The sequence below is a fragment of the Monocercomonoides exilis genome, assembly GCF_001643675.1.
Source record: "Monocercomonoides exilis strain PA203 chromosome Unknown scaffold6-2077815, whole genome shotgun sequence".
NCBI lineage: Eukaryota > Preaxostyla > Oxymonadida > Polymastigidae > Monocercomonoides > Monocercomonoides exilis.
In genome coordinates, this window is record NW_027150551.1 from 834,087 (window position 1) to 1,247,590 (window position 413,504).

Below are 413,504 nucleotides of genomic sequence, written 5' to 3' on the forward strand. Positions count from 1 at the left end.
GAATGAAAATTTATTAGGGTGTTTTTTTTATCCGGACATTTTTATTTATTGGCGTTTCTCAATAAATAAAACCAAAAATTAGAAAAGGCATATTGCATAAGGCTTGATAACGTATTTAATGTTCATAAACAATTTTTTTCTTGTCAATTTTTGTTTTTGATGAAGATCTTGGGAATTTTAAATTTATTTTTGATCATTTGTTTTGCTCGTTTTTAACCGACTCTCTTTTTTTGTCAATTTTTATCTACTGGACCATGAATCATTCATAATTATCTTTTATAATTTCAAATATTTTATATTTTTTCTTATTATTTCACGAGTTTTTCGCACTTCATTGTTTTTATCAAAATATTTGAAAAACCAAAGTTTTCTGAATTTTTATATGACATTAAGATTTAAGTTATAAATCAATCTGAAAATCAGATAAAACCACATTGCAGTTTTAGTTTATTAGTCATATTAAATTGAATCAAAATAGAAATGAACAAATAAGGAATAATCAAAAACTGATTGATACTACTATTGCAACAATACTTCACAAAGTTATAACCAAATAAAGACTTCCTAAAAGTATTTTCCTTTTCATGCACATCATTAAAAATATCTTACAAATGTCGTATTATTCAAAATTTTCAGTTTTATAAAATTTTCTTCAAAAACAATGAAATTCGAAAAACTCGTGAAATAATAAGAAAAAATATAAAATATTTGAAATTATAAAAGATAATTATGAATGATTCATGGTCCAGTAGATAAAAATTGACAAAAAAAGAGAGTCGGTTAAAAACGAGCAAAACAAATGATCAAAAATAAATTTAAAATTCCCAAGATCTTCATCAAAAACAAAAATTGACAAGAAAAAAATTGTTTATGAACATTAAATACGTTATCAAGCCTTATGCAATATGCCTTTTCTAATTTTTGGTTTTATTTATTGAGAAACGCCAATAAATAAAAATGTCCGGATAAAAAAAAATGTACGGATAAAAAAATCACCATATATAGAATGTAGAAATTATTAATTCGCTTGCAAAATTATTAATTCGATTTCAAAATTTCTCACTTTGAATAATTTTTGGTGTCACATTTTTCAAGTATTCATTAATTTTTATTTTAAAAATTTTGTTCAGCAAATTAAATTTTAAATTTAAACTTTTTGTTTTAACGCTTGAATAATTGTCAATTTAAGTCTAAAAATTTTTCGATAAAAATGAAATTAAAAATTGAATAAAAAATGTTCTTTTTTAAAAAATCATGGGTGAGCATTATTTCATGCATTTTCAACTGTTTCATCAGGCCGTTGAGAACTTTCAGTTGTTGTTTGTTCGTTTTCAGGTTCAGTTTTCAGTTGTTTCTTCAGCTTTTTCTTCAGCTTCTTCTTCAGTTTTCTCTTCTTTCTCACTTTCTTGTGTATTTTCTTCTTCTTTACTCTCTCCTTCTTTCTCTTCTTTCTCTTCTTTCTCTTCTTTCTCTTCTTTCTCTTCTTTCTCTTCTTCTTTTTCTTCCTCTTTCTCTTCTTCTTTTGCCTCAGATGATTCGGTTTCTGTTTGTTCTTTTTCTTCTTCTTTTTCTTCCTCCTTTTCTTCCTCCTTTTCTTCTTTGTCTTCTTCTTTTTCTTCTTCTTTTTCCTCGTTATCTTCTTCCTTTTCTTCTTCCTTTTCTTCTTCTTTTTCTTCTTCTTTTTCTTCTTCATTATTCTGTTCATTGCTTTCTTTTTCATTTTCTGTCTCTTCTTCCGTCTTCTCTTCACTTTCTGATTTTTCTTTTTCTTTTTCTTCTTCTTTTTCTTTTTCTTCTTCTTCTTTTGTATCATCGTCATTATCAGCAGCTTCTGTTGATTCTGCTGATTCTGTTGATTCTCCAGTTTCCTTCTTTTCTTCTTCTTCCTCCTCCTTCTCATTCTCCTCCTCCTTCTCCTTTGTCTCTTCATTGCCATCAGCAGCATCAGAATCAGAATCAGAATCAGAAGAAGAAGAAGAAGATGATGATGATGCTTCATCTAAACTCCTCTGTTTTTTCTCCTGTTCCGTCGGCAGAATAACTGAATGACCTCTTTTCGCTATCTCTTCATCTTCCTTCATCAGCTTCCTCATCAACTTCTCATCTTCCTCCATTGCTCGGCATTCTTCTTGCTCTTCTTTCTCTTCCCGCTCTGCTTTCGCTTTTTGATCAGCTGAATCTTCGTCCTCTTTCTCTGATGTTTCGTCTTCTTCTGTTGTTTCTTTTTCCTCTTCTCCTTCTCCTTCTTCTTCTTTCTTCTCTTCAGCTTCTTCCTCTGTTTTTTCGTCTTTATCTTCATCTTCTCTTTCCTTCTTCTCTTCTTCTCCTTCTTCTTTTTGTTCTTCTTCTTCTTCTTCTGGTTCGGGTTCTTTCTTCTCCACTTTCTCCACAACACCAATTGAGTGTGAAACCTGAATGCGGACTTCATCCAAACAGACATCAAAGAACATCTCCAGAGGGAATGGAGCATTTGGTGAGATGGAATCAGCTGCATTTGTGGATACAGAAGATTGAGAAGATTGGGAAGATGAGGAGAAAGAGGAGGAAGTGGAAGAAGAAGAAGCAGAAGCAGATTCTGAAACCTGTTCCGATTCAGATGATTGTAACGGCTCTGGTTCTGTTTCTTTCTCTTTCTCTTTCTCTGTTTCCCCCTCTCTCTCTGTCAAAGCTGGTGTAGCTGTTGCTGATGCTGTCGTAGAAGCAGCATTGGCCATCTGTAGATCATCAGTGAGTGTCTGATCAGTCAGCTGGCACGGCGGAATCGCCTCATTCCCATTGGCTGCAGCAGACCTGTTGAATGGATGCAATCCTTTTGACACCACAACAATCGGAATAATTTCGCAGAATATCTCCAATTCTGAGTCTTCTTCTCTGACGGTGTATTCAAATGTGTTCTCGGCAAGGAGGACTCGTTCTTCGGTTATCTCTTTTTCTTCTTCTTCTTCTTCTTTTTCTGATGCTTTTTCAGATTTATCATCTTCTTTCTCTTCTTTCTCTTCTCCTTCTTCAGCTTTTTCCTTATTCTCTTCTTCATTTGCAGCTTCACATTTTTCATTCTCTTTTTCTCCTTCTTCTTCTTCTTCCTTTGTCGGCTCTTCATTTATTGCCTCCATTTGAGAAGAATACATCTGCTGCTGCTGCTGCTGCTCTGAAATCTTCGGCTCTTCCGTTCTTCTAATTCCAATCCAGCGGATGTTGTATGGATAAAACTCGTCTTCTCCACAACTTTTTTCTTTCTCCTGTGTTTTCTCTTTGACTTCGCTGCTTGTTGATTCTTGATCGTCTTTCTTTTCGGATTTGATTTCTTCTTCTTTCTCCTCTTTGTTTTGTTGGCCTGTTTTTTCTTCTTCAGAAATTGCACTTGTTGAGCTGTTCACTTCTGCTGCTGATGATGTTTCATTTGTTTCGCATGTGTTTATTGACTCTTGTGCTTTTCCTTCTTCTTCTCCTTCTCCTTCTTTTTCATTCACATTATCAGAAGAAGAAGCTGAAGCTGATTCAGCAGGCGAAACAACACGAACAACTGGAAATGCCAATGAAGACTTGGAAATAAGCTCTTTCAGTTGAGGATTCTCGTTGATGATTGAAGAGGTGTGATCAACACACACACGCAAGTGCTGTCCAACTTTGAGCAACTTAACAGAATTTGATTTGCATTCTGATTTTGTTTCCTCTTTTGATTCTTGTTCTTGTTCTTCTTTCTCTTCTTCTTTTTGTTCTTCTTCTTCCTTTGCTTCACAAACCTCATTCTCTGTTTTCTCTTCTCCTTCTCCTTCTCTTTCATCTTTGCATTCTTCTTCTTTACCTTCTTTTCCTTCTCCTTCTTCTTTTTCTCCTTCTCCTTCTCCTCCTTCCACCTCCACCTCCACACTCGTAATATCCACTCCTTCATAGCTCACTCTCTCATCTGCATCCACAATCTGTGGCATTCCTTTCTTCTGGTCTTTTCTCACTGGAACGATAACACACCGCAGCAAACACCCAACATCCTCTGGTTTAACTGTGTATGTTCGCTTAGAGCCCACAAGCTCGCCGCGGCTGGGATCATCTGAAAGAGCACTTTTGCCGAGTGAGGAAGAAGAAGATGATGATGACAGCGTTGAAGTAGATGAAGAAGCCGAAATTGATGTTGCATTACTAGTTGCAGTATTAGTTGTTGTTCCATTTGGTGCAGTCAGTGTAAGTGCTGATTGATAAGAACATGAAGGAACATCTCTAATACGCCTCCACTTGACTGAAGAGACACCTTCAAAGCCGCCAAAGTATTTGTAATCGACAGACAAAACAGTGCCAACCACAACTTTTGGATGGAAGAGAGAGAACTGGTCGTGCTCAGCAAAGGAAGAGGCGGCTTCTGAAGCAACATTGACAGAAGAAGATGAAGAGGAGGAATCAGAAGAAGAAGCTGAAGATGAAGCAGATGTTGAAGATGATGAAGCAGAAGCAGATGGAGCAGACGAGGCAAACGAAGACAGCGGTGCAGGGGAAGAAGAACGGGGAGTGGTTGAAGGTGTCTGGGCAGCAGAATGAATGGGGGATGTGGTGGCAGAGGCAGCTGGCGTGCGTGAGGGTGTCCAGCCAAAGGAAGGATCATATGAAGAAGCACTGGATGAATAAGGAGATGATGAAGATGATGAAGCTGATGCTGATGATGAGGAGGAAGATGAAGAAGATGATGACGATGAACCATCTGTATTTGACTGCTGAAGAGATGAGTAAGTAAAGTCTGTTGGCTTGTCACCTGTGATAAACGCAGGGAGCGTGAATTTCTGTGATTTTGTGGCTGTCAACAGCGACAGATGTTCAAAGAAACTTTGCTTTTCGTTCTCTTTCTCTTGCTCCTTCTTTCTCTCTCTTCCTGCTTCTCTCTTCTTCTCTGTTGTCAGCTCTATTTGCTTCTCCTTGTTCGACGAAGGACTGGATGGCGCTTCCTTCTCAGATGAAGAAGACGATGCTGATGCTGATGCTGATGCTGATGAACTTGTTGCTTTTCCCTTTTCTTTCTCGTTCTCTTTCTCCTTTTCTTTTTCTGGTACTTTCGCCTTCTCCTCAATTGTGATGCTCAGCTGATACGCTGCTGGCTCTGCTGGCTCAATCTCCTTCTCCACAATGAACTGCTTCGGTTTCCCTTCCAATCCATCCGCACGCACCGGAATGGCAATCACTTTCACTCTCCTTCCAACACATATCTGTGTCGGTGCATACAACTCACTGTTGGTGAAGTCAATAGGAACCCATTCAGTCTTTGGCTGTTCAGATGATGAAGCAGACGCAGACGAAGAAGAATTCCCCATGTTCTGATCAGGAGACGAAGGCCTCGAATTCGGAGGGGTGTTTGCAGGTGACATTAAAGCAGGCGAAGAAATACACGACGATGAATGAGAAGGTGACAAGCCGTAGCCAGTCTGAGGTGACACAGAGCGTCGTGGGTGTGGCGCGGATGTTGGCACACTTCCAGATGGACGAGGGCCTTCCAACAGACTGTCCTGAAGAGAAAGAGGCGGGTTCTGGTATTGCTGTGAGGCGCCTGGTTGGCTGTGGACGGGGGATACGTGTCTTTTCTGAGGATATAAAGAAGAAGAAGAGGCTGAAGCAGAAGCAGATAATGAAGCTGAGCTTCCAGATGTATGCATCGTAGGTGATGATGATCCGCTGTGTGGTTCTGCTTTCTGCTTCTGGCAGGGCGCTTCCACAAACCATGAATAGCGATGCTTTCCTGGTTCTCCACCCAAATACACTGCCTGTGCAAGTAAATCTTCTCCTTCTTTGCTGGAGCCAGTCACTTTCAAAGAAACAAACTTTGGAGGCGCTGGACGCACAATCTCCTTCGAGTAGTACATCACCATCGGCCCTTTCACTCCGTCGTTTCTGCGCGGCGTTACACGAATAGCAAGCACAAAGCCAATATCGTCTCTGACTGGCGTATACTCCTTTGTTCCTCTGGCCACGACTGTATACTCAATATCCTCCAGTTTCTTTCCCTCGGGTATCTTCTTCTCACGCAGAGAAGACCCAATTTTCATTGAAGACACCACAGACGCTGTTGGCTTTGTTCCTCTGAACAGCGATGGTGCCATGTTCGACTTGATGGACGTCACTTTGCTCGATCTGGAGAACGTCACCACAGATCTTCCTGTTGAGATCCGCTTCGCTGCATCCTGTGCTTGTGACATCTTCTCCGTCCCTGCTTTGCTCGCCGGGTGTCTGGCAGACGATATGCTCCCCTTTGGCCCGTACATCGAGCTGCGTGAGCGCACACTGGTTGAAATTCTCGAAGCACCTCCGATGCTGGTGCGTGACACATCTCTTGTCAGCCCAGAACCAGTGCCAGTTTTGCTTCCATCGCGACAAGGTGAAAGAGAATGGTTCATTCCACCTGGTCCCTTCGGGGTTGGTGACATTGCAGGAGATGGACCACCTCTGCTATCCAAACCATCAAAATTGCCATCTTTTTTGAAGTCTCCTTCGTCTCCAACACCGCCAGACATAGCGCCTGGTTGTGGTGATTGTGCTTGCTTCGGCTTCGCACAGACAATCGCTGGGTCTTCGTGCAGACGCACCCACTCAATTTCTGTAGCACCTTCGCTGCCTCCGATGTACTGCCATGTGGCTTCCAACACTTCTCCTTCTTCGATCTCTCCTTCGATTGTCACATTCTGTGCAGAAGGAGGGCCAGGCGCAATGGGAACAGAGGTGTAGTCATAGACAGTTTCTCCGTCAATTCCGAAGATGGAGACTGGAGTGTAGCCAAAGCGTACATAACGTCCGCAGTGATAAGGAGCAGGAACAAACACAGCGCCTGTGGTGGGCATCATAATCATCTCAGATGCTGATGGAAGAGACATGTCAGTTGATGCTGACGCTGAAGCAGATGCTGGGGATGGGACAGGTGATGGAATAGGAGAAGAAGAGGCTGAGGCTGAGAGTGAACCAGAAGCAGAAGTTGAAGCTGATGCTGAGGCTGATGCTGAGCTCTCTTCTGCAGCTGCCTGCTGTGCAAGATACGTCTCCACATCCACTCCTTCTTTGTCTGCTGCTCTTTTGATTCTTTCCTTCTCTTTCCTTTCTTTCTCTTCTTTCTCCTTCTGCTCCAATTCTTCCTTCATTTTGATTGCTTCCTCATTCACATCAATCCATTCCTCTGTCCCAGGAATCCTTGTCGCCCAGCTATACACGCTTTTGCCTTCTTCTCCGCCATGATAGTTTCCTTCTCCATTCAACGGATTTCCTTCTAATGGGATACCTTCAATCGTCACACCATCAACTTCTGGCTTTGTCGGCAGTACAAGCGACGACATTGTCACAAACGGCTCGCCACATGTGCCTTCCACATTCTGTGGTATGTAGATGACTCTGATGAAGCTCCCAACATCCACTGTCTTCAAAGTCAGCTGCGGAGAATTCGACTCCTGGATGAGCTCAGGAATTGCTCCTTCCATCACAACAGGTGGAATCACCTCAATGTTCGCAAGAATGCGCTCAAAACGGTAAATCCCTGCACCACCTTCAACTCCATAGCACTGTGGGACAACTGTAAGAACTTTCTCTTCCACGCACTGACCCATCAATGCCAGCTCCACGCAACGTGGATGAGCAGCGATAACATTTGCAGTCAGTGTGAATAAGCTGCTCAGCGGCATCCCGTTGTTGTTCGGTGGGAATGGTGTGATCTCAAAACGCAGGTTGGCACCAATATCTTCCTTTGTAACTGTATATCGCTTCTTGTTCGCTCCTTCAATCAGAATCGGGTCGCCGTTTCTGAACTGTCTGTACCACTGCAATGCAAAATAGCCTCTCGGTCCGTTTGATTCTGCAACACCACTCAGCGCACTGGCTGCAGTTGTCGCTGATCCGCGCAGGAACTTTCCTCTTCCTGACGATCGCATGGAAGATGATGACGCAGACAGTCTGGCTTCTGTTCCTTCGCCTTCGCCTTCTAATTCTCCATTCACAGAGCCTGCTCTTTCCCTTTCGTCATCAAATCCGTCTTCTTCCTCTTCGGCAGCATATCTCGCTTCGTCGACTTTTCTGGCGCGTCTGCTTCTGCCTTCTCCGCCTTTCTGCTTCAGATGGTGATCGCTTGCCACAATCGGTGGTGAAACACTTCGTTCAGGTGCAACTGTCTCCTTCACTTGTCTCGCATGTTCATTTTCCTCTCTGTCTTCTCCTTTGCTGTCTGCACCTTCGTCAGCACCTTCTTCAACGTCGCTGCCCAACTCCATCTCATCATCTTCTTCTCGAAGCTTCTCGCTTCCTCTTCTCTTCTCGCTCATGGACTTCTTCAGCTCGTCATTGGTTTCTTGGCTTTCTCCAAAATCAATGCTATGCCTTTCAACTCCTTCAACTCCATTAACTTCTTCTCCCTCTCTTTCTTTCAGCTCTTCGCTCTGCTTTTGCTTGTTTTCCATCTCCAGCTGCAGCGCAATCTGCTCTTCTTCTGCTTCTTCGTCAATCATGTCGAAGTCGCATTCAAACAAATAGCTGGCTTCTAACTCATCGCCTTCAATAGGCTCTCCTTTAATTTCAAGCTCCAGAAGACGACACGATGTTTTTGTTGAAGCAGCTTTTTGATATCTCATCAAAAAGTCGTCGCAAATTTCATTGAAATCTTCGGGGTCTGTTGAAACTGCCTCAACTGGCTCCACTTGCATCCCATAGCGAAGACATGTGGCCATCTTGAGTGGATACCTCTGGGCGTGCTCTTTTTCTTCTTGTGTCACCATTTGTCCATCGATCTTTTTGAAAGAAGGATGAGCAATTAACATCATTGTTCGGAAGAATTCATTTTCTGCTGAAATCGGATTTTCTTCCATTCTAATTGATTCAAACTGACTAAATTGTGATGACGGAGGAAAATCTTTCAAAAGCCCAACAGAGTTATGCGAAATGATCAATGTACGAAGATTGGGGAAGCAGTTCAATCCTGCCAGTGATTCTATGTTGTTGTAACTTAGAGAGCAATACTTAAAATAATAACAATAATTTTCATAATTTTCATAATTTTCAAAAATATTTTCCTTCCAATAAATGCAGAATGTCAAACCTCCAAAGATGGACAAAATGGAATTGAAGTGAAGTCGGTTATCATGTTTCTGTTTGCGAATAGTTGCTAAATTTTATATAAAAATTAAGTATATGTTTGAAATTTTTAAAATTTCTTTGAAATGAAGCTTGCCTCAAAAAATGTCAAATACCTTAATTTGTGGGCAATTCGAAAGAAATGATAATGATGCAAGTTGATTGTTTGAAACATCCAAAATTCGAAGATGCTCAAGTAACAGAGTTGGTGGAATAAAATCAAGGAAATTTGTTCGTAAATATAAAAATTCAATTCGTTGATGGGTTTGCAGTCCATCAACAGTTTTCAGAGAACATCCATTTAAATCAATTCGGTTATTAATTGCCTTGTCAAAGGAAATAAAAATAAAACAAATGTAAACTTCATTAATTTTAAAAACAAAATACTTTTACAGTTGCAAGCTTTGATGCTTGTCCTGCAATGGTAAGTTCTGCAAGTTGATTTCGCAAAGTATCTTCAGTTTGCGAACGAGAAGCAGAAACTTTTGCCATATTCAACAAAATTTTGATCAAACAAGATCAAGATCAATAAACATATTTTTTATAAGTTCAAAAATGATTTGTGAAATAACATAGTAAAAATTTAATTAAATAAATATAGAAGTGTTAAAAATGTTCACTGATATGATAAAGCAGTTTTCATAGATGGGGAAGGAATTGATGATAGCTGAGAAGGCTGGTTAGATGAACTTTTCATAACAAGTGGAGGCAAAGCAAAGGAAGAAGATGACGATGTAACCGTTGTAGAAGTTGAAGGTGCAGTAGAAGAGGAAGAAGAAGATGATGATGATTCATTTCCTACAACAGGTGTTGAAAAAGACGCAGCAGACGCAGCTTGAGTCGCAGAGGCAGAGGCAGCAGCAGCTGCAGAAGAAGAAGACATGGCAGGAGACATAGCCGGAAGAGAATGCTCCTTCATTGTCAAATCCCACGTCATCTGCTTGACTGTGTTCCACATCCCGCCGTGTATGTCCACCTTCTTCCTTCCGCGCCGGATCAGCGACAGCGGCACAAGCGTGAAGCTGTCGTTCCAATAGCCCACAATACACCCTGTCTTCCCACTCAGCGCTGAATCCACTGCTTTGTTCCCAAGCTCCTCACAGAACGCAGCATCAGCAGCAGTCGGCTTTGTCGACCGGATTGTGTACGACGGATCGATGTATTTGATTGTCACCTCCATTTTGATCGAGTCAAAATAGGATGTGATCTCTTTCTTCAGAAACAGCCCTATGTCTCCGTAGCTCACATTCCCGCTTTTATCCCGTTTCTCTGCATTGTGCTGACGGAGAATATCAACACCGGCTCCCTCAGCTACAACAATCACGCAATGGTCGCGCTTCAAAAGGCGAAGGCGGATAGACTCCATCAGAGAGCTTAATGTGAATGGTTCTTCTGGGATCAAACTGAAAAAGACATTTAAAAATGAGAAGTTTTCAAAATTTGTATATTATTTACAAAAAAATTATTTTTTCAAATAACAATAATGAATAAAAACCAATTAAAATGGGAGGAAAAAAATAGCAAAGCAAATGGTTCGTTTTGGAAGCACTCAAACAAAACATCATAGAAATAATACCCTCCCAAAAAAAGTTGCTCTAAATGAGATTAAAAAGAAATCCATACCAAATATTCACATCTCCAGATGCTAATGTTGCTTGTGCAGCAATAAAGCCACTATCTCTTCCCATTAACTTCACAAGACCGATGCCGTGTCGAGCTGATTGTGCTTCTGCATTTGCGCAAGAAATTGCATTTCTTGCTTGTTCAACTGAAGTGTCAAAGCCAAAAGTTCGTGATATATACATAATATCATTATCAATTGTCTTTGGTATTCCAACAACAGCAATTGGCAAGTGACGCCTCTTCAATTCCTTGTGAATTTCTTCTGATCCACGCTGTGTCCCATCTCCGCCAATTGTGAAAAGAATATTTACATTTTGTTCAATAAGCGTTTCCACAATTTCAGGAATGGGAATTGGACCACGAGATGAACCTAAAAATGATCCTCCATACATATGAATGTCATTGACTGTGCGTGAATCCAGAGGAATGCAAGATAATCCGTCTTGTGACAATCCTTGATATCCATATTTAAAGCCAAGAACCTTTTTCACCTTATAACTTAACGATGCATATGTTAATGCTCTTATGACCTGTGAAAATCATGTTTTATACAAAAAAATTCAATTGATAACAAAATATGGCTTTATAAATAAAGCAAACATCATTTAAACCGGGGCATAATCCACCGCATGTAACAATTCCAACTATCGTATCTTCTGGCTTAAAAAACATTTTTTCACGCTGTCCAGCAACTTCAAAACCTAATGAAAAATCTATTTCACGAGGGTCGGAAAAGGTCTGTTGAAGTAAAATGCGCTCGTCATCTCGCACGAACTCAAACTTTGGGCGAGTCGTTTCGTATCTACACTCTCCAAGGGTCGCTACAGCAAAATCAGCTGCAGTCAACTTGCCTTTTTCGTCAAACATGCCCAAAGACAAAAATACTTTTTTATGAACATAGGATATATTGGATCATATCCAAAAAATTAAAAAGTAATGGTTGAGGATCAGAATATGTCAACTCCCAATGATGGAGATGAGTCTGCACCAAATATTATTCCAACGGGAAAGTTTCAACTTTATGTGAATGGAAGTCTTGAATCAGCAACTGTTTGTTGACTTTTGCAATACATAAATTGAATTTTTTTTTTTGTGTTTGTTTTTTATTTATTAAAGTTAAGTGGTTATGATGGAGTTCATGCAACATATAGCATTCGCAAGGGAGATGGTTGGGAATTTATAAGTGTATGTATGCAAATCTGAAAGTGCTTACATGCAATATGTTTTATTAAATAATTTATTTATCAAATTAAACTGAAGGGCGTTGACACTGGCGGAACTCAAATAACTGCAAAGGCTCCTTCAGGACCTAATAGGACAACATTTGTTTGGAATTTTCCAATTGAAGTTTGATGCATTTAATAAAAAAATAATAATAATCTTTATAAAAAAATTAATAATTTATTGAATTATAACACACTTAAAAAGTTGCTTTTATCTTCAAATACACCAAGTGGATGGCCTCAATTTGTTGTTAATGTATATGGACTTGATTTATTTGGAAGAGATACGCTGATTGGAACAGGAAGTACTCACTTACCAATTGGACCTGGTAGTTTTGAGAGAATAATACCACTTTTCAAGCCGAAAAGTTCATCGTTTTTCCAAAAAATGTACTCATTTTTCACAGGGGCTTATCCAGAATTTACTGATCCATTTTTTTCCGCCATGTCACTTCCTCGTCACGGTTTGTATTTTATTTATGTTAAAAATCAATAAGTTTTCTTTTCAGTTGCTAGAACCACTTCATCAGGAGTTGTTAGAGTTGTTTTTAATATAGTTGTTAGAAATATGTCATCTTGTGGATATTCTATTTCTGGTGAAGAGTATTCTATTTAAGTTTCACTTCACAGAACATCTCATTTTGCATTTCACAATCGTTCACAATTACAGTTTTGTTAGCTTTAAGTTTTTGAATTTGTATTATGAAGTAATGAAAGGTATTGGTTGATGGTGCTTTGTTTTATAAGCTATGAAAAGAGAAATCTTTTTGAGAAAAGAATCAAGATTTATAATGCATCTTTGAAAATTGACAACCTTATTTGAATGAATATTTTTTTTTTAAAAATAAAAAATTACGTCATGACGCTTATTGAATTTTTTCAAAAAGAAATTAATCATCACCATTGATTTCATTTCAAATTGTATCATTTTTGCTTTTTGAAATTTTTTTTAAATTAAAATAAAATTTACATTATTCGTTATTTCCTCCACATTTTTGCTTTTTTTTTTTTTTTTTTTTTTTTTTTTTTTTTTTTGGTTTGTTTGGTTGTTCAGTTGTTTGTTTAGTTGTTTGTCAGTTTGCTTGCTTGTTTGTTTGATAGATAGAAAGATTCTCTTTTGTTGTCTTGTTTTTGATCGCAGTCCAAATTGTATAGTTATTCACAAAATAAAGAGAAGCTGGTTATTTGTTGATGTTTAAAATTTTTCTAATTGAAACAACATAAAGGATGTGGCTAATTTCAATAATTCGAATATTGGAAATTATTCTTTAATGAAAAATCATTTTTGAAATATTTAAAAAGAAAATTTTGATTTTTCATTTTTATCTAATTCCTGTTCTCATTTATGAAACTTTTCATAAATGGAAATAAAAACATTGTCAAAATATTGTTTTCGTGATGTAAAAATTTGTTGAGTGGGTACAAAAATTTGATTGAAATTTGAATTTTTTTTCTTTTGAAAATAATCCAATAAAGCATTTTAAAAATCTTTCGACAAAAGGAATTGAAAACGTGGCAAAAAGAATTTTTTTTTTTATTAACAATAAATATTTCCAAAAAAAATATATAATAAATAATTTGAAAGTACAATTTTTGAACGGTTGAATGAAAAATGTGATTTTGATATATCTTAAATTTTTCATCTCTATGAAATTTTTAAGTTTTGCACGATCGTGAACAATTTAAATAATAATATCATTTAAAGAATTGTATCGAGAATTTTCATTTACGTTCTGAAGAAAGAGGAAAGTATAGCGAAAATTTTTGTAACATTTAAAGGATATATATGGATGATTATTTTTGAAATCATATTATCTCAGAAAAAATTTTCGGTTTGGATTTTGTTTATGAATATTCATAGATGAACCCTGAAAAGTGATAGAGCTGTTATGTGATGCCTCTTCTATTTTTTCAAATCAAACTTTGGCTTTTGAAACGATATGAAAACATTCAAAATTTGTTTGAAATTAATAAGCAAATGACAATGAAATTTTATTAAAATAAACACCCCGAAAAAAGTTATGATTTCAAATACAATCACCCATATCAATAAATCCAATGAAGCATTATCAGTACAAACTTCACTTTCATCCATTGAATATTTCATAATTATTTACTATGCATGTTCTAATTATTGAAATAAGTGTGGCAAATGAACTTTCTATCTTTTTTCGAGCAAATATATTTTTTCATAAAAATCACTCAAAACTTTATAAATTTTTTCGGATTTCGATCAAAAAAAGATTTTCATATCAGCAGACTAACATTATAAATATAACAAAATAATGTTTTGCGACTTTTCACGCATTTAAAGAAATAAACTTAATTTATTATTTAACTTTTTGATCGCAAAAAGTTCAACCACCGTGCACAATTTTTTAATTAAAATGCTTTAAGTGTTATATTCTGTTTCATTTTCAAAAATCCAAACACATGCCAGTTGAATTTCTGTTGTTTGTTGATCAGACAATGCAGTTTATTTCGATCATTGAATAATATTTTATTCTTTGACTTTTATTTGATTGTGCGAATGTGCAAAATTCAAATATTCGAAAATTTGAAGCAAAATTTTTTTGTGCTCAGGAGAAAAATACTGTATTCAGCTAAAAAATTTCAAAAAAATGAAAGAAAATACTCTTTTCATCGTTATTTACTGTAATAAACTCATTAAATTAAATATGGAAAAATTGAAGAAAATATTTATTAATATTTAAAAACAATTCACTTTTTCGTTTTTAATTTTCTATATGGGGGAAAATATGGCACTTCAAGCGTTTTCAGTGAAAAAATTTGCAACCAAATAAAAAATTACTTTAAAGCTTGAGAAATGAGTTTTAGATCTTATATTTTAGAAAATTTTGACTTTGAAATAGAAAAATATTTATTATTGAAGTTTCTTTATGTTCATTTTGAGAAATATATGGAAAAATTGTTTTTACCGAGATAATGTGAAAACTTCACCAATAAATTAAACAAACATCACTTAAATATTACATGCTGCAAAGAAAACTGTCTGGAAAATTGTTTGCCAAATTATTATGATGTAGATATTGTTTTGTAAGTGTTATAAAGGGTTATGGAAAAATTAAATATTTCAATCCAGAGCACCTTCAAAATTTCAATGAATTCTTCGAATCAATTAAGATCCTCGAAGAATAAAGATATGATCGTGAAATAGAAGATTTGTTTAGAAACAGACACATGCAATTTCAAAATCAGCAATGATAATCAGTTCCGGATGGTTAATTCATCAGCAAGAAGAAGTTGAAAATCGTGTTTCATGCTTCAATGTGTTTGCTATTTCTTTTTTTCACGTGAATTAATTTGTAAACCTCTTGTTTTTTGAAAAGAGAAATGAGAATATAGTAATTTTAATGATTTTATTTTTGTATGCGAATATATGTTTGCTCATGATTAATATTTTTCAGGTTTTAATAACGATAGTTCGAAGCATCTCATTTTGGAATTAATGAAGGAAAGTTGTCAAAAAGGATATTCTTTTGTTTTTTTTTGTCAGTATTTCAAAAGAGAACTGGATGCCGAGATACAATCAGCAGATGGAAGTTGCATATTTTTTGTATTCAATTGGAACATGAGATAAAAACAAATTCGATATCAAAGCATTTGGATGAAAGCGAAAAGGAATGACAACAATTGGACAGTCATTGGAAAAAATAAAATTCGGAGATATTTTTTCTGAAAAAAAAAATTGATGGCAACATTGAAAGCAGGATGCTTATGTGGCAAAAAGGATGACGGAGAAAGGAGCACTGGGATACAATGGAAAAAAAGATTGACAGCATCAATGATTGAACAATCTTCTGCATTTTCGTTAGGACAGGCATGCGTGTTCTTTTGAGGAATTTATATTATCAATGCAAAACCAATAATTTTTATTTTATATCTTTTTATTTCCATTCCAATGAACAACTTTTTTTCATGTTGTGTATCATTTTCAGGAACAATCCATTTCAAGCGGAATTTTTACAAATCATGTGGTTTCTTCTCCTTTTCCTTCTCCTTCGATCTCTTCATTAACGATATATTTTTTATTTGGCTGATGAAAAGAACGCCTTCGTATTTGAAAATTGTTGAACAATAAGGCAAGAAATAATAATTAAAAATTCTCATGTTTCAGAGCGAAATAAGTTTGCCGTCAAAATAGCAAAGTTTGATTTTAATGCAAATTCCACTTTGCCGTTTTTTCTTCAATTAGATAAATCAGCTTATTTATTCAATCATAGAGATGTTCATCTTATTTTCAATCACACACCAATGCAACTCTGCCATCCTTGATTCGCCTTCAGGAAAGAAAGCCAACTTTTTTATGTTCAACTTTTTCAGTTTTTTGTTAACTATTTTTTCAACTTTCAAAGCATCCAACTTTTCGATCTATGGAAATGATGAATATTTAACTTCTTCCTCGTCTTTGGCTTCTTCTTCATCATCTTCTTCTCATCCTCCTCTTCAACTCCATCTGAAGTGCCTTCTGCTGCTTCATCAACAACCACTTTTGAGCCTTGATCTGCGCATGTTGTTCCTTATCTAGGTGGTTTGAGAGGCTTATGCGTTGGAGAGTGAATTGAAAAAATCGTGAAGGTGGGGAACTTAGATGAGAAAACGTTAAGGCTGTTTATATTTTCAAACGACTGCTTAAAAATGCTTGCTTTAATTTGCTTGCAGCTTTTGTTTCATAGAATATCAACGTAGTTTTCAGTATTTAATTGCAATATAATAATTTTTTCTTGTTTTTTTTCCCTACACATATTTATCTGCTTTCATTCATTTTTATTGTCATTTTATTTCAACAAATTTCATTTCACAGATTGCTCCGATAGGTGCCTTGCTCAAGTGAGGTACAACTGAACTGTTAACCAACCAGCATTTGGAAGCTGCAACAGCTGTGCGCATATTGTTTTCAACAGCAGCGCATCTAAATTTGGTGTGCTGAGATGTAATGATATTGCTTATTGTGTCAAAGCAGCCGACATTTCATTCATCGTAGAATCAGTGAATCCGCTGTTCAGGAAATCTATGAAAGACCAATTCAGGGAACTGAAGATGAAGCGGGAAAAACCAGCAACTCGACGTATTTCGGAGCAGATGAAAGAAGGCGATGGAAGCGGAGGGAAACTTGGGGAAAGGACGTTGAAGGAATCGATGCTGCTGAAGATGATTGCAACGAACGAGGACAATCTCTTAGCAGATCCGAGAGAACAGTTGTTGAAGCAGGCGAAGATTGCTGAATATTTGTTATTCATATGAAATTGTTTGTAAATTTCAAATATTTTTCTTTTTAACCCCCTTTATTCTTTAACAAATGTATTTGAACGCAAATCATATATTATTTTCACATTTGCTGATTGCTTTATAAATGAAATAGCTCACAAGCTGATTAACATCTTCATAGAAACGGAGAAGCTCTTGAGGACAAGCTATAATAATGAAGACAAAAAGGAAGAGTGAGCAAATTTTTTTATTTTTTGATATGTAACATACACTTCGAAAGAATCATCCACTTCACTTAAACAGTATCTTTTCATATTTTTTTGATGGAATTATTTGTTTTGTGCGTTATAATTTGTGAATTTTCAATACTTTCTTTTAAATGTGAGAAATCCAATTGCTGACTGGACTTTTCTCAGGATAATGATAGTTGAAAGGACATCTTTATGTTGAACAAAAAATATCAACATATTCAAAAAAAATGGATTATTCAAAATTCCATGTGCATGAATTGGTTTGTGGATAACAAAAAACATCGTTCAAACAATAAAAATGATAACAATTCATGAATACAAAAAAAGTTATTTGAGAACAAAATCTCCAACATAACGACGGTTTATTAATAAAAACAATAAAAGTTGGAATGAAAACAGCAAATTTGAAGCCTGCCAAACGGAATCTTTCAGAGGAACTGCATCGCCAATGCGCGACCGGTGATTAAGACCAGCTTTTGCCAAGTCTCCTTTTTCTTTTTCTCTCTTCAGCTTTTCTCAATTCCATTTCCAACAAAGTTCAACCTCCCCAACACTGTCCCTCTTGCCATAGCCCCATTCTCTCCATACACCCGCTTTTCGATCCTTTTCTTGTCTTCCCAGCTTAGTGCAGAAACAAACGCACAGTGCAGCATCTGCACTGCCACCGTCTCCAGCGCTCGCGCTGCTGTCCGCGCTGCAAGTTCCACCGACCGCTCGCACGCAACAAACTCCACAACCCCCGCAATGAGATGCCCGGCTAGCTGGAACAGAACACCGCACTTCTCCTCAAAGTCAAACGTGACGTTGTGCTCCCGGAAGTTCGAAAAGAACTGCCCGTGCGGCACACGCGACAGCTCCGGCTGGTAGAACGGCTGCACAATCACAAAGCTGCGTGTTGCCGCCGGAGAGAGACAGGCACACGCCTGTGCAGAGGCGCTGGCTGTGCCACACGCCGCCTGAGGAGACACTCTCTCCACACCTGCTACCTGGTGCTGCGAGGCCGACCTGTGTGCTCCGCTCGAACAGCCCTGAGGCCGAGCACAGGCAGAATGCGCAGAATCAGAAGATAGAATGTGTCAATGGGAGAAAACGGTACCAGTGATGCATTGAATGAGATTGTTTATTGAGACAATCTCTGAGCAGTGATGAAGAAGATGCGACATTCACTTTTTAACTGACGTTGCCTCCGCGGAGCTATCGAGAAATCCACTGCGCCCATTAAACATTAACCTTTCATCTATATTATCAACTTATTCGCCTGAGAAAACAACCAGATAATCTATTTATCGAAGAGCATTTACACAATCGCATGTATTTTTTCCTTCAATTCCATTGGTATAACATATTCAGCGGAATAATCTCCACAACCGCTTCAAATTTGACTATCGTCTCTGTTCACCTCCACGTTCCAAAATGTTTCAATATTCCATCTGAAGATAATTATCAATTTCAATTCCCTTTTATTCGTGCTGACATTTCATCCCATTTTCTTATCTCTTTTCTCTTTTCTCTATTTCTGCACGCCATCATCCTACACATTGCTTTTCTCTCTCCGCTCCTCCCTATCCCCACAAACTCTTAACTCTCTTCCACTTCATCCATTTTTCCCTCTTCTCAAATAAACTCTCCCCAGCGATCATGATGCTTATCATTCAATCAAACAACATATCATTCGCGGTCTGATTCCCACGTCTCTTCTCTTGATCATCCCACAGTTCCACCAGCTTTCCCTTCAAGCTTGTCCTCACCAAAATTTTCTGGAAACTATCAAGATATCTAATCAACCAGAGTCAAACTTTCAGTATTCTGTGACCACTCATTCAGAATCTTCCCTTCTTCTTCCTTTTCTTTTCTTCTTCTTCTTCTTCTGCTTCCCCTTCTCCAATTCCTTTCTCCACCTTCTTCTCTATGCTTCATAAAAAATATTCTTGCATTATCTCTTCCTCATCCAAGTTCACAATCACATCCGTCAAAGATATTGATTGCAGCACCACTCACACTGCCACAAAAAGCAATATCGTTGGATCAACATTTTTTGTTCTGTTGAATCATATCCACAATTGTCTGAGAAAAGAACCTCTTGGAAGTATCATCTGCACTCGAAGAAGCTTCTATCGACAGAAGCGGAGAAAGTTCAACAATAGAGAGCATTGTTTGTGAGGTTCACATTAGATAACAATGTTTCAATCTTTTGTGAAGAACAATGAAGCATAACAACACAAATTTTGATTGATCTGTTAAAAGAGGCTCCAAAAATGATTGAAGTACCTTCGACGCAAACTGCACAATTATCCTCATGAAACTCCTATTGAAGTCCTTATTCACTGACAAAGCATTCTAATGGTCCATTCCAGTTCCCAATAAATATAAAGTCGACTTTGAAGATTTTTAATAATCTTCACTTCTTTTCAGTCTGGATACCGAATTGTTGCATACAACAGCTTTTGAAAAGGCAGATTTTGAAGTCTCAAAAAAAGGAAAATAAGATGCAATGGAGTTATTTTGAAAATAGATAAGTGGAAATGAGAAAAAGGACTGTTGAAGAAGAAAAAGATGATGATAATTGAAACATAAATGATGATAGCATTGTTTTTTGTTTGAGCCAATACGAGATGTATTAAAAGACAGCAAAACGAAAAGATCGATCACCGAAACAGAGAATGCTGTGATTGTCGCTTTCTATTCATTATGGTGATACTGGAACAATAAACTTTCATATTATCTCATTTCACATTTCTTCACTTCCTTATTAAAGCACAGGCAATTGTGCATAATATTTTGATAGATCATATCCCACTAATTATTCATTTAATCACTTTTATTTTCTTCTTCCAAACTTTCTATATTATTTGTGATAAATAAAAGTGTAAATAACATTTCAAGAGTAATTTTTTTATTTACTATAGAATTTAGTTAAAATCAGATTTCTGATCTTTTGTGGGAAATGATCAAAATTTATAAATGTTTAATAACATATGAACTAAGAATAAAGAATCCGGCAAAATGTCATTTTCTTGTTTTAATTTACATACTCCATTTTGATAAGCAATAAAAAAATTTTTTTTGTGTCGTGCATAAAAAGCTTGAAAGTCCATATTTTCCACCATATGAGAAAAAAAACAAGTGAAATTATTAAAAATCATTGAGAACAGCAGTTTATGATAAAAGAAAATTTTTTCTTGGTTATACTCAAATAATAACACACATCGGTTACAAAATAATTTCCTTCATTTTTACAAGAATAAAAATTTGGAATAAATAAACTTCCTTTTCGACTTCGAATAAAACTTTTTTGATTTTGAATAATTAATTTTGATCTTTAATGAAACTTTTTCGATGATGGATAATTTTTTGCGTATTCAATTTTATAATTTTTGATAGAATATGAGAATGTTGATAATAACAATATGCAAAAAAGTATGTTTATTGATTTTTTGTTTTGAACCTTTGCGGATCTCTTGAAAGCACCTTCAAATGTTTCAAAAAGAAAGAAATAAAAATAAAATTAGAAAAAAAAAAATAAAAAAAATAAAAAATAAAAAATAAAAAAGGAATATGAAATTTGCACCATATTTTCGATGAAAACAAAAAATTAAAAGTCTATTAAAGCGTTGCGAAGTAAAAGCTCTTAGAGAAGAAAATAATTCATTTTAAGTACCTTGTTAAGACAGAAGATATGGGCAGCCACTTTCCAAATCATAAATTGCGTCATTTTCGTTTCTTTCCATTGAATTATTCGAATTTGAAAATGACTTTTCTTGTGCGATTTTTTGTTTGATCTGAATATCTTCTTTTGCACTCTCGATTAAGTTTTGACTCTTTGAAAAAGGAAGAGTTTCTCGACTATCATACGAAATCTCTTTCATTCTTTGAAATTCTTCAAGTCTTCGTTTTTGTTCTTTGATACGATTTCTTTTTAATCTTCGCTCTTTCAATGCATTTGCTTTCTTCAATTCTTTGCGTATTTTCTCTTCTTCAGTCAACTGTGTCGTGTAACGACGTTGCTCCATTTTCCTCAAAGTTTTCTTCTCTTCCAACAACTCATCATTCTCCAAGTAAATTGCATCAGTTTTTGCATCAATACGCATTGGCCGCACATCAAATCTTTTTTCATCCTGATAATTAAAAAGATCTTGTGTATTTGCGTGAGGCGAAGAAAACAATTGTTTGCATTGTTTCTCGTCATCCATCATTAATACTTTCTTTTCAAGATCTTCAAATTTCTCATTACGTTTACAGAAGTCCAATTCCGCAATCTCGATAAGTCTATCTGCATCAATCATCATTTGATTTTTATTTTCATTTGACTTGCAATACAAATGCGCATTGTATGCAATTTGATAGAGATCATTCAATATTGACTGTCTTTCGCGATATACCATTTGCTGACATTTCTTTTCAATAACTGTTAAAGTGATAGGATGCTTCACAATAGAATAAAAGCCAGTGGAATCTTTTGTTGAAATTGGTTTTAAAAACGAAGAACTATATACAGAACCTTTCAGATGACGAATCACATCTTCAAACATTGAATTTAAGTTTTGAAGAGGATCTTTCTTTGTTTTTGAGGTTGATACATCAATTATATCCACTTCTTCAATGGAAGAAGTTGATGATAAATCTTCTGATAACTGAGAATTGTTTTTTTCTCCTGCTTGAAAGTCATCATCTGCAGAAGTGTCAGGGTTTCGAAGAGAAGAAGGAGAAATCTGATGCGTAGAAGACAAAAGCAGATGAAGAGGAGAATCTTCATCAAGATGAAGGAGAAGATGTTCAATTTGAAGCTCAGTAGCATTAACCGTTGACTGATCGCAAGAGTCCTGTGTTAAAGAAATCTCTGTCTTTTTCTCTTCCTCTTTGTTAACTTCCAAAAGAACTGATTTGCTAATCCCAACATCTTTTGTGGTTTCTTCTTCCTGTCCATGCTGTTGTTGCAGCTGCCATTTCAATCTCCATGCCGTTGCAGCTTTCGCGTATTCTTCGTAAGAAAGTTGCACTGAATTAACTTTATGGCTAGAACTTCTTCTTTTATTTTCATTTTGAATTACATCTTTTTCTAAGTTGCCAAGTCTTTTCAATTCCATCTTATCCGATGATTTTAGTTGAGATTCAGAATTTTGCTCACTCACACTGAAAATTGAAATCATTTCTTGAGTTGGAGATTTTTCTGTTTCGTCAAAGCTATCCTTGTTTTGTTGATTATTTGAACATAATTGCAATATTTTTTTGAATCTTTTAGATTTTTTTGCAGATCTCTTTTTCATTCCCTTTGAATTTGATTTACGTCCTTTCAATCTTGCTATTTTGGTCTTTACTCGAATGGAAGAAGAGCTTGAATTTCGTGTTGCCCGAAAGCTTTTCATTTTTTTCTTTCCTTCTTTTGTTTTCCTCATCGAAAAAAGTTTAAGCAATCTTTCTTCTTCTTTTTCCTTCATTTCTTTATCTTCATCAATCCACTGATTCTGTGTAATAATTTTTTCGCTTTCAACGAAGGATTTACAGTTGTCTTCAGAACCCGTTATCTTTTCAATTTCTTTGTTTTTAAATTCAGCATTGCTCTCTTCTTTAGCCTTTGCAATTCGTCGTCTGAGTAACTTATCTCTTGCGCTCTGTCTTGTTAATACTTTTTTTTCGTTGCGAGAAGATTTGATCGTTTTGCTTGTATAATGATATGGAATTTCATTTTTTATTTCATCAGAAGTGGAAAAATAATCTTCATAGAATAAGCTGCTTTCACTTGAACTGCCTTTTCCAGATTCTTCTTCAGAACTTTCAACGTTCACGATTCGTGACTGTTCGCTTTCAGAATTAGATATTGTTTCACATTTGCGCTGGCTTTTTTTTCTTATTGCAGATATTTTTGGAAATACTCTCTGCTCTCCGCGAATGCGCTGTTTTCTCATTGCAGCAACAATAGACTTTCTTGCCTTTCGTTTTTCAATTAAAAGAATATCTTCAACTTCTGCTTCAGTAAGCTCTCCATTTGATACCTTCTTCTGAAGTTCTATTCCAAGATTTTCAATGTACATAGGGCAAGTTCTATGAAACGCCTTATGACCTTTTTGCTCACAGGCAGAACACACTTTGTTTCCTTTTGAGTCGTATTTAAAGCCTGAATCATTTTGAACTTGAGCTCTCCTCCTTGTTTTTTTAACTGCTCTCATATGATGGTGATGGTGATGGTGATGGTAAGCAAGATCTTCGTCAAATTCATTCGCTCCAGTAATTTGTGCTTCTCTATCAGAAATTGAATCCTTTTCCAACAGCAACCCATCAACCCCATAAAGGCGAGATAAACTTTTCCCCAATGAATTAAGCAAGAAAAGTGTTTTTTCACCATCTGCTATCAATGCTGTAATCAATGCTGAATGAATTTTCAATGATTCGTCAATTTTCTGAAGAGACCATGAGAGTAAAAGATATTCTTCATCAGTTATTTTCAAAACATTGAATCGATCCGAAAAGGAATATGAGCAGCCTTTTTCAATCAAAGGCTTTTGTATATCAAATGATGAAAAATTAGTAAACATAAACTGAATTTCTTTGGCCATTGCCAAATCTTCCGATGAAATTGTTCCATCTTCTTCAATTTTTTCTCTAACTGCTTCATCCACCAATTCCCTCATTCTCTTTTCAAGCAGTTGCACAATAACAGCTCTTTTCTCCTCCCATTTTTTGAGTGATGTTCGAATTTGTTTTATATTTTGTCCAATTCTTCTGGTGGATTCAATTTCTTTCGAAAGAGCTATTCCACGAACCCAACCTTTTTCATCTTTCAATTGCGTCAGTTTTTTAATCTGTTCAATTGTTTTGCGCTCCCTTATAAATAATACACTCACAATTGTATCTCCATTCTGTAATATTTCCGTATGTGTAACTTTTACAATCTTCTTTTTCTTCAAACGAGGTGAAGACTTATATTGCAATTTCTTCAATTTGGATATTACTTCATCTCCAAGCAAAGCATAATAACTCTTTGAAAAAGACGTGTCATCAGATTTCGAGCGTTCATTATCATTCTCCATATTATTTGATGTGCTAATAGATCTTGAAACGCATTCTTCTGAGAAAGATTGGGAAAAATTCTGAAAGCGATAAATTTTATCAGAATTATCTAAAATGAATCTATTTCCTTCATCTATTGATTGATTTTTTGCTTCAGAAGAAGAAATATTCAAGTAGTCATCAATGGCTTTTGACTTATCTTTTTCAGTCTCGTCTTGGTCTTTTCCGATTGGAACAAAAGATTCTCTTTCTTTTCCTTTATCTTTTTTCTCTCTTTGTTTTCCTTGAGAATCAACTGCATTATCACTCAAAAACCCAAGCCTATTTTTCTCTATAATATCTGTTGTGCTTTGTTGCTTCTTTGTTGAAATAAATGAATCATCCATTTGCTTCAATTTGATATTCTTTTCTGAAGATTTCGATGAATTTCTTTCTGAGGATAATTGTCCAGAATTCTCTAAAGGAGAAGATGCGGATGAGTTAGAAATTCCATCTTGTTTCTTTGAAGCACAACATTGTTGAGAAGATGCATTTTCTTTTGCAGAATCACTTTTTTCTCGATAAGATTTCAAAAATTCTGCAACCGTTTTGTCCCTCTGGCGATATATGTGATCAAATGGCATTTCAGGAAGTTCTATTGGTAAAAGAAATTGCTTCAGCTCCTCCCTAAAACAAAATCTTGCGATGTCTTCTGATTGAACAGAATTAATGTCATCTGCAAATTGAGCATCAGAAGCTGATGAGGAAATGAAAAGATTTTCCTTCTGCTCAGATAAATCGCTTTCCAAAGAAGATTTTGATTCAAATGATTGCTTTGAACTGTCGCTTGCCTCTTCAGTGGCTTGAGAATCTACAGTTGGAAATGCAAAAGCAGAATTTTTCAAAACAAAACTTGGTGTGGCATCCTTTTCGACTTGACTTTCACTGATAGCTGCAATAGAATTTGTCTTTTTCACATTTTGTGCATAATCATCATCGTCGTCATCATACATGGAAGACATCGCAGGCATTGCCATTTCCTTGTTTAGCTTTAGTCCGAATGTGTTGTTAACTGCATATAAATTGCTTTTCTTGTTTAATGTCGGAGCAACATCTGCATTCAATGATTTTTGCGGTTGATAAGACGGAATTAGTGAGGGAATGTTTTTCAGTGATGAATAGCTGGAAGAAGTCGACTGTAATTGCGAGGCGTCATCCATTGACAGCAAAAATTGAGGCGGCATAATTTTCAACGAACTCTGTGCTGATTCATTCTTTGAAGAAGAATCCTCAACAGTATCTGGAATGTCCATTTGCTGTTCGGGAGTCACATTGAGATTACTAGAAGTCGAAACTGTTCCAGGATTAATCTCAGATACTGCAACATGTTTTTCATCCATTGATGATTCATTGCCAGAAGACATATAAGGATTAGAAATGCTCTTTGGATGCGTGTTGCATTTTTCATCAAAGTTAGCTTCAATTTTTTTAATTGGCTTAACAATGGCAGCTTGATTTATTTGTGATATTAGCTGAGTCGCAACTGACTGAGGATGAGAGACTGCCACCAGAGAACCCAGTGGCTTGACAGAAATGAAAGAAAATTGAACATCCTCAGAGTTGTTAGTGTCATTTTGATTGGAGCTGAGTTTGTCTTTATGCTCCAGATTGTTGTTTGCCTCGTTATAAGATGTATTTGTGCGACTGTTGAAGCTTTTTTCATTTGCTTGTTTTGTGGTTATTCCATTGGCATGAGTGACGATCATTGTCTTCGCAAACTGAGAAAGTTCATCCAAGCTCTGCTCGTTCTTCTGCCCTTTTGAATCCAGTTGATCAATCCATTTCAGCGCCTCAGTCAATTCTTTTTCCTCTTTTTCTTCAGCTGTCATTGGACCGTTTTCTCCTTCATCGAAAATATCATCCAGAAAATCATCTCCAAAGGCAGAAAGAAGTTGACTGTTCTCCTTTTCAGTGGAAGATTCAGAGTCGCTTTCTCCAAAAGTATGCAACTGCTTCTTTTCCTCATGGGCACTAGAATTTTCATTAACCGTTTCAGAATCAGGCTGCATCTGAAGTGATTCTGCAGAAGCGGCATCCAAAGTTCGAGAAGATTCTTCTGCTGTCAAAACTGGAGAACACTCTGGAGATAATTCAATAATAGAATGCGGAGAATCATATGTGTCAAAGTCCTTTTGCTCCTTTTTGTCTTTTATCATTTGGAAATTGTTAGAATTAGACAAATGATCTGGGATGAGATACGGAGAAATCGGAGGTGAATGCACATTTGATATCTTTGGGCTTTGAGAATGCGCAACTGGCGAAGTCGATGCATCGAAGGGTTGCTGATATTGATTCGAATTTCGTATTGTCGATGCAGAAGTTGATGAAGATGATAAAAGAGGAGATGAAATTTTTCTTTTTGGAAAATTATTTTGTGTTTCCATGAAATCTATTTTTGTGTCCATCAAATAAGGCGAATGCAGAATGGAAACAGGCGAAGAATGAATGCTTTTCAAATCATTGATGTCGGAAGATTCTTTGTGTTTGGAATTCGCATATGATGGCTGATCAATGCTTTCAGAGTGAGCAACCGAAGATGACTCTTTGATATAAGGAGAAGCAATCATCAGATCGGCTGTATCAACATAAGCGCATTTTGTTGCTTTTGGAGTGAAAAAATGCTCTCCTTCTGAAGTTAAGTTTTCACAAGGAAATTGCGCGCTAGAAGGAACTGTTGTTGATGCTTGCTTTGATAGAAGGTTAACAGGTGGCGGAGGAGGAGGAGGAGGTAATCCAGGCAATGACTTTGAAAAGGAAGGGGGAGGAGGAGGTGGTGGTAAAAAAGGTTTTTTCTCTTTCTTGAGAGATTGGTCAGAATTGCTTGATAAAAGTGATTTTTGTGTATTTTGCATTCTGAATGGATTAAATGAATTATGAATCTCTTCTTGTTTCTTAGCCACTCTTTCGAAATAATCCATTGCAGATGAATCAACTTCTGCACATTTGACAGGGGAAGATAAGTCAATCGTCACTTTTTCTGCCTGATGATGATGATTATGGTGGATTTTCTCTGCCTTTTTGATATCGCTGTCATATGGACTTCGATAATACGGAAACGAATCGAAATCATATTTCACATCATGTGTGCTTTCTGGTGGAAACGCAGTTTTGAAATTTGCTTTTTTGTATTTTGCAGTTGATATTTCAATAATATCATCGTCATTGTTATCGGTCACTTCATTATTTTGTATTTTCACAAGAGTTTTGTTCGATTTTTGGTCAATTAATCTTCCTTTTTGTGTTTTCCCCTTCATCGCTCCATCTTCCAGCAAAATCGGTAAATTTGCGTTTCCCTTTGAAGCAGATGGAATTTCATTTGTATTCGTTTTTTTCTTCTGCAAAATGTTGCTTGCCTGCAATGCGCGTTCTTCTGCTTCTTTCTTCTTCTTCAGCATCACTTCCTCCAACGCCTGTATCGTCTGCTGCTTTCGAAGCTGCTGCTCTTTTTTCTTTTTCATCTCCTTTTCTTTCCTTTTCTGCTCTTTTCTCATCCGATTCAGCCATTTTTCTTCTTCTCTCATCTGCTTTTCTTTTTCTCTTTTCAGCACATTCTTCGCTTTCTCCGTCTTCGCCTCCTTCATCTGAGTCAGCGCCTGCTTGTATTTCTTGTCTGACTCACCTGACAAAAACAGCATGTGATCCCGAAAGATCTGCTGGATCTGCGCCACGTAGCTTTTCGAGTGAGCGAATTTATAGTTCTGCGTTCCCCTCACATACTGCTCCAGCTCCGTTCTTCCGCTCGCACCAGAAAGCAGACTGACCTGTCTGATCTTTTCTCCTCGGCTCATCAGGCGCCTGTCGTCCACAGAAACGCCAAGCTCCATCAGAATCCGGTCCAGCTCAACATTCTTCATCTGGCTCATCTTCTTCCTGCCAGACAAGCCGCTGCCTCGTTCTCCGGCTTTGCTGGAAGCTGCCCCGGCTCCTTGGTCTTTTGCTTCATCAACTGCAAACTCACCTTTGCTCAATGCGCTCATTCTAAAATTCTCATTTTCTTGCTTCAATAGCCCATTCTTCATCTTCCGAATGGTGTTAGCTTCCTTCACAAACTCCTTCATCGTCTGCCTCACAAACGAGAATCCGTGCCCTGTTCCGGTCGGATCGCCAGCTCCAGTCAGCTTCAGAAGAGATATTCCATTCATTGCATCGAGAAACGATTGAGTAAGCTCAAAAGGTGAAAGCGCATACTCAGTTGACATGAAATCGCAGATGGCATTTACAACATTGGGAAGATAGTTGAACACGTTAACAGCAGATGTAGGTGAAATAAGAGGATGAAGGTTTGATTGATTGTCAACTGATTCATTTGAATTTGACAGTGCAAATTTCCGAGATAACGCTGAGGAAGAAGCTGCCTCTTTTTTTTTCCTTTCTTGTGTCATTCGCCACTTCTTCATTTCATTTTCCATCTGTTTTTCTCTTTTTCCCTCTTCTTTCTCCATCGCACTTGTCAAAATCTCGTTCAAATCTGCATCACTCATCGCTACTTCCCACCTCAACATCGACTGAAACGCACACACATCCTCCGGCCGCACAAGCTTCTGCATTTCTTCTTCGCTCGGCAGCGCATCTTCGCTCTTCAGAACCCACAGACCTTTCACACTTTTGTGTGTTTCTGCCACACGATGCAGAATTCGATCTATTTTTTGCCTTCTGATTGATGGAAACGCCTCTCTTATTTCGTAGTATGAAACAATCGCCCTTTCCAATGCACTGCCTTTTTTCGGATTGCTAGTCATGCTTCCATCTTCATTAGTAATCGAGCCATCGTCCTTCGCATGTGATGACTCTTCTTTCTTTTGTTCTGCCATTGGACCCTTCGCCGTTCGTGCTTCTTCCGCTTTCAAAAACTCCTTCGCCTGGTTCAGTCGAATGTGCAAAATCATGCAAATAAACAAATAAAGTCTGTCTGACAGAAATTTATCTGTGGCTTGTGAGTTCGGCAGCGGCACAGACATCTTCGGGTGCTCCTGCCCAACTGAATAAATTTCTGATATTTCTCTCACAAGAAGCTCAACATTGTTTGGATCATCGCTTTTCTTCGGCTTTTCACTGACATCATCTTCAGTATTTTCTTTCTTCCTCATCACAACCAAAAAATCAGTCTCTGGTACAAGATGCTTGAAAACAGGTGCTTTGAACATGTTATTCTCAATCATGCTTATGCTCTTTCCTGGTTCAATATCCCCAAGCAACGGCGTCGGATCCTCCGGGTTCAGCACAACCACCTCTCCATCGATGAACTGCAAGTTGCTCATCTTCTGCTTCTCGTCCTCGCTGCTCTCCGCGCGGTAGTAATGCAGCAGGCGTGTGCCCATTCCTGGTATTGAGACCAGCAGCGGGTACTGCTCCACATATTCAAACAGAACTGCATCTCCTTCGGCGCCTGTCAAGTCGCCCACCGTCTTCAGCAGCCGCATCGGCTGTTCGAGCAGCTCTGAGTCATCTTCCGCAAACAGAAGCTCCACCTCGCCGTCTTCGGCATATAACTGTGAATGCCCTGTATTCCCTGTTGATGTTGATAAAGACTCTGACTGCTGTGAAAGCGACACCAGCGCCTCAGATATCTTCCTGCGCTGGTTTCTGATCCTTTCGCGCTGGCGGATGATGCGGGGGCTCTGAAAGGGCATCAGCGGCTGCACCTCGAGCCAGCGCCCTGGCATCCGCAGCGACTGAGAGAGAAGCGGCCGGTGGAAGGAAAGCGCCTCGTCATGTTTGAGCTCGTTCTGTGCGGTCTCCAAGATGACTGCCGGCAGCGCATGCAGCACGACGCTCCAGCCGATGTGCTCCCTGTGGCGATTGGGGTTGAAGTTCGAGACGATCTGGCAGTGGCGCAGGGACGCCTCAGCAGCAGCTTGCTGGATGGACGAGGTGAATGATGTGAATGAAGAAGGGGATGAAGTGGCAGATGAAGTGGAAGATGAAGTGGAAGTGGAAGTGAATGGTGTAATGGCTGTTGGTGATGTGGGGAAGAGAGAGGAAGGTGAAGCGAGTGGCGAAGACGCTGTTGAAAATGAAGAGGAGGAAGAAGAGGAAGAGGAAGAGGAAGAAGGAGAAGAAGAAGGTGATATGGAAAGAGGGTGTTGTGAAATGGTTTGAGCAGAAAAAGAGCCAGCAATAGGCGATGACTTGGAAGAAGAGGAGGATGAAGAATTTGAATTCGTGATTGGTGACAGAGGGGCGAACAGCGAAGGAGACAAAAGATTATACGGAGACTGCGAATTTGGAGAAGGAAGGAATGACAATCCGTTCAGTTTCAGACTCGATGAGTTTGAAACTCCCAGTTTTCCCTTTGAAATTTGAGCGTTGGCTTCATTTGAATACCTTCTCGATCGAAACCAGCCCAACAGTTTATTCACTTTCTCCATTCGTGATTGTGCGCTCAGCTGAATCGCAGATGTGTTTCCTTCACTTTCTCCTCCTCCTCTTCCATATCCTCCATCTCCTTCCATCCGCCCATGCATATTCCCCTTCGAGCACCGCATCTCAGACAGAGCAAGCATCGTGTGCATCAGAGAAACCTCGTTCTGCAGCGTCGACAGCGACAGAATGGCATCGTTAACTGGCTGGATTTCCGGCGGCTTTACGCCATTCTCCCACCTCACAGACTCAGCCCCTTTGCGCTCCAAGTCTCTCCTCTGCCCTTTCACCCGGAACAGAACTCTTTCTTCGGCTCTTTCGCTTCCTGCACCACTGCCTGCCTCTGCTTCCTTCTCTCCGTTTGAATCACCACTGCCATCATTTCCATTGTTGCTGCTATTACTGTTGTTACTTGCATTGGGAGTCAACATCTCCCCACCGCTGTGTGATACCAGCCCCACAACAATCGTCTCTTGCAGCCGCGCGATGTCTGATGCTCCGCTTGCATTGGCCAGCGACAGAAGAGGCAGAGAAGTGTATAGTGCTCCTCTGCGGTGAATGGAGGATTTGTTGTTTGCGTCTTCATCTGAGCGGAAATCGGGTGGCAGGCGTTGGCCGAGCTGCTGATCTGAATCTGGCCTATTCGAGCTGTGCTTACTGCTCTTGTCTAATGCATGTTTCCTCTTTCGCTCTTTGGCTTCCTCATTTTCGATGACATATATTGTTTTCCTTCGGTACCTGAGTCGGTGTTGTCTTTTGTATTCGATTGATTTGCTTTGCTTGTTCGTCAGTTGGCTTGATTGCTGTTTTTTCATATTAGAATCGTCTTTGTTATTATCTGAATCAGGCTGAATGCAAATGACTGAAGAAGAGGAAGAGGAGGATGATGAAGTTGACGATGAAGAAGAAGATGCATCTGACTCATCAAATTGCGATGTGTCAGCGTCACTGCTTGAAAAGTTATCAGAAATAGCTACTTTATCTGCATTCCTCTGTTCAGCTGATAAGCTTAGAGAAAGTGAAGAATTTGCTTGTTTTGCTATGTTCCTTGAAGCTCCTGTTAAAAAATGGCTATTTCGAGAAACATGAAAAAACGGGTCTGAATTTAAAGATATGCTTGAAGAAGAAGATGAAGATGATGATGACGCTGACAATGAAGATGAACTTGATAAGCGAGGAGGTTCTGGAACAGAAGAAGAAGATTGGATTGAGAATATCATGTTGACATCGTTCATGTCAAATTCAAGCAGTGAAGTCTTTGGCTGTTTTTGTTGATGAAGAGGCTGTTGTGTGCGTGCACTTTCGTTAAAAGCGTTCTTGCAATCTGATATTTTGTAGCTTTTTAGTCCATCTGACTTATACTCCAGAAATGAAAAGTGACTGTGTGTTAAACGATTGATTTCACTTTTAACATCTAAACAGAAATTGTCGGTTTTTCTGTCATTTCGACAAATTGTTGCATCTGCATCGGAATTTGTGAGTGCATCAAAAAATGGAATGGCTTCTTCCCAGCCTGCAGAAGTCCAAGATTCCTTCCATTCCAACTCAGATGAAAACTTATTAATTGATTCAGGATTGAAAAATGGAGTTTTTTCATAAATCTTTTCCAAGCTAAGCGGCTTTTGATCCCTTTTAATGATGACATGATCATTCCATTGATTTAAGTTCATATCATCGATGTATTTTGAATTTAAATGAGTCAAAAACAGATCAACTGCTTCTGGAGCGCTTGAACGATGATCAGGATCCCAAATATATGGATTTTCCCAAGGAAATTCATCGCAAATGCAATTGCTTGGTTCGACTGGTTGTTTAGGACTGGATTGTTTTTGAAATATTTTTGATACCTTTTTTGTGAGAAGAATTTTTTTCTTTGATAATTGATGACATTTTGATAATTTCATCGTATCGTTATAAGCACGTTTTGCAAAAGGCCTTGTAAAAATGCAAAACTCTTCTGATGGATTTTCCAAAAGGTATAAAGAAGTTGATGTTCTATTGAGATGTGGCTTACTAAAAATCGCTTTCATATGAGAAACTGGAGAAAATAATGCAATAAATCTGGGTATTTCATTCATATGAACAAATTCAATAATTCTTTTTTCATCTTCTATTTCTAACTTTACGTTACGTTCTGATACATTTAAAAAAATTTGAAAATATCCATTGAAAAATGGAAATATTGTTTTAAAAAAATGGTAGTGAAATATAGCACAAACGGTAGGGTCGATTACTTTTTAATTCATCTGATGAAACCCCTAAACTATCCCATGAAAAAAAATGAGAGAGAAAACCAATTGATAACTGAAAAACGTTAAAAGCAAAGCATTAAAAGCGTAATTTTTTGTATAAAAATTATCATAATGAATATAAATACGTTATCTAAAGTTCCATTAGTTCCAAATAGCAACTGGAACAATTGCTGGCTCATAAATCAATGTTATTTTAATTCCTCCAGATTTTCAGATAATTAATAATGGCTTACTTCTTTTTTTCTCTCAACATAATCAAGGGATTAGAGATCAAACCGTTCTTGAATTTGTTTTTTTTAAGTCAATATCTGGTGTTATATGTTACAATCAACATCTAAAACAGGCATGTTGCGTTCAACAACAAAACGTGCAGCATCATCTAGAGCTGCGGTAACTTCAGGCCCAGGGACATCGACGTTTGCATATAATTGTTTATTTGCTTGCTTTTCATTGAATTCAAATCAAAATTGTATAAACCTTTTCATTCCTTGATAAGATCTCCAATAAAGCCTGGAACTCAGCTTTTGAGTGCGCCCGGTGAGACAAAAAGCGGAAAACCGTTCTTTAGTTCTGCAACTTCTGAAACTGTCAAAGCTGTGAAAACAACCGCAGAGCAGCGACTCCAACAAATAATGACAATGACCCCCGGAGAAAGTGCAAAAGATAAAGGAACGTTGTTTTTAGAACTTCGAGAACTTGCTTCTTTTTTCCATGAAGAATATGCTCAAAGTCAAACTCTCATCAAGAACCTTGAATTACGTCTTTCAGAAAGCCAGCAAGATAGAAATCGTTTAGAAGGATTAATTGATGAATATCAAGGTACTTTGAAATCTTTTGAGCAATTTACTTACGCACCACTTAGCCAAACACCACAGCAGTTAGAGACGAGCATAAAGGAACTTGAATCTGATATAAAGCGATTTGCATTCGCAGATGATATTGCTCAAAAAGCAATCGAACAAGCAAAAGGAACTGGAGAAGGAGTTTTGATTCGTGGAAGTGGAGTGGCAATAGGAAGTTCTGGAGGGATTGGATCAAGTGGAAGAATTATTGAAAGTGTTGATTCTGCTCTTTCTTCTGCAGGGACTCAGTCAGCGCTTACCCCTACAGGTGCAACCAATAGTGGTGCTGCTTTGCAATTGTCACCTCAATTGCATGCTCAGCGCCTTGTAGAAATAAAATTCAAACTTCTTGAAGATTTAATTTTTGTATTGAAACGAAGACTCAACGTATTTGAGCAAAATGTTGGTTTGAGTGAAGCTGTTACGCAATTTGGGTCTGTTTCAGAAATGATGGATGCGAACAGGCGCTTGGAAGAGGAAGTGAAAGAGCTGAAAAAGAGAGAGGCCAGATACGACTCATCAGCACTTCTTTGCACCACAGGGATCGAAGACATGTCGAAAGAAGAGATGACTGGCTTGCTGAGGGCGTTGCAGGTCGAACTGGCACACGCCAACGAAGTGATTGCTGCATACAACTTGGAAAAGAATGGAGAAGAGCTGGTTGCGGCTGCAGCTCCGACACGAGTGATGCTGTTTCCGTTTCCGTCAGAAGAGAAAAGCGGATCGACAAGCAGCGCATCTCTGGCTTCGCAACCAACTGGAGCGGGCTTAGCAGACAAAGAGCGACAGCCACGCAGGAGAGTGCCAACTACGCAAGAAGTTGAGGGGTCTTGGGACAAATTGGAGGTTGAGAGCATGTCACATCCATCAAAACTGCAGTCCTCTTCAGCTTCTGCCAGCCTGCCGGATGATGGAGCCAAAAGCGAGGTGACTCCATCTTCATCTCAAAGTTCGGATGGAACACCTTCGTCGAAACTGCTTCTTTCTGACTCGCAGATGTCGACACTTGTTTCCAAAGTTGCAGTTTTGGAGCAGCAAAATGCGCAACTTCAGAGTCAGGTGAAGAAGCTGAAAAAGACTGTGGAATTATTTGGCGAAGTTGAGAAAACAGAGGATTCGTTGGCTGATTTGTTGACTGGGAAGGCCAAGCCTGTTGGAGGAAAGACAGCACAACTTGAGGAAATGAGAACTTTGAACAGAGAATTGGTGGAAGAAATAAGAAGTGTGATTTTTTCTTTTTTTTTTGTTTGATTTATCTTTGTTGTTCTCTTTTCGATGATTGTGTATTCAATTTTTTTCTATTTAATCTTTACGTTTTTTATTTTTTAAATCAGAATATCAAGCCGAGTACCGTTCTAAGGACTCACTTATAACCCTTCTGACTTCCGTTGTCGATGAACTCTCGAAAAGCAAAGCAGCAACTGAAGCAGAGTGTGCCTCACTGACCCGAGGAATGATTGTCGGTGTTCGGGCGAACAGAGGAATGAAGGAAGCGCTACGAAAGAGTGAGAGGAGGTTCCGGCGCACAGCACTGCTGGGGATAGCATTTGGCGAGCGGTGCTTGGATCTGATGGGGAGAGGAGTCAACGGAAATGAGGTTAGCAAGCTGATGGAGACGTTTGTACAGAAGATGCAAGGGCAGCAACTGGCACAGCAGCTGCACTCCCACTCGTTGATGAGAGGAGATGAAGGTTTGGTTATTTTAATGGATCTGGGTGTTGAAGCAAAATAGGATCTGAAGTTGGAGTATTTTGTTTTTCAATCTGTGAAAAAAAAGTTTTGAAATGATTCGTTTTTTAGATAGTAAGTGATATTTCGATTTTTTATTTGATTAATGAATTTTTTTAAATTTTATATTTTTATTCATTTATCTAATTATTTATAAAAAAAATATTGAACTCTTTGCAAATAATCTCCCCACAATGCAAATTCAGACGGAGAAAGAGAGCGTACAAACCGTGTTTCTGTGTCACCACAAAGTCCGCAATCTGTCCGAAGCGACTCAGACATGTTTGTGGCGAAGAAAAAGAAGAAACGACCTGAAGGCGAAAGTCCAGAGGATCTTCTGAATACTGTGAAGGTTTGCTAATTATTGGTTTTTATTTATTTTTTATTTCTTTATTTCTTTTTCTTCATTATTAACAACTCAATATTTTTTTTTTATTAACATGGATTTTACTTGTTTAAATTGCTTCTATATAATTTTTTCCCCCCTCATTTATGCAACAAATATGAATCATCTGCCTTTTTTAGCGTTTATTTGCTGTCGACGAGCCTGCGCTTCCACAGAGTCTTCCAGATGGCATTGTGCCTGCCTCGTCCTCCACATCCAGCTCCATGTCACATCAAGTGGACGGGGTTGCCGATTATCTGATGCCACTGACTGAACTTCTATCGTCCATCGACAGCGCCACCGACGGGCTGAGGCAATTTCCTGTTCTTTTGAGAGCCACCCGCACGTTCTTGGTCGGAGTGGTGAGACAGTCTGTGGAGAGGGAGCTGGCGTCAATGAACGAGCTGCTTACACACCACATCACATTGATAAACCAGGCTATGAATCGAATTCTGCTCTGTGGGCAGGAAAGCAGGCAGACGCAAACGGAGAAACGGCAGGTTCAGAATTGCGGGGTCGTGACTGAGATTTCTGGAGAAGAATCGCTCGCTGCCTTGATGGTAGAGAAGGATGAGAAAAAAACAGAAAAGGGTTCGACAAAGCCTGGCTCAGGACCCGGGAAGAAGATGAGATAAACACTAATCTATGTTACTTTTTGTTTTTCACTTCCACGCACTTCAACATAACTACTCTGTTTATTTTATTCTATCCAATTGACTTGTGTGAAAATCTTTTGAACAAACTTTTTTCTGAAAAACAAAAGAAGGCAAAAGATAATTTTATGTAGTTGCACAGAATAAACGAATTATTTGGTTTGTGAATGATTTGAATAAAAGTTGCTTTTGATAATTCACATTCAGATATTGAAGAAATTTTTCCATGAAGCAATAACTCCTAAAGGGATCAGCAACAAGTGATTTGTTTATGAATAGAATATAAAAGTTTGAATTTGCAATTCACTGCTAAAAGTTCTTATCAGTGACTTTTTAAATAGATAAATGGTTTATGTTCATAAATAAAATCAATTTTCTTTCCTTGGTGTTAAACTGGACAATTTGTATTCCAATATTTATCTTTCTGTCAAGAACTTCAAACATTGTCAATGTGATTCAATTAGAGGGGATCAAAAGTTCAGTCATTATTATTACATAAAATACTAAAAATGGTGTCTAAATTGAGCTTAATGAACTCATCAATAAAAGTCTTTAATTCAAACCTTGTCAAAAGAGAAATTCTCTGTTTGCATAAGCAATCGTATTGAAATGAATTATATAATTAATTTATCTCACAATGATGTGGGGTCATCTTTTTATTGGAACTTTTTTCTTTATTGGCACCAAAATTTTTTGACATGAAAAAAAGTTAAAAACACATCAAAAAAATACAAAACTCAAATCAATTACTCTTCTGACTTTTCTTTTTCCATTTTCACGTTCAAAGGGGTCATATTCATCACTTGTTTCATCGTCTTCATTCTTTATTTTTCTGAATTTCCATTTCACTTTTTTCTCCAAAGGCAATTCTTCTTCTTCAATTTCCTTTTCTTTTTCAACATTTTCTTCAATTTTCATCTTGTGTTTTTCATAATATTCATAACATTCGTCAAGAAGCTTTTCTTTCGTTATTTCTTTTCCGAAGAAGTCGAAATAATGTGAATGAGAAGGAATGGAGTTCTGAAAAAACTGAGGAAGCTTCATTTGAATCGATCCAGATGCATTGCTGAGAATGTCGCTGCATGTTAAGGCTTTTTTGATGACTAAAGGCGTGAATGCGGTGTGAAGGACTTGTGGCAACACATCAACGATTGATATTCTTTTTGAAAATGAGCAGGTAAATGATGGTGAGCTGTAATTGTTTTAAAGCTCCGACTTCAACACTGCAAACACACCTCTGTCCAGAAGCTGTAATATGTGTGCCACATGTGGAACGATGGTGACGAAGTCTTTTTCGTCCACCTTGAACTGTCTCAATATGGTTGGATCTGCGCGCGATGAGTGTGAATCCAAAAGAAGAATGCAACGATGAGATTCTTTTAGAATTCGCTTTCTTCTGTCAATGATAGCTGGAAGCAGGACTGTTAAGGCGTTTTTTTGAATGACGTTTTGTCCATCCAACCGTTTGTGTTTGGCTAAATGTCAAGCGACGGAGTTAACAGTGTTGTCAGTTCTTTCGGAAGAGTTTCACTCATCTCAGCACAACAGACCGAAGCGAGAAGCCATCAGCAGCTATTCCAGCAACGAGAGTGGCATTCAGCATTTTTTCGGCAGTCTTTTTGAATCCAGCTTGCTCATCTGCGAGATGAACAACAACTCCACGTGTAGAAGTTGAAATTCTCTGCGAATATTCATCGGTATTGAAGATTAATTCCTTAGGATATTTGTCTGCATCGTGTAATGCTTGTAATTGAGCTTGCCTCGGCTTTAGGATTTTCCGACAAGATGCTGCAAGTCTGTTGAAATCAACTTGCTTTGGAAGCGATGACTTCAATTCCGGATGGCGCTTTATGAATGAGTGAACCGTCTTCAGAGTGACTGTCTTTTTCTTCTTTTCTTCTTTTTCTCCTTCTTCTTCACAATCGTTCATTATATTTTCCATCGAAATACAAATTAATTATAAATTTTATATCAATTGCAAACCAGATCACGCGCTTTTCGTGATGTGAGGCTTGTCCCAGAACGGGATTCAATTGTAACTTCTTTAAAGAATTGCTTTTCTTTTTCGCTGCTAATAATTTGTGTGCATTGAACTTTTGCAATCAACCTGTCGCTTTTTATAGCTTGAACAGTGTGTTTCAAAGATTTTTTGCTGATTCCACCTTATTTAACCCCGTTGACCAGCCTGACAACATTGTCATTCACAATGTGTGCAATCCTTTCCAATCTTGTCTCATATTTCCTGTAATGTAATGTGGACATTGCTTCCTTCATTTGCTTCTGCACCGCTTCAGCTTTCTTCTTCACTAGTAATTTCATATATATATATATTATGGGTAATGATCATAAATATATTTTTTTATTTATTAATTCTCATTAAAGAATTTTTAATTAATATTTAAATTTTTGAATGAATTAGAAATATTTACAAACCTTTGTGCAGTCCAATTTCTCAAGAAAGCTCAATGGAATGACTTGAATCCCCCCATTTCCTCTCCATGAGAAATTGGATTTCTTTAAAAATACAAATATTAGTATACTTGACATTTGTATATATACCAAATATATATTTTAAAATATCATTTGTGGGTCAGATTAATTTTTATTTAAAAAAATGTGCCAGTAAAGAAAAAAATGCCAATAAAAAGATGACCCTATTCAAGTTTTTCTGCCAGGCTTTTGCAGACGTTTTTGCATATTTTCAGAGAAAAATATACGATTGAGGGTTAACCCTCAAAGTACTATCATTTAAATTTCGTTTATTTAGATATGAGGGCTTGAATATGATAGAAAATTTTTTGATGATTTAAAATTTCCAAAAAAAAATATATCTTCATTTGCAAAACATTAATAGTTTGAAAATCTTTTTCTTTGTTTCATTTATGATGGATTTTTTCGAAACGAAAAAAGAAACAGTTATCAAGGAAATTATTCCAGTCTTATCATTCCCTTCAACAAACATTTTGATGGGATCCAATAGGTAGCAAAGCTGAAGAGACAAGAGAAAACGAGGAGTTATCAGCCGGATTGAATGAGCAAAGGAGAAGAAGAGCTGCTGAAGATAATGACCGAGATGCTGAGCGCAGAATGCAGAAGGAATCGTTTTGTTTGAAATCAATGGAATCTCCACGATGAGGAAGAGATTGACACATAAGAAAAGATAATTGAACTGTTGTTCGGTTGTTTTCTTGCAACGTTCTTCCGTTTCGAAGAAGTGAAAAAAACAGTCAAAATAAAAGCATTCAAATAACTGTTGAATTGTGAAATGGTGAAAAAAGAAAAATAAAATTTTCAAGTTTCAAAATGCGAAACATTTCCTCAAATGTTCACAAAATAGTCCGAAATATTCAACGTATATCTAAGATTATCGTCTTCATCAAAAAATTTAATTGTATTAAAAAAGCTTGTGAAGGCATCTTCGTAACCTTCTTCCTCCATCTTTTCAAATATCTTCTTTTTAGCTATCCTTCTTTTCTTTTTAGTTACTACATAATCCACGCTTCCTTTCAATTTCTTTGAAACATTCATAAAAAAATTTAAGATTTCATATTTCATTTCGTCATTTAGTGTTGGTTGCTGAATTTCCTCCAAAATGACATCAAATGCTTTGCCTTCCAATAAATCTTCAACATACACGCATTCACTTTCTGCTGCTTCTCGAAATAAATGAAAACACAATTTGCTGATTTCACTGTGATAACCTTTTGCTGCTTGAAATACTTGAACAACGCTGCAGACAATCCCGACAAATTCTTTATTCTCCAATTTACATGTGAACAAGTAAATTATCAATGTTTCGACCCATCTCATCAAAAGAAGCTCTTCTTTCGTTTCTTTTCTTTTTTCCTCTTCTTTTTTCTTCCAATCAATGTTTTTTGTAATCTCTTCCAGTTCTCTTCTTGCTTCTCTCACAAAATGCAACTCATTCACAACAGTATCTTTCGATGATCCATTGTCGCAAAATCGTCTTATTAAAAACTACCAAGCAGATTGATAAGCGAGTCGTGTGAGTTTGTGATGCTTCTGATGATATTCGATGATCTCTTTGATTTCATTCAAATAAAGTCTTTGTTCTATTATCTAGAGAGGGAGAGATAGAGAGAGAGAAATCAATAATATTAAAAAAGAAATACGATGTTCATACACAAATGACATCGATGCAACTCAAAGCCAGCAAAGCCATTTCCACTTCTTTTTGAACTTTCTCTCTTTCCTCTTTCTTCAAGGCAAATTTCAGGAGGCAAGGCACACACAGAGAAAGCATTTTCGAAGAAAATACTCCGCTGTAAAACAAAAGGTAGCATTCGCAAAGATCAACCAGAAGCTTTTCGTTTTTCCCTTCTTTTTTCTCATTTTCATCAATAATCATCTTTTCAAATCTTTTGTGCAAATCAGAACGAAAAAAAGAATTAATTAATACGGATTTCGTTATTTGATTAAATCCCATTCGCTTCAACAATACAATGACATTTTCCATTCCCAATTTCTTTTCTTCAATCATTTTGTCCAATCTATTGAAGATAGAAAGCGTGAAAATTGAATACATTTCTTTTGTGCCCATTTCATCTAATAATCCGTTGAATTCTGTTATTTTCTGCTTTTGTTCATCTTCGCTGCAATATTCCAGTTCATGGAGCAATTCTGAAAAATGCACAAAAAAGCATGATGATTTTTATGAACAGATAAAATGAATAAACTTGTAAAATGTTTAGTCAATGAGATTTCTTTAATTCCTTCATTAGCGCGTAAATTCATTCTGTGCGTTGAAGGACGCAATAATTTTGCGCAAAAGTTATGCAATTAACGAAAAATCGTTTGAAACAAAAATCGTTAACAATCTTGTACAGCTAAGCAGTTACAATACCAATACTGATTGCTTTGAATTATAAAAAGCAGTTTTAGAAAAGAATAGAGCTAAATGAATCTATCTATCTATATATATTTGAACGAAGCAAGAAACACAAATATTTTGATTTGTTTGTTGGATCAAAAAGAAATAATTTATAACGAAATCAAAATATATGAAAAAGATCAGACATTCATCATCGTTGTAAAATTTGAATTAACCACAATTTATTTCATCATTGAATGTTCATTAAAAAGAAAAAGAATTTAATTTTTTTTGAAATAAAAGTTCAAAAATATTTTCCTTTCAAAAAATGGAACAAAAAATATTTGTACCAAAATTTCAATTCTTTAGTGAGCAATCACAAAACAATTGAACTATCAATATCTATTATTTCCAATAAAATCACTAACAAAAAATAAAAATAAAATAAAAATAAAATGCAATAGGATGGAAACAAATCCTTCTTAGCAAACAAAATTTTCAATATTACAAGCAAAATTGAGGGCTTTACTGTTCAAAAAAATGTGACTGTCTTTTTTTCTGCTCTTGCATTTTCATCTCAATCAAATAGCTCGTTCTTTCATTGTGCAATTAATAAAACGCACGAAGAATTTCTGAATTGTATGAAAATTGGTTTATCATCTCTTCCGATTTCCAAATGCTTATTCGAATAAAGTGAATGCATAAATCTTTTTTCTTTTCTTTTCTTTTCTTAGTTGTTGTTGTTGTTGAGGGGAAAAAACGGTACATCCGTTGTATTATTCAACACAAGCATTTATACCCTCCATTTTGCAACATAACTCAGGAATAAAAACAATTGCCCATTCGCAAAAATTCTTTTTTGTTTGTTTGTTTGTTTGTTTGTTTGTTTGTTTAGTCATCAAGCAGCTTGTGCTTTCCCAGCCCGTCTTTCTTTCCTCTCTTCCAGACAACCCACCGCACACACGCAACAAACACGCCTGCTCCAATCACCACCGTCCCCAGCACACTCCCCACAATAATCCACACTATCTGTTTCTTACTCAGTTTTTTGTCCCCCTTTTCCATCGGAACATGCGGAATGCTCACACACCGCCCCACCCCGTTCCGGTAATACCCTTCCTCACACCGCGCAAACACACAGCGCGTCTCGTCAAACACCCCTTCTCCGGCTCGGCACGGGTGGCCATACACCGAATGCGCCTCTCCTTCCTCCCCGCTGCACTCTCCCCCGCCAACTTTCACCTCCCACGGGAAACACACGTTAAACAGCCAGCTCACCTCGCGCGCTGCTGCCACACGCCCATCGTCGCTCTCCAGTCCGCTCCATTCAGGGTAGATCGGTAGCACTGTATCTGGCGGAACCACCCGGAAGCCCAGCGACTGGTTGTGCGTTTCCCAGTCAAATGAGTGCAGTGCTGTTAGAGACAGCGAAAATCGGGTTGTTGCGCGCGGGAACGGCAAAGGCAGAACGTCGGTATCATTAAGAGAGATAGAATTGTAACGCTGCGATTGATACGAAGAAATCGCAGCTTCTTTATACGGTTTTGTTTTCTCTTCGTTCTTTTCTTTTACCTCTTCTTGCACATCACTTCCTCCAATTTGAACCACCGTCTCGTTATCCTTCGCACTTTCTTTTGTTTCATATGTTTCTGCTTCTGCTCCTATTGCTGCTTCATCTTCCTCCCACTCCCTCTTCAGCCTCCGCAGCTCCGACTCACTCACGCCCATGCTCTCCATCTCTTCCCACCCTTCGCTGCTGACCACACGATAACCTCCGCCCATCCCGCCCACATCAAACGCGCTCTCAGGAAACAGCAGGCTTCCCCCAAAGCCAACCACTTTTGCCACTTTCGCTTCGCGTATGTGCTTCACAAACTGACTGCATTCGCTCTCGCACCGCCCGTCTGTGATGACCACCACGTCTGTCGCCTCGAACAAAGTCTTCCCTTTCCACGGCGCCTTTTCCAGCTCTGCCTCAAAAAACGGCATTCGTTCTGTGTTCACCGCAAACGGGACAGACCACTTCCGCTCTCTGCTTGTCTCTTCGCTGCCTTCCTCCTTTGTGATGTTGAGAGAGAACACGTCGTCGAGAATGGCAAGCGTTTCGTATTCGGTCAGAAGCACCTGAGTGGATGAGGAAGGAGAAGAAGCAGAGGAAGAGGAAGAGGAAGAGGCAATTGAAAGAGAAGAAGAATGATAAGAAGAAGAAGAAGCATGTTTTGGATGACGAAGTGGCAGGCATGTTTCATTCGAAGATAAGTCTGAATGAATATCAAGAGAGTTTTGTGAAGTGTGTTGCGAAGTGGGTTTATTATCATTTACAGTTAAACGAGACGGAAAAATCTCACATTTTTCAATGTCAGCTTTGCCGTGTCGGTTTGAAGAAAAAATGTGAAATGTCAAGAAATGAAGTGAATTTTGAAGAAAAGAAAGAAAGCTATTGAGCATCCGTTTCATGAAACTCGTCGTTCCAGATGAAATTTCTGCTGTTTTCGCATTCATTTCGTTTCGCATCTCTGTCGACTCTGCCAAATTCCTTTTATAATTCTTCCCTTTCGACTTCGGGTTCTGATAAGTCATCAATCGATAGCTCTCAATGAAATTCCTCGCCAGCGCCGTGTTAACAACTTCCTCCTTCGCATAGACCGGAAACACACGAGGAAACAGCAGGTGGAACAGCGCATTCGCAAGCTCAATCATCCCGCCCCTGTTTCTCCGCACGTCAACCACCAGCCGCTGCGTCTTCGCCGTCGCAAAGGTGTCCAGAGAAAGAAAAGCATCTTCGACAAACTGAGAAAGATCGCCCATTGAAGACGGAAGGAACGAGGCGACGCTCAAAAGCCCGATGCTCTCGTTGGGCAAGTGGTAGCCGTGGATCATCGAGCCCTGCGTCAGCTTCAGGTACCCTTCGGACGATGGGGAGTTTGAAGAAGGAGGAGGAGAAGGAGAATGAGAAGAAGAAGATAGGTGAAAACCAGATGGATAAGATAATTTTGAGGGAGGTGATGAAGGTGATGGAGGTGTTAAGAAAGTTGGTGGCGGTGAGGTAGAAGAAGAAGAGGAAGAGGAAGAAGAAGAAGAAGAAGAATGCATTTCTATTGATTGAATCTCAATTGGATCAGTTGGAATAGTTGCTGATTTGTCAAATGAAAGACTCACGTTCACCAAAGAAGAAAAATCGATCAAAGTAGAAGGATGCGATGCTTCGTTCATTCTCTTAATCTTTCTATTCAGTTGATAAAAGCCATCGTCTTTTTCTCCAATTTTTGAATTCTTTTGTGTTTTTTTGGTGCTCTTAAAGTTCTTTTCATTTCTTGTTGAAACAAAATTGTTATACAAAGGGCATAAATCGGTTAGCACATCGACATCCTTTGTTGTAAAGCCATAAAATGGCACACGAATAACATAAACTGATTTGTCACGAGATAAGCAACGAAATTTCAATGTTGTTGCATTGGGAGGAGGAAAAATTGATGCAGGCCGAAAAACAAAATAGTTGTCTATTGCATCGTTCAATCGAGCTGCAGGGCTTCGAGATAATAAAACAAATTTTTCTGCCCAAAGAGATATTGTTTTCCATGCAGGCTCAGTTTCGTTAAATGGATCATTATCTACAGCAATATGAGTTATTTCCATTCCTGTAATATTGTAGCCGCCTTGATCTAAAAACACATCTGTCACACCACGCATCGGATGCCTTGTAGCATATACTGAAGCTTCATCGGTCTTATTATTTTTGTTTGAAACAAACTTGATTCCAAAAGGCAAAAGATAATAAAAGAATTGTGAACATGGAGCAGTGTAAACTGTGTGAGGATCGTGAAGTTTTGCAAACGCATGAGTTATAGCAATGTGAAATTCATATCCATTACTGTAATTTGTTTTTCGAATTGTATTAAGCTCGTCAAGAATATCAACAGCATCAGAATGATATGGCGTTGGTGGACTCAGAAGAAGGTCACGATACGGATATGAATTCATGTAGTCTCGAAGAATTCTCAAAGTAGCAAGCATTTCAGTTGAATTTTGATCATACTAACACAATTTTACACAAATAAAACACAGAAATTAAAAATTCTGTAAAATGAAAAAATGCAAACAGGAAGATTTGTAAGACATTCAGAAATGACGGCCGCATCGTAAATGCGCATTTTCGCAAGGTTGCATTCTTTCCCCCAAATGATTAATGGAAGAAAAAACAAAGCCTGGAAAATCATATAGGCATATAATGTAATGGGTTTATAACCTTTTTTGTTAGATTCATTTTGATCGAAATAAACATATTAAAAATTTTATATGAACAGAATAAATGATGCACTGAAAATTTCTCAACAACAGATTGCTGATGCCTACATGTTTCGACAAAAATCGAATAAGCTTCATAAAGTTATATTTATGTGGAGATTGATAGTTACTGCTTACATGCTTGTTTTCGCGATTACATGCCTTTTAGGTTTTTTTATATTATTGATTTTTTTATTCTTTCAATAGCAAAATTACTTGTGCATCCAGGCGATATGTTAGAATTAAAATATTACACCAAGCAGAGTTTTATCATAACTTTATTTTATTTCGTTGTATGCCGATTGAATCATTTTTTCTTTTTTAATATTTTAAAAACACATAAAACAGTTTGCTCTTTCTTATGGAGATGGATCGAATACACAAAGCATGAATGATTCAAATTTTCGCGAAGAAAGTTCCACGACTTCAGCTCGTTCTAAAGTTATTTATATTCTTGCTTGTCTTGCAATAAATGGAAGTTTTATTGCGACTTTTGGATTTTGGGTTTTCTTAGCTCCACATGCAAAAGACGTCAACACGTCTATTTTTGCATTTTTGTGGTTTGGAGTTAACCCTCATGGAATTAGCTTTGCGCTTATATCAATTGATATTTTCTTGTTTACGAAAGTGTCGTTTAAGTTGACTCATTTCTACATTGCACTGATGTACACATTGGGATATATGTTGTTTTCTTTTGCATATTATGCTTTGGGAAACGGGTTTGCAAATAATTAAGGATTTATTTGTGATGATTTGAAAATTTATTATTATTAATGCATGTAGATGGATTTATCCTTTTCTTGAATGGGGAACGAAAATGGCATTTGTTTCTTATCCATTATTTATTGTTCTTGTTGTATTAACTCATCTATTTATGTCTGCTGTTACATGCTCGTGCAAATGTTCAATGGGAAAAGGAAAAGAGGTTTCTGTTGAGAAATCTCCAGCTACAACTCCAGTTCTTACAGAGTCTTCTTCATTTTCAGCTTTAACATCGACATTTACAATGCCAATTTATTGTTCAACACTGAAACCTTCTTTTTCTTCGGAGGCATCTGCAATTTGAATGTATTTGTTGATTTGTTTTTAAAAAAATAATAATTAAAGATTGGATTGTTGTCAACACTTGTAAAAATGCTAAATGGTACATCTGAAGTAAAATTGCATTAATTATCATCAGATAGATAGGATGTAAGCGGAGTGAATAATGATTTCGATATGCTCAAAGGAGATATTCGCACTTTTTTAATTATCATTTTATTGCTTGATGCAATTTTTGTGTTTTGAACACTTAATTACAAATAATTTGATTTGTACTATTCGGATTTTTAATCTTGAAGAAAAATGTTTGATAAGAAATACAGTTTTTTGTTTTGTTTTTTATTAAAAGTGTGAGGTTGACTTTTTTATTTGTTTTGATGGTGTTGTAGCATTGTCGCGTAACCTAATTTCTGAAGTTTTGCAAATCTTTTGTTTTGATATATGTTTTTCAGGTAAAGATGTTTTTCCAGCCTTTATTTCTGTGTACACAACATTTAATAATAAATTAATTTTTTTTATTAATAAATAAGTTTTTCTTTGCAAACTTGTTTCAATTTTTCAAGAAAATGAAAAATCTGAAATATCTATCTCTGTTTCATTTATCAATAAAATCCGTTATAAAAAATAGGTTTTTTTTTTTTTTTTGTCAATCTTTTTTGTAAATGTCTGATTCAAAAACAAAAAGGGAACTTCTCATTGAATAAAGTTTTGGTGAATTTGTAGATAAAATACGAAAGCTTTATAAGTGTATGCCAACAAAAAAGCAACATTCAAAAAATTACAAACAAAAATATGTTAAAGAAAAATAGAAGAAAAACTGGTTATTCAAAGAAAATAAGTTTCTAAAAATGAAAGAAACAAAAAATGAAAAATTACTCTGTACAAAAATCCGAAAAGCTGTGGGGAATAAAATTGTTTTACTCTTTATTTCAGAAAATCTGAGCAGAAACCTAAATAAATTGATTCATCAATCATTAATTAAGTTCGGATCAAATTCTTGATAGTATTTCAATAATAAATGAAATAATCTTCCAAGTTGTGAATCAACATCACCTCACCAAACATTCCTTTTGCAATGAAATGGCATAGCCCAATGATGCAGTCTTCATATCCTTTTTCCTCCATTTTTTCAAGCACTTTTCTTTTCATCACTTTTCGTTTTGATTCGCCACTCACTTTTTCCATCTCACTATCCAAATATGCGCAAAGTGCTTTGAAAAAATCTAAGCAGCATGAAATTGATGAGCTATTGCCACTTGATTGAACAATATCCTCCAAAATTTCATCAGCAGTTTCGTTGTTTAGCAATTCATCAGGACTGAAAATGCCTTTTTGCAGCATTGCTCGAAAAACATTCACACATAAATCACTTATTTCTTTGAAATTAATCTTTGCCACTCTGTATAACTTTGCAATGCAACTCGCAAGTCCAACATATTCTTTATTCCTCAATTGGCTTAACATAATATGCTCATTTAACATTTTGGCATGATCCGAAGATATCGTCATCTTCAAAATTCACAAATTTGTAATTATTTTGTCTTTTTAACACATTATAACAATAAATATAATAGTTTTATGGGTCGGAAATGTGTTTCCAAAAAAAATAATCCCACAATATTCTAATTTTTTATTTATTTTATGGGTTTTGATCAATGTTGATCTCATGGCACGTGATGTCAGACTCATCAGAAAAGAAGAAATATCCGAGCTCAATCGTTTGTTTTATAATGATGATAAGGCATGGGATTGGTTTATTAATGAAATCGTCAGTGATCGCATCCCGATGTGCAGCAAGCATAGAGTCTTCAAACATATACACAAAAATGGAAAATATAGATATTTTGCCTGTCCTACGTGCAAGACAAAGACAAGCGTCCTTTCCGATACGAAATTCAGCAAAACAAAAATTGGATTGGGTATCACTCTGTTTGTTTGCCTATATTACTGGATGAAAATTCCTAATAAAACAATCGCAACGTTACTATTAATCGATGAAGACACAGTTGGCTATTGGGGAAGTGTTATCAGAAAAACATGCGCTGAGATATGGAATGAGAGGCAGGTATCTATTGGAGGAGAAGGCAAAATTGTAGAGATTGATGAAGCAATATGGAGGAAAAGAAAATTTCATCGTGGAAGAAAGAAGAAACAAATTTGGATTTTTGGAGGTGTGGAGAGGAAAGAGGATGGAGGAGCTGGAGGAAGATTCATGGTTGTGGTTCCAAACAGAAAAAGAGAGACACTCATTCCACTGATACAGAAGTACATAAAGGAAGGGACAACAATCATGTCTGACGAATGGAGAGCGTACGACATTTTGGAGACTCTCGGTTACAAGCATTTGAAAGTTTGCCACAAAAGGCAATTCTTCAATAAGGACACAGAAGCATGCACAAATACAATTGAGGGGTTGTGGCATCATTTACGATGCACTTTTCCGTATTTTGGAACTCGCATTCGATTGATGCATGATTATCTATCTCTTTATCTTGTCAAATCCTCATTTAACATCACTTTTACTGAACTCGTTAAGTACCTTTGCTTGGAAAATGATGATGATGATGAAAAAGAAATAGAGGAAAACGAAATTGAAGAAGAAGAATCTGAAGAAATTGCTGATATAGATGATATTTTTGGTGAAAAAGTTGAAGGAGAAAAAACTGAGTCAGAAAGTGACAATGGAGCGGGAGATGGTGAAAGTGCATCTGAATATGAACCCTAAAAATTAATATTGATGATTATTTCACATCATTTTTATCAAATACAACTTTTTTCATATGAATTTGATGGAAATAAATCACTTTTTAAAATATAATTTTTCATTATTTTTTTGATCACAAAAATTAAAAAAAATTTTTTTTCTCCAAAACCATGAATTTCCGACATGCGACAATAGCATAATAACAATGTGCAATGCATTGTTGAATTACCAACAAATTTTCAATAAGATCTGAGGATGACGATATCTTCGGATTATACCAAAAGAAGAGATTTCCCATCAGAAGCAATTATATTCATAACCAAACATCCCATCTGTTAAGGCAGCTCAATGAAGTCAAAGCCATTTCCACTTCTTTTTGCATTTCCTCGTTTTTCTCCCTCTTCAATCCAACTTTCAGAAGACAAGGTACACAAATTGGAAGTAATTTCAGTGGAATGTTTTCATAATGCAGCAAGAGGTAGCATTCACACAGATCAGCCAAAAGCTTTTTATCTTTTTCATCTTTTTTCTTTTCTTCTTCGTAAATCATCTTTTCAATTCTTTTGCCTGACAAAGAATCATTGAAGCAAACGATCCACAATTTGTTCAGCACATTACAAAACCCCATGTGCTTCAATACCAACATAGCATTTTCCAACGACAATTTCTTGTCTTTAATCATTTTGTTAATTTTTTTGTATGTTTCAATTGTAATCATCGATTCAACTTCAGCTCTATCCATCTGCTCGAAAATTCTGTTCATTTCTTCAATTTTCTTTTTCTGACTATGCTCGTCACAATGCTCCAGCTCATGAAACAACTCTTCATAAAGTTAGAAAAAAATCAAATTCATCGGAAATCCAAGTTTTATTGTTGCAAACAAGTGAATTTATCAGTAGAAATCTTCTTCTGCATTTTTACAAACCCATTCCATTAAACTAACATCTTAAATTATTCCATTCAACGAAAAAAAAAGAAAAAAGAGAAAATTTGAAAAAAGAAAAGAAAAGAAAAGAAAGCTCAAAAAAGAGAAACAAATAGCAACTCTCATGCCATCCTTTTTAAAATATGAGGTTTTTGAATAATATGGGTGATTCTTTTTGAAAAGTCGCAAACGTTTAATTATTAAATAAATTAAATTTTGTATATTTTGCTCAAATATCTGTTTCCACTCACGAATCTTCTTTAGAATGCATTTAATAGCATTATCCAGAAATAGGCTCCATATTAGTAAAGTTTGGTGCATGCAAACAAAAATATTAGCAAAATTTGAAATTATTGATTTATTTGAAAATTAATCATTTGCGACTTTTCAAAAAGAATTACCCATATCGGGGAAAGATTGCGATTTATTTTTTGGATAAGGCTTCAATAGATGTTCTGATCGTCCAAATTTGAGATTATATAACAATTCTTTTTCAGAATTAATAATTGTTAAACGATAATTAACAAAAGAATAAGTCGATTTATTTCCTGAGACAACATGATGACATAAATTCATTCATTATAATGGGGAAAAAAGTGAAAGATTTTGTTTTCAAAAATTTCTCCAAGACATAATCTTTCAAATACCTCACAATTCTCTGCATAGGTGCAAATTGTACCACTTTCAGTTTGCATTTTTTCAAAATTTGAATATTATATCGTTAATCTACTCAATTTAACTAAGCGATTCAAGGAGGGAAATTTCGAAATTCGATTAAAAATTTTCTCTCTGAAATTCAAAAATTTCGACACCCATAATATTTTTATTTTGATCATATTTTATTGAGATTTCTTTTTCTTGCTTAACATAGTTCGAATGAATTAATCAATTCAATCGAACAAGATAAAATATAGTTTTTATTGATTGTCTCGATGAATATTTACCTGTATTACTTTTTACGTTGCTTATTTTTTATTGATTTGATTATTTAGTTATTCACAAGTATTAGCGTTATATAAGTTTTCGCTTTTGATTAATGGTAGATGAAAACTTAATTGAAAGGAATTTGCATATTTGATTAATGATAATTAATGTTAATTATGAGATTTTTATTTGTATTTCATTATTATTGATTTATATACTATTATTTGTAATGTATTCGTTGGAACTGGGATGAATTTCTGTTTATGAAAGGATGAAGGAAAAGCGGGATTGGGGCAGATGTGTTTGTTGAGTGAGGTAAAGGAGCAGTTGGCATTTGGAAAGGTGAGAAAAGAAGAGGGAGATGGAGAACATTGGGATGGTGTTGGGCTTATTGAAACAAGAGAAGGAAGATGAAGGAAGGGGAGCATTTAAATGATATAATGCAAAGAAAAGATCGAAAATGTCTTCGAAAATTCACAAAAAATTATTTTGTCAATTTTTGAGAGAGTTTTCAAATGCAGTATTTTATTTTTTTTTTATAATCCACATTGTTATTTTCTTTAACATTCCATCTTCTTTTTCTTTCATTGCTGTTTGTGGTTTGTTATTGTTTAAACAATTTTTCATCACTGTTTTTAACAAAGTATTCTCAACAAGCTCAATTATAACAATGCACACATGTTTTATTTTTTCTTTGGAAAGCTGCTGACGTTAGCCGACACAATTATAAAAGATGAAAGAGCGAATTAGTGAAAACTTGCACAAATAAAAAACAATCAATTCAATTATTCTTAATTTTTAATGAATTTATAAAAATAAGATAAAAAAATAGCAATGAATAAATTGGAATTTCAAATAATTTGGAAAAAAATTGCAAAACTGGTTCTTAAAATTGCTTCTGCCTGGATCAGGAATTATGTACCACTCTATCTACGGTGTGTTATTTGATATTTGTGGTGCAGAGCTCAAATCTATTTTTTTTTCCTTTTATAGCTATTATTAGTAACTGTGGTGGAGTGGGTACAAATGGCATATCCTAGATTGAATCCTCTCCTTAAGACCTGAAATCAACCGTTATTTTAGCCAATATAATTATTTTGACTCCAACAGACATCACAAACACATTCTGTGATGAATTTCTTGCGGCATAGTTAAAGATTTAGAAAGCGAACTTGTTCCAATCATACTCAATTCCTTCCCTCTTCCTGTTATTATCATCTATTTTTCACCAATGCTGATCTTCGCCCCTTCGCTCACTTGCCTCCCCCTCAGCAACGTTATTGTTGAGCTCAGCTGCGCCAGACTCGCTCCCACCGCATGCCCCACTGTCTTGCACGGCGCAGACTCACTCATCCCACACAGATTGCTCGAGTCATTCCCACTCACCCCAACATACCGATCCTTCATCCCTTCCTTCAACCATCCCTTCTTTTCTGTATGTTGAGGCACCCAACTGCTTCCATTATAATATTGGCGGCACACTCTCGTATCATTTGTATTCGTTGTGTACGATTCATAGAATGGGTTATTCGAAGAGAAGAGATTGTTTCCATCATAAAAATACACATCATGACCATATGGAGTGGAAGCGTTGCAACTGCAATCGTGGAAGAAGAAGAAATAAAAATAATGATTGTTGCTTGTGGGTGTTGATTGATCAGGATTAAAGCGCAATCCTCCACCAACTGACACTGCCGAGCACGAAATGAACTGCATGCATTTTGAATACAGCAGGAACATTGTAGCAGCACATTCCTCCGCTACTTGAACCTGTTAGTGAGCACGAAGTGAACAAGCACTCAAACGCACAAGCACTCTCCCGTCCTCCAGATTCTTCCCCAATGCATACAACTGCTGAAACCTGAAAATTTTCAAGATGAAGCACTCCTCCCCAGCCATGAGAAGAACATTTTTGAAATTCGCAACCGCTGATCCAAACACACGACGAAATTAAATTAATGAACATCCCTCCTCCGTAATGACTTTGCGCAGTACAAGAATCAAACGTATTATTCTCTATTTTAACTTCTTTTATGCTTGTGCACATTATTCCCCCGCCTCGGCTGTATGCAACACATCCATTGAACACACAATGAGAAACAGACACAGAAGCGTTTGATTGACTGTACATGAATATTGCGCCACCGTTCGAAGTGCCATCGGCATATGTTTCACCTTTTCCTGTTGCCTTCGATTCACTCCACTCGCACAAAGTGAATGAATTAGCTCCATTGAACGTTTCATTCTGTCTCCCTGGAGTTAGCTTTTTATCTGAAGTTCCATTGCATTCAACATTCCTTGTCCGACAACACCCAACGAATGATGTATTTGAAACAGTCAAAGAGGCATAGGGGTTGTTGAGGGAATGAACAATCCCACCATCATATGCATCACAGACCGATAAGAATGAGCAACTGTTCATAAAACATGATGTTTGGGAAAATGTAGTTGTTGAAGGCGAGCATTCCGATGTTGCTGTTGAAATATTGAAAAATGATAATTTGAAGAGGGATTTAAGGGGTATAGAGGATGATGAAAGAAATGCTGTTGAAGATGAGAAACGCGATTCATTCACAGAAATTCTTTTTTTTCCTTCTCTTCCCCACGCTTCTTAGCGCTATGTCGTAAAATATCCCATTGAACTTGAGTTCCTCTTTTCTGCCTCTTCTGCTGCTGCTTCCAAAAAGATTTTTGTAAAAATAAATTCCACAAAAATTCCTTTTCCCATTCACTCCATTTTTTTCCGTCTCACTCATTCTGCCAAACACTCTTCGGTTGCTGTTTTCTCCCAGTTTTTCCCAGGAATGTCCCAGAAAAAAGTACTGTTTCCACATCCCGTATTTCATGCTCCCCCAGCGCTTCTGACAACACCTGATCGCATCACACATCAATGAAATTAAAAATTAAAAATTAAAAAAATGAAAATGAAAAATGGAACATGAAGAAAATGAACAAACAAGAATAAAATACCTCCACAAATCTTCATTTCCCTTCACTCCCCTCATCCCCTGTTTGCCTCTCTCCAAATACCTCTCACCCCAACATCATCCACTCCAAGCACCACACACGCCACGCCTTCGCCTTTCAAATCCTATTCCAAATTAAGAAAAAATAATATGTTGTTTTCGCCCGCTCTTCTATTGCCTATTCAATTTCACTCTCACCATTCTTCTCTTCTCATCTTCCTCCATCCAGTCCTCAATCCAAATAAATGCAGTTGACACACGATCTTCATTTTGTCACAAACCTTTCAAATGCAGTTCAAACAAAATAAGAGATAAAAGAGCATGAAAAAAAGTCAATAAGCAATTAAAATTTATTTGCATTCTTGCACACGTTTATTTCCGTTATTGCTTCGAAGGTGTGATAGTAATATTATACATTATTTTATTAAAACGGTAGCATCCTGAATTTATTGTATTTTTATAAACAAGCAACGTAAAAAGTAATACAGGTAAATATTCATCGAGACAATCAATAAAAACTATATTTTATCTTGTTCGATTGAATTGATTAATTCATTCGAACTATGTTAAGCAAGAAAAAGAAATCTCAATAAAATATGATCAAAATAAAAATATTATGGGTGTCGAAATTTTTGAATTTCAGAGAGAAAATTTTTAATCGAATTTCGAAATTTCCCTCCTTGAATCGCTTAGTTAAATTGAGTAGATTAACGATATAATATTCAAATTTTGAAAAAATGCAAACTGAAAGTGGTACAATTTACACCTATGCCCAATTTTCTTTTATGATTTCAAAAGTTGCTTGTTATGATCACTTAGAAAAATATTTCAGTTTTGTGCAATTTCAAATTCCGGAAGCCTCCTTATCTGTTTTTATCGACAATCTTTCCATTTTTAACAAAAATCAGTTTGATGCAACAATTCATGCAACAAAAGAAAATATTTAAGAAGAAATAAACAAAATATATGTGTGATTATTTTTGATGTCACATTTTTTTTATCAAAATTTTCGGTTCGAAAATTTCACTTCAATATTAACAAAAGAACAGTGAAAATTGAAAATGTCAAAAAAATACATATTCATTTTTAATTTAACAAAAACATTCGTTTTTGAAACAGTTGCTAGAGTTTTTGCATTTGAATACAAAATCTCTTCCCAATGACAAACAACATTTGAATAATCTATATCCCGAAAAAAGTGATGATTTCAATAATAATCATTCAAATATATGATTCATTAAATCTTTTATATGAAATATTTTTAACGGATTTCTTGCGGAAACGTGAAGATTTTTAATTTCAAAAAAAGATCAAAATAACATTTGCCTATAGAAACAAATAGAAATTTGGTTTTCCAGAATTTATAATGAAGCGAATGATGTGAATAAATAATGATGAGAAAAAGAAATTGTTTTTCGTTTATTCTTGCTCATATTCAGAATATTTAGCCTTGTCTCTTTCTTCCAAAGAATCATCAGAAGTTGCTTCATCTTCAGTTTGAATTACAGGAACGTCTTCTTCTTCATTTCCCTTCTCCAAGACACCTCTCTCACACCCCTCTCCTCAATATTTGTTCCTCTTCAAGCACTCGCCTTCAGCGCAGCTGACACAAAAATCATTAGAAACTACATGGGTCATTCTTTTTGAAAAGTCGCTACGGATCAAAAATTAATCCCATGAAAGTTAATAAAAATCACTCCGTTACCATAATACAAACAAAAACACTAAACTTTCACAGTGATGTTTGTTGGTTCATAACAAACTTCTTTGTGAAAAGATATAAACTTTCACAAAAAATTATGTATCAAATTTTTTGATCAAAATTTAAATAAGTTTTTCAATGAAATAGAGTTTCACTTGATTGAAACACTTTGCAATTGTTTATTAATGAAATGAACAAGGTGTGTTTCGATTTTATTTCAACAAAAAATTGAGACTCGTTAATAAATAAAATTCTTATTTGATTGAAATTTTTCATTTCACAGAATGTGCGTGGATTTTTAATAAATGCGTGGATTACTCCCACAAGTTTGATAAAGATGAAAAGCATACATATCAAAAGGTTTTCATTTAGCTTTTATTTGAATGTTTTCCTTAATAATTCTGATAATATTATTCATTTTTTTAGCTTGGCAAATTTGCAGTACTAACAGAGAGCCTGACATGAAAGAAATGGCGATCTGGGGAGTCACAACGGAATTGTTTGTTGGGGAAGAAGAACTTCTGCTGAGGGTTGTGAAATACCAGAGCGAGACGATATTTGTTTCTTCAGCAACAGGCAACCACGGAGACAGCAAGCAATGTGGGGAATCCAGGATGCCTTGTGATTCGTTGAATGTGGGAGTTCAGCATATCATTTCATCATCTTATTCTCAGCTGTTGGTTTCAGAGGAAACTATCATCAATGGGGAATGTGATGTGCATGGTGTGATCATCCGCTCACTTGAATCTCCCTCAACTGCTTTGTTGCATCTGAACTCAACAATAACCAACAAAGGGAGTATTATCACTTCAACAGAGACTGTTCGGATTGAGAGATTGAAAATCCACTTTGGTCAATTATTTTCTTATTCAGGAAATTCTATTATCCATGAAGCAACTGGACAGCTATCTCTTTCATTTGTTAACATCTCTTCTGTCAGCCAATCAGAAAACATTGAATCTATAGTTTTGAATTCAACATTGTTGAACATCGAAAATGGAATTCTTCATGTTGATAACTGTTCGATATCACTGCTATCATTCATTAAGCCTCCTTATTTGTTAAATGGAGATGAGGTCTCAATCACAAATGTGAAACAGGAACAAATTGAATCAACAACAAATGCATTTGAGATTTGACAATGTGGAAGTGTTGTGCTGAATGGAATTGATGCTAATGCGGGTGAAATTGTCTGATTACTGTATCATTTCCATGAACGAAAAAACTTCAGGAGCAACCTCTTTTGTTGATTCATCATTCAACAACTGTTCGAGGAATTCGTAAGGAGCTTCTGTTCTTTAATTGTCTCTTCCTTCTCTTCCTTCTCTTCCTCTTCTTCTTCCTCTTCTTACTCTTCTTCATCTTCCACTTTCTTTTTCTTCATCTTCATCTTCCTCTTCCTCTTCCTCTTCCTCTTCCTCTTCCTCTTCCTCTTCCTCTTCCTCTTCCTCTTCCTCTTCCTCTTCCTCTTCCTCTTCCTCTTCCTCTTCCTCTTCCTCTTCCTCTTCCTCTTCCTCTTCCTCTTCCTCTTCCTCTTTTTCTTTTTCTTTTTCTTCCTCCTCCTCTTCCTCCTCCTCATCTGCTTTTTCTTCATCATCATCATCATCTTCCTCCTCCTCCTCCTCTTCTTCTTCTTCTTCTTCACCTTCTTCATCCTCATCTTCTCCTTCAAATTCAAAATCAAAAAGCATTTCATCATCATCATCTTCTTCTTCTCTTTCTTCTCTCTCTCCATTCACACAAACAGCCATACAAAACGAAGCAACGAATTCTGCAAAGCGAAGGAGAGGAAACGACCACATTTCGATCATTAGGAAAGAGACAGAGAAAGAGACAAGATTGAGCAGACGGGCAAAGCGGCGAGGAAGACGAACAAGAGAAGAATGAGAAGAAAGAGGAGAGGAGGAGGAAGAGGAAAAAGAGGGGTTAGAGGAAGAAGAAGAATAGAAAAAGAAGAATACGATAAGGATAATGTTAATACTAATGAAGAATATGGTAAGGCTTCGCTATTAACTCCCTCAGCGACACCATCGTCTGCAGAAACTGCACCACTCATTGCCCATCCTCTGGAGAAAGACCAAAGTTCGTCGCTTTTTTTGAGTTGTTCCTTCACAGCTTCAGCCCCAACAGCATTCCCGGCAGCCGCACAATGTGGAACAACGTCAACCACCCTTCTTTCTTCTCTTTCACCAACTGAACAATCTTCACATGTAGCTTCAGCACCATTTACACGTCACCTTCGATACTGTGTAAAACTCCTTCTCCAAGTTGACCAACGCCATCTTGTGGCCTTCGCAATCACATAATTCAAAGACTGCTATAAAGGCTGTAACATGTCAGCTTCATTACAAATATCAGGAAGCTGCTTCTTCCCTAAAGTTATTCAGAAGAAACGCAATGAACATAAAGGTATCTGCATACGTCTTCTCCGACTGAATCCCCTCAAACAGCCAAAAGACATTTTAATCTCTTCTCCCACACCCATTCTAACACCATTCAATTATCAGGAAAACTCCAATTCACCTCAAATTTACTCTTTCCACACAAATTCCTCAAACAGTTTCATCTTAACAAAGTCCTTCCGGAACAGTTCTTCCCCATTCATTCTTGCCCACAGTATCGCATCGCTCTTCTTCTGCGCCGCTTGCTTCTCCCCCAGCCACATGTCCACAAAATCCACAAACCCCTGCCTCTGCACTCCCACCCCCATTCAAAGATCTGCTGAAATAAAGTCTCCGCATTACCCCCGGATCCTCGACAGCTTCCATATTAGCTAAGACTGCAGACCTATCTTCAGCAACTACAACAAACGCTTCATCTGCACGGATGACCTCCGCGTGTGTGGCACCCGAAGCACACGTGCTGATTAAAACGTTTCTTGTTCCAGCGACCCAGACACTGCACTCATCAGTCACTCCCTCGCCATCGACACCGCCTGCAAAGGCACCCCACCTGCCCCAGACACTCCTGACCTCAATCCACCAAGAGAAGTCACAGAGCACTCCGATTCTTCCCTGTCTCTGCTTTCTGTCGTCTGTTCAAGAAGCATGAACGGCCACTACACAACATTCGCACTCCCTTAACCTTTCTTTACCACTGTTGGAACCACAGTTTTCATGCAATCATCCCGCTCCCTCTCTTCGGATTGTTGTGCTGAAACAGCGGAATCCTGTTCACCGGGCTTGCATCTCTTTCTTCTGCCTTTTCAACCTCCTCTGCCTCCTCGTATTCTCCCCCTCCGTTTCTGCTTCTCCTCCTCCTCCTCCTCCCCGCCCCATCCCTCCCTCTCCCCCCTTTCTCCTCTGCCCCGCCTTCCCTGCCCCCGCCAATCTCCCCCCGCAACACCTGCTCCTCCAGCTCCCGAACCTGAACAACCAGCCGATCCACCTTCTCTTCATACGACGCCTTTATTTTCTTCTGCTCCTGCTTCTTTTGCGCAAGCGCCGTCTGCTCCTTTTCTATCACCTCATTGAACGGCGCCTTCTGCATGCTTATCATCCACTTCTGCAATTTCGACAATGCAATCAGCATCTTCGTTTCCTTTTCCATCTTGTTCATCTTCTACTGCACTTTTGCATCCACTCCTCCTTCACAACCAATACTAACACCACCACCACCATTTGTCCCAACGCCTTTCTTCTCTGATCTCTTGCTGAACCCAGATCTCGTTCCCTCACTTCCACCACCTCTTCCACTATCGTTGTTTGTTTTTCTCACAACACTCACTCCGCTCCTCGCTTTAACAACAACAGCCTTCCAAGAGGAATCCAGCTCAAGCATAAAAGCGCTGCCACCACAATGCTCGCTGCAAACTTCTCTTTGTGCTTTTTACACAGCCCAACAGCGGAATCAACGAAGCCCTAGACAGAATTTTACGTTCACATACAGACATTAACAAAGAAGACGTTGCAAGGGAAACTTCAATTTCCTGCATCGAACCCTTGCTGTACCAACTCACCACCATGCCCTGCTGTGCGCATCGATTCTTCACTTCTCAATCCTCATATTAATCAGTTCCGCCTTCTTCTTCATCGTCACCAGCTGCTCCTTCACCTCCTTCACCTGCATCACCTCTGCGTTGTGCTTCTCGCTCAGCTGCAGAATCTTCCTCTGATTCATCCAGATGAACTTGTCCTTCTCCTGCAGCTGCTCTTCCAGCACGCTCGTCCGCTTCTCCTCCTTTTCCTTTTCCAACTTCTTCTTCTTCTTTTCTTTCTTCCAGCAAATGCAGCACAACTGCTGCCGGCGACAAAACAACATCTTCCAACATCAGCCCCTCTGCCCCACCGCCTCCAGCGCCTTCTCCGCAAACTCTTCCACTTCATTCACTGCAACCATTCGCTTCCTCATTTTGTTGACTAGCTTCATCACTTCGCATACCTCGTCTTCTTCTATCTGTTCGCCAGCCTTTCAATGGCCAACGGAGCCAGCGATAGATCAGGCGTATTGCAGATTAACAGGAACGCATTTACATCAACTACTGTTAATATCGGCTTCTTCAACGACTTCTTTCTCAGCAAGTTCTCAAGAAATGGGAGCAAAGCAACAAGAAGAATGAAAAGTATTATTCATTGAATTGACACAGCACGTTCTGTTCAGCAGAGCACATCAAGTCAACATTGAAACCTCGCAGTATGTGCAACATCCGCAGCGACAGGAGCAGTGACAGCTTCATAACCATCCAGCTTTTGCAGCTCAGCTGCTTTCTTCACAACTATCCTCAGCCGCCAAACGATTTCATTCAACCATGCCACTTCAAGCGTTTATGAATCCTCCATCTTCGAGGCATCCGAAGTGTAAAATGCACGTACAGACGAAGATGCTAATATCCGTACATCCCCTGTCACCTTCTTCTCTTCTTTTATTGGACTCCGGAATGTAAAGAAGATCTGCGTGCTACTCCACTTGAAGAAGACGAAGTAAAAAGGAGCTGATCGAAGAGACAACTAAATTGTTTCCACTCCCGCTAGAAGCTTTTTGATACAACTCATCACACAAAATTGCAGCTGCTTTCGAGTCACAAACACAAAGTCCATGTTCAAATTATAAACACCAATCATCACCGAAATCTCATCTTTTTTGATTTGATGAAAAAGAAGGAACAGAATTTCTTTTGGAATGGAATTGAAATGAGAAGAAAAAGATAAGCAAAAAAGAAAATGAAAAGTTGAAAGCTATTTAAGATATGATTCATGATTTGATTCAAAACATGAGATATCATTTCTTTTTTGAATTTTTATAAACGGACATTTGACATCAGAAATTATATGTTGTTTTTTTAATTATTTATTATAAAATTAATAACTGTTCAATATTAACAATTTTTTTAATTTCTGTTAATTGCAACGAGGACAGTTGAGATGAAATTTTCCTGGTTAATAATTTCTTTTAAAAATACTCAAATAAAAGCAAGTCAAAATCTATTTGTCTTTCAAATAGGGAAAATAATTAAAGTGGAGTCTCAATTCAAAAAATTAAAACGTTTATATGAACAGTTGAAACAAAAACAAAGAAATATGAACAAATTATTTAGTTGCAACAAAAAACAAGAAAAAACTATATTTGATAACATCGATATGATTTTACAGTGTAAATAATATATGAAATCTGTTTTATTGAAACGCAAAACTTGGGGATAGGGTGACAAAACTGAAAAGAATAATTCTCAGCAATATATGATGGTAACGGAATGATCAACATTTTTTGATCATTTTTGATCATATTTTCAGATCAGTTAAACGTTTGCGACTTTTCAAAAAGAATGACCCACATAGTTAGTGTTAATAATGGTGGACACTTTCAATAACTGTGGACAGTCGCATTATCTCAACAACCGTTGACAGTTACTTTTTGACAATTAGCCAAATTATTCCTTCAATGAATACAAACTTATATGAATTGTTTCAATCACCAATCCAACACAATACAATTTTTTAAAAAATATATTTAGTTTTCGGAGAAATTCGGAGAATCTTATATCTCCGAGTTTCTCCGAGAATAGAATCTGTAAAGTTTTTGATTCTTGGGAGCAAGTTGTTTCATTTCTGTGTGTTATTTATAAGTTTGTACAAAATGAGAGAATAATTGGGTTTATTATCAAAAAGTAACTGTCAACGGTTGTTGAGATTTCTCAACTGTCCACAGTTATTGAATGTGTCCACCATTACTAACACTAACTATATCCTTTTTCTTACGTTCTTTCCTTTCCTTCATTTGTTTATTTTGAATATTTTCCATGTAATAGAAAACTCTTTGAGATTTCATCGTCTTTTCAACTGAAGAACGTAGCACCACTTATTTTTCAAAATCCTTAACGTCCTCGAAATTAATATTATTTCTTCCTTTCTTCAAATTTCTTTTTTCATCAAATGAAAATAAAACTCTCTGCTTAAAGGAATGTATTCAATTATTCTTTTCTTCAAATGGCATTTCTTCAATCATATCAACAATCTTTTCAAAACTTTCAATTTCTATTGCTGTTTTCACTTCACCTTTTTTGTCCGCTGCAGAAGCTCTCATTTCATAGAATTATCCTTCAATTATTGATTTTCCATAAACAACCGCTTTCTCTCTTTGTTTCATCTTCTACGACCAGTCGAATGCAAACAGCATAATGCAATCTCTCGAAGATCATCCATATTGTAATATGTTCCAAATAACATCTTCTTCCCCAATCCTGTTGTTTTCTGTGAATTCTTTCATCTTCCAAATGTAAAAAAGTCGGATTCGATCATCTTGGATTGTGCACATGATGATCGGCTATTCTTGATTTAACATTGAATCAATAGATGACAAAGGCGACGAAGAAGACGAAGTGGTGAAGAAGGAGAAAAAGAAGAAAGAGAAGAAGAAGAATACATAGGAGAGGGGTGTTATGTGCAGAATATGTCTGTCGGAGAAATAGAGCATTCATATTGCATTTCTCCGAATGAGAATGTTCTCATAAGCTTATTTTGGAATTCATGAGAAGATGTGATGGGTTGAAGGAATTTATTTGCAAGGGAAAGTTAAAAAAAAAAAAAAGAAGAAGAAGAAGAAAAGGATAAAATGAAAAGAATGATTTTATACAGATGGCATTTCATTTCCAATGTTGCGAATGACAGTTGAGAAGAAGAGGAACAACTGAAATGATTTTCTTTTCAATTTGCTGTGCTGCCGATTGATAAGCATTAACACATTGGAAGGTCTACTCTCTGATCCAATGTCAAATGAGAGGAATTATAAAAAGAGGAGGAGGAAGAAGCTGAGAAGAAGACGATGGCGAAGAAGAAGGCGAAGATGAAGGCGAAGAAGAAGGCGAAGAAGAAGGCGAAGATGAAGCTAGTGCTGAATGATCAGAATGCAACACAATAACAGCATTTGCAAACAAAATTCTCGCAGCAGCAGATATGAAGAAAGAACGAAAGAACGAAAGAAGAAAAAAAGGCCGAAAGAGAAATAGAATGAAACGAGTTGGATTGTGCTCTTCTGGAGGAAGTTAAACGACAAATGTGAACAAGACTCATTTGAAGAAAATGAAGAAATATTGAATGGATTCGAATTTCACTGCAGCCAACAGCAATAAGAGAAGGAAGATTTATTTTGTGTCGCAACATGAGAATTTGTTGGCTACTCAAACAACAAATTCTCAAATACGAAGAAGGTCTTCTTTTCATAAGCCAAATAAAAAAAATCTCGTCAATGAAGAAACCGAAGGAGAGGGAAAGAAATCACATAAGCTCCAAAAATGCTGCTTGAAATGGATTAACCCTGGGAATGACGTTCGTCGAAATAAAAACTGTTGTCTGGGAGAAAAAATGTTCAAAAAATAGATAAATAATAAGTTTTGCATTGATTAGAAAATTCTTCAATGGAACATGCATGCCCTCTTTTATCGCAAATGCAGAAAATTGTTCAATTACTGATGCTGCCATTCTCCTTTTCCATTGTTTCCCTGTGCTCCTTTCTCCATCATCCTTTTTTCTCATTAAATATCCTTCTTTCTATGTTTTCATCCATTTTTTTTCCTGAAAAAAATATCTCCGAATTCTATTCTTTCCAATAACTGTCCAATTGTTGTCATTCCATTTCGCTCTCATCAAAATGCTTTTCAATCGAATTTGTTTTCTTCCCCTCTCCCAACTGAATACAAAAAATTTGCAATTCACATCTGCTGATTGTCTCTCGGCTTAGCTCTCTTCCTATGATCTTCTCAGAAAAGCAAAAAAATGCACATTTATGTTATTTATCAGATTCTTAAGCTCTGAAAAGATGATTTACAAAAGAATCTTCTAAACAAACAGGAACGATAAAAAAATGCATACATGCGAATATTTTGATTTTTAAAAAATTGTTGAATTTCCTTCAATGATGCTTTTCATAAAAATCCTCTTGCACAATTTAATCATCAATTCCCCTCCGTCGCTGTCCCGTGCAACCTCTCAAAATAATATCTCCCATTCCGCAGAAAATATTTGTTCGCAGTCTCTCATTTTAGCAAGGAATATTTTGTTCTTTCAAATCTGATGATCTGTATATCCATTACTGCAAACAAGAAAAAAGATAAAACGTTTTTTCTTTCTTTCTTTGTGACGACTTGCCAAACATCACTAACAACGCAGAATGGTATAACAACTTATGCTTTCATGATTATGTTGAGCTTTTGTTTTGCGCCGATTTCTTTTATCCGATGATATCTGAATTCAAATCAAATGACGAATTTTCGTTGTTTTCTGGCTGCAACGCATTTTCAAAAATGCAGAGGATATCAGCCAGAGCAAAGTTCAATAGTTTGCGCTCATTATTGCATTTGAATTCTTGTTGAATGGATTTCTTAATTTTTTATTTCAGAATTGTTTTGTGAACTTGAGCATTGCATTGAAGAAGATCAAAAACAGAAAGTTCTTGAAATAAATGGATTAATGGAAGGGATAGATAGAGAAGAATTCAAATTTATTTTCACAACAAGAATGTTCGAAGAAATGGACAAAATGATTGAAAAAAAGAAACTTTCGATGGAAAATACAATCTTGTTGTTGAAGAAGGCCGGATATTGCAAAGTGTTGAAACATACGTTTGTCCTTGGATTTGAAGATTCTTTTCTGGGCAATAGGTTTACGACGACGATGATTGATGAAAATGAGAAGAAGAAAGGAAAGGATGAAAAGCAGCTGACTGATTGTTGTGAATGCTATCTTTTGCTTAGCAACGATTATATCTCAAGTTTGCTTCCAATATGTGTGCTCAGCCTTCTGAATGCTGCATTGAAGAAAGAGGAAAACGAGGAAGTTCAAAAAGAAGTGGAAATTGCTTTACTTGCATTGAGCAACATAAAATTTACAGCATGAGTATTCTATTTTATGTTTGAGATTTTTTTTAAAAAAATTTTTTTCTATATTTTATTAGTTCCTGCAACAAGAGCTTTTCCTCGATGATATCAAAGAGATCATCCTTTATCATCAAGAGTGTGGCAATCTGACACGACTTGCGTATCAATCAGCTTGGCAGTTTTTGCAGTTCAGGCTTTATTCTGATAGGAGCGTGGAAGACGTGATTGTGGATGAGCTGCATTTCTCAAGCGAAATTAAAAGGGAGCTGGAAGAGCTGTCGAAATGTGTGGGTTTGAAAAGAAAAAAAGAGGAAAGAGGAAAAGAAACAAAAGAAGAGCTTACTTTAACAAGATGGCTCTATCTAATTGATGATGACTTTTCCTCAAGCACATTGCATACTGAAGAATATGTTGGGCTTGTCAGCAACATCGTTCAGGTATATGGAACAACAAAGAATTATCACAGTGAAATCAGCAAATTGTGTTTTCATTTATTTCGAGAAGCAGCAGAAAGTGAATGCGTGTATGTTGAAGATTTATTGGAAGGCAAAGCATTTGATGTCATTTTGGAGGAAATTCAGCAACCAACACTAAATGACGAAATGAAATATGAATGCTCGATATTTTTTTTTAATATTTCAAAGAAATTGAAAGGAAGCGTGGATTATGTAGTAACTAAAAAGAAAAGAAGGATAGCTAAAAAGAAGATATTTGAAAAGATGGAGGAAGAAGGTTACGAAGATGCCTTCACAAGCTTTTTTAATACAATTAAATTTTTTGATGAAGACGATTATCTTAGATATACGTTGAATATTTCGGACTATTTTGTGAACATTTGAGGAAATGTTTCGCATTTTGAAACTTGAAAATTTTATTTTTCTTTTTTCACCATTTCACAATTCAACAGTTATTTGAATGCTTTTATTTTGACTGTTTTTTTCACTTCTTCGAAATGGAAGAACGTTGCAAGAAAACAACCGAACAACAGTTCAATTATCTTTTCATATGTGTCAATCTCTTCCTCATCGTGGAGATTCCATTGAGTGCAAGCAAAACGATTCCTTCTGCATTCTGCGCTCAGCATCTCGGTCATTATCTTCAGCAGCTCTTCTTCTCCTTTGCTCATTCAATCTGGCTGATAACTCCTCGCTTTCTCTTGTCTCTTCAGCTTTGCTTCCTATTGGATCCCATCAAAATGAATAATTCCCTTTGTTTTCTATTGTTTCCCTTCAACTTCTATTGCAAAATTGTGAAAATTTGTGAATTGATTCATATCAACTTTATTGAATTATATTTTGATATCAGAAATATTTTTTGAAAAAAAAAAATAAGATTCATTTTGTGTTCCATGTTTTTCTTCTTCTTCATTTTTTCAATATTCCATTGAAACTTGGCCAGTTCGATAGAACATAACCCGCACCTCTCATTCAAAGAAAATCTATCGTTATTTTTTCCCTTCTTATCTTTTCTTTTTCTTTAACAAATATATTGATTTCTTCTTGTTTGCATCAATAATGTGAATATGTTATGTTGAAAAGAAATGAAAAAGTAACATATGTGTGTTCAACGTTCAGATATCGCAAAAAATAAAATGTAATGAAATAAAATAAAATTCTGCGTGAAAATTCTCTCTCTCTCTTTCTCTTTCTCTTTCTTTCTTTCTTTCTTTCTTTCTCACTCTCTTACTCACTCGTTTTTCACGATGATAAACAATAGATATTAAAATGTTGAACATTTCCAAAAACGATTAAAAACTTTTGATTAGTCAAAACTTTATTGAATTTTTGAAAAATGAATATATAAAAATATATATATATATATATATTTGATAAAAAAACTTAAATGAAAAACTTTTTCTATAATTTGTATACGAATACCATAAGAAATAAATAAAATTTGTTTTTTTTTATTTTTATTGGTAAAAAGGCGTGGTTAATAAGAAAATGGAAATTTATGACGTTTGAGTTTCGCTTTTTATATTCTTAAGATAACTTTTAACTTGTATTAACATCTGTTGCTTTCTTGTGACGTTACGAAATATTGTTATCTTATTTATTTAATGAACAAAAGAAAACAGAAAAAGATGATCAGCAATTTCGAAAGTTTATTGATTTGTTTTAAGAATTCTCTTTTCAAAGTTGATATTATTTGATGAAACTTATGGATATTTGTTCTGATAGTTTTATTCATTCGGGAAATCAGTCTCTAATTTTAAATCCATTCAATGCACCTATAGTTGCATATGGTGTGTAGAGTTATTTTTTTATTTTTGTTATTTTCTCTCAAATTTTTGCTTTTGTAGTTGCTTCTCCCGAGCATTTCACATCAAACTCTTCTCATCGAAAACATTCTCATTGCTCCTGTTGCTGCCATTGTTGCCATCATCATAAACATTGCCACCACCGTCGCAAACGTTACAAAAGTCATTGTTCGACTTCGTCATCACGCTCATCATCACCAACATCAGCAAGCACATCTTCAACCAATTTAAGTTCATCACATAATTCTCATTGTCATTCTACATCAACTGCTTCTGTTTTCACTAATTCTCATTCTCATCATCATAAACATAAGAGGAATTCACATCGTCATAGACATTCTTCGGTATCAAAATCGCATTCTCATCATAAATCCAGAGGGATTTCTCAATCTCAGGAGAAAATGAATCAAAAATCGCTACAAAAACTGAAAGAATCGAAAAGGCTGGAACTCTTACACGAAAAGGCGAAAGAAGCAATATACGATGATCTTTTGACCTTAAGCAAAGGCAACATTAATAAGGTTTTTTCATTCTTATAAATTCTTTGTTTTTATTCAAACAATATTACAATATTGCATTTTTCAAATACCCCCCGCTCCCTCGTCTGCGTCTTGTGTCCGAAAATGGTTATCTTCATTCACTCTATCAACGCTTCATTAAGCCAACAATAGAACTATTTCTCACGTCTTATTTGAAGAACTTGACAATATCCTCGCCTGCATCGTCAACATTGCCATCTGTCAATTCATTTTCATCTTTTTCTCTTCGTTCGCCTGAAATTTTCGTGGCTGACTTGACACCTGAGCATCGGTCTGAGGTTGTGGAAGAAGTGATTGCTGAATTGGGATGGAGCGAATCTTCTCTTCATAGCAGACACGAACGAATTGATGGAGAAATAGAGGGAGCAAGCAATATCACTGAAAGGGATAAGAAATCAAAAGAAAATGACGAAGCAACAGGAGCTAAAAAGAAAACAAATGGAGATGCAGAAAATGAAAAAGAAGAGAAAGAAGAAAAAGCGGAGAGAAAAAGAAGTGAAAAGAAGAATAAAAAGATTGGAAAGGAAGAGGAAGAAGAGTCTGAGGAAGAGAAAGAAGAGGAGAAGAAAGAGGAGGAAGAGGAAGAGGAAGAAGCTTCAGAAAATGTTGTTGAAGAGAGCGCAGAAAGCGAACGAAACGATGATGAAGAAGCAGAAGGAGAAGAAAAAAGTTCAGAAGTTGAAGAAGAGAAAGGAACAGAAACTGAAAAAGAAAACGACTTCATTGAACAAAGTTTGGAAGGCGAAGCTGATGGAACATTGGAAAAAGCGAACAAGATAGTTGGAGAAGAAGAAGAAGAAGAAGAAGGTGGATGTGGGGATGAAGGAGAAGGAGAAGGAGAAGGAGGGGATCAATTTGGCTACACTTCAGAAGACTTCGAAGAAAAAGAAGCAGACGAAGAAGAAGAGCAAGAAAATACCAACGAGGGGAAAAGGGAAAGAGAAGAGGACGATAACGCTGAATTTGAAGGGAAATTGGCAGAGAATGAGACTGTTGAAGATTTTTGCGCAAAAGAGGAAGGCGGAGAAGAAGGAGAAGAAGGAGAAGAAGGAGAAGTGGAAGAGGAAGAAGAAACCTTTGGAGCTGATGTTGCTGGGCCATTAGATGAAATTGATGAGCAAGGAACAGAAAACGCTGATCAAAATGATTATTATGAATACGATTACGAAGATTCGTCTCCATTTTGAGAAATCGCATGCATTAACACATCAAAAAAATTTTTTTGAAAGTATTAATTGTTGTGAGGTGTTTTTGCTATTCAAAGGGCATAAAAAAAAAAAAAAAAAAAAAAAAAAAAAAAAAAAAAAAAAAAAAAAAAAAAAAAAAAAAAAAATTGTTTTTACAAATTCACAGAATTTTAATGAAAATTGTTCCAAGTTTGCATGTGATTATTGCATTATTAATGAATTTAGGGATAAATTAATAGCAAAACATTTAACAGAAATAATAATAATAATAATAATAAACTAATATATGTTGTTTCTTCATGATAAAAGATAAATAAAAAAATAAATTAATCCTTAAAATATGTAAAGCAAAAACAAAATTGTTAAGCATTGCAATAAAACCCGTTTGGATATAAAAGTTTTCATTAATAGAAATAATTGCAATTGAAATCATAAGCAATGAAAAGATAAAATGAAAATAAAGTTTGATTTTTCTTTCAATTAAAGAAAATTTAAGTTGAGCAACAATTTAGAGCAAAATACAAAGAGTGCTCGAACAAGCGCACAGTAGCATTCAAATCACAGAGAGGGAAAAAAAAAGCAGGCAACGAAAGGGTTTCCATTCAGCCATTGCTATAGTTCATCTCATGTGACCGCATCAACGCATCGCTCTCTGCATGAGAAAGTAATCGAGCCTCGCGCATTGCTTGCTTTCTTTGCTTCCTCAGAATTATGCACACGACAACTGTGGCCACTATAAGAACAGAGCCGAAGCAAGAAAATGAAATTATGAATGCGCGCTGAAGCAAAGTAAGAGGCAAGTCTGGTTTTTCGTGGTACTTCTTTTCTGGCAATTTCACTTCGATTTCATTCGAAAGCAAAGTCCCACTGCCATTTCCAGAAGGAAACTCCACCCGAACGATGACTGAAGAAGCATCGTTGAGGCTACGCAAACTGCAACTAGTGTAGTATATCCTGCTCGATAAGGAATGCTCTAATGATTTGTTAATGAATTTTTCATCTGATATATTTTGTGTATCATAAATAATATGCAAAAATGAGCCACATGGCGAAAGTCCGTCTCCATTTATTATAAAGTCTAAGTAATTATCTGAAAAATCGTTTTGAACTGTCACACTTGTTAAGTTTGAATGGTAATAAATATATTTTCCTGCATTATCATTTTGCAAAATATCGCATTCACGAATATCCATCCACATATCATCTGATTCTTCTCCGCTGCTCATAACGTTAATCTTTGATAAATATACTTGCCCTTTCTCTTCGCAAAATATAGTTCTTCTCGCATTTGAATTCCTAATAAAAATTTCCGTGTTAAACGTCGAATTATTTACTGACAAAGAACCTTGACTTTGATAAATGAATCCAAATGCCCCGTTTTGAAATATTGTTTCATTAAATTCAGAAACACAATTGTGGAGTTCAATATTTACTGGATGCCAATTGCAAATTTCTGATTGATAATAAGATGAAATCCTTTGAAAGGCTCTATTATCGTAAAAAGTTGAATTTTTTACATTGAATTGAGAATTGTATAATTGTATGAATGGAACCAGTTTTTCCAATTCAATGCTGTTACTATTTATGGTATATTTTCCGCTAATAAACGAAATTTTTGAATTATACGCTTCTATTATCAAACTACTTGCAAACTCATTTGCTTTAACAATAATGTTAACATGTTCTAATGTTAAATTAGTATCTCTTGTTAACAACAATGAGTTAGAAGAAATCTCTTTGGAAGATAACGTTGCACAATCTGTATCCCTTGATAACAAAGAAACAGTTCGTTCATTGAATTTTATTTGATTTTGAGTGAAATTTTCTGATGATAGAAGAATGGCTAATTTTGTACTTTCTGGATGTGAGTTTATTGCATAAAGAATTGAGCCACAAGGCTTATCCATAGATCCGCAGTCATTCTCATCTCTTCCATCAGATTTAATATATAATTCAACTGTATCCTCTGCAAATATAAAGAAATGACTCAAACTCAAAATGAAAAATAAAATCATTTCATTAAGGAAATTAAATATATAATCAATGATCATCATTTTATAAAAAAGCAAATGAGAGTTAAATAAAAAGAAAGGACAAATATAAATATGCCTGAAGCACACGAAGATTTGTTTTGAATTCTTTTTGGTTATTTGAGGACAATTTTTCTTTGAACAAATTAATAGTAACTCCTAAAAGTGAAAGTTCATTTTCAAATTTCATACAGCAATTTGAAGGTCAACATTTTCAGTCTCAATAATTATAGAAAATATGAAGAAAAAGAAAACATGTATTCTTTAACTTCAGACTTCAGGTGTCTCTTTTAAAGAGATTTCACATTTTTTTTCTCGATCGATATCATTCCGTTGCAATTTTTCCATTAAAAAATTTTGAAATTATTAATTCGATTGCAAAAATTCTCATTTTGAATTATTTTTGGTGTATATTTTCAGATGCAAACTTTTTGGTTTAAAAAAAACATGCTTTAAACTTCGAAAATGCAGTTACACATTTAGAAAGAAAAAAATTTAATAACAATTCTAATTTGAAACAAAATCACGTTTAAAGTTAAAAAAAAAAACAATGTAATCACATTCAGATTTTAAGAGGAATCTGCCTTGCAACATCAGACTCGGTCACTTCTGCTTCATCTCTGCAACAAGATTCATTTCTCAGTTCATTTGTGTTATCCTCAATTTTATCTGAAACCAACTGCTGCTTATCTTTTAATTCTTCCTTCACCACACCTTCAGAATCCGACTCTTTGTGCACATTCCAATTCATTTCGTTCTCTGCGTTGCCTTCATCACTTCCAATGGAACATTCAGAATCCCTTTCACACAGAATCACAGAACTAACATCTTTCTCTTCACTTTTGCAGTTGTCTGTTTTTATATTCTCCTTTCGTCTTCCTCCTCTGATCGGCCTCACCACTTTCCCTGTTCCAACAACGCTGCTTGTCCACCCTCCACCAACACTCACAAGAGAAGGGACGCGCGAATGAGAAGAAGAAGAAGAGGAAGAAGAAGAAGAAGATGATGATGAAGCACATGGCGTAAACATCCTATCAACTGCTTTCTTCTCAAATCCACACGTTGCAATTTTCCCATATGTGGAAAAAGATGAATCAGAAGCAGCACGAAAAGCTGGCGAATTCACCAAATTATTACCTGAAGAAGAAGAAGAAGAAGAAGCAGAAGCAGAAGCAGAATTCGAAGCAAAATCTCCTTTCAAACTTCCCTTCGCTCCTGTCATCTGCATCATCGTCTTCAGCGCATTCATTTCTTGCATCATTCTACACCGCTCCATCCGGTGGCTCTGCAACACATCGTTCTTCATCTTCACCAGCTCCCTTTGCTCATTTTCCAGCACACGAATTCGATCTTTCGCCCTCAAATTCTTTTTTTCCTCGTCTTCTTTCTCCTTCACGAGCACTTTGTTCGCAGAAAGCAGAGAAAGATGAGTTGTTGTAAGCTGCTGCAGCGCCTCTTCCAGCTGCTGGACGCGTCTTTTCAGTGCCTGCGTCATTGCGTGTGAGTGCAAAGACGAAGGAACAGAAGATGAAGATGAAGACGAAGACGAAGAGGAGGAGGAAGATGAGTGGTTTTCTCCATTAATATCACTGTTACTGTCTCTATCGCTTTCATTTTGTCTGTCATTTGAATAAAAATCAGTTGTTTCCTGTGTTTTCTCTTCACTTTCATCGATGATTCTCTTCCACTCACGCAGATTGGCAAGCTCCAGCTCCATTTCAGCCATCTTCTTCTTCGCGTCTTCTGCTTCTTTTCTCAGCTGCTCCTCCCTTTCAGCCCATTCCCTTTCTCCTTCCTCTTCCTTCTCCTCTTCTTTCCTCTCCATCTCCTTCACTCGCATCAGCGCCTTCTTCAGCTCTGCTTCTGCTTCCTTCGACCGCTTCCGCTCTGCCCCAACACGCAAACACCATTCTTGTTCTCTTTTGATCATCATCTCAATCCGATCTTTTGCCTTTTTATGAATTGCCTTCGTTTCCTCTTCTGCTTTCTCTTTCTCTTCTGCAATCTGCTTCAAAGACACATTCAGCAGCTTAACCTCGCCACTCATCCTTTTCTTCTCTTCTTCTCTTTCTTCGTCCCTCCTCAACATCAGCTCCTTCTCCCGCTCCATCTCCTCTTTCTCCATTTCCAGTTTCTCCCTCTTCCTCTCCTCGTCAAACAATTGTGCCACTAGCCCTGTCTTCTCTGCCATCAAGCGCGAATGCTCCTTTGCTGTCTGCCTCAGCTTCGCCTTCACAACATTCAGCTCACACTCCATTTTGATTTCTTTCTCCCTCCTCATCTGCTCTTCTTGCGACTTCGCTTCTTCTCCTTCCTGCTGAAATTGCCGAAACTGCTTCAATTGCTCTTCTTCTTTGGCTTTTGCTTCTTTCATCACCTCGTTCATCTTCGCTTCTGACTCACGTGTGGCTGACTCCAGCGCCTCTTCTATCTTCATTCGCCATTTCTTCTCATTCTCTTCTCTTTCTTCTCTGTCTGTTTTTTCTTTCTCCTTTGCAATTTTGTCTTGTTCTTCTTTCTCTTTTTTTCGCTCTTCTTTCATTTGAACGATATATTTCTCTGAATTTTGGTATTTTGTGCTTATTTCCTCAATAAGCATATGCAATCTTTCAGCTTCTTCTGCTTTCTTTTGCTCTTCTTTCTTCCGGTTCTTTTCATTGGAAAGAGAAGAAGAAGAAGAAGAGGAGGAGGAGGAGGAAGAAGAAGAAGATGATGATGATGAAAGAGAAGGAAACAAAGCAGAAAACAAAGAAGCAGTTGCATTTCGTGTCAGATCGAATGAAGAAGTCAAGTTAAATGTGTTGTCTTCTTCTGATTCATCTCCTTCTTCTCTGTTTTTCAATGAAGAAGAAGAAGAAGAAGAAGCAGATTCAGAAAATTCATTCTCTTTTTCTTCTTCTTCTTCCTCCTCCTCTTCAAATACAGACAGCCACATAGCAATTGCCCTTATCAGTTCGTCAGATGCTTCACTAAGAACGATTTTTGTGTGTTTGGACAGAAAAGCAGAGGATGAGGAAGAAGAAGAAGAAGAAGAAGAATTCAAATTCGAATGCGAATGCGAATGGAAAGATGAAAAACATTCATCGCAAAATGGAACTTTGCAGATATTGCAGAAGACGGTTGCAGGAACAGAAGAAGAAGATGTTGAAGAAGAAGAAGAAGTTGATGATGATGATGATAAAAGACTGTTGAGATAATGATTGGCACATAGAAAAGAAAAATGACGGGAAGAAGAAGGAGAAGAAGGAGAAGAGGAGGAAGTTGATGATGACATCGATGAATTCGATTCAAGTGAATCTGAAAGAGAAGGAGAAGAAGACGCAGAAGAAGAAGACGATGATGATGAATAAACAACAAGCGAAGCAAGAGAGAAATTCGAAACAGAAGAAGAAGAAGTATGAGAGGGAGAAGAAGAAGAAGAAAAAGAAGAAGAAGAAGAAGAAGAAGAAGAAGAAAGAGAAGAAAGATGAAGATGACGTGAGTTGTTAGCCATCCAAATGAAAGGCGAGCCAAACAACCTGATCATCTCTTTCATTGTGTTCTCCTTCATTCGCATTAAATTCTGCCTGTTTCGCTTTCTTTCTTCATTATTTCTCTCTTTTTCTTCTTCTTCTCCTTCCTCCATCTTTTCTTCTTCTTTCTCTCTTTCTTCTTCTTCTTCTTCTGCGATCTCACACATTCTCCCCACGATTCTCCTGATATTAGCCAGCCCTCTGTCAAACATCGGATTCATCATCACTTCTGACTCATCCGTTTGCGTCTCTGCTTCTTCTTTCTCTTTCTCCTTCTCCTTCTCTTTTTCCTTTTCCCCGCTTTTCACCACAATTTCTTGCAATTCCTTCAATTTCTTCATCATCTCACTCACTTCCTCTTCTTTCTCTCTCAGCTGATACTCCAACCTCTCTCTTTCTCTTTCCTCGTCCCTCAGCTCATTCATTTTCTCTTCTTTCTCCCTCTCCACCTGCTCTAACATCATCTGCATTTCTTTCATTTTAACCTCTTTTTCTTCGAAATTTTCCTTCAAAATTGTGTTTTGCTCCTCTGCATTTTGACAGCTGATTCGCAAATTCTCCATTTCAGATGTCAAATCAGTGAAATGGATGCGCTCTTCTTCAAGCTGCCGGCAGTGCTGGCGGAGCTGCTCAAGGCTTTTGAGAAGAGAAGAAGAAGAAGAGGAGGAGGAGGAGGAAGAGGAAGAATTATCAGAACAAAGAATTTCTGATGTGATAGAAGGAAGATTATTTCCATTGGATTCAGAATTAGCAGATGTCAATGTGGTATCAGAAGAGCATAGAGTTGTTGGGGCATTCATAGAAACATCAGAAGAAGATATGGAAGAAGAAGAAGAAGAAGATGATGATGATGAAGATGTTGTTGAAGAAGACAAGTTTAATCTCCCTTCCCCTCTTCCTTCTTTGAACTCCAAAATCTTCATCTGTATTTCCCTTATTCTTTCCGCATCTCCTTCGTTTCCTCCTTCCCCGTTCGCCTTCATCATCAGATCCACTTCCTCTTCCAGCAGCACAATCTGCTCGTTCAACAGCCGTATCTCCATCTCTGCTTTCGTCAGCAGCTTCTTCAGCTCGCTCGCACTCCTCTCCTGATTGACTCTCACGTTGTTTTTCACATTCTTCGCCCTTTTTCCGAACTGCAGTGTCGAATGCGTTTCAAAGGCATTGGTGGATGAGGAAGAAGAGCAGATGATGAGAACAGTGCGGCTGTTGCCTCCAAAGGTCTCTTGGAGAATTCGAGTGAGCTTCGAGTCGCGGTAGGGGATGTGGGTGCTTTTGCCATCCGTCAGCGCATTGATCACGTTGCCAAGGGCTTTGGGAAATGAAGGAAGGGAAGGGAAGGGGAGAGGAAGGGAGGAAGGGAGGGAAAAGAGGAAAGAGAGAGGAAGAGAGAGGAAGAGAGAGGAAGAGAGAGGAAGAGAAGGAGAGGAAGAGAAGAGAGGGAAGAGAAGGAGGGAGGAGGATGGAATAAGAGAAGTGAAGGAAAGTCAATAAAATAAAATAAAAATGTGAAAAAAAAAAAAAGAATTTTTTGAGGAAAAAGGAACAGAAAACAAACATAAAGGAAGCAAATATTCAAAAGAATATATTGGAAAAAATATAAAATTGTTCAATAAACAAAATGAAAAATACAGCCCATATCTCTTCACAGAAGTGTATATATTTCACACCTGAAAGCGACAAATTGATCTTTTTGGCTTCTTCCAGCTGCTGCCCTTGTGCTCCCGTATGAGCTATCTTTTCCGACCCAGCCAGATCCACCAGATACAGCCGGCCGTGTTTCGTGCTTCCTGTTTGGGAATCTCTCTGCGCAATCGTAACCATAAACACGGTGTGAGAGCGTGAAGATCTTTCGTTCATTCCGGTTGAGCTCACTTGCCTGTTCAAATCACCAAGTTTAAGCATTTTGAGGAAGTCTGCACCTTCACAGCAGCACTGCTCAGTCACGTCTCCAACGTAAATCCCCTTTTCTTTGCTTTCCCGGATTTCCAGATTGGTTTTTCGAGCTGATTCATTCATTTTAGTCATTGTTTTAATTTGTTGTTAAAAGTTTTCAAAGAAGTTCAATTCAAATAAAAAAATATAAAAACAAAATGCTTGCAAACGATCGAGGAGATCTCGTATCTTTTCCTGATAAATTTCAATATAACTTGCTTTTACAGTAAACTCCAGATCAGAGCTTGAAGATTCAATTGCTGAAAATAGGTGTGTAACCATTCTTGGAACAATTCCACATGTTTCTTCAGTATAGTCGTCAGGTCCCTGAAATAACATGAGATGAATTTTAAAAAATCGACAAATCGTTAAAAATAGTTATTGCTCGTTATTTTTTCAAAAAATTATGACAAGCCATCATTGTATATGTCTTTCCTGAAGATGTCTGTCCATATGCCATGATTGTTCCATTCACTCCATTGAGAACTCCTTCAATTATTGGTTTTGCTCCGATATCATAAACTTCAGCTTGAGTTGCACCAAAAGGAAACACATGATCAAACACAAAATCTTTTGGTCCATCATTCGTCTTTCAGATTACAAATTGCAAACAATTTAAAAGTATTTTTAAAATATCTTCAAAAATTAAAAAATATGCATACATGAAGAACCAGTGATTTTTTATCATCTTTCAATTCAACGCAAACATGTCCTTGCTTTGATAATTCAAGTTTATTTAATGGACGAAACTTTGCAAGAACGGCAACATTTCCAGAGGACATTCCAACGGAAACACTTACGCTCTAATAAAAAAATGACGGTTCGCACGGATAGTTGCGAGATGCTTCATTAGTATCCATGAAAGCAGGAAACTAGTAATAGATATGATCAAATTGACCGTTATATAATAAATTAAAAATCAAAATTTTTATCATCATTCGACACATGTGATTATTTCACTTTTGATTAATTGCAATAGTATAAAAAAGCAAATTTTAAAATAAAAACTATTTTATTTATCGTTAAAATTTCTCACACTTTAATTTGTCTTTTTTTTCTCATCGTCACATTCTAATTCATAAACACCCCAATATAAGATTTAATTTTCATTTGGTATCTTTATCACAGAAAAATAATGTTTTCACACATTATGATTCGAAATATGATATTTCAAAAAATTAATCAGCTTGAATTAGTTGAAACCAACAATGTTCAATCATTTAGTCTTTTCACCTCACAAAATCTATATATCAGAGAAAAAATGAGCTATTACTGGTAACAAAAATAAAAGGACATAACTGTTATCGAAATCATCAACTAAAAACTACCTTTTTGCGTTCAATCAAGTTTCTCCGAGTATTTTTTAAAACTTGAAGAAAAAACAAAAAATGAATTGAAATAATAAAATGATAAATCCACAATGTATTTCAAAAATAACCATTTGAATGTTTTTTTCTTTGAACTATGTTCAATTTCACCTTGTTTAACAAAAGGGATTTTCGAATCTTTTCAAAATTAGTTGCATTTTTTCATTTAAAAGTCAAAATAAATTAACATTAACAATAAAACATTTTCCATTCAACATAGAAGCATATTATTATTTTTATAATCAATATAATTAGCTTTTCTCATGTTGAATATACAAATTATATTTTATGTGCATTTATCATATATATTGTGGGTGTATTAACATTGTTTTGATGTCATCAGAGAAAGTAGAACCAGGATCTAGATTAGCCCAATTGCAGGATAAATTTGTTTCATTTAGAAGCTCAGTTACTCTCGTTGTTGTTTGTTTTTGGAATTGTTTTATTGCATTTATGCATTATTTATTTATTTACGTGCTTTCTTTAACGTCCAACATCAGGCGAATGTCGGCCCTGAGCACAATCAACCATGGCAATATTACGAGCAAGGAGACCATTCAAAAACTCCATTAATTTTGGTTCCTGCATGTGGATGCCCCGCTTCATCATTTTTTCGCCTTTTTGATTATCTTGTTCCGAAAGGCGTTAGAGTTATTGCTGTTTGGACTTATTCGAAGACCTTTTATATAGACTTTTGTTTTTTACTTTTTTTAATGATGTTTCTCAAAAATGCAGATTCAATCAGCTCCAGTTGCAACTCATGAGGAATGGGTTGAAGGATTAAATAGCTTTTTACTTTATAAAAACATTCAAAAAGTATGCACGAATTATTCATTAAATGTTGAAATAATTCTTTATATCGTTAACAATTGTTCAGTGTCATCTTCTTGGAGTTGGACTGGGTGGATTTCTGTGCATTTTATTCTCGACAGTCTATCGTCCAAAAGTGATGTCAATGTTTCTTATCAACTCTTACTGCTCAACATTGCCGTTTGAGTCTAATATGATCAAATTTAAAGTTTCTCCGGCAATTGTGTTGAGAAAATACATTTCATACAGATGGGAGGAAAGGCCAAAGATAAAAAGCGATAAAGAAAAAGAAAAAGAGAGAGAGAAAGAACGTCAAAAAGGGAAAAAGCAAGAAGACAAACTTGCTCCAGTTGACGAGGCAAAAGAGAAGGAGAAAGAGAGAGAAAGAGAGAAGGAATGGCAAAAGCAAGACGAAAGAGACCGAGCGCTTTGGAACAAAAAAGACAAAAACTGTGTGGGTGTGGATTTTGTGAAGGAGGAAATGAAGCGAATGGACAGAGCAGAGCTGTACTCGCAAATCTGCCTGCTTTGCACGCCTCGTACGATTGATCCAACACTGCTGCCGAAGTCCAGAAAGGCAACAACATACACACACAACGAAGATGAAGACGAGGATGAAGATATTGACTATGAAGCAGAAGAGGAAGAAAGACGGAGGAAAAGAGAACAAGAGGAAGCAGAAGCTGCTTCATCGTCTGCGCCTGCTGATGACAACGACGAAGGAAGCGATAAGACTCCATCGCCTTCCTCTTCACCTTCATCTTCTTCTTCGAAAGGCAAAGGCAAAGCCAGCTCTCCCAAGAAGCTGAAGCAACGATCGAACGAAGGGCCGACCTCGTCTGTGCTGTGGATGCGGGGGGCGCCTATCCAAGGGAGCTATGTCACACTTCTGTTTTCCCGCGATTTCTGCTCCGTTCCTCCTGCGCTGCTGCAGACGCTTCCGAACTATCTTGACGGCCCGCGTGTAGTGGAGCTGCGGATGGGGGGAGATTTCCCGTTTATTGTGAATGACGAGGAGACAGGGCTGCATGTGCTGGTGCATTTGAGGAGATACGACCCAGAGCTGTCGGGTGCGACGATGGCGGCGGCTGCAGCTGCGTCTGGTGAGAGTGAGGAAGGAAGAGATAAGAGAGAGATGGAGAGAAAAGCGTGGGAGGAGCAGAAGAAGAGAGAGAAGGAGAAGAAGGAGAAGGAAGAAGAGAAGAGTGAAAAGGAAAGCGATTCTGAGGATGAGGAGAAAGAGAAGAAGCTGAGAAAACCTGTAAAGTTGGGATCAAGGCAAGATTCAGACGATGAAGAAGATTCAGATGAAGAAGAGAAACCAGCAAAAAAAGCGAGCAAGAAAAGCAGCAAAAAGGATGATGATGAAGATGAAAGTGACGAAGATAAGGAAGAAGACAGCGAGGAAGAGAGAGAAAGGAAAAAGAAGCAGCAGCAGAAACAAGCTAAAGCGAAGGCTGTGAAGAAGGAAGAAGAGTTTTTCCAGGATGATATGTTTTAAATAGTGCAAAAATTGAAGAGGAGGCAAGCTTATTCCGAGAGAGAGAAGAGAAGAAAGGAGAGGAAAGAAAGGTGAAATAAAACAATGGCAACTAAATTATAAGAAAATAAATAAAAATGCGTTATTTTTCTAAAAATTTAGGATGAATAAAAGATGTTGAATGTTAATAATTAATTTGAAGTAATTTGAAAAAAATATATTAAATTAAATTAAAATAGACGACTTTAAATGAAAGCTCTTAATGAATCTTTGTGAATGGAGAACGCTTTCTTCAGTTAGTAATGTTATTTGTCTATAAATCCGGAGAGCATGAGCAATTTTTTTTTCTAATTCTTTTTTTCTGTTTCTTTTTTTTGTATGTTAATACTGTCTGTAATCTTTAAAGCAGATAAATGCAGCTTTCTTTCTGAATCTCCACACACACTTTGCTTTCTTTATTTCTCTTTCTCTTTCTCTTTCTCTTTCTCTTTCTCTTTCTCTTTCTCTTTCTCTTTCTATGTGATTTCTTTCTTTCTTTTTATTTTTATCTTTTCTTTTCTTTTTCTTTTTCTTTTTTTTCTTCCTCTTTCCTTTTTATTAGTACTTTTCTTTTTCTGTAGAGTGTTTGATTTTGAGAATTGCCTGTAGCGATTTCCATTTGGACGATAATTTGCAATTTTTATTTTCATTTTTTTTTTTTTTTGAATAAATAAATAAACAAACGTATTTTCTTCGAGCGCACCTTAACTTGTCTTAATTTTTGTGTTTTCCTTTCTTTTTTCTTTTCTTTTCTGTTTTTAAAGTTCTTTTTCTTTCTTTTCTTTTTTTAGATACATCTTTTTATCACTCTCCTTTTGCCTCTCGTTCTTTCTCATTCCCCCCCCCCCCCCCCCCCACCCACCCCTTCTCTGAGGTTAGTATTTTATTTGCACAAAGCATCTCTCCCTCTCTTCTCCTCTTTTTTTTTTTATTATCTATTAGAGTAAATATATGGTTTTGTTTTAAACACATCGTTGTTTCTAGCCATTCTTTATATTTCAAACCACACTTTCTTGTTTTATCACTTTATTTTTATTTTATTTTATTTTTTTCTTTTTATTTTTAGCTGACCTTAAACTAACTCCCTATCTTCTAATATCTTATTGAGCTCAATCTAATCCTGTTTATATTGTTTTCTTTCTTTTTTTTTCTTTTCATTCTTTTCATTCTTTGTTTATTTATTCATTTATTGGTATTGGTTTTCTTTTGCAAGAGGTAACACTTCTGTGAAGTAATTTCATTGCATTTTAGTTGGTGGCAACATTTGTTTTTGCTTCAAACAATTTTGCTTCTTTTCACTTATACTGTCATATAATACTTTTATTTATTAGTCGTATTTCTTTCATTAATATTTTTATCTACGCAATTATCCCGAATTTTTTTTTTTTTAATTTTTGACAACAATTGAATACATTTAATTCTGTTTTTGGTGCGCATTACATGATATGAATATTTATAAATGTTTTGAGAATCAAAAGCGTTTTGTTGGTGCTTGAGAATTTTTTGAAAAATTCCCATGTACTTGTCAAATATGAATATTAAAGAGAGAATTTCCTGGTATAGCATTGTAATGGCAACTTTAATCAGTTTTGATAAATTAAGCTTTGATCGGAAAATATTCAAAACATCTCTATACAGAAATATAACATCAAAATGAAATAGTTTATCAATTTGTATTTTAAATTTTCTTTTCGTAGGGGATATTGATGTATTATTTAATGTAACAGTTTAACAACCCATATTACCAATCTTCGAAAGCAAAAAATTTTGTCTTTTTGTTAAGACGTGATATGGAAGTTCAGAGCGAATATGTTACTCGTTCAGAAATTAGTGAAGAGATGATTGAAATTACCCAGAAGGGGCTTTCGGAATATCAGGGACAGCTTGACCAATTTTTCAAACAAATGACAGTTCAACTTGAGGCGACATCGCCAAACTTAGAAATGGTTTTCACTACATTTTGTTGCTGTTTATTCTTTCATTATTTCATTCTTTCATTTGCAATTTTTGGTTTTCTGTTTGTTTTTCACTTTTTTTTATGTTACAGTTTCGAGAAACTAAAGATGAATGCAGTTCTGTGCTTACAAGTTTTGCGGAATACATTATAGGCTTTTTTATTTCAAAATTTGGAGATAAAATTATTGATGAGGTTGTTGCTTCTTTGTTCTTAATTGTTTGAAACGATTTTCTATTGTAAAGGGTGACGATGGAGAAGATGATTTGATGCAAACAAAGCTAAAATTGGAAGAATCAAATGAAACAAAAAGAAAGACAAGTCGTCAGATGGATATCTTGAAAGGTCAGCTTGAACGAAGAGAAAAAATGCTGGAGGAACAGAGAGCTCTGTTTTATAAACAACTTTTAAGACTCAAAGAGCAGGTTTCGTGGAGTTGGTTTCATTATTTTTATAATAACTATTATTTTTTAATTTATTTAAAAATAATTTACCACTCCTGTTTTTTAGCTTTATCAAAAGGGAAGAATTGGAGCTGCATATAAAGCAGATAAAACAGACATGTTTTCGCCTGATGCATGGGTCGACTCGATTAGTGAAGGAGAACAACGGAATGTAGATGAAGAAGAAGAAAAGAAGAAAACTCAAGCAATTATGGACAAACTCAGCGTGAAGTTTGCTGAAGACAGAAAAAAGCTGGAAAATCAAATGAAGGTTTGAACTTTTGTCGAAAATGTTTAAATAGTTCATTTTTTATGACACTTTTTTTTTCATTTTTTAAATACAGCTTTTAGAGAGAGACCGAACAGCGAAAATCGCAGAAGTTGAAGCGCAATGTGCGTCTAAAGTATCATCTCTGGAAGCTCAGATCAAGAAAATGACAGACGACAAGCAGCAGGAGCTTGAGTCGCTGACTGCACTTCACAGGGAAGAAATCGAGAAGATTCAAAAGGATCGAGAAAGCCAGCTTCAGCTGCTGCGTTCGCAGAGAGAGGAGGAAAAGGCGAAGGCTGCAGAAGAATGGGAAGAGCGGCTGAAGAACGAGACAACCGCGCTGCGTTCAGACATCGCAGAGAACATGGCGAAGATTAGAGAGCTGGAAAAGGAATGCGCTGAGATCCGGCTGAAGATGAAGCTGATGGAAGACGAAAAAGAAGAGCTCACAAGTGACCTCAAGCACACAAGGGAAGATCTGAAGACGACTTCGAATGAACGAGATGCATTGCGCGAGGAGCTCAACCAGATCAAAGCATCATCGTCGCTGAAGGCGAATGAGCTGTCCACGATCGAGCAGCGGATGAGCGAGATGGAGGCGAAGCTGAGCCAAGCAGAGACTGAACTGCAGGAGGCGAGGAAGAACGTGACATCAGACAAGAAAAAGGAGGCGGAGCTGAAGCAGCTGAAGGAGAGGCTGAAGAAAGTGGAGGAGGAAAACAAAGCGAAGGAGGAGTCGCTGAAGGAGAAAGAAGACGAGATTAAGAAGCTGAGTGAAACGTCTTCATCGTCTTCTGTGCAGCTGATGAAGCGGATTCGCGAGCTGGAGTCGAAAGAGGCGCGCTTCGATCAGATTGAGAAGGAGCATGCGCAGCTGAAGGCGATGCAGCTGGCAGGCACACTCGGGCTGAGCAATGGAGGAGACAGAAGAACATCACTGACGCAGAAGCGGAGGGGAGGCAATGGAGAAGATGACAGTGACTTGAGTGACATTGATGATGAGTACTCATCAGAAGTGCGGACAAGAGGAGCGACGCTGCAGATGGGGCTGTCAGAGATTGCAGCTGGTGCAGAGAAGGAAAAGCAGCTGAAGATACAGCGTGCGACAAACAACTGGCACTTGTTGTATTCGAAAGTACGTCACAAGCAGATGCTGGATGACTTGCCAGAGCTGAAGATGCAGGCGGAGGAAGAAGGATACGACGGCTGGCTGCCAGATGGTGAGGAGTTTGGGGCAGGACAAGCAGGAATGTCGCAGACACTGAACCAGAACAGCAAGCGGAAGAAGAAGCGGCTATCGCGCTTTCTGTCTCAGATGGAGGCGCGTCAGGCAAAAGCGGAGGAGCAGCTGCGGATGATGAAGGAGCTGATTGAGGCAGAAAGGAAGAAGAATCTCGAGCGCGTTTTGGCTGCTGCTTGTCTGCTTGTTGCGCCAAAGCCAGAGGCTTCTGCTTCTTCATCATCAATCTCCTCATCTTCATCTTCCTCTGCAAGCTATGCTGATCTTGGCAGCACAACCACACGGCAAGCCATTTTTGGTGGGCCGTCCTCTTCTTTCAATCCATTTGCATCGTCTCCACAGTTCGGCTCAAGCTCGACAGCTTCTGGCTACTCAGCCTCTGGCTCCATGGGCACATTCAGCGCGTCGCCTTCGATTGTGTCGCTGGGGACAGTGCAGCAGATGCCGATCCTGTCGACACACCGCTCTTCCTCTCCGTCGCAGTACGAGCTGCCGTCCACTGCGAGAGAGACAGAGAGAGAAAGGGCGATCGACCGAGAGCGCGGCAGGCTGATGCGCGAAAGAGAGAAAGAGAGGTCGTTCACGCTGCCTTCGTTGACGGCGACCGAAACGCTGTCTCAGACCAACCGGTCAGGGTACCCTTACTCGTCACTCACCGATCGGTCGAGCAGCAAGGCGTCTTCAAACTCACAGTCTCCTCCAACCTTGTTCACCCGCACACATCATTCTCTCTCTGATTTTTCCTCTCCTTCTTTCGCTACCCAGCGCACTCAAACAAGCAGCCAGAATTCTCCGCTGAATGCAACGCCAGGCGTCAGTGTTGGGACCAGCATTCGCAGCCCCACGCCTTATCAATCTCCTTCAGTCACTCTGACATCGATGAATCTGTCTATGACATCTGCCTTGTCATCACCATTGTCATCGCCTTCTCCATCAGGCGCAGTGATCGTTCGCTCTGGGCGCACAGAAGGGGAGAAAGAGCGGTCATTCCAGTCTTCTTCGTCTCTCTCGGGAAAGCTGATGAGCGAAAACAGAGAATCGCCTGGAGCAGCACACGGAGGACAAGGGGCAGCAGAGCAGAGAGTGGCTGCATACACCTCACCTGCCACCACACGCTCTGGCTCATCCATTTATTCTCCAATGCAGTCATCGCCGTATTTTTCTTTTGCTTCATCTTCGTCTTCCTCGTCCTCGTCCTCATCATCATCTTCCTCGTCCATTTCACCGCCTCGTGCCCCGGCTGTCGTAACAACAACGTTTCGGCCATCGACAATTTCCACACCACTTTCAGTGCGGTCGATGATCACACCCATCACACCAACATCTTCTTCTTCCTCCTCTTCCTCTTCGTACTCATCCTCACCAGCCACCACCAACACCTCATCTTCTGGAGTCACTTCATTGAGAGGCATTGCAGAATCAGAGCATAAAGGATCTGATAAAGCAGGATCACCTACTTCGTTGTTTTCTTCACCATTCTTTCCATCGCTTACGCCTTCATCATCGTCTTCTTCTACTACTAATTCTTCTTCATTGGCTCGCCATCCGGTTCATTCACCACGCTCTCCTCACTCAAGACAAGACGGCACTTCACTTCGAGGAGAAGAAGCGAGAGGAGGGGGCCAGATTCACTTTGAGGCTGAGATTGACGGACAGCCTGTTACTTACAGTGTGTCAGCTTCTGCAGCAGCAAGAGGAAAGAAAGAAGGGAAGAAGAGAAAAGCGGATGGGGCGGGGAAAGTGCGGGGCATGGGAAGTGGATGGCAGAGTGGGGCAGGTGCGAAGGAGGAAGGAGTTGCAATCTTGATGGATGGGGAGAGAGGGCAAGGGAGTACAGTACCTTCGCTGAGAGCAGTAGGGATTGGTGATTCAGAAAGAGAGGAGCAGTTCGGAGAGGAAAAGAAGGGGAAACGGGTGGGTTCGCCGCAGATGCCGATTTCGCGATATTACAATACAAACCTGATTCACAGGCCTGTAACACCTTCGTGATTTTAGATGTCTAGTGCGCTTTGTATGACTTGTCAAGTATTTTGCCACATTTCCGATGAAAGCTTGATTTCTTCCGGCCTTGAATTCAATTTGTGATCAATAAAATCTGAACTTAAGAATCAATGTTTTGTTTTATAAAGTCTGTTAAACAAGAGTTCACTCTCTCGTTAGTTTGTGTTTATATTGCAAGTTTCATATTTTTAATTTTTGACGAAATAAGGAAATGATTGTCAACCTTTTTTTCTTTTGAATTTTTCTTTTATTTTTGTGTTTTCATCGACGGAAAAGTTATGTTTTTGAGTCGATGGGATTGGTCGAAAAAAGAATTTTATATGAGATTTGTTGGTTGTTGCTGTAAAATTATTTATCCTTTTTCAAAAGCAAATAAACAGAAAATGAGCAACAATGATTAAAAACCAATTTTCAATCTGCACTTTTCACAGCTTGTAAATATAATTTTGATAGGGTGGTTTTTTTATCCTGACTGTTTTTTTATCCGGACAAAAATTTAAAATTAAAATATCTCAACAAATATTCAATATTAATTTCCAGCAATTTGCGCAGTTATATGTTAGCATATATGACATCGATTTATATGCAAATTTTTAATAGAAATGTTGTATATTTTTTGTAATAAATAATTTTTATTTTTGAAAATCCGACTTTTGATGAATTTTTCAATTTAAATAAAATGATTTGGTTCATCTTTTATGCACACAACTTATTTTTTCCATGATGTAAACAATTCTGGTTATTTTTTATTTTCGGCAATTTGCTCCTTCTGATGAAAAAAAAACTATCATTTTCAAAAAATCATTGTCAATGGGACAACTTAAAAAATATTTTTTTCCAAACTCATAAGCATACATGTGAATTTAACACATGCATCAATAAATATGATAGTTATATGAAATTTCTTTATTGATGAAATAAAAAATGATTCAGTAGGTACTTTTTTTAATGTAATTAGTTTTCATAATTGATGATTTATAATGATCATTTTCATAGATTTTATTACCAAATTGTATTTTGTGAAATACCTACTGAATCATTTTTAATTTCATCAATAAAGAAATTTCATATAACTATCATATTTATTGGTGAATACGTTAAATCCACTTGGATGTTTTTGTGTTTTGCAAAAAATATTTTTTAGTTATCCCATTGATAATGATTTTTCAAAAATGATTGATTTTCATTCCGTCTTAACGAGCAAATTGTCGAAAATGAAAAATAACCAGAATTGTTTACATCATGGAAAAAATAAGTTGTGTGCATAAAAGATGAACCAAATCATTTTATTTAAATTGAAAAATTCATCAAAAGTCGGATTTTCAAAAATAAAAATTATTTATTACAAAAAATATACAACATTTCTATTAAAAATTTGCATATAAATCGATGTCATATATGCTAACATATAACTGCGCAAATTGCTGGAAATTAATATTGAATATTTGTTGAGATATTTTAATTTTAAATTTTTGTCCGGATAAAAAAACCACTTTATGTACAAAAATATCGAAAAATTCTAACTTCAACAAACATAATTTGTTTTCACAACTTCATTGAATTGAGCTTTTGAACTACAATTTTGTATGATTGTTTTAAAAAAATAGCTCTCAATTTGTGTGAAAATTTTAATTATTCCAGATTTTGAAGAATCTCAAATTAAACATATTTCCTTCATTCATAAGATTTCTTATTTCTCTCTCTCTCCATCTATCTATCTATCTTTTTTTCTTTTCTTTTTTCTTTTTTCTTTTTTCTTATTTTGAGGCTCTTTCGATGATCATTTTGCAAAATAACTTTGTGTTCGTTTGCTCTTCTCTTTTCTTTTGAATTCAATTTCTTCTATCTCCTTTCTTTTCTTGACTCCGATTGTGATGACTTGAACTGAATTTCAGAATCCATAAACATTTATTTCAAATTCATATCTCAACAACTCTTAATAATAAACATAGCAATATAGAAAAACAATTTTAATTCAAAAGTCGATGAAAAAACTTCTTTATTTCGAAAAATCAGGAATGTTCAAAGCTTTCTTCGAATTTTATGGGCATTCTTTTCTTTTATGATGAATAATTCTTCCTCTTATCATTTTTTGTTTATCAACTGTTGCAATGACATTATCTTTGTATGATTCTGTTATAAATATGATAATCCATTTCCAAGTGTAAATTTCATCATATTCTTTTAAAGAATGTACTATGTAATCATACTGAGTGGAAGCTTTATCAAACGATGAAAGACATTCGCAAGAAATCTTATGAAGAAAAATAAAACATATTTAAACTGACTCGATATCTAAAAAAATTTTTTGAATTGTTGTAGCTAATTAATCTAAAAATTTGAGTATACATCTCAATGCTTTTAATTTTCAGAAATCCAAAAGCTAAGCAAAATGGTGAAAAGGCTGCAAAAAGATATTTGTTTACCAAAATCGATCACACCCATAACCTAATATTTTTTCTGAGTATTTCCAGAAAAGAATACAATAAGAAATTTTTTAAATCTATATAATTTTCAAATGTATATTTTCATTGAGACCTCAAACTTGATGTTATATAATTTATATTATATGGATAATTTCTTCAACTAAAATTTTTGATATTCAACAATTATGACTTCTGCATTTGAGGAATGTTTGATTGATGTTTTATTTGTTGCTGGCACGAGGTGCACATGAATGAATATTTCTTTTTGTAAAATGTTTTTTCTGATGAATAAGATACCGTTGAAAAAGTACTTGGAGCCGGGGCATTCGGAGAGGTTTCACTTGTACGACACAAGCCAACCGGAGGGCAATATGTTTGGAAGAAAATGCCAGTTGAAGGAGGTAGGCTAACAGCGGAACAAGAAGCCGAGTTGTTTGTTGCGAAAACATTAGACTGCGATTACGTAGTCAAAATTAAGGAATCTATTTTTCATCCCACCTCTGACAACAAATTGGAACTTTATTTGGTAATGGAATACTGCGGAGGTGGAGATTTGCGTGGAGTTATAACAAAAAAGAAGGCTGAAGGAGGCAAGCTATCTGAAGAAGTTTGAATAAAATATAACATTTTTATTTATCATTTATTTCTTTGTGATGTTATAAATGTTGATGGTTTTGAATTGATGTTCGTATTTCATCATGCATCATCTGTACACGCACACACAAAAAAAAAGGAGATAAAAGATTATTTTTGCCAATCACTTTTAGGACTTCATTATTTACATAGCAGAAATATGCTTCATAGAGATATCAAACCGGACAATATTCTCCTAACCTCGGATCATAAGCTGAAATTGGGAGATTTGGGCTTGCTAAAAGAAATGAAAGTTGACGAAAAGATCACAACTCAGGCCGGAACCCCGTTTGTGCTTTTGTTTTGATGTTTTGTTAGTTATTTATTCGTTTCCATGTAATTTCAAAATGAAATTTGAATCGATTGAAAATTATTTATATGTGCAAAGTGCCTATATGTCTCCTGAAATTAGAGGAAGACAATCGTATGCCGAACAAGCGTAATCTTTTTAAGAATTTATTTATTTATTTATTTATTTTTATTTTCATTTTTTGATTATTAATGCTTTTATTCTCCTGTTTCAGTTATGGCTCGAAAGCAGATATTTTTGCTCTGGGTGTTGTGTTGTATGAGCTTTGCTGTCTGGAGCGTCCATTTGATACAACTAACATGATGGAGCTGCTTTTTGGAGTAAAAGTTGATGTGAAGGCGAAGGAGCCGGTTGGATATTCGGAGGAGCTGATCCAACTAATCATGCAAATGCTCCATAATGTATGTATCTTCTCTGCAAATGAGAAGGAAAAAATTTTTTATGTTTTTGTTGATGCAATTGTTTCAATGTTTTTTTTTTATTTTCCTTGAGCTTAAATCATTTTATTTATTAATTTTCATTAATTTTGCTGTTTGTTTAATTGAAGGATTCTGAAATGCGTCCATCAACTGACATGCTCATTGAAAAGCCACTGATCAAAGAACACATCGCTAAGCGTGGTTATGTCATTCCGAAGACTTCCTCAGGAAACGTCACTGCGTATGATGTTTTTTATAATATTTGTCAATTATTGAAATATTCATATTTCTTTTTTTTCCGACAAACGAAATAATAATGATATTATTTTTATTATTTATTCATTCATTCATTCATTCATTTATTTATTTCTTAATAAATTTATTTCCTTTTCATTTCCCTGTATTGTCACCTTCTTGATATTGCAATTATCTCTCAGGCTCGACCCTACAAAAATGCAAGCGCTGATGGAGGAAAATGCCAAGCTGCAGCAGAAAGTGCAAGAAATGGAGAAGAAAACTGACAGCAGCAAAGCGAAAGGTGCGCTGCCTGCAGAGTTACTTGCTGCTCTTCTGGGTGGCTTTGGGAGAGCGGACGATGAAGATGAGGAGAAAGAAAAGGGAGACAAAGAAAAAAAGAAGAAACTGAAGGACATTAAAGCTCGGAAGGACAAAGAAGACGGCTCGGACAGCGAGGAAGATGACGAAGTGCTTGATTTTACGAGCTCTTTCTCAACGAGCGACGAGTCTGAGCCGATGGACTATGTGGATACGCCCACTACGACAGAAGATTCGTCTTCTTCTTCTTCTTCTTCAGACGACAGTAGCAGTTCTTCAGAAAAAGAAGACGAAAATTCTAATGACGAGCAACTGGACGATGACACCAAAAAGAAGAAGCGGAAGGAGAAGAAAGCAGCGAAAGAGCGAGAGCAAGGCGTGGCTATCCTGGCTGAGGTGTCGCCGTCGACAAGACTGAAAAAATGGATCGAAGACGATAAAGGAGTGGTTATAGTGGAATCGAACAAGGCGTTCTGCAAATGGGGAAAAAGCACAGGAGAGACGATGATGGTGCGCAAGAAAATCGCCACGGGAGTCTGGCGAATAGAGTTGAAGTTCCATTCGATGTACCAAGTGACATCACCCACGATGAAGATGGTTCCGTTTCTGAAGCCGATTTTGAGAGACAACGAGAAGTTTCACGAGGCGCACAAGAGCGGCATGGTTGAGGACGAGTTTGTTTGGATTCCGCAGGTGGGGCTGTGTGGTGTACCGAGGCATGTGTCGCGGAAGTATCCGTTTGGGATCGACAAGATGAGCCGCTGCTTCACCAGCGAAGGAGATGTGTTTGCAGAGCGGAAGGCAACTGAAGGGAATGCGAAGTGGAAAGAAGGAGATGTGATCGGGATGGAGGTGGACATGAGCAAAAGATGCTGCTACTTCTTTGTGAATGGAGAGCGACAAAAGGTGTTCATCAAGAAGATTCCTGGTTGTGTGCGATTTGGTGTGGGAATGTCGAAGGAAGGCTCTCGTGTGGAGATTGTGAAGCTCGATCGAGTTGCTGAAAGCAGCTTCGTACCGCGGGACGACGATGTGGCACTACCATGGCGGGGTTCGATAGAAGAAGAGCAGAAAGAGGAGAAGAGAGAGAAGGAGGTGGAGGTGATGGTGCAGAAGATGAAAGAGAAGAGGAAAGGAGGAGGAGGCGAAGGCGGAGGGAAAACAGAAGAAACTGCATTTTTGCCACTTCCAATAGATGGAATTGTAGTGAAGAACAAAACGGTCCTGTGGAAAGCGCGCATCCCAACGATGATATATGCGCGTGGGTGTGTGACTGAAGGCATCTACCGCATCGATTTTCGAGTGAAGCATGGGAAAGACGGTGTGTGGTGCCCTGTGATTGGGGCAGCGTGTGTGCCAAGACTGAACCCACCAACGACTTGTTTTGGACACGACAGCGCGTCTGTCTCGTACTACTCACAGGGAGCATGCTGGGTGAACAACAAGGCGATTGCTGGGAACGACACGTGGAAGGACGGAGATGTTGTGGGGATGGAGGTAAACATGAAGGCGAGGCGTTTATGCTTCTTTGTGAATGGGAAGAGGCAGAAGCTGTTCATCAAGGGCATTCCGAACCCTATCCAGTTCGGTGTCGGACTTGGTCAAGACGGTGCAGAGGCCGACTTGATCAAATTTGAGAAGCTGAAGAAGGGGAAATTCAAGCCGAGCAGCGACGATCAACCTGTTCGGTGGGTGCTTGATGGCAGCAGTGGAAGTGGAGGAGACGACAGTGACGATGATACTGACTCTTCAGACGCAGATGCAGCCGACATCTCAGACGATGACAGCGATGATGATCTATATGCAGCCTTTGATGATCCCGATGACGATGAGGATGTGCTTGTGCTGAAGGACGTAGCGCTGTGGCTGTCGCCGATGCCGCAGATGCTGCTGTCTCGGTGCTTCGTGATGCCCAATGCACAAGTCGTACGTGTGGTGGTGCAGATGAAGATGGGCGAGCGGATGGGGATGTGGTGCCCTGTGGTCGGTGTGTGCGAGTATCCGCGCCTCAAATCGAGCAGAACGTGCTTCGGCAACGACGACGAGTCTGTTGCGTGGTATTCGAACGGAAGAGTCGTGAAGAGCGGAATCAAGAAAGACGGGTGCGAGCCATGGGGAGATAACGACAGGCTGATGATTGAGGTGGATATGAGGAACAGGAGGATCTACTTCTTCAGGAACATGCGGAGACAGCCTGTGTACATGACAAACATCCCGAACTTGCTGCAGATTGGAGTGTGTTTCCGTATATACATATGTATACTTCAAAATTTCCTTTTTCGAATGTTATATTTATTTATTTATTTCACATTTCAAAAAAAATTTTTTTTGTATTAATCCATCTTCTTCCTCTCAATCCTTCCATTCGTTCAGATTGGAATGTCCTCTGAAGGAGCCGTCGCGCAGATTGTGTCTGTCGTCGAAACAACAACTTCTCTATTTACTCCTCGTGCGAACGACAGGCCATTTTCGTGGAATCCGATGCTTCCACTTCTTGCAGACCTGGAGATGGCTGGAAGAGCACTCGCTGCTGTCGTCGCTGGAGCTGGCAGCGGTGGCTCTGGTGCTGCTAAGGGATCGACTCCACTTTTGAGGCAGCCTCCTCCGTATGCTGCTTCCGGTTCATCTTCGTTGGCAAAGCCCTGTTCTGGCAAGCCTGATGTCATCCAAGCCTCATTTGTGCAGACCGTGGACTATGTGCGAGTGGCTGGGAAGACAGTCACGTGGCATAACAGCAAATTTGCGATGGTGTTTGTGAAGCAGGTGATCACGTCTGGCATCTGGAAGGCAACGTTCCAGTTCAAAGACACATACAGCAGCAGGTGGAATGCGATGGTTGCCATCTTCCGCTCGCCGTGGACGAGGAGTGTGACGAATCCGATGGGGCTCAACGACGACTCAATGGTGTATATGACAAACGGGCAGGTTGTGCACGACGAAGAACTGTGTTTCCGTGGTTTTTCTTGGGGAGATAAGGATCGTATGACGATTGAGGTGAATATGGACACAAGGAAGGCTTTCTTCTTCGGCAACGACGAAAAGAGACCTTTCTTCTTATCGAACTTGCCGGATTGTATACAACTTGCTGTTTGTTAAAAAAATTTTTTTTCTTTTTTTTCTTTTTTTTCTTTTTTTTCTTTTTTTTTCTTTTTGTTTTTAATTGTGTTGATAATTTGAAATGAATTTATATTTTTGAAATTTCCTTCAACATATATTCTATGGCATTCAATTTTCATTCATTTATTTATCCATTTTTTTTTTCTCAAACTATTTTGTTGTTATTATTGTTATTGTTATAATTATGGCAATTCCAGGTTGGATGCGCCAACGCCGGTGCAGTTGTTAGTCTGCTTTCGTTGGAGCGTCTCCCAAGGTCGATTACAATTCCACACATATCCGACGTAATTGTTGTGTGGCAAGGTCAAACCAAGTCAGACGGTGAAATGCTCTTCCGCATGTTGGGTGTGCTTCCAGACGATTCGTCTTCTTCCTCTTCTGGTTCAGACTCGGACAAAAAGAACAGCGCAGGCGATGGAGGGATGCTTGGATCCGTGCTCGAGAAAGGGACCAGCTTTATGGCATGCAGCCACCCGAAGTTTGAGGTGTATCCACACAAAGTTAAAGCGAAGACGCAGGAAGGGCGGACGGTTGTGAACGAAAAAGTGCTAACAGAAGGCATATGGCGTGTGGACTTCAAGTTCCAAGGCGCATGTGGACAGGGAAAAACAGCCATTTCCTACAACCAGGGCTTCTGGGAGCCGACTGTGGGTGTGTGCCGCGCGGGGTGGCTGGAGGAGGAAGGGGACAGGAGCTCATTGGGGAACGACCCAGACTCGTTTGATTATCACTCGTACTTTGGGACGTGCTTCTGCAATGGGCTGGAGATCAATGGGAACACACCATGGACGGATAATGATTTTATCACACTGGAGATTGACATGAACTTGCATACCGTTTGCATAGCAGTGAATGACAAGAGGCAACCTGTCTGCTTTGTGGACATCCCAAGAGCAGTACAAGTGGCGGTATGAAGATTAATGCTCTTTGTTTCTTTTTCTTTTTTTTTATAAAGAAATTTTAAGAAATTAAGAAAAAGATGTGGTGGTTTATTGAATGAGAAATGAACTTATTGAAATCTCATGAATTAACTTGTTTGATAATTGTTTTTCGGATTTTTTTCTTCTTTCTATCTTTCTTCATCTTCAAAATATGTTTATTCCCTTTTACATTGTAAAAATTATAATTCCAATTCTTCTTTCTTTATCAATCAGATTGGACTTGGAAAAGACTACGGCACATGCACAATCGAAGCGTTTGGACAGCTGTCCGAACCGTTTTTGAACCCGCCGACCGAAAAAGACACGCTGTGCAACATGCGCCTGAACTCTCTTGTGGAATACGGGAAGGACTACGAGGCGCAGGTGAAGCTCTACCCGCGCTTTGTGAGCGATCCCAACTGCACTGTGTATGCCGTTGACCCTTCAGGCTATGTGGGGAGGTGGTTCCAGGACGTTGGCCGGATGCTGTTCCTTGACCGTGTCTTCAACTATGGTGATGGCGCGTTCCGGGCTGATTTTATGTTCCACAACACAGAAGGTGGACGAATGAATGCCAACATCGGCATCACTGCTGTTCCGAAAGGCCCCGAAAGCGACTTCCGCTTTGGCGATGATCCAGACAGTGTGGCGTATTATCAGTCGGGCAACATATTCCATGCGGCAGAGAAGAAAGAAGGGTGCGCTGTGTGGAAAGACGGGGATGTGATTAGCCTGCTTGTCGACATGAAGCAGCGGAGACTATTTTTCCTGAAGAACAACCAGCGACAGAACACGTTTGTGATGTCGCTTCCGTTGAGTGTGCAGATCGGTGTTGGCTTAGGCAAAGCAGGAGGTGCAGTGGAGCTGGTGCGGTTTGTGCAGCTGTATAATCCCGAGCAAGAGGAGGTTGTGCTGCAGGAGAAGTCGAGCGAGATGCGTGGTGTGTTCTGGGCAGGGAGACACGAGGAGATGACGTGGGGCATGTCGCCTTTCCGCGAAGTGAGTGTGGAAGGGAAGATTGTGCGGTGGGTGGAGCAGAAGCCGTGTGTGATGCTCGGGCGGTGGATCATCAACGAAGGAATCTGGCGGTTTGATGTGAAGATCACCAACGCTTGTATTGGTGGAGAGTGGACACCTGTCATTGGGCTGTCCAGATGCCCGTGGACGCAGACGCCGCTGAACTGCTTCGGACAGGACAGAGACAGCTGTGCATTCTACATGTCTGGGCAGTGCTTCCAGGGCGGTGTGTCCACAAGCGGGAACGACAGATGGGGCAACAAGGATGTCGTGGGGATGGAGGTGGACATGGACAAGAGGAGGGTGCTGTTCTTTGTGAAGAACCAGAGGCAGCGGGTGATCTACACACACATCCCAGAGTGCGTGCAAGTGGGCGTAGCTATGGACAAAGCAGGTGCAACTGCAGAGATTTTGAGATATGAACGAGTGAAAGAATCATCTTTTGTTCCTTTTTGGAGGGACAAAACTGTCATGTGGGTGTAACTCCTTGCTTTTATCTTCTGTTATTTTTCTTTTGATTTTTTTTTTTCAAGTTCTTTATTTTTAAAATGTTATTTATGAAAGGCTGGTATTATTCAGCTTGTGTGCACTCGTTCATAACAGAGTTCGAGATTCTTTTATTTTTTGAGATGTTGCATTTTTTCGTTGAGCATAGTTATTCAACGAAGAAAAAGAATGCAGCATTTAAATTTTATAGCTCTTCTATTCATTGCGTTTTATATTGCATGTTTTATCAGGTGTTGTATTTTTTATCCATTTTCACATCTTTTGAGATCGTATTTTTTTATTTTTTGAGTAATTTTTCTCTTCTCTCCCAAGCCATCACTAAAGAGTATATTTTTAGAAGATTTTGATAAAAACAAAGAAAATTGAGAAAATGATTTTGTAACATTTCTTGCATCATTTAACTCAAAAAACATCTCTCCAAAGAGCAACAATCAACTTTTGACATTTTCCTAAAGCATTATCTTTTCATTCAATTTAATGCTTATCACTTCTTTTTGATTCAAAAAACGCTTTTCTCGGTTCAACCTTTCGATAAATCGCTTGTTTTAGTTCATTTTTTTTTTAATTTTTCAAATGTCAATTGTGATCTCGAGTCAAAGTTCACAAATAACAAAAAAAATCAATCCAATTAATTTTTAATTCATATTCAATGAAAACAGGCTTTAAAAAAACAACCTCTCCTTCCCATGTGATTGGGAAAGTCAATAAAAAAGAAAAAAATCAATAAGTCAAAAAATGACTAATGAATCATTTACTCAACCGATCTAGCATTTAACAGGTCCTGCGTAGAATCCTTGTTCGCATCCGCACTCATTCTTTCCTCTGATGATCTTAAAGTGACCTTTCTCTCCCCATGCTGGTCCCCATGAGTTCTGAAGAAGCCAGTATGGAACACCATCTTCAACGCCCCATCCGATCAAAAGGACAGCATGTCCTCCTTCTTGGTATCCTGATTTGTGTTGATAAACTCCACTCTTGTAGTTCATGAAATCAGAATAAACTGTGAAACGGAAGTAAACTGGTCCGTTTTTCATCAATTCTTCTTGAATGTTCTGTACTGTGTATGTCTCAGCTTTCTCATACTTGTAACGAATAATCTGTGATCCATTGGAGCACTTTGCAGCGCAAGCTGGAACACGTCCATTTCCCGAAACGTATGGGAGGCATTCTTCAGTTGTGACACCATTTGAAACGAGCCATTTTGATGACAATGGGCCAGATCCTCCATTGCAGCCGGAATCACCTTTGTCGCATGAAACGAGATCTTGGACTGAAAGCATTCCCTTTCCGCATCCTTTGATTGAGAATCTGTTTCCAATAGCTTCTGATGCCGCATGTGCCCAGCATGATCCGCAAGAAGCTTGATCGCGCACTGGATAAATCTTTCCTGGCCATTGTTCACGTGCATCGAAGTTCTCTGGGACATTGTTTGGTTCAACATATTCAACATCTTCGAGAGGAAGAACTTCTTCACCAAGCATGGCTCTCATCTTTGCTAAAGTGATAACTTCTCTTGGATATTCAATTGCAACCCATGTGGAGCTTGGATCGTTGTTAACTGTTTCAACAATTGATTCTGCAATAACTGAAGCAAATAAGAAAAACAACATTTGATCGATTTTTCTATATGTTACTAAATAAGCTATGTGAAACTCTCAATCTTTCGAACTACCATAAGATAAATATCGATAAAAAATTTCTCAAATTTGTGAAAATCATTTTCTTTATCTATTTTGTTCCAAATAATTTTAGCAAACATTTATTTTTTTCAAAGATTGCTCATATTTTCTGTTCTTTTTTATGAAAGAGAATGAAAGACCAATTTTGAAAAGTAATTGGATTACATTAAGTTTAAATCGTTGATTTTTTCATAAATACAAAAAAACATCAAAAAATAATTCAAAGTCGAAAAACATTCAAATGAAGTCGAAATTTATGTTCAAAAAACATGAATGAAGAATTAAGCGTATGTTAGTGAAGAGAAATATTTTTCTTGAATTTTTGTAAACATTTTTCGAAATGTCTGTGCAGTTGTTTTCTACAATTTTTGAAAAGAAAGAATTAAAATAAACCAAAATGCAAACTCAAAATAAATAAAAAAGAATTGAGTTCATCAATAAGAAAAGCAGTTTTCATTATTTGAACATTTCAAAGAAAAGAATTTAAATGGGTTATTCTTTTTGATTTCATATTTTATTCTGTCTGTATTATCGAACCAAGAATTTTCAGAAAAACTTGAATATCAATCAAAAAATTTTTGATAATCATATGAACCTATTCACTAACATTCTATTATTTGAGAGGATTGATATGAAAACGATTTCAATGATTAAAAATTTTTTTAAATTCTGTAATCGGTTGTTCAAAACGAAATTGTGATGTTTGTACCGAAAAAAGTTATGTTTTCAAAAATAATCACCCATATTGTATTTGGCTCGTAATTATTTGATTTATGAATTTTGTCACACACAGTTTTTTCGTAATTTTTCTCGTCTTTTTTCAAATTTACGCATTTAATAATGAACGATAATTGCACAATTATAATTATAAACTTGAAGGAAACTTTTGGAATTGATCTTTAAAATTTTCATCAATGCATGAATATTATCCCATTTGTCAAAATTTCTTTTGAAAAGTTCCTTTTGTTTAATTTTCAAATTAAATAAAAATTTCATATTTCAATCATATTTCTGTTCTCTCTCATAAAACTTCACATAAAATGAAATTATACCATTGTCAAGATTTTGTTTTCATGACAGAAAAATCTGGTGAGTTGAAACAGAAATTTGATCGAAATATAAAAACTACATTTAATATGAAAATAAAACTATACCTCTGTGACCTGACAAATAACCTGAAGCCTCGTCTGCCACAAAAAAAAAAAAAAAAAAAAAAAAAAAAAAAAAAAAAAAAATAATAATAATAATAATAATTTTTTAAAAATTTATATACAATAAACTATTGCTAAAACTTCCAAAGACTTTTCAAAGCACTACGGAAAAGATTTGTTGACAGCATCTGTAATATCTTGTCGATTTTTCTCTTTTGTCAGTGACCGTCAGTGACTGTCAATGACAAATTGTGACAAAAATATTCCTCAACTGACATTTCGTGTCAAAAAAAATAAATATTGGAAACCTGATCATTATATTTTAATTTTTAATTTTTCAAAATTATAAGAATTATTTCTGGAAGATTTTCAAATAAATTATTGTTGTAATTAAGAATAATGAAATCGTTATAAATAACCCTTTTTGACAAGTCCTAAATATCTTGTCAGTCATTTTGTCATTTTTTCAATTTTCTCTTGTCATGTCACAGAGGTATAAATAAAACAAAGGAAGTTTCCAAAAAAAAAATTAAAAAAAAAAAAATAAAAATAAAAATAAAAATAAAAATAAAAATAAAAATAAAAATAAAAATAAAAAAAATAGCCATATTTATATCAAATAACAATTCCCACTTTCAATTATTCACCAGAATAAAAACAATGACATAGTCAAGTATTTGTTGAACTCCTTCAATAAAATGAGAAAGTTGGAGTTGAATTTAATTCTTTTCGTGGAATTATTATTCGAAAATGACAATTGAATAAAAGAGACACTTCAATAATAATTTGTTATTTCTTTAAAAGATCATGTTTTGTTTCAATAATAATAAATTTTTTATTCCAAAAATTATGTCCAGATACATTTGAAACAATAAAACGAGAAATGTGAAATTTGACAATGAATTTTGAGAATTTCAAAAATAAATTATTTTTGATCATAATATAAAAAGTCATCTTGATAAAGTCATACAAAAATTTCATTGAAACGAATGTTTGCAATAGTCGAATTCTCATGAACTGCTTAAGGCATATGGAGAAGATCTTGGTTCCTCATGATCAACGCCTTTTATTATTAAAATTTTGTAATATTCTCCTATTTTGCTTATTAGGTTTTAGGGTTTTGACGAATTAAACATGTTCATTTTGTGCATTGTGATGGTTTAGGGTTTTACGGAGCAAAATTAGGGTAAGGGCTAACCCTAGAAGAGACTTTCAAAAAGAAAATGATATGAATAGTGGGTAGGATCACCTTGGTACCAGGATCTACTCCACTTGCCCTGCTTTATTGTTTTTGGAATGAAATTATTATCTGAATTTTTTACTATGAAATTATGTTTCAAATGATAATAAACAAAAAAACCATAAATGGTAATGCAACTGATAATGCAATTTTATTATGAGATCATCTCAAATAATAGCTTATAATCAACAACATTGAGGAATTGTCAATAAAGCAAAATACTTCTTGCCAAAGATAATATTTTCACTTGAAAAACAACACACCGAAATAACATTTGTTTTCAATAATAATCTCCCATCTTTTCAAACAGCTTGATCATTTATTGAGTTCATTTTATTTGTTTAATTGGGGAAAAATATTTCACTCAAAGCATTTTCATAGAAAAATTATGGACTTTTCATTAACTTTTTTTAATCAAAAAACACAACAAAAATGGGTCGATTTTTTGAAATTCGTGAAATGACACAATGATTTATGTTTCGATTTCAATGTGCCTGTTTTCGAACATGAAAATCAAATTTATTTTGAAATCTGAGAAAGCGAAATAAAGATATGAACGAAGTTATTTTTATATGCCCTGTGCAAAAAAAGCTTGAAAGTCCGTATTTTCCCCCAATTCAACAAAATTTCAAAACGAATTTTATCACAGAAAAAATATGATTTCAAAAAGAATCACCCGTATCTCATATTGTTTCTAGTAATTTTTAATACCGAATTTACAGATAAAGAAAATAAATATCATCAAACAAATAGCCAAAAAGAAAAAAATACTTATGTTTATTATTTCCTAAACAAAAAATCTATAAATTGAACGTAAAAAAATTTCATTTGAATTTTTTTATGAAAGAATTTTTTGAAAGAAAAAATTATAACCTAATATATTCATTCACTAAAAAAAACATATATCTGCTAGATATTATCGATAAATTATTTATTCATTTCCATTTATTTGAACATCTTGATTACGATGAACATACTCCGAACCCTCTATTTCTTCTGTGGAATCATCATCTTCATCATCTTCTGGCTCATCTGCCATTCCATCTCTTTGATGAATTCTTTGAACAAGTCTCATTTCGATCTCTTCTACCCTCCTGAAATTCGGATTCAGTGCGTCATCAACCAAATCTTCCTCAGCATCAGCATCAACAGTCTCATCGTCTGTCTCGTCATCTATTTCATTCTCAGCCAACGCATTCACCCTCTCCTCGCTCTCTGATTCAGACTCCACAGTATTCTCTTCCGCGTTCTCTCTTCCATTCACCCTGAATCTCGGGTCACGCAGCATCCGCAGCATGTACTGCGCATTCCCTGCAGCAAATCCCAGCCCATGTGCAATCCGCTCCACAACCCCAACATCCACAGCACTCAGAACAGCCTGTCGTGTCTCTCTTGTGCCGAAGCGAATAAGATCATTCACGATATACAGCGCATGCTTCACCACACTCTGATCTGTGTGCCGAAAGAGATCAATAGAAAACGTGTGGATGTTGTGCCGCAGCAGAAGCGGGTGATTGTCTGTGATTTCACTTAGATAAGACAGAATATACAGCAGCCACGTCAGATAATCACCGCCCGCAGCAACACCAGCAGCATCCAGCAGAGGCGGATCAAACGAAGTAATCGAAGTGGAAGAAGGAACAGAAGCAGAAGAAGCAGCAGGATTATTCGCTCTATCGCCTTCAACATTAGCAGTGCTTGCAGGAGCAGCAGAAGAGGCAGCAGCAGCAGTGAGAGGATGATTGTGAAGCAGAAGCTGCCCGTCTCCGCTGCCCATCAGTTCCAGTGCCTCGTTCTTCAGAAATGGCACCAGTGGATGCAGAATGCTCGGTAGTGGCTGTGCTCTGTACAGTGCAATGATCAAATGCGCAACTGCTCTTTTGATTTCGTTGTGTGTCGTCGTGTTGAATATGCTCAGCAGCTTGTTCAGCCCTCCATGCTCCATCATCCCTGAATAAAGTGGGTGCAGACCAGTAGATGTAGACGAAGGTGCAAACACTTGACACATTGTAGTCATCACCGCTATCGCCTTCTTCGCTACACTCACATCAGGATGCTGCACAAGCTCGAAGAAGTTCGGACTCAGCGACGAGCTAAACAGATTGTCCAGAAGCTGCCTCTCTTCTGCTCTTGAGCCGTAGAGCTGATCAACCGTCTGCTGCAAGTCAGAGAGCGACTGCACAACAGACGTGACCAAGTTGTTCTTTTCTTTCAGTTCTTTCTCCAGTTTGTGGATAGCTGCTCGGCTTTGAGCACAATTGAGGCAATGTGCGGGTGATGTTGCAGTGGCACTAATTGTGGAAGGAATAGGAGAAGAGGAAGAGGAAGAAGAGGAAGAAGACGATGATGATGAAGAAGAAGCAGAAGATGCAGAAGCAGAGGATGCAGTTAGATCAGTTGGAGAATGCAAGATTGAAGAAGGAGGAGAAGCAGAAGTTGACAATGACTCAAATCGTTCAGTCAATCCAATGCATGGTGGAGTTGAGACAATCGACAGAGAAGGAGGTTGAGCGGATGAAAGAGGAGAAGACACAATAGAGTAAACCAATGAAGGGGCAGGGGGGTTTGATGGGAGACGAATGATAGAAGAAGATAGCGGAGAAGAAGAAGAGGAGGAGGAAGAAGAAGGACGAGGAGAAGAATGGAAGAGCAGAGGAGAAGATGGAGGGGGAGGAGGAGGAGGAAGAGGGCGAGGAAGGAGACGAGGCAACGAGGCAGGGCTTGTTGTTGTAGCAGCTTCTTCGGGGGAGATAACTGGAACATTTGTGGGAGCAGCGGGAGTATATCTTGTGGGTGTGCGAAGTTGTGGCCTTGTTTGGAAGGAGTATGTTGGAGAAGAACTAGATGCATCTGCAGATGAACTGACAGAATTTGATGAAATTGATGGAAGTGAAGAAGAAGAAGAAGGAGAAGGAGAGGAAGAAGATAACGATGATAAAAGTTGATTCTGATTTTGAGATGTAGATGTTACTATTTTTGTTGGAGCAGGTGGAAGAGTTGAATCAGATAAGGATTGTTCCTTTTGTTGAGAATATTCAGTTTCTCTGTCTAATTCTCTCAGAGATTCATTCAGTCTTTCTTTGACATGAGCATTTTCTAGTATCATTTTTGCAGTTGGACGCTTTGAAGGAATCTTAACATTGAGAAGATAATAATAAAATCAACAAAGGATAAGAAAAGTGGAAAAGAGAAAAAGAACAAAAAAATTTTATATAATTAAAGAAATCATAATGCACACATCATCAATCATTGATAGAAGAAGATCTTTCAGTTCTGTTGAGAAAAAATGAGGCAGCTGGAATTTTTCTGCTGAAGGTGAGTGCATCTTCTCAGAAGAAAGATCACTTTCGATTTCTTCATTGACTTTATCTTCCTTTTGATCTTTTGAATCTTCAATAATAACATTCTGTTTGAATGACATATGGAGTGATGGTGCCTGAGAATCTAATGCAGAAGGAGAAATGCCTGTGCACAGCTCAATCAAGCACATTCCAATAGAAAATATGTCACTAGCGAACGTTGGCCTAACATTTGCAGTGAAAATGCGAAAAAGTAATGCAGAAGACAATGTCATCATAAATTTCATTGAGAAAATTTACACAAACAAAGCAAGATAAAACGAAACAAGAATAATGAATAAAAATACGCAAACGAGGAGCCGTCTTTCACTTCAGGCGAGAAATATAACCTTGAAATATTATCCACATCCATTTGGTTCAGAAAATGTTCCGAATGAAGAGAAAAATTGATATCATCTGAAACAAAAAATAATTTTGTTAAAAACATCAAAAGAAATCGGAAATATAACAAAATCATAAATCAGCAAATGCCAACACACTTATTTGCGCATGCTTTCGATTAAATATATATATACTTTCGGGCTTTAAACATTTGTGCGTGAATCCAATTGAATGAAGACAATCTATTCCGCAAATCATTTCTGCTAACAATCTCCATATTTTCTGTTGTTATAAAAATTATTGATTATATTAATTTTCAATTTTCAAGGAGGAATTTAAACAAATTGATAAAATTTATTGTTTAAAGACTAATTAAGTTTTCTAAGAAGCGAAAGCATACTCTCTCTGAAGGAGCACGGGCCTCGTAATTTCTAATATTTATGAGTTGGCGAAGAGTTCCATTTTCGCAAAATTCCATGATAGAATATCTATCAGTATTGTCTTCAAAAATTTCAACATAGCGTGTTATAAAAGGAGAACGAATTTTCTTTAAGGCGCATATAGATGATAACAATATTGATGTGCTTTTTAAGGCCTGTGGGTGCACACAGCCAGATACAGCTTTTGCATGTTCAAATGGAAGCTCTTCTTCTTGATTTATCATTTCAACTCTCATAAAATACTTTTTTAAGCTAGAGATTTCTTCTACAAGATAAAGTTGCCCGAATGAATTTCTTTTTAATCCTTTGATTTTCCTGTCTGTTTAAAACGACTCATAGAACTTAAAAAGGTTCACAAGCACAAAATTCACACATCTTGTCATATCTCCCCTTTGAATCTCTGAAGGAAACATAAATAATCTGGTATGTTACAAAATGAATCTTCGCAAAGCAATTGGCTCCAAAATAACTTTTAAATCTTGATTCTTTTCTGTATCCAACTAATTAATTAAAAACGGTAATATTGATCGAACAGTCAACTCAAAACAGACAGCTGAAAAGGATTGTTCGTTGCTATTCTTTCAAAAAAAAAAAAAAAAAAAAAAAAAAAAAAAAAAAAAAAAAAAAAAAGAAAAAAAAAAAAAAAAAAACCTAGAACATAAATCAAACGGTTACTCTCAATAATCCAATTTTTAGAAATATACTAAAAATGCCATTGTTTGTTTTTATTTGGAAAAATGATAAAACTTCATATCATTCCATCATTATTTATTTAGATAAAAGAAGCGAAAGAATAATCAAAAATATAAAAAAGAGCGTCAAATGATTTGTCTTTTACATTAAAAAATAATAAAAGTACTATTAAAAACATCAAAATGAAGTGAAAAGAAATTCTAATTCATTAATTTTCTTTTGAAATGAAAAGAAACAAGAAGAATTACAACAAATTGATATGAAGAAAGCTATAAAATATTTGCTTAAACAAACAAACATACAATTTCAATTCAAAAACTTAAAACTTTCGTTTCAATGATAAGCCACTTATTTTATATGAATCTTGCTTTTTCTCTTTCTCCCTTTTCCCTCTTTCCTTTTCTCTTCTGCCTTCATTTCTATCATAGCCATCATCTTCGTATCCTCTTCTTTCTCTGTATTTCCCTTCATATTCCATTTCTCTACTCCTTCTACTTTTTTCTTCCACTTTTCCCCTCTCATTTCTATATGAATCACCTCTCCGTTTAGAATCCAATGAAGAAGAAGAAGAAAGAGGAGGAGAAGGAGAGCTGGAATAAGAACGAGAAAGAGGTCTTGAATGTGAACGTGAACGTGAATGTGGATGAGAATGAGAACGGGAATAAGAAGGAGAGCGAGAAACGCGAGACAAAGAGCGAGAACGATAGCGCTGGGGGTGTCTGCTGCGTGGAAGAGGAGAGAGAGAAGAAGAAGAAGAAGAAGAAGAAGAAGTTCGACTGCGTCTTATATTATGATTGATACTTCGTTTGCGTGAATAAGAGCGAGGAGAAGGAGAATGAGAGCGAGAAGGAGAACGTGATTGTGAATGAGAGAAAGAACGAGAATAAGAACGAGAACGAGAACGAGATCGAAAAACTGGTTTTGAAGAGGAATAAGAGGAAGAGGAAGAAGAGGAAGAGGAAGGTGGTGGAAGAGGAGGAAGGGAATATAAAGCTGAAGAAGAAGAAGAAGACAGAAATGTTTGAAGCGCATTTTGTGGTTGAGAAGAAGAAGAAGAAGAAGAAGAAGATGATGATGATAATGATGATGAAGGAATATTACAGTTTCCACTAAGAGATGAAGATGGAGAAGAGAAAGCAAAAGGAAGAGAAGAAGAAGAAGAAGAGGAGGAGGATGATGAAGAAGTCATAGACACTTGAGTGTTTCCAGAATTCTGTAGATTTGCTTTCTGCATTGCAACAATGTCAAGAAGCTTTCGTACAGAAGACATAAGCGAAGAGGAGGTGGACGAAGACGAATCATCTGGTTGATTTTGATGATATTCATTCTCTGAAAAAAGAGAAGTTATGTCTCTTGCATCAGAATTCTGAGAGGTTGAAGAAGAGGAAGAGGAAGAGGAAGAGGAAGAGGAAGGGGAAGAGGATGATGATGCATAAACATCTTTCCCTCTTTTTTCTTCTATTTTTTCTTCATTTTGCCCCAAAATCGAGCTAACAACGTTGAAATTCTGTGATTTCTTCATCAAGTTCTCTTTCTCTTTCTTCTTCTTCTTTTCTTTTTTCTCAATTTCACTCGACAAATTTAACACAATCGCCTTTGGCTTTTTAAACTTCATCTTCATCAGCTTTGTGCTCCCATGCATTTTTATCTCATCTTCTCTTCTTTCTCTTCTTCCTCTTTCCCTTCCTCTTCTTCTTCCTTCTTCGTCCTCCTCTTCATCATTATCATAATCATTATCTTCTTCATCATCACTGTATTTACTTGTTCTTCTTGCCACTTTCTCACTCCCAACAACTCCAAAGCGAAATGTACCTTCCATTTCTTCTTCCTCTTTTTTGCTTTCTTTTCCATTTTCTGCTGTTTCTTCATCCATCTTGTTCTTTTCTTCATCTTCTAGCCGTTTCTTTCTCTCTTCTTCTTCTTCCTCTTCCTCTTCCTTTCTCTTCCCTTTCTCCTTCTCCTTCTCCTTCCCTTCACAATCCCTCAAAAAGTAGCTAATCTTCTCCGATTCGCTTCTGAAAGGCACAAACGCACTCAAAATCCTCCTTTTTGACTCCTTTTCTGCTTCACTTAGAGAAAGTTCTGTTATTTTCATTGATTGCTCTGTTGGAAATCCATACGAACGTAACAGATCCAACAACTGCTTTTGCTCAATTGTTTGTTTGGGATAAATTCTTTTATCTTCTTCATCTTTTTCATTTCTTCCTTCTTCTCTTCCTTCTTCTCTTCCTTCTCCTTCTTCTTTCTCTCTCCTCTCCTCACCCCTCACTCCCCATCCATTCTCCCACACTCCTTTCACCTCCCACTCCACTTGCATCTCCACCAGCTGCTTAAACGCCTCTTCTTGTTTCGCCTTCTCCTTCTCTGCCTCTTTTTGCTCTTCTTCTTCCTCTTTGCACTTGTTGTAGAACAAAAGACGAGAAATAAGATGTCTTCGTGATCCAAATATAGACATTCCATAAAGTCTGCATTTGGATCGCAGCTCAGAAACAGAGAGATTTTGATACGGTTTTGGCTTCTCTTCTTTTGATTGGCCTTCAGAACTGGAATCTCTTCTGAAGGATTCAATGGTTTTATTGATTTCTTCTTTTCCCTCTTCCTCTTTCTCTTCCTTTTTCTCTTCCTCTTCCTCTTCTTCCTCTTCTTCTTCCTCTTTCTCTTCCTCTTCTCCTCTCTTCATAAATGTCCATTCCAATCCCTTCAGATACATCGGTGGATACAAATGCCACTCGCTCCACATCCTCAGCACACGCAAGCAACACGAAAGAAAAGTCAAAAAGGGAGAATTCGAAAGAGAAGAAGAAGAAGAAGAAGAAGAAGAAGATAAATTATCAAAAATTGTATTTCTTTTCCCATTTTTTTCCTTTTCCAGGTTCTTTTCGTATCTGATGGCAAGTTCTCTTAGTGTTTTGTTGAGTTGGATGAAGACGAGAGGAAGAAGAGTCTCAAAAATGAGAGTGAAAACACACAAGGTTTCTGGATGAGGAATACGAGAAAGAGCAGAAAGAGGATTGGAAGAGGAAGAAGAGGAAGAGGAAGAAGAAGATGTTGATGGAAATGAAGGAGAAGAAGAAGCATTTGAGAAAGAAGGAGAAAGAGAAGAGGAAGATGAAGAAGAAGAAGCACCTGCTGTGAAGAGATTGATTGAGCAGTTGTACAACACATCTGATATCAGATAGAGCAATGCTATTTGTCTGGGTGCTGATGGTCGCTTATTTAAGCTCTGCAAAACAACCAAAGAAGAAGAAGAAGAAGAAGAAGAAGAAAGAGGAGGAGGAGGAGAAGAAGAAGAAAGAGGAGAAGAAGAAATACCATATTTCCTACCCTTTTGATCTAATTCATCTTTCTCTTTCTCTTTTTCCTTCTCCTTCTCCTTCTCATCTTTTTCTTTCAATTCCCTCTCTTTCCTTCTCCTCTCCCCCTTCTCCTTCTCCACGTTTATCCCCATCTCCTCCACCACTCCCCTGCCCATCTCCACCACAGCCTCTCTTCTCTCTATCATCCACAGCATCATCCCTTTTATCTGCTGCCTGTGAAGAGTGAGGGAATGCAATGTGTTCTGATAGAATGCGGATTCAGAGGGAGAAAGCAGACGAGGGCGAAAAGAGGAAGGAGGGAGATGGGAGAAGAGGGAGAAGAGGGAAAAAGGGGTGGAAGAAGAGGAAGAGGAAGAGGAAGAGGAAGAGGAAGAGGAAGATGATGATGAAATGATTGGTTTTTGAGTCGATGGATTGGCAGATGCTGCCGAAGGAAAATCAAAAGTTGGATACAAAAATGATTGATTAGCTTCCCTCTCTCTTTCTTTCTCTTTCTCCTTCTCCTTTTCTTTCTCCTTTTCAGAAGCATATCCTTCCTTTTTAGCCATCTTTGTGTCTTCTCCTTCTCCTGCTTCTTTTCTATGAGAATTCTTATGCCTCTTCCTTTTTTCTGAGGGTGATAAAAACATTGAAGAAGACGAGGTTAAAGAAGAAGATGAAGAAGAAGAAGATCGAGAACGATGTCTGTGATGATTTCTGTGATTTCTATGCTTATGATGATGGCGATTGTGACGATGATGGCGAGAAAGAGAAGAAGAGGAAGGAGAAGAAGAGGAGGAGGACGAAGAGGAATAAGAAGAAGAATCAGAATCAGAATCAGAATCAGAAGAATGTTTATCTTGCAGAGGCAGAATGGGAGGGGGTATCCACATCATCCCACTGCCAAGCATCCAAAAGGGATGAGTGCTCCATTTGTGCATACGCTCACCGTTGCTGAGGGAATACACCTGATGGGAATTATGTTAATATTTCATTATTTATTCATTTATTTATTTGTTATTGTGATTGTAAGATGAATAAATAAATATCATAACATGGATATAACGTTAAAGTTGAATACAATTAAAGATAAGAGGGAAAAAGAGATTGAGAAAAAAAAAAAAAAAAGAAAAAAGGAAAGGAAAGAAAAATTTATCAAAATTTTCAAAATCAAAAAACCAAAATGAATTCGAAATATATAATTTCATAAGCGAAAATAGTTCAAAAAAAAAAAGAATTTGAAATTTCATTTCTTTTTAAAAAATCATTTCAAAATACAAAATTCATTTATAAACCCCCCTAACCATACTTTCCATCTGTAATAATAAAACTCTGAACAAGAAGAGTCAAACATAAAGTAAAATCTTCCATATTTGTCTGCATCTTCATTTTTAACTTCTTCTTTTAGCTCTGTCTTCTCTTTGTCCTTCATCTTCTGCATAACTCTTGTCATAATCAGCATTTCTCCTTTCATCCCATTCTCAGCCACAATTCGTGCTGTATCATTTATCAATTCCCGACTTGCCTTCATTTTTCTATTGAAAATTTCTTCTGCTTTATCTTCTGCACCGCCTTCACTTTTAATTTTACCCCACTTCTCTTCTCTTTTCTTCTTTCTCTTTTCCTTTTCCTCTTTTTTTATCTCTTTTTCTGTCGCTGGTAACCTCACCAATATAAACTTTGGTATGCTCAAGACACATTGCTCTTTATTAATTGGATGCAACATATCATTCACCCCACTTTCTCTTCTTTGCACCCCTTCTCTTTCATCCAATTCTTTTATTAGCATCCCATCTTTCCTCATTTTAACTCTGCGGCACACCTCAAACTCGTTTCCTAATGTCGGATCGATCCGATCATCGTATTCACGCTCCATTTCTCTTTCTGTTTCATTTTTGCCCCATTGACTTGATAAATCTCTTCTCACATCTTGCGACAATTGCTGGCCAGTCGATGAAAACCTTAAAGATATCTGCGGATAACTTATCGGATACACAATCCTCGAATTCTCAGAGCCAAAATTCATAACCACACTTTTCGGTGGTCTTATCTTGTTTTCACTTAACTGGGTGCTCCAGTGCAAATGAAGCTCATTTCCCATAAAAACAGAACCATCCATAACTTTCTTAATCTTTTCGGCGTGCGATCTATTCACATAGCTCACAAATCCTGTTAGCCTTTGCTGTCTTTTCGATCCTCTATCATACATGTCTGCCATTTCATCCTTTCGTGGCCACATAATTTTAACTGATGACAATGGCAAAACGAGATCCTTTGATCCAATATGCGCAGGATCAGAAAAAAATGAAGCCAATATTTCTTCGGTACACAGAGGGGACACACCGCTGACAAATAAATTTGTTGTGGTGTCTGCTTCAGGGGATCTTTCACGAGATGAACTTGATGATGATGAAGATGTAGATATTTTAAAATTTTCTGAACTAGAAGAAGAAGAAGACGATGACGAAGATGAAGAAGATTTCCCAGACGTCAAGCTTGCAAAAAGTTCTCTTGATGCATTTATTGATTGCTCGCTTCGCTGGATATTTCGGCCTGTAGGTCTTGTTAATGGAAAACTGGTCTCTTCTTCTTTTTTTAAGGTTTTTGGACTTTTCGTTTGTTCGGCTTCAACTTCGTCGTCATCATCTTCATAAAATGATTTCAATAAATCAGACTTGTTTTTTTGTGATCGTGAAGTATTTGAAAAATTATCAAATTTATGTGGCATAGCTGATCGCTGCGTAATCTTCTATTGCGATATAATCTTCCTGTAAGAGCTTTAAAACGTGAGATAAAAGTCTTTGTGAGATCTCAAATCCAGAGTTCATTGACAGACGTCCTTTTACTGCTCTGAAAGAAACTTTTGCTTCGAATAAAATTCAACTGCAGATAACCAGGCTTTCGCCTTGTTTTTGCTGCCTTTAAAAACAAATAAATAATGATCAATCTCCATTATAATACATTTTGTCATGAGCTCCAACTTAAAATTGTATTTTGTAACTGGGTTTGACTTTAGAAATATTGATTTTATTATATTTAGTAAAATTTATTCCATGACATTTTGATACAAACAAAGAAATGAAAATAAATTGCGAGAAGTGAGAGAAATGACAAAAGATTTACCAATATCGATTGAGCCCTTTGATGCTGATCGTTTGACTTTTGCAATGCCAATAATTAATGCTATTGTTTTATTTCGCAGTACCTGAACTTCAGGGTGATCCTGAAGATGTTTGCAGGGAAAAATGCAAAATAGCTTATTCTAAAGTTAAAGCCCCGTGCATTGTTGAAGATACATGTCTTTGTTTCAATGCTTTAGGAGGGCTGCCAGGAGTATATATGTATGCAAATTTTAATTTTATAGATTTTTTAAAAATAACTTTTTCAAACAGCAAATGGTTCCTTATTAAATGTGGACATGAAGGTCTTAATAAAATGTTAGATGGCTTTGATGATCGTTCTGCTTATGCCATGTGCACATTTGGATTAGCCCTTAATGATGGAGAGCCTATTCTTTTCCCAGGAAAAACAAATGTTTGCATTATCCTTTTTTTAACTTTTTTAACATAAATCTTGCATTTGTGGAAAATACTTAAAAAATACAAGGGTCATATTGTACGCCCTCGTGGGACACATAACTTTGGATGGGATCCTGTGTTTGAAGAAGATGCTTCGAAAAAAACGTTTGATTTTATAATATTGCTATTTCAAAAAATTCTTCAATATACTTGCTTTCGTATTTATCAAACAGCTTTGCGGAAATGACAGCTGAAGAGAAAAATTCATGTTCACATCGTTCAAAGGCGCTTCATTCCTTTTTGAATTACTTAAAGGAACATCAAAATGACATTTCTCATGCAATTGAAAATTCAGAATCTGCAAAAGAGGAGAAAAAGAAAGAATAAACTGTAAAAACATCGTATTTATTTGAAAAGATGGAAATGTTTTGGACCACCTTTGCTAATCACTTCTATTTCGCTTCTTCACGTCATTTTATGTTTGTTATCTCACTGTTTTTAATTCATGAAATTTGTATGGCTTGCCAAGGATCCAAATTTTGTTTGGATTGAAAAATAACAGTTGTAATTAACATGATTTTATTTTTCCGAACCAAAACCGAAAATTGAAGTCATACAACTGAGAAAGTATTTCAAACAATAATTGGCTTTGACTTATAAATTTTTTTTTTCCTTTGACAAATGAAATTCATCTGACGGTATTATTTTTCCTTTTGAGAAAAATGTTTGATTTTATTGCTTTCCAAATGGTCAAAAATGAAAAATTTCGTAAACTTCACACTATTTTTCCTGTTATTTGTAATTAAGTGTGAAAGATAAATCGATAATTTGAGAATAGACTTAATAAAATGCATTTTTTTTAATTTTTTGCTGTGAACAAATTTACGACAAATACATTGACCGAATGAAAAACGATAAGAATTTTGAAAAGTTACTATGAACAGAGAAATGAAAGAACAGAGAAAAATTCACTAATCAAATAAAAAAGGTAATGATATCAAAAATATTTCAAAAATCCACTTATAAGAAAGAAGGATGAAAATGCTGATATTGAGGTGCACTCATAAGTATTTATGAAACAAAATAATTATTTTCTCTTTATTCTAATTTTAATTTAACTTCTTTCACATAATGTTTTAAAAAATGAGCTATAACAAAAACAATATAATCATAAAATTAACGAAATGACCTTCATCATCAAAGAAGTGTGAGAAAACTTCATAAAATAAATAACAGGAACCAAAATGTTTGCAAATGCTTACTTTATCATGTCCATAATAAACTGAACAATAGAATAGATCAATGCAAATGCGCCATAGAGCATAGCAATCAACACAAATATATTGTGAGACCACCAGCCAGAATATGGAGTTTTCCACTCACTTCCACATTTTCTTTTCCCATAAAACTGGAAGAATGCAGGAATGAAGATGATAAGAAAGACAGCAGAAAGTCCACAAAACTTAATGATGATTCCCAAAGAAGGTAAGAATGCTGCTAAGATAAATGGAAGCAGAGTGACACAGAAACGGAACAGAACAGGGCCTAATGATCCCAAAGCTAACTTAGCTTTTGCAGGAAGTGATGAATAAAAGTTGAACGATATCGATCCACAGACAAGAGGAAATGAAGAGATCATATTCAGCATTGGAAACAGCATCACTACGAATTTGATTATCAATGAAAACCAGTTTGTTTCAACAACTCTTGTATCGCTCATTCTCTGAAATCCTTTTTTCCCGTAACGAGCAAAATTCAAAATCACAAACTGCAACGTATCTTCACCAAGAGTCAGCGAAAGGATAATTGACAACCCAATGTATATCACCATCGCAGTAAGCAATGCGGTCATTGCAACTTTCAAAGCGTTTTTCTTTCCTCTTTTCATTGGAGTAAGGATATTTGGGAGATTATATCCGCAATTCAAAGCAAACGATGTCGCTGAAAATAGACCAGGGAATCCTGCAGGATCAACGCGAAATATGTTTGAAGAAATTGATGGATCAGATGGTTTTAACCAAAATGCTCCATTGTTAACAAGAGATATAACGCATGCAACCAAAATTGCTGAGAAAGCCACAAATCGATAAATAGTGAAAAATCCCTGGAAAATAGCCAGCTTGTCCATTGCCATTGTCTCAAGCAACATCACGCATATAGCAAAAAATACCACACACATCAAGTATGTAAACTGACATTTCAATGAAGGTGAAGATTCAATAATACAATCCTCAGGATCTCCAATTGCATACAACATGAGCAAATTTGCTGATGTTGAAGCAAACATTGAAACATATGCCCATAAAGAACCCAAAGCATACATGCCAAAAATAACGAATGCAAAAATCCTCCCTTTGTTCCCTGCAAATATGTAAGCGATTTCCGAAAGTTCAATTTGGCGGAATGTGAAGATATTCATTTGCGAATTGTGTTGAATGTTGTTTTTCCTTGCATGGTCATAACCTCGTGCTCTGCTAACCCCTTCAAGAACCCAAGCAGCTCCAAGCATTGAAAAAAGTCCACAAAACACAGTCATAACTATTGAAAGAGCCATCCCAGATTGGTAATATGTTTGTGGAACAGCTGTAATAAACACATTGAAAGAAGGAATTACAAATAGAATAAAAAACAACAGCAATAAAACAAACAAAAGAATCCTGTTCCAATGATTGCATTGATCACAACCCCAAATGATGATATTGCAGAAAGTTCTATTGAATTAATAAAAAAATTGAAACAATACTTAATAAGAAAAAAGAAACCTCTAATTCCTTTTGGATCTTCATCATCGCTAATTGGTGCTTTTCCTAAAAGAGAGCCTGGAGTAACACTATCTTCAGAAGAAGCAGCAGCAGGAGCTTGTTCTGGATCGTGCAAGGAAATTGCTGATTCTGAATCATTCATTTCATATTCCTCAACATATGTGTCTTCTGGACTTGAAAGATCTGTTGTCGATAGTTCAAATGATCTTCTATTCATCTGATGCGACAAATTGTTTATTAATGGTTTTGAAAATGAATAAAATCACAGGGAAAATATATTTGAATAAAGCACATAGAAAATCGTTAAATATATTCTGAAATAAAAATATTATTTTCGTTTCATGCAACCAGACCTTTTGCAGACAAAAAAATCAGCAAATTATTGAAAGATCTTCAATTAATTTATTAGTGGGCATAAGATCCAACAAGATCAAAAAAGAATGGATTGTACTCATGATATCATTTATTATGGAATGTGCGCAACATGTGGAAAAATAATACAAGAAGATGAAGATTCAAATAACCAGGAGTTATTTCGAGTTACTTCTGCAACAGATAACGTTCTTGTTTCAGCTAAAGTTTGATATTTCCAATTATAAACAAATTACCATTAACTACTATTATTTCTATTAACCCACCAAAGCTTGCTCAAAAAGAAAATCAAGAAATGATTAATTCTATGCTCAAAAAGAAAAAACTAAGTTTAATTTTAGATCTTGATCATACTCTTGTCCATGCAACTGTGGATAGATTTTGTGCAACGCAAGTTTTGAACTACTTCAATGGGAAAATAGACGAATTTTTCGTTTTTCAATTGAAACTTTTCCCAACTCCATATTATGTGAAGTTAAGGTTTAACAATTTTTCTTTTTTGAAAAGCTTTTAAATCAAATTTAGACCAGGGCTAAGGCAATTCCTTTCAAATTTAAACGAAAATTTTGATTTGTATGTATTCACTGCTGGTATGATGGAATATGCAAAAAAAGTTTGTATCTCTTTTTTTATACAAAATTATTTTTAAATAATTTTTAAGATTGTTTCATTAATTGATCCAGATGGATCTATGTTTCATGGAAGGATTTATTCATTTGAAGATAGCGTAGGTTGTTTTTGCTTTATTTTCATTAAATTATGAAATTATGAAATATTTCAATATTGAATTTATTTTAATAGATGCAAAAGAGAAAGCCCTTCGTATGTATAATAAAAAGAATCAAAGTGGATCCAAATCAACAGCAAAAACACGTCATTCCACCTCTTCATCGTCCGAACAAACCGCTTCCCAACAGTCATCTGAAGCATTACCACCAATCTCAAACCTCATAGGATCTGTTTACACAACAAAGACTCTTTCTGCCATTTTCCCTGTTAGCGACAGCCTTGCTATGGTTGTTGATGACAAAGAGATTGCATGGGAAACTGGAACCCCACTTGTTGTGATCGAACCTTTTATCTATTTTGATACTTCATTCGAAGTGCAGAAGCAACAGCCATTCAATCCGTACATATACAAACTGCCAAAGGAGATGGCATTTATTTCTAAACTGAATTTAAACGAAGAAGAAGAAGAAAATTGCAAAGAAGAAGGGGAGAAGAGTGAGAAGTTGAATGAATGCAAAGAGAAAGAAGATGGAAAAGAAGAAAGAAAGAACGATGAGAAAGAGAAAGAGAAAGAGAAAGAAATAGAAATAGAGAAAGAGAAAGAATTACAAAGCAAAGCATTCAAGCAATTTGCATCTGCAACTGCTGCATTTGAAGTGAGGCAGGTCATCGAACTGCACATCTTGTCAGACATTCAGCGTATTTTGAAGACAGCCCATCATCTTTTCTACAAACAGGCAGACACTGAACAATTGCTGAACCAGTTCAACTCAGAAAAAGAAAGTGGACTCACAACAAACAATCAATCTTCCTCTTTTAATATCCAAACGAACAATGAAAAAGCAGCTTCTTCTTCTTCTTCTTCTTCTATTTCAAATGCACCATCCTTTGCATGCCAACCGACTCTCCCCTCTCTTCGCAACATCCTCTCCACGCTGCATTCATCTGTCTTGAAAGGCGCCGTGATCTGCTTCAGCGGAGTGATCGACAAGTGCTCGAAGCCATCGTCGTTTCCTTTGTGGGGTGCAGCTGTTGAGTGTGGCGCTGTGTGCACAAATGAGCTGACAGCAGAGGTGACTCACCTGGTTACAGTGCAGGGAGGAACAGACAAGTTCAAACAAGCACAGGCAAATGGAACGAGAAGAGTGGTGAGGCCACAAAAGACAAGAGTGCCATTGAGAATGGAGCTGATTAAGAAATGGAGAGGGGAAAGGAAAATGAGGAAGAGATTTGCGAAGTTGAATAAAGAAAAATGGTTGAAGGAAGCAAAGGAGAAAGAAAAAGCAGAGAAAGAAAAATTAGATAAAGAGAAAGTGGAAAAAGAAAAAGAAAAAGAAATAGGAGGAGAAGAAGAACAGGAGAAAGAAAAAGAAAAAGAAACAGAGAAAGACAATTCTCAATCATCTTCATCTGAAGCGGATGAAACACTTCAAAAAGGAACTGAAAAAAAAGAAGATCAACCAGAAAATGAAGTTGAAAATGCAAAAGACGGAAAGATGGAAGAAGACAAGAAAGAAGACAAGAAAGAAGACAAGAAAGAAGACAAGAAAGAAGACAAGAAAGAAGAAGAAGAAGAAGAAGAAGCGGTAGAAGTAGATGATGACGATATCGATGATGAAAGCGATTTGAGTGAAGACTTATTTGTATCCGACGAAAGTTTTGACAGCGATCTGATATTAACACCAGACGATGCCAAAGTGGAAGCTGAGTCGTGTGTCTTGTGTGTGCATCTGTTGTGGCTGCTGCGCTGTGTCCAGACGTGGACTTGGGTGGACGAGCGGCCGTTTTTAATTCCTCGCTCAGAATTCTCAGTTGTTAATGTGTCTTCGCCTGTCTCCTCTATTTCCTCTGAAGGTGTGTCGCCTGCTCCTCAACAATCTCTGCTCAATTCTGAATCGAACACACAATCGATGAATGGATCTGGAGCTTTAACAGATAAAAAAGCAGATCAAATTTTTAGTAATTCCTTTGGGATATCTGAGAATTCATCATCATCTCCATCATTATCATCATCAAGTTTATCAACAGCTGTTTTGCAATCAGCCAACTCTGTTTATCCACCCGGCACAAGCAATTCTGTTCTGAATGATATTAATGCTGATGCTGATGAGATGTTTATGAAGGAAATCGATTCTTTGCTTGCTGATCTTGAAACAGAGGGGCCAAAAAGCAAAAAACAAAAAAAGAGAAAGCGAATTCTAAATAACAAGAAAGCAGATGAAGAGAGTTATGGAGAAGAAGAAGAGGAAGAAGATAATGATGATGAATGTGAAGAAGAAGAGAAGAAGAAGATGAAGAAAATGAAATTGCAAAAGGAACAGAAAGAAAGAGAGAAAGCAAACAGGAGAAAACCAACACTTTTCGAAAAGCTGATGAAAGGAAGCTCCAATGTTAGAAAAAAAAGAGACGAAGAAGACGAAGAGAGCGATGAAGAAGAAGATAACTTCTATGGGGGCTATGAAAAAGAGGACGAAAGAAACTCCTTTTCAGAGGACGATGAATGGAAGCAATTTGACGACGATGAAGAAGAAAATGCGAATGACGAAGAATACGAAAACGAAGATGTCGATGATGAGATTGAATGCACCAAAAGCAATAAAGAAGGAGAAAATGCTAAATTGAGAGAAAAGATGGCTCGCCTTCAAAACTTTGACCATTTATCTTTCAAGTCATCAAGCAAACATAGATCAAGGCTGTGGAATGCGAAGCACTCGCAACCACGAGTAAGCGATCAAAAGAAAAAAGAAGAGCAGAAGGTAACAGGAAAACCAAACATTTCATCGAATGAGCATGCTGCACAAGCAATACTTCCTGGAACTGCAACAGAGTCGAATTCTTCAGCTGATTCAAAGACGAACAGTTTGTCTGAAAGTTCTGCTGTCTCTAATTCAATAGATGATAATAAACAGCAGGCACAAGCAAAACTTCCTTTACGCAGCGTTAAACGAGCAATGCCTCACCGCCCTTCAATTCGAGATGCGTCTGCAACTTGAATAGTTTATAAGAAGTATCATTGCTGTTTTTTTCGGAAGATATTGGTGCATCTTAATACAAAAGTACGAACGTTACAAACAGAAGAGAATGCGAAGAATTCATAATTCACACATATTGTGAATTGTCTCATGTATTTATAAAGAAATTCTTTTTTCTGTTTTTTTGGATTAAAAGAAATGAAATATGCAAAAGAGACAAAAGAAGCATTACAATTAAACAGTTTATGGATTTATGTATTTATCTCCGATTGTTTCATGTCTCTTGGTTGTTTCATATTCTAATGGCTTTTAGTTGACTTGCTTTTATTTCTACATTGTCAAATTGAACAACTCAAAACTCATAAAACAATGAAAAAAAGCGAACAATAACACCAAAATTAATGATTATGACTTTTAGTTTGCTTGATTTTTCATTTGAAATAAACAAAAAATGTGAAAGAAGACTGTAAATTCGGTTTTGTGTTGTTAAAACCTTTCGCATGAAAAACGTGCGTCATTTCCGGATATCCTTGTACTCTTTCATTTCATTTCGCAAAGTTGGATCAGTTTCTCCAAGATTTCCCTTCTGAAGCAACCATTGCTTTGAATGAAGATCTGGCTGTGCTGTTTAGCGAATGACGAGGTGTTGACATTTTTGAAGAGTTTGAAAAAGAAGAAGACGAAGAAAGCGAAGAAAGAGTTGAGGAGCTTCTTGTGGAAGAGTTTGAATCATAAGAAGAATAAGATGAAGACAAATCAGACGAAGACTGAGAAAGCGATGGCTGTTCTTGAAAAGCCGACGAACTTGAAAGATTCGAAGAGGAAGAGGAATATGAACTGAATGAAGGGTCTAATGAAGATGATGTTGCGGAGTCGTCTGTTCCAATTGAATGCGAAAGCGAAGGAAGTTTTGAAGATGCGGCCGAGCTGCGGATGTTTGAAGGGTCCTGAGAAGAGAATGAGCTTGATGCTGAATATGAAGAAGACGACTGAGAAGATGAGACAGATGGTGCAAATGCTGACAATGAAGAAGAATAGGACGAATAGAAAGATGATGATGCATCTGCAGAATGAGATGGAACACTTGACAAAGAAGAAGAAGCTACAGATGAAGTGTAATCAATAGAAGAACTTTGATCAGAATGAGAAGAATCTCGAGATGCTGCAACCGAAGATGAAGTGGATGGAAGTGATGAAGTGACAAACTTCGAAGCGGAATTAGTATTTTGCACTTTGCTTGAGGGATTCAACAGGTTAATACGATTTTCTTGAGGAGAAAAATATTCAGAATAAGAAGACGAATAAGAAGAAGACGAAGAAGACAATTCCTCAGGCTGCTGAGAAGAGAAGATGGAAGATGAAAATGAAGTTGATGAAAACGGTCCATTGGAATTTGCATAAAACTGAGAAGATCCAAGTGGCTGAGAAAGAAACTGCTGATTATTCGATGAACTTTTTTCTGCTCGATCAACAGTTTTTTCGTTAAAAGTTCCGCCTTTCTGCGAGTTCTGCTGTTGCTCAGTGGAAGTGCTTAATTGCTTCTGTCGATGTTGAGGGTGGCGATGCTTATCTCTGCTGTGTGTTGCCTTGTGTGAAATCATTGGAGATTCGTCAGAGGTTGGAGGAGATAAACTATCTGCATCTTTCACTGCTTCAGTGCCTTCATTTGGAGGAAGTTGGCTGTTATTTGAAGAAGATCCTGATGTTTGTTCAGGTGAATTTTCTATTTGATTTGGAGTTAGCAGAGACAAGAGCTGTTGATGAAGTAATCTTGTCTCTTCCTCAAGGTCAGAAGTTTTCTGGGAATTTTGAAGAGGCTTCTGTTGAATTGACTGTAAATCTAGAAGATCTTCGCCTTCAGATGAATTCTGATGCGCTTGAAGAGTAAATGAAGGTGGTGATTGCACAACAACAGCTTTTTCACTCAAATTTCGGCTCAAATTCATTTCCCCTCTCAGATTTTGTTGAAGATCATCTATTTGTGGAATATCATTATTAGTTGTCTTTTCCTCTGCTGAAACAGAATCTTTTGCATATTTTTGTGCAACGCCAAAGCGAATTTCTTTGACTGCACTTTTCTTTGGAGATCTTTTTTGAGGCAAGTTCAAAGGACTTTGTTGAACTTTTGGCATCTCTGCGGTCGTTTTCTCATCGATGAAAAGAGGCTGTGAAATGGAGTGAACAGAAACAGGCTCTGGTATTTCCACAGATATGTTGGATTCGCAGTCGACCGAAGAAAATGTTGTGCGTGTTGAAGAAAGAGGAGACAAGGAATGAATAGAAGTTGATCTCGAAGTCGTTGAAATGGATGGAGTTGCTTCAACATTGAACGGAGTCCGATGAAACGGTAAAGCAGATGAATTACCAGATTGGTTTGAATCTTTCCTTTCAATTCCATTTGGTTTCTTTGAAGAAAGATTTTGTTTTTTTGGAGTATTCAGTTGCATTTGTTGGCCAACGTTATCATTTGCTTCAGTTTTCTTTTTGTTCCATTTTGGAGATTGCGAAGTGAAGTCTTGTGATGGAACATCAAAAGAGTTTTGTTGTGCTACTTGCTGGTGATGTGGAGATGGCGTGCATGTTCGATGCCGAGGTGGTGAAATGAACAGAAGAGGAGTGAGATGATTGTTTGATAATGAAGCTGGCTGAGAGTCTTGAATGTTTTCTTTCTTCGAAGTTGAAATAGAAGAAGAAGATGGAGTCACAGAAAGAGCAGAATCAGTTGGATGCTCATTTAACTTAGGCTGCTGAAATGTTGGCTCTGGTGCTTGAGGAGGAGATTCAACAGGAGGAAGAGGTTCAGGTTCAATCAAGGACAAGAATTGTGAAGTGTTCTCCCCCAGACGAGATGAATGAGATGGAGTCAGATGAAGAGGTGGAGACATTCGAGAAAGGTCATCTTTCCCTTCTTCGTTTTTCTGCACATCTTTTTCTTCATTTTCATCGTTCTCATCTCCAAAATTTCTTTCCTCAGTTTCTGCAAGCTCGTCGAGCATCTTCTCAAATTCGGCTTCTGCTTCTTTCTCTCTCTGTAACTGCCTTCCTCCATGAAACAGATCATTCATGCTTTCCAGATATTTGATGTCTGCCTTCAACATTTCGTCTGTCAACATTTCTTTCTCGCTTTCTTCGTCTTCATCATTTTCCTCAGAACTTTCTGGCTTCCACTCTTCCTGTCCTTTCATTTTCGTTATTTGTTGATGTCGAATTTTCATGCCTCCTTGTTCTTTATGCTTGCGCTTGCCCACTTCTCTTCCTCTTTCTTCTCCAATCCAGATTGCTCGTTTCTTTTCTTCCACCGCTTTTTTCTGTTCCACTTGATTCAATATGATCTCTGCCTCTTTCATCCGCTCCATATCTCTCAGCCTTCGCTCAGCCTCCAGTCCTCGTGCCCATCTCAATGCTTCTGCCTCTTCCTCCGAAGCCAGCTCATTCAAATGCTTTTCTGCAAGCTCAGCAGAGTACTCAGCTGCGCTCTCGTGCTGCTGTGGAACATATTTGATGTCTCGCCTTCGCTGCTGTTCCTGTTCTGTCCAATGCCTGCCTGCCATCCCAATCCTCTCTCTCCTTTCCCATTCCTCGTCATTTTCAGTGCCTTTCCACTTTCCCGTATCACTTCCTTCATTCTCTCCAGCACCAACAGTACTCAGAGAGTGGAAGTGCGTCCTTGTGAAATCAATTGGCACCCTTCCAACTCCACGGGGAGGGAATGCTGTGTCAGTTACACCAACGTCTTTTGGCTTGACAGCTTCCAGAAATGCGTCGTGAATGCCCGGAACCGAAACACTCTTTTGATACTTTCTCACAACTTTTTTGGAGCGTATCCTGTACATCGCAGAAAAGCAGGAAAAAATAATGGAAAAGAACGAAGATCGATCACACGTTTCTTTTTCCTTCACTTGCTTCCTTCGGAGTTCTTTGTTTTTTTTTTTGATTTCTTCTTCGACAAGCTCGAGATGTTTCTGAAGTTCGTCAGTCAACAGAAAAGATTTCACTCCAAAAATAAGCAATACACACCATTTGCAAAGCCTTTTGAAATCGTTCTTGCTCTAATTCATTATTCATCTGAAATTTATTATTTTATTTTATTTTATTTTTTTTTTTTTGAAAAAATTATTATTAACCTTTCCATTAAATATTCAAATGGCTCACACCTCCGCCTTCTGATTTGAAATAACCTCTACATAATTTCTGGCATATTCTGCTGCTGATACTTCTTCTTCAAGACGTTTCCTGACCAATTCTTCCTTTTTCCTTCGTTTTTCTAATTCTTCAAATTTTTGAGCTTCCTGAAAATTTTCGCTAAGTCATTTGAAATGAAAATGTTGAATACCATTTCTTCTTGTTGTTTTCTTTCATAAGCAATCTGCTGTTCCCTCTGCTTCCTGAGTGTTTCTTCTCTTATGTATTTGTTTATTCTTTCTCGAGCCTAGAAAATGAATTTTACGCAAAGTTAATAATAATAGAAGCAATATTTATAAAACTATTTTCATTCTATATCCCTTTTGCCTCACTTTGGGATCAATAAACGAGCCAGAAAAAAACATTTTTATAAATTGAAATGAAACAAAATAATTATGGTTCAAAAACTCAGAAATGAAGCACATTTTTTTTTTGACATTTATGAAAAAGGCAACCATTTATTCAAAACTTTTTCTCCATTGTATCATATATAGTCTTGCATTCCCATGAAAAAAAGAAGAAAAATATAACAATTGAGAAAAATATTTAAAGATTGTGTGTTGAATAAGGTTCATAATGCGAAAAATTTTGTTCTTAATAAGAAGAAATTCTTTTTATTTGAAAAAATACAATGATAAATATTTTCTCTTTTTGATTAAATATCATTATTTGTGAAACGTTCCATGCCAAAACAAAACAATAAATATTATTCAGGCATAATGAAACACACGACGCAAATGAATATAAGGGACAAAATTTTAAACTTTATGAATTTTGTTCCATTCTTCACTTTCATATATTTTTCTCGATTTTTGAATTTTTCTGTGATTATTTTCATTGTTACGTTTGATTCATTTAGAAATGATTGTTGAAAAAGTCTGGAACAAATCTCAGTCTTTTCCTAATTAAAAAGAATTTGCTCCAAATGTGATTAAATATGGGTGCAAGGAATATTGGAATTGCGAAGGGTGGCATGACGATATAATTTTTACTATTGCTTTTGGATGAATCAATGCTGGAATGTCGAAATAAAGATAAAGATAGAGACGAAATAACCAGCATGATGAGCTTGATGATAAGTCACTCCAAGTGAACATAAGAAAAGAGATGCTTCTTTGCTGTCAGCAAGCGGAAACAGAAAGTGAAAAATCATTTTCAAACGAGGCGGCAGGAAATCTACAGACAAAAAGAAGCCAGGTGAAGTGGCATGTGTCTTTTCTGAATTCATCTGTTTCGATGAAGAATTTTGGTATTTTCAACATGAAAGGGAGAATTTTTGATATTCTGGAAAGTTATTCGATGGAGTTGCAGTATTGTTCAATAGAAGCCTAAACGGGAAATGTTTGCGATGTGTGGTGTAGCAGGAGTAATGTCTGCATGAAAAACATCACGATCGAGAATTCAAAACAGAGCTGCACTTCGAGAACAGCTGCGCTAATTAGCACAGACGATATACCATCATTCTTTTTTGAGGAATGCAATATTGCAGATAAGATGGTTGAAGCTGGTTCATCATTACTCTGCGATGGACGAGTTGGGCTTGCTTCTGTTTCTCGATGTTCATTCCGAAACATTTCTAGCAAAGGAACTTTTGGCGTTCAAAGCACAAGCAAAGAATGGCAGAGATGCTCATTTTCAGATTCAGCAGTCGAACGAGTCGATTGCCCACATTACGGAACGCTCGTTAGTCAAGCAAGAACTAGTTTGAAGATGATCAACACATCTATCAGCAGTTGCTCAAATACAATCATTGATCCATCAAAAGGAAATGAATTTTCCACTGGATTGATTGAAATTTCTGATACTTCTTTTGTTTCTGTAAAATCAACAGATGCAAGTGGAGGTTGCCTTAGCTTTTCTGGAACATCAAGCTCTTCAATTGCACGAAGCACGTTTTGCGAATGCTCAGTTATTCGAGAAACCTCTGAGCCTTCTGGTGGTGCCACAAGTATTTCCGGAAATGGAATTCATGATGTAGCATTTTGTCGATTCATGAACTGTTCATCATATCGGATGGCTGGGAGTTTGTTTTATAATGGATATGAAAAAATCACAATTAGAGATTCATTATTTGAAAGATGCTCATCAATGTATTATGGTGCGTTGGATTTTTATATGCAAATGAGAATTGATGGAACATTTCTTTCAAATTTGCAATTCTTATTTTGCTTCTCTTCTTCTCGTGGATCTGCACTTTCATTTGATAATAGCAGCAGCGCGCCTGCTGTATCTGACTGTCTCTTTAATTCTTGTCATAGCAAAGGAATGGGAGGGGCAGTGTTATTTTATTATGGAGCAATAACAGCTGAAAATGTTTCCATCTCATTTTGTTATTATATAAATAACACAGCAACCTTTGGAGTTGATATCATTGTTTGGCAAAATTGGAGCACGTTTGTAATGAAAGAGAAGATAATTATGTGTTTCTCAGTTTCAGAGGGATATCGCGTTAGTGTTAATGATGTCCGATGCAACGATTGGCTTCCAAATCCACCTTCTAGCATGGATCCTATTTGTATATCATTCAGAGGAACAGATGTTGAGGGATGTGGGCATCATGCGCACGAATGCCAAACAATATCATTTGGTTTGAGAAGGCGAACATCAACTGAGGTTTTGCTTGTGCAAAGAGGCAATTACACAGAATCAGAAATAGCATTTGAAACCAATCTGGAATTGAAGGGTGCTGAAATGACAGAAACGCGCTTGAGCTGGAAAGGAAAAAACGAAAATGGAGCTCTGTTTTTTGTTGCAGAACAAACGCTGAAGGTCAGCGATATAACACTTATTCATGGCTTATCTGACAGCGGAGAGAGCTCTATTTTGCTGTGGATTGATGGGGGATCTGCAGAATTTGAGAGTTTGTTGGTCACTTGTGATGAAAATCAGAATTCTCGACTTGAAAACAGTTTGATTTCTTTGCAAAGTGGGACTGCAAGATTTGCAAAAGTGACATTCAGTTCAATCGAGCAGTTGAATTGCCCGCTGTTGGATTTTAGAGATCCATCAGAGTTTCAGATGGAAAACTGTTCATTTGAATCAATAATTAGAAATGTTGGTGATGGCGCAGTTATTTCAAAGGTGGTGGAAAACGGAGAAAAACTTGAATTGAACGGAATACGATTTGAAAGATTCAAATGTGCGAGAGGAAATGGAGGAGCCATGCACGTGACTTTGAAAGAAGGTGGACAGGTGAGAATTGGGAACGAGTCAGTTGTCCATGCAACCATGTGTGAAGTTCCTTCAGAGCAACAGTGGAGAGGATGCGGTGGGTGGATGTATCTTCTTTTGAATGAAAGAGCGAGTGATTTTATTATTCAGGATATTGTGTTTTCAGAATGTGGAGGGTGGGCAGGAAAGAATTTATTTATGGATGCAGAGGATTTGAGTGCAGTAGCAAACATGGAACACATGAAATTTGAGATATTGATTGAAGAGGAGAGAGACAGAGAGGTGATGGGGTATGAAGGGAGAAAACGAGATTATGAAATTCCGCTGAGGGTGTATTTCACCGTTCCATTTCCAGAAGAAGGGTATGTTGGTGGAGAGAAGAGTTTTGATTTCAGTGGATGTGGATTTTCATCGCATCCCTGCTCAACATTGGGGAAGATAGTTGAATTGAGATTTAGAAACAGCAAACGGAAGATTATCGTGAATGATGGATTTGAGTTGACAGAAGTTATTTCGATGGCAGGATCATCTGAATGGGAGGTGTTTTGCAGTTTTAATAAGACGAAGGTGAATGTGAAAGCACCAAGCAGCATGACATCTTTGTATTTGATAAATGTGGAGAGTGTTAGTTCCATTGTGAACATTGCGTTCCAAATTCCACATCAACTTTCTGGTGCAACATCACTCATTGGTTTGACCAGCTCATCACTCACACTCGCAGACTGTTCAGTTGCTCATTTGTCAGAGAGCACATCGAGTGTGGCCTTTGGATATTGCATTGTGAATGCACAGAGTGGGAGTCTGAAAATGGAACGATTTGTGATTGAAGAAGGGCTGATATTCAATGATCATTCAGCGATTGAATTTTGTGAAGGAATGACGAGTGTGATTTATTCAGGATGCAATATCAGTGGAGTCAAAAGGAATGAGGGAGATGGAGGATGGATGAAAGGAACAATTGGGAATAATGGGATTGTGAGTGTTGATGGATGCAATGTGAATGGGTGCAGTTGTGTTGGAGGAAAGGAAGGAGGAATATATATTGGATTGAAGGGAAATGGAAAAGTGTTTGTGAATGGAACGAGTGTGATTGATAGGAATAAGGCAGAGAATAATGGAGGAAATGGAGGGAATGGAGGGAGAGGAGGGAGAGGAGGAGGGATGTTTGTGTTGATGGAGAGCGAGGGATGTGGATTGACAATTGGGCAGAATGTGAAGTTTTCGAAAATGAATGGGAATGTGGCAACATATGGGAAGGATGTGTTTGTTGATTGTGGGAGTGGAGTGTTTTTGGAGTCAAAAGTGAATACAGATACATTTGCATTTTTCACTCCACTGACAATTCCATCAGATGTGTTGAAATTGAGTGGGAGTGAAAATGGGGATGAAAGTGGAGTGATTCCACTTTTTGTGTATTTGTGATCAATGGGGACAAAAGTGATTGTTGATGGGAGTGGAGGAAATGGGATGGATCACAATCATTGTGGATTTGAAGGATTTGGGTGTTTGACAGTCGATTATTGTGCAAACTAAAGATTGAATGAAAATGTGAATGAAATAGAGGTTGTCTCATCTTCATCAACAAGGGATGAAATTGATTTTTCTTTATTTGATGTGAGTATTTCAGGCAGAACAGTGTCATCCGATGGAGAGAGGATGGGAGTGAATGTGAGTGATGGAGGATCAGCCACACAAGACTGGCTTGTTGGATGTTCGAGTTCACTGACAATGAGCAGACTTTCATTTATTGTGAAAAGTCAGCTGAATTCAAGGAGAAGTGCATTCATTCACTCAACATCAACACTCAGTGTGATGAACTGTTCAGTCTCATTTGAGAGCGGGGCATTGACTGATGGAAAGATAGGATATAATGTGATAAACATTGAGTGGGGAGAACTGATTGTTGATGGATTTGTGATGGAAGGGAATGTGATAATGAATGGAAAAACACCAATAACGATGGTAAATGGAGTGAAATTGGAGATTTTGAATTGCAGAGTGATTGGAGTGGAAGTGATAGGAGAAGATGGGGGATGTTTGAATGTTGGGATGAAGGAAGGTGGATGCGTGAATATTGAAGAAAGCAATTTGTCATCAATGTGTTCAGGTGGAAGTGGAATGAAAGGAGGAGGGATGATGATATCAGTTGGAAGTGAAGGAAGTTTGGAAATGAAAAATGTGAATTTGTCTGAATGTGAAGTTCCAACAGATGAGAGTGAAGAGAGTGGAAGAGGAATGTGAGGAGGGATATTCGCTGAACTGCCTGCTCAAATAGGAACATTTGTGATGGAAGGAATGACATTTGAGGGATGCAATGCCTGGAAAGGGAAGAATGTGTTTGCGTTAGGATGGGATCTGAGAGAGATTGTGAACAAAGATCATTTGAAATGGGAGATGAGTTCAAACGAGTTGGGATCGTTGGATGAGTTGTGTGGATGGGAGAGGAAGACAACAGGAGAGGAGGGATATGTGATTCCACTTGTTGTGTATTTGTGGAGTAATTGGAGTGGGAATGGGTTTGTTTCGAAAGATGGAGGAGGAGACTTCAGTGGGTGTGGATATTCGGAAGCACCATGTTCATCGATTGACCACTTGATATTACTGAGATATGAACCACTTGATGAAGGTGAACCTCACATCAATGTTGTGGATTCTGGATTGTCGAGCCATTCCATTTCTTTTTCTTCCTCATCGCCTCCAGCTTTACATGATTCAGAGGCACAAAAAGTGGTGATTGAAGGAACATCGAAAGGCACAGCAGTGATAACAAGCAATGATGATGATGAGAATGATATGGTTGGTGGTTCATTAATATCATCTGGTGTGAGTCTGACACTGGTAAATTTGTCATTCTCAAATACCAATCCAAACAGTCATCAGGAGATATTGATTGAATCATCAGGAGCAAACATCTGTTTGTCTGTTGTGGATTGCTCATTTGGCTCATTGAATGGAATGGCGGATGCAGGGTTTTGTGTGATGAAAGTGAATGGAGGCAGAGCCGTTGTTCAAGGATGTTCGTTGGATGCAGGGGGTCAGCTGAGAGGGTTCATCGCTTTCAGTGCAGCGGCAGCAAGGGAGATGATTGTGGAGGATGTGAACATCTCGAATGTTGGGGTGAAAGAGAGAAGTCTGACATCGATGTTTGAGGATGAACAGACGAATGGGATGAAAGCCAAAAGAGGGATGAATGGAGGGGAAAACAGGCATTCAAACAACGAAAAAGTGGTGATAAAAGTGAATGGGTCTTCGTTCACAAACATCACAAATGGAGAAAACGGAGCAGGGATGTTGAGTGTGGATTCATTTGAGAGTGCGATGGAGTGTGTGTTGGAGGGGTGTTCGGTTTCGAGTTGCAGGAGTGAAATGAGCGAGGAAGGAGGAGGGATGAAAGTGTGTCTGAAGAGAGGGGAATCAGAAGTGAGAGTTGTTGGATGTTCACTGGCGATGTGCTCGTGCTCGGGGGTGAAGGGAAGAGGAGGAGGAGTGATGGTTGATGCACTTGACCCGAATGGGGGTGGAGCCAGTGCATTTGGGCCTGTTGGGATAAGGATGGAGAATGTGAGGTTTTGGGGCAACGAGGCATTTGTGGGGAAGGATGTGTTCATCAGATGCGAGTCGATTGCCGAACAGATCAATGAGACATTGTTTGTGCTGGATCTCAGCCAGGATGCCCTGAAATCCTCCAACTCCATCTGTGGGTCTGACAAGGAAAGGGATGATGCTGATCTGATCCCTCTGATCACATTCTATTATGGCAAGCAGTTGTTTGTCTCTTTGAGTGGAAGAGATGACAGACAATGTGGGGCACAGAACAATCCTTGCCTGAGCATTGGCAGTGCTGTGAAGCACATTCAAAGTGGCTTTGCAAATATGCTTCTGATTGATGGGGAAGGGGCGATTGGGGGAAAGTGTGTGATTGGGGATGTGAATGTGAAGAGTCTGAAGAAGACTCAATCGACAATCCATCTTGATGGAAAGATGGAGGCTGTGGGGGATGAAGGGGGTGTAATTGTGTTTGTGAATGAGAGTGCTGTGGAGAAATGTGAATTCTTGTTTGGGTTGAGTTTTGAATCAGAGCATTCAAGCATTGTGAAAGTGAAGAATGGAACATTGGGGGTGAGTGAGTGTTGGTGGAAGAGTGTTGGAATGATGACACTTTTGAACAGAACAATTGTGGAAGTGGAGAGTGGAGAGATGGAGATGGAGAAATGTGTTGTCAGCTGTGTTTCCACTTCACAAGAGATATTGTCATTCTGTGAAGGGAGCAAGGCTGCGATATATCAGCTGAGGATGAGCGATATTGAGAGCGAGGATGGAGGGATTGTTGATGCGAAGAAAGCAAGGGTGGAGGCGAAGGAGATGTCGATGAGCAACATCACCAGACAGAACAGAGGGAGCATTGTGAAGATGATGGAATGCACAGAAAGAGTGGATTTGATGAATTGCTCGATGAGAATGTGTTTGGGAAAAGAAGGGAGAGGATGGATGGTGAGTGTGTGCAAGTGTGAAAGTGTGAATGTTGACTGTTGTGAGTTTGATGGAGAAGAGGAAGAGAATGAAGAGAGAACCAGAAATGAGCAGGACGAAGGAGAAAGAAGAGAGGAGATATGCAAGTGGAATGGCTCAATGGTTGAATTTGAGATGAGTGAAGTGGAAATGAAGGATGCATCGATGAGAAACAGCAAAAAAGGGGGATTGTCAGTGAGCGCAGGAAATGTGGTGATTGAGAAAGGAGAGTTTGTGAACAACAACCCATCGATTGGAAAATATCCCTCAGCTCGGAGAAACATATTGTGCTCGGATTCTGCTCAGCTGAATATCATGAGCTTGAAGGGAGGAGACGGAGTGAAAGATGATTCATCGATGTGGATTCTGAATGAAGGATGCACTTTGAAGGGGATTGTTGAGGAGCGAGCATCGCCATTATTCATACCCACACTGCGGCGGGTGGAGACAGAGGAGAAGGAAGTGGTGCTGGATGTTGTGTTCAGGGGCACACTTCTTCTGCCATGCAACCTGTCGTTTCGGGTTGTTTCGTCAGTGGGGGATGTGGAGCAGGTGGAGACACACGAGATAAGTGAGTCTGGGTTTGTGAGTGAAGAGGAAGTGCATGGCACAGCTGGGTTGGAGATGGTCAGAGGAGCAGAGGCGAGTGCGGAAGTGAAGGTGAGCATCTTGTTTGGAGACGGCCATTCTCCCTCGGCAACTGAGTCATTCATTCTGAAGAACAGGAGTGAGGTTGAATCGAAGGGAGATGAAAGGATTGTTGAAGGAAGAAAAGAAGGGAAATCATCATGGGCATTGATTGTAATTGTTTTATTGGTTGTTATATTATTCATTGTTCTGATCGTATCTGTTGTTTTGGCCGTTCGATGGCGAAAACAAAAGAGAAGAACGGAAGAGTTGGAGATAATTGTGGAAGACACAGTGAAGAAGGATCCGAAGGCGTTTGAGATGGTGACGATGGAGATATCGCCTGAGGAGCAGTGGAGGAGAGCTGAGAGGGAAGCTGAAAAGAAAAATGTGGAAAGGATGAAAAAAAGAATATATGATACGAATATGCAGCATTCTGAATCATCAGAGCATCTTCTATCTGAGAGCGGCTCCACTGAATACATTCTGGGAAGGGATTCAGACAAGATTCCAGAATGGATGCTGGAAAAGGTTGACGAAAAGGAAGAGAAAAGAAAGAGATCTCCTTCACCATCCATTTCATCCACTTCAACAACTGATTCAGATTCAACATTTGTTCGAGGAGAGGATCTGTGCCCAACCACTTCATCCATGTCGAATCTGGTGGATGCAATGGCCTGTTCATCTCCTCATGAGAAATTGATTGCGGATCTGAGGGATTCGCTGTTCATGTTGCTTCATGGAAGGAACGAGAAGAAGGAGATGGCAATAGGAACTCTGCAAGAGAGGGAGCTGACAGCTGCTCAGATCCTGTTCTGGGTGGCTAATCTTTCGCTCCATTCATTTGATGAAATGGAAAATCCACTCCAATCATTGGCCAATCTGAGTCCCCACATTGTTTTGTTTTCTGAGCACATGGTGATCTGTGTTGCGATGCATTCGGATTGCTCTTCTTCAGACTCAGACACTTCATCCATCTCTTCATCAACTGTTATCACATCAACATCTGATTGCTCAACTATGAGCGATGATGAAAGAGATTCTCTGCCCTTGTCTGCGTTTGAGGATGATGAAGACAATCGATATGAGTGCATGAGGTGGAAGGCGCCGGAGCTGCTGATCAACAAGAAGATGGGAGCGACAAAGGAATCGGTTTCATTCTCGATCGGGATGATGCTGTGGGAGTGTTTGACATTGAATATTCCCTTTGGTGATTATGAGGCAGAGGTGGCAGGGCAGAAGATTGTGAATGGAGAAAGACTGGAACTGAGGAGCATTGAAACTTCTCAGTTTGTGCGAGTTGTGAAGTGCTGTGTGGCATGGAAAGCAGAAGACAGACCATCGCTGATTGAGCTTCGGAAGGAGTTTATCTGTTTTTTTCCGTCAGGTGCAACAATGCTGACGATCACAGATGCAATCAGAATTGAGGAATCAAGCAGTGAGAGCGAAGGATACACAAAGAGCAAATGAACTGGTCAATCAAATGACTGAAGAGGTTGAGGGAAAGGGAAGGAATAGTTAAATTGACTGGGAAATGTTTTGTTGTTTTACAGAATATTAGTTAATGAATAGAGAAAGGGTTGTTCTGATAAAATGATAACAAGCAGTTTGTTCATCTGAGCAAACATTAGGATTTTAATTGTATGTGAAAGGATAAGTATTATATGTAGATTTTTGTATGTCTTTCTGGTTTTTGTATTATTATTAAGTTTTGTTTCGGCTTTTGATAATTGTCGCTTTGACTTTCGTTAGGTGCGATGAGGCGTCAATTTCCCATTATCCAAAAACCAAGACTTCAAGAAAAATAATCGTTCTTCCTTTTCTTTAAAACAATTTGGTGCATTTTTTTTTTCTTTTTTGAAAAAATACAACGATTTGTACCAACTATTTCTGCTATTTTGCAATTTTAATTGATAATTTAAATAAAGAAATAAAAAATTTATATTTACGATATCAATTCAAACTTCAAGTGATTTTTTGTTTATCAATAAATGAAGAACAATTTGACTGATTTTTTTTTTTTTTGAAAACTTCCATTTGTTTCATTTTCAAATTAAAAAATTAGCCATTTGACACTTTTGTCGATCGACTTGCTGTGATACTTCGTTTGAAGTCGGTCTGTCGCAAAGTCCTAATCGAATTATTTTTGGGCAATCGTTTTTCTGGAACTTTTATAATTAAATAAAAATTTTTCGTAACAAAAAGAAAGAAAGAAAGAAAGAAAGAAAAGAAAAGAAAAAAGAAAGAAAGAAAAATACCCATTATGAATATATTTAACACGAACCAAGAACTATTTTCACTTTTCTTATTCCGTTTTCATTTTTAAAAATCAGTTTTAAAACATCAAAACTAATATCATCATATTTTATTTAATTTTTTATCCCCATAAAATGTGCTTATTCTCAATGGAAATACTCTTTTTTTTAATTCCTTAAAAAAAGAATATGTGACTTTTACTGTTTTCTCTTTTGTTTTGAGATATCATCACTTTCAAACGAGTCACCCATCAGATCTGAAATGAATATTCAAAATTCATCAAACGGTGATGCAATGATGAAATGAAAAAGGGAGTGAGTAACATAGTGCAAATTACAAACGCGCCTGAAGAGAAGGGAAAATGAAAGGAAAATTTAATATCATTCTTCATGGGGTGAGCATGACACGAGGAGGAAAAAAGAGAAGGAAGTGAGAGTCACATTCTCTTTTTTAATTAAAGCACATGAACTTTGATTTAAAAGAAAACATTCTTTCACTTCCTTCTCTTCTGTTTTGAGAGAAATACTTAATTGGGAGAACATGAAGCATCAAAGGAATTGATCAGACTAATTGATGATCTTTGTTTTTCAACATTTTTCCCAATAACTCTTTATTGGCTTGTGATCTGGTTCTTATTATATATTAAACGGATTTTTCTTGGATGACTTCTTGTGCGATCTTTCTTTCACTCAGGTTTTTTTCATTAGGTTCTTCGATTTTGTTGTTATATGGTTCCTCAATTCGACTTGGATTTTGACAATCTGATGTTGAATTCCAAACAGCTTTTCTCGGATTACTGTGAAATCTGGTGTTTTTCCTTTTTGTGTTCACTATTCGTGCACGCTTTGTCATTTGTGAAGATCCAGAATCTCAACTTCTGTCCACTTCCTCCTGTTCGTTGTCAACTGTGGTTGAATCAACATCGTCGTTTCTGCTTGCATAATTTTTTTCTGAGGTTCTAGTTTTTAATAAATGTGGATCCGCAGAGCCCTTTTGCATTCCACTTTGAACATTGCTTTTGGAAGATTGAACTGCTATAGCTCTTGTGCAAGAGGAAGAAACATCTGATTAAAAATAGCAGTTCGTTATCGTATCGCTTCGCGGAGACAGCCTTGTGAACTTGGCAACTTGTGCTATGTGCATTTTAGACATCGTTAAGGCTGATATTGAAGCGTGCAAAAGTGATTAAGGTCCGAAACATTCTGGAATCCTGATTTATGAATGATTTCAGATTCAAGTTTTCTCAGGGATCTTGAAAACAGAGGCTTTTTTGTAATTTCGTTAAGAAACAAGTGGTCAGAATTTGTTCGTATTTTTTTCCGCTCTTGACCACAATTCCTTCACAGCTGATGCAGGGCAAATCAATGGTGTTTCTTGGAGGAATGGGATGATGATATCCTTTCTTTCCGCTCCGGTCTTCAATGAGGTGTCAATGGCAACTGAGTCTTCTTTTATTGTGGAATGTGTAAGGCTTATTCTTTCGAGTTTGATAAAGCGGCACGCAGAAAATAAGATGAATAGGCAGATTGTTTTTTTCATGAGTGTGTCATTATCCAGGTCTTTGTTCTTACCTAAGGTTGCTGTATTATCCAAAAGAACTCTTGGATTCCAGATCGGAGGCTTGTTTTTCTTTTTTCTTCTTTCAAGTCTTTGGAAAGATCGGAATAGAATCTTCATTAGTGGATAATCTGCAAACTGCTTTTTGAATGACAGTTGAGGCAATAGGGAAATTGCGGAATATGTTTTGCATAACGAAGACCATTTTTGTCCCTTGTCGTGAAGTCTTTGAAAGATATCTGCACATATTATAACCCAGTCAAACAAATCACTTGGAGGCGGACCTTTGCTGCAAACAGCCCACTCTTCTCCAAAACGTGCGAAACTCGGTAAACATCCTTTTCATGTTGATGGCGAGAAGCTGGATTCGCACAGATTAACCATATCAATGGGATATCCTTTCGTCTGAAGGATGGCTTTGAACAAAACTTCTCCGTTTGATGCTAAGGATTTATCAAGATTGCACGCAGTTTCCCTGGTGGAAGACAAGCATCCATCTTCTTCATCAGTGGTCCTGGTATTAGAAGATCGCTCAGGTTCTTCGATGTCCATTCGACATGATTCGTTTCTCTCAACAGCGGTTCCCATATTTGGCCCTTCCAATCGGGAAGAAGGAGAAGAACTCGAGCTTGTTCGAGAATCGTTTTCCTGATTGTCGGGAGAATGAGTGGAATGGGTGGGTGAGCGAGAACGGTTTCTCCATACCAAGGCTGTTGAATACCTTCCTATTTTATAAGGCTTGTGGGACAGCACAATCGATAAGTTTACCTGTTCCACGCTGTGGCAAACGCATCCAGTGTTATTTTCACTTTCATTTTCATTATAAGTCCTCGAAAGGTTTCTTGTCTTATTTTGATAATCTCCTCCCCTTTTTAATCTTAAAAGGGAACTGTCACTAACGTTTTGCCTGCCCTGAATGTTTTGAGTCTTCACTTGAATTTTCATCACTTTTGGAAGTCTCCACATCTTCGAAAACAGCCTTCGAAGGTTTGTCACCGCGTGCCATTTATTTTTATTGGAAACCGATATTGAGATGTCCGATCTTAACAGAAGTGTGTAGATGTGGTTGGATGAAAGTATTGGAGTGAAATAGATTAACGATTGAAGAATCTCCCGCATTTCTCGATAATTGGAGCTTTTGTTTCGTTGCGAACGTGAGAGCGCACAATGGAAATCGAATTCTTTGTTTCTTGTTCTTAAATAAGCTCCAGCTGTTTTTCTGGATGTGTTTGTTGTGAGGATTGCTTCTAGAATGAACAGAGGATAAAGCTATCGGGTAGTGTAGGCCTTCAATTTAGATATCCATTTTGTTAGACTTGGAAGGATAGAATGGTTGATCTTAATCCTCCCATTCCATCCTGTTCTCGAGACCAAATTGTTCAGAGTTCGATACAGAGTTGAAAGTAAAAGAGAAGCTTCCTGAAACACTAACCTTGTGGCGTTCAATTTTCCAATGAAGGCTGCCAGGTCTCACACTTTGACTTCTTGCGATTTGAGAGAAGTCCTCCTCCATCTGATTCATTCCTTTGTCAGTTCTTTCGATCTTCTCACTTTCAGAGCAATATTGAAATGGTGCGTGTCTCAATCGAAACCCGAATAGGTGAAGCTTTGCGGGCATAAGTGAAACAAAATACCTTCTTCAATTTTACGATTTTTTTCATTTCAACAAAATGATAATAATTAACATTAAATAATAACACTTTTGAGTGGAGCAGCCTTTTGATTCTTTTACAAAAATATCATCGAAAATTTTTTGTGATCAATCCCATAAAAAATTTTCAAATTTATTAATTAAGTTTTCAACGCGAATGCTTATGAATTGAAGATCTATCAATACATCTTGCAAAATGGTTTATAAAGGTAAATAAATTGAGAGTGGGTTTTGACATTTTTTATCTCTTTTTGAATATTTTCTTTTTTATTAATATTTGTTGAATAAACACCTCTTCTTCTTGCTTATGAATAGATTATTAATTTATATTAATTTCAAACATTTGTTTTGAAGGAAAATTTGGGGAATATTTTGGATGTTCAGGTTTTTTGATGAAATACACAGTTGATGTTTCATTACACTGTATTCAAAGTGCGGAAGAATTTCAGTCAAAAAATGTAATAAATATTTAGATTTTTGAATAAGCATTGGTTCAGACAACGTTTGAATTAATGTATGTAACTTTTGACACGTGTTATATTGTTTGATTATTTATTAAAATTTTTAAAGGTGTTTGTGAGCAAAATATGAGCAATCAAAGAATGAATTTTTAAACTTATTTATTTCATTTTGATGAAAACAACTTTTTATAATTTTTCAACAGAAAGTTTGCCTAATCTTATCATTGCCTTATAAATCAATGGGATGTATTTTTTTTTTGATTTTTGATTAGAAATGGATGTATTTTTCATATTCGTTCTTTCTCAAACCCAAATGTTCAATATCAATGATGTATTATTCATTGGCAGCTTATGAAGTTTTATCAAAACCGTGGTTGCATCTGAAACAGATATCACAATCAATTTCAATTTTGTTCACATGGAATTCTAAGTTGAAATAAAAAAGTGAAAAAATGTATTTCGTATTAAATACTTGTTTTAAAAAAACATTATAAAATAAAATTTTATAAAGAAACCTTTTTCGCTACAGCAAAATTTGAAATTAAGAATTATCCTTAAAAGAAGTGTTCGTTTTCTTTCTCTGTTGTTTGTTGATAATATTTTTTAACTCAAATCTTTGTTTAATTGGAAATTCTATTTCAAACAAAAAATTTTCAATTAACATTTGTCATGTTGCAAATGAAGTGCAAAATTCTCTGACGAACTATGCAAATCAGGAATAACGCCTATCCTCTTCTTTTTCAGTTCACAAAGAAGGAAAGTGGAAGATGATAAAGATGAAGAAGTGAAAGTCGGAGGGAAAAATGCAGCTGTTGAAGTGATAGGATTGAGAATAATGATGAACCTTCACTTGTCTTCGTGTCCTGATTTTCAAGAAGTGATTCTTAGAAATAGCTGTTTTTGATCTCCTTTTTGAAAATAAAATGAAAGTGGATAAACGAATAAACAATTGACAACAGGAAAAGAAAAGGATTTAATGGATATGCGGGGTTGGCAATGAGGATCCTGAGTTGCTCCTTTGTTTTTGGTGAATTGGTTAAAGTTGACACATAAGTTTCAGCAAGGCTGGCTAAGAGCAGAGAACAAGGGAATGAAGATCCAGCAAAAAACGTTACTGAAAATGCAACAATAGATGTGGGAGATGCTATCATTACACGATCAGCATCGCACATCGAACCTACAACTTTTTCTTGCAAAAAATGGGTATTTCGCTGATTTCTCTGATCTCACAAGGATTGATTCTTGTGGATGTGAAATGTTTCTTTCACAAATGGGGAGAGAAACGAAAAGACTGCGTTTAATCAACATTCACTGAATGTGGACACTTTTATATTAACGTGATGATAGTTTGCCATGATGATGAGCAGGAGAGAGTTTATTCTTTGAGATATCTTCAAATTATATTCTTTCGAAGTTTGTTGTCATCTTCATCTTTTTGTTGAGCAGTGCAGAAATAATTGGAGAAGATTTGTAGCGTGTTCGCAAGGCTGAGGGTAAAAGATGAGCAGAATGTGAGTGAAAAGAGAATGTGTGAAAGTTGAGTGAAATTCTCGATTCGAGGATCATTCCTATTGAAAACTCTGTGAAAGAAAGCTTGACTGAGGTTGTAGATATTGAAAAGAAGAGTTTATAAGCGATGCAACAGCATTTGAAGATATAATTGTAGCTGATCTTTGCAAATAATACTTTCATTGAAGAAGATAAAAAAGAGATAAAGGAAAAAAATAATGAAATTTCGTTTAAAGAAATTTGAAAAAGAGATGGAAAAGAGCACACAAATTTCTGCTTTATTGAATGAAGTTCTTGAAATTATATCTTTGTTTGCTTCCGTTGTTGAAGTGCAACTCTCGAATGGAAACTGGGCGATGGCATTTCCACTGAAGAACAATTCGTTTCTTCGCAATTATATGTGGAATTTCCATCAAAGGAACAGAATGTGATAAAAATTTACCCACTCATCCAAGAATAGGTTGAAAGATAATAAATGGCAGCACCTCCAAATGAAGAAGAAGCAGTCAGTTTGTTATTTATAAACTGGTAATCTTTTTCCAAAAACTGATTCGTCTTCACTTGAGGAGTCCAACTGAATGTTAGAGCACCAGCAGAATCGTTTCCTGAATTTGAAAAGCACTTGCCTTTGGCGAATAAGAATTGACCGTTTGATGGAAAATCGCCAATCCAGAAATACCAACGGTTCCATACCAATCTGTTATTGAACAATTTTCGACTTTGTTCTCTGAGAATGAATAAACAGAATTTGTTTGCCAATGCCCAACATAAGAAGCTCCTCCATGCTTTGCTTGACAAGTTGTGAAATAAGATTTTGTGATGTCTATGTTAAGCTGGTAATCGCAACATATAGCTCCACCATGATCATTGGTGAACAATTGTTGAATGAATAAGAAGTCTCTACCAAAATCACATTTTTTAAACCAGAAAAATAGCGTTTAAATACAAAAATAAAGAGAAAATTTCAAACCTCAAGTGTGAAGCATTTAAGTGCTGCATTATCAAATCCAAAGATAAACTTTCAACACACGGGCATTAAATTTTAAGCAAAAATATTGAAATATATAATTTTATTATGGGATTGATCACAATAATTTTTTAATGAAACATAAGTTGATATCACAAAAAACTGCTCCACCCAAAAGTGTTATTTTTTTATGTTATTTATTACCTCTTATTATCATGAATGAAATCGTGAAATTGAAGGAGGCGTTTTTTTACACTTATGCCGCTTTGCGATTGTATCATACGACTTTTTTCTTCGTTCACAAGCAAACCAAGGCTTTTGAGGAGAGAGACGACTTTCACAGTTATCCATTTGAGTTTTCTTTGATCTTGGTGAAGAAGGATAACATCGTCCAGATAAGCGATTGCTCTAACGTCCCATTTCTGACGAATGAATGTTATCACTTTTCTCATGATTTTTGTGAAGATTCTTGTAGAATCTTTGTATCCAAATGGCATTCCGTTGAAACAGTAGTAATTTTGTTGAATATGAAAGACAGAAAAGAGTTGAAATTGTCGTCCACTTTTCCAAGTGGTTGTCCTGACTTTGATTGATGGTTTTCGCATAATCTCCTCTTGCCTTAATTCGTTCTTTAAATAAGAAATCCTCCAGTTTGAAATAAAGAGACTTTGTTGCATCGTTTAGCTTTCTGCAATCGATAATTTGCCTCCATCCACCTTGTTTTTTCCTTATGACAAACACTGAGTTTAAGCGTTTCACTTTTCTTTTTGGTATCTTTTGTATAACATTCGTCTCGAGCTGATTCTGGATCAGCTTTTCCATCGCAATCGTTGCTTCCTGTGACTGTTGTGGACAATGAGCTTCATTCTTTGCCTTGATTAGTCTATCCCTGGTTTTTAGCTTTTCAAGATTGGAATAGCACCTCTTTTTTTCAGCCTTTCCCCTCCTATCCTTCTCCATACATTTCCAAAAAATGCCGTTCTTCCTCCAACTACTGAATGCAAACGACTTTATTGGTCCTCGCTCCGCTGGATCGCTGATGCGAAAAGCTTCTGTTGAACCTGCTTGCTGATCTTCTCCATGCATACGATCGGGGACCTGAACGAAAAAATTGTAAATGCTGATCTCTCTGACTGGTTCTGTCATTCACACAATATCTTTTTCCAAAGGCTTATGAATTAAAAGATATTTGTGCCCATCTTTTGGTTGTTGTCTCCATTTTTTTTCTGTATTCTTTAAGTAGATATTTTTGTCTTTTGGTTGGAAGTGTTGATGCTAAATTTTCTTTAATTTTCGTTGATTCGGAAAAACCGAATATCGCTTGATTTCGAGTGTTTCTGGCCTCCTTCATGGCTTGGGCAAGAAGAAAAGGTGCTTGAGCTATTGGTTCATGAGCTGCATCATCCTTTTGAGTCTTTGAATGGGCAAATAATAGTAATTTCATTACTGGATTTTAAAAACGTTACGCATCTTTCGCCTGCCTGATCTAATGCATCTTTGAAAGTACTTGCAGTCCTCACAAAAGGCGGAGGTGCGCTAGAAAGAAAGGGTGATAAATCCTCTGTCTTAAAGGAGGAAATGAAATCGTTAATCACAATATCCGGAAAATGCAGATCATATAAAGATAATTCAGGTAGTATTCCAATTTTTTACGAAAAATGAATCTTCCATTGGTGAATAATCTTCTCGTTTTTCTTCGTCCGAATTTGAAGAAGATGAAGGTTGCAAGGGAGGGAAAGAAGAAGGTTGGGAAGAGGAAAAGGGAACTGAAAACGAAGGAATCCAGTTTGTTGCACCACCAGGAAACTTTGCTACTCTCGGTTCGGTCGCAAGTCCATCTCCCAGAGGATTATTCGAAATCATCTTTTTCCAAGATCAGTGATTATGACTTGCCCATAATTAACGATCTCTCAAAATAGAAGAGAAGGAAGTGAGAGAATGTTTTCTTTAAAATCAAAGAACATGTTAATTGATTTGCTTTTATAACAATTTTCTCAATTTTCATCTTTTGTTTTTCATAATATTCATCACATTCGTAAAGAAGCTTTTCTTTCGTAATTTCTCTTCCGAAGAAGTCGAAACAATGAGAATGAGAAGGAATGAAGTATTGAGAAGACTGAGGAAGTTTCATTAGAACCGATCCAGATCCATTGCTGAGGACTCCGCTGTTAATGAAGGCTTTTTTGATCACCGATGTGGTGAATGCTGTGTGAAGGGCTTGTTGCAACGCAACTGCAACGGCTGTTCTTTTTAAAGATGAAAAGGTGGATGATAGAGAGCTGTAATTGTTTGATAGCTCTGACTTCAACACTGCAAACGCACCTCTGTCCAGAAGCTGTAATATGTGTACCACATGTGGAACGATGGTGACGACATCTATTTCAGCTTCCTTGAACTTTCTCCATATTGTTGGATCAGCCAGCGATGAGTGTGAATCCAGGAGAAGAAGGCAACGATGAGTTTCTTTTAGAATTCGCTTTCATCTGTCAATGATAGCTGGCAGCAGGACTGTTAAGACGTATTTTTTGAATGCTGTTTTGTCCATCCAGCCGTTAGTGTTTGGTTAAATGTCAAGCGACGGTGTTAACAGCGTTGTTAGTTCTTTCGGAAGAGTTGCGCTCGGCTGCAGCACGATAGACGGAAGTGAGAGACCATCAGCAGCGATTCCAGCAACGAGAGTAGCATTCGGCATCCTTTTGGCAGTCTTTTTGAACCCAGCTTGTTCATCTGCTGGATGAACAACAACACCACGTGAAGAAGTTGGAATTCGAAGCGAAGATTCATCGACGTTGAAGATTAATTTCGCGGGATATTTGTTTGCATCGTGTAATGCTTGTAATTGAGCTTGCCACGGCTTAAGGATTTTCTGACAAGATGCTGCAAGTCTGTTGATATCAACTTGCTTTGGCAGCGATGACTTCAATTCCGGATGGCGCTTTATGAAGGCGTAAACTGTCTTTGGAGTTTCTGTATTTTTCTTCTTTTTTTCATTTTCTTCTTTTTTTCATTTTCTTCTTCTTCACAATCGTTCATTATATTTTCCATCTAAATACAAATTAATATACAATTCAAACATCAATTGCAAACCAGATCACGTGCTTTTCGTAATGTGAGGCTTGTCCCAGATCGGGATTCAATTGTAACTTCTTCCAAGAATTGCTTTTCTTTTTCTCCGCTAATAATTGGTGGGTGTTCAACTTTTGCAATCAACCTGTCGTTTTATATTGCTTTTTCAGCGTGCTCCAAAAATTTTTTGCTGATTCCACCGTATTTAACCCCGTTGACCAGCCTGACGACATTGTCATTCACAATGTGTGCAATCCTTTCCAATCTTGTCTCATATTTCCTGTAACGTAATGCAGACATTGCTTCCTTCAGCCGCTTCAACTCCGCTTCAGCTTTCTTCTTCACTTGTAATTTCATATATATATTATGGGTAATGATCATAAATATATTTTTTTATTTATTTATTCTCAAAAAAATATTTTTAATTAATATATAAATCTTTGAATGAATTAGAAATATTTACAAACCTTTGTGCAGTCCAATTTCTCATGAAAGCTCAATGGAAGGACTTCACCTCATCCTCCACATTCACGAAATTTTCTATTTCTTTAAAAACACATGTTAATGAATACAGTCTCAATCGTATTTCATCACATCATGTTTTGCATAGATTTTTAAGTGACAAATCCGATTATAAATATGTTTGATATTGCTTTACACATTGAAAATAAAATAAAAATTACTTTATTGTTAACAAAGGTGAAAATTTTTGTAATCTTATTTTTTCGAACGATAATTTCAGTTTGATGATTTTGTACAAAAAATTTGTTTATGAACATAGAAAATTAATTGTTCCGATCAAATACATCAATATCTTTCATTTTCATTAAACATTAACTTCTGAAAAAAAAAAACAAATCTTAAATTTAAATTTAAAAATATTTTTTGTGATAATTTAATAAGAAAAATATTTTTTATAACAATATTTATAACATTTTAACCGTTAATTGTTTCATTTCCATAATTTTCTCAACAATTTTCATTATAAAAGCTTTTTTATTTAAATTCTTTTCATCACTTATCCATGAATTCAAAATTATTCATAAATAAACATCTGTTTTTTAAAAATCTTTCAAATATAATTTTCATAAAATTTCCACATTAATACTTTTATTTTTCTCATTATACCAAAAAAAAGATTATCTCTTTCTTCAGATCGAATAATCTCTTAAAAAATAACAATTATTAAATCTTTTAAAATTTTTCAAACAACACTATAATATATTAATTCAATAATTTTGAAATATATTCCATTTTCTTTAGAAAATAACACAAAAAACAAAATAAAAACCCCATTATTTACCATCAGAATTGTGAAAATTTTAATTTCAAAAAGAAACCATTTTCCTACGAATTATATCAATATAACTTCACAAATCCTTTTATATTTCTGAAAAACATTTACTTTCAATTAAATTCTAGACATAATGATAACATAATTCAATTATTTGTTTGAAAATTTATATGTTAATGGTAATTTGTTATGAATTATTTAATAATCGTTCATATTAAATGATTCAATTATCTTTGAATTCAACGTGAAAAATAACTATAAGGAATGTTTTTTATGAAAGATGAAATTTTCAAAATAAAGTTCGTTTGGCTAATAAATTCATTTGACAAATTATTATTTGAAATTTGATATGATATTATGTATTAATTTTTGTTTTGGTTTTCAATAAAAAATTTGTTTTTAATTTGCAATTAATATTTATCAATTTTTATTTATAATCTCTATTTATAATTTTTTTTGATAATATTCATCTATTTTTTCATTAAATGTTATTTCCATTTGCTATTTTTTCCATTATTAGTTAAAGAATTAACTTTTGTTTAATTTCCAAATTAATTCAAAAATTTCATATTTTTATTTAATTCTTTTTCGCACTCACAAAAATTTGCTTCATTGTATTCAACAGTATTGTTTGGTTTTTCCTTCCATTTTTGTGAAGTTTTGTGAGCTTTTGCAGTTATATAAAACAAGAAATTTGAAATTTCATAAAATTTTTGAAATTGAACTAAAGGTACTTTTCAAAAAAAAAAAATTGAATACAAAAATCGTCAACTTTATCTTAAAGGTGTGATCATGTTTTGCCTTGATATTTTTATGTGATGAACGTGAACAAAAGTTTCATGGAATTGTCAATGTTTCTTAAATTGATTTCAAATGAGCGGTAAATAAAAGTGCATTTGCACCTTTATTTTTATCAAAAATATTCATTCAATTCCTTCTCTTTCATTTGAGATCACGATCAATGGGTCATCTCCACGATCGGATCAATGTTGCAATCATCGTTGTTCTCGACATTTCCTGGACTTACTTGGTCTTCCGAAGCAGCCGGACTGCCAGGTGGGGAGCAAAGCCAGATGAAGGTCCAATGGCAGCCGCAGTTCCTTTCTCCTCCGTTTATCAATCATTCTGCAGGGTCTTCAACTCAGCCGTCAGATAGAGAAAAGAGCAAACGAGAAGAAGAAGAAAACATGTACGAAGCTGCAGCATCTGTTTTTGAAGAAGTATTAGGACAGGTTCCAGTAAAATCTTTGCTCGACATTCAGTTTCCTATTTTTTCAGTGGAAACAATTCAGCAGGAATAATCCTTACACGATTTAAGCCCATTATTGACTCCAATGCCTCCACAAGCAATCAAATCCAAGAACTGGTTCAACGATGCCCTTGATAGTGCAGGATATAAGCAGGAGATGTGCCTATGTCAAGCTTTCAAAGCTGTTATGTTTTGCTTAGCCGAAATGGATTCCAACAAGGAGAGTGCACGACAAAGAGCTTCAGATGCGCTTGTCCTCACGGCAAAAGCGTTCCAGGAGGCCAGAAATACCAGAATTCAAGGACGGTTCGGGTTTTAAGCAGCTGAGAATAAAAAAGCAGAAGAGGTAGCCGCAATGTCAACGTAGAGTCGGGAACAGATCCTCAAAAAATCTAGCTTTGAACTGATGTGGCAAGTGCGCGAAGGAGACACATGAGTTTAGAAGCAATGCTTGAGGTGAAAAAGAAAAAAAAGAGAGTTTCGTTCATCTAGCTCGGTTCATGCTCCGTCAAAAGGAGGAGCAAGTCAGAAGTTTTTTCGTTTCAGATTCCGCTCTTTCTCAGGAAGGAGAAGCTGTGGAAGCAGAACAAGAGCTGCAGGATGTGCCAGACGGAGTCTGTGTCTTCATATGAATTAATAAAAACAACATAGACAATGTTGCTAACATTTCAAGACATTGTAAGAAGGACGGTGCTGTTCTTAAAGGCATGGGAAGAGATTGGAGGAGGAGATTTGGTCCGAAATGGGATCCAAGCGATGTGGAAGAGCAGAAGAGAAAGAGAGAAACTTTCAAAGATGTTGTACAGAGATGGAGTTGAGCGAACAAGCGAGGAGCACTGAAAAGTTTTCATAGATTTGTTGGAGGAACAGACGAGGATCGGAATAGTGGAGGAGATATATCAGGAAGATGTCAAACACAGGAACAATGTGTTCCTGGTCAAGAAAAAGATGGAACATGGAGGCAGATCTTAGACCGTTGTCGTTTGAATGCAGCGGTCCTCACAACGCATTTCAAATGCGACAACGAGAGAACAATGGAGAGAATATTGCTGAAAGAAGATTGGGCATCGACGATAGACCTTCATCAGGCGTATTATCTTTACCCAGTTTCAAAGAATCTCAAATTATATCTCGCCTTAAGATTTTTCTGTAAAGATTTCTAATTTAAAGGAATGCCATTCGGATTCGTAGATGAACGCAGAATATTTTCACTTGTAATGAGGAAAGAGACTAAGGAAATGAGAAGAAGATAGCATATGCTGTTGGTTGTGTATTTGGATGATCTGCTAATATTGCATCAAGATCAAATGCCTTTAAGAAGAATTATTGAAGAAATTGTGCAGTTCAAAGAGTAGCTTGGGCTGCTAGAGAGTAAGGAAAAACTCAATTTATCTCCCAGAAGAGAGTTTGTTATCCTCGGATACAGATGGAACACGGAAATGATGGAGATTCAGATGACAAAAGACAGAAGAGTTGCATTGATGAAGGAAGGAGACAAATGGAAAGAAAAAGCAGCGAAAGCCAAGAAGGTAATAATAAAAGATATTGCCTCGTTCGTTGGAAAACTCAGTGCTATCCGTTTTATTCAGCAAGACGCTTCCACATGGCTGCATTTCATGTATCGCCTCTTACAAAAAGGCTTGGAGTTGCAAGGATGGAACTGACAGATGAAAATCAACTCATTCATCCCACAGCAGATTCTGCAATGGAGGAAGATATTGAAATCATTCCCTCAACGCAAGCTGATTCAAGTGTTTGTCCAGCAGGCAGTAATAACAACAAATGCATCATATTTAAAATGGAGGTGGGGGGGGGGGGGGGGGGGGGGGCGTGAACGCAATCTGTCAACAATCAACTGTTCGATGTACACATTCGGTTTCAACAGCAACAAGCAAAGCGATCATCGAATTCCAGGGAGCTAATGGGGGTGTGGTTATCTCTCAATCATGGTGGTCTACCGTTCCAAAGGAACGAAATCAGTTAACTGTATCTGAGATAGGACAACACATCAATGGTATTCAATAAATACAAATATCAAAATAAAGCGAAGAGGGTGAAAGAACAAGTGATCTTACTGCTGCCGAGATGGAGAGTCCAGAATTGGGACATTCTTTAAAGGTCGATATAACACCAAAGTTGTGATAGGAAGCATCAAAAGGATGTTTTTCAGAAAGGTCATTCTATGCAATGGACGAATGCTAGTCTTCCTCTTGGAAGATCGAGGATCATGTTGTTAATTCAATACAACTCGACGGAGAAGAATGGTGGATACGAACTTTGGAGCAGAAATCTTTCTCAACAGATCTTACAGATGAGGACTTTAATGGAATTGCTGAGACAACTGGAATGGAATACCTTTTCAGCTTTGATGATTTTGCGAAGCAATAGAATAAATGTTGCCACAAAGAAATACCAGACAATATTTTCGATTGGGCATCGAATTGCGCTAACGAATTTTTATTCCTAAGAAATAGTGGAATGTCACTCACGTGCCTGCAAATAACAAATGTTACTGTTTCATTTTATTCAAGTCTCATTTTCAATGCATGCTAGGGTGATATCACACTCATAAAGATATTGTTCAGGACGTTTAGGAGAAAAAGCATATCAATGAAAAAAGAAAACAGAGAAATCTGGAACCCACAGACGTTGCAGAAATATTTTGCAGATCAGGGGCCGAATGAGACACTAAGCTTTAAACAATTGACAATAAAAGTGATTGTTTTTTCAATATTATTTTCTGCTCGCAAATTTACGGAGTTGGGGATAACTGATATGAGAATCTCAAGGTTTTGAGTAGAAAAAAACATATCTCGATACGAGATCGAAGATTTCGGAGAACGCACAGAGATTGCTGTTCCATATTAATCGGAGTTGCCATTTATTTGTCCTCCTTTTTCGATAAAGACTTTGTGGGAGAGAGTTGAAGAAGCCAACCCAAACACAAACAGTTTGCTCCTTAAAACAAATTCCTTTTAACCGTTGACATCAGGAGGGATTCGCAAACTTGCCAAGGAAGCACTGATCAACGCCGGGATACCAGACACATTTACTCCACACTCAATCAAGGCAGCTTCGATTTCAGCTTTGACAATGGAAAGGATTCCTCCAGAAGCGATTGAAAAGTTTGTTCTTCTTTTGCCACTTACAAATACATTGGTTGAACATTTCTTTTGGGCAGATTTGGCATCATCAATGGGCAGGGTGATTGTTTCATCAGCAGAAGGATTAATAAAGCAGGCACAGCATACTGAAGAAGACAAATAGAGATGAATGTTCGAAAACCAGAACAACGACGAAAACAAGGTTGCTCTTGTGAAAAAGCTGTTTAACATTCGAAAAATAAATAACAGAATCCAATTAATACAGGATTCCCAAGTGATCACACCTTCAAAGATTGAAGAACCAAAGGAAGATGAAAAAGAGGATTCAGGATATGATAGAAGGTTCATAATCAGAACAAGAGCCAAATCACAGAAAGATGATATTCAGAAGAAATAGAAAGAATCAAATGATACAGTTTAGATGGAATCATAAATGCACAATAAACCTCTGATCTCAAATCAAAGAGAAGAATTTGTATGAATGCTCTTCAATTTGATGATAATAACTGATTTCAAATGAAATTACTCAAACAAAAAATTATTGTTTTTTGAAAAAATTCAAGTGAAAAACAGTTTTTTAAAGAACAAGATGAAAAAAAAAAAGAAATAATATTGTTTCAAAACAAAATTTCAAATTGTGAGAATAAAAATACAATTGATAAATAACGTCAAACATAGCATTTTGAATTATATCTTTGAACGAATCAATTATTGTTTGATCAAACATGTTATTGTGTATTTTGATAATCCATTCAAAACCTGAGTGAAGTATTGTGAATTATATAATTTATTCCATTTTCCAATTTTACTCATTTTTTTTTGTTTCACTTCATAAAAGAAGTTGGTGATTATTTTTGAAATCATAACTTTTTTCGGGGTGTCGATTTTTCAAACGTTGTTTGTCTTTTGGAAGAGATAATAACTTCAATTTGTGTATTTGTCACAACTGTTTCATATACAATGTTTGAGTTCAAATAAAGATGTAGATGTTTTTTAATATGCCTTTTCACTTTTCAGTATTCTTTTGTTGATGTTCAAGAGAATATTATCAACCGAAATTTTTGACAGAAAAAATATGATCATTAAAAAAAAAACCCAATTTGAAATATCTGTCTTTTTTTCATCCGTCAGTGACCGACAACGACGGTCAATAACAATTTGTGACAAAAAAAATTCCTCTACTGACATTTCCTGTTAAAAAAATATGTATGTTTAGAACTAGATAATATTTATTAAAAATACTGTTTTTTCAAAATAATAAGAGCTCTTGTTTATCGATTTACAAATTAATTATTTATGTAATAAAGAATTGTGAAATCGTTAAAAATTACCATTTTTGACAAATCAAAAATATCATGTCAGTCATTTTGTAGTTGTTTCAATTTTCTTTTGTCATATCACAAAGGTATATTATCAACAAATGTGAAATTGATTTTCGGTGTTCATTAATTTGTATTCAATTCAATTTTTCTTTCCGAAATTTTTGATGGAAATAAAATGGTAAAAAAAATAATCACCCAAGTGTAAACTTATTTTGCATTTCTTCACCTTATGTTTGTTTCATTGTATTATTTTTTTCGTTCAGAATGTTATTAGTATCGTCTTAAAAAGACTTTAGTAACATGATTTGAATCACAAATGAGCTATAATTCCAAATTTGACTCTTGCTTCGGAGAAAAAATTTTGTAACGAAAAAGAATCATCTTGAAATTTCTTTCTTTAAAAGCCATCGAATTCCTATTTTATTTCTGATAAAGGAAAAAAAAATTTTTTTTTATTGATAATTATTTCCACCTAAAAAATTTATTCGTCAATTTCTTTTTTTTTGGCTTCAATTTTTGTTACGCTAATCATTAACCTGAATTTTCAGTTCAAAAATTTGTATGTCACTCAGATTTAATTCATGCAATTAATGAGATATTCTTTCAGAATACATGCTTGCAATTTCAACAGACGATGTTGTTTTTCTGATAACAAATTATGGGAGTGATGATTTATTGATCACTAAATATATATTATTTTCTAGATTGCATATTTATTGTTTGGCTTTTTTGTATCGTTAAGAATTTTCACTACAAATTATACAATTTTTGTTAAATTATTGATATAAAGTTTATACTCCATAAATGAATGGTCGTTCATTTCCTCCTTCACCATGTTTGCCTTCGACACAATCATTTGATTCATCTTTTTTTTCCTTTGAATTCGTCTTTTTATTATTCGTTTAAAACTTTATGTGAATTAGCATATTCTTCAACTGTTGTTTCTTTTCAACCTTCATCGTCTGTTTCTACTTTTCTATACGCAAATGACAAAAATAATTCAAAGATTGGAAACAGCAAGCTTGATTTTCCTGATGATTGTGAAGTTTCATCAAATTCAAAGCATCTACAAATCTTGAGGAACGATGAAATTATGAATTCAACATTGAGTTTGCTTCATGATTCATCTTCACAATATTCATCTTCTCATCCTTCAAAGCGAAGCAATCGAAGAATGTTTGAAGAATGCGAAGATGTTGAAGACGATACCGAAATAAATGATGATTTGGAGAAGTTTGTTTCAAGAAAAGAAGAAGAAGAACTTTGCCAATTAGAAAATTTTGATGCTCATTCGTCTTTACAAATTGTAGAAAATTCATTCGATTCGGAGCTCATTCCTTCATCATATGATTCGTTGCAAAAATCTTTCTTATCTTCAAATTATTCATCATCACCTCCATTTTCGCAAGTACTTTCATTTCCCACATCTTCTTTACCTTTAAGCCCTTCTTGTGCTGCTCCGTTGGATGGATCTCACTTTATGTGGAATTGCATCAGTGAGCATGAAGTCAACACTCAATTACCACCATTAGGCACTTCTCCCAATCCGCATATCATTCATCTCCCAACTGATGATACTTCCATATCTTCGCCAATGATTCCATCTTCAATTGAATCAACTTCCTCAGAATTGAATTCTTCTTTTGCAGCCAGCAACTTACAAAGCTTGTCCCTTGATGGGTTAAAAAATTCATCAAATAATTCGCTTTCGTTGTCCTCTTCTCTTTTGCATCCACCGCCATATCCTCCACAACAGCCACCTCCTCCTCCACCTCCACCACCTCCTCCTCCTCCTCCTCTACCTCCACCTCTACCACCATCAACTTCTGTACAATCTGGCTATGGATCTTTATCATTTTGCTTTACACCTTCTTTGGGCAAGACTCCTGTTGCAAATGATTTGGACAAGCATCATATTGAAGATTCCTTTTCAAAAGCTCAACGAAATAACAAACATGAAATCATTACGACGGTTCCAAAAACTGCCGAATCACTATCAAATGTGATTCTTACAGAAACTGCTGAGATCAAGTCATCATCACTCATGCCCAAAATGATATTCACACCAATGATTGATCTTCCCATGTATTCTCCTCCAGCAGCTGACCTTCCGCCAGCTCAGCCTTATGATACAAGCGCAATTAAAGTGGTCAGTTCAAACAATGCACTAAATGTACCAGCTGCCAAATCTGATGTTTCACTGCACGAACCAAAAAGTTTACAAGTTACTCACGAATCCGTTTATCCTACTACTCAGAGTGGCAGCAATAGTTTTGTTGAGCCTTTGACTCATTTTGGAGCATCTGCTTCATTTCAACCTGTGCGGCATTCTTCTTTTTCTCCAGATAACACTACTGGTACTCCCTTTTTTGTTCCTGCTCCTCCTCATCCTTCTATGCCTTCTCATGTCATTTTGAATGCTCCCACCAAAAGCTGCAATGTTGTTGAACCCTCTTTTCTATTCAGTCGTGCACTTCCTTTAACAGAAGCAACAGTTTCAATGCCAAACGCATCCTTTTCATCTGCACAGCATTTTCCTCAACACAATTTTCCTTCACCATTACATCAAAACCAATTATCAATCACCAACTCAACACTTGCTTCAAAATCAACTTCTGTTTCTTCATCTTTGCCGCCATTGAATTCTTCTGCTTCATTGGCGCTTCCGCCTTCATCCAAAATTTCAATAAAGCCATCTCCAACTGATCTGCCACAAGATATGCTTACTCTACCTGCTTATCCTTCACAAAAGATTCTTCCAGAATTCAAAAAGGTCCATCCAACACAAATTAAGAGTAATAGCCTGGTTTCTTCGACAAAAAATACAAAGTCATATGTGCCTCAGATATCGCAAGTGTCGAGAATACTCAGCGAACGCGTTGAAATTGGCAGAAAGTGCAGCATCACAGAAAATGGAATGGAAAGTGGAATTGGGCGAGAAATAAAACAGAATGCTGGTATTTTTGGAGAAACAAGAGTTCGTCAGGCGCCTTCAGTTGGAGCATTGCCAATGATCTCCTCTCCGTTTGCGCTGACTTCAGCTGTTGTTGGGCTTTCTGATCAGACTCTTCCGAGCAGTCGGAAGACGAGCAAAAAACATTTCAAGCCGCTGAGAACTGAGCGCGATGTGAACGAACAGGCGCCTTTTGCCTCGTTTCTGGAAGTTGTTGGCAAAATCATGCTTCTTCTGGCCACGCAAGACGGAAACCGCTTTTTGCAGAAAGTTCTCGATGTTCTTGCATCGCAGCCGCAGCCTCCGACAAAGGAGGATGAAATTGCATTGGCGCAGTGTTGTATGGGTGATGTCGTCAAGATTTGTGAGGATTATCGAAAGGAACGGATTCGCTTGGCTGAAAAAGAGAAGGAAGAAAGAGAAAGTCGAAGGCATTATATTCTTATGACACATTCGATAAACTCTGCAAGTAGCAAAGCATCAACAGCATCTTCGTCTTTGTCGGGGCCTTCTTCAGCTTCAACGCAATCTTCATTTTCTGTTCCTTTTTTCCTGTTCTATCCATACACTCTGCCATCTCCTGATCCTTCTCCTCTTGTTGTGATGGTTGTTGATCTTGTTCTTCAGGAAATTGAAGGTTCTGTGAAAGTGCTGTGCCTCAATCAGTTTGGCAATTTTACTGTTCAGCACTTGATGATGCGGGGCTGTTCTCGGCAGAGAGAAATACTCTGCACGCTGTTGGGACCTGATCTTTACCAGCTTTCGTGCCATCCGTTTGCCTCGCGTGTTGTTCAGAGGATGATCGATGTGACAGACGGATTGACTCAAGTGAAGCTTGTCAAACAGTTTTTTAAAGGAAAATTGGCGCAAATTGCTCTGAATGCAAGTGGAGCACATGTTGTAATGAAGATTATATCCAGCTGGGTAGATGATCAAGACGATGATGAGAGATATGGAGAATGTGAAGTGTGTGCTGAAACAAAAGAATACGAAGACGAAGGCGAAGAAGAAGTTGAAGGAGAAGGAAATGAAAGGAATGAGGCGGATGCAAAACAAAAGGCGAAGGAAATAATTTCATATGATATTATCAATAAACAGAAAGAAGAAGTGGCTAATCATGGTTCTTTGGAATGTTCTTATGAAACACTGAAAGTTCTATCGAATTCATCAAATGATCATCGAAATACAATTCAGTCTGAGAAATTTAAACCAAAAAGCAAAAATCTGATTATTTCGCTTCCTCCTTCGATGTTTCCGAGAGATTCAACATTTGTGGTGATGGAGCTCATGAGCAAAGAATCTCTGCCAGAACTTCTGCCAACAAAAAATGGATGTTCTTTACTGCAGAAAATACTACAAGCAGTTGATGTTATAATGAAAGCGAAGATATTTCGAAAAGAAAGAAGATTGTGGGAAATGACTATGCAAAGAGAAATGCAACTTTATTTGGAAGAGGAAGGTTCAAAGAAAATGAAAGAAATTCAACAAAGCCATCAGATTGCTGCAAATCAAGAAAGCAGCAAGAAGATTAGCATGGACCAAAAAGCAGAGGAGGAAAAGGGGTTTAGTCGGAAGCAGCACAACTCTGCAATTTCATGGCATCCATTACGTCCTGCCGCATCTGTGGTTAGGCCTCCTTCGACACTTGTTGCTTTCTATCTGAGTCTTTCTGCGTCTGCAGATGAAGTCGCAAAAATGGCTGTGCGGGATTTGCATGCAAGTGCATTCTTATGTGGAGCAATGCTTGTTAATTGGCATGCTATTGATGCTTGGACAGACGCCAAAATGTATCAGCGTCTTGTGGAAATGAAAGCTCAATTAAAAGATTCTGCAAACGTTACAAAGAAGAGTTTTATAAATGATGAAAAGTGTGAAGTTAGAAAAGATAACGATCAATATGGATTGGTGAATACACAAAGTGAAATTTCAGCTGAAAGGAAAATTAATGAATATATTTACATTTCTTCGAAAATGATAGTACCTTCACCTCAGAAGATGTCAGCAACTTCGTCTTTTTCAACATATTCATCTGCCAATTCATCTGCATCCGAATTGAACGTTACTGATTTGCTGAATAAGAATTCGTTGTCTCGATCTCCTTCTCTTAACAATCTATTTCAATGTGCTCTTAGCCAGTCTCAACTTCAAGAATTATCAAGTATTTCATCATCGTTTGCATTTGGATCTTCTTCTGTTCCAATGCCATTGCCTTCATTGCGCCGCTTGTATTTTTCGTCTTTCCGACCGCATATAATCTACTTGATATACTCTCCAATGTCTCATTTGCTTGTGGATAGATTTATGTTTCTTTGCGATTGGAAAACAAAAAAGGAACTTGTCAAACAGCTTCTTCAGCCTCCTACCGCAGCAGAAATGGAAACAATAAACAATCTTAGAAATATTTCAAGAGGAAACTTAACAGCAACAACTTATCGTTTGCTTTATAACAGCTTGAAAATGCTGAACAATAACAGCCAATGGGAAGACAAAGAATCAGTCTCGTTTTCTTCGTCTTCATCAAGCATGCTGATGTCCATTCTGACAGACTCTTCATCTCCATCTCCTTTCTCAACTGAAACACCTCAAATTCCTGATGAACTACCTCAGCTGATTCATTTGTGTGCTGATCCGAAAGGTGCCTATGCTGTTTCAAGATTGCTTCTATCAATCTGTTTCCCTGATGTGTTGCTATTTTTCAATGAGAATATCACAGCTGCTGAAGAAGAAGTGCAAAACAAGAAAGAAAAGAGGAAGAGAAGAAAAAAGAATGTGAAGGAGAATGAAGCACAGAGGAAGCTAATTCACTCTTTGCATCAGAATGAACTGTCTGAGAACGTTCTTGAGAATAAGGAAGATTACGAGTGTTTTGGTGATAATTATAGTTCTTTCTGCAAAGACATTTTACTTGATGAAGAATCATTTATGGATTCTGTTACTTCGGATGAAAGAGTCGTTTTGGATATTGTTCAAAAAATTAATACTCAGATATCATCCACTCAGTTTGCGTCCCTGCCTTCATCTGAAGGCACACCTTCTTCTCTGACCACCTCAAGTCATGTTACGCTGGCAAGCGAGCAATCTTCTGTTGCATCTACTTTGTCTGCCTCATTACCTGCTTCGTCTTCATCATCATCATCATCATCTTGTGGAGATGTGGCTGCATCTGTGTTTTCTTCCTCATCCCCATCATTTCTGTTTCATTCTTCACAAACTTACACAGGAAAAACGCCTATTCCTCTTGAGTTTTGGTTGATGAGAAAAGAAGAAGAAGTTGTTGAATTCGTTGAAAGAGATGATGATATTTCGAATATCCATTTAGAAGCAAAAGAGAGAAAAGAGCTTTCGTGCAAAAGAATTGAGAGAGGGCTGGAACGAGTCTGTTTGATAAGAGCAGCAGTCAAATCATTGAAAGACAACAAAAAGGTGTTGGAGCAGATGCCTTGGGGATTGCTAATGAGCAAGTTTGGTGAGAGTGTGCTGACTGTTACTGAACAGAGAGAGCAAAGATTTCTCTCTTAAATTCAGATATTCTGAAGGAGATTGAGAAAAATTGAATAATAATTCATTGAATGTGAATTTTAAGTTTGTTCACATGAATTGTAAGAGTTATAAAGTTGAATTATGCAACAAATGAAATCATTACATAAATACAATTTCTTTTCTTTTTATTTCATTTTGAGAAATCCTTTTTTATTTATGTCTTCTTTATGTACTTTGAGAGAGTTCGTATATGTTGTCTGTTTACACTTCGGTGCACAGTCAAGTTTGTTTATGAGTGATGTTAGACTATCTTTATAAGAAATGATGCATCAACGATGTTTCATGATTTGCTTGTTTATGTAAGTGACCTGTTGGACAAATGATATTTCAAAATAGTAATAAATAAATATTACCTTTGGATGTTGTTTATTTGAGGATAAAGTTTGTTTGGTTAATTTCTTTTTTCTTGATCATTGCTGAACATTCGGATTCAAGTTCTTTTGTTACTCTGTTTATAAGAAGCTATGTTTTTGTGCGTTAACAAAAGATAATATTTATAATCGCTAAAAATCGATACATTAGCAATTTTTTTTTAAATAGTTTCTTTTCTTTTTTAAGACCATTTCTATTTAGATGTATTTCCTTTCATTTGCTCATGTAAAATTTGAAAATAATTCTTTCATGTATTTGTTTTATTGAATTTATTCTAACCATTCTTAATTGATAGATTTCAATATTCCATTTGAATGCCTTTCTTTCTTTCTTTTTATTTGCTTTCTATTTAAAAAAAAGTTTTTTCGAGTATTTTAATAAATGGAGGTTTTCAAATATTTGCTTTGAATTAGTAAACATTTCTTGATTCTTATAAGTGCTGTGTTTATAAAACTGCACTTTCATTTTTCTTTCTTTCTTTCAATTTTTTATAAATTTGATTTGATCATATGTAACGCTCGATTCTTCATGTATCTAATCTTCACAGAGCTTCTCTCTTTTGAAGTTAGCATGTCATTTTCCATTAATAATATGTTATAGTTTTATTTTTTAGAAGATTTTCATCAAAAATGTTTTATTTTTGTATGAAATACCAACTCTTAAAAGTCTTACAAAAGTCACTTAAATATATTAAATGTCAATTTCTTTTTTTCTTTTTTCTTTTTATAAACTTATTATTAAATGAGAAATTATGAAAGAACGCTCATTAGAACATAACTCTATCTTTTTTTCCCGCAAAAAGAACTTTTAGATAATTTGAATGCATATTCGAAGCGATTTTATGAAATGCAAAATGAAAGAATAAAAAAACAGAAATAACACAAAATTTGAATTCTAAACACAAAATAAAAAATAAATAATCTCAAGTAATTAATGATGAAACAAAAGAAATTGTTTTAAGATAGTGAAATAAAAAGAGATAAAAGAATGAACACATTCACAACATATTTTCCACATTGATTTTTTTGCTTTCCTTCTTTCCACAAAAAAATTCGGTTTAAAAAAAACTGTTATGATTCAATTAAACAACTTTAATTTTTGATGTTTCATCAAAAATTTGGCTTTGAAATAGAATCCTCCTTTGCAAATATCTGCTGACGTTGAAGGGAAGTGTGATTATGATGATGCTGATGCGTGTGTTGATGTCGATGTCTGCTTTGCTGTTCCGATTGATGTACAATCTGTTCTTTACTCTCTTTCTGTTCGATTTCATTTTGTTGTTTGCTTGTCTGTGGCATTTGCTTCTTTGCACTTAAACTTGCATTTTCTGGAACAAGATTGTGTGCTTGAGACTTCAGAATCTCTGAAGCTGTTGCCGATGGAGCTGACACAATAACATCAGCAGATGGCTGAATCATCGCTTTTGAAGAAGATGCCGACGAAACAGTAACGAAAGATGAAGTGGGAGGATGTGAAAAGGAAACTGGAGAAGAAGAAAGAAGAGAATGAGAAGTGGAAGGATCATAAGAAGGATGAAAAGAAGACGAGGTTTGGTTGAAAGATAGAGATTGATTTACAGGAGAAGATTTGCCAGTCGCAGGTGCAGAAGAAGGGAATTCTGAATGTGCAGCTGGCTTTGCATCAATTGAATCCTGTTGGGAATTTGGCGGATTTGTTGAGAAAGTGGCCATTGAAGATTGTGTGGCGTGATGATGATGATGAGAAAAGGAATGAGAGCGGTGGATGCGGCGGAGTGGGCGTGTGTGGTGCAAATGTTTGGTGTGTGTGCTGTCGTTGTGCTTGTGTGAATGATGATGAGAGATGTGATCGTGGCTGTGGCTGCGAATTCTGCGCTGAGGTTGTTGTTGTTGTTCTGGTTGATGATGTTGATGATGATGCTGGCGATGTTGTTGATCAGGTTGACGAGAAGTGTGAGTGTGATGATGGAGATGGCTGCTAATTTGTGGAGAACTCGAGTCTGATGACTGTCTGACTGTCTGTCTGGAGTGATGTTTGACAACAGAATGTTCGTGGCTGAGAATGGACGAGTGTGAAATGATGGATTCCTCGCTCTCTTCGTGAGAAATGCTTGAAAGTGGATCTGAAAAGCTGGAGTGAGAAAGAGAATGAGAAAGTGAGTGCGATACAGAATGAGACAAAGAATGGTTGTAAATGTGTTTGTGGTGTGTGTGGTGTAATGAATAATCGCCATGTGACTTATATTTATGGAGAAGTGAATGGTGTTTGTAAAAATTAAGATGATGCGAAAGATGAAGATGCGGAGAAGAAAGACTTTTGTGAATGCGATGGTGATGATGATGGTGGCGATGATGATGATGATGGACTGGAAGAATAACCTTGTTATCATCATTTCCCTGCTCATCGTCAAATGATTGATCACCAAGTTGTCTGTGATGTTTGTGATGATGCTTGTGCATATGTTTATGATGATACTCATCCAATTTCTCGTTTTCTCTCAAATTCTCATTCGCATTCTGTCTTTCATTTTTCCTGCTTCTTTTCGCTTTCTCCTCCTTCTTTCTCTTCTTTCTCTTCTTCGAGATGTGTCTCGGAGGCTGCGCTGTCTGGTTCATCAGCTCAAACGACCGGTGAAATGTCTCCATCGCAGCCAGCGACAGAAACGCTGTGCAATCAGCCTCGCTGACATTCATCAGAAAATACCTCTCATTTGGAATAGACACTCGGTACTTACAGAGATCTCTGACACTGTCTTCACACTCTCTTCCCTTACCTCCTCCTTCTTCTCTTCTTCTTCCTTTTCCTCTTCTTCCTTCTAAATGCTTACTGCTTCGGATTGGTTTGTGCATTTCGATAAATTTCCCTTTTTCTTTTTCTTTTTCTTTTATTTTTTGTGAATTCATTTTTGATTTCACATCTTCTTCAACAAATTCTTTCTTTTTCTCTTCTCCCATCTTTTCTTCACCATTGCTTTTCACTCCAAAATCTTCATTTTCCTTCAGCTCGCAACCTTTTGGTGCGCAAAAATCTTGCGAATCAAATAGAGAAGAAGACAAAGTGGCTGAAGATTTAACCAAAATTGTGTTTGGAGTTAAATTTTGTGTGTTTTCAGCTGAAACTGACTGATTGCTATTTAAAAGAGAGGTACTCGGAAAGACACACGTGGAAGGAGGGGGCAGAATCAATGGAGAAGACGAAAATGGCAAAGAGGTCGAAGTTGTTGGAGGTAATGAAAACAATGGAAATGAAGAAGAAGACGATGCTGAAGAAGAAGAAGAATTTGAAGATGCAGAAGATGAAGTTGATGAAAATGTTGCAGTGAAAGAAGCATCTGCTGAAGAAGACAAGGCTGCTGATGCAGACAAAGTTGTCGAAGGAAAATAAGGCAAAGGCGGAGGCAGAACAAGAGGGCTCTTAAAAGGAATCGCTCCCTTTTCATCAGATGGAAACATCGAAGTCAATTTTGCTGCTGCTTTTTCCTCAACTGCGTTGCTTTCATCTGATTTTTCCCATTCGGCCTTTTCATTTGAATCAAATTTGCTTTGAAATTCTCCGCTTTCTGAACTCTGGAAAACCCCTCTTCTTCTCATCCTTCCTCTTTTCTTCTCGTTCGTCTTCTTGTTCATTCTGTTCTTTCTTTGTCGTTTCAGCCACAACTGATAGTTCATCTTTGGTGAGTCATCTTCATTGAACACAGAATCAGATGCTGTGTATTTGAACAGCGGAGGCTCTGACGAAGGCGATGGAAGTGCAAGCGACGGAGCAAAAGCAGGAAAAGTTAATGTGAGTGTAAGTTTTGAGGCAAAAAAGGGATGATATGGATTGAATGGAGAAGATTCAGATGGGAAAAACTGGTGAGATGCCTTCAAAATCAAAGGGATTTCTGACAGAGAAAACGGTTTTGTAGAAAGAAGCTCGAGAAAATGAGAGGTGAGCTTTGTGCAAATTGGCGATGGCTCGTCAGTCGCAGTGGAAGAAGAAGGATAAATTGAAGCAGGAGAAAGCAGAAGCTTCCTCTTTGAGCGAGCGATAGCCTCTTTCAAAGCAACTTTTGTGATTTCAATGGGCGACGGCAGATCGACTGAAATTGGCGGGGGAAGAGAAATGGGAAGAGAGCATTTGTAATAAGGAGGGTGTGTGTGTGGCGAGTCATATGGATGGAAAAGAGGATGATAATCAGAAGAAGCCGAGGATAGCTTGCTGTCTGAAGATGAGAATCGAGACAGAAAAGGAGGTGGAAGAACAGGAGGAGGAGAGTCACTTCGATCAGATGGAGAGAGCAGCTGTTTGTGTTGCTGGTCTGACTGAAAGACAGCAGGGAGTGTATTGTGATGAGCATGCTTGGAAGGATATTGAGGGCGATGCTGCGAATGGAGAGGTGAATAAAGAGAAGAATGACGAAGATGCATCGAAAGCGATGAGTTCAAAGGATGTGAAGAGGTTGATGGAAGTTCCTGTGTTTGCAGGCTTGAAGTTTGCGTCTGTTGTGATTTCTGAGATTGTTGTGACTGAAGTGATCCTTTTGACAGCTGTGACAGTTGTGATAAACTATTTTGGCTTGACTGACTGATTTGGCTGATCTGACTCGACTGATCAGATCTGACAGACATCTGAGACTGTGGCTGAGACAGAGGCTGTGTCTGACTCAGCTGCTGAGGTGGATGCGGAGGAAGAGAAGAATGAACAGGAGATGAAAGAGCTGTTTGAATAGCCTTCGGTTGAGAAGCGGGAAATGGGCTTTGGATAATTTTGCGTGGGATGAACGGCGGTGAGTAAGGCGAAAGGGCAGACGGAGAAGATAAATTGCGAGAAAAAGGCGAAGCCAAAGAAGCAGAAGAGCGTGATTGTGTTGATGCTGTTGCGAATGTCCTTGAGCCTGCTGCTGTTGAAGGAGCTGCTGCTATTGGAGAAACGTCCTTCACAAAAAATGATGAAGAGCTTGGCAAAGACACTTTTATCCCACATGCCCTTTTAGCAGCAGCTTCAGCCTCAGCTTCTGCAATCGCCTCAATCTGCCTTTCTCTGTCCCTCACCTTCTCTCTCTCCATCTGCAAGATGGCTTCTCTCACTGTGTGTGGCAGAAGCTGTGTCTGTGAATGCAGCTTGTCTGTCACTCGAGCAAAAAGTGGATCGTAGATGTGTGTGGAGTGATTCGTGCTGACAGGTAGATGGTACTCTCTCCGACTGCACATTCCCCGCTTCCTTGCATACAGCTGCCGTTCCTCCTCTTTCTTCACTGCCCAGTCAATTGCTGCCTTCATCGTGATCCCTTGTTTCCTCAGTACTTCTTCCAGAATGTCTGGGCGCCTTGCCAGCAGCGTCTGAAACGGGTTGGCTGGCGGATGGAGGTATTTCAGCCGGTCAGACATTTCCATCTGCCACTGCGCCATCTCAAAGGGAAACTGATACATCGACATCACTTCATACAGCGCAAACATGATCCAATGCAGCTTGCCAATGTCTTCGTCCTCTTCTGCCCGCTGTATTGAGAACCCATTCAGCCTTCGGTGGTTCAGCCACTTCTGATACTTGCGCGTGTTCTGCCCGATCAGCTTCTTGTTCAGTTCATCCAACATTCTTTCTCCTTCGTCTCTGATCACGGCAGGTGGCGGTGGCTGTGCCAGCGGTGCCAGTTGGATCTTCGAGCCGTACTTCTCCCGCACTCTCCTGTCTCGTTCTCTGTCTGCATGCAGATCCACCCGCTCGAAGGGATCATCATCACCCACATCTTCCACACCTCTCCGTTGGATCTGCCGCAGATGGCTCTGCCCAATTTCTCGCTGCCTGTCTTCGACTCGCTTCAGCTTCTTGAGAGTCACCAATATGTCGTCCTCTGCAAGCCTCACGCTCTCCGTGAAAAACTTCACTTTATCCTTCAGCCATCTTATTTCTTTCTCTCTTTGCAATCTCTCCGATTCTACAATGTTTTTACCGCGCTGCAATATCATTCCCTCCTCCTCTTCCTTCAAGCACTCCAATGCTAGCTTCTTTTCTGCATACGCCTCGTCAGCTACCTTCTCCTTGTTGTGTAACTCTTTCCCTAGCTTCTGTTTTTCCATCTGCAACAACGTTTGATGGACCTCCAAGAAATATTCTCGTTTTAGCCGACCGAATTGACAGCACCGACAATCAAATTCACCGCAAAACAAGCAAAATTGCATTGATCTCTTTCCATATAAAGAGAATTCGTAATCACATAATTGTCTTTTAAATGTTGGATTCATTGCCAATCTTAGGATTTGTTTGAATGAAAATTTTCGAAATATTTCAAAAAATTGATAAAAGTGATAATTATCTGTAAAATGCAAACCCATTTCGAGCGCGTTCAACGTGTCTGTATGCAACAGATAAAGATACATGGTAAGTCTTCATAAGAAATGCAATCACTACTGCTGGGCTTCTGGATTTTCCAGCATGACAATGGACTAAGCATCTTCCATTTCTTTCAACAGTTGCTTTCAAAGCTGTAAATGCAGGTTCCAGTACAGCAATAATATTTGAAACAGAAAGATCTTCGACTTGGCAAAACACAACAGTTTTTACGCAATCAGGCATGCTCAAAGATGGTTGGGTTCTTAATCTTACAATTGTATCAATTCCATTCATTTTAAGAATATTTTTGTCATTTGCAGCAATCTTTTCATGAAGAAATATATCATTAATAGAGTATGTTTTCGTGGAATTCAGTTTGTAAGTAATTTAAATAAGAAATAATAACTTCAAATAATAAAAACCTGATTTCCAACAAATATATGCGCAGTTATTCTGCTTATATCGGCTATCTTATCATGGTGTTCTTTTTCAAAAGGAAGTTTTCCTGATGAAAATAACGCCATAATGAAAAATTAAAATAAACTCGATGATCATAAACAATAATAAAAATCAATGACATGAAAATTAGTAAACAGAAAAAAAGTTTTTTGTTTTTTGTATTTTCTTTTAAAAAAAAAGTGTTTTTGCACAAAACATATTTGAATGTCAGTGAACATTTTAGGCTGCAAAAAAAGAAAAAAAGTCATTTTTAAAAGTTACAGATCATTTAATGATATTTAAGAAATAATTCCTTATAAAAGAAAGAAGATATATAAAATATCAAATTATACTCTTTTCATAGTATTCTTTAAGATATTATCCAGTTATTGAAAACGGGTAATTTTTGCAATAGCGAATTTATGAATATTTGATTATTTTTGAAAATATTGAATATCATTACTTTCAGAATTAAAAAAATTGTTTGAACATGAAGAAGAAAAAGTATTTTCATATAGTTTCAATTTTCAGAAAAATGTATTTTTCATAAAAATAAATCAGTGAGCAATATAGGTTAAAGAAAGGTCATTCATTTTTTCCAAAATCTCGATAAAAATGTTATATATAGATCAAAACATTAATCAATTTTTATTGTCGCTGTTCTTTTACAATTTTCCAAATTAAAATTCATAAATTTACACATTAATGAATAGGAAAATTTTAAGAACGTTGGATATTAACATCGACAACATGAAAGATGACCAAATAGATAATATTGTAGCTGCTCTGAAGCTTCATGCACCAGTTCTTGCAATGTTCACAAAGGGGACATCAAGAGACAAATTTGAAATTGCTTTTTCAAAAAATTTACAAATAAGTCGTCAGAATTCTCGAAAAGTTGCAAACACTTTATCAAACCGTTTGTTCTTTGATAATTTATAAATTGTTTGAAATTTTAAACGAATTTGCATTTTTCAGCAATTGCTACAGAAATGGATCTAAAAAGAATGAGCGATGATGTTAATAGATTTTTATCTGAAGTTTGAATTTTAATTTTGATCATTAATTCATCGTTCTCTTTTTCTGCAAACTAATTCAGTCGCAGACACAGATAAGAAAAGAAGTTGATCCAATAATTCAATGTTTAAATCAAAAACGAGAACCCTCCAAGGAAGAAGCTTAAAGAATTCTTTTTCTTTTTTTCCAAGCTATTTGTTGTTAATCAATTTCACTGTTTTATTGAAGCGTAAATTGATTTGAGGAAAGTTCATTTTTAGCATATTTTAAAACTGTATACATTATGCGAACACATTTTTATCAACCCATATTCACGTTCGCAACTTCATTAGTAGCTTGTTTCATGAAGAAAGCAGACGCAGAAGATCCGTTTGATTTTAGTATTTGTGTTGAAAATGAAGTAAAATACAATTTTTTCCTATAAATATGCTTTTATTTCGATTGCATCGCGTTAACTTAATATCATGCAAAAAATTCATTTTACAACGTTTAATGAATTAAAATATTCTTGTACATGTAATATATAATTTACGAATCGTTATTGCAACTGTGTAGGTTGGATTCATACGTTCTTATAACTCAAGAAGAGCAAAAAGACTCTCCTTTCGAGCCGTTACCCTCGGACCCTCTGACATTTTCCTGCTTTGACACCATCACTATAAACAATGAAACGTTTTGTTGCCATTGCTTTGCTGTGATTTGATTTTATTATATTTTCATTTTCAGTCATAATTGCCTGATTGTTGGTTATCTACGTGGATTACTTGTATATGATCTAAATACTCTCCCTGAACTTGATTGCTTGCTTTCTTTGAAAAACATTCCTACAAAGCTTGCACATGTTTGTTTTTATTTTGTATTTAACACTTTTTTATTAATTATTGAAAAAATATGAACATTCAGGTTATTCATCAACAATTAAACTATTTTCCAAGAGCATCAGCAAATGTATTTACAAAAAAGCAAAAGATGATGATTTCAGCGGCTCCTCTTATTGGTGTTGTGCTTCTTAACGACACAAATGTGTGACAGACTATTTTTCTGGATTTATTCTCCTTGTTAATTTTTAATTTAATCATTAATAAACATCATACAGGATTATTCTGTGAATGACTTGCTCATCATTTCATTAGAAAAGCATAAAATTGTTGGAATTCTTTCTTTTCCTTCAGAGATTGTTAGTCTGCATTGCAGTAGCGATTGGATGGCTGTGGTTTGATAATTAAGCAGTTTTTGTTTGATTGCATGTGTTAATTTGTAAAAAGATTTTTGCATAAATTGTGTTATTTTCAAGTTTTTCTTGTATAAAAAAATGTTGAATAATTTTCTTATCCATTTTTAATATTTACATATTTATTTATTTAATTATAATTTATTTATTAAAAATTTATTTATTTGCATATTCATTTTTTTTTTCTTAATTTGATTTATTATCATTTATCAGATTCTTTCTGATGAAATACACATAATCGACACACTTTCGTTCACAACAACCTGCATCCTTCAAACAACGCTGCTGACTCCACCCTCTTCACCAAGAAGCTCATCATCCACAACCTCCTCTTCCTCTTCCTCCTCTTCCTCATCCTCATCCTCATTCGCTGGCATTTCATCTGCTTGTAAGTCTTCACCAGAGCCAGCTGTGTCTGTGACGGGGCGTTGGCTGCTGTTTGCGACAGATCGTCCTCCTCTCTCTGTGAAAGTGACGAAGAGGTCTCAGTGTGTGTGTACGTGGGATGGAATGGATGGCAGCAGGGGAAGCTGGAAAAGCGAAAGAAATCAGATAAAGAGAGAAAGAAAGGAAAAGGAATCGCAAGAGACAAATGATGCAAAGGAAATAAAGGAATCGAATGAGAAAGGAGGTAAAACAGAAGATGTGAAGCACATAGAAGCAGAAGAGCCATCCAAATCTGCTGTGAGCGATGATTTATCTCAGTCAAATAAGACTTCAGCATGTTCTCGTGCCTCTCGTGGAACATCAAGAAAGACAGATTCAAATGAAAGCAGCTCAGAAAGAGAGGACAATAAAAAGACAACCAACTCCAAAAGACTTGAATCTTCATCAAAACAAAGTTCGGCTTCTTCGTCTCCACCATCTGCCTCGCTCACTGCGCTGGACTTGGCTCCTTCTCCTTCTCCTTCTCCCTCACCTTCTCCTTCTCCCCCGCCAAAGCGAGTGTTTGTGACTGTTCCCATAACAGTTGATGATTATTCATCATCGTCTTCTTCCTCTTCCTCTTCCTCTTCTTCTGCCTCTTCTGCTCTTCTTCGCATGGGCAGGGATTCTTTGGCTGCTGTTGGCGACTTCTCCCTTTCCTTACTCAATTCAACAGCCAGATGGATGAAGCGTCTGTCTCCCACACGCGACTATGCTTCTCCTACACGCGAAGTGGCTCATCTTCCATCTTCTTCTTCTTCTTCTTCTTCTTCTTCTCATTCTTCTTCTGGTTCTTTCTCCAAAACAACTTCTCCACCGTCGAATTATCCCTCTTTGCCTCCTCTGCCTCACAGACATCACAAACAAGACAATACAAATGAAGAAGGCAAAACATCAGCTCATTCAAACCACTCAAATCAATCCAAAGGAGAAATAGAAAGCTCTTCTTCTTCTTCTTCTTCTTCTTCTTCTTCCTTCTCTTCTCAACTCACTCCATTCTCCTTCTCCTCACTCACATCCACCCTCACCCAGCAGACGAAAGGGCTGGCAGAGGGACTCACTTCTGCCTGGAGGACTATAAGCGCATATCTTTCCAATCTCTCCGTCTCCTTCGCTGCCACTCCTCTTTCTTCTCTTCTGCCTTCTCCTTCTCCCTCTCGCTTTGTTCCTGCCATGCCTTCTTATTCAAAGACACTTTCTTTGCAGAATTCATCCCCTTTTCTTCATTCTATCTGTCTTTTCGATGTTGCTTCGTTGCGAATTCTTGCCTTTGATGCTGTTTCGCCTTCTCCCATCACTGCATTAGCTGTCAGCTCTCCATCTTGTTTATCTTCTGATTACAATTACCATTCTTCTTCTTCCTCTTCCTCTTTCTTTTCTTCTTCTTCTTCTTCTTCTTACTCTCCCTCTCATCTCTTTGAGCCATTCTCCTCTTCTCTCTTCCAGCAGACTCTGTCAGCTGCAGAATATCCTCTTCTCATCGCTGTCGCCCCGTCCGACGGCAAAAACGCATTCATCTTCACTCTGCACCCATCTCCCACTCAACTCTCTCCCTTTGCTGATGCCTCTGCTAACACTGATGCGAAATTCCATTCTTCATTCGCTTCTCATTCTATGTCTCCTTCTTTGACATCTTCTGAAAAGAAATCTGCCACATCACGTTCATCTGCTTCATCATCTTCTTACTCCTCCTCTTCTTCTTCCTCTTCTCCTTCTCCTTCTCCTTCTCCTGTCATTCAATCAGCTCGTCGTCGTGTCCCATCCTCAGCAGCACTTGCCCATTCCTTGTATCATCGCCCATTCGCCTTCAGACTCGTCCACATTCTCATCAGAGGCACCACACCTGCCCCAATCTCTTCATTTGCTTTCTCCACAACTCCTCTTCTGAATCTCCCTTCTTCTTCTTCTTCATTTATTTCTTCTTCATCAACTTTGTTGCCTTCTTCTTCATCTTCTTGTTCTTCTTCTTTGAATCCTTTTACCACTCCTTTACTATCTGCTACAAATAAAACACAATTTGACTCAATTTCAAATACATCTTCGATTGCTCCTTCATCTTATGGAACATCGTCCAATAGATTTCTTTCTTCTTCTCCTCCTTCTTCCTCTCCTTCTTATTCATCCATTTCTTCGGCTTTGTTCTCTTCGACCTCTCCAATAATTGCCCTGTGTTCTGATCATGGTACAATTCATCTGTTTTCTGCAGCTATTTCAGCAGCTGATGCACTTTACACAACAACTTCAGCATCATCTTCCTCTTCATCATCATCTTCCTCTTCCTCTTCCTCTTCCTCTTCCTCTTCCTCCTCAGCTGAAGCCCCTGTCAACCACCTCTCCTCCTCCTATCCTGCATCTTCCTCTTCTCCTTCCTTCATCTTTGCCTCTCCCCACATCATCCACGCCAAAGACACCCCTCTTCATCCACCCACTCCAATTGCTGCTGTCACTCGTTTGAAAGACAACACAAAGAAAGACAGCATCACGCCAATCTACGTGGCTATTGACACAACATCTTCTTCTTCTTCTTCGCTATCTTCGTTGTCATCATCTTCTTCTTCTTTAAATAAATCAACCAACAACGCAACAGAAATCGCCTCTCATCCAACCAGAAAGCGCTCGGCTTCAGCTTCTGCCTCTTCTTCTTCCTCTTCTTCTTCTTCGCCTTTTCTGACGCTTTCATCCATCACAACACACAATTCTCCTTCTGTTCTTCTTCTTCGTAGCAGAATCCACCCAACTGCCTTGTTTGTCTTCTCCATCACAAGATGGTCTCACACACTCAAACTGACCACACTCACTCACAAATCTTCGTTGAATCAGGGGAATTCGGGTGCTTCCACCTCTTCTTCTTCTTCTTCTTCTGTTGCATCATCATCATCTTCTTCTTCTTCTTCTTCTGATTTTGCTCATCATGTTAATTCAACTCCTCCACACTCAACGTCATTATCTCCTTCTTCTTTTTCTGCTTCTGCTTCTGCTTCTTCTATATATCCTCAATCAACTCCACTTTCTCCGTTTTCTCCAACTGCCTCTTCTTCTCCTGCTATTTCATTTGCATCTTTCTCTCCTTCGCCTTCTCCTTCTCTCTCTCCTTCTGCTAATTCTACTGCTTCATTCAATTCTTTTGGTTCATCTTCTCAAATCTCTAACACGCATCCAACTTCTTCCTCTTCTTCTTCATCCTCTTCTTCTTCCTTTTCTTCTTCCTCTTCTTCCTCTTCTTCTTCTTCCTCTTCCTCTTCAGTTATGGCGCCCTTTCAGAAGATGGCTGCATTGTTCAGAGGCTTTTCGTCTTCTCTTGTGGAAGAGACACTTGGCGTGTGGGATGTGTCAGCACTTCAGAAGAAGAGGAGAACAAAGCTGAAGATGGAGAGAATAACAGACGAAGAGGAAGAGGAAGAGGAAATGGAGCAGGAAAGCGAGGAAGAGCTGAAGGAAGAGGAGAAAAGGAATAAAAAGAGAGTGTTGAAGAAGAAAGAAGGAGATTTCAGAAAGGATAAAGAGGAAAGAGGAAGAAAGGAAAGAGAAGAAGAAGAAAGAGAAGAAAGTCGAAGAAGTTTGTTGGAAGAGAAATGGGTCAGAGAAGTAGATGCAATGACACACAGAGACATCGGATTTCCTATTTGGAGAGAGCCAAAATTCCATTTGTGGAAGTGGAAGAAAGAGGAGGAAGAGGAAGAACGAGAAAGAGAAGAAAAAGAAGAAAAAGAAAAAGAAGAAAGTGAAGAAAATAAGAAAGAGAAGAAGAAAGAAAAAAGTGGAGATGCTCAAACAGACTCGAGTGATATTAACAAATACATTGATTCAATTGATCAGAGCTGGGCAGGGCAGCACGCAGAGGAGATTGTTATGAAGGAGACGACGACAATTCATTTGGATAGGTTTGATTGGTTGTATTTGTGAATTAATCTCATTTTTTCATTTTATTATTTCTTTCTTTCTTTCTTTCTTTCTTTCTTTCTTTCTCTTTCAATTGCTTCTTCCACACAGCGGCGTCTCCTTCTTTGGAGACGGGCAGCTGGATGCGATTGTGATGGACTACACGCCTTTCTCTGCTCCTTCTCAGTCACTCCACTCTTATCCTGTTCTGATGCCTCAGACATTCTCCTATTCTTCCGCAATGGCACATCCTCCTTCTTTCTCCCACCAGTCTGATCCTTTCTCTCCTTCTGTAGAATCATTCGGGATTTTGGATTCGAAGCAAACAAGCCAATCTCCAATGACTGCAAACAAAACTAACCTGAACAACAACCAAGACACACCCCGTTCTCCTCTCTCGCCTTCCAGTTTCTACGCGCCTTTGCCAACAATCGCCTCTCCAAGTGAAAGTACTGCTGTGTCAGTGAATGAGTCTGGAAGTGTGCTTCAGACAGCAGCGCTGACAAACAAGCTCACAAATGAGATGGGAAGCGATGTTAAGCAGATGCTTCTGTCTCAAAATGAGCAAAAGGAGAAGGAGACTTTGCCACAGCGTCAGATGACTGAGGAAGAAATTGCAGCAGAAGAAAGCCAAAGAGCATTGAAATTCGCACTTCAGATGGCAATGCTGACGAATCTGAGTGGATTCGACGAGAAAGAGGAAGAAGAGGATGATGAATTGGAGAAAGAGGAAGATGATGATCTGGTGAAAGATGAGGATGATGAACTTCCAAAAGAAGAGGAAGAAGTCGACAAAGATAATAATAACGATAAACTTGATGAATCGGCTGAACATATGGACGAAGAATGTGTGAATTTATCGGAGGACAACCAAAAAGAAAGCGGGGAAGATGAAGCAAAAGAGGAGCCTTTATTATTGGAGAGTTCTTGCAGCACAAATATTTCTATTGAAAAATCAGAGTCGAATGAAGATGAACAAATTGACAGTCATACATCATTTTCTGAAAAAGTCGAAGAGAGCGACAAAATGGCTGATGCAAATGATTTGAATGTTGCAGAAACAAAATGTGATGTAAAAGAGCAAAATGCAAACATGAAAAAAGAAGTTACATTGTCTAAGCATCTTTCTCCTTCACCTTTATCTTCTCCAACCATACTTAATAGAGCCGATGCTATTCCTTTTGTCAATCAGCAGCAAACTTCAGAAGTGGTGCATATGAATGAAGCAACAATTGATGCTTCCGGAGTCAAAAATGAAAGTGTAAACTTTATGCAGCAAGAACCAAAAGTCTTTTCAGCGCAAATGCCATCAGATTTATCTGCTCAGTCAAAAGAGCAAAAGATAACTGAGCATACTGCAAATACACCCGTTTTTGCGGATGCTTCGTCTGACTCCCCTCAAATTGACACTGAAGATGAAGAAGTGACTGAAACAACTGAAGCAACAGAGACAACAGAGGCAACAGAAACTGATGAATATTCTTCTGCGAGCCCTTTGCTTTTTTCATCCGCTTCGTCAGCTTCTTCTGTTTCTACAGCTTCAACAACTATGTCTTCATCATCAAGTTCATCTCCATCTCCTTCCCTTTATTGCTATTCAACGCCTCCAAGCGTTGCACTAACCTCAAAAAAGAAGAGATCAAAAAGGAAACCGAAAAAATAATGATGAAATGCTATGTTTCTGATTGATGTTTTCATTTTCTATTTTGGGTCAAAGTTGTTTTTTTATTAGATTATAATTTTATAGTTGTTTAATTTTTTTTTTGACAGTTTATGTTCTTTTAACTCATTCATTTTTGGAAAAAAATAATTTTTTTTTTGAACTTTTTGAATTTTTACAATCATCTTTTGGTTTTCGTTATTTGTATTGTGTCTGTTTTGTTGTTTTAAACACGCTGAAGGATTTTTTTACTGTTTTATTTAAAAAAACAATAATTTGTTTTGAAGATTCTTTTATCATCATACGAATTATGTGAATGGATTTTTCAATAAGAAAAAGTGTTTTTCAGAAATATAGTTTTGTGATAAATGTTCTGTGGATGAGAATAATGACAATCATTTCAGTAAAAAAAATAAAAAAAGAAAAAGAAAAAAGGAATGAAAGAAGAAAGGAAGGAAGGAAGGTTAAAAGAAATTAGATAAAAGAAAAGAAAAGAAGAAAGAATACGACTGTCCTCACAGAAAATATTGACTGAAAAATCAAAGAAAATATTCAAAACTTGTATGTTGAGGTTTGCTAAGTTTGAAAATTCTTCAAATAAAGGAAAAGCAGAAACAAACCGCTTGATTTCTCTTGATTGCTGTCAATTATTCAAAATTTATTAATCAAAGCACCCATAACAGAAAACACAGAATAAAGAATTATTTTTCTTCGTTATTCTTTGCCAAAAATGTCAATACAACACAAAGTGGTATGAACATTAATATTTTGATGGCTGTTTTGAGTTTTTGTTGCGCTTAATTTTTCCGCCAAACATGCACATATTCAAATTGAATGCCAAAATGATTTGCTTTCTTGTCACAATGCTTTTTAAAGGTACAGGATACAGATAGCACTAAAAAGTTCAATAGTGCGTGCATTGTTGCATTGAAATTCATGATGAATCTTTTTCATTTATTCTTTATTTTTTATTATAGAATTGCTCAACGAATTGGGCAATGATTCAGCAGATGAGCAAAAACGGAAAATCGAAGAGATGAATTATGTGATGGAGGAGATTGGCAAAGAAAATTTTGAATCACTTTTAACAGGAGAAATGTTCAACAAAATAGATAAAATGATTGAAGAAGAGAAATTATCGATGGAAAATGCAATTTTATTGATGAAACACTTTGGATATTGGATAGAGAATAAAAATATATGGATTGATATCTTTGAAGAATCTTTATTGAATAAAAGATTTGAGAAGATGATTATTGAAGAAAATATGAAAAACGAAGAAAAAAACGAAAAGTTTCTTGTTGATCTTTGTGAATGTTATGTTTTTCATAGACATCATTTCTCATCTGAATTTCTTTCGATTTGCACTCGCTGTCTTGTAAAATATGCTTTGAGAAAAGAGGAAAAAGAGGAAAAAAGAAAAGAAGTTGAAATGGCTTTATTAGCTATAAATTCAATTCACTTATATCTTGTGTGAGAATTTCTGTTTTATTTTTTTGATATCAAAAATTATTCTTCCTTGTTTTTATGTTAGCTAATAGAGCAAGAAGTTTATATTAAGGAAATTACAGTATTCATCTGGCATCTTCAAGAGCTTTGCAGTATGGCACTGCTTGCCAATCAATCCACTTAGATATTTTTGAAAAACAGAATATACCATGAAAGAAGCTTGGAAGATGTTGCGGTGAATGAGTTGCATTTCGCAAAAGAGGTGGAAAAAGAATTGGAAGATCTGATAAGAAGTGTGGATTGTAAGAGAGAGAAAGAAGAGAAAGATGTGCATATTATCAGGAGATTGCTCAATGAGGTTTATGATTTCTTCGATTCAAGCATGTTGTGGAACGAAGAATTTGCTAAGCTCATCGGAAGCATAGTTCAAATATTTCGAGCATCAAGGGACAATTACGGAGAAATTTACCAGAAATGCATTTTTATATAAAAAACAGCCACATAAAGCAGATGCGTGAAAGTTGATGGCTTGCTGAAAGACAGAGCTGTTGATGCTGTTTTTGAGGAGATATATCGACCAAGGTTGAATGATATGATATTTAACAGCTTGATATTCTTTCGAAATGTTTCAATGCAATTGAAAGAAGAGTCGGATAAAGAAATAAAAGAGGTGAAAAGAATAGAGCTGAAAAGGAAAGAATTTGAAAAGATAAAGAAGAAAAATATGAAGACATTGTAATAAATTTTCGTATATTTTTTGATTTGATAAATAGAAAACGTTTATTTGCATCAAGAACGATTATTGAAGATTATTTTGTGAATGAATAAAAAAATGAAATCAATTTGGTTTTGAAACACACGTTTTTTATCTTCCTATTTTTCATTACAGTCAGTGCCAAAGCCGATCCTTGGTGCGAAACCCGAACCAAAAGAGAGAGAGAATGCGATCATTTTTCGAAGTTGTTTAATATTTCTTCAACAAAAAACAAAATATATTCAACTATTCGTTGAAAACCAGGTATTTGGCAACATATTTAGTAATTAACTAATGAAATAATAAACAAAGAATATGTATTTTGTGTTTGAATTATTATTGAAAAAATAAAATATAATTGATATGAAGCAATTCTTTAAAAGAAAATTTGAAATTAATTCGTCAAAATGGTCTGAAGACTGAAGTTAAATTCTGCAGTTGTATTTAGAGTAGTATGTTTCTCTAATGTGTTTCTCTTTCAAATTAAATAAAGGAGAAATTTCTCTGGGAGGGTGATCGAAATCTCTGTTTTCATTTTTTGAAGTTGATTTCACTTCTTTTTCATTGACTTTGACCATTTCAATCATTCTCTTTGCTTTTTTTCTCGAAAACTTTTTTTCCTTTGCTGGTTCTTTATTCAACATTTCATTAAGTTCTTGTCGACTATGTTTATTCTCACGTTTCTTTTCAGAAGATGAAGTTGGTTTTCCAATTTTCGCAAGCTGCTTTTGAAGAAAATGGAAATGCTCTTTTGTTGATTCAATTTGTTTCATTAGCTCTGATTCATCCATCTCATTTGCTCCTTCTGTTGGCTTTTCGTCAGTTGTATTTTCGTCGGTTGAATATTTTCTGTGATTAACGATCAACTTTGTAGGTTCTTTTGATATTTCAGAATCTTTTAGAGATGAATATTTTGAAGGTGTGAAGAAGGTAATTGTTTGTCGCTTTGAGGAGAATAATTCCAAAACAACTCTTCTCTTCAATCTCGCGATGAAACAGAAGTTTCAGAATTGCTTTTAAGATTCTGTATTGGTGATCCAGATATGCGATCCAAAACTGGGGCGGCAGCAACAGACCAAACTCCGCTTTTAATGAAAGCTGATTTGATTGTGGAAGGCATTGTTGCTGCAGCTACTGCTTCAGGGAGAATATCCGCAAGTGATGCTCTGTTTGAATGAATTGAAAACGGAGAAGGAATTTGAAACTTGTTATAAAGCGTTGTTTTCAAACGAGAGAAGATGCATGAATCACATGGTTGTTAAAGATGAGTCATGTTGTGAGGAAAGAATTTAATAATTATGTTGTGTTCCTCAGCAGATCTTGAAACAGAATCATCCGTATGAGTAATATGATTATCCATCAAAAACAGGGCTTTATGTGTAGTGGATGGTTTAACTTTGGACACGATCCATGAAATCCTGCTATTGATCATGACACTTCTAAAAATCTCTTCAGTCATCCATCCCGATGAGGAAGGAAGAACATCAATATCGAAAGATGAAAGTGAAGAAAAATCTTCGGGTAAACATTTTGTTGGCCAAAGAAGAAATTTTCTTGGAGAGGATTTATCCGCACATACACATAAGCACAACGTTGAATTTGGCACTTTCGGAGGAGCTGGAGAAGATGGAGGAATTTGATTTTTCAGGCAAGCAATCAGTTTACTTGGACTTTTATTCAAATTCAATGAGGTTTCATCAAAATTAAATATTTTTGAAGAATCAATGTGATTTTCGTTAATCACATTTGACAATTCTTCAAACCATTGTCTGACATTCTCTGGCGATTGAGCCGCAATTTTTGAAATGTCAGTTGGCCTTGAAATTGCAGCATGAATAATTTCACTTCTTTTTAATAACTTGAATGCATATTTTTCGTTTATTTTTCTTGGCTCGTTTTCATCTGTTGAATCCTTTTCGAGAATATCCACGCACTCATAAAAATGTGTATTTAAAAAAATGAAAAGTCAAAAACAAATAAAACCATGTTTTGAACGTCATGCACTCGAACAGTTTCCTGTTCTGACAACTTCACAAGAACTTGATTTTCTATTATTTCGAGCTGTGGCGAATTAATTGTTAAAGGATGCCCATCAACTCCAATATCCCTTCCTTCCTTTTGCGCTTTGATTCCCCTGAGCCAAGCTCCTTTGGATTTAAGTTTTTCATTTACGGCAGTTTGCCATTTCAGTGAATAATCATTTCGAATTGCAAATATTTTTTTCGTTGTTGAAGGAATGGAACGATATTTGCTGGATGCAAGTTCGCGATGAAGTTGAAGAGGAGAGAGATATGTTTTGTTGCTCATGTTATATGGGTCATGATCAAATTGAAAATCCCGATAACTGTTTTTCGTTACAACTTTTTGCATTACTTGATATATATCATCGTTTTTTGTGTCAATTTCTTTCAATAACTCAAATATGATCTCATTTTTTCCTTATATGAGAATTTAAAATGAAAATATTCGTTCTTTTCTATTTCATCAATCATTTCATTGACTTGTGATTTCATAATTGCCAAACATAGATTGATGATGATTATTGTGTTAATTTATCATGTTTTTATTTTTTGAAATGCATTGATGAGAATTTATTTTCAAAATTTTCGATATCAGCATATTTTAAAGGATCGGGTTTCGCACCAAGGATAGGCTTTGGCACTGACTGTATTTCATAAAATTGAAACAGGTTATTTTAAGATTTTTTTTCTTAATTAACGTTTTGCTAATGTCACCACGAGCTTTTGAAATCGAATATTTTCCTTATTCAAATTGCTTTTAATCTTTCCTTTTTTATATTTTTGGTTATTAAAGACTTAAGGAACTCTTTTTATTCAACAATTTTACAAATCTCACCTTTTGATATTCCACTGAAATAGTGTTATGTTAAGTAATAATTTCATATGATGCAAATTTGAAGCTTTTTTGGAAAAAAAAAACCACGATTTATTCCGAACTTTTTCTTCTTTCATTCCATGATAAGTCTTGGATTTGGATACAAAAAATATTTGCAAAAAAAACATTTATATGTTGATATATTTGAAGAAAAAGAGCAAAATAGATTATTAGTGCAAAATTTTGAAAGCTTCATATTTCGAACAAAATATTTTTTTGTGAATAAAATTACACTTCTTTTTTAAAAGACTTTTTAAATATCAAAAAATCTGTTAATTTGAATCAAACGACATTACTCACATTTTATCACCAAATTTGTATGAATGGTTGAAATGTGTAAAGAATACAATTAAAACTCAAAAGAAATACCGCGTGGAAATTCATTCCTCCCAACATATGTAATCCATTGACGATTGATCCAAATTATAGGAGTTGCAGAGTAAAAGCAAAAAGTTAAAATATAAATTCACCGTACAAGTTATATTATAAAAGAACATAAAAAAGAAAGTAAAGTTCAACTCGGAAATAATTTTATGTAATCAAAATCTTTAAAATAACACTGAAAGCGTGATAAAACTTTACAAAATGAATATTTATCACAAAAATCGAAAAGTGTTAAGGGCCAAAACTAAAAGTGGCTCAAAACAACAACTATAAAATAACAAATAACATTATGTACATTTTGCTTTACAAGAGAATTCAACGTTATACAAAAACACTGTTTAAAAAAAAAAAAGTTATTTGTACAGTTAACGAAAAGAAATTTGTAATTCACGAATCAGAGAGTAAAAATACATAAAACTCATTTACTTTTAATCACAAATAACAAAGCCGCATTTCTCTTGAAAAAGTTGAATCATTTTCCTTTTTGTATTTGATAAAGTTCATATTGGCACTCGAAATGCTTCGTCCGTTATTTCCTTGTCAAATTGCGGCCTGTAGCTCATTGTCCTGTGCTTAAGAAGCCCCACATCAAGTTCATCTCCTTCGTCAATGCCAACACCTCCCATGCTTTTCGTTCTCGTTAAAGTGCCCCTTCTTGAAACAGATAGTTGCCTGTGGGGCTTTAGCGCAGTTCGCACAAAGCACGTTTTACACGGAAGGTCAAACGACAATATCACCTCCAGCCACATCACAACCCCTCCAAAAATGCCCATAAGCCCCATCATCGTTGACATGATGTTCGCCAAAAACGCTCCCAACGATGCTCTGTCCTTGAACATCGTCAAAATCACGCTCGTCTCTTGCATCAGCTCCACATTCACATACAGCCCAAACACCGTGTTGATCTCGTCTTCAGATGCAGTTGTCCCTTCCTTGTATGTCGCCTTGATTGCTTGATATCCCATCATGCGCTTTCCTGTGTTATCTTCAAACACAGACGCTGATAGCTTGTACTCAAACACAGTCGCCTCGCCTCCTTTAAAAGGCCTCCCGTCCTTCGTCCGAGCCAGCAGCTCGATGGATGAGTCCGACTCGTTGAATGAATGCTCCTTCCCGTGCTGGATCCCACTGTCGATGTCCAAATCCGCCGTGATAGAGTTGGCGTAGCTGTCCAGGTTGTATGTCGCCAGTCTCACAGATGGGTGCTTTCCGTTGGACAGAAACACAAGTCGCACATTCTCGCCTTTCACTAACACCTCACAGTGCGACACCGGACGGATCATGGAATTGTCAGAAGGTGTCTGCCTGCAGCTGATAGACAATGGATCATCAGAGCCTGTGCAATCAAAAGAAAAAATACACAATAATAAGGAATAATGTAAAAAAATATTAAAATAAACATATTGTGAGATATGAAATGTAACACATTAAAATAAACACAACAATACCTACACGCTTCAAATTATTCACTTCGATGTGAAGCGATTTGTCGCACGGCTGCCAGTCTGTCTGCGTGTTGTGGTCTGCCAAGTTCGCAATGCAAAGACCTGCATAATCCTCCAGCTTTATCCGAACAGTTATATTGCGCGTGGTGATGTTGCTCATATCGATCGTTTGGTCCAGTACAGATGACACAATCGACTTCGTCTCCACTTTCCCATTCACAAAGTACTCCAAAATGACACTCCCTCCTGCCCCCGCTGCAAAGAACACAAAAATGATTGAGACAAACCCGCCTATACTTGTCTTCCGCACCGTCAGTGGTGCAGAAAGTGTCATTGGGTCCACCACCACTCGGTGCTTTGCAGAAAACAGATCCACTTTTGCAAGTAACACACGCGATGGGCAGCACACGCAAATAACTGCTGCCCCAACCCCTACAAATAGTGACACAACATACGCAACGGCTGTTGCTGTTCCTGCAAAACTGTCCTCTCCATAAAACCGCTCAGGCTGTTTGTCTGCATCTACTTCCCTTTGTACCATTGTTGAGTTCTGCGTCTTCGCCCCAATTGGACAGTACCTCCCTTCTTCGCACCGAATGCACGATGCCTGCCCTTCCAACGCCGAGTAAGTGCCAGCCGGGCAAGCAATGCAGTGGTATCCAGATGAACCTCCTTCATATGCATTGTATGATCCTCCAAAGCACTTGATACATTCCCCGCGAAGATTCCATTCTCGAAAGAACGAGCCTTTTGCACAAGGAATACATTCATCATCTTCGTCATCATCTTCTTCTTCATTTTGTGCTTCACCAACACTTTTAGCAGGTAGAAAAGCTCTTCTTTCGTTCTTCTTGTACTGGTGCTCCTGCTCTGAAATATCGCGCGTTCCTATCGAACAGCTGAATAATTTATGGTCCAAATGAAATATGTGCATTTCGTTATGAAACTGATTGTCAATAGGAGTTGAGTGTGAAAGCCTGTTTCCTCCAAAAAAATAGATCTTCCGCTTGAAATACTGTCCAGAAGCACCAAACACATACGGCATCTCCATCGACGGCTTGCCTCCTGTCATCGATCCCTCCGCTTTGTGCCTTGTAACACTTCCGTGCTGCAGATCTCGAACATTAACCATCTCAATTGAGTTTCTCACATAATCCTCTTCTGCTCCTCCTATCGCAATAAACTGCTTATCTCCTGGCACAATAGTTGCTCCTTTCTTTAGGGAAGCCCACACTTCACCTTCTTCGTTCTCAACAGGAATCGGCTTTGTGTAATATGCGCGGATAAGCTCATCGTCGTGCTTCACTCCGTACTCTGCAAAGTCCACATCAACAGCCAGCGGAATCAGCACCGCATCAATTTCCTTCACAACCTCTCCTTTCCCGTCGTACCCTCCTGCAATCGCCAACAACTCAGAGTCATTAGCTCCTATCTGGTGCACCGTGCGTTTCGTAATCACCGCTCTCTCTCGTCTTTTCAGCTCCCAAGGTGCAGACGGGCCTCCGAGCTGTGTCCCTGCAGCGCTTGCATTGAACTCCAGTTTGTCATATCCTTCTCCAGAAACCACAATCTTCGGCGAGTACCACAAGTTCATTTTCTTCCATTCATTCGTCAGTAGAGAATACCGCCACAACTCGTTTGTCACCGAAGAGTCGCTCAGCTTCCCTCCAAAATAGTACAAGCACCTTCCAACCATCACCCCTGTCGTCCCACATCGCCCAGAAGGCCGAAGATCAGTCGACGGATCTACCTTCTTCCACTCCTCATGAACAATCGAGTACTCCCACAAATCGTTTCCAATAGTTTTGCTCGTTCCTGCTGCATCGCCTTTTTCCCCTCCAAATATAAACAGCCTGCTCGCATGCTCAACAATACCAAAATTAGCAATCCCTGGTGGTTCAATTTCACCCTTGCTCTTGTGCTCCTTCCATTCCTGCTTCAAGTAATCAAATGAATAAAGATCATTCACTATAATCGGATAATTCCCCTTCCCTTCCCCCTCCTTCTTTCCTCCAAACACAAACATCCTCCCAAGCACACTCACAGAACCGTGACCTGTTCTCCCTGCTGGTACCTCTCGCACTCCTGATGACTCCACTTCGAACAATGCCCCCTTGTTCTCTGTATTCTTCCCCCAATTATGACGCTCTCCTCGCTCTATCCCTTCATTCAATGGTTTCTCCTGTTCGCTTTCGTTAACTTCCATGCGACCTTCCTCTGTTCCATTCACTGAAAATCCTCCTGCTATATTTTTATTCATCGTTTTTGCTTGTGTTTCTCCCTCTTTGAGAAGAACAGAAATTAGATTGTCAGACAAATGATCCTTCCCCATTCCTCCATAAACAAACAGCTTCACTCTCTCCTTCACTTCCCCTTTTTCAGTCACATTCACGCGTACAGCTATCATCCCTGCCTGCCTCCGCTCCCACCCAGCAAACTCCTCATTGCCATCTTCTTCTTCATGTTGCTTCACTTTCAGCTTTGAATACACGGCAGAGGCAGAATCATGCTGTTTTGTGGTTTGAGGAAATTGATAGCATGTGATAGAGGGAGAAGACGATCTAAAGTCAATTGCTAGCAAGTTTTCATGAAATGTGCGTGTATGCCCGCTGCTCTTTAACCCGCCATACAGATAAAGCACCCCATCCAGAGCACAGTAGCTGCATTCAATCCTTCCACCACAATATTCCTCGTACACTCTCGGTGCCGTCCAAGTCATTGAATTCGTGTCAAATTCGTATATCGTCAGATTTTCATCGCATTCCCTGTTTGCGCTTTCTCCCCCAACCACAAACAGCGATCCTCGCCAAAAAATCATTGCTCCATTCATCCGTCCAAAAGGAACATTCTGCAAATTTGTGCTTGTATCTTCAAACAATTGACGCCATTCCCGCTTCCTTACATCAAACTGCCAAACATCGTTAAGTGTTTTCTTCTCATTTTCTCCCCCAAAAATGTAAAACATCCCGTCTCCATCTGCTTCTCCATTGTAGCACCCAACACCTCCATATCTCCACGGGGGCACTTTTCCAACAATCTCCTCTCTCCAAGTATGCCGCGTGTAAGAAAATGAATGCATTGTTCCCATCAATCCGTCTTTTCCTTTCCCGCTCCATGCAAAAAACTGTGTGCTTGTTGAAAAATGCAAATACCCTACCAATCCCGGACAATAGTATTGCCCATTTTCACCTTCCAATTTCCAAAAAGAATTATTTTCCTCATAATTGTAACTGTATATGTCTGTTTCAACGCTTCTTTGTGTGTCTCTTCCATGAAATAAATAGAACTTGGCATCTGCACAATTATACGGTCTTGTCATAACCGGGAGAATTCTCGATGAAGGCGGTGAACCAAATTTTGGAAATGGTCGTGCAGATAAAACGAGATTGGCCTCGTGAACTTTCTTAGAAGCATCATCTGCTTCGACCATAACCAAATACACAATCAAAGTTAAAAATTGAAAGCACCTCATATATTCAACAAAAAGGTTTGCAAAAATATAGCTTCAGTGATCTTTCAATCCTTGTTCGTCTGCTTTCTTTTAAATTAATTGTTCAAAAAAAGACTCTTGCAATTATGGTTCATAACATCAAAAATAATTTTATTATTCATCGATTGCACTGTTAATTGTTTCGATAAAATACATAATTTTAACAAACAGAATTTATATAAATCTTTCATTTAAGCGCGTGTTTTAAGCAATCCGTGAAGCGAATTTTTGAAGTGAAAAAATATAGAAATGAAAAGATCTTTGAAATCGATTTAACGCAACAAAAATAATAAATTACTCTGTTTTCACCTTCTTATGTTTAACATTCGCAGCTTTCTTCCTGTCATCGCTTCCATTGGCTTCTTCAATGGTATTATCTTCATTTTTCATTGACTTTGCCTTCATGGCTTCTTCTTCCTTTTTAACTCTTTTCAACTTCCTCCTCATTCGATTTTCCATTTGTTTTTTCTGCTTTTTTTCGATCTTTTTCTGAAGGCTTTTCTTCACTCGCTTTCTGTTTATCGACCAGTACGAATATTCACCTTCTCCTTCGTCGCTTTCATCGTCTTCCAACATTCTCTTGATCTCTTTCTCTTTCTCTGCTTTCTTCTGAGCCTTCAATTTCTTCCTCTCTTCTTTCTCCTTCTTCAGTCTCCTTTCCTCGTCTGTCAGCTTCTCTTCTCTCTTTCTTTTTTCAGCCACCTCATTCTCATCCACACGAGGCGGGTGCTCAATCCCAAAGGAATGCGCAAGCGACACAAGAGAAGACAAAGACAAGGCAGGGAACAAAGCGAATAGAGATGTTGGAGCAATCGAATGCACTGGACGATACAATGGCGTGTCGGCTGTGTAAAGCAAAGGCTCGTCTGACTCTTCTGATGAGGTCTGAGAAGGACTTGTTGAAGAAGAAGAGGAGGAGGAGGAAGAAGAAGAACTAATAGAATCTATTTCTTGTTTTAAAACATCGTCTTCCTCTTTTTTCTCTTTCCTCTTTCTTTTTTTCTCATCAACCAGCTCTAATGAAGCAAGTAATTCTGCGTCTCCGCCATCGTCTTTCTTGACAATGTCTTTTTCTTTCTCTTCCTTCATTCTTTGCTCAGGTGGCACTTCTCTGCTGTTCCAATCCCGAATAAACGCACGATAAGCATGCTGACTAAGCACATACATTGGATACGAAGTGTTACACAGATTCAAAATTGCTCTTTGGTGTGGAAGAGCTTTAGGAAGCGTCGGATAGCGCACGGTAGAAGATACAACGTACTGGGAAGTACAAAGTCAGAGATAATAAACAAATGCACAGGAAATTCAACGAAAATAAATAAGGACAATTATGAATTATTGGTAAATAAATAAATATCATAAATTGGTTCATTAATTAAATTACAAAAGCAAACAGCTTTTTTTTGCTCTTCTTTATCTTCTGCTAAGGCAGGCATGTATATATCTTCTTCTTCAGCGATTACAAACATCAATGCATTCAATGACAATTTCTTACCACCAAGTTTTGAAAGCGCTGTGAGATGAATTGGTAAATTCTATCAGTTAAGCGAATATGAGAGAAAATATTGTAATAACAAATACAAAATTCGAAGCTTTTTTAAAAATAATTTAGAAATAATAGTTACAAACATTTGGTATCGAAGGAGTATCGTAAAATACAACCCAATTCACAATGTCCTTTCTCAGATTCGATAATCTGTTGCTAAGATCTGCAATTGCTGTTTCATCACAAATCAAAACATTTATTTGTGTTTTTGAAACTGATTTTGAAATCACTGAAGAAACTCCCTGTGCAGTATTGCTGAATGTGTATATGGCTTCATCTTTTTTTCTTTGAGATAAATGAGCGAAATATTGCGATATTGTTGGAGTGGAAGAAAGACTGAAATCGTCCGAATAAAATTTCAATATCTGTGCATAAAATGAAGCAGGAACGGAAGAACGAAAGATAAGAAGGCAAGATAAAGGTGTTTTTTCAGATGATCTCTTCATTTTGGCTTCTTGGGCAGCTAAAAATGTGACAAATGCTGAAAATCTATTTTCTAAACTCACAATAGTTACATTGAGATCAGGAAGCAACGATGATGTTACTTCTGCGTTTTCTCTTTTCTGAAATAAAAAAGCATTTATAATATATTTCGAAATACCAGCCAATAAAAATTCATAATTTAAAGAAGCAAGATCAATTCACAAAAGACAAATTTTTTTCGTGATTTAAAACATAATCTTAAAAAGATCGAAAAAGACAAGTTTACAAACAGGCTTTTTGAGATTGGATGCCTTCATTGTGAAATATTTTGGTATTTATGATCAATTCTGGATAAATTGATAAAATGTGTTCTTATGTTTGCCATGTGGCATGACAAAGAAGGAAAAGGAGTCTCCAATGACATCTCAAAAGATGAGTAATAACAATTTTGAAATGTCAAAAATTAAAAAAGTTCACATTAAATTTTTTTGTTGAAAAAAAAGAAGGTTTATGAAAAAAATTATTTCTCCATCAATGAAATCAAATAACAAAAAAGATGTATATATTAAAATCCTTTAATTATTTCTATCTTTTCTATTCCCTAATAACGAAAAAAACAAAAAAATTCGAATTTTTAACACCAAAAAAGCTCTTATAATAAAGCCTTTCGAAGGAAAAAAAGACTCAAAATAAATATTTCAAATGGGCATGATTAAAAGAAATGCCTATTGAATCGATGTTAACCAAAATTTTAACACACAAAACAAAATAATAAATGAAAAATAAACATCTCACAATTTTTTATTTCTTGAATCCAGTCCAATAGATTTTGTTGGATTCATATAAAGTTGTGAAGTTATGTATTTATGTCGTATACGTGTGGTAACAGAAAGAGTTATCATTTCATCCTCATCATCATCATCTTTTGGCCTGATAAATCTAAAATATAAACATTTCACAAAAAAAGGAATTCCAATAAATATTGAAATGCAAATATTTTTCAAACAGATGTTGTACTGAGGCAATTGTTGGCATGGGTAACAAAAAGGGTTCTGTGCCTTTTGGGATGAAAGCATTTAAATGCGATTGAGTCAATTCTGCTGGAAGAATCGTTGGACGATCGCGATGAGATAATGCATAATAATCTTGAATGACATCAGTATCTTTTTTTCAAGCAAACAAATAATGAAAAAATAAAATTAATATTTATATTAAACTGGATGCATACAAGGAATATCGGGGCTACGAGAGCGAGGAGGTGGTAGACTAACACGAATGACATTAAATTTATTGCCTAAGTCATCTTGACCAATTGCTAATTTCGGATTTAACATCCATTTCCCTTCAACAATAAATCGAAATCCATGTGTTCCAGGACTAAGATTATACACAAGTCGCCACCGAATTGCTATTTTCTCTCCTGTTTCTGTTTTTTCAATAACGCGAACTGGATGCATAGGGATGCGCTCTGACCATTGATTGAATGTTCCACTTATATAAACTGCTTCGTTTCCAGTAGGCTCGCTCCATCTGAAAAAGAAGCAAACAAATAAACAAAGAAAATGTATTGACTGCAAATTTCCATACTCAAAGAGTGTAGGAACTTCCTCGATTTCCGGAACTTGCATTACATAAATTCTGTCAGATATGCTTCCTTCTTTTGGTGTTTCAAGTTCACTTTTTTCTGCTATTTCCCCAAATATAACAATGTTTTGATTATCATCCTTTTCAGATGATGACATAACTTAATTAATGAAAGCTCGTTAATTTATTTCTGATAAAATATATAATACGGGCTAATGATCAACGTTGGGAATTTATAGCAAATATATTTCTCTGAAGTTGCACAAATAGCATGAGTGAATCATCGGACACTGAAAAAAAACCTGTATATCCTGCAATAGTATTGATTCCGGGATGTGGAGGTTTCTGTATTTAGTGTTTGTTCAAATATTAACTTTTTAACAGGAAGCATCCTGAAGGTCCGAAATAAAAAAACATGGGAAACACACACAATATGGCCACGCATTACAATTGCAGATCAAACAATGGAAAGATTCATGGTTGGAAAGGTTAATACGAAATCTCTTGTTTACGAATGTCTAGATCCGGTTTGCTTCAATTTGCCACTTTGGATCCAATATTATCAACATGAAATTTTATAATCTTATCAATGCAAAAGGATTATATTGTGTATGTACCAGATGACAATTTTGGTCTTTATGCTTGCGATGAAGTATTCCCAGGTTCAGTACTTCCTCATGAGTTTGCAACGCATTCACCATTTAACTTAAAGTTTTGATTCATGTTTTTAATGTTTTATAAAGCTATCGAACATATTTCCACGACATCATCATGTTGCTGCAAAATAATGGTTATAAACCAGGAATTAATTTATTTGGATTCCCTTTTGATTGGAGGCAAGACTTATCACTTCATTCAACGCAGCAAAACTTGTTGAATAGAATTGAGCAAGCGTATCAAGCGTGCGGACAACAACAAGTTACAGTCTTGACTCATTCGTTGGGAGGGCAACTTTTTCGATTGTTTCTTCAGCTTCATCCAGAATTCTCATCACAAAGAATTAATCGCTGGATCGCACTTGCCTGTCCCTTTTTAGGGGCAGCTCGACATCTAAAGGAGTTTTTAAGCGGATATGCACTTGGGATGCCAGAGTTTATAATGAAAGAAAGATCGATGTGGAACGTTGCGACAACTGCTTTTGGAATGTACTGGTTTGTTCAGCCAGAAAACGTCCCGTTCTCACCAAAACTTGGAATTCGTGTAGAAATAGACGACGATTCGTCAGACACACGTGAAGAAGAGGATAAGAAAGACAAAGAAGTCAAAGGTGAGGGCTTTAAAGGAGCTGGAAAGAAATCACTGAATGAGGAGAGCCAAACAGAGGCATTTGATAAGGATAAATTCCTAGCTGAATGCAAAGAGGGAGAAGCCAACATTTCTGATTTAGCAGCTTCTGCTTCTGCTGCCACTCCATCTGCAGATGGAAATGATAACACGAACATTTCACAATCGCCTTCTTCAAATCAACTTCCAACTACTTCTTCGCCTATTTCTTTGTCTTCTGATTCAGCCGTTCACAATACAGATGCAAAAGAAGACCCAAAGCAATCATCAGACAACAAAAAGAGCACAGAGCAAGATAACAAAGCAGCAGCATCATCGGCAGCGGTGGTGGCAGCGGAGGAAGCAACAGCATCAAAAAAGGGAAAGAGGAAGCGCCACAAAAAGACGAAGTTCACAGACTACCTCTGGTTTTCGTATCACGTCGACAAGAACGGCTTCTGCTGGGATCTCGATGCACAGGAAGACAACTCTGCAGGAATAGACCCAAATGAAGTGTTCCAGTTCATCCCTGAACCGCCACACCACTCGCCTCTCCTCGATGCAGACGAAGATGTGCTCAGAGAAAGAGACAATTGCAGTGAAGATGCTGCTGCTGCAAATGCTGCGTTTTTGGATGCTTATGAGAACGAAGCGAATAAAATATCACTTTCTCCTTCCAACTACGATGCAAACTCTTCGCCTTCTTCAGCATTTCCAGTTTCTGCTTCTGGTCTTCCATCTCTTCCTCCTTCGTCATCCTCCACCTCAACTTCTTTGCTCTCCACACTCATCAACCCTTCAATCAGCAAGCCTACTGCCTCCTTCACCTCCAACGACCAATCATCCTCCTTCAACGAGACTGCTCACCACACCCCACACCATTCAGAGCTTCCTTCTTCGCAGCCTTCTTGTTCCCCTCGCCATCATGCTGGAATCATGTCTACTTTGTCTTCTGCCACGCCACAGTGCAATCAGTCGCCTTTCTCTTCTTCCTCCTCTCCTTCTGACCATTCTCAGCTGAGCACGGCCGTCTCTCTCTCAAACGTGTCGCCTCAGCTCGCACAGGCGCTTCAGCACCACAACAGCAATCATCAGAAGAATGCATCTCAATCACAATCAAATACACAATCCCAGTCTCAACCACAATCACAGCAAAACAAGCAGCAACAAGGTGATGTCATGCAGCTTGCCCAGCTGCCAGACTCAGCTAAAGTGCTGGCAGACAGCCGCTTGGCACTCGAATACGGGCCCATCTCAGCACTTCGTTTCCAGCCACGCTCTCCAATTGTGGCTGTAGAGAACTCAGTTGACTTGCATCAGTATCCTCAGCACATCCGATCATCTCCATTAGTTCTGTCTCCACAGCCGACTCTTCCACTGAATGAACTCTTCAGTGATCATGGCACAACACCTACACATACTTCTTCATCGTCATCTTCATCTCCTTCTTCTTCAACTTCTTCTTATTCACCTTCATCATCTTCTCCTTCAACTCAGTCAACATCTTCCTCTTCTTCTTCCTCTTCACCTTCGACTTCATCTGACGCAGTTCTAACTCCAATGTCCCATCTTTCATATGTCTCCTCGCCTGCCTTTGCTGTTTCTCCTCTCCACACCACATTTCTTCCAGGCTTCCCACTTCCGGAGCCTTCTTCCTTCCACACTGTTCTCCACAGCTCTTCAAAGCAGCACAAATTGTCTGAAAAGAAGCGAGAAAAGAGAGCAAAGCCACTCTGGTCGAACGAGTCGCAGAACATCGATGGGTCAAACACGATTCCTTCTTCTTCTGCATCGTCGCTTGCTACGGCACAAGAACAACAACAGCAGTCGCAACAACAACAAGTGCAAGGAAATCAACAAGGGCAAGAACAGCAGCAGAATCAGCAGCAATATCAGTCTCAACAACAACTACAGCAGCAACAACAACTGCCTTATCCTCAGTCAGAGAGCAACTCAGTTCCCCAGATCCTGACAGACTCCTCAAATGATGTCGTCTTTCCAGCAAGTGGCGTCAAACTCCATTCAGATCTCGTACGATCAGCTTCATCATCTGCATATTCAACGCCTTCTTCTATTCATTCGATTGGGTATACACCGGAACATTCAGTCTCACCGTGCTCAAATGCATCATTTGCATCGTATTTCAATGCGAAGTCGTCGCCGCTGCTTTTCATGCGGCCGTATCAACATGCACAGAAGAAGACGATTGGCATGAATCATTCAGTAAATGGGGGAAATGGACAAAACAATGAAAGTACATTGCAAACAAGCACAGATGTTTCATTGAAGGAGAAAAGTGTGCAAACATCGTTTGGACAGTCGCTGCTGTCGCTGAATGCTCTTTCAGACAAGGATCTGATGGAATATGCAGAAGAGAAAGCAGAAGATGAGGGAGACGATGCAGAAGATGAGTCTGAGTCTGAGTCTGAGTCTGAGTCAGAGGATGAGGACGAAGAGGACGAAGAAGAGGAAAGCAGGGACTCCAACCGATGTCAGACGAGCCTGACACAATCTTCCAATGAATCGAGCAATTCTCTGCTTCGCTCCTTATCTCCGCGGTATGACTCACTCCATGTTTCCACCCCGACTGCCATTTCGCCTTTCTCTCGCAGCAACTCCTCGTCTTCGCCTTCGTTCACGTCATCGCCAACCATCTTCAGGTCAACAGCAGAAGAGTCGTCGTCCACATTTTCGGCTGCTTCGACAGAAGTTTCATCACATTATGTAAATCCGCAGACGATGGCATCTCAATCAGCTGCTTCTTCATCTGCTTCTGCTTCTGTTTCACCAGGCTCTTTGTTTCCTGCTGTGAGTTATGCTCCGATTTCGACTTCAACTGTTACATCTACATCTACAAGCACTTCTAATTTGACTTCTGCTTCTTCTTCTGCTTCTTATTCAATTGCAAGTTCTGGTTCTGGTGCTGCTGCTGCTGCTGCTGCTGCTATATCTCCTTCGCATCAGCATCAACCGTCTGCAGCTGAAGAAGACAGAACAAAATCGTTTGTGATTCGAAGTGTGGAGAGAGTCGATAGCTTTGCAGGTGTTACGAATTCTGCGCATACTGTTTGCTTGGATCAGGAGAACAGAGATAAAAACGAGAAGAAAGACAAGAAAAAAAAGGCAAAAGATTCAGAAAATGACAGCAAAAAAATGAAAAAATCTGAGAAAGAAAAAGAGAAAGAGAAAGAGCAGCTTGCCAAAGCAGCGAAGAATGCAATGTCTTTGTTCTTCTGTGCACCTTCGAATGTCGTCGACTCATCGCTTTGGCGTCCAACGCAGTATGAGCAGAATCTGATGGAGCTCTTTCTGTTTCTGCACCGTCCAATCAACAGAGAGATCTGGACTCCACCAATCACGTTCCAGGCGATCCAGCAGCACATTCGGTATTTCTCGAGTCTTCCGCTGAATTTGGACTCGATGGGGATTAAGCTGTTCAACATATTCGCTTCGGGGAATGGGACGGCGTGGCATTGCCTGGTGGATGTGAGGAAGAAGGACATAAGGAAAGAGAAGAGGAGGCAGGAAAAGGAGAGGAGAAAAGCAGAAAAGATGAAAGTAAAAGAGGAGAAGAAAGCGAAAGCGGGGAGTGAGAAAGAAGGAGATAGCGAAGTTGCAGTGAATGCGAATGCAAATACAAATGCAGAAGACAACAAGCTATTCGACAAAGACGGGAGATTGGAAGGCGAAGAGTACAAGTCCTTCTCTTCATTCACTTCGCACCCAGCTTTTGCACAGCTGACGCCCCGAGTCATCAGAAATGCTAAACAGTATTGGACAGAGATCGATGGAGACACGACAGTTCCTTGCTTCTCAGGTGCGAATGACAGGTTGGGTGCTGTTGCGCGCTTTGAGATCAAAGGCTCGAATCACACACGCATCTTGTGGGATAAGAGGACGATGAATCTTTTGTGTGCGATTTTGGACTTGCCGATGCCGTATCCGAATTACAGATAAGATTATTATGATTGTTGCTTTTGCTTTTGTTGATAAAGAAAGAAGGATGAAAGAAAGCTTTTTGGCACATTTTTTTCAAAATTTCGGTTGGGAACAAATAATGTATTTTTTCAACATTATTTGTATTCAGCTATCAATCGAGATGAAGTTGCGTTATTTATTAGGAAAATTCGGTGCAGTCTTTTTCACTATTTTATTTTAAGAATTTTCACTCTGTTTTATTAGAATATTTCATTTGTATGTAAACATTTTCAGCAAGTTGATTTCAGCTATTCATTTTATAATTTTTTTTGATATTGCCTTTTATGGTGTCAAGACGTTAAGTATTGCAATTGCTTTAATTTCTTTTATCACCTAAGTTACACCTCAGTTGGGATGTTCAATTTTTGAATATTTTTACAGATTATAAAATGATTTTGTATGTGATCACTCCATTTTTTATTTGTGTTTAGCTTTGGATTTTTAAATTGAAGTATGATTTTTGCAGTATTTTTTTTTTCCTTTTATTTTGAATTTGCTATGCTTACCAAAGCATTTCGGCATTTCTCATGGAGCGGTAAATAAAAAAAGGATTAAAAAAAGAAAGAAAGAGATAAATATTTTCTTTAAAGAAAGATTTTTATTTACAGTTTTTTTTTTTCCATCAGCTTTCTATAAAATACCTCAATTTTTCTTTCTGTTAAAGAATGAAAAATCACAAGATTGCATAGAACAAACGAAAAAAATTAAAAAAGCAATTCGCATAATTGCTTTTTGAGTAATATTTGTAATCCACAAATAAAAATCCTAAAAAATAAAATGCAAAATTTTAGAAATACTTTAAAAATAACAATAAAATTCTTCAATACTGTTTAAACATCGTTAAATAAGGAGATCATCAAAATAACACAAACCTCCATTATTAAGCTGAAATAACAATAAAAAAGAAAGAAAGTTACAACACAGAATGAATCAAGAGAATTGCAAATGATCCAAAAATAATATCACATTCAAGCTTGCTTTCAGCGGATTGATAATGAATGGCACAAAAGATTCAACACGCAACAAACATAAACATCAATTTCAATTTAAAAAAAAGAAAAAAGAAAACAAGCAAAAAGAATTGTCTATGCCATTGGCACACTTTAAAAAATAAAATATAAAAAAAAATAAAAAAATAAAATACATTGAAAGACATATCAAATCAACCAAAAAAGAATTATAGGCATGTCACATATATTAAAGCACACACAAAAAAACATCAATAAACAACATAAACACATATTTATAAAAAGAAAAAAAGATAAATGATTTATTTTATTTATAAGAAATTATAAACGAAAGCAAACATAAAAAAAAAAAAATAATCGATTTACAATATTACAGAAAATACTTCACGCACTCAATTTTTGTTCAGTTGCTCACAAAATTGGACAAAAACTTCACAAGTAACACACACAAAGAGCAGCATTTATTTGTAACGGTAATGCCATTGGAGATCACAAGCACATCCTTAACACAACCAGACCCAACTGAATTAGATTGAAAAGCAAGCAATAAAGAACAAAACGCTGAATGAAAACAAATCAATTGATGGATGAGAACAAATATTTGGTTCAATCAGTGAAATAAATAGAATTATCAAAAAAATAAAAATTTGAACGTTGTTGAATAAAATGAGCGAAATTGCGAACAGCTTGTCAAAAAAACAGAACATGGGAAAATAACAGCATAACTGTTGGCAGTTAAAAAAAAGGTGGGAAAAATGGAGGAGGGACTGGAAAATTGCGTGTGCGTTTGCATTGCTTGAAAAAATGCTCCGAAAGAAGACTTTCTGTAACAAAAAAATAACTTGTGTGATCATTGCAAGTGAGTATGATGATGTTCTGAGCAAAAAGAAATTAAAAATGATGTCAATTTAACAGCATTTAAACAAAAAGGAAGAAGTTCAATTGTAACAACAGGAAAATGAAGGATGTTTGGTCGTATGAAGCATAACATGAATGAGGTGCGATGAAAAGGACTGCAGAGCTAACACTGCTATCCAATCTAATTATGATTGTAACTTTTTCATTTACAATTCTTTTTTTTTTCCATAAAAATTTTCAGTGAAAATTGTAAAATTGTGTTGCTAACAACAACAACAATGGGGGAAAAGGGCTGTGACGTTGTGAATTCTGTGCTGCTCAAACAAAAACCTGATCTTTATCAACATACTGTTATTCTTTTCTTTTTCACAAATGCATCAGGAACAAGATAGTTTGTAATACACGTTTCAATAGATATTCCAAATGACATTAATTTTAATTGGGGAATTGGTAGAATGTTCATCATATACATACAGACAGGCATACATACACAGACAGACAGATGGAAATAGACAGAAATAGATTGAAACGTGTGGTGTTGACAAATGCAAATGTCCACTTTGCGCCTTCTCAAATAAAACTGATTTAGAAATAAAAAAAAGATTAGCTATTCTTTCTTCTTTGTAAAACAACCAGGGTTTTCTGGGCTTGAAGGCAGTGAATGAGGCATATGTTTGGTTTTCGTGAGCGGCGCATCTGGAAAATACGAAGCATTTGAAGGCGGAGTGCAAGAAATAAACATTGGAGGAGAGGAAAAATAGGAAGAGTTTTGTGCTTCGGTGGAAAAATAGACTTTTCTGTCGGAACAACCGGAGGAATTGTATTGTTTGTAAGGAAGAAAGGACAGAACAGGAGAAGATGCAGGCGAAGGAGAAGGAGAAGTGATGGAAGAAGGGTTGGGATAAGAAGATAGATTAGAAGAGGAGGAGAAAGAAGCAGAATTACAAGAAGCAGAAGAGGAAGAAGAGGAAGAGGATGAAATACATGAAGAAGAAGATGATGATGATGAAGACGAAGATGAATTCATCGACCTGTAGTCATTACTCGAATTCAAAGATGGAGACGAAAGTGCATTTGGCGAGCGATGCTGGTGTTGTATCTGATTCGGGTGTGAAGGCGCTTGCAACTGCGGATTTTTGAACAGCACACCAGAAGATGGAGGCAAAGCAAAGGAAGACGTAAACACAGGAGAACTGGAAAGAAAATAAGAAGAAGAAGTTGAAGAAGAAGATGATGTGGAAGGCTGCGATGTCAAAGAAGGTGATCCGCAATAAGGAAGTATAGTTGAGCCCAATGGTGAAGACATACCAAAATACGTTTGACTTGGTGAATTAGAAAACTCCATCTGTTTCAAAGAAGACTTTTGCGCAGCCAAACCCGCCAGCGAAAACGACGAGGACTGTAAAAGCGGAGGTTTTGAGGATAGTTTCGCTACCAATGGCGAAGATGAACTAGAAGCAGCAGCTGCTGCTGCTGTGGAAGAAAGCGAAAGCGACGGGAGCGAATGCGAGCCGACGCTTGACAAGGCAGCGATTGTGGGTGTGATGCGTGTCTCGACAATCGGGTTGAATGGAAGCGCCTGGAAGTCGATGTTAGCACGGGAGGTGGCAGTGGAGCGAGAGGTCGGCGGGGTTGGTGGGCGAGGCGCGAGTGAAGAGCACTCACAGAAATAAGGAGAGTGAGGCACCGCCTGCCATCGCGGGCTGCCGTCTGACTGGTTGTCTGATGCGTCGTCTGCTCTGTCGTCGAATCTGCTTTCTGATCTGTTTTCTGATCTGTTTTCTGTTCTGTCATCAGATTTGGACAGAGAAGAGACCGAATGCGACGGGTTGTGCAGCTGCGGCAGGAAGATGCGTGAGTGCGAAGACATGTTGGCTGAAGTGTCGCTCTGCATCGGATGCTTCGACGCCAATTTGGAATGGAACAAGTTCAGCTTCGGAATCGCAATTGGTGCAGGTTTTGTGTGTGAAGACAGATGGTCGAAGTGAGGAGGAGACGAAACAGCACTGAAAAAGGGGGAAGAAGCTGGTGAGAATGTGGGGGAAAGCGAAAAGGAAGGGGAAGGTGATGGCGTTGGTGAAGGAGAAGGCGAAGAGGAAGGGGAAGGAGAGGGAGGAGAAGGGGAAGGGGAATGGAAAGGAGAAGGAGAAGGTGTTGGGAACGGGGAAGAAGAAGGAAATGAAGAAGTCGATGGAAACGACGACGACGGTGGAAGCGTGGAAGGAGAAGGTGTTTCAGAGCCCGGGGTAAGCGAAGGCGACGGGAACTGGGGGATTGTAGAAGTGATGCTCACTGCATTGGAATTTGACAGGCAGAAAGCAGAGGGACGAGGCGGAGTCGAAAGAACAGGCGCATTTTGAACGGCCGTCTGTGAAAGCGAACGAAGAGGTGCTTTGTTTGACTTGGAGCCACTTAAAGAAGGAAGATAAGCATCAGGGTTGTTTGAGAAGGACATTGACTTTGTGTGTTCTTTGGGTGAAGTTGAGGTTATATTATAAGGAGAAGATGTGGAAGAAGAAGAAGAAGAAGTTGTCTGTTCAGCAGCCGATGAGTCCTCAATCGCCTTTGAAAGCAGAGAAATCACAGAGCATGTTGAAAGCTGGTTGATTGGAGCATTGCTGCCTCCATAGCCATAACCACAGCAAACACCTCCGAAGTTCGCAGGAGCAAGTGGAGACATTGGTGGAGATGTGATGACAGAAGAAGAGGAAGATGAAGATGATGATGATGATGATGAAGAAAGCAAATCAGAGGAAGCTGCTGTGGCAGCTGTGGAAAGGGATGCAGTAGACAAGTTGTTCAGATGTTTTGCGCGGAATCCGTCGTATGGCTGGATGGTGTCTGCGCCGTGGGAGATGGATGAGGCAGGCAGCACGATAAATGAAGGGGATTTGACTGTGTCTTCGCTCAGCGCATTCTCTCCACAGGCATTGCTGTTGCTAACACTGACACTGATGCTGTTGTTGATGCTATCCCCGCCTTCTTCTGAACTCGACCCCAGAAACGAAAGCGAAGGGCTTCCGAACGACGTGTCTACAGCAGTCACATACGTCGACAGCGGCTTCAAAGTGTATTTGGACTTGTCTGCTTTGTTTTTCTCCTTCCTTCTTTGAAGCTCTTGTTCAAGCTCCCGCTTAATTCTTAATCTCCTTTCTGCTTTGCATTTGTCTCGAATGAGCAAGTCCACTCTTTCATCGCTGTTATAATTACTTCCATCTCCTTCACTTTTTGCCCAATCTTCGCGACATTTCGCCTCATTTGCCTTTTTCACAGAAGAAGTTGTGTTTCTTTCGTCTTCTGTTTCGCAGTGGTGATAATGATGGTGAAAGTGTCTGTGCTGTCCTTGTTGCCCTTGCTGCAGATGATTAGACAATCCATTCGATTCCTCTCTCTTGTTGTCTGGCAATGAAGACACAGGAGCCACACCTGCTGCATTCGATGCTGAGATAACCGTGGGGAAATGCGAAGACAAAGACGACGGCTGAATCACCGTCGAACTTCTGACTCGTTTGGAGCTGTCATACGGCACAACCTCAGTCACAAGCGGAATCTGTGGTGAGTTAAGCAACTTAGCTGCTGTGTGCTTCGGCTTCAAATCAATTGAATCAGAAAACCTTCGTTGTGTGTTGTTCTTGATCCTTGAGTGCATGCTCTTCTCTTCTTTATCTTCCATTCGATCTCCTCCTTCTCTTCTTTCTCGCTCATTCATTTCCACTTTCTCTTCAAATTCTTTCTTTGCCGATCGCTCAGAACTTAGCGACAGCAAAGATCCATTCAGCACGTCAACAGAATTCTGCCTTTTCCTCTCCAATTTTGGCTGCTCTGGTGATTTTTGCCCAGCCAACAAGGCTTTGCTTGAATGTTCGCTTCCTCTGTGCTCTCCAACGCAGATTCTGTGCTTTCGGTGGTACTGTGACACTTTGTGCAGCGTTATCAGCCAGTCTGAGTGGGCGCGGCTCATGCACTGCAGCAGAACTGACTGTGGTGGGTACTTCAAAAGAGGAGGCGCAGAAGGACGAGAAAGATGGACGCCAGCACTTTTTGGCAGGCTGTTCACACAAGGTGATGTTTGCTGGTTCTTTCGCGCCGGCGGGCTTTGAGGCAAGCGTAGGGGCGGAAGAGGCGCCAAGTGTGGATTGGCTGATAAGTCCTTGCAATGCCACGGCTGAACACTTTCGTCTGATTCGTCTTCAGTCAATCTCTGCCTCGAAGGGAAAAGCGACGATGGCTCGTCAAACACAGGCGAGCTAAATGGCGAAACCAACGTCAAGCGTGGCATTTGCATAAAACGAGTTTTGCTCGAAAATCCGCTTTTAAAGTGCGTTTGCCCTTTCTCGGATAGTTGCATATCAGTCTGTTGAGATAATTGCTGTTTTGTGGGCCTTCCGTTTGTTGTTTCAAGTGAAAATGCATCACTTCCCGACTTATCTTTTTCATACGTCAAAGAGATCTGCGAAAATGTCTCTTCAAGTGTAAGTGCTGTCTGCTGTTCGGAATCTGTAGAATCGAGAACATTCACATGCTTATTAAATGATAGACGGGTCTTTGAACGAAGATGCGGGGCACTACAAAGCACAGAGCAGCACGCATTGAAATATGTATTCTCCAGCACATACGCTTCTTCATACAATTGTGGTGTTAATGCAACAGTTGGAAGATTCTTCTCAAATTCTTTTAATTGCTTTTCAAAAGAAGGACGCATTCTTGTTCGGCGTAGAACAGAAATAACACTAATAGCTTTTTCAGCCAGCCATCCATAACGTCTCATTAAACAAGCAGCTGCAACAAACAGAGAGCGCGATTGACCATTGTAGGAATGAATTAAAACAGCATCAAAATTAGCAAGTGCCTCTCCAACAAATTCATGAAGAGTTGTAATGTTATAATCATCCTTATCAAAAAAATACGATTGATCATTGTCTTCCAAGAAAAATGTGAGGTATTCTCTTCCGAATGACAAAAATTGGTTTGAAACTTGCGTCCCTGCGCAATTGACAATATGTGTGATATGGTTTGATGTTATAAACTGATACATAAAATATCCAAATATCAAAAAATAACATAAATCAATTATAAAATTCACAAAGAATTTCAAAATACTTCTTGACATGTCGCAGCTTCCATTCCTCCCAAATAAAAACTCAAGCAGATCCGAGAAACAGGAGGAAGAGGCTTCACTATTCCAGGCTCTTCCTTTCCACCATTTTGATTTTTCATATTAAAATTAAGAAATTCGTTTCACAAAAGTTTTTCGAAAATCAAACGCAAAATCTTGTAAAGAAAAAGATCAATAATGATATAACAAAAAAATTAATGCTATAAAAATCGCATCAAAAGAAAAATTTTTTTTAGTGAAAATCACCGCAAACAGTTATTGAATTCATTGACATTTGAATACGAGTAATTGTTTTTGATTTCTTCAAATACTTTTATAACACATTTTGCATAGATATTTATATTTTTTGTATCATTTTGTTAACAAAAAGAAAAAATTCTTTAATTGAAGAAATGAGCGAAAATACATAAATTTGCAACGGTCAAAAAAAATTCTTATAAATTAATCTTTGCTAGAATTAACTGAGGAATTTTTTATTTGTTGTCGATTATTGAAACGATAAACCCATACACAAATTTTTGAAATGAGATCCACAAGACAAAACAACAAAATATCACCTCCTTTATTTAAGGTACAGATTTTTTATTTTTTTATAAACAAGTGATGTAATTGCTCAAATTTTTAAATGATTTTTGTTAATTAACATCCTTAAAATTTAAATTTTATTTTATGCGTTCAAAAAATTGAAACGACATTTAATAAAATGGTAATTCGTTTGAAAACATAAAGGAATCAATAATAGAAGTCGTTGATAATGAAAGTGTGGTTTCACTTTTGTAAGTTCAATTTTTTAGCGATTCAAATTTTAAATTATAACAGCGACAAAAGCACTAAGTGAGTTATTGACACAATTGCAGTGTGATTTTATCAGCTTAATGAAAAACGCTTTAATGAGGTTTCTAGCATACTAAAAGGTAAAACTGATGAGTTGATTGTGATCTCAAAAGAAATCGACTCTTTATTAAATCAGTTTGTTGGAAAGATGGAAGTTGTTCCTCCTTATATACTAAATAATATTTTAAAAGAAGGGAAAACTGTGTTTAAAGAATCAACGAACGATGAAGTTATCACATCATACGCTTCTGTAATGGCACAAATAACTGATGTATTATCTTATTCTGCACGGCACAGAAAATTAAGGAAGGTTGAGATGCAGCCATCAGCAAAAGAAAAAAGAACAAAGCGCGTTAGTTCTATTAAAAAAAGTGTTGAAGCAAAAACTCAGTATACATCAGATTTTCTAAATTCACCACTTTTGCAAAGTGTGATCTTTGATGGTGGAATTATTTCAAATCTTGTGGAACGAATACTTGTCTCAGAAGAAGACGGTGTCCTACGAGCTCTGTCGCGGCTGGTTCTCAACTTTGTAAAGATGGCAGATGCAGACGGCATTTGGGCGATGTGGAAAAATAATCTGCTTGATGGGATTGATTCGCTTCTTGTGCGATGTCAAAGCTGTGAAGGATTAACCGATGCTATAACTTCATTACAGCTGGCACAAAACATGGGGAAAAATATTCAAAAAAAGAAATATTTGGATTGGGAGAAGGATTTTAAAAAGTACAATTTTGAGTCTGTTTTGGGAGAAATTGCAGTGGGAAATAAAATCAGAGGAATTGTTCGAGAAGAAATGAAAACTCATTCACGACCTTTCATGGACCGTCCCAGTATTCAGTGTGAGATCGAGGAAGAAGAAGAGATGTGCTTGTCTTCACCATTGAACGAGGTTGCAGATGAAAAGATTCAAAGAGAAGATCGAATAATTGATGAAAATTGTGAAAATGATAATAATAGAAAAATGAATGATAAAGAGAAAGAAAAAGAAAAAGAGAAGACAAAAATCATTGTTGCAAGCGCTGAGCAACATCCTTGCGATGAAAAAAGAAAACAAAAAGTTGAATTAGCTCCTGAAACTACGTTTGAAGCTTGCTCTTGCAAAATGAAATCCTCGACTTCAAAGCCAGGGGTAGGAACAGAATTGTATTTATCACAAGCATCTGCATTTCAAAAAGTGAAGACGAAGTCGTTTCTGCCATATTCTGTTCGTTTAAAAGCAATTCGTGCTCTTTCAAGCGAATGGGAATACTTGTTTTCTTTCAAATCTTCAAGCAACTATGTACGTGTTATTGCCGATGGGTTGATGCTTCCAGAAGGAGCGGAAGAGGAATATTTGAAAAGAAAGAAAAGGAATTCACAAGAAGATGTTTCTAAAGGAGAGAAAGAAAATGATTCATTTGATAAAATCGATGAATATGATGATATTATTGAATTATCGAATGGAAATATTAATATTCTTCAGATACAAGATTGTATTTATTGCCTCAAATATTTTATAAAAGTGCAAAGTTTGTATCTTTTATATGCATCTTTCAATTTCTTTAAATGGTCTATCATTTGAAAATAAATTTTTAAAATAATTATTGTTATTATTTGCATTGTAATATTGTTTCACGTTAACGACTGCCCAGCATATTCACCAAATTATATCCCCCTTTCTGATGGTCTGTTCATAACAGTAATGAACTTGTTAATTAGATTGAACAAGTATGTAAATTACTTATATTGAAAGAAATTTGTTATTTATTCGAATTATTGTGGACTGCACATTTTCTTAATATATTTTTTTTGCACTTGAATTCATTTCAACAGGTTTCCAGATCAACTGTTTTTCTGTTTGTCAAGTAGTTGCATTGAAGCACTTTGTTACTATAACCGAATTAAGTCGAAGAAGTTTTTTTTACCGTTGTTTATGAAGCAGCTGATGGAAGATTTGGACAAAGTGGAAGAGGAAATGAAAAAAGTTACTGCGAAAGATGAAGAAAGCAAAAAGGAAAGGGAAGAGGAAGAATATATGATCGTCTGTACAAGCAATACATCAAACCTTCAAAATGAGGAACAAAATTTTGACAAAGAATATTTGCCTTTCAATCGAGTGAAAATGCCTTTGTTTACGAAATATGAAACGGCAACAGAATATGAATTCGATTATAACTTGAAAAAGAGATTGCATTTTCACGAAACGGACAAATTCTTGTATCATTTGCTGAACATGCTTCATCATTATGATCCGAGTAATAATTTTGATTATGAACCTATTGAGGGAAAAGACAAAATAACTGTTCCATTGTATCATTATTCTTTTGCAGCACTATCTTTTAATCACACACTAAAGTGTATTTCTGCTATTTATCCACCTGAAGATCTTGATTGTGAAGAAATTGTCGTTTGTCCATATTTTCAAAGGTTGGTCAACAGAATGAAGCATCCTTTTCCTTTGCAATCACCTGTTGGTATTCTGAATTTGAAGTGCGATGCTTTTCAGATTCAAACACTTGAATCTGTTCAGCAAGTGATTGATGTGTTTGTGCTGCATATGTTGACAAATGTGGGGAAAGAACTATCGTTTATATTTGAAATGGGATATGTGAATGTTCTTTTTGAGTGGCTGGTCAATGGCAGAGACACTGATCCGCAATTACTATTTTATGCGGTCCAGGAGATACGTGAAAAATGCATAATCTTCATAGATGCTGCAAGAAAAATGCGAATTAAAGAAGGAACTGAATACAATGAAATGTTGATTTCTGTGAATGAAAGTGCAGAAGACAAAAACGCAGGACATTGGCAACTAGCTCGGTCAATCGATTTCCAGCTGACTTCAATGGTAGAAACAGATGTGTGTTTTGATCACGAGCCTCGTCTATTAAAATATGAATATCAAGTACCAAAAAAATGCCAACTGCAATTGATAAACCTTGACGAGGATAAAGAAGAATTATTGAAAGGAGAAAATGTAGGAGCTCATCTTCTTCGAATGGTTGATGACATTATCGAAGAAAAAGGAATCCGTGATCTTGTTGAAGCAACACCTCAAACAAGGGAAATTCAACTTTTTTGGTTTTGTTCTGGAACTTTGCCAAAGACGTTTAGGGTTTATTTAGGTTTATTTAAAGACTGTGACAAAATCAGTTTTCTCTGTAAGCTTCCATCTGTTAGTTTTGAGTTACCACCAGTTGATCTGTTTTCATCTTCCAGTCGTCATTCTGAAGATCGTTATTATTATTATGAGACGTTAGATATATCTAATTAACAATTATGGTTCAAAATAAATATGAATATGTTTTATTGATTTCATTTTTGTTTTGATTATTTATAAAAAGAAGATAAAAAACTTTTTTTTTTCCTTATGCTTTTATAAACATTTTCATTCTAGAGAATCCTTTGTTCGTATTTGTTCCAACAAATTTTATAATATTTTTCAATTTTTAAAAAACGAATTTTTAATGGTGAACTGTTTTTTGAAGGTTTTTGTCTTTGGTGTATAGAGAAAGTTTCTTTAACATCACGAGAAAATATGATTGCAGTTAATATAGCTGTATGATTTTTGCTTTTATTTTTCAGCCATACATCTTGAGATTTTTGTTTCTATTATATATATTTGTCTGTTCAAACTTCGTAACTTTTCATCCCTGAATCTTTTCTTCTTCTTCTTTTCTTTTCTTTTCTTTTCTTTTCTTTTTTTTTTTTTTTAATTGATTATATTCAAATTTTAATGTTAAAAGAGTCTTATCATAAAAGTTTCATCTCTTTATTTTTCAGTTTTTCAATTTGGTTTGTTAAATAGATAGATTTTTAAAAATTCAAAATTTTTGATAATCATCTTATCATAGAAAATCCATTTCTTTTTTAATAAATATTGATAATTGACTTTTTAATATTTATAAACATAAAATACATCATTCAAAAAATCATAATTGGCGAAAACTTTTTCTGAAATAGGATAACAAACTTTTATAAATACTCTTTAACTTTTTGGAGATTGAATAACAAAGTTTTGTATTTCAAAAGCAAACCTTTTCTCGATACTCACAAAAAATATTTGCTCAAAAAACCTTTTTTGAGTTTTTCGTCTGGGTGATGTTTTTTGTAGTCATTTCTATTTACAGAGTGTTTATCCTTCAAAGGTTTTCTTTTTTTGGAGATGAATTATTCTTTAATATGAAATTTTCAAAATAATAATTAAATATGACAAAGCTTTTGATGATATTCAGGAATAAATTATCTTTGAAAGGAGTAATTTATTTTCGGAATATATTTATTATTATCTTAAATGAATTCACCAACCGAAATTTTTCACAGAAAAAATATGGATTCAATTATAATCTCTTATTTATTCCTACTTTGAGTAACTTTTTTGAAATTCACAAATCATGAATGTTCATATCAAAATTATTATTTGATAATTTAATAAGTTTCTGCTTTGCATAATTCAAATTCAGCAAGAGCGGAACTCACTTTTCTGATTAAATGTTCAAGTATTTTGGCTTGTGGAATGGCAAATTTTGACAAAAGAATGGCATGGATTGATAAATAAATTTTTTGATTGATTGAACCTGAAGATTATGTTTCTGTGACAAGACAAGGTGAAAAATAATTCGTCTGTCACATATAAATTAATAAATGGGGGAAATTTTGAACTTTCAAGCTTTTTTTGCACAAAGAACTAAAAAATGTTTTACTCATAACATGGCTGATCTTTTTTGAAATTAAACTTTTGTTCGAGTTTTGATCATAATTTTGTTTTCAATGGGATTTTTGTCGAAATTAGTTTTTGCAATAGCAATATCATAAACAATAAGTGTTCCCTATTTCAACTCATTTTTTTCAAAATCCCATTGAGATTAAATTTTTGATCAAAACTCGAACGAAAATATGATTTCAAAAAGGATCAGCCAAATCATAAGTTTTTCGAAACTTGTTTTATCCAATAAAAGAAGAACAAATTGAATTCGTTTCTTCCGTTGATTTCAAATGATTTTTCATTTACATAGCTTTAAGACATATTTGGAAAAAGAAAATAATTGAAATTTAGAGAAAATGAATAAACTCCTTTGAAAATCGATAATAATACATCCAATGTTCCAACAAAAAATTTTTTAATATGAATACAAATAAACTCAGTTTTTGTTGTGATTTTTTTAGGTTGTTTCTTTTGAGTCAATAAATACAAAAAAATGCGGATATATTTCCATGTTCGATGATATAATACATTCTCGATTGAATTAAAAAATTAGAATCATTTATCAAAAATTGATATTTGAAAGAAAAGATATTGAACTTTGTTTTGAACTTCATTTCTTCAATAAAAATCTAAACCGATTAAGGCTTATGATCATTTTTATTTATTATTATTTGCATTTATAACTGAATGGGAAATGAACTTTCAGTTTCTGATCGAGAGGTAAATACATTGGTATCGCAAACAACTTGTGTGGTGGAAATTTTTTATTTTTTTGAATTTATTAGCGTTTCAATATCATTTTTTGTATCTATTAAGTTACTGAAGAAGAAATACGAAGGTCATCTTTCATATTCTTTATATCAAAAATACACGCTAAAAATTTTTTAAATTGTGTACACCTTCCGAATCAACATTCACTTTCAGAATGTACAGACGTTTTCGAAAACTTGACACTGATAGAAGCGGAACAATTACTCTTGAAGAATTTCAAGCAATACCTGGAATTGCAGATAATCCACTTCTCTCCCGATTGGTTGCAATATTTGATGTTAATCATGGTATTTCATTTTATTATTAAAATGGTAATGATTATTGTAAAAAATGATGTAGACAAAGAAGTTGAATTCAGAGAGTTCATAACTGGAATCTCCACATTTTCTTCGGATGCTACTGTTGAAGAAAAATTAAAATGTATCGTTAATTTAGCTACAAAAAAGTTTTTTTGATGTTTTATTTCTAATATTATTACATCAAGTATTTTTCAATATATATGATGTAGATCATGATGGGTACATATCAAATGGAGAATTGTTTTATGTGTGCTTTTCTTTTCATAATTCCTCAAATATTTTGTTGAAAATACAACAGGTAATAAAAGCAATGACAGGAACAAATATTTGTGATCGAGCACTTCAACAACTTGTAGACAGAACAATTCTCGATGCAGACACATCTGGCATGGGCAAAATTTCATTTGATGATTTTATTTTAGTTTGTTATTTTTTTGAATTGGGAAAAATTTGATCATCTGACAACTTTCTATTATTTTCACAAATGTGTTTTTATATATTATATTTCTATCTTTAAAACAAAAATTTTCTTTCTTCAATTCGCCTTTTCAAAGGTCTTAACTAGCAGAGAAATGCTCTTCACGAATTTAATGGAAAGAATGAATCTCGTAGATCAATTTACCGAGTCACAAGACACTGAACCTAATGCTCTATGTGATAGAGAAAACGGAACGCTTATTGAGTGTGGAGAATTAGAGAAAATGACAGATGAAGAAATTTCGAGGGGTCAAGAAGAAATGATCCATTCAATAAAGCTTCAAGAAGAAAGAGAAGCTGAAGGTTACAAGTGGAAGACTCAAAAAGAGCACAATAAAAATGAGATTGATATACCGGAAATTGATGAAAAAAGTGGGGGCAATCTTTTTTCACGACAAACCATCCCCCGCAAGAACCCGCCCGATCACTGAAAATCTCCGCATTTGTGAAATTTCTGTTTTTTTATTCATTCAGATGCCCTCAAATAATGCAGTTGTTATCATCGCAAAGCAATCCCACTCATTTATGAATCATAAATATTTATTTATGAAACGGAGCAGCGCTAGACTTTGATTGCAGAGATATTTTCTTTGTCATTTTCGTTTTTCAATAGACTTATTATAAAATATTCGAATGTTTCAATGCTTTTTTAAACAATTCACATTTATAATGTATAGATGTTTTTTCTTTCGTTATTCTTTTTTTGAAAGTATTTCACGCAATTCGTTGAAGATTCATTTATGTTTATCATTGTTGCAAAAGGTTGCATTTTTTTCTTCAATTGCATGAATGTTAACATTGCTGATATCCCTGCAGAATTTCCAAAAAATTTTTATGACCATTATTTTTTATGTTGATGATTACAGTTTTTTTTGAACTTTTTTCTTCGTAATGTAGAAAAAAAACTGTTAACCAACGAATATATTGTTGTTCGCATAATATATGCGATTGATTTAGCAAATGCTATTATATTCATATTTGCCTTTGCTTTTGGAAATTTTCTTTTTTACAAAAACAGAAAATTTTGAAATTCCTTTGATTTATTCTACCTCGCAGCATCTTTTCCAACTATCAAATACAACATGCATATGCGATAATATGGAGTTTTTGTCCCGTTCAAAATCTAAAGTTGCTGTTATTGAAGAGAGTTCTCAACTTCGTCTTTATTTCTGTTCTGTTCTCAATGAAGGGGCTTCCCCATCTTTTATATCATGTGGAAACTTAGAGCTTACTAATTTTTCTCTTGAGGTCCATAAAAATCATGATTTTTACGCACATTCAATTGTTCTTTGCTCAAATGCAAATCATTTAACTTTAAGTCAAAGCTCTTTTTCATCACTGCGAACCATCTCTCATTCCCCTTTGCTATTTTCTGGGCAATGCACTTTTGTCACTCTTATTGGAAACATTTTCAAGAATTGCTCTTCTGTCCTTTCCTGTAAGACAACTCTTGAAAACCAACAAAGTTTTTTCCACCGAACAATTTGTGGAACAAAGTTTATATCTACTGATTTCCCATTACACATCATCACGCAAACTTCATCTGATAATTCACGAAGCACCGATATAATTTGCAATTCAACTTTTCTGAAATGTTCAACAATTTACAACCAGCGTCAGACTCCAACAGGAGAGGCAGTTTTTTCAAATGCAACATTTTCCAAATGCAAAGGAAAAGATTGTGCAGGAGGAGGTCTCATGATGTCTGGCAATGGAAATGGCTCACTTACACTGACATCTTGCACGTTTGATCGATGTAGTTCCGATCGAAATGGTGGAGGCTTATATGCAGTCGGGCTGGAACATGTATCTATCAAGTTTACGAGCTTTAATGAATGCGTTACTGGATCTACATCAACAGGAGCACTTGGAGGAGGATGCTACATTTCACAAATATCTAATGAAGTTGAACTTAAAGCATGCAAATTCAGCGGGTGCACTGCAGATTCGAAAGCAGGAGGAATGTTCCTATCCAGTATTCCAAATGAGCTTATGCCTGTAGAAGAATGCGAATATCGTAATTGTATTGCAGTTGAAATGACTGGAGGAGGCATCTCCATGATGGAGTTTAACCCTGAAATGTCCATGTCAAATTGCCTCTTTGATAGCTGTAGCTCAAAATTTGGAGGAGGAGGCTTGGACATAACATTCAAAGTATCAACAACGATTAATAAAGAAGAAAGAGTTAAAAGAAAAAGCTTCAACATTCTACACAATTATAATAATATGACTTACTTCATTTTCTTTTCTTTCGCAAACGATACAACATCCAACAATGGAAAAGATGTTATAATTTTTGATAGGCAGAACTCGCTTTCGCAAACTCCATTTGACTCCAGCTTTTCAACATCAGGGGTTGATCGTCTATGCTACGTAAATTCCAAATCAACGACAATAATTGACTCTTGGCTTCCAGAAGGCATGCTTGAACGAGTCGTATCACCAAAAACCGGACAGAATACGGACGATTGTGGATCTCAACATGAACCTTGTCTTACAATTGAATGGGCAATCCAGCGAATGAATAGCATTGGCACTCAACGTATTCGAGTGGAAGATGGAACGTGCAATGAGAAATGTATAAACATCAGGGAGAAGAGTGCCATCATTGTTTCGTCTTCTTCAGAAACAGTTTTATGCGATTCTTTGATTTCCACAGGTAGCCTATTTATTGTGACAACTGGTGATTTAAAGATTCGATTTTTCAATATTGTTCATGGAAAGCAGATTAATGATATTGATCATAATGGCTTACTGCATTTAAACACACCAGACATTGTTGAATTTGATGTGACTCTCTTTGAAATGACCGGATCAGGTTCAATCTCACTTGGATCCTGTAACATTTCTCCGTATTCTGCGAGCTATAATGCTATTTTTACGCGTCCTTTATTTATTCTCAACGGAGGATTGCTGGAATTTGACGATGTTTCTATCATTTCCTTTCAAATAACTTGCTCAATGATTGTCTTTTCTGCGGGATCTTTCACACCTTCTTCACTTTTGCTTACAAAGGCTTCTTTTACAAATATCACACTTTCAGAAAATCATGCATCTGTTCTTGAGTCGTCTTTGCCTTCAACTACATCTTTCATCATTGATAATTGTACATTCAGTTCTTGCACATCGAAAAATTGTGAAAGAGGTGGGGGAATTTTTATTTCATTATCAAACATGCAATCCTTGTATATTTCTGATTCAGGATTTACAATGTGTGAATCGGCAAGCGGAAATACTCAATCTTGCTGTGTTTTTCATTCTGAACAGAATAACGAAGAGGTCACTGGAAGAGGAGGAGGACTTTTTATTTCTGTTAGCGATATTACCAAACCAGAAATAAAGAATAGCAATTTTGACCCTCTCAACTTTCAACTAACAAATTTAGTATTCAAAGAAAATTATGCTTCAATTGGACGTGATTTGTTTCTACAGTGTCCACGACTTATCGAGCTTGTGACTCCAGAGAACTTTGCATTTTCTCTGGATCCTCCTCTTTTTAACAGAGAAAATGCGATTTTCGGAAGTGAAACAACGTTGTCTTCATTTATGGCTTCATCTTTGTCACATCCGCTGACAGATTTTAATTTACTCAATTTTCTTATTAACTTCAAAGATGTGCAGATTTCAATTTCATCTTCGACTGGAATGGATTTTCTTTCTTGTGGAACAGAATCACTTCCCTGTAAAACAGTGGAAGTCGGACGTGAACACCTTTTAAAAGACGAAGAAGGAATGCAGCATCTTCAGATTATTGATCTTGGAGCTATTTTGAAAGTAGACGATTTTACAGATATGTCGATAACCGGCTTGAAGAAAAGTGAAAATGATGTGGATAACCTAAGTTCTTCTTTATCATTTGATATCTTATCTGCAGACAATCAATCATGTGTAATGCAAAATCTGGGAAGACTATCTTTTTCTTCAATCATTTTGAATCTTCAAAGTAACCTTCCACCCCAAATAACACATTTAATTTATTCAGAAGGCTGCTTGGAATTTAATGTTGTTTCATTTTCATGTTCTAGCTCTTTGTCAGTTAAATGCAATACATTGTCAATTGGCTCAGGTTCATTAATATGCTCTTCAGCAACTCTTAATCCAGTTATTTTTGAAAAGCCTTTTGCTATTGCCACAACATTTACAGACATATCGATAACACACTTCAAAGCTCTTCGACCATCTCTAATAGGATGCTCGTTAATAATGATTTCCCCTTCGATAAGCATAACATCCTCAAAGTACCGCAATTCAAATCGATTCATCCAAATAAATGACTCTTCTTTTGAAAATGTTCAACATTCTCTAAATGGATCGTGTATTTTATCATTTAGCTCTCATTCAAATGAAGGGTACTTGGCTAATAAAAATGAAGATTCCTTCCCCACTGTTTATATATCCAATTCTAAGTTTTCAAATTGCCTATCTCGAGCTAGTTCACAAGGAGGTGCGCTTTTTGTTCAGTTGGATCCTCATCAAGATTCACAGAAATTGCAATTTTCTCCTCAGCTGCACATCAAGGACTCCATCTTTTCTTCTTGTGAAGCATCTACTGCATCAGATCCAGAAGTTGTTGATATTGGCAGAGGAGGTGCGCTGTATCTCATGCTGAAGGAAGGTTCCACAAAGCTTCAAGCAAATACTGGGAATGAAAACATGAATTGTGCTGACTTCTTTTTTGAGAATATTGTTTTCACAAAGAATAATGCAACAATTGGACGAGATTTGTTTATCAACACGGTTGATCTCTTGAGAGACATCTACCCAGATCGTTTTATTTTGGACTACTCTGTTTCATCATTCAATCAAAAAAATGCCTTTGCTGGATCAGACGATGAGATTGCAGATTTAGATCTTCTTCGCCTGTTGATTACTTTTTCGAATAGCACTATTTGTGTCTCTTCCACATCTGGTTTGGATGTACTTCGATGTGGAAGCCAAGCTGAACCATGCAAATCAATTCCTTTTGCTGCAACGCACATTAGCGAAACTATAGTTGACAAAACACTTTCATTTCTCGGAGAGACAATTGTTGAAACTTCATTTGATTGCACGAATTTCAGTTTTATTGGATCCGGAGACACGTTTCCAGTGACCCTCCGATTTAGTCGGAACATTCTAAATGAAAATTCACTTTCAGTTCTCCGAAACACAGAGAAATTCTCTTCTTCACAAATTATGTTCTCTTTTCCATCATCCTTATCATCATCATTTGCTTCTCTGATTGCTTCTGAATATTCAGCGAAGCTTATGTTAACAAGCTGTGCGTTTTCATCATTTACTGAAAAAGTCGAAACTGAGGCAGAAGGATATTCCTTTGATATCATTCAAGTAAAAGGAGGTTCGTTAGAAATGCAATCTTGCTCTATGCAATCGATAACTTTTATGAATTCTTTTATTCATGCGCAAAATTTTGCAAGCATTACAATAAATCGAATGATTGCAATTGACGTTGCCTTTATAGATGGTTCACTTATTAATGTTGATGCAATCGCTAATTCTAATTATGAGTCGGAAGTGAGCAGAAGAAGCATCCAAATAGAAGAATCCAATTTTTCTGATATTTCTCATCGTCCATCGACAAGCGCGATCATTTCTTTGCCTTCATTCGATAATGCCTATCCGGTTGATATTTCAGTTGAGAATTCAAGTATTTCAGAATGCATTTGCACGGAATGCATTGCTGGCGGTTGCATAGCAATGATTGTCGACAGCACTTCTTCCTTTACCACAACAAATTGCAGCTTTACGGAATCTTTAGCGTTAAAGGCAAAAGGAGGAATTGCATATCTGAATTGCATTAATGCTACCAATGATTTTGCATTCAACAAAGTTATCTTCGAAAGAAACGATGCAGCAGAAGGACGAAACATTTTCATTGAGAGCGATAATCTTCACTTATCCATAAAATCATTTCGATTCAATTTTGACTATCTTTCTGATTCAGTCAATCGTGAGAATTCGATGATGGGGATAGATCCTTCTCTTAAAAGTAGCATAAACCTCCTCAGATATTTGATAGACTACTTGGAAAAGACTGTATATGTTAGTGAAACAGAAGGAATTGACGTTAACAGATGTGGATCTGAGCAAGAGCCATGCGCAACTATGGGACAAGGGCTCGTCAATTTGATTAGAGATTCAGGCAAAGCTAAAGACCAATCATTGGTTCTTGTTACAAACGTTACAATGATTTCTGGGCTGTATATGAGCAATGTGCATCTAACATCTCAAACAGAGCCATCAATGCCGCGAAGCACGATCACTCTTTCTAAAGACTTATTTGCTTCATCAAAAATCCTTGTTAACAGGGAAGATTTCATATTAAGCAAAGTCAATTTTGATTTTAGCCATGTTGTTATCGCTGAACAAGCTGTTTTTATTTATTCAACTCCCCTGAAAGCAACAACCAGTTGCTCTTTAACGCTTTCCCATTGTCAATTCAGCTCGCACAATACATTAAATGAAAATTCATTTCTGCCATTATCTTTAATCGAAGTAAGCTTATCAACAATCGAAATCAATGATGTGACATTTTCATCGATTCAAATTGAATTTCCGATTTTTAAGTTGAATCATATGATAACAATAAATGTTAATAATTCTGCTTTCTCCAAAATTGAATTGAATCAATCTGCAATTGCAGAGTGCATTCAATACTCTGCTTCGAATAGTTCTTCTCTTCAATTAACAACAGTATCATTCAGTCAGATCAATCGACATACAAATGGGCCTTCAGTTGTTATGTACGCGACTGAATTTCCTTTAGAAATCGTCACAGAAACAGATTCAGAGATTCGCTTTGAAGCCTGTTCTTTTGACAATTGCAGATCTTCTTCCTCAGAAGCTGGAGGCGCTCTTTATATTGACACAAGGAATGGAGGTGCTTGTGTCCTCGAAAGCATAACGTCCGAATCCTGCGAAGCTTTGCAAAATGAATTAAATCCAGTTGAGCCACAGAAAGGAAGAGGAGGATTTTTATATCTGCTTACAAGTACGATTCCTGAACTTACTTCATATAATTATTTATTCAGAGAAATGAAATTTACAAATAACTTAGCAAATGTTGGACGAGATTTTTTCATTAAAAGTGTTGATCTTTTCAACACCATAAATCCTCTCCTTTTCCTGTTTGATTATCAAAGTGAGTTGTTCAATAAAACAAATGCACTTTATGGTTCAGATGATAAAGGCAACGTAGATGTAGACCTTTTGCAATTTCTAATAATTTATACGAACGAAACAATACATATTTCACAATCTCAAGGAACGGATTATCCCAGCTGTGGAACAATTGAAAAGCTATGCAAAACAATTGAAATTGGAATGGAACACCTTTCGTCAAAGGAAGAAACTCAACAACGTACCCTTTCATTTGCACCAGATTGTTTAATGATAAACTCCGTTGATTGGAGCGACTTGCGTATTACACATACAGATAGTTTTCCATCTGAATCTGGACGAGCTGAGTTGTCTTTCTTATCATCAATTACAGTAGAACAAGGAAATTCCATCATCAAAAACAATGGAAATCTAATTTTTGAACAGGTTAATTTCATCCTTGAGAAATCATTTGATACATCTGTTCACTTCCTCATTTCATCTGAATATAACTTTGAAAAGCGAATGCGCAATGGTCAAACACATCCATTGCTCAAAATTGTCGAATGCAATTTTATCTTTACTCAAGAGCCAGAAAAATTGAATGAGCAATCACTTAGCTATTCTCTTGTGTCTATTCTTGGCGGTAGCATTACTCTTGACAAATGTGAAATCGCTCATTTGTCATTTGCATCTTCACCACTTTGCTTTAATGATCATGCAAATGCCCAACTAAATTGGATAAACGGGACAAATCTTTCAGTTGAACATGGCCCATTGTTTTCGGTTTACGCTTCTGAAGACGATGAATCCGTTGACCAAGGAGCCATTCATATTTCATCATCTTTTATTGATTCAGCAAAGATTCTCGACACCTCATCTGCTCTTTTAAATATAAATCATTCAACATCTTTAAATGAACACGCTTCCTATACGATTTGTCTAGAGACCACAACATTTAGTTTTATATCATCTTCGAAGTCTGTTTTCGGTGGAGTTATTGCACAGAATCTTCTCGATGTCGAAGATAAGTTAAATGTTACTGATTGCATTTTCCAAGAATGTGTCTGTGGCTGCGATGTTTTGAATGAAAGTGTTACAAGAGGAGGTGCAATATTCTTTTCATGTGAAAGCTTTTGTGATAAATTTATCTTTTCTGAAATAGATTTCATTTCTGATAATGCAACCATTGGAAGGGACATTTTTATGGTGTGCGATAGTCTCAGGACATATGCGACTAAGGAGCATTTTCAACTTGATTTTGCAAAGCCGATTACTGAATTCAACCCCGAAAACGCTCTCTATGGAACGGACAGAATAGAGTTTACAGATTATGATCTTCTTAGTTTCCTTATTATCTACACTTCCCCGAACATCTATGTCTCGAGCACTGGAAGCGCAAATTATTCACGATGTGGATCAATTAAAGAGCCGTGCACTTCCATGACAATTGGAGTAGCACATTTAATAGACAGAGAAGACGAAGCAAAACCTTATGAACTTAAAACGTTAACTTTGATGGATTATGATACTATCAATAAATCTGTTATAATTACAAATACAACAATTATTTCAGCAATAGAAATGAGTGAGCTTTGCTCAATTAATGTTGGGTATCCTTTTTCAATGACAAGTGATGCACATTCGGTATTTACTAGTTCTCATTCATGTTTGCTCCAAGATGTAAGAATCGGTCTTCCGTCCATTGCTATTGACGAGTGCACTTCTTTATTTATGAGTGTTCCAACAAGTGAAGAAGGGGAATGCCGCTTTGAAGGTGTTAACATTGAGGGAAATGAATTTGAAGCTATGCAATTTTCATTTCTTTCTGTAAATGGTGGATCTGTTTTAATTTCAAACTGTTCTCTGGTAAATGCAATCATCAGGCCAACTATGATAACTTGTACAACTGACCAATCTATCAATGTTACAGCTTTTGATATTGATGAAATGAAGTTAGTTGAAGGATCACTTTTTTCATTTTCAAACAAAGCAAGACTTGTTTCATTTGCAGAATGTACATTTCAAAAAATTACAGCATTATCAGAGAATTCCAGATTGATCTCAGTGACACCAGAAGATAACATAAATACAAATTATGATGAACATATATTTGAGATAAAACATTGCGAAACGTTTGGCTGCAGTTCGGTTTTGAAAAATGGAAATCTAATCACAGCAAATGGAGTCTCTGCTGTTATGGAATATTGCCTTTTTGATGGATACATTGAAGATGAGAAGAATAGAGGACGAAGATACAACAACAAAGAGTCCCTGAATGGTATTTGTTCATGGGATGAATCAAGTATTTCGTTTATTTCGTCGAACGTTCTGATAAGCAATGCTTCTTTTACAAATTTACTAAACGGGGCATTGTCCTTTGAACATTCTGTTGTGACCCTGAAAGACATATCTCTTGAAAACAACACAGGATCAGTGATAGACGAATCGTATCCTTCCATTAGACGCAACGTCATCTGCTCAAATGATGGATTTATTGATTTTGAAAGCATCAAAGAAGGAGATGGAATCCAAGGGACATCACTTTGGATTTCAAATAATAACTGTAGCATTGGAGGAAAGGCTCTTACAGATGTTTCTTCTTATCATTTCGTGCCAATTCTCAGCAAAGTTGAAAAAGGGACTTCAAGCGACAAAAAAACACCCATCACATTTGAGGGGAGCTTGCTTCTTCCCTGCAATCTTTCATTTGAAGTGTTGATAGTTAAAAAATCTATAGAGGAGCACTTTTCATTTGGAGAGATTGACGAATTTGTTAATGAGAACCAAATGGAAGCGTCAATTCCAACGGAATATCTTGACAAGCATGCTCTTGAAATGCGCATAAGATTAGTATTCGGAGGCACAGAGGCAGAGACTTCACACACAACGCAATCTGTTATGCTAAAACCAAAAACTGCTCTTTCAAAGCAAGCCACAACTATTTTAACAATTTCCTTTATAATTTCATGGTTTTTGTTCATTTTCATCATTGTAATAGTCGCAATGATAAAGGAGAAGGTTTGCGACAATTGCAAATGTAAACGCAAACACAAATTTATTCGAATCGACAATGAAGACTCTTTGTACTTCCGTGATACTCGATTGACGGAAATGACAGAAGAGCCGTCAAAGATAGAAAATGCGGTTAATAAAGAAGAAAGTACAAAAGAGGAATCGATTAGCAGTCAACCGCTCATTCCACTTGTTGTTGAATCCGGAAAATGTTAGAATAACATTGGTATGAAATTATTCGCTGTATCATTCCTATATCCATATTTTTAAAACTGTTATTTTTTTGATTTTTCATTTTCACCCAAGATTTTTTTATTTGATAATTTCAACTATTATTTTGTCAGTGGTTTCTTCTTCATTTTCGTTTTAAAGATACGAAGCAAAAATTATTTTGTTCCTTGCACTTTCTGAATTATTTCCATAAGACTTTAAGTCTTCATAGACCAAATTAAACCTTTTGAATTTTTAATTAAAGGCTTTCATTTTCTGTTTTTGCATTTCACATATTACGCTCTTTTTTTTCCACTGTGGAAACGCTTCATTTACAAATCAAATTCAGTTTTATTCAAACAAAGCAATTGTGAAATTGTCAGCCATTCTAATTGTTGAAAATACTTTCAAAAAGATTCTTAAATGCTTTTTGAATTAAAACTTCAAAAAAACTTATTTCTTAAAAGAAAAATAAAAAGCCAAATGATAAAATTACAAAATTTCAATTTCTTTCACATAAATTTCGATGATAAATTACGGAAGCGGAGGTGGAACTGGAATGGTGCCTGTATCAAAAAATGAATCTGAAGAAGCCTTTATTGCTCTTTCCATCTGATCATCAAACTCTTCTTTTTCATCTTCCTGAACCATATCACGCTTTTGGAATGCTTTGCTCAATGCAGCCATTCGTTCTTTAAAAGTTTTTGGTTCAGTTGTTTCATCATCGTCATCGTGCTTCTGATTTTTTGAATTTTCTGTTGTTTGATAAGAAGACTTCGCAGAGTTCAAAAGAGCAAGAGATGTTGCAAAATCAATTGAATCTTCAATCACTTCAGATTCTGTTTGAGTTTGTATGGATGATGAGCTTGACGACTTTGATGACTTTGATGACTTGCTCGACTCCGAAGACGATCCAAATGCATTCGGCTCAACAAGTTTCGACAAGTCTCTAATTTGCCATAACAATTCCCTCTCAAGTGCAATTTTGGATAAAGGCTTTCTTTCTTTTTCCTTTGGTGGCTCATCCTTTTCCTTGCAACTGTCATCGTTTTCCTTTTCCTTTACCGATTCTTTTTCTTTTTCTTTTTCTTTATTGTCAATCTCCTTTGCTTCTTCCTTCTTTTCCTCTTCATCACTTTCATCTGGCTCATCTTTCCACCTTTCAATTCCGGTGTTGATTGCCTCTTCAATGGAATTCGCTGACCAATCAAAGGCTCCACGCCTCGCGTAAAACAACAAATATGCAGCAGGAGTCTGACTTTGCGAAGAAGGAGGAATTTGAGATGAGGCAGAAGAAGATGCTACTGTTGATGACGAAGAGGAAGCATCTGAATTATCTGATTGCTTTAAATCTTTCTTCTTTTCATTATCAACTGATACCGACGAATCAGCAGCATTTTGTTCTGCTTTCTCTGCTTCTTTCACTTCCTTTTCTTTGACATCCGCAGTCTTGCTCTTATGAGCAGTGACTCGCGTGTCGTTGTGCAAGTGCCAAGTGTTCGTAGTAACGTTGAATGTATGAGCAGTGTAATGCCCTCCAAATAATGAGCCTGAATGGCAGCACACAGCAAACAGATCGTAAATGGGCGCTTGTGATGTCAGAGACGGGTGGGTGAATGTGGCTTGTGCTGGAAGCGAAGATAATTCTTGTGCTATCGTTGTTTGCACATTGTTTGTGGTTAATAAGGTATAAAAAATATTAAATGAAAAGTTCATAAAGAATAAAAAACAAGAAAATTTCCAAAAATGAAATAAGAATAACCAAAAGAAAAAAATTGCAAACGTTTTTTCCAAAACTGCGGATCTTCGACAGCTACGCTCAGAGTCCTCATAACTTCTTTCTGTGTTTCGTTGTCCATCTGCTTCAGTTCATTGAGTAACTTTGTGCTGACTTCAAATTCTGTCAAATCCATCCCATTCAGCGGATACGTAACATTCACATCCATCTTCTCTTTTCTGAAGGCTGTGAAAACGAACTTCTTCAGCTGGACAATGAGCACAGGCGGAAACACCACAACTTCCATCTTTTTGAAGGCTGGGATGTGGTCCTTACATCTCCTGCAGTAATACAAGTTATACTCGTTCAGCTGCTCTCTCGCTGTGAAGGACTCAAAACAATCAAGAAGAGTCACAGAAGGAGTGGAGGTTGTTGAATTGGCCTTTGAAGACATCGAAGATGATGAGGAAGAAGACGAAGACGATGAAGAATTTGAAGATGACATGCCTTCAATTGTCTTATCTGCTTTATCTGAAGCTTCACTTTTTTCTTCATTTCTCTTAGAATCTTCTTTTTCTGCTTCTTTCTCTTTCTCCTTTTCCTTTTTGTTCTGTTTGTTAGGTTGAGTTGCAAATTTTAGAGGAGCGCAGCATGAAAGATCGAGACATCCGTATTCTTGGATCATCACAGGCACATCAATAAATGGATCATTTAGCAAATCATCGTCATCCTCCTCTCCATCTTCTTCTGCTTTTGCTTCTTCTATGGCTTTTGTTTCTTTAGCATTATCGGCAATTTCGCTCTCTTTTTCAGCTCCTTCCTGATTATTTGACTTTGCTGCATTGTCTGCCTTTGATTCATCTGCACTTTCTTTTATATGAGCAGTAACTTCTGTTGCTTTGTCGTCAGTCATATTTGAAGATGCCTCAATAGTTGCTTCATTGTTTCTATCCTGATTAACATCTTCTGCACTCATCATTTCCATCTCACTTGCTCCGTTCTTCTTTCCTTCTTCGTCTTGCTTTGGCTTTTCTTTTTCTTCCTCTTTCTCTTCTCTCATTGCTTTCTTTATCAACCTCTTCCTCTCCTTCTTCTTCCTCTCAGCCAACCACCGATGACAATCTCCTCCATCAAGCCAGCAAACAGACAGGCTTTTCAGCTGAGTCAAAAACTTCATCGGGATCTTTTGGGATGTTTGAGGAATTTCCAGAAATCCTCCTTTTCTCCTTCCCGCTCGTGAATTGTCAGGGATGAGAAGACGATAAGGAAGCAAAGCACGAGGAGGAAGGTCGGTGCTGAAAGACGCATAGGAATAAGCCTGTGATTCATTAGGCGTTGCATGATATGCGCTTGATTGAGATTCACTTTCACTTCCTTTTTCCAGTTTGGCATTTGAGGCTTCACAATTTGCTGCATTCGATTTTGCTTCAGTATCTTTACATGAATTAGCTTCATTTCTCTTCTTCTTCAGTTCTTTTTGCAATTCTTCTGCCTCTTCGATTCTTTCTTTCTTCTCCCAGAGCATCTCCATCGGCCTCAAAAAGTAATCATCTTCTCCAAAAAGTGGCTCAACATAAAACTTCTGCTCTTCTTTCTCCTTCTCTTTTTCTTTTTCTTTTAATTCATCTTTAACTGTTTCTTCGTCTTTCTTTTCTTCACTTTGGATTTCAGCTGAAACTTCTTTGTTTGCAACGTCTTGTCCAGTTGATGCTTCTTGTTGTTTTTCTTTCTCCTTAGTAGCTTCTTCCTTCTCTGCATCTGCTTTCTTGTTGTCATTATTCTCTTTTGTATCTTCCTCTTCTTTCTTTTCCTGTTTCTTTTTCATTTCTTGTTCTTTCTTCTTTTCCTGCTGCTCTTTTTCCCAAGCTTCCTTCAGCTTCTTTCCTTCTTCTTCCTTTTGCAGCACATTCATTCTCTTCTTTATCCATTTCTCAAACACATCTTGGTGAAGAGTAGGATAAATCGCCTTCCACACAGCCAGATGCAATGAACGATAAGAAATTGGAGATAATTCGATTTCATCTTTCTTTTCTTCAACAGCAGTAGATTTTTCAGATCCTTGTTTGGTATTTGATGCGGAATCATTATCTTTATTTGTTTTTTGTATTGTATTTTCGTCTTTAATCATCCCTCTTTCATCTTCTGCCCCGTCTTTCTTTCCTTGGTAATTATCTTCTTCTTTACCATCTTCCGAAATTGAAGGAGCAACAGAAACCAAAAACGGTCTGGCAATAAGAGAGACATGATAAGAAAGAGAACACGACAAATAAGCAGAGGCGGTCATAGTGCACACATTCACTGGAATCAGCAGTGGGAACAAAGACTTCTGCTGCTGCTTGTGAGAGGGCTGAGCAAGAGCTCCTGATTGAAGAGGAGGTGATGGAGGAATAGACGACTGAAGAGGCGGAGGAGGAGGGATAGTTGACGAGCCTTCAGTCTGCTGTGAGAGAGATGCAGACGAAGATGTTAATGATTGTTCATTTCCTTCTGTTGTTGAATTTGTTGCTTCTTCCTTTTCTTTCTTCTTTTCGCTTTGCTTACTTTGTGTTTGTTCCGCTTTGCTGCAACCATCATCAGTAACAACAAAGATGATTGGATTTGGATGGATGTTGGCAATGTCTTCGCTGTCATTCATTCTCTTTGTTATGACTCCATATGCACAATCACATAGAACAAACAAAGGATTATGAGTTGGCGATGATCCATCAACTGCCTCGCTTTTGTGTTTGGATTTATTAATTTCGTCTGCTATCTTCATCAGCCGCTCATCGCTTGCTACAACAGCCATTGCATTCTTCACAACACCAGCACGATTGCAGACAAAAGACAGTGTAAATGGTGCGAAATCAACAGCACTTGACTCATTAACAACTTCTGCTCCTTGTTCTCCTTTCAGCTCGCTCATCTCACCCTTCTCGCCCATTTCATTCCTCTTGTGCCATTGCATCGGGACAACCAGTGCTGTCACTGTCATCCTCTCATTTCCTGGAATGGGCAGCGGAAGCACTGTGAACGGATCGTATCTGATGCTGCGTGTTCCACAGCGCGGGCAATCCACCGTCGATCTCAGCTGCCCTTCAAACAAATCACAGATGATTGACTCGTTCCTCAAACGGCGCCGCTGCAGAGAACGAGCAGACGAAGAAAGCAGAGAAAAGCGCTGGAATGGATGCTGTTGTTGCAAAGAGGAGGAGGAAGAAGTGGAAGGCTGTTCAGCTGCTTGCCCTTCATTTGCTTTTGCATCGTGTTGCTGCTCATTAGAATCACTGCCTTGTTCCGATGCAATCTGTCTAACTTCAGTCTCTTCTTCGTCTTCGACATATGGTTTCTCGATAACGTGATTGAGATCTTCGTGAATCCCATCCAAAACAAACGAAAGCAGCTCCTGTGCGTCTTGCTGCCCAAACCCAGAAAACTGCTGTCCATACGCCCCAACAACCTTTTTGAAGCCCCGAGGCGAAAATGTCTTCATACACAGTCGAATCTCTTTCTTTCCTGGATCATTGTTGTTGCCCTGCTGCTTTGCTAACACTTGAGCTTCCTTTTCTGCGGCTTTCTTTTCCTGTTCTTCTCTCTCCTTTTTCCGCTCTTCTTCTGCTTCTTCTTCGGTTATTTCTCCATTGAGCACTTTTTCTTCTCTCTGCTTCTCTCTCTTTTCTCTCTCTGCTCTTAGCCTCTCCATTTTTTCTTCTTCAGTTTCTTCAAAATCTTCACGATTTGTAGAATTATCATTCGAACTCAATTTTGAATCAGACCCATTACGAATCTCTTCGTAATCTCCAAATGCATTTTTGCCGGCATATTTATTTGTCTTCATTTCGCATTTCAGCACAATTTCTCGTGCATGTTTCCCGGAAGTCATCAGCAATTCGCTGCTGCCCCATATCCGATCGACAAGATACGAATACGCTCCTGCCATTTTCCCTTCACACCCAATGGGATTCAGCAAATTCACATCATCGATAAACCGTCGAGAAAGAAAATGAGCAGTTAGAGGCACAATTTGTAGCAAACATTGAAGGGACGAGTTCATAAAACAAGTATTTCCTATGTTGCATAAGCCCACAACTCCTCTGCTTTCAGGAACAGAAAGTGAAATCTCCTTAATTTGGAAGTCTGGCTTTTTGGCATATGCACCTTGATTGCTCCCACAAGCACATCCGTATTTTTGCTTTGAATCATCTTTGATTTTCTTTTCATTGTCACATCCTCTTCTCGAAGGAGAAACAGAACGTGGTTGCTTTTGTTCCCTTTCAGACAAAATTGGATCAACAAATATGTAATCGTCATTTTCAAGTGCTTCGATTGGATTACTTTTTCCTTTGAATTCGACTTGTTCGCTTTCACTTTTCCATAGTCTAAGGCCAACACGCAAGTTCAAGCCAAAAGCCCTTCGAATTAAGTTTTGAATACGAATTGAAGGATCAAATCTTGAAACAGAGACAATTTTCAAGTCGGCTTTCTCAGGTTTATCTTCTCCAAAAGGCTTTAAAGAAAATTTTATATTTTTTGGATATAAATCAAGAATAAGACTTTTCTTATTCTTACGAAATTCTCTGGCAATTGGTGGTCCCCCTTTGTACCAAAGAAATAAAAATTGCCAAAGCTCCGTTGGCACAGCAAATACATCTTTATCCTCAATTAAACCTTTTGAGAAAAAAGAGTGGTAAAATCAAACTTATCATTAACTCTATTTTTAACCAATAAGAAAAGCCGAACCTTCAATTAATTCATTTGTCCCAGGTTTTAGAAAAGGTGAATTGTCAATCGGTGGAATTTCATTTGTCTCAAAAAACAATGATTTCCATGACATTGGAATCAGATTCCATTTATCAAATTCATTCTTCTCTGTTCCAATGAGATCTCGAAACAAACTTCTCCTGTCCTCCAACACAGATGAAGAATTCATTGATTTTGTTTAAAATAAAATATGTTGGAAAGAATGATCACTTTCTTCTCTTTATTCAATGATATTTTCTATCTTATTATAATTTCACAAAATAAAAAATTTCAAAGAAGTCAAAGAATTTCAGATATGGAGATTAATATGGTGAAATGTTTTGTTATTTTCATCCAAGGAGTCTCTTCTCTTCTCTTTCTTTTCTATCCAGAGCGTTGATAATTGCATTTTGGCAAAGCTTTTCGAATTCACTTTTGATCTATAAAAAAAATGTTTATTTAGTAAAAAAGTTTTATTTATCTTTTTAAGTATAAAGCAGCAAACAAGGTCTGGAGTTTGTTCAATTGAAGTATGAAAAGATGGAATGCGTTGAAAAGCTTTTCCTGGCGTTGGTGGTCCCATTGGGGGATCGAAAGGATGAAGATGTTGAGCAAACACAAGACAGTTTGAATCCTTCATTGAAAGTGGCATTGCAAATGACCGATACCACCATTCCATTTCTCTTTCTTGACTACGATCTTCTGCGTTATATACAAAAATTATAGCATCTGTGTCCTGTTGTATTGCTTTCCAGCCACCTTCAAATCTAATTTGAAAATATGAAAAATGTTGCAATTTGAAAATAAATTCAATAATATTTATATGAAAAAAAATATCATACGCTCTATCACCAGATACGTCCCAAACTTCGACATAAACTTTGTTTCCAAGACCTGGAGCCGAAACGGTTGTTTGAGTAATAACTTCTTGAATCCGAACTCCAACGGTTTTTTCGTAAGATTCTGATGGATGCTCGGAAGTTCCAGCAATAAGATTTGCAATATTTGTCTTACCCGTTCTACATGGCCCGATTATAATGATTTTTGGATGAATCTTCAACGACATTGTTCGTTTAATGGTTATTCATTGGAAATGTTTTGAATGTTTTTTTTTTGTTCGTTATTTATTCAGAAAAGCCAAATTATTTTGAATTCGATGATTTGACGGATTAGAAATAAATGCACCATAATAAACAATTTATTTTTTTGAATTGTTTTAATTGTTAATTTTTTTATTTAATAAATACATATCATAGATATCGATAGAATATTTTTAATTGCCATAAAGATAAAAATATTAAACAGCGTAAATGAACACTGAAGAGTGGATTAGAGCAAAATTATTTGATGAATCACAAATAATTTCTTATAAAGATATTCAAAAAGAATTCAACTGCGCACCTGTAAAGGCAAAAGAGTATGTACTTTGGAAATTAATTTTCTCTACTTTAAAAATTATTTTTTTAAAAGGATATTATCTTCGTTTTTCAATAATCATTCAAAAGAACTTACCTGCATTTACTATGTTACACTTGTTAAAAATGAAACAATTAGTGTCAATCTAATGGCTCATGGTATTTCGTTGATATTTGCATTTTTCCATTTTTTGAGACTATATATTTTCGATATGTATGAATAGATGAATACTTAAAATTAGAATCATCACTAATTCATAACTCTTTCATATACAGCATTACAAAAGCAGAGAGTCATAAAGATAAAGATGAGAAAATGGAAATTGATGATGAAAAAGGCAAAGAACAACGAACTATTGATGAAGTTACTGATTCAATCAGAAAAATGTGGACAGATCTCCGTAAGCCACCAACAAATTGGATACGAAAGTAATATTATTATTTTATAATTTTATTGAATCATTATTGTTTTTATTGTATGTACAATTGTATTGTTAGTGAGCCATATGTCCATTCAAAATGGATTAATCACGATGGGAGTGTGTTTCTTCCTCCGATAAATAATTCCCCAGTTCCTCCTGTTTCGCCTCCACTTATTCCTTCCGATAAGTTCTTGAAATCTCCTCGATCTCCTTTGGTCATTCAAAATGATAGTTCTACTGACTCGAAAAAAAAGCCTGCTTCATCTTTTGCTTCTCCTCCTCATTCACCAGGATCGCCAGCTTCTTCTTTCATTTCTCCTCCATCATCTCCTGCTTTGTCCTCAAAGACATCTGAAAGCTCTGCAACAAGTCCTCAATCTGTACATGCAGCAGCTCATCAACCAGCAACAAAAGCTAATCAGGCCAAAAAGCCAACCTCCACTTCAAAGCAAAAAACTTCTCAAGCAAAAGAGCAAAAGCAATCACAGCCGAAACTTGCATTTAAAGCAATGGCAACATCCCCAACAAAAAGGAAGCGAGGGCTTGTTTTGTCTGATGAGGAGGACGAAGACAGCAGCGAAATAGATGAAGAAGACGAGATGAATGAAGGAGTCGGAGAAATTGAAGGTTCAGAGTTTGTTGGAGAACTGGAAGAATTAGATGATGACCAAAAAGAAAGCTCTTCTCTGTCAAGAAAAAGAATGAGGCTTGACGATTCAGAATCAGTACACCAGCAGGAGCTGTCTTCATTCTCCAATTCACAGTCTCTTTCAAATTCTGTGCCAGAGTCTTTAAGTCCAATGCTCTCTGATTCTCAATCAAACAGTCAGTCGTCATCAAATTCTGGTTCTAAACTTTCGAGTTTGTTGAAGAAAGATACAATTTCAACTGGCAATTCACAGCACGACTCTCCTGCTCTTGCAAAGCCAGCACAGTCACAAACGAAAGCGAGAGCTTTGCCAAGCACATCCTCAAAATCAACCAGTAGTTCGGCTACAAAAGGCAAAAAAGGAACTCAAGGGCATTCGTCTATATCATCTTTCTTTAAGCCAAAATAAATAACTTTTCGAATGAATAACTAATGCTTTCACAGATTATTATTTTTTTTTCCCCAATAATTTAGAAAGACATTTATCATAACATAACAGTGTGTTTATGGTATTAGAATTCTGTTATCTTCACTTTCGCAAAACTTTTATATATAAACGGAAAAATCTTTTCATAATAATTTAAAATGAAAAGCGAAAGCTAGATGCATTAACGTTATTTGCGTGTATATTTCAAAATATAAAATCATAAAATCCAAATAAATTAGAAGGAAAATAAAAAATATTTTTACCAAAAAACTTTCCCATAAGAAATTTTAAAGATTATTGCATGAGTATTTTTTAATGTTTACGATAACAAAACAAAATATTCTTCATCGTTCAATTCGAACACCAGATATTTTTGATTTTTCATTCCCCACAGGCGTACCACCAGCTCCTCAACCAAGAGAAAACAAGTTAATTCTTCAAGAAAAATCAATAAAAAAGCATGTTGATTTATTTAAGGAGTGCTTTCCTGGAATTGATATTGAGTACATCGAAAATGAAATTGCAAAACATGTGAAAGAACCAAATTTTCAGACGAAATTGATGGATTCATTGTTGGATATGGATGGGAAATACCCAAAAACTGATTTATCAAAACAATCAAACAGTTCTGTGCGCACAAGGGATTTTACAAATACTTCCATTGCTGTTAGTGATAGCTATCAAAGACTTGCGCAAACTTTTATTTTAAATGAATATAGATACTTACCTGAAATATTTTTGAAAAGCCAACTTCAACTTTTCAATTTTCATATCCTTCCGTGCTTCGAATATCTTTCAAAAAACTTACAGATTTTTACAAATTATGCAATTTTGGATGGAGAAAAAATTGATATTTTGGATTACCCGAGAGAACTATTATCATTTTTGCCATGTAGCGATGGAATATTTTATGAGGAATATAAGACTCTTTTAAATGAAAAAGTGGAAGCCGAAAAGGAGTATCAAAAGGAGCTGCAAAAAGAGGTACAGTTGAGTGTTGCACTGGTTACTGGGCGTCAAATTGTGGAATGCCCGATTTGCTACAATTCATGCTTTGAAAGTGAATTGCATCAATGTACCAGAGGCCACACTTGCTGCATTCGGTGCGTGTGTAGTAACATCGTTTCTGGCTTGGGAATTCAGCGCACTAACAAGCAGTGCATCGCAGAAACCGACTGCGATGGCATATATCCAACGTACCAATTGAAGAAAATATTACCTGAGCGAGTTTTGAAAAGATTTTTGGAAGTGGAGGAGCACGAATCTCTATTGACAGCTCATATTAAAGGGTTTGAGAGATGTCCATTTTGTGATTGGGGGATGGTGATAGAAGATAAAAACGAGCCAGAGTTCCACTGCAAAAGGCCAACATGCGGGAGAATAACATGCCGCAAATGCAAAAAAGATTCGCATCTTCCGTTTTTGTGTGCTGCTGAAGTGGAAGAAAGCGAAGAAGCGCTGTGGAAGTATGTGGAGGAGAAAGCCGACGAGGCACGCATCAGGCATTGCCCGCATTGCGGTGTTCCGGTGGTGAAGGTGAAAGGGTGCAACCACATTGCATGTGTATGTGGGAATCACTTCTGCTATTTGTGCAGCAAAATCTTGCCTGCAAGTAACATCTATGGACACTTCAACAGAGGGGATGGGACGGGATGTGCAATGTATACAGACTCGTTGGCAGATGATAGCAAACGAGTGAAAGAAGCGGCATATAAGGCGAAGGAGGAGTGGATGATGATGCATCCGCGCTGCACACATATAAAGCTCTTGATTGAGGATGTATTGAAAATTGAGGAGAAAGAAGGAAATGATTAAAAAGATCTATTTCCTTATAAATTGCTTTTTTTGTTGTTGTTTGAAATAGTGTTATATTTTTTCTTTTTGTTTATTAAAAAAGAAATTTTTTTTCAAATTTGAATACGTTCAATGGAAAGTTTTTGAAGATTTTGCTTTTTAATTAAAATTTAGAACAAATGACAGATTATTTATTTTCGCTTTCAAGTTGATTTGACTCATGAAAGCTTTTTAAAAAGAAATATTAATTTTGTTTTAATTTCAATTGAAAACTGAAAATGATAGCAAATGCAGTCTTCTACGTATCATGAAAATGGAAACATATTATCGAGTCGATGTTATTCACGGAATTCTTTTTCCCGCATTGAATCTAATTTGCATTAAAGAATCTTCAAAATAAGCTTTATTTTAAATCAAAAATTCCTTATCTTATCATTAAATTTGTACTTAAAATTTCAATCAAGGAATAGTCCGATGAATGAATGAAATAATCAGACTGAGAGAATGAATAGTCTGATGAGTTTCATTCATTCACATTCTATTTCCAGTGAATCATTTAGTGATTGAAAAGCTCTTCCCTTTCGCAAACATTGATTCTATTTAAATTTTCATCATTTTACGATTGTCACAAATGCAATTGAAGTTCTTTCTTTTTGTATTTCTGAAGATTATTTTTAATAAAAAATAAATAAAATAAAATAAAATAAAGAAGCAAATTTTTATAATTTACAATTCAACATAAAAAAAAAAGTGGCATATGCTAATTATTCGCTGTCCATACTGATCTCTTTATTTTCCTCGCCTTCTTTTTCTGTTGAATCCTTCATGTTACCTTCTTCGCACTCTTCGTGTTCTTCACGCTTTTCGTCTCCTTCATCACATTTTTTGTTATCATTGGTATCCTTCTCTTCCTTCTCTTCTTCCTCTTTGTGTTCTTCCTCTTTCTTATCTTCTTTGTTTTCTTCCACTTCCTTCTCATCATCATCAGTGCCATCATCAGTGCCATCATCATCATCATCACTATCATTACTGCTATCACTGCTATCACTATCTTCGCTATCATCGCTGTCATCACTATCATCAGTATCGTCATTGTCATCTTCGTCTTCGTCTTCGCTTTCATCTTCGCGTTCATCATCTTCTTTCTTCTCTTCAATTTCTTCTTTCTCCTCCTCTTCCTCCTCTTCTCCTTCTCCATCTCCGTCTCCATCTTTCCATTTCTCCTTCCAAACCTGCGACCAAACATAGTCCCAAGAATATTGCTCCCAATCCTCCCTCTCCTTTGTCCAGGAACCAGGAAGCATCGGACCAAAATATGCTGTTAACATCTTTGGAACATAAGTTCTTGAAGGCTGAGAAACAGAAGAAGAAGAAGCAGAAGAGGAGGAAGAAGAAGAAGAAGAATTATCTAAGTTGATTGAAGAATATGACTCTGAAGATTCCATGTTTGTCTCACATTGCTGATTGTTGGTTTCATTTGTTGCATCTTCAATACTTTTTTCATTCGAAGAAGAAGAAGAAGAAGAAGAAGAAGAAGAAGATGATGATGATGATGATGATGTTGATGTTGATGATAACTGTGAATTTGATCTTCTAAATATTTCATTGTCGTTGTACTTCGACACAAAAAGCGGAACGGGCGACTCAGCAGAATAAAAAGACGAAACTGAAGATCCATCAGCAAAGTTCTCTTCAATCTCCAAATGAATCAGATTTCGAGGTTGTGCTTCATCTTCTTTGTGATTAATGCAATTTTCACTAACACTTTCAGAAAGTTCCGAATCTTTTTGATTTTGCAATGTATTTTGATTCTCCTCATTGTTATTCTGCATCTCCAATTCATTTTTATTTTCTGAGACAAAGACATTTTCATCTTTTGTCTCCATTTTTTCCTTCTCAGCGAACTTCTGGGCTTCTTTGTCCATCGCCCAGATGTCTTCGAAGCGGCAGTTGCGGGGCAGGCAGAAGGCGATGTTTGATGTGATGCGAGCGGCAAGCGAAAAGAGAAGATAAGCAGAAGCTGGCTTCATCTGCCTTGTGAGGGAATAGTAGTTTGTTTGAAGTTTTGGCTGAGTGGGTGAAGAAGTAGTTGGAGAAGTAATTGAAGTAGAAGTAGAAGAAGCATTGGAAGAAGAAGAAGAAGTTGATAATGATGATGATGAATTCTCGGTTGAAAGTTCGTCTGAAGAAGCTGTTGAAGAAGTCAAAGCTCTTGCAGACTGATTGGAAACTGATTCCCCATCTTTATCTGTTTCTGTTTCTTTGTCCATTTCAATGTTAATTTCTTTCTCTTTCTCTTTTTCTTTTTCTTCAGCATTCTCATTAACATTCAGTTGATTATTCGTTTCAACTGTTTTTTTATCAAAAACATCAGAGTTAGCCAATTCTTCTGTCAGCGTACATTCTTTTTCTTGCTCAACTTGTTTTTGCTCTTTAATTTCAATCTCAGTTTCTTTGGTATCCTCATCAATAGTTTCTTCTTTGGCATTCGTTTTGATTTCTGCTAATTTTATTGATTCGTCTTCCTCTTTCTCTTCATCTTCATCATCATCATCTTCTTCTTCATCGTCTCTGTCTTCGTCATCATCTTCATCGTCATCATCATCATCATCATCATCATCATCATTTTCTTCCTCTTCCTCTTCATTTTCATTTTCATTACCCTCTTTTTTGCAATTTTCTGTGTCAAATCCATCTTCTCCACTAACACTTCTGCTTTCTCCACTTTCCTTTATCTGAATCATTTCATCCTTTTTCTCCTCCACGGCTTTTCTCAGCTTCTCCTTTCGAAGCTGTGCCAGTTCTCTTCTCTTCCTCCTTCTCCATTCTTTTGTCTGCGCTTTCTTCTTCTCTTTCTCTCTCTGTTTTTTCGCCTTCTGTACATCTGTGTCTCCCTGATACCCAATCCCGCCCCACGGTGCAGCCATGAATATCACATCAATGTGCCGCCCTTCAAAAGTGCCTGCCCGCGCAAGATCCATGAAATCTCCCTGGAATAATAAAGGAGAAGAAAGAAAGAAAGAAAGAAAGAAAGAAAGAAAGAAAGAAAGAAATAGGAAACAAAATAATGCAGATGATGAAAGAAAAGCGAAGCAATGGATATTAGGAATAAATATAGATTATAAATTTAATAATAAGATAATAAAATTGCATTAATAAATTGAAAAAGCAAACAAATTGTGCTTCAAAAAAAGAAAAAAAAACTTTTTAAAATAAAAATGAAAATTTAAATTTCATTTTCAAATATTTATTTTTGCAAAGTGCATACAACAAAAAATTCTATTCTATCATCAACTCCATATATTTTAGCATTATGTTTTGCCATTTCTACTTTAACTGGATCAATATCTCCAGCTATCACAAGTTCGCAAGTCATGGCAAATTGAATGGCGTTCCCTCCACATCCGCAAAACGGATCAAGAATAACACCGCAGCGAAGACGTTGTGCTTGGTGAATAGCAACTGCTTCTGGTGTTGCAGAATACCATGACTCATTGTCAAGTTGTATTCCTTCATCAAATCGTGAAAATAAATAGTGCCGTTGACGGTAATAATGAATAAGTTCTGGAGGAAGATTTATTTCCTTTTTTTTAATGTTTTTGGCTTTTAATTTTTCTGAAGAATGACGTTTCGTTAAAAATTTTTTATCTGCCCTTGAAACAAAATTTGACGGAAATCCTGCTTGAGCAATTTCGTTGTTGGATTTACAGTTTTCACTCGATAAACTTTCACATTCTTTTCCAGATTCTTCATTCATTGAGTCCAACAGATTTTCTTTGCTAGAAGTTGCTTTTTCATCATCATCATCTTCTTCTTCTTCAAAAACAAGATGCTCATTCTCTTGATGAACTTCAATAGTTGAAGGTTCATTGGAAAACATTCCATCTTGAACAAATCCTCCTCCTTCAACACGTAGCGAGTCTGAATCATCATCACCTTTCATAATGCATTCCAATTCATACAATACGCTGTTCCTTTCAACTGATGGAGGTTCTTGCAACGAAGATGTGAGAAGATTTAAAAATGATTCATACGTTGCATAATTCCCTCTTAAAGAAGGATGAATCACCATTTTAGGACGCTCAGAATTTTGAAATTCTTTCAGTCGCTCATCTATAGAATCTTCTGAGGATGAGCTGTCGCTGTCAGAATCAGAATTTGATGAATTATCTGATTCCATTGATCATAACCAATTTTACAAATAAAGAATATTCATCAAAAATTGCATCCAATAATATATTCAAATAGTTCTCATTATTCAACAATGAATGCAATTGACTTCAATAAGTAATAATTTTTTTAGGAGAAAAATGCCTTTTATTAAAAGTTTTTAGCTTATTAAAATTAGATTTTTAGAAAATGTATATTTTTTTGATTTTATTTTCATGTTTAGCAAACACAAAAAAAGAAGAAGAAACATAGAAATAAAAAAGGCCCCAACTTTGCCTTCAAAATAAATTCATTGATTGAATAAATATTCAACCATGAAGCTTTCGGCATTACATCCATGTGCGTTCAATATCAGTTGATTTCTTCTTGTACGAACTTTTCTTCAGCTTCTTGGATTCCACAATTGTAACAGTACCGCCAGAGTTTCCGGCGCCGACTCCGAATTTAATTTCCTTCGGGATGCCAACATATGTCACAGGCTGCCTCTTTCCGTTCTTGAAAAAGATGACCCTCTCTTTTCCTTTCTTTTTCGGCTTGAGATCAACTTCAACAGTGATGCGGTCTCCGTCTGTATAAGTTTCGTTTCCAGAAACCGACGAGCTGTTCTGATAGATTATTCCCGTGGTGTAGTACGCTATGGACACACTATCATATCCAAAGCACGAAGTCATTGAACGACTGTTGGGGAACGCGCACAGTCCAATCACTGGAGTCCATGAACCACCTATTTGATTCTTTAATACCACCTCAAATTTCCAGACTGCTTTCTTCACTGGCTTTGCTGTCACAATCATGGTAGATGTGCGATAATTCCATGTGGCCACATTCTTTTTGATAGTCACAGTCGACCCTGCGAACTTGTCCCAAAGTAATTGAAGTTCTAAATTTCGCAGATGTTGTGAAAATTAGAAGCAATATTTTTGCAATAGAAATAGTTAAGTGAACAAATAAATAAAATAAAATAAAATAAAATAAAAATTGCATTAGCACGTAAAAGCTTTAATAAAAAAATGTTCAAACTTCCAATTTTAAGCTTGTCCTTCTTTTTCTTCTTTTTCTTATCGTCTGAATCTGAATCTGAACTTGAACTGTCGCTGTCATCGTCATCACTGTCATCACTGTCATCACTATCGCTATCGCTACTGCTATCATCGTCATCGTCACTGTCAGAATCATCATCGTCGTCATCGTCATCATCGCTACTTGAGTCTTTCTTTCCTTTCTTTTCCTTTTTAGATTTCTTATCCTTCTTTTCCTTCTTGTCTTTTTTTTCCTTTTTTTCCTTTTTTTCATCATCTTCTGATGATTCTTTTTCTTTTTTTGTGTCTTCTTTTTTTGACTCTTTTTCTAAAAATAGACTCCGTGCTCTTTTGCATATTTGTTTCAATGATTCGGTTTCCTTTAAGAAAAAAATTAATCAGAAAATGAAGCATAAACATTGAATATAAATATCAAACATTGTCTATGTATTCTTTAAATTTCGATTCAAATGCTTCAAGGTCTTCAAGAGTTATATCAAGCTTTTCATCTTCCAGAGATTCTATTATATTTTTAACAAAAAATGACAACGTCAAAATTTTAAAAGACTGCACGCCCAAACCTTCTTTTTCTTTTTCCTCTTCAAATTTTCCTTCAATTGCATTTTTTATAATTATTTCTGCCTCTTCCTCCTTATCAGATTCTATTTTTGTTTGAAGGAATTGTGCGGTCTTCTTTAGAACGTCAATGAGTTTTATCTTATGCCACTCAACATCTGGCATCTTTTTGACTCCCAATGCAACAAGGAGCTCATCATTTGAAAGCTTTTTGGTCTCTTCTCCAGATTCCATTTGAGTTGATCTTCCCTTTAGAAATTCCACAAAGCAGAGAAAAATTAGGTTTTGTTTCGCAAAAAGGAAAGTTTTGCTTTGAGACATTTAATTAATTAAAATAGTTGTGCTATAATCTGTGAGTATGTATTTTTGAAGTTATTATGCATTATTTATGCTTTATTTTTGTGTTTGAAGGATTTAAGAAAACTTGATTCCTATTTATTCGTTGGATTTAACTGTAGAATTGCAAAAGAAGCATCAAGACGAACACCACAAAACATGTGATGGAAGCAAACTGTTTGAAGGTTTTTTCCACCTCAACTTTGTCTGACAGCGAAATCCATCCTTCGTCACCGGAAACGTTAACTGGGAGTAGAGGAGCACATAGATTGAATAATTTTGGAAAAGCAGAACAACAAATTTATTGCTCAAGTTACTGTCCGTCTGTGCAGCAGTCGAAGCTGTCTTCTCTTCCTTTTGAGCTTAAAGAGACTTCTTTAAGTGTAGCACATGGTGCTGCAGATAGGTTTGCACAATCATGGAATAAGAATACGTTGTACACAGATGATGGCACGTTCCTTGAGAAAGACCAAATATTGAACTTTTCTATGAAGTTGAAACAACTGGAGCCAAACAAGAAAGAAGACATACGAGAAAGTGATGATTCAAAAGTCTCTGGAAACTGGGGAATTCAAAACTCAAAGCTAATTATGCACTTTAGCTCTCCAAAGATATCAAATATTTGCGGAATTGGAACCAAAAACGAAGAACGGTTTATTACTCAGGAAAAGGAAGGTTCGACGGATTGGCAAAATTTGTTGAAAAGGAATGTATTTGGACCTGAGCGTTCAGTTGCACCGTTCGGGTTTGTATCGGATTTAAGCAAACGATTATTGGTACGTGAAGAACAGCAAGGGAAAACAATTTGGAAATCAAGAAATGAGCAGGGAGGAATGAGTGAAGAAAGAAAGTCCGATGAAGCTAGTTTATCTTTGCATTCGTTGAGCACATCTTCAATTAGTTCGTCGTGCGAATCTCCAGAAGCACTTGCAGGAGATGTCATAAAGTGGAGGCCTAGCTTGACTTTGCAGAGCGAAGTGAGCGGAGATGTTGTTGTCGAAGTTGGAGGAGAAAAATGCACGGACTTATTAAATCTTCGGATGGACGAGCTGAAAGAGAAATGGCAACATGAAGACTCAATAGCAGTCGGAGCACAATACGCTGACAGAAATTGCAGCCTTGCTGAGAGCTTTGGTGCTTCTGGCACAAACGATGATGATAATCTTTTTCTTGAAGAACAAATGTCACGAAGGAGAATAGTAAAGGCGCAAATTAAAGAGGCAATTCAGTTTCGAAAGATATTTGGAGTCTGGGTTGAAAAAGAATGGAACAACAACGAGGAAGAGAGGCAGATGTGGGAAGCAGCCAAGCGAAGAAGCGAGAAAAGTGTTGGTGAGAAAGAAGAGCAGGAACAGTTTTCAGATCAAACGATAGAAGAACTGAGGACACTTCTGCGAGAGAAAGAAGAGGAAACAGAAGCAAATGGCAAAGACACAGTTCAAAAGGAACGGAATGAGATAGAAGAGGGAGGATGCAAAGAGACAAACATCAAGGAAAGGAAAGAGTTTGACTCAGTGGGGATTCAGGAGCTGAAGCAGCTGATTGAAAAGAAGGAAGAAAAGATGAAGAAAGAAGAGATAGAAAAGAGTCTTACGGCTGCGGGCAGGTTTTTTATGAGCGTTAAAAGAGAATACGAGAAGCTGCAAAAGAAGGGGCAATGCTGCAGTGGGTTAGAGTTTGACCCGAAAAAGATGAAAGTGGTGCAAAACACTGAAAAGAAAGCAAGATACACTCTGATCAAGGCCAATTCAGATGATTTCAAGGAAATATCCGTCTTTCAGGATCATCATCTCCAGCTGGATGCGCCCATCGATGTTTCTCCGTATTCTTTTCCTGATACAAAGTGTGAAGAAGCAACAGCAGAGCGATTGGGCAGCTCATTGACAGCTTGTTGTGTTGAAGGTGTTTCTCCTCTGTTGCAGTCGAAGAATCTCATTTGTTCTGAACAGTATCCCACTCGACAAGTAGTCAGAGGAAACATGATTCGTCTGACGCATCCTTCAGGTTTGTTTTCGTCAAGAAACATTTTTGGCAATTCTGGGTTGATAAAAACAACGAAATTTTATTCAAAGAACGAGGAAACAAAGATGGGGAAGGAACTTCAAGCTAACGAAAGAAAGGAATGCTCCAACTTCAATGAGAATATCTGTAGTTTTCTATCTCATCCTTTCAAAGATCGACTTTATCTGGAAATGTTTACAGAACCCGAATACTGCTGCTCCAAATCAAAGCCACTTTTCAACGAGCCATCGAAGCAAATTACTTTTGATGATTTTGAATGTGTGCCTTGCATTTTGAGTCTGTGTTATTACTACAAGATCTTCAAGAGCGACTCTTCATTTGATTTGGCTGGAGATGACAAGTATTTGTTGTATGAAAGGACAACAAGGAACATGATAAATGAGCTTCGCTTTCAATATTTGAAGACAAGGGAACTGATGGAAGAGAGGAAGTATAAAAAGACCCCACCACAACGAAAGTTCACTTGGAGCTTTGATGTGTGGATTCCAGCACTAAAAAGACAAAGAAGAGGGAAAAAAGGAAAGAGTAAAACAAAGTTGGAAGCTCTGGAAGATTCATAAAAGCTATCAAATCAATATGAGGAAATTGAATAAAAAAATAGTGACTCAGGAAAAAAATTTTTTTGAATGTGTATTATGGACAGCTAAGAGCAGCTTGTGTTTACTATAATTGCTTTAGTACTTTTTTGTATCATACTCTCAATTTAATAAATGTTTATTTTTTTAACTGAAACTGCGAATTTGCTTGAATTTACTTGCAGACGTTTGAAAAAGTGAAATGTTGAAATTGTTTGAATGCTCCTTTCTACATTTATTGAACATTCATGTTTTTGCATAATCATGCAGAGTATGTTTTCGCACTTTGGAAGTTTTAGTCATTGTTAAATGGAATAAAAAGCAATCAAACAATAAAAAAGAATACAGAAAAAATTTTTGCACAAAAAATTGTTGTTAATAATCCTTCTTGTTTTGCACGACTATAATGTTTTATTTTATTATCTTACGAAAAGTATTGCCTATGCAAAAGTGATTCCATAAAAAATTTTCTTTTTCCCTTCATTAGGATTTAAGATTCAAAAGAGGATGGTTTCACACACTTATTTGAATTGCTTAAAAGGAAACTCTTTCATTTTTGTTTCTCTTTTCTTTTTGTTTAATTGTTTTTAAAGGAAAAAATTGATTCTCTGCTTGAATCATTGAAAATTTGGCCTCAAGTTCCTAGACTGTGGAAAGATAGTTTGATGGCATATATATTTTCTTTATTAACTAACTTCAAACAATATAAATTATTTTTATAAATTTTAAATAGCAAAAGATACATGGAAAAACGATGATGATCTTGGAATGATAAAAGTTCTTGTTCCTCACGAGCATCTTCATGGTATTGATTGCATTCATTTTTCTCCATTAATCTTTTAATTTTAATTTATTTTTTTAACTTGCATCATTCAATTACAATTTATTTAACCAATCTTATTCGTAAAACATTTAGATATCCCATCTCGAGAAGAAATTGAGTTATATGAGTATCACTACGATAAATTACTTCTTGCCAAACTTTCAGAAAAGCAAGATTCATGTCAAGCAGAGCCTCCATTTACGCTGCCTTGCCGTTCCTCTTCTGAAACAATTGGTGATGAGCCAGCACTTCCAGAAATGACACTTTCACAGATTGAAACTTTATTGAGGTTAAGCCCAGATGAACGAGAACAACAGCTTCGTTCGCTAAAAGCAGAAAAGATGAACATGTTCGAGAATGACGAACTTGATACTGAAGCCGAATACGAAAATGATGCTTCATTGGTTGATGAGATTGAGAGATGGAAACGTGGAAAGGAAATTCTGCATTTTTCGGAAGGAATCAGCGAAATGGCGCGTACCAAAATAGAAGCCAAAGAGGAATATTTTAAAGGCAGACTGCAAGAAAGCAGAGACGGGGCATTGGATCAAGAATCGGATAATAATCTGTCATCCACAATTGATTTGATGGCAAAGGAAGCAGATGCACCTGATTTCCAGACGAGCAAAGTTAAAATCGAAGACGACACGGTTGTGATGGAAGACGGAGACGATGCGAACATCCCGCGGCCACTTCAGGAACAATACTCGAATGTCTCTGACAAATCAATGCGCTCATCTTCTTCAACCACACCTCATGAAGCATCTTCTTCTCCTTCTTCTGCCTCTTCTTCACCAGATGCTCAGCTTTCTTCAGAGCCAACAGATCCCTCTGGGATTTCTCATCCGCAACCATCTGATTCATCTTCATCTTCTCATCAACTGCCTTCTGCTGATACATCACTCACAAAAAACGCATCACATTCTGATTCGATTTCATCATCATCTTCTTCTTCTTCAGCTTCTTCTTCGTCGTCATCATCTTCTCTTGATACTGCAGCGTCCAAAGAAGGAAGTAACAAGAACAACGAAAAAGAAGAGAAGAGAGAAAAAGAAAAAGAAGAAGAAGAAGAAGAAGAAGAAGAAGAAGAAGAAGAAGAAGAAATGAATGAATGTGCCGAGAAAGAGAAGAAAGGCGATGACTGCAAAGATGAAAAAGCGAACGAGTCGTCTCATTCGAATGAGCAAATGCAAAAGAATTGTGTTAACAAAGCGAAGGAATCAACTGAAGATTCTTCAATTGAAAAGGGAGAAAAGGAAAATCAAACTGAAGCAGTGAAAGAAGAGAGAAGCAATGATCAAAAACACAGTGAATCAAAAGAAGACAAAAAATGTGCTGATAAAATGCTTGAAGAAGGCAATGATGATCGAATTGAGGAAAATTCAAAGGGAGAAAAGGCAATTCAACACGAAAAAGATGAACGGGAATTGAAGAAGAATCATTTTCAGATGTATGATGATGACAGCGAAGAAGATGAAGATGGTAATGAAGAAGAAGAAGGTACAACTCCACAAAAGAAGAGAAGAGACGAAAGGCGATCAACAGCATCATCAGCAGCATCAATAACCGCAACAGCAACAAAAGGAGAAGGAGAAGGAGAAGGAGAAGGAGAAGGAGAAGGAGAAGGAGAAGGAGAAAGAATAGAGAAATTATCCAGTGATGTTAATAATACCAATAATACCAATAATAATAATAATCCTCTTCTTCCCCCCGAGTCCGATTCCGACTCCTCCTCCTTGTTTCCTTCATCTCTTTCCTCCGAGCAGCTCGCTGAATTCCTCTCAGACCCCTTTTCTCTTCAGAGTTTTCTTGCCTCTCGCTCAATTTCCGCGCCAATTATTTTTCCTCTTCCGCACAACGACGCACAGTTTGATGTTGATTCAGAGTTTGTCTATAAAAAATTTGAGCTGCCGAAGCATCCGGCGGTGTGGCTGAGGGGAAGGAAAGGGAGGTGCCTTGTGGATGGGGAGATATGGGACGAGGAGAAGGAGAAGGAGAAGGAGAAGGAGAAGGAGAAGGAGAAAATGAGGGAGAAGGAGAAAGAGAGAGAGAGAGAGAAGGAGAAGGAGAAAGGAAAGGAACAGGAAAGGAAAGGAAATGATTCAAAAAATAATGAAGCGAAAGAGGGTAAGAAAGAGGGAAACTTGCAAAAGAATAGCAATTCCAATCAAAACAGCAAAGAAGCCAAAAAAGCAGAAAAAGAAGAAAATTCTTCAAAAGAAGGCAAAAAAATGAGTGAGCAGAAAAAAGATCAGAAAAAGAAAGACAAACAACAAGAAAATGAGAATGCGAAGAAAGGCAAAGGAAAAGAGAAAGAGAAAGAGAAAGAGAAAGGTAAAACGAAAGGAAAAGAAGAGGGGAAAAAGGAAGGAAACAAGCAAAATGATAAGAAAACGAAGAAGGAAGAGAAGAAATTGCAGAAAGAGAAAGAGAAACAAAATGCAAAAAAAGAGAAAGAGAAAGGTAAAAATAAGGGAAATGCTAATGATAAGAAGAAAGACGAGAAAAAACAAGAAAAATCGGAAAAAACAAAAGAAGACTCAAAAAAAGGAGGAGAAAAAGCAAAAGAGAAAGAGAAAGAGAAAGAAAAAGAAAAATTAAATCAAAAAGAAGACAAAAATGAAGATGCAACCGAAGAAACTGATGAAGACGATGAAGACATAATTGTTCCTGAGAACTTGAAAGGGAAAAAGAACAAAGCGAAAAGAAAGAAATGGATCAAAGAAGAGAAAATCAGAAGAAAAGAGGCAAAGGCAAAGGCAAATGCTAATTCGAATGTTAATGCAAATATTTCAATAGAACCAGCTGCCAATGAAAAAACAGATAATTCTTCTTCTTCTTCTTCTCTCTCTACTTCTTCATCTGCTGCAAAACATACAACAAACAATGCTCACTTAACCACTTCGGTTTTTGACTCGGCTTCTGCTTCTGCTTCTTCCTCCTCTTCCTCATCATCTTCTTCTTCTTCAATTCAACCAACTTCTTCTTCTTCCTCTTCCTCCTCTTCCTCTTCTTCTTCCACCCAGACCTGCCCCTTCTGCTCCTCAGACTCTCTGATGGTGATGAACCTGAAGATCATCTCCTGCCCGTTCTCCACAGGCTCCATCGACCCTTTCTCCTCCGACTCCTCCTCGTCTTCCCCTTTCAACGACGAGCCAGTACCCGATGAAGAATCGCAGATATGCACACCAGGAATGGTGATAGGGGGAAGATACGAAGTGGTGCGGTATCTGAACACAGCTGCGTTTTCTGTGGCGTTTGAGTGTTTTGACAGAGAAAGGCAGGAGCGGCTGTGCATGAAAGTGACGAAGGAGATGAAGTACTTTGACCAGTCGGTGGATGAGATCAAGCTGCTTTCGTACATCAACGGCCACGATAGAGAAGACAAGTGCCACATGGTGCAGATGCGGGACTACTTCTACTACAAAGAGCATCTTTTCATTGTGTGTGAGCTGCTGGGAAACAATCTGTATGACTATCAGCAGAAAGTGGAGCATAACATCGAGAAGGGTTTGAAGGAGATGATGATTGCAGAGGACGAGGAGCGGAAGGAGAGGATTCAGCAGAAGCTGGAGCTGATACAGAAGACGGAGGAGGCGAAAGGGAAGATGAAGCGTGCAAGAGCTGCGATTGGTGCAGAAGGAGAAGGAGAAGGGGGAAGAGAAGGAGAAGGAGAGAGAGAAGGAGCGGTTGATAACTTGTATGGAGCTATTAATGGAGAAGAAGATGCTGACGAAGACGAGGAAGACTTTCTGGAGGAAGACGAGCTGGTTGACGAGCTGCTTGAGGAAGGGTTTGAGGACGAGGCAGCGTATGTGGAGCGGCGGGAAGCTGAATACATTGTGCGTCTGAGAGAGCTGAAAGCGCGGTTCAACTACTTCAACATACCCCGGCTGCAGCTGATTGCGCGGCAGATTCTGGAAGGGCTTGCATTTCTGCATTCCATTGGGCTTATGCACTGTGATCTGAAGCCTGAAAACATCCTGATTGCGTCGATCGACCCGTGTGTGGTGAAGATCATCGACTTCGGCTCTTCCTGTTTTGTGTGTGATGCGCTCACGTTTTACACCCAGTCGCGTTCATATCGTGCTCCAGAGGTGATTCTGGGCAGACCGTATGGAAGAAAGATTGACATATGGAGTGTTGGGTGTATCATTGCAGAGATGCTGACAGGGAGAGTGCTGTTTCTGAATGAGTCGCTGCAGACGCTGCTGGGAAGGGTCATTGCGATCACAGGAGACATACCACAGTCGTTCTTGAGGGAGTGCAAGTACAGGAAACGCTACTTCACACATTCAGGAAATCTGTATGAGATGATTACAGAGGAAGATTTAGAGGAAGCAGGGGAAGACGAGGAAGAGGACGAGGAAGAGGAGGAGGAGTTTGAAGAGGATGGAGAGGAAGAGGAAGAGGAAGAGGAGGAGGATGGTGATGAAGATGAGGAAGAGAATGATGAAGAAGAAGCAGACAAGGAAGACGAGCTTGCAGATGCCGTGAACAAAGACTACGACGACGAAAGAGACGAATTCGGGATCAAAATCGACTCGAAACCAGGGCATTCACATCATAATCAACATAGTCATAATCACCAGCATCGCAAGCGCCACAAGCGCCGGGTGAGAAGGGTATTGAAAAGCCGAAGACAGAAAGTGGGGCTGCACTATGTCCTGCCGAAGGAAACGAACCTGATGCACCGGCTGGGCACCGACGACATGCTGTTTGTGGACTTCGTGGCGCGGCTGCTGACTGTCGACCCGTCGCTCCGGCCGAGCGCGGAGGAGGCGCTGAGGCACCCGTGGTTCCAGGTGAAGTATCCACAGAACGAGAAATGAATTGGGGAAATGTTTGAGGGGAGAAAAAAATAAAAAATAATAAATAAAATAAAAAACATTTTTTCAGTTTTCTTTGAAACAACTCATGTCATATTTGATTATACATATTGATTTTGTATGATTCTTTTGTTGATACTATTTCTGACTTTCTTCATAAATCTATTTTGAGTACTTGAATTCACTTCAATTGATAAACTGTAGTTTTTATTTCTCTCTTAATTTAAACTTTTTAATATTTATTGCATCACCAAAAAATGAAATTTTTTTATAATTAATTTATGGTTAATCAAATCAGAAATTGGTGAAAAAGTTAACTCTGGTCAACATTTTTTTCTTGAAAAGTAAATACAATCATCACTTGTTCGTTATTTAACATTTATTGATTTTTAAAACTTGATTGCTCCAACAGGCGCATTACTATTAAAATGCTAAATAAAAAGCAGATTTCTTATTGCAAATAGCATTATTTCCACATTTTCGTTCTGCGCACTTGTTCTTTTGATATTTATATAAAAAAAATTGTAACTTATTCGTCGAAGTGATAAACATGCTTTAATCAGTAAATGCAAAAATTACTTTACAGAAATTTTTAAATTCAAGTTCAAGCTTGAGTTTTTGAAAATGACAGAAAAATGACAAATTTATCAACAGATTCGATTAATAATGTAGATTCCATAAATTTATATCATTTGTAATTATGTCGTACGCGTCGTATAATCATTCGATTGTAAATCTGATATAAAGCATAAATTCGATATTTTATTTGTTAAAATTCTAAATAAAATTCAAAACAGCAAATACAACACAAGAATAAAAGTATTTCGATTTTTGACATCAAAATATGTTTTTTATTACTGATAATTATTCAACAAAAATCATTAGAAATTTTGCAAAAATTCCGTAAAGCTCACATTGGTTCAAAGCTTGAATAACTATATAAATAATTATAAATTATGTTTATAACCATTATTATATAATTAAATCAAAAGTTTATGTTGCTGTCTTGTGCGTTAAAGTATATTTTTTTAATAAACACCCTTGTATTTTGTCAACTTAAAACGAGCTATAAATTAGCCGATGGGTGCACTGTAAATATTAGAGACAAGCAATTGTTTTTACAGCGGAATTCTTCCTTATCCTTTCATTCATGTATTCTGGTTGCACAAAATTACAACGCGTTATTTTACGTGACACAGAAAAGTATAGCTGAATTAAGTTGCGTTACTCTTCGTTATGAAGAAAATACTTCTCCATTCTTTCAGACTGATGAAGGAAAACTCAAAATATCGAACTTAACTTTAGAAAATTTGAATCTTCAGAAAACATATTCATGCTTAATTTACACTAACAATATAATGGACACTGTTGCAATCGCGGACTCAAAATTTACGTCAATGGAACTTCAGATGAAATCATCATTTTTATATGATTCTGAAATTTCTAGATCATTAATAGATAAGGTGATTTTTATTAACATCACATCAAAAAGTGAGTTGAAAAAATTACCTGAAAAACGCTCGGAACGATGTGAAATGCGCTTTTTAACTGTTACTAATTGTATGTTTGATAGATGCCCAAATTCTCATGAAGGAGCTCTTTTCTCGATGCATGGAGAAAATATTCAGGCATCTTTTCAAAATGGATCGATTAGCAATGCGTGTAATTCGGTTTATGTTAATTCTCGCCAAACCATCACAGGAACAGTGAACTATACCGACTACATCTTCAGTTCGTTGTATACTTCTTACTCCAGTGGTGGAGCTATACATGCAAATCCACTATGCAACTTGACTCTTAATTTGTGCGAATTTTCAGATTGTTTGGCGACCAACGGAGATGGTGGATCGATATACACTTATAATGCAACTTTAATACAAATAAACAACACAAATTTTAAAAACAGTTCTGCTTACTATTCTGGGGGAACTATACGAGAGTCTTATTCAAAACGATTTATTTTGCAAAATGTGAAAATACAATCATCTTTATCTAAGAGTCGGGAAGGAAATTTGTATGGAGGAGGAGGAGTATACATTAGTGAAGGGGTTGCTGTTGTTTTAAATAATGTCACTTGCAAGGACTGTAAAAGCAACCACAGTGGAGGAGGAATGTTATTAACTCATTTTTCTTCATCCATGTCGATTGTCGAAAATACGTTTGACAATTGCTCCTGTTATAGTGGTTATTCAGATTTTGGAGGGGGCATTTGCTTCACTCCGAAGCAATCGTCTTATTCTATAACATATTATAAGCCGAATATCACCTTTTGTGAGTTCTTGAACAATTATGCAGGATCAACTTACGGAGATGATTTGGCGGTGGATCTAACCAATTATTATCCTTCAAATTCGTACTATGAGAATATGTCCTTATGGCTGGATCGGTCGTGTGTTTCTATGTGCCGTTCTAATTCTCTGTCCGACAATAGAGTTATCGTTAATTACACTGACTGTAGTTTTTGGATTCATTCAATTGTTTATGTTAATCCATCGAACCCCCACTCATCCTTGGTAAATTGCGGATCAAAAGATACTCCTTGTTATTCTCTGTACAGTGCAATTGAGAGTATTACACAAAAACAAAACGTGACTCCATCCATAAATGACTATGTGTACGTTCCAGTTCATTCCAATGATAATTATTTTGAAAATTCGATCACAATATCTGAAAAAAATGTGATTGTTTTCCCTGATGACAAGACAACAGAAGTTTTCACTGCTATGGAAACTTCCGGTGGGGATCCGTTTTCTTCTTCTTTTGCTTCTTCTTTGTCATCTTTATCTGGTAGCCATAAAGGGTCTGTGGCAAACGGTAACGTCACTATCGTTCCAAACTCTTTTTCAACGATTTCGTTGATTAATGTTGTAAATGGGTCAAGAATGGTTGCTACTTATGTTGATTTTAACTCACACTGGAATTGTTCATATGTTCTTAGCCAAATTATTTTTACAGTGAAATCTTCTTATCTTTTTCTCGATCACGTCACTTTTAAAATACTTGGTGCGAATTCCAGTTATTATTCACGCGGGATGGAGTCTTTTATTTCGATGACGGATAGCGAAGCCACAATCTTGCAATGTACATTTTATGGAGAGCTCAATTATAACAAGCATAATAGCCTGAAAAACGGAAATGAAGCAGCTTTTAATGATGCATATCTTCCCACATTAAATGAAGAAAAAGCTTTGGATATGGACGGTGATTCATATTCAGTCTGTGGAGCGACTAAAGGAATCATTAGTTTGAACAAATCTATTTTGGAGATCAACAGCAGTTATTTTGCTTATTCTTATGACCATGCAATCGTTGTCAGCAATTCTTCGGTTGATATTAACGAAGTTATCATCAACCAATTGGAAGATCAGTCAACCGTTTTCAGGCCATTTTGCAGGTCTATTTATTGTGATGGTGATGGCTCCATTTTCTTAGAAGGCCTTACTGTGTACAAAAGCTCTTATTCATCACAAACTGCAAGTGGAAAGTCGATGAATTTGGATGATCTGAGCTCTAATTCCAACGCCAGCCCACTCTGGATAAATTCTAATGGCTGCTCGTTGTTTGGCTCAGATTTGAATAATCACGATGTGTTTTACTCACCCGAGATAACAACAGCTACACTGACAATTGAAGAAAATGAAAGCGCTGAGTTAGAAGTGTCGGGGCAATATCTTATTCCTTGTTCTCTATATTTCTCTCTTGGCATACCCAAAAATAATTCTTGGGGCTCAACTTCAAGCGCTTCTTCTTCTTCTTCTTCTTCGGGTTCGCAGTCTCAATCCTCAGAAAATGGTGATTCATCATACTACTGGACTTCTCATTTGACTTTTTCCAATCACAACAGTGCGAAAAAGGCTTCGCATTATTTTTATGGAAATGAGAGTGTTTCTAACAGTTATTTCGATTCGTCTTCGGTCTCATCTTCTAATCAGCCTCAATCGTTACGAAATGCTTTTGCTTTGCCAAACAATCTATTTCCAAGGAAAATTGAAAATGTTGTGCTTCGGCTTTATTATCCTTCGTCGACTTACTCTGGAGAAGATTATCTATCTCTTGTCTTAACCATTTCGGATTTCCGTACAGACCCTCCGCCTGATGATCCACCAATTGAGCCAGATGATCCGGATGAACCCAAAAATAACAACACCACGCCTACTAACAACGACAGAACGACAAAGGGAACAAAGCTGAGCATTGGAACGATCATCTGCATTGCATTTGGCTGCACAGTTCTTTTGTGTATAGTGATAGTCATTCTGGTTGTTTTTATAGCAAAGAGAAAGAAGAGCAGCGGGTCAGGCGACGGAGGCGAAGGAGACAGAAGAAGGAGAATGTCCAGTCGAGAAGACGAAGGAGACGTACAGCTTAACTCGGTGGAAATGATGGATGTTTCCCAGACAACAGTTGCAGCTCTTCCACCTCCACCTGCGCCTGCATATACAGTGCAGTCTGCTTCTGTTGCTTATCCAGCAACTTCAGTTCCTCCTTCTGCGATGCCTTTTTCGAGTGTTCCTGTGATTCCTATGACTGTCACGCAACAATTACCACCCCCTCCTCCGTTGGCGTTGGGAGTTGTGAATGTTAACCCGCTTTCTCAGTCGCAATATGCAGTCTCGAAAGATATGTCTCTCCCAGTGCAGCAGATAAATAACATTTCTCCCTCTCCGCTTCCATCACCAATTATGATTGGATCTACAATGAACGTGTCTCAATTCGCAAAGACGGCTCTTCCGCCTCCGCCTCCTACTCAAGTGAGCTTGTCACAAACAGGTCAGCTGACTGCCTTCCAGCAGAGAATGCTATCAACACAGCTGGTTCAAAATCAAATGAAAAACAGCCAGATGCCTCCGCCATCGCAGCAAAGCTCTTTTTTGCAGATGAGCAACTCTCAAGTTCTGCCTGCTCCCGTCGGACAAAACCAGGAGCCTCAGGTGAATAATGCTCATTCACAGCAAGCTTCTCAGTTTCTTCAGCAATCTCAGTCTCAGCTTCCACAGGGAAATTCGATGTATCGTTCTCAGGCAGCACCTCCTCCAAGTTCTGTGAGCAGTATGCCTCTGCCGCTGCCTCCTGTGATGCCATCTCCACCGGCATTTACTGAAACAATGAACCAGCCAGCCAGAGATTTGAACTTGGCAGCAGCACAGACGCAGTTTCCGTCGATGCTTGCCTCACAGAAAAGCATTGCGGGGCTTCCTCCGCCTTTACCAATCAGCACGTCTAGTGCTCCTCAAAACTCAACAGTTTTGCCAAACACTGAAGATTTGCCTCAAACTGAGGTTATGAACAGCAATTCGTTGTCTCCAACTCCTGTATATAATCCTGGATTTGAAGATTTTTCGAAATTGTCGCATCTTGTCGAGTAATTTCAGAGATTTTAAAAAATGAAAAATAAAAAGAAAGAGAAGAAAAATATTACAAAAATATACGGAATTTTGTTTTTGAGCGAGCATTATCTTTAATTCGTTTGTGGTTTTAATTTTCTGAAAAGGATTTTTTTTTTCATTGTTTTTGATATTTTTTTATGAATTTTTTTTTTTATGAATTTTACTCAAAATGAGAATTGATTTGTAATTTGCTGAATTTTATTTTGACTTCATTTGTAATTAAACGTGTTAATTTGAGTTCAAGTCATTTATCTAGTAGTGTTGTTTTTTTATTCGACTCTTAGAATCAATCCCTTATAACATAGAGTTTAGCTGTGCTTGTTTGAGTACTGAATTTGTTTTGCATTGTTTTTACACTCTAATATTCTTCACAAAACTGTCTAGTTAACGCATACCACAAAACAACAATAATTAGAGAAACGGTCATATTGATTTATCACCAATAAATGTTTATTCATCATTTAAAAGAATCTCAAGAAGTTCAATGTGATATTGATAATTTGTTGTGTAATAAAGGATTTCATGTGATAAATTTTAAAACAATAATGATATTTGTAAATGCTTTTAAAATTGATTCAAATATTTATTATCAGTTTTTTTTTTTTTTTTTTTTTTTTTTTTTTTTTTTTTTTTTTTCGGAAAACTATATGGTGGAAAATACGGACTTTCAAGCTATTTTTGCACAAAGCACAAAAAAATTGATTCGCTCAAAACTTTATTTCTCTTTCTCAGATTTCAAAACGAATTTGATTTTCATAACTGAAAACAGTTATCATTGAAATCAAAACAAAAAAAATATTGTGTCATTTAACGAGTGTCAAAAACGAACTTATTTTCACTGTGTTTTTTTGATTTAAAAATAGTCAATGAAAAGTGCATAATTTTTCAATGAAAATGCATGAAGTGAAATATTTTGTCCCATTTGAAAGAAGTGGGTGATTATTTTTGCAATGGGTGATTGGTTTTAAATTCATAACTTTTTTCGAAGTGTTGATTCTTTAAAGGCTTTATTTCATTGGAAAGGTATTATTCATTCAAAAGAAAAATGAATAATAATTGTTCGAGATAATAATGTTCGAGAAATCTTTCACGAAGTATTTTTTTCAAAGTGGTTTAAACTTCACAGAGTTAATAGATTAATATACGAAGCGAATTCAAAAACTGAAAATTTTGATGGAGAAAATATAGATTCAAAAATAATTACCCAAGTCATAACTTTTTTTGGTGTATTGATATTTGAAAGGTTGTTTGTCTTTAGCTGAAAATATTTTTTATTAATAAAAATTGTTTTGCATTTCTTTTAAGAGCCAATGTTTGAGATTGATTCATAGCAAAAATTTCAACAAATGGGAGATAGAAATTAGGTGTTCATTAATTCATATTCAACGCAAATTTTCATTCGGAAAATCAAATTCAAATAATAGGATATCAAAAACAAGCACCCATTTTGTATAGAGAAGAAAGCATTTGTCAATTTTTGTAATTCAAATTACTGAACATGTGCATATAAATAATCATTATTTCATTCAAAAATCGTTTCTTTAAAATAGTGTTTAAATATCATTTCATTAAATTTTTAAACAAAGGGATATGGGGCAAAATACGGACTTTCATGCATTTTTTGCACAAAGCACAAAAAAATTGTTTCACTCATAACTTTGTTTGGCATTCTCAGAGTTCAAAATGAATTTGATTTTCATATCCTTAAACAGGCATCGTTGAAATCAAATCAAAAATTATTGTGTCATTTCACGAATTTTAAAAAATCGACACATTTTTTTTTGTGTTTTTTGTTCTCAAAAAGTCAATGAAAAGTGCATTGCATAACAATGAAAATGCCTGAAGGAAAATATTCTTCCCCATATATTCCCTGAAAATCATGTTTTTTGAAAAATGTGTGACATGGGAATATTTGTGTAATTATTTTTGAATCCATATTTTTTCAATCAAAAATTTCGGTCTGAGAATTCACTTTTAATATCGAAAAACAAACATAGAAAAGTCAAAACTTCGTTATAAGACAATTTTTTGATGAATATAATCTCAGACATCGTTATTTTAAACAATTATCACACTTTTTTTTCTTTTGAAAGAATAATTTCTCTCCATAAAAATTAAAATTTTGATATAAATTTATACCCCGAAAAAAGTTATGATCCCAAAAATGATCACCCAAATATTTAAAAATAAGTTGCAAATGTCAATAATTAGTTCAACTTATTAAAAAGAAATGTTGTATATAAGCTATAGATGATTTTAACTTTTGATAAATATATTCGCTGGAAAAGCATTAAGTTAATGATCAATTCAATGAACAGGGTGATTTTTAAACCCAAATATTAACATGAAAACCCGAACAAAAATTAAAAAAATTTATTTTGATGTGTTGTGGATTGATTTGGGTAATTTTTTACAGAAAAGTCGCAAATGTTTAATTTTCAAATAAATCAATTATTTCTTATTTGGCTCAAATTTCAGTTCCCGCTCATACAACTTCACAGGAATGCGTGAAATAGCATTGTCAAAATATATCTTCCGTTTTGGTGAAGTTTCGTGAGTGCAAACAAAATATTGATTAAAATATGTTTTTTTGATTTATTTGAAAATTAAACATTTGCGACTTTTTATAAAGAATTTCCTATTTCGTTTTTTTTCCCAAAAAAATATTAATAATAAATATAATCAACAAGCTCTCGTTTGACAATTTTTCGAGTATTTCTTTGTTTTTTTTCATCATCAGAAAAATCATCTTTTAAAATTTTCAATGGGTTGAATTTTCTTTTTTTCGGTTTTTCATCTTCAAACAAAGCCTTTTCAATTTCTTCATTATCTTTTTCTTCATTTATTGACTCTTTTCTTTCATCCTTTTCTTTTTTCCATTCTATTAAAAATTCTTCATCGGTAATTAATTTTCCAAAATAATCAAACCTTTTTGTTCTTTTCTTCAGAGTGACGGAAGGTTCTTTTGGAAGCTTGGCTAACACTTCGTGCCACTGATGAGATAGCACTCCGCTCTTTGCAAATGATGATTTTATTGTTGAAAGCAACAAAGAAGTTTGTTAAGCTTGTGGAAGCACATCAGCAAGCGCTTCTCGTCGCAAAACAACAGAAGAAGAAGAAGGAGCTTCATAATTAGCATTTATTGTCTTTTTAAACACAGCAAACACTCCACGATCCAATGGCTGTGCAATGTGAGTTGTTTTGAGCACAAATGTGATGAAGTCTGTAGAAGAATTGGTAAACTTTTACCATAAGTCAGGCTGCGCTCTCGAAGAATGGGAATCAAGAAGGAGAAAACAATGTTCTTTGCTTTTCTTCAAAGAATCTCTTCTTTGTGTGATCCCTGGGGGAAACACTTCTTCAACGAATTTGAAAAATAGTTCTTCAGTCATCCAGCCTTCATTTTCTCCCCACACATTAAGTTGCGAGCTCAGAGCAAGGATTTGTTCATCTGGTTATTTGCGACAAGGCCAAAGATCGACATTTTTCAAATATAAGACATCAGCTGCAGCTGCAATTACGAGAGTTGTTTTTGACATATTCATAGGTGTTTTGGAGAAACCGGCAGGCATGTCTGAAGGATGGAAAACAAGAGTCGAGAAAGAATCAGAGAGTCGAAGAGAGGATTCATCAAAATTGAAGATGAGATAGTTCGAACAATGATGCTGATCATGAAGGTTTTGCAGAAGAGTGAAAAATGGAAGAAGAGTTTGCTGATTCGATGCAGAGAGCCTTAGGATATCAACATTTCGAGGATGAGAAGCTTAAAGTTCGTGGTTCCTTTTGGTGTATTGGTAAGGATAGGCTTTTGAAATGTTCACTTCTTCATCTTCTTGGTCAAAGTCGTATTTTTTCATTTCATTTATTACAGTGGTAATCTAAATACAGTCTAAACCGGATAGAATAACGTCGAATAAAATCGCATTCGTATATAGTCACATTTTTCCATGCACCGACATTTTTAGCTCATTTTTCATTCATTTTCCATCGTATACAATCACAGGGCTGAAAATATATAATTACATTTTTAATTATTATGGGTGATTTTTTCATTGAAAAATCGACTTTTTGATCAAAAATATCAATTTTTCGCTTTTTCAAAAATGTGCTCAAATAAATCAAAATAATGTGTATTTATGATCAAAATTGTTCAAGCAAGTGAAAAAAGTGTATTTGTGTTGAATTTCCAAAATTTAAAATTTGACCCAAAATAAATTAATGAATAATATGAATTTTATTTTTTTCTGTGTGAAGCAGCATCGGATATTTTCACAATCGGATATAATCACAAAAAGTTATGCAAAAACCGATGTGATTATATCCGGTTTAGACTGTATATTAAAAATAGATAAATGAGACATTTAAAAACAGAAACGAATTGTTTTACTCTTTTGCGCAGCATTGTCACTTGTCCCACTTTCAAATTCAATTTTCAGCACTCTAAATATCGTTTCCTTTTCTTCCGGCTTGAATAACTCTGGTCTTCCATTTTTTCCTGCTTTTCTTCTTTTTTCCACAGCGGTAACTGCCCGATCAATTGCAGAGCGATTAAATTCCTTCATGTTTGAAGCATCCGCAACCCGAGCTTTCACTTTTGCGATAATTGTTCCAACACGTTCCAATCTTCTTTCAATATGGCGATATTGAAAGGATCTCATAAAACTTCTAATTTTCTTCAATCCTTGTTTTTTATTTTCGACAACTCTCATTCCAAAAAATATTATGGTTATGAATTAATTTTTATTATAAAAATAATTTTTTTTGTAATAAAAAATAATAATAAAAATTTCGATCAAATTATAAATTTATTTGTCCCGTTGCTATTACCTAATCTTCTCAGGGAGGCAAAAATCAGAGAGGGAGAAGCAACTCCCTTATCTCCTCCACATCAGAGATTAAGTATTGTTGCTTTATCTTTATTTCCAGTTACTGACTTTTCATTGAATTCGAAAAACAATCAATAAAATATGAAAAATGGGCTGATAAAACTAATTATTAAAAAAATATTCGGGTTAATAGATAACTCTATTTGGGTGATTTTTTTTGATATCATAAAAAAAGATCAAAAATCGAAAAAAAATAAAATCTCTTGTGGTATTTTTTGATCAACAAGTTAAAAATGATTTTTTGCAAGTATTTAACTTTAATTTCTGTAATATATGTTTGATTTATTTATATATACAAAAAATACATACATTTTTAACGATTTTGGTGAAAAAGAATTTTTTTGATCAAGTAAAATAAAAATGAACCTAAAATTAATAAAGTTAACCAATAAAACACATAAAAAAAGAAAAAAAAGATACTTAACCTGTTAAACAAAGCTAATGAAAGGGGAAAAAAAATTTAAAGAACTTTTTAAAAATGCAACAAATATGTAATTTTTCATTTATCCGAAGAAAAAGAAATGTGTTTTCCATTTATCAATCTGAAACCTCATCAAAAAATTTCTACATCTGCTGAACAGCTCAACAGATTCAGCAAACAAAAATTGTATTATTCAGGAAACTGCAGTTTATATTAATAATTGACTCGGTCCTTCACTTCTCTTTTTACACTTCATGAAAAATACAGTTTTTATTTTTTTCTCGATTCACCACGTCGTTTCCTATCATTTCAACTCGACATTTATAAATTCTCCTTTCGTTAACTGATTATTTTTCCAAAGTTCCTGCTCTTGTTGTTTTGTGAAGAAATCAACATTGAATTCGCCTGAGCCATCATTCGTTTTTTGTTTATGCTATTTCTTCCCCCTTTTCATCATCTTCTTCCTCTTTCTCTTGATCATCCTTTTCTTTCGTTTTTGCTTCCACTTCCTTTGACTCTTTTAACGCATTCACTCTCATCTCGCCCAATTGCAACTGTATCGCTTCTCCACGAGCTACCCATTTAGAGGAGCAAAACTGTTTTTCTTCAGCTCTTCTTTAAATCTGTCCGTTTTTCTCTCTTCTGCTCTCTGCATCAGCAGCAATTAAACAATGACATGCACAGTTCTTCACTCCCTTGAAAGTTTGACTAATTCTGAACACTTTATCTTTTCCCTTCTGGTCCCACTGCTCTCTCTCATGCTCACTCTCAGAGTCGTTTGGCAGCGCTTCTCTTCTCCTCGTGATTTTCCGACAAGTTCTGATCAATTTGCTGTTCTGTGGCGTTATCAATCAGCAAGAATTCAGATTGTGGAATAAGTTGCAGCTTGGGAGAAGAAGAAGAGGAAGGGAATGAAGGAGAAGGAGCAAATGGTTGAGGAGTTGATTATTCCCTCTTTCAAATACGTTTCTGGAAGAAGAAAATCATTCTTGTTGTCGAGGAGCGCACTCAGTGACTCAGATATGGCAGTTCTTCTCTTCTCATTGGACCATGTTACACTGTGGCTGTTTTGCGCTACCTTTTGTAGGAGCGTGGAGATGCATATATTTTTCAGGCTGTGTGTGGAGCATGTGATGGTGGGATCGGCGTAGCATAGAATTAGTACTGAGGCAATCGATGGAATCTGCAGCAAAGGTGAGCACAGGAAAAAGCGTAGTCGAGACAAAGTGGAAGAATGACCTTGTGTGCGAGGAGAAGACGGACATGAACACCATTCTTTTTCTTCTTCTTCTTCATCTCTTTCGTCACACTCTCATTTTCTTTATCCTCTTCATTATCCTCCTCCTCCGTATTTTCTCCTGTTCTTCTTTTTCCCAACAGGTGCATACAGATTAAGCAAAGCACAAGCAGTCATTATTTTCGCTATGTCAGTCGTTGTTGGTGAAGCCGGTAATCCTGCAAGATTCGACCCAACACCTCAGCTCAGCAAACAACGCAGCAGCTCTTCCTTCGTGACCGTTGACTCGCTGTTCGCTTCTTTATCCTTTTCGTTTCTCTTCTCCTTCTCCTTCTTCATCCAGCCCTCTTCCTTCAGCAAGCGCCTCGATGATTTCCGATGCGTTGTTCGGCACAATCGCCTGTGGTGAGTACATCAACTCTACCAGATCGTTTATCAGCGCTTTGTCGAGTGAGTTGGTAAACAGCTTGAACGACTTGATGGTCAGCGAGAGAAGGATGGAAGAAGCCTTGTCGCTGTATTCAGCGCAACGCGAGTGCAGCAGGCGGTGGATGGGCTGGAGAATGCCTTTGCACAGGAACACAGAGTGGAACACAGCACCGTTGGTGATGAACTTGTCGGTCACACGAAGAGAAGAAGAGACGAGAGGATACCATCGGAAACTGAATGAGAATATATTTGCGTATTTTTGTATTATGAAACGAATGAGTGAAAAAGTGGGGGGAAAAAGGAAGAAGAAAAAGAATTAAAAAAAAGGAAGAAAGAAAATATTGTGAAAAATATTTCTATAATTAGTTTCTGGCAAACCCCATGAATCTGATCAATTGCTTTGCAACAGCACCATTCAGCAAATAATCTTTACTGTTTTGGAAGACAATTGTAAAATAATAGATATTATTCCACCATCATAACTAATCACCATTTGAGAGTGAACAAAAAAATTTAGATTAAGATAAATATTTGAAAAGCAAAAAACAGATTTAAAAAAAAATGAAACAATGAATGAAATATATTTTATTTTACAGAAAAAATTCAAATTTTCCATACAATTCTGGTTCACCATGTGGGACATGTCGTTTAGTCCCCTCAGCCTGCGGATGTCGTCGAAGCCGCAGACCATTAACTGTTCAACAGGAAACGCACAGCGCAGCTAAAATGGATCGTCCGTCGACAGAAAAGTGCAACAAACGTCACTGGCACACAGCTCAATCACATTCTGCCGCTTCTGTTTGAACGAACGTCCTGAGCTGTGCTTGATGGATAGGAGGTTGGTTGGGGAAGGAGAAAAGGAAGAAGAAGAAGAAGAAGAAGAAGGGAAAGAAAGGGGAGAGAAGCGAAGGGGAAGGGGAAGGGGAAGAAGAAGAGATTATTCTGTGATGTGTTGATTGAACAGAGGAAGAGGAAGAAGAAGAAGAGGAAGAAGGAGGAGGAGAAGAAGAAGGAGAAGAAGGAGAAGAAGAAAAATGAATAACAGAAAAATGAATTCACTTGCACCGTCTGGATAGCTATAATAGTTTCAGCTTGACTGTTGGGAGAGGGGGAGTGATTGGTTTCACTTGTGAAGATGCATGTGGATGTTGAGGGATTTCTTCCATGTCAGCGGATGAATCAAGTGAAGAAGGAGAGAAGGCTATGATGAAATGATGAATAAACAAGAACAAAAGCAAAAATGAGAACAAGATAAAGAAGTTGAAGCAAAGAAAATGGTGATGAAATGGGAAAAGAAGAAGAAGTGAATGAAGATGATTTGTTAGTGGATGCAAACGTTGAGAAAGTGAATGGTGTTTCAATAATCTGCTGATGAATTCTTCTTCGATTTATGATTTCAGGAAGAAAATCTGAGCAAAGAGTGGTTTGAATCTTCACAGGCTTATTTTTCTTCTCAGCTTCTTTCTTCTTCTTTTATGAGAAACCTTTTTTCTGTGCCTTTTTTTTGCATCTGCCAAATCCTTCTTTTCCTTTTTCTCTTCCTTCTCAATATCCGCCCGAATTCCCTAGCTTGCTGTACATGTTGCGTGGTTCAGAAGGATGCTTTGTGGCTCAAATATATCCCCCATAGCTTTCATGTTGCTTCTTGCAAATACACCTGCATTGCTCAACTGTCCTTCACAAGAATCGCACGAGGGATCGGCACAGTTGCAAGCCGTGGAAGCGAGAAGGAAGAAATAAAAGAAGGAGAGGAAGAAGAAGAGGAAGAGGAAGAAGAAGGAGAGGAAGAAGACATGTTTGATAAAGAGGCAGAGCTTGGGCTAGTCATGTCGAAGGACTTCTGTGTGAGTGAAGAGGGGTCTGTGGCAGAAGATGAAGGAGTGAATGGCTTTGGAGGAGTGCCAACAAGAACAGAAGGGGCAGACAATTGTGTGTGTGGCAAGGGAGAAAAATTGGGTGGCAATTATTGAGGAGGCTGTGATGTTTTGAGTGTGCAGCTGGGCAGATGAGAGTGCGCTGTCAAACGAGTAAAATGTCTGCTGCTGTTCATCATCATTTTCATCACCTCCTTCTTCTCTTCCCCTGTCCCTCCTCCTCCTTTCTGTTGCTTCCTGTGCAAGCCCTGAGTCGAAAGCGTCAATTTGCGATATGCAAAACTCGTCTTTCTCCTTCTTCTTCGTCTTCGCTTTTGGCTCTTCCTACTGTCTTCATTTCCTCTGCTCTGCGCTCAATTTGCTTCTGAAATCCGCCTTCTTTGCATTCCATTTGAACTCGTACATTTCTCTCTTCGATTCTTGGTGGTGTTATTAAGCGAGAGGTCGAGCGCTATGTGCCTGGTTGTTCCTGTGCTTTTCCCATCCACTCCTTTCAGCTCATTCTGAACAGCCCGCGTGCAGATTTCGTTCGAAACACTGAAGCAGAGCGAGATGTGCTGCTGAAGAGGAAAGCAGTTCAGATGCACATCCTGCAATCCAACAGAAGGCTTTGATAACGATGATTGTGATGTTGAGAGAATAGAAACTGAAATATATAATTTTTGGTGCGCTTAATCAAGCTGCAGATTGAACAGTTAACACAAATTTGAATACCGATGACTTAATCCAATGCGAAATGTGAGGAATTATCAAGGAGAAAGGAGAAGAATGCGAAGAAGAACGCGAAGACGAAGTTCAAGTCGAAAAATGTGAATATATGCGGTGATAAATCGATTGCTGCGAAATGAAACTCATTAAGTAATGTGTAATATAAATGCAGTTGATAGGCAAAAATATTGTCACTTTGTGCTCAATTAAGAAGGAGCAAATCTTCCTTGTTGCGAAATTTTTGGTTTATGTTCCGTAAATAGTTAATGAAGAAAGATATTCTCAGAGTCATTTGATTTTCTTTTCGCATTTCCCCCTCCTTTCCCCTCAAAAATCGAAAATGATACTATTTCTCAATATCTTTTCTTTTCCATTCCCCTCTTCCATTCAGCTCACAAAACACTCAGAAAATATAAATCCCTTCCTTTTCTTCATCTTTCCCATTCTCTTCCAAAAAATCTTCTCCTCTCATAAAAAATACCCCTCTTCCAATCAAACACTTCAGAATATTCTTCTTCTTTCCCGCCTTTGCCCTCTTTTCTTTTCAAAATCCATTTCTCCAGTCAATAATAATCACCTTCTTCATCATCTCCAATCACTTCTCTTCATATTTTCTACACTGTCTTCTATTAATCACCACTTGCTCATCCCCATCCCTTTTCCTCAGATTTTCTTTCAATCAAAAACACCTCTTGAAATATTAACATACCAAAAAACCACTCAACTCCCATCCCCTGCTACAAATAATTCTCTTCCATCTCTTCCCTGCCCCATATCTCTCCTATGCATAGTGTTGATGAGATAAACCTCAAATACATCTTTGTGTGGTTAAGAATATTATTAAAGGAGATGATCATGACAAAAACAGAAAAAACACCTCTGGACATCCACCACAATGTGTACGGGCTGAGAAGACCCTTCAGTGAGATACACGATGTATTTTGTGGAGATGCATTCCATGCTACAATTTGACCATTCTGATACTGAAATGAAGAGATTGAATTTTTGAATGATGATTGTTGTGGAAATGAGGCTGTTTGGCGAAAAACAGTCGAAGCGCAGTTTGGTATTTATTTATTTTATTTATATGAATATTTATCTGTTGACTGTTTTTGTGTTGTTTTCAGGGCAGGAGGTGGAAATGAATGAAAATGAATGAAAGTGGAATATCTCATAATGCAGAATGAATTTCGAGTTGGGAAAGCAAACTTATATGGAAAGGAAACAGAATGAAGGGATTGGGGAAAAAATTGGAGATGTTATTGCATGAGGAAAAACAATGTGTTTAAAGTCTAGAAAAATGGATATAAATCAGAAAACACAATATTACATACTTCAGAATAGCAAGAAATTGAATCTCGTGTAGGGGAATTGATTTATGGAAAGGATGGATGACGAGTCAGAGGATGAAACGCAAGAAAATTGATTGTTTTCATTTATTCTTTATCGATTTCAACTTATCTTATTCCATTTCTTTTTCAATTGCGTTATTTAACTAATTTTTGTATATTAAATTCATTTATTTCGTTATCTCAATTATTGTGATCATGTTTTTTAAACCAGAAAACTTAAGTTATGTTTTGTTTATCAAATTTTCAAATTTTTCAAATGCATTTTTATGTTTTTTTTTCAAAATTTGTAATAAAAACAATTAAAATCAAATAAAAAGCGGTAAGAGCAGAAGATAGGGGTACCTAAAAATCTTAAAGCTAATCATTCATCCTGCATTATAATCAAACCACATGCTATTTATAAGACAAATAATAACAATTTTTTAGGTTTGGAGAAAAATTTGTGTGTATCAATGAATAAATCTTGAAAAAAAGAAACCCAAAATATTAACGTAAAAAAGAATTTTGAAGCATCACGGTTATCCGCAACTTCAAAATCTTCTTTAAATGTATCACCATTGAAAACCATGATATTACGTCCTGTTTCTAGGAATCTGACGGTAATAATTTAATTTTTCCTTTTCATATCAAATTTATTAAATGGAACAAAATATTAAAAACCTTTAAAATGAATTGGAATATGAAATTGTTTGTTTCATTTTTCCTTCATAATTTTCTTATTTGATATGTAACTTATATGAAACACGTGAATAAATGTGAATATCATTTTTTTAGCAATTTATCACAAAACAATGAAAAAACTTTGGTACCCCTATTTTCTGCATTTGCCTAAAAAGCAACAAACAATTACTAATAATAATTATTTATCAAGCATAATATTTGAATGATCATCTCGTTCATTTTTCTTGTTAACCCCACCCTTAATTAAATTTGTTTTTGATCAAACATAGGAATTTTTTATGATATCAAAAAAAATCACCAATTTATAATCATCGATCTTTTTATCAAACATGAAAAATTGAATGAAAAAATTGGAATTAGAAATAGAAAATATAATAAACATTTTCTGTTATTGTTTATTTACTGCGGGCTTGTGCAATGCAGTGGGCAAGGCAAAAGAGAAAAGGGTCAAGATTAAGGAAAAAATGTCTAGGGTGATTTATTAACCCGAATATTTTTTTGAAAACCCGAATAAAAAATAATCAAATTTTTTTTTGTGTATTGTGTATTGATTTCGTTTTTTAAAAAATATTAATAATAAATATAATCAACAAGCTCTCGTTTGACAATTTTTCGAGTATTTCTTTGTTTTTTTTCATCATCAGAAAAATCATCTTTTAAAATTTTCAATGGGTTGAATTTTCTTTTTTTCGGTTTTTCATCTTCAAACAAAGCCTTTTCAATTTCTTCATTATCTTTTTCTTCATTTATTGACTCTTTTCTTTCATCCTTTTCTTTTTTCCATTCTATTAAAAATTCTTCATCGGTAATTAATTTTCCAAAATAATCAAACCTTTTTGTTCTTTTCTTCAGAGTTACAGAAGGTTCTTTTGGAAGCTTGGCTAACACTTCGTGCCACTGATGAGATAGCACTCCGCTCTTTGCAAATGATGATTTTATTGTTGAAAGCAACAAAGAAGTTTGTTAAGCTTGTGGAAGCACATCAGCAAGCGCTTCTCGTCGCAAAACAACAGAAGAAGAAGAAGGAGCTTCATAATTAGCATTTATTGTCTTTTTAAACACAGCAAACACTCCACGATCCAAAGGCTGTGTGATGTGAGTGGTGTGTGGCACGAAGGTGACCACATCTATTGAAGAATCGGAGAACTTCTTCCACAAGTCAGGCTGCGCTCTCGAAGAATGAGAATCAAGAAGGAGAAGGCAACGTTCATCATTCTTCTTCAAAGTTTCTCTTCTTTGCGCGATTCCTGGGGGAAACACTTCTTCAACGAATTTGAAAAATAGTTCTTCAGTCATCCAGCCTTCATTTTCTCCCCACACATTAAGTTGCGAGCTCAGAGCAAGGATTTGTTCATCTGGTTATTTGCGACAAGGCCAAAGATCGACATTTTTCAAATATAAGACATCAGCTGCAGCTGCAATTACGAGAGTTGTTTTTGACATATTCATAGGTGTTTTGGAGAAACCGGCAGGCATGTCGGAAGGATGGAAAACAAGAGAAGAGAAAGAATCAGAGAGTCGGAGAGAAGATTCATCGATATTAAAGATGAGAGAGTTTGAATAATGATGTTGATCATGAAGGTTTTGCAGAAGAGTGAAAAATGGAAGAAGAGTTTGTTGATTTGATGCGGAGAGCCTTAGGATGTCGACATTTCGAGGATGAGAAACTTTGAGATCGGGGTTCCTTTTTGTGTATTGATAAGGATATGCTTTAGAAATTTTCACTTCTTCATCTTCTTCATCAAAATCGTATTTTTTCCTATCATTTATAACAGTGTTCATCTGAATATATTAAAAAATAAATAAAAACAACAAATTAAATATTGTGACAAACTAATTTCCTCATTTGTGCAGCATTGTAACTTGTCCCACTTTCACATTCGATTTTTAGTACACCAAATATCGTTTCCTTTTCTTCCTTATTGAATAATTCTGGTCTTCCATTCTGTCCTACTTTTCTTCCTTTTTCCACAGCTGCAACTGCTCTATCAATTGCCGAGCGAGTAAATTCCTTCATGTTCGCAGCATCAGCAACCCGAGCTTCTCCATTAGAAATAATTGTTGCAACACGCTCTAATTTACTTTCAATATGTCGATATTGGAAGGATCTCATAAAACTTCTAATTTTCTTTAATCCTTGTCTTTTCTTTTCCACAACACTCATTTAAAAAAATTTTTTTGGTTATGATCATTTTTTTATTTTCAAAAAAAATTGTTTTGAAATGAAAAAAAAATCAAAAAAAATTTCAATCAAATTCTAACTTAGTCAGCCCCGTTGCTATTACCTAATCTCCTCAGGGGAGGCACTAATCAGAGATGGAGAAGCAACTCCCTTATCTCCTCCACATCAGAGATTAAGTATTGTTGCTTTATCTTTATTTCCAGTTACTGACTTTTCATTGAATTCGAAAAACAATCAATAAAATATGAAAAATGGGCTGATAAAACTTATAAAAAAAAAATGTTCGGTTTAAAAAAAATATTCGGGTTAATAAATCACCCTAGATAAAATGATAACCCTGTATCAATAAAAAAAGAAAAAAAAAAAAATTGTCACGTCAGGACTTTGCTCAATATATAAAATGATTTCTTTATTGCTGATCTTTATTCTATGAACAATCGAAAGTTGGTAATTGATAAAGTGATTCGAAGATCAAAATGTTGAACCATAATTAATTCATCGAACACTTATGATCAAACCCATTGAATCATCATAATAATGTCAAGAAAACTCTGGGTTGGAGGAAACTGGAAATGCAACGGAACAAAAGGCTCAGTTGATACACTTATTAAAACACTTAACGAAGCAGACTTGCCACCTGCAGAGGCGCTCGATGTTGTTGTTGCACCTCCTCATTTGTGGTTGACACATACCATTGAAACAATAAAGGATCGCGTTACTGTTTCTTCTCAAGATTGCAACCAATTTGGCATGGGTGCATATACAGGTTCACTTTCTCCAGAAATGCTTCTTGATGCTGGAATTAAAACCACGATCATTGGACACTCTGAACGAAGAGATATTTTCCATGAGAACGACGAAGTATGATGAATTTATTCTTTTTAGCACTTCATTACGTTAATTTTTGAATTTCTTTTCTTTTCATTTTCTTTTTTGATTGATTCCTTTATTTTTTTTTTGAATTATTTAGGAAATTGGAAAAAAAGTTGCAAAAGCCCTTTCATGCGGAATGAATGTGATCGCATGCCTCGGAGAACATCTGGAAGAGAGAAAATCTGGAAAGACAAACGAAGTTCTTTTCAGACAACTTGCTGCAATTTCTGCTAATGTTACTGACTGGAGCAAAGTAGTGATTGCTTACGAGCCTGTTTGGGCTATTGGTACCGGTGTTGTTGCTACACCTGAGCAAGCACAAGAAGCTCATCAAGCTCTTCGAGGATGGCTAAATGAAAAGGTTAGTGCTGAGGTTGCTGCCTCTGTTCGTATTGTTTATGGTGGATCAGTATCAGCTGTCAATTCTGCTGATCTTGCAAAGATGCCAGATGTCGATGGATTCCTTGTTGGTGGAGCATCTCTCAAACCAGATTTCATTGTTATTTGCAAGAATCTTGTTGCACATAAACCAGCTGCTCATTAATTGTAAGTATTTTATTTATACAATATTTTTATATTTATTCACGTTGCAATTTTTACAAAAACATCAACCATCGCATTCATAATAAAAAACAATTGAACAGAATAAAGAGGATATATTTTTTAAGTTGCTTTGGTTCATTATAGAAAATAATGTGAAGGGAATTGATCTAATTAATTTTCAGTTTTTTTTATGAATGCAAGTTGTTGATACTCCAAAGCACAAAAGACCTGCGGATTTGTCGATACTTCCTCAAGGCATTAAGGATACGCCGAAGCGTCTTCGACTTAATACTTCTTCAGGTGATTTGGAAGATAATCCAGGAGAATTTCTTCGTGACATTAGACAATTAATTGTTGATGCATGCGACCGGGAAGCAGAAGACAAAGAAGATGAATTACAGGAAATAAAAAGAAAAATTGCAAGAACAAAAGAAGAGATAAAGGCAGATAATAAATTAAAGCGTAAACAAAGGCTTGAACAGGAAATGGAACTTCGAACTGGTTACAGCAATGGGGTTCCCATTCACAATTCTCTATATTGGCTATTTCAACAAACTAATTTTGGAAAGGATTGCTTGGGAAAAAATAAAAACACTAAACATGCAAATACTGAAGCAATATTGAATGATTTTGAAAATGAAAAGACGAAAACGATCAAAGAAAATAAAAAAGAAAACGAACTTACAAATTTAACAGAAGAAACATCAAAATTAAAGTCAATTGAACGAATTCAACAATTTTCTCCGTTTCAGATTTCTGAAACGAACATCACAGCTTCTAACGATAGTTTTCTCAACACTACCAATGCAAAAATACAAGAATCTGATGGTTTATTCAAATCAAATGATAACTCTTGTGAACAAAGCGAGCAAGATATTACACATTCAAAAATGAAACTTATTAAAGATGGACGAAATATTCCGTTCTCTTTTCCATCATTAATAGATACTTTTCCACGCTTTGCTGCATTTTACAATCAACCAAAATTATATTTTGATATTTCAGAAGAGTTGAAACAAGAAAGAAGAAAGATGGCTCGAATAATTGAAATTCGTCGTGGTTTGAGCACTGGTGACAAGCCTACACCTTACAAAGACATAAAATCTAACATTTTTGTATGCCGTAAAAGAAGAGTATCTGACGAAGTTCCAATGTGCAATTGTGTACGCGTCGAAGTTGATAAATCTAATTTGAACAAAAGTTCTGAAGCGGGAATCAACCAAAAAGGAATGTTATCTGATAAAAGCGAAAAAGACAATAAAGACGAAAGCTCGTTAGAGAAATGTCAGGAAGCAAAAAAGGAGCAACAATTATGTGATCAAACAGATATAAAAGCTGAAAGCAAAGTAGCCAATGCACAAATTCCCAAAGATGAGCAATTAAACAAAGAAATTGACTCCTCATTAGCAGACTCGCTCAATCCACAAGAAACTGCGCATCCTCAGCCATCGCCAAAGCCCTCAGAAATTTCTGCCACACGAGTTGCAAATTGTGAAGAAGGGTGCATGAATCGAGGTTGTTTTATAGAGTGTGATCCAAAACAATGCAGGTGCGGCGAGCTCTGTCAGAACCAGCGATTTCAGCGGCATCAGTATGCCAAAGTAAAAATGATGAAGACAGATGGAAGGGGCTGGGGCCTTTTTGCCGAAGAAGATCTGTCTCCTGGACAGTTTGTCATTGAGTACACAGGAGAAGTGATCGACCTGGAGATGCTGAAAAAAAGACTTTTGGAATATGATGGTATTTTTTATTAACAAAATAGAATTTGATGTGCTTTGTTTTTCATATTTTAACGAAATGTATTTTTATTATTTGTTTCATAACGTATTGCGGAAATCATTATATCTGATATTTTTTTTCTTTATTTTTTTAATACCAAATTTCTGAGTTAAATTATCATCTATGCATTCTTTTTTTTCTTATTTTTGAAATTTTATATTTCATTAATTATTAGGTGAAAGCAATTTTTATTTTTTGTCGCTTGGTGGCAATGAATTTATTGATGCATCGCGCAAAGGAAGCAGAGCACGATTCATCAATCATTCCTGCGAACCTTTGTGCGTGACACAGAAATGGTATGACGTCTGTACATCTCAAGTCATAGTTATTGGCGATTCGCTTATGAATGAACTATTTTCTTTGCAATGAACATTTGAAACAACTTAACTTGAAATTTGTTATTCATTATCTTTAAATGTGTTTGAAAAAATGATTCGTTTCCTTAAATTTTGATTATAATTATAATTCATGTTTTATCTTTGAAAACATTCTTTAATCAAATACGTATCGCATAAATTGTTTAGGACTGTGCTGGGAGAAGAATGTGTCGGAGTGTTTGTTGGGGATAAAATGATAAAAAAAGGCACAGAGTTGACAATGGATTACCAGTGGGAGAGTGTAAGCAGTGCAACTTTACAAAAATGGTTTGAAAACAATATTTGTTTCTTTCGAATATTTTTATTTATTTCTTTTTTTTTATCTGTGAATTTATATTTCATTTTTATAATCAAATGAAAAAACCAAAAAATTCTAATTTTAACGCTTGATTGCGTATTGGTCAATGGATCGATGCTTTCACGAATCAATCTGAACCTGAATATGTTGTATTCAATGAAAAGTCGCTGTGGTTCTGCAAAATGCCGCGGCTATCTTCAAAAAATACCTCCTTCAACAACTGGAACACAAACTCATTCAACGCTTCAGCAACAGCTTGGTGATTTCGAGTCAACTACAGATGGCACCAAAGACAAAATACCTCATACACCTCCTCTATCACCTCTTTCTCCTGTCACTCCCTTGTCTCCTGCATTACAGCCAGAAATTGATTTGACTGACTCAACAAATCTAACTATGTCAAGACCACCCACTACCATCAGACACACCATGCCTATTGTTACAAAGGTTCATCCATCAAAGAAAGTTGAAAAAGAGACTGAAGGGGAAGCCAAAAAAGAAGAAATAAATCCAATGACGGACGCAAAACAAAAAAAAATAAAAAAAGAATTTCTGATCGATAAGCATAAAGAAAAGTCAATTTTTCTAAATCCACTGCTTCTTTCAATTCCTAATTCACTTGATGCTAAAGACTTTTCTTCTTTTACAGAAACTCTCTCAGTCAAGCAATCATCAGCATTTGAAAAAATACCTAAAGAAATACCTGATGCTAATCTTCCGCCATTTCCACCTGAACCCAATTCATCACAATCTCTCACTTTTGAAATGCCAACACATCTTCTTTTGCGCTCGCCAAGAACTCCTCCGGTTGTTGACGATTTGCGGAATACTCGAATTATGGGAATGGCTCATTGTGCTTCACATCTGCATTCACGATTTCTTTCTCGTAATATCCGAACAACATTGGTTGACCGAACACTGCTTTGTAGGGATGTTGCTAACTATAGAGTTTTCCCTGATGGATATGATTTTTTGAAAGGAGGAGAAATTATTCTACAGGAATTGGCCGACGAATTACGAAACAGAGAAAGAAAAGCTTGGGAAGATAGTCATTTGGATCAAAAGATTTCTGATTTTCTTGATGAAGATGTATTGTTTCTTTCAACAAGAAAGAAAAAGTACACAAAAACCTGAACTGTGTTCAATGATATTATATTTAAAAAAATGATTTCGTATTAATTATTTGTACAAAAATAGTTTTGCTTGCTACAAATCAAAATTAATTGTTTATTCAGCATTCAAGTTAAAATTAATAATCATTTTGTTCATATTAAAAATTTCACTGAAGTTGTTCTGCACTATCAAAAAACTAATAACATATGGGGCAAAATTCTTTCATTTATGAAAAAAACAACAATTTGTTCCAAACTTTTTCCACAACCTTATCATGAGAAATCTTTCATTTTAACATCAAAAACACATAGGAAATTTTTCGAAAATTTCAAAACTAATTAAATGTTCAGAATGGAACAAAATTCAAAAAGCAAAAAAGATCGTCCTGGATGGCTAATCCTTTTTGAAATAATACTTTCGTTCGGGTTTTGATCAAAAATTTGTTTTTAATGGGATTTTGAAAAAAATGAGTTGAAATTGGGAACACTTATTGTTTATGATATGGGGCAAAATTTTTACGTTTACGAAAAATTCCGTGTTTTGAACCAAACTTCTTCCACTTATATATTACAATGAATGTTACGTAATTATGCAATAAAAGTTTTTTTGTGTTACAGTTTGTCCCAAAAAAATGTTGATCTGTCCTTTTTTAATGTTGATCATACCATGCTAATTAAATAAATGATAAACCATATTTTTCATTTTTAAGCTTCACTATTAATTGAAATCCATTCATAGAGTTGAAACTTTGAGCTTTTGCTGTTGTTTTTTTGTAGGCATAATTTGCAGTGTTAATGGTTTGTATATTACCTATTTTACTACTTCATATATTGTTTTTCAACTTTTATTTTTAGCATTGTCAATTTCACTCGATAGATGTCTTGCAATAGAATGCTTTTGAAGAATTCAGATTTTTTTGGATTGAAAAATTTGTTTCAGAAGCTATGTTTGTTTTTTGTTGATATTTAGAAAGTTTATTGTAATGAACTGAGAAAATGTTGTTGTTTATCTTTTTGATTCGCATTTATATACTTTTTAACAAATAAATTATTCATTTTCGCATCAGAATTTATTAATACAACTGATTTTAAGTAATTTTATTTTTCTAATTGACCTCAAATGCTTTTGTTGAGAAAAACGAAACGATATTTTAATTCTTTATCAAAATGAGATCGTGTATTTATTTGAACATTGTTTTATTTATATATTCTATATTTATATGCAAATTTCACAATATATTAGTTTTATTCTTCTTAAACATGATGTAAATAGCAAGAAAATAAACTTGCAAAACAAAAAACTTTACGGCAAAGAATAAATTATAAAAAAAAGCATGAATATATATTATTTGAAAGAATTTCAACTAATCAACAGTTAATTAAAACAATAAACTCTTTGATCCAGATTAATAAAATTCTCACATAAATCAAGATTTAACAATATTGCATACAGATATTCACTTAAAAAAAGGTGAAATTGAAAATTAATCCTCAAATATTAAAAGAAAACTTAAAAATAAATAATTATAAATGAACATTTCTTTCGCAGAGTTGCGAGAAAGTTTAGTTTCATATTTTCATTTTAATGTAAAATAGAAGTCTTCATTTCGTCTAAATTTCATCCACATCAACTTCTTATTGGCTTTTCACCTTTAATTTGTCTCATACTGCGTTATTCGATAAAAATAGAAAATACTCAATTGCTAACATAATTATTTGTTAAAGTGGACATAAAACAAACCATATCAGGTGGTACATTGCTTCCAATAAATTTCTGCGCAACTTATGAACATGAACAACTCTTCGAATGATAAATTCACCACAAAAACACTCACAGAAAGACGAACTCCAATCAATATTGGGTGGCTTTTCAAATATTGTTGATGGTATGATCGACATTAAAAAAGGACAGATCAACATTTTTTTGGGACAGACTGTATCCATAATTAAAATATTATTCGAGTTTATGAACGAACATCATATTTGTGGAAATAACAGGAGAGCATTTAAGAAAGGGGTGATAAGGATCACAGCATAAATAAAAAAATACGAAGAGAAAGGTAACAAACGAAATTGAATTGTTTTTACTGTTGATGAAAGTTAGGAATTATCTGTGAAATTGTGAACACTGTTATGACTAACATTTGATGAGAAATGAATCATTCAAAAGGACATCAAAAGAAGAACCGACGCTCTTGGGGAGCATAGAATTCATCATTATTGAGGATATATGAAAAAGAAAAAGAAGTTACGAAAGATAATGAAGAAGAAAGAAGAAATAACATTATGAGCCGAATGAAAAATAAGAATATAATATTTCATTGAGCATTTATATCGCATAAATCACTTGAGGATCGTTTTTGAAGACCAACCGCTAACATTTCGCGATGTTTTAGGAGAGAGAAAGGCGACGGATGAGATCGATTGCTTCAGAAAGAGAAAACATAGATGTTTTGCATTGGACATTTCGCACGTGCAAAGTTAGAAATTTTCATTCGAACATATGAATCTTGCAAAGCATTAACGCGTTCAATTTTAAGAAATCAGGCCACGTCTCATTCTTCAATAGTTACTCTATCTTCTTCTCTCTTTTCTGTTAATTCGATATCAATTTCTGAATTGACACAAATGGAATCTGAAACGGAGATTCCCCCTCATTTGTTTGTGCGAATTTGTCTCCGTTATGCCCATCTTTGAAGGAGAAGAGATACGAGCTCCGCATCTGGCGTCTCTCTTTGATCGGCACGTTGAAGAAATTCCAAGCTTGGCAATGAGGCAGAAGGCAGACATTTGGACGTGTGAAGTGTGACATTTGCGCTGTCGAAAGGGCGGGTTTTGTTTCATGTAACAACAAACAAAGAGATGCTGAAGCTGATTCAACATTCAAAGTGGGAATAACAGTATTAGCTGAGGAGAGAAAGCTGCGAGCATCAGGCTAACAGATGCACTGACGAAACTGGGAAGTTATTGAGCATATTTATTGTTCCAATTACCAAAGTGAAGACTAAAAATGTGATTATCTTTTCGTACAGATTGATACCAATTCACAAAATGCTGTTTGATAACGTGGTGTTTTCCTCTGTTCTATCAACTGCGTGTGTAGCGAACGCATCCGCAGAAGCGAGTTGTCCGAAATGAGAAGACGAGTACTGATGAGCGACCTATCATCGCTCGCTGACTGATTCCACATGCTCAACTCGCATAAACTCTTGAGTGTCGAAAAGGAAGTGCATCACCAATTTCTGAACATGAGTGCGACAAAGCATATAACTCAGAAGAAAGCTCAGCAAAAAACGGAAAAAAGAAGATTTCCGGAACTGTATATGCTTCTGCACCACATTCTTTGCCAACTTTTTTATTATTACCATTATCTTCTTCTTCTTGCTCCTCCTTCTCCTCCTCCTCCTCTTCCTCTTCTTCTTCCTCTTCTTCTTCTTCTTCTTCTTCTTCTTTCTTTGCCTTCATCATCTCTCTTCTTCTTCTTCTTCTTCTTTTTCATCTTTTTCTTGTTCAAACCGCTCACATTCTAACATTTGTGTGTATCCAAACAGAGGAAATTTTTCATTGCGCGCACATTCCACGCCATCAAATGAATAGATTGTTTGGAAGAGATGAATTATATGAACATAACATCCTTTAACTCCACTGTGAGGCTACTATTGAAAAAAGCATTCAAAGTAATCAAGAGCATAAAGATGGCAATCAAATTAGAGAAAAAAAGAAGCCAATGAAATGAATCCAAAGATGATAATGTTGCACAGTGCTTCACAAGCAGAATGCAATTCACAACAAAACAAGCAAGCCGCACAAAGTGGTTTCTGCCTTCTTTACTTTCAATAGCCTCATTCACCATTCTCTCCTCCTCAATTTCAGATGATATGTGTTTTGAGTGGTGTAACTGCAGAAAGCTCATCAGCAGGCAACAAATGGATTTTGTGACAGGATTCTTCAATAGAATATAAATACTATCCATATTCTTGGAGAGTTGAAGAGCCATAGCGGGGTAGGAATAAAAATTATCTGGTCACTTTCTCTTTGGATAGAACTTCAAGAATTTTGGATATTAAGTCACAGAAGTATGTACAGACGGATACAGTATTTGATGAAGCACGGATGCATCTCTTCGTTCAAATATAATGAAATAACATTTTGATATAGCAGAAAAGAAATTAAATTGGATAAGGTTGGAATGCTACAGTAGAAGAAACTTTTCAAATTATGCAAATGCATCTTATTAAATAAAATACCAAAGATAAAGTGAGAAGGTTGAAAACAGAGAAGGAAAAGAGGAAGAGAGATAGAAAAAGAATCGGTTTAAGCGGTTAATACTCCTGATGGACAAACAGAAGAAGAAAGAGAAGAAAAGCTTCAGCAACTTCTGGGAAGAGTAAAATGCAACGGGGAATTCATTTCTTCGACCGATGGAGTGGTTGTGCTGATGAATACAAACAACTTATTTGCGAAAAACAATTTCAAAGAATGAAAGAATCGTCTGAGGAAAGGCATGGATGAGAAGAAGAAGGAGACAATGAGAGAATGAGAAAGAGAAAACAAAAGGAAAAAGAGACTAATGAATTTTTGAAGACGGTTGTTCGGGAGCAGGTTGAATGACAGCAGACAAGGAAGACGAAGAGAAAGGCAAAGAAGACAGTTCTAACGAAGCACTGCTCTACGAGAAAGAAAATGAGCGCATTTCATTTGAAGAGAATGTTTAAGACTAAAAGTGAGAAAAGGAGAAAGAAAAGCTACTCAGTTTCACTTTCTCAATACTCTGAACAAAATGAAATGTCTCTCATCGTCTTTTTTAATGTCCATTACAGTTATGGAATTGCAGCTTTTGATGGAACAAAATATCCTTTCAGCCACATTTGGAATGATGAAAGGAACATATGCCCGTATTATTCTGTTTCACATGGGCCCTTACAGGTTTCCGAGAATGAGAAATGAAAAGAAAATGCAATTGCTTTTAATTCCATCAATGTTTAAGATTTTGTTTAAATATCCACAATAACAAGTGAAGCGAGCAATTTTGAGTCACTATTGTCTCTTGTGACTTGACAATGCTTCACATTCTTATATAAATACTGCTTTTATTGGATGCCTTACAGATTCTCTGCTTTTTGAAAAGATAAAAATCAGAAAATGTTTATTATTTTATCAATTTTTGTTTTCTTTTTAACCATTTGACTGAATCAATTATTTCCTTTAAAATACTTATGATTTGATTTTGGTTCATTTTGTCTAATAAGTGATACCCTATATTCGTTTCATTAATCCCATGATTAATTGCTAATCCAAATAATCATGAATTGTTATGCTGAAAAAGCGCGGTCGACGAAAAGTCGCCACGCGAGTCAAATTGACGATTATCTTCGTCAAATTGCTCCTGTGGATGCTGAAGGGTGTTTGTTTTCATTTTTATTTCACAGTGAAAAAGGAAAACCCAACCAATCAAAAATTGAGACTCATTTGAAAGGTTTGCTCAAATATTTCATTCAAAAGATGTTAATACTTTGTGTATTAATTTACTGTTAATTATGTTTTCTGTCAATTTTTTTAATTGCAATGGGGAATTGTGAGCAAATTTGTTGTTGTGTTAATTTCTTCTTTAAACTTTTTTTCGATGAACATCAATAAATATTTTTAAATTCTTTATTTAACTCGTTATTCTTTCAAGCCATTAATATTCAACAGTTGAAATCTTTAAAATAATTCTGCAGTTTATAAATTTTTATCTTTATTTCATTGATATTTAAATGTTAAAAATACATGATTTTTGTAATTAAATAACGATTTTTTTCAATTCCTTGTTTTCCATATTTTTTTCTCAATTTTCATTGATAATAATCTATTTTTTGTATTTTAGAATTTTTCGTAAATTTTCCATTTATTTAACCCATTGCAATTAAAAAAATTACAGAAACTGATTAACGTATATTATTACTTATTTCAGACAAGTTAAGAAATATTTAGAAAAATCTGTCTCAGCTCTACGCTTTGCTTGGTCGAAACGATAGAGTTTCTCTTCTCTCTGCGATTTCTTCTGAAATTCAACTTACAGAACTCAGAGAGTATGGCTGGCTGGTAACAAAAAGTGAATATTATTACTCAAAAAATAAGCAAGCCAATAAAAAGAAATGAGTCCATGGCAGACATCGAGAGAAAAAAGAAAGTTAATGATAAAAGCTTGCAAATTTCAAAAATTATGTTTTTATGTTTTGTTTTGACATATTAATATCAAGAAAAGGAACAATTTGAAAAGATAGAAGAATGGCTGGTCACAAACAGCTCTGCCAGTTGCGAAAATGGAAGACAGCGAAAAAATGGTTTATTTTTCGGAAAAAATTTTATTTGTTTCATCTTTAGATAATTATGATTTATTTTCAACATATTATCAATCTATTATAGGATTAAACCGTTCAAAAATGACTCCCGCTGCTTCTTCCATTCATCCACAGCCTCAGTTAATTGGAGGAGATGATTCGCCGATCGGAATTATCCAAAGCGAGCGGAGTGAGAAAGAAAATACTACTTCATCTGAGCATTTCTTGGAGCATGGAGTTCTTCAACACTCCCACTCTTTAGAAAATAACAAAGATAATAAAAAAATAATTAATGAATCAAAATTAAACAATATCAACAGAAAAATAAATAATTATTACAAAAGCAATCAAAAAAAAAAAATTCAAATTCAAAAAAAAAACATAATCATATCACTTTCACAACATCTTCCGATAACGAAAACACCTGCTTCGTTCAATCGCATTCTGGTATTCAAAAGGTTTGTGAAAAAGCAAATGTTGAAAAAGAAGAAAACGAAAATAGTAATTTTCTTTCAAAAAGAATATTTTCTTTAAATGAAAGGAGAATTATTGAAAAAACGAAAAAAGAATTATTTGAAAACATGAATAAAGAAATTGATGTCAAAATGTCGTATTCGACATTTTGCAAAAAAGCAAGAAATTTTATAAAATCAAAGAAAAGAACAGATTTGTGTGAAATTTGTGAAAGAGGAAAATATTCAGAAAAGAAAAAATTAGAAATGGAAAGAAACGGAAAAAAAATAGGCCAAAAAGAAAATGATGAATTGAATTTAATAATTCAGCATAAAAAAATCGCCCAACATCAAAGATATTATTTTTATGAAAAGAAAGAAAAGCTGAAAAAAGATGAAGTGATTATTGTCATGGATCTTAAAGAAAGTTGGAGCTTGCCAATTTCAAATAATGAAACTGGTAAATCTTTCTTTAATAAAAAACAAATCTCTCATTTATGTTTTGTTGTTTATTATGTTGATTGTTTTGGAGCTTTACAAAAATGTTGTTTTAATTTTTTTTCTGAAATTTTATCTCATGATTATCGTTTTGTTTTGGAGTGTTTAAATAAGTTATTACTTTCGATATTTTTTCCAATGTTTTTTCTTTTCATTTTTTCTGTGATAATGGTCCTCATTTTCGTAATTCACAAATTTTTCATTCATTATTTTCTCCTAATTCTTTATTGTTTTAAAATAAACACTGCTCACTTTCATTCTTTACCGAACATCATGGTAAGAATGATTGTGACAGTGAATTTGGTTATTTAACACAGTTATTGAACAATAATCTAGGTGATCGTACATTGAATAATGTGTACGATCTTATTGATTTTTTTTGCTCACAGTGTAATTCTTATCTTTTTGGTGTTCATGATTCTAATTCTCCAATTTTTGTCTCTTCTTTTATATCTAATATATCTAATAATAATTCAATAGTGCGAATGGATGAAGTTTCAGATCCAAGCGAGCAGAAAGAAAAACAGAATAAAACAAAGCACTTCTTTTTGATGTATGATCTTTAATTTTTATTTTTTTTCTAATGATTTTAATTGAACATTTTTCTTAAATGTTTTTTTCTTCTTTTTCTAGGCACGAAGAGTTACCGAATAATTGTTGGAATAGATTAATTATTAATGGAATGAAACAATACTTGTTTTTCGAATCGAATGGTTATTAAGTGTTAGCATCACCGATGAGTTGCAACGAAAAGGTTTGTATGAAAGAGTTATCATTTAAAATTGAAATGAATTTGGATGAGAAGAAAAGAAAAGTTTATAAAAGAGAAATTGAAACAAACAATGAAATTGAAGAAAATGAAAGTTTATATTTAAAGAAAAGGGTTAGAAATGTTCTGGAATAAAGAATAGAGTTAATTAATAATTTTTCTTCATTGATTTTATAAAAAATAGACAGAAACTGACAGGCATGCTTTTTTTTCAGAATTATTATGTTTTGAAATTATCATTTCATTAATTATTTCATTTTTTCTTTAATCGTTGACTTTTTATTGTGAAAAAATTGTTTATTCTTGCTTATCTGATGAAATTTGGTTCAATCCAAATTGAGGACAAGACTTAATCCATCCTGTTATTGCTTTAATTCAACGATTATTGCAGTAACTTGCAGGCTTTGGGTCCAGATTCAGTTTCCCAGGAGAATAAACAATTTTTTCACATTTTTATCAGGTATGGTTTTTTTTTTTTAAACAAACTTTTTGGAAATTATTTGAATTCTTAAATTTGAGAAAAGATTCAAACCGGAATTATTCAGAAAAATTGTTGAATGTGGAAAAATATTCAAAAATGTTGGGTGGAACAAAATTCAAAAAGCGAAAAATATCGTCCCATATTTCTTACAAAAAATATTTTTTTATAGATAAAATTATTAGAAAACAGATATCATAAATTCTGAAAAAAAAAAATAGGAAGAAACTTTTCTTTTTGATAAGTGCTGTATAAAATGAGGAAAATTTTCACACCTTTCAGAATTCTATCGAGAGTAGTTCACAAACAAAAATTGAATCTGCTCATAATTGTTCACAAATAAATAAGTGAAACAAAGCAAACAAATATACTGAAATACATTACCAATAGATAGACTGGAATAGATTTGAAGAATTCACATTTTCAGCAAAAATCCCTTAAAATATTTATATTCTTCTCTGAATTTGTGTTTTCGAACGTCATCATCAATCATTGATAAGAGAGGAATCGTCCCAAAAAAAAAAAAAAAAAAAAAAAAAAAAAAAAAAAAAAAAAAAAAAAAAAAAACCAATAATATTTTTTAAAAACGCAAAAAGAAGCAAACCTCTTACAGATCGCTTAATTTGCTTCAAAAATGTGAAAGTTTAATGATGAGCCAATGTGGATTAATTTCTAAAAACTAGAAAAATTTTCAATAAAAGCAATAATGCAATCATTTATTCAAGGTAAAAGCATGCTTCAACAAAGGAATTGTTCAAAGGCATATCAATTTGCTGTACAAAAAAATGTGTAATAGGTTAACTTGGGCATGGACAACCAAGAATATCAAAGAAGCCGAATCAAAAATATCGAGCAGAAACAATTTGTGAAGTTGAAACATCCTTCAAGAATAGACAAACAATATGCTTCAAGCACTTTTGGCTCATGCATCGCAAATATCCTTTTATTTTCTGCTTTTGCGCTGTGAAAGCCTTTTTTTCATGTTAAACATTGAAGTGCATTGAACTAAAAAACGAATTCAAAAAATTGATTTCAATAGTTTCTGAAAAGGGGGAAATTATTTTCAATTTGTACAAGTTCTATTTATAACAGGTTTTCGTTTAATTTTATGTAAATTCATCAATTCACAAATCCAAAAGTTTCATCCAGCGCTCTTCAAAAACATAAATTCATAGTAAACATAAGTTGACATACGCTTTAAGAAAACCTCAAATTACTACGAATCAAATGAAAGCTTTATATGATTTATTTCTTTCTTTTTTAAGTTTTAAAAGAATTGATGTTGGTTCGCCATTAATAAATATTCATTACCATCGTTCAAAAACCCGGGAATTTTTCAAAATCCCGGACATCCATCATGTTGAAAGATCATCCAATCGTTCTTGACATTTCACTTTCATACTCGTTTAACAGTTAAATGATGTTCGAACTGATGATAATTCATATGTTAATGAAAGAATTATTCATTCTTTTTGAAAGAAATATGAGTTTATCAAAAATTATTTTTTTATTCTTTCAGTTATCGTGAATTGCATATTTCAAAAATTATTTCATAAAACTTGTTTTATCAATATTTAGTCTTACGAATAATTCACAATGAATGAAATCATTTGTTTCTATTTTAATTTGCTTTTTCCAACAAAATCCATTAATTGTGAAAATATTCTAATATTTGATAGCGTCTGATGAAATGAGGAAACAAATGGAATTCGAATAAAAGAATCAAACCTTTTAATTTTTTAAAAGATAAAATGCAATTTCTCTGGATTTATCGAATATCAAGCAACTAATTTCACGATGAAAAGCGTTGTTATAATAAGATCATGCTTCAAATAGTCTTCGCATTTTCATCATCACTTGTATCGTCATTGTACTCAATCCTCAAACATTTTCTCCACATTTTCTTTTCGCTTTTATTTCTATTTTCTTTTCTTGAAATATTCATCATAGCAATCTCATCATTTTCTTCAATTCTCATCAGTTTCAAAAATTCATTTCTAGTTCGTTTCTTTTTCTTCTTCATCAAAATTGATGCATCACTGATTGCTGAAGTTTTTTTTCTTTCTTCATCTTTTCCATTCTTAATTGTTTTGCCTTTTTAAATATCAGTATTCAAGTTCTCAAGAGTTTTTTCTTCATATTTCTTTTTCTTTGGAGAAAATCTTCCATACAATCGTTCTTTGTTTTTTTAAACACATAATGATTGGTTTCTTTCTGGTTTCCCGCTTATTCTTTCCAATACAAGAGCAGCTTTGACCGGCCACACACCTGTTTGTTTGAATGCATGCTTTAAATTTGATGGAGTTGTGGCTACAGAAAGTGCTTCTGGGAGAATGTCAAAAACAGAGGAGCGAAATGTGAAAGAAGAACGATCAGATGAAGTTTTGAAGTCGTTGTTGTACGTTTTTTTTTTAAACCTTGCAAATATTGAGTTATCGCACGGTTGAAGCAGATGAGTCAAATTTGGTGGAAATCTTTTGATGATGATGTTTCTTTTTCTTGCAAACGTTTCAACGGCTTCACTGCAGTGTGATGAATGATTATCCATTAGAAATAGCGACGATTTTATTCCTCCTTTTTTCATTTTTTCTTCAATTTGAATAAGCCAATTTTCGCACATTATTTTTTCGAATGTTTTCGTTGTTATCCAGCCAGATGAAGCAAATATATAGTTGATATTGAATGAAGAAAGTGTGAGAAATTCTGAAGGTGTTTTTTTTGCTGGCCAAAGAAGATATGAAGGTAAACAAGAGCCATCCGCACATACACAAAGGCATAAAGTTGTGTTTGAAGTTTTTTTGGTAACGCGGTAGAAGGGGGTTTCTGATTTTGCAAATAAACCACTTGTTTGCAAGAATTGTCTCCAAAATGGAGTGAAGTTTCGTCGAAATTAAATATTCCTGATGCACTAATATCATTGTCATTTACAATCTGATAAAGTTCTTCGAACCATTTTTGTATGGCACTTGATGATTGTGTAGATATTTATGCAGAGTCCAAAGGTTTGGAAAGCGCTGATTTCAAAACACTGCTTCTTTGAATCGTGTAATACGCTGCAGTTAAACCTGGAATTTTTATCTCTTCTTCGTCATGCAATGATTGCTCAAGATGCTCCACAATCTAAAAATACATCGAAAAATTAATTTCCTTGATAAAAAATAACAAAAACCATTTTGGGCACGTCCTTCACTCTAATTGTTTCACCTTTTGAAAGAAGAACAATAACTTGATTCTCAATTTTTTCTATTAAATCTTGTGTTATTATTGGTGGTCTTCCGTTCACTCCCGCAGGTCTTTTTTGCTTCTCTGCAGCTATTCCTCTGTACCACGAACCGTTAGAAATTGTGCCAGAATCGACAGCGACTTTCTTTGTAATCAAATGATCTTTTCGAAGTTCGAATATTTTTTGAGAAATTGTTTTCAGCCGCCTAATATCAGATGTGGCGAGTTCCTTTCTCAACTCAGGCAACGATAGTTCTTTTGTAATTGTCATTAATATGGGTTTATCATATGATCATGATTGAAAAAATGTGAGAATTAATATTGATTTCTTGTTTGTGCAACAAAAAAGGCAATAGTGCAGTACTCATTGAACAATAATAGTTCTTCACGGAATTGCTGGTATTGATTTTTTTTTGATTTCTTATTGAGAAATGAGCAAAAGATCAAATTGATTCTCTCAACAAGGCGAATTGAATTTTAACGAAAAATGATCTTTATTTGGATAGAAAATGAATATCGATACTTTACGGAAAATGAATATGTTGTTGAAAATGCTTTTGAAAGAGATGATCAGATTTCATTTTTTCTTGAAATCCGGGTTTTTGAAAAATTCCCGGGTTTTTGAGCGATGGTAATAAGCAAATCAATTTGGAGGATGAACATCGGCAAATGACGTCTCGCAAATAAATGACCAAACAAAAGCAAGTTATGTTTTTGAATTTTGTTTGGGCAAAGAAGAAAAGTAAACTAAAAGGTAAAGATGAATGAAAAAAGAAAGAAATAAAAAGAAAGAAAAAGACATAAAGGAAATAATAACAGAAGGGGGCTTCTTTAGATAAATTGCAAACATAAAACTAAATCAAGAAAGCACCTTCCATCGTTAATAAAAAAGGCTTGTATTAAATAAAAATACAAAATCAAACAAAATAAACACTTGTTACTTCAAATATCCTGACAACGCAGCAACAGAAACACAAATAACAACAAACCAATTCAAATACTCTCACAGCTTCGCTATCACAACCGCTGTGCCTATAATTGTAGACACTATTCTCAAAAGACAGGGTTAATTAATTAATTTTTTTTGCATAAAGAATAAAGAAATATTGGATAGCTTAACAGAATCGAAAAGACAAGAGAATACGAAGTATTTCAATAACAAGAAATCATAGGAAAAAAAGATATTTAAAAATAAGAAAATAAATATTTCGAGTCATGCTCAATGAATAAATGTAAATTGACAGACAAAAGATAAAAAAAGTGACCCAAGAAAAGAAAAAGAAGGAAAATCAGATTGCAAGAAAGGCAAGAAAACATAAGATAAATCACTAAAGCCAGAAATCATGCAAAATAGTTGATGAACACCGGAAATAATAGTTTTAACACATACAACTTTATAATATACTCAGCACAATTTTGCTAATACTTCATAATCACTCAAAACAAATACCCAATATATATAAAAATCCATTGAACAACTATTTAAAAAATGCATAATGTATAATGCATAACGAGACATAGCAGAACATTTTTATAATAATAATTAGAGACTCTATTAAGTTTGACGCGGCTCTGAAGAAGAACCAACATTAGCTTCAGCCTTGATAGAGCCAGACTGAGCAACAGAAACACCTGAATATGGAGATGGGGAAATGGACATTGGAGACTGATGGCTAACAAAGGAAGAGGCAGAGGCGGATATTGCGGATGCTGAAGCAGTCAACGAAGAGGAGGAGGAGGAGGAGGAAGATGACGATGCTGTAGAAGAAGACGAAGATGTTAATGAAAGAGGCGAAATAGTTGTTGAAGCAGAAGAGGTCGATCCGATTACACTGTTAGACGAGGCAACGTATGACGGAATAAAAGGAGGCGCGGTAGCGGCCAATGATTGCGGATGGTGGAATTTGGCTTGATGGGACGCGCCACTCAGCGTGCGCTGAACACCAGAAGGTAACAGAACCGAAGAGGGTGATGTTGCAGTCGCAGACGTTGTAGCTGACGTGATCGAAGTTGCAACTGATGCACCGGCTGGCATTGCAATTGAAGGAACAACTGAAGAAGATGTGAGCGATATCGGCATCGCTGTAGATGCAGAAGACGCTGCCATTCCTGTAACCGATGAAGACGAAGATGGAGGTGGAGGAGGCATATTTATTGGTGGAGACGGTGAGGGATATGGATTGTACTGTCCAGCATATGCAGGAGATGCATAAGAAGATCCCTGATGATAATGCGGATGCTGAGGAGGTGGCGAAATGCCCATTGGTGCCATCTGCATCCCTGGCTGCGAATACATATGGTGCGATAATCCAGTTTGAACGGTCTGCATTGTTGTTGGGTCGTATGCCACGCCCATTGTTGTTGACTGATGCCCCAGAGGCGATGGCGATGGTGAATAGGAAATCATAGGAGGCATCACAGATCCCTGAAGATGTGCCGTCATTCCTGCATCCACATACTGCTGCGATGGATGAACACCAATCGGTGTAGGAGATGATGAGGTCGAACCAATCATTGCTTGCTCCCCGCCATACATCATCCCGCCCATCATGACATTTTCATATCCATTTGTTCCCTCTGCTCCTCCCATTCCCATCCATTCCGCGCTTCTCATTCCAGTGTCTTCTTCTCCTCCCATCAAAAACCCTCCATAGTGTCCAATTGGAGGCACAGGTGATGATGAGTACGACAGATGCATTCCATCAATCTGATCAGGCGAAGTTGGCATCACAAAAAACATCCCATTCATCTGATATCGATTCAGCATGGATAAAAACTCGTCTCGCGCCTTCACTTCGTTAAAGCTTTGATCCGTATCATCCTCCATCTGATCCTCCGACTCGTTATATTCACCTGTCTCTTCTCCGATCCCATCACGAGAATTGCTCATTCGCGAAGATTCATTATGCTCATCAATGCTTTGATGCTTTTTGTCAAATTCTGATCCTATTTTTCCATCCTTTATTTCCTTCTCATTTTTATGTTTAAAATGATCATCTTCGCTTCTGCTTTCAGAAGAAATCATTGCTGCTTTTCTTCTATTTGCTGATTCTTTTCTACGTCTTCTTCGCTCTTTACGATCTTCAAACTCTTTCATTTTAACAGCCATCCAATATCCCATCAAACTGTCATACAAAATAACTCCGTCTTCATTCAAACCTCCAACTTTACCACACATTCCTTCTACATCCAAGTTTCCATTATTAAATAATTTTACCACACAAAAATAAGCATCGTATGTCAGCAAAGAATCACTTCCGGCTTGATGCATCTGTCCAACTCGTGCTACTGATAATTCATCTGCTAAATAATTTAAACTTCGTCGAGTGTGAGCAACAAGTTTTAAATCATATGTCCTTGGAAAGAACAGCTTCATAGTTGAAACAAATTTTGGTTGTGTCGGTGGTAGTGGAACATTTGTCAGTAGTTTCACAAGATATCCATAATCCGAGCTTGAATGGAAAGTTAACCATGTAACTTCATCATTTAAAACAAGCCCAGATGTCGTGAGCAAATCTGCAAAATAATGCACATCAATGCCGCCTCGTGCAAATTGATCAAAGTTAATACCCGCTTTTATCAGCATTGATATTGAATTTTCAGCACCACGATCTTCAGTTGGATTGAACTTAAAATTAAACTGCCACGTTGATGTTCCTTCGGGAAGTTCTCCTTTTTCATTTCCAAGTGTAATTCCCAACTGAATAAGCTTCAACTGATTTACATTCCTTTTCAACCGCTCATAACTTACATTTTTATTCGTTGATGGTGCAGGACGATAAACTTCTCCAGGAAATTCCGTATCCTAAAATAGAATATTTTTTCCGAACAAAGAACGAAGAATTAACGTGTGTCAATGATATAAAAAGAAAAAAATGATGAGCCAACCATCGCCACAACAGGATATTTTGGAAGCAATTTCTTTATTCTCTCAAATTCCTTATCGACATTGTGAGCCCACACGTCAACTATTTGATCGCTGTGCCCGCTGATCATTCGCTTAACTGCAGATACGTCGAAATTTCTTCGTTCCCGTTTATTTTGCCAAAGAATGGTTACTACGCCCATTTTTAGTATCTTCAAATTTTCAAGAAAAACCGATTTTCGAATACAATTAAAATATCAATAAATAGAGCGTAATTAAATGTTATATGATAAAAGTTTTTAATTACAACAATTTTAAACAGAAAATAAAACTATTAACTTTATTTATAAAAAAATGGAAAAATGATCGAATGTTTTCTAAATTACTCATATTATTTTCTTTACTTATCCTAATGCTCAATATCCTTCTTTGAAGTCCATTTGATAAATCATTTTCGGTGCCCACTTTTCTCCCTTTGCTTTTGCTTCTTCACTTTGTTCAAATATCATTCCTTCCTTGAAGAGTTGAAGGTTTTTCGAAAGTAAGTGTTCCATGTAATTATCATGCTGGGGAAGTCCTGATGTATGTGGAGTAAATGTAATCATGTCAGTTGATAATTCAGTAATAAGGGGTGAAGTTGCTGGCAAAGGTTCCTTCTCAAACACATCCAGCTAATTCATCAAAAAAAGAAATAAAAAGAAAAAAAATTTTTTTTAAAAAAAGTCATAATAAAAATAATAATAAGTGAAATTAAAGAATAAAACGTATTGACATACGACAGCATGACGGATGCATTTTCTCTTCAACACGTCAACCATTGCTGCTTCAGAAATGATTGATCCTCTTCCAATGTTAATAAACACGCAATGAGGCTTGCAGGCTTCTAACGGTGAAGGAATAGGCTTTCCGTCCTTGTCAATTCTTCCACCAAGAAGGTAATTTGTATCTGGAGTGGATGGAAGAATGTTAATTACAACATCAACTCCAGAAAGAAATGAGCGAAGCAAGCTCTGCTTTTCATCATCGTCTTCCAATGCAACAAGTTTCTGGAAGCACTGATCTGCAGGCGGCAAACGAGCATTTAAAGGAGATTCAACTTGAGGCGTAACTAATGGTTCTCCTTCTTTTCTATGACGACGGCACAATCCCCAAACGTTGCATCCGAGAACATATAAACGGCGAGCTGTATCCTGCCCTATTGATCCAGATGCCCCTAAAATACCGACTGTTAGTTGTGAAAGAAGTGGAAATGTTGTTGCGCATTCTCGAATAGAATAAGGTGATTCTTTTTTCATCTGAGCTTCTTTCAAAGTGAAGAAGTTCCTCTGTACAGCAATCATCATCGAGATGGCGTACTCTGCCATTCCTGGTCCAAACAATGCAGCACCTCTGGTTAATGCAAACGGAAGAGGAACAAGGTCTGGGGCATATGGGCATGGCTTCATATTCATAAAATGGTCAACACCAGCAAAAGTACTCTGGAACCAACGAAGTTTTGGGCAAGATTCTTGTGGATTTGAAAGAAGGTGAGCAATGTGAGGCTCAGCAATGACAACATCAGCTTTCTTCAATTCTTCTCGAATTTGGTCTTCTGGAGTTTGCAAACGATGATGATAAACAATTTCAGTTTCAAATGGAAATTCTACTTCTTTCAAGCATTTTTCCAGTGTTGGTCTTAAACACGGAGAAATGGAACAAATGTAAAAGTGGAATTTGACCATAGAATTGAGAATTGCCTTCAAAAATCGATAAAAATTCGATCAAGCTCCATAACTTATAAAAAAGATATAGCAATTGAAAAACATTTTTTTTTCTAAAAATATTTTAATGTTGACTAGGAAGGAAAGAAAAGCATGAAGTGAATAATTTTAATTTATAATTAGCAAAATATGGTCAAGAGAATGATGAAAGTTTCTATAATTATTTTTTTAGCGTGAATTAACTGCATTTAACATCGCATTAATTCTCGCCATTTCATCCGCAGATGAGATGAACAATGGCTTTGCCACAGGTGCATCGCAAGACCTCATCCCCTCGCAATTCTCACTGAACCTCTCTAAAGGATCGATCACGAGTGCCGTTGGCCTCCTCTTGAACATGTCAACAATCTGCTTTGTCTCGTCAATCGTCTCCATCAGCGCCATCCTCCCAAACACCCACAGCCCCAGGCGCACCCGTGAGACAGCCACGACCCACCGGCGGACGTCGCGCAGATGCCCCGCGCTCGCCCCGCTCCGCACAAGCGACACGAGCACATAGTCCTCCTCCAGCCCTTGGAAGCGGTCAATTGTTGTCACTTTGTGCGGACTGCCGTACTTCGGATTGACTGCACACTCTTTCTCTATCATCTCCCTCAGCAGCGCCTTCTGCCCGTTATACGCTGCAAGAATCGCTATGCGCTTCGCAGGGTAGCCCAGCAGCCGCATGTACTTGTACACCTCCACCACAAACTTCGCTTCCCCGAGGTTCTGATAGAAGAACTGCACACTCTGCGTCTCCCCTTTCCCTTGATAGTCTCCAACATTCACAAACTGGTAGTCAAACCCAAATCCTGCATTACCCACTCCAAATTTACCTTTCCTCTCAACGACAGCCGGCAGATCGCCCAGGCGATCGTACCGCCACCGGAACAGATCTGCAATCGACGCTCTTGTTCTCCCTTGTTTGTCCAGCTGAATGAAGGGAACACCAAAGCGAATGAGACGAGAAAATAAAGATTGATCAAAATGGCAGAATTTGGAGAGGCCCATGTTCTGCACCACAGGCGGGAGCTGGTGATGATCGCCGATCAGAATGATCCGCTTCAGCCGGCAGCCTCCTCTGTATTCTGAACTGTCTCCGTCTCCTTCTCCTGCTGTGCCTTCTCCTTTCACTTTTGCTGTTCTCTTCTTCTTCTTCTGCAGGCACATCGCAATCATCGCCTCAATCTCCAGCACCTGCCCTGCCTCCTCCATGATGAGGGTGTCATACTCAAACTGGTCGTTTATCAGCTCGTCTCTCACCATCGCCGCGTGTGTGCACGTCATCGCCACCACTTTTGCGTGTCTGCATAGAAGATGCCTCGATCTGTCCCTTTGCGAGGTGAAGAGCTCAAATGGACGGCATTCACGCACAGAGGAGAAGATGGAGGCAATGCACGAGAAGAGATGCTGAGAGATGCGGTATTTGGAGAGAGGGGGGAGATTGCTGGGGAAGAAGAGGGGCTTGAAACGAGGGTAAGGCAATTGTGGTGGTTGTGAGGCTGTTGTTGAATTAGCAGATGAAGAAGCAGAAGCAGAAGCAGAAGAAGAAGAAGCAGAAGCAGATATAGAAGACGATGGCTGATGATGAATGATATTCCCTTCTTCATCTTCGTCTTCCTCAGACTCGCCTTCAATGTCCATCGCAGCTGGATCTTTCTTTGCCTTCTTTTTGACTGAAGACGCATCAGAAGAAGAGGAGGAAGAGGAAGAAGAAGAAGAAGTTAACGGCCGAGGTTGCATGTTTTGCGCATCCTCTTCTGGAACCATCCCAAACCCAACATTCTTCAAGTAGAAATAGTTCTCCTCAAAGAACGCTTTAAATGGAAAGTCCTTTTCAATATCGAATTCTTCTTCTTCTTTCTGTTCTTCTCTTTTCTCTGTCAAAGTTTTACTTTCTTCCACATCCATTGCTGATGCATCAATCTTTCCAGTATCATCTTTCCCTTCCTTCCCCTTCTCTTTCCCTTTCTTCTCTTTCTCCTTCTCCTTCTCCTCCTTCTCAATCACCCTCAAGCATTTCTCCTCATACTCCCTCCACAACTTCCTCACATAGTACTCATAGAAATACTCTGCGCTCTCACAGCTCTGGCTCGCCTGCTCTGCTGGCCCTCCCAGCGACTTCACCAGCCTCTTCACAACATCCAAATACGACAGCCTCCTCCCCAGCATATGCAATACCCTCCCTTCCCTCGTAAAGTCCTGCTTCAGCTCCAGCAGCTCTTCCCCGTGTCCCAGTCTCAGCAGGTACCGCTCGTCCACCACGCCTCTTTGGCTCACCCGCTCGAAGATCTGGTTCAGCCCGTGGTTTGAGTGCGCCATCAGCACAATTCTCTCCGTCGGGTGCGAAGAAGCTAACAATGACACAACATTCGCTGTCACTTCGGTTTTGCCTGTGCCTGGCGGGCCGACAACAAGTGTTAGACCGTGTCGAAGGCTGCTGTGGATGGCAGAGATCTGAGAGGGGGTGAAGGGGGTGGTGTTGAAACAGAAGGAAGAAGGAGAAGCGGGAGAAGAAGAAGAGAGGGAAGAAGAGTAAGAAGAAGAGGAGGAAGATGGATTTGAATAAGCAGGAATAATTGGATATGGCATGGGGGACATTTGCATTTGAGATGCCGAAGAAGCAGCAGAAGAAGAAGAATAAGAAGAAGAAGAGGAAGAAGCAGAAGCAGAAACAGCCGAGGCAACAGCAGAAAATGCGAACAATGAGTCATTCACAGATGCTTCAAGTGGAGGAGGATAACGCTGCACATGAATTGTGGCACCCTCAAATCCAGATACTTTCTGTGGCAGAGGTTGTTCCATTGATAGGCGATAGAACCAGCGGTGAGGAATAACATTGGAAGAAGAGGAAGAAGAAGAAGAAGAAGAAGAAGAAGATGATGATGATGATGATGATGATGATGATGATGCCATTGTTGATGGAACTGTATTATTCAATCCAATTTTCTCGACAAGACTCGAATAAGCAGAATCTGCTGCTGGATCGTCTTCGAATGTGATGTTGGCGTTCTTGAAGGATGCTCTGATGTGCTCATCAGACACAAACACATCACCAAAGTCAATCCAATTTCTGTTCTCTGAAGAAGAAGAGGAAGAGGAAGAAACAGAAGAAGAAGAAGAAGAAGAAGAACTTGCAGATGATGATGAAGCTGTTGAAGAAGATGAAGATGTTTTTGTCTGTCTTGCAATCAGACTCGTCAGCAGCTCAATTCTCCTGTCTTCTCTCATCTCTGCCTCCATTCTCTTCATCCTCTCCTTCGGCGTCTCTATTTCTTCTGCTGATTCACCTTCGTTTTTCTCTCCATTCTTCGTCATTTCTTTCTTTTCCTTCTTATTCTTCTTTCCTTTCGCTGCAAGTTTCTTTTCTCTCAACCTCTTCTTCTTCTTCAGCTTCTCAATCTCTCTTTGCCAGCTCAGAAGATTTCCTTTCTTTTCTTCCTCTTCCTCTGCCTCCACTTTGTTGGGTGTGCAGGCTGAAGGATTGGCAATTCCAATGAGAATGTCATTCATCCAATTGGGAATGCAAAGAGAGGTTGAAGGAGAGGAGGAAGAAGAAGACGACGACGATGATGAAGCAGAAGAAGCAGAAGAAGAGCTAACAATTCCTGTGCCACTTCCTCCTTCCACATCTGACTCAAGAAGCAGACTGCGTATCGTCTGCAGCACCGCCTTGAAGTTGTTCTCTTTTGCTCTCCTTCTGATGACAAGATTGAATGTCTGATATGGATTAACCACTGGCGCATACAACTCATCAATATCATCTTCCTCTCTTTCTCCTTCTCTTTCTCCTCCTCCTCCATTGCCTGAATCAAACGCATGCTGCAAGCTGTACTCACTCGCCCCGCTCAGCAGCTTCTTCCGCTTCTTCTCCATCTCCAACATCCGCTTCCTCCTCTTCCTCCTCTCCTCTTTCTCCTTCTCCTTCTCCTTCACTTCATTCATGTCCCTCTGATATTGATTCGCATCCACAAGCGCTCTGAAAATACGGATATTCCCTTTCAACTCCACTCCTCGTGTGACTTTCACCTTCTGCCCAGCAAAACTGGCAACGCCCGCTTTTTCTGCATCGACAGCAGCAGTCAGAAACTCCGTTCGCACGTTGCCTTCTTCGTCTTCGATCTCCACAATCTCTGCCCCTCGCACAAAGGATACCCCATGCTTCAGACGGAAATCGGATTCTTTTAGTTTTCCTCCTTCTTTATTTTCTTCTTCTTCTTCTTCTTCTTCTTCTTCTTCCTCTTTCCCTCCCACACTCACCAGGAACACCACATCGTGTCTCTTCATCTCGTCCCACTCGCTTCTGGCTGCCTCGTTCTTCACCTGCGACAGATCCACCACAAACTCCACTTTCACCATCGAAGGCGCAGATTCGCCCACATTTGCCTCAGACACATGCAGAACAGAGAAAGAGGAGAGAGGAAGCGCCATGCGCGACCAGCCACGGAACGAGACGGCATTGGAAGAAGAAGATGAAGAGGAAGATGAAACGGAAGAGGAAGGGATTAAAGCAGAGGAAGATGCTGATGAAGAAGAAGAAGAGGAGGAAGAGGAAGAAGAACCCGCTGATAATTCATTCTCTCTCTTCCTTCCTTTCCCTTCTTTCCTCCTGCACACAGCATCCACCCTTTCAATCGCATCCTCCAAGTCCTCCCTCACATTATGCGCAGCCTCCAGCCTGTAGAGTGTATACTGCCTGAGCAAATAGTCTCTTAATGACAGAAACTGCAGCTGCATCTTTGGCAGCGTCAGCACTTTGTCCTTCACCGCGTAGCTGCGGGCAGGGAGAACAAGACTGTCCCACAGCTGCTCTTCGGTGGGGAACAAGGGCATCGACTTCACAAGAAGCACTTGCGACTCCCGCCGCGCAAACTGCTCGATGATCAGGTCGACAAGAAGAGAGGCTGAAGAAGAAGAAGATGATGATGATGACGATGAGACAAAGTAATCGTTTGTATTCTGTTTGCTCAGATGCAACTTGGGAAATGGCAAAGGATATGTGTGCTGCAGAGGCTTCAAAAAGGAAGGCAGATGAAATTGCTTTGAATGTTGTGCTTTTTCTGTTGTTTTTTCGCTTTCTTTTTTATCTTCCTCCATTTTCTGATCACCCTTTGCTTGAGAATTCTTTCCTCCTTTCTTTCCTTTCTTCTTCTTCGTTTGACTTTCTTTCTTCCCCTTCTTCTCTTCCTCTTCCTCTTCCTCTTCCTCTTCAACATCCATTCTTCCTTCTCCTCCTCCTTCTTCCTTGCTCTCTTTCTCCTCTTTCTCCTCTTTCCCTTCCTCCTCCATCCACTCGCTCGCATCAACCACCTCCTCCTCTCCCACCACACCCAGTTTCAGCGCCATGTGCAACAGCGTCTCCTCGTCCAATCTCATCAGCCGGCTACGCATCTCCTCCTTCGCATCCACCCCTGTCACATGCGCCGTCCCAATAGACAGCAGCGCCTCTTTCGTCTGCCGCCGCATCCTTCTCCCACCGGAAAGCGCGCTGCGCAGCTGAGACAGAAGCAGCAAGTGGTTGTTTTGCTTTAAATCGGAGTGATTGGCTTCTTCTGAGGCTTTTTCCTTTTCCGCTTTTGCTGCTTCTTTTTCTCCTTCTTCTTTTTCTTTGGACTTCTCATTCTTTGTGTCTTTCTTTTTCTCTTCTCCTTTCTCTCTCATTCCTTCAATGAAGCACATCTGCTGCAGAGACCCAATCCTCTTGAAATGGAGTCGCTCAGCCTCTACATCAGACAGAGCAACGCCTCGCGTCTCATCTAGCTCGAAGAACAGATAGAACTCAGTGAGATTGACAAGCCGGGTAAAAGACGAGTTCATTTCCTCGGAATTGCTTGCGCTTTCCCCAAATTCCTCTTCTTCGTCAAATTGATAGAGCGCAGAATTGCGGCAGGCAATGAGGAAATGACGCGAAAGAAGAAGAGGCCGAATAAACCGCCGAATCGGAATCATTGACAGTAAATCAATGACAATATCAAGAAATCTTTCACAAACTTCAATCATGTATGGAACTTCATTGAATGATTGTGGATTATCTCTTGTTTTTGAACAATGTTCTAAAAGAAGCTCGTGATTGATGGATGAAAGAATCTTGAAAAATTTTCCCAGCAAAGTAGGGAAAAATAATGTTCGAAGATTCCATTCGTGTATTGAAGGAGATGGAGACGGTGGTGCAAAGTCCGTATTCAAATTTGGTTTTAGAGAATGAGGAGTTTTCTTTGCCTGATTCCATGATGAAATGCTTGCAGACCATAACTGTTGAAGTGAATGTGAAGTGTTCAGTTCGGAGATTCGTCTGGAAAGCGGAAGAACTCTCCAGATAGGAAGCGAAAGGAGTCTGAAAATATTCAATATTATTTGATAGATGCAAAATATAAAATTCAAAAAATTGAAATATCAAATACCTTAAAACAGAAGATGATATGACTTCGTTGTCTGTGCTGTGCAAGAGCCTTGAAAAGAGCAAAAGGTAAGACACAAATTGTTTTATCGAAATTGGCTCGTTGCAACATTGTATCAAATAAAAACGGTTCAGAAATTGATGAACTTTTAAAATTTTATCAGATTCTTGTTCGTTAAATTCTTTTATAAATCAAATGATAGAGGAAAAAATGAAATTATCAAAGAAAAAATTGATCAAACGAAAAAGTTGGCCATCGAAATCGTTAAGCAAATCAACAATTTCAAAAAAGCGATCTAATGTGCAATCCGGGTCAAATGAGTTCCACCAATCTGGTAAAACACTCTTTGAAGCCGAAGATCCATTCATTAAAATATCACAAAAAAACACAAATAAAAGTGATATTTCATATGGGATAGATCAAATATTTTTGAAATCAATTGCGAAAAAACACTTTACAATAAAAAGACCTAAACTAGCAGTAAAATAAATGTTAGGAAAAATTAAATGAAAGGGCGACCTCAGTATTTTTTGATTTCTGGATTCAAAAAAATAATTTCAACAAAAATATGATCAGTCAACATTATTGGAATATCCAACAGAAGTGAACCATTAAAAAAAGTGAAAACTGCTTATTGAGTTGTGGCTGGAATGTTCCAAGATCTGATGAAGCCATCAGAATAGCCAGCAAACAAATTCATTCCATCAATTGAGAATGAAGTTGACAAGCATTTTGGAACTTTTGGTTCTTTCGTTTCAGCTTCAGCATCAACTGCAACTTCGCGATCAGCAGCCTGAAGCTTCAAGTCAATGATGCATTGTTTCTTCTTGAGGCAGAAAATCTTGAGAGCTGAATCAGTTCCAACAGCAATCCACAATTTGCTTGGAGAGAAAGTGATAGAGTTGATCACATCACCAGCTTGCAATGTGTACAAATGTGATCCTGTGTTAAGGTCATAAAGATTCACAACCTGATCTTTTCCACCTGATGCAACGAAAGCGCTATCTGGTGAAATGGCAATAGAGTTGATGTATCCTGTATGGCCTGTCAATGCATATTTCTGAGCAAATGTTGTTCTGTCCCACACGCGAATCATTCTGTCATATCCTGCTGAAACAATTGGGTTGAGGTCATCGGCCATTCCAAATCTCACGCAGGTAATCCATTCTGGCAACTCGGCTGTGGAGTATTTCAATTCGCCATGAATGTTCCACAATTTGATGGTTTTATCACGCCCAGCTGAAATGATTTGGCGGTTTCCACGAGAAAGGGCAACTGAAAGAACATCGTCTGTGTGACCATTGAAACGGGCAATTGTTTTTTTTGCTGAAAGATCCCACAAGCGCAATGTCTTATCCCATGAAGCTGAAAGGGCATATTGTCCATCAGATGACAGGCAAATATCTTGGACGAAGTGATTGTGTCCAGTCAAAACACTTTTTGGTGTTATGTATGATTCTGGATGGGTTTCATTAATTTTCCACATGCACAAAGTTTTGTCTGAAAAGCAATTTTTAAAAAAATTTGATATTCAGCATGATGTGAAATGAAGGGTGGACAATTATATATTATGAATAAGTAATTTTAGTTTGCTGGTAAAAGAAAAGCATGCTTTAAACAAACCCCGAGATCCTGAAACAATGTGATCACCAGCTGCTGCAATTGAAGTAACCCAATCTCCATGATTTTTATATGAGCCCCGTGAAACAACACCAGATCCTTGAGAAGCCATCAAAAGATATGACTGATTTATAAATCTGATATCTTAAATAAGTATATTAAAACATTATCGTGATCATCAAAAAATGATGATGATCTTTTGAAACAACTTTAAAAGAAAGATATTTTCTTTTGAATAAAGAATAACTCCAAAATGAATGCATTAATTCTTCGAGACAAAAAATATTAGTATGTGTTCTCGATCAAAATGACTGATGTTCTTCTTGTTGCTGGAGGTACCGACAGGCAAATCGACATTTTTTCTATGTCCAGGGCAGTAGAACAAAAGAAAATGGAAGGAACTGTACGAACTTTTTTCGTTTTTTCATAATTTAATTTTGTTGCGTTCTTTTTGCAAATACTCTATAAGCACGCAAATTGCATCATTTTCACAGATGATAAACGCTTTTTTATTGTTGGTGGATTTAAATTAATAACCATATTTAAGCGAGATATTCATGAATCAATACTGAGATATCCTGTTCATGAAGGAAACGTCACGTGCATGATATATTTAGGAGATGGAACATTATTGACTGGCTCAGATGATAAAAAAATCTTTATGTGGAAGTTGCAGTTGTATGTCATATTTATTTTTTCATTTGATTATTTCTTAAAACATATTTTAAAATATAATTGGTCTTTTTATTTAAGAAATCCTGTTGCTGCACCTAAAAAATTGATAATGAAGCAATTTGAGTCTGAAGTTACGTCAATGGCAAGACATCCTACTGAACCGTGGACTATTTATATTTCTTGTCAAAATGGAGATATTTTTCAGTGGAAAATTAAATGGACAACTGAAAGTGATAATATTATAAAATTTGTATGCAAAACTTTTATTAATGATATTTGTTTATTTATTTTTAAAAACTGTAGAAATCTGGACCAGATATGATACGTTCATTGACGACTGCTCCAACAGCTCAAATTCTTGTTGCTGCTGGTAATTCTGTTTGCTGACCATTTCTGAAAAAAAATGAATAACCAATCTTTCAAATGAAAACATATTTTTGAAATTATAATTACTTTTAGGGTCATGTGTACATTTTCTCTCTTGAACCGATAGCTCTTTTGAAAGACTTTGAGGCTCATACAAAGTTTATCAATAAATGTTTGTTGAGTGCAGATGGAACGTATGTTAATTCTTTTAAACCATAGTTTTGATCATCATCATTATTTCTTTTTTAATTATTGTGTGTTACATTCATTGTGAAACAATGTGTGTGTGCTTAGATTATTAGCCACTTGTTCGGCTGATCATACTGCAAAGGTGTGGGATATGACACGATTAGAATCAGTGCAACTGAAATGGAAGAACGTTATTCATCACGCAAGATGGGTGTGGGATTGCGCATTCACCAGAGACGGGCGCAGTCTCATCACAGTATCGTCTGATAGATTTGTTCTTCAGTGGTTTGAAGGGATGAGTGCTTCTCGAACTTTAATTGAACGGCAAAGGCCGGCTCTGTGTGTTGCACTGGCAGAGGACGATTGAATTTCTTTAGTGAAAAAATTATTCATTGTTTTGTTTAAGGTTTTTATATTCATTTCAAAGCTATCTGTTATCACTTCATTTTCATTTTCTGTTTTATTGTTATTTGAGAGTACATTCTTTAATTATTTTCTTGTTAAAAATGGAATTTTGCGTTTCATATTTTTAAAGTTATCTGATTTTAGCAAAGAACTGTAATTCAAATTTCACTGAGTTTGTAAATAGAACTGAATTGAATGGATCAAATGTTATGAGCCTTTTCACTGTTTTTTGATATTTTCGATACCCTTAATAATTTTGTCAAATGGTGTGATTGATCGTTTTCTGTATTTTTAAGTTGACGATGTTATGTATTATATATAACAGTTAAAAAGAACAGCAAGGCTTCGTAGAGAATATATATATAAAAAGTCATTACGAACAAAGGAAGCATTAATCAATCAACGGAAAAGACTTATAAAACAAGCAGAATTAGGTTTTAACTCTTTTTGTTTCGAGTGTCAAAGAGTTTTCAAATAAACTCAAATATTGTTATTGCTATTAGAGGGGAAACCAATCCCGACTGAACTTAGATATCACGAGAAAGAACTTAGTCGTGAGATTGAACTTGATGATGAAGAAACTGCAGGTATCGTAAATCAGAAATTCGTTTATAAATAACTCTTAAACGTTGAAACCTTTTAGAGGCTGGACTTGGAATTGACGACGAATATGCAGATATTGGAGTGAAAGATCCAAAAATTGTGATTACAACATCAAGAGATCCAAGTTCACGCCTTCTTCAATTTGTAAAAGTATGTTCAATTTTCTTCTATGTGTTATGTTTCATTGAGACTTAGGAATTAGATATTCTTTTCCCAAACTCTCAGAGAATCAACAGAGGTTCTCACGTCATACCAGAACTGATTGATGCATGCAGAACTGCGGACGTGACAGATCTAATTATAATTCACGAACATAGAGGAGAACCTGGTTAGATTATTATTTGTTTTTGCTTTATTTTAAACCTTTTCCTTTTTTTTTTTATGCTAAAGATGGCATGATTGTAAGTCACCTTCCATACGGACCAACCTCATATTTCGGAATTGTGAATACAGTTCTAAGGCATGATATTGAAACGCACTCCACGATGCCAGAAGAATATCCACATCTCATATTCCACAATTTGAAAACGCCGTTGGGGATTCGAGTTAGGAACGTGCTTCAGGCACTGTTTCCTGTTCCTAAGCCCGACAGCAAGCGCATCGTCACGTTTTTCAATCAAGATGACTACATATCATTTCGCCATCACAAACACTCCAGAGATGAGAAAGGTGAAGTTGTGTTAGAAGAAATCGGGCCACGTTTTGAGATGAGGCTGTTTAAGATAACGTTGGGCACTGCGGATATTAAAGAAGCAGACGTAGAATTTGAACTCAAACCGTACATGAACACAGCAAAGAAAGCTAAATTACTGTAGATATAAAAGGATGTCAATGAATGAATCGTTTGTCATTGCTGAAAACATTGTTGACAGCTTTCATTTCACCATCTCACTTTAAAACTGCATTAAAATGGTATAACACTTCACTTTGAAAATGCTGTTTTCTTTTTGAAAAACAAAATAGATTGTTGAAAAATAGAAACTAAAACAGGGGTTATGAAAAATAAATGAATAACTTAAACACCAAAAAACGAAAATGTTTGATGAAATGAATAAACTTCAACACAAAAAATTAAGCTATCACATTCGAAATAACGAGTATCTTTGCGAAAAATAAAGACAGTTCACAAATATTGGTGATGCTGAAAGTAATTTCAATTGGAACAGTTGCTCAAAAATTAAACACGATTTGTCTTTAATCATTCCTTGTTCTGTTTCTGACTGTCGTTTATTAGCGAATTCATTTGTGGATTTTCTGATGCTTGTGAAAACGAGCCAGCATAAGAAGACCCTCGATGCTCAGATGGCATAAAAGAGTTCTGCAAAGAAGGCAAAGGCCGAGACCCAAGCGAAGCAAATGAAGAAGGCATCGGCCGTAGATGAGAAGAGGAGCCTGGGTTTGCTGGAAATGAATAGTCTTCTGGAGACTCAGCAGGCGAAGGTGAGACTGATGCGTTCTCTTCCACAGACGTCGGGCGAAGCTGAGCTGTTGTTCCAGACGCAGTCAAAAACGAATTGAATGCGGGAATGTCAAATTCGGATGAAACGAAATTCGCTTCAGAAGGTGCTTCTTCGTTGATGTGATTTGAGTTAGCGAGAGAGAAAGACGAAGGATGATACGAAAAAGCAGAGCCAGCACCAGGGCCAGAGTTAGTAACAGAACTGGCAGAAGTGAAAGATGTGGGTGAAGAAACAGATGGCAAGAGCAATGACGTGGAGCGAGTAGCAGCAGCTGAAGGAGAAGCAGAATCAGAAGCCAAAGGTGTTGTGTCTAAAGGTTCATTTGGGGTCGTATCGTTTGCGGTTACAGATTGTGGAGAAAGCAATGGAATAATTTGCTGGGACCGAAAAGAAGAAAACATGGAAGAAGAAGAAGAAGAAGACACGGGAGATTGTAAAGGAAGGTTCGCTGCAAGGCGTGACGCAGAAACAGAAGGCGAAGAAGAAGAAGAAGAAGTGTTGGAAGGATCAAACGAACCAAGAGACGAGAAAGGAGAAGAAGAAGGCGTTGTTAATCCAAGCAGTGTGCGCGAAAGTGGTGGCTTAGGTGCCAGTTTTGAGGTTCCTGCTTCCATCGAGTTAAACGAGCCTGCGGGAAGAGAAGAAGTCAGCGATATCGGTGAGTTGCTCTGGAGAAGAGAAGAAGAAGTAATAGAAGTGGAAGAAGAAGAAGCAATAGCAGGTGATGGAGAAGAGTCGCTTGGCGAGTGGAGAGAAAGCGAAGGGAACGGAGGATTGGCGCGGATTGCGTGTAACGTGGCTGAAGAGCGCAGATTAGATGAAGTGCCGGCAAACGTGCCGAGCGGAAGCAGAAGAGGAGACATGTCTGCCTGGGCAGCGGACTGGAGGTGTTCCGGTGTGGTTCTTTCGCTGTTGGCTCCTTCGTTCGCAACGAGCGTATCTTTTGCCTCTTCATTTTGGCTTATTTGCCCATCTTCGTTCTTCTTGCGCTCATTCTCCAAACCACTTTTTTGATTCTTGTTGTTTATTTCTCCGTTTTCGTTTCCATTTCGGTTTCCGTTATTCGTAATGATCTGAAAAGAATCGGAATTAAACAGTTCTGAAAAGCTGTTGTGCTTCGAATTGGACGGATTCGCTTTTTTGCATTCCTTCTGCATTTCCTTTCCTGATTCTTTCTCCTTGTTGTTCTCTTCCTCCATGTTCCAGAGTGGTTTTTCATCTTTGCTTTCTTTTTTCACATCACTGTTTTTCTCATCTGTCGCCTTTCTGTCATTTTCCAAAGCATGTATCCGACTCTGGAGCAGCGCCACATACTTGCTGAGACTCGCAAATTCCTCGTTCAGCTTCTGCAGTCTTTGATCTGTGTCTCTTTGTTCTCTCAGCGCTGAGCGGAGTTTGAGATTCTGCGACGACAAAGTAGAAAGCACCGAAGCAACTTGAAGGGGAGAGCAGAGATGAAGAGCAGTCGAAATGAAAGACATAAGCTGAGACGAATAAGATTGCATCGGCGCCGCGGAGAAATTGGAGGAGGAAGAAGAGGACGCCGACACATCAGAGTTCATAAGCATGTTCGGGAAGAGGGCTGGTGATGATGAGAAGATGGGTGATTGGTATGTGGCAATGAACGACTGCATCAACGAAAGCTGCTGCAGAGGCGAGCCAGAATCGTCTTGGTTCGAGTCGTCGAAGCCTTCGTTCATAAGAATAGAAATCACAGTCTGAAGCGATTCCAGCGCCTCCTGTTCTTCTTCCTCTTTCTCTTCGGCAGACTTCGAATCCTCGTTTCTGAGCTGGCCTTGTGACACTTGCGTAATTGCAACTTGCTGAATGGAAGGCGGAAGCGACGAATTGAATGTGTTGCTTAATCCTATTTGTGCACCTGCTGAAGAATAGCTCTTCGTTGACTGAATCCCTTGCCGTGTTGCAATTGTCGCATCTTCACCATTCGCTTTGCTTTTCAGCACAATCGTGCCATTGACCGCATCGCGCAGCAGCTCCATTGCCTTCATCAGCAGCAAGCATGCCTCGGCCAGCTCCTTCCGCTGCTTCTGAGTGTTTTCTAACTCCTTCTGCGTCAGCGTCAGCTGCCTCGACACAAACAGATAGTCGTTGCTCCCTTCGTACTCGTCGTAATAGTCGTCGTTGCTGCCGTATTCTTTGCTGTCGTCTTCGCTGCTCGACGAATTCTCGCTCTCTTGCTTCGACGACTCGTTCTCTTCCTTCTCAATCTCGTTTTCTTTCACTTTCTCCTCTTCCTCCTCTTGCCTCCTTTTCCTCCTCCTCAGATGCCTCTGCCTCCGCCTCCTTCTTCTTTCAGTCTCATCTGAGTTGTCAGACAATCCCGCGGTCTGCTCAGAAGGCATTCTGTTTCTTCCTTCTTCGTCTTCGTTCGTCTCTTCGTTTCCTCCTTCATCCACCCGATTCTGCGAAGCATTGCGAGCCCATCCGCCTCTTTTCCTTCTTCTTCTTGGTCTCTCTGTGTTTCTCCTTCTTGTCTGAAGCCACAGGCCTTCGCTTTCTGCTTCGCCTTCTCCGCTTATGTACTGATACCCGTTTCTGCTCTTTTCCTTTCCTTCATCTCGAACTGAGTTGTTCTCCTTCTCATCATTCGCACTGTCGCTCTTATTCTTCTCTTCGTTCTCCTTCACTTCCATCTTCTGTATCTTCTGCCTCAGCGTCTCTGTTGCCTGCGCGTGGCAGTTGCGATGCACATTCTGAAGCGTCTCCAACTCCACCCGGATCATCGCCAGCTGCGTCTCCACATCGTTTTTCGCTTCTTTCATTCTCTTCGCCTCTTCTCTCACTCTCTCCACCTCTTTCTCCACCACAAGCTTCTCCTGAACCAGATCCTCTTTTTCTTCCATTGCTCTCTTGTTCTCCTTCTGCAGCACCGTCAAGTCGTTTATCAGCTGCGCCACCCTCTTCCTCTCCTCCACCACCTCCCCGCTGGCTTCCTCTTTCTCCTTCTCTGTTCTTTGCAATCTCTGTTCCCTCTCTGCGATCCTCTTCGTGAGCGAGTCGACGCGGCACTGAGACACATCCAGGTCGTGTGTCGTCTGCAGCAGCTTCCGCTCCATCTCACTCAACTTCGCCCGCGCCTCGCTCAGCTCCCGCTGTGTGATCTCCAACGACGTCGCCAGCCCAGACGTCTTCGCACTCGCGTTCTTCACATCCGACAGCGCCTTCAGTTCTTTCTCGCTCATCTGCTCTTTCTCCTTCCGCAGCCGCTGCACCACTTGCATAATCTCACTCAGCTGCTGCTCGGCCTTCGCTGCTCGCCTTCTTTCGAGGCTGTTCTGCTCTTCCATCTGCTCTCCCCGGCTTTTAAGCAAACTGTTCTCTGCTTTCTCTCCATTCAGCTGCATCACCAGCTCTCCCTTTGCATCTCTCAGCACTTTGTTCTCTTTCGTCTCTTTCTCCAGTGCTCGTTTCAACTCATCCACATTTCTTTCATATTCTTCACATTTCTTTTCAAGCTCTCCAATTTTCTCTTTCGCGCTCTCCAGCGCTTTCTTCTGCACGGTCAGCTCTTCCGCCGCCCGCTTCATCGCAATCTTCGCAGCAGCCGTCTCGTTTTCAGTCATTTTCCTGTCTGACGTGAGTGCCAAGTGGTCCTCCTGCAGCTGGCGGTGCTGCTTCTTCAGCTGGCTGAGCGCCGTCTCTCTTTCGTGCAGCTCCTCCCGCAGCCGCTGGTTCGCCCGCATCTGCTCTGCCTCTTTCTCCCTCTGCTGCTTCAGCTCCTCGTAGCTCTGCTGCTGGTGGCTGCTCTTCTCCTTGTACGCTGTCTCCAGCTGCTGCTTCAATGCCTCACTTTCCTTCTCGTGGAGCGTCTGCATCTGCGAAAGCGTCAGAAGCAGCTGGTGTTTGACTGCATCTTCTCTTGCATTGTGCGTGATGGTGTGGCTAAGCAGCGCCCGGAGGTAGAACGGAAGTGTGAGCGGCTGCGGATTCAGGTCAGAGGAAAGCGAACGAGACGCAAAGGAAGAGAATGTTGAGTTAGCAGTAGCGAAATTGGAAGTTAAGCCTGGTTTTTCAGACAGCTCTGATTGAACTGCAGACGAGTCGAATGTGGATGGCATTCCTTTCGAACCCAAAAATCGCAGTTTGTCGTTGCTTTCTTCTCCCTTCCAGCTTTCTCTATCCAATTTTTTCTCTTTGTCTTCCTCTCCTTCTGCTTTTATCAGGGAATACTTTGCCAAGAAATGCATCGGAGAAAACGAAGAGAACAGTTCAGAAGGCGGCGAGCGAAGCATATTCGATGGAGAAGTAACACTGCCTTGTGTGCGACTCAAGAGCGGCGTGGGAATAACTGCTTGGTTTGACGGCATTGTCAATGAGAAGGACGAGTAAGGCACTCCTTCTGTGCCAACAACAGCAGCTGATGCTGCTGAGTTATTCGCAGACGGAGAAGAAAAAGCTCTTCTGTGTGCTATCGACGCGCCGTTGCTCGCATTCAGCAAGCTCGGAATCGGTTTAATTGAAGAAATGTCCTTCACAATCGCTGGAGGTGACATGTACAGTGAGATGCTCATCCTTTGCGTCGCATCCAGGAAGTTGTCCATCACCTGCTGCTGCTGAACCAGACTTGCTGTGCTATTCTGTTGAGTGCTAAATTCATTACATTCATTGTTATGTGAAAAAGAATGTGGCGCTGTTGCAGCAAGCAGCCTCCGCGAATTCGGTGTGCCTGGGTCAGATGCCAACACAGAAGCGTCCAAGCGCTCCTGTGAATGGAGCGGATAGAGAGGCGGAGACTGACCTTCAGACTGTCTCTGGGAACGTGAATGAGTCGAAGAATGAGAGCGAGAAAGTGGCGGTGTCGTCAGCGCTGAGTGCGTCCGGCTGTCCAGCGGCGAGCGCGAAGAAGAGTGGCGTGTGATGCTCTGCTGCTTCGAAGGCGAAAAGGGAGGAATCGACAGCGAAATCGAATCCTGGGCAGGTGGAAGCGCTGTTCGTGGAGTGCGAGAAGGATGTTGGGCGGTGGGTGTGGAGTGAGGAGAGAAAGAAGAAGAAGCTGAGTTTGAAGATGAACTTGAAGTTGAAGCAGAAAATGAGCCAGAAGCAGGTGCTGCTGAACTGAACGGCATTCCAGACGTTGCCAGTGCTGATGGCTCAGCTCCTGCAGAAGAAGCCGAAGAGGCTGAAGAAGATGCGAGTGAAGGCGCACCCGATGCAGAAATAGCAAGAAAAGAGGGAAGATTCACATCCATCTTCACCAAAAGCTCCATCGACTGCACAAAGTCCCTCGTCGACGCAGAGACGTCTTCTATTTCCATTTCGCTCCTCGCGTTCTTCTCTGCCAAAAGCGCAATCTGCTTCTCCAACTTCTTTTTTTCTTCTTTCATGCCGTCTGCCTCCATCTTCAGCAGTTCGATGTCGTGCCTCAATGCCTTCACTTCCTCTGCGTGCTGCTGCTTCTGCTTGCCCAGCTGGTCCTCCTGCGTCTGCTGCAGCGCAGACTCTTCAGCGTGCCTTCTCTCCTCGTCCATCCGCGCCTTCTTCTCAATTGCCACTTCAGCCGATTTGCCCCTCAAGTCAGACTGCAGCGATGCAATCTCCTGCTCTTTCTCCTCCAGCAGCTGCGCGTGCTTCGCCTCCTTGCTCCTCAGGTCCTCTTTGGCCAGCACCTCCCACCGCTCGTCCTTCGCCTTCAGCTCCCGGCGGTGCTTCTCCTCCAGCTCGCTCTTCTCTCTCAGCAGCTGAAGCCGCATCTCTCCAACTGCGTCCTCCTTCTCCTCCTTCGCCTTCTCCGCCGCACGCTCTGCGTCGTCCCTCGCCTCCCGCAGCTTGTGCCGCTCGAGCTCTGCCTGCCGCTCCATCTCTTCGCGCTCCTCAGAAAAGCTCTTCTTCAGAGAGGTGATTTCGCGCTGGTGAGATTCACGTAGCGCTTGCAGCTCCGCCTGGCACGCACTCCGCACGGAGTCGATCTCCTTTTCAGACTCTGTTGCGTGTGAAGCAAAGGTATCTAAATTGGAATTGGTGGCATGGAGCATTTGAAAATATGATTAAACAATTTTATCATAATTCTTTTATTAAGTTCAATCTTTATATATATAATTTTGATACCTTTCCATCTCTGTTGAAGAGCCTCATATTCTGCTGTTTTTTCTCTTATAATTCGATCCTTTTCATTTCGAATGTTTTCGATGATTTCCTTGTATTGTTTTTCTTTCTCTTCCCTGTTACGAGTTACTTCTTCGATTTGATTTTTCAATTGATTATTATCTTCTATTTTGTTGTTGCATTTCTCTTGAAGTGTAGAAAGTTCAGTTTCTAATTTTTTCTCCTCTTGTTCTTTTCTGCTAATTATTTCTAATTTTTCTTTGAGTTGAGCTTCTGAAACTTCTAAAGAATCTTTGATTTGGATGTACTCTTCTTCGATCTGTTGTTTTGATTTAATCAATTGTTCGCAGGCAGTTGAAATACTATCGCATTGTTCAGAAATTGCTTGTAACTCAGAATTTTTTATTGATAGTTGATCACTCAATTGTTCGTTTTCACATTTCAAATTGTCTATTTGTTGTTGCGAAGAAAGAGATTGTTGTGTAATTCGTGATATTAATTGTCTTTCTTTTTCACGTTTTTCGTTAAGTTCAACTTTGACAGATGAAAGAAACTGTGCCAACGTTTGCTGAATGTGAATTAGAAAATTCTTCTCAGATTCAGAAGTTTTCTTGTAGTCATCCAATCCTTGCAGCAGTGACAGAGATACTTCTTTTAATTCTATTTTGAACAAACAACATTCGGAAAAATTTGAATTAAATATGATTGATAATTCGATTTAATATAAGTATTTTTCAAAGAATGTTGAGAATACCATTTAATGCCTTTTCCGTCATTAAAATCAGAAGCTAAAAAATCAAAGAAACAGTATCTTGTTATTAAAATTTATTTGGAACCAAAATATCCTTGTAATAAAATAAAATCAAATTTCAAAGTTTGAGTTTGACAACTTATGGGAAGAAAAAGAGAAAAAACCAAAACATCCCAAGAATAAATAAATAAGAAAACAAATATTAAAATTATGTAGAATTTTGCAAGCAATAATCATTGTAAATCGTATTAAAATGGATCTTTGTAGAATTATACAAAATGCTTGTCTTTGTTCGCAGATAGCAGCTTCTGCTACAAACAAGAATGGATTCGATTATGTTATCACTTTAAATTATACTCCTCAAGATTTTCTGTGATTCGAAGACAAATCACTTAATATTGAATATATTTTGTACGAATCATTCATGGTACAATAAAGCGTCTGGCTATTGATTTCGAACAAATGATTATAATCAAAAACTAGCAAAATTATGAAACCTCTGAAACGACATCCAAGTAATATCAACGCCGTAAATAAACCGACCTTCTCCACACCATCCACTCATTCGACAAAATGCATCACAACTCACTAAATCTTTTCATTAAATTTCATAATTCTATCTTTTCATATAATTATTGAAAACCTGTCAATGGATACACAATAATATCCTCACTTTTTTCTGTTTCCAGTTCCAAAGTTTGATGAACCCAATCAATAGTCATTCTCCATTTTTTCGGGAATCCAAAATATCCTGTTTTCCATACTTCAAGATTAATGTTTGGGACGTCTTGTACGATTTTATTTTGAGGAAATATCATTTTTCATTGATTTTTACCATAATATTTTTTGTAAATATTTTCTCGCAGAATTATTGGTTGCAATCGAGATAACATAAATTATTATTAGGTTATTTGATTTTTAATGTTTGTTTCCTCGGAATGTGAACGACAACCTTTTGATAAATCCGATAAAACAAAAAATAAATTGAACGCTTTCCATTTTGAAAAAGAGTTTCTTCATAAATTTAATTCAATTGAATCGTTTCCACTGGAAAGAGCTGTATCCAGTTCTGAAGTTTCTTCAGCGAAGCAAAGTAATTTAAGCGTTACATCGTCGATTTATCCTTATTCATTTGCATTTTCTTCTCTTTATTGCATTCCAACAGCTACCGTTTCTTTTTTGCCTGTGTTTGTTTCAGCATCTACAAGTGATGTTTCTACGAAAAAAATGAGTGAAAAGCAAAATATTTCTCAAGAAGGTTGGGAATTATGTGATGTTGAGAGTAAAAACAGCTTACTTCAGCGTAATACAAAGGAGCACTCATCAAATTTGTTTGAAAATCAGCTTCACGCTGAAAAACCTGCAGAAGATGATGAATTTTATGCATTTGATCACTTGGAAATTCAGAAAATTTATCATTCGCAAATACGTTCAAATCAAAATACCACTAAGTTTGCTTCTTCAAATGCGAAAAGAGAATGTAAATCATCTATTCCTCGTTCTAAGTCATCACTGCGATGTAGTAGAATTGAGAAATCTTCTTCTTTTACTCCTCAATTTGAGTCTGCCCGCCCTTCGACTTATCACCAGCGCTCTTCATCACATAATCTGATTCGTAGAGTTGTTCTTTCACGTTCTCATGTGAGGCATAGTCCAGTTAAAACATATTCAGATCATGTTGAATGCTGGAAAAAACTTCCATTTGTATGTTCTTCCCAATCACCTTGGTTTTCTGGTGCAGCAATATATCGTTCTTCTCCAGTTGATCCAAATCCAACTGTTCACAGAAAGACACACTTTTTATTTAAATCACCTTCTTCTGCATCATATCCATGCAAAAAAACGGAAACCGTTCGAGAGAAAATTATCAAAAATCGAAGAAAAGCACCTTTGCACAAAGAACCTGAATGTGAAATACCAACATTAAAGAGAAGGGACGAACTTATCTGGAAAACGAGGGTTTGCAACTATTTTATTTTATATTTTTTCGTTTGTTTAATGAGCAAGAACTGTGAACAATTTGAATTTTTTCCCAAATTATTATGCACTTGTAAATTTTTTATAGGCTAAAATGAATATATCGCATGCGCTCCTTAATCCTGCAGAAATTGTGTGAAGAAAAGAAAAGAATATTTGATAACAAAGTTTGTTATTTATTTTTTCTTCAAAAGCATTTTAAATTGCTAATTGTTAATATTCTGCCTTTATAGATTGATTTATTGCTTTGGAAATAATTAGAAATTTGCATTTTAAAAAGAAAAGAAAAGAAAAATGAAAAATATTGAATAGGGTGGTTTTTTTATTCCTGAATTTTTTTAATTAGGACAAAATTTAAAATTCAAATATCTCAACAAATATTCAATATTAATTTACAGCAATTTGCACAGTTGTATATAAACATTCATGACATCTATTCATATTCAAATTATTAATAGCAATGTTGCATATTTTTTGAAATAAAAATTTTTAATTTTTGATAATCTGACTTTTGATGAATTTTTCTATTTAAATAAAACGATTTTGTCTTTTTTAATTTTCAGTAATTATTTTTTCTATGTAATAAACAATTCTGGTTATTTTTTATTTTCATCAAGTTGTTCTTTCTAATGGAATGAAAATCTATCATTTTGAAAAATTATTGTTAATGGTACACCTTAAAAAATTTTTTTTCCTAAAATGCAGGAGCATCTAACCGAAATCAACACTCGCCCTTTTAAATATGATAGTTATATATCTAAATTTTTTTGTAAAGTTCCTTTTGTTCAATTTTCAGGTGAAAATGAAAATTAAATACAGACATCGCAAAAAATACCGGACATCGCACAAAATACCGGACAAGATCGATTTCTCAATAACCGCAAGAAGAAAATTTCTGATAATTTTCCTCAAAATATATCTCATCAATACAAACTCATGTGATATACAAGACTTTCAAAACAGCTTCATTTGTGCTCAGAAAAAATTGTTATTAAATTCTCGGAGAAACTCAAAATCCTATTTCTCCGAGAATTTAATAACAATTTTTTCTGAGCACAAATGAAGCTGTTTTGAAAGTCTTGTATATCACATGAGTTTGTATTGATGAGATATATTTTGAGGAAAATTATCAGAAATTTTCTTCTTGCGGTTATTGAGAAATCGATCTTGTCCGGTATTTTGTGCGATGTCCGGTATTTTTTGCACAAACTGTATTTAAGCTCAAATAAAGATGAAGATGTTTCTAATTTGCTTGTTCACTTTTCAGTGTTCATTTATTTGCATTCAAAAAATAATTCCGAACCGAAATTTTTATATGAAAAAATGTGATTAGAAAAACAATCACCCATATCGAAAAAATGATTATTTGTGATTATTCGAAGGTGTTGGTTGAGTCTTGAATAACATGAAAAAATTTGATAGAAATTATTGTTTTTTTAAAAAATATCTCCTTTTCATTTTGAAGCGAAGAAAACTTCTTTGAACTCCATATTTTCAAAAAGGATGTTGAACAAAATGTTGAATAAAGAGAACCACAACGATAAATGGAAGAAATCATTTTGAATTTGTGGATGATTGAGTTTGCAAAAATCGCCCATATTAATATAAATCGGATTAAAATGAAGATTTTATTTCTTTTGTTTTTGTCTTTTTTTGTTGGAAGGGCCCAATGCTACGTGTTTGCAAGCATGCACAATGTTGATTTGCGTGAAGTGCACAAGGAAAGCGAGATTTTAGCGCCAGGCTCAAATGAACTTTGGAAAATTGAAAAAAGCCAGTTTTTGTGTGGAAAGGAGACAGAAAGCGACGCGAGGACTCCACCGGCCGAGAAGGACATTGCGGGGCGACTATGCCACACTTTTATTGCGTCCTGTGTTTCAGCTGATAATTCGTCGATAAGTTGCTTGAACATTCGATTCACTTCAGCAGGGGGAAATGCAATTGTGCGGCTATTGGGGCAATCAACGTGTTTTGCAGGAGGCTGCCTGCTTTCATCGCCAGCACCTTCAGTTGATGCATTTGTTCACTCGTGCGGCGGATTCATTTGCTTTTTCAATTTGTCTTTGATTCCAACTCGATCGAATTGCCTTCTTCCGTCGTTGGTTTCTGTTCATCAGGCAGGTGCACTTCAAGGTTGCCAAAGCAGGGTTGAGGTCGAGGGCTCAGCTTTTTCGTCTTTTTTGTTGAGCAATTCAAAGCCGCTTGTCCAATCATCGACTTTTCACTGGGTCTCAGTCCAATCCAGCACCTTCCAGAATATATCGCAGCAACGTCCCGAGAGAAGCACATTTGGCAAATATTGCGCGTCATTCGCGCTGTCGTCCTGCATTGTTTCATCTGTGACCAACCCGACCGAAGGCTGCATTGTTCCAAAAGTGTCAGATGGCTCTCTAAATCTTTTGAACTCGACATTTTTGAGATGCTCCAAAACAATTGGTTTGAAGATTAATCACGCAGGAACAGATGACACGTGCGTTGACAACTGCATATACGAGCAATCTTTAGGTACAATTATTGTCCATTCTTCTTCTGGCATTTGCATTGTTAAAAATACAGATTTTCAGAATTCGTCAGTTGAAAGATGTATCTTTGAAAGGCAAAGCTGCGAAATGCAATCGATAAACAACAGTTTTTGTTTAATATCAACAACTAATTACGGATCATGCTTGGACCTTTGCGAGGGAACAGGTCCTTTAACGATCAGAAATAACAACATGACATCTTGCCAATCAAGTTGGGGAGGAGGTTGTTGTCACTTTCATAATGGGTTTTCAGATGTGGATATTCTTTTAGATTGCTTATTTGGGAATTGTAATATGATAAATAGCTTTTATGAATGCAATGGAGGCGGTGCTATTTGGAATGGGGAAGGAGCTAAAATATCATATTCAAATGTTGCATTTGAAAATTGTTGTGCCAATGCATCTGTTGGAGGAGCAATATGTTTTGACTCAAGAAATGTTTCTTTGACACATTACAGTTCACTTTCTTATTGCTTGTTTTTTGGGTGCGATGCGCTTGGAAACGGAAAAGATATTTATGCAGCAAATCCATGGCAGAATGTATTGAATGAGAGTCAATTTGTTCTCTGTTGTACAAATAAGCACTTGGAAGCCAATCGTCTAGTTTTTGCAGAGAAAGGGGATAAAAGCAGTTGGATTGGAAAGCTTGGTAACATTTATGCAGACGTCGATGGGACGGACACTTTGGGATGCGGATGGGCAAAGTTTCCATGCTTGACGATATTCAACTCTGTTGAGATTGCCGTTGTAGCGAGCAAAGGCACTCCAGTGTACATAAATATAGCAACAGGTTCATACGTGGAACGATCACTTACAATAGACTCGAAATTTCTTTCATTTAAAGGATCAAGGGACTTTGGGACAAAGTTGAGTGCCAATTTTTCGAATACAAAAGCTCTTTTCCAAATATCAACTGGATATGCGTTCCTTGCAGGATTGGTCGTCGTCAGGAACTCTTCCACATCGACTTCTCTGCCATTGTTCTGGATTTCTTCTGCAACAGGAGAGCTTGTGCTCTGGTCGTGCAAAATAACCGCTGAGCCATCGCAAGCTTCTCCATTCACCACGGCATTTGCATCGATATCAGCAGGACTCTTGAATGTGTCGAGCACAGCTGTTGAGTCGATGGTATTTTCTGACGTGTCAGCTCTCAGGATGGAGTCGTCGACGCTGGACTGCTTCAATTTGGAGAATGCGACTTTCAGGGACGTCACGCGAAAAGAAGGAAGCGGAACAGTTTTTGATATGGACTTGGGGAGTGGGGACGAGCTGAAATTGGACGGGGTGTTGTTTGAAAGGTGTGTGTGCAGCAAAGGGAATGGAGGATGTTTGAATTGCATTGTGGAAGCAGGGGGGAGACTGACACTTGGCTCCACAAAAAGAATTGAAATGGAGGGATGCACAGTGCCGCAGGACATGTTCAGCGAGGGAAAAGGAGGAGGAATGCATCTGAAACTAGCAGGAAGTTCATCGAGTTTTGGGATACGCGATGCTGCGTTCGGCGGATGCGAAGCCTGGAAGGGGAACAACATATTTGTTGATGCGGTTTCGTTGAGCTCGTCAATAACGAGGGGCGCATTCGGGTTCACACAAGCAGGGATGGTTGACGACGATCTGATGGGGTTTGAAGAGCAGTGCAGGACGGAGCCTGTTCCTCTTCTTGCATATCTTCAGACCTTTTCTGGAGCAGTGGTTGTTGGGGGAGCGAAAAACAGAGATTTCACAGGTTGCGGCACAGCCAACTATCCATGCGGAAGCATTGGATATGCAGCAGGACTTCGATTTCCCAGCGGCAAGAGATTCATCTCGTTGAATGGAGGCTATGAATGGACAGAATATCTGCTCTTTGATGGTTATGGGTGGGAGGTGAAAAGCCTCACAAGAGGGCGAGAAATAAAAGTGTGGAGTGGGAGTGGCAGCCGGTCTGAAGGAATGGTGACAGTTGAGATTGCATCGCTCATTGCGAACTTGACTTTTTCAGCATCTGCGCAGCTTGGGGAGCATTCTTGTTTCCTGCTGTGCCAGTCTGAGGAGCTGTCGATGGCTGACTGCTCGCTGAAATGCTCATCGAGTGGAAATGTTGCATTTGGCTTTGGGTTCATAAAGATAAATGGAGGGAGCCTGCTTTTGAGCCGATTTTCCACATTGTCGCCGATTGCGTTTGGAACTGCTTCGCTGATCAGCCTGTCTGGATCTGGGATGCTAAACTGCGCAGGATGCACGATGAACAGCATCAAGAGGATGAGTGGGAGCGGAGGATGCATTTCGATTGGGAAGAAGAATGGGGTTGGAAGCAGCCAAAGCAGAAAGATAGCAATTGATGGATGCAGCTTCAGTGGCTGCTGTGCTTGTGGGGATGGAGGAGGGGAAGGAGGGGAAGGAGGAGGGATGAGTGCGTGGCTGGGAGGAAATGACGATCTGGTTGTGAATGGGTCGACTTGGTTTGAGGAATGCAGCGCGCAGAGTGAAGAAGGATGGGGTGGAAAGGGGGGAGGGATAAGCATTCGCTGTGACGATGCTTCTTCTTGGTTTGGAATAATGAATGCAGTTGTATTTTCGAAGGTGAAGGAGAACAGGGCGGAATATGGGAAGGATGTGTTTGTTGGGTGCGAGAGTGGGATTTTGCTTTCGCAAATGATCAACACGACTTCTTTTGGGTTTTTTGATTCGTCGGAATTGCCATCAGACGCTTTGGCTTTGAGCGGGAGCGAGAATGGAAGTGGCTCTGCGGTGATACCTCTGCATGTGTATCTTTGCAGTCTCCAGGCAGAAATAATTGCAGACGGCGACATTGGGGCTGATCACACGCATTGTGGGTTTCCTTCTTTTGCTTGCATGACGATTGATTATTGCATTGAAAATCGGATAAGCAGCTGGTTGAACAGCATCAAGGTTGTCTCCGGGTCGGCAATAAAGCAGGAAATTGCGATCTCCTCTGCACCTGCGAATGTCTATTCTGAAGCGCTTGCGCCTGTCTCAGTTCAAGATGCAGGGGGAACAGCACAGGATGGGCTGGTGATGTGCCACTCTCCTGTTTTTCTCACAAATCTGTCGCTGAGTGTGCCGAGGCTGTTTGCAGCAGCAAGAAAAGCCTTTCTCTTCTCTTCGTTGTCGCTTTTCATTGCCAACTGTTGCCTGGAATATTCTTCAGAAAATGTGAACGAACCTGTTTCCTTTGCTGCTGTCTTTGTGGACAGGGGAGATGTGGTGATGAGTGGATTCAAAATGGAAGTGGGTGCAATGCTCGCGAATTCGCCAGTTTGGATCTGGAATTACAATTCCATAAAGGTTGAGAACAGCAGCGTGAGTGGAACGAGGATGATAAATGGAGATGGAGGGTGCTTATTCATTAACGAGGCGAATGGGGATGGGAAAAGCATATGCATCCAAAGATGCAAGTTCAGTGGCATGTGTGAAGAAGGGAATGGAAACAGAGGCGGGGGGGTCATGGGGAAGGTTGGGAGCGGAAATGCGGTCAACATTAAAAGCACAAGTTTTGAGAATTGTGGTGTGCCTTCAGGAGATAGCGAAAATGGAGGGAAAGGATTGGGGGGTGGGATGTATCTTTTTTTGAACGAAAGGGTCTGGAGCCTCGCCCTCGATAATGTCAGTTTCAGCGGCTGCAGTGCATGGAAAGGAAAGCAGCTGTTTGTTGATGGAGAAGACCTGAGGCAGATTGCCGGCGATTGGCTGCAGTGCTTCAAAGCAGAAGCCATGTTGGCGGAAGACATGATGGGGTTTGAGAGAAGCACAGCAAATCGAGAATTCGAGATTCCGCTTGTGCTGTATTTCCGAGGATTTGTGGAGCCTTGCTTTATTGGGGGAGCAGAGGAGAACGGGCTTGACTACACAGGCTGCGGGTTTTCAGATTATCCGTGTGGGACGCTGGAGTATGGTGGCTTGATCCGATTTGGGGGTTTGAAGGCGGATTTGAGGCTCATGGAGCATTTCTGTTTTGCGAAGCCAATTGTTCTGAGGTCTCAAGAGATGGACATTGAAGCAGAGGCAAACGGAACGCTGATAAATGTGGTGTCTGATGGAACAGGAGAAGGCGAGGGACTCATCGAGACAAGCAACGCTATCTCATTCAGTGGAATAACATTCAATGTTTCGACAACATTCGCAGCAGCCGAAAGAAAGTGTCTGCTTCTGTGCAGCGGCTCCGCCCTTTCGCTGGTTGATTGCTCGGTGAACGCGCAATCGAAGAAGATCGACTTTGGGTATGTGATTGTGAGAGGTGGTGCTCTCCATATTCTGAGGGGGGTGCTGAACGAAATAGAACTGGTGGGAGCGCTTGTGGTTGAGATAAGCGGGGCAAGCAGCCGATGCACTCTAGAGGATGTGGAATGGAACAACCTGAAGACAGGGTCAATCGAAGGGCTTGTTTGTGCGAAGTCGAAGAGCCATGTTGAAATGAAAAACTCGAAAGTGTCAGGGCCGACACAGTTTGGGAATCAGGGGGTCTTGTTCGTTGAGGAATTGGCGAGCGCAATGGTTGAAAAGAGCAACTTCACACTTTTGACGAGAAAGGAAGGAAACGGAGGGGTAATTCAGGGAAGTGCTGGAGCCGGGAAGAGCTTGAGTGTGAGTTTTTGCTGGTTCACTTTTATCAGCTGCCTGGGGAGTGGGTCGAAAGGAGGAAGCGTCGTTGCAACTGTGTCAGCCGATGGGGAGCTGCTGTTCAACAACAACACAGTTGAAGAGAGCAAAGTGAAGAAAGCAGACGGGCTGGGGGAGGGCTGCACATGGAGTTTTTGAGCAGCGAGGTTGGATACTCGATGAAAAACAACAAATTCCTGAGCAACGATGCGATGCTGGGATACGATGTGTATCTTGTGTGCCCGCGCCGCGGATGATGATTGACAGAAATAAATGGGCAGGGTCGGCCACAGAAGGCCAGGAGGAGAAAACGATGTGGGTGATTGATCCAACATTTCCGGATGGAACAGACACGCTTCTGAAGTATCTGTTTCCGAGAGCAGAGGAAATAATATATGTGAACACGGTCAATGGGCACACAGACGGGTGCGGCACTGACGATTATCCTTGCGAGGAGCTTTGGTATGCTTCGGGGAAAATGACCGAGGAGAAGCGCATTCTACAGATTATTTCTTCTTGTGAATTGCGGGGAGCGATCGAGAGGGGAAATGAGCCGACGACGATTGAAGGGAAAGGGGAGGATGGAAGCCGGCTGATTGTGGGGAAAGAGGGGCACTTGAAGATGGCGGTTGGCGCTGCACTCACGACACTGACGATTTCGAAGATTGGATTTGAGCTGCCGGGAATATCAGAGTTTGGGGAACTGGTGGAAGTCAGTGTGGGGACAACGTATTTTGTGGAGTGCACATTCGGGAGCGGCGATCCGGAAGCATGTGCAGAGACAAGCATGCGGATAATAACAGGGAGAGGCGGAAAGCTCTCATTTGATGGAGTGGTTATAAAGAACATGGTTTTTAATTCTGATTGCGGAATCTTTTTGAGCGGCGAGGTTGGGTGCAGTTTTGACTGTGTGGAAGCGAGCAACATCCGATCAAGCGGAAAAGGAATGGTTGTTGGAGAAGGCGGAATGGAGGTTTTGGTGAATGAATTGAGAAGCACAAAGTGCTCATTTGGGGATGGCAGCTTTGCTGTGCTGAAGAAAGTGAAGAGGCTGAAGTGGAAGAATGGGACGAGCATGATGGGTTGCAGGAATGAAGGAGGGGACGGTGGGTGCGGGGTTATTTCAGTTGAAGGAGAAAGCGATGTTGAGATGAACGGGACAAGCATCAGGTTGTGCTCAGCAAGCGAGGATCGCGGAAGAGGAGGCGGGCTGTATCTGGAGATTTCAGAGAATCCTCTGGTGAATATGAAACTGACAGACATAACGTTTGCAGATAATTTAGCAGTTGAGGGAAAGACATGTTTGTTTTGAGCACAGATGTGAATGCATCTGTTGTGAGAGAAAGGTTTGCATTTCAGCTTCAGAACGAGAGAAACGAAAGCGTTGCTGATCTGAAAGGCACAGATGATGTTTTGTTGAGTGGATCAGTTATTGATCTCCTGGTGTTCTTGGTTCAAAGGAAGGAGAGTTCGATTCTTGTATCAAGGGGCGGAATGGACATTCTTGGGTGTGGAAGCGCGGAATTCCCTTGCCTGTCGTTCTGGAGAGGATATGAAAACATCGACTTAGATGCGCAGAATCGAGCGATACGAATTGACACAAGAGCAAATATCAAAAATCATTATGACCTCTCATCGTTCGAAGTTGTATCGAGCAAGGTAGATGAGAAGTGTGTGATGCTGTTTGAAAATGGCATGGAAGCAAGCGAAGAGAAAAAACCGATTATTCAGAACTCGAAAGAATTGAAGTTGGAATTGGTTCAGCTTTCGCTTCCATCCTCTTTCTCAAACAACGAAGGCGTCCTTCTCCACTCTTCATCGGCCAATTCTTTCCTTTCGCTCAATGGATGCACCTTCAACCAAAACAGTGGATCAGACTTGGAGTTCTGCATTATTCGTTCTGAAGGAGGCGATGTTCAATTGCTGGATTGCGATTTCTGTTCGCTGTCTTTCTTATCAACTCCTGTTCAGCTGAATTCTTCGTGTGAAATAATCGGATGCAATTTTTCATCGATATCTGCAAGGCCAAGCGAGAAAGGGGGAGCAGTTTATGCGGAGCTGGTGGGTGAAGCGACGTTTTCGATGGGGCAAACAGAAACAGTTGGGTGCGGCTGCTCTGAAGAATGTGGAAGAGGCGGGTTTATTTTTGTTGAATGCCAAGGTGCGTCAACAGACAATCCTTTTGTTTTTGGCGAAGGCATTTCTTTTGCTGGACACAAGGCGCGGGCAGGGAAAAACATATTCATCTCTGCGGGGGATCTGAACAAAAGTGTGACGCTATCGTCATTCTGTTTTGACTTCACGAAAGGGAGAGAAGACGAGCTGCTGTTTTGTGGAAGGGATTTGGTCTGGGAAGACACGGGGTTGCTCCGTTTCTTGGAGACATACGTGAGCCAAACAATATTTGTGAGTTCAGGTGGATACGATATTATGAGGTGCGGAAGCGAAGAGGATCCGTGCAGGAGCATGTGGAAAGGGATGAGGCAGATAGAGCGAGATGCTCCGCAGACGTGGATAAAAATAGTCGATGAGACGATTGTGCAGGATTCGTTTGTGCTCTCAAACTTTATTATTGAGCGTGAAGAGACAGAGGAGGAAAATCGAGGAAAGCTGATATTTGCAAACAAGACAGCCGATGGAACCGACCCAGGGATACGCAGCGAGGATGCTTTGCAGCTGAACAGGATTTCTGTTGTGCTGTCTAAAGGATTTTGGAACGAGCAGCTGTTTTCGATTGTTGGGAAAAGTGGGGTGATTGGGATGAGCGATTGTTCATTTGCGACAGAGGCAGGCGGAGACTTTCCAGCGAAGGTTGGGCTTTTGCTGATGGAAAGCGGAGTGTTGAATGTTACGAAGCTGGCGGTTGAGAATGTGATGTCGGAGGTGGGTGTGTTTGCAATCAGCAAGAGATGCGATTGCGTGATGCAGCAAGTTGTGGCTTCGGGGTGCACATTTTGTGATGAAAGCTTTGTGAAAATAGTTCCAAGTGGAAATGGAATGGAGAATGCAGCTGAATGCGCTGTTGCAATCAAAGACTCGACTTTCCAGCTGATCACTCGGAATGGCAACGGGCCTGCGATTATCAGTTCGTCTGGGTGTGCCGCTGCTCTATCAATCAGCGGGTGCACATTTGATTCGTGCAAGGCAGTTGAATCGGAGAAGGGTGGCGGTGTTTTTGAGGAGCTTCATAGTGAAGGAGCTCTGTGGATGAGCAAGTCGTCGGTGATTCAGTGTGGATGCAGCAACGACAACGGAAAAGGAGGAGGGATTTACATATATGCCAATTTTGAGGGAGCACTCTCGTTTCTGTTTGAGAAGATGACATTCAAAGGAAACAGCGCGAAAGTGGGGAATGACGTCTTTGTTGAGTGTGTTGACATCGAGAACCAGATCAACGAAACGCAGTTTTGTTTTGATTTGCGAGAAACGGCATACGCGCGGTTGAATGCCATCTACGGGATGGACACAAGGAACCACAAAAGCGACACGAATCTGATGGACTTTGTCACGATCCACCAGGCGGACACAATCATCCTGTCATCGGATCCATCGAAGAACGGGAAGAACGATAGGCAGTGCGGAACGCTGAAGCTTCCGTGCGTGACGCTGGGCTATGCGCTGAGCCATTTGACGAACGATGTCGATAGCAGGCTTCTGGTGGATGGGGAATCTTGTGTTGAGAAAGAAATAAATCTGGAAGATCTTTCAGTGGCGTCTCGGAAGGAGGATGTTTCGAAAGTGGCGGTATTCGGTGATATTGCGCACACAAGAGCGAGCGTGATGGTAACCACAGGCAGTGTCTCTGTCTCGAAGATTGAATTTTTCTTTGATTCAGATTTTTCTTCAGCTCACCGCGTTCTGCTCACAGCAGAGTCTGGAAGCCTATCATTGTTTTTGTGCAGTTTTGCTCAATCGCAGGAAGAAAGAAGTGCTCAAACGATTGGACTGACGCTCGTCTCAATCGAAAATGGGCAAGTGACTGCTTCACAGATAAAAATATCTCACATGCACTTTTCTGCCGAAGCTTCAGTTCGAATCGCTCGTTTGAGTGGTTGCGTGTTGCTCTCTGAAATGAAAGTGGAAGATGTTGTTCTGAATGGAGGCACTTTCATTTTGGTTGAAGGAGCACATCCGTTTTCTGAACAGCAGAAAATAGGAGGAGAAAAGACCGTTGAGCTAAAAGATGTGTCATTTGACAATGTTTTATCAACACAGCAGGAGAAAGGGGTCATCGCTTGCTCGTTGTTCAAAGGAGGGATTTATTTGGCGAATTGCACTTGTTCCAATGCTTCTTCGAAGTGTGTAACAGGAAGCGTGATGAGTTTTTGCGATTGCAGCAACGTGACATTGCATTGGAACGTGCTTCGAGGTGACCTGGAGCATTCAGAAAAAAGTGAAAACAGCAAAGAGGCGGACATTTGCCAATGGACATCTTCAGCTGTTTCTTTTGTCAGCAGCACAGCGACAATGAAAGATACCACGATTGCAAACAACTCTATAGGAGGAATGAGCATGTTTGGAGGAAGCATGATGATTGAAAAAAGCGAATTCATAAACAACAATCCGAAGATCGGAAATTATCAATCAGTTCGGAGAAATATCGTTTGTGCAGGCTCTGGGTTGTTGAACGTTGCAAGTGTGAAAGGAGGAGACGGAGCGAAGGAGGGCTCATCGCTGTGGTTCCTAAACGAAGGGTGCACGCTGGGCGGGATAGCAGAAGAAAGAGAATCAGCGTTTTTCATTCCGGAACTTAAAAGTGTGAAGGGGGAAGATGATGGAAGTGTGACGAGGCTGAAGTTCGTTGGGCTGCTTCTTGTTCCTTGCAATCTATCGTTTCGGGTGGTGAAGAGGGTTGGATCGGAGGCGTTGGTGGAGAGATACTCATTTGAAGAGGGAGGGTTTGTGTCGGAGGCAGAAGTATTAGGGGAAGTGCCTTCAAAGACGATTTGTGAGGCAGGAGAGGAGACAGAAGTGTCGTTGTGCATTCTGTATGGAAATGCGGAGACACCTTCGCCAACAAAGGAATTCATTTTGAAGAACGGAAGCAATCCGAAAGCAAATGGAGAAGAAAAGCTTGTTGAAGGTGGAAAAGAAGGAAAATCATCATGGGCGCTTATTGTGATTGTGATATTTGCTGTGTTATTCGTTATTGCTATGATTGGTTTTATTTTGTTTGTTATCCGCTGGAGAAAGCAAAAGAGAAGAACGGAAGAATTGGAGATAATTGTGGAAGACACAGTGAAGAAGGATCCGAAGGCGTTTGAGATGGTGACGATGGAGATGTCGCCTGAGGAGCAATGGAGGAGAGCAGAGAGGGAGGCAGAGAAGAAGAACGAGGAGAGAATAAAGAAGAGGGTGTATGAGAAAAGCTTGGGACACTCAGAGTCATCAGAGCATTTGCTGAGTGAATGTGAATCGACTGAATACATTCTTGGAAGAGATTCAGACAAAATTCCTGAATGGATGCTGGAGAAAGCAGACGATGATGAAAAAGAGAAAGAGGAGAAAAGGAAGCAAACACCATCGCCATCCATCTCATCCACTTCAACGACAGATACGTCAGACACAGAATCCACTTTTGTTCGGAGAGAGGACTTGTGCCCAACCACTTCATCGATGTCGAACTTGGTGGATGCAATGGCCTGCTCCTCGCCTCATGAGAAGCTGATTGTGGATCTGAGGGATTCGCTGTTCATGTTACTTCATGGGAGGAACGAGAAGAAAGAGATGGCGATTGGCTCTTTGGAGGAGAGGGAGCTGACAGCAGCCCAGATCCTGTTCTGGGTGGCTAATCTTGCGCTCCATTCTTTCGACGAAACGGAAATTCCGCTTCAGTCGCTGAGCAGTCTGAGTCCGCACATTGTGCTGTTCTCAGAGCACATGGTGATCTGCATTGTGATGCACTCTGATTTCCTTTCATCTGATGATTCAGACTCATCGTCGATCTCCTCGTCGACTGTTGTGACATCTGCAAGCGATGATGACAGTGACTCTCTGCCCTCATCAGCGTTTGAGGATGACTCGGATTTCAAGAAAGAGTGTCTGAGGTGGATGGCGCCGGAGCTGTTGAATGGAGCGAAGAAGCATGGGACGAAGAAGACAGTGGTGTTCTCGATTGGGATGATGCTGTGGGAGTGCCTGACGCTGGAGATCCCGTTTGGAGAGTATGAGGCAGTGATTGCTGGGGATAAGATTGTGAAAGGAGAAAGGCCAAGCATGGCGAAGATTGAAGGAACGTCAATGGAAAAAGTTGTGGAATGTTGTCTGCTGGGAGAACGTGAAAAGCGGCCAGGCTTGAATGATGTCAAGCGGGAGTTCATATCGCACCAACCAAAAAGGTTTCTTCAAATGACGAGGTCAGATGCAGTTTGCGTTTCGAGCGAGATTGTCTTTATTTATCATTCAGATGAAGACAACATCAAAAGGGCCGCCGACACGAAGGCGAAATCAAAAGCATCCGAGTCATTCGTGTGAAACGATTCAATTAAATAGAAGTTATGAATAAAGAAGCTGTCGTGGCTTTGTTTGCGTGTTGATCAGATATTTGCGTGTCTTTCTTGAAAACAATGTGAGGTTGATATGTATTTTAAAAGCTCTTTGTGTTCAAGTGAATATCATAGAATTTTTTGTTCTTATAACAAGCGATGCTTGACCTGAAGCGATTATCATTCTGTGGCACAAACTTGCATATTTAGAAGTTTCTAAATATATATGTGGTGTTTATATGCAGCAGCAGCAGAAACAACAATATGTATATGTATATTATCCTCTTTTCTTAATTTTCAGCTCTTTATTTGACACTCAAATTCCGATTAACGTGTTTAATCACATTTCACTCTATTTTTTGCAAATATGAAATACAACATCAAATGTTTTGGGCATTTCTTCAATCCATATTCAAAGCAAAATTTAGAACACAGCCATAAGCCGATGCTAAACAAGAATTGTTCAAAAATGAAATTATTTGCATCGAACAAGTTGCGAAAGTTGTGTTCAAGTCAGATTATTTTCCAATCAAGATTCATTGCCAAAACTGAAATTTCGTTGTGATCGAACAAATTAACTGAATATCTGAGGCGCATGCCAGATGAAGGGCCTATTTTTGCAACTGCTGCAATGTGAAGAAGTTAATTACTTTTGAACTGCAATGCGAAATTTTTGAAGTGTTACAAACGATAACTAAAATTGATTTATTCAACATGTTGGTGTATTTCTTTGAGTTCTTTCAAAAATTTCAGAATCATTTATTTTCTCATAAAAAAAAATTATAATTAAAATTAAAATTACAATAAAAAATAAAATAAAATAAAATTGAATGAAAAATTAGAAAATATATATGTACAGTCAGTGCCAAACACGATCCATGGTGCGAAACCCGGCCCATTACAAAAGTATTTAAAATGACTAACTCTTTGTAATTCTTTCAATTCCATAAGTGATAATGAATAATTTCAACTATTCGAAATCACAGGACCATTTTATGACGCGTGGACAGTTTCATGATAGCTTTTGAAAAAAATGAAACAAAGAATTTATCTTTTTGCATTTTATTGAATATTATAGAAATAGTAGATATGAAACAATAAAAACGATAATCAAGTTTCGATAATGCTCGCAAAGAGTGTTTTGCTTTCAAAGATCACATTTTTCCATTGTATTTATTGAAGTACTCTTCTCTTATGCGTCTTTCTTTCGAATCAAATGAAGGAGAAATTTCTCTGGGAGGGTGAACAAAATATTATATTTCGTCACAAGAAGTTGATTTCACTTCTTTTTCATTGACTTTGACCATTTCAATCATTCTCTTTGCTTTTTTTCTCGAAAACTTTTTTTCCTTTGCTGGTTCTTTATTCAACATTTCATTAAGTTCTTGTCGACTATGTTTATTCTCACGTTTCTTTTCAGAAGATGAAGTTGGTTTTCCAATTTTCGCAAGCTGCTTTTGAAGAAAATGGAAATGCTCTTTTGTTGATTCAATTTGTTTCATTAGCTCTGATTCATCCATCTCATTTGCTCCTTCTGTTGGCTTTTCGTCGGTTGTATTTTCGTCGGTTGAATATTTTCTGTGATTAACGATCAACTTTGTAGGTTCTTTTGATATTTCAGAATCTTTTAGAGATGAATATTTTGAAGGTTGTGAAGAAGGTAATTGTTTGTCGCTTTGAGGAGAATAATTCCAAAACAACTCTTCTCTTCAATCTCGCGATGAAACAGAAGTTTCAGAATTGCCTTTATGATTTTGTATTGGGGATCCAGATATGCGATCCAAAACTGGGGCTGCAGCAACAGACCAAACTCCGCTTTTAATGAAAGCTGATTTGATTGTGGAAGGCATTGTTGCTGCAGCAATTGCTTCAGGGAGAGTGTCAGCAAGTGATGCTTTGTTTGAATGAATTGAAAACGGAGAAGGAATTTGAAATTTGTTATAAAGTGTAGTTTTCAAACGAGATAAGATGCATGAATCACATGGTTGTTAAAGATGAGTCATGTTGTGAGGAAAGAATTTAATAATTATGTTGTGTTCCTCAGCAGATCTTGAAACAGAATCATCCGTATGAGTAATATGATTATCCATCAAAAACAGGGCTTTATGTGTAGTGGATGGTTTAACTTTGGACACGATCCATGAAATCCTGCTATTGATCATGACACTTCTAAAAATCTCTTTAGTCATCCATCCCGATGAGGAAGGAAGAACTTCAATATCGAAAGATGAAAGTGAAGAAAATTCTTTGGGTAAACATTTTGTTGGCCAAAGAAGAAATTTTCTTGGAGAGGATCCATCTGCACATACACATAAGCACAACGTTGAATTTGGCACTTTCGGAGGAGCTGGAGAAGATGGAGGAATTTGATTTTTCAGGCAAGCAATCAGTTTACTTGGACTTTTATTCAAATTCAATGAGGTTTCATCAAAATTAAATATTTTTGAAGAATCAATGTGATTTTCGTTAATCACATTTGACAATTCTTCAAACCATTGTCTGACATTCTCTGGTGATTGAGCAGCAATTTTTGACATGTCTGTTGGCTTGAAATTGCAGCATGAATAAACTCACTCCTTTTTAACAACTTGTATGCACATTTTTCGTTTATTTTTCTTGGCTCGTTTTCATCTGTTGAATCCTTTTCGAAAATATCCACGCACTCATAAAAATGTGTATTTAAAAAAATGAAAAGTCAAAAACAAATAAAACCATGTTTTGAACGTCATGCACTCGAACAGTTTCCTGTTCTGACAACTTCACAAGAACTTGATTTTCTATTATTTCGAGCTGTGGCGAATTAATTGTTAAAGGATGCCCATCAACTCCAATATCCCTTCCTTCCTTTTGCGCTTTGATTCCCCTGAGCCAAGCTCCTTTGGATTTAAGTTTTTCATTCACGGCAGTTTGCCATTTCAGTGAATAATCATTTCGAATTGCAAATATTTTTTTCGTTGTTGAAGGAATGGAACGATATTTGCTGGATGCAAGTTCGCGATGAAGTTGAAGAGGAGAGAGATATGTTTTGTTGCTCAAGTTAAATGGGTCATGATCAAATTGAAAATCCCGATAACTGTTTTTCGTTACAACTTTTTGCATTACTTGATATATATCATCGTTTTTTGTGTCAATTTCTTTCTATAACTCAAACATGATATCATTTTTTGGCATAAGTGTAAAAAAAAATACCTCCTTCAGTTTAGCAATTTTTTCATTTCAACAAAATAGAAATAAATAACATAAAAATTCAACACTTTTGGGTGGAGCAGTTTTTTGATATATGGGTGATTATTTTTGAAATCATATCTTTTTTCGGGGTGTTAATTTTCAAAAATTGAAAGTTTTTCGAAAGAAAATTTTAATCCAAAAGAGAAGAAGCACGATAATTGTTTTTAAAAACAAATGTTTTCACCTAATGAAAGATTAAAATGCATCCAATATGCCTTTTCACTTTTCAACGTTCATATAAAAATATTCAAGATAAGTTTTTGAACCGAAAATTATGTATGAAAAAATTTGATTTCAAAAATAATCACCCATATCTTCAAAAATTTCTTTGACAAAAAATAATTATGATCAAAACCATAATTAAATCTTTATTTATATCTTTTTCGTTAAAAACTTTAATTCCTGCGAATTGAAAGTTTATCTTTGAATTTAATAACACAACACTAATAATATCACAAGTTAATTTGAATCTACATGATTCTTATCAGAGATATGGTATATCAGCTATAGATTCATCTCGATTAGGTAGATAAATATTATCGATTTATGTGAATCTGGTGGTTGTTATCATCTTGTGTAATAAGTTGGAATAGGCAATGATAATAAGATAGAGATTGATGATTATTGCTGATACTCTTAGGGGTTTATCATGATTAGATTTTCAGTGATGTTCTATAAAGATGGAGTCATTGATAGGTGTAATCGAGATATATCTATAGCTGATATACTATATCTCCAAGAGGAAGAATTAGCTAAAAGATTAACTGGAAGTGTTCAAGTTGGTGAATCAATGGTGAAATTGTGTGAAAATTGGTGTTATCGTCGATGAATAACATGAGTTGAACATGAGTTGAACCTGTTGATGTGATCGTTTGTGAAATCGCAAATAAAAATAACTGATTTTGTTTTTTGTTTTATAGTAAATGGGTCGGAAGAAGATATACGCAACTGTGGAAGAAGCGAAAGCGGCTCAACAAAAACAAATAAAACTGTTTCAGGAAAAACGAAAGGAAGAAACTAAGTATTACAACGAACATGTATCTGAAAAACAGAAGAAGTTGATTAAGATATTGAGGAGAAAGCTTATCGAAAGTGATGAGTTGTTAGATGAGTTGATGGAAAAAGTTAATGGGTGTTTGCCTGCACAGGGTGGACAGGTTAAGCTGGTCAGGAAATAAGTGTGTTCTGTGGCTGGGAAATATTGAGTTAAATCTCCGTGCTGGAAGCGTAAACCAGAAACCGGATCTATTTATTTCATCTGAAAACAGCTGCCAACCTGTTATTTCTGCCAACATGAGTATTTTACCCCTTATTTGTCATGATTATGAGGTTTTTTTTATTTTCGATTATATTATCATTTTGCCACATTGCCACATGTTATCGTTGGTGGAACACGTTCGCTGTCATCATATTAGGAAGTAATTTTTAACTTTTGATGGAACAAGAAACTTGTTCTAACTTGTTCCGGTATGATTTTCAGGGAAATATCGTTTGTTAATCCTAAAATTGATGAAAAATTTGTGAAAAACGAGTGAAAAACAGGTAAAAACAATTAATTGTCGGAACACGCCGGACGGAACAAGTGACCGTTGGTGTCACCGTTACCCAAACCGATTTTTGTTCTGCCTGCTTTTTGTTTATTATAAAAAACAACGGTTCGGTTTCTTGAATAAATGGTGTTATGGTTGATTGCCTCATTGTCGATTTTGCTCAGAGGCGTTAATTGTTTTGCCTGGACCAGGTTGACTGAGCAGTTAATTTGGTGCTGTGGCTGGGAAATATTGAGTTAAATCTCCGAGCTTTTCACCTGGACTGGGTGGACCAGGTGGACCGGGTCAATTATATTCTAGAAATAATGTGGGCAAACGGGCAAAGTGAACAAAGTGGGCAAAATACATTTAATGTGAAAATTAACTGTTATCGTTCATTTTCGACATTAATCTCAACGTCATCTTTCCCGTAAATTTACGTTTCTAAAATAAATCTGTTTCAAAAAAAAATTGATTCTTTTAATTTAAATCAAATTGGCAACCATGAGCACAAGCATAACAGATATAATTGGTAACAACAGCAAAACGGTTCAACTCCTATTAAGCACGGAAGAAAAAACATTGAATGAAAGAATTGATTCTGACGTTGTTGATTTATGCAATTATCAAAAGCATGATCGAGGCAGTGGTTCTGTTGTTACTGGAAGAGCATTATTGGAAAACAATGTGTTAAATTTAACTGTTATAAACATTGACATTAACAAATCGTTAGACGACGAGTCCACACAATCTGATGGATCAAAGATATTAAACAAACTGGACGAAGACGATGTCGTTGTTCTAACGGCTTCAGGGGGATAACACATTTATGCCAATACCGATGACTTTTTCTCCAACTTCAACAGAATGATTAAATGTTGCACTTGCGATGAATTTGATGTTGATATCATGACATCGTTGGATGAGTGCAAACGATCATTAATTGCATTACCAAACAGTAAAGTGCGTAAGGATCATCGATCAAAGACAAACGTTTATCAGCTTGTTAGAGGTTCGTTTGACTCAGCAATTACACGAAATGTTAATGATATATTAAACGATCTCTCATTGAAACTGTATATAAAAACATCTGATGAAATAGATAATATTGTTAAATTAGATAAGGACAACGACAACATCAGTGACGAATTAGCTAATGTTTGAGTCAACGGGTTGGAATGTTTTGTCATACATAACGATACGAGGAATATGACAATCAACAGAGAAGTCACGTTTTTCACACTGTTTCAAGTGATAAATTCATTGCCGAATGAGCATATCGAATTATCTTACGACAGAGTACAAAACAGTGACAATTTGACAGCTAACGCACGTGATAACTATTATACTGCCAAAAAAACGATACAGATGTTTGAGATCATCGCCATTTGTGTTAGTTAAGATGTTAAATAAATGGAATAATGACTATTACACAAACGAGATATTACCGTTACTGAGATACGACATCAATATTGTTTAACCAATAGATATGTCTGATTCGTTTTCCATGACAGATATTCGACGAAAAGCTGAGACAAAACAATACAAAAACGCTGATGATGTTATAAGTAAATTGTCAAGAGTTATTAAATTTATTGAAACAGGAGCAATGCATATATATAAAAAGATTTCAAAAGATTCGATAAACGATGGGTGATAATATTTGTTACAGACACAAATATGGCACGTAATTTAAAGATGATTAAACGATGGAAAACTGAACATAAAACAACAACAGCATATGACATTCTACTGTCTTGTTTGTTGAAACTAACATTGCAAGGAGTTATGTTAAACGCAAAAGACACAGCTAATGTATTCTCAATATTCCAAGGTTTCAAGAACAATTTACGAGAACATGTCAATATGGCAACAATCTCAATGTTTCTGAACTTTGTTCGTGAGGTTATTGCTGATTAAAACGACGATGCGTATGAATATGTTATTAACTGGATTGCAAACATTGTTCAACACCCTGGAATTATAAATGAAACGGCATTTATATTGAAAGGAATTCAAGGCATTTGGAAAAACAGATTCACACGTGTAATATCTGAACTATTCGCTGGTTATTCCAGTCGAAACGTTACAGAAATAGGAGAATTGACTGGAAACTTCAACTCTGTTGTTGAAAGAAAAATGTTGATTGTACCGAATGAACTGAAAAATTGTGGAGACGACAGATTAGCAAATTGCAATGCGTTGAAGTCTGTAATAACAGAAAACATTATAAGAATAAATGAGAAGAATCAACCTCGTAGAACCGCAGAGAACGTGGCAAATTTCATATTTGTGACAATCCACGCATTTCCTGTATAGATTGAAACAGGCGATCTCAGATATGTTGTTCTCGCATGTAACGGTAAATACAAGAACAATTTCGTTTATTTCAAACAACTATATTCTTCATTCACTACAGAGTTTTATGATAATTTGCTCACATATTTGATGAACAAAGATCTTTCATCATTTAACGTTAGATCAATTCCAATGACAGAGGCTGAAATAGATATAATAGAAGCGACTAAAAGTCCGTTGGAAATGTGGATTTGTAATGATTAAGACGAGCTATGTGTTGGAATGAATTGTACAGAAGCTCTTCTCTGCAAACCTGTTGAAAAAAAAAGATAAGAACTTCCAACTGCAACTGAAAGATAAATGTGAACGTAAACGACAAACAATAAATGGTATACGTTAATGGCATTATATATTGAAAGATGAATACAAACTGTTGTACAAACAAACTGTTTCTGAGAAAGGGGATAATTAATAGAAACAGAAATGTTACTGTGACATTTTTGCACGTTTTACACACTTTGCTCACTTTGCCCGTTTGCCCACATTATTTCTAGAATATAATTGACCCGGTCCACCTGGTCCACCCAGTCCAGGTGAAAAGCTCGGAGATTTAACTCAATATTTCCCAGCCACAGCACCAAATTAACTGCTCAGTCAACCTGGTCCAGGCAAAACAATTAACGCCTCTGAGCAAAATCGACAATGAGGCAATCAACCATAACACCATTTATTCAAGAAACCGAACCGTTGTTTTTTATAATAAACAAAAAGCAGGCAGAACAAAAATCGGTTTGGGTAACGGTGACACCAACGGTCACTTGTTCCGTCCGGCGTGTTCCGACAATTAATTGTTTTTACCTGTTTTTCACTCGTTTTTCACAAATTTTTCATCAATTTTAGGATTAACAAACGATATTTCCCTGAAAATCATACCGGAACAAGTTAGAACAAGTTTCTTGTTCCATCAAAAGTTAAAAATTACTTCCTAATATGATGACAGCGAACGTGTTCCACCAACGATAACATGTGGCAATGTGGCAAAATGATAATATAATCGAAAATAAAAAAAACCTCATAATCATGACAAATAAGGGGTAAAATACTCATGTTGGCAGAAATAACAGGTTGGCAGCTGTTTTCAGATGAAATAAATAGATCCGGTTTCTGGTTTACGCTTCCAGCACGGAGATTTAACTCAATATTTCCCAGCCACAGAACACACTTATTTCCTGACCAGCTTAACCTGTCCACCCTGTGCAGGCAAACACCCATTAACTTTTTCCATCAACTCATCTAACAACTCATCACTTTCGATAAGCTTTCTCCTCAATATCTTAATCAACTTCTTCTGTTTTTCAGATACATGTTCGTTGTAATACTTAGTTTCTTCCTTTCGTTTTTCCTGAAACAGTTTTATTTGTTTTTGTTGAGCCGCTTTCGCTTCTTCCACAGTTGCGTATATCTTCTTCCGACCCATTTACTATAAAACAAAAAACAAAATCAGTTATTTTTATTTGCGATTTCACAAACGATCACATCAACAGGTTCAACTCATGTTCAACTCATGTTATTCATCGACGATAACACCAATTTTCACACAATTTCACCATTGATTCACCAACTTGAACACTTCCAGTTAATCTTTTAGCTAATTCTTCCTCTTGGAGATATAGTATATCAGCTATAGATATATCTCGATTACACCTATCAATGACTCCATCTTTATAGAACATCACTGAAAATCTAATCATGATAAACCCCTAAGAGTATCAGCAATAATCATCAATCTCTATCTTATTATCATTGCCTATTCCAACTTATTACACAAGATGATAACAACCACCAGATTCACATAAATCGATAATATTTATCTACCTAATCGAGATGAATCTATAGCTGATATACCATATCTCTGATAAGAATCATGTAGATTCAAATTAACTTGTGATATTATTAGTGTTGTGTTATTAAATTCAAAGATAAACTTTCAATTCGCAGGAATTAAAGTTTTTAACGAAAAAGATATAAATAAAGATTTAATTATGGTTTTGATCATAATTATTTTTTGTCAAAGAAATTTTTGAAGATATGGGTGATTATTTTTGAAATCAAATTTTTTCATACATAATTTTCGGTTCAAAAACTTATCTTGAATATTTTTATATGAACGTTGAAAAGTGAAAAGGCATATTGGATGCATTTTAATCTTTCATTAGGTGAAAACATTTGTTTTTAAAAACAATTATCGTGCTTCTTCTCTTTTGGATTAAAATTTTCTTTCGAAAAACTTTCAATTTTTGAAAATTAACACCCCGAAAAAAGATATGATTTCAAAAATAATCACCCATATATCAAAAAACTGCTCCACCCAAAAGTGTTGAATTTTTATGTTATTTATTTCTATTTTGTTGAAATGAAAAAATTGCTAAACTGAAGGAGGTATTTTTTTTTACACTTATGCCAAAAAATGATATCATGTTTGAGTTATAGAAAGAAATTGACACAAAAAACGATGATATATATCAAGTAATGCAAAAAGTTGTAACGAAAAACAGTTATCGGGATTTTCAATTTGATCATGACCCATTTAACATGAGCAACAAAACATATCTCTCTCCTCTTCAACTTCATCGCGAACTTGCATCCAGCAAATATCGTTCCATTCCTTCAACAACGAAAAAAATATTTGCAATTCGAAATGATTATTCACTGAAATGGCAAACTGCCGTGAATGAAAAACTTAAATCCAAAGGAGCTTGGCTCAGGGGAATCAAAGCGCAAAAGGAAGGAAGGGATATTGGAGTTGATGGGCATCCTTTAACAATTAATTCGCCACAGCTCGAAATAATAGAAAATCAAGTTCTTGTGAAGTTGTCAGAACAGGAAACTGTTCGAGTGCATGACGTTCAAAACATGGTTTTATTTGTTTTTGACTTTTCATTTTTTTAAATACACATTTTTATGAGTGCGTGGATATTTTCGAAAAGGATTCAACAGATGAAAACGAGCCAAGAAAAATAAACGAAAAATGTGCATACAAGTTGTTAAAAAGGAGTGAGTTTATTCATGCTGCAATTTCAAGCCAACAGACATGTCAAAAATTGCTGCTCAATCACCAGAGAATGTCAGACAATGGTTTGAAGAATTGTCAAATGTGATTAACGAAAATCACATTGATTCTTCAAAAATATTTAATTTTGATGAAACCTCATTGAATTTGAATAAAAGTCCAAGTAAACTGATTGCTTGCCTGAAAAATCAAATTCCTCCATCTTCTCCAGCTCCTCCGAAAGTGCCAAATTCAACGTTGTGCTTATGTGTATGTGCAGATGGATCCTCTCCAAGAAAATTTCTTCTTTGGCCAACAAAATGTTTACCCAAAGAATTTTCTTCACTTTCATCTTTCGATATTGAAGTTCTTCCTTCCTCATCGGGATGGATGACTAAAGAGATTTTTAGAAGTGTCATGATCAATAGCAGGATTTCATGGATCGTGTCCAAAGTTAAACCATCCACTACACATAAAGCCCTGTTTTTGATGGATAATCATATTACTCATACGGATGATTCTGTTTCAAGATCTGCTGAGGAACACAACATAATTATTAAATTCTTTCCTCACAACATGACTCATCTTTAACAACCATGTGATTCATGCATCTTATCTCGTTTGAAAACTACACTTTATAACAAATTTCAAATTCCTTCTCCGTTTTCAATTCATTCAAACAAAGCATCACTTGCTGACACTCTCCCTGAAGCAATTGCTGCAGCAACAATGCCTTCCACAATCAAATCAGCTTTCATTAAAAGCGGAGTTTGGTCTGTTGCTGCAGCCCCAGTTTTGGATCGCATATCTGGATCCCCAATACAAAATCATAAAGGCAATTCTGAAACTTCTGTTTCATCGCGAGATTGAAGAGAAGAGTTGTTTTGGAATTATTCTCCTCAAAGCGACAAACAATTACCTTCTTCACAACCTTCAAAATATTCATCTCTAAAAGATTCTGAAATATCAAAAGAACCTACAAAGTTGATCGTTAATCACAGAAAATATTCAACCGACGAAAATACAACCGACGAAAAGCCAACAGAAGGAGCAAATGAGATGGATGAATCAGAGCTAATGAAACAAATTGAATCAACAAAAGAGCATTTCCATTTTCTTCAAAAGCAGCTTGCGAAAATTGGAAAACCAACTTCATCTTCTGAAAAGAAACGTGAGAATAAACATAGTCGACAAGAACTTAATGAAATGTTGAATAAAGAACCAGCAAAGGAAAAAAAGTTTTCGAGAAAAAAAGCAAAGAGAATGATTGAAATGGTCAAAGTCAATGAAAAAGAAGTGAAATCAACTTCTTGTGACGAAATATAATATTTTGTTCACCCTCCCAGAGAAATTTCTCCTTCATTTGATTCGAAAGAAAGACGCATAAGAGAAGAGTACTTCAATAAATACAATGGAAAAATGTGATCTTTGAAAGCAAAACACTCTTTGCGAGCATTATCGAAACTTGATTATCGTTTTTATTGTTTCATATCTACTATTTCTATAATATTCAATAAAATGCAAAAAGATAAATTCTTTGTTTCATTTTTTTCAAAAGCTATCATGAAACTGTCCACGCGTCATAAAATGGTCCTGTGATTTCGAATAGTTGAAATTATTCATTATCACTTATGGAATTGAAAGAATTACAAAGAGTTAGTCATTTTAAATACTTTTGTAATGGGCCGGGTTTCGCACCATGGATCGTGTTTGGCACTGACTGTACATATATATTTTCTAATTTTTCATTCAATTTTATTTTATTTTATTTTTTATTGTAATTTTAATTTTAATTATAATTTTTTTTTATGAGAAAATAAATGATTCTGAAATTTTTTGAAAGAACTCAAAGAAATACACCAACATGTTGAATAAATCAATTTTAGTTATCGTTTGTAACACTTCAAAAATTTCGCATTGCAGTTCAAAAGTAATTAACTTCTTCACATTGCAGCAGTTGCAAAAATAGGCCCTTCATCTGGCATGCGCCTCAGATATTCAGTTAATTTGTTCGATCACAACGAAATTTCAGTTTTGGCAATGAATCTTGATTGGAAAATAATCTGACTTGAACACAACTTTCGCAACTTGTTCGATGCAAATAATTTCATTTTTGAACAATTCTTGTTTAGCATCGGCTTATGGCTGTGTTCTAAATTTTGCTTTGAATATGGATTGAAGAAATGCCCAAAACATTTGATGTTGTATTTCATATTTGCAAAAAATAGAGTGAAATGTGATTAAACACGTTAATCGGAATTTGAGTGTCAAATAAAGAGCTGAAAATTAAGAAAAGAGGATAATATACATATACATATTGTTGTTTCTGCTGCTGCTGCATATAAACACCACATATATATTTAGAAACTTCTAAATATGCAAGTTTGTGCCACAGAATGATAATCGCTTCAGGTCAAGCATCGCTTGTTATAAGAACAAAAAATTCTATGATATTCACTTGAACACAAAGAGCTTTTAAAATACATATCAACCTCACATTGTTTTCAAGAAAGACACGCAAATATCTGATCAACACGCAAACAAAGCCACGACAGCTTCTTTATTCATAACTTCTATTTAATTGAATCGTTTCACACGAATGACTCGGATGCTTTTGATTTCGCCTTCGTGTCGGCGGCCCTTTTGATGTTGTCTTCATCTGAATGATAAATAAAGACAATCTCGCTCGAAACGCAAACTGCATCTGACCTCGTCATTTGAAGAAACCTTTTTGGTTGGTGCGATATGAACTCCCGCTTGACATCATTCAAGCCTGGCCGCTTTTCACGTTCTCCCAGCAGACAACATTCCACAACTTTTTCCATTGACGTTCCTTCAATCTTCGCCATGCTTGGCCTTTCTCCTTTCACAATCTTATCCCCAGCAATCACTGCCTCATACTCTCCAAACGGGATCTCCAGCGTCAGGCACTCCCACAGCATCATCCCAATCGAGAACACCACTGTCTTCTTCGTCCCATGCTTCTTCGCTCCATTCAACAGCTCCGGCGCCATCCACCTCAGACACTCTTTCTTGAAATCCGAGTCATCCTCAAACGCTGATGAGGGCAGAGAGTCACTGTCATCATCGCTTGCAGATGTCACAACAGTCGACGAGGAGATCGACGATGAGTCTGAATCATCAGATGAAAGGAAATCAGAGTGCATCACAATGCAGATCACCATGTGCTCTGAGAACAGCACAATGTGCGGACTCAGACTGCTCAGCGACTGAAGCGGAATTTCCGTTTCGTCGAAAGAATGGAGCGCAAGATTAGCCACCCAGAACAGGATCTGGGCTGCTGTCAGCTCCCTCTCCTCCAAAGAGCCAATCGCCATCTCTTTCTTCTCGTTCCTCCCATGAAGTAACATGAACAGCGAATCCCTCAGATCCACAATCAGCTTCTCATGAGGCGAGGAGCAGGCCATTGCATCCACCAAGTTCGACATCGATGAAGTGGTTGGGCACAAGTCCTCTCTCCGAACAAAAGTGGATTCTGTGTCTGACGTATCTGTCGTTGAAGTGGATGAGATGGATGGCGATGGTGTTTGCTTCCTTTTCTCCTCTTTCTCTTTTTCATCATCGTCTGCTTTCTCCAGCATCCATTCAGGAATTTTGTCTGAATCTCTTCCAAGAATGTATTCAGTCGATTCACATTCACTCAGCAAATGCTCTGATGACTCTGAGTGTCCCAAGCTTTTCTCATACACCCTCTTCTTTATTCTCTCCTCGTTCTTCTTCTCTGCCTCCCTCTCTGCTCTCCTCCATTGCTCCTCAGGCGACATCTCCATCGTCACCATCTCAAACGCCTTCGGATCCTTCTTCACTGTGTCTTCCACAATTATCTCCAATTCTTCCGTTCTTCTCTTTTGCTTTCTCCAGCGGATAACAAACAAAATAAAACCAATCATAGCAATAACGAATAACACAGCAAATATCACAATCACAATAAGCGCCCATGATGATTTTCCTTCTTTTCCACCTTCAACAAGCTTTTCTTCTCCATTTGCTTTCGGATTGCTTCCGTTCTTCAAAATGAATTCCTTTGTTGGCGAAGGTGTCTCCGCATTTCCATACAGAATGCACAACGACACTTCTGTCTCCTCTCCTGCCTCACAAATCGTCTTTGAAGGCACTTCCCTAATACTTCTGCCTCCGACACAAACCCTCCCTCTTCAAATGAGTATCTCTCCACCAACGCCTCCGATCCAACCCTCTTCACCACCCGAAACGATAGATTGCAAGGAACAAGAAGCAGCCCAACGAACTTCAGCCTCGTCACACTTCCATCATCTTCCCCCTTCACACTTTTAAGTTCCGGAATGAAAAACGCTGATTCTCTTTCTTCTGCTATCCCGCCCAGCGTGCACCCTTCGTTTAGGAACCACAGCGATGAGCCCTCCTTCGCTCCGTCTCCTCCTTTCACACTTGCAACGTTCAACAACCCAGAGCCTGCACAAACGATATTTCTCCGAACTGATTGATAATTTCCGATCTTCGGATTGTTGTTTATGAATTCGCTTTTTTCAATCATCATGCTTCCTCCAAACATGCTCATTCCTCCTATAGAGTTGTTTGCAATCGTGGTATCTTTCATTGTCGCTGTGCTGCTGACAAAAGAAACAGCTGAAGATGTCCATTGGCAAATGTCCGCCTCTTTGCTGTTTTCACTTTTTTCTGAATGCTCCAGGTCACCTCGAAGCACGTTCCAATGCAATGTCACGTTGCTGCAATCGCAAAAACTCATCACGCTTCCTGTTACACACTTCGAAGAAGCATTGGAACAAGTGCAATTCGCCAAATAAATCCCTCCTTTGAACAACGAGCAAGCGATGACCCCTTTCTCCTGCTGTGTTGATAAAACATTGTCAAATGACACATCTTTTAGCTCAACGGTCTTTTCTCCTCCTATTTTCTGCTGTTCAGAAAACGGATGTGCTCCTTCAACCAAAATGAAAGTGCCTCCATTCAGAACAACATCTTCCACTTTCATTTCAGAGAGCAACACGCAACCACTCAAACGAGCGATTCGAACTGAAGCTTCGGCAGAAAAGTGCATGTGAGATATTTTTATCTGTGAAGCAGTCACTTGCCCATTTTCGATTGAGACGAGCGTCAGTCCAATCGTTTGAGCACTTCTTTCTTCCTGCGATTGAGCAAAACTGCACAAAAACAATGATAGGCTTCCAGACTCTGCTGTGAGCAGAACGCGGTGAGCTGAAGAAAAATCTGAATCAAAGAAAAATTCAATCTTCGAGACAGAGACACTGCCTGTGGTTACCATCACGCTCGCTCTTGTGTGCGCAATATCACCGAATACCGCCACTTTCGAAACATCCTCCTTCCGAGACGCCACTGAAAGATCTTCCAGATTTATTTCTTTCTCAACACAAGATTCCCCATCCACCAGAAGCCTGCTATCGACATCGTTCGTCAAATGGCTCAGCGCATAGCCCAGCGTCACGCACGGAAGCTTCAGCGTTCCGCACTGCCTATCGTTCTTCCCGTTCTTCGATGGATCCGATGACAGGATGATTGTGTCCGCCTGGTGGATCGTGACAAAGTCCATCAGATTCGTGTCGCTTTTGTGGTTCCTTGTGTCCATCCCGTAGATGGCATTCAACCGCGCGTATGCCGTTTCTCGCAAATCAAAACAAAACTGCGTTTCGTTGATCTGGTTCTCGATGTCAACACACTCAACAAAGACGTCATTCCCCACTTTCGCGCTGTTTCCTTTGAATGTCATCTTCTCAAACAGAAACGAGAGTGCTCCCTCAAAATTGGCATATATGTAAATCCCTCCTCCTTTTCCGTTGTCGTTGCTGCATCCACACTGAATCACCGACGACTTGCTCATCCACAGAGCTCCTTCACTATGAAGCTCCTCAAAAACACCGCCACCCTTCTCCGATTCAACTGCCTTGCACGAATCAAATGTGCACCCGCTGATTGATAGAGCAGCGGCACACCCAGACGAACTGATAATCGCAGGCCCGTTGCCATTCCGAGTGATCAGCTGGAAAGTCGAGTCTTTGATTGCAACAGCGCATTCAGCTGCATTCTCCATTCCATTTCCACTTGGAACTATTTTCACAAAGCTTTCATCACAAAATGTGCACCCCGAAGCCACAACTTGCTGCATCACGCAATCGCATCTCTTGCTGATTGCAAACACACCCACCTCCGACATCACATTCTCAACCGCCAGCTTCGTAACATTCAACACTCCGCTTTCCATCAGCAAAAGCCCAACCTTCGCTGGAAAGTCTCCGCCTGCCTCTGTCGCAAATGAACAATCGCTCATCCCAATCACCCCACTTTTCCCAACAATCGAAAACAGCTGCTCGTTCCAAAATCCTTTAGACAGCACAACAGAAATCCTGTTCAGCTGCAAAGCATCCTCGCTGCGTATCCCTGGGTCGGTTCCATCGGCTGTCTTGTTTGCAAATATCAGCTTTCCTCGATTTTCCTCCTCTGTCTCTTCACGCTCAATAATAAAGTTTGAGAGCACAAACGAATCCTGCACAATCGTCTCATCGACTATTTTTATCCACGTCTGCGGAGCATCTCGCTCTATCTGCCTCATCCCTTTCCACATGCTCCTGCACGGATCCTCTTCGCTTCCGCACCTCATAATATCGTATCCACCTGAACTCACAAATATTGTTTGGCTCACGTATGTCTCCAAGAAACGGAGCAACCCCGTGTCTTCCCAGACCAAATCCCTTCCACAAAACAGCAGCTCGTCTTCTCTCCCTTTCGTGAAGTCAAAACAGAATGACGATAGCGTCACACTTTTGTTCAGATCCCCCGCAGAGATGAATATGTTTTTCCCTGCCCGCGCCTTGTGTCCAGCAAAAGAAATGCCTTCGCCAAAAACAAAGGATTGTCTGTTGACGCACCTTGGCATTCAACAAAAATAAACCCGCCTCTTCCACATTCTTCAGAGCAGCCGCACCCAACTGTTTCTGTTTGCCCCATCGAAAACGTCGCTTCACCCACCAGCTCCGCATAAACTGCTCCCCCTTTCTCGCTTGGCCTTGCAGATATCGATGAAAAATTGCATCCGATTATTTCACACGAAGAATTCAGCTGAACAGGAGTTGATAAGAAAGACAGCGAACAGAAATCGCAATCCAGCAATTGAACATCGCCTCCTTCAGAACGAATAATGCAGAACTCCAAGTCTGATCCACTGTTTTGGTTGAAGGTGCATCCATTGAGCGAAAGGAAAGAATTGGCCGATGAAGAGTGGAGAAGGACGCCTTCGTTGTTTGAGAAAGAGGATGGAAGCGAAAGCTGAACCAATTCCAACTTCAATTCTTTCGAGTTCTGAATAATCGGTTTTTTCTCTTCGCTTGCTTCCATGCCATTTTCAAACAGCATCACACACTTCTCATCTACCTTGCTCGATACAACTTCGAACGATGAGAGGTCATAATGATTTTTGATATTTGCTCTTGTGTCAATTCGTATCGCTCGATTCTGCGCATCTAAGTCGATGTTTTCATATCCTCTCCAGAACGACAGGCAAGGGAATTCCGCGCTTCCACACCCAAGAATGTCCATTCCGCCCCTTGATACAAGAATCGAACTCTCCTTCCTTTGAACCAAGAACACCAGGAGATCAATAACTGATCCACTCAACAAAACATCATCTGTGCCTTTCAGATCAGCAACGCTTTCGTTTCTCTCGTTCTGAAGCTGAAATGCAAACCTTTCTCTCACAACAGATGCATTCACATCTGTGCTCAAAACAAACATGTCTTTCCCCTCAACTGCTAAATTATCTGCAAACGTTATGTCTGTCAGTTTCATATTCACCAGAGGATTCTCTGAAATCTCCAGATACAGCCCGCCTCCTCTTCCGCGATCCTCGCTTGCTGAGCACAACCTGATGCTTGTCCCGTTCATCTCAACATCGCTTTCTCCTTCAACTGAAATAACCCCGCACCCACCGTCCCCTCCTTCATTCCTGCAACCCATCATGCTCGTCCCATTCTTCCACTTCAGCCTCTTCACTTTCTTCAGCACAGCAAAGCTGCCATCCCCAAATGAGCACTTTGTGCTTCTCAATTCATTCACCAAAACCTCCATTCCGCCTTCTCCAACAACCATTCCTTTTCCGCTTGATCGGATGTTGCTCGCTTCCACACAGTCAAAACTGCACCCAACCTCGCCGCTCAAAAAGATTCCGCAATCAGAATTAAAAACCATGTTCTTTATAACCACTCCATCAAATGAGAGCTTTCCGCCTCTCCCTGTTATTATCCGCATGCTTGTCTCTGCACATGCTTCCGGATCGCCGCTCCCGAATGTGCACTCCACAAAATACGTTGTCCCCACACTGACTTCCACCAGTTCCCCAAACTCTGATATTCCCGGCAGCTCAAATCCAATCTTCGAAATCGTCAGTGTCGTGAGTGCAGCGCCAACCGCCATCTTCAAGTGCCCCTCTTTCCCCACAATCAGCCGGCTTCCATCCTCCCCTTTCCCTTCAATCGTCGTCGGCTCATTTCCCCTCTCGATCGCTCCCCGCAATTCACAAGAAGAAATAATCTGTAGAATGCGCTTCTCCTCGGTCATTTTCCCCGAAGCATACCAAAGCTCCTCGCAAGGATAATCGTCAGTGCCGCACCCGTCTGTGTGCCCATTGACCGTGTTCACATATATTATTTCCTCTGCTCTCGGAAACAGATACTTCAGAAGCGTGTCTGTTCCATCCGGAAATGTTGGATCAATCACCCACATCGTTTTCTCCTCCTGGCCTTCTGTGGCCGACCCTGCCCATTTATTTCTGTCAATCATCATCCGCGGCGCGGGGCACACAAGATACACATCGTATCCCAGCATCGCATCGTTGCTCAGGAATTTGTTGTTTTTCATCGAGTATCCAACCTCGCTGCTCAAAAACTCCATGTGCAGCCCTCCCCCCAGCCCGTCTGCTTTCTTCACTTTGCTCTCTTCAACTGTGTTGTTGTTGAACAGCAGCTCCCCATCGGCTGACACAGTTGCAACGACGCTTCCTCCTTTCGACCCACTCCCCAGGCAGCTGATAAAAGTGAACCAGCAAAAACTCACACTCAAGCTCTTCCCGGCTCCAGCACTTCCCTGAATTACCCCTCCGTTTCCTTCCTTTCTCGTCAAAAGTGTGAAGTTGCTCTTTTCAACCATTGCGCTCGCCAATTCCTCAACGAACAAGACCCCCTGATTCCCAAACTGTGTCGGCCCTGACACTTTCGAGTTTTTCATTTCAACATGGCTCTTCGACTTCGCACAAACAAGCCCTTCGATTGACCCTGTCTTCAGGTTGTTCCATTCCACATCCTCTAGAGTGCATCGGCTGCTTGCCCCGCTTATCTCAACCACAAGCGCTCCCACCAGTTCTATTTCGTTCAGCACCCCCCTCAGAATATGGAGAGCACCACCTCTCACAATCACATACCCAAAGTCGATCTTCTTCGATTGCGCGTTCACCGAGCAATCAACCAGCGAAAGGGCGGAGCCGCTGCACAGAAGCAGACACTTTCTTTCGGCTGCTGCGAATGTTGTCGAAACATTGAATGTTATTCCACTGAATGAGATAGCGTTGCTTGTCTCGATGAGTCCCTCGCCTTCTCCTGTTCCATCAGACACCACATTTATCAGCGTTCCGTTTGCCTCTGCTTCAATGTCCATCTCTTGAGACCTCAGAACAATTGGCTTCGCAAAACAGAAATGCTCCATGAGCCTCAAATCCGCCTTCAAACCCCCAAATCGGATCAAGCCACCATACTCCAGCGTCCCACACGGATAATCTGAAAACCCGCAGCCTGTGTAGTCAAGCCCGTTCTCCTCTGCTCCCCCAATAAAGCAAGGCTCCACAAATCCTCGGAAATACAGCACAAGCGGAATCTCGAATTCTCGATTTGCTGTGCTTCTCTCAAACCCCATCATGTCTTCCGCCAACATGGCTTCTGCTTTGAAGCACTGCAGCCAATCGCCGGCAATCTGCCTCAGGTCTTCTCCATCAACAAACAGCTGCTTTCCTTTCCATGCACTGCAGCCGCTGAAACTGACATTATCGAGGGCGAGGCTCCAGACCCTTTCGTTCAAAAAAAGATACATCCCACCCCCCAATCCTTTCCCTCCATTTTCGCTATCTCCTGAAGGCACACCACAATTCTCAAAACTTGTGCTTTTAATGTTGACCGCATTTCCGCTCCCAACCTTCCCCATGACCCCCCCGCCTCTGTTTCCATTCCCTTCTTCACACATGCCACTGAACTTGCATCTTTGGATGCATATGCTTTTCCCATCCCCATTCGCCTCGTTAATGAATAAGCACCCTCCATCTCCATTTATCATCCTCGTTCCACTCACGCTGCTGTTCTCAACCTTTATGGAATTGTAATTCCAGATCCAAACTGGCGAATTCGCGAGCATTGCACCCACTTCCATTTTGAATCCACTCATCACCACATCTCCCCCTGTCCACAAAGACAGCAGCAAAGGAAACAGGTTCGTTCACATTTTCTGAAGAATATTCCAGGCAACAGTTGGCAATGAAAAGCGACAACGAAGAGAAGAGAAAGGCTTTTCTTGCTGCTGCAAACAGCCTCGGCACACTCAGCGACAGATTTGTGAGAAAAACAGGAGAGTGGCACATCACCAGCCCATCCTGTGCTGTTCCCCCTGCATCTTGAACTGAGACAGGCGCAAGCGCTTCAGAATAGACATTCGCAGGTGCAGAGGAGATCGCAATTTCCTGCTTTATTGCCGACCCGGAGACAACCTTGATGCTGTTCAACCAGCTGCTTATCCGATTTTCAATGCAATAATCAATCGTCATGCAAGCAAAAGAAGGAAACCCACAATGCGTGTGATCAGCCCCAATGTCGCCGTCTGCAATTATTTCTGCCTGGAGACTGCAAAGATACACATGCAGAGGTATCACCGCAGAGCCACTTCCATTCTCGCTCCCGCTCAAAGCCAAAGCGTCTGATGGCAATTCCGACGAATCAAAAAACCCAAAAGAAGTCGTGTTGATCATTTGCGAAAGCAAAATCCCACTCTCGCACCCAACAAACACATCCTTCCCATATTCCGCCCTGTTCTCCTTCACCTTCGAAAATACAACTGCATTCATTATTCCAAACCAAGAAGAAGCATCGTCACAGCGAATGCTTATCCCTCCCCCCTTTCCACCCCATCCTTCTTCACTCTGCGCGCTGCATTCCTCAAACCAAGTCGACCCATTCACAACCAGATCGTCATTTCCTCCCAGCCACGCACTCATCCCTCCTCCTTCCCCTCCTTCCCCTCCTCCATCCCCACAAGCACAGCAGCCACTGAAGCTGCATCCATCAATTGCTATCTTTCTGCTTTGGCTGCTTCCAACCCCATTCTTCTTCCCAATCGAAATGCATCCTCCGCTCCCACTCATCCTCTTGATGCTGTTCATCGTGCATCCTGCGCAGTTTAGCATCCCAGATCCAGACAGGCTGATCAGCGAAGCAGTTCCAAACGCAATCGGCGACAATGTGGAAAATCGGCTCAAAAGCAGGCTCCCTCCATTTATCTTTATGAACCCAAAGCCAAATGCAACATTTCCACTCGATGAGCATTTCAGCGAGCAGTCAGCCATCGACAGCTCCTCAGACTGGCACAGCAGGAAACAAGAATGCTCCCCAAGCTGCGCAGATGCTGAAAAAGTCAAGTTCGCAATGAGCGATGCAATCTCAACTGTCACCATTCCTTCAGACCGGCTGCCACTCCCACTCCACACTTTTATTTCTCGCCCTCTTGTGAGGCTTTTCACCTCCCACCCATAACCATCAAAGAGCAGATATTCTGTCCATTCATAGCCTCCATTCAACGAGATGAATCTCTTGCCGCTGGGAAATCGAAGTCCTGCTGCATATCCAATGCTTCCGCATGGATAGTTGGCTGTGCCGCAACCTGTGAAATCTCTGTTTTTCGCTCCCCCAACAACCACTGCTCCAGAAAAGGTCTGAAGATATGCAAGAAGAGGAACAGGCTCCGTCCTGCACTGCTCTTCAAACCCCATCAGATCGTCGTCAACCATCCCTGCTTGTGTGAACCCGAATGCGCCCCTCGTTATTGACGAGCTCAACGAAACCGCATCAACAAATATGTTGTTCCCCTTCCAGGCTTCGCATCCGCCGAACGCAGCATCGCGTATCCCAAAACTCGATGAACTTCCTGCTAGTTTCAGATGCATTCCTCCTCCTTTTCCCTCGCTGAACATGTCCTGCGGCACTGTGCATCCCTCCATTTCAATTCTTTTTGTGGAGCCAAGTGTCAGTCTCCCCCTGCTTCCACAATGCAATTCAAACATCCTCCATTCCCTTTGCTGCACACACACCTTTCAAACAACACCCCGTCCAATTTCAGCTCGTCCCCACTCCCCAAGTCCATATCAAAAACTGTTCCGCTTCCTTCTTTTCGCGTGACGTCCCTGAAAGTCGCATTCTCCAAATTGAAGCAGTCCAGCGTCGACGACTCCATCCTGAGAGCTGACACGTCAGAAAATACCATCGACTCAACAGCTGTGCTCGACACATTCAAGAGTCCTGCTGATATCGATGCAAATGCCGTGGTGAATGGAGAAGCTTGCGATGGCTCAGCGGTTATTTTGCACGACCAGAGCACAAGCTCTCCTGTTGCAGAAGAAATCCAGAACAATGGCAGAGAAGTCGATGTGGAAGAGTTCCTGACGACGACCAATCCTGCAAGGAACGCATATCCAGTTGATATTTGGAAAAGAGCTTTTGTATTCGAAAAATTGGCACTCAACTTTGTCCCAAAGTCCCTTGATCCTTTAAATGAAAGAAATTTCGAGTCTATTGTAAGTGATCGTTCCACGTATGAACCTGTTGCTATATTTATGTACACTGGAGTGCCTTTGCTCGCTACAACGGCAATCTCAACAGAGTTGAATATCGTCAAGCATGGAAACTTTGCCCATCCGCATCCCAAAGTGTCCGTCCCATCGACGTCTGCATAAATGTTACCAAGCTTTCCAATCCAACTGCTTTTATCCCCTTTCTCTGCAAAAACTAGACGATTGGCTTCCAAGTGCTTATTTGTACAACAGAGAACAAATTGACTCTCATTCAATACATTCTGCCATGGATTTGCTGCATAAATATCTTTTCCGTTTCCAAGCGCATCGCACCCAAAAAACAAGCAATAAGAAAGTGAACTGTAATGTGTCAAAGAAACATTTCTTGAGTCAAAACATATTGCTCCTCCAACAGATGCATTGGCACAACAATTTTCAAATGCAACATTTGAATATGATATTTTAGCTCCTTCCCCATTCCAAATAGCACCGCCTCCATTGCATTCATAAAAGCTATTTATCATATTACAATTCCCAAATAAGCAATCTAAAAGAATATCCACATCTGAAAACCCATTATGAAAGTGACAACAACCTCCTCCCCAACTTGATTGGCAAGATGTCATGTTGTTATTTCTGATCGTTAAAGGACCTGTTCCCTCGCAAAGGTCCAAGCATGATCCGTAATTAGTTGTTGATATTAAACAAAAACTGTTGTTTATCGATTGCATTTCGCAGCTTTGCCTTTCAAAGATACATCTTTCAACTGACGAATTCTGAAAATCTGTATTTTTAACAATGCAAATGCCAGAAGAAGAATGGACAATAATTGTACCTAAAGATTGCTCGTATATGCAGTTGTCAACGCACGTGTCATCTGTTCCTGCGTGATTAATCTTCAAACCAATTGTTTTGGAGCATCTCAAAAATGTCGAGTTCAAAAGATTTAGAGAGCCATCTGACACTTTTGGAACAATGCAGCCTTCGGTCGGGTTGGTCACAGATGAAACAATGCAGGACGACAGCGCGAATGACGCGCAATATTTGCCAAATGTGCTTCTCTCGGGACGTTGCTGCGATATATTCTGGAAGGTGCTGGATTGGACTGAGACCCAGTGAAAAGTCGATGATTGGACAAGCGGCTTTGAATTGCTCAACAAAAAAGACGAAAAAGCTGAGCCCTCGACCTCAACCCTGCTTTGGCAACCTTGAAGTGCACCTGCCTGATGAACAGAAACCAACGACGGAAGAAGGCAATTCGATCGAGTTGGAATCAAAGACAAATTGAAAAAGCAAATGAATCCGCCGCACGAGTGAACAAATGCATCAACTGAAGGTGCTGGCGATGAAAGCAGGCAGCCTCCTGCAAAACACGTTGATTGCCCCAATAGCCGCACAATTGCATTTCCCCCTGCTGAAGTGAATCGAATGTTCAAGCAACTTATCGACGAATTATCAGCTGAAACACAGGACGCAATAAAAGTGTGGCATAGTCGCCCCGCAATGTCCTTCTCGGCCGGTGGAGTCCTCGCGTCGCTTTCTGTCTCCTTTCCACACAAAAACTGGCTTTTTTCAATTTTCCAAAGTTCATTTGAGCCTGGCGCTAAAATCTCGCTTTCCTTGTGCACTTCACGCAAATCAACATTGTGCATGCTTGCAAACACGTAGCATTGGGCCCTTCCAACAAAAAAAGACAAAAACAAAAGAAATAAAATCTTCATTTTAATCCGATTTATATTAATATGGGCGATTTTTGCAAACTCAATCATCCACAAATTCAAAATGATTTCTTCCATTTATCGTTGTGGTTCTCTTTATTCAACATTTTGTTCAACATCCTTTTTGAAAAACTGAAGTTAAAAAAATAATTTGTTCGATTCGAAAAACATAAGGATTAGGTTTTATTAACAAAAGTGTTTTGAATACTATTTTTTCGTAATAAAAACAATCTCTGGATGTTTATTTAAGGTAACAAATTCATTATACGAAAATAACGAGATCAAGCTCATATGGGACAGATTTTTTGAATTTAAGAAAAAATCTATGATTTGTTCCAAATTATTTCTGAAATCGTAGAATTATGATTCTGACATTAAAGTGATATTTTGGTATATTCACATAGAAAGGGGCAAAAAAATTTCACAGAAAAAAAAAATAAAAAATACAGAAATAAAGAGCTTTGGCAAAATCGAACCCCCGACCTTTGACCAACGGAACATAAATGGTTTAGGTTGCTACCACTTACGCTACTCGAGCAAAAGCCCTGTTTAACTTTCTTATGACTCAACTTAAACCTGGCCAAACCCTAACCCAAAAAACCCAAAAAAGATCAAGTTTTTTTGAGTGCTAACCCTAAAAAGAAGAGCGGGAACATAACCCTAAACCAAAGATCTGTTACGCTAACCCTAAAACCTAAACCAAGCAATTAATACAGTGATTATTTTGGTATTTTAACCCTAAAAGTTAAAAAATACTGGGTCAGATCAAAGCTGCCCCGTTCTCTGTGAATATGCCGATATTTTGAATGTAGAAAAATAAAAATTCGAGAAAAATCTTTGAAATGACTGTGTGGAACAAAATTCATAAAGCAAAAAATATTATCCAATATCGACCTGCTATTGCATGCGATGGATAATGAACAAAAAAAAGCGCAATAAAATATGTGCACATAAATATGTGATTATTAACGAATGTAATTATAAGGAATGTGATTATATATGGTTTTAACTGTATTTCTGACTATTTAAAGAATTTTCACGGGGAAGAGTTTGTGTCTTTGAGAAAAAAATTTTCAAAAAAAAGTTTTTTTTTGCTATTTGGGACTAAATTTTTCACTTCAGGCATTTTCATTAAAAAATTATGCGCTTTTCACCGAATTTTTTCGATCAAAAAACACACTTAAAATGAGTCCATTTTTGACCATTCGTGAAATGTCACAAAACATTTTGTTATTTCATCAATTATGCCTCTAATGGATATTAAAACCAAATTTATTTTATAATCTGAGAAAGAAAAATAAAGTTAAGAGTGAAGCAATTTTACATTGCCTTGTGCAAAAAATGCTTGAAAGTCCGTATTTTCCCCCATTTTTCATTGAAAGTTATTCTTTTTCATGAAAAAAAGAAATGCTCATAAATATTTTAATTATTGACAAATTTCTGAGTTATTATTTTTGAAAAGTCGAAGACATTTTATTTCCATGTTAATTGAAATTTGGCAGTTTATTTTGATTTATTGCAACATAACAATCAATTGTTTCCCTCAGAAAAATATGAATTATTAGAAACTTTCAGTTTTCACAAATTTGTGTTCCGAAAAAATGAGATTGATTCATTGCTTATAATAATGAAATTTTGATAAATATCGATGAACAAGAAGACTGAACATCTGTGACATATCGAAAAGAATAACACATATGAGGGAAAAACGCGAAGGAAAAAATACTTGGAAAAATAACCTCACATATTCCGAATAAGAAAGTTTTTTTTTTTTTTTTTTTTTTTTAATTAATAAGAAATTGTTCTGATTATTTTCGAAACCCCTTTTTTTTAATCAATAATTTCGGTTTAAGAATTTTCTTTGAATATAGTTAAATCAACACTGTTCAGTTATAATTATTTTCTAAGATTATTTCTTCATGATTATTTTCTCAAACATTGCTTATGCAAACAATTGGCTGATCCTTTTTGAAATCATACTTTCGTTCGAGTTTTGATCAAAAATTTAATCTCAATGGGATTTGTATCAAAATTTGTTTTTCCAATCGCAATATCATAAACAATAAGTGTTCTCTATTTCAACTCATTTTTTTCAAAAATCCCATTGAGAAAGAAATTTTGATCAAAACTGGAACGAAAGTATGATTTCAAAAAGGATCAGCCAATTGTCTAGATTGTTTTCTTTTGAATGAATCATTCCGTTTCAAATAAATGAAACCTTTAAAGAATTAACAATTCAAAAAAAGTGATGATTTCGAAAATTATTACTCAAATAATACTGATAAATAACCTAATTATATAAATAATCTTTGCAAATTCATGTCACATCGAAACTTTCATTTTATATCAACTGAATATTAAAGTTTAAAAAAAAATGGAATAATCAGAAATAATCGAACTTAATTTAATCTTTGATTTTACCAATATTTTTTTTCTTCAAACAAATGAAGCAGAAATGAAAGTGGGTGATTATTCTTGAAATCATATTTTTTTTCGTGGTGTTGATTTTTCAAAGATTGAATTGTTTTTGAAAGAAATTGTTATATAAAAGAAAAAAAGCATGATAATTGTTTAATAAATTAAGTATTCTAACTGAATCAAAGATAAAAATGTTTTCAATTAACTTTTTTTCTTTTCATTTTGTTTATTGATATATAGTTTGTGTTAATAATGGTGGACACTTTCAATAACTGTGGACAGTGGTATTATCTCAACAATCGTTGACTGTTGCATTTCGATAATAAACTCAACTATTCCCTCAATGAATATGAACTTATATGATTAGTTTTTATCACCCAACCAACACAATGAAATTAAACAAATATTATTTTTGATTTTCGGAGAAACTCGGAGAATCTTATTTCTCCGAGTTTCTCCGAAAATCAAAAATGTCTCTAACTTTATTCTTGGGAGCAAGTTGTTTCATTTTTGAATGACTTATTAGTTTGTGTTCAATGAGGGAATAATTGGGTTAATTATCGAAATGCAACTGTCAACGATTGTTGAGATAATACCACTGTCCACAGTTATTGAAAGTGTCCACCATTATTAACACTAACTGCAAAAGACAATTTTATGAACCGAAAATTATGAATGAAATATTATGATTTCAGAAATAATCACCCAAGTGTTAAAAGTCACTTGTATTAATTATTTGATGATAAATAAAGATTGAAATTATTGACTTTTTCAATGAATTGTTGCAGAGATAACGATCTTTTTGTAAATAATTTGCGTTTTTTGAGTTTTTTTTTTCAATCTTCAAAAGAAGTTTGAAATATGTAATGAGTTCCTGAAAAAGAAAAAAACCATTTGACAAAAACCACAATTTATCTAAGAAAATAGACATAATTAAATGAGAAAGATTAATTGAGCTGAATAGAAATAATTAAAAAAAATATTTTTTTGCAGTTTCAATTCGAAACTCATTAACAACCATTCAGCTCGATTTTTCCGCTGTATTTTTTTGTTTTTTTAATAGTTTTTCCATAAAATAGAAATAATTTTTGAAATGAAGATCCTTTCTTTTTGATCAAACACGTATATTATTACATTTAGTGAAAAAGATTGAAGTTATTAATGGATGATGTAGTAGATTTCAGTATTTTCCCTCCGACAGCAGAGATGTATTTTGGTTGGCTTTTGCTTTTCTTTGTTGATTTCTTTTTCAAAAGCTTGGTTTTATCCATTTAGAGATATTTGAAAACATGTTACAAGGACATATTTACCTCAAAGATAACAGCATGCTGCAACTTCGAAAGATGTTTGAGACGATACCGTTTGAAGATCTTTCAGAATACTTATGCTCATTAGGGCTTTTGCTATTTGAAGCGTTATCAAGTGAAAATCTTGACATCAAAGAAAAGCTCATTTTGCTTGGAGTGTTAGAAGATATAGCCCTTAGAGGCTTATTGATTGGTGGCTTTGATGGGTCAAACCTTGCCTTTATCCCATTTGAAAAAGCGAATATTGTGCAATTTTTAAAGAATATTGTTGAACGCACCGAAAATCAAAATGATGAAATTTCAAAACAAATGCGTTTGCGGTGCTTGGCCGTACATTCAATCTTAACGATACATACCGGGCATTCTCTTCAGACTTATGAAGAATTAATTCCAATTATGTTAGAGCGGATTTCAAGTCAAATAGAAAAAAAGAGTATATGCGGCACTCAAGAAAAAGGATTGGCTGTTCTTTATTGCATTGCAGAGAAAAGAGGTTTTTGCTTTTCTTATTATGCAATTTTTCAGTATTATTTTTTTAGCGAATAACTTGAAGTTACAAGAAAGTAATTGCTTATCATGCATAATTGATGCACTTGCTCCAAAACAAGCAGATTCTGAAAATGCATTATCGGAACCTTCTGCCATCGCATTAATGTATGGGTTTAGAGTCTGCTACGTTGCATATGGTTACGATCCGAAAATAAAGGAAACATTTTTAAAAATGTTAAATTTCGAAGAAAAAATTTTCAAAATTATTGACTCTTTACTAATGAATTCATTTTTCGAAACTGCATATGCGCGTGAGATGAGCTATTCAACATGCCAAAAATGCTTTGTTACACTTAACAACTTTGCTGGACATCAAAAACAATTACATAACAATATTTATTACTCGAACGATATGTTTTATCGAATAAAACTCGCAACTTCGATGCCTGTAAAAGACATTCAGATTGCTTCGCTTGTTTTGTGCGAGACTCTTTCAGAAGGACTGTGCAATTGTCTGTCAAAAGGAGATTTCGACTATGCTCAATGCGAGCGTTTTTTCGAGCTGGTAGGGGCTGTGTTCTCGGTGGCTATGAATGGTGTATCTCGCACAGCGATTAAAAGAAGATTTGAAATTGTGACCAATTTACTTGCGAAATTACATCGCTTATATTTGCAGGAAAAATTGACCGCAATTCAATTACAAGAACACAAATTTTCTCTTCTTCGGTTGAATTTGTTGGACAAAATGGAAGAAGAGGGAATCGATGATATTTTAACAGCGTATTATCAAACGTTCATCACTAACATCCATCTAACTTCTTTCTCAAGAATCTTTGATCAATCATATTTTATGGATGATTATTAACAAGAAAATATCTTTATGGAATAGTCAAGTAATAACCTAATATACATTCATTCATTTTTGTTTGTATTTAAATAAGTATTTTCAACAACCTTACAATTTCTTTTTTTTCACTTCTTTTTTCTTTTCTTTTCTTTTCTTATTTTTTGATTGTTAAATATGTGTTGTACATGTATGTTTTTTTTATCCACATGATTATAAAAAAAGAATTTTAAAACAACAAACATTGTCTGATATAAAAAAAAAAGTGTACGTATTGCTATTACTGCGAATGGATGTGATAGAAAAACAAAGCAACAAATTGAGTTAATTTGTGCTGAATAATTGGGAGGAAAAAAAAAAAAAGATGAAAAAAACGAAATAAAAAGGAATGAAATGAAATAACTAGAAACACCCTCAAACTAAAGAAATTGCTAAAAAAAAAAAGAAAAGAAAATAAAGAAAAAATCATTTTAAATATTTAATGGATATTGACGATTCATCAAAAAAAAGATGAAAAAAAGTACAGATGAAAATAGAACAGAATAAGATTAATGAAAAAAAAAGAAAAAAAAGTTAAGAAAACAAGAGATAATAAAATAGAAAAACATTTTTTATTTTTGTTGAACAAATTTGAGATATTATTTAATAAAAAATGCTCTAGAAAAAAGGTAAAGATTAGAAGAAGAAAAGAATTACAGAAGGCTTCAAAGTACACACAAGTTTCAAAAACTTTTCAAATCTGAAAAATATAAAAAAATAAAGTAAAAAAATACTAAAAAAAAAAAAAAATCAAAAGTAATACAACTGTTAAAACCCTCAATAAATCAATAAATGTTTCATGAAAATTAATAAAGGAGATGAAAGAAAAATAAAAATAACAAAAAACATCGAAGAAAAAAAATAGCCAAACTTGATTAAGAAAATTAAAAAAAAAAAAAAAAATAGAAAAAAACGATTTCAACAAAACTAAACATGAAATGAAATAACAATAATAGAATTTTTGAACAGAAAAACGAAAAAAGGGATTATTATCACCTTTCAGCAATAATTTCCCCATTTTCTTTCTCTTCTTATTTTTATTCACAGCACTTATACTGCAATGAACAAAAATCTATAATCACAAACATATAAAGCATCAACAACTGAGAATAAATCAAAAAATAAGAAAAAATATGGAAAAAAAAGAAAAATGTACTTAATAAAATTATAAAAGAATAGAAAGTTAAGAACAGTTGGCTTTACATGGAAAAAAAAAGATGATAAAAGTTCTCAAAGAAGAAAAAGAACATTTTGGAAAGATGTCACGACCAAGAATGAGTTCATACAGCACGCAATAAAACTCAGAAACAGGTGGACATTAAAAGAATGACTCTCCAAAATTGAATATTTTTCAAGATAAAGCCGTCAAAAGGATAAAAAAAAATAAAAAAATCAAGAAGAGAAACGCCTTTTATACAACATTTTTTAGCTCAGCACCAGACTTCTTCTTCCATCGAACGTACAACAAGCGAAGAAAGACAGCGCATGAAATCCTCTTTAAAATTACGTCGCTCCAAGTAGTGATGAAATGGTTCATCTATGACAATTCGTTCAAAGAATAATTCTTTCTTTCTTTTCATCATTTCATCATCATACAGATCGTCCCTTCTCTCACTCTCCGATGATTCTGAATCAGAGCCAGAATCTTCATCTGGATCTTCTTCGTCGGTGAAGAACCTCTGCCACGTTTGGAGCATCTCCGGTTGCGATAGAGGATCACCTGTCGCACCAAAGACAGTCACAGGAACTGCAAGCGGCTTTTCCAATGGAATTGGACAAGAAGGAGTCGAGTCTTCTGAAAGAAGTGGTGTGTATGAGTAGTACAGCTAACGTAATCAAACATATCAAGAACAATTAAAAGTGATAACATGAAGATAGTTTGCATCTTTAACATTGATAGCTAAACAAACCTTCATGTCTGCTCTGAGAGGAGGAAGTGAAACTGAAAAAAGGCGTTGGTCAATAAGACCAGGTGATGGTCCAAAACGAGATACGCACAGATCAGCAAATTCTCGATCGGGCAACTAAATATAAAAAAAAATTCACTTTATGTGTGACAAAAATAAACACTTCAAACTCCACAATCAATTGGTTTACCAAAAGGATCAGTCGTTCCTGGTGCACCTCTTCCTGATAGAATAAGCTGTTCCGGCATAGGAAGTTTTCTTCGACGAATTTCGAGTGCAGTCTCATATGCAACAAGTGTTCCCAAGCTGTGAGCAAAAAACGAATAAGGTTTGTTGCCTTTTTTGATTAATGGAGTAAGAGCATCAGTTATTTGACTCACAAGCTCTTTCATATCAGTAATGAATGGTTCTGACGAACGACCTTGCCTACCAGGATATTGAACAGCCACATACTAAAAAAATATCTACAATAAAAATTGAAAAAATAATAAATTTCTAACTTCAATTGATTTTGGAAGATCGCTTGACCATTTTGCTGAGTAAGTACTAGCATTGCCTCCTGCAAACGGAAAGCAAAATAAGCGAACACTGGAATAAATTATAAATATATATGAAACATTTATTATATTGGAAAAAAAATTTGATCATACACAGCATTCGGACGCTTTTCAGGTACAATTAAATACGAGTTATATTGCTCAATCGTAAAAGGCACAACAGCGTTTTGCCTTTTCGGGAAAGAACGTAAACAAAAACGACTCATTAACGAAAAACAAGAACTCCGATTGAGTCCAAATGCTATATAATACTGAGTATGGTTTTGTTCTTGCTCCGAGTTGTATAAAAGGAAAATTTTTAATTACCGCGTATTTATTACTCTTTCAGTAAATTTACAAAAATTTCCCAAAATTTTACTGATCATATCAAATGTTTGATGGTTCCTTCTTCCGTAAATGAAATTTCCATAACACCTTTGGGAGCAGGATGCGAAGTAGGAAGAAGTTGCATTATTGTGGAATTATGCGGAAAACGTATTATGTTTGACTGTGGTATTCACATGGGTTTTTCTGATGATCGGCGCTTTCCACGTTTTGAGAGTTATTATGACTTTAAAAAACCTCTTACAGGAATTATAGATTGCTGTATAATTTCTCATTTTCATTTGGATCATATCGGAGCTCTTCCATATTTGACAGAAATGGTTGGATTTGATGGCCCTGTTTTTATGACTTTTCCCACAAGAGCCATTGCTCAACATACTCTTGAAGATTTGAGAAAAGTATCTACCGACAGAAGGAACAAATCAGCAAAAGAAGACGAACAGCAGAAATTTCAATCTTCTCAAATGTTCACAGCGGAAATGATTACCGCATGCCTTAACAAAGTAGTTCCTTTATCCGACAAACAAACATACGTCCATCACGGAATTGAGATAACTCCATATCTTTGTGGGCATATCCTTGGAGCAGCATCTTTTCTTGTAAAAGTTGAAGATGCTTCTGTACTTTACATGGGAGATTTTAATACATCTTCCGACGGACATCTTCGCGGAGCACACCTTCCGCGATGCCGCCCATCTGTGTTGATCAGTGAATCAACATATTGTACGACTATTCGAGGATCAAAGTTAAAGAGAGAGCGACTATTTGTCGAAGCAGTAACTTCCACAGTATTGAATGGTGGAAAAGTGCTAATTCCAGCTTTTGCATTAGGTCGAGTACAGGAGTTGTGCTTATTATTGGAAGATGAATGGAGCAGGAGGGGCATGACAATTCCAGTTTGGTGGACAACAGGAGGATTGGCTGGCAAAGCACTAGCTTCATACGAGAGATATCGATGGTGGATGAATGAAAGAGTACAAAAAGGTAAAGATGAAGGAACTGCAAAGCGTAGCCGAACAAACCTTATGAAGATGATTACTTCAGAAGTTAGAAGGGCCTCAAATGAAATCGAACCTTTTGATTCAATTATGATTCACAAAACACAGAAAAACAAGGAGGAAAAAATTGAATGTGTGGAATGGAATGAGGAAGATGTTGAAATCTGTGATGAAAACTTAATTGATACAACCACTTCAAAAGAATCTCTGAACGAAGCAAAAACTGAACAACATCAAAATTTGGCTCATTCTTCTTCTTTTCCTTTATCGTCATCATCGTCAGCGTTAGAAGCGCTTTCGACTCGAAATAAGTTTAATGATTTGCCTTATACCCTATTTCCAGTAACATACTCACCAACGCTCTCAATTTCCGCCATTAGCCCGTTTTCCTTTGCCCACATCACATCCTTCCAGCAGCACATGCTATATACGCAAGGCCCCTGTGTTCTGTTTGCTTCACCAGGAATGCTGAATGGAGGACTTTCACTAGAAGCGCTCCGAGCGTGGGGCGGGGATGCCTCAAATGCTGTTCTTATCCCGGGCTACTGTGTCGAAGGCACTGTGGGAAATGCGCTGCTCAAAGGGATAAGACACATTAAGACAGAGAATATATCAGCGTTTGATGTGAATTGCCGAGTCGCATCATTTCCGTTTTCAGCGCATGCGGATGCTGGCGGGATAATAGATGCAATTAACGAAGCGGAGCCAAAGTGTGTGGTTTTGGTGCACGGCGAAAAAGAAAAAATGATGTTTGCACAACAAATTATGCTTTCTTTATGCGGAGTGAAGTGTTACGTCCCTTCAAATGGAGAAAAGTTAGTGATAAACACAGAAGAAAAAGAGGATACGAAGCAAAAAGACAAAACAGAAGGAAACGAAGACAGCAAAAAAACGGATATTATGGATAATGATGAACCTTCAGCAAAGAAGGAAAAAGAAGAAGATAAAGCAAATACCGAGGAGGAGCAAAAAATTGAGGATAAAACCGAAGAAAAAGAAAAAAACGTGATTGTTTTAAATTTAGTTGATGAAAAAGAGGAAGGCGAAATTGATGTTGAGACGATCGAAGATGAAGAGGAAACAAAAAGCGAAGAAACAGAAGATGGAGCTGTTACAGTTAGCGATGGTGAAGATGACGAAAGCATCTGGATCAACGATTTGAACACGTGTGAAGAGGATGGAGAAATCAAAGAGATCGATTCAATTCCATCTGATTCGTTTTTGTCTTCGTCGTCGTCGTCATCTTCGAAGCACGTTTCTCTTTTTTCTGAGTTCCTTGCTCTTTCTCAGGAGTCGACGAGTGAACATTCTGGGAAAGAAGACAAAGGAAGTGCAATAGACAACAAAATATCCACGATGGAGAGTGGCGAAGCGAAAGATACAAATAGTTCGAATTCTGGTTCAGTCGCAGCCCGGTTTGCGAGATTTGCAAACGATAAGCTCAAAGAACGTCCTTTTCGGCCATTCTTTTTTTCGTCTGCAGATCCTACTGAATCGTTTTCGTGTGATAAACTTTGCCCGAATCAACTTCTTTCTTCATTTGACTCATTCTGTGCATCGCACAAGCACACGCCTTTGTCGCTTTCCTCGTGCAACGAGCTTTTGCAAACTTCATTTCAAAATACATTGCGTCAGCTTTCTGAAGCTTCCAAGCAGCCAGTGAAGCCGCATTCATCAACGTTTCCTCCGACGTTATATTCGCAATCTCCATCTCCATCTCCATCGTCTTTCTCTTCATCCATTGCTAGTCGTCGATCCGCTTCAGCAGCATCTTATTCAATCAAAAGGCGTGCAATGCGAACGGCTCATGGCTTTCTTGGATCTCCCTCGCAATTTCTGGCACGAAGATCTCAGCTGTCTATGTCCTACTCCAATCTCGGAAGAGCTGCGGAGAAAAAGAATAACAGAAGGAGAAATAGAAGCAGCGCGAAAAGGAACGGAACAGAGAGAAAAAAGAAGTCAGTACCAGATTGAGAGATTTGAAGATTACTGTAATGCATAATAGTTTTGAAATATGCTTGATTGACAGAGTATTTCTTTTCAACCAACTTCATCAAAAGCATCAAAAGATGTGCAAAAAAGTCTATGGATTGTGAAATGATAAGCAATCTTCGGCAATTTATTCTGGTTGTTTCAGAGAACTTTTGCAAGATTTCCAAGAAATAAAGTTTGCTGCAACTAAAATGGAATTGTCTCATTGAAAATGTGATTGCGTCTTTTTAATGTCTCATGTAAACTATTAATTAATATCCAAATGTTTTTTGTTTCATCATATTTTCTTCAAATTTTAGAATCTACTAAAGTACATTTTATTGATTGTTTCCAAAACAAAGTTGAAAAAATGCTCCTTTTTTTAATTCGAAAGGAAAGATTTTTCAGACCAAAATTTTTAGCACTAACAAATTTTTAGAAAAAAAAAAGATTTGCCTTTGAATGACGAGTCTCTTCCTTTGATGAAGATGTGAGTAAATAGAAACAATTAAAGGAAATTTCATTAAAAAAATAAAGATTACCTTTCCCATTTCACAAATCTCATGCGAAAAAGAATACAACTGATAAAGATAACATTAAACTTCGTTTTCTCATTCATTCTTCAGGCTGAAGAAATTGTTGAGATAAAGATTTTGCTTCTGAAATTATTCCATTTCCACTCACAAACACATTCTGTTGTTCAAACAAATCGTCTTTCTTATCATCAACAGATGTAGATGCTGCAACAGACGTTGAATCTGTAAGATTAACCTCTGACTGATTATGTGAAGGTTCAACTATGTTCTCAATTTCAATCACTTCTCTCCCTTCATTTTGTACCAATTCATCATTTCTTGACTGAGAATTAGTTATCTCAATTGCAATTGAATTTGCATTAACAGTTGGAATTGCTTGTTTGACATAGATTAAGCCATCAGCTTCGAATTGATCTTGCTTTTCACTATTTGCTTCTTCTGGTTTGTAAAACGTTTCAAGTGAAGATGATATTGGAATGTCAGATATCTCACTTTGAGATTTTGCTGATTCTATTTTATCTGATGATTTTTGCTCGTTTTGAACATTCAAAGCTTCTGCAGTAGCATCTGTGCTGAGTCGCACTACATAGACAGCATATTGCTCTGTCCGTTCTTCACTTTGTTTTGGAGTTGATGATAATGAATCAATAGGAGGGGATGACATGGAGGTAGTTGATGCAGACACAGAAGAAGAAAGCGAAGAAGATTGATCTGGATGTTCTTCCAGATGAACTGGTGAAAAAGAATCACTCGGGATTGCAGATGGAGATGCTGGAAGCTGTGATGGAGACATAGCACAAAGTTCAGTACGCTGAATGATTAAAGAAGGAGAAGAAGCAGGTAAAGTTGAGATTTTTGAAACGTTTGCAGTATGCTTGTTTATAACCGTTCCTTTTAAAGAACGAATTTGATTCTCTTTGTTTTTGTGCATTTGCGCAAGAAGTGTTGTAACAGGATGCAGATCAGCAACCGTCTGTTGCTTTGATAAAGAGTTAGCAGGATGATCTGAATCTGCAAGTTCAGAAGTTGAATTAACAGACTGATTGAATAACGAAATGGGCTTGCGAAGAGAGGCCGAAGCTGAAGTTTGAGAGATATTTGACTGCATTTGATGATTCTCTTGAACACGTGTCGAACGAATACAAGGAGCAAGAGAAGACGGTCGCTTTGGCAGAATTGCTTGAACTGGCTCAGAAGTAGAAGCAGTAGTAGAAGAAGAAGACTCAAAGAGCGGCTGAGAAATGTGAATTTCAACGGATTCTGCTGGCAGGCTCAAGCGGATTGGAGAAGGATGAGGCAATGAAATTGACGATACAGAACGAATTGAGGAGCTTTTGACTGACGAAAATATGTCTAATTCTTCTGCTTGCATATTTGTTGGATTTGAAACGATACTTGGCTCCGCAGGTTCTTCTTTTGAACAAGCAGGAGTCATTAATTTAGATGATTCTCCATCCTTCTCCGAGAGTTTGTTCGCGCCGTGCTGCGATTCTTCAACAGTTTGACTCAAAGAGAAATGCTCATTTTCTGTTGGAGATGACAATCTTAAAGCTGGAGATGAAGGAGTGAAAGTGACGGAAAGCGGACTTAGTGGGCTAATTGGTGGTGAATGAATCTCTGTGTTTGAATAATTATTAGCATCGGTTTCTGTTTGAATACCACTGCTTGACACAGAAAATGAATGAGAAGAGAAGATTGATTTTGAAGAAGTTATTAATTCCGTTGCTTTTGCTTGTGCTAGTTGAGATCTTCCTATCAAATGGATTTCCTGAGGTCTCGTCAGAAATTCTGGGCGCTGAAGACGAGGAGCAAAAACAGATCTTTGAAGCTGATTTGTATGCACAGTTGTTGCTGACGAGGATGTGATTTCAGAAGGATGAGACGAGGAAGCAGAAGCAGAAGCAGAAACTGAAGATGACTGAGGATGTGAAACTTTATGTTCTTGATGTAATGAAGCAGATGTGGACGAAGAATTCTTTTCTTTCTGCGCATTCTGTGAAATAATACTATCAGAGCATTCCTCTGTTTTAACTGGAGTATCAGTTGCACTTTCCTTTTGATCCTTTTTCACTAATTCATTAAATGTGCCCGTCAGGCGTTTAAGTTCAATCAAATATCTTCTAAGCTCATTTTTTGTCAGCGAAGAATGCTGAAGAAGAAGAATTCTCTCTCCCAGCTCTACAGCTAGCGACTGATTGGAATTATCTGCTTGAGACTGAATTAGCAATGCGCAGTTGTTATTAAAAGTCAACAATTTTTTGATGAATAATTACAGAATAAAATTGGGGAAAAAAATGAGTTAAAAAGAATTACAAATGAAAGATTCAAACATCCACTTTCTTTTTAAGAAGACGCTCTTTGATTTGAAGAGATTTGTCAATGACGCTTCGAGGAAATCCAGCGATTCGAGCAATCTTGAACACATATAAAATTATATTCAGATAACGACAAAGAAGAAAAAATTTATAATTGAAGCAACAACATTTAAAAATTCAAATCGTAATCGTCAACACCTTGAACAGTTCATTTGAAAGCACCAATAAAAATCAAAATTATTCATAAAATTTAAAAATTTCTAAATTATTTCAAACATACATCAATCCCGCAATCTGCAAACTGAGCTGGGCCATATTCAAGACGATAAGTAAACTTAAGCTTCATTGGTGTTTGAGTACCGCCAGAATGAGTTTGGATTGCAAAGCCCGATGATCCGTCACTTAAATGAGATTGATTCCAACTTGATGTTGATGGATGAGATTCTTCAAGTCTGATTGCTTCCATATGAACATTAACAATGTTCGAATAATACTTTTCTATATTCGTTAATTCTGGATAATGAGTCGTGAATAGCACAATGGGGTTAATAGATGCCGATGAGAAACAAGACTGGGGTGTTGACCCAACAGATAAATCAGACGAGTCAGGAATATCTCTAACACTTTTGCCAAATTGACTAAAGCTGCTCATTCTATCGTTTTCTTCACGTACCTCTTTTTCGTCTTTTGTTGCAAATTCTTCTAACACAGCCCAAGCAATCCCAAACCCTTCTCTGTCGTTTGTTGCTCTCCCAAGCTCATCAATAACTATCAACGAACGGGATGTATATGATGATAGAATAAATGCAATATCACGCATTTCTGAGAGAAAAGAACTTGGACTTGAAGGATTAGGAAGGTAGGAAGAGATGCTTCCAGACGAACGATAAGACGAATTTGCAGAAGAAGAACGATAAGAATTTGAAGAAGCAGAAGCAGAAGAAGGGATTGAAGAAGAAGCTAGCAGATTTCGAGCCACTGCACCATAACTTGATCTTGTGATGCTTTCTATTCCTTCTTTTTCTCCAAGATGAGCAAAAATGTGATCAAATACGCGAAGAGAAGCAAAATCAGCTGGAATAAAAGAGCCAACCTGTGCAAGAATAGAAAGTGAACAAATGAGATGAAGAATAGAAGTTTTCCCACTCTAATTCGTTTGCAATGGAAATCATGATATTATCAATTTATATCCATTTGATCAAAACATGAATAGAGAATAAATATTGGAAAAAAATTGAACTAGTCCAAAGAGAAACTTTGAATATAAAATTCAAACCATGTTCGCTCCACTAAGCAAGAGAATACTGCGCGTGTCTGTAATGAAGATGTTGTTTGGCACATACTCTGATTGAAGCATGATATCTCGCAAAGGATGACGTCCTTGCTTAACAGCTATCGGGCCATCGTATGTTAAATCAGGACGAACTGTAATATTTGAGAAAAGTTAAAGTGAATAGAAAAAAATGAAAATTTATACAGAAAAGATTGATAAACTTCAAATAACATTATGAACAAAATACCATATCCTTGATAACTTGATGCAACAATGGCAAAGGAAACAATCATATCCAATAATGCAATGGACTCTGTCAGTCGATACAAAACACCAACATTAGCTCTAACATCATCCTCTAATGTCCTAACAATTCTATACATTAAAGCAATAGCGAAAACATTTTCAGAAAAAAACAGATATTTAAAATTAATAACAATAAGCTTTTTATTCAAATGAATGTAAATCAAACTTGTAACTATGAATTATGATATCATTCAGGCTCCTTCTGCATCTTTCGCCCAAGCTCGCCACTTCTTCTGTCGTACAGGATGTTCTCTTTGCACCAATTTTCACTCTTTGCTCGAAAATTGCGGGAAGATTTTTCACATCTTCGTTGCTGACTGACAGATAAACCCCTCTCTTAGCACCATAATGCATTCTGAGAGATGGAAGAGAATAAACCGATTGATACGAAAGCAGCAAAGAACGCAAGTCTTCCATTGTCTCTTCATTTACTTGACGCGAAACGTCAATGACAGAAGACACTTGTGGGCGAATCAAAGCAGCAAGTTGTGTAATTCCATTCCATGCACCACGGGTTGGGAATGCTGAGCTAACAAATATTCTTTTGTTAACGATAAAAAGGAAAACGTTTCGAAATATGAAGCAAAAGGGTTATGAATATTTGAATGTTTGAGTTGTGTTTTAAAAATTTTTGAATCAACATTGTTCTTCACAATGAAATATTATTTGATCAAACTGTTGAATTTTCTCTTTCATTTCCTGAAAGAAAGGTGCAGAGAGATTTGCGCGAATGCTGCATATCAAAGAAGATTCAAAAGGTTTTAGCAACTCACACAAAGAAGGAAGCAATGTAAGTATTGTATCCAAATGCATCTGTTAATTATGCATTTCAATAAATCAAAAAAGTCAAGAGATAAAAGTCATAATTAAGAGTATTTTGCAAATGATTGCATAAATAGAAGCAAATCAATTAACAGATTGAATATTAAATGAATTGATAATTAAATATAAATTGCACACGAATGCACGTATTCCTCTCTGAAACAATGTCATATTCTCCTTTTTGTGTTGATACACAAAATGTGAGACAATCCGATCAAGATCTGGAATTTTTGAAAGAATAGCAGAGATTGAAGGAAGTAATGTATCAAAAGAAAAGCAGCTTGAAAACGTGGACGAAGATTTTGAACTCTCAGAGATAGGCGTTGAAGATGGAGTTTCTGAAGGAGAAGTTGTCATCCTTTGCGGAAACTGCAACAACTCACCAACAGCGTCTAGTCGAGAATTTATTGTGTCGAGATCTGTTTAAAAGCAATCATTCATTAATTAAGTTTTCTATTTTCAAATTCCAAGCAAAAGCAAATTTAATTACCTGTTAAAGGCTGGATTAAAGATGACCTTAACAATCGAGATCCCATTGCAGTTCCAGTGTGATTTAAAAAAGAAAAAAGAGATAATCCTTCAGAAGGAACCAGCTTTCTTATTTTTCCTAATCGTTTTTGTCCTGGAAAACTACCCTTATTTGTTGCAGCTTCTTTTGGTCTATCTCCTTGGATGTGCCCTGACCAATAACTACCACAATCCATTCTACGATTCCCACAGTTCCCATTACCTTGACTCCTTACGACTTCAAGAACATCAATTGTCCTTCCATCCATAAGCATATGACTAGCCGGAGCAATGAAATGTATTTTTATGGATTTTGGAAAAAACACAATTGACGTTCTTATCTCAATGTATTTTAAAATGGCAGCAGCAGCTCCAAAAGAAAGATAATGAGAAGCTGAATACGCTTCTAATGTTTTGGCATCATCTACAGTAAATTGACTTAACATGTGCATTCCTAGATATTTATATAAATCAAATCAAAAGAATTATCTAAGCAAACCAACAACATCATTAAAAAATTTTCGAGACATCGGAGAAACAATTGCTTCTGGAAACATCCTTTGGAGAAGAAGTGAAAGAGGAAGATTTATTGCATTTGCTGGTAAAATGATCTGTCAATTGTAATTCATGAAAAAATGAAAAAAAAAAAGAAAGACAAACTGCCGAAGGCTCAATTTGGGAAAGATGTAAAACAGTATAAGAATATGTTTGACTGTCAGGATATTCCAAGATTGATAGGTGAGCAAAATCTGATTTGAAACAAGCAAGTCCAATCTGAAAAAACTTTAAAAATTTTTATTTGTAAAGCTGTGTCATACCTCACGAGTCCGATTTTCAAGGATTGCAACAAATTTCTTGTTATCAGTTTGCTGATCCTGGCTTGTTGCTTTTTTGGTGAATTCATTTAAAAAAGAATAATCATCGGACTGAGTCTGAGATTTGTTTTCGTTATTTTCTGTTGTTGTACTTAAATAATCTTGCTCAATGTAAGAATTAAATGCCTGTGAATTTTTCTTCATATTAAATATTAGCCCTTATAAGCTAATAAATACAACACTTAACGTTCTATTTTCATTCCTGCAATAATATTTTATATTGGGTTTGAAATGCCATTTTTATTTTTTTCATTTGATGTTTGATGAAAAAAACAATTATTCTCTTCGAAATATGAATTTATTAAGTACTGAAAAAGAAACAAAAGTTACCTCATTTGAGGAATTTATTTTCTCTCTCTTTTATCCTTTATACGATCAGGTATTAACAATTTCATAAAAAATTATTTTTTGCAAATAATTTACAAATTTTATTTTCAAAATATAAAGAAAAAGAAGCAGAGATCTATATGGCCCTTTGTTATGTGGTTGCTGGTGACATTACAACTTGTTGGATTATCATTTTATCAAGTTGATGCTTCAACAGATAATATTACACTTGGAACTTATTATTCAGGCTTTTTTGATGGAAGCGTGTATCCTGTATTACTTGGACAAAATTTTCCTTATCTTATATTCTCTGCAATATTCATATTAGTCTTTCTTATCATCTTGCTGGCAATTTGTTCAATTTTTTACAAGAACTTCTTTGGAGCACAACCGTGGGTTCTTGCATTTCTTCGTGCATCTTTCTTCGGAATATGTAATTTTATGTACATTCCATTTTTAGAGTTTTCCATTTCAACATTTGATTGCTACTCAAATAATGGAGGCTACATAACCCGTGCGGGTCATATTGACTGCTTCAAATCAAACGCACTTCAGATATCTTCTTTTATTTGTGCAGTAATTACACTCATTATGCTCGTGATGATGGTGCTTGCATATCATATATTTATTTTCAAACACAATCCCAAGAATGGTGGACTATTTTCATGTTCTTCAGGCTCATTCAGTGGGTTAGAAGTAATTCTTCAATGCGTTTTAGTATTTGTGATGCGAATGCTACATGGATGGTATTTCTGGAGAGGATTTATAACCGTCGCGATTTCTATCTACTTGATATTATGTGCTTTGGACGACCAACCTTTTTACTCATATATGAGCAATGCTTTAATTGTCGTTAGATATTCAATGTTTGGCGGTATGCGTCTCTGGAACGAACTTGCACATCTTCTCGAGCGCATAATGAAAGAACAGAATGCAATCAATCCTGGCTACGTGTTTCCATTTGTCTTCTTTGCCGGCATTGTGATCAGTATTGGCACAACTATCTTTCTATGCTGGCTTTTGCGGTTCAAAAAAAAGAAGATGTGGCTTCTCAGCAAAGACGGGCATCCACTGGTGGATGTGAGCCAGATTGACCCTCCTCTGAAGAGTAACCTATCGTCGCCCCGCGCAATCGTACTGCCGCAGTATGGCCAATCAGCAGGCCCATCGCCTTCTTTCTCTCCTGTTAATTTGAATTCTTCTTCGTCGTCTTCCTTATCATCATCTTTGTCTTCCTCTTCTCTTTTGCCTCAAACACTTCCCAAGCTGAAACACGCACACCAAGTCGAGCCATCTCTGCGCTTCCTTCAGGAACGTTCATTTCGAACGCCACAGATGATGCTGTATGCAGACTATGTGTACCAGCAAGGCTTGCACAGACACCGCAGCTCGCCCCGCCTCCACTTCGACTATGCCTGTTTCCTCTTCTACTTCATGAAGAACCCGATGAAGTCCAGCGTCACGTTCCGCCAGCTGCGCCTGCTGTCGCCTCCGTTTGCGATGAAGTTTATTCTCACCTGCAAAGAGAAAGAGGCCGGGCGAGGAAACAATGAAGGCGGCTCCAGCGGAAGCGGAACAGAGCTGACGTCCATCATCTTCAAGAGCATCCTGACGCACTCAGAGGAGCTACATGAGGAAGCAAAAGTTACACTGAGAGAGTTCTGGGAGAACATGACACTGCAGCACCCAAACTTCTCAGTCATTCCATCGCAGCTCACTCGCATTGTTGACTCTGAGGAACAAGCAAGACAGGGTTTTGAAGAGCTGCTGAGGGCGCAACCGCATAATGTGCAGATTCTTCGGATGTACGGGCAGCTGCTGCTGGATATCTATCACGAGGAAGATACCGCCGAAATTATATTTGCGCAGGCAGACCAGCTGGAAGAAGATTCAGCGACTTCGACTCAGATCGGGATGATGACAGCATCAATGACACTTCCTTTATTGGTGGATTCTTCCTTAGCTCAGTCCACAACACCATTTCAAATCACACAGGCAGGCACACAAGGAGGAATGCATGTGAATGCGGGCGCCATCCAGCCAGGAAGTGAAGGCAGACACCCAGAACTTGTGTCTTCGCCTTCGATGCCAGTGAACCAAATGGCAGCAATGATTTCTGGGGGTGTTGCACAGAAGGAAGGAGAGAGGAAAGAAAGAGAGAGAAGAAGGGGGATGAAGAAAAAAGCAAAGAAAAAGAAGAAAAACACACTGTCTTCGCAGTTTTCTGACTTTGTTGTATCTGGGAAAGCACTTAACAGAACACACGATATCTTCATCACTGCGATGATTGCAATAGTGTACTTGGTGTATGTGATTGTGCTGGTGACGTTTCTCTCCGTCTTTGTGCACGACACCGACAAATACATCGTTTCATTGCACAACCTCCGCTCGATGTGCACAATCTGCTCTTCGACAGCGCTCTTTGCCGTCGACTCGATGCAGATGCTTGTGCACGACAGAGACTACGACTGGCAGCGGAACGAAGACCCCACACTCACAATCGACACTCTCTCAGAGCTGCAGCGCAGCATGCGCTCAAAGGCAGAGGACACAGCACTGAAGATACAGAGCACGTATTCAAACACAAAGAACACAGACGTGTGGGAGGAAGTCAGCATCCCCTTTTACATCATCTCGTTCAATGAGACCACCAACAAGATCATCAAAATGATTGAGCAGTCGCAGTCGCTGCTTTCGTCGATTGCGTATCTGACGCAGAATGTCAGGCTGCTCGGCACTGTTGCAGAGCCGAAGAGCGAAGTGAGGCAGTTTGGCGAGCACCTCATCACAATCATCTTCAACTCGCTTGTTCCTGTGATCGATGCAGAAAAACTGGCGATGAAGAAATACGCTGACGACACGAACAAGATCTTCAACACTGCACTATCGACTGTGATATGTGCGGTGATGGGAATCTCACTTGTGTGTGCTCTGCTTCTGACGATCCTGTTTGTGAACATGGTGAGGAAAATCACAAAGGCACGCTACATGGCGATGATCCAGCTGGTGGAGACGCCGAAGATGAAGATGCAGACAATCATCCGGTTTCTCGTGCAGAACGACAGAGAGCTTGACGAAGAATCAGATTCGAAGTCAGGAGGAGATGAAACAGCACAAATGATGACGCTTGGGTCAGATGGGATGCTGAGCGGTGGAGGCAGCGTTGGCTCTGATTCGGGGACAGGCGGAGGAAATGACTCGACCGATGGATCAAAACAACATCACAGTGACTCACTTAGTCACAGCCATGTTCCCTTTTCAGTCTCTTTTTCCGGACAGCAGCAAATGCAAACATTCACTGAGGTGCAGGGTAGAACAGAGAGCATGCTGTCTGCATCGAACGCAACTCTTCAGGCACAAACAGTTCAGAATCGAATAACCAGCACAAATAGCAAAGAAGAGAGCAGAAGGAAAAGGCAGGATTCGATGGACGAGGGATCTCTACCTCCGCGTTCGATTCCAAACACCAGAAGGAAAGAAGGACTGAATCAAAGAATAAATGAAGGAATGAGAAAGAGAAGTGGTAGTTACACTGACAGTGAATCGGGCAATAGAGTCGAAGGAGAAGGAGAAGATGAAGAAAGCAGCGATGCTTCGAAAATTAAGCGTCCAAATGCAATTGAATACAAAACGCATTTGAATGATGAACTGACAGCGCCTGCCAACAATCAGAGGCATCGTGCAGACAACTTCAGAGACTCTCATCTGTTGCACGCATCTTCGGCAATCCACAGGGCACATTCAGAAGACGAAGGGCCTGCTTCTTTTCACAGAGGAGCCGAACACTCGTTGTCGACAAAGGATTTGCATTCATCTGCACTTTCACACAACCAAGGCCAGTTTCGTCCACTACGAAAGATATTCTCGCTGACGCAAAGCACAGTTCGTTCTGGAGCTGATGGAGGAAACAAGGGAGGAGAGGCGATTTATGCGCGTAACACTGGAAGTAATAACATGAAAATAGCACAAGCTGAATCAGAAAATCTCAAGAACTACGAAGCTTTGAATAGAAAACGCGAAGCTGAAGAACGAATGCGCATGCAAAATAAAACAGCAGATTTGCGAGAATCAGAACGTCAAAGTGATCGAATTGTTACTTCATCGCTGTCTCAGTCATCATCAATACAGCAGCAAACGTCTCATTCCTCAAAAGGTTATTTATCACACAGTTCGATTGAAGAATCTGACCAAGATACCCACACGCCACATTCTTCGACAGGAGCAGGGGAGCATTATTCTGAATCAGGAGATGAGGAAGATGAAACAGGGGAAGATCATAATGAAGGAAGAGACAGCAGAGCAAATGAAAGCAATAACGAGTATGACGAAAGAGGAACAGAAGATGACTACGATGAAGAAGATAAAAATAAACTGGAAAGTTCTTCAGAGCAGCAGCATTCGTTCTCAGAAGAAGGGAAAGAAGAGAAAGAAACAGAGAACGATGTATATGATTCTTCAGATGCTCAAGATGCAGAATCAGCTAACTACGAATCACAGCAAAATGAAGAAGAAGAGCCGCAATACATTTCAGTTTCTGATCTTCCAGATTTCTCTGATGACAAACAAAACAAAGGCAAAGGTGCATCTCGCACTGTTACTGAAACAGACATTGAAGAAGAAGACGTTGAAAAAGAAGAAGACGGCAACGAAGACTCAGAAGCAGGAAACGCATCTGACTCGAAAAGCGAGCAAGAAAGCGAGAGAAAAAATGAATACAGCAAAGACAATCATTACGATGGCTCTAAGAATGAAGATATGGATGACTATGAAAGTAACAATGAATGTGGAGATTCTGCAATGCAAAAGTCGTCAAATACGATTGATTCAGATAGCAATCACGACAACAATCGCAAGCATCCTTTCTATCGCTCTGAGACCACGCCTCAATACGATACAGTTCTGTCTGTTATTCCCTCTGGCATTTCTGAAGGCGGAAGCGGAATGACCACTGGATCACGTGGCGGGTCTCCTCACAACACGCATCAAACAGACGGAGGAGGAAATACCGGAAACGAAGCAGGCAGCCACCAGCATCCTCTTTCCAGACTCGACAGCTCTGGTGATGACTCTGTTATGATGGGACCAGGAGCGCTTCCTCACCAGACACAGAGGCCGTGGACTGCAGATCCAACAAGCAGCCATTCGCCAGTGCCAAACGAGACATCTGAAGAGTCTAAACATACACAAAAGAGTCAAAAAACAAAGGAAAAGAAATCTTCTCATAAAGAAGAAAGAAAGAGGAGACAGAAAGTTGACAGCGCTTCGTCACAAGGCAACACTCCAAACACTTCAAAGGCAACTCCCACACACCCACACTCAGAATCACTTCACTCTTCTCATGCAGACGCATCTCAGACAGATCGGCTCAGTGCAAAATCGCCCTCCCCCACTCTGACGCTGATCCTCCAGCAGCAGCAAATCCAGCAGCTCCAACTTCAATTGCAGCAGCAGCAACAGCTGCAGCAGATCCAGCAGTTGCAGATGCAGGAAGCTGCTCTGGGCTTTGGGATGATTCCTCAAATGAGCCCTCCACTTATGACATCTCCTATCAATCCAGCGCTGGGTGCATCAATGTCTGGATCACCACACTGGAGCCCACCAGCCTCCAACTTTATGCCTTCTCCAATACCTCCTCTTCAGTCTATCAGTCCAACTCCGAGCAGTATCATTTCCTCGGCTGCTAACTCTTCTTCTTCTCGTCCACTTCTATCTCCGATCCAACAGAACAACGGGAAAATAGACAAAAGGAGATCAAAGAAAAGATCAAAGCACTACCATTCCGATGTTCATTCGACGGAAAGGCATCACATTTCGACTGAAAATTCACCACATTCTTTTGAAGGCTCGCTTCATTCACATCAGAATATGTCAGCATATGTTCCTTCAGCTTCTCCTATGTTTGGCTCGCCAGCTACTTCTGGATTTCCAATGATACCTATGCAATATCCAAACACATCGTTTAATCCTCCCCAGGTTCAGGCGCCTCAAATGACAATGCAGACAGTTTCAGAAAAGATTGAAGAAGAGTCTGCAAAGACATCCACTGCGATGAATGAAAATTTGCACCATCTGTCTTCTGCGAAGTCCACTGATCCGCTTATCAATCCATCAGAACCTGTTTATTTAGGCCGCCATGAAGATGAAGACGAAGAAGATGAAGACGCTCATAAGTCAGATCTCATCCGCAATGCTTTTGACGATCACAAGTGGGAAGAAAAATTGAATGCAGAGATTGAAAAACTGGCAGTATTTTACAAGGAATTTCCTTCTCCGTTCACACGAGCAATGCGAGTGAAGTTCATAATTTCTGCGCTTCTGTTCATTGTTCTTGGTTCAGTGGTCTTAATAGTTGCACTAGTCATAGCCACATCTCACGATGCTTATCCTGACACCTTGATGATCTCTGGAATGCGCTCTGCTGTTCTCTCCACAATCCGCTACTTCTTCATTCGCATGGTACACATTTACGCAGCTGACATCTCAGCTATTGAAAATGTCAATTTCACCCGTTCAACAAATCCAGTGTGGAGGAACGAGACGCACGTCACATCCGACAGAGAGATGCTGAAGCAGCTGATGGCTGATTCGTCAGACTACTTCCAGACGCTGGTAATGGCGGTGCACTACGGCGAATCTGCAGACTCCAAATCAGGAGACAGTCTCTTCGATACAGTCTCAACACACCACGCATCGACCCAAATGAATGCTGACACGCTGCTACGCACAGGCTCCTGCTTTCTGGAAGACAGCACACGATGCAGCACAGAACCTGTGAGCGAGAGGATATTTGGCATTGAAGGCGATTATTTCGGTGTAGAGTCGCTGCTGGCGAGAATGCGTCTGTATATTGACTATATACAATTCTATGACATGAATGAATTTCCGTTGCCAATTGATGCAAACTGTTCATATTTCAAGTTTATCAACTCGGCTTTGAAGAATGATCTTACACAAGGAAATGATGTAATCACAGATATTTTGTATGAGCAGGGCGTTGACTTTGTCAAAAACTTTAATAACACATTGACCATTGTTATAGTCATCTTTGCAGTGTTCTCATTTGGCTGGTTTCTGTTTATTGTTATTCCACTCCGAGGCTCTGCAATGAAGCTCCATCGAAACACAGATCGACTCAAAGATCTCTTACCAACAACCAACGAAGAGAAAGAGATGAAGCTGATGCCAGCTATGCAAACAGGACTTGTGAAATGGGATACAAACCACGAGAAAATCATGGAAGCTGCACAGACAGTTGTTCAAAGCATTAAAGAAGGGGAAAGCATTTCAATCATAATGCAAGCACATCAGTCTCTTCTTCATCTTTGCAAGAATATATTTGACAGCGAAGAAAATGACATGCTTGAAGCAGAGATTTTGAGTGATGACGAACTTGAAGCGCACAAAAGAGAGCATCTTCTGATCAGGCAAAGATTATCAGTGCTTTACGAGCAAATGCAGTCTTGGAACGATGCGATACTGATGGCATCCAAAAGGTCCCTTGTTCGAATATTTGACAAGCATTTCACTGTCGATGATCAAATGTTCACTCGATATCAAAATGTGGCAGAGGATTCAGTCAACGACGAGGAGCATTTTGATGAAAATCTCTCGTCAATGATTGTGGGGGATATCAGAGGGATGAAGGCGGATAATTCAGAAGTCGAGCAGAGTGCAGAAGGTCGAGCAATGGAAGGAAATAGTGACGAATCTGGTAAAGATTGAGATTATCAAGATTAGTTGCGTTGAAAGTTCCTTTCAAACATTTCACGTGCGCTGCATTTCATGAAAAATGCCTTAGTATTTAAGCACTTCAATAATATTTAGCCTCTATTCTTCACGAATTCTTGAATTCACATGTGGATTTTGTTCTATAGATAGATGTATATTTTTCGCTTTTTGTTTCATCGCTTATGAATATTTTCGATAATTCTTTATGTTTCTTGTATGATCGTCTTTGTTTTTTATTGTGCATAGACACAGAATATTTCTTATTTCTGTTCTGTGATTTCACACATTAGTGAATGTTATGTATTTTCAGAACAAACATTTTCTTTCATTTATCTTTTCAATCACATAACTATTTTCGTTTATGCCTTCAAAGCAATAATTTTTCACAACAGCATCGTTCAAAAGCAATTCTTATAATTGTTTTCGTATTGAAGTTTTTGTGTCCAAACCTTTAAGCTAATGCGATCGCAATTTATAAGTTTTTATTTTTCTATTTTTCATTTTCACTTGTTTTGTCCAAAACAAAAAGATTTCAAACAAATTGTTCAAAGACGTAAAACTTAAGTATAACTGCATAATTATTACATTGAAAAAGAAATGAAACATAAATATTTTACGAAAAATATTTAAACTTAACCATTTCACAAAAAAGATAAATTTAATTTTCTTTTGGCGATGCAGGCTTTTGCTGAACTTTTTTTGAAGATATTGGAGTAAGCCTTGCAGGAGACTGAGGTACATCTTGAGAGCTATGGGCCGATGGCGTTTGAAGAAATGCATTTTTAGAATTTTTTAGGGTCACGACTCCAGCTGCAAATGGCTTCGTTGACAATGTTTGTGAAAGTTGTTGAGACATTGTAGATGCTGCAGAAGCGTTGAGGATTGGATTAAAGGATGGAGGAATGAGAGATGTTATAGCCAGCGACTGTGTTAAGGAAGGCGGAGGGGTTACAAAATGTGACGATAAAGAACTCGTTGAAGACGTAATGGATCTTACAGCTGATGTTTGCCTGGGCTGAATGCGAGACGGAGAAAATGAATTGTCTGCTCCAGAATACTTTATTCTCTGAAGAAAAGCATTCGTTGCATTCTCAAGTGAGCGGCGCGTTGTTGAAGCAGATGAAACTGTTTGTGAAGAAGCATTTGAAGCATTTGAAGCAAGAGAACTCGTGCTTCTTCGAGTCGACAATGCTGAATGTTGATCTCTGAGTATCGGAAGATGAGACGAAGCAGGAATTTGAGAAGCAGGCTTTGAAATATACTTTGAAGAGCCAGAAGGCGAAGGCAATTTTGTTGTTCTCATCTTTCTTGTCTCATCCATTTGCTCTCTCATTCTGTCCCCAAAAATCAACCTCGGCATGCCTCTTTTTGTCAAATCAACACTTTTTGATCGCAAAGAACCAATGGAAGTTTTCTTGACATCGGTTGGCCTGCTCAGTTTTGGAATACCGTATTCATTCTCCGCTGCTTGCTTTGCTTTTCTCTCTTCAATTTCAATTGGCATAAATGAAGCATTTTCATTGTTTTCGCTCGTCGGAACAAATGACATTGAAGCCAGTTGATATGGCATTGCGTGCGCAAGTGCAACAACAGCAAGACTCGGAGGAAGTGGAGTTGATGCAACTTCTTGATGCCACTCGTCTCCAACAACTGCAGAATTAGCATTTGAAGGCGTTGCTGCTCCACTTTGTAATGAAGATGGTGTGCCTTGTGTTGGTAGCACCCGAAACATGTTTGGAGTATAACCCACTTTCTGTTGCTTAACTGTTGAGAATGTGGGGCCAGATGAGGATTCAAGTGGAATTGGAGTGTAGAACTCAAGCTCCTTTTGATCACCAGGTGTTGATGGAGGAGTTGTTGCTGAAGAACCTGCATTCGGTGTTGAAGCATCTCGAGCAGACTGAGATGAAGACTGAGGAATGGTTGCTATGGCTGGCGGTGACAAAGGCCTCCTCTGCAGAATAAGTTGTTGCTGCCTATGCTCAACATCATCGTCATACAGAGCATTGAATCCTTTCAACGACTGGAGCGGCACATCACGGAATCGCTTCAACCTGAATCGAAAGTCCGCTGATTCAGGCTTTGCTGAAGATGGCGTTCCAACAAATGATAAAGCTGTTCCAACTCTCTTTGAATCATTTTGACTTTTCTTTGCTAATGATAATTTTGATCTTGATGACTTTAACGAATCCTTCTTCTTTTTCCCTTTCTTTCCAATTACATCTTTCTTGTCATGTCCGGAAACTTGTGCAACATCTCCAAGATCAAAAGCAACAGCTGCTGCATCAAAGCTCGCATCACTTTCTTCTTCTGCTCCATCGCTCTCTTCATTTCCCTCGGAAGCATCTTCATTTTGCTCTTTTTCATCAGTTTTAGAATGGCTCTCATCCTCTGCGGAAAGGGTTTGTGTCTTGTCTATTTCCTCTTTTTTCTTTGCAGCATCTGCTGTTGATATTGATCTATCTCTCACATTATTTGTCAATTGAGAATTGACTTCATGCTTCTCTTGAGCACTTGCAAGACTCCTTTTTGACTTTCTTTTTTCAAGAATGTTCTTTTGAAGTTCATCTTCTCTTCTCTTTTTCATTTCTTCAATTTCACTCTTGCGAATTGCTCGATATTTCACGCTGCTTTCAGTCTCTCTCATGAAAGAAGGCTTTCCGACTGATGATGGATAGCTTCCTTTTCCTATTTGAACAGAGTGGGGACTTTTAATTTGCTCTTTTTCTTTTAAATTTGCAACAGTACTTTCCATCGATATTGTATTCCCTTCACTCTTTTGCTTTCTTTCGATAGTTTCTTTATTTGCCAAGCTTGAAATATGAGACTTGAGTCCAAATTTGTCTTCGCCTTCTTTGAGAAGCTTATTTCTTTTCTCTTCAATGTCTTCTAATGTCGGAGGCTTTATAATCTCCACAGGTTCTTCAACAGGTATTTCCTCTTTCTTTATCGAAGACAAGCCAAATGCAGAAATCATGAGCTTAGCCTTTTCTGGATCTCCTTCATAAGTCAATTGCCCATCTTTTGAGCCTTTCTTAGATCCTCCTTCCTGCTCCTCTTTAAGCTGTCTTTCGTGAATCTTGCGCAAATGCTCTTCCTCAAATTGTATCAACATTTGCTGAGATTTTGGCATTACAGTATCCAGAAATCCAGAAGCGCTAAGCCGAAGAGGCGTTTGAGAAGTTGTTTCTCCGAAATTGAGCGGCACCTGGCTCATAAAAGGAATTGCAGGTGCGTCATGAAGAGACAAAGATGCAGAGCGTTTGTGCTGAGGAGTTGGAGATTGCGAAGTCCTGTCAGTAATTGAGCGGCTGGTTATGCCAGAAGAGCTTGTAGCTGATGCAATTGAATGACGGCGCATGTGGCTTGAATAAGATGCCCTATGGGTTTCATACACTGAGTCTGTGTCAGTTTTAATCGCAGATGTTGCAAATGGATCGAACGTTGATTGTAACTCTTTTTCTTCCATTTCTCTCTGCTTTGCCAAACGTTGCTGCTCCTCCTCTTCTTCAATCTCAGCCTGTGCAATTTCCAGCTGTTTCTTTATTTCTTCTGTGTTGTTGCTTGTAAAGAGAAGTCCTTCATCTTCTTTCACGTCATTTGCAAGCATAATGTTAGTGTCATTCGATTTCTTCTCTTCAGTCGTTGTTCCATCAGCAGTCGATTCAGAAGGCGTTGAATCTTTATTTGCATTATTCTTATCTTTCAACATCGCTGGCAAGAATTCTTCTGGTACTGGCGTAACTTTGAATTGATCTTTCGATAATGCAGTTGCTGTATACGGCTTTTTACGAGTTTTGTTTTCTTTGTTCGGAAGCGATGCTCCTTTGTATGGAACAACCACAGAAGAGAAGCTTCCTTTCAGTGAATCTCTGTCGTTAAACACCATCGAATTAGAAGGAGAAAGCGGAGTGGGATAACGAATTGATTGTGCAAGATTCTCTTCGCCTTCTGACTGACGGCGATCTTTGCAGCTGCGGATTGTCTGTTCGTCGAAGTCAATACGAACTGTTCGCCCTGCTGTTGGCGTTGTAGGAGCAAATAACTTCACGTTTGGAGAAGATGCCAATGCACTTGAGGAACTCAATTTCGACTGAACAAACGGAGCTGGACGATACGTGCCTTCTTCTTCCGTCTCGGCGTGCATTGCAAGTGGAGACTGAGGAATCAAGAGTGATGACGAGAGGCGTTTTGAAGGCTCAAACTTTCCTCCTCTGGAAGAGCGTCCCATTTGCGAGGAAGTCTCATTTGCAGCATCGTTATTTCCAAGCTGAGCTTCGGACAGCAGACTCATATTTCCAGTTGCGATTGCATCAGAAATAAGTTGAGCCTTTTCTTTTGTTCCGTATTCCTTTGGAATCAAAGAAGGCGTTCGGGACGAGCGAGGGGTGATGTAAGGAGAAATGCTGCTTTGCCTTCTTGAAAGACTGTTTCGCGGCGAAGCAATAAACGAAGAACGCGAAAGAAGCGCTCTTTTTTCCTGCAGCTGGTTCATTCGCATCTTCTCTTGCTCTTCTTTCTTCTTTCTCATCTCTTCTTTTTGCTTTGCTTCTCGTTCATCTTCTTCTCTTTGCTGCTCTTCTTCTCTTGTTGTGAGCAGATTCTCCCATTCCATCATCCTCTGGATACCTGCTGGTATATTCCCAATTCCTTGTCCAACACCTTTTCCTTTTGCAGGCAATGCTTCCTTTGGCGCAATTCCTTCTTTGAGATACAGCGCTTTAACTGTTCTTCTGAACTCCCTCTCTTCTTGCTTTTCTTTGTACAATTTCAGAATCAATTCCTCCTTTTCAATTTCATCGGCTTCCTTTTTCGCTGTTTCTTCCTCCTCCTTCAATTTCTTTTCTTCTTCTTGCTTATCTGATTCGTCTTCAGATTCTTTTTCTTTCATTTCTTCGTTTTGTGAATGCTCTTCGCTCTTTTCAGATGTTTCGTCTTTATCATCTTTATCACTCGTTGTATCTTCATTCTTCGTGTAAGCTCCATTTTCCGCATCTTTTCCGTCGCCTTCAGTTGCCGTTGCATTTTCTGCTTCAGACGAAGCTTCAGATATTGGTTCATTGTGCTCTTTTGTATCACTTTCATTAGCTTTTGCTTTTTGATTTTTTTCTAACTCTCTTTTCTCCTTCCTTTCTCTTCGTTCCTTTCTCTTCTCTTCCACAACTTTCACCAAAGAATCCAACATTTTCCATTCCTCATCATCAGAATCTTCCAACAAAAACTTCTCGTCTTCTGAATCAAATAATGGCTCTTCTTGGTGTGTCAGATAGTATTCGTTGATATCAAACCTCATTTTTGCTGCTTCTTTCGCTTCTTTTCTCTGATGATGATGCCTCGTGCGCCCAAACGAGTCAATGCTATCATATGATGAACCTTCAGTTATCAAGTCGCTGTCTTCATCATATTCATCGTTTTCATCAAACTCATCTTCGTCGCTTATATCCATGTTCTCGTTCTCTTCGTTTATTTCATCTGCTATCGATGAGAAGCTGATCCCGCCAGGAGTATCTGCAGTCAGCATCTTCTTTCTTGCCGCACGTCGTTCAGATGCTGTCACCTGACCCAACCGCGCAGTCGAATCAGACCCACCTGTGTCGATTCCTCCTCCAGAATTCCAGTTAACAGAGATTTCACTTGGACGCTTGCCTCTTTTGCTTGGCGTACCGAGAGGCGAAGTTCCTGCACCATCTTGATGAAATGGCGAATGAGGTGAACGCTTTCCCCCAGATTGCAACGATGCAACATCGCTCTGACTCTCTTCGTCTTCTGATGTAATTGTGCCTGTTGGACTTAAAGGCGTTTCCAATCCTCCATTCAACGCTCCTTCACGCCTTCTTCTTTCCTGTCGTTCTTTCCTTCGTTTCTCTCGTAACTCCATTTTCTTTTTCTTTCTTTCTGCTCTTCTCTTTTCTTTTTGCCTTTTCTTAACCTCTTCAGCAGATAATCCAATCATTTCGTTAAATGCCTCGTCCAACTGCTCAATTTCTTTCCCCATTTTTTGTGCTTCCTGCTCAACTTTCTTTTTCTTCATCTCTAATTTTGCTTTCAACCCCAGAAATCGATGCATCTTCTCTCTTTTGCCTTCTTCGCCAAGGAGAAGATCAAGAGCACTTTCATACACGTCTTTGCCTCCTTCATAGTCGTCATCTCTTCTTCTTCTCAGTTTCCTTCTGCCTTCTTCTCCATCATTTTCTCCACAAGAGTCAATTTGCTCATCAAGCATAAGTAATCCATTCTTAATATCGTCATCAAGAACATTCAGTCTGAGCCTGCTTTGAGACAAATCTCCTCTCAAATTCGATCGTGAAGGCTCTTTCCACAACATTGCCTTCTCTTCTTCATTCAGAGATCTTGCACTTTCTGGTTGTTGATCTCTTCTGTTGTGTCTTTCGCTTTCATCAAATGAGTCACTCAGCGAATCAGATGAATTTTGCCTTGATTTCGGAGTCATCATTGGCTGAAGATTGTCTGAACCCAAAGAAGCTGTTACAGGCATAGCACCTCTCTTCATCTCAAAGATATCAAGTGATGAAAGTTTCTCTGGTACATGCGAGTGAATATCTGGCTTGTCAGATTCTTGAAGGAAATTGATAAATACCCAATCGTTGCCAATATCCAGCATCCGAATCCACGCCAGCATTGGCATGCCTCCAGTTGTCTCGCGATCCAATACCACTGCCTGCCATTGAAGTTCTTCGTCAAAGAAATGCTCCTCTGCAGGCTTCAGCATTGCATCTCTTACAGACAAACGGGTGTTCCTTGCTTTCATCACAGCACCTTCCATCCGATCCATTGCATCTGTTAGAAAATCACAGGGTTCTGAGCCTCTTCTTTCAAGTGCCGCTAAAGAAGGATTGCTACCGAGCGTTGCAGTATTCAGAATAGGAACTTTTGTTTTTGACTCGCTCACATTCATTTGCCTTGGGCTACTATTTTCCAGAAGCGCCAGAGCTTCTTTTATGATTTCGTTTGATTTTCGCTTCAATTCATTTATATTAACTTTTGGTTTTGTCGATCTTGGTGATTTATCGCTTTGAGTTGCGTTTTTGTCGTTTTGAGAGGATGCTCTCTTATCCGGTGTTGAGATCTTTCTAAAATCTCTTTTTTTCTCCGGCACTTTTGCTCCTTTGTCTTCATCGCTCTTCTTCCCATTTGCTTGCAAAGTTGAATTACGCTCATTTTCATTTGGCAGCTCAACTTCTACCCATCCAGTATTCGGATCTTGTGAGAAAGACTGCCCTTCTCTTAATCCTCGCTTACCTTTCTCTTCTCCGTTGAGTACAGTCCCAGGACGAACCGGCGACCGGCTTGTTGATTCTCTTCTTGCCATTCTTCCTCTGTCGCCTTTCAGACGTCCAGCACGAGAAGCAGGCTTCATATCAGCCTTTGTCAGATCCTTCACCGTAAAGCGCCACGATGGAAGCTCAAAGAGCTCGTATGCAATGCCTGTTTTCACAGAAAGAGGAACCGATTCAAACTGCTTCAACCACAAATCTTCACTGAGATTTGGTGGGACGACATCTCGAAGGATCATGTTCCGACCGCAAACCACTGACGGCTTTGATTGCAGCTGTTGTGTGCGGGACATTGCAGTATCCTTTCTCCATGTTTCTGTCATTCTCAAGCTGCCAAATGAATTTGCAAGTCGGGACGCTGTATCAGCTGATGGTGGAGTTTTTCCCTTTGATGAAACAGAAGGAGATGAAGAGCGCTTGTTTGATGCCAAATCCCAATAGTGTTCAATAATTGACGAGTTATCATCGTCATCGTCATCATCTGTAATTGCTATCATTTTCGAATCTGCTCCTTGCGAAAGGCCATTTCTTGACGATCTCATTACCCAATCAAATTGTTCTTTTTGTACGTCAAATGGCTGCGTTTGTAAAAATGAGCGGAAAGGTGTTTTCTGCTTTTGAATAGATTCCGTCCACAAAGGAGGCATGCTGTGAGCTGCCTGCCCTTCAAGAGCAATTGTTGCAGCAATGACTGGAGCGCTACTCTCAGCGACAGATTTTGCCAATTCCATTTTCTTCTTTTGTCTTGCATCCTCCGCAGTAACCAAAGCTTCTGCAGCAATCATTTCATCTGTTTTCTTATCTTTTTGCTGTTGAGAAAGTGGAGACTGACCAGAAGTTGTTGAGCCTTTTCCTTTTTTATCTTGACCAGAAGCAGTCGTTCCAAGCATCGTTGCTTGAATGGTTGTGTGTGGAAGTGGTTTTCCGTATCCGTCTTTCATTCCACTTCCTCCCTTTGCAGATCCCATTCCCTTCAGCGCATTCAGCGCGCTGCATCCGCTTTGGTCTCCTCCTTCTTTCTCGCTGCTCACTTTTGGCTTTTGTGGAGCATTCGTTGTTGGCACCAAAGCTTTCGTCACTGGATCAGGCTGATACCAGATGTCTGTCTGCTTCGGAAGCACTCCTCTTGTCAGCTGGGCAGAGTTCAAGTATTTCAACGCAGGATCTTCTGCTTCAATGGAAAACGCGCCAGAGTCAGTAGCCATCTCCACAGGCTTAATTGAACAGTGCTGCAAAAGCCAAGGTGACGATTTGCGTCTCTTCATCATTGGAACCGAAAATGACACTCGTTTTGGATTCAGATTCTGAAGAAGCATTCGATCCATCCTTTCAATCGCCTTCTCCTTTTCAGTCTTTTTGCGTATGGAACTTGGATGTGCAAGAAAAGAACTCTTGGAACTTGACTGGTCGTTGTTCTCTTCTTCATCGAGAATTTCTTTGAAGGAGAATGATAATTGCCTTGTCATTGATTCTGACTTTTCTGAAGTTTGTGAATCTGCTTTGACTGAAGCAAGAGATGTCGAAGAAGAAGATGATGATAAAGGAGAATGTGCTGAATTCTCATCTTTTTTACTTGCTAAAGTTTCATTATTATTAATCGTTACATTTGAAGGCTGCTTCTCACTATCTGAAGAAGAGTCAGTTGCAATGAGTCCTTGGGAATCAATTGCCAGCGAGGCAGATTGCGCTCCAGCAGAAGGAAACAGAGCTGTTCCTTCATTGTTTGAAGGAGCATTGTTGTCAGACTGCACCTGAACGGGAAGATTTGAAGAGGAAGGCACTGACTGAATTTCTGGTTGCGTTGCATTCTGTGAATTATTCACTGGAATTGTTGAAGTCGAAACTTTTTCAGAAGAAGTGTTTGATTGCTCAACTGTAGGTTGAGCAGATGAAGAGTCAGACGACGTTTTTTCTTCGGGTGATGGAACAGTGGGGAGAGAAGTTGTAGCTTGTCTGTCGTTGGTAAGATCTGCTTGTGATTGCTGTTGTTGATTAGAAATTGTCTCATCCAATTTCATTTCTGATTTTTGTTTTGCATCAGTTTTTTCAACAGATTGTAACGATGAACCAAAAATTGAGTTGTCTCCAGTTGCAAATACATCCTTTTCTTTGCCAATGCCACTTCCAATGCTGCCCAGCACATCGCCAAACATGCCAGAAGAAGGAACAGTTGATTTAGTCATCATCAGACTGTCATCTGGAAGTGATCGAATGTTCGAGTATATCACAAACAAAGCTTGCTTGCTGGTCAAAATTTTGCTGATGTTGGTGCCAAAGTACGCTTCGGTAGTAGGAGCCTTTTCAGGAGCAAGAAGGAATGAGAATAGAGAGTTTGAAGGTTTCGAAGAAGTCAAGGACATTGAAGAAGAGGAACGTTGTGAAGATATTCTCAACATGGCTGCTGCTGAAGATTCCTTCTTTTTGGGTTCAGGGAGCGGAGGTGGAACATGATCTGAAGGTATCTGTATCCCTTCAATTTGGCTCAGTTCTGCTTTGAGCAGCTTCATTTTCGCGTTCGTCTCTTCTTTCTCTCTCAATTCATCGCTTTCTGCCAAAAACTGGGCAAACTCACCAATTCCGCCAATGCCAACGCGGCGCTTTCGCCATCGCAGAGCTTCCAGCTGGGAATAAAACTCTGTAGGAAGAGGATCCTTCTTCTTTAGAAGAGATACTAAAGAATTGCGAGATTTCTTAGCAAAAAGATCAGAAGAGGAGGAAGATGATGATAAAGATGACTGAGAATTAGGAGCAGTATCTGAATGAAGATTCTTCAAACTGCAGCTCACTCCAGGCGCTCTTTTCAATGCTTCATCAACGCATTCAACAAAACTGAGTGTGATAGGCTTGTCTTGTTCTTCGGCCACGGGCTCTGGTTGTTCTCTCTTCATGATGTACTCACCGCTTGCTTCATCTTCTGCCTCTTGTCTTTTCCTCTCTTCTTCCAGCGCTTTCTTCTTCTTCTCCTCTTCAGCCTTCTTTAGAGAGATGTCAATAAACGGAAGTTTATGCAATGTTCGATAAGGTGACCACAAATCAACAGCAGACAAAGATCGCTGGTAGAACCGAGGATGAGGAGGACGAGGAGAAGGGGGTGGACTTTCTTCTTCTTCCTCCATGTCGCCAGCTTTATCTCCTTTTCCTTTCATTCCTTGCTTCGACCTTATCTTCTTTTTGTAAAGGTCGAACTCGTCTTCAGCTTCCTCTTCTTCCACAAGCACCTCCAATGGTGCATTAACAGATAGAAGAGAGCTCACAGGCATCACAACTCCCTTTTTCCCCTTTCGATGGAATGTTCCTCCTGCTGCTCCTTCCTCTTCGGCCATGCTCTCTTCAAATCGGTTTAGAATCTCTTCGTCTTCTTTGGACATTTCCTCAATTGTAAACTTCGGCAGCATTTTCCTCCTTCGTTCTTCTGATGTCTCGTCTTCCTCTGCCAGTGCACCTTCAGCCACTGCTCGCAGCAGCCTTTCTGTGTCTATTGCTTCTCCACCATCCATCGCAACAAAGTTTGGGTCGCCCACATCTCCCTCTGGTGAAGGCATGGCTGGCTTCCTTCTCTTCCTCTTTCTCGAAGACATGTCTTCATCGCGTTGCAGCGAAAAATCTAGAAGGAAGTTTGCTTTCTTCTTTCTCTTCCCTGCAATGTGCGTGGAGGATGGAGACACCGCTGGACCAAATCCCATTGCACCATCCTCGTCTTCATCTTCATCCTCATCATAGTCGCTATTGTCATCATTTTCATCTTCTTCTTCATATGTAAAAGGATCTTCTTCGCCTCCGTTGATATCCAAATCTCCATTTTCCTTCAGCATCTCATCCAGCTTCTTCATTTCTTCATCTTCAGCATCCCAGGTACCCTCGAATATCTCTTCTTCCAAATTGTTTCCAGGTGTTGGAGGCTTTGAAGAAAGCTTCACTTTCTCAAAATGACTGACATCTTTCCTCTGGTTGATTGTGCCAAGTTTTGCTTCTTCAGAGCCATCCCATTGTGCCACTTCTTCGGGTTCTCCTTCCAGTTTTGCCAGTTTCCACTTTTTGCCTTCTGTTCTCTTCTTGTTTGCATTCCCATCTGCACTTCCTTCAACATCTTCTTCCTCTTCTTCCAAACCTTCTTCTTCTTCCTCCTCGATCGAAATCCCTTCTCCAGACAGTGGAGATGGAGGGCCATGTTCTCCTTTTCCACATGCCTGCGCACTCTGCTGCTTTCCTCCTTTCTTTTTAGGCACTTTTCCAGATGCCATCAGAATCTCTTCGCGCTTTCGCTGTGTTGTTGATGGACCTTCACTCGCTTTCTTCACTTTCTCCAGATTGAGCTGCATCTGCATAAGAAGAGATGCAACCTCGTCGTCAATATCTTCTACTCCATTCATTTTCAGCTGGTTCGCTAATTCATTCATTTCTTCCTTAGCTGCTGAGCCATCAGCAGACAAGTTAGGCAGTAAGTTATTTCCTTGAGCATCCACAGAAGCATCGTTGGTTCCTCCTTTCTCTGTTTCAGAACCATCTTTCTTTCCTGGTTTCATCATAGCTTTCTGCTGAGCTTTCGTCTTTGCTAGTGTTGATGGCATCGAAGGCTTCGTCTTTGGCTTTGGTTTAACAGGACGTGACGGTCCTGGGTCCTTTCTAACAATCACCTCTCGCTTTGTATCAGGAACATGCACAGCAGAAGGACCCAGCGGAATCGCGTTGTTGAGTTTGTCGTTCCCTTCAGCTGACCACAGCTCGTTTGAGGATCCGACTTTTCCTCCGACAGTCTGCCATTTCATTCCTCTCTTCGTATTGTTGGCTTCATCTCCTCTTCTGCCTGTACGGTTTAATTCGTATTCTTCGTCTGGTGATGCAACAGACGAGCTCGACAGCTGCTGTTGATTCATTGCTGAAGGAGTGTTCTCGAGTGAAGAAGAAGTCAGCTGTGCACCTTTAACTTGGAACAGAACATCCGAGTCGCGTGGTGGACCTGGTGGAGGAGGCTCTGGGATAACGGTCGGTTGCTTTTTAAGTGGTGTGTGAGATCTGTTTGATCTGACTGAAGAACTGCTTAAGGGCTTTTGTGTTGCCTGTTGAGTGAGTTGCGAGGTGTCGAATCCCCTGTCTTTGCTAGCGATAGACTCTTCACCTTGTTCTTGCTCATCTCCATTTCTCATTGAATGACGGGATGCAGCTGTCCTACGAGACTTTGCAGTAGCAGACCGATTTCCATTTTTATCCGTCTCTTCTTCAGATAACTCGCTTGATCCATTTCTTTCGAAATTATCAGAGTCTGTTTGACGCATCTTTCCGTCTCTTGATTTTGTTCTCCAATCCAAAAATGTATCTCCATCTCTTCCGTATTCATCTTCCCAATCCAACAAAGGTGAATGATATTCAGATCCTCTATCGCCTTCCTCCTCGCCTTCTTCATATTCCGCTCCGTAATCGCTTATTGTGCTTCTTTGGCTTCTTCTGCTTCCAGCGAATGAGATTACTGTACTTCCTCTTGAGTCCGTTCTCGCAGTTGGATAGAAATCTCTCAGCGCCTTTTGTGCACTCTGTTTGTCCTTCATTGCAAACCCTGTAAATGAAGGCGCCCTCCATGAATTGTTGACCCGCTCCCTGAAGAAACTGCTGTCTTTCATCCTCCAATCATCTTCGATAAAGCCCTCTCCATCTCTGTTCCCTCTCTTTCTGCTTTCTCCTTGTGACATCATAAATCTTGCCGCAGCGTCCAAATCTTCTCCTGTTTCAGCATCAACATTCCACACGTTCAGAAAGTTCTTCAGCTCCTTTCCTAATGCATGGCCTCCATGCTCCACATTCCCCAAGGCGCTTTTTGGTCTGCTTGGCAAGCCATCTGCTGCTCTCCTGCGCATCCGAGGCGAAATTCCCAGTTTTGACGGAAGAGCATCACGGTTTCTCATTGACTGTTTTATTCCTCTGGGAAGCAGTGTCTGAATGTGCAAGTAGTTTCCCTGTTCTGCTTGGATCATTTCGATCACTGGAAGCAGCTGCCAGGCGATGCTTGTGCTCCGCTGCTGCTCCACAGGCAGCGCCATTGACATCCTCGCTCGCTGCTCTGCTCGCACTCTCCTTTTCTCCTCGCGAGCATTCGCTTCTTTTCTCATTGCTACAAGTTCTGGCCCTTTTTCCGCTTCCAGCTGCGCCAAGGAACTCTCCACCATCACTCGGAATGTTGGAGGAAGGGTTTCCAGGAATTCCTTTCTTCTTTGTTCTGGTAAAAGAGCTATTTGTTCAGTCAGGTAAGGATTTGGCGGGCGGATGCGGTTGATTGATCTGATTCCGCCTTCTCCTTTTTCGAATATAGAAATAATGTGTTCAGTCAACGAATCTTGCCCTATATGCTGTGCGATAAGAGAAGAGGAAGTAGAATTTCCAATCGACGAATTGATTGGAGAAAACGAACGACTACGTGAAGCGCCTTGCTGTGGTGACTGCGAAGAGCGGATAGCTTGGTTGAGGAGATCATCACGAGAGTACGAAACATACGTTCTTCTAACATGGGCAGTACGTGCAAAGGACGGATTCAGCTGTGTCTGATGGAGAAAAGTATCTCCCAGAGCAGGCGAATAGACTGGATAGATTGGGAAAGGTGGCACATCTGCATATTCCTCTGGCTCGCTTTCAGAAGGCAACTCTTCCGTTCCATTCTGATTATGTTCAGGGTTGAAGTTATTGTTCTCTGAGTTAGAAGACTCATTGTTTTCGCTATTTCCTGCTTCATCAATCGCTTCTGCAGCATTTGTCTGGTGTTGTATCTGTTGAATAGCATGCGTTATGTTAGCAGACGAAGCACCTCTGGGACTCCTCATTGAGCGAGAAAGAGCCAAAGACTGCTGAATATTGAGTGGATGAGTAGGCGGCACAAGTCCATTCAAATATGAAACAGGAGGTCTTGAATGAGGGAAAAAATCAGCTGAAGGAGATCCAGAAGAGCGATGCAAAAGACTGTCTGTATAACTTCCTTCATCCTCGGCTTCTTCTCCGTTTTTCTCTTCCTCTTCTTCTTGTTCCTTTGGCTTTCTCTGTTTGTATGCCTTATAATTCGCAACGCCAAATGTGGTTGAAGAGCTCAATGTTGCCGATGGAATCTCCATCTGAGACACCATCGCCTCCCATGTCTTTTCGCTGTCGTTGAGGTTGCTCCTTCTTCTCATGCTCTCATTCACAATCATCTGATATTCCCTGGTGAATTTGTTTGACGGCTCTTCCTTTTCTGGAATGATAGACGCATCAAAAACTTTTATACGGGATTTTGTTGAACTTTGCGTTTTGTTCAATTGAGTTTGGTCTTTTTGGTTGATGTTTCTTCTTGTTGGAGAAGATGAGTGAGAAAGAGTTGACTGCATCGCAGAAGAAGATGAAGAAGATGCGGTATTGTTATTTCCGGAATTGTTGTTCTGTGAATTTGCACCTCGTGAAACTGATGATTGGTATAAATTGTAAGGCCATTGCAGACTGTTTTCATTGAATTGAAGAGAAGTCGTAGTTGTTGCAAGTGAAGAAGAAAACTGTGTTCCTTCTGCATTGTTGTTGTTATTGTTGTTGAGTTGAATGGTTGTTGACAAGTCTCCCAAAAGTGAGTATCCTTTTCCTTTCTTCTTCTTCTTCTTCTTCTCATTGATCTTTTCATTCAGATATGTCATCAACTCATCTTCCTCTGGTTCTTTCCCCTCTGCAGCTTCTGCAGCGTATCTGTCCACATGTGCAGGGATCTTTGACAAGTTTTCTTTGACTATCTTTTCGGTCGCTTCAACAAGCGCTGAGGAAAAAGCTGATCCACGCTGTGAAAAGTTCATAATTGGCTTTGGAGATGTTGATCTTAATGTTGCCGATGTTGCTTGCATTTCTGTTTTCTCCTTTTTGTTTTTCTGATCTTCTGCTTCGTCTTCTTTCCCGTTATCTATCTTGTTCTGAACGGTATCTGTTCCAACAGTCTGAGTTGTTGATGAAGACTCATCTTCAGCCAATGTAGCAACCTTTGAAGGAGCCACCATTCCTCTTTTAATCAGAATCGGTGTCTGTTCCAGTGACCTCACTTCGGCCATTTCGAGCTCCCTCTTCTTCTCTCGCTGTCTCATCTCTTCTTTTGAAGGAGCCGAAATCTGCGGCTGGGATGTTCCATTGAACGTGGTGTGCATCAGTCTGTATGCTCTTTGTTCTCTTCGCGATGAAAGCGGAATGATTTGCTCAGATTCTCCAGTCTGAGCAGAATCAGCTGGAAATCCTGTTAACGTCTGTGTTGATGATAAGGTTGCATTGAATGCTGAAGGAGATGATGCGCTTGATTTTCTCAATGAAGAAATATTCGCACGTGTTCTCGTTGGAGTAGATGGTACCGCACCAACTGAAGCAGATGTGCTGTTCATTGTTCTGCTTGTTGCTGCCATTGCAGCATTCCCACTCATCTCAGCAGGCCCCTCAGAAACACCGAGTGACTGCCGCTGAATCCGTTTGAGGCGCTCCAGTTCTTTCTTCTCGATTTGAAGATTTGCTTCGTTTCCCTTCAGTCTGTTGTGTGAGATAGGCACAGACACAGGCAAATGCAGAAAACGTGTTTCGCTCAGCTCGTATGTCTCTGCCAAGTCAGTTGGAAGATCGTCTGCTTCTTCTTGTTGCTCTTCTTGTTTATCTGGAACTTCTTCTGTGGTGAAATTGTTGGCTGTTGAAAGTCGAGCTAATGATCGCTTTTGAGCAAATTCTTTCATTGTTTTTGCTTTGTTTTCGGTTTCTGTTCTTTTCAGTTCTCTTTTCTTTTCCTTTTCTGCTGTTGTGTTTTTCTCTTCATTTGCTTCTTTTCCTTCTTCTTCTTCTTCGCCTGTTTTTTCTGCTTCTTCTTCACTTTTCCTTGCCTTCCTTTCTCTCTCTTCTCTTTTCATCTCTCTAAATTCCTTGATCTGATCAGCATACAAACTTTGTGTGATTGGAAGAAGAGCTGTTGGCTTCATAGAAACAGTTCGTGCTGCATTACTGTCTTCATCTTCATCTTCTTTTGCCTCGGTAATAAAGAAAAATGTACCTTTTTCTTGTTTGTTTCTTTTCTCCTTTTCTAATGAAGTCTCATCCAGATTGTCTTCTTTGTCATTCTGAGCACTCAGTTTTTGCTTGTCTTGCAATTGGGAAACAGAAGACGACAAACTTGGTATTAAAGACAGCTCTCTTTTCAAATCTTCAATGTCTCTGTCCATTTCTTCTTTCAACATCTGCTCTTCCTCTTGTTTTCTCTGCATTTCGTCTTTTTCCTTCACTTCCATATCTTCCAGCAGTGCAGCCATTAGTGTGGCATCTGGATTGTGCGCCTGAAGATAATACTGAAAAGTTGGCGTTCTTGTTTCCTGGATAGTGGACAGCAAAGAAACAAGAAGAGGTTTTGCTGCAAGACGCATCTGGTCGGACGACGGGCCTGTCCGGAATAGAAACGACAAACGATTCTTTTTCTCAATAAGTTTTTCTCTTCTTCTCCTCTCTCTTTCTTCGGCCATCGCTTTCTTCTTCTCCTTCAACAGCGTGTCCAACCTCTCTGCTTCTGTGCGAAACGATATCTGAGGCAGAAGAGGAGGCGGTGCTTGCTCTCTTTTTTGCTCGTCTTCGGTTGGAAAGGCTGATAGAGAAGAAAGTGAAGATGAAGCTGAAGCAGAAATTGAGGCAGCTCCTTCTGTTTCCTCTGGCTCAAATTTGATGTCAGATAGTGTGTGCATCATCGAAGAAGACGCAGAAAGCGATGCAATTTCTGGTGTTTCAGTAATATTGCCTTCACTTTCTTTTATCTTTTCAGTTGTATCTGAATTCAATGGAGACTCAGATGCTGCTTTTTGCATTGATCTTTCACGTTCTTCACTTTGCTCTGTTTGTAAAGATGAGCTAAGCGTTTGTGGTTCCTCAATCGGAATCTCAATTTTCTCCATCTCAGCCATTCGCTTCAAAAAGCGAGAAGCAGCCGGAAACTGCTGTTCTGATGTCAGCTGCGGCTGCTTCTGCATTTTTTGAATGTCTTGCTGTGATTGAAGCAGAAAACTGTCATTATTCATGTTGCTGCCCTCATAAGCGCCTTCGGTTTCGTCTTTTTCTCTGATAGTGTGCAAATATGGTGAAGGCGTGGAAGGTGTTGAATGAACGTTGAGTATTTCTGGAACAAGACTTGATGCATTCAAAGATCTCTCAGGAGTCATTGATCCTGCTTCTTTTGTTACAGCTGATGCAGCTGAAGAAGCAGTATGAGCAGCCGAAGGCGAGCGAAGAGAGCTAGATAAATACGGAGACGATGAAGAAGGAAGTGAATCAGCAGGAGGCAGCAGCGTCTCATCTTCAATAACAAGCTTCTCCAGTCTCTTTGGCGGGATGCTGTCAAGCGGAGAAGGCGCTTGTGCAGGTGCTGGAATGACAGCGCAAACAGCCGGCTCTGAACGAGAATGAGGAACACTCAGCACAGATAATAGTGTTGGTGCATAAGTGATGATATCTTCGGCTTCTGGTGGTAGAACAATTCCGTCTGACTGAAGCAGCGGAGCTAAAGGAGTGAATGGTTCACTGGGTGAAGGAATTATTGCGGATTTTGCTGAATACGGAGAATTAGGAAAAGCGGGGGAAACAGCAAAAGAAGGTGTTGAAGACGAAGATGACAAAGAAAAGGGAGTTGGAGGAGCGTTGCGAGAAACCGAGCGACTGACACCTTTTGAGTGTGAGTGCTGTACTGCAATCTGAGTCAACGGCATTCCACAGCCATTCTGTGCTGCAGCCACTGGGTCAACAGCCTCGTCCAGCTGCGCCAGAAGCAAAAGCGGCTGCGGGTGTATTTCCTCTTCTTGTTGGGTTCTCTCTTTCTCTAGCTTCGTTGGAGATAAACACACAACTGTTTCTTCAGTGGGGAACTGCTGCTTCTCCTTCTGCAGCTGCTTCCAGATGTCTGACACAGCCTGCTGCTCCTTCTTCATCTGTGCCCTGCGCAACGTTGCTATTTCCTCCTTCGAAAGAGTCAGCTGTGTCAGAGAAGGTGTATGTACAGTTGGAGACGAGCCAGCTGAACCAGAATGCTCTGAATGACGCGCTGCAATCGACTTGTTGCGCAGATGCTCTTCTGCCTCAGCAACTGCCTCTTTCTCATCGGGTGCATCAACTATCGCAGGCACATGAGGAAAGCGGGTGTCTACAGTGATCAGAGGAGAGGCGCCTTCAGCCACAGCAAGAGAAGACGTGGCTGACATAACAGAAGTCGAAGAATTATGTCCAATTGGTGAAGACGATGAAAGTGAATAGAAAGTTGGGCGCAAAGTTGCAGGCAGCTCGTTGATCTCGTCTTGTGTTAGCTCGTTTGTGTTCTGTTTCTCTGATGCTGCCTCGTGGATAGCCATTGGATGGCCCATCAGAATTTCTGCGGAAGATAGAGAAGAAGTCGTTGACGACAAGCCATGTGATGAGAGAGCCTGGAGCTTCGAGTCTGGTGACTGAGTTGAATCAGCATAACGTAAGTGGCTCCCAATTGTGGTCATCGTGGAAGACAGCTGAGAAGACATTCTTGTTCTGTTGAGCTCTTTCGCTCTGTTCTCCTCGTCTTCTCCTTCGCTTGTGATCAGCTTGTGCAGCGTCTCTGCTGCCAGTCGTTTTGTCGAAGTCACTTCCAATGGGAGTGTAGACGAGGCGTGTGTTCCGAGCACATTGGCCTCTGCAGCCGTCGAAAGCGAAGTCGACGGCCGGTTTTCACCTCCAATCAAAGGCGCCATCATGAAATCGGGTATTGTCGTGTCTTCTTCCTTGTCGTCGCCTACCATCGTGAACTCGTTCATCCGCTCAATCAGCTGCTTCCTCTCGCTTTCATTCCGGATCGTCCTTTTCCCACCAAACATGACTTTCCCCATCGAGTCAGGCTTCTTTACTCCACTCTGCAATCTCATCTCCTCCTCCTTCTGGTTCTTCAGCTCACCAATAATCCTCTCCCTTTCAGCTGCCAGTGCTTTCCAGTCACCAGCTTTTATCGACTCGTTCTTCACTGCCCGAAAAAGCGACTCCAGCCGGCTCTGCAGCCCAGCCTCTCTTGAGACTGCTGTCCCTCTCTTCGACACTCGCTGCTTCGCCTTCTGTCGCCGCTCAATCTTTTCGCGCAGACGCTCGGCGGCACTGTCTGTGCTGGACTCGCTCGCTGTGGAGGATTCTGACTCGTATTCTGATGGATTTTCGCCTTCTTGTTCAGTATTGGTTGCTCCTGGTTTGTTGGGGCTTTTGCTTATTTCCTTTGGAATTTTGTCATCTTTCGTTAAAGTCTGTGGTTTGTTTTTATCTCCTTCTGTATCTTGCTCATTCTCTTTTTCCTTCTTCTTCTTCTTGTGTTTCTGGTGTATTCCTTCTTTAACTCTCTTCAATCCTTCTGCCATGTGCAACGCTGCTGCTTTCTCGCGATCTTCCTCCTGTTGCAGCTTTGCCAATGCTACAGCAATTTCTGTGTTCGTGCTCGTTTTCCCTGTCTGCAGACGTTCCAACTTCTTTTGCAATCTCAGCTGGTCAACTGTTAGCGGTGGTGTTTCTTCATCCTCTGATTCTTTATGAGCCCTCTCTCCTTTCTCTTCTCTTCCCCCGGCTTTCTCCTTTGATTTATCTGCTTCTTCGCTTCCTTCTTTGTCCTTCGTGGAGTGCAATCTCATAATCGTGTCCTGCTCCCTCCATTCATACGGCTCCAGTGGAAACGGGATGCGCACAATAGAATCTTCAAACCCGACAACCAGAAACTCGTCTGGCTGTATTCTTCCTCCCGTGGTGAAGAACGACGCAGACACGATGGGTGCAACAAGAGGCATCACTGAAAGAGGAGTCGGGCTGGAAAGGCTGCAGATGGCGAGGGTGCCGTCCAAAGAGGCTGAGATGAAGGTCTCTCGGCGCGTGGCGGGGGCACACAGGGAGGTGACGCAGAGCTTGTGGTGGGAGAAGACGGTGAGCGGTTGGATGGATGTGGAGAAGAATGATGTGGTGGTGGATGTGGATGGAAGATCAGAAAGATGAGATGAGGAGGCAGAGGAAGAGGTGGAATGCTGTTGAAATGAGTTTTGATTGGCAAGCGATGCATATGGAGCTACCAAATTCAGCGACCTCTCTTTCTTTTCCTTTGAGAGCACGTCTGTTGTGGGGAAAGGGGACTGCAGAAGAGGCCAAGCTTCAATCACTCCATCGTCAAAGCCGAGAAGGATAGTTGCATTGTCCACCACAGTCACTTCTGAAAGCGAGCTGTGATGGCCAGAAAAGCACGACAGGAGGGTGAGGGTGTCCAGCGACAGCAGAGTGACTGTGCCGCTGCTGCCGCAGACGACAAGAGCGCCGTTGCCTCCCAAGCAAAGAGGGAGTGTTGGTGGTGTGGAGAAGAAGAAAGAGGAATGCAGTCCGTCTGTTTTGGGGAGGTTGAAGCTGGAATTGGTGAGGGAGGCAGTGCCAGAAGGGAGAGTGGAGGATTTCTTGTGTGAGATGACTGAAGGTGGTGCTGGTGAGATGGATGTCTGTGAGCGATGGTGCTGAAGTGAGTGAAGTGATGGTGTGGATGCAGGCGAAGGTGAACGAGATGAATGATTAGCTTTTGAAGAGAGTTGAGATGAAAACGGGGTGTGAGATGAATCAGGTGAAGTGGCAGAGACTGAAGTGGGTGTCTGAATGAGAGCAGAGAAAGAGAGGGGGAAAGGAGAGCCGCTCAGGCGATGTGAAGGCGGCGGAGGCACAATGGGGCTGGACAGGATTCCCATGCGGGGGAAATAGCGAATGCCGCGGAAGGCCGGAAAGGGCACGACGTTGTCGTGGAAAGTGGCAGACGGGTGGAAGCGGCAGAGGGACGAGGAAGAGTAGGCGCTGAAATGCTGCATGGCTTCCATCATTTCGGAGGAGCATTCGTCGGGCGTGCTGCCAAACAAAGGAGTGTACGGCACAGCTGAAAGCGGCGGGTTTCTGTGCTTGTTGATCGAGGCATCGGTGAACAAGTCGGCAGCAAACGAGGCAAGCGACTGGATGTTGCTTGTGTTTGCATTGGGATTCATGCTGTTGCTGTTGTATAGCGCAATGTTCGAGGCACACGTCATCGATAGCACATCTGCTTCTGCGTCTCTTTGTTGCTGTTTCCCCAATTCATTCTCACTGTTTGCATTCCTCTGTTTGGCCTTCTCATACGCAGCTGTCAGCACACTCACAGTAGCGCCTATATCGACCCACTCAATGTGCACTATTGGATCGTGGCTGAGTGTATGAGTGGCAAAAGGGAAGAAGGGAGCATAGACACGGGGACGCAGACCAACTCTGATCGGACGGCTGAAAAAATACTGAATGGTAGAAGAACCTGCAGAGGAAGAGGAAGTGTCAGATGCAGAAGGGGAAGTAGGGATGTTTTGCGTGCTTCTCGGAATGGACGGGATTTCAGCACAGAGCAACGCCCAGATGTTCAGTGCGCCTTGAGATGTGCTTGCTGCAAAGCCAGTGATGGTTGTTCTTGTCGGCGGAGTCAGCGAGCGGAAGTTCGGAAAAACTGAATGAAGCAGCGACGGGTCGGTCTCAGTGAGTGAAATGTACTGTGGCTGCTTGCGCTTTCTTGTGGCTCGAAACGCACTCGACGAGATAGACACAGAAGAAGGAGAAGAAGACAAAGAACGCACATCTGATCCATTCTCGCTTTCAGAGTATCTTTCGTCGTATTCGCTCTCTTCTGAGTCGTCCATCTCTTCGTCAAAGCACGTGTCGCTGTCTGCACTGCCATCTGCTCTGCCGTTTCTGCCTCTTCTTCGCCTCTTCTTCGCAACAAGCAGCAGATGCGGCGGCGGGACCGGAATGTGCGCGAGAGACGTGATTGCCCCGCGGTAGCTGCTCTCCACCGCCACCGTTGCGATGTGCCGCTGTGTGAGTGTGGAGTACATCTCAATGTAGTTGTCGTTGCGGCCGATGAAGACGAGCCCCAGCTGCGGTACACCAAGCATCGCCGTGATGTCTGGCATCGGCGGCGACGGCGCCACAGGCAGCGCTCCACCCGGAAACGAGTTCCAATTCGGATCTGCGCGTGCAACAACAACAGGAGTGGAGTTGATCTGCCACTGACGATACTTCCGCTGGTCCTCGTTGCTCTGTGCAAGCGCGGCTTCTTCCACCTGCCGCTGTCTGTGTTCGCGAGAACGCTGTCTTTGCGCTTGGCTGGCAGAGTAAGAGACTGGCTGGCGGAGCTGCGAGTGTGGGCGAGTGTTTAAGGAAGAAGAAGAGGAAGAAGAGGCAGAAGGCATAGACACAGTTTTGGCTGAGAATGGGCCGGGTGATGTGCTCTGGGGAAGAGAAGAAGGGGAAAGTGACTTTGAGTGCTTTGGTTCAGTGGTAGATGAAGTGTTTTGCTGTGTGCTTGAAGAAGCAGAAAAAGAAGCAGAAGAAGCACTATGTGAGTTTGTTGTATGCTTCTTATTCTGATTTGATTTCAAATTCTTGTTCTTTCCATCTTCATCACCTTCGTCACTTGTCTCAGAAGCATCAGCGCCTTCCACTTTCGACAGCGCAGACGGCGTTGGCACTTCATTCCGCAGTGGGCTTTCTCCTCTTTCGTCTACTTTTCTCGATGACGGTCTGTTTGGCATCTGCGGCAGACCCCGCGAAACAGAAGCAGTTCGGCTGAGCGAAGCTGGAGTTGGTGGCAGGTTCTTCATCGCCTCGTCCAGTGCACCTGCCCCCATCAGCAGCTCCCGCTGCCTCTCTGCGGCTTCTATCTGCTTCTTCTTCTTCTTCTTTGAATTCCTACCTCCAATGCTTGTTCCATCTGCCAATTCGTTCATTGAAGACTGTGGGAAAAGCTTCGGAACAGAATCAGCTTTGTTGGAGTCTCCTTCTATTTTTGAGACGCTGTTAGCATCCATTCCACTTTGTAGCACTTTTGCTGCTCCTCCTCCGATTTTCTCTTCAAACAGTTCAATTTCATCTGCTCCTCCAATGTCCAAATGCGCAGCTCCTGGCCCGTCAATAATTAAATCTGTGTTCTTCTTCGAGCGTCCGCTTTTCAGTGCCACAAACTCCCTCACGCCGAGCTTCATTTCACCGTCTGTCACTTGCTCCTGCTCTCTTCTCAATGCTGCACGAAAGCGTCTTCCTTCAATCCTCTCATCCATCTTCTCATCCGACAGCGCTTTTGTCCCTTCTCTCCCTCTTCTCAAAGGGAGAGCAAAATGGCCCTCTCCTTGAAGCACAGCATGCATCGCCTTGTCGTGCTTCGCCTTCTGCAGCTCTTCCAAAGTCGGCTGTGGAGGAAGCGTCTTCCGCATTAAGCCACGCATCTTCAGTTCTTCTCGTTCTCTTGCTTTGCCCTCGTCTTCTTCTTCTTCTCCTTCCTTCTTTCTGTTCTTTAAATTTCCATCTCTTTCGCGAGATCCCGGGCGCATTGACCCTTTGGAGCCTGGGCGAAAGTCCGACGCTGTAGTTGAGACAGAAATCAAAGAAGAAGATGTTCCAGGGCGGTGTGCGCCAGTATCTTTACTGTTCTTGCCCTTCCTGCGCTGAGTGCTTGAAGCAGTGGAAGAGCGGCGCGAGGTCAGCTCCTTCACAACAGCCAGATTAAACTTCGGGTCGGTACCTTTCGTGATTTGCACCTCGCCGTTTTCGAGAACACGCTCTTTCTCGACTGCACGAGAGACTGTGTCCAGCATAAACGATGTGGCATTTGCCAGCGATTCTTCGAGAGAAGGGAATGTGGCAAAGGTGGTGCCGTGGTCAGGGTCTAAGTAAAACACTGGCTGGCGGACTGCAATGTATGTCACTTGGGCGGTGAGAGGGAAATCTGGAAGGTTGACAACACGCACACGCTGCAGAGCGGTTTCGATAAAGCCTAGATTGAATAATTCATTTGTCCGGAACCCAACAACAGGAAGTGCAGGTTTTTCTTTGTAACTTCGCTCGGCTGGTTTTGAGGTAAGTGGAAGAGGTGATGAGGTTAAAATGTCTGTGAGAGGTGAAGATTTGGGAAGTGATAATGAGCTTGTCATTGGAGAATATGATGAGTATTTGGCTTTTTCGAGAACTTCTTCCAAACTGCCTGATGATAAAATTGGTTTGAGAGTGGGATCATCACAATAAGCGAGAACAGCTTGAGAAAGTCCGAGACTCGTTAAATATGAGTAAAAATTCAGATAAGGGAAGCAATTTCTTGTCTTTGGTTTGTGGGTTGTGAAAAGAGCTTGTGTTTTGCTAACTCTTGTATGTGAAGCGAGCAATGGATCTTCTTTTGAATGAACATGATTTATATGACTAAAGAGAATAAAAGCATTTGTGTAAATTGTTGAAAAGTAATAGTTTATCCTTTCAAAAAATATTTGACATACGCCATTAAAAAGTCCTCTCTATCGGTTCTAAAAAGACATCCCGCAACAACGCATTTATACGGAAGTAATTCTGGATGAACAAGATGTATATGAGAAAATAATGCTTTTGAAAGAAGAAATTTTATTCTATTTCAAATATGTTAAAAGACATCAAAGAATAATGGAATAAATAATACCCGCAATTTTGCACTGGACATCTCAATACTGCGCTTGGATGAGCCTTAAATAAAAAAGTGTTTGTAATTTGTAGTAAGCAGCAAAAATGTGATAAATGAAAATATTTAAATAATCGTTAAGTTTCAAATGTACACACATCACTGAAATGATTAAAATAATCTTTCAATGTTGTAAATCGAATTGGAGTGTGATTTAATTGGCAATAGAATCCAGGTTGTATCACACTAGCCATATTCGAAAACGTTATTTGAAGAAATTTAATGGTGGGAATGAAAATATACTTGGGACGAAATCTTTTGCTTTTAAAATTTTGTTCCACGCAGTTCTTTAGAATATTTTTTTCGACTTTTTTATATTTCTATATTTAATATTGCACTGGAATGTCAGAATGAAAATTATACGATAGCAGAAATAGTTTGGAACAAATCATTGATTTTTTCATAAATGCAAGAATACTGTCCCACTTTTCTAATAAAATTATTTTTTTTCTAATTACTCTCAAAAAAAGACAAGGTATAAGGGTATTATATGGGAGTTTTCAAAAGAGTGTAGAACTTCATTAAAACATCTTGTTAACTATTATTATGATAAAAAATATGCAAGACAGTTGTCAGAAACTCGTTTTCAGATATAACAGGTATTGTTGAAAAAAGGTCGATTTCACATAATTATGGGTAATCAAATATTTATTTTTTTAAATGGCTGAGCACATTTTTGATATCACCAAAACGAATGAGCTTAACGATCTATTCCACGATAAGGATGTAACATGGAGGTGGTTTTTCATGAACATTTTGGGTGGGAGAATAATGCAGTGTTATAAGTGCAGAAGATATATGAAAGTTCAAAAGGGGGAGAAGTTCTATAAATATTGGTACTGTTCCAAATGTGGTAAAAAAAATCAGTTTTCGATGGAACAGTTTTTTCACAAAATAAAATTGGATTGGGGAAAACAATGAGGATTCTTATGTGGTATTGGGAGGGAATTTCCATAAAGCATATTTCAAGATTTATCGGAATTGACAGAAAGACAATTGGATTTTGGGGAAGTGTGGTAAGAGTTGTGTGCATGAGTGTGTGGAATGAGAAACAAGTCCAAATAGGAGGGGATGGAAAGACAGTCGAGATTGATGAAGCTGTCTGGAGCAGGAGAAAATTCAAGAGAGAAAGGAGAAAAGAACAGATTTGGATTTTTGGAGGGGTTGAGAGATTTGAAGGTGGAAGTTGGTCCCAGATTCGTGATGATTGTACCCAATCGTCGTAAAGAGACTTTGCTGCCAACCATACTGGAAAGAATTCGCCCGGGAACAACAATCATGTCTGATGAGTGGAAGGCCTATTCCACTTTGAATCTTCACAATTACGTACACAAAACGGTGTGTCACAAACGACATTTTGTGGATCCTGAAAGTGGAGCCTGCACAAATACAATTGAGGGATTGTGAGGAACTCTCAGAAAGTCTTTTCCACCCTATGGAGTAAGGAAATCACTGATTCCTGATCATTTGGCTATGCAAATGGTGAAATCGTCGAAGGATTATGAATTTTCCGATATTTTGATGCACATTTCAAATTATAAACCTGTGGAACCCCATGTGCCTAAACCAGAACCTGACACAGAAGACGAAGAAACTGACATTCCTGGCATTGATGATATTTTTCATGAAGAATCGGGTGCCGAAGAATCGTCAGGATTAGCTTCAGAGGAGGAAAAATTTTCTGACTATGAACCATAATTTTTTGCAAATTTCTTTTTTTTATTCTTTTTATTATTTTCGAAAAAACATTTCCGACGCTCAACAATGCACAACACTATCATAAATAATATCATTGATTCATAAAAAAGTTGTTTAAACCGAAAATGAAAACTCCCATATCATACCCATATACCAAAGACAATAACAAATAAATGAAAATTTAATCAGTTCTCTTTTCAACATTTTCCTTATTTAACTGACAAATATTAAAGATTCAAAAAAAAAAAAATCTCATTCAAGAAATCTTATAAATCTAAATATTTTTTTAAGTATTATTTATATTATATTTATATAGCACTCATTTTTTTTTTATTGAGTTGACATTAATTAAGCTTTTTCCTTTCTTTATAAATTATCAAGTGAAATAAATTCAAGCAAATGGTTGAGAATTTTGGGAAATCCTGCTTATAATTATACCAATTTCATATTGCTTTATTGTTCTATGAACTTGTTTGCAATATGAAATTTTTCTGAATAAGTCATAAGTTAACTTCTTGAATGAAAAAAAAATTTTTTTAGTTATTATTTCGATTCGAAAAAATTATTGTTTTTTTTTTTCTCCTCAACTCAAAATTCAACCACTCGTATCCAACAATTGCTATCAATTTCAACAATTTCGAAAATTTCGGATCTGTCTGGATCAATTTATGTAATAATTATTAAAATCATAATTGGATTGTGTTTTCCACCAGGAAAACAACATTTATGACACGGGTAACAAAAGCAAATGACCCGGTAGGAAGAGAGAAATGTATGATGCAAGAATTTATTTTTGTAACTTGAACTTCTTTTCATGAATAATTTAGATCACTTTTACAAAAAAATTGGGCAAGGCGCTTCAGGTAAAGTCTATTTGGCAAAAAATATTATTACAAATAAGAAGTTTGTTGTGAAGATGATCGAATGCATGAATGAGGAAGAAGCAGATGACGTTGAAAAAGAAATCTCATTCCTTGCAAAATTTCACACCCCATTTATTGTCAAACTTGAAGAAAGTTTTGTTGAAGGAGAAAAAATATATATTGCAATGGAATATTGCGAAAATGGTGATCTTAATAAGCTTATCAAATCAAATAAAGCCAAAAAGACACTAATACCTGAAAAGGTACTATTTCTAAAGATTTGAATGAATTCACCTTCTTTTTATGATTTTTTCATTCAGATTGTGCTGGATCTGTTTACTCAAACAACTTTTGCACTTGCTGAGATTCACAAACAGCATGTTCTCCATCGAGATATCAAAGCTGATAACATTCTTGTGGGAGAAAATGAAATTATAAAGCTAGGTTTTGTTTAATATATTTATATTGCGTAGTTTTTTGAAATTTTTTTCTTTATTTTTCTTTTCTTTTTTTTTCAAAAGGTGATTTTGGTGTCTCCAGAAGTCTTCGAAATACTGTTGATTTTGCATCGACAATGATTGGCACTCCTTATTACATGTCTCCTGAAATTCTAACTGGATATCCGTTTGCTTTTTATTATCCTTTGTCTTTCATTTTTTGACTGATTCAACAAACAAACTTTTTTTTCCCCATTTTAATGTATTGTTTGTTATTTCAATCATGCTTTGCATGAACTGCAAACAATATTGTTTCTACTCTTCAATTGGTGCAGATATAACTACAAATCGGATATTTGGTCATTGGGCTGTCTGTTATATCAGCTATGCACTCTTTCTCTTCCATTTTTGGCTCCAAACGTAACTGCTCTAATACGAAAGATAGAAGCAGCTGAAGTTGATGCGCTGCCTGATGAATATTCAGAGGACATGTCTTTGCTTGTTGTTGCATTGTTGAACATCGTGTGAAATTAGAATTTCGTTTATGATTTTCTTTCAAGCAAATTTCTTCTTCTTTTAATCGATTCTCCATTTTTTGAAACAATTTTGTTTTATTGGTTTTGTATTTTGACGTTTTTTCTTGCTTAACTTTTTGAACAATATCCTTTTCACATAAAAATATTCTTCCTTTTTCATTCACTATTTATCTTTTATTCAATCTCATTCAACACTCTTTATTCCCTTTCACAGGATTTTGAGCAAAGACCAACAGCAGCTGACATTCTAAGAAGCCCAATCATCATCAACAGAATGAAAGAATGGCTAGCTGAGCATCAATCTGATCCTGCGATATCGGCTGGGTATAGCTTTTATTACTCATTTATCCATTTTCATATTTTCATATTTCTTTTTTTTTCAATGTCTTTTCATTTTTATTTATCATCAATATCATTTTCTTTTATAACTGCCCTATCATTATGCCCTCATTCATTGCATTCACCTTCTTCCCACAAATCTTCTCCCCTCATTCTTATCATCCTTCTTTTTCCTCCTCCACTAACTCCTCTCAATGAAAGTGCGCCTTCATCATCACTCGACGAGGTGCGGGCAGTTTACATGGAGCATTTAGCATCAGTCACAACAGTCAACGACCCAGCTGCTCCTCTTTCTACCGCTGATGCAAAAGCAAGTGAATCAAAAGAGAAGGAAATGGAGAAGGAGAAAGAGAAGGAGAAAGAAAATGAAAGGAAGAAAGAAGAAGAATTGAAAGAGGAAGAAGAGAGGAAGAGAAGAGAAGAGTTACAGAGAAAGAAGGAAGAGGAAGAACAAGAGCAAGAAAGGATCCGAAAGATGAAAGAACAGGAAGAACAAGAAAGACAGAGAAAAGCCAAACAACAACTACTTCAACAACAAGAAGCAGAAGCTGCCGAAGAAGAAGAGCGGCGCGCGAAGGAGACGCTCAAAGTGAAAGCAGCTGAGCTGCAGACGATGATATCAGCGCGCGCCTCACTCACTCTGCCTCAGCTGGTGAGTGAGATGGAAAGTTTTGTGTCTTCTCTCTCGTCTTCTTCCTCTCAAAGACAGCTGCTTTCGATCTTCGTCACGTTCAAAGCAAGAATACAGTCGCCTTTGCCGTCTGACTTGGCTGAGGCGATGCAATCTCCGTCTTCTCTTTCGTCTTCTCTGACATTCTCAGCCAGCAAATCCCTTTTTTCTGCAAAGAAAAGAGCTTCAATGAACTTATCTTCGTCGTCATCGTCGTCGTCGTCTTCTTCTTCTTCTTCAGCGTCTTCCTCCTCCTCTTCTTCTTCCAATTATCAATCTTCAGCATCTTATTCGTTGAATACTCTGCACAAAATGCTTCTGATTGACACAAACCTTCTCAATGTCATCAATGATATCCTCGTCTTCTACCTCATCTCTTCCACTTCGGATGCTTTTTCTCCACAACTGCCTTTTTCATTCACAGTTGATGCTTCCTCTTCCTCCTCCTCTTCTTCTTCTTCTTCCATTTCCTCCTCTAAAAGCTCTTCATCATCTTCCTCTTCCTCTTCTTCCTCATTCGTATCTGACACTCCCGTCTCCTCTCCATCCCTCACCCCTTCCAGCTCTCTTTCCTCTTTCCCTCTTTCTCTCTCTCTTTCCTCTTCTCTCAAGCCTCCTCCTTTGTCTTCCACGCCCATTGACCCGTCGCTTGTGCATTCTGCTTTGAAGATCCTTTCCTTGTTCCCCTTTTCGTCGTCGTCTTTCTCGTCGCTTTTGTTTTCTCACCCGCTTTTCTCCTCTTTGCTGTCTTGCATCATCCTGCTTGGTAGTTGTCTTGATGCAAAAACACTGTTGAAGGAGAAGGAGAAGGAGAAAGAGAAAGAGAAAGAAGCTGGATTTAACTCAAAAGAAAGTGTAGTATCAAAGGAATTGAAGGATGAAGAAGAGAAAAGCGGAGTTGAGTTTTATTGGCAGGATAGGAAGATTGTGCCAACAATGTTTGATGTTCTACACACTCCTTCACTTTCTGCTTGGTTATCTGGATCAAATCCAAATACTTCATCATCATCTTCTTCTTCCTCCTCTTCCTCCTCTACCTCCTCTCCTTATCCTTCGCCTTCCTCTTCTCCCTCTGCTTCTTCCTCCTCCTCCTCCTCTTCCTCCTCCTCCTCATCATCATCATCATCTTCTTCTTCTTCCGTTCATCCACTCACCCACGGTGATGTCTGCACCCTCTGCTTGTCTGTTGTGAATGACGTGTGGAACGGCGAGCTCAAACAGAAAGACATGAGCGAAATGAAAGGAGCAGAAGAGTATGTTGTGCAGGCAGCAGCGTCTGTCTGCTGGGGGTGGATGAATGGAGGGTGGCTGTGGGAGTGTGGAGATGAAGAGAAGGAGAAGGAGAAAGAGAAAGAGAAAGTGAATGAGAAAGCGAATGAAGTGGCTGGAAATCAAGATTTGTTCAATCAAAGACGATTCTCTGGCGAGAAAGGAGCAAGAGCTTCAAACGGAATGGCACCTGCGTCATTTTTGTCAGTTGCCTCGCAGCTCTCTCAGAACAGCAGCGACTTTGATCCATTCACACAGAAATCGCCTCAGTCGATGGAAGCAATGCAAATGCAGATTCAGATGCAGATGCAGAATATGAAGCAGAATCTAAAACAGGTGGCACAGAAGAAGAAGCAGAAGCAGCTGGTTCCTCTTCTGCCACCTCCCATTGCGCTGTCGCTGCTGGAGTCTGTTGCAACTCAAGGCTCAAAAGTGGCAGATAAGAAGAAGCAGAACTCGTATCTTGCACTGTTTGAATCGACGGGAGCTGAGGAATTGCTCATCCGCTTGTTCCACCAGCAGCTGAGGCAGTTTCAGGCAGAGATGAATGGGAAAGATGTCTCTTCTTCTTCTTCTTCTTCATTGCTTTCCCCCTCTTTAATCACTCTTTCAGTCACACTTGCCTTTCTCAACCGCAGTCGCCCTCTCAACACACGCACAGATGGCATCTTACTTCCTTTGAAGCATCTGTTTCTGTCAGACAACGCAGAACTGCAGACAAAGGCATCGCTCGCTCTTCTTTCGCTGTCTCCTTGTCCTGGTTTGTTGATGGTGGTGATGTTTGTGTTTTTATTGGCAATATTTTAAATGGACGTTTTAAAAGTTTTTTTTTTTTTTTTAAATGAAAAAAATATGTTTTATAAATCTGGAAATATCATTCTGTGGATCTGTGTTTAATTTATATCATATTTTTTTTATTTTATTTTATCTCTTCTTCTTCAATTTCCTCTCTTTCTATATGTATATCAGCCAACCAGCCTCTCATGGACAGTTATGGAGTCCTTTCTTCTCTTGTGGCTACGCTTCAGTCTCATCCCGAGTCGGGATCGAGTGTCAGCGCCGCATACATTCTGATGGACATCGCAGCTACCAGCACAAACAGTGCAGGAAAAGAAGAGAAAGAGAAGGAGAAAGAGAAGGAGAAAGAGAAAGAGAAGGATAAAGAGAAGGAGAGAGAGAAAGAGAAAGGAGCATCCAAAAACCTGAGGCAGACGTTGGTTGACTACGGACTTGTGGATGCGATCATCCGCTCTTTGATGCCTGTGCCACTTGCCTCACAGCTATCTGAGAAATATGCCTTATATGAGAATGTCTTTGGGAAATCTACTTCTTCTCCCTCCTCCTCTTCTTCTTCTTCACAGAAACAATCCAATGCTCATTGCTCTTCCTTCCAATCTGACTCCTTTTCTGACTCTGATACTTTGTCTCAGGTTTCATCGCTCTCTTATCTTGAGCTGGCTGATGTATGCGTCTTTATTCTGTCGCATCTTCTTTCTGACGCATCGCTGATATGTCATCATTCATCATCATCATCATCATCTTCTTCTTCTTCTTCTTCTTCTTCTCATTCTTCTCATTCTTCTCATTCTTCATCAAATTCACTTTCACTTTCACTTTCACTTCCCTCTTATCTTGTCTCCCTGTCATTCATTCCGGTCCTGTTTGCTCTGTTAGACAAAGAATACGATGCTGCTGACAAAATAATCGAAGAAAGGATTATGAAACATTCTTTTCAAAGCAGCAGTTTTGACGACAAGCAATCTTCAAAAATGAAAGAGGAGGAAGAAAAAGCCTGGAAAGAATTGTTTATCTCCTCCTCTCCTCTTGTTTCTTCCTCCTTTTCCCCTCACAAAAGACCCGCAGCTTTGTCCATTGTCGATTCGGAGTCCTTCTATGACAACATTTTAAGCCTCGTCGCGAAAATTGCAAAGAATTGCACAGCCGAGCATTCGCGTGCGATTGTGGAAGAAGGTGTGATTGGCGTGATGATGAAGATCATCCAGAAGGCGCCAGAGATCAAAAGGAAGGCTGCAGCACAGCAGGTGCTCGAGATCATCGCCATGAACGGTGCGAAAGACGAGGAGAAAGAGGAGGAAGAAAAAAGGAGGAAAGAAGAGGAAGACAAAGAAAACAAAGAAAACAAACAGAAAAGCACAGATGCTTCCAGGTTGTCAACATCTTCAGTCTCTTTGAAAGTTCCAGCACCGATCCGGAGCAAAAACTTGTTCTCTGATATTTACAAGGAAAGTGGGGCGACTCAATGTGCTGCTGATGTGTTTGCGCGCACAACAAACGATGCACTGAAGCAGTCTTCTGCTTCTTCATTCCTATTTCTCCATTGCACAGCCCATCCTTCGTCAACTGTGTTCTGTTCATCATCTTCTTCTCCTGTTGTTGCTTCATCATCTTCTTCTTCTCCAACTCCCTTTTCCTTTGCCTCTGGTTCTGCTTCCGCTGCCTCTGCCTCTCACACACATCAGCCCTCATATCGTTCTCAAACAGCACAGCAAATTCTCAATAGCCAAGCTGTTCTTGAACCTTCTCTCAAAAAGACTATCAGTGAAATGGCTGCGTATCTTTCATCCAACCTCAACACAACGATTGCGAGGCAGGCTGTGGAGAGAACGAAACATGCGCTGCTTTGTGTGGCTGGATGGTTTGCGTGCTATTCATTTGACACATTTGGCATAGCTGATTCAGTTTTGGGAGTCAGCGAGAAACAGAAAGAGAAGGAGAAAGAGAAAGAAGAAAGCCAAAAGGATGATTCGAGTATGTCCACAGTGAAAAGCCGGATAAATGCATTTGAGAAGAACCAGAGTCCAATCGCACCGTCGGGTTCTTTGCTTCGCTCCAACACATCCACCTCTTCTCGCTTGCCTTCTTCTCCTCAGCCGCCTCCTTCTTTTGCCTCTTCTTCTTCTTCTTCTTCTTCCTCTTCCTCTCATCTCATTTCAGGCAGTTCCCAGTCACTTCTATCTATTTCTCCGCACTCACACGATTTGTCCCGCTTAGCATTCATCACTTTTCCCCAATCTTCTTATTCCCTGTGCTGTTTGGGCAGCACATGCGCCTCTTTCACAGAAACCAGAGTGAGTCTGCTGATAAGTGGGATATTCGGCTGCCTCGCTGGCGAAGGAAGCGTCTGGAAAGCGACAGTCAAGTTCTCAGGAACAAGAGGAAGAAGCAAAAGAGGAAGCGGGAAGTACAAAAGAGCCAAGAGAGATCAGAAAGCGAGTGAGTTTGGATTTTCCGAGAGCGGAGACAAGCGAAAGGGCGTTGCAGTTGAAGGCAGCAGCGATGGATCAAGCAGCAATGGATTGAATGTGCAATCAGCAAATGCGTTTTCTCCTTCATCGTCTCCAAATGCTTCTTCTCCCTCGTCTTCTGTCTTCAGCAATAGGAGGATGACAATTGCTGCTGATAACCCTTTCCTTCTCGTGCAAGGCAACGTGTCTTCTGCTCAGCAGTCTCCGCTTGCACCTTCGCTCTTCGGAACTCCCTCTGCAGCTGCTTCTTCCTCTTCTGCTACTTCTCCCTTCTCACCTGCAACTCTGGCACCATCTCGCCTTCATCAAGGGATGAAAGCACAGGGGATGCTGGAACCAGATAAAATATCACATGTGAGAAGCTATTCGGTTTCATCAGCTGCACCAAAACTGGCATCACAAGAAGAAGAATCAACGTTTGGCTTCGGACTTGTCTTCCACACTGCACAGGATCTGCTGGCGATGAAGCCTGATTCTTCAATGCAAACACAGGCTGTTAGCAATGAAGCTTCAACTGCCTCCTCGTCATCTTCAAAAGGATCTGTTTCTTTTTCTCCTTATTTCCAGCTTGGCTCAACTTCTGCTTCTCTCTGCCTGCAGAACTGTGGAAGCTGCCTGCTGCGCGGGAGAAGAGTTTCGATGCCGCAGCGGATTGAGGAAGGAGACAAGGTGTCGATTGAAGTGAATGGCAGAAGAAGAGAACTGTATGTGCAGATTAATAACGCCATCATCCCGTTTGCTGTGTCAAACTTGCCAGATAAGTACTTTTCATTTGCGGTGTGTTTCTAAATTATATTTTTGTTTATTTTATTTTAATTATTTAATCAAAAAAAAATTTATTTTTATATTTTCTTCTTCTTCTTTTCCAACTTGTTTTTCACTCCAATCGAAATTTCATCTTTATAAATTTTTTATTTGTTCTTTCTTTTCATTTTCTTCTTCTTTTTAAACTTTCATGTGAAATTGAAATGATTTGAAATGTTGCTCTGTTTTTTTAACATTCTTCACTTTTCAAATATTTCAGATAACAGCTGAATGCAACGGGCTTTCTTGTGAGCTTGTGTCAGTTAAGAAGCTGACAGAAGAAGAATCCACTCCTCCTGTCCCATCATTTGCACAATATCCATTCTAAAGCTTTAGGTAATATGCCCTTCTCATCTCCTTTCTTCCTCTCTTTGTTTCTCTTCTTCCTTCTCTCGTATCCTTTTATTTCTCCTTTCTTCTGCTTATGTAATTTTTGTGAGCGAATTTTTCCTTCATATTTCGAGATACATAAAGAATATGTAAGTCTTTTGTTTAAATATATTGACTGAATATTTCTTAGGAATGTAATATTATTATCTTTCTTGTTAATATAATCATTGCTTTCATCTACATTATTTTTAGTACATTTTCATATTATAAATTGATATTTCCATTTTTTTATTATTTGTTCATTTTTATTCTTTATCACTTTCGCGCATTCTATCTATTTCTCAAATTTCGTAGCATCTATAACTTCAATTTATTTGTTTTTAATTTTAACTTATATACTATATCTAAATTTTTATTTCCGTTTATTCTCTGTCATATCAAGTTTTTATACTCTTAAAAGGTTTTCAAATTCAGAGTTGATATTTTCACAAGTTTTTAGTGCTTTCTGAATAATGATGATGTGTGTAAAAATAATTTTAATTTTTATAATATTATTTTTTCAATAAAGTTTAATGCATAAGGACTGTTATTAATTAACAATAATCTTGTCAAATATATGCAATGAATGAAAAAGGGTGAAGGATCAAATGTCAGAAGAAAAAACTGTGTTGCCACGTTTGTAGATTATATTGAGAAATGATATGCTGTGTTTTAATAAACATATTGTGTTTTATAAAAAAGCTGAACAATGGTCTCGTGGAAAGCGGTACAACAAAGCCAAGCCTCCAACTGAAGTATTTTTGCTTTATTTTTGTGTATTGTATTTTTGAAAAAAATGTTAATGCAAATAAGATAACACAATTATATGCATCTGATAGTCTCATTATTCGCTCAACGGAAAATTGGGAAGATTTTCTATTTCCAAGAGCAGTGGAGATCGTTTCACCAAAGGGTCCCCTTTCTGAGATTCTTGGAGTTCCTTCTTCGAAGTATAGAATCTTTATTAAATTAAATTCCGTATCATGAACTTTAAAATATTTTTTGTTTTTTTTTAGATTTAGTGACTTTTTTGAAAGCTTATTTACTTTTATTCAGGAAAAGCAATTAAAAAGGATTATATTTCGTTTTGAATATTATTGGAAATACGTTTGATTTTATCAAAGCATATTTTCATTTTTTTTAACTGAGTATTTATAACATTTTTCAATGCATTGTTGAAATTATTTCAATAATTCTTGTTTGTCAATAATCAAGAACGACAAAGGTGAAAGTGAAATGACAAAAGCAAGATGTTTTTTGGTTATGAAAGTTGATGTTTATAATCACCTAATAACGCACTTAGATAAGGCTGTTGTGCGAAAGCAAGATGATGTTGATCCAATTTTGGGAAATCCATCAGACGAAGAAAAAGACGGTGAAGATGAAACTGTAATTCTTTCTGGAGAACAGTGGGTCCTTCAAACGAAAAAATGCAAACAATTTTTGGATGCACATCCGAAAGAACCAGTCCAGAAGTTATCAGATTGTCCAATTGATTTACTTGAAAGTGTGTCTTGATGAATTTTTTTTTTTGTATTGATTATTTAATGGCTATTATCCATCTAACTATTCCAATTTTGCTTGATGAAAAATTGATTGTTCTTCATATACTGTTGATCAACTTTTGCGTAGCTATGATGTTTAATGGATTATACCGTTTGGCAATTGACAGAAAGATGCCAGAACTGAATGTTACATGCAATGCAGTGTGTTATCAACTTTTCCGCATTATAAATAATCTCATGTTTTATTTGTAATTTTTGATATCAAAATAATTGATAATGTTTAAATTTCAAAACATGTCATAAATTTATTGAACAAACTTGGAAATAATTTGAAATGTTTAGAATGACGTTCCATTTATCATGCGTGTGTATGTTCCAGAAGAGTGGGAAAAGGAGCTGTACTCGCCAATTCAAGAAGACAAAACACAGGTTGCTAGTTCGAGCTCTCATTCTTCGTCTTCCTCTTCTTCAACGTCTGCTGTGAGAGGAGAACGAAAAGAAGCTCTTTTGTCCTCTCCGCCTCTGATGGGAAGAGCCAGAGACGAGAAAGATGAAAAGAAAAGGAAATATGAAATTGACTGGGAGAGAGGGAAGAAATTAGAAGGGAAAAATGACAAGGACGAGAAAAAGGATAAAGGACGAGAAAAGAAGAAGAAAGCAAAAACCGCAGATGATGGTATGCTTTTTATTTTTGAAATGAGAAAGTGAGGATTGTATTGAGTGAGTCAAAGGTCATATTAATTTTTCATTGTTTTTTGTAAACTTGTTTGACTATTGAGAGGATATATTCATCTGCTTTAAATAGTTTTTCAGTGTAATTCTTTGCATTGGATACTTTTTTCTTTACAAACATTTTCTTTTTTTATTTATTTGCTTGCTTGCTTGTTTTCAATTATTTGATTATTCCGTTTTTCTGTTTTCTGTGGAATTTAATAATTCTGTTTACTCTTTCAAAAGACGGTGAATGGAAAGTGGCAAAAACACGCAATGCAAAGAAAGCAGCAGTTGAAGCAGAGGAAAGGAAAAGAGAGCAGGAGAAAGAGAAAGAAAGAAAAGAGATAAGAGCAGAATATGAAAAGATGAAAAAAGCACGAGAAGAAGAGCGAGCAAGAAGAGAAGCTCTTGCAAAGGAAGAAAAATTGCGCAGCGGTGAAGCAGAAGAAGGAGAAAAAGAGGGAGAAACCGTTGAAAAAAGCACAGGTGAAAAAGAAGATGAAGAAAAAGCAGAAATAGCAGATGAAGCTAACAAAGTTGATGATGATAAAAAGAAAGAGGAGCAGGCCAACGAAAAGTCAAATACAGCTTCTCAGCCTGCGCCAAAAGCTAAATCAAAGTCAAAATCCAAGAAAGGCGAGAAAAAAACAGTTGAATATTCTCAAAAGCAAACAAAAAGTATGGTCAAGAAATTAGAAAAAGAGAAAAAAAAGGTTAACTCAATGTTTGATCTTCTAATGGATGCGTAAATGGAAAATGAAAATGAAGGAGGAACCGGAAGAGAACATATTATTGATTAATAGTTGTTCTTTTCTCTGTATGTAAACTTATTGTTCGTTTTATCCTTCATTTCAAAAATGTGCAATTCGAAAATAAAAATTTACAAATTTACTGCATCGGAATCGTGAAGATATTCATTCTTCTATGCTTTTTGATTAGGAAACAAAATTTTTTTCATGCTTTTAGTTGAAAAGTATCTTGAATAGTTTTCAACAACTCAACATCCCCTTTTAAATTATTCACGGTTGTTTAAGTTATAAATATGCTTTCATTCATCGATAAAACATTATCATCCTTCACAAACAGTCAACTGTATGTTCAGACATTACGTTGTTACTTTATCGCATTCAACAAAACTCTTTTTTTATGCAGAAAGTGAAATGTTATTCCTTTGAAGATGTCAACAATAGGAATAAAGTTAAAAAGCAGAATATAAGAAATAGAAGCATGAAGGTATTTTTTATTAGTAAAAAGAATAGAAAATTTTAATTTGAATAACTTTACTTTTTGGAAGAAGAATGGAAATTTTTAGGTTGTAAGAAAAAAGAATGAATCAAATAGTCTTCAAATATGGGAAAAGAAGAAGATTTCCATTTATGGAAAATTTTTAACAAAACAAAAATAAATTAAATAAACAAGAATAGACAGCAAAATGTTTACACAAGAACTCGCTCCATCAATTGCACATGATAAAATCGAAGATTTAAAGAGAGTTATTGGTTGGCGAAAAAATATCAACTTTTCCTGTAACTTCTGTTTTAAAAAGAAACTTCACTAAACTTAAAAAATATAATTATGAGATAAAGATACCTTTTGCAATTTTGAACAAAATGATTATTGATAATTATAATTTACGATTTCTCTCAATAACAACTTTAGTCTCTTCTCTCTTCTCCAACTTCCACCCCAATCATCCTGTTCTCTGCATCTCTATCTATTACAACTCACAGCATCTGCTGCCGTAAAGGAACATCATCCGACATCAGGGCATCTTCATCGCTTTCTGTTGCCTCTGGATCAACAATCTTGAAAGGTGCCACTTGAGCTAATTTTCCTTCAATATAAAATCTCACATCATATGTTCCTGGAGGCCATGGTCTGAATAAATCAAAGTTGCAACGTTTCCAAATCTTTAAAGGAAATCAAGCAGACCTTGGAAGCTCTGCATGAGCATAAATTACATTCATTTGAATTGGATCGACTGGGCACGAAACGATTTCAAAATTGTTCGGCTTTTATATAGCAAGTTGAAAAAATAAAAATAATTTGAAAAGATGACATGTTTATGTCTGAAAATAGATGAAATGCATACCACTTTTTATTGAATTCAGTGTTTTTTCATAAAAATGGAATTGACTGTGCTTTAAAAACATCAAAAACAAACCTTGACCATAAGAATCTCTACAAATTTGAATGATTATTTTAAAATTGTTTTATAAATGTTCAAAATATTCATTCAAACCTGCAAATCCATGATATTTTCCCCTTTAATCCAGGCTAAAATATTCAATATTATGCATTTAAAAATATTATGATAACAAAGCCGTCATGACAATTCACTAAATAATGATTTTCGAACCTCAATTCTATTTAAAACAACTCTGGCATAAATTCGCTCCTCTAATGAATTAAATAAAAATAAACATTTAAAAATAACAGAGAAATCTTTAGGTATACCAGTTGAATAAAATAGACCAGGAACAGGATCACCAAGTTCTCCATCTCCAGTACTCCTGAGAAAAATAAAATTTTTTAATGAAATCATCCTGGAATTATCCATAATGTGCAGAACCTGTGAAGTGTCAGCTCTTCCACTATAATTCCATTTGGGTCAGTCAATTGGATTTCATTGGACAGACCACTCTTTCCACAACAACAACCCATGAAAACAATCAATAAAAATAAACTGATCAAAAATAAAATATCTATGGTCTTAAGATCACTAAACAACAAATTTTGTGAATAAGTGAAAAACTTAATAATCTGACAAAGATGGAATATCAATTGTGAATATTGGAATTATAATAAACAAAAAAATACGACCCTGGTGGGATTCGAACCCACGACCTCGGGATTAGAAATCCCACACGCTATCCAGCTACGCTACAGGGCCTCGGCAAGATGAGAATTTTTTGTTTATCATATATTCTTTGATATTATTTTCCAAATTTTGGTAAATTCCTTTTGAATGATTCTTTGTTTACAAAATCATTTGATTCATTTTTCAGAAATGTGGATATTTTTGTATCTTTTGATGAAGTTTTCCACTTCAGCTTACGTTCTTTTGTATAATTTTCTTTCTTCCATTCACCTTTCAAACGAAGCACATTGATTTTCGTTGCTTTGCTAGTTTATTTGACTTTTTGTGAATCTGTTGTAAATTGTAGCTATTAACTTTTCATTTGAATCGAGTCAACAATTTTGAAAGATAAATGAAGACTTTAATTATCGTTTCTATTTTGTTTGTTCGTTTGACACTTATGAAGTGAATGCAATTTATTATTAATTGAATTTCATCTTCGCTCAGTAGAAGAAACAATAAAGGAGGCTTTTTTATAGCGATCAACACATATTTATTTTTTTTGTTGTTTTAAAATTAATAAAACTTGATAATACATATTCTCGTTTTCAAAATATGTCCTTAATTTAAAGATAAAAATCTAATGATTCTCTTTGTGGTAATAATGGTTATTTTGAAGAGATAAAGAAAATTTCTTAGCATTTATTCTATAAAGATCATTATTTCTTTTTTAATTGAAAAATATGATATTAATAAATTTATCTCCGAATTCTTTTAAAAAAATATTTATTTTATCAGATTTGTATAAAAGCTGAATAAGCTCAAAATTAAAAAATCACAAAATAATAACGCAAAAACTAAAAATTAATAAATGGACTGTGCAGAAAAAATCCACTAAAAGTGTTTGGGAATTACTCTGATATAAGTATCTAAAAAGAATTTTGAGAATTAAAATGAAAAGGCTCGAAATCGAACCAAAATATCAAAATTTACAAATTTATAAATAATTTATTCTGAAAAATAATCCTGAAAAGATAAAAAAAACTCCTCAAAAACAGTAAACATTTTGGCCTTCTTTCTCCATTTTGGCCAAACTTCACAAAACTTCAAAAATAAAAATGTAAAAATGAAAATAAAAATAATAAGAAAGAAAGAAAGAAAGAAAGAAAGAAAGAAAGAAAGAAAGAAAGAAAGAAAGAAAGAAAGAAAGAAAGAAAGAAAGAAAGAAAGAAAGAAAAAAAAAAGAAAGAAAGAAAGAAAAAAAGAAAGAAAAGAAAAGAAAAAGAAAAGAAAAGAAAAGAAAAGAAAAGAAAAGAAAAGAAAAGAAAAGAAAAGAAAAGAAAAGAAAAGAAAAGAAAAGAAAAGAAAAGAAAAGAAAAGAAAAGAAAAGAAAAGAAAAGAAAAGAAAAGAAAAGAAAAGAAAAGAAAAGAAAAAAAAAGAAAAGTACTAAATCGCCTTCAAAGACTCCGAGATATTTTTCCGTGTTGAATGGCGTGCAGGGAAAAATGTGGAGAGGAATGCAGTTGCTATGGCCATTGCAAGGATAACTCCAAGGAGCGGGAGCGGCAAGTACAGCGGGACAGGCACGCCCATCAGTATCACCATCTGCGAGGAAAACAAATAGCCCAGTGCAAACCCGCAGACCACCCCAATGAATGAAGATGTTATCACGAGGACAAACGCCTCGGCAATAGACACTCTCACAAGCTGGCACGACGTGATGCCTATGGCACGCAAAATGCCGTATGACCGCTCTTGGTCGATGATGTTCGCATGCATCGATGCCATCAGCGAGAAGAAACAGAAAAACTCCACAATGACTGTAACAAACCCGAAAATAATGTTGATGAATGTAGTTTCCTGCTCAAGCTGCTTTTGAAATCTTTGATAGTTGAAAATTCTGTAGCTGTAGCTTGGTATATTCTCGTATTCATACTGTTTTTTCACTCCATCATCGCTCCTAACCCGTTCAAGGTCGTTTGAAAGCATCCTTATTCTATTCTTCGGTGCGTTTTTCTTCAGTGAAATAAAGAGGTCGTTATACCTCGGCTCTCCAAATCCTTCAACATGCGGTGGAGACATCTGCATAACATCAGGAATCGACATGATGGTGTCAGACAGCGTGGAAGAGTTGATGGTCGTGGGGATGTACAAATAAGGAGAATAATTCAAATATCCAATCGCAGAAACGTTGTAGCGATCAGTCGTAGGCAAATATGTCACTCTGCCTGGATACCCTACATAAGAAAAAGATGATCGCGAGCTATCAAAAGCAGTCTTGAAAGGTTCGTCACTGACTATCATCATCTTTGATTTCACTGAAAGAATAAAGTTTTCATTCACTTTAGATTTCATCTTTTCTCTAAAAACAGATGTCAGGAGCGTTTCAGCCGGGCCGTCCTTTATGGAATACATCGATCTTACCAGACCTTCACCCCGCCTCACACTTTTCTCAACTTTGAAGTAGTTCTTGTTCATCACCTCGTCAAATGACGGGGACACTCCAATAAGATCGTAGTAAAAAGAATGCGATCTTCCTCGATTCGAAATCTGCGCTATGTCTTCTCTTCTGGAGATCGTCCGGAGTGATTGAATGGCCCAAGCTTTGTTCTCGATGATGTCCTCGTATTCAGATAGTATGTCATCAATATACTCAGGATTGATAATAAAATCCACATAGTCACGAAGGAATGAAAATGGCGATCCATTTTCTCCCACGTTTGCATATGTTTGTTGGTTAGGCAAAGAAAACGGATCAATAAAAACATCCTTTTCTGTGTGTGGATAAGTCTGTGGAAACGATCTTTCCGTTGGTAGCACATCCGATAGAGACGATGCAGATGCTGATGGTGACTGTGAAGACGGCATTGAAGTTGATCCGAAGTTATTTTGAAAGCGGGACGACTGAAAGCGCAGCGATGGATCGTTCAAAGAGCCATCACGCAGCATCGCAGGAACTGCTTGTTCCAATGAAACAGGTTCTTCGTAACTTTTTTCGATAAACTTTTGAGTGGCATATAGATGGATGTCGCAGCCGTGCGGAGTCAGGGACAACGACATGCTCGAATCAATTAGCATGTTCACTGTGATGTTAATGAACATAATGAAAGCAAGCGAGGTCGCAAACAGAAGAGTCACTTTTCTATTTCGAAGGCGGTGGGCACCGATGTTCCGCGAAGATAATTTCTTCACCGCCCTTGATTCCCAAAACAGAAATACGGTTGTTAAGACCGTCTCAAATAAATACTCGAAGTTCACAAGGATGATAACACTGCAAAACAATATAAGAATAAGCATGGAGAAAAACAGGACAGCGAGCATTGACAAATCCAAAGACATCAATGCATGCGGGAATATCAAATAGATCGCTGCTCCAAGAATGAAAAACAGGAGCCCTGCCATCAGCATCATCCATGGCGGCTTCTGATACTCTTCGTCTGCCCTTTCTATCTTTATCATCGTCAGCCCATTACCCCTTCCGCCTGCCGTGTTGCCCACGTTTATCCGCCGAGAATCCATTGAATCGTGGAGGTTGTGAGAAAGTGCAGAGCGAATTGGAAAGATTGAAGCTAACAGCGATATCCCCAGCGCCAGTGCAGTGGACAGCAGAATAGCAGTCGGAGGAATCATCATCGACAGTTGGATCATTGTGTTTTTTTGGATAATCGAAGCAAACACATAGTTCGCCACAAATGCAAGCCCTGTTCCGAAGAGCCATCCAGGAAGTGTGTAAGTCAATGCCTGGACAATCATCATCCACACGATGTTTATCCGCTTCATTCCGACTGTCCGCATAATGCCCATTTGGAACACCCGAGTGTCGACAGAAATCTGAAGGATGGAAGACAGAAGAAGGATTGAAATAGCGCTGAGCGCTGCGATGATAAAGATGGCAACCATGTTCAGGAACATCCCAATCATCGAAGTGTATGACATGAAGCTGACAATTGGCAACTTAATGTTAAGTTCAGGGAAAAGGAATGTGTACGATAGAATTGATCCCCACTCATTAAAGTCCCTGGAAAATGAAAATCAATTCAAAACAAGAAGATGGAAAGGGAAAGAGAAAGAGTAAGAGTAAGAGAAAGAGTAAAATATAAACATATGAAAAAGTTAGCAATCATTTTACGGAAAAAAATCATCCCCAAAATCATTAAATGATAGCATTAGCAGATTGAAGTTGTTATTACAAGGATAAAAATAACTAGAATTCAAACCTTATCACATTTTCGTAATTAAAATCCAGATAAGATTCGTATCTTGGCAATCGACGTGAAAAGATGATAGATGTGGCATATTCCTCCACATTCATATTTTTCCACGCAGTTTCCGGTAACAATTCAGTGACACTTTTGGGGAAAAATTGCAATGCCTTAAAATAGAATATGAAAAGTTATTGCGCATTAGAAGAATCAAAAATGAGCTAAAATATTACAAAGCAAATCAAAACAGAATTTTAAAAAAAGCTTTTTAAAAAAATAGGACAAAAATTATGCAACTTCCAAAAATCTTCTGATTATTATGAAAAGTTAAAAATGATAGCAATAATATCATTGACTATCTTCAAAGCATACATGTTCCCAGAATTCTTTTTCCTCGCCAAAGGCAACGAAATCATAACGATATTTTGGTCTTGCTGACTCTTCAACCTAAGCGAGGAATTTCAAAATGAAATGAGATATGTTCTGAACAAAGAATATTAAATGCAAACATGATGCACTTTAAACTCCAAATCAATCTGAGAAGCTTCCCGATATAATTTGTAAGCCATTGCGTATGTCTCTTCAGGGGACATTTTCTGTGACTTGCAATATTCTATTCCCAATCCAATGATCATGAATGTTAGCGGAGAAGAGTACAGTCTAAAGCTAATTGAATCTCCATCTTCAACCTGAATCAAGTTGCACATGTAGTAAGCGCAATAAGATTATTTGCACGATATTTAATATCAATAAGCAAGTTCAACCAATATGAAACGTAAAAAAATATCAAACAATTTTGATTAATAATATTCAATTATTACAATAATTCAAACCTTAAGCATTTCTGCTGCTCTACGATCAAGAACAACTTTTCCCGGAGGAATCTTATTTACGGTCCAATTTCTTCCCACTTCGATTTTTTTCTATGAAAAATATGTGCATCAAATAACAATCGATTGGTTAAAATGTTCATAAATATGTTCAATTTTCTGCAAACTTCTTGTTCTGAATTTATTAATAATAATGACAATGAATATGAGCTTCTGTCATAGCTGTAAAGAATGTTTCAATAAACAGTTTGAATATAATAAGAATTCACAAACTCTGCTATCCTTCCTTTCCAAACGCTTCCAAGCATTTCTATCCTTGGAGAACTTAGTGAGTACTACACGAGAATGGAATCAAATTACGAAAAATTATAATTTTCAATAAAAAAAACCTCATTACTTGCCAAAGATAAAGTATTGTTTGCTTTCGTATAATTAAGAGATGAGTATCTTTCTTGACTGTCTGGGGACATCTCTAAATCTATTTGACCATTCGAATTTTCGGCCAGCATTAGAAGAAAAATTGGTAATTTATTAACAACGGCAACAGCTGCTGCTGAAATTAGGCTCACGATTAAAACGCTAATTTTAATAGTTTATCATCAAAAGAATGCATGAAAATGCGAAAAACCTCAAAAAACCCCAGAAATAACTGCAACAATGAAATTTAATTTCCTTCCAACTTAAAGATAAATAAAAGCAGGTATGAGAGCAACATTTCCCGCAACACGTGTGAGAGTTTTGACGTTCGTTAATATCATCTTGCTCGAGAAGCGCTGTTCTCAAATCTTCATTAAGATCCATTATCTTTTGTGTTAAACTATTTATTATGGTTGTAAGAGAATTGATTCGTCAATTTTTGATTTGCAAACTGGAATTTATTTTTTCCATATTAATTGACTTCTTTGATTAATTAAATTATTCAGATTTGAATTTTTTTTATCAATTTGTTTGTTGAAAGTCCGTTGAAGATCATTTTTTCGTTTAAAAATGTTTACAAAATGAATATATCTGAAAATTCTAAAGAATAATTTATGAAATTAATTGAAATTAGAATTTTTGCATATATCATTGTCAATAAAGCGAATTTTGTTGATTAAAGCATCTCATTCGGAGAATAAGAGATGTCTCAGTTAATTTTTTCATGATTATCTCCGGAATATTGGTCCATTTTTAGAATCTCTGAACTGAATGATCACTGTTTTTGGATTTGGAGCTATTGATATAGCTTCCCACAATTTAATTGATAAATGAGTTCAAATTTAATGATAAATAGAGCAGAAAAATACAGATTGTGCTAAAAATACCGGACATTGCACAAAATACAGGACAAGATCGATTTCACAATAACTGCAAGAGGAATTATTCTGACAATTTTCCTCTAAATATTTCTCATCAATACAAACTCAACTGATATATAAAAATTTCGATATGGGTTATTATTTTTGAAAAGTCGCAAGTGTTTAATTTTCAGTTAAATCAAAAATTACATATCTTGATCAAATTTCGGTTCCCGCTCATGCAACTTCACCAAAGCTGAGGAAATTATTTGACAATGCTATTTTACATATTCCTGTGAAGTTGCATGAGCGGGAACCGAAATTTGATCAAGATATGAAATTTTTGATTTAACTGAAAATTAAACACTTGCGACTTTTCAAAAATAATTACACATATAGCTTCATTTGTGCTCAGAGAAAATTAATAATTAAAATCTCAGAGAAATTGGATTTTGAGTTTCTCCGAGTTTGTAAAAATAATTTTCTCTAAGTACTGATGAAGCTATTTTGAAAGTTTTGAATAGCAAATGAGTTTGTATTGACGAGATATATTAAGAGGAAAATAGTCAGAATTATTCCCCTTGCAGTTATTGCGAAATCGATCCTGTCCGGTATTTTGTGTCATGTCCGGGTTTTTTTTTGCACAATCTGAAAATGAGTGACTCTTTTAAACTGATTGTCAATA

General features: G+C 37.8%; 91 protein-coding genes across 91 annotated transcripts; 47 read left to right on the plus strand and 44 right to left on the minus strand.

Annotated features, from left to right (window-relative positions):
* Nucleotides 1–1,134: 1,134 nt before the first annotated feature.
* On the minus strand, nucleotides 1,135–9,570 carry MONOS_5999 (uncharacterized protein; the record flags this gene model as incomplete). Its single annotated transcript, XM_067876195.1, has 4 exons — nucleotides 1,135–8,963; nucleotides 9,044–9,109; nucleotides 9,195–9,404; nucleotides 9,466–9,570. 4 exons carry the CDS (start codon nucleotides 9,568–9,570, stop codon nucleotides 1,338–1,340), a joined length of 8,007 nt encoding a protein of 2,668 aa, XP_067733802.1. The 3' UTR covers nucleotides 1,135–1,337.
* A 27-nt stretch (nucleotides 9,571–9,597) lies between these two features.
* Nucleotides 9,598–11,591, minus strand: MONOS_6000 (pyrophosphate fructose phosphotransferase (PFP)). The gene is made up of 3 exons (XM_067876199.1): nucleotides 11,302–11,591; nucleotides 10,702–11,231; nucleotides 9,598–10,481 (listed from the first exon to the last, which is right to left on the minus strand). Exons 1-3 carry the CDS (start codon nucleotides 11,566–11,568, stop codon nucleotides 9,695–9,697), a joined length of 1,584 nt encoding a protein of 527 aa, XP_067733803.1. The 5' UTR covers nucleotides 11,569–11,591; the 3' UTR covers nucleotides 9,598–9,694.
* A 46-nt stretch (nucleotides 11,592–11,637) lies between these two features.
* MONOS_6001 (putative B9 domain-containing protein 1) lies at nucleotides 11,638–12,540 on the plus strand (the record flags this gene model as incomplete). Its single annotated transcript, XM_067876200.1, has 6 exons — nucleotides 11,638–11,751; nucleotides 11,818–11,886; nucleotides 11,962–12,048; nucleotides 12,130–12,253; nucleotides 12,332–12,388; nucleotides 12,434–12,540. The coding sequence occupies 6 exons, from the start codon at nucleotides 11,638–11,640 to the stop codon at nucleotides 12,538–12,540; spliced, it is 558 nt and encodes a 185-aa protein (XP_067733804.1).
* Nucleotides 12,541–17,627: 5,087 nt separating this feature from the next.
* Nucleotides 17,628–18,567, minus strand: MONOS_416 (uncharacterized protein; the record flags this gene model as incomplete). Its single annotated transcript, XM_067874209.1, has 2 exons — nucleotides 17,628–18,432; nucleotides 18,496–18,567. 2 exons carry the CDS (start codon nucleotides 18,565–18,567, stop codon nucleotides 17,911–17,913), a joined length of 594 nt encoding a protein of 197 aa, XP_067733805.1. The 3' UTR covers nucleotides 17,628–17,910.
* Nucleotides 18,568–20,824: 2,257 nt separating this feature from the next.
* Nucleotides 20,825–32,478, minus strand: MONOS_417 (Transcription initiation factor TFIID subunit 1; the record flags this gene model as incomplete). The annotated part of the gene is made up of 1 exon (XM_067874219.1): nucleotides 20,825–32,478. One exon carries the CDS (start codon nucleotides 32,476–32,478, stop codon nucleotides 21,067–21,069), a length of 11,412 nt encoding a protein of 3,803 aa, XP_067733806.1. The 3' UTR covers nucleotides 20,825–21,066.
* Nucleotides 32,479–33,325: 847 nt separating this feature from the next.
* MONOS_418 (uncharacterized protein) lies at nucleotides 33,326–36,810 on the plus strand. The gene is made up of 5 exons (XM_067874230.1): nucleotides 33,326–33,476; nucleotides 33,557–35,124; nucleotides 35,237–35,593; nucleotides 35,837–35,982; nucleotides 36,156–36,810. The coding sequence occupies exons 1-5, from the start codon at nucleotides 33,379–33,381 to the stop codon at nucleotides 36,648–36,650; spliced, it is 2,664 nt and encodes an 887-aa protein (XP_067733807.1). The 5' UTR covers nucleotides 33,326–33,378; the 3' UTR covers nucleotides 36,651–36,810.
* A 1,389-nt stretch (nucleotides 36,811–38,199) lies between these two features.
* On the minus strand, nucleotides 38,200–38,610 carry MONOS_419 (uncharacterized protein; the record flags this gene model as incomplete). Its single annotated transcript, XM_067874242.1, has 1 exon — nucleotides 38,200–38,610. One exon carries the CDS (start codon nucleotides 38,608–38,610, stop codon nucleotides 38,200–38,202), a length of 411 nt encoding a protein of 136 aa, XP_067733808.1.
* Nucleotides 38,611–40,148: 1,538 nt separating this feature from the next.
* Nucleotides 40,149–41,682, minus strand: MONOS_420 (uncharacterized protein). The gene is made up of 4 exons (XM_067874255.1): nucleotides 41,533–41,682; nucleotides 41,366–41,424; nucleotides 40,813–41,309; nucleotides 40,149–40,748 (listed from the first exon to the last, which is right to left on the minus strand). Exons 2-4 carry the CDS (start codon nucleotides 41,421–41,423, stop codon nucleotides 40,647–40,649), a joined length of 657 nt encoding a protein of 218 aa, XP_067733809.1. The 5' UTR covers nucleotide 41,424; nucleotides 41,533–41,682; the 3' UTR covers nucleotides 40,149–40,646.
* A 527-nt stretch (nucleotides 41,683–42,209) lies between these two features.
* MONOS_421 (uncharacterized protein) lies at nucleotides 42,210–45,733 on the minus strand. Its single transcript, XM_067874266.1, has 2 exons — nucleotides 45,600–45,733; nucleotides 42,210–45,534 (listed from the first exon to the last, which is right to left on the minus strand). The coding sequence occupies exons 1-2, from the start codon at nucleotides 45,714–45,716 to the stop codon at nucleotides 42,391–42,393; spliced, it is 3,261 nt and encodes a 1,086-aa protein (XP_067733810.1). The 5' UTR covers nucleotides 45,717–45,733; the 3' UTR covers nucleotides 42,210–42,390.
* Nucleotides 45,734–45,795: 62 nt separating this feature from the next.
* On the plus strand, nucleotides 45,796–47,366 carry MONOS_422 (uncharacterized protein; the record flags this gene model as incomplete). The annotated part of the gene is made up of 4 exons (XM_067874277.1): nucleotides 45,796–45,952; nucleotides 46,012–46,076; nucleotides 46,132–46,502; nucleotides 46,567–47,366. 4 exons carry the CDS (start codon nucleotides 45,796–45,798, stop codon nucleotides 46,847–46,849), a joined length of 876 nt encoding a protein of 291 aa, XP_067733811.1. The 3' UTR covers nucleotides 46,850–47,366.
* Nucleotides 47,367–48,490: 1,124 nt separating this feature from the next.
* On the plus strand, nucleotides 48,491–49,549 carry MONOS_423 (putative Uncharacterized transposase-like protein; the record flags this gene model as incomplete). Its single annotated transcript, XM_067874287.1, has 1 exon — nucleotides 48,491–49,549. One exon carries the CDS (start codon nucleotides 48,491–48,493, stop codon nucleotides 49,547–49,549), a length of 1,059 nt encoding a protein of 352 aa, XP_067733812.1.
* A 3,046-nt stretch (nucleotides 49,550–52,595) lies between these two features.
* Nucleotides 52,596–53,799, minus strand: MONOS_424 (uncharacterized protein; the record flags this gene model as incomplete). The annotated part of the gene is made up of 2 exons (XM_067874298.1): nucleotides 52,596–53,147; nucleotides 53,227–53,799. The coding sequence occupies 2 exons, from the start codon at nucleotides 53,797–53,799 to the stop codon at nucleotides 52,596–52,598; spliced, it is 1,125 nt and encodes a 374-aa protein (XP_067733813.1).
* Nucleotides 53,800–56,235: 2,436 nt separating this feature from the next.
* Nucleotides 56,236–57,184, plus strand: MONOS_425 (uncharacterized protein; the record flags this gene model as incomplete). The annotated part of the gene is made up of 3 exons (XM_067874309.1): nucleotides 56,236–56,244; nucleotides 56,329–56,371; nucleotides 56,472–57,184. The coding sequence occupies 3 exons, from the start codon at nucleotides 56,236–56,238 to the stop codon at nucleotides 57,182–57,184; spliced, it is 765 nt and encodes a 254-aa protein (XP_067733814.1).
* Nucleotides 57,185–57,403: 219 nt separating this feature from the next.
* MONOS_426 (uncharacterized protein) lies at nucleotides 57,404–57,796 on the minus strand (the record flags this gene model as incomplete). The annotated part of the gene is made up of 1 exon (XM_067874319.1): nucleotides 57,404–57,796. The coding sequence occupies one exon, from the start codon at nucleotides 57,794–57,796 to the stop codon at nucleotides 57,404–57,406; it is 393 nt and encodes a 130-aa protein (XP_067733815.1).
* Nucleotides 57,797–57,928: 132 nt separating this feature from the next.
* On the plus strand, nucleotides 57,929–58,351 carry MONOS_427 (uncharacterized protein; the record flags this gene model as incomplete). The annotated part of the gene is made up of 1 exon (XM_067874330.1): nucleotides 57,929–58,351. The coding sequence occupies one exon, from the start codon at nucleotides 57,929–57,931 to the stop codon at nucleotides 58,349–58,351; it is 423 nt and encodes a 140-aa protein (XP_067733816.1).
* A 261-nt stretch (nucleotides 58,352–58,612) lies between these two features.
* MONOS_428 (uncharacterized protein) lies at nucleotides 58,613–59,576 on the minus strand (the record flags this gene model as incomplete). Its single annotated transcript, XM_067874341.1, has 2 exons — nucleotides 58,613–59,012; nucleotides 59,206–59,576. 2 exons carry the CDS (start codon nucleotides 59,574–59,576, stop codon nucleotides 58,613–58,615), a joined length of 771 nt encoding a protein of 256 aa, XP_067733817.1.
* A 30-nt stretch (nucleotides 59,577–59,606) lies between these two features.
* Nucleotides 59,607–59,825, minus strand: MONOS_429 (uncharacterized protein; the record flags this gene model as incomplete). The annotated part of the gene is made up of 1 exon (XM_067874351.1): nucleotides 59,607–59,825. One exon carries the CDS (start codon nucleotides 59,823–59,825, stop codon nucleotides 59,607–59,609), a length of 219 nt encoding a protein of 72 aa, XP_067733818.1.
* Nucleotides 59,826–60,051: 226 nt separating this feature from the next.
* On the minus strand, nucleotides 60,052–60,315 carry MONOS_430 (uncharacterized protein; the record flags this gene model as incomplete). Its single annotated transcript, XM_067874362.1, has 1 exon — nucleotides 60,052–60,315. The coding sequence occupies one exon, from the start codon at nucleotides 60,313–60,315 to the stop codon at nucleotides 60,052–60,054; it is 264 nt and encodes an 87-aa protein (XP_067733819.1).
* A 4,252-nt stretch (nucleotides 60,316–64,567) lies between these two features.
* Nucleotides 64,568–65,806, plus strand: MONOS_18560 (uncharacterized protein). Its single transcript, XM_067871591.1, has 4 exons — nucleotides 64,568–64,649; nucleotides 64,786–64,813; nucleotides 64,875–65,371; nucleotides 65,430–65,806. Exons 1-3 carry the CDS (start codon nucleotides 64,647–64,649, stop codon nucleotides 65,369–65,371), a joined length of 528 nt encoding a protein of 175 aa, XP_067733820.1. The 5' UTR covers nucleotides 64,568–64,646; the 3' UTR covers nucleotides 65,430–65,806.
* Nucleotides 65,807–67,255: 1,449 nt separating this feature from the next.
* Nucleotides 67,256–69,416, plus strand: MONOS_431 (uncharacterized protein). The gene is made up of 5 exons (XM_067874373.1): nucleotides 67,256–67,310; nucleotides 67,423–67,454; nucleotides 67,533–67,597; nucleotides 67,655–68,133; nucleotides 68,274–69,416. Exons 1-5 carry the CDS (start codon nucleotides 67,296–67,298, stop codon nucleotides 69,336–69,338), a joined length of 1,656 nt encoding a protein of 551 aa, XP_067733821.1. The 5' UTR covers nucleotides 67,256–67,295; the 3' UTR covers nucleotides 69,339–69,416.
* Nucleotides 69,417–69,610: 194 nt separating this feature from the next.
* MONOS_432 (uncharacterized protein) lies at nucleotides 69,611–70,564 on the minus strand (the record flags this gene model as incomplete). The annotated part of the gene is made up of 2 exons (XM_067874384.1): nucleotides 69,611–70,338; nucleotides 70,456–70,564. 2 exons carry the CDS (start codon nucleotides 70,562–70,564, stop codon nucleotides 69,941–69,943), a joined length of 507 nt encoding a protein of 168 aa, XP_067733822.1. The 3' UTR covers nucleotides 69,611–69,940.
* A 1,193-nt stretch (nucleotides 70,565–71,757) lies between these two features.
* MONOS_433 (kinesin 1) lies at nucleotides 71,758–77,630 on the minus strand. The gene is made up of 5 exons (XM_067874393.1): nucleotides 77,478–77,630; nucleotides 77,231–77,404; nucleotides 76,986–77,142; nucleotides 76,551–76,886; nucleotides 71,758–76,192 (listed from the first exon to the last, which is right to left on the minus strand). Exons 1-5 carry the CDS (start codon nucleotides 77,595–77,597, stop codon nucleotides 71,931–71,933), a joined length of 5,049 nt encoding a protein of 1,682 aa, XP_067733823.1. The 5' UTR covers nucleotides 77,598–77,630; the 3' UTR covers nucleotides 71,758–71,930.
* Nucleotides 77,631–78,496: 866 nt separating this feature from the next.
* Nucleotides 78,497–80,802, plus strand: MONOS_434 (uncharacterized protein). The gene is made up of 4 exons (XM_067874404.1): nucleotides 78,497–78,605; nucleotides 78,683–78,841; nucleotides 78,918–78,998; nucleotides 79,060–80,802. Exons 1-4 carry the CDS (start codon nucleotides 78,516–78,518, stop codon nucleotides 80,491–80,493), a joined length of 1,764 nt encoding a protein of 587 aa, XP_067733824.1. The 5' UTR covers nucleotides 78,497–78,515; the 3' UTR covers nucleotides 80,494–80,802.
* A 1,447-nt stretch (nucleotides 80,803–82,249) lies between these two features.
* On the plus strand, nucleotides 82,250–87,141 carry MONOS_435 (putative N-terminal acetyltransferase B complex non-catalytic subunit). The gene is made up of 5 exons (XM_067874415.1): nucleotides 82,250–82,457; nucleotides 82,559–82,660; nucleotides 82,711–82,890; nucleotides 82,976–83,179; nucleotides 83,253–87,141. Exons 1-5 carry the CDS (start codon nucleotides 82,302–82,304, stop codon nucleotides 86,406–86,408), a joined length of 3,798 nt encoding a protein of 1,265 aa, XP_067733825.1. The 5' UTR covers nucleotides 82,250–82,301; the 3' UTR covers nucleotides 86,409–87,141.
* A 1,836-nt stretch (nucleotides 87,142–88,977) lies between these two features.
* On the plus strand, nucleotides 88,978–96,654 carry MONOS_436 (putative Serine/threonine-protein kinase Nek4). Its single transcript, XM_067874425.1, has 10 exons — nucleotides 88,978–89,053; nucleotides 89,140–89,453; nucleotides 89,580–89,767; nucleotides 89,868–89,903; nucleotides 90,004–90,190; nucleotides 90,337–90,449; nucleotides 90,646–92,998; nucleotides 93,137–93,850; nucleotides 94,078–94,788; nucleotides 95,035–96,654. The coding sequence occupies exons 1-10, from the start codon at nucleotides 89,032–89,034 to the stop codon at nucleotides 96,298–96,300; spliced, it is 5,904 nt and encodes a 1,967-aa protein (XP_067733826.1). The 5' UTR covers nucleotides 88,978–89,031; the 3' UTR covers nucleotides 96,301–96,654.
* A 303-nt stretch (nucleotides 96,655–96,957) lies between these two features.
* Nucleotides 96,958–97,952, minus strand: MONOS_437 (putative cathepsin B6 cysteine protease). The gene has a single exon (XM_067874436.1). It carries the CDS (start codon nucleotides 97,932–97,934, stop codon nucleotides 97,089–97,091), a length of 846 nt encoding a protein of 281 aa, XP_067733827.1. The 5' UTR covers nucleotides 97,935–97,952; the 3' UTR covers nucleotides 96,958–97,088.
* A 3,107-nt stretch (nucleotides 97,953–101,059) lies between these two features.
* On the minus strand, nucleotides 101,060–104,927 carry MONOS_438 (putative Protein kinase domain; the record flags this gene model as incomplete). The annotated part of the gene is made up of 6 exons (XM_067874447.1): nucleotides 101,060–103,527; nucleotides 103,633–103,918; nucleotides 104,047–104,149; nucleotides 104,233–104,356; nucleotides 104,475–104,833; nucleotides 104,888–104,927. 6 exons carry the CDS (start codon nucleotides 104,925–104,927, stop codon nucleotides 101,326–101,328), a joined length of 3,114 nt encoding a protein of 1,037 aa, XP_067733828.1. The 3' UTR covers nucleotides 101,060–101,325.
* A 334-nt stretch (nucleotides 104,928–105,261) lies between these two features.
* Nucleotides 105,262–111,231, minus strand: MONOS_440 (putative U2-associated protein; the record flags this gene model as incomplete). Its single annotated transcript, XM_067874469.1, has 3 exons — nucleotides 105,262–108,372; nucleotides 108,532–109,471; nucleotides 109,813–111,231. The coding sequence occupies 3 exons, from the start codon at nucleotides 111,229–111,231 to the stop codon at nucleotides 105,527–105,529; spliced, it is 5,205 nt and encodes a 1,734-aa protein (XP_067733829.1). The 3' UTR covers nucleotides 105,262–105,526.
* Nucleotides 111,232–111,472: 241 nt separating this feature from the next.
* On the plus strand, nucleotides 111,473–112,408 carry MONOS_441 (nucleoside-triphosphate diphosphatase; the record flags this gene model as incomplete). Its single annotated transcript, XM_067874480.1, has 6 exons — nucleotides 111,473–111,507; nucleotides 111,580–111,656; nucleotides 111,706–111,844; nucleotides 111,896–112,037; nucleotides 112,110–112,186; nucleotides 112,255–112,408. The coding sequence occupies 6 exons, from the start codon at nucleotides 111,473–111,475 to the stop codon at nucleotides 112,406–112,408; spliced, it is 624 nt and encodes a 207-aa protein (XP_067733830.1).
* A 514-nt stretch (nucleotides 112,409–112,922) lies between these two features.
* Nucleotides 112,923–115,000, minus strand: MONOS_442 (putative amino acid transporter; the record flags this gene model as incomplete). The annotated part of the gene is made up of 3 exons (XM_067874490.1): nucleotides 112,923–114,604; nucleotides 114,670–114,732; nucleotides 114,784–115,000. The coding sequence occupies 3 exons, from the start codon at nucleotides 114,998–115,000 to the stop codon at nucleotides 113,280–113,282; spliced, it is 1,605 nt and encodes a 534-aa protein (XP_067733831.1). The 3' UTR covers nucleotides 112,923–113,279.
* A 223-nt stretch (nucleotides 115,001–115,223) lies between these two features.
* MONOS_443 (putative TFIIF-interacting CTD phosphatase) lies at nucleotides 115,224–119,265 on the plus strand (the record flags this gene model as incomplete). Its single annotated transcript, XM_067874501.1, has 5 exons — nucleotides 115,224–115,361; nucleotides 115,427–115,635; nucleotides 115,681–115,732; nucleotides 115,817–115,886; nucleotides 115,957–119,265. 5 exons carry the CDS (start codon nucleotides 115,224–115,226, stop codon nucleotides 118,875–118,877), a joined length of 3,390 nt encoding a protein of 1,129 aa, XP_067733832.1. The 3' UTR covers nucleotides 118,878–119,265.
* A 1-nt stretch (nucleotide 119,266) lies between these two features.
* Nucleotides 119,267–123,403, minus strand: MONOS_444 (uncharacterized protein; the record flags this gene model as incomplete). Its single annotated transcript, XM_067874512.1, has 5 exons — nucleotides 119,267–122,681; nucleotides 122,739–122,818; nucleotides 123,011–123,145; nucleotides 123,190–123,285; nucleotides 123,341–123,403. 5 exons carry the CDS (start codon nucleotides 123,401–123,403, stop codon nucleotides 119,420–119,422), a joined length of 3,636 nt encoding a protein of 1,211 aa, XP_067733833.1. The 3' UTR covers nucleotides 119,267–119,419.
* A 303-nt stretch (nucleotides 123,404–123,706) lies between these two features.
* On the plus strand, nucleotides 123,707–127,631 carry MONOS_445 (uncharacterized protein; the record flags this gene model as incomplete). Its single annotated transcript, XM_067874523.1, has 1 exon — nucleotides 123,707–127,631. The coding sequence occupies exon 1, from the start codon at nucleotides 124,416–124,418 to the stop codon at nucleotides 127,629–127,631; it is 3,216 nt and encodes a 1,071-aa protein (XP_067733834.1). The 5' UTR covers nucleotides 123,707–124,415.
* A 25-nt stretch (nucleotides 127,632–127,656) lies between these two features.
* MONOS_446 (uncharacterized protein) lies at nucleotides 127,657–128,450 on the plus strand (the record flags this gene model as incomplete). The annotated part of the gene is made up of 2 exons (XM_067874534.1): nucleotides 127,657–127,711; nucleotides 127,771–128,450. 2 exons carry the CDS (start codon nucleotides 127,657–127,659, stop codon nucleotides 128,448–128,450), a joined length of 735 nt encoding a protein of 244 aa, XP_067733835.1.
* Nucleotides 128,451–128,495: 45 nt separating this feature from the next.
* MONOS_447 (uncharacterized protein) lies at nucleotides 128,496–133,352 on the plus strand (the record flags this gene model as incomplete). The annotated part of the gene is made up of 1 exon (XM_067874544.1): nucleotides 128,496–133,352. The coding sequence occupies one exon, from the start codon at nucleotides 128,496–128,498 to the stop codon at nucleotides 132,813–132,815; it is 4,320 nt and encodes a 1,439-aa protein (XP_067733836.1). The 3' UTR covers nucleotides 132,816–133,352.
* A 2,148-nt stretch (nucleotides 133,353–135,500) lies between these two features.
* Nucleotides 135,501–136,124, minus strand: MONOS_448 (uncharacterized protein; the record flags this gene model as incomplete). The annotated part of the gene is made up of 1 exon (XM_067874555.1): nucleotides 135,501–136,124. The coding sequence occupies one exon, from the start codon at nucleotides 136,122–136,124 to the stop codon at nucleotides 135,501–135,503; it is 624 nt and encodes a 207-aa protein (XP_067733837.1).
* Nucleotides 136,125–142,309: 6,185 nt separating this feature from the next.
* MONOS_449 (uncharacterized protein) lies at nucleotides 142,310–143,169 on the minus strand (the record flags this gene model as incomplete). The annotated part of the gene is made up of 3 exons (XM_067874565.1): nucleotides 142,310–142,681; nucleotides 142,834–142,957; nucleotides 143,111–143,169. The coding sequence occupies 3 exons, from the start codon at nucleotides 143,167–143,169 to the stop codon at nucleotides 142,310–142,312; spliced, it is 555 nt and encodes a 184-aa protein (XP_067733838.1).
* Nucleotides 143,170–145,092: 1,923 nt separating this feature from the next.
* On the plus strand, nucleotides 145,093–145,674 carry MONOS_450 (uncharacterized protein; the record flags this gene model as incomplete). Its single annotated transcript, XM_067874577.1, has 2 exons — nucleotides 145,093–145,367; nucleotides 145,425–145,674. The coding sequence occupies 2 exons, from the start codon at nucleotides 145,093–145,095 to the stop codon at nucleotides 145,672–145,674; spliced, it is 525 nt and encodes a 174-aa protein (XP_067733839.1).
* A 181-nt stretch (nucleotides 145,675–145,855) lies between these two features.
* Nucleotides 145,856–146,195, plus strand: MONOS_451 (uncharacterized protein; the record flags this gene model as incomplete). Its single annotated transcript, XM_067874588.1, has 2 exons — nucleotides 145,856–145,973; nucleotides 146,029–146,195. The coding sequence occupies 2 exons, from the start codon at nucleotides 145,856–145,858 to the stop codon at nucleotides 146,193–146,195; spliced, it is 285 nt and encodes a 94-aa protein (XP_067733840.1).
* Nucleotides 146,196–146,781: 586 nt separating this feature from the next.
* On the plus strand, nucleotides 146,782–148,622 carry MONOS_452 (uncharacterized protein; the record flags this gene model as incomplete). Its single annotated transcript, XM_067874599.1, has 3 exons — nucleotides 146,782–147,106; nucleotides 147,241–147,369; nucleotides 148,348–148,622. 3 exons carry the CDS (start codon nucleotides 146,782–146,784, stop codon nucleotides 148,620–148,622), a joined length of 729 nt encoding a protein of 242 aa, XP_067733841.1.
* Nucleotides 148,623–150,477: 1,855 nt separating this feature from the next.
* On the plus strand, nucleotides 150,478–157,423 carry MONOS_453 (uncharacterized protein). Its single transcript, XM_067874610.1, has one exon. It carries the CDS (start codon nucleotides 150,590–150,592, stop codon nucleotides 156,251–156,253), a length of 5,664 nt encoding a protein of 1,887 aa, XP_067733842.1. The 5' UTR covers nucleotides 150,478–150,589; the 3' UTR covers nucleotides 156,254–157,423.
* A 28-nt stretch (nucleotides 157,424–157,451) lies between these two features.
* Nucleotides 157,452–163,492, minus strand: MONOS_454 (putative atypical dual specificity phosphatase). The gene is made up of 3 exons (XM_067874621.1): nucleotides 163,360–163,492; nucleotides 162,936–163,261; nucleotides 157,452–162,856 (listed from the first exon to the last, which is right to left on the minus strand). The coding sequence occupies exons 1-3, from the start codon at nucleotides 163,459–163,461 to the stop codon at nucleotides 157,756–157,758; spliced, it is 5,529 nt and encodes a 1,842-aa protein (XP_067733843.1). The 5' UTR covers nucleotides 163,462–163,492; the 3' UTR covers nucleotides 157,452–157,755.
* Nucleotides 163,493–164,001: 509 nt separating this feature from the next.
* MONOS_455 (uncharacterized protein) lies at nucleotides 164,002–164,702 on the plus strand. The gene is made up of 3 exons (XM_067874632.1): nucleotides 164,002–164,294; nucleotides 164,354–164,415; nucleotides 164,475–164,702. Exons 1-3 carry the CDS (start codon nucleotides 164,081–164,083, stop codon nucleotides 164,556–164,558), a joined length of 360 nt encoding a protein of 119 aa, XP_067733844.1. The 5' UTR covers nucleotides 164,002–164,080; the 3' UTR covers nucleotides 164,559–164,702.
* A 33-nt stretch (nucleotides 164,703–164,735) lies between these two features.
* MONOS_456 (uncharacterized protein) lies at nucleotides 164,736–171,833 on the plus strand (the record flags this gene model as incomplete). Its single annotated transcript, XM_067874643.1, has 7 exons — nucleotides 164,736–164,761; nucleotides 164,948–165,064; nucleotides 165,119–165,233; nucleotides 165,296–165,415; nucleotides 165,489–165,605; nucleotides 165,837–169,930; nucleotides 170,040–171,833. The coding sequence occupies 7 exons, from the start codon at nucleotides 164,736–164,738 to the stop codon at nucleotides 171,589–171,591; spliced, it is 6,141 nt and encodes a 2,046-aa protein (XP_067733845.1). The 3' UTR covers nucleotides 171,592–171,833.
* A 485-nt stretch (nucleotides 171,834–172,318) lies between these two features.
* On the plus strand, nucleotides 172,319–173,221 carry MONOS_17067 (uncharacterized protein; the record flags this gene model as incomplete). The annotated part of the gene is made up of 5 exons (XM_067869950.1): nucleotides 172,319–172,339; nucleotides 172,465–172,498; nucleotides 172,566–172,686; nucleotides 172,921–173,059; nucleotides 173,123–173,221. The coding sequence occupies 5 exons, from the start codon at nucleotides 172,319–172,321 to the stop codon at nucleotides 173,219–173,221; spliced, it is 414 nt and encodes a 137-aa protein (XP_067733846.1).
* Nucleotides 173,222–176,968: 3,747 nt separating this feature from the next.
* On the minus strand, nucleotides 176,969–181,987 carry MONOS_457 (uncharacterized protein; the record flags this gene model as incomplete). The annotated part of the gene is made up of 2 exons (XM_067874654.1): nucleotides 176,969–178,406; nucleotides 178,519–181,987. The coding sequence occupies 2 exons, from the start codon at nucleotides 181,985–181,987 to the stop codon at nucleotides 177,571–177,573; spliced, it is 4,305 nt and encodes a 1,434-aa protein (XP_067733847.1). The 3' UTR covers nucleotides 176,969–177,570.
* Nucleotides 181,988–182,190: 203 nt separating this feature from the next.
* Nucleotides 182,191–184,291, minus strand: MONOS_458 (uncharacterized protein; the record flags this gene model as incomplete). The annotated part of the gene is made up of 4 exons (XM_067874665.1): nucleotides 182,191–183,265; nucleotides 183,400–183,540; nucleotides 183,635–184,114; nucleotides 184,265–184,291. The coding sequence occupies 4 exons, from the start codon at nucleotides 184,289–184,291 to the stop codon at nucleotides 182,300–182,302; spliced, it is 1,614 nt and encodes a 537-aa protein (XP_067733848.1). The 3' UTR covers nucleotides 182,191–182,299.
* A 248-nt stretch (nucleotides 184,292–184,539) lies between these two features.
* Nucleotides 184,540–185,767, minus strand: MONOS_459 (putative glycoside hydrolase). Its single transcript, XM_067874676.1, has 4 exons — nucleotides 185,562–185,767; nucleotides 185,203–185,504; nucleotides 184,981–185,137; nucleotides 184,540–184,913 (listed from the first exon to the last, which is right to left on the minus strand). Exons 1-4 carry the CDS (start codon nucleotides 185,714–185,716, stop codon nucleotides 184,766–184,768), a joined length of 762 nt encoding a protein of 253 aa, XP_067733849.1. The 5' UTR covers nucleotides 185,717–185,767; the 3' UTR covers nucleotides 184,540–184,765.
* Nucleotides 185,768–185,772: 5 nt separating this feature from the next.
* Nucleotides 185,773–191,364, plus strand: MONOS_460 (putative phospholipase A1). The gene is made up of 4 exons (XM_067874688.1): nucleotides 185,773–185,899; nucleotides 185,943–186,085; nucleotides 186,157–186,239; nucleotides 186,302–191,364. The coding sequence occupies exons 1-4, from the start codon at nucleotides 185,830–185,832 to the stop codon at nucleotides 190,776–190,778; spliced, it is 4,773 nt and encodes a 1,590-aa protein (XP_067733850.1). The 5' UTR covers nucleotides 185,773–185,829; the 3' UTR covers nucleotides 190,779–191,364.
* Nucleotides 191,365–192,852: 1,488 nt separating this feature from the next.
* MONOS_461 (putative phosphatase) lies at nucleotides 192,853–197,842 on the minus strand (the record flags this gene model as incomplete). Its single annotated transcript, XM_067874699.1, has 2 exons — nucleotides 192,853–197,651; nucleotides 197,726–197,842. 2 exons carry the CDS (start codon nucleotides 197,840–197,842, stop codon nucleotides 193,233–193,235), a joined length of 4,536 nt encoding a protein of 1,511 aa, XP_067733851.1. The 3' UTR covers nucleotides 192,853–193,232.
* Nucleotides 197,843–198,249: 407 nt separating this feature from the next.
* Nucleotides 198,250–200,139, plus strand: MONOS_462 (uncharacterized protein; the record flags this gene model as incomplete). Its single annotated transcript, XM_067874710.1, has 4 exons — nucleotides 198,250–198,312; nucleotides 198,471–198,501; nucleotides 198,561–198,597; nucleotides 198,645–200,139. The coding sequence occupies exons 1-4, from the start codon at nucleotides 198,265–198,267 to the stop codon at nucleotides 200,137–200,139; spliced, it is 1,611 nt and encodes a 536-aa protein (XP_067733852.1). The 5' UTR covers nucleotides 198,250–198,264.
* Nucleotides 200,140–200,490: 351 nt separating this feature from the next.
* Nucleotides 200,491–201,831, plus strand: MONOS_463 (uncharacterized protein; the record flags this gene model as incomplete). The annotated part of the gene is made up of 1 exon (XM_067874720.1): nucleotides 200,491–201,831. The coding sequence occupies one exon, from the start codon at nucleotides 200,491–200,493 to the stop codon at nucleotides 201,829–201,831; it is 1,341 nt and encodes a 446-aa protein (XP_067733853.1).
* Nucleotides 201,832–203,907: 2,076 nt separating this feature from the next.
* MONOS_464 (putative protein phosphatase 2B) lies at nucleotides 203,908–205,638 on the plus strand. Its single transcript, XM_067874730.1, has 7 exons — nucleotides 203,908–204,010; nucleotides 204,079–204,100; nucleotides 204,187–204,320; nucleotides 204,373–204,453; nucleotides 204,518–204,579; nucleotides 204,631–204,753; nucleotides 204,887–205,638. The coding sequence occupies exons 1-7, from the start codon at nucleotides 203,950–203,952 to the stop codon at nucleotides 205,238–205,240; spliced, it is 837 nt and encodes a 278-aa protein (XP_067733854.1). The 5' UTR covers nucleotides 203,908–203,949; the 3' UTR covers nucleotides 205,241–205,638.
* An 869-nt stretch (nucleotides 205,639–206,507) lies between these two features.
* Nucleotides 206,508–215,513, plus strand: MONOS_465 (uncharacterized protein; the record flags this gene model as incomplete). The annotated part of the gene is made up of 1 exon (XM_067874740.1): nucleotides 206,508–215,513. The coding sequence occupies one exon, from the start codon at nucleotides 206,508–206,510 to the stop codon at nucleotides 215,136–215,138; it is 8,631 nt and encodes a 2,876-aa protein (XP_067733855.1). The 3' UTR covers nucleotides 215,139–215,513.
* On the minus strand, nucleotides 215,509–221,784 carry MONOS_466 (putative ubiquitin carboxyl-terminal hydrolase 12). The gene is made up of 3 exons (XM_067874751.1): nucleotides 221,569–221,784; nucleotides 216,916–221,496; nucleotides 215,509–216,784 (listed from the first exon to the last, which is right to left on the minus strand). Exons 1-3 carry the CDS (start codon nucleotides 221,756–221,758, stop codon nucleotides 215,667–215,669), a joined length of 5,889 nt encoding a protein of 1,962 aa, XP_067733856.1. The 5' UTR covers nucleotides 221,759–221,784; the 3' UTR covers nucleotides 215,509–215,666.
* An 8-nt stretch (nucleotides 221,785–221,792) lies between these two features.
* Nucleotides 221,793–222,639, minus strand: MONOS_467 (IFT22, intraflagellar transport protein 22). Its single transcript, XM_067874762.1, has 3 exons — nucleotides 222,411–222,639; nucleotides 222,074–222,335; nucleotides 221,793–222,008 (listed from the first exon to the last, which is right to left on the minus strand). Exons 1-3 carry the CDS (start codon nucleotides 222,632–222,634, stop codon nucleotides 221,919–221,921), a joined length of 576 nt encoding a protein of 191 aa, XP_067733857.1. The 5' UTR covers nucleotides 222,635–222,639; the 3' UTR covers nucleotides 221,793–221,918.
* Nucleotides 222,640–222,783: 144 nt separating this feature from the next.
* On the plus strand, nucleotides 222,784–224,631 carry MONOS_468 (uncharacterized protein). The gene is made up of 4 exons (XM_067874772.1): nucleotides 222,784–222,985; nucleotides 223,039–223,142; nucleotides 223,208–223,412; nucleotides 223,482–224,631. Exons 1-4 carry the CDS (start codon nucleotides 222,879–222,881, stop codon nucleotides 224,461–224,463), a joined length of 1,398 nt encoding a protein of 465 aa, XP_067733858.1. The 5' UTR covers nucleotides 222,784–222,878; the 3' UTR covers nucleotides 224,464–224,631.
* A 165-nt stretch (nucleotides 224,632–224,796) lies between these two features.
* On the plus strand, nucleotides 224,797–226,296 carry MONOS_469 (putative E3 ubiquitin-protein ligase RNF216; the record flags this gene model as incomplete). The annotated part of the gene is made up of 1 exon (XM_067874783.1): nucleotides 224,797–226,296. One exon carries the CDS (start codon nucleotides 224,797–224,799, stop codon nucleotides 226,294–226,296), a length of 1,500 nt encoding a protein of 499 aa, XP_067733859.1.
* Nucleotides 226,297–226,469: 173 nt separating this feature from the next.
* Nucleotides 226,470–230,463, minus strand: MONOS_470 (putative Ubiquitin-conjugating enzyme E2 S). Its single transcript, XM_067874795.1, has 2 exons — nucleotides 229,544–230,463; nucleotides 226,470–229,265 (listed from the first exon to the last, which is right to left on the minus strand). The coding sequence occupies exons 1-2, from the start codon at nucleotides 230,453–230,455 to the stop codon at nucleotides 227,040–227,042; spliced, it is 3,138 nt and encodes a 1,045-aa protein (XP_067733860.1). The 5' UTR covers nucleotides 230,456–230,463; the 3' UTR covers nucleotides 226,470–227,039.
* A 161-nt stretch (nucleotides 230,464–230,624) lies between these two features.
* MONOS_471 (uncharacterized protein) lies at nucleotides 230,625–232,290 on the minus strand. Its single transcript, XM_067874806.1, has 4 exons — nucleotides 232,046–232,290; nucleotides 231,903–231,985; nucleotides 231,466–231,844; nucleotides 230,625–231,325 (listed from the first exon to the last, which is right to left on the minus strand). Exons 1-4 carry the CDS (start codon nucleotides 232,272–232,274, stop codon nucleotides 230,775–230,777), a joined length of 1,242 nt encoding a protein of 413 aa, XP_067733861.1. The 5' UTR covers nucleotides 232,275–232,290; the 3' UTR covers nucleotides 230,625–230,774.
* Nucleotides 232,291–232,304: 14 nt separating this feature from the next.
* Nucleotides 232,305–235,191, plus strand: MONOS_472 (uncharacterized protein). The gene is made up of 2 exons (XM_067874814.1): nucleotides 232,305–232,396; nucleotides 232,452–235,191. The coding sequence occupies exon 2, from the start codon at nucleotides 232,541–232,543 to the stop codon at nucleotides 234,956–234,958; it is 2,418 nt and encodes an 805-aa protein (XP_067733862.1). The 5' UTR covers nucleotides 232,305–232,396; nucleotides 232,452–232,540; the 3' UTR covers nucleotides 234,959–235,191.
* A 270-nt stretch (nucleotides 235,192–235,461) lies between these two features.
* On the plus strand, nucleotides 235,462–240,883 carry MONOS_473fu474 (putative serine threonine-kinase dyrk2). Its single transcript, XM_067874835.1, has 4 exons — nucleotides 235,462–235,483; nucleotides 235,567–235,633; nucleotides 235,707–235,778; nucleotides 235,890–240,883. The coding sequence occupies exons 1-4, from the start codon at nucleotides 235,481–235,483 to the stop codon at nucleotides 240,626–240,628; spliced, it is 4,881 nt and encodes a 1,626-aa protein (XP_067733863.1). The 5' UTR covers nucleotides 235,462–235,480; the 3' UTR covers nucleotides 240,629–240,883.
* Nucleotides 240,884–241,637: 754 nt separating this feature from the next.
* Nucleotides 241,638–246,450, plus strand: MONOS_475 (uncharacterized protein). The gene has a single exon (XM_067874846.1). The coding sequence runs from the start codon at nucleotides 241,984–241,986 to the stop codon at nucleotides 245,989–245,991; it is 4,008 nt and encodes a 1,335-aa protein (XP_067733864.1). The 5' UTR covers nucleotides 241,638–241,983; the 3' UTR covers nucleotides 245,992–246,450.
* A 6,407-nt stretch (nucleotides 246,451–252,857) lies between these two features.
* On the minus strand, nucleotides 252,858–253,368 carry MONOS_476 (uncharacterized protein; the record flags this gene model as incomplete). Its single annotated transcript, XM_067874856.1, has 2 exons — nucleotides 252,858–253,218; nucleotides 253,364–253,368. 2 exons carry the CDS (start codon nucleotides 253,366–253,368, stop codon nucleotides 252,858–252,860), a joined length of 366 nt encoding a protein of 121 aa, XP_067733865.1.
* A 1,007-nt stretch (nucleotides 253,369–254,375) lies between these two features.
* MONOS_477 (uncharacterized protein) lies at nucleotides 254,376–254,955 on the plus strand (the record flags this gene model as incomplete). The annotated part of the gene is made up of 2 exons (XM_067874867.1): nucleotides 254,376–254,408; nucleotides 254,581–254,955. The coding sequence occupies 2 exons, from the start codon at nucleotides 254,376–254,378 to the stop codon at nucleotides 254,953–254,955; spliced, it is 408 nt and encodes a 135-aa protein (XP_067733866.1).
* Nucleotides 254,956–258,563: 3,608 nt separating this feature from the next.
* MONOS_478 (putative DDE superfamily endonuclease) lies at nucleotides 258,564–259,713 on the minus strand (the record flags this gene model as incomplete). Its single annotated transcript, XM_067874878.1, has 3 exons — nucleotides 258,564–258,955; nucleotides 259,067–259,382; nucleotides 259,435–259,713. 3 exons carry the CDS (start codon nucleotides 259,711–259,713, stop codon nucleotides 258,564–258,566), a joined length of 987 nt encoding a protein of 328 aa, XP_067733867.1.
* Nucleotides 259,714–260,302: 589 nt separating this feature from the next.
* Nucleotides 260,303–261,317, plus strand: MONOS_479 (triosephosphate isomerase (TPI)). The gene is made up of 2 exons (XM_067874889.1): nucleotides 260,303–260,643; nucleotides 260,753–261,317. Exons 1-2 carry the CDS (start codon nucleotides 260,320–260,322, stop codon nucleotides 261,197–261,199), a joined length of 771 nt encoding a protein of 256 aa, XP_067733868.1. The 5' UTR covers nucleotides 260,303–260,319; the 3' UTR covers nucleotides 261,200–261,317.
* A 64-nt stretch (nucleotides 261,318–261,381) lies between these two features.
* Nucleotides 261,382–264,921, plus strand: MONOS_480 (putative histone-lysine n-methyltransferase ashh1). Its single transcript, XM_067874900.1, has 4 exons — nucleotides 261,382–262,938; nucleotides 263,153–263,273; nucleotides 263,502–263,621; nucleotides 263,817–264,921. Exons 1-4 carry the CDS (start codon nucleotides 261,393–261,395, stop codon nucleotides 264,784–264,786), a joined length of 2,757 nt encoding a protein of 918 aa, XP_067733869.1. The 5' UTR covers nucleotides 261,382–261,392; the 3' UTR covers nucleotides 264,787–264,921.
* Nucleotides 264,922–277,204: 12,283 nt separating this feature from the next.
* MONOS_481 (putative CCR4-NOT transcription complex, subunit 7) lies at nucleotides 277,205–280,556 on the minus strand. The gene is made up of 2 exons (XM_067874907.1): nucleotides 280,395–280,556; nucleotides 277,205–280,311 (listed from the first exon to the last, which is right to left on the minus strand). Exons 1-2 carry the CDS (start codon nucleotides 280,500–280,502, stop codon nucleotides 278,062–278,064), a joined length of 2,358 nt encoding a protein of 785 aa, XP_067733870.1. The 5' UTR covers nucleotides 280,503–280,556; the 3' UTR covers nucleotides 277,205–278,061.
* A 79-nt stretch (nucleotides 280,557–280,635) lies between these two features.
* MONOS_482 (putative D-isomer specific 2-hydroxyacid dehydrogenase NAD-binding protein) lies at nucleotides 280,636–282,139 on the minus strand. The gene is made up of 2 exons (XM_067874918.1): nucleotides 281,148–282,139; nucleotides 280,636–281,042 (listed from the first exon to the last, which is right to left on the minus strand). Exons 1-2 carry the CDS (start codon nucleotides 282,090–282,092, stop codon nucleotides 280,788–280,790), a joined length of 1,200 nt encoding a protein of 399 aa, XP_067733871.1. The 5' UTR covers nucleotides 282,093–282,139; the 3' UTR covers nucleotides 280,636–280,787.
* Nucleotides 282,140–282,181: 42 nt separating this feature from the next.
* Nucleotides 282,182–288,917, minus strand: MONOS_483 (intron-binding protein aquarius). Its single transcript, XM_067874928.1, has 4 exons — nucleotides 288,750–288,917; nucleotides 288,512–288,689; nucleotides 285,761–288,444; nucleotides 282,182–285,190 (listed from the first exon to the last, which is right to left on the minus strand). The coding sequence occupies exons 1-4, from the start codon at nucleotides 288,874–288,876 to the stop codon at nucleotides 282,300–282,302; spliced, it is 5,880 nt and encodes a 1,959-aa protein (XP_067733872.1). The 5' UTR covers nucleotides 288,877–288,917; the 3' UTR covers nucleotides 282,182–282,299.
* A 98-nt stretch (nucleotides 288,918–289,015) lies between these two features.
* On the minus strand, nucleotides 289,016–290,285 carry MONOS_16783 (putative Guanine nucleotide-binding protein subunit beta-like protein A). Its single transcript, XM_067869654.1, has 2 exons — nucleotides 290,132–290,285; nucleotides 289,016–290,008 (listed from the first exon to the last, which is right to left on the minus strand). The coding sequence occupies exons 1-2, from the start codon at nucleotides 290,238–290,240 to the stop codon at nucleotides 289,140–289,142; spliced, it is 978 nt and encodes a 325-aa protein (XP_067733873.1). The 5' UTR covers nucleotides 290,241–290,285; the 3' UTR covers nucleotides 289,016–289,139.
* A 149-nt stretch (nucleotides 290,286–290,434) lies between these two features.
* MONOS_484 (putative LST8-required for transport of permease from the to the plasma membrane-like protein) lies at nucleotides 290,435–291,927 on the plus strand. The gene is made up of 6 exons (XM_067874939.1): nucleotides 290,435–290,531; nucleotides 290,598–290,806; nucleotides 290,882–291,053; nucleotides 291,107–291,181; nucleotides 291,263–291,363; nucleotides 291,464–291,927. Exons 1-6 carry the CDS (start codon nucleotides 290,436–290,438, stop codon nucleotides 291,723–291,725), a joined length of 915 nt encoding a protein of 304 aa, XP_067733874.1. The 5' UTR covers nucleotide 290,435; the 3' UTR covers nucleotides 291,726–291,927.
* A 99-nt stretch (nucleotides 291,928–292,026) lies between these two features.
* On the plus strand, nucleotides 292,027–293,181 carry MONOS_485 (putative U3 small nucleolar ribonucleoprotein imp4; the record flags this gene model as incomplete). The annotated part of the gene is made up of 6 exons (XM_067874950.1): nucleotides 292,027–292,029; nucleotides 292,089–292,197; nucleotides 292,267–292,350; nucleotides 292,407–292,516; nucleotides 292,592–292,694; nucleotides 292,757–293,181. The coding sequence occupies 6 exons, from the start codon at nucleotides 292,027–292,029 to the stop codon at nucleotides 293,179–293,181; spliced, it is 834 nt and encodes a 277-aa protein (XP_067733875.1).
* Nucleotides 293,182–293,290: 109 nt separating this feature from the next.
* Nucleotides 293,291–299,819, minus strand: MONOS_486 (uncharacterized protein; the record flags this gene model as incomplete). Its single annotated transcript, XM_067874961.1, has 1 exon — nucleotides 293,291–299,819. The coding sequence occupies one exon, from the start codon at nucleotides 299,817–299,819 to the stop codon at nucleotides 293,565–293,567; it is 6,255 nt and encodes a 2,084-aa protein (XP_067733876.1). The 3' UTR covers nucleotides 293,291–293,564.
* Nucleotides 299,820–301,482: 1,663 nt separating this feature from the next.
* MONOS_487 (uncharacterized protein) lies at nucleotides 301,483–303,216 on the plus strand. Its single transcript, XM_067874972.1, has 3 exons — nucleotides 301,483–302,599; nucleotides 302,706–302,784; nucleotides 302,851–303,216. Exons 1-2 carry the CDS (start codon nucleotides 301,562–301,564, stop codon nucleotides 302,754–302,756), a joined length of 1,089 nt encoding a protein of 362 aa, XP_067733877.1. The 5' UTR covers nucleotides 301,483–301,561; the 3' UTR covers nucleotides 302,757–302,784; nucleotides 302,851–303,216.
* Nucleotides 303,217–304,188: 972 nt separating this feature from the next.
* On the plus strand, nucleotides 304,189–309,897 carry MONOS_14649p1 (uncharacterized protein; the record flags this gene model as incomplete). Its single annotated transcript, XM_067867466.1, has 1 exon — nucleotides 304,189–309,897. The coding sequence occupies one exon, from the start codon at nucleotides 304,189–304,191 to the stop codon at nucleotides 309,895–309,897; it is 5,709 nt and encodes a 1,902-aa protein (XP_067733878.1).
* Nucleotides 309,898–311,037: 1,140 nt separating this feature from the next.
* Nucleotides 311,038–316,605, plus strand: MONOS_14649p2 (uncharacterized protein; the record flags this gene model as incomplete). Its single annotated transcript, XM_067867467.1, has 1 exon — nucleotides 311,038–316,605. One exon carries the CDS (start codon nucleotides 311,038–311,040, stop codon nucleotides 316,210–316,212), a length of 5,175 nt encoding a protein of 1,724 aa, XP_067733879.1. The 3' UTR covers nucleotides 316,213–316,605.
* Nucleotides 316,606–328,522: 11,917 nt separating this feature from the next.
* MONOS_17068 (uncharacterized protein) lies at nucleotides 328,523–332,961 on the minus strand (the record flags this gene model as incomplete). Its single annotated transcript, XM_067869951.1, has 2 exons — nucleotides 328,523–330,388; nucleotides 330,475–332,961. 2 exons carry the CDS (start codon nucleotides 332,959–332,961, stop codon nucleotides 328,919–328,921), a joined length of 3,957 nt encoding a protein of 1,318 aa, XP_067733880.1. The 3' UTR covers nucleotides 328,523–328,918.
* Nucleotides 332,962–333,128: 167 nt separating this feature from the next.
* On the minus strand, nucleotides 333,129–340,826 carry MONOS_17069 (uncharacterized protein; the record flags this gene model as incomplete). Its single annotated transcript, XM_067869952.1, has 5 exons — nucleotides 333,129–336,796; nucleotides 336,936–338,641; nucleotides 338,695–339,410; nucleotides 339,572–339,687; nucleotides 340,010–340,826. 5 exons carry the CDS (start codon nucleotides 340,824–340,826, stop codon nucleotides 333,129–333,131), a joined length of 7,023 nt encoding a protein of 2,340 aa, XP_067733881.1.
* A 3,613-nt stretch (nucleotides 340,827–344,439) lies between these two features.
* Nucleotides 344,440–346,143, plus strand: MONOS_17070 (uncharacterized protein). The gene is made up of 3 exons (XM_067869954.1): nucleotides 344,440–344,526; nucleotides 344,586–345,110; nucleotides 345,157–346,143. The coding sequence occupies exons 1-3, from the start codon at nucleotides 344,472–344,474 to the stop codon at nucleotides 345,969–345,971; spliced, it is 1,395 nt and encodes a 464-aa protein (XP_067733882.1). The 5' UTR covers nucleotides 344,440–344,471; the 3' UTR covers nucleotides 345,972–346,143.
* Nucleotides 346,144–346,206: 63 nt separating this feature from the next.
* Nucleotides 346,207–348,702, minus strand: MONOS_2204 (putative medium-chain acyl-[acyl-carrier-protein] hydrolase). The gene is made up of 5 exons (XM_067872111.1): nucleotides 348,547–348,702; nucleotides 348,397–348,484; nucleotides 348,067–348,348; nucleotides 347,900–348,013; nucleotides 346,207–347,815 (listed from the first exon to the last, which is right to left on the minus strand). The coding sequence occupies exons 1-5, from the start codon at nucleotides 348,657–348,659 to the stop codon at nucleotides 347,420–347,422; spliced, it is 993 nt and encodes a 330-aa protein (XP_067733883.1). The 5' UTR covers nucleotides 348,660–348,702; the 3' UTR covers nucleotides 346,207–347,419.
* A 107-nt stretch (nucleotides 348,703–348,809) lies between these two features.
* MONOS_2205 (putative Integrator complex subunit 11) lies at nucleotides 348,810–352,107 on the plus strand. The gene has a single exon (XM_067872112.1). It carries the CDS (start codon nucleotides 348,831–348,833, stop codon nucleotides 351,747–351,749), a length of 2,919 nt encoding a protein of 972 aa, XP_067733884.1. The 5' UTR covers nucleotides 348,810–348,830; the 3' UTR covers nucleotides 351,750–352,107.
* A 2,755-nt stretch (nucleotides 352,108–354,862) lies between these two features.
* On the minus strand, nucleotides 354,863–358,524 carry MONOS_2206 (putative DNA mismatch repair protein MSH4; the record flags this gene model as incomplete). The annotated part of the gene is made up of 10 exons (XM_067872113.1): nucleotides 354,863–355,744; nucleotides 355,874–356,022; nucleotides 356,118–356,245; nucleotides 356,343–356,717; nucleotides 356,853–356,989; nucleotides 357,137–357,417; nucleotides 357,489–357,959; nucleotides 358,005–358,116; nucleotides 358,166–358,279; nucleotides 358,324–358,524. 10 exons carry the CDS (start codon nucleotides 358,522–358,524, stop codon nucleotides 354,863–354,865), a joined length of 2,850 nt encoding a protein of 949 aa, XP_067733885.1.
* A 99-nt stretch (nucleotides 358,525–358,623) lies between these two features.
* MONOS_2207 (uncharacterized protein) lies at nucleotides 358,624–366,870 on the plus strand. Its single transcript, XM_067872114.1, has 2 exons — nucleotides 358,624–358,759; nucleotides 358,828–366,870. The coding sequence occupies exons 1-2, from the start codon at nucleotides 358,637–358,639 to the stop codon at nucleotides 366,427–366,429; spliced, it is 7,725 nt and encodes a 2,574-aa protein (XP_067733886.1). The 5' UTR covers nucleotides 358,624–358,636; the 3' UTR covers nucleotides 366,430–366,870.
* Nucleotides 366,871–366,997: 127 nt separating this feature from the next.
* Nucleotides 366,998–391,029, minus strand: MONOS_2208 (uncharacterized protein; the record flags this gene model as incomplete). The annotated part of the gene is made up of 3 exons (XM_067872115.1): nucleotides 366,998–376,401; nucleotides 376,507–390,950; nucleotides 391,025–391,029. 3 exons carry the CDS (start codon nucleotides 391,027–391,029, stop codon nucleotides 367,094–367,096), a joined length of 23,757 nt encoding a protein of 7,918 aa, XP_067733887.1. The 3' UTR covers nucleotides 366,998–367,093.
* A 1,302-nt stretch (nucleotides 391,030–392,331) lies between these two features.
* MONOS_2209 (uncharacterized protein) lies at nucleotides 392,332–392,937 on the plus strand (the record flags this gene model as incomplete). Its single annotated transcript, XM_067872116.1, has 2 exons — nucleotides 392,332–392,577; nucleotides 392,737–392,937. 2 exons carry the CDS (start codon nucleotides 392,332–392,334, stop codon nucleotides 392,935–392,937), a joined length of 447 nt encoding a protein of 148 aa, XP_067733888.1.
* Nucleotides 392,938–393,663: 726 nt separating this feature from the next.
* On the plus strand, nucleotides 393,664–401,449 carry MONOS_2210 (putative NEK protein kinase; the record flags this gene model as incomplete). The annotated part of the gene is made up of 9 exons (XM_067872118.1): nucleotides 393,664–393,709; nucleotides 393,765–394,063; nucleotides 394,121–394,244; nucleotides 394,322–394,424; nucleotides 394,573–394,759; nucleotides 394,988–395,097; nucleotides 395,314–397,811; nucleotides 398,021–401,094; nucleotides 401,342–401,449. 9 exons carry the CDS (start codon nucleotides 393,664–393,666, stop codon nucleotides 401,447–401,449), a joined length of 6,549 nt encoding a protein of 2,182 aa, XP_067733889.1.
* A 517-nt stretch (nucleotides 401,450–401,966) lies between these two features.
* On the plus strand, nucleotides 401,967–404,611 carry MONOS_2211 (uncharacterized protein; the record flags this gene model as incomplete). The annotated part of the gene is made up of 9 exons (XM_067872119.1): nucleotides 401,967–401,971; nucleotides 402,086–402,126; nucleotides 402,193–402,245; nucleotides 402,304–402,440; nucleotides 402,507–402,597; nucleotides 402,706–402,997; nucleotides 403,123–403,196; nucleotides 403,338–403,671; nucleotides 403,953–404,611. The coding sequence occupies 9 exons, from the start codon at nucleotides 401,967–401,969 to the stop codon at nucleotides 404,456–404,458; spliced, it is 1,533 nt and encodes a 510-aa protein (XP_067733890.1). The 3' UTR covers nucleotides 404,459–404,611.
* Nucleotides 404,612–405,433: 822 nt separating this feature from the next.
* Nucleotides 405,434–406,373, minus strand: MONOS_2212 (uncharacterized protein; the record flags this gene model as incomplete). The annotated part of the gene is made up of 5 exons (XM_067872120.1): nucleotides 405,434–405,587; nucleotides 405,642–405,721; nucleotides 406,069–406,109; nucleotides 406,167–406,222; nucleotides 406,282–406,373. 5 exons carry the CDS (start codon nucleotides 406,371–406,373, stop codon nucleotides 405,434–405,436), a joined length of 423 nt encoding a protein of 140 aa, XP_067733891.1.
* A 1,583-nt stretch (nucleotides 406,374–407,956) lies between these two features.
* On the minus strand, nucleotides 407,957–412,012 carry MONOS_2213 (putative efflux ABC transporter, permease domain protein; the record flags this gene model as incomplete). The annotated part of the gene is made up of 8 exons (XM_067872121.1): nucleotides 407,957–410,528; nucleotides 410,728–410,882; nucleotides 411,085–411,159; nucleotides 411,222–411,401; nucleotides 411,546–411,635; nucleotides 411,710–411,764; nucleotides 411,816–411,877; nucleotides 411,932–412,012. The coding sequence occupies 8 exons, from the start codon at nucleotides 412,010–412,012 to the stop codon at nucleotides 407,957–407,959; spliced, it is 3,270 nt and encodes a 1,089-aa protein (XP_067733892.1).
* Between the last annotated feature and the right edge of the window lie 1,492 nt (nucleotides 412,013–413,504).

Bases quoted from the DNA above. Each gene is read 5' to 3' on its own strand.
- MONOS_480 (XM_067874900.1), top strand. From the start codon at position 261,393: ATGCAAGTTGTTGATACTCCAAAGCACAAAAGACCTGCGGATTTGTCG. The intron at 263,274-263,501 runs GTATGACGTCTG...TAAATTGTTTAG, and splicing joins TTGTGCGTGACACAGAAATG to GACTGTGCTGGGAGAAGAAT. The intron at 263,622-263,816 runs GTTTGAAAACAA...TTCAATGAAAAG, and splicing joins AGTGCAACTTTACAAAAATG to TCGCTGTGGTTCTGCAAAAT.
- MONOS_482 (XM_067874918.1), bottom strand. From the start codon at position 282,092: ATGGTCAAATTCCACTTTTACATTTGTTCCATTTCTCCGTGTTTAAGA. The intron at 281,043-281,147 runs GTATGTCAATAC...TTGATGAATTAG, and splicing joins AATGCATCCGTCATGCTGTC to CTGGATGTGTTTGAGAAGGA.
- MONOS_470 (XM_067874795.1), bottom strand. From the start codon at position 230,455: ATGGAATCAGATAATTCATCAAATTCTGATTCTGACAGCGACAGCTCA. The intron at 229,266-229,543 runs GTATGCACTTTG...TTATTATTCCAG, and splicing joins ATAGAATAGAATTTTTTGTT to GGAGATTTCATGGATCTTGC.
- MONOS_434 (XM_067874404.1), top strand. From the start codon at position 78,516: ATGTCATCAGAGAAAGTAGAACCAGGATCTAGATTAGCCCAATTGCAG. The intron at 78,606-78,682 runs GTTTGTTTTTGG...GTCCAACATCAG, and splicing joins GCTCAGTTACTCTCGTTGTT to GCGAATGTCGGCCCTGAGCA. The intron at 78,999-79,059 runs GTATGCACGAAT...ACAATTGTTCAG, and splicing joins TTTATAAAAACATTCAAAAA to TGTCATCTTCTTGGAGTTGG.
- MONOS_479 (XM_067874889.1), top strand. From the start codon at position 260,320: ATGTCAAGAAAACTCTGGGTTGGAGGAAACTGGAAATGCAACGGAACA. The intron at 260,644-260,752 runs GTATGATGAATT...TGAATTATTTAG, and splicing joins TTTTCCATGAGAACGACGAA to GAAATTGGAAAAAAAGTTGC.
- MONOS_437 (XM_067874436.1), bottom strand. From the start codon at position 97,934: ATGTTGTTTTTCTTATTTGCTTCAGTTATTGCAGAATCAATTGTTGAA.
- MONOS_2205 (XM_067872112.1), top strand. From the start codon at position 348,831: ATGGTTCCTTCTTCCGTAAATGAAATTTCCATAACACCTTTGGGAGCA.
- MONOS_435 (XM_067874415.1), top strand. From the start codon at position 82,302: ATGGAAGTTCAGAGCGAATATGTTACTCGTTCAGAAATTAGTGAAGAG. The intron at 82,458-82,558 runs GTTTTCACTACA...TTTATGTTACAG, and splicing joins CATCGCCAAACTTAGAAATG to TTTCGAGAAACTAAAGATGA. The intron at 83,180-83,252 runs GTTTGAACTTTT...TTTTAAATACAG, and splicing joins AGCTGGAAAATCAAATGAAG to CTTTTAGAGAGAGACCGAAC.
- MONOS_418 (XM_067874230.1), top strand. From the start codon at position 33,379: ATGTTACAATCAACATCTAAAACAGGCATGTTGCGTTCAACAACAAAA. The intron at 35,125-35,236 runs GTGTGATTTTTT...TTTTTAAATCAG, and splicing joins ATTGGTGGAAGAAATAAGAA to AATATCAAGCCGAGTACCGT. The intron at 35,594-35,836 runs GTTTGGTTATTT...ATGCAAATTCAG, and splicing joins GTTGATGAGAGGAGATGAAG to ACGGAGAAAGAGAGCGTACA.
- MONOS_16783 (XM_067869654.1), bottom strand. From the start codon at position 290,240: ATGGCTTCTCAAGGATCTGGTGTTGTTTCACGGGGCTCATATAAAAAT. The intron at 290,009-290,131 runs GTTTGTTTAAAG...ATTGCTTTTCAG, and splicing joins CATTGTTTCAGGATCTCGGG to ACAAAACTTTGTGCATGTGG.
- MONOS_420 (XM_067874255.1), bottom strand. From the start codon at position 41,423: ATGAATTTACGCGCTAATGAAGGAATTAAAGAAATCTCATTGACTAAA. The intron at 41,310-41,365 runs GTTTATTCATTT...TGCATTTTTCAG, and splicing joins ATTGACTAAACATTTTACAA to AATTGCTCCATGAACTGGAA. The intron at 40,749-40,812 runs GTATGAACATCG...CTCCCTCTCTAG, and splicing joins GTTGCATCGATGTCATTTGT to ATAATAGAACAAAGACTTTA.
- MONOS_472 (XM_067874814.1), top strand. From the start codon at position 232,541: ATGGAAGCAAACTGTTTGAAGGTTTTTTCCACCTCAACTTTGTCTGAC.
- MONOS_421 (XM_067874266.1), bottom strand. From the start codon at position 45,716: ATGATTTTCCAGGCTTTGTTTTTTCTTCCATTAATCATTTGGGGGAAA. The intron at 45,535-45,599 runs GTTTGCATTTTT...AAATTGTGTTAG, and splicing joins AATGTCTTACAAATCTTCCT to TATGATCAAAATTCAACTGA.
- MONOS_487 (XM_067874972.1), top strand. From the start codon at position 301,562: ATGTTTGTTTCCTCGGAATGTGAACGACAACCTTTTGATAAATCCGAT. The intron at 302,600-302,705 runs GTTTGCAACTAT...AATTTTTTATAG, and splicing joins AACTTATCTGGAAAACGAGG to GCTAAAATGAATATATCGCA.
- MONOS_466 (XM_067874751.1), bottom strand. From the start codon at position 221,758: ATGAATTCTTCATCTGTGTTGGAGGACAGGAGAAGTTTGTTTCGAGAT. The intron at 221,497-221,568 runs GTTCGGCTTTTC...TTTTCTCAAAAG, and splicing joins GACAAATGAATTAATTGAAG to GTTTAATTGAGGATAAAGAT. The intron at 216,785-216,915 runs GTTTGCAATTTT...AAACAACGATAG, and splicing joins TCCGCAGTTTTGGAAAAAAC to CACAAGAATTATCTTCGCTT.
- MONOS_481 (XM_067874907.1), bottom strand. From the start codon at position 280,502: ATGATCAGCGGGCACAGCGATCAAATAGTTGACGTGTGGGCTCACAAT. The intron at 280,312-280,394 runs GTTGGCTCATCA...ATTCTATTTTAG, and splicing joins AATATCCTGTTGTGGCGATG to GATACGGAATTTCCTGGAGA.
- MONOS_433 (XM_067874393.1), bottom strand. From the start codon at position 77,597: ATGTCCTCTGGAAATGTTGCCGTTCTTGCAAAGTTTCGTCCATTAAAT. The intron at 77,405-77,477 runs GTATGCATATTT...GTAATCTGAAAG, and splicing joins AAAAATCACTGGTTCTTCAT to ACGAATGATGGACCAAAAGA. The intron at 76,887-76,985 runs GTTTGCAAGCAT...TGAATGAATCAG, and splicing joins GATACGAGATCTCCTCGATC to CTCGAAAAACCAATCTGGAA.
- MONOS_6000 (XM_067876199.1), bottom strand. From the start codon at position 11,568: ATGTTTGACGAAAAAGGCAAGTTGACTGCAGCTGATTTTGCTGTAGCG. The intron at 11,232-11,301 runs GTTTGCTTTATT...TGATTTTCACAG, and splicing joins TATGCCCCGGTTTAAATGAT to GTCATAAGAGCATTAACATA. The intron at 10,482-10,701 runs GTATGGATTTCT...TGTCTTTTTCAG, and splicing joins TCTGGAGATGTGAATATTTG to TTTGATCCCAGAAGAACCAT.
- MONOS_436 (XM_067874425.1), top strand. From the start codon at position 89,032: ATGACTTCTGCATTTGAGGAAT. The intron at 90,191-90,336 runs GTATGTATCTTC...GTTTAATTGAAG, and splicing joins TCATGCAAATGCTCCATAAT to GATTCTGAAATGCGTCCATC. The intron at 93,851-94,077 runs GTTTGTTAAAAA...TGGCAATTCCAG, and splicing joins CGGATTGTATACAACTTGCT to GTTGGATGCGCCAACGCCGG.
- MONOS_460 (XM_067874688.1), top strand. From the start codon at position 185,830: ATGAGTGAATCATCGGACACTGAAAAAAAACCTGTATATCCTGCAATA. The intron at 185,900-185,942 runs GTTTCTGTATTT...ACTTTTTAACAG, and splicing joins ATTGATTCCGGGATGTGGAG to GAAGCATCCTGAAGGTCCGA. The intron at 186,240-186,301 runs GTTTGCAACGCA...TGTTTTATAAAG, and splicing joins GGTTCAGTACTTCCTCATGA to CTATCGAACATATTTCCACG.
- MONOS_464 (XM_067874730.1), top strand. From the start codon at position 203,950: ATGGGAAATGAACTTTCAGTTTCTGATCGAGAGGTAAATACATTGGTA. The intron at 204,101-204,186 runs GTCATCTTTCAT...ATTCACTTTCAG, and splicing joins ACTGAAGAAGAAATACGAAG to AATGTACAGACGTTTTCGAA. The intron at 204,454-204,517 runs GTATCGTTAATT...TATTACATCAAG, and splicing joins TGTTGAAGAAAAATTAAAAT to TATTTTTCAATATATATGAT.
- MONOS_455 (XM_067874632.1), top strand. From the start codon at position 164,081: ATGAATAGGAAAATTTTAAGAACGTTGGATATTAACATCGACAACATG. The intron at 164,295-164,353 runs GTTTGTTCTTTG...TGCATTTTTCAG, and splicing joins TGCAAACACTTTATCAAACC to CAATTGCTACAGAAATGGAT. The intron at 164,416-164,474 runs GTTTGAATTTTA...AAACTAATTCAG, and splicing joins TTAATAGATTTTTATCTGAA to TCGCAGACACAGATAAGAAA.
- MONOS_471 (XM_067874806.1), bottom strand. From the start codon at position 232,274: ATGGAATCTGGAGAAGAGACCAAAAAGCTTTCAAATGATGAGCTCCTT. The intron at 231,845-231,902 runs GTTTGATATTTA...TTTTTCTTAAAG, and splicing joins TTAAAGAATACATAGACAAT to GAAACCGAATCATTGAAACA. The intron at 231,326-231,465 runs GTTTGAACATTT...TGCGAAATTTAG, and splicing joins GGACAAGCTTAAAATTGGAA to AACTTCAATTACTTTGGGAC.
- MONOS_431 (XM_067874373.1), top strand. The intron at 67,455-67,532 runs GTTTATTGATTT...TTGTTCTGATAG, and splicing joins GATGATCAGCAATTTCGAAA to TTTTATTCATTCGGGAAATC. The intron at 68,134-68,273 runs GTTTTTTCATTC...CGCTTCATTAAG, and splicing joins GCAAAGGCAACATTAATAAG to CCAACAATAGAACTATTTCT.
- MONOS_454 (XM_067874621.1), bottom strand. From the start codon at position 163,461: ATGGCGTTATTTTCATCAGGAAAACTTCCTTTTGAAAAAGAACACCAT. The intron at 163,262-163,359 runs GTTTTTATTATT...CTTCATGAAAAG, and splicing joins ATATATTTGTTGGAAATCAG to ATTGCTGCAAATGACAAAAA. The intron at 162,857-162,935 runs GTTTGCATTTTA...ACAAATCCTAAG, and splicing joins GTTGAACGCGCTCGAAATGG to ATTGGCAATGAATCCAACAT.
- MONOS_459 (XM_067874676.1), bottom strand. From the start codon at position 185,716: ATGTCATCATCTGAAAAGGATGATAATCAAAACATTGTTATATTTGGG. The intron at 185,138-185,202 runs GTATGCATCCAG...CTTGAAAAAAAG, and splicing joins TCGTAGCCCCGATATTCCTT to ATACTGATGTCATTCAAGAT. The intron at 184,914-184,980 runs GTTTGAAAAATA...TTTATATTTTAG, and splicing joins ATTGCCTCAGTACAACATCT to ATTTATCAGGCCAAAAGATG.
- MONOS_468 (XM_067874772.1), top strand. From the start codon at position 222,879: ATGAACACTGAAGAGTGGATTAGAGCAAAATTATTTGATGAATCACAA. The intron at 222,986-223,038 runs GTATGTACTTTG...TTTTTTTAAAAG, and splicing joins GCACCTGTAAAGGCAAAAGA to GATATTATCTTCGTTTTTCA. The intron at 223,143-223,207 runs GTATTTCGTTGA...ATGTATGAATAG, and splicing joins TGTCAATCTAATGGCTCATG to ATGAATACTTAAAATTAGAA.
- MONOS_483 (XM_067874928.1), bottom strand. From the start codon at position 288,876: ATGAATGGATCTTCGGCTTCAAAGAGTGTTTTACCAGATTGGTGGAAC. The intron at 288,690-288,749 runs GTTTGATCAATT...GATTTATAAAAG, and splicing joins TTTCGATGGCCAACTTTTTC to AATTTAACGAACAAGAATCT. The intron at 288,445-288,511 runs GTATTTGATATT...GAATATTTTCAG, and splicing joins ATATCATCTTCTGTTTTAAG to ACTCCTTTCGCTTCCTATCT.
- MONOS_2204 (XM_067872111.1), bottom strand. From the start codon at position 348,659: ATGAGTCGTTTTTGTTTACGTTCTTTCCCGAAAAGGCAAAACGCTGTT. The intron at 348,014-348,066 runs GTTTGAAGTGTT...TTTTATATTTAG, and splicing joins GTAAACCAATTGATTGTGGA to TTGCCCGATCGAGAATTTGC. The intron at 347,816-347,899 runs GTTTGTTTAGCT...TGATTACGTTAG, and splicing joins CTCTCAGAGCAGACATGAAG to CTGTACTACTCATACACACC.
- MONOS_473fu474 (XM_067874835.1), top strand. The intron at 235,634-235,706 runs GTTTGATGGCAT...AATTTTAAATAG, and splicing joins TCCTAGACTGTGGAAAGATA to CAAAAGATACATGGAAAAAC. The intron at 235,779-235,889 runs GTATTGATTGCA...TAAAACATTTAG, and splicing joins TCCTCACGAGCATCTTCATG to ATATCCCATCTCGAGAAGAA.
- MONOS_484 (XM_067874939.1), top strand. From the start codon at position 290,436: ATGACTGATGTTCTTCTTGTTGCTGGAGGTACCGACAGGCAAATCGAC. The intron at 291,054-291,106 runs GTATGCAAAACT...TAAAAACTGTAG, and splicing joins GTGATAATATTATAAAATTT to AAATCTGGACCAGATATGAT. The intron at 291,182-291,262 runs GTTTGCTGACCA...AATTACTTTTAG, and splicing joins TTGTTGCTGCTGGTAATTCT to GGTCATGTGTACATTTTCTC.
- MONOS_18560 (XM_067871591.1), top strand. The intron at 64,814-64,874 runs GTTTGCGCTCAT...TTTTTATTTCAG, and splicing joins AGCCAGAGCAAAGTTCAATA to AATTGTTTTGTGAACTTGAG.
- MONOS_467 (XM_067874762.1), bottom strand. From the start codon at position 222,634: ATGTCGTTGAAGATTCATCCAAAAATCATTATAATCGGGCCATGTAGA. The intron at 222,336-222,410 runs GTATGATATTTT...TTTTCAAATTAG, and splicing joins GACGTATCTGGTGATAGAGC to ATTTGAAGGTGGCTGGAAAG. The intron at 222,009-222,073 runs GTTTGCTGCTTT...TTTTTTTTATAG, and splicing joins TTGAACAAACTCCAGACCTT to ATCAAAAGTGAATTCGAAAA.
- MONOS_475 (XM_067874846.1), top strand. From the start codon at position 241,984: ATGGACACTGTTGCAATCGCGGACTCAAAATTTACGTCAATGGAACTT.
- MONOS_2207 (XM_067872114.1), top strand. From the start codon at position 358,637: ATGTTTGATGAAAAAAACAATTATTCTCTTCGAAATATGAATTTATTA. The intron at 358,760-358,827 runs GTATTAACAATT...CAAAATATAAAG, and splicing joins TTTATCCTTTATACGATCAG to AAAAAGAAGCAGAGATCTAT.
- MONOS_453 (XM_067874610.1), top strand. From the start codon at position 150,590: ATGGTCGTTCATTTCCTCCTTCACCATGTTTGCCTTCGACACAATCAT.
- MONOS_17070 (XM_067869954.1), top strand. From the start codon at position 344,472: ATGGATGATGTAGTAGATTTCAGTATTTTCCCTCCGACAGCAGAGATG. The intron at 344,527-344,585 runs GTTGGCTTTTGC...TTATCCATTTAG, and splicing joins GACAGCAGAGATGTATTTTG to AGATATTTGAAAACATGTTA. The intron at 345,111-345,156 runs GTTTTTGCTTTT...TTATTTTTTTAG, and splicing joins TTGCATTGCAGAGAAAAGAG to CGAATAACTTGAAGTTACAA.